This window comes from Chelonia mydas, chromosome 2 (genome assembly GCF_015237465.2).
Source record: "Chelonia mydas isolate rCheMyd1 chromosome 2, rCheMyd1.pri.v2, whole genome shotgun sequence".
In the NCBI taxonomy this organism is placed as follows: Eukaryota; Metazoa; Chordata; order Testudines; family Cheloniidae; genus Chelonia; species Chelonia mydas.
Genome location: NC_057850.1, coordinates 172,366,697 through 172,940,534, shown reverse-complemented (window position 1 = coordinate 172,940,534; position 573,838 = coordinate 172,366,697). Strand labels below are relative to the sequence as shown.

At 42.0% G+C, this 573,838-nt stretch overlaps 3 protein-coding genes, 5 long non-coding RNA genes and 12 gene segments (V, D, J or C); 2 read left to right on the top strand and 18 right to left on the bottom strand.

Moving 5' to 3' along the window:
* Positions 1-8,065: 8,065 nt before the first annotated feature.
* On the bottom strand, positions 8,066-8,805 carry LOC119565366. The segment is given in 2 exon segments: positions 8,066-8,415; positions 8,527-8,805. Coding segments are annotated over 2 exon segments (378 nt in total).
* Positions 8,806-13,071: 4,266 nt separating this feature from the next.
* On the bottom strand, positions 13,072-13,692 carry LOC119565362. The segment is given in 2 exon segments: positions 13,072-13,514; positions 13,633-13,692. Coding segments are annotated over 2 exon segments (444 nt in total).
* Positions 13,693-25,522: 11,830 nt separating this feature from the next.
* Positions 25,523-28,704, bottom strand: LOC119565472. The segment is given in 4 exon segments: positions 25,523-25,647; positions 26,243-26,348; positions 28,080-28,402; positions 28,521-28,704. Coding segments are annotated over 4 exon segments (597 nt in total).
* A 7,172-nt stretch (positions 28,705-35,876) lies between these two features.
* Positions 35,877-36,472, bottom strand: LOC119565471. The segment is given in 2 exon segments: positions 35,877-36,241; positions 36,358-36,472. Coding segments are annotated over 2 exon segments (480 nt in total).
* A 3,397-nt stretch (positions 36,473-39,869) lies between these two features.
* Positions 39,870-47,805, bottom strand: LOC119565360. Of its 2 annotated transcripts, XR_006288862.1 has the most exons (4): positions 45,947-47,800; positions 41,850-45,431; positions 40,261-40,598; positions 39,870-40,142 (listed from the first exon to the last, which is right to left on the bottom strand). It is a non-coding gene; the product is annotated as an uncharacterized LOC119565360 (long non-coding RNA). The 2 variants fall into 2 exon arrangements; XR_006288861.1 differs by having other exon boundaries at positions 40,261-45,431; positions 45,947-47,805.
* Positions 47,806-49,827: 2,022 nt separating this feature from the next.
* LOC119565358 lies at positions 49,828-51,083 on the bottom strand. The segment is given in 2 exon segments: positions 49,828-50,323; positions 50,807-51,083. Coding segments are annotated over 2 exon segments (486 nt in total).
* A 6,084-nt stretch (positions 51,084-57,167) lies between these two features.
* LOC122464643 lies at positions 57,168-57,729 on the bottom strand. The segment is given in 2 exon segments: positions 57,168-57,550; positions 57,662-57,729. Coding segments are annotated over 2 exon segments (414 nt in total).
* Positions 57,477-107,346, top strand: LOC122464647. The gene is made up of 3 exons (XR_006288865.1): positions 57,477-57,603; positions 90,745-90,796; positions 107,188-107,346. It is a non-coding gene; the product is annotated as an uncharacterized LOC122464647 (long non-coding RNA).
* Positions 89,503-90,479, bottom strand: LOC119565357. The segment is given in 2 exon segments: positions 89,503-90,169; positions 90,418-90,479. Coding segments are annotated over 2 exon segments (510 nt in total).
* On the bottom strand, positions 105,189-106,549 carry LOC119565469. The segment is given in 2 exon segments: positions 105,189-105,962; positions 106,072-106,549. Coding segments are annotated over 2 exon segments (414 nt in total).
* Positions 107,347-110,032: 2,686 nt separating the features above from the next.
* Positions 110,033-113,353, bottom strand: LOC119565355. Its single transcript, XM_037890030.2, has 2 exons — positions 112,892-113,353; positions 110,033-112,646 (listed from the first exon to the last, which is right to left on the bottom strand). The coding sequence occupies exon 2, from the start codon at positions 111,408-111,410 to the stop codon at positions 110,199-110,201; it is 1,212 nt and encodes a 403-aa protein (XP_037745958.1). The 5' UTR covers positions 111,411-112,646; positions 112,892-113,353; the 3' UTR covers positions 110,033-110,198.
* An 8,378-nt stretch (positions 113,354-121,731) lies between these two features.
* Positions 121,732-122,461, bottom strand: LOC119565363. The segment is given in 2 exon segments: positions 121,732-122,183; positions 122,301-122,461. Coding segments are annotated over 2 exon segments (429 nt in total).
* Positions 122,462-127,590: 5,129 nt separating this feature from the next.
* Positions 127,591-128,377, bottom strand: LOC119565468. The segment is given in 2 exon segments: positions 127,591-127,934; positions 128,042-128,377. Coding segments are annotated over 2 exon segments (414 nt in total).
* A 15,776-nt stretch (positions 128,378-144,153) lies between these two features.
* On the top strand, positions 144,154-205,295 carry LOC119565367. Of its 4 annotated transcripts, none has more exons than XR_006288850.1 (4): positions 144,154-144,433; positions 157,529-157,755; positions 191,527-191,981; positions 193,557-205,295. It is a non-coding gene; the product is annotated as an uncharacterized LOC119565367 (long non-coding RNA). The 4 variants fall into 4 exon arrangements; XR_005223949.2 differs by lacking the exon at positions 144,154-144,433 and adding an exon at positions 148,108-148,211; XR_005223948.2 differs by lacking the exon at positions 144,154-144,433 and adding an exon at positions 148,777-148,890.
* LOC102940657 lies at positions 144,217-149,740 on the bottom strand. 2 transcript variants are annotated; one of them, XR_006288859.1, is made up of 4 exons: positions 149,583-149,740; positions 145,368-149,116; positions 144,849-144,911; positions 144,217-144,338 (listed from the first exon to the last, which is right to left on the bottom strand). It is a non-coding gene; the product is annotated as an uncharacterized LOC102940657 (long non-coding RNA). The 2 variants fall into 2 exon arrangements; XR_006288860.1 differs by having other exon boundaries at positions 144,849-149,116.
* Positions 157,214-159,284, bottom strand: LOC119565359. The segment is given in 2 exon segments: positions 157,214-157,702; positions 157,813-159,284. Coding segments are annotated over 2 exon segments (483 nt in total).
* LOC119565356 lies at positions 164,404-165,216 on the bottom strand. The segment is given in 2 exon segments: positions 164,404-164,970; positions 165,090-165,216. Coding segments are annotated over 2 exon segments (594 nt in total).
* AMPH (amphiphysin) lies at positions 192,213-360,601 on the bottom strand. Of its 6 annotated transcripts, none has more exons than XM_037890027.2 (22): positions 360,421-360,601; positions 285,900-285,980; positions 263,773-263,827; positions 254,043-254,137; positions 250,000-250,095; positions 247,106-247,213; positions 246,094-246,179; positions 243,342-243,417; positions 241,460-241,542; positions 238,598-238,739; positions 234,933-235,061; positions 229,368-229,481; positions 226,341-226,364; positions 223,308-223,331; positions 220,736-220,768; positions 216,804-216,854; positions 214,208-214,354; positions 205,669-205,725; positions 201,772-201,909; positions 199,441-199,707; positions 197,638-197,739; positions 192,213-193,353 (listed from the first exon to the last, which is right to left on the bottom strand). In XM_037890027.2, exons 1-22 carry the CDS (start codon positions 360,487-360,489, stop codon positions 193,246-193,248), a joined length of 2,085 nt encoding a protein of 694 aa, XP_037745955.1. In that variant the 5' UTR covers positions 360,490-360,601; the 3' UTR covers positions 192,213-193,245. The 6 variants fall into 6 exon arrangements, with proteins under 6 accessions (XP_037745955.1, XP_037745954.1, XP_037745956.1 ...); XM_037890026.2 differs by having other exon boundaries at positions 205,669-205,728; positions 360,421-360,594; XM_037890028.2 differs by lacking the exon at positions 214,208-214,354 and having other exon boundaries at positions 205,669-205,728; positions 360,421-360,580.
* Positions 347,205-347,752, bottom strand: LOC122464646. The gene is made up of 2 exons (XR_006288864.1): positions 347,701-347,752; positions 347,205-347,265 (listed from the first exon to the last, which is right to left on the bottom strand). It is a non-coding gene; the product is annotated as an uncharacterized LOC122464646 (long non-coding RNA).
* A 36,763-nt stretch (positions 360,602-397,364) lies between the features above and the next one.
* VPS41 (VPS41 subunit of HOPS complex) lies at positions 397,365-564,249 on the bottom strand. Of its 6 annotated transcripts, none has more exons than XM_043540565.1 (30): positions 560,928-562,481; positions 559,795-559,829; positions 559,036-559,074; positions 533,992-534,099; positions 530,999-531,076; positions 505,624-505,698; positions 498,315-498,377; positions 497,433-497,498; positions 481,504-481,623; positions 478,550-478,696; positions 477,281-477,347; positions 465,963-466,060; positions 462,578-462,707; positions 455,903-456,018; positions 449,617-449,673; positions 447,304-447,365; positions 446,220-446,301; positions 441,293-441,385; positions 439,785-439,912; positions 438,719-438,863; positions 437,276-437,317; positions 437,100-437,150; positions 435,643-435,780; positions 428,255-428,309; positions 421,243-421,383; positions 419,455-419,591; positions 402,931-403,030; positions 402,057-402,101; positions 400,534-400,613; positions 397,365-398,726 (listed from the first exon to the last, which is right to left on the bottom strand). In XM_043540565.1, exons 2-30 carry the CDS (start codon positions 559,822-559,824, stop codon positions 398,646-398,648), a joined length of 2,574 nt encoding a protein of 857 aa, XP_043396500.1. In that variant the 5' UTR covers positions 559,825-559,829; positions 560,928-562,481; the 3' UTR covers positions 397,365-398,645. The 6 variants fall into 6 exon arrangements, with proteins under 6 accessions (XP_043396500.1, XP_037745950.1, XP_027677011.1 ...); XM_037890022.2 differs by having other exon boundaries at positions 559,795-559,826; positions 560,928-562,480; XM_027821210.3 differs by lacking the exons at positions 559,795-559,829; positions 560,928-562,481 and adding an exon at positions 564,023-564,249.
* Positions 564,250-573,838: the final 9,589 nt, after the last annotated feature.

The window sequence follows — 573,838 nt, the reverse complement described above, 5'->3', positions numbered from 1 at the left end:
CTGCTGTAATGGACATGGCTAGAGGGAGGTACTGCATTACTGTGATCCCTAACTCCCACAATGGCTCCTTAGGGCCATTCCTAGCAGGGCACAACTAAATGCGCTAAGGTGTAGTGGGAGCAAAACTAGCCACTAGCTGACCCAAGCACTATGGCGGCACAGAGATGGCATCCAGCCACCTTTGTCACCAAGCTCAGTCTTGCATCGAGTGCAGTGCAGATGAATATGAGGATTGGGCCCTTTTCCATGGGAAGGAAGCCCCCCAGGATTTCCTGTGCCCTTCTCACATTTAGAATGAAGAGCTTGTAAGCTATATATTTTGCTACTGTTCTTGTCTTAGCTCCTTCAGTGTGGCACATGTGCACTCAGAGGTGCCAAGTTAGTTTATTTTATGTTGGGCCACTGAAACTGAGTAGCAAACTCCTGTATTCTGTGTACACTACAGCTCCAGCCATGGAGATGTGCTGAAAATTCCCAGTGGAGATGAAAACTGCTGTTTGTTCCCTCCTAGAAAATGTCTTCCCCTCACATTCCCTATTCACTTTTACACTCCCGCCCCTCACCTGTCCCCAGTTATTGATTATCCCCACCCCATTCTCCCTCATTCGCTCACTCCCCAGTGTCTCTGGTCACCCATTGCTCTGTGAAGTCAAATGGGTAGTGACTGTTCAATCACTTGTTCTGCCTTTAGAGATGGAGCCAGCACTGGTAGGCAGTGACTGGATGTCAGCTTTGTGCCACCCACTAGGTAAACTCCCACTTCCCTGTCTCAGGCAAATCCCTACACAACTTGGGCTGGCCGAACGGGAGTTCACGCTGGCTGTGGTTTGTGGGACTGAGGCTCTGCCTGTTCTGTAGGCTGGTGTGCCTGGGCCAGAGGCAGGGCTCAGCCTGCTCTGCTGCAGCAGTAACATGAGAGTTGAGCCCCACACACAGAGCTGTGGTGGTTTTTGTGCAAGGTTGCAGGAAGCTTGTGGCACTGTGTGTAAAATCCCATGTGGCACAGTAATAGCGGCCGCTGTCTGTCTCTTCCAGGTTGTGCACCACCAAGTTAGAGATGTTTTTTGTCCCATAGGCTGAGAATTTCTCCTTGGGGAAGGCTGCCTCTCGCTTTAACTCTGACCCAGAGAGAGTGAGGTACAGCAGCCTGTGTGGGGCCTCTCCAGCTGGGGCTCAGTACCAGTAGATGTAGGTAGAGTCCGATCCACCAAACACCTTGCAAGTGAATTTGGCAGAGCTGCCTTGAAGTGGCTGCTTTGTGAGAGAGATCTGCTCCTGCTCCAGGTGAATGGCCCACAGAACAGCTGGAAGGCAAAAAGAGAGAAAGCAACCATGAGGAGACAGCACCTAGACACATTTCCCTCTAAAGAGGGAAGTAACATGTACATGGCCTTGCAATCTGCAAGTTCTTGAGGAAGGCACATGGGCTTAATTATCCATTGCCTTGCACCTTGTATAGCCATTCATGTCTCTGTAAATGTGAGGGGGAAATGGGTAAAGCCTCTATCTCTTGTGTGAGTGGACGATCAAGTTCACTTTACACCTGGGCAAAGATGGTGTGAGCAATTACACAAGGTACAGGGCAGTGAAGAATCAGACCCTTTATCCAGTGATGAGCTGCCAAAATCTTAACAACTGGTTCTCCCTCACCCCGCGAGGGGGTCATGGCCCACCCCCACCCCCTGGGACTCCTGCCCCATCCAACCCTCCGCATTCCTTGATCTCTCCCCCCCCCCCCGGACTGGGCAGGAGGGTCTTGTGGGCCACCGTAGTGGGTGCCCACCCTGCCCCTAAGAGCCAGAGGGACCTGCCGAGGGGCGAGGTGGGGAGTCCCGGCGGTGCTTACCTGGGGCAGCTCCCAAGAAGCATCTGGCAGGTCCCTCTGGCTCCTTGGGGCGGGGTAGTGTAGCTGGGGGGGAGCACATGCTTCCCCCCCCCACTGATCACATCAAAAGTGGTGCCTTAGGCACCAACTCCGGGGGTGCTCCAGCAGCTCCCCGCCTGGCCCCAGCTCACCTCCGCCCCTGAATGCACCGCCCTGCTCTGCTTCTCCCCCCGGCTTCCCGTGAATCAGCTATTCGCGCGGGGGACTGAAGCAGGGTCCAGGGCTGGGGCCGGAGCTAAAGCAGAAATGCAAAAGTTTTTATCAGAATACTGGGGGTGGGGGCATGTACCCCTGGTTGCCCCCACTTGTGCATGCCCCTGGGCACAGGCATATTAGGAGAATACGTAATTTGGTTATGAGCACGCATCATTGCTCCTAGTGGGGACTGAATCTGTGCTCAGTTGTTCACATGGGCCAGCACCGATGTCCATGCTGGCTGGGCAGGAGCATGCTCCCTCCATCACAAATCTGAGTCTGCGTCTTCTCTCAGGTGTACACATAGTCACTGGGGTGCACACCGGTTATTGTCAGTTCAGTTGTGAGCTATTCGTGCCCTCTACTGAGATATAACACATGCTCATGTACATTAATAACGGACCTTATCCTGTCTTCCAAAAAAGGCCATTTGTACACTTAACTGCTGGTATGTAATTTTGCTTCAAATGTGTAGGTAAAATGTTGCCACAAGGTTTCATTTTAAAGATATAATATAAGCACATACCTATGAGATATTAAATAGCATATGTGATGGTGTGTATATCACACACTGGCAAAGAAAGAGTTAACCTGAGCCCCTTCCAGACAGCAATTAGTGCATCCAGTTGCATCTGGAGGGTGGGCCAGGCCTAACTTAGAATTATGCTCAGGTGGGTAGGACTGGGTGTTACAGGGTTCTTGTATTGAAACCCAGAGTAGAGGGCAGCCCTACCTGTTTGCCCATGTTCCCCTACTGGCTGCCAAGGAAGGTGGCATAAAAGCCCCCTGAGATGAGGGTATAAGGGTTACTGAGCCCCCAGTTTGGGCTGAAGATCTGTCATAAGGTCATTGGACTGTTTTGTGTTACCCCTTCCTGGGTTATAGAGAACAGGGCCAGCTCTAGGCACCAGCTAAGCAAGCTGGTGCCTGGGGCGGTGCTGCTGAAGGGGCTGCACTCCGGCTGTTCTTCAGGTGGCACTCCAGCAGCAGCCCCGGCGGCAATTCGGTGGCAGCACCCTCCGATGTTCCTGTTCTCTCCGGCGGCAGCGTATTTGGCAGGTTTTTCCCTCCCCGCCCCCCCACCACCACCTTTTTTTTCCTGCTTGGGGCAATAGAGAGTGGGACTGAATGTGACCTGATGGAGGGCTGAGGCACAAGGAGTAGACCACAGCAGGGCTGGAGTGGCTGTTGGCAGGGGGCACCAGAGGAGACGACTTTGCCAGCCACATAGGGGCATTTTGATGGTGAGTTACCCTTTGACAGCATATTTAATTTTTATCAATGTTAAGATATCTGTATACATTGCACTTCGGAGAATTTGTAAATTATTGTAATACAGTGGCCAGAGATCATCTGAAGATTCACTGTTCTCTTTTCAGCCTTTGTAGCTGAAATACCAACATGAACTTCTTTCCCTACCCCACAAAGAGGTGTTGGGAAGGGGGTTCTGGAGGCTGATTATAGAACTGATCAGGGTTGGTAGTGGAGGGGACTGTGGGGATAGGTTTGGAGCTGGTAAGGGAACCTGTTCCTCCTGGGTAGGGGAGCTAATATACAATGAATTACTTTAATCTCTCATTATTCTTCTAATCAATTCAACACCTCAAATCCTGACACCCTCTCTTATAAAACTCCAAATGCACAATAGCTTTCCTCCAAGAAACTCTTTTTATCTGCTAATGAGTTACAAAAAACTGCACGGGACTGGGTAGCAGTTTCTGTTTTGGAAAGTGTCACCTCTGGATCCACTTGACCTTTAATTCTGCTTGATTGCACTTGCACAAATTATTGACTGGTGCTACTGGGCCACCAGACTGTGGTATGAGAGTCAGGATTTTCCTTCTCTGTATTCCTCCAAATGTTCTTAAAAGCCCTTGATAGATACTGTGATACCCTGATTAGTGTATATGTGCAAAGAACAAGGATGGTTCCACAAATCCTCAGCTATGTGGCATAAACCCAGTCCTGCTCGCAGCTAAAGAAAACTCTTCCTCAGCCCAAGTGGAGGGCCTGTGCTTTGGGATAGAAGGATTTGAAATGTATCCCTGCTGCTGCCAGGGAGTGCCAAGGCCACAGTGAGTAGCATAGCGACAATTTCAGTGGTCATGGATTTCTTTCTTTTCATTAAATGATGGAATGGAACTTCCACTCGGCTCTGCCCGGGACAGTTTCCAAATGTCAGTTAGCCTCATCTGTCTACACTAGACTTTTTTTCCCTAAAATTTCTCTCAGTTTCTACCCCTGGGTCAGTTCTACTGGTGGAAGCAAGTACGGGAACGCTGCTGTAGAAAGGTGCCTGTGGCTGCCAGCAGATTTATGTCTTTCAGGGTGTGTTGTCACTCTAGATTTACCTTGGCCTTACCCTGGTTTTAGCCAAAATCCCTCTCTCCTCCTCTCCCAAAACCCTTATGCCCAGGCTTGTGTGTGTTTTGAACCTGGTCTTTCTTGCCTGGCTGGGAGTGTAGATTTACAGCCTGGGTTTTGCTGCATGGTAAGACCAAAGCTGCCCACTTTTCACTGGGGATGCAGCTGAATCCCAGGTTGTGGAGCTCAAGTTTGATAGTCCTCTAATGCCATCCCACAATTCCCCAGGGCTGTATTTTCTGGCTTTCTATCTACACTACTTGCTGATCTTAAACACAAAAAAGAAGCTCACAAGAAGTGGAAGATTGGACCAGGGAGGAGTATAAAAATATTGCTCAGGCATGCAGGAGTGAAATCAGGAAGGCCAAATAACACTTGGAGTTGCAGCTAGCAAGAGATGTTAAGAGTAACAAGAAGGGTTTCTTCAGGTATGGTTGCAACAAGAAGAAAGTCAAGGAAAGTGTGGACCCCTTACTGAATGAGGGAGGCAACCTAGTGGCAGAGCATGTGGAAAAAGATAATGTACTCAATGCTTTTTTTGACTCTGTCTTCCTGAACAAGGTCAGCTCCCAGAGTACTGCACTGGGCAGCACAGCATGGGGAGGAGGTGACCAGCCCTCAGTGGAGAAAGAAGTGGTTTGAAACTATTTAGAAAAGCTGGATGAGCACAAGTCCATAGGGCCGGATGCGCTGCATCCAAGAGTACTAAAGGAGTTGGCGGATGTGTTTGCAGAGCCATTGGCCATTATCTTTGAAAACTCATGGCGATCGGGGGAGGTCCCGGACGACTGGAAAAAGGCTGATGTAGTGTCCATCTTTAAAAAAGGGAAGAAGGAGGATCCGGGGAGCTACAGTCCAGTCAGCCTCACCTCAGTCCCTGGAAAAATCATGGAGCAGGTCCTCAAGGAATCAATTCTGAAGCACTTAGAGGAGAGGAAAGTGATCAGGAACAGTCAGCATGGATTCACTAAGGGCAAGTCATGCCTGACTAATCTAATTGCCTCCTATGACGAGACAACTGGCTCTGTGGATGAGGGGAAAGCAGTGGACGTGTTATTCCTTGACTTTAGAAAAGCTTTTGATACGGTCTCCCACAGTATTCTTGCCAGCAAGTTAAAGAAGTATGGGATGGATGAATGGACGATAAGGTGGATAGAAAGCTGGCTAGATTGTTGGGCTCAATGTGTAGTGATCAATGGCTCCATGTCTAGTTGGCAGACGGTATCAAGTGGAGTGCCCCAAGTGTCGGTCCAGGGGCCGGTTTTGTTCAATATCTTCATTAATGATCATAGAATCATAGAATATCAGAGTTGGAAGGGACCTCTGGAGGTCATCTAGTCCAGCCCCCTGCCCAGAGCAGGACCAATCCCCAACTAAATCATCCCAGCCAGGGCTTTGTCAAGATCTGGAGGATGATGTGGATTGCACCCTCAGCAAGTTTGCAGATGACACTTAATTGGGAGGAGAGGTAGATACGCTGGAGGGTAGGGATAGGATACAGAGGGACCTAGACAAATGAGAGGATTGGGCCAAAAGAAATCCGTTGAGGTTCAACAAGGACAAGTGCAGAGTCCTGCACTTAGGACGGAAGAATCCCATGCACTGCTACAGAGTGGGGATCGAATGACTCAGCAGCAGTTCTGCAGAAAAGGACCTAGGGGTTACAGTGGACGAGAAGCTGGATATAAGTCAACAGTCTGTCCTTGTTGCCAAGAAGGCCAGTGGCATTTTGGACTGTATAAGTAGGGGCATGCCAGCAGATCGAGGGACTGTTGCATTGATGGTGGGAGGAAATCTGATTTGGGACTACCAGCTTAGCAAGTTTAAATACATATTCCCACATTCTTCTTTCTATAGCTGTCACACTGTAGTACAGTTATTCCAATACTAATATTACAGCGCTATGGCAGGAAGACTGCATTATAATAAATCCCAGTGGCTGTACCATGTGACCAAGTCTTCTGGTGACAATGGCATCTTGGTGGTATGCATGCATGGCACAATGTCTAGGGGCTTGGGGAGGGGGTGGAGGCAGTTCCATTGTCTGCAAGTTTCTACGACCTATTCTGGAAAACTATCCCTCAGTCTCTCTCAGACCTTGGGAGGCAGGCCAATCCTCGCTTTCAGACAGCCCCCCAGCGTGAAGCAAATACTCACCAGCAACTACAAACCACACCACAGAAACACTAACCCAAGAACCAACAAACCTCATTGCCTACTCTGTCCTCGTATCTACTCTAGCGACACCCTCATAAGACTCAGCCACACCATCAGAGGCTCATTCACCTGCACATCTACTAACGTGATATATGCCATCATGTGCCAGCAATGCCCCTCTGCCATGTACATGGTCCAAACCGGACAACCTCTACATAAAAGGATAAATGGACACACATCAGGAATGGTAACATACAAAAGCCAGGAGAACACTTCCATCTCCCTGGACTCAATAACAGATTTAAAAGTAGCCATTCTTCCACAAAAAAAAACTTCAAAAACACTTCAAAGAGAGACTGCTCAGTTACAATTCATTTGCAAACTTAACACCATCAATTTGGGCTCGAATAGGGGCCGGGACTGGCTGGCTCACTACAAAAGCAATTTTCCCTCTCTTGGTATTGTCGCCTCCTCATCCGTTATTGGGCGTGGACCACATCCACCCTGACTTAATTGGCCTTCTGCACGGATTCTTCACTTGTAAGGTAACTCCCTTCTCTTCAGGTGCCAATGTATATTTATGCCTGTATCTGTAATTTTCACTCCATGCATCTGAAGAAGTGGGTTTTTTACCCATGAAAGCTTATGCCCAAATAAACCTGTTAGTCTTTAAGGTGCCACCGGACTCCTCATTGTTTTTGTGGATACAGACTAACACTGCTACCCCTCTGATGATTTGTAGATAGTCAGGGTCCTAAGAGCCATTGAACCAAACTGTAAAGCCTGCATATAATGGAAACCACTTCAAGCCAGATGGTGCAGCAGCATCCCTAGTTCCAGCACCTATGACCACTCCAGTAGCTTACTAGCCCTCTCCATTCATTGATTTGCTGTTCAGTCAGTAGGGGGCAAAATGTTGTTGTCGTCGTCGTCGTCTTGATAAATGGCTGTCTATCACAGGCCTGGAAAAGTTGCTTTCTCTTCCAATCAGGGATCTTCAGCAGAACAACATCCTCCAAAGGTTGTCCCTGCCTGTGATAGTGTTAAAACCAATGTTGCTAACAGCCCCATGGTCTGCGTGTCCCGACCCCTGTATCGAGCGCAAAAAATGGTAGCAAGCATATAGAACATTCAGGGAGGGAGTTGATGGGAATAGCTTTCTAAAGATGATTAACCAGAAATGAAGGAGGAATTGGATATTTGACTTAATGCTATAAGTATCTGGAGGATGTGGTCAATGACATGCTATGCTGTACCTATAAAAGTTAGCTTTTATTACACCCTTTCTAAATCTATACCTGCCATACTTAAAAACATTAGTTGTATGTGATGGTCTTGTATCTAGCTCAGAGGAAATGAGTATCTACTCGTGCTTTCAGATGATTAAGAAGGCAACTGTGTGTGTGCGTGTGTGGAGGGGGGGGGTGTACACTTTTGAAAGTCTGTGGCTCAGAATACAGAGTGAGGTTTTTGCACAGCCTATCTATGGCTTTCTAACACTGTGATATCCCAGGAGGCACAGTAATAGGTACCCATGTCATTGTCAGTTAATCTGTATACCCTTAGGGTACAGGTGGACTTTTCAGTTGTCTTCTCAACCCTAAACTTGTTCTTGTCAAAACTTGATTTCTCAGCTTGTGTCTTAAAGTAGAGTATCCACTCCGGAGCTTCTCCAGATCTTTGTCGATACCAGTGTATAAAAGCATTCCCGAAGTTCTGAATGCCAGAAGCCTCACAGTCTATACTTGCAGTTTTATCTTTTCCCCTGGTAACGGACAACTGAGCTTGTTTCAGATATATTTGGGCACATCCGTCTAGAAAGAGGGCAAGAAAAGAAAACCAGAAATTAACGTGAATCTGGAGCATGGTGAGTTGTGACTCAGTAATGTACAACTGTGTAGAAAAAGGATAACAAAGAAACTTACAAGACAAAATCGAAGCCAGAATAACAACCTGAAGTAGTAACATTTTACAGGTTTTGCTCGGTCCTGCATCTATGAGAAATGTGACTGTTGGGATGGACAGAGTGGTGCCTTTGGGGACAGGAAGTGACTCATTTAGTTAACACGGGATGAGGTTTTGCTGGCTGCATATGCTAATTTAAGATAAGTAGAGTTATGGCTGAAACTCATGCAAAGTTACTTTTATCAAAGAGGATTATCTGGCATAAAGCAAACTTTTCCGCTATCATTAGACCAGTGTAGATTGCATCATGGAAGTACGGGTATTGAAGGATTGGTCTTTGAATTATTTATATTACAGTGTTTTCCAGAGGCCTCTGTCCGGATGGCGTCCCTATTGTGTGAGGTACTACACATAACAATATATAGAGTGACGGTCCCAAAGATCTTCAGTCTAAAAGTGTATTTGCACCAGCAGAGAATTTTTGGTACTTCATATTTAAATATACCATATCCCCCTGCCCTCCCCAACCAGAGTAGTTATTTGCCAGCAGATTTCTTGTAGGAGTTGCAGCAGGAGTGGGTTTTGAGGGGGATTCGAAGGAGAAGAGGCTAGTGGTTTAGGGATTCAGGTGGGTGGTGGGGGGCATTCCACACATAAGTGCTGGAAGAAAGCACCAAGATGTTTGTGGGCCGGGATGCAAACTTTGCTCGTTTGTTTCTACAGTGCCCTGTGCAGTGTGGACCAGATTTGTGGTTGGGGTTCCTAGCTGTGACTGTAACTAATAAAAAGATGAAGGGACTGGCAGAGTCATGTTGATGGCACAGTGAAGACTAATTTTCTCGGGGGTTATTTTCTTTCCCTGTTGAAGATGGGAGGTGCTGCCCTGAGGGTTGTGCTGTTGCTGGTACAGCACTCAAAACCCTTCTGAAGATATTAAGCACTTCCCAGGACCCTTCTCTCACTGAGTTTCCCAGATGTGCAATATCGCTTCCTACTTCAGTGTGAGACTATCCCTCTGCTCTATAAATAGAGTGATGTACAGACTGTGGCTATTATATCTGTGTGCTAATGCCCTCTACTGATATAGGATGGATGTGCAATTGTACATTTGCAGTCAATTTTGTCCTACTTCTGAAAAAGGGCCAACTCTACACTGATGTTTTTGTCAAATTAATTTACGAGTAACCTCATGTTTTCTTAAACACTTCTTTGTTTCCTTGTGATGAGAGCTAATCTGATCCATGATGTCTTTTCTATATTGTAGCTCCATTAGTGTTCTTGTGTCTTTCTAGCATCATTCAATAAGCGATGCTTCCATGTCTGCCCTTCTTTCCAGTATCATCTGCAATCACACGCTTTCCCCAGGGGTTCTGAAGAACCTGACTCCATTTATCCCGGTTGCTGTAGTAACCCTCCTTAGACTATAAAATCCCTGGGGCAGGGACTCTTATTCGCATGAACGTTCAGGGAACTTTACAGAAGATTGAAATTCTACGGCATAATATCAGTTCAAGCAGAGTGTGGCCTGCTGTCACACCAGGTGTTTTCTGCTGAACTGGCTTCAGAGACTAAAGATAGGCTGGTCCTTCAGAACAGAACTCTGTGGTTTTTATAAAGTGAACAAAAAGCTCTTTGTGGTTCAGGGCTAATTAAACAGCAGAAAAGCAACCAAAATAAACTTATTCCTGTTTCCATTCGAGTAATATCAAAATGTAAAGTGGCCAGGCTGGTTTGTAGTGCCATTAGGTGACTTGTGGTCTGATCCAAAGCCCATTGAAGTCAATGGAAAGACACTTAGGGCTTGACCCAATGGCCATTGAGATCCACAACTGGAATCTCTAGACACTAAAATGAGGCTCTGTACCTGGGGAGGATACTATGCAGGATGAGCCCCAATTACTGGGGAGTTATAAGGAGGTACATTATTGCACCTGCACACTGGGTCCAACGCTCCTGTTTTACTTTCACTTGCTTCCTGATTCAGCAGATGAATGATGTCTGGATTGGGAGACTGTGGTGTCAGGCAGTTATGGGGTGAGAGCCTGGCCCCATTTCCTTCTCTAGAGCCAGATTTTTCACCCCAAGTGTTCTGCTCCTCTAAAGTGATGACAGATCTCCACCTACTCAGCCCATGATAACCCCCACAGACAACTACTGACTGTCAGCTTCACCTAATATTCAGCTTCACCTAATATTCATATTTTTTTAACAGGGCAAGGGGCAGCTAAACACACAACTCCCATTGACTTGTAATGAGATTGGGTGCCTAACTCCCCTGTGTGCCCGAGGTGACCTCCTGTTCTTCTAGAGCTGACCTGGTCTTAGTGATTTATGTGGAAAATATGCACTAAATCAGCAGTTGCTGTTCATATCTAGTTGCAGAAGCCAATGAAGAGTTTCTGCAGCTGGCTCCAGGCTGAGAGGAATTTTAAGAGAGGTGACAGTGGCCTCATACACGCAAAATTCTGTGGCTCAGAATGCAGAGTGGGTTTTTGTACAGGCTAATGTTCTCTAACACTGTGCGATCCCAATAGGCACAATAGTAAGTAGCAATGTCACTGGAGGTTATTTTGTTTATAGTCAGGGTACAGGTAGACTGGTCAATCTTCTTCTTTTCAGCATTAAACTTTCCTTTATCCGAGACTCTGTCAGATTCAGACTGCGTTGAGATGAACAGAATCCGCTCTGGAGCTGCACCGGGTCTCTATCTGTACCAGTGTATAGGAGCCTTGCCAAAATCCTCAGATAGAGAAACATGACAGTCAATTCGTAAGGTTTTATTTCCTTCCCTAGTGATCGACAGCTGAGGTTGGGTCAGATGCACTTGCGAGGAGGCATCTATGGAGAAACAAAGAGAAAATATAAAAATAAAACTGAAATAATGTGAAGACTCTCTCCAGCAGCTGCTGTCATGTACCAATGTATGCGGAGAGCAGTGTGAATAGGGTGACCAGATTTCCTGATTTTTATAGGGAGAGTTCTTATATTCAGGGCTTTGTCTTATATAGGTGCCTTAACCCCTCCCCCCGTCCCAATTTTTCACACTAGCTATCTTGTCACCCAAAGTGCAAGCAACACACTTACAGGAGCAAACCGTAGCCAGAACAAAAGTCTTTAACAGCAACATTCCTGCTGCCCTTGTTAGAACTCCAGCCAGGGAATGTAAATGACGGTCTTGAATGGAGAGAGACATGTAGATGGGGAGAGGAAGTGACTCATTTAGATAACATCTGTGTGCTGTGTGCTAGTGCCCTTGACTGAAAGAGGATGGCCTTGTTCATGGACACTTAGTTTCATCCTAGCTCTGTAAAAGGGCCAATTTATACCTGAAGGCGTCGTGTACAATTAATTTACAAGCAACTTCTTTCTCTTTTTTAATATCTGTTTTTATTGTCTTGCAGTGAGGACTAATCCACTGCAGAGAACTCTACTTGAAGTAGAGAAGGACTCTGTTCAGCTCTCATTTAAAGGGCCACCAAGAAGTTGATGTTCTGGATATTTCAAGAGCCACTTTTGTAAACAGACAATTCATGCTGTTTTATTCTGTGTTTAATAGAGAAATGATCCCCCACAAAGGAATTTGTTTATCTGTATAGGGCCTATGTGAAATTTCTGTCAAAATGCACTCATCCTGTGGGCCTTCAAAACCTAATTCCTCTTCGTGGTGTGTGTGTGTGTGTGTGTATGCTTGACTGTATGGCAGAAGGTAGAAAAGAAGTAACCAGATTTTTTTTTTAAAGGGGATGTCACATCACTGCAGTCCTTGTTTTCCTTCCTTCATTATCCATCCAAGCATTTATCCACAAACCCTAAACGGAGAGGAGTACTAGAGGAATCAGCTCCCTGGGGCAGGGACTTTGATCATTTATTTGCTCGTAAGGTGCATTCATGTGTATGGCTAGAAATAAAAGATACACTCTCCTGAAGCAGATATTTCTATTACATCTCATCGAACAAACTGGTATCGTAGACTAAATATGAAACCAGTCTTTAGATCTGACCTTTGTGGTTTTATGAGCAGGCATCTGCTGGACTAACAAGCTCTTCACTGGTAAAATGCTAATTAGAAAGAGGAAAAAGATTCAAGCTATTTCCTCTAGCAGTGTTGCAACATATTTTACATTAGCAGTCTAGTTTCCAGTGCACTTGAGTAACTAACTGCACAAAGATTACTGGAATATATAGGCAATATTAAAATGAGTTTATGGACCAGGTGATAGACTAACTAACCCTCCATAATGTCAGTAACCAGGAGATTTCTCATTAGATCTGCATATTGGATTGAACACCCTGGACTGACTCTCCTGTCCTTCCTGTTTCAAGGAATGTCCAATCTTGACCTAATTCAATTGTCGTGCCAGCTCCCTTATGCAAACTGGTAACTGTATCAAACCTTAGTCACTCCCCGAGAGAGCAACTAAAAATGTTGCTGCCCTGACTATTTAGCTGCCCTGTGCAACTACTTGGTCTTGTTGTTTGGCAGAGACAGGTGGGATCTTACTGTTTGCAAAACTTGTGCCAGCAACAGTTGTGTTGCTTTTATCTCTTGTTGCAGAACTCAGTAAGGTGTTTCTGCGTCTGCTTCCATCATGAGAAGCAGGATGAGGAGGTCACTGTGGTTTCTTGCATTCGAAAGGCTGTTGTTGAGAATACAAAGTAGGTTTTTGTACAGAATGTGAATGGTTTTTTGATGCTGTGTGATCCCAAGCGGCACAGTAATACGTAGCTGTGTCACTCTTGCTTATTTTGTTTACTGTCAGGGTGCAGGTCGACTTGGAGAGCTGCTTATCTGCCATAAACTTTCCCTTCTCAGAATCCTGGTCAAAGACGGGTTTTCCTGATGAAAGATAGAGAATCCGTTCCAGAGCTGCATCAGGTCTCTGTCGATACCAGTGTATATAAGCAGTACTAAGGGTTATGCCAGAAACATGACAGTCAATTCGTCCAGTTCTATCTTCTGCTTTGGTGATAGATAGTTGAGATTGTACCAGTACTTGGGCCTCTCCATCTGCAAAGAAAAGAGACAAATGCCATTTAATCTGAAATTGATAGAACATGGAGGATCTCCAATCATTGCTCAGTAAGGTGCCTGCATGGAGAAGCCTAGGGTGTAAAAAGCAACTTACAAGACCAAACTACTGAAGCAACAAGATAAATTTGCAGTAGTAACATTCTCACTAGGTTATGATGAGCCTGCTACTGAGAAAGAAAGGAATATGAATTCTGATCTCAGAAAAAGGGAGGGATCACTTGAGTAGAGGAAGTGCCTGGCGAGCTATTTCAAGGCAAAACAGATTTGCATTTGCCTTATATAAAAGTTCGATATATGAACATCTCCTAACCTTCCCTCATGCTATCTAGCAACTCTTCTGACTGCTGCCTTGTTTAGAACTTTTGAAAAAGAGTATCAGATTTTTATAACAATGGGATTACAAGTACTGAGGTTCTCTGCCCCCCCCCCCCCGCCCCCTTTTTTAAACTTAAACATCAGCAGATTTGATTACGGAATAATGCTCTCAGCATGAAAAAGGCAACTAATCTAACTTTTTCAAGCAGTGATGAAAATTAGATCACTAAGTGTTGATGCCAAGTCCATTGAAGTCAATGGGAAGCTCTTCAATTGATTTCAATGATCTTTGGAATAAGCCCCAATTCCTAGGGAGAATTTACTTGGGGATTTTTCATCTTGTCTTAACTTAGAATCCCCTCAAGTTTACAGATCTGATAGAATTGTTGTCAAGGAAAACAAATCAGTAATCTCTTAAATAAACACATTGTCCTTGCACTTTAATTTGACTTTTGCCTCATCCAAACTCAGAGATGCTTCAATGATTAACTCTTTGTTTTCACCTACATCAGTAGATTCCCGTTGTTTCATAAGGGGTTTCATATGCTGTTTGTGAATTCTGTTGCTATATACACCCTGTCTGTGAGTTTCCCTTTGGGTATCGGTTGTCGTCTATTCCACCCTAATCCACAAGAGTATGTAACTTTTATTGGGTGACCTTCATCTCTGTGCAGAGAGCCAGAACAAGGTCCTTACACTGTTTTAACCTCACTTAAATCCTATTTTGAGGGTTATAGTGAGAAGTAAGTGCAGTATAAACCTTGTCCTTGCCCCTCTACAAAGGGCTGAATCTGTAACATTGTGAATATACTTTGCATGCTATCCAAAGAAACATAGCAACAAATATACCATATTTCAAAAACATAGTTATTAAGTATACTGATGGAGTGCTACCAGCACTGTCCCTGGTGCTTTTTTTTCAATCAACACAAACTTCTTAACTTTCTTTGAACAGACCTAGCGGGGGAAAGGGAATTAGGGTCAGATCCTTAAAGGTATTTAGGAGCCTGAACTTGGTCACCTGGAGAAACTTGGTCTGAATTCCAAGGATTTAAAAATCATAGTCTGTACCCAGGCAGCCATTTTCCTAATCATGAGACCAGGAATGATCTCACAAAGAGGGCTGTACTGGACGTGGATGAGAGTGGACGTTTAAATGAGACGGAAAGCCTCCCTGTGGAATTCTTGAGGGTGCTGAGAATTGTCTGAGCCCTGCCTCGTTAATTAAGGGCTAACTTACCACTGACTTATGGGGATGCAAAGGGAGAGGAAGGTTTTGAGTAAGTTGACTCACATTAATAGTCTCATTGACTGAAGTGAGTTTATTCAGGAGAGATGGTTGTTTTCAAAATTGACTCCTTAGGTAGTCTGATAATGCCCCATCTTCCTCTGGCTCTGTTATATTGAAACAAGAAAATTCAATTAGAGTAATTCATTTGCTGTGCACTTATTTTCATACACATTTATACTCTGTTAAATGGCCCTTGTGATAGAAATCTACAGGGTTCTCCAATTTTATTTTTACCATTTAGTTTCTATAGAAACATGCAGTTCTAGGATGGAAACGCTGTAATGACTGCTGTAAATATACAATATTCCCCACCAAACAATCTTGCCTCTGAAGAATCAACATCAGCCCTCTTCTTGACATCTGAAGAGAGCCCTTTTACAGAACTTGTAGTGTCTCTGCAAAAGGGTGAGTGAAAGTCTCCAGGGAGTGTGTTGTGGATGTCTGGGGGCCTGATCCAAAGCTCATTGAAGTGGCTGGGAGTTCTTCCACTGACTTCACTGAACTCTGGATGAAACTTGAAAAGGCCTATCCTATCCTGCAAGGTGCTGAGCACCTTCATCTCCCATTACAGGAAACAGGAACTCATAAATCCAGGGCCTTATGGCTTTAAATCCCACGAACAGTAAAATGAAAATCCCATTCCTAATACTAAAATGTGTGGGAAAAGATTCTTCTGACTGTAGTTGGGTTTGTTTGTAAACAACAACAACAACAAAAACCCCAAAAAACCTCATTGCAATAATGGTGAAGCAATTGGAATCCAAACCTGCTAGATGTTTAAACGCAATTTGTTGGTTCTTGTCTTGATGAAGCAGCTGAAAAGCGACACATCCTGTTTTGTTAAAAGGATGTTTGTGGTATGGGGAGGGAGGGAGCAGGGGAAATTTGCTGTATGAACTTTTTATTCTCAAGACATCTTGTAGCTTCACAAAATAAGCTGTTAATCGTTCAATATTAATTCAGTTAAAAATTTTGTGTCACTGTATCATTTTCTGCCTTCACCATTTTCTCCATGTCAGTTTTGTGCCACCCACTAGGTAAACTCCCACTTCCCTGGCTCAGGCAAATCCCTACACAACTTGGGTTGGCCGAACGGGAGTTCACACTGGCCATGGTTTGTGGGACTGAGGCTATGCCTCTTGTGTAGACAGGTGTGCCAGGGTGGGGGCAGGGCTCAGCCTGCTCTGCTGCAGGAGTAATATGAGAGTTGAGCCCCACACACAGAGCTGTGGTGGTTTTTTGTGCAGAGTTCCAGGAAGCTTGTGGCACTGTGTAAAATTCCATGTGGCACAGTAATGGCCACTATCTGTTTCTCTCATCTTGTGCACCAACAAGTTAGAGATGCTTTGTCTCCCATAGGCTGAGAACTTCTTACTGGAGAAGCCTGCCTCTCGCTTTAACGCCGACCCAGAGAGAGTGAGGTACAGCAGCCTCTGTGGGGCCTCTCCAGCTGCGGCTCAGTACCAGTGGATGTAGGTAGAGTCCGATCCACCAAACACCTTGCAAGTGAATTTGGCAGAGCTGCCTTGAAGTGGCTGCTTTGTGACAGAGATCAGCTCCTGCTCCAGATAAATGGCCCACAAAACAGCTGGAAGGCAGAAAGAGAGAAAACAGCCATGAGGAGACAGCACCTAGACACATTTCCCTCTTCAGAGAGCAGTAACATGTACATGGTCTTGCAACCTGCAAGTTCTTGAGGAAGGTACATGGGTTTGATTATCCATTGCCTTGCAGCTTGTATAGCCATTTATGTCTCTGTAAATGTGAGGGGGAAATGGGTAAAGCCTCTATTTCTAGTGTGAGTGAACGATCAATTTCTGTTTACACCTGGGCAAAGATGGTGTGAACAATTACACGAGGTACAGGGCAGTGAAGAATCAGACCCTTTATCTGTGAGGAACCATCCAGGATTATGGATCCTGATTTCCCCATTTCAGTACACCAGTTTTATTTCAGTGCAATGGCATTGGCTTCACTGGGATTGCACCAGCATCAAGCGCTTACATTGGACTCAAGATCCAGGCCCATGTTGGGGTTTTTTTTGTGAACAGTAAATACAGAATAAAATCACTAACTACAGTTAATGTGTCCAGTAAACTTACCAGGGAAGAGGCAAGCAACGAGGGCTTGCAGACATCCCACCATGTCTCCTTAACTTGCTGTACCTTTTCAGGAAGGAAAGTTAATGGTGCTCAATTTTGTCAAAAGAAAAATAATGTTACCCAGTCCTGACTGAAGAAAGCAAGAAATGAGGATATTGCTACTGTTCTTACTGTACTGGCTGGTTTCCTATTGGGTTGGGAATGGGGGGAATAGGGAGAGTATGTGAGAGAGAGCCACTAACCATTTTAGGCTCTTAGGTCCAGATCCTAATTCAGTGATTAGGATGATTTCAGTGGAAGTTAGAGGAGACTAAATACTTCTGAGAATTTTGGCCTTAGTGCATTCTGCTCCCATGGAAGGAGAGATCCACGTAGCGAATTGTAGTGCACTCTCCCACCATTAATGCCCTGTGTTAAGACACTAAACTAGGACTCGGGAGGTCTGAACTCTGTTCACAGCAATGCCACAAACGCCGTGCGTGACCATAGGCAAGTTACTAAGAGCCTGATTTTCAGAGGTGCAGAGTACCCACTGCTTCTGTCGAGTTCTGCTGGAGGAAGAAATGCTCAGCTCTTCTTGAAAATTTGGCCCATAATCTCCTGTTCTCCATCTGTAAAATGAGAACTATTGTTTCTTTTTATGTCTTGTCTATTTAGACTATAACCTCTTTGAGGCAGGAACCATCTTTCACTGTGGTCTAGAGCATTTAGCACAGTGGGACCCCTCTCTTTCTCATCACATGATTATACAGTTCCTAGCACAAAAGAGGTCTCCATCAGTTTGGGTGCTAACTCAATAGAAATAATATTACTGTATTTGCATTTGAAAAATGTAACTGGATAAAAATTTTCCTGTTGCAATTAAAAGAAACAACTGCAAGCACTTGGGTGTTCAACAGATACATATGCAAAGAAAGAGAAGCAAATAAAGCTTCACAGAATCTGGGAGATGCAAAAAGCAGACCCCACTTTGATGTCCTCTTAGTGCTGTCAGTGTCCGCCCTACTGTGTTCAGTGCTCAGATACCATGGTAATGGACATTTTAGGAATGCCTTACTCAAACAGTTAGCTACTTAAATAGATTAGATCAAAAATAGCTACAATATAGATAATAGAGTAAGATCATTGAATTACCAATGTAACATAAAATGGATGTGCAGCCAGCCTGCTCACTAGGGATTTGGTAACTGGCAAGGAAGTTCCCCATGTCTTCCTGGAAATGTCAATGCCCTTTCCTTGTTTGGTTTGAAGAGCTTGAAAGTTGTCAGGAACTGTGCTGCTTCTGTTGCATTAATTCATTGAGTGCTTCTCTGTTTGTGTATAATATGCAGTAAAGTTAGTTCTGTTATGTTTCCTTATCTACCCTCGACCCCTATTGCTATGGCGACAGAATTCCTGCATCCTGTGTATTCTAGGGCTCCCACCATTGCTGAGTGTGAAACAGGGGCAAAACTGGTTCTAAGGCCTTGTCTGTGTTAGTGTAATGCCATGTCCCTGAGTGGGTTGTTGGGAGCTGGGAGTGAAAGCATGAGCTCAAAGAGCCAGCAGTGTTAGCCAAGGCTGTAGTAGGCTATTCAGTCTCTTTCTGTTGCCCAACCATGGCTAGCGGGAAATAAGAGCATCACACTGAGGGGGTTCAATCAGCACATCTCCGTACCTTTGTTTACCATTGTTCGCTTGGCCAGCAACATTGCAGATCCAGGGATGGTGACAGCAGTAGGAGGGAGAGAGCACAGTCAATGCAGTGTTTTTACACTGCATGATTTAGACCTGGTTTGAATAGGGTTAAACAGTGAGGTAGCAAATACTCCTGCACCCTGGTTAGTGCTCCAGTCATTGCAAAAATTCACAGTGGATGTGAATTAAATGACTTGCTCATGTGAGCAAACTAGAAATTCTCTTCCCCGTTCACCTACCCCCAATCCTCTGCCATCTTTTCTACTCCCCACTCTGTTGTCCCTTATTCTCTCTTCCCCCCACCCCATCATTCTCAAGTCACTTGTGAAATAGTCACACCACAAGACAATTATTTGTTCTGCCTTTAGAGATGGAGCCGTTATTGCTAGGTAGACGCTGGGGAAGTTGGCTCAGTGCCACTCACTAGGAAAGCTCCTACTCCCACTTCCTGGGATAAAGGGGTATCAGGATGGGTGGATGGATCTGGGGCAGGAGTCAGTCTGCTGTATTGGCCACGGTATGTGTTTGAGAGGCTGTCTGCCCTATAGATAGGTTTGCCTGGTGTCCGGTTTTCGACTGGAACACCCAATCAAAAAGGGAACCCAGTGGCTTCTGTCAGCATTGCTGACTGGGCTGCTAAAAGTCTTGTCAGTGGCACAGCAGGGCTAAGGCAGGCTCCCTGCCTTCCTTGCCCCCACGTGGCTCCCAGCAGCGGCCAGCATCTCCCTGTGGCCCGTAGGCGCCGGCTCAGGAGCTCCCATTGGCCAGGAGTCCCCCTCCGCCTAGGAGCTGTACATGCTGGCCTCTTCCAAGCGCCATGCTGAGCCAAGGTAGGCAGGGAGCCTGCTTTAGCCCTGCTGCACAGCTGATCCAGAGCCGCCTGAGGTAAGGACCACCTAGCTGGAGCCTAAATCCCAAACCCTCTTCTGTACCCTGGCTCCAGGCCTGAGCCCCCTCCTGCGCCCCAAACTCCTCATCCCTGGCTCCAACCCAGAGCCTGCACCCCCAGAGAGATGAAAGTGAGTGAGGGTGGGGGACAGCGAACCATGAAGAGAGAGGAGATGGAGTGAGCGGGGGGGGGGGCCTCAGAAGGGGCAGGAAAATGGTGTTAGGGTTGCCAACTTTCTAATCACACAAAACCAATCTATAGAGTGGGCTGAGGGTGGGGCTCGGTGAGCTCTGCTGCAGCAGTAACGTGAGAGTTGAGCCCAGCCCCCCAGGCTGTGGTGTGTGTGGTTTTGGGGTTTTGGGGGAGTTTTTTATGCAGAGCTGCTGGAGGTTTGTGTGTTAAATCCCATGCGGCACAGTAATAGTGGCCGCTGTCTGCCTTTTCCAGCTTCTGCACCAGCAGTTTGCAGAAGCTACGGCCTTGAAAATAGGCGTCTAGTTTCCCGCTGGAGAAGCCGACACCCTAGCTAGGGTCAGGCTTGGAGTAAGAAAGGTACGGCAGCCTCTGTGGAGGCCCTCCAGTTGGGGCTCGGTACCAGTGGATATAAGTAGAGGTCGATATGCCAGACAATTTGCAGGTGAATTCAGCAGTGCTACCCATATGAGGCTCCTTTGTGATGGAGATTGGTACCTGCTCCAGGTGAATGGCCCAAAGCACAGCTGGAAGGCAAAAGGAGGATAAGGAGCAATGAGGAAATGGCTGCTAGAAATAATCCCTCTACATGAAGCAGTAATGTCTGTCCTATGCAGAGTCCATGCTGCTTAGACTGAAGGGACGGGGGGGTTGCTTCTCTGCTGCCTTTCACCTTGTATGTTCATTTGGAAGTGTGCATGGTAAGGGTGAAGTGTGTCATTTCTGCCATGGATGTGAGTGAGAGGACAATTCTGATCTCAGGGTTTTTTCTCTCTCAGGCACAGGTGTCCATGACTGCACAAGGTGCAGGGGAGTGGAGAACTGCACCCCTGGTGTGTGGATTATCTGTAAAGCTCCATACACACTCAGGGGTGCTGAGTCTCCAGTCTTACTCCATAGCTTTCACTAGAATTGCCCTGGAATAAAACTGTTGTAACTCTGGGGATCCAAGCCCACAATGCTGCATAAATAACCATAAATAATAAACAGAACTGAGTTCAACGAACTTACATGTCAAGAGGCAAGCGAAGAGAATTTCCAGAAATCCCACCATGTCTCCTGAAATTGCTCTGGCTCCTGAGGAGAAATAAAAGCACAAGAAGTCAATGCTGCTCAGTCTTGAGTGAGAAATACTCAAATGCTGAAAGAAAAAGACGGGAGCAGGCTGCCCAGTCCTGAGCAGAAGAGATGAGGTGCTGTCATTCTCACTGTGTCAAAGAGTTTTCAATTTATTTAAGAGTATGAGAGGGGACACATGTCAGCCCAGTGTGTGAGCCACGAACCAAAAACACACTGCTCACTGCATTCTCTTCACCCTGTACAAGAGAACTACGCAGTCATACGTCTTGATTCTTTAAAGTTTGTATGCTTCAACTAGTTAACGTTAAAATAATTCTTAGTCAGTTAAACTGGGGAAGGGCCAAACCATGACTGACTCTCAAAAACTCCACACCAGATCCCTCCATTGCAACAGGCAGGGGGTGCTGTCATTGGAAATAAAAGACAAACTCATCCCTTCTTGGGAAGATCACTGCCTGCTCACATGCTTCCTTTATTCCTTTTTTTGTTTCAGTGAAATGTAAGACAAAGGTCATGTTAACTTCCCATCATTAAAGATCCCATGGAACCTTTTGTAAGAATAGGAGCCTATGCCCAATGCTGAAAGTATTTCTGTGCCTAACTCCTATTGATTTCAATTTATGTTAGACACCCATAAACCTGGAAGATGTTTGCTCTAGTGTCCTTGTGAAAGTCCAATTTGAGTACTTCCGTTCCACTCACCTAAACTTCCCCTTGGAGTTTCAGTTCGAGATGGTGTAATCCTCGCTTCCTCTCCAAGCTGTTGTGTAGGCTCATTACATTTCACCCCTGAGACAGCTGCATTAAAATATAGATAGGCTTGGAAGGATTCGATTGTTATTGGTAAATGGAGGTTCATGTTGATTTCACGGTGTGTGAGCATGCACGTGTGTATATCATGTGTGAGGAAGTCCCCATGAAGATGTCCTCACTGAGTTTCTTTCATATTGTTTTTAATCCCCCAAAATGAATATTCTTTTGCAGCGCTTGCAACTCAAACATTGCAACTTTGTGCCACGACGTAAAAACCAAGAAGTGAAACTGAATAATTTGTAGTCCTTGTCCAAGTGGAAACAAACGGAAAAGGTAAATCTAAGAAGACTGGGAGCATAAAGTAGGTTTTATTATGGCTGCTTTGCATTGCAGAAGTAGTTGCATCAGAGTGAATCAGGCGGTGGATTTAAAAATTTCTTTCATTATTATAAAATGATGATTTGAGGTATTTATTTGAAACAGTTAAAAATAGCAGGGTGGGGTTGTGTGTGTGTGTGTGTTTTGTTTTATTTTATTTTATTTTTACCCTGACAATTCCTCTTTTAAACCAAATCAGCTGAATGCTGGTAGCTATTCATTACAGAATTGCTAAGGGGAGAAAGTATGGTTTGATTTTTGGTGTATGCTTTAATATGCATATGTTTCCCAAGGTGGTTTGCTATAATGTGTGATACTGTGCACTGAGTAATATACAGGGTTGAAAGTAAAATTTCTCTCTTACCAGTACGGGGAGGGGGGCAGGGGACACGTTCCCCCCCGCCCCCCGAAAGGGGCGGGGCCTCAGGCGGAAGGGACGGGGTTGTGGGGAGTCAGCCTCCCCCAGCCAGCCAGCCCACCCACGCCGCCCAAGGCTCCAGCTGTGATTTAAAGGGCCCGGGGTAGCTGCTTCTTTTGCCCCCTCCCGTGTCGGTGGCCCATGGGGGGCAGGGACATTAAAGCACTGCAGGACCACCGATGAGGACGTGCAAAAGGAGCAGCCCTTTCAGTAGGGTCCTGTAAAGCGCTTTAAAGTCAGTGGTACGGGCCGGGTACAAGGGGCCACTTTTTACTGGTACGCAGTACTGGCCCGTACCGCCTTACTTTCACCCCTGGTAATCTACTTTATATTTTCCTGCAGGTCTCAATAGCCAATTACTGTACATGCAACACTGGGTTTGCTTCTGTCATTTCACTTAATTTGCTTTGTGTATCTGCATAGATGACCCCTTCCTCCAAGATGATAAATACTGCACGCAATTCCTGCTTGAAGACTGAGCAAAATAACGGGTCAGATTAGCTCGATACAAATTCAAGCTTCTGGGACCCCCTCGTGGTGATAAAGGAGTAAAACTCTAGGGATCAGTTTTAATAGGCTAGTACTGAAATGTGAAGAAAGGTGGTTTTGGTAACTGTAGCTGACAATTTTCTGTGATGTTACATTGTATTAATCACTCTTTCTTCAATGATTTTTTTTTTTTAAACCCACATAGATGAGGTGATTTTTAGTGAACAGTTGATGCCAGAAAAGCACACAAATTATGAAGTTTGTAATTCCAGTGGTGGGAAAGTGCTATACCAGGAAAGAGGAGATCCTATTGTGAAATATGCACAGACCACTAGAGGCCAAATGCTGATTGCATTTATAGAAATGCAAGACCATGGCTGGCTCTGGCATTGCCTGTCTGTAATTGGTGTCAGAATTTGGCATAATTCTAATGAGCTGGTGATTCTACTATACATCCAACAGTGATATTCCTGTAGCTGACGTTCTCTAGGCAAGACTCTGCCCTTCATCACAGCACATGTTCAAGAAAATGATGTAATGTTGAGCAGAATTTGGCCCACTGTTCCATGTCTCCCCAGTGGTCTTCCAGCTGCTGAGGATTGCGGCGCCCAGGATGCTCCTGCCATGCCTACTTTCTCCCATGAGCTTCCTCATCAGCCAAAGTGTGGGGGAGGTGGTGGTTGCAGCGCAGACCTGCCATGCTGGTGCTTTGCCACCCGGGGTAGTTCTTACACAAGGGGAATCCTCAGAGCCAGCTATGCTACCAGAATGGTACGAAGTGATGGAGTGGGTCCTCCTGTGTGTGGAGCTGCTGATCATCATCTTTTGTAGTCAATACTCCTGTGAGCTGTGAAGCCAAGGCAAGGCTGTCGTATTATTCAGGGTTCACAGCTCTGCTTTGAAGGAACAGCAGGTCTTCAGCATTATTACTATTTTTCAGGCAAACTCAATGTACTTCAGGGGCTGGGGGAGCAGAGCTGGTGCCACAGCTCTAACTACCTCATCAGCCCCCAGAGCCTCACTCCTTTGTGACAGAATTATTAATTTCCACATGGGCAATGCAGCTCTCTCCAACCTCTGAAAGTTCCACTTTCCATGGCCTCCAAACCCCTCTGTAGCTCTCTGCATCGCTAGTTCTTGGTGTTTGTGGATGGACTGAAACTGTGTTCATTTCTACCTGTTAACCCTTTCATTGGTGCTGTTAGAACTGCTTGGGAACTTTGTTTCACCAGGATTTCTCATGCTGAGAATCCAAACCTACAGTATTATTGCCTTCCAAAATGACTTCAGCTTTGTAGAATTTGCATTCATTGGAACTGCATCCCCTTTAATCACAGAAAACCTTCCGTTGTGTGTGTGTGTGTGTGTGTTTCTCACTCGTTCTTCCCTTTCAGTGATTTAAAATGTTGGCTTCTTGACAAACTGAAAAGAAACACGCTTATTTTAAATGTTGCTGACCAACTGGTGCACACAACAAGAATCCACGGTGTGTTTCCATGGGGTCTGGATATGGGTAATTATTCAAGATCGGTACATTTGGAAAGACAGAGTCCAAATACCCAGAGGAGCTTTACTGTATTCATTTTAACCTGGGTTGAGAATTTGCTACAGCCTACAATTCCTGTCTCTGCTGCTTCATTTCAAATGAAGTTTGATTTTTAAAATTCAGTGTTCCATGAAACTAAAGCAAAACTTTATATTTTGCAAGAACACAAACTAAGGGGTGTTCGTTTTGTATAATACACTGCTGCTTGCTTATTTCAATCAAGTCCATTCCAATCACTTTGACTTCCATAAGCAGCTAAACTAGTTGCCCATATGGCCAGCAGAGTGCACAGCAGAGCTTGCACAGTGAATGGTGCTGGTTATAATCTTGTTAATGCCTGACCGACAAACATAACTTTAGTTGTATTCAGTTCTCCTAATCACACGGGTCTGTTTGTTGTTGTTTTTTCCTATTCCATGCAACAATGTGGCTTTATTTATTAAGCAACAACTTATTGTTATTCTTGATTGGTTGGATTATCCAGCAATACTTGCTTAGAGCAATCAAAGTAGATACTGGTGTTTTTTTAAATATAATTGATTTGGTTCTTGAGCTTTTGATGAACTTAACCAGTGAAAAGCCAAACCCTTCTCAAACTGCATGGTGTAAATAGCTGGTTTCTGTGCTGTGGCAGTGTGAGGGTCAAGGAATCCTCTTTTTATTCAAACACTGGGGAAGCAGTGGAGCTATGGGGGAGGAGTGGAACTGCTCCTGTGACTCCCCGATCTCTGGTGTGTTGGTGGGTGGTTTTGGGGTGTGGTGTGTGGAAATGAGAGAGGTTGGGAGTGTTTAATGTGGGAAAGGGAAGCTAAAAGAGTTTTTTTCAATTAGTTCTAAACACAGTAAGACCTCTGTCATCCTTCAATCTTGCAGTAGCGAGTCCCGTAGTCTAGGTCCAGCTCCTGTGAAATGTCTTTCTCTATCTCTCTCGTACAAGCCTCCTCTTGTCCTGGTGGAATGTAGCTATCCTGACAGGTCACTTTTCCACAAAGAGAGGCAAGTTCTGAAGTAGGCAGAGCAAATCCCATGCAGGGCTTTGAATATCAGGCCAGATACTTTAAATAACTCTTGGTGACATCCTGCTGTGACCCAGTAACCTCTTGGTGCCAACTGGCAGAGGGCACAGGGGGTTATAGGAATCCCCTGGGTGTGATGTCTACATAACAGTGCACCAAAAGGTGGCATGTGGGGGCTCTACTAGCCAGTAATGCCCTGGTCAGCTTAGTCACCGTGAAATGAATGTGCAGGTAATGGTTAAGAAGTCCTGTATCTATACTGGAAATTAAAGCCTTGAAGTTTAAAAGCAGGTCACCAGATTCTGTATGGTCAGGGGATAGGGGATACTTCTCTCTCTTTGTCTGGTCACGTGTGTATTGTGCATTGTATTTCTCACAATGCAAGCCTGGTTGCATGCAAAACCAGATGCTTGTTGAGCTTGTAATCTTTAAATTGGTGAGAGAGTCCAGAGGGAAGAACAGTTAACAGGGGGTTTCTGTCCCATCCCTTGAGGAGCCAAGGCCAAAAGCACTGGTTGGGAGGTGGGGTGGCTGAGGTCCCTTGGTGTTGCCCATCACTGGTGGCAGCTGCGGCACATTCTGCTCGGCTCTGGGACTGCCACAGCGCCACCTCAGCCCGCAGGGCACAGTTCTCCTGCAGCAGGCAGGAGAGTGCTCGATCCAGCTGTGGAGAGACATGGTGGGGGCGGGGGAGGCAGAGAAAGGAGACTGAACCTGTCATGCCAGTCAGAGCAGGGGTTCAGCCCCAGAGAACCTCCAGCCTGAGCCTGGGGTAGAGGGGTGAGGTGAGCGACACAGAGATCAGTTTGGTCCGAGAGGGAAGGCACTGACAGATGGCTCATGGTGAGATGGAGTGGGTGGGATAGGCTGGGCTATGGTATGTGAAGAGTTAAGGATGTTACGGAAGGGGTGGGGCAGCCATCTTGTGGGTGGGGATTTGGGGTGTGTGGTGGGGAACCCCAGGTTTGGGCAGAAAGGGGCAGGGGAACTCTGGGTTTGGCAGGGGAGCCTAAGTTGGCAAAACGGCTGAGCAAGCCCAGCTGCTGGGGACAGCCTGAGGACGCTCCCACTGGCAGCTTCATGCTCCACCCTGGTGAGGGATGGATGACTGGGGAGGGGACCATGTACATCCTGCAATGGGGGGAATGTGGCTCCTATCACGGACAGCAGAGATGGAAGTGGGGAAGAGGACAGATCAGTGCCCTGGGGAGGGAGGTCCTCTGACACCCCCCCCCCCCCCCCCCCCGCAAAACAGCACATCCACACCCCACTGCTGGCCACCGAGATGGAGGTGACAGCTCAGTGCACAGAGGAAGGTCCTGGATACTCCCCACTGCAAAATAGCAACACGCCACCCTCACCCTCATTGTCCACACCAGCGCTATGTCAGCAGGAGATGCTCTACCGCCAACATCGCTTTCACCTCTCCCAGAAATGGAGTAATTTAAGCCAACAGAAGAGCTCTCGCCCATCGGCACAGAGCGTCTTCACCAGATGCACTCTGGCGGCGCAGGTGCATTGGAGCATCTGTGCTGATGTAGTGCTTCTGGTATAGACTAGCCGTCAGAGAGCTTAGCCTCAGTCTAGGGCTTTTATAAATAAATATGCCGTTCTATCAGCCAACACTCATTTGCACAAACAGCTATACATATGCAATATTTTGCTGCCATAGGTGACTGTCTGCTCTCTAGAGATGGTCGACTATCCAGGTGCTCAAAGTTAAACAAGTGTGTAAGTATCTGAAAAATCCCCTCCCAAAATTTGTTTTGGCTCAACCCAAAATAAAACCTATTTTGATTTTTCTCCCCAAAATGAAAAACTGAAATATTTTCATTTCTGATTGAGTGAAACATTTTGTTCTTGCCACAGCATTTTTTGTTTGTGTTTCATTATGTTTTATTTTTGGGAGGGTTTTACCTTTTTGGGGTGGTGGTGTGATTTTTTTTGTGTTTTTGGGATTTTTTTTAAAGTAAATCTGACTAAATTTCAAAATGAAATGTTTCAAAATGAAAAGTCAAAATGTTTCATTCTGAAAATGTTGAAATGAAATTTCAACTTTAAAAATATTTTTTTCAGTGAAACAATTTGTATATTCAACCCAAATTTGCAAATAGTTTCGGTCAAACTGAAATTGCATTTTTTGGGGGGGGGAATAAACTGTATCTCAAAACAACATTGGCCACTGTGGCAGTGATTTGTAACAAAATATAGTTGAAAACTGCAGTTCTGTGCTGTTGTTCTTCCTGTCATATTGCAGAAACAAGTCAGGAGTTTCTGCTGTTGGTTCCAAGTTGAGAGGAAGGATAAGGGATGTGTCTGGCTTCATACACTTGAAAGGCTGTGGCTCAGAATGCAGAGTGGGTTTTTGTATGGGTTGTCTATGGCTTTCTAGTACTGTGCGATCCCACGTGGCACAATAATAGGTTGCAGCATCCTCTTGAGTTAGTTGGTCTACTCTGAGATTAGAGGTGGACCCAGAAACATCATTACCAGCTTTAAATTTTTCTCTATCAAAGCCTTCATCCGTAGAAACTGATCCTGATCTAATATACAGAATCCTCTTTGGAGCTGCCCCTGGGCTCTGTCGATACCAGTGTATATAATCACTGTTAAAATTAAAACCTTTGCCAGAAATTTTACACCACATATATGCACTTCTAGTTTCTGCTCTGGTGACAGACAATGGAGTTTGTATCAGAGTTATTTGCGAATATCCACCTAAAAAGAAAAAAGGAGAAACGATATTATAAACATGAAGTCAAAGGAATTTGGAACGTGTCTGGTAGCTGAAGGAATGTGTACATGTGGAAAAGAACAGAATGGAAAAATTACTTACAAGACCATGTCAAAGTCACAATAAGAACCTGCCGCAGTAACATTCTCACTGGTTGGGTTGAACTTGAAACAGAGAACTATGAAAAAGCCCCTCAGATGGAGAGACAGAGAGAGGTGCAGCTGGGGAGAGGAAATGGGTTGTTTAAGCCGTAACCAATGATAGCTCTCCTGGCTGCAGATGTGTGGGGCTAAGTTTTCAGAAGAGTCAAACTATGTATGTTGTCAGGTGGTCAGAAGCTAAAATCCCAGGAGAGGGGAGGGGGATGAAGTCTCATCTGTTTTCATAAACCAACTGGAAGGGTAAAAATGTTTGCAAATCAAGGATTGTGTCCTCCAGGTAATGCAGCCACACATACTAAAGCAGAAGTGAAGGCAAGTACAGTAAAACTTGTGTAGTTTCAGAGTAACAGCCGTGTTACTCTGTATTCGCAAAAAGAAAAGGAGTACTTGTTGCACCTTAGAGACTAACCAATTTATTTGAGCATAAGCTTTCGTGAGCTACAGCTCACTTCATCGGATGAAGTACTCCTTTTCTACTTGTGTAGTTGTTTGCATAGAATCCCATCTGATTTCCATCTGTCAGGGGCTTTATTTTTGGTTTGTTTTACAGGCACAGGAAGCAGGGGCATGCACAGGAATTTAAATTTGACCGCTTTTGGATGGGCACATTAGAGCAGTGGCCGGGGGTTGGGACAGGAGCAGGGGCCAGGTCACGGCCCAGGGCTGGGGCTGGGGCAGTGAACAGTGGTCAGCCGCCAGGGCTGGAGTAGCGGCTGGGGCTGGAGCTAGAGCAGAAATGCACATTTTTTTAGATAACTACTGGGGGGGGTGCTGTGCCCCTGTTTGCCCCCACTTGTGCATGCCCCTGGGCACAGGCATATTAGGAGAACATGTAATGTGGTTATGAGCACGCTTCATTGCTGTTAGTGGTGCCTGAATCTGTGCTCAGTTGCTCACGTGGGCCAGCACCGATGTCCATGCTGGCTGGGCAGGAGCACGCTCCCTCCATCACAAATCTGAGTCTGCGTCTTCTCTCAGGTGTACACATAGTCACTGGGGTGCAAACCGGCCATTGTCAGTTCAGTTGTGTGCTATTGCTGCCCCCTACTGAGATATGACACGTGCTCATGTACATTAATAACTGACCTTATCCTGTCTTCCAAAAAAGGCCATTTGTACAGTTAATTACTGGTATGTATTTTTGCTGGTGTAGGTAAAATGTTGCCACAAGGTTTCATTTTAAAGATATAATATAAGCACATCCCTATGAGATATTAAATAGCATATGTGATGGAATGTGTACCGCACACTGACAAAGAAAGAGTTAACCTAGGCCCCTGCCAGACAGCAATTAGTGCATCCAGTTGCACCTGGAGGGTGGGCCAGGCCTAATTTAGAATTTATGCTCAGCGGGGTAGGACTGGGTGGGTGAATTAGGGATGAATGCTAGCTGGGAGGAGTAGGCTGTCTCTAGCTGCTTGCTACAGGGTTCTTGTACACTACTGAAACCCAGATAGAAGGCAGGCCTGCCTATGTTCCCCTACTGGCTGCCAAAGAAGGGTGGCATAAAAGGCCCCTCAAATGAGGGGTATAAGGGTTACTGAGCCCCAAGTTGGACTAAAGATCTGTCATAAGGTCATTGGACTGTTTTGTGTGACTCTCTATAACCCTGGAAGAGGTGGGACTGAATGTGACCTGGTGGAGGGCTGAGGCACAAGGAGTAGACCACAGCAGGGCTGAAGTGGCTGTTGGCAGGGGGGACCAGAGGAGATGACTTTGCCAGCCACATGGGGGCATTTTGATGGTGTGTTACCCTGTGACAGCATATTTAATTTTTATCAATGTTAAGATATCTGTGTACATTGCACTTTGGAGAATGTGTAAATTATTGTAATACAGTGGCCAGAGGTCATCTGAAGATTCACTGTTCTCTTTTCAGCCTTTGTAGCTGAAAAACCAACATGAACTTCTTTCCCTACCCCACAAAGAGGTGTTAGGAAGGGGGTTCTGGAGACTGATTATAGAACTGATCAGGGTTTGTAGTGGAGAGGACTGTGGGGATAGGTTTGGAGCTGGTAAGGGAACCTGTCCTTCCTGGGTAGGAGAGCTAATATACAATGAATTACTTTAATCTCTCATTATTCTTCTAATCAACTCAAACCCTCAAATCCTTACACCCTCTCTTATAAAACTCCAAATGCACAATAGCTTTCCTCCAAGAAACTCTTTTTATCTGTTAATGAGTTTCAAAAAAACTGCACGGGACTGGGTAGCAGTTTCTGTTTTGGAAAGTGTCATCTCTGGATCCACTTGACCTTTAATTCTGCTTGATTGCACTTGCACAAATTATTGACTGGTGCTACTGGGCCACCAGACTGTGGTATGAGAGTCAGGATTTTCCTTCTCTGTATTCCTCCAAATGTTCTTAAAAGCCCTTGATAGATACTGTGATACCCTGATTAGTGTATATGTGCGAAGAACAAGGATGGTACCCCAAATCCTCAGCAATGTGGCATAAACCCAGTCCTACTCGCAGCTAAAGAAAACTCTTCCTCAGCCCAAGTGGAGGGGGCTGTGCTTTGGGAGCAGAAGGATCTGAAATGTATCCCTGCTGCTGCCAGGGAGTGCCAAGGCCACAGTGAGTAGCATAGCGACAATTTCAGTGGTCATGGATTTCTGTCTTTTCATTAAATGATGGAATGGAACTTCCACTCGGCTCTGCCCGGGACAGTTTCCAAATGTCAGTTAGCCTCATCTGTCTACACTAGACTTTTTTTCCCTAAAATTTCTCTCAGTTTCTACCCCTGGGTCAGTTCCACTGGTGGAAGCAAGTACGGGAACGCTGCTGTAGAAAGGTGCCTGTGGCTGCCAGCAGATTTATGTCTTTCAGGGTGTGTTGTCAATCTAGATTTACCTTGGCCTTTACCCTGGTTTTAGCTAAAACCCCTCTTTCCTCCTCACACAAAACCCTTATTCCCAAGCTTTTATGTCTTTTGAACCTGGGCTTGCTTGCCTGGCTGGGAGTGTAGATTTACAGCCTGGATTTTGCTCTAAGGTAGGACCAAAGCTGTCCACTTTTCAGTGGGGATGCAGCTGAATGCCAGGTTTTGGAGCTCAGGTTTGATAGTCCTCTAATGCCATCCCACAATTCCCCGGAGCTGTATTTTCTGGCCTTCTATCTACAGTTCTAACTTCCCATTCACCTATACTGGCTTTTATACCCAGTCAGCATTTAACCCCTTGTTTCATCCAGCCTTCTCCACCTCTGCCCTGCTCAGCTCAGTCGAACAGCTTGAGAAGATGCTGTCCCAGCATGTCCTAGCTGGTCAAAGCATCAGGGCTTGTTGCTCTCTGGTGTGAGCACGGCAAAGAACATGATTTTGGGAGGTGCACCTGAAACCAGCATCTGTGCGAGAGCATCTGCAAGAGGCTGGCAGAGGAGGGGATCCAGCAGATGGCTCTCCAATGTTAGGAGTGAATCAAAAACCTTCAGGGTGCCTATCACAAGGCAAAGGATGTAAGCAAAAGACCGGCAGTGGCCTAATCTACCTGCCCTTACTCCAAGGAGATTAACTGGGTGTTCACCACCACCCTGAGTATGGATCCCTCCCTTCTTGCATGACAGGCTTTTTGAGCTGGGACAGTCTGAGTTCTAGACTGGTGCAGAGGGGATGAAGACAGCACCACAGGGTTCTCTGGTGGCAGAGGAGCAGGAACAGAGCCAGGACCTGGACTAGACCCGGGAACAGACTGTGGCCAGCTGGGCTGGGGAAAGTCCTACATCCATGTACTGAGGATCTGTTTGGGCCTAGGGAATGCGCTGGAGAGGAAACACCAGTGGAGCCAGAACTGCAGCTGAAAAGTGGCCACTGCTACACCTTTCTTGTTACCAAGGGGGGGTGGGGGGAAATTGCAGGAGGAGTGGGAGAGATTTCTGGATTACAACCAATAAAAACTATTGTTATGGAGGATATTTATGTGCTATAGGGTGGCCTTAGCTTCAGTTGCGGGTGGAATCCATGCCAGTTCCCTGGTTCCCCTTCCTCCAACCTCCCCACCCTGTGTGATCCAAGTGGGAGGTGAAGGGAATTTAAATGTGCAACTCTTGATTTGGTCAAGCAACTGTTGCATTGATAGTGGGAGGGCATCTCATACCGGTTTAGCAAGCTTAAGTACATATTGCCACATATTCTTCTTTCTATAGCTGTCACACTGTAGTGCAGTTATTCCAATACTAGTAATACAGCGCTATGGCAGGAAGACTGCATTATAATATATCCCAGTTGCTGTACCGTGTGAAAACGTCTCCTGGTGACAATGGCATGGTGGTGTTGTGCATGCGTGGCAAAATGTCTCCGACTCAAGGAATATTTTCAACACACCACTGAACAGAGCACTGACCTACAGGAACCCTCCTCCCAACACTACAAGAAAAAGAATTCTGCGTGGACTCCTCCTGATGGTTGAAATGACCAACTGGACTTCTTCATCGACTACTTCCACGGAAGTACACAGGCAGAATTGTGAACAAACAGCATCACTTGCCCCATAACCTCAGCTATACTGAACACCATGCCATCCACAACCTCAGAAGCAACTGACATTATAATCAAGGGGCCTGACAAAGGAAGTGCTGTAGTCATCATGAATAGGTCTGATTATGAACAGGAGGCTGCCAGGCAACTCTCCAACACCACATTCTACAGGCCACTATCCTCTGATCCCAATGAGGAGTACCAAAAGAAACTACACCATCTGCGCAAGAAACTCCCTGCTACAGCATGGGAACAAATCTACACAGACACACCCCTAGAGCCCCGACCAGGGGTATTCTATCTGCTACCCAAGATCCATAAACCTGGAAATCCTGGACGGCCCATCATCTCAGGCATTGGCACTCTTACAGCAGGATTATCTGGCTATTTGGACTCTCTCCTCAGACCTTATGCTACCAGCACTCCTAGTATCTTTGAGTCACCACTGACTTCCTGAGGAAACTACAATGCATTGGTGACCTTCCTGAAAACACCATCCTGGCCACCATGGATGTAGAAGCTCTTTACACCAATATTCCACACGAGGATGGACTAGAAGCTGTCAGGAACAGTATCCCTGATGAGGCCATGGCACACAGGGTGGCTGAGCTTTGTGACTTTGTCCTCACCCACAACCATTTCAGATTTGGGGACAATTTATACTTTCAAGTCAGCGGCACTGCTATGGGTACCCACATGGCCCCACAATATGCCAACATTTTTATGGCTGACTTAGAACAACGCTTCCTCAGCTCTCATCCCCTAGGACCCCTCCTCTACTTATGCTACATTGATAAGATCTTCATCATATGGACCCACGGGAAGGAGGCCCTTGAAAAATTCCACCTGGATTTCAACAATTTCCACCCCACCATCAACTTCAGCCTGGACCAGTCCATACAAGAAATCCACTTCCTGGACACTACAGTGCAAATAAGTGATGGTCACATAAAAACCACCCTATACGGGAAACCTACTGACTGCTATACTTACCTACATGCCTCCAGCTTCCACCCAGGACACATCACACGATCCATTGTCTACAGCCAAGCTCTAAGATACAACCGCATTTGCTCCAATCCCTCAGATAGAGACAAACACCTACAAGATCTCTATCAAGCATTCTTAAAACTACAATAACCACCTGGGGAATTGAGGAAACAGATTGGCCGAGCGAGACGGGTACCCAGAAGTCCCCTACTACAGGACAGGCCCAACAAGGAAAATAACAGAACACCACTGGCCATCACGTACAGCCCCCAGCTAAAACCTCTCCAGTGCATCATCAACAATCTACAACCTATACTGGAAAATGATCTCTCACTCTCACAGACTTTGGGAGACAGGCCAATCCTCTCTTATAGACAGCCCCCCAACCTCAAGCAAATACTCACCAGCAACTACACACCACACCACAGAAACACTAACCCAGGAACCAATCCCTGTAGCAAACCTCGTTGCCTACTCTGCCCTCGTATCTACTCTAGTGACACCCTCAAAGGCCCAACCACACCAGCCACACCATCAGAGGCTCATTCACCTGCACATCTACTAATGTGATATATGCCATCATGTGCCAGCAATGCCCCTCTGCTATGTACATGGTCCAAACCGGACAACTCTACATAAAAGGATAAATGGACACACATCAGGAATGGTAACATACAAAAGCCAGGAGAACACTTCCATCTCCCTGGACTCAATAACAGATTTAAAAGTAGCCATTCTTCCACAAAAAAAACTTCAAAAACACTTCAAAGAGAAACTGCTCAGTTACAATTCATTTGCAAACTTAACACCATCAATTTGGGCTCAAATAGGGACCAGGACTGGCTGGCTCACTACAAAAGCAATTTTCCCTCTCTTGGTATTGTCAGCTCCTCATCCGTTATTGGGAGTGGACCACATCCACTCTGACTGAATTGGCCTTCTACATTGATTCTCCCCTTGTAAAGTAACTCCCTTCTCTTCATATGCCAGTATATGCCTGTACCTGTAATTTTAACTCCATGCATCTGAAGAAGTGGATTTTTTTACCCACAAATGCTTATGCCCAAATAAACCTGTTAGTCTTTAAGTTGCCACCAGACTCCTCGTTGTTTTTGTGGATGCAAACTAAGATGGCTACCCGTCTGATAATTTGTATATAGTCAGGGTGCTGAGAGCCATTGAACCAAACTGTAAAGCCTGCATATAATGGAAACCACTTCAAGCCAGGAGGTGCAACAGCATCCCTAGTTCCAGCACCTATGACCACTCCGTTAGCTAACTAGCCCTCTCCATTCATTGACTTGCTATTCAGTCAGTAGGGAGCAAAATGTCGTTGTCTTGATAAATGGCTGTCTATCACAGGCCTGGAAAAGTTGCTTTCTCTTCCAGTCAGGGATCTTCAGCAAACCAGCATCCTCCAAAGGTTGTCCCTGCCTGTGATAGTGTTAAAACCAATATTGCTAACAGCCCCCTGGTCTGCATGTCCCAATCCCTGTATCGAGCCCCAAAAATGGTAGCAAGTATATAGAACATTCAGGGATGGGAATGGCTTTCTAAAGATGATTAACCAGAAATGAAGGAAGAAGTGGATATCTGACTTATACTATAAGTATCTGGAGGGTGTGTCAATGACATGCTATGCTGTACCTATAAAAGTTAGCTTTTATTACCCTCTTTTAAAATCTATACCTGCCATACTTTAAAAACATCAGTTGTATGTGATGCTCTTATATCTAGCTCAGAGAAAATGAGTATCTACTCGTGCTCTCAGATGATTAAGAAGGCAACTGTGTGTGGGGGCGGGGGGGTGTACACTTTTGAAAGTCTGTGGCTCAGAATACTGAATGAGGTTTTTGTACAGCCTGTCTATGGCTTTCTAACGCTGTGCGATGCCAGTAGGCACAGTAATAGGTAGCCATGTCATTGTAGGTTAGTTTGCCAACTGTTAAGGTACAGGTGGACTTTTCAGTTGTCTTGTCAACCCTAAACTTGTTCTTGTCAAAACTTGATTTCTCAGCTTGTGTCTTAAAATAGAGTATCTGCTCCAGAGCTTCTCCAGGTCTGTGTCGATACCAGTGTATAACAGCACTCCCGAAGTTCTCAGTGCCAGAAGCCTCACAGACTATACGTGCAGTTTTATTTTCTGCCCTGATAACGGACAACTGAGCTTGTCTCAGATGTATTTGGGCACATCTGTCTACAAAGAGAGCAAGAAAAGAAAACCAGAAATTAACACAGAATGAATCTGGAGCATGGTGAGTTGTGACTCAGTAATGTACAACTGCGTAGAAAAGGTTGGAAAAGGAAACGTACAAGACAAAACCAAAGCCAGAATAATGATGTGGAGCAGCAACATTTTACAGGTTTTGCTTGGATCTGCATCTATGAGAAATATGACTGTTGTGTTGGGATGGACAGAGAGGTGCATTTGACGACAGGAAGTGACTTATCTAGTTAACAGGGGATGAGGTTTTGCTGGCTGCATATGCTAATTTAAGGTTAGTAGAGTTATGCCTGAAACTCCTCCGAAGTTAATGCTCTTTGATAAAAGTATCTGGCACGAAGCAAACTCTTCCGCTATCTTTAGACCAGTGCAGATTGCATCATGGAAGTCTGTGTAATGAAGGATTGGTCTTTTAATTATATTACAGTGGTTCCAAGAGGCCTCTGTCCGTTTGGTGTCCACATTGTGTGAGTTACTGTACATAGCAAATATGGAGTGACTGTCACAAAGATCTTCAGTCTAAAAGGGTATTTGCACCAGCAGAGAATATTTGGTACTTCATGTTTAAGTATACCGTATCCCCCACCCTCCCCAACCAGAGTTATTATTTGCCAGCAGATTTCTTGTAGGAGTCGCAGCAGGAGTGGGTCTTGAGAGGGATTCAAAGGAGATGAGGCTAGTGGTTTAGGGATTTGTGGGGGGGGGGGGGGCATTCCACATAAGTGGTGGGGAAAAAAGCACCAAGATGTTTGTGGGCAGGGATGCAAACTTTGTTGCTTGTTTGTACAGTGCCCTGTGCAGTGTGGACCAGATCTGTGACTGGGGTTCCTAACTATGACTGTAACTAATACAAAGATGAAGGGACTGGCAGAGCCATGTTGATGTCACAGTGAAGAATAATTTTCTTGAGGGTTATTTTCTTTCCCTGTTGAAGATGGGAGGTGCTGCCCTGGGGGGTGCTGTTGTCAGTACAGCACTCGGAACGCTTCTGAAGATATTAAGCACTTCCCAGGATCCTGCTCTCACTGAGTTTTCTGGATGTGAAGTAGTGGAAAATCATTTCCTACTTCAATGCGAGACTATCCCTCTGTTCTATAAATAGTGATGTACAGACAGTGGCTATTATGTCTGTGTGCTAATGCCCTCTACTGATATAGGATGGATCTGCAATTGTACATTTGCAGTCAATTTTGTCCTACTTCTGAAAAAGGGCCAACTCAAGGGTGATGTTTCTGTTGAATTAATTTATGAGTAACCTCATGTTTTCTTAAACACTTCTTTGTTTCCTTGTGATGAGAGCTAATCCGATCCATGATGTCTTTTCTATATTGTAGCTCCATTAGTGTTCTTGTCTTTCTAGCATCATTCAATAAGTGATGCTTCCACGTCTGCCCTTCTTTCCAGTATCACCTGCAATCACACGTTTTCCCTATGGGTTCTGAAGAACCTGACTCCCTTTATCCACATTGCTCTAGTAACCCACCTTAGACCATCAAATCACTGGGGCAGGGACTCTTATTCTGTAAAGTTTCCTGAACATTCATTCTAAGATTGAAATTCTACAGCATAATATCAGTTCAAGCAGAGTGTGGCCTGCTGTCACACCATGTGTTTTCTGTTGAACTGGCTTCAGAGAGTAAAAGATAGGCTGGTCCCTCTTCATAGGTAATATGCTAATGGAAGCAGAGTCAGGTTGAGCTCTACCCTGACATCTGGTGGTGAATTGTGGAAAAGGACTTTAAGGGCTGATCTTGTTTGCATGAGCATGATGGGACTGCTTGCCAAAATGGTCACTTTGGCTGCTGTGGGATCCCCAGTCTCTTTGTTATTGGGGCAGGAATAATAAAGTGTTGTTATCCTGGTTATGTGAATCAAGGACAGTAGAAATGTACCTGGCATTTTATGACAGAGGGATTTGCTCTCAACTAAGTAGCACTTGCTAGGCAAGGGACATGGGTTCTAGAACCCAGTGAGCTGAGAGAGGCTGGGGACAGGTATGTGTACCTGGTGGTGTGGGCCCCTTCTGAGGGCCCTAAATGCCAATTTTACCCCCTCATCTCTCCACTGTGTAGTATCAGAGCTAATTTTCATTCTATTAGGAGTCTGGTTACAGGCTGCTGAGCGGAATTCACTTTGGGCCAATGTTGCACCAGCAGTGAGGCTCCCCTACTAAGAGCTGAAATCACTAAAGAGCTAAAATTGCTAAGAGCTGAAATCACTGAGTGCTCTTAAGTGGGGGGGGGAGGGGTGAAGATATATTGGTGAGCAGCTAGTGGGATGTCTGCTGGAGATGAGAGGCTCTTGGGATGGCTGGTGGAGCGGCTCTCGGGACGGTTGGCAGAGCGGAGCAGCTCGCGTGATGGCTTGCGGAGTGGAGCGGCTTGCAGTGAAGGCTGCAGCAGACCCCTGCGGAAAGGCAGGACAGTCGTCCGTCAACACGAGCAGCGGAGCATGTAAGGTGCCCCCATACTTTCCCCCCTTTTCCACCCAGACTGGGAGGTAAACTCTGAAGATGAACTTTTGAACTCTGGGGCTGCGCTGGACTTTTGGGAGTTTGGGTGACTTTTGGGTAGCTGGACTCAACAACCAAAGGGAAAGGACACAGCTCAATCTGCTTGGGGGTGGGTCTTCTGGTTCATGATTCGTGTTTATGAACCCTAGTTGTGGTGTTTCCCCAACATAATGCCGCATTGTTTCCCTCCTTTATTAAAAGGTGGTGGGTTTTTTGTTTTTCTTTTTGGTACACTCAGACTCTGTACTTGCAGAAGGAGAAGTATTGCCTCTTAGAGGCGCCCAGAGGGGTGGTATGTAATTGTCCCAGGTCACTGGGTGGGGGCTCGAGCCGGTTTTGCATTGTGTAATTGAAACAGAACCCCTAGATACTGAACCCGGCCCTTGTTGCTGCCAGCTCCGACGAGCAGAAGGGTTACATTAATTAGAAACAGGAAAAAGATTCAAACTATTTCCTCTAGCAGTGTTGCAACATATTTTATAGTATCAGTCTAGTTTCCAGTGCACTTGAGTAACCAACTGCACAAAGATTACTGGAATATATAGGCAGTATTAAAATGAGTTTATGGACCAGGAGTATATATACTGTTAGTAACCAGGAGATTTTTCATTAGATCTGCATATTGGATTGAACGCCCTGGACTGACTCTCCTGTCCTTCCGGTTTCAAGCAATGTCCAATCTTGACCTAATTCAATTGTCATGTCAGCTCCCTTATGCAAACTGATAACTGTGCACCCGTATCAAATCTTAGTCACCCCCTGAGACAGCAACTGAAAATGTTGCTGCCCTGACTATTTAGCTGCCCTGTGCAACTACTTGGTCTTGTTGTTTGGCAGAGACAGGTGGGATCTTACTGTTTGCAAAACTTGTGCAAGCAACAGTTGTGTTGCTTTTATCTCTTGTTGCAGAACCCAGTAAGGTGTTTCTGCGTCTGCTTCCATCATGAAAAGCAGGATGAGGAGGTCACTGTGGTTTCTTGCATTCGAAAGGCTGTTGTTGAGAATACAAAGTAGGTTTTTGTACAGAATGTGAATGGTTTAGTAATACTGTGGGATCCCAAGCGGCACAGTAATAGGTAGCCGCGTCACTCTTGCTTATTTTCTTTACTGTCAGGACACAGATCGACTCGGAGAGCTGCTTCTCTGCCTCAAACTTTCCCTTCTCAGAATCCTGGTCAAAGACGGGTTTTCCTGATGAAAGATAGAGAATCCGTTCCAGAGCTGCATCAGGTCTCTGTCGATACCAGTGTATATAAGCAGTACTAAGGGTTATGCCAGAAACATGACAGTCAATTCGTGCAGTTTTATTTTCTGCCCTGGTGATGGATAGTTGAGATTGTACCAGTACTTGGGCCTCTCCATCTGCAAAGAAAAGAGACAAATGCCATTTAATCTGAAATTGATAGAACATGGAGGATCTCCAATCATTGCTCAGTAAGGTGCCTGCATGGAGAAGCCTAGAGTGCAAAAAGCAACTTACAAGACCAAACTACTGAAGCAACAAGATAAACTTGCAATAGTAACATTCTCACTAAGTTATGATGAGCCTGCTACTGAGAAAGAAAGGAATATGAATTCTGATCTCAGAAAAAGGGAGGGATCACTTGAGTAGAGGAAGTGACTGGCTAGCTATTTCAAGGCAATACAGATATGCGTTTGCCTTACATAAAAGTTCAAAAGTTTTGTGATAGGAACATCTACTAACCTTCCCTCGTGCTATCCAGCAACTCTTCTGACTGCTGCCTTGTTTAGAACTTTTGAAAAAGAGTATCAGATTATTATAACAATAGTTGCAGGTATTGAGGTTGTCTGCACTCCCTTAAAAAAAAACATAAACATCAGCAGATTTGATCAAGCAATAATGTTCTCAGCATGAAAAAGGCAACTAATAGAACTTTTTCAAGCAGTGATGAAAATAGATCACCAAGAGTCTGATGCCAAGTCCATTGAAGTCAATGGGAAGTTCTTCAATTGATTTCAATGATCTTTGGAATAAGCCCCAATTCCTAGGGAGAATTTACTCGGGAATTTTTCATCTTGTCTTAACTCAGAATCCCCTCAAGTTTATAGATCTGATAGAATTGTTGTCAAGGAAAAGAAATCAGTAATCTCTTAAATAAACACATTGTCCTTGCACTTTAATTTGATTTTTGCCTCATCCAAACTCAGAGATGCTTCAATGATTAACTCTTTGTTTTCACCTACATCAGTAGATTCCTGTTGTTTCATTAGGGGTTTCATATGCTGTTTGTGAATTCTGGTGCTATATACACCCTGTCTGGGAGTTTCCCTTTGGGTATCGGTTGTTGTCTATTCCACCCCACTCCACAAGAGTATGTAACTTTTATTGGGTGACCTTCATCTCTGTGCAGAGAGCCAGAACAAGGTCCTTACACTGTTTTAACCCCACTTAAGTCCTATTTTGAGGGTTATAGTGAGAAGTAAGTGCTGTATAAGCCTTGTCCTTGCCCCTCTACAAAGGGCTGAATTAACCCATTAAACTTTACAATAAACTGTTCTGAGAACTCCTTAAAATCTGGAACATTTTGAATATACTTTGAACACTATCCAAAGAAACATAGCAACAAATATACCATATTTCAAAAGCATAGTGATTAAGTATATAGATGGAGTGCTACCGGCTCTGTCCCTGTTTTCGGTGTGGGTCGGTGGGGAGTGGAATATACTTTTTTCCATCAACAGAAACTTCTTATAACCTTTCTTTGAACAGATCTAGCTGGGGAAAGAGAGTTCGGGCCAGATCCCTAAAGGAATTTAGGAGCCTGAACTTGATCATCCGGACAAACTTGGTCTGAATTCCAAGGATTTAAAAATCATAGTTTGTACACAGGCAGCGATTTTCTAATCATGAGACCAGGAATGATTTCACAAAGAGGGCTGTACTGGATGTGGAGGAGTGCGGACGTTTAAATGAGACTGAAAGCCTCCCACTGGAATTCTTGATGATGAGAATTGTCTGAGCCCTGCCTCGTTAATTAAGGGCTGACTTACCTCTGACGCTTATGGGGATGTACAAGGGAGAGGAAGGTTTTGAGTAAGTTGACTCACATTAATAGTCTCATTGACTGAAGTGGGTTTATTCAGGATAGGTGGTGGTTTTCAGAATCAGCTCCTCAGGTAGTCTGATAATGCTCCATCTTCCTCTAGCTCAGTTATATTGAAACAAGAACATTCAATTAGAGTAATTCATTTGCTGTATTCTTACTTTCAAACACATTTATATCCTATTAAATGGCCTTTTGGTAAAAAAAAAAAAAGAGAACCCTATAGATTTTTATCACTTTACTTATATAGAAACATGCAGTTCTAGGATGGAAACGCTGTAATGACTGCTGTAAATATACAATATTCCTGATCAAACAATCTTGCGTCCAAAGAATCAACATCAGCCCTCTTCTTGGCGTCTGAAGAGAGCCCCTGTACAGAAGGTCTAGTTCAGTAGTTCCACAGCAAAAGGGTGAGTCTTGGGTATGGTCCAAAGCTCATTGAAGTGGCTGGGAGTTCTTCCACTGACTTCACTGGACTCTGGATGAAACTTGAAAAGGCCTGTCCTGTAAGGTGGTGAGCACCTGCATCTCCCATTACAGGCAACAGGAACTCACAAGGCCAGGGCCTTATGGCTTTAAATCCCAACAGTAAAATGAAAATCCCATTCCTAATACTAAAATGTGGGGAAAGATTCTTCTGAGTGTACTTGGGGTTTTTTTGTTTTTGTGTGGTGGTGGTGGTGTTTACAAAAAAGCACAATACAATAATGGTGAAATAATTGGAATCCAAACCTGCTAGATGTCTAAACAGTAATTTGTTGGTTTCCTGTCTTGATGATGAAGCCCCTGAAAAGCAACACATCCTGTTTTGTTAAAAGGATGTTTGTGGTATGGGGAGGGAGGGAAGGCAGGGGGGCGGAATTTGCAGTATAAACTTTTTATTCTCAAGACATCTTGTAGCTTCACAAAATAAGCTGTTAATGGTTCAATATTAATTCAGTTAAAAATTTTGTGCCACTGTATCATTTTCTCCCTTCACCATTTGCTCCATGTTACAGAAAGGAGCACATTCTGAAAAAGGTAGACTTGAGAAATCTCAGCTGCTAATGCCTAGGTCCATGTTCCAGATCTTGCTACAGTTCTTTGAAAATTTTGGTTTTTGTTGTTGTTGTTGTTGTTGAGGAACACAGTGGGTTAACTTTGCATTGATGACTGGGTCATAACTTTTGAAAATATACATTGTATAATTGTTGGTACAGTGATCAAGAGACTAGAAGGAAAACAGTCACCCAACTCAAGGATGAAATCTTATTATGACTTGATTGAATTCCATACATAAGTCTGAGAACTACTGAAAATAAACTGAACACTCTGCTCATACAGAGCTTATCCTGTAAAGCACTAAGTAATGCTGGAAGTGCTGAGGTCTCTCAACTCTTATTAGTGTCTACAGATGATGATGATGAGAGCACCCACTAGCTTTTAGAAATAGCTCAGTATCTTGCAGGATGGAGCACCTTTTCCTTTGGAGATTTCAAAGCGCTTTAATCAATCTTTAATGCAAGAAAAAAGAAATGTCAAACATCTTCCTTACTGATGCAGCGGATGGTGTGAATAATACACTTACAAAACTTGCATACGATTCAAAACTGGGTTGAGTTGGAGACACCCGTGAGGACAGAGAAAATATGGAAAACTTTGAGATCAGTGTCATTAAGTTTCTTGCTATTCTATCAGGCATGGAATCATCTGTCAAAGGAGATGATGGAAGCCCCATTTTGGAGATCTTTAAAACTAGACTCGACAAAAAACTAGAAAACACTTGGTAGGGAATAGCTCTGCATTGGCAGGAAGATGAACTGGATGCTGTAATAGGTCTTTTCCATTTCAAACCTCTATGATTTTATGAACCTTAACTACATGTTAATGAAAACTTTGGAAATATATATGTAAGGACCACTCTTCTGTAAATGTCCCATGTTTATGATTTGTTGTGGACCAAATGGTTTCCTTAACATACATACCAAGAACTTGAATGGATATTAATCTATATTGGACATCCTGAACAGTGCCTATAAGTGACAGGCACATGTATGACTCTCTAAATTATATGTGAGTGGTATCATATATAATTCAATGATATTAACAGGAGCCCCACACGTCGATCAACACTACAATAACCAGTTTCATTTGCTCATTTGTAATGATGATAAAAAGTTCTCAGTCAAAGGTGATTGATGGTGAAATGAGCTATCAAAGGACATAAGTGTGAGCCAAAAACCTATCCATTCTCAGGAGCGGCTGGAATTCCTGGAACCTAGGATAAGGTATTCCATTTCTACTCTGCTGTAATGGACATGGCTAGAGGGAGGTACTGCATTACTGTGATCCCTAACTCCCACAGTGGCTCCTTAGGGTCATTCCTTGCAGGGCACAACTAAATGCGCTAAGGTGTAGTGGGAGCAAAACTAGCCACTACCTGACCCCAGCACTATGGGGGCACAGAGATGGCATCCAGCCACCTTTGTCACCAAGCTCAGTCTTGCACCGAGTGCAGTGCAGATGAATGTGAGGATTGGGCCCTTTTCCATGGGAAGGAAGCCCCCCAGGATTTCCTGTGCCCGTCTCACATTTACAATGAAGAGCTTACAATGAAGAGCTTGTAAGAGCTGGCTATTTTAGTCTTAACTCCTCGAGCATGGCACACATGTGCACTCAGAGGAGCCAAGTTAGTTATTTTATGTTGGGCCACTGAAACTGAGAGGCAAACTCCTGTATTGTGTGTAAACTACAGCTCCAGCTATAGAGCTGTCCTGAAAATTCCCAGTGGAGTTGCAAACTGCTGTTTGTTCCAACAAAGAAAATGTCTTCCCCTCATCTTCCCTATTCACTTTACCCTCCCCCCCCCACAAGTCTCTCCCCAGTTATTTATTGTGCCCACCCCATTCTCCCACTCCCCAGTGTCTCTGGTCACCCATTACTTTGTGAAGTCAAATGGGTAGTGACTGCTCAATCACTTGTTCTGCCTTTAGAGATGGAGCCAGTACTGGCAGGCAGTCACTGGATGTCAGCTTTACCTAGTGGGTGGCGCAAACTCCCACTTCCCTGGCTCAGGCAAATCCCTACACAACTTGGGCTGGCCGAACGGGAGTTCACGCTGGCCGTGGTTTGTGGGACTGAGGCTATGCCTGTTCTGAAGGCTGGTGTTCCTGGGCCAGGGGCAGGGCTCAGCCTGCTCTGCTGCAGCAGTAACATGAGAGTTGAGTCCCACACACAGAGCTGTGGTGGTTTTTGTGCAGGGTTGCAGGAAGCTTGTGGCACTGTGTAAAATCCCATGTGGCACAGTAATAGCGGCCGCTGTCTGTCTCTTCCAGCTTGTGCACCACCAAGTTAGAGATGTTTTTTGTCCCATAGGCTGAGAATTTCTCCTTGGGGAAGGCTGCCTCTCGCTTTAACTCCGACCCAGAGAGAGTGAGGTACAGCAGCCTGTGTGGGGCCTCTCCAGCTGAGGCTCGGTACCAGTGGATGTAGGTAGAGTCCGATCCACCAAACACCTTGCAAGTGAATTTGGCAGAATTGCCTTGAACTGGCTGCTTTGTGAGAGAGATCTGCTCCTGCTCCAGGTGAATGGCCCACAGAACAGCTGGAAGGCAAAAAGAGAGAAAGCAACCATGAGGAGACAGCACCTAGACACATTTCCCTCTTCCGAGAGCAGTAACATGTACATGGCCTTGCCACCTTCAAGTTCTTGAGGAAGGTACATGGGCTTACTTATCCATTGCCTTGCACCTTGTATAGCCATTTGTGTCTCTGTAAATGTGAGGGCAAAATGAGTAAAGCCTATCTCTAGTGTGAGTAAATGATCAATTTCTGTTTACACGTGGGCAAAGATGGTGTGAACAATTACACAAGGTACAGAGCAGTGAAGAATCAGACCCTTTATCTGTGAGGAACCATCCAGGATTACAGATCCTGATTTCTCCATTTCAGTACACCAGTTTTATTTCAGTGCAATGCCATTGGCTTTATTGGTACTGTACTAGCATCAAGTTATTACACTGGAGTCGAGATTCAGGCCCATGTTGGGTTTTTTTTTTTTGTTAACAATAAATACAGAATAAAATCACTAACTACAGTTAATGTGTCCAGTAAACTTACCAGGGAAGAGGCAAGCAACGAGGGCTTGCAGACATCCCACCATGTCTCCTTAACTTGCTGCACCTTTTCAGGAAGGAAAGTTAATGGTGCTCAATTTGGTCAAAAGAAAAATAATGTTACCCAGTCCTGTCTGAAGAAAGCAAGAAATGAGGATATTGCTGCTGTTCTTACTGTACCATCTGGTTTCCTGTTGGGTTGGGGGTGGGAGCAGGACGGAGAGTTTGTGAGAGAGCCACTAACCATTTTAGGTTTCAGAGTAGCAGCCGTGTCAGTCTGTATTCGCAAAAAGAAAAGGAGTACTAGTGGCACCTTAGAGACTAACAAATGTATTTGGGCATAAGCTTTTGTGAGCTACAGCTCACTTCCTCGGATGCATTTTAGGTTCTTGGGTCCAGATCCTAATTCAGTAGTTAGGATGATTTCAATGAAAGTTAGGAGACTAAATACCTCTGAGAATTTCGGCCTTAGTGCATTCTCCTTCCATGGACAGAAACATACAGGTAGCAAATTGTAGTGCACTTTCCCACCATTAATGCTTTGTGGTTAAGGCACTGAACTAGGACTCGGGAGGTCTGAACTCAATTCACAGCAATGCCACAAATGCCATGCATGACCATAGGCAAGTTACCAAGAGCCTGAATTTTAGAGGTGCAGAGGTATCCACTGCTTCTGTCAATTTATGCTGGAGGGAGAAGTGCTCAGCTCTTCTTTAAAATCTGGCCTATAATCTCCTGTCCTCCATCTGTAAAATGAGAACTATCTTTTCTTTGAATGTCTTATCTATTTAGACTATAACCTTTTTGAGGCTCTTTCTGTGGTCTAGAGCATATAGCAGAGTGGGACCCCTCTCTTTCACTTGGGGCCCGTAGGCCCTAAATCATGAAAATAACAATTTTACTATTATAGTGGAAACCAAAGGTCCCAATTAGGATTAGGGTCCCACTGTCCTAGGTGTTGTTCAGATGTGCAAAAAGGCCTGGCTCCTGCCCCAAACAATTTACCATCGAATATGAAAGTTATATCCCTCTCCCTCCATCCTTCATATGGAATCAAATAAACCTGAATACATCATTTGTAAAACTCTTAGAGCAGGGAGTATTTTCATCACATGATTATACATTTCCGAGCACAAAGAGGTCTCCATCAGTTTGGGTGCTACCTCAATAGAAATAATATTACTATATTTGCATTTAAAAAATGTAACTAGATAAAAAATGTCCTGCTGCAGTTAAAAAAACAACTGCAAGCACTTGGGTGTTCAACAAATACATATGCAAAGAAGGAAAAGCAAATAAAGCTTCATAGAAACTGGGAGATGCAAAAAGCAGAGCCCACTTTGATGTCCTCTTAGTGCTGTCAAAGTCCACATTACTGTGGTCAGTGCTCAGATACCATGGTGATGGACATTTTAGGAATGCCTTACTGAGACAAACAGTTAGCTGCTTAAATAGATTAGATCAAAAATAGCTACGATATCGAGAATAGAGTAAGATCAGTGAATTACCAATGTAACATAAAATGGATGTTCAGCCAACCTGCTCATTAGTCATTTGGTAACTGGCAAGGAAACTCCCCATGACTTCCTGGAAGTATGAATGCCCTTCTCTTGTTGGGTTTTAAGAGCTTGAAAGTTGTCAGGAATTGTACTGCTTCTCTTGCATTGAGGGCTTCTCTGGGTGTGTATAACATGCAGTAAAGTTAGTTCTGTTACGTTTTGTTGTCTACCCCCGATCCCTGCAGGCATGGCCACAGAATTCCTGCATCCTGTGTATACTAGGGCTCCTACCATTGCTGAGTGTGAAACTGGGGCAAAACTGTTTCTAAGGCCTTAGCTCCCAACCTGAAGCAAATACTCACCAGCAGCTACACACCACACAACAAAAACACTAACCCAGAAACCTATCCCTTCAACAAACCCCGTTGTCAACTCTGTCTGCATATCGATTCAAGGGACACCACCATAGGGCCTAACCACATCAGCCACACCCTCTGGGGCTCATTCACCTGCACATCTACCAATGTGATATATGCCATCGTGTGCCAGCAATGCCCCTCTGCCATGTACATTGGCCAAACCAGACAATCTCTACACAAAAGAATAAATGGACACAAATCAGATGTCAAGAATTATAACATTCAAAAATCAGTAGGAGAACACTTCAATCTCCCTGGACACTCAATAACAGACTTAAAAGTGGCAATTCTTCAACAAAAAAACTTCAAAAAACAGACTCCAATGAGAAACTGCAGAACTGGATTTAATTTGCAAACTGGACACCATAAAATTAGGCCTGAATAAAGACTGGGAGTGGATGGGTCACTACAGAAACTAATTTTCCTCTACTGTTACTCACACGTTCTTGTCAGCTGTTTGAAATGTGCCATCCTAATTACATTGCCCTCATTACCACTACAAAAGTGATTTTTCCTCCCTTGGTATTCTACTGTTGAGAATAGCCCACTTCCACTTTAATTGAATTGTCGCATTAGCACTGCCCCCCCCCACTGGGTAAGGCAACTCCCATCTTTTCATATACTGTGTATATATACCTGTCTACTGTATTTTCCACTCCATGCTCAAATAAAACTGTTAGTCCTTGTGGCACCTTAGAAACTCCTCATTGTTTTTGCTGATACAGACTAACACGGCTACCCCTCTGAAACTTGTCTGTGTTAGTGTTAGTCCCTGAGTGGGTTGTCCGAAGCAGAGATTGAAAGCATGAGCTCAAAGAGCGAGCAGTGTTAGCCAAGGCTGTAGCAGGCTATTCAGTCTCTTTCTGTTGCCCAACCATCGCTAGCGGGAGATAAGAGCATCACACTGAGGGGGTTCATTCAGCATCTTTCTGTACCTTTGTCTACCATTGTTCACTGGGCCAGCAACGTTGCAGATCCAGGGATGGCGACAGTGGTAGGAGGGAGAGAGCACAGTGGATGAGGTGTTTTTACACTGCATGATTTAGACCTTGGTTGAATAGGGTTAAACAGTGAGGTAGCAAAAACTCCTGCACCCTGGTTAGTGTTCCAGTCATTGCTAAAATTTCCTCACAGAACAATTGCTTGTTCTGCCTTTAGGGATGGAGCCGGTATTGCTAGGCAGATGCTGGGGAAGTGGGCCCAGCGCCACTCACGAAGAAAGTGGGATGAATGGGCATCTGCATGGGTGGGTGGAGCTGGGGCAGGAGTCAGTCTGCTGTATTGGCTATGACATGAGTTTGAGAGGCTGTCTGCCCCATAGATAGGGTTGCCTGGTGTCCGCTTTTCAACTGGAACACCGGTTGAAAAAGGACCCCAGCGGCTTCAGTCAGCATTGCTGACCGGGCCATTAAAAGTCCAGTCAGCAGCACAGCAGGGCTAAGGCAGAGTCCCTGCCTGCCCTGTCCCCACATGGCTCCCAGCAGCAGCCAGCATCTCCCTGAGGCCCCTAGGTGCAGGGATGGCCACGGGGGCTCTATGCGCTGCCTCTGCCCCGAGCACCAGCTCCTCAGCTCCCATTGACCAGCATCTCCCCTCCACCTAGGAGCTGGACATGCCGGCCCCTTCCAAGAGTCATGCTGAGCCAAGGTAGGCAGGGAGCCTGCCTTAGCCCCACTGCACTGCTGACCCGGAGCTGCCTGAACTAAGCGCCACCCGTCTGGAGCCTAAACCCCAAACCCTCTCCTGCACCCCTGCCCCAGGCCTGAGCCCCCTCCTGCACCTGAAACTTCTCATCTCTGACCCCCCCAGAGCCTGTACCCCAAGTTGGAACCTGCATCCCCTCCCACACCCCTGCCCCAGCCCGATGAAAGTGAGCGAGGGTGGGGGACAGCGAACCATGAAGGGAGAGAAGATGGAGCGAGCGGGGGGCGGGGCCTCAGAAGGGGCAGGAAAATGGTGTTAGGGTTGCCAACTTTCTAATCACACAAAACCAATGTATAGAGTGGGCTGAGGGTGGGGCTCAGTGAGCTCTGCTGCAGCAGTAACGTGAGAGCTGAGCCCAGCCCCCCAGGCTGTGGTATGTGTGGTTTTGGTGTTTAGGGGGGTTTTTGTGCAGGGCTGCAGGAGGTTTGTGGCACTGTGTATAATCCCATGCGGCACAGTAATAGTGGCCGCTGTCTGCCTTTTCCAGCTTCTGCACCAACAGTTTGCAGAAGCTACGGTCTTGAAAATAGGCGGTGAGTTTCTTGCTGGAGAAGCCGGCGTCCCAGGTAGGATCAGGCTTGGAGTAAGAAAGGTAGAGCATCCTCTGTGGAGCCCCTCCAGTTGGGGCTCGGTACCAGTGGATATAGGTAGAGGCCAATATGCCAGACACTTTGCAAATGAAGTCAGCAGTGCTGCCTGTACCTGGCTCCTTTGTGATGGAGATTGGTACCTGCTCCAGGTGAATGGCCCACAGCACAGCTAGAAGACAAAAGGAGGATAAGGAGCTATGAGGAAATGGCTGCTAGAAATAATCCCTCTACATGGAGCAGTAATGTCTGTCCTATGCAGAGTCCATGCTGCTTAGACTGAAGGGACGCGGGGTTGCTTCTCTGCTGCCTTTCACCTTGTATGTTCATTTAGAAGTGTGCATGGTGAGGGTGAAGTGTGTCATTTCTGACACGGGTGTGAGTGAGAGGACAATTCTGATCTCAGGGTTTTTTCTCTCCCAGGCACAGATGTCAGTGACTACACAAGGGGTAGGGGAGTTGATAACTGGGCCCCTGGTGTGTGGATTATCTGTAAAGTTCCATACACACTCAGGGGTGCTGAGACTCCAGTCTTACTCCACTACTCTCACTAGAGTTGTCCTGGAGTAAAACTGTTGTAACTCTGGGGATCCAAGCCCACAATGCTGCATAAATAACCATAAATGATAAACAGAACTGAGTTGAACAAACTTACATGGCAAGAGGCAAGCGAAGAGAATTTCCAGAAACCCCACCATGTCTCCTGAAATTGCTCTGGCTCCTGAGGAGAAATAAAAGCACAAGAAGTCAATGCTACTCAGTCTTGAGTGACAAATTCTGAAATGCTGAAAGAAAAAGGTGGGAGCAGACTGCCCAGTCCTGAGCAGAAGAGATGAGGTGCTGTCGTTCTCACTGTATCGAAGAGTTTCCAATTTATTTAAGAGTGTGAGAGGGGACACGTGTCAGCCCAGTGTGTGAGCCACTAACCAAAACCAAACTCCTCGCTGCCTTCTCTTCACTGTGTACTAGAGAACTACACAGTCACACGTCTTGATTAGTTGAAGCATACACACTGTAAATAGTTAATGTTAAAAGAATTCTTAGTCAGTAAAACTGGGGAAGGGCCAAACCATGACTGACTCTCAAAAACTCCACACCAGATCCCTCCATCGCAACAGGCAGGAGGTGCTGTCATTGGAAATAAAACACGAAATTATCCCTTCTTGGGAACATCACTGCCTGCTCACATGCTTCCTTTTTTTTTTTTTTAATGAAATGTAAGACAAAGGTCATATTAACTTCCCATCATTAAAGATCCCATGGAACCTTTTGTAAGAGTAGGAGCCTATGCCCAATGCTGAAAGTATTTCTGTGCCTAACTCCCATTAATTTAAATTTGTGTTAGACACCCATAAACCTGGAAGATGTGGGCCCCAGTATCCTTGTCAACTTCCAATTTGAGTACTTCCATTCCTCTCACCTAAACTTCCCCCTGGAGTTTCAGTTGGATATGGTGTAATCCTCGCTTCCTCTCCAAGCTGTTGTGTAGGCTCATTACATTTCACCCCTGAGACAGCCGCATTACAATATAGATAGGCTTGGAAGGATTAGATTTTTATTGTATGCCGGTAGCTATTCATTGCAGAATAGATAAGGGGAGCGAGTATGGTTTGATTTCTGGTATATGTTTTAATATGCATATGTGTTTCCCAAGGTGGTTTGCTATTACGTGTGATGCTATGCATTGAATAATCTCCTTTATTTTTGCCGGCAGGTCTCAAAAGCCAATTACTGTAAGTGCAACACTGATTTTGCTTCTATCATTTATCTTAATTTGCTCTGTCTATCTGCATAGATGACCCCTTCCTCCATGATAATAAATATTGCACCCAATTCCTGCTCGAAGACTGAACAAAATAGCAGCTCAGGTTAGCTAAATACAAATTCAGGCTTCTGGTACCCCCTTGTGGCGAGAAAGGAGTAAAACTCTAGGGAATCCATTTGAATAGGCTAGTACTGAAATATGAAGAATGGTGGTTTCTCAAACTGTAGCTGACAATCTTCTTTGATGTTTTTTTGTATCAATCACTCTTTCTTCAGTGATTATAAAAAAACAACAACACATAGATGAGGTGATTTTTAGTTCCCAGTTCATGCCAGGAAAGAACACGAAGAATGAAGTTTGTAATTCCAGTGTTGGGAAAGTGCTGGATAGAGGAGATCCTATTGTGAAATATGCAAAGACCACTATCAGCCATATGCTAATTGCATTTACAGAAGTGCAAGATCACGGCTGGCTCTGGCATTGCCTGTATGTAACTGGTGTCAGAATTTGGCATAATTCTAATGAGCTGGTGATTCTACTATACGTCCAACAGTGATATTCCTGTAGCTGACATTCTCTAGGCCAGACTCTGCCCTTCATCACAGCACATGTTCAAGAAAATGATGTAATGTTGAGCAGAATTTGACCCACTGTTCCATGGCCCCCAGGCGTCTTCCAGCTGCTGGGGATTGCTGGGCCCAGGATGCTCCTGCCATGCCTACTTTCTCCCATGAGCTTCCCCATCAGCCAAAGTGGAGGGGGAGGTGGTGGTTACAGCACAGAACTGCCATGCTGGTGCTTTGCCACCCGGGGTAGTTCTTACACAAGGGGAATCCTCAGGGCCAGCTATGCCACCAGAATGGTACAAAGTGATGAAGTGGGTCCTCTTGCGTGTGGAATTGCTGATCATCATCTTCTGTAGTCAATGCTCCTGTGAGCTGTGAAGGCAAGGCTGTCATATTATTCAGGGTTCACAGCTCTGCTTTGAAGGAACAGCAGGTCTTCAGCATTATTACTATTTTTCAGGCAAACTCAATGTACTTCAGGGGCTGGGGGAGCAGAGCTGGTGCCACAGCTCTAACTACGTCATCAGCCCCCAGAGCCTCACTCCTCTGTGACAGAATTATTAATTTCCACCTGGGCAATACGGCTCTCTCCAACCTCTGAAGGTTCCACTTTCCATGGCCTCCAAACCCCTCTGTAGTTCACTGAATCGCTAGTTCTTGGTGTTTCTGGATGGACTGAAACTATGTGCATTTCTACCTGTTAACCCTTTCATGGGTGCTGTTAGAACTGCTTGGGAACTTTGTTTCACCAGGATTTCTCATGCTGAGAATCCAAACCTACAGTATTATTTCCTTCCAAAATGACTTCAGCTTTGTAGAATTTGCATTCATTGGAACTGCATCCCCTTTAATCACAGAAAACCTTCCATTGTGTGTGGGTGTGTGTTTCTCACTTGTTCTTCCCTTTCAGTCATTTAAAATGTTGGCTTCTTGACAAACTGAGGAGATTCTGGCTTATTTTAAATGCTGCTGACCAGTTGTATTTAGAGGGGTGGGGTGTGTGCCCCTTATGTCCACTAACACTCGCTGGGTTATAACAGCACAGGCTTTAAGCCCTACCAGAGATCTCCTCCCTGTAGTGATGGGCATTCAAGCTGTCTTTGCTGCCTCCGAGACACCCATGTCCTATCTAAGTGTAAGGTCTGTATGGGATTTAAAGGCAGGTTGGAGAAAGGCAGCGGCTAGATTGATGCTTCTTCTAATGGAGTGTTTGCTAGCCCCAGTGGAGTCTGCTTCCCTCAGCCCCAGACACCAGCCTCAACATCCCAGCCTGCCTCCATGGCAGCAGCACCTTCAGAGGCTTGGAAACCCTAGGCTCTCCGGAAGGAGAAAGAGAAGAGGGGTAGATGGCCTAATAAATCCCACTCTAAGGAGACCTCATGTCCCCCAAAAGGTTCAGCTGAGGCTCCATCTGAGGCTGTATTGAGCCATCAGTACCACACAAGAAGCAGTGTACAGACAGGTCTTCTAACATTGGGGTTCCCAAACTTTTTTCCCTGTGGCTGATATGTGCCGCTGCAATGGGCAGGGTGGCCCACTATTAACGCTTCTTGAGGAACAGTATTAACTTTAATTATTACATGTATATAAATTCTATGTACCCACAGGGAGCCATCTTTCCTCTCCCCTATGACTCCTGGCCTGTCCACCCTGCAGCCTGAGGGCAGATGCCACCCGTCCTCCCAAAAGGCAGTATACCCCATTTATGCTCAGCATCCCTTCCCTTGAAGAGCCAAGGCCAAAAGCACTGACTGGGAGGTGGGGTTGCTGAGGTTCCTTGGTGTTGTCCATCACTGGTGGCAGGCGCAGCACATTCCCCTCGGCTCTGGGACTACCACCTCAGCCCACAGGGCACAGTTCTCCTGCAGCAGGCAGGAGAGTGCTTGATCCAGCTGTGAAGAGATGGGGGGCAGGGGAGGCAGAGAAAGGAGACTGAACCTGTTACCCCAGTCAGAGCAGGGGTTCAGCCCCAGAGAACCCCCAGCCTGGGCCTGGGGTAGAGGGGTGAGGTGAGCGACACAGAGACCAGTTTGGTTGAAGAGGGAAGGTACTGACAGATGGCTCATGGTGAGATGGAGTGGGTGGGATAAGCTGGGTTGTGGCATGTGTAGAGTTAAGGATGTTACGGAAGGGGTGGGGCAGCCACCTTGTGGATGGGCAGTTGGGGTGTGTGGTGGGGAACCCCAGGTTTGCGGGGAATGGGGCAGGGGAACTCTGGGTTTGGCAGGGGAGCCTAAGTTGGCAAAACAGCTGAGCAAGCCCAGCTGCTGGGGACAGGCTGAGAGCGCTCCCCCTTGCAGCTTCATGCTCCACCCTGGGGAGGGATGGATGACTGGGGAGGGCACTGTGCACAGCCTGCAATGGGGGGAATGTGGCTCCTATCATGGACAGCAGAGATGGGAGGGGAGAATAGGACAGGTCAGTGCCCTGGGGAGGGGGCCTCTGACCCTCCCCCCTGAAAAACAGCACACCCACACCCCACTGCTGGCCACTAAGATGGAGGGGACAGCACAGTGCACAGGGGGAGGTCCTGGATATTCCCTACTGCAAACTTAGCAAGTTGCCACCCCCCCACATTGTCTGTCTGCAACCAGATGCTGAGGAAAGGAGGAGGAAACCTTCCAGTTGTGCCTCTGCTGCTCCCCTGACCTCAGCACCCTCCTCCCCAAAATATTCCTCTCTTCCAGACCCTCCCCGCGACACACACTCTCCACACAGATTCTAGCAGGTAGGACAAATGGGCAGGGCTGTGAGACCTAGAGCTGCATTGAAGGGCCAAGGTTGGAAGGGGAATGGAAAGATGCAGTTTGGGGGAGGCAACACCCTTACCTGCCCCCCAATCTCCACTCCTGCCAGTGGACCACCTTGGACTGTATTGTGGGCCACCTTCAGGAACCTCTGATCTAAAGGGTCACTGTACTCCCCGAGCCTCTAGGCTGAAGCGCCAATGTGAACTTTTTGTGGGGTGTTTGGAGGGGTGTTCTGGAGACGGGGTAAAGAACTGACCAGGGTTGCTAGGGAGGGGATTGTGCAGGTAGGTTTAGCGCTGATAAGGGAATCTGTCCCTCCTGGATAAGGTGGTTAATGTACAATGAATTACTTTCATCTCTCAGTATTATCCTAACCAACTCAAACCCACCCTCAAATCATTACACACTCTTATAAAACCCCAAAGGCACAATAGCTTTCCTCCAAGAAGCTCATTTGTCTACTAACAGTGCTTGCCACCACCCTGAGTATGGATCCCTCCCTTCTTGCATGACAGGCTTTTTGAGCTGGGACAGTGTGAGTTCTAGACTGGTGCAGAGGGGATGAGGACAGCACCACAGGGTTCTCTGGTGGCAGAGGAGCAGGAACAGAGCCCAGACATGGACTAGACCCTGAAACAGTCTCTGTGGCCAACTGCACTGGGGAATGTCCTAGGTCCTTGTTTGGGCCCAGGGAATGCGCTGGAGAGGAAATACCAGTGGAGCCAGAGCTGCAGCTGGGAAGTGGCCACTGCTGCCACCTTTGTTGTCACTATGGGGGGAAATTACAGCATAAATGGGAGAGATTTCTGGATTACAAGCAATGAAACTATTGTTATAGAGGATATTGATGTGCTATAGGGTGGCCTTAGCTTCAGTTGCAGATGGAAGCCATGCCAGTTCCCTGGTCCCCCTTCCTCCAACCTCCCCACCATATGTGATCCAAGGGATTCCAAGCAGGGAGAAAAATTTAAATGTGCAACTCTTGATTTATTCTAGCAACTGTTGCACTGATGGTGGGAGGGAATCAGATCTCAGACTACAGGTTTAGGAAGCTTAAGTACATGTTCTTCTCTTTCTATAGCTGTCACACTGTAATACAGTTATTCTAATCCTAGTATTACAGCACTGTGGCATGAAGACTGCATTATAAATCCCAGTGGCTGTACCACGTGGAAGTCCCTTAGTGACAATGGCATACTTATGTTGTCCGTGCAAGGCACAAAGTCTGGGGGGTGGGAACATGGAGGCAGTTTCATTGTTATCAGGTTTCTGCATCCTAGTTCAGAATCCTGATAATGTTTGTTAGAATTTTTTCCCATTTCTGGCTAGTGATGCTAAAGAATTTTTCATAGAGGAGAAAATCAAGACAGTGAGTGATATTACTGGCAGGGAAATCTTCCAGCTCTGTAGTTTAGCTCTCTCCGTTCATCTGATGTGCTGTTCAGGCCACCATGGACAAAATGTCTTCTTGTTGATAAACTGATCTTCCGCCAAAGGCCTGGAAAATTTTCTTTCTCTTCTAATCATTGGACTCCAGCAAACTAGCATCCTCCAAAGGTTGTCCCTGCCAGTAATCGTGTTGAAACCAACATTGGTAAGAGGCCCAACAAATGGTAGCAAGCATATAAAACTACATTCAAGGATGGATTTGATAGGAATGACTTTCCAAAGATTATTAACCACAAAAGGAGGAGGAACTAGATATCTGACTTGTACTATAATTATCTGCAGGACATGGTCAGTCACATGCTGCATTGTACCTATAAAAGTTTGGTTTTACTACACGCTTTTAAATCAATACCTGCCATACTTAAAAACATCAGCTGTATGTGTTGGTCTTATATCTAGCAGAGAGAAAACAGAACGGAGTGTCTACTCCTTAATCTTGCCTCTGAGCTGAAGCCAGGAGGCAGCTGTAATTTTTATACACTTTTGAAAGTCTGTGGCTCAGAACACAGAGTGAGGTTTTTGTACAGGCTGTCTATGGCTTTCTAACACTGTGCCATCCCAATAAGTGCAATAATAAATAGCTCTGTCATTAGGAGTTATTGCATTTACTACTAGGGTAGAGATGGGCTGGTCAGGCTTCTTTTCACAATCAAACTTCTTTTTACTGGTGTCTTTGTCAAAGACAGGTTTTTCAGATGAGATGTACAGAATCCGCTCTGGAGCTTCACCAGGTCTCTGTCGATACCAGTGTATAACAGCACTCCTGAAGTTCTGAATGCCAGAAGCCTCACAGTCTATACGTGAAGTTTTATTTTCTGCCCTGGTAACGGACAACCGAGCTTGTCTCAGACGTATTTGTGCACATCCATCTAGAAGGAGGGCAAGAAAAGAAAACATGAAATTAACATGAATCTGGAGCATGGTGAGTTGTGACTCAGTAATGTACAACTGTGTAGAAAAGGGTAAAAAAAGAAACGTACAAGACAAAACCAAAGCCAGAATAACAACCTGGAGCAGCAACATTTTACAGGTTTTGCGTGGATCTTCATCTATGAGAAATGTGACTGTTGTGCTGGGGTGGAAGGAGAGGTACATTTGGGGACCGGAAGTGACTCATTTAGTTAACATGCAATGCGTTTTGTTGGCTGCATATGTTAATTTAAAATAAGATAGAGTTATGGCTGAAACTCACCAGACTTTACATTTGTCAGAGCATTATCTGGCAAGAAGAAAATTCTTCAGCTATCTTTAGACCAGCGTCAATTGTATTACAGAAGTCTTTCTTTCTTTCTTGCTCTTTTTCATTACAATGGTTCCCAGGAGCCTCTATGCGGATGGTGCCCCCATTGTGTGAGGTACTATACATAGAAATATATGGAGTGACTGTCCCAAAGATCTTCCATCTAAATGGGGATGTCTGCACTGCAGCTGGGTGTGGTAGCGGGGCTGGAATTTGCACACTAAAAATAGCAGGGTTTGGTCTGAGCTCGGGGGCTAGCCTGAGTCTCCAGTGGAGTCATAAAATCCATGCTGCTATTTTTAGAACACTGGCCCAGTAGCACGAGTCTGTCTACCCAGAGCTGGGAGTCTCTACCAGTTGCAGTGTAAACACTCTCACTGGGTTGGAGAAATAGAAACACTAACAAATATACTAGATATGCAGTGTTAAAAGCCAGTTTCTCTGCTGGTATCAACAGCTCCATTGATTTTAATGGGGCTTCAACCATTTGCACCAGCAGAGAATTTGGTACTTAATGTTCAAATATACCGTTTCCCTCTTCCCTCCTCAGCCAGAGTTGTCATTTCCTGGCAGATTTCTTGTAGGATTTGCAGCGGGAGTGGGTCTTGGGGGGGATTTGAAGGAGAAGAGGCTACTGGTTTAGGCGCATGTGTACGTGTGCATTCCACACATAAGTGATGGAAGAAAATACCAAGATGTTTGTGCTCAGGGATGCAGTCTTTTTCCTTGTTTGTGCAGTATGGACCAAATCTGTGATTGGGGGTTCCTAGCTATGACTGCAACTAATACAAAGTTGAAGGGATAGGTAGAGCCATGTTGATGGCACAGTGAAGACTAATTGTCTTGGGGGTTATTTTCTTTCCCTGTTGAATGTGGGAGGTGCTGTGTTGAGTGGTGCTGTTGCCAGTTAGGGTGACCAGATAGCAAGTGTGAAAAATCAGGGCAGGTGGGGGGTAATAGTCGCCTATATAAGACAAAGCCCTGAATATCAGGACTGTCCCTATAAAATTGGGACAGCAGAGCACTCAAACCCTTCTGAAGATATTAAGCACTTCCCAGGATCCTGTTCTCGCTGAGTTTCCCCAGATGTGAAGTAGTGGAATATCGCTTCCCACTTCATGTGATACTTTCCCTCTGTAACATGAATTGAGTCTTGTAAAGTGGCTAATATATCTGTGTGCTAATGCCCTCTACTGAGATAGGATGGACCTGCTCTTGTATATTTGCAGTCAGTGTTGTCCTAGTTCTGAAAAAGGGCCAATTCAACACTAAGATGTTCTTGTTGAATTAATTTACGAGTAACCTCATTTGTTCTTAAACACTTCTTTGTTTCCTTGTGATCAGAGCTAATCCAATCCATGATGTCTTTTTTAGATTGTAGCTCCATTAGTTTTCTTGTGCCTTTCTAGCTTTATTGAATAAGCTATGTTTCCACCTCTGCCCTTTTTTCAAGTAGCTGCAATCACACGCAGATTCTGAAGAATCTGACTCCATTGATCCTCATTGCTCTAACGACTCAGCTTAGACTATAAACCATTGGGGCAGAGACTCTTATTCTGTGACGTTCCCTGAACATTCATGCTAAGATTGCTAGAACTGATATTATTCTGTATAATTTCAGAGTGTAACCTGCTGTCACACCATGTGTTTTCTGCTGAACTGGCATCAGAGACTAAAGAAAGGTTGGTTCTTCAGAACAGAACTCTGTTTTTTTTATTAAGTGAACAGGGGCTAATTAAACAGCAGAAAAGCAGCCTAAATAAACGTACTCCTGTTTCCATTGGAGTAATATCAAAATGTGGTGTTAAGCAGCCAGGCTGGTTTGCAGTGCTGTTTGGTGACTTGTGGTTTGATCCAGAGCCCACTGAAGTCAATGGAAAGGCACATGTGGATCTCAGTGAGCATTGGGTCACGCCCTAACTGGGATCTCTAGGCACTAAGATGAGGCTCTGTACCTGAGCAGGATACTATGGAGGATGAGCCCCAGGTACTGGGGAAATATTTTCCTGCACCTGTGCACTGGGTCCAATGCTCCAAATTTACTTTCATTTGCTTCCTGTATATGTGAAAGAAAGTGTAGAATCAAATGAAGTAAAAATCTTAAATGAACCAAACTGTACCATAGAACCTCTATGGAGAGTAATTCCATGCTTGAATAATAAGGATATATAAGTAGGGATATTCTACTGACCACCTGACCAGGATGGTGATAGTGACTGTGAAATGCTCAGGGAGATTAGAGAGGCTATACAAATAATAATAATAATTAATGGGGGATTTCAGCTATCTCCCTATTGACTGGGTACATGTCACCTCAGGATGGGATGCAGAAATAGTTTCTTGACACCTTAAATGACTGCTTCTTGGAGCAGCTAGTCCTGGAACCCACAAGAGGAGAGGCAATTCTTGATTTAGTCCTAAGTGGAGCACAGGATCTGGTCCAAAAGGTGAAAATACCTGGACTGCTTGGTAATAGTGATCATAACAAAATGAAATTTAACATCCCTGTGCAGGGAGAAACACCAAAGTAGCCCACCCAGGTAGCATTTAATTTCAGGAAGGGGTACTACACAAAAACGAGGAAGTTTAGTTGAACAGAAATTAAAAGGTACAGTGTCAAAAGTGAAATCCCTGCAAAGCTGCATGGAAAGTTTGTTAGAACACCATAATAGAAGCTCAATTTAAATGAATACCCCAAATTAAAAAACTATTAATGGGACCAAAAAAGTGCCACCATGACTAAACAACAAAGTAAAGGAAGCAGTTAGAGGGAAAAAAAATCATCCTTTAAAAAGTGGAAGTTAAATCGTATTGAGGAAAATAGAAAGGAGTATAAACTCTGGCAAGTGAAGAGTAAAAATATAATTAGGAAGGCCAAAAAAGAGTTTGAAGAACAGCCAGCCAAAGACTCAAAGTAACAGCAAAAATCTCTAAGTACTTCAGAAACAGGAAGCCTGCTAAACAACCGGTGGGGCCACTGGACAATCGAGGTGCTAAAGTAGCACTCAAGGAAGATAAGGCCATTGTGGAGAAACTACATGAATTCTTTGCATCAGTCTTGGTTGAGGATGTGAGGGAGATTCCCCAACCTGAGCTATTCTTTTTGGGTGACAAACCTGAGGAACTGTCCCAGATTGAGGAGGTTTTGGAACAAATTGATGAACTAAACAAGTAATAAGTCACCAGGAACAGATGGTCTTCACTGAAGAGTTCTGAAGGAGCTCAGTAGTTCTGCAATTTTATATTTAACTGTGGTATGTAACCTATCATTTCAATCCACTTCTGTACCAGATAACTGGAGGATAGCGAGTGTGACACCAATTTTTTTTAGAAGGCTTCATAGGTGATCCTGGCCATTACAGGTCAGTACCAGGCAAACTGGTTGAAACTATAGTAAAGAACAAAATTATCAGACACATAGATGAACATGATTTGTTGGGGAAAGAGTCAAGGCGGTTTTTGGTGAGGCAGGATTTCCCTTTACAATCTACTAGAATTCTTTGGGGGGGGGGTCAACAAGCATGTGGACAAGGGTGATCCAGTGGATATTGTGTATTTAGATTTTCAGAAAGCCTTTGAAAAAGTCCTTCACTAAAGTCTCTTAAGCAAAGTACGCAGTCATTGGATAAGAGTAAAGTGCACTCATGGATCGGTAATTGGTTAAAAGATAGGAAACAAAGGGTAGGAATATTTAGTTTTCAGAATGGAGAGAGGTAAATAATGGTGTCTCTCAGGGTTCTGTACTGGGGCCAGTACTGTTCACGATATTCATAAATGATCTGGAAAAAGAGGTAAACAGTGAGGTGGCAAAATTTGCACAATGATGCAAAAGTATTCAAAATAGTAAAGTCCAAAGCTGACTGTGAAGAGTTACAAAGGGATCTCACAAAACTGGATGACTGAGCAACAAAATGAGATGAAATTCAATGTTGATAAATGCGAAGTAATGCACATTGGAAAACACAATCCCAACTATACATATAAAATGATGGGCTCTAAATGAGCTGTTACCACTCGAGAAAGAGATCTTGGCGTCATTGTGGATCGTTCTCTGAAAACATCCACTCAGTGTGCAGGGGCAGTCAAAAAAGCTAACAAATGTTGGGAATCATTAGGAAAGGGATAGATAATAAGACAGAAAATATCATATTGCCTCCATAGAAATCCATTGTACGCCCACATCTTGAATATTGTTTGCAGATATGGTTACCCCATCTGAAAAAAGATATATTGGAATTGGAAAAGGTACAGAAAAGGGCAACAAAAATGATTAGGGATATAAAACGGCTTCCATATGAGGAGCAATTAATAAGACTGGGACTTTTCAGCTTGGAAAAGAGACAACTAAGGTGGGATATGATAGAGGTCTAAAGATCATGACTGGTGTGGAGAAAGTAAATAAGGAAGTGTTATTTACTCCTTCTCATAACAAAAGAACTAGGGGTCACAAAATGAAATTAATACGCAGCAGGTTTAAAATAAACAAAAGGAAGTCAACCTGTGGAACTCTTTGCCAGAGGATGTTGTGAAGTCTAAGACTATAACAGAGCTCAAAAAAGAACTAGATAAGTTCATGGAGGATTGGTCCATCAATGGCTATTAGCCAGGATGGGCAGAGATGCAAAACCATGCTCTGAAGTGTCTAGACTAGACATGATAAATCGGTCCCCGCTGGATTGATCGCTGCCCGCTGATCTGGCAGGTAGTGAAGACATACCCTGAATCTCTGTCAAAGACAGATTGCGTTGAGATGAACAGAATCCGCTCTGGACCTGCACCAGGTCTCTGTCTATACCAGTGAATAGGAGCCTTGTCAAAATCCCCAGATACAGAAACACGGCAGTCAATTCGTGTGGCGTTACTTTCTTCTCTGGTGATGGACAGTTGAGGTTGGGTCAGATGCACTCGTGAGGAGCCATCTGTGGAGAAACAATGAAAAAATATCAACATAAAACTGACATCATGTGAAGGCTCTCCAGCTGCTGCTGTCATGGGCCTACGAATGTGGAGAGCCGCGTGTGCAACACACAGGAGCAGACCATAGCCAGAACACAAGTCTTCAGCAGCAACGTTTTTGCTGCTCTTGTTAGACTCCAGTCAAGGAATGTAAATAGTGATCTTGAATGGAGAGAGACATGTAGGTGGGGTGAAGAAGTGACCCATTTAGGTAACCTCCAGTTAAGTGGTACTGGCTGTAGAAGACTTAGTTCAAGATGTCGTAGAGTTACTGTTGCTCAGTATGACGACTTTGACCTTTGGTGAGTGTCAACCGTAGCACTCGCATGAAACAGATTCTTCGGGTGTATTTCATGATCCTTTTATGAATAATGAAGGATCTGTGTTGATGATTATTACTGTTGTTTATTACACCCTGAGGTACTACGCAGGATCTGGGGCCTGGGGTGAAAACAAAGAGGCAAAGTTCTGCCTCAGACTGCTGACAGTCTAAAAAAAGGAGTGACCTTCCAAGCTTGTGGGGAAAGTGAAAAGTAAAAACTAATAATGTTTTTTCCCCATGTCCTTGTTTATGCACAAATACACTGGTTTTTGTTTTCTCCTCACTCATCCCCAAGCTCAGTCATTGTTTGTTAGCATATTTCTTGTACGCCCTGTGGGATAGAAATCTTGCAGAAGAGAAGGAAGTGATGTTCCATATGAGACCAGTCAGGGCTATTCTATGTGACAGTATGGAAGAAAGCATGATTTCATTTGTTGGAGAACTGGATAGGCAGGTGGTGGACCAGAGTGGGAAGTTTGGAAAAAGAGTGAGGAGAAGGAAGCACTGTTGATGGTGCAATTAAAACTGTTGTTGTCTTTAAGTCATTCACTCATTGCTTTCCCTGGGAGAAAGGGAGAGAGAGACGGCATGCCCTCAGATCCCATGGATGCTGGTGGAAGTTGATGGTGTTCACAATGTTTTCGGTGACACTGAGCATCTGGCAGAATTGAGCTGTAGTGCATTTTTGAGTCTTAAATTCTTCAGTGTTTCTCACTACTTAATTGTGATAGTGTGGCCGTTTTACATCTCACTACCCATAACAGAGCTAACATAACTGTATGCTAATGTCCTCCACTGAAATAGGATGGCCTGCTCATGTACACTGAGCCCTGGCCTACAGTACAAACTTATGTTACTATAACTACATCACTCAGGTGTAGAAAATCCACAACCCTGAGCAACAGTTATGCTGACCTAACTCCTGGTACAGACAGCATTATGCTGGTATGGTGTTGGGGGGCGCTTCTCCCATTGACTTAGCTACCAGCTCTCAGAGAGGTGGAGTATCTATGCTGACAGAAGAAGCTTTCTTGTTAACGTAGATAGTGTCTTCACTAAGTGCTACAGCAGCGTTGTCAGTGTAGACAAATCCTTAATTTCACCCCAACTCTTAATTTACAAGCAACTTCATTAATTTTTCATTATTAGTTGTTGTTGACTTGCACTGGGGACTAATCCAATGCAGAGAACTCCATCTACTTGAACTGAAGAAGAACTCTGTTTAGCTCTCTTTTAGTGATCAAAAAGCCACCAAAAAGGTGATGTTCTGTATATTTCAAAAGCCTTTATTATAAACAGACAATTCATTTCTCTGTTAAACACAGAATAAAGCAGCATAATCCCACACAAAGGAATTCATTTATCTGTATAGGGCCTATGTCACATAGTTGAGCAAATCTGGAACCATTTACTAGAGGGTAGTGTGTATGCACATGCACACACCTGCACAGCCTCCAGTTAATTAAAGCATACGACAATTGCTTTTAACGTTCTACACTATAGCACTACTAATTTACATTTATACCGTTATACCCTGATCCAGTCTGTCATGCTTTTACCATCTCCCCTCCTTCAGATTTCTGTCAAAATGCACTCTTCCTGGGAGCCTTCAAAACCTAATTCCTCTTGGTGCTCCTAATGCCTCTTGGGGGCTGTGTGTGTGTGTGTGTGAGGGCGTGGGTGTGTGTGAGAGAGAGAGTGCCTGACCGTATGTCAGAGAGTCGAAATTAAGTAACTAATTTTTTTTTAAAAGCGCGTAAGTCTGAAGATGTGTCCAGATGCATGTCACATCACTGCAGTCTTTGTTTTCCTTCGTTCATTATCCATCCAAGCATTAATCCACATTTCTCTAGTAACTCCTCTCAGTTTAGGGGATCAGCTCTGTGGGGCTGGGACTTTGATCATCTATTTTCTCATAAATTGCATTCACATGTATGGCTAGATAGAAATATCTGCTCCAGGAGAGTGTAACTTTTATATTACATCTCATCTAACAAACTGGTATCGCATACTAAATATGAAACTGTTCTTTAGAACTCAATTTAGTGGTTCTATAAGCAGGCATCTCCTGGGCTAACAAGCTCTTCACTAAATAAAGAGCTCAAATCTTTTTCCTGTTTCTGCTCTGCTAATGTCAAAATGTGTTGTAACATTGCTAGTCTAGTTTTGTGTGCTCTGGAATATGTAGCTGTCCTGTGCAACTACGTGGTCTTATTGTTTGTTTGGCAGACAGGTGGGATCTTATTGTTTGCAAAACTTGTGAGAGCAACAGTTCTGTTAGCTTTTTATCTCTCGTTGCAGAAACCAGTAAGGTGTTTCTGCATCTGGTTCCATCATGAGAAACAGGATTAGGAGGTAGCTGTGGTTTCATACATTTGAAAGACTGTTGTTGAGAATACAAAGTAGGTTTTTCTACAGAATGTGAATGGTTTTTTGATGCTGTGTGATCCCAAGTGGCACAGTAATAGGTAGCTGAATCATTCTTGGTTGTTTTCTTTACTGTCAGAACACAGATCGACTCGGAGAGCTGCTTCTCTGCCTCAAACTTTCCCTTCTCAGAATCCTGGTCCAAGACTGGGTTTCCTGATATAAAATAGAGAATCCTTTTCAGAGCTGCATCAGGTCTCCGTCGATACCAGTGTATATGAGCACTGCTAAGGGTTATGCCAGAAACATGACAGTCAATTTGTGTAGTTTTATCTTCTGCTTTGGTGATGGATAGTTGAGATTGTACCAGGACTTGGGCCTCTCCATCTACAGAGAAAAGAGACAAATACCAGTTCATTTGAAATTGAATGAACATGGAGGATCTCCGATTATTGCTCAGTAGTGTGCCTGCATGTAGAAGCCTAGGGTGGAAAAAAGCAACTTACAAGAGCAAACTACTGAAGCAACAAGAAAAAGCTGCAATAGTAACATTCTCACTAGGTTATGATGAACCTGCTGCTGAAAAACAAAGGACTATGAATATGTGATCTCAGAAGAAGGGAGGAGTCACTTGAGCAGAGGAGGTGACTGATAGGCAGATCTGAAGGTGAGAAATGTCCAGTGATGATGAGCTATTTCAAAGCAATATAGATTTGTGTTTTCCCTCTATAAAAGTTAATAAGGCTGGACTTTAAGGTAGGAACATCTCCTAAACTGCCCTGGTTTCCCCCATGCTATCCTACAACTCTTCTCTGACTGCTCCCTTGTTTAGAGCTTTTTCAAAAAGAGTGTGAGATTTTTATAACAATAGTTACAGATACAGAGGTTCTCTGGACTCCTTTGTTTGTTTTTTTCAACATAAACATGAGCAGATTTGATCAAGGAATAATGCTCTCAGCATTAGAAAGGCAACTAATAGAACTTTTTTTTTTCCAAGCAGTGATGAAAATAGATCACTAAGGGTCTGATGCCAAGTCCTTGGAAGTCAATGGGAAGTTGTTCAATTGATTTCAATGAGCTTTGGAATAAGCCCCAATTCCAAGGGAGAATTCACTCAGGAATTTTTCATCCTGTTTTAACTCAGAGTCCCCTCAAGTTTACAGAGGGGGAGGTGGTAGTGACAGCACAGAGCTGCCATGCTGGTGCTTAGCCACCCGGGGTAGTTCTTACACAAGGGGAATATAGTATATATAGTAGGAAGATAGATATACACAGAGTACGTGAAAAAATGGGTATTGCATACCAACTGTAATGAGACCAATTTATTCAGGTGGGCTATTATCAGCAGGAGGAAAAAAAAACCTTTTGTAGTGATAATCAGGATGGCCCATTTCAAACAATTGACAAGAAGATCTGAGTAACAGTGGGAGGTGGGGAAATTAGCATGGGGAAATAGTTTTTATTTTATGTAATGACCCATCCCCTCCGAATCTTTATTCAAGCCTAATTTAATGGTGTCCAGTTTGCAAATTAATTCCAATTCTGCAGTTTCTCGTTGGAGTCTGTTTTTGAAGTTTTGTTGTTGGAGAATTGCAGCTTTTAGGTCTGAAATTGAGTGACCAGGGAGGTTGAAGAGTTCTCTGACTGGTTTTTTAATGTTATAATTCTTGATGTCTGATTTGTGTCCATTTATTCTTTTGCGTAGAGATTGTCCAGTTTGGCCAATATACATGGCAGAGGGGCATTGTTCGCACATGATGGCATATATCACATTGGTAGATGTGCAGGTGAAGGAGCCTCTTATGGTGTGGCTGATGTGATTAGGTCCTATGATGGTGTCCCTTGAATAGATATGTGGACAGAGTTGGCAACGGGCTTTGTTGCAAGGATAGGTTCCTGGGTTAGTGTTTTTGTTGTGTGGTGTGTGGTTGCTGGTGAATATTTGCTTCAGGTTGGGGGGGCTGTCTGCAAGCAAGGACTGGCCTGTCTCCCAAGATCTGTGAGAGTGAGGGATCGTCTTTCAGGATAGGTTGTAGATCCTTGATGATGCGCTGGAGAGGTTTAAGTTGGGGTCAGAAGGTGACGGCTAGTGGCGTTCTGTTACTTTCTTTGTTGGGCCTGTGCTGGAGTAGGTGACTTCTGGGTATTGCCAGGTTTGCCGTGACATATGGCTACCACTCTGAAACCTGTATTAAAGATCTGTACATTTGGGAAGATGGAGTCCAAATACCGGGAGCAGGTCTACACTACCGCTTAAGTCAATCTAACTTATGTCACTTAGGGTGTGAAAAAGCCACCCTTCTGAGCGACGCAAGTTACAGCAACATAAATGCTGTCCACACCAGCACTATGTCAGCAGGATATGCTCTACCACCGACATCACTTTAGCCTCTCGCAGAGGTGGAGTAATTATGCCAACAGGAGAGTTCTCTCCCATCGGCACAGAGCATCTTCACCAGACGCACTCTAGCGGCGCAGGTGCATCAGAGCATCTGCGCTGATGTAGTGCTTCTAGTGTAGACTAGGCCTCAGAGATCTTAGCCTCAGTCTAGGGTTTTTATAAACAAATATGCCGTTCTACCAGCCAACACTCATTTGCACAAACAGTTATACGTATACAATGCTTTGCTGCCATAGGTGATTGTCTGCTCTCCAGAGATGGTTGACTATCCAGGTGCTCAAAGTTAAGCCTGTGTGTAAATATGTCTCTTCCAGCTTGTGCACCAACAAGTTAGCGATGCTTTGTCTCCCACAGACTGAGAATTTCTCACCAGAGAAGGCTGCCTCTCACTTTAACTCTGACCCAGAGAGAGTGAGGTACAGCAGGCTGTGTGGGACCTCTCCAGCTGGGGCTCGGTACCAGTGGATGTAGGTAGAGTCTGATCCACCAAACACCTTGCAAGTAAATTTGGCAGAATTGCCTTGAAGTGGCTGCTTTGTGAGAGAGATCTGCTCCTGCTCCAGGTGAATGGCCCACAGAACAGCTGGAAGGCAAAAAGAGAGAAAGCAGCCATGAGGAGATAGCACTTAGACATTTCCCTCTTCAAAGAGCAGTAACATGTACATGGCCTTACCACCTGTAAGTTCTTGAGGAAGGTACATGGGTCTGATTATCCATTGCCTTGCACCTTGTATAGCCATTTATGTCTCTATAATTATGAGGGGGAAATGGGTAAAGCCTCTATCTCTAGTGTGAATGAACAATCAATTTCTGTTTACACGTGGGTAAAGATGGTGTGAACAATTACACAAGGTACAGGGCAGTGAAGAATCAGACCCTGTATCTGTGAGCATCCAGGATTAATCTGTCATCCAGGATTGTGATTTCCCCATTTCAGTACACCAGTTTTATTTCAGTGCAATGCCATTGGCTTTATTGGGATTGCACCAGCATCGAGTTGTTACATTGGACTCGAGATTCAGGCCCATGTCGGGTTTTTTTGTTAACAATAAATACAGAATAAAATCACTAACTACAGCTAATGTGTCCGGTAAGCTTACCAGGGAAGAAGTAAGGAAAGAGGGCTTCCAGACATCCCACCATGTCTCCTTAACTTGCTGCACCTTTTCCAGAAGGAGAGTTATCAACATTAATGGTGCTCAATTTGGTCAAAAGAAAAATACTGTTACCCAGTCCTGACTGAAGAAAGCAAGAAATGAGAGTATTGCTGCTGTTCTTACTGTACTGGCTGGTTTCCTGTTGGGTTGGGGGTGGAGGGAAGAGGGGGAGAATGTGTGTGTGTGAGAGAGAGAGAGCGAACCACTAACCATTTTAGGTTCTTAGGTCCAGATCCTAATGCAGTGATTAGGATGATTTCAATGGAAGTTAAGAGACTAAATACCGCTGAGAATTTCAGCCTTAGTGCATTCTCCTTCCAGGAAAGGGAAGATCCATATAGCGAATTGTAGTGCACTTTCCCACTCTCCCAATGCTCTGTGGTTAAGGCACTGAAATAGGATACAGGAGGTCTGAACTCAATTCACAGCAACGCCACAAATGCCATGCATGACCACATGCAAATTACCAAGAGCCTGATTTTCAAAGGTGCAGAGTACCCACTGGTTCTGTCGATTTCTGCTGGAGGGAGAAGTGCTCAGCTCTTGTTGAAAATCTGGCCCATACTTCCCTTTTTACAGCTGGAGGACAGGAGATTATCGTTTCTTTTTATGTCTTGTCTATTTAGACTATAACCTCTTTGAGGCAGGGACCATCCCTCATTGTGTTCTACAGCATCTAGTACAGTGGGACCCGGGACCCCTCTCTTTCAGTTGGGGCCTGTAGGCCCTAAATCATGAAAATAATAATTTTATTATTATAGTGGAAACCAAAGGCCCTAATCTGTCCTTGGAGTTCCGAGAATTAAACCCAGGAATCCTGAGTTTCAGTATTTCTCTTCTTTCAGCAAATACCTGTAACGTGTATATCATCCCCCTTTAGTGCCTGATCCACATAGAGGATAACAGCCTAGTAGTGATACCAGTTACTCTGTTAGTAGAAGTGACAGAGGTCTATGAATGGAACCTCTATTTTTGTTTCTGTTTTTTAAATTAGGACACTGTATAAAAAAAGACTACTTTAATAGACTATTAAGGTTGCAAAATCAAGCACTCAGAAGTTAGCAAATGCCAGACTTAATGTTGCCCAGGCAACCTTAATTTGGTCCCCTTATGTATATGTGTTACGATACAGTCTTTAATTACATGATCACACACTTTTTCTTCTGCTGGACTCCTGTTTCATTTTGTGCACAGGGTGGCTGGTGCTCTGGGGTTGAATCAGGGTTGTGTACTGGAGGAGGCTGTTGTATGTAGGATCCTGGACTCATTTGCTGCAGAATTTGGAAGGTGTCTGGTGGATGAGGGAGGGGGTTGCAGGAAAGGGAAGGCTGGTCTCATGATAAAGGCAGTTGGGTGTCAACAGGGATAATTGGATTCTATCCCTTCCTGTGCCTTAGAGTTCCTGTGTGATGCTGGGCAAGTCACTTAAAGCAAAATATTCACAGCTGGACACACATTATGTGCGTCTCCGTTTCTGGGTGGCCTCCTGGGACCTGATTTGCAGAAGTTCTGAGCGCTCATGACTGCAACTAAAGTTGGCTGGAGCAGTGCTTTGAACATATCAAGTGCTATGAAAATGTGAAGTACAGTGGAAAATCAGGCAGTAGATGTCTCAGGTTGAGCACCCAAAATTAGTGGACACTTTTGACAATTTTGGCCACAGTCCTTCTGTGCCTCAGTTCACCAGCGTAAGATGGGGTTAATAACACCATTTAATCTCACAGGGCTGTTGTGAAAAGAAATTCATTAATGTTTAAGTACCCAGATAGTACAGTCACCGCACCATAGAAATGCCCATGTTTGGATGGTCTGCATTAAATAAGGCTTCAGGCCACATAATGGATGTAGAGGATAAAGAGAAATTCTGAATAACTACTGATTCACTGAATGAGGTAGGGATCCTAATCAAAAATAGCAAGTGATCATGTAAGTAAAGACTCTATCATAATACCAGGAAGAGGCAAGCATATATTTCATATCACCCACATGCAACCTAGTTTTACTTTCACTGTTTTGGGGTGAATATTGTCAAGCCTGGGGGCAGGTCTACACTACCGCTTAAGTCAAACACACCCCGAGCGACGTAAGTTAGAAAAAGCCACCCCCCGAGCGACGCAAGTTACAGCAACCTAAATGCTGTCCACACCAGCGCTAGGTCAGCAGGAAATGCTCTACGTCCGACATCGCTTTCGCCTCTTGCAGAGGTGGAGTAATTATGCCAAGAGGAGAGCTCTCTCCCTTCGGCACAGAGCGTCTTCACCAGACGCACTCTAGCGGCGCAGGTGCATCAGAGCATCTGCACTTACATAGTGCCTCTAGTGTAGCCTCAGTCTAGGGCTTTTATAAACAAATATGCCGTTCTACCAGCCAACACTCATTTGCACAAACAGTTATACGTATACAATGTTTTGCTGTCATAGGTGACTGTCTGCTCTCCAGAGATGGTTGACTATCCAGATGCTTAAAGTTAAGCATGTGTGTAAGTGTCTGAAAAATCCCCTCCAAAATTTGTTTTGGCTCAACCCAAAATAAAACCTATTTTGATTATTCTCCCCAAAATGAAAAACTGAAATATTTTCATTTCAGATTGAATGAAACATTTTGTTCTCACCAAAACATTTTTTGTTTGTGTTGTGTTTCATTATGTTTTATTTTGGGGAGGGTTGTACCTTTTATGTGTTTTTTTTTAAAATAAGTCTGACTAAATTTCAATACAAAATGTTTCAAAATGAAAAGTCAAATGTTTCATTTTGAAAATGTTGAAATTTGAACTTCAAAAAAAATCATTTTTTTTCAGCGAAACTATTGGTAAATTCAACCCAAATTTGCAAATAGTTTTGGTCAAACTGAAATTGCAATTTTGAGGGGGAATAAACTATCTGTCAAAACAAATTTGACCTGCTCTAATCTGATTGATTTGTTACAAAATGTATTTCAAAACTGCAATTCTGTGCTGCTGTTCTTCCTGTCATATTGCAGAAACCAGTCAGGAGTTTCTGCAGCTGGTTCCAAGATGAGAGGAAGGACAAGGGATGTGTCTGGTTTCATACACTTGGCTCAGAGTGCAGACTGGGTTTTTGTACAGGCTGTCTATTGCTTTCTAGTACTGTGCGATCCCAGACGGCACAATAATAGGTAGCAGCATCCTCTCGGGTTAGTTGGTGTACTCTGAGATTAGAGGTGGATGTAAAACCAATTTTCTCAGCTTCAAACTTTTTGCTATCAAAGCCTTCATCCATAATAGCTGATCCTGATCCAATATACAGAATCCTCTTTGGAGCTGCCCCAGGGCTCTGTCGATACCAGTGTATATAAGCACTGTTAAAATTAAAACTTTTGCCAGAAATTTTACACCACATATATGAACTTCTAGTTTCCGCTATGGTGACGGACAATGAAGTTTGTATCAGAGTTATTTGCATATATCCATCTAGAAAGAAAAAAGGAGAAATGATATTATAAACCTGAAGTCAAAGGAATTTGGAAAGTGTCTGGTAGCTGAAGGAATGTGTACATGTGGGAAAGAACAGAATGGAAAAATGACTTACAAGACCATGTTGAAGTCACAATAAGAACCTGCAGCAGTAACATTCTCACTGGTTGGGTTGAACTTGAAACAGATGACTATGAAATAACCCCTCAGTTGGAGAGAGGTGCAGCTGGGGAGAGGAAATGGGTTGTTTAAGCCTTCTCCAATGATAGCTCTCCTGCCTGCAGATGTGTGGGGTAAGTTTTCAGAAGAGTCAAACTATGTATATAGTCAGGTGGTCAGAAGCGAAAATCCCAGGAGGGGGGAGGGGGCTGAAGTCTCATCTGTTTTCATAAACCAACTGGAGGGGTAAAAATGTTTGCAAATCAAGGATTGTGTCCTCCAGATAATGCAGCCACATATACTAAAGCAGAAGTGAAGGCAAGTACAGTAAAACTTGTGTAGTTGTTTGCATAGAATCCCATCTGATTTCCATCTGTAAGGGGCTTGATTTTTGGTTTGTTTTACAGGCACAGGAAGCAGGGGCATGCACAGGAATTTAAATTTGACCGCTTTTGGATGGGCACGTTGGAACAGTGGGCGGGGACTGGAGCAGGGGCCCAGTTGGGTCCAGGGCGGGGGCTGGAGCAGTGCATAAACCAGGGCTGGGGCAGTGAACGGTGGTCAGCCGCCAGGGCTGGAGTAGTGGCCAAGGCTAGGGCCAGAGCTAGAGCAGAAGAGCATATTTTTTAGATGAATACTGGGGGGGAGGGGTATGCCCCTGCTTGCCCCCACTTGTGCATGCCCCTGAACACAGGCATATTAGGAGAGCATGTAATGTGGTTATGAGCACGCTTCATTGCTCCTAGCGGTGCCTAAATCTGTGCTCAGTTGCTCACTTGGGCCAGCACCGATGTCCATGCTGGCTGGGCAGGAGCACGCTCCCTCCCATTACAAATCTGAGTCTGCGTCTTCTCTCAGGCGTACACATAGTCACTGGGCTGCACACCGGCCATTTGTCAGTGCAACTGTGTGCTATTGCTGCCCTCTACTGAGATATGACACGTGCTCGTGTACATTAATAACAGACCTTATCCTGTCTTCCAAAAAGGCCATTTGTACACTTAATTACTGGTATGTAATTTTGCTTCAAATGTGTAGGTAAAATGTTGCCACAAGGTTTCATTTTAAAGATATAATATAAGCACATACCTATGAGATATTAAATAGCATATGTGATGGTGTGTATACTGCACACTGGCAAAGAAAGAGTTAACCTGAGCCCCTGCCAGACAGCAATTAGTGCATCCAGTTTCATCTGGAAGGTGGGCCAGGCCTAATTTAGAATTATGCTTATCTGGGTAGGATTTGGTGGGTGAATTAAGGATGAATGCTAATTGGGAGGTACAGGCTGTCTGTAGTGGCTTGCTACAGGGTTCCTGGATTGGGCTGAAGATCTGTCATAAAGTCATTCGACTGTTGTTTTGTGTGACGCTCTGTAACTCTGTAATGATAACATCCTGTCTGGCAAGAACTCACTTATCAATAGCTGGAATGTGAAATCCTCATTTCTTTGTTGTTCTTTCACTGTAGTCCCCATTTCCCTCTTGTTTGTCTGTATAATCTCTGTCTGGTTCTGTGATTGTTTCTGTCAGCTGTATAATTAATTTTGTTGGGTATAAACCAATTAAGGTGGTGGGATATAATTGGTAAGATAATCTTGTTACAATATGTTAGGATTGGTTAGTTAACCTTCAGTAAAATGATTGGTTAAGGTATAGCTAAGTAGAGCTCAAGTTTTACTATATAGTCTGCAGTCAATCAGGAAGAAGGGGGGAATGGGAAGAGGGAATGGGGTGGGGGAATTGGAATCATGTTTTGCTGAGGGGGAATGGGAACAGGGACACAGGCAAGGCTCTGTGGTGTCAGAGTTGGGAAGGGGGACACTAAGGAAGGAAATTGGAATCATTGCTTGCTGGGAGTTCACCCCAATAGACATAGAATTGTTTGCACCTTTGGACTTCGGGTATTTTAGCTCTCTGTTCATGTGAGAAGGACCAGGGAGGTAAGCGAGTGAAGGAATAAGCCCCTAAGACCCACCCTCAAATCCTTATACTCTCTCTTATGAAACTCCAAATGCACAATTGCTTTCCTCCAAGAAACTCCTTTATCTGCTAATGAGTTACAAAAAAACTGCACAGGGACTGGATAACAGTTTCTGTATTTAAACAGCCTGATCCACTTGACCTTTAATTCTGCTTGATTGCACTTGCACAAATTATTGACTGGTGCTACTGGGCCACCAGACTGTGGTATGAGAGTCAGGATTTTCCTTCTCTGTATTCCTCCAAATGTTCTTAAAAGCCCTTGATAGATACTGTGATACCCTGATTAGTGTATATGTGCAAAGAACAAGGATGGTATCCCAAATCCTCAGCTATGTGGCATAAACCCAGTCCTGCTCGCAGCTAAAGAAAACTCTTCTTCAGCCCAAGTGGAGGGGGCTGGGCTTTGGGAGTAGAAGGATCTGAAATGTATCCCTGCTTGCTGCCAGGGAGTGCCAAAGCCACAGTGAGTAGCATTGTGACAATTTCAGTGGTCATGGATTTCTTACTTTTCATTAAATGATGGAATGGAACTTCCACTTGGCTCTGCCCGGGACATTTTCCAAATGTCAGTTAGCCTCATCTGTCTACACTAGACTTTTTTCCCTAAAATTTCTCTCAGTTTCTACCCCTGGATCAGTTCCACTGGTGGAAGCAAGTACGGGAACGCTGCTGTAGAAAGGTGCCTGTGGCTGCCTGCAGATTTATGTCTTTCAGGGTGTGTTGTCACTCTAGATTTACCTTGGCTCTTACCCTGGTTTTAGCCAAAACCCCTCTCTCCTCCTCACACAAGCCCAGGCTTATATGTGTTTTGAACCTGGGCTTGCTTGCCTGGCTGGGAGTGTAGTTTTAAAGCCTGGGTTTTGCTCTAAGGTAGGACCAAAGCTGCCCACTTTTCAGTGGGGATGCAGCTGAATCCCAGGTTGTGGAGCTCAGGTTTTGATACCCCTTCAATGCCATCTCACAATTCCCTGGGGCTGTATTTTCTGGCCTTCTACCTACACTACTAACTTCCCATTCGCCTCTACTGGCTTATATACCCAGTCAGCATTTAACACCTCATTTCATCTAACCTGCTCCACCTCTGCCCTGCTCAGCTCAGTCGAACAGCTTGGGAAGATGCTGTCCCAGCATGTCCTAGCTGGTCAAAGCTCGTTGCTCTCTGCTGTGATTTTGGGAGGTGCATCTGAAACCAGCATCCATGCAAGAGCATCTCGAAGAGGCTAGCAGAGGAGGGGATCCGGTAGATGGCTCTCCAATGTTGAGAGTGAATCAAAATCCTTCAGGGTGCCTATCACAAGGCAAAGGATGCCAGGCAAAAATCTGGCAGTGGCTCATCTGCCTGCCCTTACTCCAAGGAGATTAACTGGGTGTTCACCACCACCCTGAGTATGGATCCCCCCCCCTTCTTGCATGACAGGCTTTTTGAGCTGGGACAGTGTGAGTTCTAGACTAGTGCAGAGGGGATGAGGACAGCACCACAGGGTTCTCTGGTGGCAGAGGAGCAGGAAAAGAGCCCAGACCTGGACTAGATCCTGGGACAGACTCTGTGGCCAGTTGGGCTGGGGAATGTCCTAAGTCCATGCTCTGAGGATCTGTTTGGGCCCAGGGAATGCGCTGGAGAGGAAACACCTGTGGAGCTAGAGCTGCAGCTGGGAATTGGCCATTGCTGCCACCTTTGTTACTATGAGGGAAATTACAGCAGAAGTGGGAGAGATTTTTGGGTTACAAGCAATAAAACTATTGTTATGGAGGATATTGATGTGCTATAGGGTGGTCTTAGCTTCAGTTGTGGGTGGAAGCCATGCCAGTTCCCTGGTCCCCCATCCTCCAACCTCCACACCATGTGTGATCCAAGCGTGGGGCGGGGGGGAATTTAAATGTGCAACTCTTGATTTATTCTAGCAACTGTTGCATTGATGGTGGGAGGGAATCTGATCTGGGACTACTGGTTTAGCAAGCTTAAGTACATATTTCCATATATTCTTCTTTCTATAGCTGTCACACTGTAGTACAGTTATTCCAATACTAGTAATACAGCGCTATGGCAGGAAGACTGCATTATAATATATCCCAATATCTCCTGGTGACAAAGGCATCTTGGTGTTGTGCATGCGTGGCACAATGTCTGGGGGGTTGTGGGATGTGTGGAGGCAGTTCCATTGTCAGCAAGTTTCTGCACCCTACTTCAGAAGCCTGGTAATGTTTGTCTGACTTTTTCCACGTTCCTGGTTATTGATTTTTCTCCTCTATAAAAAAAGTCTTAAGCATCAAGACAGTCAGGGATATTTCTGGGCATGGCAAGTTCTAGCAATCACCCCCGGGGCTGGAACAATTTGTATATAACAAGGAGTCAGGTGGCACCTTAAAGACTAACAGATATATTTGGGCATAAGCTTTTGTGGGTAAAACATCTGAAGGTAAAAAAATCCATTGCAATCCACATACTACACTGACTATGGTGAGAGATTGTGCCACACACTCTCAAAGAAACTGAGGAACCACCTGATCAGCATCCTGTACAGCAAACAGGAGAAGATCAAGAATGAGCTCTCAAAACTAGAGACTCTCATACAAAACCAACCTTCCACACAAATTTCCACTTGGCTGGACTTTACAAAAACAAGACAAGCCATTTACAATGCACACTTTACTTCTGTACTGAGCATAAAGGACAGTAAACTATCTAAACGCCTGCATGCCGCAGGGGGCTACAACAGTGGTACCCTTAACTCACCCAACAATATTGTTAATCTATCCAACCACACACTTAACCCGGCAGAAGAGTCTGTCCTATCTCGGGGACTCTCTTTCTGCCCCACCACACCCACGCATATGATGCAGTTCTGCGGTGATCTGGAAGCCTACTTTTGCCGTTTCCGACACAAGGAATATTTTCAACACACCACTGAAGAGAGCACTGACCTACAGGAACCCTTCTACCAACACTACAAGAAGGAGAATTCTGCGTGGACTCCTCCTGACCGTTGAAATGACAGATTGGACTTCTACATAGAGTGCTTCCACAGATGTGCACAGGCTGGAATTGTGAACAAACAGCATCACTTGCCCTATAATCTTAGCTGTACAGAACACAATGCCATCCATAGCCTCAGAAACAACTCTCTGACATTATAATCAAAGGGCCTGACAAAGGAGGTGCTGTAATCATCATGAAAAGATCGGATTATGAACAGGAGGCTGCCAGGCAACTCTCCAACACCACATTCCACAGGGCACTGTCCTCCCATCCCACTGAGGAGTACCAAAAGAAACTACACCATCTGCTCAAGAAACTCCCTGCTACAGCACAGGAACAAGTCTACACAGACACACCCCTAGAACCCTCATATCTACTCTATTGACACCATCATAGGACCCAACCACACCAGCCATACCATCAGAGACTCATTCACCTGCACATCTACTAATGTGATATATGCCAGTATGTGCCAGAAATGCCCCTCTGCCATGTACATTGGCCAAACTGGACAGTCTCTATGTAAAAGGATAAATGGACACAAATCAGACGTCAGGAATGGTAACAGACAAAGCCAGCGGGAGAACACTTCAATCTCCCTGGTCACTTAATAACAGATTTAAAAGTAGCCGTTCTTCAACAAAAAAAACTTCAAAAACAGACTTTGAAGAGAAACTGCAGAACTACACTTCATTTGCAAACTTAACACCATCAATTTGTGCTTGAATAGGGACTGGGAGTGGCTCACTAAAAAAGCAATTTTCCCTCTCTTGGTATTGACACCTCCTCAACAATTATTGGGAGTGGACCACAGCCACCCTCACTGAATTGGCCTTCTACCTTGGTTCTCCCCTTGTAAGGTAACTCCTTTCTCTTCATGTGGCTCCGAATACAGAGTGAGGTTTTTGTACAGCTTGTCTATGACTTTCTAACACTGTGCGATCCCAGTAGGCACAGTAATAGGTAGCCATGTCATTTTAGGTTAGTTTCTCTACTGTTAGGGTACAGGTGGATTTTTCAGTTATCTTAACTTGAAACGTGTCCTGGCCAAAACTTGATTGATTAGTTTGTGTCTTAAAGTAGAGTATCCACTCCGGAGCTTCTCCAGGTCTCTGTCGATACCAGTGTATATAAGCATCACCAAAACTGATGCCAGAAACTTTACAGTCAATGCTTACTGTTTTCATTGTTTTCCTTGTGATGGATAACTGAACTTGTGTCAATTGTACTTGTGCAGCTCCATCTACAAAGAAAGGAAGAAAAAAATATCATAAGCATGAATTTGGAGGCTCTCTGGTTGTTGCTCAGTAAACTGCATATTTGTAGAAAACTAGGTGAAAACCAGCTTATATGACCAAATTGAAGCCACAATAAGAACCTGCACCAGTAACATTCTCACTGACTTCAGTTGAGCCTGCATGTAAGAAACAGAAGGCTGTAAGTTTGGATCTCGGATGGAGGGCCGAGTGCCTTTGGGGAGAGGAAGTGACTCACTTAAGTAGCAGCCTGTCATAAATATAAAGGGAAGGGTAAATACCTTTAAAATCCCTCCTGGCCAGAGGAAAAACCCTTTCACCTGTAAAGGGTTAAAAAGCTAGGATAACCTTGCTGGCACCTGACCAAAATGACCAATGAGGAGACACGATACTTTCAAAGCTGGGGAGGGGGGAGAAACAAAGGTTCTCTCTGTCTGTGTGTTGCTTTTGCCAGGAACAGAAAAGGAATGGAGTCTTAGAACTTAGTAAGTAATCTAGCTAGATATGCGTTAGATTCTGTTTTGTTTAAATGGCTGATAAAATAAGCTGTGTTGAATGGAATGTATATTCCTGTTTTTATGTCTTTTTGTAACTTAAGGTTTTGCCTAGAGGGATTCTCTATGTTTTGAATCTGATTACCCTGTAAGGTATTTACCGTCCTGATTTTACAGAGGTGATTCTTTTACTTTTTCTTCAATTAAAATTCCTCTTTTAAGAACCTGATTGCTTTTTCATTGTTCTTAAGATCCAAGGGTTTGGGTCTGTGTTCACCTATGCAAATTGGTGAGGATTTTTATCAAGCCTTCCCCAGGAAAGGGGGTGTAGGGTTTGGGGAGGATTTTGAGGGGAAAGACGTTTCCAAGCGGGCTCTTTCCCTGTTATATATTTGTTAGATGCTTGGTGATGGCAGCAATAAAGTCCAAGGGCAAAAGGTAAAATAGTTTGTACCTTGGGGAAGTTTTAACCTAAGCTGGTAAAAATAAGCTTGGGGGTTTTCATGCAGGTCCCCACATCTGTACCCTAGAGTTCAGAGTGGGGAAGGAACCTTGACATGGTGGCAGAGCGGTGGGATTAACTTGAAATCATTTTGAGATCAATTTGAGATTTTTTGAACAAGAAGCACAGATTTTAAAAAGTAATTTTTTTTTCCTTTGGGCTGCTGGAAAGCAGGTTTTCAGCTGAAAGCAGTTAGAGTTTTTTTTGACTCTGCTTGGGGCCCAGAGCAGAGACAAAAGGGAATTGTCTTTTGTGAGCTGGAGTTTTCTCTACCTAAAGGCACGGTAGTTACCTCCTGCAGGGAAATTCACAAGTCTTCGCAGACCTGAAGAAGTTTTTTGTTTGTTTTTTTTTACCTAAGAGCAACTAGAGGGGTTTTCTGTCTATTTGCCTGGAGACAAAGGCGTTAGGTTTTTTTTTTAAGGATTTCTCTGTAGGCTGACAACCACTATCAGAGAACATAGGTATCCAGTTACAGCACAACCTATTTTGTTCGACAAGCCAAGTTTTTTGTTTGTTTGTTTTCTTTTTAATTCTCGGGTGTAAAGTTAGTTAAAAACAGAGAGGCAAACATGGCAGAAACCAAGGCACAACACAAATTGGAGTTAACCAGACTGGAGGCAGCGAAAGAGGCAGAAAAATCCCTAGAGGCTGCCCACAGGAGAGCTATGGAGGCAAAGGACAAAGAAATGGAGGCAGTGAAAGAGGCAGAAAAGAACCAAGAGGCTGCCCACAAGAGAGCTATAGAGGCAGAAAAGAACCAAGAGGCTGCCCACAAGAGAGCTATAGAGGCAGAAAAGAACCAAGAGGCTGCCCACAGGAGAGCTATGGAGGTAGAAAAGAACCAAGAGGCTGCCCACAGGAGAGCTATGGAGGTAGAAAAGAACCAAGAGGCTGCTCACAGGAGAGCTATGGAGGCAAAGGAAAAAGAAATGGAGGAAAAGGAAAAAGAGAGGAAGCATGAACTGGAGATGCAGAAGGTAAGGGCTGAGCAGAATCTACTGGATAACCTGAACAATCCTTCCCCAACAATCTGCAAATGAGAGTGACTATGTCCACAGTATGATGAATCCAGTGATATTGCTGAATATTTTCTCACCTTTGAGAGACTGTGCACTCTCCATAAAATTCCTGAAGCTCCCAAGATGACCACATTGGTTGCAGAATTGACTGGAAGAGCTCTGGACATATTCAGTAAGGTGCCTATTGATGAGGCTTCTGACTAGAATAAGTTCAAGGATTTGGTTTTAAAGCAATTTCAAATTACATCTGAAATGTACAGAGTAAAATTTTGAACCGTTAAGAGAGAGTCTGGACTAAGTAATGTGGCTTATCTAAACCAGGTGAAGGATCTGTTACATAAATGGGCCCAAGGAAGGGGTGTCACTAGCTTTAAAGGAATGTGTGATTTGATAGCTCAGGAGCAATTCCTGAGTATGTCCAAGGAGGAAATAAAACAGTGTTTATGGGATAAGGAAATGGACTCAGGAGAAAGTCTTGCTTCTTATGCTGATTGTTACGAGCAGTCCCAGACCGCCAGAGAGGCGGGGCAAGCCAGAACAAAACGGGTGAAGGGAGGAGAGAGGAACAACCCTGGTCGCAGTTGGAGCGGACACCAGAAGGGACACCCTCAGACCACACCCTACTACCGGGGGCAGCCCAAGGCCCCAACTACACACCAACGAATACTCCAGACACCTTATCGTCCTGCCACACCATTCTCCAGCAACCCACCTCGCCCCAGTGATCCGTCAGCTGGACGATGTTTTAAATGTAATGAGCCGGGGCATGTGAAGGCCAACTGCCCCAAGAACCCCAACAGATTACAGTTCATTGCACCGGAATCACACCAGAGGTCCTCAGGCCCAGATGCCTTCCCCAGAGCAGAGGGAAACTGTGAGTGTGGGCGGGAAGAAGGTCACCGCATGGAGGGACACCGGAGCACAAGTGTCGGCTATCCATGCTTCCTTAGTGGACCCAAATTTAATCGACCCAGAGATCCAAGTGACAATTCAACCCTTCAAGTCCAACTCTTTCTATTTGCCTACAGCCAAGTTGCCTGTCCAGTACAAGGGCTGGTCAGGAACGTGGACTTTTGCAGTCTATGATGATTATCCCATCCCCATGCTGTTGGGGGAAGACTTGGCCAATCATGTGAAGTGAGCCAAGAGGGTGGGAATGGTCACCCGCAGCCAGGCTAAACAAGTCGTCACACCTAGCTCTGTTCTGAAAACTTCTACCAGGACCCAGTCAGAGGTGATGGACCCAGACCCCAGGCCAATGTCTGCAACAGCAGTAGTGGATCCAGTCCCAGAGACCCAGACAGAGCCAGTCCCGGAACCGGCCGAACAACCAGCACCAGTCCCATTGCCAGCACTGAATCCAGTACTTGCAACCCCAACACCAGAGGGCCCCACCAAACCTGAACCGGCAGCAGCTGATAACCCTACATCAGAGGCTTAGCTGGAGCCTGAACCCCAACATAGTGCACCAGGGGAGAGCGGTTCACAGACAACGGAAACAGTCCCATCACCTACATCGCTTCCAGAGGGACCAAGCCTAGGTCACAATCCAATGAGGAACTGTTGCCTCCAGCATCAAGGGAATAGTTCCAGACCGAACAGGAAGCAGATGAAAGCCTCCAGAGAGCTTGGATGGCGGCACGGAGTAACCCACCACCTCTCAGCTCTTCTAATCGATCCAGGTTTGTTGTAGAAAGAGGACTTTTATACAAGGAAACTCTTTCTGGTGGACACCAGGAAGACTGGCATCCTCAGAGACAGTTGGTAGTTCCAACTAAGTACCGGGTCCAGCTCTTGAGCTTAGCCCACGATCATCCTAGTGGCCATGCTGGGGTGAACAGGACCAAAGACCGTTTGGGGAGGTCATTCCACTGGGAGGTCATTCTACCTATGTCCGGTCTTGTGAGGCATGTCAAAGAGTGGGAAAACCCCAAGACCAGGTCAAAGCCCCTCTCCAGCCACTCCCCATCATTGAAGTTCCATTTCAGTGAGTAGCTGTGGATATTCTCCGTCCTTTTCTGAAAAAGACACCCAGAGGGAAGCAGTACATACTGACTTTCATGGATTTTGCCACCCGATGGCCGGAAGCAGTAGCTCTAAGCAACACCAGGGCTAAAAGTGTGTGCCAGGCACTAGCAGACATTTTTGCCAGGGTAGGTTGGCCCTCGACATCCTCACAGATGCAGGAACTAATTTCCTGGCAGGAACTATGGAAAACCTTTGGGAAGCTCATGGGGCAAATCACTTGGTTGCCACTCCTTACCACCATCAAATAAATGGCATGGTGGAGAAATTTAATGGAACTTTGGGGGCCATGATATGTAAATTCGTAAATGAGCACTCCAATGATTGGGACCTAGTGTTGCAGCAGTTGCTCTTTGCCTACAGAGCTGTACCACATCCCAGTTTAGGGTTTTCCCCATTTGAACTTGTATATGGCCGCGAGGTTAAGGGGCCATTACAGTTGGTGAAGCAGCAATGGGAGGGGTTTACACCTTCTCCAGGAACTAACATTCTGGACTTTGTAACCAACCTACAAAACACCCTCCGAACCTCTTTAGCCCTTGCTAAAGAAAACCTACAGGATGCTCAAAAAGAGCAAAAAGCCTGGTATGATAAACATGCCAGTGAGCGTTCCTTCAAAGTAGGGGACCAGGTCATGGTCTTAAAAGTGCTCCAGTCCTACAAAATGGAAGCGTCGTGGGAAGGGCCATTCACGGTCCAGGACCGCCTGGGAGCTGTTAATTATCTCATAGCATTCCCCACCTCCAACCGAAAGCCTAAGGTGTACCATATTAATTCTCTAAAGTCCTTTTATTCTAGAGAATTAAAGGTTTGTCAGTTTACAGCCCAGGGAGGAGATGACGCTGAGTGGCCTGAAGGTGTCTACTCCAAAGGGAAAAGTGCTGGTGGCGTGGAAGAGGTGAACCTCTCCATGACTCTTGGGCGTATGCAGTGACAGCAGATCAAGGAGCTGTGCACTAGCTACGCGCCGATGTTCTCAGCCACCCCAGGACTGACTGAATGGGCATACTACTCCATTGACACAGGTAATGCTCACCCAATTAAAGTCCAACCTTACCAGGTGTCTCCTCAAGCTAAAACTGCTATAGAACGGGAGATCCAGGATATGCTACAGATGGGGGTAATCCGGCCCTCTGGCAGTGCATGGGCACCTCCAGTGGTTCTAGTTCCCAAACCAGATGGGGAGATACCTTTTTTACCGTAGGCTAAATGCTGTAACTCTCCCAGACAACTATCCAATGCCACGCACAGATGAACTATTAGAGAAACTGGGATGGGCCCAGTTCATCTCTACCTTGGACTTAACCAAGGGGTACTGGCAGGTACCACTAGATGAATCCGCCAAGGAAAAGTCAGCCTTCACCACACATGTCGGGCTGTATGAATTTAATGTACTCCCTTTGGGGCTGCAGAATGCACCCACCACCTTCCAAAGACTTGTAGATGGTCTTCTAGTGGGATTAGGAGAATATGCAGTCGCCTACCTTGATGATGTGGCCATATTTTCGGATTCCTGGGCAGAACACCTGGAACATCTACAAAAAGTCTTCGAGTGCATAAAGGAGGCAGGACTAACTGTTAAGGCTAAGAAGTGTGAAATAGGCCTAAACAGAGTGACTTATCTTGGACACCAGGTGGGTCAAGGAACTATCAACCCCCTACAGGCCAAAGTGGATGCTATCCAAAAGTGGCCTGTCCCAAAGTCAAAGAAACAGGTCCAATCCTTCTTAGGCTTGGCTGGTTATTACAGGCGATTTTTACTGCAATGACAGACCTAACCAAAAAGAAACAGCCAAATGCCGTTCAGTGGACCGAAGAGTGTCAGAAGGCCTTTAACCAGCTTAAAGCGACACTCACGTCTAACCCTGTACTAAGGGCTCCAGACTTTGACAAACCGTTCCCAGTAACCACAGATGCGTCCGAGCATGGTGTGGGAGCAGTTTTATTGCAGGAAGGACCGGATCAAGAATTCCACCCTGTAATGTTTCTCAGCAAGAAGCTGGCTGAGAGGGAAAGCAACTGGTCAGTCAGTGAAAAAGAATGTTACGCCATTGTCTACGCTCTGGAAAAGCTATGCCCATATGTTTGGGGACGGCGTTTCCACCTGCAAACTGACCATGCTCCGCTACAGTGGCTTCATACAGCCACGGGAAATAACAAAAAACTTATTCAGTGGAGTTTAGCTCCCCAAGATTTTGATTTCGACATCCAACACATCTCAGGAGCTTCTAACAAAGTGGCTGATAAACTCTCCCGTAAAAGTTTCCCAGAATCAACTGATTAAAATCGTCCTTGAGATGTGGAAAATATTGTTAGTCTTTATATACTTGGTAGTATATTTAGAGGTGCATGTGTCTTATTAACTCTGTTTTCTCCTAGAGCTCCAGGAAGAAATCACAGCCAGCATTTCACCCTATCTGTGATTTGGGGGGCGTGTCATAAATACAAAGGGAAGGGTAAACACCTTTAAAATCCCTCCTGGCCAGAGGAAAAACCCTTTCACCTGTAAAGGGTTAAGAAGCTAGGATAACCTTGCTGGCACCTGACCAAAATGACCAATGAGGAGACAAGATACTTTCAAAGCTGGGGAGGGGGGAGAAACAAAGGTTCTCTCTGTCTGTGTGTTGCTTTTGGCGAGAACAGAAAAGGAATGGAGTCTTAGAACTTAGTAAGTAATCTAGCTAGATATGCGTTGGATTCTGTTTTGTTTAAATGGCTGATAAAATAAGCTGTGTTGAATGGAATGTATATTCCTGTTTTTATGTCTTTTTGTAACTTAAGGTTTTGCCTAGAGGGATTCTCTGTGTTTTGAATCTGATTACCCTGTAAGGTATTTACCATCCTGATTTTACAGAGGTGATTCTTTTACTTTTTCTTCAATTAAAATTCTTCTTTTAAGAACCTGATTGCCTTTTCATTGTTCTTAAGATCCAAGGGTTTGGGTCTGTGTTCACCTATGCAAACTGGTGAGGATTTGTATCAAGTCTTCCCCAGGAAAGGGGGTGTAGGGCTTGGGGGGATTTTGGGGGGAAAGACGTTTCCAAGCAGGCTCTTTCCCTGCTATATATTTGTTAGATGATTGGTGGTGGCAGCAATAAAGTCCAAGGGCAAAAGGTAAAATAGTTTGTACCTTGGGGAAGTTTTAACCTAAGCTGGTAAAAATAAGCTTGGGGGTTTTCATGCAGGTCCCCACATCTGTACCCTAGAGTTCAGAGTGGGGAAGGAACATTAACACAGCTGAGAACAGTTCTGTTGGTTGTAGGTATGTCAGTCCCATGTGAGGTTAATTTGACTGATAGTCATTAAGATAAAAGTGAGCCATCATGAGTTTCAGCAATAAGTCTAGTATGAAGCAGAAGCTCCAGTGAACTTAGGACCCAACACACCACTGTTCCTTAAGAGGATGGACAATGAAGGGTTCATGTTGGTTGGTACAGTAGACCCCAACTTTCTTATTTAAGCCTTTATTCAGGAAAGCATCTGCATTAAGCCCATGTTTAATCTTAAGTGCTTTGCTGCCATCCCATTGAAGACAAATCAGTGCCTGTTTCTATTTTAATGATTATTTTTTCCCCAGAGTAAAAGCCTTCACCAGTATTCCCTGTGTGGTACAGGGGACTGTGCCTGTAAGGTCTGAGATTCCCAGACAGAGTCTGGATGGGGCATTGAAGCGTTTGTTGCTATGAATAGCCAGTTGGAATCTGACACAGAGAAAAGCAGATCTTTTCCAAGCTCCTTAACACTGAGTGATCACTGAACACTACACTTACCTCCACCCTCCCTATCAGGGGTATTATAGTATGTTGAGTGGTTTTTTTGTTTTTGTTTTTTGTTTTTTAAAATAAGCTAGTGTGGAGTTTCTGCAGCCAAATGGCAAAATCAGGGGGGTAGCTGTAGTTTCATACATTTGATGGGATATAGCTCAGTATTCAAGAGTGGGTTTTTGTACAGGCTGTCTATGGCTTTCTAACACTGTTGATCCCAATAGGCACAAGAATAGGTAGCTCCATCGTTAGGAGCTATTTCATTTACTGTTAGGGTAGAGATGGGCTGGTGAGGCTTCTTTTCACAATTAAACTTGTTCTCATCAGAGTCTTTGTCAAATTCAAGTTTTTCAGATGAGATGTACAGAATCCGCTCTGGAGCTTCACCAGGTCTGTGTCGATACCAGTGTATAACAGCACTCCCAAAGTTCTGAATGCCAGAAGCCTCACAGACTATACTTGCAGTTTTATTTTCTGCCCTGGTAACAGACACCTGAGCTTGTCACAGATGTATTTGTGCACATCTGTCTAGAAAGAGAGCAAGAAAAGAAATTAACATGAATCTAGAGCATGGTGATTTGTTACTCAGTAATGTACAACTGTATAGAAGAGGGTAAAAAAGGAAACGTACAAGACAAAACCAAAGCCAGAATAATGATGTGGAGCAGCTACGTTTTACAGGTTTTGCTTGGACCTGCATTTATGAGAAATATGACTGTTGTGTTGGGATGGACAGAGAAGTGCATTTGAGGACAGGAAGTGACTTGTTTAGTTAACAGGGGATGAGGTTTTGCTGGCTGCATATGTTAATTTAAAATAAGTAGCGTTATGGGTGAAACTCCTCCGAAGTTAATGCTCTTTGGTAAAAGTATCTGGCATGAAGCAAATTCTTCCACTATCTTTAGAACAGTGTGCGTTGCATCATAGAAGTCTGTGTAATGAAGGATTGGTCTTTTAATTATATTACAGTGGTTCCAAGAGGCCTCTATCCGGGTGCTGTCCCCATTGTGTGAGTTACTATACATAGTAATATATAGAGTGACTGTCCCAAAGATCTTCAGTATTTGCACCGGCAGAGAATTTTTGGTACATGATGTTTAAATATACCATATCCCTCACCCTCCCCAACCAGAGTTGTCATTTGCCAGCAGATTTCTTGTAGGAGTCGCAGCAGGAGTGGGTCTTGAGAGGGATTTGAAGGAGATGAGGCTAGTGGTTTAGGGATTTGGGGGCGGGGGCATTCCACACAAAAGTGGTGGAAGAAAGCACCAAGATGTTTGTGGGCAGGGATGCAAACTTTGTTGCTTGTTTGTGCAGTGCCCTGTGCGGTGTGGACCAGATCTCTGATTGGGATTCCTAGCTATGATTATAGCTAATACAAAGATGAAGGGACAGGCAGAGAGCCATGTTGATGTCACAGTGAAGAATAATTTTCTTGAGGGTTATTTTCTTTACCAGTTGAAGATGGGAGGTGCTGCCCTGAGGGGCATGCTGTTGCCAGTACAGCACTCAGAACCCTTCTGAAGATAGTAAGCACTTCCCAGGATCCTGCTCTCGCTGAGTTTCCTAGATGTGAAGTAGTGGAGTATCGCTTCCTACTACAGTGTGATACTATCCGTCTGTTCTATAAATAGTGTTGTACAGTGGCTATTATATCTGTGCACTAATGCCCTCTACTGAGATAGGATGGATCTGCAATTGTATATTTGCAGTCAATTTTGTCCTACTTCTGAAAAAGGGCCAACTCTACACTGATGTTTTTCTCGAATTAATTTACGAGTAGCCTCATGTTTTCTTAAACACTTCTTTGTTTCCTTGTGATGAGAGCTAATCCGATCCATGATGTCTTATCTATATTGTAGCTCCATTAGTGTTCTTGTGTCTTTCTAGCATCATTTAATAAGCGATGCTTCCACGTCTGCCCTTCTTTCAAGTGTCATCTGCAATCAGACGCTTTCCCCATGGGTTCTGAAGAACCTGACTCCATTTATCCTCATTGCTCTGGTAACTCACCTTAGACTATAAAATCACTGGGGCAGGGACTCTTATTCTGTAAAGTTCCCTGAACATTCATGCTAAGATTGAAATTCCACAGGATAATATCAGTTCAAGCAGAGTGTGGCTTGCTGTCACACCATGTGTTTTCTGTTGAACTGGCTTCAGAGACTAAAGGTAGGCTGGTCCTTCAGAACAGAACTCTGTGGTTTTTATAAAGTGAACAATAAGCTCTTTGTGGTTCAGGGCTAATTAAACAGCAGAAAAGCAACCAAAATGAACTTACTCCTGTTTCCATCGGAGTAATATCAAAATGTAAAGTGGCCAGGCTGGTTTGCAGTGCCATTAGGTGACTTGTGGTCTGATCCAAAGCCCATTGAAGTCAATGGAAAGACACTTAGGGCTTGACCCAATGGCCATTGAGATCCACAACTGGAATCTATAGACAGTAACATGAGGCTCTGTACCTGGGGAGGACACTATGCAAGATGAGCCCCAGTTACTGGGGAGTTATAAGGAGGTACATTGTTGCACCTGCACACTGGGTCCAACGCTCCTGTTTTACTTTCACTTGCTTCCTGTTTCAGCAGATGAATGATGTCTGGATTGAGAGACTGTAGTGTCAGGCAGTTATGGGGGTGAGAGCCTGGCCCCATTTCCTTCTCTGGAGCCAGGATTTTCACCCCAAGTGTTCTGCTCCTCTAGACTGATGACAAATCTCCACCCAGTCAGCCCATGATAACCCCCACAGACAACGACTGACTGTCGGCTTCACCTAATATTCAGAGGGAAAATTTTTTTTTTTTAAAAGGCCAAGGCCAAACACACAACTCCCATTGACTTGTAACGAGATTGGGTGCCTAACTCCCTTGTGTTCCCTAGGTGACCTCGTGTTCTGCTAGACCTGACCCGGTCTTAGTGATTTATTTGGAAAATACGCACTAAATCAGCAGTTGCTGTTCATATCTAGTTGCAGAAGCCAATGAAGAGTTTCTGCCGCTGGCTCCAGGCTGAGAGGAATTTTAAGGGAGGTGACAGTGGCCTCATACATGCAAAAGGCTGTGGCTCAGAATGCAGAGTGGGTTTTTGTACAGGCTGTCTAATGTTTTCTAACACTGTGCGATCCCAATAGGCACAATAGTAAGTAGCAATGTCACTGGAGGTTATTTTGTTTATAGTCAGGGTACAGGTAGACTGGTCAATCTTCTTTTCAGCATTAAACTTTCCTTTATCCGAGACTCTGTCAAATTCAGACTGTGTTGAGATGAACAGAATCCGTTCTGGAGCTGCACCGGGTCTCTGTCTGTACCAGTGTATAGGAGCCTTGCCAAAATCCTCCGATAGAGAAACACGGCAGTCAATTCGTATGGCTTTATTTCCTTCCCTGGTGATGGACAGTTGAGGCTGGGTCGGACGCACTTGTGAGGAGCCATCTGTGGAGAAACAAAGAAAAAATATCAACGTAAAACTGAAATAATGTGAAGGCTCTCCAGCTGCTGCTGTTATGTGACAATGTATGAGGAGAGCAGTGTGAATAGGGTGACCAGATTTCCTGATTTTTATAGGGACAGTCCTGATATTCAGGGCTTTGTCTTATATTGGTGCCTGTTAACTCCCTCAACCCCGTCCCAATTTTTCACACTTGCTAGCTTGTCACCCTAAGTGCGAGCAACACTCTTACAGGAGCAAACCATAGCCAGAACAAAAGTCTCTAACAGCAACATTCTTGCTGCTCTTGTTAGAACTCCAGCCAGGGAATGTAAATGACGGTCTTGAATGGGGAGAGACATGTAGATGGGGAGAGGAAGTGACTCATTTAGGTAACCTCCAGTTAAGTGGTACTGGCTGTATTAGATTTATTGCAAGCTGAGATAGTTACTGCTGCTCAGTATGACAACTTTGACCTTGGGTGAGCGTCAACCCTAGCACTGGAATGAAACAGATTCCTCGGGTGTGTTTCAGGATCAGTGTTGATTATTATTACTGTTGTTTATTACTTATATTACAGAAGCAACCTGAGATACTGTGCTGGATCTGGGTCCTGGGGAGAAAACAAAGAGGTAAAGACCTGCCTCATGCTGCTGACAGCCTAAAGAAAGGAGTGACCTCTCAAGCTTCAATAGTTGCGGGTATTGAGGTTCTGTGCACTCCCCCTTTCTTTTCCTTTTCAACATAAACATCAGCAGATTTGATCAAGGAATAATGCTCTCAGCATGAAAAAGGCAACTAACAGAACTTTTTCAAGCAGTGATGAAAATAGATCACTAAGGGTCTGATGCCAAGTCCATTGAAGTCATTGGGAAGTTCTTCAATTGATTTCAATGAGTTCTGGAATAAGCCCCAATTCCTAGGGAGAATTTATTTAGGAATTTTTCATCCTCTCTTAACTCAGACTCTCCTCAAGTTTATAGATCTAATAGAATTGTTGTCAAGGAAAAGAAATCAGGAATCTCTTAAAGAAACACATTGTGCTTCCACTGAATTTCACTCTTGCGTCATCCAAACTCAGAGTTGCCTCAAGGATTAACTTTTTGTTTTCACCTAAATCAGTAGATTCCCATTGTTTCATTAGAGGTTTCGTATGCTGTTTGTGAATTCTGTTGCTATATATACCCTGTCTGTGAGTTCCCCTTTGGGTATCTGTTGGTGTCTATTTCCCCCCTCTGCACAAGAGTATGTAACTTTATTGGGTGACCTTCATCTCTGTGCAGAGAGCCAGAACAAGGTCCTTACACAGTTTTAACCCCACTTAAGACCTATTTTGAGGGTTATAGTGAGAAGTAAGTGCTGTATAAGCCTCGTCCTTGCCCCTCTACAAAGAGCTGATTAATCTTTACAATAAACTATTGTGAGAACTCCTTAAAATCTGGAACATTATGAATATACTTTGAACACTCTCCAAAGAAACACAGCAACAAATATACCATATTTCAAAAGCATAGTGATTAAGTATATAGATGGAGTGCTACAGCACTGTCCCTGCTTTTTGGGGCTGGGATGGGGGGCGGAGGGGGAAATATACCTTTTCCCCCATCAACACAAACTTCTTATAACCTTTCTTTGAACAGACCTAGCTGGGGAAAGGGAGTTAGGGCCAGATCCCTAAAGGAATTTAGGAGCCTGAACTTGGTCATCCGGAGAAACTTGGTCTGAATTCCAAGGATTTAAAAATCATAGTTTGTACACAGGCAGCCATTTTCTAATCATGAGACCAGGAATGATCTCACAAAGAGGGCTGTACTGGATGTGGATGAGTGCGGACGTTTAAATGAGACTGAGAGCCTCCTGGTAGAATTCTTGCTGATGATGAGAATTATCTGAGCCGTGCCTTGTTAATTAAGGGTTAACTTACCTCTGACTCTTATGGGGATGTACAAGGGAGAGGAAGGTTTTGAGTAAGTTGACCCACATTAATAATCCCATTGACTGAAGTGGATTCATTCAGGATAGATGGTGGTTTTCAGAATCAATTCCTCAGGTAGTCTGATAATGCTCCATCTTCCTCTAAGCTCAGTTATATTTAAACAAGAACATTCAATTTATAGTAATTCATTTGGTGTGCACTTATTTTCATACACATTTATATCCTGTTAAATGGCCTTGTGATAAAAATCTATAGGGTTCTCTGATTTTAATTTTACCAGATAGTTTATATGGAAACATGCAGTTCTAGGATGGAAACACTGTAATGACTGCTGTAAATATACAATATTCCTGATCAAACAATCTTGCCTCTGAAGAATCAACATCATCCCTCTTCTTGGCATCTGGAGAGAGCCCCTTTACAGAAGTTGTAGTGCCTCTGCGAAAGGGTGAGTGAAAGTCTCCAGGGAGCGTGTTGTGGATGTCTGGGGGCCTGATCCAAAGCTCATTGAAGTGACTGGGAGTTCTTCGACTGACTTCACTGGGCTCTGGATGAAACTTGAAAAGGCCTGTCCTGTAAGGTGACGAGCACCTGCATCTCCCATTACAGGCAACAGGAACTCACAAGGCCAGGGCCTTATGGCTTTAAATCCCACCCACAGTAAAATGAAAATCCCATTCCTAATAGTAGAATGTGGGAAAAGATTCTTCTGAGTGTACTTTTGTTGTTGTTGTTGCTTACAGAAAAGCTCCTTGCAATAATGGTGAAGTAATTTGAATCCAAACCTGCTAGATGTTTAAACAGCAATTTGTTGGTTTCCTGTCTTGATGATGAAGCAGCTGAAAGGTGACACATCCTGTTTTGTTAAAAGGATATTTGTGTTCTGGGGAGGTTGGAAGGGGGGGAAAATTTGCTGTATAAACTTTTTATTCTCAAGACGTCTTGTAGCTTCACAAAATAAGGTGTTAATGGTTCAATATGAATTCAGTTAAAATTTTTGGGTCATTTTCTCCCGTCACCATTTGCTCCATGTTACAGGAAGGAGCACATTCTGAAAAAGGTAGACTTGAGAAATCTCAGCTTCTAATGCCCAGGTCCATGTTCCAGAGCTTGCTACAGCCCTTCGAAAATTCTTTTTTGAGGAACACAGTGGGATAACTTTGCATGAGGACTGGGTCATAACTTTTTAAAATATATATTATATAATTACCGTTCATAGAATCATAGAATATCAGGGTTGGAAGGGACCTCAGGAGGTCATCTAGTCCAACCCCCTGCTCAAAGCAGGACCAATCCCCAACTAAAACCGTTATAGTGTTGAAGAGACCAGGAGGAAAACAGTTACCCGACTCAAGTATGCAATCTTATTATGACTTGATTGAAATCTCCAATGGAAAGGTGCTCTATCCTGCCAGATAGTAAGCTATTTCTAAAAGGTAGTGGGTGCTCTCATCATCATCTGTAGGCACTAATGAGAGACCTCAGCACTTCCAGGGTTACGTAGTGCTTTACAGGATAAGCTCTGTCTGAGGAAGGTGTTCAGTTTATTTTTAATAGTTCTGACTTAGGTACAGAATTCAAAGTGCTTTAATCAATGTTTAATGCAAGAAAAAATAAATGCCAAACATCTTCTTTGCTAATGCAGAGGATGGCATGCACAATACACTTACAAAACTTGCATATGATTCAAAACTGGGTTGAGTTGTAGACACCAGTGAGGAGTCATAAAATATGGAAAACTTAAAATATCAATAAAACTTACTGACATTGATCTCAATCAGGCATGGAATCCTCTCCCAAAGGAGATGATGGAAGCCCCATTTTGGAGACCTTTGAAATTAGACTCGACAAAACACTAGAAAATACTTTGTAGGGAATAGTTCTGCATTGGCAGGAAGATGGACTGGATGCTGTAATAGGCCTTTTCCATTTCAAACCGCTATGATTTTATGAATTTTAACCACATAGTAATGAATTCTTTGGAAATAAATATGTAAGTACCACACTTGTGTAAATGTCCCATGTTCATGATTTGTTGTGGACCAAATGGTTTCCTTAACATACATGCCAAGAACTTGAGTGGATATTAATCTATACTGGACATTCTGAATGGTGTCTGTAAGTGACAGGCACATGTATGGTTTCAGAGTAGCAGCCGTGTTAGTCTGTATTCGCAAAAAGAAAAGGAGTACTTGTGGCACCTTAGAAACTAACCAATTTATTTGAGCATAAGCTTTCGTGAGCCACAGCTCACTTCATTGGATGCATTCAGTGGAAAATACAGTGAGGAGATTTATATACACACAGAACATGAAAAAATGGGTGTTATCATACACATTGGAAGGAGAGTGATCACTTAAGATGAGCTATTACCAGCAGGAGAGCGGGGGGGGGGGGGGGGGGGGGGGGGGAGAGAGGAAGAAAACCTTTTGTAGTGGTAATCAAGGTGGGCCATTTCCAGCAGTTAACAAGAACGTCTGAGGAACAGTGGGGGAGAGGGGGGTGGGAAGTAAACATGGGGAATGATTATCACTACCAAAGGCTTTCTCCCCTCCCTCCCCCCCCCCCCCCCCCCCGCTCTCCTGCTGGTAATAGCTCATCTTAAGTGATCACTCTCTTTACAGTGTGTATGGTAACACCCATTTTTTCATGTTCTGAGTGTATATAAATCTCCTCACTGTATTTTCCACTGCATGTATCCGATGAAGTGAGCTGTAGCTCACGAAAGCTTATGCTCAGATAAATTGGTTAGTCTCTAAGGTGCCACAGGCACATGTATTACTCTCTAAATTATATGTGAGTGAGTACCATATATAATCCATTGATATTAACAGGAGCCCCACACATCGAATAACACTACAATAACCAGTTTCATTTGCTCATTTGTAATGATGATAAAAAGTTCTCAGTCAAAAGTGATTGATGGTGAAATGAGCTATCAGAGGACATAAGTGTGAGCCAAAACCTATCCATTCTCAGGAGCGGCTGGAATTCCTGGAACCTAGGATAAGGTATTCCATTTCCACTCTGCTGTAATGGACATGGCTAGAGGGAGGTACTGCATTACACTGATCCCTAACTCCCACAACTCCCATTCCTAGCAGGGCACAACTAAATGCGCTAAGGTGTAGGGGGAGCAAAACTAGCCACTAGCTGATCCCAGCACTATGGGGGCACAGAGATGGCATCCAGCCACCTTTGTCACCAAGCTCAGTCTTGCATCGAGTGCAGTGCAGATAAATATGAGGATCGGGCCCTTTTCCATGGGACGAAGCCCCCCACGATTTCCTGTGCCCTTCTCACATTTACAATGAAGAGCTTGTAAGCTATAAATTTTGCTGCTGTTTTTGTCTTAACTCCTCGAGCATGGCACACATGTGCATTCAGAGGAGCCAAGTTAGTTATTTTATGTTTGGCCACTGAAACTGAGTAGAAAACTCCTGTATTCTGTGTACACTACAGCTCCAGCCGTGGAGATGTGCTGAAAATTCCCAGTGGAGTTGCAAACTGCTGTTTGTTCCAACCAAGAAAATGTCTTTCCCTCATCTTCCCTATTCACTTTATCCTGCCCCCCCCCCAAGTCTCTCCCCAGTTATTTATTGTCCCCACCCCATTTTCCCCCATTCTCCCACTCCCCAGTGTCTCTGGTCGCCCATTACTTTGTGAAGTCAAATGGGTAGTGACTGCTCAATCACTTGTTCTGCCTTTAGAGATGGAGCCAGTACTGGCAGGCAGTCACTGGATGTCAGCTTTACCTAGTGGGTGGCGCAAACTCCCACTTCCCTGGCCCAGGCAAATCCCTACACAACTTGGGCTGGCCGAACGGGAGTTCACGCTGGCTGTGGTTTGTGGGACTGAGGCTCTGCCTGTTGTGTAGGCTGGTGTGCCTGGGCCAGGGGCAGGGCTCAGCCTGCTCTGCTGCAGCAGTAACATGAGAGTTGAGTCCCACACACAGAGCTGTGGTGGTTTTTATGCAGGGTTGCAGGAAGCTTGTGGCACTGTGTAAAATCCCATGTGGCACAGTAATAGCGGCCGCTGTCTGTCTCTTCCAGCTTGTGCACCAACAAGTTAGAGATGTTTTTTGTCCCATAGGCTGAAAATTTCTCCTTGGGGAAGCCTGCCTCTCGCTTTAACTCTGACCCAGAGAGAGTGAGGTACAGCAGGCTGTGTGGGGCCTCTCCAGCTGGGGTCGGTACCAGTGGATGTAGGTAGAGTCCGATCCACCAAACACCTTGCAAGTGAATTTGGCAGAGCTGCCTTGAAGTGGCTGCTTTGTGACCGAGATCTGCTCCTGCTCCAGGTGAATGGCCCACAGAACAGCTGGAAGGCAAAAAGAGAGAAAGCAGCCATGAGGAGACAGCACCTAGACATTTCCCTCTTCCAAGAGCAGTAATATGTACATGGCCTTGCCACCTGTAAGTTCTTGAGGAAGGTACATGGGATTGATTATCCATTGCCTTGCACCTTGTATAGCCATTTATGTCTCTATAATTGTGAGGGGGAAATGGGTAAAGCCTCTATCTCTAGTGTGAATGAACAATCAATTTCTGTTTACACGTGGGCAAAGATGGTGTGAATAATTACACAAGGTACAGGGCAGTGAAGAATCAGACCCTGTATCTGTGAGCATCCAGGATTAATCTGTCATCCAGGATTATGATTTCCCCATTTCAGTACACCAGTTTTATTTCAGTGCAATGCCATTGGCTTTATTGGGATTGCACAAGCATCGAGTTGTTGCATTGGACTCGAGATTCAGGCCCATGTTGGGTTTTTTTGTTTTGAATAAATACAGAATAAAATCACTAACTACAGCTAATGTGTCCAGTAAACTTACCAGGGAAGAAGCAAGCAAAGAGGGCTTCCAGACATCCCACCATGTCTCCTTAACTTGTTGCACCTTTTCAGGAAGGAGAGTTATCAATGTTAATGGTGCTCAATTTGGTCAAAACAAAAATACTGTTACCGAGTCCTGACTGAAGAAAGCAAGAAATGAGAATATTGCTGCTGTTCTTACTGTACTGGCTGGTTTCCTGTTGGGTTGGGGGTGGAGGAAAGAGAGGGAGAGTGTGTGTGTGAGAGAGAGCGAGCGAGCCACTAACCATTTTAGGTTCTTAGGTCCAGATCCTAATGCAGTGATTAGGATGATTTCAATGGAAGTTAGGAGACTAAATACCGCTGAGAATTTCAGCCTTAGTGCATTCTCCTTCCAGGAAGGGGAAGATCCATATAGCGAATTGTAGTGCACTTTCCCACTATTAATGCTCTGTGGTTAAGGCACTGAACTAGGATACAGGAGGTCTGAACTCAATTCACAGCAACGCCACAAATGCCATGCATGACCACACGCAAGTTACCAAGAGCCTGATTTTCAGAGGTGCAGAGTACCCACTTGTTCTGTCGAGTTCTGCTGGAGGGAGAAGTGCTCAGCTCTTGTTGAAAATCTGGCCCATAGTTCTCTTTTTACAGCTGGAGGACAGGAGATTATTGATTCTTTTTATGTCTTGTCTATTTAGATGGTAACCTCGTTGAGGCAGGGACCATCCCTCACTGTGGTCTACAGCATCTAGCACAGTGGGACCCCTCTCTTTCAGTTGGGGCCTGTAGGCCCTAAATCATGAAAATAAAAATTTTATTATTATAGTGGAAATCAAAGACCCTAATCTGTCCTTGGAGTTCCAAGAATTAAACCCAGGAATCCTGAGTTTCAGTATTTCTCTTCTTTCAGCAAATACCTGTAACGTGTATATCATCCCCCTTTAGTGCCTGATCCACATAGAGGATAACAGCCTAGTAGTGATACCAGTTACTCTGTTAGTAGAAGTGACAGAGGTCTATGAAAGGAACCTCTATTTTTGTTTCTGTTTTTTAAATTAGGACACTGTATAAAAAAAGACTACTTTAATAGACTATTAAGGTTGCAAAATCAAGCACTCAGAAGTTAGCAAATGCCAGACTTCATGTTGCCCAGGCAACCTTAATTTGGTCCCCTTATGTATATGTGTTACGATATAGTCTTTAATTACATGATCACACACTTTTTCTTCCGCAGGACTCCTGTTTCATTTTGTGCACAGGGTGGCTGGTGCTCTGGGGTTGAATCAGGGTTGTGTACTGGAGGAGGCTGTTGTATGTAGGACCCTGGACTCATTTGCTGCAGAATTTGGAAGGTGTCTGATGGGTGAGGGAGGGGGTTGCAGGAAAGGGAAGGCTGGTCTCATGATAAAGGCAGTTGGGTGTCAACAGGGATAATTGGATTCTATCCCTGCCTGTGCCTTAGAGTTCCTGTGTGATGCTGGGCAAGTCACTTAAAGCAAAATATTCACAGCTGGACACACATTATGTGCGTCTCCTTTTCTGGGTGGCCTCATGGGACCTTATTTGCAGAAGCTCTGAGCGCTCATGACTGGAACTGAAGTTGGTCGGAGCAGTGCTTTGAACATATCAAGTGCTATGAAAATGTGAAGTACAGTGGAAAATCGGGCAGTAGATGTCTCAGGTTGAGCACCCAAAATTAGTGGACACTTTTGACAATTTTGGCCATAATCCTTCTGTGCCTCAGTTCCCCACAGTAAAATGGGGTTAATAACACCATTTAATCTCACAGGGCTGTTGTGAAAAGAAATTCATTAATGTTTAAGTACCCAGATACTACAGTGACCGTACCATAGAAATGCCCATGTTTGGATGGTCTGCATTAAATAAGGCTTCAGGCCACATAATGGATGTAGAGGATAAAGAGAAATTCTGAATAACTACTGATTCACTGAATGAGGTAGGGATCCTATCCAAAAATAGCAAGTGATCATGTAAGTAATGACTCTATCATAATACCAGGAAGAGGCAAGCATATATTTCATATCACCCACATGCAACCTAGTTTTACTTTCACGTCCTTCCTGTTTTGGGGTGAATATTGTCAAGCCTGGGGGCAGGTCTACACTACCGCTTAAGTCAAACACACCCCGAGCGACGTAAGTTAGAAAAAGCCACCCCCCTGAGCGACGCAAGTTACAGCAACCAAAATGCTGTCCACACCAGCGCTAGGTCAGCAGGAGATGCTCTACCTCCAACATCGCTTTCGCCTCTTGCAGAGGTGGAGTAATTATGCCAAGAGGAGAGCTCTCTCCCTTCGGCACAGAGCGTCTTCACCAGACGCACTCTAGCGGCGCAGGTGCATCAGAGCATCTGCATTTACGTAGTGCCTCTAGTGTAGACTAGGCCTCAGATCTTAGCCTCAGTCTAGGGCTTTTATAAACAAATATGCCGTTCTACCAGCCAACACTCATTTGCACAAACAGTTATACGTATGCAATGTTTTGCTGCTATAGGTGACTGTCTGCTCTCCAGAGATGGTTGACTATCCAGGTGCTTAAAGTTAAGCATGTGTGTAAGTGTCTGAAAAATCCCCTCCAAAATTTCTTTTGGCTCAACCCAAAATAAAACCTATTTTGATTATTCTCCCCAAAATGAAAAACTGAAATATTTTCATTTCAGATTGAATGAAACATTTTGTTCTCACCAAAACATTTTTTTGTTTGTTTTGTGTTTCATTATGTTTTATTTTGGGGAGGGTTGTACCATTTAGGTGTTTTTTTTTTAAAAAAAGTCTGACTTAATTTCAATACAAAATGTTTCAAAATGAAAAGTCAAATGTTTCATTTTGAAAATGTTGAAATTTCAACTTTAAAAAAAATCTTTTTTTTTCAGCGAAACTATTGGTAAATTCAACCCAAATTTGCAAATAATTTTGGTCAAACTGAAATTGCATTTTTGAGGGGGAATAAACTATTTGTGAAAACAACTTTGGCCAGCTCTGAATGGTGTCGTGGTGATTTGTTACAAAATGTATTTCAAAACTGCAGTCCGATGCTGCTGTTCTTCCTGTCATATTGCAGAAACCAGTCAGGAGTTTCTGCAGCTGGTTCCAAGTTGAGAGGAAGGATAAGAGATGTGTCTGGTTTCATACACTTGGCTCAGAATGCACAGTGAGTTTTTGTATTGGTTGTCTATGGCTTTCTAGTACTGTGTGATCCCAGATGGCACAATAATAGGTAGCAGCATCGTCTCGGGTTAGTTGGTGTACTGTGAACTTAGAGGTGGACGCAAAAACATAATTATCAGCTTTAAACTTTTTTCTGTCAAAGCCTGAATCCATAGTAACTGATTCTGATCGAATATACAGAATCCTCTTTGGAGCTTCCCCAGGGGTCTGTCGATACCAGTGTATATAAGCACTGTTAAAATTAAAACTTTTGCCAGAAATTTTACACCGCATATATGCACTTTCAGTTACCGCTCTGGTGACAGACAATGGAGTTTGTATCAGAGTTATTTGTGAATATCCACCTAAAAAGAAAAAGGAGAAATGATATTATAAACCTGAAGCCGAAGGAATTTGGAACGTGTCTGGAAGCTGAAGGAATGTGTACATGTGGGAAAGAACAGAATGGAAAAATGACTTACAAGACCATGTCGAAGTCGCAATAAGAACCTGCAGCAGTAACATTCTCACTGGTTGGGTTGAACTTGAAACAGAGGACTCTGAAGTGACCCCTCAATTGGAGAGACAGGGAGAGAGGTGCACATGGGGAGAGGAAATGGGTTGTTTAAGCCCAATGATAGCTCTTCTGGCTGCAGATGTGTGGGGGTAAGTTTTCAGAAGAGTCAAACTATGTATGTAGTCAGGTGGTCAGAAGCTAAAATCCCAGGAGGGGGAGGGGGCTGAAGTCTCATCTGTTTCCATAAACCAACTGGAGGGGTAAAAATGTTTGCAAATCAAGGATTGTGTTCTCCAGGTAATGCAGCTACATATACTAAAACAGAAGTGAACGCAAGTACAGTAAAACTTATGTAGTTGTTGGAAATCAGATGGGATTCGATGCAATCTGTCAGGTGTTTTATTTTTGGTTTGTTTTACAGGCACAGGAAGCAGGGACATGCACAGGAATTTAAATTTGACCACTTTTGGATGGGCACATTAGAGCAGTGTCTGGGGTCTTGGGGCTGGAGCAGGGGCCGGGTCAGGGGCCAGGGCTGGGGCTGGAGCAGTGCATGGCCAGGGCTGGGGCAGTGAACAGTGATCAGCCGCCAGGGCTGGAGAAGTGGCCAGGGCTGGGGCTGGAGCTAGAGCAGAAATGCGTATTTTTTTTTTAGATGAATACTGAGGGGCGGCTGTGCCCCTGCTTGCCCCCACTTGTGCATGCCCCTGAGCACAGGCATATTAGGAGAGCATGTGAAATGGTTATGAGCATGCTTCATTGGTGCTAGTGGTGCCTGAATCTGTGCTCAGTTGCTCACGTGGGCCAGCATCGATGTCCATGCTGGCTGGGCCGGAGCACGCTCCCTCCATTACAAATCTGAGTCTGCGTCTTCTCTCAGGCGTACACATAGTCACTGGGGTGCAAACCGGCCATTGTCAGTTCAGTTGTGTGCTATTGCTGCCCTCTACTGAGATATGAGACGTGGTCGTGTACATTAATAACGGACCTTATCCTGTCTTCCAAAAAAGGCCATTTGTACACTTAACTGCTGGTATGTAATTTTGCTTCAAATGTGTAGGTAAAATGTTGCCACAAGGTTTCATTTTAAAGATATAATATAAGCACATCCCTATGAGATATTAAATAGCATATGTGATGGTGTGTATACTGCACATTGGCAAAGAAAGAGTTAACCTGAGCCCCTGCCAGACAGCAATTACTGCATCCAGTTGCATCTGGAGGGTGGGCCAGGCCTAACTTAGAATTTATGCTGGGTCTGGGTCTGGGTGGGTGAATTAAGGATGAATGCTAGCTGGGAGGAGTAGGCTGTCTGTAGCTGCTTGCTACAGGGTTCTTGTATTGAAACCCAGAGTAGAGGCCAGGCCTGCCTGATTGCCCATGTTGCCCTACTGGCTGTCAAGGAAGGTGGCATAAAAGCCCCCTGAGATAAGCGGTATAAGGGTTATTGAGCCCCCAAGTTGGGCTGAAGATCTGTCATAAGGTCATTGGACTGTTGTTTTGTGTGACGCTCTGTAACTCTGGAAGGGGTAGGACTGAATGTGACCTGGTGGAGGGCTGAGGCACAAGGAGTAGACCACAGCAGGGCTGAAGTGGCTGTTGGCAGGGGGAACCAGAGGAGACGACTTTGCCAGCCACATGGGGGTATTTTGATGGTGAGTTACCCTTTGACAGCATATTTAATTATTATTAATGTTAAGACATAGGTATACGTCGCACTTTGGAGAATGTATAAATTATTGTAATACAGTGGCCGAGATCATCTGAAGATTCACTGTTCTCTTTTCAGCCTTTGTAGCTGAAAAACCAATATGAACTTCTTTCCCTACCCCACAAAGAGGTGTTGGGAAGGGGGTTCTGGAGACTGATTATAGAACTGATATGGGTTTGTAGTGGAGGGGACTGTGGGGATGGGTTTGGAGCTGGTAAGGGAACATATTATTCCTGGGTAGGGTGGCTAATATATAACAAATTCTTTTAATCTCTCATTATTCTCCTAACCAACTCAAACCCACCCTCAAATCCTTACACACTCTCTTATAAAACTCCAAATGCACAATAGCTTTCCTCCAAGAAACTCCTTTATCTGTTAATGAGTTACAAATAAGCTGTGCAGGGACTGGGTAGCAGTTTCTCTATTTAAACAGCCTGTTTTGGAAAGTGTCATCTCTGGATCCACTTGACCTTTAATTCTGCTTGATTGCACTTGCACAAATTATTGACTGATGCTACTGGGCCACCAGACTGTGGTATGAGAGTAGGATTTTCCTTCTCTGTATTCCTCCAAATGTTCTTAAAAGCCTTGATAGATACTGTGATACCCTGATTAGTGTATATGTGCAAAGAACAAGGATGGTACCCCAAATGCTCAGCTATGTGGCATAAACCCAGTCCTGCTCACAGCTAAAGAAAACTCTTCCTCAGCCCAAGTGGAGGGGGCTGTGTTTTGGGATAGAAGGATCTGAAATGTATCCCTGCTGCCGCCAGGGAGTGCCAAGGCCACAGTGAGTAGCATCGCGACAATTTCAGTGGTCATGGATTTTGTACTTTTCATTAAATGATGGAATGGAACTTCCACTCGGCTCTGCCATTTCCAAATGTCAGTTAGCCTCATCTGTCTACACTAGACTTTTTTTCCCTAAAATTTCTCTCAGTTTCTACCCCTGGGTCAGTTCCACTGCTGGAAGCAAGTATGGGAACGCTGCTGTAGAAAGGTGCCTGTGGCTGCCTGCAGATTTATGTCTTTCAGGGTGTGTTGTCACTCTAGATTTACCGTGGCTCTTACCCTGGTTTTAGCCAAAACCCCTCTCTCCTCCTCACACAAAACCCTTATGCCCAGCCCTTTATGTCTTTTGAACCTGGGCTTGCTTGCCTGGCTGGGAGTGTAGATTTATAGCCTGGATTTTGCTCTAAGGTAAGACCAAAGCTGCCCACTTTTCAGTGGGGATGCAGCTGAATGCCAGGTTGTGGAGCTCAGGTTTGATAGTCCTCTAATGCCATCCCAGAATTCCCCGGGGCTGTATTTTCTGGCCTTCTATCTACAGTACTAACTTCCTATTCACCTCTACTGGCTTTTATACCAAGTCAGCATTTAACCCCTCATTTCATCCAGCCTGCTCCACCTCTGCTCTGCTCAGCTCAGTCGAACAGCTTGAGAAGATGCTGTCCCAGCATGTCCTAGCTGGTCAAAGCATCGTTGCTCTCTGGTGTGAGCACGGCAAAGAACATGATTTTGGGAGGTGCATCTGAAACCAGCATCTGTGCGAGAGCATCTCGAAGAGGCTGGCAGAGGAGGGGATCCAGCAGATGGCTCTCCAGTGTGGGGAGTGAATCAAAAACCTTCAGGGTGCCTATCACAAGGCAAAGGATGTAAGCAGAAGTCCGGCAGTGGCCTAATCTACCTGCCCTTACTCCGAGGAGATTAACTGGGTGTTCACCACCACCCTGAGTATGGATCCCTCCCTTCTTTCATGACAGGCTTTTTGAGCTGGGACAGTGTGAGTTCTAGACTGGTGCAGAGGGGATGAGGACAGCACCACAGGGTTCTCTGGTGGCAGAGGAGCAGGAACAGAGCCAGGACTTGGACTCGACCCTGGAACAGACTCTGTGGCTAGCGGGGCTGGGGAATGTCCTAAGTCCATGCTCTGAGGATCTGTTTGGGCCTAGGGAATGCGCTGGAGAGGAAGCACCAGTGGAGCCAGAGCTGCAGCTCGGAAGTGGCCACTGCTGCCACCTTTGTTGTTACTATGGGGGGAAATTGCAGCATAAGTGGGATAGAGTTTTGGGTTACAAGCAATAAAACTATTGTTATGGAGGATATTTATATGGTATAGGGTGGCCTTAGAGTCAGTTGCAGGTGGAAGCCATGCCAGTTCCCTGCTCCCCCTTCCTCCAACCTTCCCACCCTCCCCATCATGTGTGATCCAAGCGGGGGTGGAGGGGATTTAAATGTGCAACTTTTGATTTATTCTAGCAACTGTTGCATTGATGGTGGGAGGAAATCTGATCTGGGACTACAGGTTTAGCAAGCTTAAGTACGTATTTCCACATATTCTTCTTTCTATAGCTGTCACACTGTAGTACAGTTATTCCAACACTAGTATTACAGCGCTATGGCAGGAAGACTGCATTATAATAAATCCCAGTGGCTGTACCATGTGAAAACTCTCCTGGTGACAATGGCATCTTGGTGTTGAGCATGCATGGCATAATGTCTGTTGGGTTGGGGTGGGGGTGGAGGCAGTTCCATTGTCAGCAAGTTTCTGCACCCTAGATCAGAATCATGGTGATGTCTGGCTGAATTTTTTCCCACTCCTGGTTAGTGATTTTTCTCCTCTATAAAAAATTCTTAAGCATCAAGACCATCAGGGATATTCCTGGGCAGGGCAAACTTCCAGCAGTCATCTCTGGGGGTGCTGGAACAATTTGTATATAGTCAGGGTGCTGAGAGCCATTGAACCAAAGTGTAAAGCATAAACCACTTCAAGCCAGATGGTGCAGCAGCATCCCTAGTTCCAGCTTTCTCTTCCAATCAGGGATCTTCTGCAGACCAACATCGTCCAAAGGTTGTCCCTGCCTGTAATAGTTTTAAAACCAATATTGCTAACAGCCCCCTGGTCTGAGTGTCCCAACCCCTGTATCGAGCCCCAGAAATGGTAGCAAGCATGTCGAACATTCAAGGAGGGACTTGATAGGAATGGCTTTCTAAAGATGATTAACCAGAAATGAAGGAGGAATTGGATATCTGACTTATACTATAAGTATCTCCAGGATGTGGTCAATGAGATGCTATGCTGTACCTATAAAAGTTAGCTTTTATTACACCCTTTCAAATTTATGCCTGCCATACTTAAAAACATCAGTTGTATGTGATGGTCTTGTATCTAGCTCAGAGGAAATGAGTATCTACTTGTGCTTTCAGGTGATTAAGATTAAGAAGGCAACTATGTATGTGGGTTGGGTTTTTTTTTTCATTTGTACACTTTTGAAAGTCTGTGACTCAGAATACAGAGTGAGGTTATTGCACAGCCTGTCTATGGCTTTCTAACACTGTGTGATCCCAGTAGGCACAGTAATAGGTAGCCATGTCATTGTAGGTTAGTTTGTCTACTGTTAGGGTACAGGTGGATTTTGCAGTTGTCTTGTCAACGCTAAACTTGTTGTTGTCAAAATTTGATTTATCAGCTTGTGACTTAAAGTAGAGTATCCACTCCGGAGCTTCTCCAGGTCTCTGTCGATACCAGTGTATATAAGCATCACCAAAACTGATGCCAGAAACTTTACAGTCAATGCTTACTGTTTTCATTGTTTTCCTTGTGATGGATAACTGAACTTGTGTCAATTGTACTTGTGCAGCTCCATCTACAAAGAAAGGAAGAAAAAATATCAGAAGCATGAATTTGGAGGCTCTCTGGTTGTCGCTCAGTAATCTGCATATTTGTAGATTTTTCTAGAGTGAAAACCAACTTACATGACCAAATTGAAGTCACAATAAGAACCTGCACCAGTAACATTCTCACTGACTTCAATTGAGCCTGCATGTAAGAAACAGAAGGCTGTAAGTTAGGATCTCGGATGGAGGGCCGAGTGCCTTTGGGGAGAGGAAATGACTCAGTTAAGTAGCAGCCGAGAACAGTTCTGTGGGTTGTAGGTGTGTCATTTCCATGTGAGGTTAATTTGACTGACAGTCATTAAGACAAAAGTGAGCCATCATGAGTTTCAGCAATAAGTCTAGTATGAAGCAGATGCTCCAGAGAACATAGGACCATATCCATTGTTTCTTAAGAGGATGGACAATGGAGGGTTCATGTTGATTGGTGCAGTAGACCCCACCTTTCTTATTTAAGCCTTTATTCAGGAAAGCATCTGCATTAAGCCCATGTTTAATCTTAAGTGCTTTGCTGCCATCCCATTGAAGAGAAATCACTGCCTGTTTCTATGTTAAAGATTATTCTTTTCCTAGAATGAAAGCCTTCAGCAGTATTCCCTGTGTGGTACAGGGGACTGTGCCTGTAAGGTCTGAGATTCCCAGACAGAGTCTGGATGGGGCATTAATGCGTTTGGTGCTATGAATAGCCAGTTGGAATCTGGCGCAGAGAAAAGCAGATCTTCTGCAAACCCTTTAACACTGAGTGATCACTGAACACTACACTTACCTCCACCCTCCCTATCAGGGGTATTATAGGAGCTGTGGTCATGGTACTTGGTTTTTCTGACCTTGAATCAGGTACATTATGTGTGTGGTAGCCTTAACTACTTCATAATAAAGATTTTTATTAATCATGTTGCTTTTTTTTTAAACCTTTTAAAATAAGCTAGTGGGGAGTTTCTACAGCTGATGGCAAAATCAGGGACGTAGCTGTAGTTTCATTCATTTGATCGGATATAGCTCAGTATTCAGAGTGAGGTTTTTGTACAGGCTGTCTATGGCTTTCTAACACTGTGCGATCCCAGTGGACACAATAATAGGTAGCTCCATCGTTAGGAGCTATTTCATTTACTAGTAGGGTAGAGATGGGCTGGTCAGGCTTCTTTTCACAATTAAACTTGTTGTCATCGGAGGCTTTGTCAAAGAGAGGTTGTTCAGATGAGATGTACAGAATCCGCTCTGGAGCTTCACCAGGTCTGTGTCGATACCAGTGTATAACAGCACTCCCGAAGTTCTGAATGCCAGAGCCTCACAGACTATACGTGCAGTTTTAGTTTTTGCCCTGGTAACGGACAACTGAGCTTGTCTCGGACGTATTTGTGCACATCCGTCTAGAAAGAGGGCAAGAAAAAAACCCAGAAATTAGCATGAATCTGGAGCATGGTGACTCAGTAATCTACACTTGTGTAGAAAAAAGGTAAAAAAGAAACTTACAGGACAAAACCGAAGCCAGAATAACAACCTGAAGTAGTAACATTTTACAGGTTTTGCTTGGTGCTGCATCTATCAGAAATGTGACTGTTGTGTTGGGGTGGACAGAGAGCTACATTTGGGGACAGGAGGTGACTCATTTAGTTAACACGGGATGAGGTTTTGCTGGCTGCATATGCTAATTTAAGATAAGGTTGAGTTATGGTAAGTCATCCAAAGTTACTTTTATCAAAGAGCATTATCTGGCATGAAGCAAACTCTTCCGCTATCTTTAGACCAGTGTAGATTGTGGAAGTCTGGGTAATGAAGGATTGGTCTTTTAATTATTTATATTACAGTGGTTCCCAGAGGCCTCTGTCCGGATGGTGTCCCCATTGTGTGAGGTACTACACATAGCAATGTATGGATTGACTGTCCCAAAGATCTTCAGTCTACAAGGGTATTTGCACCAGTAGAGAATTTTTGGTACTTCCTGTTTAAATATACCTTATCCCCCTGCCTTCCCCAACCAGAGTCATTATTTGCCAGCGGATTTCTTGTAGGAGTTGCAGCAGGAGTGTGTCTTGAGAAGGATTCGAAGAAGAAGAGGCTAGTCGTTTAGGGAGTGGGGGAGGGGGGGCCTTCCACACATAAGTGCTGGAAGAAAGCACCAAGATGTTTGTGGGCAGGGATGCAAACTTGCTTGTTGGATTGTACAGTGCCCTGTGCAGTGTGGACCAGATCTGTGACTGGGGTTCCTAGCTATGACTGGTTTCAGAGTAGCAGACGTGTTAGTCTGTGTCACCTTAGAGATTAACAAATTATTAGAGCATAAACTTTCGTGAGCTACAGCTCACTATGACTGAAACTAATAAAAAGATGAAGGGACAGGCAGAGCCATGCTGATGGCACAGTGAAGACTAATTTTCTTGGAGGTTATTTTCTTTCCCTGTTGAAGATGGGAGGTGCTGCCCTGAGGGGTGCTGTCACCAGTACAGCACTAGGAACCCTCCTGAAGATATTAAGCACTTCCCAGGATCCTGCTCTCCCTGAGTTTCCCAGATATGAAGTAGTGGAATATCACTTCCTGCTTCAGTGTAATACTTTCCCCCTGTTCCATAAATAGAGTGGTGTACAGTGGCTATTATATCTGTGTACTAATGCCCTCTACTGAGATAGGATGGATCTGCAATTGTATATTTGCAGTCAATTTTGTCCTAGTTCTGAAAAAGGGCCAACTTTACACTGATGCTTTTGTTGAATTAATTTACCAGTAACCTTTCTTTCCTCAGACCGGTTTCTTCTTTAGTCATTTGGTGCACTTCTGCCCAATTCAGCTGAATCTTTCTAAATGTAAGCGGGGGAATAGTCCCGCTGTTGTGGGGAACTTTCCTGGCTTCTGCACTACCCCGGTGAAATGGGCTAGCGAAAGGATCTGAGTCCTCGCTCCCACTTCCTTTACCCAGTGGCCTCCCTGCCCTTGAGGACTCCCCTTCCACTCTCCTGTCTGGCAGAGTCCTCGTAACCCCAACAAGGCTGGGCCCAGGATTCCTGGGGGGGTTCAACCCCCAACCCTGCTGTGGTCACCTAGGACAGGGGCTGGGGTGTCTCCACTCTTGGGTACTCTCTCTGCCCTGGGCACTTCTCTGACCCACTGACCATTACATACAAGTTAAAGCAAATGCAAGTTATTTAATCAACAATTAATTTTAAAAAGAATAAGGAAACATGGGAAAGGTTAAAGGAAACACATCAACCCGCTCTGTGGGAGGGAACATCACAAACAGTGTCTCTGGAATGTCAGGGCAGTTCACAGTCTGTTCCTTGTAAGTCCAGGCCTTCTTCTCAGGCCCTGGCTGTGCTGTAGGGGTGCTGCGAGTTGGACACTTGCTCTGGTGGTGGCCACACGCTCTCAGGCTCTAAGTGGTAGGATCCTTCTTCCCAGTGTCGCCCCCGCACTGTCGGGGTTACGATCCAAGCCTGGCCTGCACAGCCTCTTGGCTGAGGCGTCTCCCTGTGCTGGGCCTGCTGCCCAGGGTCCCACTCGCTCTCCCCAGTGGCTCACCGCACCCAGCTGCACCACTCTGTCTCTGCACTGCTGCTGCTGCTCTGCTTCCAGCTCCCTGAGCTGCTTCTTTGGCCTCTCTGGCTCTGGTTGCTGCAGCTCTGCTCTCAGGACAAGACTGCTCTGCAGGCTGCTTCTGTGACTCTGCTCCCAGCACTGACCTGCTTCCTGGGCTGCTTTTCTGGCCCCTCTGGCTCTGGTTGCTGTAGCTTTCTTCCCAGGGCAAGTCTGCTCTCTCTGGGCTGTGCCTCTGGCCTTGGGGCTGCAGCTCTGCTCCCAGGACAGGGTCTGCTCTCTCTGGGCTGCTTTTCTGGTCCCTCTGGATCTGGCACAGCTCTGCTTCCGAGCTTAGCTTGGGCCCCTGCTTTCTCCTTAGCTCAGCCCCACTCTGTCTGACCCAGGCAAATCCAGCTCACACGGAGGATGGGACCTCCCTGGCCTCCTGACTCTCTGATTAGCCTGCCCGCCCTGTCATTCAGGCTGACCTGGAGCATTGGCCTCTCCCCATCGTTTCTGGGGGCTGGCAGTCTCAGGGTCCTGATTCCCCATCGACCCTTCCCCCTTTTTAGTACTGGGAGCTAGCAACTAAAACACCCCCGCTGAATGTTACTAAGGGGGCAACAGTCCCCTTACATAAACCAAGACCTACCCATTAAGTCTGGGTAATTACCCTCTCACCACAAACAGTGGCAATTTAGCAGCCTGTCTGTGCATTGAGCTCCACCTTAACATCTGTAATGCTCAACACGGAGACAGCTTCTCCCGTATACATCTTCAGAACAGTTTTCATTGCCTTAAGTGGAAGATGCTGTTGCTTTTCTTTATACATGGTCTTGGAGACCAGCGAGACAGCTGCACCGGTGTCCAGTTCCATGCGTATAGGTTTGCCGTCCAACAACGGGGTTACCCAGTATTCATGTGAGCCCACTGCCAAAGACAAAACGTGGAGTGGCACTTCTTCTTGTGATGAGGTGTCTCCTTTGTCATCCTGGGTCTGCTCTCGGTTATGCAGATTTCCCTTTTTGGTCAGCCAGACCACAGGCCTCTTTTTCTTTTGTTTACAGGCACACTCAACGTGTCCCTTCTTGCCACAGTGTCGACACACCAGGTCCTTACACCAGCATTCTGATGCCTGGTGACCACAGCGGTAACATTCCTGACTCTGCACAGTTTTGTGGGTAGATTCTTGTGACACTTTATGCACCCTAGGGGATGCACCGATGTATTGCGCCTCCTTTGTAGCCAGTTCCATGGAGACCACAATATCAACAGCCTTCTGTAAGGTAAGTTGAGCCTCTGTCAATAGGCGCTTCCATATAGCTTCACTGTGCAGGCCACACACTAACCGGTCACACAGGGAGTCATTTAATATCTCCTTAAATTCACAGTGATCTGCAAGCTTTTTCAAAGTTCCTACAAATTGTACAACTGTTTCATCTTCTTTTTGGTCTCTTTTGTGGAACCTATAGCTTTCAGCAATGACCAGTGGTTTTGGATTAAAATGGGACCCCAGGATTTCCACAATGTCACTGTAAGATTTGGTCTCGGGCTTAACAGGATGCAGTAAGCTGCATAGCAGGGAGTAGGTCTTAGTCCCTACAACACTTAAGAATATTGGCACCTTCTTCTCTTCTGTAATGTCATTTGCAATAACAAAAAGCTCAAAACGCTCAGTATATACGTGCCATTGCACTATAGTCTCCCCAAAAGGTTCCAGCGGGTCTGTAAGTGTAGCCATGGTTTTAGTTTCAGTTTGCACACTCAGTGCAAACAAGTCAGTTCTCAGCCCCTTCCAACAGCAAAAAGGTGGGTTTTTTTGGTGGTTTTTGGTTTCGTTTTTGTTGTTGTTGTTGTTTTTTGGTACTTTGACTTCTACTTCCTTCTGTTGCTGGGGCAGCACAGACATCCCGTCCTCGTTGCCACGTTGTTATATTCTGGGAGGCAACAGTTTTAGAAAGAAATCACTTGAGACACGAGAGCTGAAAACCTTAAAAGCAGCCATCTATTGCCACACACTGAACTAAACAAAAAGCAGCCAAAGCTGCCTGGGCTATCCCCTTATAATCTACCTCAGTTGCCATAGCAACAACAAAATTCTATTACCATGACAACCAAATACACAACACTACTGAGATCCACAACTGGAATCTATAGACACAAACATGAGGCTCTGTACCTGGGGAGGACACTATGCAGGATGAGCCCCAGTTACTAGGGAGTTATAAGTAGGTACATTATTGCACCTGCACACTGGGTCCAACGCTCCTGTTTTACTTTCACTTGCTTCCTGTTTCAGCAGATGAATGACGTCTCGATTGGGAGACTGCAGTGTCAGGCAGTTATGGGGGTGAGAGCCTAGCCCCATTTCCTTCTCTGGAGACAGATTTTTCACCCCAAGTGTTCTGCTCCTCTAGACTGATGACAAATCTCCACCCAGTCAGCCCATGATAACCCCCACAGAAAACTACTTACTGTCAGCTTCACCTAATATTCAGCAGGAAGATTTTTTTTTTAAAAGGCCAAGGAAGGGGGAGCTAAACACACAACTCCCTTTGACTTGATTGGGTGCCTAGCTCCCCTTTGTGCCCGAGGTGACCTCGTGTTCTGCTAGACCTGACCCGTTCTTAGTGATTTATGTGGAAAATATGCACTAAATCAGCAGTTGCTGTTCATATCTAGCTGCAGAAGCCAATGAAGAGTTTCTGCCGCTGGCTCGAGGCTGAGAGGAATTTTAAGGGAGGTGACAGTGGCCTCATACATGCAAAAGGCTGTGGCTCAGAATGCAGAGTGGGTTTTTGTACAGGCTGTCTAATGTTTTCTAACGCTGTGCGATCCCAATAGGCACAATAGTAAGTAGCAATGTCACTGGAGGTTATTTTGTTTATAGTCAGGGTACAGGTAGACTGGTCAATCTTCTTTTCAGCATTAAACTTTCCTTTATCCGAGACTCTGTCAAATTCAGACTGCGTTGAGATGAACAGAATCCGTTCTGGAGCTGCACCGGGTCTCTGTCTGTACCAGTGTATAGGAGTCTTGCCAAAATCCTCCGATAGAGAAACACGGCAGTCAATTCGTATGGCTTTATTTCCTTCCCTGGTGATGGACAGTTGAGGCTGGGTCAGACGCACTTGTGAGGAGCCATCTGTGGAGAAACAAAGAAAAATTATCAACATAAAAATGAAATAATGTGAAGGCTCTGCAGCTGCTGCTATGTGACAATGTATGCGGAGAGCAGTGTGAATAGGGTGACCAGATTTCCTGATTTTTATGGGGACAGTCCTGATATTCAGGGCTTTGTCTTATATTGGTGCCTGTTAACTCCCTCAACCCCGTCCCAATTTTTCACACTTGCTAGCTTGTCACCCTAAGTGCGAGCAACACACTTACAGGAGCAAACCATAGCCAGAACTAAAGTCTCTAACAGCAACATTCTTGCTGCTCTTGTTAGAACTCCAGCCAGGGAATGTAAATGATGGTCTTAAATGGGGAGAGACATGTAGATGGGGAGAGGAAGTGACTCATTTAGGTAACCTCCAGTTAAGTGGTACTGGCTGTATTAGATTTATTGCAAGCTGAGATAGTTACTGCTGCTCAGTATGACAACTTTGACCTTGGGTGAGCGTCAACCCTAGCACTGGAATGAAACAGATTCCTCGGGTGTGTTTCAGGATCAGTGTTGATTATTATTACTGTTGTTTATTACTTATATTACAGAAGCAACCTGAGATACTGTGCTGGATCTGGGTCCCGGGGAGAAAACAAAGAGGTAAAGACCTGCCTCATGCTGCTGACAGCCTAAAGAAAGGAGTGACCTCTCAAGCTTCAGTAGTTGCGGGTATTGAGGTTCTGTGCACTCCCCCTTTCTTTTCCTTTTCAACATAAACATCAGCATATCTGATCAAGGAATAATGCTCTCAGCATGAAAAAGGCAACTAATAGAACTTTTTCAAGCAGTGATGAAAATAGATCACTAAGGGTCTGATGCCAAGTCCATTGAAGTCATTGGGAAGTTCTTTAGTTGATTTCAATGAGCTCTGGAATAAGCCCCAATTCCTAGGGAGAACTTACTTAGGAATTTTTCATCCTCTCTTAACTCAGACTCTCCTCAAGTTTATAGATCTAATAGCATTGTTGTCAAGGAAAAGAAATCAGGAATCTCTTAAATAAACACATTGTGCTTCCACTGAATTTCACTCTTGCGTCATCCAAACTCAGAGTTGCCTCAAGGATTAACTTTTTGTTTTCACCTAAATCAATAGATTCCCATTGTTTCATTAGAGGTTTCGTATGCTGTTTGTGAATTCTGTTGCTATATATACCCTGTCTGTGAGTTTCCCTTTGGGTATCTGTTGGTGTCTATTTCCCCCCTCTGCACAAGAGTATGTAACTTTATTGGGTGACCTTCATCTCTGTGCAGAGAGCCAAAACAAGGTCCTTACACAGTTTTAACCCCACTTAAGACCTATTTTGAGGGTTATAGTGAGAAGTAAGTGCTGTATAAGCCTTGTCCTTGCCCCTCTACAAAGAGCTGATTAATCTTTACAATAAACTATTGTGAGAACTCCTTAAAATCTGGAACATTTTGAATATACTTTGAACACTATCCAAAGAAACATAGCAACAAATATACCATATTTCAAAAGCATAGTGATTAAGTATATAGATGGAGTGCTACAGCACTGTCCCTGCTTTTTGGGGCTGGGATGGGGGGCGGAGGGGGAAATATACCTTTTCCCCCATCAACACACTTATAACCTTTCTTTGAACAGACCTAGCTGGGGAAAGGGAGTTAGGGCCAGATCCCTAAGGGAATTTAGGAGCCTGAACTTGGTCATCTGGAGAAACTTGGTCTGAATTCCAAGGATTTAAAAATCATAGTTTGTACACAGGCAGCCATTTTCTAATCATGAGACCAGGAATGATCTCACAAAGAGGGCTGTACTGGATGTGGATGAATGCGGACGTTTAAATGAGACTGAAAGCCTCCCACTGGAATTCTTGATGATGATGAGAATTATCTGAGCCGTGCCTTGTTAATTAAGGGTTAACTTACCTCTGACTCTTATGGGGATGTACAAGGGAGAGGAAGGTTTTGAGTAAGTTGACCCACATTAATAATCCCATTGACTGAAGTGGATTCATTCAGGATAGATGGTGGTTTTCAGAATCAATTCCTCAGGTAGTCTGATAATGCTCCATCTTCCTCTAGCTCAGTTATATTCAAACAAGAACATTCAATTTATAGTAATTCATTTGCTGTGCACTTATTTTCATACACATTTATATCCTGTTAAATGGCCTTGTGATAGAAATCTATAGGGTTCTCTGATTTTAATTTTACCAGATAGTTTATATGGAAACATGCAGTTCTAAGATGGAAACACTGTAATAACTGCTATAAATATACAATATTCCTGATCAAACAATCTTGCCTCTGAAGAATCAACATCATCCCTCTTCTTGGCATCTGGAGAGAGCCCCTTTACAGATGTTGTAGTGCCTCTGTGAAAGGGTGAGTGAAAGTCTCCAGGGAGTGTGTTGTGGATGTCGGGGGGCCTGATCCAAAGCTCATTGAAGTGGCTGGGAGTTCTTCGACTGACTTCACTGGGCTCTGGATGAAACTTGAAAAGGCCTGTCCTGTAAGGTGACGAGCACCTGCATCTCCCATTACAGGCAACAGGAACTCACAAGGCCAGGGCCTTATGGCTTTAAATCCCACCAACAGTAAAATGAAAATCCCATTCCTAATAGTAGAATGTGGGGAAAGATTCTTCTGAATGTACTTTTGTTGTTGTTGTTGCTCACAGAAAAGCTCCTTGCAATAATGGTGAAGTAATTGGAATCCAAACCTGCTAGATGTTTAAACAGCAATTTGTTGGTTTCCTGTCTTGATGATGAAGCAGCTGAAAGGTGACACATCCTGTTTTTTTAAAAGGATGTTTGTGTTCTGGGGAGGGAGGAAGGGGGGGTGGGAATTTGCTGTATAAACTTTTTATTCTCAAGACATTTTGTAGCTTCACAAAATAAGGTGTTAATAGTTCAATATGAATTCAGTTGAAATTTTTGGGTCATTTTCTCCCTTCACCATTTGCTCCATGTTACAGAAAGGAGCACATTCTGAAAAAGGTAGACTTGAGAAATCTCAGCTGCTAATGCCCAGGTCCATGTTCCAGGGCTTGCTACAGCCCTTTGAAAATTCTTTTTTGAGGAACACAGTGGGATAACTTTGCATGAGGACTGGGTCATAACTTTTTAAAATATATATTATATAATTACCGTTCAGAGAATCATAGAATATCAGGATTGGAAGGGACCTCAGGAGGTCATCTAGTCCAACCCCCTGCTCAAAGCAGGACCAATCCCCAACTAAAACCGTTATAGTGTTGAAGAGACCAGGAGGAAAACAGTTACCCGACTCAAGTATGCAATCTTATTATGACTTGATTGAAATCTCCAATGGAAAGGTGCTCTATCCTGCCAGATAGTGAGCTACTTCTAAAAGGTAGTGGGTGCTCTCATCATCATCTGTAGGCACTAATGAGAGATGAGAGACCTCAGCACTTCCAGGGTTACGTAGTACTTTACAGGTTAAGCTCTGTCTGAGGAAGGTGTTCAGTTTATTTTTAATAGTTCTGACTTAGGTACAGAATTCAAAGTGCTTTAATTAATCTTTAATGCAAGAAAAAAGAAATGCCAAACATCTTCTTTGCTAATGCAGAGGATGGCATGAACAATACACTTACAAAACTTGCATATGATTCAAAACTGAGTTGAGTTGTAGATGCTAGTGAGGAGACATAAAATATGGAAAACTTAAAATATCAAGAAAACTTACTGACATTGATCTCAATCAGGCTTGGAATCCTCTCCCAAAGGAGATGATGGAAGCCCCATTTTGGAGACCTTTGAAATTAGACTCGACAAAACACTAGAAAATACTTTGTAGGGAATAGTTCTGCATTGGCAGGAAGATGGATTGGATGCTGTAATAGGCCTTTTCCATTTCAAACCGCTATGATTTGATGAACTTTAACCACATAGTAATGAATTCTTTGGAAATAAATATGTAAGTACCACACTTCTGTAAATGTCCCAGGTTTGTGATTTGTTGTGGACCAAATGGTTTCCTTAACATTGATATTAACAGGAGCCCCACACATCCATCAACACTACAATAACTAGTTTCATTTGCTCATTTGTAATGATGATGAAAAGTTCTCAGTCAAAGCTGATTGACGGTGAAATGAGCTATCAGAGGACATAAGTGTGAACCAAAACCTATCCATTCTCAGGAGCGGCTGGAATTCCTGGAACCTAGGATATGGTATTCCATTTCCACTCTGCTGTAATGGACATGGCTAGAGAGAGGTACTGCATTACACTGATCCCTAACTCCCACAACTCCCATTCCTAGCAGGGCACAACTAAATGCGCTAAGGTGTAGTGGGAGCAAAACAAGCCACTAGCTGACCCCAGCAGTATGGAGGCACAGAGATGGCATCCAGCCACCTTTGTCACCAAGCTCAGTCTTGCACCGAGTGCAGTGCAGATGAATGTGAGCATCGGGCCCTTTTCCATGGGATGAAGCCCCCCACGATTTCCTGTGCCCTTCTCACATTTACAATGAAGAGCTTGTAAGCTATAAATTTTGCTGCTGTTTTTGTCTTAACTCCTCGAGCATGGCACACGTGCACTCAGAGGAGCCAAGTTAGTTATTTTGTGTTTGGCCACTGAAACTGAGTAGAAAACTCCTGTATTCTGTGTACACTACAGCTCCAGCCGTGGAGATGTGCTGAAAATTCCCAGTGGAGTTGCAAACTGCTGTTTGTTCCAACCAAGAAAATGTCTTTCCCTCATCTTCCCTATTCACTTTACCCTCCCCCCTCCAAGTCTCTCCCCAAGTACTTATTGTGCCCACGCCATTCTCCCCCATTCTCCCACTCCCCAGTGTCTCTGGTCACCCATTGCTTTGTGAAGTCAAATGGGTAGTGACTGCTCAATCACTTGTTCTGCCTTTAGAGATGGAGCCAGTACTGGCAGGCAGTCACTGGATGTCAGCTTTACCTAGCGGGTGGCACAAACTCCCACTTCCCTGGCTCAGGCAAATCCCTACACAACTTGGGCTGGCCGAACGGGAGTTCACGCTGGCTGTGGTTTGTGGGACTGAGGCTCTGCCTGTTGTGTAGGCTGGTGTGCCTGGGCCAGGGGCAGGGCTCAGCCTGCTCTGCTGCAGCAGTAACATGAGAGTTGAGGCCCACACACAGAGCTGTGGTGGTTTTTGTGCAGGGTTGCAGGAAGCTTGTGGCACTGTGTAAAATCCCATGTGGCACAGTAATAGCGGCCGCTGTCTGTCTCTTCCAGCTTGTGCACCAACAAGTTAGAGATGCTTTGTCTCCCATAGGCTGAGAATTTCTCACCAGAGAAGCCTGCCTCTAGCTTTAACTCCGACCCAGAGAGAGTGAGGTACAGCAGCCTGTGTGGAGCCTCTCCAGCTGGGGCTCGGTACCAGTGGATGTAGGTAGAGTCCGATCCACCAAACACCTTGCAAGTGAATTTGGCAGAGCTGCCTTGAAGTGGCTGCTTTGTGACTGAGATCTGCTCCTGCTCCAGGTGAATGGCGCACAGAACAGCTGGAAGGCAAAAAAGAGAGAAAGCAGCCATGAGGAGACAGCACCTAGACATTTCCCTCTTCCAAGAGCAGTAATACGTACATGGCCTTGCCACCTGTAAGTTCTTGAGGAAGGTACATGGGATTGATTATCCATTGCCTTGCACCTTGTATAGCCATTTATGTTTCTATAATTGTGAGGGGGAAATGGGTAAAGCCTCTATCTCTAGTGTGAATGAACAATCAATTTCCGTTTACATGTGGGCAAAGGTGGTGTGAACAATTACACAAGGTACAGGGCAGTGAAGAATCAGACCCTGTATCTGTGAGCATCCAGGATTAATCTGTCATCCAGGATTATGATTTCCCCATTTCAGTACACCAGTTTTATTTCAGTGCAATGCCATTGGCTTTATTGGTACTGTACTAGCATCAAGTTATTACACTGGAGTCGAGATTCAGGCCCATGTTGGGTTTTTTTTTTTGTTAACAATAAATACAGAATAAAATCACTAACTACAGTTAATGTGTCCAGTAAACTTACCAGGGAAGAGGCAAGCAACGAGGGCTTGCAGACATCCCACCATGTCTCCTTAACTTGCTGCACCTTTTCAGGAAGGAGAGTTATCAATGTTAATGGTGCTCAATTTGGTCAAAAGAAAAATACTGTTACCCAGTCCTGACTGAAGAAAGCAAGAAATGAGAATATTGCTGCTGTTCTTACTGTACTGGCTGGTTTCCTGTTGGGTTGGGGGTGGAGGGAAGAGGGGGTGAGTGTGTGTGTGTAAGAGAGAGAGAGCGAGCCACTAACCATTTTAGCTTCTTAGGTCCAGATCCTAATGCAGTGATTAGGATGATTTCAATGGAAGTTAGGTGACTAAATACCGCTGAGAATTTCAGCCTTAGTGCATTCTCCTTCCAGGAAAGGGAAGATCCATATAGTGAATTGTAGTGCACTTTCCCACTCTCCCAATGCTCTGTGGTTAAGGCACTGAACTAGGATACAGAAGGTCTGAACTCAATTCACAGCAACGCCACAAATGCCATGTATGCCCACACGCAAGTTACCAAGAGCCTGATTTTCAGAGGTGCAGAGTACTCACTTGTTCTGTCGAGTTCTGCTGGAGGGAGAAGTGCTCAGCTCTTCTTGAAAATCTAGCCCATAGTTCTCTTTTTACAGCTGGAGGACAGGAGATTATCGTTTCTTTTTATGTCTTGTCTATTTAGACTATAACCTCTTTGAGGCAGGGACCATCCCTCACTGTGGTCTACAGCATCTAGCACAGTGGGACTCGGGACCCCTCTCTTTCAGTTGGGGCCTGTAGGCCCTAAATCATGAAAATAATAATTTTATTATTATAATGGAAATCAAAGGCCCTAATCTGTCTTTGGAGTTCCGAGAATTAAACCCAGGAATCCTGAGTTTCAGTATTTCTCTTCTTTCAGCAAATACCTGTAACGTGTATATCATCTCCCTTTAGTGTCTGATCCACATAGAGGATAACAGCCTAGTAGTGATACCAGTTACTCTGTTAGTAGAAGTGACAGAGGTCTATGAATGGAACCTCTATTTTTGCTTCTGTTTTTTTAAATTAGGACACTGTATAAAAAAAGACTACTTTAATAGACTATTAAGGTTGCAAAATCAAGCACTCAGAAGTTAGCAAATGCCAGACTTAATGTTGCCCAGGCAACCTTAATTTGGTCCCCTTATGTATATGTGTTACGATACAGTCTTTAATTTTATGATCACACACTTTTTCTTCCGCTGGACTCCTGTTTCATTTTGTGCACAGGGTGGTTGGTGCTCTGGGGTTGAATCAGGGTTGTGTACTGGAGGAGGCTGTTGTATGTAGGACCCTGGACTCATTTGCTGCAGAATTTGGAAGGTGTCTGGTGGATGAGGAAGGGGCTTGCAGGAAAGGGAAGGCTGGTCTCATGATAAAGGCAGTTGGGTGTCAACAGGGATAATTGGATTCTATCCCTGCCTGTGCCTCAGTTCCTGTGTGATGCTGGGCAAGTCACTTAAAGCAAAATATTCACAGCTGGACACACATTATGTGCGCCTCCTTTTCTGGGTGGCCTCCTGGGACCTGATTTGCAGAATTCTGAGCGCTCATGACTGCAACTGAAGTTGGCTGGAGCAGTGCTTTGAACATATCAAGTGCTATGAAAATTTGAAGTACAGTGGAAAATCAGGCAGTAGATGTCTCAGGTTGAGCACCCAAAATTAGTGGACACTTTTGACAATTTTGGCCATAATCCTTCTGTGCCTCAGTTCCCCACAGTAAAATGGGGTTAATAACACCATTTAATCTCACAGGGCTGTTGTGAAAAGAAATTCATTAATGTTTAAGTACCCAGATAGTACAGTGACCGCACCATAGAAATGCCCATGTTTGGATGGTCTGCATTAAATAAGGCTTCAGGCCACATAATGGATGTAGAGGATAAAGAGAAATTCTGAATAACTACTGATTCACTGAATGAGGTAGGGATCCTATCCAAAAATAGCAAGTGATCATGTAAGTAAAGACCCTATCATAATACCAGGAAGAGGCAAGCATATATTTCATATCACCCACATGCAACCTAGTTTTACTTTCACGTCCTTCCTGTTTTGGGGTGAATATTGTAAAGCCTGGGGGCAGGTCTACACTACCGCTTAAGTCAAACACACCCGAGCGACGTAAGTTAGAAAAAGCCACCCTCCGAGCGACGCAACTTACAGCAACCAAAATGCTGTCCACACCAGCGCTAGGTCAGCAGGAAATGCTCTACCTCCGACATCGCTTTCGCCTCTTGCAGAGGTGGAGTAATTATGCCAAGAGGAGAGCTCTCTCCCTTTGGCACAGAGCGTCTTCACCAGACGCACTCTAGCGGCGCAGGTGCATCAGAGCATCTGCACTTATGTAGTGCCTCTAGTGTAGACTAGCCCTCAGATCTTAGCCTCAGTCTAGGGCTTTTATAAACAAATATGCTGTTCTACCAGCCAACACTCATTTGCACAAACAGTTATACGTATGCAATGTTTTGCTGCCATAGGTGACTGTCTGCTCTCCAGAGATGGTTGACTATCCAGATGCTTAAAGTTAAGCATGTGTGTAAGTGTCTGAAAAATCCCCTCCAAAATTTGTTTTGGCTCAACCTAAAATAAAATCTATTTTGATTATTCTCCCCAAAATGAAAAACTGAAATATTTTCATTTCAGATCGAATGAAACATTTTGTTCTCACCAAAACATTTTTTTGTTTGTTTTGTGTTTCATTATGTTTTATTTTGGGGAGGGTTATACCTTTTAGGTGTTTTTTTTTAAATGGTAAAATAAGTCTCTGACTAAATTTCAAAACAAAATGTTTCAGAATGAAAAGTCAAAGTGTTTCATTTTGAAAATGTTGAAATTTCAACTTTAAAAAAATCATTTTTTTTCAGCAAAACTATTGGTAAATTCAACCCAAATTTGCAAATAGTTTTGGTCAAACTGAAATTGCATTTTTGAGGGGGAATAAACTATTTGTCAAAACAACTTTGGTCAGCTCTGAATTGTGTCGTGGTGATTTGTAACAAAATATAGTTCAAAACTGCAGTTCTGTGGTGTTGTTCTTCCTGTCATATTGCAGAAACCAGTTAGGAGTTTCTGCAGCTGGTTCCAAGTTGAGAGGAAGGACAAGGGATGTGTCTGGTTTCATACACTTGGCTCAGAGTGCAGAGTGGGTTTTTGTACAGGCTGTCTATGGCTTTCTAGTTCTGTGCGATCCCAGACGGCACAATAATAGGTAGCAGCATCCTCTCGGGTTAGTTGGTGTACTGTGAACTTAGAGGTGGACGCAGAAACATAATTATCAGCTTTAAACTTTTTTCTGTCAAAGCCTGTATCCATAGTAACTGATTCTGATCTAATATACAGAATCCTCTTTGGAGCTTCCCCAGGGGTCTGTCGATACCAGTGTATATAATCACTGTTAAAATTAAAACTTTTGCCAGAAATTTTACACCACATATATGCACTTTCAGTTACCGCTCTGGTGACAGACAATGGAGTTTGTATCAGAGTTATTTGCGAATATCCACCTAAAAAGAAAAAGGAGAAATGATATTATAAACCTGAAGCCGAAGGAATTTGGAACGTGTCTGGAAGCTGAAGGAATGTGTACATGTGGGAAAGAACAGAATGGAAAAATGACTTACAAGACCATGTTGAAGTCGCAATAAGAACCTGCAGCAGTAACATTCTCACTGGTTGGGTTGAACTTGAAACAGAGGACTCTGAAGTAACCCCTCATTTGGAGAGACAGGGAGAGAGGTGCACGTGGGGAGAGGAAATGGGTTGTTTAAGCCCAATGATAGCTCTCCTGGCTGCAGATGTGGGGGTAAGTTTTCAGAAGAGTCAAACTATGTATGTAGTCAGGTGGTCAGAAGCTAAAATCCCAGGAGGGGGAGGGGGCTGAAGTCTCATCTGTTTCCATAAACCAACTGGAGGGGTAAAAATGTTTGCAAATCAAGGATTGTGTCCTCCAGGTAATGCAGCCACACATACTAAAGCAGAAGTGAACGCAAGTACAGTAAAACTTGTGTAGTTGTTGAAAATCAGATGGGATTCTATGCAATCTGTCAGGTGTTTTATTTTTGGTTTGTTTTGCAGGCACAGGAATTTAAATTTGACCACTTTTGGATGGGCACATTAGAGCAGTGTCCGGGGGCTGGGGCCTGGAGCAGGGGCCGGGTCAGGGGCCAGGGCTGGGGCTGGAGCAGTGCATGGCCAGGGCTGGGGCAGTGAACTGTGGTCAGCCACCAGGGCTGGAGTAGCGGCCAGGGCTGGGGCTGGAGCTAGAGCAGAAATGCGTATTTTTTTTTTTAGATGAATACTGAGGGGTGGCTGTGCCCCTGCTTGCCCCCACTTGTGCATGCCCCTGAGCACAGGCATATTAGGAGAACATGTAATGTGGTTATTAGCATGCTTCATTGCTGCTAGTGGTGCCTGAATCTGTGCTCAGTTGCTCACGTGGGCCAGCCCCGATGTCCATGCTGGCTGGGCCGGAGCACGCTCCCTCCATTACAAATCTGAGTCTGCGTCTTCTCTCAGGTGTACCCATAGTCACTGGGGTGCAAACCGGCCATTGTCAGTGCAACTGTGTGCTATTGCTGCCCTCTACTGAGATATGACACGTGCTCATGTACATTAATAACTGACTTTATCCTTGCATAATGACAGGTTTCAGAGTAACAGCCGTGTTAGTCTGTATCCGCAAAAAGAAAAGGAGTACTTGTGGCACCTTAGAGACTAACCAATTTATCTGAGCATAAGCTTTCGTGAGCTACAGCTCACTTCATCGTACGCATCCAATGAAGTGAGCTGTAGCTCACGAAAGCTTATGCTCAAATAAATTGGTTAGTCTCTAAGGTGCCACAAGTACTCCTTTTCTTTTTGACTTTATCCTGTCTTCCAAAAAAGGCCATTTGTACACTTAACTACTGGTATGTAATTTTGTTTCAAATGTGTAGGTAAAATGTTGCCACAAGGTTTCATTTTAAAGTTATAATATAAGCACATACCTATGACCTATTAAATAGCATATGTGATGGAATGTGTACCGCGCACTGACAAAGAAAGAGTTAACCTGGGCTCCTGCCAGACAGCAATTAGTGCATCCAGTTGCATCTGGAGGGTGGGTCAGGCCTAACTTAGAATTTATGCTCAGCGGGGTAGGTCTGGGTGGGTGAATTAGGGATGAATGCTAGCTGGGAGGAGTAGGCTGTCTCTAGCTGCTTGCTACAGGGTTCTTGTATTGAAACCCAGAGTAGAGGCCAGGCCTGCCTGATTGCCCATGTTGCCCTACTGGCTGTCAAGGAAGGTGGCATAAAAGCCCCCTGAGATAAGCGGTATAAGGGTTATTGAGCCCCCAAGTTGGGCTGAAGATCTGTCATAAGGTCATTGGACTGTTGTTTTGTGTGACGCTCTGTAACTCTGGAAGGGGTAGGACTGAATGTGACCTGGTGGAGGGCTGAGGCACAAGGAGTAGACCACAGCAGGGCTGTAGTGGCTGTTGGTAGGGGGCACCACAGGAGAAGACTTTGCCAGCCACATGAGGGCATTTTAATGGTGAGTTACCCTTTTACAGCATATTTAATTATTATTAATGTTAAGACATAGGTATATGTCGCACTTTGGAGAATGTATAAATTATTGTAATACAGTGGCCAGAGATCATCTGAAGATTCACTGTTCTCTTTTCAGCCTTTGTAGCTGAAATACCAACATGAACTTCTTTCCCTACCCCACAAAGAGGTGTTGGGAAGGGAGTTCTGGAGACTGATTATAGAACTGATATGGGTTTGTAGTGGAGGGGACTGTGGGGATGGGTTTGGAGCTGGTAAGGGAACATATTATTCCTGGGTAGGGTGGCTAATATATAACAAATTCTTTTAATCTCTCATTATTCTCCTAACCAACTCAAACCCACCCTCAAATCCTTACACACTCTCTTATAAAACTCCAAATGCACAATAGCTTTCCTCCAAGAAACTCCTTTATCTGTTAATGAGTTACAAATAAGCTGTGCAGGGACTGGGTAGCAGTTTCTCTATTTAAACAGCCTGTTTTGGAAAGTGTCATCTCTGGATCCACTTGACCTTTAATTCTGCTTGATTGCACTTGCACAAATTATTGACTGATGCTACTGGGCCACCAGACTGTGGTATGAGAGTAGGATTTTCCTTCTCTGTATTCCTCCAAATGTTCTTAAAAGCCTTGATAGATACTGTGATACCCTGATTAGTGTATATGTGCAAAGAACAAGGATGGTACCCCAAATGCTCAGCTATGTGGCATAAACCCAGTCCTGCTCACAGCTAAAGAAAACTCTTCCTCAGCCCAAGTGGAGGGGGCTGTGTTTTGGGATAGAAGGATCTGAAATGTATCCCTGCTGCCGCCAGGGAGTGCCAAGGCCACAGTGAGTAGCATCGCGACAATTTCAGTGGTCATGGATTTTGTACTTTTCATTAAATGATGGAATGGAACTTCCACTGGGCTCTGCCCGGGACACTTTCCAAATGTCAATTAGCCTCATGTGTCTACACTAGACTTTTTTCCCTAAAATTTCTCTCAGTTTCTACCCCTGGGTCAGTTCCACTGGTGGAAGCAAGTACGGGAACGCTGTTGTAGAATGGTACCTGTGGCTGCCTGCAGATTTATGTCTTTCAGGGTGTGTTGTCACTCTAGATTTACCTTGGCTCTTACCCTGGTTTTAGCCAAAACCCCTCTCTCCTCCTCACACAAAACCCTTATGCCCAGGCTTATATGTGTTTTGAACCTGGGCTTGCTTGCCTGGCTGGGAGTGTAGATTTAAAGCCTGGGTTTTGCTCTAAGGTAGGACCAAAGCTGCCCACTTTTCAGTGGGGATGCAGCTGAATCCCAGGTTGTGGAGCTCAGGTTTTGATACCCCTTCAATGCCATCTCACAATTCCCTGGGGCTGTATTTTCTGGCCTTCTACCTACACTACTAACTTCCCATTTGCCTCTACTGGCTTATATACCCAGTCAGCATTTAACACCTCATTTCATCTAACCTGCTCCACCTCTGCCCTGCTCAGCTCAGTCGAACAGCTTGGGAAGATGCTGTCCCAGCATGTCCTAGCTGGTCAAAGCATCAGGGCTTGTTGCTCTCTGGTGTGAGCACGGCAAAGAACATGATTTTGGGAGGTGCATCTAAAACTAGCATCTGTGCGAGAGCATCTCGAAGAGGCTGGCAGAGGAGGGGATCCAGCAGACGGCTCTCCAGTGTTGGGAGTGAATCAAAAACCTTCAGGGTGCCTATCACAAGGCAAAGGATGCCAAGCAAAAGTCCGGCAGTGGCCTAATCTACCTGCCCTTACTCCGAGGAGATTAACTGGGTGTTCACCACCACCCTGAGTATGGATCCCTCCCTTCTTGCATGACAGGCTTTTTGAGCTGGGACAGTGTGAGTTCTAGACTGGTGCAGAGGGGATGAGGACAGCACCACAGGGTTCTCTGATGGCAGAGGAGCAGGAACAGAGCCAGGACCTGGACTCGACCCTGGAACAGACTCTGTGGCTAGCGGGGCTGGGGAATGTCCTAGGTCTATGTTCTGAGGATCTGTTTGGGCCTAGGGAATACGCTGGAGAGGAAGCACCAGTGGAGCCAGAGCTGCAGCTGGGAAGTGGCCACTGCTGCCACCTTTGTTGTCACTATGGGGGGAAATTGCAGCATAAGTGGGATAGAGTTTTGGGTTACAAGCAATAAAACTATTGTTATGGAGGATATTTATATGGTATAGGGTGGCCTTAGAGTCAGTTGCAGGTGGAAGCCATGCCAGTTCCCTGCTCCCCCTTCCTCCAACCTTCCCACCCTCCCCACCATGTGTGATCCAAGCGGGGGTTGAGGGGGATTTAAATGTGCAACTTTTGATTTATTCTAGCAACTGTTGCATTGATGGTGGGAGGAAATCTGATCTGGGACTACAGGTTTAGCAAGCTTAAGTACGTATTTCCACATATTCTTCTTTCTATAGCTGTCACACTGTAGTACAGTTATTCCAACACTAGTATTACAGCGCTATGGCAGGAAGACTGCATTATAATAAATCCCAGTGGCTGTACCATGTGAAAACTCTCCTGGTGACAATGGCATCTTGGTGTTGAGCATGCATGGCACAATGTCTGTTGGGTTGGGGTGGGGGTGGAGGCAGTTCCATTGTCAGCAAGTTTCTGCACCCTAGATCAGAATCATGGTGATGTCTGGCTGAATTTTTTCCCACTCCTGGTTAGTGATTTTTCTCCTCTATAAAAAATTCTTAAGCATCAAGACCATCAGGGATATTCCTGGGCAGGGCAAACTTCCAGCAGTCATCTCTGGGGGTGCTGGAACAATTTGTATGTAGTCAGGGTGCTGAGAGCCATTGAACCAAAGTGTAAAGCATAAACCACTTCAAGCCAGATGGTGCAGCAGCATCCCTAGTTCCAGCTTTCTCTTCCAATCAGGGATCTTCTGCAGACCAACATCTTCCAAAGGTTGTCCCTGCCTATAATATTTTTAAAACCAATATTGCTAACAGCCCCCTGGTTTGAGTGTCCCAACCCCTGTATTGAGCCCCAGAAATGGTAGCAAGCATGTCGAACATTCAAGGAGGGACTTGATAGGAATGGCTTTCTAAAGATGATTAACCAGAAATGAAGGAGGAATTGGATATCTGACTTATACTATAAGTATCTCCAGGATGTGGTCAATGAGATGCTATGCTGTACCTATAAAAGTTAGCTTTTATTACACCCTTTCAAATTTATGCCTGCCATACTTAAAAACATCAGTTGTATGTGATGGTCTTGTATCTAGCTCAGAGGAAGTGAGTATCTACTTGTGCTTTCAGGTGATTAAGATTAAGAAGGCAACTATGTATGTGGGTTGGTTTTTTTTTTCATTTGTACACTTTTGAAAGTCTGTGACTCAGAATACAGAGTGAGGTTATTGCACAGCCTGTCTATGGCTTTCTAACACTGTGCAATCCCAGTAGGCACAGTAATAGGTAGCCATGTCATTGTAGGTTAGTTTGTCTACTGTTAGGGTACAGGTGGATTTTTCAGTTGCCTTGTCAACGCTAAACTTGTTGTTGTCAAAATTTGATTTATCAGCTTGTGACTTAAAGTAGAGTATCCACTCCGGAGCTTCTCCAGGTCTCTGTCGATACCAGTGTATATAAGCATCACCAAAACTGATGCCAGAAACTTTACAGTCAATTCTTACTGTTTTCATTGTTTTCCTCGTGATGGATAACTGAACTTGTGTCAATTGTACTTGTGCAGCTCCATCTACAAAGAAAGGAAGAAAAAATATCAGAAGCATGAATTTGGAGGCTCTCTGGTTGTCGCTCAGTAATCTGCATATTTGTAGGAAACTAGAGTGAAAACCAACTTACATGACCAAATTGAAGTCACAATAAGAACCTGCACCAGTAACATTCTCACTGACTTCAATTGAGCCTGCATGTAAGAAACAGAAGGCTGTAAGTTAGGATCTCGGATGGAGGGCCGAGTGCCTTTGGGGAGAGGAAATGACTCAGTTAAGTAGCAGCCGAGAACAGTTCTGTGGGTTGTAGGTGTGTCATTTCCATGTGAGGTTAATTTGACTGACAGTCATTAAGACAAAAGTGAGCCATCATGAGTTTCAGCAATAAGTCTAGTATGAAGCGGATGTTCCAGAGAACATAGGACCATATCCATTGTTTCTTAAGAGGATGGACAATGAAGGGTTCATGTTGATTGGTGCAGTAGACCCCACCTTTCTTATTTAAGCCTTTATTCAGGAAAGCATCTGCATTAAGCCCATGTTTAATCTTAAGTGCTTTGCTGCCATCCCATTGAAGACAAATCACTGCCTGTTTCTGTGTTAACGATTATTCTTTTCCTAGAATGAAAGCCTTCAGCAGTATTCCCTGTGTGGTACAGGGGACTGTGCCTGTAAGGTCTGAGATTCCCAGACAGAGTCTGGATGGGGCATTGAAGCGTTTGTTGCTATGAATAGCCAGTTGGAATCTGACACAGAGAAAAGCAGATCTTTTTCAAGCTCCTTAACACTGAGTGATCACTGAACACTACACTTACCTCCACCCTCCCTATCAGGGGTATTATAGTATGTTGAGTGGTTTTTTTGTTTTTGTTTTTTGTTTTTTAAAATAAGCTAGTGTGGAGTTTCTGCAGCCGAATGGCAAAATCAGGGAGGTAGCTGTAGTTTCATACATTTGATGGGATATAGCTCAGTATTCAAGAGTGGGTTTTTGTACAGGCTGTCTATGGCTTTCTAACACTGTTGATCCCAATAGGCACAAGAATAGGTAGCTCCATCGTTAGGAGCTATTTCATTTACTGTTAGGGTAGAGATGGGCTGGTGAGGCTTCTTTTCACAATTAAACTTGTTGTCATCGGAGTCTTTGTCAAAGAGAGGTTGTTCAGATGAGATGTACAGAATCCGTTCTGGAGCTTCACCAGGTCTGTGTCGATACCAGTGTATAACAGCACTCCCGAAGTTCTGAATGCCAGAAGCCTCACAGACTATACGTGCAGTTTTAGTTTTTGCCCTGGTAACGGACACCTGAGCTTGTCTCAGATGTATTTGTGCACATCCGTCTAGAAAGAGGGCAAGAAAAAAACCCAGAAATTAGCATGAATCTGGAGCATGGTGACTCAGTAATCTACACTTGTGTAGAAAAAAGGTAAAAAAGAAACTTACGGGAGAAAACCGAAGCCAGAATAACAACCTGAAGTAGTAACATTTTACAGGTTTTGCTTGGTGCTGCATCTATCAGAAATGTGACTGTTGTGTTGGGGTGGACAGAGAGCTACATTTGGGGACAGGAGGTGACTCATTTAGTTAACACAGGATGAGGTTTTGCTGGCTGCATATGCTAATTTAAGATAAGGTTGAGTTATGGTAGGTCATCCAAAGTTACATTTATCAAAGAGCATTATCTGGCATGAAGCAAACTCTTCCGCTATCTTTAGACCAGTGTAGATTGTGGAAGTCTGGGTAATGAAGGATTGGTCTTTTAATTATTTATATTACAGTGGTTCCCAGAGGCCTCTGTGTGGATGGTGTCCCCATTATGTGAGGTACTACACATAGCAATGTATGGATTGACTGTCCCAAAGATCTTCAGTCTACAAGAGTATTTGCACCAGTAGAGAATTTTTGGTACGTCATGTTTAAATATACCTTATCCCCCTGCCTTCCCCAACCAGAGTCATTATTTGCCAGCGGATTTCTTGTAGGAGTTGCAGCAGGAGTGTGTCTTGAGAAGGATTCGAAGAAGAAGAGGCTAGTCGTTTAGGGATTTGTGGGGGGTGGGGGGGGCCTTCCACACATAAGTGCTGGAAGAAAGCACCAAGATGTTTGTGGGCAGGGATGCAAACTTGCTTGTTGGATTGTTCAGTGCCCTGTGCAGTGTGGACCAGATCTGTGACTGGGGTTCCTAGCTATGACTGGTTTTAGAGTAGCAGACGTGTTAGTCTGTGGCACCTTAGAGATTAACAAATTATTAGAGCATAAGCTTTCGTGAGCTACAGCTCACTATGACTGAAACTAATAAAAAGATGAAGGGACTGGCAGAGCCATGCTGATGGCACAGTGAAGACTAATTTTCTTGGAGGTTATTTTCTTTCCCTGTTGAAGATGGGAGGTGCTGCTCTGAGGGGTGCTGTCACCAGTACAGCACTCGGAACCCTTCTGAAGATAGTAAGCACTTCCCAGGATCCTGCTCTCGCTGAGTTTCCCAGATGTGAAGTAGTGGAATATCGCTTCCTGCTTCAGTGTAATACTTTCCCTCTGTTCCATAAATAGAGTGGTGTACAGTGGCTATTATATCTGTGTACTAATGCCCTCTACTGAGATAGGATGGATCTGCAATTGTATATTTGCAGTCAATTTTGTCCTAGTTCTGAAAAAGGGCCAACTTTACACTGATGCTTTTGTTGAATTAATTTACCAGTAACCTTTCTTTCCTCAGACCGGTTTCTTCTTTAGTCATTTGGTGCACTTCTGCCCAATTCAGCTGAATCTTTCTAAATGTAAGCGGGGGAATAGTCCCGCTGTTGTGGGGAACTTTCCTGGCTTCTGCACTACCCCGGTGAAATGGGCTAGCGAAAGGATCTGAGTCCTCGCTCCCACTTCCTTTACCCAGTGGCCTCCCTGCCCTTGAGGACTCCCCTTCCACTCTCCTGTCTGGCAGAATCCTTGTAACCCCAACAAGGCTGGGCCCAGGATTCCTGGGGGGCTCAACCCCCAACCTTGCTGTGATCACCTAAGACAGGGGCTAGGGTGTCCCCACTCTGGGGTACTCTCTCTGCACTGGGCACTTCTCTGACCCACTGACCATTACATACAAGTTAAAGCAAATGCAAGTTATTTAATCAACAATTAATTTTAAAAAGAATAAGGAAAAATGGGAAAGGTTAAAGGAAACACATCAACCCGCTCTGTGGGAGGGAACATCACAAACAGTGTCTCTGGAATGTCAGGGCAGTTCACAGTCTGTTCCTTGTAAGTCCCAGGCCTTCTTCTCAGGCCCTGGCTGTGCTGTAGGGACGCTGTGGGTTGGACACTCCCTCTGGTGGTGGTCACACGCTCTCAGGCTCTAAGTGGTAGGATCCTTCTTCCCAGTGTCGCCCCCGCCCTGTCGGGGTTACGATCCAAGCCTGGCCTGCACAGCCTCTTGGCTGAGGCGTCTCCCTGTGCTGGGCCCGCTGCCCGGGGTCCCACTCGCTCTCCCCAGTGGCTCACCGCACCCAGCTGCACCACTCTGTCTCTGCACTGCTGCTGCTGCTCTGCTTCCAGCTCCCTGAGCTGCTTCTTTGGCCCCTCTGGCTCTGGTTGCTGCCCCTCTGCTCTCAGGACAGGTCTGCTCTGCAGGCTGCTTCTGTGACTCTGCTCCCAGCACTGACCTGCTTCCTGGGCTGCTTTCCTGGCCCCTCTGGCTCTGGTTGCTGTAGCTTTCTTCCCAGGGCAAGTCTGCTCTCTCTGGGCTGTGCCTCTGGCCTTGGGGCTGCAGCTCTGCTCCCAGGACAGGGTCTGCTCTCTCTGGGGTGCTTTTCTGGTCCCTTTGGATCTGGCACAGCTCTTCTCCCCAGCTTAGCTTGGGCCCCTACTTTCTCCTTAGCTCGGCCCCACTCTGTCTGACCCAGGCAAATCCAGCTCACACAGAGGATGGGACCTCCCTGGCCTCCTGACTCTCTGATTAGCCTGCCTGCCCTGTCATTCACACTGTCCTGGAGCATTGGCCTCTCCCCATTGTTCCTGGGGGCTGGCAGTCTCAGGGTCCTGATTCCCCATTGACCCTTCCCCCTTTTTAGTACTGGGAGCTAGCAACTAAAACACCCCCGCTGAATGTTACTAAGGGGGCAACAGTCCCCTTACATAAACCAAGACCTACCCATTAAGTCTGGGTAATTACCCTCTCACCACAAACAGTGGCAATTTAGCAGCCTGTCTGTGCATTGAGCTCCACCTTAACATCTGTAATGCTCAACACGGAGACAGCTTCTCCCGTATACATCTTCAGAACAGTTTTCATTGCCTTAAGTGGAAGATGCTGTTGCTTTTCTTTATACATGGTCTTGGAGACCAGCGAGACAGCTGCACCGGTGTCCAGTTCCATGCGTATAGGTTTGCCGTCCAACAACGGGATTACCCAGTATTCATGTGAGCCCACTGCCAAAGACAAAACGTGGAGTGGCACTTCTTCTTGTGATGAGGTGTCTCCTTGGTCATCCTGGGTCTGCTCTAGGTTATGCAGATTTCCCTTTTCGGTCAGCCAGACCACAGGCCTCTTTTTCTTTTGTTTACAGGCACACTCAACGTGTCCCTGCTTGCCACAGTGTCGACACACCAGGTCCTTACACCAGCATTCTGATGCCTGGTGACCACAGCGGTAACATTCCTGACTCTGCACAGTTTTGTGGGTAGATTCTTGTGACACTTTATGCACCCTAGGGGATGCACCGATGTATTGCGCCTCCTTTGTAGCCAGTTCCATGGAGACCGCAATATCAACGGCTTCTGTAAGGTAAGTTGAGCCTCTGTCAATAGGCGCTTCCATATAGCTTCACTGTGCAGGCCACACACTAACCAGTCACGCAGGGCGTCATTTAATATCTCCTTAAATTCACAGTGATCTGCAAGCTTTTTCAAAGTTCCTACAAATTGTACAACTGTTTCATCTTCTTTTTGGTCTCTTTTGTGGAACCTATAGCTTTCAGCAATGACCAGTGGTTTTGGATTAAAATGGGACCCCAGGATTTCCACGTCACTGTAAGATTTGGTCTCGGGCTTAACAGGGTGCAGTAAGCTGCATAGCAGGGAGTAGGTCTTAGTCCCTACAACACTTAAGAATATCGGCACCTTCTTCTCTTCTGTAATGACATTTGCAATAACAAAAAGCTCAAAACGCTCAGTATATACGTGCCATTGCACTATAGTCTCCCCAAAAGGTTCCAGCAGCTCCGTAAGTGTAGCCATGGTTTTAGTTTCAATTTGCACACTCAGTGCAAACAAGCCAGTTCTCACCCCCTTCCAACAGCAAAAAGGTGGGGTTTTTTGGTGGTTTTTGGTTTCGTTTTTGTTGTTGTTGTTGTTGTTTGTTTTTTGGTACTTTGACTTCTACTTCCTTCTGTTGCTGGGGCAGCACAGACATCCCATCCTTGTTGCCACGTTGTTATATTCTTGGGGGCAACAGTTTTAGGAAGAAATCTCTTGAGACACAAGAGAGCTGTAAACCTTAAAAGCAGCCATTTATTGCCACACACTGAACTAAACAAAAAGCAGCCAAAACTGGCTCGGCTATCCCCTAATAATCTACCTCAGTTGCCATAGCAACAACAAGATTCTATTACCACGACAACCAAATACACAGCACTACTGAGATCCACAACTGGAATCTATAGACACAAACATGAGGCTCTGTACCTGGGGAAGACACTATGCAGGATGAGCCCCAGTTACTAGGGAGTTATAAGAAGGTACATTATTGCACCTGCACACTGGGTCCAACGCTCCTGTTTTACTTTCACTTGCTTCCTGTTTCAGCAGATGAATGATGTCTGGATTGGGAGACTGTAGTGTCAGGCAGTTATGGGGGTGAGAGCCTGGCCCCATTTCCTTCTCTAGAGCCAGATTTTTCACCCCAAGTGTTCTGCTCCTCTAGACTGATGACAAATCTCCACCCAGTCAGCCCATGATAACCCCCACAGACAACTACTTACTGTCTGCTTCACCTAATATTCAGCGGGAAGATTTTTATTTTTAAAAGGCCAAGGAAGGGGGAGCTAAACACACAACTCCCTTTGACTTGTAACAGGATTGGGTGCCTAGCTCCCCTTTGTGCCCGAGGTGACCTCGTTTTCTGCTAGACCTGACCCGTTCTTAGTGATTTATGTGGAAAATATGCACTAAATCAGCAGTTGCTGTTCATATCTAGTTGCAGAAGCCAATGAAGAGTTTCAGCCACAGGCTCCAGGCTGAGAGGAATTTTAAGGGAGGTGACAGTGGCCTCATACATGCAAAAGGCTGTGGCTCAGAATGCAGAGTGGGTTTTTGTACAGGCTGTCTAATGTTTTCTAACACTGTGCGATCCCAATAGGCACAATAGTAAGTAGCAATGTCACTGGAGGTTATTTTGTTTATAGTCAGGGTACAGGTAGACTGGCCAATCTTCTTTTCAGCATTAAACTTTCCTTTATCCGAGTCTCCGTTCAAGACAGATTGCATTGAGATGAACAGAATCCGTTCTGGAGCTGCACCGGGTCTCTGTCTATACCAGTGTATAGGAGCCTTGCCAAAATCCTCCGATAGAGAAACAGGGCAGTCAATTCGTATGGCTTTATTTCCTTCCCTGGTGATGGACAGTTGAGGCTGGGTCAGACGCACTTGTGAGGAGCCATCTGTGGAGAAACAAAGAAAAATTATCAACATAAAACTGAAATAATGTGAAGGCTCTCCAGCTGCTGCTGCTATGTGACAGTGTATGCGGAGAGCAGTGTCAATAGGGTGACCAGATTTCCTGATTTTAAAGGTTTCAGAGTAGCAGCCATGTTAGTCTGTATCCGCAAAAAGAAAAGGAGTACTTGTGACACCTTAGAGACTAACAAATTTATTTGAGCATAAGCTTTCGTGAGCTACAGCTCACTTCATCGGATGCATGCAGTGGAAAATACAGTGGGGAGATTTATATACACAGAGAACATGAAACAATGGGTGTTACCATACACACTGTAACAAGAGTGATCAGGTAAGGTGAGCTATTACCAGCAGGAGAGTGGGGGCGGGAGGGGGGACCTTTTGTAGTGATAATCAAGGTGGGCCATTTCCAGCAGTTGACAAGAACGTGTGAGGAACAGTGGGCGGTGGGGGGAATAAACATGGGGAAATAGTTTTACTTTGTGTAATGACACATCCACTCCCAGTCTTTATTCAAGCCTAAGTTAATTGTATCCAGTTTGCAAATTAATTCCAATTCAGCAGTCTCTCGTTGGAGTCTGTTTTTGAAGTTTTGTTGTTGAAGAATTGCCACCATCTTCAGCGCCCAACTAAAACCTCTCCAACGCATCATCAAGGATCTACAACCTATCCTGAAGGACCACCCTTCACTCTCACAGATCTTGGGAGACAGGCCAGTCCTTGCTTACAGACAGCCCCCCAATCTGAAGCAAATACTCACCAGCAACCACACACCACACAACAGAACCACTAACCCAGGAACCTATCCTTGCAACAAAGCCCGTTGCCAACTGTGTCCACGTATCTATTCAGGGGACACCATCATAGGGCCTAATCACATCAGCCACGCTATCAGAGGCTCGTTCATCTGCACATCTACCAATGTGATATATGCCATCATGTGCCAGCAATGCCCCTCTGCCATGTACATTGGCCAAACTGGACAGTCTCTACGTAAAAGAATAAGTGGACACAAATCAGACATCAAGAATTATAACATTCAAAAACCAGTCGGAGAACACTTCAATCTCTCTGGTCACTCGATTACAGACCTAAAAGTGGCAATTCTTCAACAACAAAACTTCAAAAACAGACTCCAACGAGAGACTGCTGAATTGGAATTAATTTGCAAACTGGATACAATTAACTTAGGCTTGAATAAAGACTGGGAGTGGATGTGTCATTACACAAAGTAAAACTATTTCCCCATGTTTATTCCCCTCCACCGCCCACTGTTTCTCACACGTTCTTGTCAACTGCTGGAAATGGCCCACCTTGATTATCACTACAAAAGGTTCCCCTCCTCCCCCGCTCTCCTGCTGGTAATAGCTCACCTTACCTGATCACTCTCGTTACAGTGTGTATGGTAACACCCATTGTTTCATGTTCTCTGTGTATATAAATCTCCCCACTGTATTTTCCACTGCATGCATCCGATGAAGTGAGCTGTAGCTCACGAAAGCTTATGCTCAAATAAATTTGTTAGTCTCTAAGGTGCCACAAGTACTCCTTTTCTTTTTGATTTTTAAAGGGACAGTCCTGATATTCAGGGCTTTGTCTTATATAGGTGCCTATTACCCCGCCCCCCAAACTTGCTGTCCCAATTTTTCACACTTGCTATCTTGTCACCCTAAGTGCAAGCAACACACTTACAGGAGCAAACCATAGCCAGAACAAACGTCTCTAACAGCAACATTCTTCCTGCTCTTGTTAGAACTCCAGCCAAGGTATGTAAATGATGGTCTTGAATGGAGAGAGGCATGTAGACAGGGAGAGGAAGTGACTCATTTAGGTAATCTCCAGTTAAGTGGTACTGGCTGAAGAAGATTTATTGCAAGCTGAGATAGTTACTGCTGCTTAGTATGACAACTTTCACCTTGGGTGAGTGACAACCCAAGCACTGGCGTCAAATAGATTCCTTGGGTGTGTTTCAGGATCAGTGTTCATGATTATTATTACTGGTGTTTATTACTTATATCACAGTAGCAACCTGAGATACTGTGCTGGATCTAGGCTCGGGGTGAAAACAAAGAGGCAAAGTCCTGCCTCACACTGCTGCCTATAAAAGGAGTGACCTCTCAAGCTTGTGGGAAAGGGAAACTTCAAAACCCGTTTTTTCTATATTTTTTTTTACCATGTCATTGTTTGTGCACAAATACACTGTTTTTTGTTTTCTCCTCGCTCACCCCTAAAGCTTCAGTCACTGTGTGTTAGCAGATTTCTTATACATCCTGTGGAATAGAAATCTTGCAGAGGAGAAGGTAGTGATTTTCCATATGAGACAAGGGCCCTGTTCCATGAGTATGTGACAGTATGGAAGAAAGCCTGTATGAATTTGTTGGAGAATTGAATAGGCAGGTGGTGGACACGATGGGGGAGGACAAGAGCTGCTGACCGTGCAGTTAAAACTGTAGTTGTCTTTCTGTCATTCACTTATCACTTGCCCAGAGAAGCTGCTGAGCCTTTCTGATGGAGAGAATGAGTCAGTGCCCTCAGATCATATGGATACCAGTGGAAGTTGATGGTGTTCACGACGTTTCTGGAGACACTGAGCATCTGGCAGAATTGAGCTGTAGTGTATTTCTCAGTCTTAAATTCTTCAGTTTTTCTCCTACTTAATCGTGATACTTGGCCATTTTACATCTCATTACTCATAACAGTGCTCATAATATGTGTACTAATGCCCTGTACTGAAATAGGATGGCCCTGTTCATGGACATTTAGTTTCATCCCAGCTCTGAAAAGGGGCCAATTTATACCTGAAGGTGTCTTGTACAATTAATTTACAAGCAACTTCTTTCTTTTATTCAATATTTGTTTTTATTGTCTTGCAGTGAGGACTAATCCACTGCAGAGAACTCTGCTTGAAGTAGAGAAGGACTCTGTTCAGCTCTCATTTAGTGATCAAAGGGCCACCAAGAAGGTGATGTTCTGTATATTTCAAGAGCCATTTTTGTGAACCGACAATTCATTTATCTATTAAACACAGAATAAAACAGCATGACCCCCCCCACACACACAGGAATTTGTTTAGCTGTATAGGGCCTAAGTCACATAGTTGAGCAAATCTAGAACCATCCACTAGAGGGTAGTGTGCATGAGCGCACACACACCCCTTCACAGCCTCCAGTTAATTAAAGCATATGACAATTGCTTTTAACGTTCTACACTATAGCACTACTAGTTTACATTTATACCATTATACCCTGATCCAATCGGTCATGTTTTCACTATCTCCCCTCAAAATTTCTGTCAAAATGCACTCTTTCCGTGGGCCTTCAAAACCTAATTCCTCTTGGTGCTGTGTGCGGTGTTTGTTTTGTTTTGTTTTTTGTTTTGTTTGTTTTTTTAAAGGGATGTCACATCACTTGCAGTCCTTGTTTTCCTTCCTTCGTTATCCATCCAAGCATTAATCCACATTTCTCTAGTAACTCCTCTCAGTTTAGGGGATCAGCTCTGTGGGGCTGGGACTTTGATCATCTATTTTCTCATAAGGTGCATTCACATGTATGGCTAGATAGAAATATCTGCTCCAGGAGAGCGTAACTTTTAGATTACATCTCATCTAATAAACGGGTATCACAGACTAAGTATGAAACCGTTCTTTAGAACTGAATTTTGTGGTTTTATAAGCAGGCATCTGCTGGACTAACAAGCTCTTCACTGGTAAAATGCTAATTAAATAGCTTGAATCTTTTTCCTGTTTCTACTCTAGCAGTGTTGCAACATATTTTACATTAGCAGTCTAGTTTCCAGTGCACTTGAGTAACTAACTGCATAAAGATTACTGGAATATATAGGCAGTATTAAAATGAGTTTATGGACCAGGTGTTAGACGAACTAATCCTCCATACTGTCAGTAACCAGGAGATTTTTCATTCGATCTGCATATTGGATTGAACACCCTGGATTGACTTTCCTGTCTTTCCTGTTTCAAGGCATGTCCAATCTTGACCTAATTCAATCATAGTGTCAGCTCCCTTATGCAAACTGGTAACTGTGCACCTGTGTCAAACCTTTGTCACCCACGGAGAGCAACTGAAAATTTAGCTGCCCTGTGAAACTACTTGGTCTTGTTGTTTGGCAGAGACAGGTGGGATCTTACTGTTCGCAAAACTTGTGAGAGTGACAGTTCTTTTGCTTTTTATCTCGTGTTGCAGAAACCAGTAAGGTGTTTCTACGTCTGGTCCCATTATGAGGGGCAGGATTAGGAGGTAGCTGTGGTTTCATACATTTGAAAGGCTGTTGTTGAGAATACAAAGTAGGTTTTTGTATGGAATGTGAATGGTTTAGTAATACTGTGTGATCCCAAGTGGCACAGTAATAGGTAGCCACATCACTCTTGGCTATTTTCTTTACTGTCAGGATACAGATCGACTCAGAGAGCTGCTTCTCTGCCTCAAACTTTCTCTTCTCAGAATCCTGACCAAAAACAGGATTTCCTAATGAAAAATAGAGAATCTGTTCCAGAGCTGCATCAGGTCTCTGTCGATACCAGTGTATATAAGCATTATTAAAGATTATGCCAGAAACATGACAGTCAGTTCATCCAGTTCTATCTTCTGCCCTGGTGATGGATAGTTGAGATTGTACCAGTACTTGGGCCTCTCCATCTACAGAGAAAAGAGACAAATGCCATTTAATTTGAAATTGAATGAACATGGAGGATCTCCAATCATTGCTCAGTAGTGTGCCTGTGTGTAGAAGGCTAGGGTGAAAAAAATCAACTCACAAGACCAAACTACTGAAGTAACAAGAAAAAGCTGCAATAGTAACATTCTCACTAGGTTATGATGAACCCACTACTGAGAAACAAAGGAATATGAATTCTGATCTTAGTAAAAGGGAGGGGTTCACTTGAGTGGAAGTGACTGATAGACAAATCGTTACTGGATATTTCTCATCTGCAGATGAGCATTTTCAAGGCAATACAGATTTTCATTTGCCTTATATTAAAGTTCATGAAGCTCCACTTTGAGATATGAACATCTAGTAACCTTCCCTCGTGCTATCCAGCAACTCTTCTGACTGCTCCCTTGTTTAGAACTTTTTCAAAAAGAGTATGAGATTTTTACAACAATGGTTACAGGTACTGAGGTTCTCTGCACTCCTTCCCCCCCACCCCCCAACAAACGTCTGCAGATTTGATCAAGGAATAATTTTGTCAGCATGAAAAAGCCAACTACTATATCTTTTTCAAGCAGTGATGAAAATAGATCACTAGGAGTCTGATGCAAAATCCATTTAAAGTCAATGGGAAGTTCTTCAATTGATTACAATGAGCTTTGGAATAAGCCCCAATTCCTAGGGAGAATTTACTCAGGAATTCTTCATCTTGTCTTAACTCAGAGTCCCACCAAGTCTACAGATCTGATAAAATTGTCAAGAAAAAAAAATCTCTTAAAACACATTTTCCTTGCACTAAAATCTGGCTCTTGTGTTCTCCAAACTCAGAGTTGCTTCAAGGATTAACTTTTTGTTTTCACCTAAATCAATAGTTTCCCATTGTTTCATTAGGGGTTTCGTATGCTGTTTGTGAATTCTGTTGCTATATATACCCTGTCTGTGAGTTTCCCTTTGGGTATCTGTTGGTGTCTATTCCCCCTCTCCACAAGAGTATGTAACTTTTATTGGGTGACCTTCATCTCTGTGCAGAGAGCCAGAACGAGGTCCTTACACAGTTTTAACCCCACTTAAGCCCTATTTTGAGGGTTATAGTGAGAAGTAAGTGCGGTATAATCCTTGTCCTTGCCCCTCTAGAAAGAGCCGATTAATCTTTACAATAAACTATTTTGAGAACTCCTTAAAATCTGGAACATTTTGAATATACTTTGAACACTATCCAAAGAAACATAGCAACAAATATACCATATTTCAAAAGCATAGTGATTAAGTATATAGATGGAGTGCTACCAGCACTGTCCCTGCTTTTTGGGGCTGGGGCGGGGGTGGGGGGAATACACTTTTCCCCCCATCAACACAAACTTCTTATAACCTTTCTTTGAACAGACCTAGCTGGGGAAAGGGAGTTAGGGCCAGATCCCTAAAGGAATTTAGGAGCCTGAACTTGGTCATCCGGAGAAACTTGGTCTGAATTCCAAGGATTTAAAAATCATAGTTTGTACACAAGCAGCCATTTTCTAATCATGAGACCAGGAATGATCGCTGTACTGGATGTGGATGAGTGTGGACGTTTAAATGGGACTGAAAGCCTCCTGCTGGAACTTTTGCTGATGATGAGAATTGTCTGAGCTGTGCCTTGTTAATTACGGGTTAACTTACCTCTGACTCTTATGGGGATGTACAAGGGAGAGGAAGGTTTTGAGTAAGTTGACTCACATTAATAATCTCATTAACTGAAGTGGATTCATTCAGGATAGATGGTGGTTTTCAGAACCAATTCCTCAGGTAGTCTGATAATGCTCCATCTTCCTCTAGCTCAGTTATATTTAAACAAGAACATTCAATTTATAGTAATTCATTTGCTGTGCACTTATTTTCATACACATTTATATCCTGTTAAATGGCCTTGTGATAGAAATCTATAGGGTTCTCTGATTTTAATTTTACCAGATAGTTTCTATAGAAACATGCAGTTCTAGGATGGAAACACTGTAATGACTGCTGTAAATATACAATATTCCTGATCAAACAATCTTGCCTCTGAAGAATCAACATCAGCCCTCTTCTTGGCATCTGGAGAGAGCCCCTTTACAGATGTTGTAGTGCCTTTGTGAAAGGGTGAGTGAAAGTCTCCAGGGAGTGTGTTGTGGATGTCTGGGGGCCTGATCCAAAGCTCATTGAAGTGGCTGGGAGTTCTTCCACTGACTTCACTGGACTCTGGATGAAATTTGAAAAGGCCTGTCCTGTAAGGTGACGAGCACCTGCATCTCCCATTACAGGCAACAGGAACTCACAAGGCCAGGGCCTTAGGGCTTTAAATCCCACCCACAGTAAAATGAAAATCCCATTTCTAATACTAAAATGTGGGAAAAGATTCTTCTGAGTGTACTTGAGGTGTTTTTGTTGTTGTTGTTGCTTACAGAAAAGCTCATTGCAATAATGGTGAAGTAATTGGAATCCAAACCTGCTAGATGTTTAAACAGCAATTTGTTGGTTTCCTGTCTTGATGATGAAGCAGCTGAAAGGTGACACATCCTGTTTTGTTAAAAGGATGTTTGTGTTCTGGGGAGGGAGGAAGGGGGGGAAAATTTGCTATATAAACTTTTTATTCTCAAGACATCTTGTAGCTTCACAAAATAAGGTGTTAATGTTTCAATATGAATTCAGTTGAAATTTTTGGGTCATTTTCTCCCTTCACCATTTGCTCCATGTTACAGAAAGGAGCACATTCTGAAAAAAGTAGATTTGAGAAATCTCAGCTGCTAATGCCCAGGTCCATGTTCCAGATCTTGCTACAGCCCTTCGAAAATTCTTTTTTGAGGAACACAGTGGGATAACTTTGCATTGACGACTGGGTCATAACTTTTTAAAATATACATTATATAATTGCTGGTGTAGTGGTTAAGAGACTAGAAGGAAAACAGTTACCCGACTCAAGTATGCAATCTTATTATGACTTGATTGAAATCTCCAAAGGAAAGGTGCTCTATCCTGCAAGATACTGAGCTCTTTCTAAAACCTAGTGGGTGCTTTCATCATCATCTGTAGACACTAATGAGAGGTGAGAGACCTCTTCCAGCATTACTTACTGCTTTACAGGATAAGCTCTGTATGAGCAAAGTGTTCAGTTTATTTTTAATAGTTCTGACTTAGGTACAGAATTCAAAGTGCTTTAATCAATCTTTAATGCAAGAAAAAAGAAACACAAAACATCTTCCTTACTAACGCAGAGGATGGCATGAACAACACACTTACAAAAGTTGCATATAATTCAAAACTGGGTTGAGTTGTAGACACCAGTGAGGCTAGAGAAAATATGGAAAAATTAGAGTATCAAAAAGACTTACTGACATTGATCTCAGTCAGGCATGGAATCATCTTTCAAAGGAGATGATGGAAGCCCCATTTTGGAGACCTTTAAAACTAGACTCAGCAAAACACTAGAAAATACTTTGTAGGGAATAGTTGTGGACCAAATGGTTTCCTTAACATACATGCCAAGAACTTGAATGGATATTAATCAATATTGGATATCCTGAACAGTGTCTGTAAGTGACATGCATATGTATTACTCTCTAAATTATATGTGAGTGAGTACCATATATAATCCATTGATATTAACAGGAGCCCCACACGTCCTTCAACACTACAATAACCAGTTTCATTTGCTCATTTGTAATGATGATAAAAAGTTCTCAGTCAAAGTTGATTGATGGTGAAATGAGCTATCAGAGGACATAAGTGTGAGCCAAAAACCTATCCATTCTCAGGAGCGGCTGGAATTCCTGGAACCTAGGATAAGGTATTCCATTTCCACTCTGCTGTAATGGACATGGCTAGAGGGAGGTACTGCATTACTGTGATCCCTAACTCCCACAACTCCCATTCCTAGCAGGGCACAACTAAATGCGCTAAGGTGTAGAGGGAGCAAAACTAGCCACTAGCTGACCCCAGCACTATGGCAGCACAGAGATGGCATCCAGGCACCTTTGTCACCAAGCTCAGTCTTGCACCGAGTGCAGTGCAGATGGATGTGAGGATTGGGCCCTTTTCCATGGGAAGGAAGCCCCCCAAGATTTCCTGTGCCCTTATCACATTTACAATGAAGAGCTTTTAAGCTACAGATTTTGCTGCTGTTCTTGTCTTAATTCCTTGAGCATGGTGCACTCAGAGGAGCCAAGATAGTGATTTTATGTTTGGCCACTGAAACTGAGTAGAAAACTCCTGTATTCTGTGTACACTACAGCTCCAGCCATGGAGATGTGCTGAAAATTCCCAGTGGAGATGCAAACTGCTGTTTCTTCCCACCTAGAAAATGTCTTCCCCTCACCTTCCCTATTCACTTTACTCCCCCCAGTTATTTATTGTCCTAACCCATTCTCCCTCATTCGCTCACTCTACGGTGTCTCTGGTCATCCTTTGCTTTGTGAAGTCAAATGGGTAGTGACTGTTCGATCCCTTGTTCTGCCTTTAGAGATGGAGCCAGCACTGGTAGGCAGTCACTGGATGTCAGCTTTGCCTAGTGGGTGGCGCAAACTCCTACTTCCCTGGCTCAGGTGTCCTACTTCCCTGGCTCAGGCAAATCCCTACACAACTTGGGCTGGCCGAAAGGGAGTTCGCACTGGCCGTGGTTTGTGGGACTGAGGCTCTGCCTGTTCTGAAGGCTGGTGTTCCTGGGCCAGTGGCAGGGCTCAGCTTGCTCTGCTGCAGCAGTAACCTGAGAGTTGAGCCCCACACACAGAGCTGTGGTGGTTTTTTGTGCAGGGTTGCAGGAAGCTTGTGGCACTGTGTAAAATCCCATGTGGCACAGTAATAGCGGTCGCTGTCTATCTCTTCCAGCTTGTGCACCACCAAGATGCAGGTGCTTTGTCTCCCATAGGCTGAGAATTTCTCACAAGAGAAGCCTGCCTCTCGCTTTAACTCTGACCCAGAGAGAGTGAGGTACAGCAGCCTGTGTGGGGCCTCTCCAGCTGGGGCTCAGTACCAGTGGATGTAGGTAGAGTCCGATCCACCAAACACCTTGCAAGTGAATGTTGCAGAGCTGCCTTGAAGTGGCTGCTTTGTGAGAGAGATCTGCTCCTGCTCCAGGTGAATGGCCCACAGAACAGCTGGAAGGCAAAAAGAGAGAAAGCAGCCATGAGGAGACAGCACCTAGACATTTCCCTCTTCCAAGAGCAGTAATATGTACATGGCCTTGCCACCTGTAAGTTCTTGAGGAAGGTACATGGGTTTGATTATCCATTGCCTTGCACCTTGTATAGCCATTTATGTAAATGTGAAGGCAAAATGGGTAAAGCCTCTATCTCTAGTGTGAGTGAATGATCAATTTCTGTTTATACTGGGCAAAGATGGTGTGAACAATTACACAAGGTACAGGGCAGTGAAGAATCAGACCCTTTATCTGTGAGAAACCATCCAGGATTATGGATCCTGATTTCCTCAATTCAGTACACCAGTTTTATTTCAGTGCAGTGCTGCTGGTTTCATTGGGATTGCACCAGCATCGAGTTGTTATATTGGACTCGAGATTCAGGCCCAGGTTGGAGGGGGGGGGGGGTTGTTAACAATAAATACAAAATAAAATCACTCACTACAGTTAATGTATCCAGTAAACTTACCAGGGAAGACGCAAGCAAAGAGGGCTTCCAGACATACCACCAAGTCTCCTTAACTTGCTGTACCTTTTCAGGAAGGAGAGTTATCAACGTTAATGGTGCTCAATTTTGTCAAAAGAAAAATACTGTTACCCAGTCCTGACTGAAGAAAGCAAGAAATGAAGTTATTGCTTCTGTTCTTACTGTATTGGCTGGTTTCCTGTTGGGTTGGGGGTGAGGAGAAGGAGTGTGTGTGTGTGAGAGAGAGAGACAGAGACTCTCTCTAACCATTTTAGGCTCTTAGGTCCAGATCCTAATGTGGTGATTAGGATGATTTCAATGGAAGTTAGGAGACTAAATACCTCTGAGAATTTAGGCCTCTAGTGCATTCTCCTTCCATGGAAGGAGAGATCCACTTAGCGAATTGTAGTTTACTCCCCCACCATTAATGCCCTGTGTTAAGACACTAAACTAGGACTCGGGACATCTGAACTCAATTCACAGCAACGCCACAAACGTCGTGCGTGACCATAGGCAAGTTACCAAGAGCCTGATTTTCAGAGGTGCAGAGTACCCACTGCTTCTGTCGAGTTCTGCTGGAGGGAGAAGTGCTCAGCTCTTCTTGAAAATCTGGCCTATAATCTCCTGTTCTCCATCTGTAAAATGAGAACTATTGTTTCTTTTGGCTGTGCTTCCCCAGACAGCCTGGCCCCACCCCCTATCTGACCCCTCCCAACCCCCCTGCTCCTTGTCCCCTGACTGCCCCCTCCCAGGACCCCTGCCCCCTATCCAACCCTCCCTGTCACCTGACTGCCTCGATCCCTATCCACACCCCCACCCCCTGGCAGGCCCCCCAGGACTCCCACACCTATCCAACCACCCCCTGACTGCTCCCTGGAGCCCCCCAGTCCCTTTACCATGCCGCTCTGACCCAGATGTGCTGCCCTGTGGGAGTGCGCAGCCCCGCCACCCAGAGTCCTACCCGCGCGATGGCGTGGCTTCGGGGGACAGCGGTGGCAGGGGCCAGGGGCTAGCCTCCCTGCCTGGGAGCTCAAAGGCCGGGCAGGACGGTCCCGCGGGCCGTAGTTTGCACATCTCTGGTCTAAAGCATCTAGCACAGTAGGACCCCCTCTCAGTTGGGGCCTGTAGGCCCTAAGTCCATGCAAATAATAATTTTGCTATTATAGTGGAAACCAAATGCCCTAATCAGGATTAGGGTCCCACTGTCCTAGGTGGTGTTCAGATGTGCAAAAAGACATAGCTCCTGCCCCAAACAATCTACCATCTAATAGGAAAGTTATATCCCTTTCCCTCCATCCTTCATATGGAATCAAATAAACATGAATACATGATTTGTAAAACTCTCTTAGAGCAGGGAGTATTTTTATGATGATTGTACAGTTCCGAGCACAAAGAGGTCTCCATCAGTTTGGGTGCTACTTCAATAGAAATAATATTACTATATTTGCATTTAAAAAATGTAACTAGATAAAAAATGTCCTGCTGCAATTAAAAGAAACAACTGCAAGCACTTGGGTGTTCAACAGATATATATGCAAAGAAGGAAAAGCAAATAAAGCTTCATAGAACCTGGGAGATGCAAAAGGCAGGCCCCACTTTGATGTCCTCTTAGTGCTGTCAGAGTCCACATTACTGTGTTCAGTGCTCAGATACCATGGTGATGGACATTTTAGGAATGCCTTATTCAAACAATTAGCTACTTAAATAGATTAGATAAAAAATAGATTAGATCTGCAATATAGAGAATAGAGTAAGCTCACTGAATTACCAATGTAACATAAAATGGATGTGCAGCCAACCTGCTCATTAGGGATTTGATAAGTGGCAAGGAAGCTCCCTGTGTCTTTCTTGTTTGGTTTGAAGAGCTTGAAAGTTGTCAGGAATTGTACTGCTTCTCTTGCATAAATCCACTGAGGGCTTCTCTGGGTGTGTATAACGTGCAGTAAAGTTAGTTCTGTTACGTTTCATTGTCTACCCTTGACCCCTGCTGCCATGGCCACAGAATTCCTGCATCCTGTGTGTACTAGTGCACCCACCATTGCTGAGTGTGAAACTGGGGTAAAACTGGTTCTAAGGCCTTGTCTATGTTAGTGTAATGTCATGTCCCTGGGTGGGTTGAGGGATCTGGGAGTGAAAGCATGAGCTCAAAGAGCCAGCAGTGTTAGCCAAGGCTGTAGCAGGCTATTCAGTCTCTTTCTGTTGCCTAACCATGGCTAGCGAGAGATAGAGCATCACACTGAGGGGATTCAATCAGCACCTTTCTGTACCTTTGTGTTGTATCAACCAGGCAAGTTACTAACAAGCTTCAACAGGACTTTATTTTCAAAGTGGAAACCTCTTTACCAAGCTGCTGCTGCACCCTCTGTAGCTTTCTCTCAGACTCTCAACTCCTCCCCCCTCCTTCCAGTTTCCTGTCCTTTCAGACTCCCAACACCCAGTGCTCCCAATTTTAATAATTACAAGCAACATCTTAACACCACACCTTGTCTACCATTGTTCTCTTGGCCAGCAACGTTGCAACTCCAGTGATGGTGACAGCAGTAGGAGGGAGAGAGCACAGTGGATGCAGGTGTTTGTACCCTGCATGATTCAGACCTGGTTTGAATAGGGTTAAACAGTGAGATAGCAAAAACTCCTGCACCCTGGTTAATGCTCCAGTTATTGCTAAAAATTCTCAGTGGACATGCATTCAGTGACTTGCTCACGTGAGCAAACTAGAAATTCTCCTCCCCTCAGCTTCCTCATTCACCTACCCCAAATTCTCTGCAATTTTTTATCCTCCCCACCCTGTTGTCCCTTATTCTCTCCTCCCCCGCCATCATTCTCAAGTCTCTTGTGAAATAGTCACATCACAAGACAATTGCTTGTTCTGCCTTTAGAGATGGAGCCGGTATTGCTAGGCAGACGCTGGGGAAGTGGGCCCAGTGCCACTCACTAGGAAAGCTCCTCCTTCCAGTTCCTGGGATCAGCATCAGCGTGGCTGGGTGGATCTGGGGCAGGAGTCAGTCTGCTGTATTGGCTATGGTATGTGTTTGAGAGGCTGTCTGCCCCATAGATAGGGTTGCCAGGCATCCAGTTTTCCACTGCAACACCCAGTCAAAACTGGACCCTGGCGGCTCTGGTCAGCACTGCCTGCCCTGGTTCCATGCAGCTACCGGGAGTGGCCAGCTTATCTCCCTGTGGCTCATAGGCTCAGGGACAGCCAGAGGGGCTCCGTGCGCTGCCTCCACCCCGAGCGCTGGCTCTGCAGCTCCCATTGGCTGGGAACCCCCCTCCGCCTAGGAGCTGGACATGAGCCGTACAGAACTGAGATAGGCAGCGAGCTTGCTTTAGCTCCACTGCACCGCTGACCCGGAGACGTGTGAGGTAAGCGCCACCTGGCTGGAGCCTGCACCCCAAACATCTTCCCACACCCCAACCCCCTGCCCCAGGCCTGAGCCCCCTCCTGCACTCATACTTCTTATCCTGGCCCCATCCCAGGGCCTACACCCAGAGGCGGAGCCCACACCCCCTCTCCCAGCCTGAGCCCCCTCCCGCACTCCGAACCCCTCAGCCCCAGCCTGGAGCCCCCTCCTGCACCCCAAATCCCTCATCACTGGCCCCACCCCAGAGTCCACACCACCAGCTGGAACCCTCACTCCATCCTGCACCCCAATCCCCTGCCTCAGCCCGGTGAAAGTGAGTGAGGGTGGGGGACCGTGAACCATGAAGGGAGAGGGAATGGAGTGAGTGGGGGGCGGGGCCTCAGAAGGGGCGGGAAAATGGTGTTAGGGTTGCTTTTGTGTGATTAGAAAGTTGGCAATCTATAAAGTGGGCTGAGGGTGGGTCTCGGTGAGCTCTGCTGCAGCAGTAATGTGAGAGCTGAGCCCAGCCCCCAAGGCTGTGGTGTGTGTGGTTTTGTTGTTTTGGAGTTTTTTTGTGCTGGGCTGCAGGAGGTTTGTGGCACTGTGTATAATCCCAGGCGGCACAGTAATAGTGGCCGCTGTCTGCCTTTTCCAGCTTGTGCACCAACAGTTTGCAGATGCTACAGCCTTGAAAATGAGCGGTGAGTTTCTTGCTGGAGAAGCCGGCATCCCAGCTAGGGTCAGGCTTGGAGTAAGAAAGGTAGAGCAGCCTCTGTGGAGCCCCTCCAGTTGGGGCTCGGTACCAGTGGATATTGGTAGACTCTAACGTGTCAGACAATTTGCAGGTGAATTCAGCAACGGTGTCCTCATGTGGCTTCTTTATGATGGAGATTGGTACTTGCTCCAGGTGAATGGCCCACAGCATAGCTGGAAGACAAAAGGAGGATAAGGAGCAATGAGGAAATGGCTGCTAGAAATAATCCATCTACATAGAGCAGTAATGTCTCTCTATGCAGAATCCATGCTGCTTAGACTGAAGGGACGCTGGGGTTGCTTCTCTGCTGCCTTTCACCTTGTATGTTCATTTAGAAGTGTGCATGGTGAGGGTGAAGTGTGTAATTTCTGACACGGGTGTGAGTGAGAGGACAATTCTGATCTCAGGGTTTTTTTCTTTCCTAGGCACAAGGGGCAGGGCAGTGGAGAATTGGGCCTGTTGTCTGTGGATTATCTGTAGAGCTCCATACACACTCAGGGGTGTTGAGATTCCAGTCTTACTCCATAGCTTTCACTAGGGTGGCCCTGGAATAAAACTGTTGTAACTCTGGGGATCCAAGCCCACAATGCTGGATAAATAACCATAAATGATAAACAGAACTGAGTTAAACAAACTTACATGGCAAGAGGCAAGCGAAGAGAATTTCCAGAAACCCCACCATGTCTCCTGAAATTGCTCTGGCTCCTGAGGAGAAATAAAAGCACAAGAAGTCAACGCTGCTCAGTCTTGAGCAGAAGAGATGAGGTGCTGTCGTTCTCACTGTATCAAAGAGTTTCCAATTTTATTTAAGAGTGTGAGAGGGGACACGTGTCAGCCCAGTGTGTGAGCCACTAACCAAAAACACACTGCTCACTGCATTCTCTTCACCCTGTACTAGAGAACTACACAGTCATACATCTTGATTAGTTGAAGCATACGAACTTTAAATAGTTAATTTAGTCAGTTAAACTGGAAGGGCCAAACCATGACTGACTCTCAAAAACTCCACACCAGATCCCTCCATCGCAACAGGCAGGGGGTGCTGTCATTGGAAATAAAACACAAACTCATCCCTTCTTGGGAACATCACTGCCTGCTCACATGCTTCCTTTATTCCTTTTTTTGTTTCAGTGAAATGTAAGACAAAGGCCATGTTAATTTCCCATCATTAAAGATCCCATGGAACCTTTTGTAAGAATAGGAGCCTGTGCCCAATGCTGAAAGTATTTCTGAGCCTAACTCCAATTAATTTCAATTCATGTTAGACACCCATAAACCTGGAAGATGTGGGCCCTAGTGGCCTTGTCAACTTCCAATTTGAGTACTTCCATTCCGCTCACCTCAACTTCCCCCTGGAGTTTCAGTTCGAGATGGTGTAATCCTCGCTTCCTCTCCAAGCTGTTGTGTAGGCTCATTACATTTCACCACTGAGACAGCTGCATTACAATATAGATAGGCTTGGAAGGATTAGATTTTTATTGCTAAATGGAGGGGTCTCTCTCTCACACACACACACACACACACACGTATTTCCATCAATGATGATCAATTTACAGATAGATAAAGTAAGAGAAGTGCAGCTTGAGAACTTACTAGTTTGATTTAAGGATATTTACTTTTTATATTTTGACATGCGATGTCGAAAAGTTGTACTTTAACAGCCATAAAGCTTTTAACATTTTGAATCTGAACATCTACTGTCCTTAAACAATTGTCTGATCTCCCATAATTTCCCACAGCTGTGTAAAATTGATCAAATTGAAAGGTTGTTTTAAAATAAACTATCTTTTAACATTACAAAAAATCTACCTCTTCTAACACTAAATATAGGATAAAGTGATTCTTGGCTGTAAGTTATATATAAATTTGTTAAAGGTACACCACCTGTTAAAACTCACTTCAGCATTTTCAGATGGCATACCTACTATTGGCCCAGAGCATCACCCTGGGAAATATGTGGTAAGAAGCTCAAGGAGAGGAAGTGCCCGTGAAATTGCCCTCACCGAGATTCTTGCACATTATCCATTTTGGGGGATTAAAAATATTCTTTTGCAGCACTTGCAACTCAAACATTGTAGCTTTGGGCCAGGGCGTGAAAACCAAACAAAAAACAAAAAACCCCTGAATAATTTGTGGTCCTTGTCCAAGTGGAAACAAACAGAAAAGGTAGATAGATCTAAAAAGACTGGGACCATAAAGTGGGTTTATGGCTGTTTTGCACTGCCAAAGTAGTGGGAAGCGCTCTGAGCATCATAATGAATCAGGCGGTGGATTAAAAAATGTCTTTCGTTATTATAAAATGATGACTTGAGGTATTTATTTGAAACAGTTAAAAATAAGCAGGATTTATTTATTTTATTTTTTACCCTGACAGTTCCTCTTTTAAACCAAATTAGCTGTATGCTGGTAGCTATTCATTACAGAATTGCTAAGGGGAGCGAGTATGGTTTGATTGCTGGTGTATGTTTTAAGATGCATATGTGTTTCCCAAGGTGGTTTGCTATAATGTATGATACTGTGCACTGAGTAATCTACTTTATATTTGCCTGCAAGTCTCAATAGCCAATTACTGTACATGCAACACTGGTTTTGCTTCTATAATTTCACTTAATTGGCTCTGTGTACCTGCATAGATGACCCCTTCCTCCATGTTGATAAATATTGCACCCAATTCCTGCTTGAAGACTGAACAAAATAACAGCTCAGGTTAGTGAAATACAAATCCAAGCTTCTGGTACCCCCTTGTGGCGATAAAGGAGTAAAACTCTTGGGAATCAGTTTGAATAGGCTAGAACTGAAATATGAAGACATTACATTGTATCAATTGCTCTTTCTTCAGTGTTTTTTTTTAAAGACATATATGAGGTGGGTTGTTTTTTGGTTTTTTTTGAGCTGTTAAGCCAAGGTAAGGCTGTCGTATTATTCAGGGTTCAAAGCAGAGTTGTGAACCAACAGCAGTTCTTTGGCATCATTACTATATTCAGGCAAATTGAATGTATTTCAGGGGTCTGGGGGAGCAGAGCTGGTGCCACAGCTCTAACTACCTCATCAGCCCTCAGAGCCTCACTCCTGTGTGACAGAATTATTAATTTCCACCTGGGCAATACGGCTCTGTCCAACTTCTGAAGGTTCCACTTTCCATGGCCTCCAAACCCCTCTGTAGTTGTCTGAATCGCTAGTTCTTGGTGTTTGTGGATGGACTGAAAGTGTGTGCATTTCTACCTGTTAACCTTTCACTGGTGCTGTTAGAACTGCTTGGGAACTTTGTTTCACCAGGATTTCTCATGCTGAGAATCCAAACCTACAGTATTATTGCCTTCCAAAATGTCTTCAGCTTTGTAGAATTTGCATTCATTGGAACTGCATCCCCTTTAATCACAGAAAACCTTCCGTTGTGAGTTTCTCACTTGTTCTTCCCTTTCAGTCATTTAAAATGTTGGCTTCTTGACAAACTGAAAAGAAACAGGCTTATTGTAAATGCTGCTGACCAACTGGTGCACACAACAAGAATCCACGGTGTGTTTCCATGGGGTCTGGATATGGGTAATTATTCAAGATCTGTACATTTGGGAAGACAGAGTCCAGAGGAGTCCGGAGCCCAGAGGAGCTTTACTATTTGCATTTTAACCTGGGATGACAATTTGCTATGGCCTACAATTCCTGTCCCTGCAGCTTCATTTTAAACGAAGTTTGATTTTTAAAATTCAGCGTTCCATGTAACTAAAGCAAAACTTTATATTTTGCAAGAACACAGACTAAGGGGTGTTCGTTTTGTGTAATACACTGCTGCTTGCTTATTTGCATCAAGTCCATTCCAATCCCTTTGACTCCCATAAGCAGCTAAACTAGTTGCCCATGTGATCAGCAGAGTGCACAGCAGAGCTTGCACAGTGAATGGTGCTGGTTATAATCTTGTTAATGCCTGACTGACAAACATAACGTTAGTTGTATTCAGTTCTCATAATCACATGGGTCTGTTGTTGTTTTTTTCCTATTCCATGCAACAGTGTGGCTTTATTTATTAAGCAACAACTTACTGTTATTCTTGATTGATTGGATTATCCACCAATACTTGCCTAGAGCAATCAAAACAGATACTTGTGTTGTTTGTTTTTTAAATACAAGTAATTTGGTTCTTGAGCTTTTGATGAACTTAACGAGTGAAAAGCCAAATCCTTCTCGAAGTGCATTGTGTAAATAGCTGGGTTCTGCACTGTGGCAGCGTGAGGGTCAAGGAATCCTCTTTTTATTCAAACACTGGGGAAGCAGTGGAGCTATGGGGGAGGAGTGGAACTGCTCCTGTGACTCCCCAAACTCTGGTATGTGGGTGGGTGGTTTTTGGGGTGTGTGGAAGTGAGACGTTGGGAGTGTTTAATGTGGGAAAGGGAAGCTAAAAGAGTTTTTCAGTTAGTTCTAAACCCAGTAAAACCTCTGGTCATCCTTCACTCTTGTAGTAGTGAGCCCCATAATCTAGGTCCAGGCCCTGTGAAATGACTCTCATGCAAGCCTCTTCTTGTTGGCTGATTAATACTAGTGTTCTGATGGAATATGGTTTTCATGACACATCTTAGTTGCAGAAAGAGGCAATGTCTTAAGTAGGGAGAGCAAATCATATGGAGGGCTTTGAATGTCAGGCCAGAGACTTTCAACAACCCTTGGTGACATCCTGCTGTGACCCAGGAACCTTTTGGTGCCAACTGGCAGAGGGCACGGGGGTTACAGTAATCCCCTGGGTGTGATGTCTACGTAACAGTGCACCAAAGGGTGGCATGTGGGGGCTCTACTACCAGCCACTAATGTACTGGTCAGCTTAGTCACCATGAAATGCATGTGTGGGTAATGGTTAAGAAGTCCTGTATCTATACTGGAAATTAAAGCCTTGAAGTTTTAAAAGCAGGTCACCAGGAGGTGACAAGCCTTGGCCAGATTCTGTTCAGGCAGGGGATAGGTAATGCTTCTCTTGTATTGTGCATTGCATCTCTCACAGTGCAAGCCTATCTGCATGCAAAGCCAGATGCCAATTTAAAGATTTCAAGGTCAGCAAGAGAGGGGAGGCCAAGAACCATCAACAGGGGGTTTCCTGATTATGACCAAAGTTGAAGGTATGTCTGGGATTGCAAAGAGGCACGAGATCTTACCATGGAGGAGACAAGAGGCAGTGGGACTCGTCTCATGAACGGAACATCACAGCTATGCCTGGCTGTAATACACTGGGAGAACTTTAGGTGACCTTTTGCTCCATACAACGTGACAATAACTAGTTAAGTCAGTCTGGGTCCTAGAATATATGTTATGATTTTATTTTGTATGTAATAATTTGTTTCCATTAATTCTACTTCCTTCTCAATCTCTGTTCTTTCTTCTGGTTACAAGAAGAACAAATAATTTATTTCTTAGAGCTGTGTGTTAAGTGGAGCGGTGATCCTGAGGTGTAACTGACAAGCTGGTGTATGCTATTCGTTTGGGAGTAGCAGATCTGTGAATTCTGTGAGTGTCCAGTGGAAGCAGATTGTCCTGATTTGGGAGGCCGTATAAAGGGGTGCGAGATCTGCTGCCATAATTTCCTTCTCAGCTGCCTGCAGCTCAAGACAGAGCAATTGCATGCCTCTCAGCCTCTCTCCTTTCTTAATTTTCCCCTTTATTATTTTTATTTTTTAGTTTCATACAGTTGTATTTAAAGGGGTGTATTTACAATACAGTTGTATTTAAAGTGCCCCTCATGTCCACTAACACTCACTGGGTTATGCTGAACACCGCAGGCTTTAAGCCCTACCAGAGATCTCCTCCCTGTAGTGATGGGCATTCAAGCTGTCTTTGCTGCCTCAGAGACACCCATGTCCTATCTAAGTGTAAGGTCTGTATGGGATTTAGAGGCAGGTTGGGGAAAGGCAGATGCTAGACTGATGCTCCTTCTAATGGAGTGTCTGCTAGCCCCAGTGGAGTCTGCTTCCCCCAGCCCCAGACACCAGCCTCAACATCCCAGCCTGCCTCCCTGGCAGCAGCACCTTCAGAGGCTTGGAAACCTCTTTCTCCTTCCAGAGAGCCTAGGAAGAGGGGTAGATGGCCCCATAAATCCCACTCTAAGGAGACCTCATGTCTCTCAAGGGGTTCAGCTGAGGCTCCGTCTGAGCTGGTATTGAGCCATCAGTACCACACAAGAAGCAGTGTACAGACAGGTCTTCTAACACTGCGGTTCCAAAACTTTTTTCCCTGTGGCCGATGTGTGCAGCTGCAATGGGCAGGGTGGCCCACTATTAACGCTTCTTGAGGAACAGTATTAACTTTAATTATTACATGTATATAAATTCTATGTACCCACAGGGAGCCATCTTTCCTCTCCCCTATGAATCCTGGCCTGTCCACCTTGCAGCCTGAGGGCAGATGCCACCCGTCCTCCCAAAAGCCAGTGTACCCCATTTATGCCCAGCATCCCTTCCCTTGAAGAGCCAAGGCCAAAAGCACTGTTTTTTGGGGGGGAGGCAGCCTGGGTGCTGCCCATCACTGTTATTATCATTACCATATCATTCTTATGGACTATATTTATGTGCTATAGGGTGGCCTTAGCTTCAGTTGTGGGTGTAAGCCAGGCCAGTTTCCTGATCCCCCTTCCTCCAACCTCCCCACCATGTGTGATCCAAGGGATCCAAGCAGGGAGGGGAGGGATTTAAATGTGCAACTATTGATTTATTCTAGCAACTGTTGCATTGATGGTGGGAGGGAATCAGATCTCGGAATGCAGGCTTAGGAAGTTTAAGTACATGGTCTTTGCTTCCTATAACTGTCTCACTGGAGTACAGTTGTTCCAGTCCTAGTATTAGAGCACTGTAGCAGGAAGACTGAATTATAAATCCCAGTGGCTGTACCATGGGAAAGTCCCTTAGTGACAATGGCAAACTTATGTTGTCCGTGCACGGCACCATGTCTGGGGAGTGGGAACATGGAGGCAGATTCTAGTTTCTGCATCCTAGTTCAGATAATGTTTGTTAGAATTTTTTCCCACTTCTGGCTAATGATGCTTAAGAATTTTTCATAGAGGAGAAAATCAAGACAGTGAGTGATATTACTGGCAGGGAAATCTTCCAGCTCTGTATCTTAGCTCTCTCCGTTCATTTGATGTGCTGTTCAGGCCGCCATGGACAAAATGTCTTCTCGTTGAAAAACAGATCTTCAGCCATCGGCCTGGAAAATTTTCTTTCTCTTCTAATCAGGGGACTCCAGCAAACTAACATTCTCCAAAGGTTGTCCCTGCCAGTAATCGTGTTGAAACCAACATTGGTAAGAGGCCAAACAAATGGTAGCAAGCATGTAAAACTATATTCAAGGATAGATTTGATAGGAATGACTTTCCCAAGATTATTAACCACAAATGAAGGAGAAACTAGATATCTGACTTATAGTATACATTTCTGCAGGACATGGTCAGTCACATACTGCATTGTACCTATAGAAGTTTGCTTTTACTGCACCCTTTTAAATCTATACCTGCTATACTTAAAAATATCAGCTGTATGTGTTGGTGTTATGTCTAGCTGAGAGAAAACAGGAAGGAGTGTTGTCATAAATATAAAGGGAAGGGTAAACACCTTTAAAATCCCTCCTGGCCAGAGGAAAAACCCTTTCACCTGTAAAGGGTTAAGAAGCTAGGATAACCTCGCTGGCACCTGACCAAAATGACCAATGAGGAGACAGGATACTTTCAAAGCTGGAGGGGGGAGAAACAAAGGCTCTCTCTGTCTGTGTGATGATTTTGCCGGGAACAAAAAAGGAATGGAGTCTTAGAACTTAGTAAGTAATCTAGCTAGATATGTGTTAGATTCTGTTTTGTTTAAATGGCTGATAAAATAAGCTGTGCTGAATGGAATGTATATTCCTGGTTTTGTGTCTTTTTGTAACTTAAGGTTTTGTCTAGAGGGATTCTCTATGTTTTGAATCTGATTACCCTTTTACTTTTTCTTCAATTAAAATTCTTCTTTTAAGAACCTGGTTGCTTTTTCATTGTTCTTAAGATCCAAGGGTTTGGGTCTGTGTTCACCTATGCAAATTGGTGAGGATTTTTATCAAGCCTTCCCCAGGAAAGGGGGTGTAGGGTTTGGGGAGGATTTTGAGGGGAAAGACGTTTCCAAGCGGGCTCTTTCCCTGTTATATATTTGTTAGATGCTTGGTGGTGGCAGCAATAAAGTCCAAGGGGAAAAGGTAAAATAGTTTGTACCTTGGGGAAGTTTTAACCTAAGCTGGTAAAAATAAGCTTAGGGGGTTTTCATGCAGGTCCCCACATATGTACCCTAGAGTTCAGAGTGGGGAGGAGCCCTGACAAGTGTCTACTCCTTAATCTTGCCTTTGAGCTGAAGCCAGGAGGCAGCTGTAATTTTTGTACTCTTTTGAAAGTCTGGCTCAGAATACAGAGTGAGGTTTTTGTACAGGCTGTCTATGGCTTTCTAACACTGTGCCATCCCAATAAGCACAATAATAGATAGCGCTGTCGTTAGGGTTTATTCCATTTACTCTTAGGGTAGAGATGGGCTGGTCAGGGTTATTTTCACCATCAAACTTCTTATCGGAGTCTTTGTCAATTTGAACTTTTTCAGGTGAGATGTACAGAATCCGCTCTGGAGCTTCACCAGGTCTCTGTCGATACCAGTGTATAACAGCACTCCTGAAGTTCTGAATGCCAGAAGCCTCACAGACTATACGTGCAGTTTTCTTTTCTGCCCTGGTAACGGACAACCGAGCTTGTCTCAGATGTATTTGTGCACATCCGTCTAGAAAGAGAGCAAGAAAAGAAAACATGAAATTAACATGAATCTGGAGCATGGTGAGTTGTGACTCAGTAATGTACAACTGTGTAGAAAAGGGTAAAAAAGAAACGTACAAGACAAAACCAAAGCCAGAATAACAACGTGGAGCAGCAACATTTTACAAGTTTTGCTTGGATCTGCATCTATGAGAAATGTGACAGTTGTGCTGGGGTGGAAGGAGAGGTACATTTGGGGACAGGAAGTGACTCATTTAGTTAACATGCAATGAGGTTTTGTTGGCTGCATGTGTTAATTTAAAGTAAGGTAGAGTTATGGCTTAAACTCACCAGACTTTACTTTTATCAGAGAGCATTATCTCGGAAGAAGAAAATTCTTCAGCTATCTTTAGACCAGTGAAGATTGTATCATAGAAATCTTTTTTTTTTCTTCTCTTTTCTTGTTTATACCACAGCGGTTCCCAGAGGCCTCTGTGTGGATGGTGCCCCCATTGTGTAAGGTACTATACATAGAAATATATGGAGTGACTGTCCCAAAGATCTTCAGTCTAAAAGGGTATGTCTACACTGCAGCTGGGAGTGGTAGTGGGGCTCGATCTCGCACACTAAAAATAGCAGGGTTTGGTCTGAGCTCGGGGGCTAGCCTGAGTCTCCAGTGGAGTCATAACATCCATGCTGGTATTTTTAGCACACTGGCTCAAGCCCCAGTAGGACAAGTCCGTCTACCCAGAGGTGGGAGTGTCTGCCAGCTGCAGTGCAGACACTCTCACTGGTTTTGGGGAAAAGAAACACTAACATATACACTATATGTGCAACGTTTAAAGCCAGTTTCTCTGCTGGTATCAACTGGCACAGCTCCATTGGTTTGTTTTTGTTTTTTAAATGAGGTTTCAACCATTTGTACCAGCAGATAGTTTGGTACGTAATGTTTAAATATAGCATTTCCCTCTTCCCTCCTCAGCCAGAGTCGTCATTTCCTGGCAGAGTTCTTGTAGGAGTTGCAGCAGGAGTGGATCTTGAGAGGGATTTGAAGGAGAAGAGGCTAATGGTTTAGGGGTGTGTGTGTGTGTGTACCAAGATGTTTGTGGTCAGGGATGCAGTCTTTTTACTTGTTTGTACAGTGCCCTGTGGACCACATCTGTTATTGGGGTTCCTAGCTATGACTGTAACTAATACAAAGTTGAAGGGATAGGTAGAGCCATGTTGATGGCACAGTGAAGACTAATTGTCTTGGGGGTTATTTTCTTTCCCTGTTGAAGATGGGAGGTGCTGTGTTGAGTGGTGCTGTTGCCAGTAAGGGGGACCAGATAGCAAGTGTGAAAAATCAGGACAGGTGAGGGGTAATAGTCCCGTATATAAGACAAAGCCCCGAGTATCAGGACTGTCCCTATTAAATCGGGGCATCTGGCCAGTAGAGCATTCAAACCGTTCTGAAGATATTAAGCACTTCCCATGATCTTGCTCTCGCTGAGTTTCCCAGATGTGAAGTAGTGGAATATCGCTTCCTTCTTCAGTGTGATACTTTCCCTCTGTTACATGAATTGAGTCTTGTGAAGTGGCTACTATATCTGTATGCTAATACTCTCTACTGAGATAGAATGGACCTGCTCTTGTATATTTGCAGTCAGTTTTGTCCTAGTTCTGAAAAAGGGCCAATTCAACACTAAGATGTTCTTGTTGAATTAATTTACGAACCTCATTTGTTCTTAAACCCTTCTTTGTTTCCTTGTGATCAGAGCTCATTCAATCCATGATATCTTTTCTACATTGTGGCTCCATTAGTTTTCTTATGTCTTTCTAGCTTTATTCAGCAAGCAATGCTTCCACCTCTGCCCTTCTTTCAAGTATCTGCAATCACATGCTTTTCCCACGGGTACTAAGAATCTGACTCCATTTATCCTCATTGATCTAGCAACTCAGCTTAGACTATAAAAACACTGGGGCAGGGACTGGATCCCTTATTCTGTGAAGTTCCCTGAACATTCATGCTAAGATTGAAATTATACAGCATAATATCAGTTCAAGCAGAGTGTGGCCTGCTGTCGCACGATGTGTTTTCTGCTGAACTGGCATCAGAGACTCCCTTAGGGGAGGATCTGTTAATCGAGATTCTCTATATCTTAGTAAGGAGGAGAGGATGGAAGATGATAAATACAGGGCGGATATGATGAGAAACAGCCAAATGAAAGAGTCCAATTCAATTACATCACAAAATGGAAGACAGCTAAAAAGTGACAATTTTTAAAGTTCTTATATACAAATGCTAGAAGTTTAAATACTAAGGTGGATGAACTAGACTGCCACATATTAAATGAGGATATTGATATAATAGGCATCATAGAAACCTGGTGGAATGAGGATAATCAATAGGACTCAGTAATACCAGGGTACAAACTATATCAGAAGGACAGACTAGGTCATGCTCGTGGGGGAGTGGCACTATATGTGAAAGCAAGTGTAGAGTCAAATGAAGTAAAAATCTTACCTATTCAATGTGCAGCAGCAGTCAAAAAAGCTAACAAATGTTGGGAATCATTAGGAAAGGGACAGAGAATAAGACAGAAAATATCATATTGCCTCCATATAAATCCATTGTACGCCCACATCTGGAATACAGTTTACAGATATGATTACCCCATCTCAAAAAAGATATATTGGAATTGGAAAAGTAACAGAAAAGGGCAACAAAAATGTTTGGGGTGTAGAATAGCTTCCATATGAAGAGCGATTAATAAGACTGGGACTTTTCAGCTTGGAAAAGAGGCAACTAAGGTGGGCTACGATAGAGGTCTAAAGATCATGACTGGTGTGGAGAAAGTAAATAAGGAAGTGTTATTTACACTCAAAAGGCTGTGGCTCAGAATGCAGAGTGGGGTTTTGTAGAGGCTGTCAACAATTTACTAATGCTGTGGGACCCCCCCAGTAGGCACAATAGTAAGTAGCAATGTCACTGGAGATTATTTTGTTTATGGTCAGGGTACAGGTAGACTGGACAGTCTTTTCAGTATTAAACTTTCCTTTTACTGAGTCTCTGTCAAAGACAGACTGTGTTGAGATGAACAGAATCTGCTCTGGAGCTGCACTTGGCCTCTGTCTATACCAATGAATAGGAGCCTTGTCAAAATCCCCAGATACAGAAGCACGGCAGTCAATTCATATGGCATTACTTTCTTCCCTTCCTATCAGGTTGGGTCTGATGCACTTGTGAGGAGCCATCTGTGGAGAAACAATGAAAAAATATCAACATAAAACTGACACCATGTGAAGGCTCTCCAGCTGCTACTGTCATGGGCCTACGTATGTGGAGAGCAGTGTGAGCAACACACAAGAGCAGACCGTAGCCAGAACACAAGTCTTCAGCAGCAACATTTTTGCTGCTCTTGTTAGACTCCAGCCAAAGAATGTAAATGCTGATTTTTAATGGAGAGAGACATGTAGGTGGGACAAGGAAGGTACATATAAGTAACTGCCAGTTAAACAGAACTGGCTGTAGAAGACTTACTTCAGTATTTACTGCTCAGTATGACAACTTTGACCTTGGGTGAGTTTCAGCCCTAGCACTGGCATGAAACAGATTGCTTGGGTGTGTTTCATGAAGGATCAGTGTTGATGATTATTACTGTTGTTTATTACACCCTAAGGTACTACGCAGGATCTGGGCCCTGGGGTGAAAACAAAGAGGCAAAGTTCTGCATCAGACTGCTGACAGCCTAAAAAAAGGAGTGACCTTCCAAGCTTGTGGGGAAATGGAAGAGTCAAAACAAATAACCATTTTTCCCCATGTCCTTGTTTATGCACAAATATACTGGGTTTTGTTTTCTCCTCACTCATCTCCAAGTCATTGTGTTGTGGGCAGTTGGGAAAAAGAGTGGGGAGAAGAAACACTGTTGATGGTGCAATTAAACTGTTGTTGTCTTTAAGTCATTCACTCATTGCTTTCCCTGTGAAGCTGCTGAGCCACTACAGAAAGAGAAAGAGAGACAGAGTGCCCTCAGATCCCACAGATGCCAGTGGAAGTTGATGGTGTTCACAATGTTTCTGGAGACACTGAGCATCTGGCAGAATTGAGCTGTAGTGCATTTTTGAGTCTTAAATTCTTCAGTGTTTCTCCCTGTGACGTTACACTCTATATGTTTGAGTGTGAATATAATGTAACTGGAATATGCTTTATGCAAAAGGTCTCTTGTAAGGTATCATTACAAATCTTATAATCTACTGAGCGTGTTCATCCTATTTGTATGAATGTATCATTCTTGTATCTGAAGCTAGAAATATGAAGTATTAGTCTGAAGTCCTATTGTAATTATGCAAAGTGTGGGCCATTAATGGTGGCTTGGAATCTTGATGTCTCCCATTAACTAGGACAATTGATTGTAAATGGCTCTATTTACTTGCAGGCCTTCCTGCTTTCATGAGAGGCCAGAAAGAGGAGGCTTGGGGTTTCACAGGACATGTCACCATGTCACCTGGTCCTGGAATCCATCTTAAACCTGGTGCTTTTCCATTTAGAAGGAGGACCTAGAGAGACAAAAGATTCCCGCCTTATGCCAAAGCTATAAAAGGGGCTGGAACAGAACAAAGAAGGTGGCCAGTCATGAGAAATCCCCTAGTTACCACTTGAGCTGGAACTAACAAGAACTGTACCGGGGAAAGGATTGGGCCCAGACTAAGAAGGAGCCTAAGTCTGTGAAAGAAACTTATTGGAACATCTTTGAGGGTCAGCTTTACCTGTGTTCAGTTTCTTAATGTATTAGGCTTAGACTTGCGTGTTTTGTTTTATTTTGCTTGGTAACTTACTTTGTTCTGTCTGTTATTATTTGAAACTGCTTATATACTACTTTTTATACTTTTGTTTATTAATTAACCCAGAGTAAGTGATTAATACCTGGGGGAGCAAACAGCTGTGCATATCTCTCTCTGTGTGTTCTGGAGGGTGAACAATTTATGAGTTTATCCTGTATAAGCTTTATACAGAGTAAAATGGATTTGTTTGGGGTTTGGATCCCATTGGGAGCTGGGTGTCTGGGTGCTGGAGATAGGTAACTTGCTGAGCAGTTTTTGGTTAAAGTCTGCAGCTGTGGGGGTGTGGAGCAGACCTGGGTCTGTGTTGCAGCAGGCTAGCATGTCTGGCTCAACAAGGCAGGGTTCTGGAATCCCAAGCTGGCAGTGGAAAACGGGCTCAGAGGTGATTCCAGCACATTGGCTGACAGTCCCAAGGTGATCTTTGTGACCGAACCCATCACACTCCCTACTTAATTGTGATAGCGGGGCCATTTTATATCTCACTACTCATAACAGGCCTAACATCTCTGTGCTAATGTCCTCTACTGAAATAGGATGGCCTGCTCCTGTACAATTAACCCTGGTCTATAGTACAAACTTATGTTAGTTATGTTACATCACTCAGGTGTAGAAAATCCATGATCCTGAGTAGCAGTTATACTGACCTAACTCCCGGTATAGACAGCATTATGTTGATGGCGGGGGAAAGGGGGGCTTCTACCGTTGACATAGCTACCATGTCTCAGGGAGGCAGAGTATCTACGCTGACAGAAGAATCTTTCTTGTTAACATAAATAGTGTCTTCACTAAGCACTACAGCAGCGCTGTAAATGTAGACAAGTCCTTAGTTTCACCCCAACTCTTAGTTTACAAGCAACTTCATTAATTTTTCATTATTAGTTTTTGTTGGCTTGCACTGAGGACTAATCCAAGGCAGAGAACTCCATCTATTTGAACTGAAGAAGAACTTGGTTTCGCTCTCCTTTAGTGATCAGAAAGCCATCAACAAGGTGATGTTCTGTATATTTCAAGAGTCCTTTTTTGTAAACAGACAATTCATTTCTCTGTTAAACACAGAATAAAGTAGCATAATCCCACACAAAGGAATTCATTTATCTGTACAGGGCCTATGCCACATAGTTGAGCAAATCTGGAATCGTCCACTAGAGAGTCGTGTGCATTAACGCATGCACACACCTACACAGCCTCCAGTTAATTGCTTTTAACGTTCTACACTATGGCACTATTAGTTTACATGTATACCGTTATACCCTGATCCAGTCTGTCATGCTTTTACCATCTCCCCTCGTTCAAATTTCTGTCAAAATGCACTCTTCCCGCAGGGCTTCAAAACGTAATTACTCTGCTCTGTGCTCTGTGTGTGTGCATGTGAGAGAGAGAAATATATATATATATATATATGCCTGACCATATGGCAGAGAGTAGAAAAGAAGTAGCTAAATAGATTTTAAAAAAGCAAAAAATAAAGTGTGAGTCTGAAGATGTGTCCAGATTCATGTCACATGACTGCAGTCCTTGTTTTCCTTCCTTCATTATCCATCCACGCATTAATCCACGTTTCTCTAGTAACTCCTCTCAGTTTCGGGTATCAGCTCTGTGGGGCAGGGACTTTGATCATTTATTTGCTTGCAAGGTGCATTTACATGTGTGGCTAGTAGAAATATCTGCTCCAGGAGAGTGTAACTTTTACATTACATCTCATCTAACAAACCGGTATTGCAGACTAAATATGAAACTGTTCTTTAGAACTGAACTTTGTGGTTTTATGAGCAGGCATCTCCTGGACTAACAAGCTCTTTGCAGGTCAAATGCTAATTAAAGAGCTCAAATCTTTTTCCTGTTTCTGCTCTGCTAATGTCAAAATGTGTTGTAACATTGCTAGTCTAGTTTTGTGTGCTCTGGAATATGTAGCTGTCCTGTGCAACTACGTGGTCTTATTGTTTGGCAGAGACAGGGGGATCTTATTGTTTGCAAAACTTGTGAGAACAACAGTCCTGTTGGTTTGATCTCTTTTTGCAGAACGCAGTAAGGTGTTTCTGTGTCTGGTTCCATCGTAAGAAACAGGATGAGGAGATAGCTGTGGTTTCATACATTTGAAAGACTGTTTTTGAGAATACAAAGTAGGTTTTTGTACAGAATGTGAATGGTTTTTTGATGCTGTGTGATCCCAAGTGGCACAGTAATAGGTAGCTGCATCACTCTTGGTTGTTTTCTTTACTGTCAGGGTGCAGGTCGACTCGGAGAGCTGCTTATCTGCCTCAAACTTTCCCTTCTCAGAATCCTGGTCAAAGACGGGCTTTCCTGATGAAAGATAGAGAATCCGTTCCAGAGCTGCATCAGGTCTCTGTCGATACCAGTGTATATAAGCAGTACTAAGGGTTATGCCAGAAACATGACAGTCAATTCGTGCAGTTCTATCTTCTGCTTTGGTGATGGATAGTTGAGATTGTACCAGTACTTGGGCCTCTCCATCTGCAGAGAAAAGAGACGGATGGCATTTAATCTGAAATTGAATGAACATGGAGGATCTCCGATTATTGCTCAGTAATGTGCCTGCATGTAGAAGGCTAGGGTGGAAAAAAGCAACTTACAAGACCAAACTACTGAAGCAACAAGATAAACGTGCAGTAGTAACATTCTCACTAAGTTATGATGAACCCGCTACTGAGGAACAAAGGACTATGAATATGTGATCTCAGAAGAAGGGAGGAGTCACTTGAGCAAAGGAGGTGACAGGCAGATCTGAAGATGAGAAATGTCCAGTGACGACGAGCTATTTCAAAGCAATATAGATTTGTGTTTTCCCTCTATAAAAGTTCATAAGGCTGGACTTTAAGATAGGAACCTCTCCTAAGCTGCCCCAGTTTCCCCCATGCTATCCTACAACTCTTCTCTGACTGCTCCCTTGTTTAGAACTTTTTCAAAAAGAGAGTGAGATTTTTATAACAATAGTTACAGGTACTGAGATTCTCTGGACTTGTTTCTGTTGGGGAAAAAATCAACAGATTTGATCAAGGAATAATGGTCTCAGCATGAAAAAGCCAACTAATAACTTTTTTTTCCCCAAGCAGTATTGAAAATAGATCACTAAGGGTCTGATGCCAAGTCCATTGAAGTCAATGGGAAGTTCTTCAATTGATTTCAATGAGCTTTGGAATAAGTCCCAGTTCCTAGGGAGAACTTACTCAGGAATTTTTCATCCTGTCTTAACTGGGAGTTCCATCAAGTTTATAGATCTGACAGAATTGTTGTCAAGGAAAAGAAATCAGTACTCTCTTAAATAAACACATTTTCCTTGCACTTAATTTGACTCTTGTGTCATCCAAACTCAGAGTTGCCTCAAGGATTAACTCTTTGTTTTCACCTAAATCAGTAGATTCCCATTGTTTCATAAGGGGTTCATATGCTGTTGGTGAATTCTGTTGCTATATACACCCTGTGAGTTTCCCTTTGGTTATCTGTTGGTGTCTATTCCCCTCACTCCACAAAGGTATGTAACTTTTATTGGGTGACCTTCATCTCTGTGGAGAGAGCCAGAACAAGGTCCTTACACTGTTTTAACCCCACTTAAGCCCTATTTTGAGGGTTTAAGTGAGAAAGGAGTGCTACATAAGCCTCATCTTTGCCCCTCTGCAAAGGGCTGAATTGAACCCATTAAACATTACAACGAACTATTCTGACAGGTTTCAGAGTAGCAGCCGTGTTAGTCTGTATTCGCAAAAAGAAAAGGAGTACTTGTGGGACCTTAGAGACTAACAAATTTATCTGAGCATAAGCTTTTGTTCTATCTGAGAACTCCTTAAAATCTGTAACATTTTGACTGTACTTTGCAGACTATCCACAGAAACATAGCAACAAATATGGTACAAATATACCACATTTCCAAAGCATAAAAGCATAGTGATTAAGTGTATAGATGGAGTGCTACCTGCACTGCCCCTGTTTATTTGCGGGGGAGGGAATGTACCCCCCCCCAACATAAACTTCTTTGAACAGACCTAGCTGGGGAAAAGAAGTTAGGGCCAGATCCGTAAAGGAATTTAGGAGCCTGAACTTGGTCACCTTGAGAAACTTGGCCTGAATTCCAAGGATTTAAAAATCATAGTTTGTACACAGGCAGCCATTTTCTAATCATGAGACCAGGAATGATCTCACAAAGAGGGCTGTACTGGATGTGGATGAGTGTGGACGTTTAAATGAGACTGAAAGCCTCCCACTGGAATTCTTGATGATGATGAAAATTGTCTGAGCCGTGCCTTGTTAATTAAGGGTTAACTTACCTCTGAGTCTTACGGGGATGTACAAGGGAGAGGAAGGTTTTAATTTGAGTAAGCTGACTCACATTAATAAACTCATTGACTGAAGTGGGTTTATTCAGGAGAGATGGTTGTTTTCAAAATTGACTCCTCAGGTAGTCTGATAATGCTCAATCTTCCTCTAGCTCAGTTACTAGAATTGAATTTATTTCTATGTAATGCATTTGCTATGCACTTATATTCATACACGTTTATATCCTGTTCAATGGCCGTTATAGAATTTTATCCCAGGGTTCTCTGATTTTATTTTTACCTTTTAGTTTATATAGAAACATGCAGTTGTAGGATGGAAACACCGTAATGAATTATGTAAATATACAATATTCCCGGTCAAAAAATCTTCCCTCTGAAGAATCCACATCAGTATTTATACATTAAATTAAAACTTGGAAAATATGGGCCCAATCCTGCTCCCATTTATGTCAATGACAAAGCTGTTACCAACTTTCATAGGAGCATGCTGAGGCTGTAAGGGTCAAATCCAGCCCTCTCTTTGGCATCTGAAGAGAGCTCCTTTACAAAGTAGTAGTTCAGTTCCACTGCAAAAGGCTGAGTGACAATCTGGGGTGGGAGAATGCGCGCATGTGTGCTTGCCTGATCAAAAGCCCATTGAAGTGGCTGGGAGTTCTTCCATTGACTTCATGGGGCTCTGGACGAAACCTGACGAGGCCTATCCTGCAAGGTGCTGAGCACCTTCATCTCCCATTACAGGCAACAGGAACTCACAAGGCCAGGGCCTTAATGCTTTAAATCCCACCAAAGTAAAAAGCAAATCCCATTCCTAACACTAAAGTTGGAAAAGATTCTTCTAAGTATACTTGGGGTGTTTTTGTTGTTGTTGTTGCTTACAGAAAAGCTAGTTGCAATAATGGTGAAGTAATTGGAATCCAGACCTGCTAGATGTTTAAACAGCAATCTGTTGGTTTCCTGTCTTGATGGTGAAGCAGCTGAAAAGCGACACATCCTGTTTTGTTACAAAGGATGTTTGTGCTTATGTGGGTGGAAAAAATGTGCTGTATGAACTTATTTGTGAAAATACAAGATGTCTTGAGAATAACAAGGGATTAATGGTTCAGTATTTAATTCAGCGATTCAATGTCCTTGTCCCTGGCTTTATACATATCAAATGGGTTTGTCTCCCTTCACCATTTGCTCCATGCTACAGAAGGGAGCGCATTCTGAAAAAAGATTAGCAGCTTAGATATCTCAAGTCTATTTACATCCAGGTCCGTGTTCCAAATCTTGCTACAGCCCTTTGAAAATTCTGTTTTTCTGAGGAACGTATTAGGAGAACTTTGCATTGAGAACTGGATCATAATTTTTTAAATATGTATTATTGCCACTGTAATGATCAAGAGAGTAGAAAGAAAAAATACCCAACTGAAGTATGAAATCTTAAGTCTTTCTTAGTTACTGTATTGTGTACATAAATCTACTAAAAATAAAAAACTGAACACTTCGTTCATACAGAGCTTATCCTGTAAAGCACTAGGTAACCCTGGAAGTGCTAAGGTCTCCCAACTCTCATTAATTTCTATAGAAGATGAATTCACCCACTATCTTTAGAAATTGCTTAGGATCTTGCAGAATAGATCCCCTTCCATTTTGAAGATCTCAGAGTGCTTTAATCGGTCTTCCTTACTGATGTGGAGGATGGAGTGAACAATACATTTAAAACATTTGCATATGATCCAAAACTGGGTTGAACTGCAGCCATCAGTGAGGACAGAGAAAATATGCAAAACTTAGAAAATCAAGAAAACTTCCTGACTTCTCAGTCAGGCTTTGGAATCATCTCCCAAAGAACATGATGGAAGTCCCATTTTGGAGATCTTTACAAATTATTTTCTAGTGTTTTTTGTCTAGTCTATTTTTAATGAACAATCCTGTATTGGCAGAAAGATGGACTGGATGCTGGACTCCATTTCTAATCTTTATGATTTTATGAACTTTAACCACATAGTGATGAATTCTTTGGAAATAAATATGTAAGTACCACACTTCTGTAAATGTCCCAGGTTCGTGATTTGTTGTGGATCAAATGGTTTCCTTAACATACATGCCAAGAACTTGAATGGATATTAATCTATATTGGACATTCAGAACAGTGTCTGTAAGTGACATTCACATGTATGTCTCTCTAAACTAGTGGTGATTTAGTACCATTTACAATCCATTGATATTAACAGGGGCCCCATACATGAATCAATTTAATATCCAATTTAATTTGCTTATTTGTAGTGATAATTAAAGATTCTGTCAAAGCTGTTTGATGGTGAAATGAGGTACCAGAGGACATAAGTCTGAGCCAAAGCCTATCCATTCTCAGGACAGGCTGGAATTCCAGGAACCTAGGATAAGGTCCATTACAAAGAGTAGAAATCAAATACATGGCTAGAGGGAGGTACTGTACTTCTGTACTCCCAGAATGGCTCCTCAAGGCCACTCCTAGCAGGGCACAACTAAATGCACTAAGGTGTAGTGGGAGCAAAACAAGTCACTAGCTGACCCCAGCAGTATGGAGGCACAGAGATGGCACCCAGCCACCTTTGTCACCAAGCTCAGTCTTGCACTGAGTGCAGTGCAGATGGATGTGAGCATCGGGCCCTTTTCCATGGGAAGGAAACTCCACAAGATTTCCTGTGCCGTTCTCATATTTAGAATGAAGAACTTGTAAGCTACAAAGAATTTAGCTGCTGCTCTTGTCTTAACTCCTCGAGCATGGCACAGAGGTACGATGAGAGGAACCTAGTTAGTTACTTTATGTATGGCCATTGAAACTGAGTAGAAAACTCCGGTATTCTGTGTACACTACATCTCCAGCCATGGATATGTGCTGAAAATTCCCAATGGAGATGCAAACTGCTGTTTTGTTCCAAATTAGAAAATGTCTTCCCCTCACCTTCCCTATTCACTTTGCTCCCGCCTCCAGATATTTATTGTCCCCATCCCATTCTCCCTCATTCTCTCACTCCCCAGTGTCTCTGGTCACCATTGCTTTGTGAAGTCAAATGGGTAGTGACTGTTCAATCACCTCTTCTGCCTTTAGAGATGGAGTCAGCACTGGTAGGCAGTCAGCTTTGTGCCACCCACTAGGTAAACTCCCTCTTCACTGGCTGAGGCAAATCCCTACACAACTGGGGCTGGCCACACGGGAGTTCACACTGGCCGTGGTTTGTGGGACTGAGGTTATGCCTGTTCTGTAGGCTGGTGTGCCTGGATGGGGGCAGGGCTCATCCTGTTCTGTGGCAGTAGTAATAAGAGAGTTGAGCCCCACACACAGAGCTGTGGTGGTTTTTTGTGCAGGGTTGCAGGAAGCTTGTGGCACTGTGTAAAATCCCACGTGGCACAGTAATAGCGGCCGCTGTCTGTCTCTTCCAGCTTATGCACGAACAAGATGCAGGTGCTTTGTCTCCCATAGGCTAAGAATTTCTCCTTGGGGAAGGCTGCCTCTCGCTGTAACTCCGACCCAGAGAGAGTGAGGTACAGCAGCCTCTGTGGGGCCTCTCCAGCTGCGGCTCGGTACCAGTGGATGTAGGTAGAGTCTGATCCACCAAACACCTTGCAAGTGAATTTGGCAGAGCTGCCTTGAAGTGGCTGCTTTGTGACTGAGATCTGCTCCTGCTCCAGGTGAATGGCCCACAGAACAGCTGGAAGGCAAAAAGAGAGAAAGCAGCCATGAGGAGACAGCACCTAGACATTTCCCTCTTCCAAGAACAGTAATATGTACATGGCCTTGCCACCTGTAAGTTCTTGAGGAATGTACATGGGTTTGATTATCCATTGCTTTGCAGTTTGTGCAGCCATTTATGTAAATGTGAGGGCAAAATGGGTAAAGCCTCTCTCTAGTGAGTTAACAATTTCTGTTTACACCTGGGGAAAGATGGTGTGAACAATTACACAAGGTACAGGCAGTGAAGAATCAGACCCTTTATCTGTGAGAAACCATCCAGGATTACGAGTCCCGATTTCCCCATTTCCATACACCAGTTTTATTTCAGTGCAATGCTACCGGTTTGATTGGGATTGCCCCAGCATTAAAACTGTGTTATTGCACTGGAGATTCAGGCACATGTTGCTGTATGTGTGTGTGTGTGTGTGTGTGTGTGTATATATATATATATATAAATATATATATATATATGTAGTTAACAATAAATAAGAGAGAATAAAACAATTAACTACAGCTAATGTGTCCAGTAAACTTACCAGGGAAGAAGCAAGCAAAGAGGGCTTCCAGACATCCCACCATCTCTCCGTAGCTTGCAGCAGTTTTTCAGGAAGGAATGTTATTGAAGTTAATGGTGCTCAATTTTATCAAAAGAAAAATACTGTTACCCAGTCCTGACTGAAGAAAGCAAGAAATGAAGTTGTTGCTTCTGTTTTTACTGTATTGGCTAGTTTCCTGTTGGGTTGGGGGTGAGGAGAAGGAGGGAGAGTGAGTGAGTGAGTGCGTGAGAGAGAGCCACTAACCATTTTAGGTTCTTAGGTCCAGATCCTAATTCAGTGAAAAGGATGATTTCAGTGGAAGTTAGGAGATTAAATACCTCTGAGAATTTTGGCCTTAGTGCATTCTCCTCCCATGGAAAAAGACATCCACGTAGTGAATTGTAGTGCACGCTCCCACCATTAATGCTCTGTGGTTAAGGCACTAAACCAGGACTCAGGAGGTCTGAACTCAATTCACAGCAATGCAAAAAACTCAATGCATGACCATAGGCAAGTTACTAAGAGCCTGATTTTCAGAGGTGCAGAGTATCCACTGCTTCTGTCGACTTCTGCTGGAGGGAAAAGTGCTCAGCTCTTCTTGGAAATCTGACCCATAGGTCTCATTTTACAGATGGAGGACAGAAGATTATCATTTCCTTTTATGTCTTGTCTATTTAGACTATAACCTCTTTGAGGCTCTCGCTGTGGTCTAGAGCATCTAGCATAGTGGGATCCCTCTCTTTCAGCTGGGGCCTGTAGGCCCCAAATCATGAAAATATCAATTTTACTATTATATTGGAAACATCAAAGGCCCTAATCAGGATTAGGGTCCCACTGTCCTAGGTGGTGTTCAGATGTGCAAAAAGGCATGGCTCCTGCCCCAAACAATTTACCATCTAATAAGAAAGTTATATCCCTCTCCTTCCATCCTTCATATGGAATCAAATAAACCTGAATACATCATTTGTAAAACTCTTAGCGCAGGGAATATTTTCATCACATGATTATACAGTTCCGAGCACGAAGAGGTCTCCGTCAGTTTGGGTGCTACCTCAATAGAAATAATATTACTATATTTGCATTTTAAAAATGTAACTAGATAAAAAATGTCCTGTTGCAATTGAAAGAAAGAACTGCAAGCACTTGGGTGTTCAACAGATACATACGCAAAGAAAGAAGCAAAGAAAGCAGGCCCTACTCTGATGGCCTCAGTGCTGTCAGAGTCCGCATTACTCTGTTCAGTGCTCAGATACCATGGTGATGGACATTTTAGGAATGCCTTACTCAGACAAACAGCTACCTAAATAGATTAGATCAAAAATAGCTACAATATAGAAAGATCACTGAATTACCAATGTAACATAAAGTGGATGTGCAGCCAACCTGCTCACTAGGAATTTGATAAGTGGCAAGGAAGCTCCCCACGACTTCCTGGAAATGTCAATGCCCTTCCCTTGTTTGGTTTGAAGAGCTTGAAAGTGGTCAGGAATTGTACTGCTTCTCTTGCATTAATCCATTGAGGGCTTCTCTGGGTGTGTATAACACGCAGTAAAGTTAGTTCTGTTACGTTTCGTTGTCTACCCTCGACCGCTGCTGCCATGGCCAGAGAATTCCTGTGTGTACTAGTGCAGAGATCCTCAACCTTTTTTTTTTTTTCCCCCCTGAGGTGCCCCCCCCCATGCTATAAAAACTCCACGGCCCTCTTGTGCCATAACAATTAGGTTTCTGCATATAAAAGCCAGAATTGGCATTAGGGGGTAGCCAGCAGTGCAATTGCCTGGGGCTTTATGCCTCAGAGGCCCCCAGGAAGCTAAGTTTCTCAGGCTTTGGCTTCAGTCCAGGTGGAAGGGGTCAGAGCCCCAGGCTTCACCCCCAGGCGGTGGGACTTCAGCTTTCTGTCCTGGGACCCAGCGAGTCTAACACTGGCCCTGCTTGGCCGACCCCCTGAAACCAACTTGCGGCCCCCCAGGGGTCCCTGGACTACTGGTTGAGAACCACTGTACTAGTGCACCCACCATTGCTGAGTGTGAAACTGGGGCAAAACTGGTTCTAAAGGCTTGTCTGTGTTAGTGTAATGCCATGTCCCTGAGTGGGTTGTCAGAATCAGGGACTGAAAGCATGAGCTCAAAGAGCCAGCAATGTTAGCCAAGGCTGTAGCAGGCTATTCAGTCTCTTTCTGTTGCCCAACCATGGCTAGCGGGAGATAAGAGCATCACACTGAGGGGGTTCAATCAGTACATCTCCGTACCTTTGTCTACCATTGTTCGCTTGGCCAGCAACGTTGCAGATCCAGGGATGGTGACAGCGGTAGGAGAGAGAGAGCACAGTGGATGAGGTGTTTTTACACTACATGATTTAGACCTGGTTTGAATATGGTTAAACAGTGAGATAGCAATGCACCTGCACCCCGTGTATGCTAGTGCTCTGATCATTGCTAAAAACTCTCAGTGGTGATGAATTAAGTGACTTGCTGATGTGAGCAAACTAGAAATTCTCTTCCCCCTTGTCTTCCCCATTCACTTACCCCAAATCCTCTGCAGTCTTTTATCCTCCCCACCCTGTTGTGTCTTACTCTCTCCCCCAAAACCTTTATCATTCTCAAGTCACCTCTCTTGTGATGTGATTATTTAACAATTGCTTGGTCTGCCTTTAGAGATGGAGCCGGTATTGCTAGACAGACACTGGGGAAGTTGGCCCAGTGCCACTCGCTAGGTAGGCCCCTCCTCCCACTTCCTGGGATGAATGGGCATCAGTGTGGGTGGGTGGAGCTGGGGCAGGAGTCATTGGCTAGGCAGTGTATGTGGGAGAGGCTGTCTGCCCTAGAGAGTGGGCTGAGGGTGGGGCTTGGTGAGCTCTGCTGCAGCAGTAACGTGAGAGCTGAGCCCAGCTCCCCCAGGATGTGGGGTGTGTGTGTGTGGTTTTGTTGTTTTGTGCAGGGCTGCAGGAGGTTTGTGGCACTGTGTATAATCCCATGCGGCACAGTAATAGTGGCCGCTGTCTGCCTTTTCCAGCTTATACACCATCAGTCTGCAGATTTTGCGGCTTTGAAAATAGGCAGTGAGCTTCTCATTGGAGAAGCCAGGCTCCCATCTTGGGTTAGAGTCTGAGTAAGAAAGGTAGAGCAGCCTCTGCAGTGCCCCTCCAGCTGGGGCTCGGTACCAGTGGATATTAGTAGATTCCAACACGCCAGACACTTTGCAGGTGAATTCAGCAGTGGTGCCCACATATGGCTGCTTTGTGATGGAGATTGGTACCTGCTCCAGGTGTATAGCCGATAGCACAACTGGAAGGCAAAAGGAGGGTAAGGAGCAATGAGAAGACAGCAGCTAGAAATAATCCACCTAGATGGAGTAGTAATATCTATCCCAGTGGGCTTCTCTGCTGCCTTTCACCTTGTATGTTCATTTACAAGTGTGCATAGTGAGGGTAATGTGTGTAAATTTCTGCCACAGGTGTGAGTGAGAGGACAATTCTGATCTCGGAATCTTTTCTCTCCCAGTCACAGATGCCAATGACTGCACAAGGTGCAGGGCAGCGGAGAACTGCGGCCCTGGTGTGTGGATTATCTGTAAAGCTCCATACACACTCAGGGGTGCTGAGACTCCAGTCTTAATTCATTGGTTTCACTAGGGTTGCCCTGGAATAAAACTGTTGTAGCTCTGGGGATCCAAGTTCACAATGCTACATATTTAACTAACAATAAATGATAAACATAACTGAGTTCAACGAACTTACATGGCAAGAGGCAAGCGAAGAGAATTTCCAGAAACCCCACCATGTCTCCTGAAATTGTTCTGGCTCCTGAGGAGAAATAAAAGCACAAGAAGTCAATGCTGCTCACTCTTGAGTGACAAATACTCAAATGCTGAAAGAAAAAGGTGGGAGCAGGCTGCCCAGTCCTGAGCAGAAGAGATGAGGTGCTGTCGTTCTCTCTGTATCAAAGAGTTTCCGATTTTATTTAAGAGTGTGAGAGGGGACACGTGTCAGCCCAGTGTGTGAGCCACTAACCAAAAACAAACTCCTCATTGCATTCTCTTCACCCTGTAATAGAGAACTACACAGTCAAACATCTTGATTAGTTGAAGCATACGAACTTTAAATAGGTAATGTTAAAAGAATTCTTAGTCAGTAAAACTGGAAGGGCCAAACCATGTCTTTCTCTCAGAAACTCCACACCAGATCCCTCCATCGCAATAGGCAGGAGGTGCTGTCACTGGAAATAAAACACAAACTCATCCCTTCTTGGGAACATCACTGCCTGCTCACATGCTTCCTCCTTCCCTTTTTTTTTTTTTTTTCAAATGAAATGTAAGACAAAGGTCATGTTAAATTCCCATCATTAAAGATCCCATGGAACCTTTTATAAGAGTAGGAGCCTATGCCCAATGTTCAAAGTATTTATGTGCCTAACTCCAGTTGATTTCAATTGGTGTTAGACACCCGTATATCTGGAAGATGTGGGCCCTAGTGTCTTTGTCAAATTCCAATTTGAGTACTTCCATTCCGCTCAGCTAAACTTCCCCCTGGAGTTTCAGTTGGATATGGTGTAATCCTCACTTCCTCTCCAAGGTCTTGTGTAGGCTCATTAAATTTCACCCCTGAGACAGCTGCATTACATTATAGATAGGCTTGGAAGGATTCGATTTTAACTGGAAAATGGAGGTAAATGTTGATTTCAGTGTATGTGTATGTGTATGTGTGTATATATATATATGTGTGTATATATATATATATATATACACACACACACACACACCCCACAAACAGTATTTCCATTAATGGTAATCAATTTACAGATAGTTAAAGTAAGAGAAGTGCTTCTTGAGAACTTCTTAGTTTGATTTAAGGATATTTACTTTTATATTTTGACATGCGATGTCGACAAGATGTACCTTAACAGTTATAAAGCTTTAACATTTTGAATCTGAACATCTACTGTCACTAAATAATTGTCTGACTCCCGCATAATTTCCTGCAGCTGTAAAAATTAAATTGATAAAATTGCTGAAAAATAAACATTGCTATTAGCTGTCACAATTACAAACAAATAAAAATTGAATTATTCCAAGCCTAAATCTAGGATGAAGTGAGTCCTGGATGTAGTGTATATATCAATTTAGTAAAGGTACACCACCCAATTGAAACACACTTTGCCGTCTGAAGATGCTGTGCCTACTATTGGCCCAGAGCATCCCCTCCTCTGGGAAATCCATGCACAGGAGCTCAAGGAGAGGATGTCCCTCTAAAGATGCCCTCACTGAATTTCTTGCACATTATCCATTTGGCGGGGAGGGGGAAACTATATGGAAACAGCTATGGGGGCCCACCTGTCCCCAGGCTGAGAGGGGCTTCCCAAGGTTCATTATAGGAGAGGCAGGGCCATTTGATTGGAGTCCCATCTCCCTAGCAGCCCTCCCCTCAGCTCCCTGGCAGTGCCATTCTATTGAACTCTGGGAGGCAAAAAGGTGGGTTATACACAAAATGGCACAGGCTGGAGCTAACTTGAAATCAGACACTATTCTGCATTTCCCTTGCCGTGATAAAAGAGCCAGGATTATAGAGGAGAGAGAGAGAGAACTTGCTTATTTGGGTTGTTACTACCCTTTCCTAATTCTCTCCTTCCTTTTCCTTTTTTCCCTTCCCCGACATATGATGCTAGACAACTAAGGCTGTGTGTAAACTATGTTGCTGAATACTGACTTATGAAGAGTGCTTTATATGGGAGAGTCAGTTTGTGTTATATGTTTTGTGGAACTAAAAGGGTCACTATCGGACAGATGTGAGCCAATATTTGGGGGTCAGCTGCTGGGTAAAAAGTGGGGAGGAGGGAGATTTTTACATACTCTAATGTGAATAAAATGAGAACAATTTTGTTTGTGATTAAAAGCATTCTTTTGCACTGCTTGCAACTCAAACATTGCAGCTTGGGGCCAGGGCACGTAAACCAAGAAGTGAAACTAAGTAATTTGTGTTCCTTGTCCAAGTGGAAACAAACAGAAAAAGTAAATTCTAAGAAAACTGGGAGCATAAATTGGGTTTATGGCTGCTTTGCATCGCCAAAGTAGTGACACGCTCTCTGAGCAGCAGAGTGAATTGGGCAGTAGATTTAAACATTGCTTTCATTATTGTGAAATGATGATTTGAGTTAGTTTTTACCTGTTTCAAATAAATATCAGACTGTTTTTTCCCTGACAGTGCCCCTCAGACCAAATCAGCTATATGCTGCTAGTTATTCATTGCAGAATTGCAAAGGGGAGAGAGTATGGTTTGATTTCTGGTGTATGTTTTAATATGCATGTGTTTCCCAAGGTGATTTGCTATAATGTGTGATACTCCATGTGCATTGAGTAATATACTTTTATTTGTCTGCAGGTCTAAATAGCCAGTTACTGTACATGCAACAAATTCAAGCTTCTGCTACCCTCTCGTGGTGATAAAGGAGTAAAACTCTTGGGAATCAGTTTGAATAGGCTAGTAATGAAATATGAAGAGAGGTGGTTTCTCTAACTGTAGCTGACAATTTTCTGTAATGTTACATTATCTCAATCACTCTTTCTTTAGTGATTTTTTAAAAGACATAGATGAAGTGATTTTTTTTTTTTTAGTGCACATTCATGCCAGGAAAGTACATGAAGAATGAAGTTTGTAATTCCAGTGTTGGGAAAGTGCTGTACCCAGGATAGAGGAGAGCCTATTGTGAAATATGCACAGACCGCTATAGGCCAAATGCTGATTGTACTTACAAAGGTGTAAGACCACGGCTGGCTCTGGCATTGCCTGTATGTAACTGGTGTCAGAATTTGGCATAATTCTAATGAGCTGGTGATTGTACTATACATCCAACAGTGATATTCCTGTAGCTGACATTATTTTCTAGGGCAGATTCTGCCCTTCATTACAGCACATGTTTATCCCCATTGAGTTCAAGACAATGATGTAATTTTGAGTAGAATTTGATCCACTGTTCTATTAATCTGTAAAACACCTTGCTTACAGGATGTATGCCAGCATCTCCTTCCTGATCTCTAATGGTGGTGGTGGTAGTTTGTTATAAAATACATATGCGTCTTGAAAACCTGTTAACCTCCTCTTTTACAGGGTGACTTACCTCTGCAGAGTACTGGCATTCTATCTACTCCTGTAGGTATGATACACACAAATGAACATGGAGCTGAAGCTTGCACTGACATACTCAAGGTTAGTTTATGGGTATGTCTACACTACGAAATTAGGTCGAATTTATAGAAGTCGTTTTTGTAGAAAGCAGTTTTATACAGTTGATTGTGCGTGTCCCCACACAAGTGCTCGAAGTGCATGTAGTCGGCGGAGTGTGTCCACAGTACCGAGGCAACCGTCGACTTCCGGAGCATTGCACTGTGGGTGGCTATCCCACAGTTCCCGCAGTCTCTGCCGCCCATTTGAATTCTGGGTAGAAATCCCAGTGCCTGATGGGACTAAAACATTGTCGTGGGTGGTTCTGGGTACATATCGTCAGGCCCCCGTTCCCTCCCTCCCTCCGTGAAAGCAAGGGCAGACAATCGTTTTGCGCCTTTTTTCTTGAGTTACCTGTGCAGACTCCATACCACAGCAAGCATGGAGCCCGCTCAGCTCACTGTCACCGTATGTCTCCTGGGTGCTGGCAGACGTGGTACTGCATTGCTACACAGCAGCAGTTAATTGCCTTTTGGCAGCAGACAGTGCAGTATGACTGGTAGCCGTCATTGACATAGTCCTGGGTGCTCTTTTAATCGGGCGCCTGGGCAAACATGGGAGTGACTCAGCCAGGTCATTTCCCTTTTAAGTTTCATCTCGTGGCGATTCAGGCCTACCGGCAGTGCGCTGTCTTTTAACCTCCAGCCAGCAGAAGATGATGGCTAGTCATCATATTGCACCTTCTTCTGCACAGTCTGCAGCCAGCAAGATGTATAAAGATAGATGAAGTGGCTCAAAACAAAAAATAGACCAGATTTGTTTTGTATTCATTTTCTCCTCCCTCCCGCTGTGAAATCAATGGCCTGCTAAACACAGTTTTGAGTTCTATCCTTGAGGTTTTGAGTTCTATCCTTGAGGGGGCCATTCAGTTTCTCGCAAAGCCACCCCCTTTGTTGATTTTAATTCCCTGTAAGCCAACCCTGTAAGCCATGTCGTCAGTCGCCCCTCCCTCCGTCAGGGTAACGGCAGACAATCGTTCCGCGCCTTTGTTCTGTGCAGACGCCATACCATGGCAAGCATGGAGCCCGCTCAGATCACTTTGGCAATTAGGAGCACATTAAACACCACACGCATTATCCAGCAGTATATGCAGCACCAGAACCTGGCAAAGCGATACCGGGCGAGTAGGCGACATCAGCGCGGTAATGTGAGTGATGAGGACATGGACACAGACTTCTCTCAAAGCAGGGGCCCTGGCAATGTGGGCATCATGGTGCTAATGGGGCAGGTTCATAGGGTGGAACGCCAATTCTGGGCTCGGGAAACAAGCACAGACTGGTGGGACCACATAGTGTTGCAGGTCTGGGACGATTCCCAGTGGTTGCAAAACTTTCGCATGCATAAAGGCACTTTCATGTGTAAGCAGTGTCAGGATGAGCTCCACCCTGACATCTGGTGGTGAGGTGTGGCAAGTTGTGGAAAAAAATTTCAGGGGCCGATCTCATTTGCATAGGCACACCCACCCCGCCTAGACTGAGGCCATAGCTACCCAAATGGTCACTTTGGCTGCTGTGGGATCCCCAGTGTCTCTGTTATGGGGCAGGAAGAATAAATTGTTATTACCCTGATTATGGGAACTGTGCTTGGAACTGTACTTGGCCTTTTGTTATGATGGACGGACTCACCATCAACTAAGTAGCACTCGCTAGGCAAGGGTCATGGGTTCCAAAACTGTGTGAATTGAGAGAGGCTGGGGACAAGTATTAGTACTTGGTGGCATGGGCCCCTTGGTGAGGGCCTTACATGCTAATTGCACTTCCTCCTCTCTCCACTGTGGAATATCAGAGCTAATTTTGATTTCATTAGAAGTCTAGTTACAGGCTGCTGAGCTCACTTTGGGCTAACAGTGCACCAGCACTGAGGTTCCCCTACTACAAGCTGAATTCACCAAAGAGCTGAACTGACTAAGAGCTGAAATCACTGAGCGTTGTGTTAAGTGGTGGGGGAGCCTGAAGATATATTGTGGAGCAGTTTGCGGGACGGCTGGAGTGCCTTGTGGACAGGCTGGGGGAGCAGTTCGTAGGACGGCGGGAGCTGTTGGTGGGATGCGGAGCAGTTTGTGGACCGGCTGGTGGAGCAGTTCATGGGACGGCGGGAGCTGCTTGTGGGCCGCGGAGCGGAGCTGAGCGAAGGAGTTTGTGGGGCGGCTGGTGGAGCGGAGCGGAGGCTTATGGAGCTGTGGGGCGGTCAGCTTCAGATCATGTAAGGTGCCTCTTACCCCCGTCCCATCTCCACCCAGGGTGGGAGGTAAAGCTCCGCAGATAAACTTTCGAACTCTGGGGCTGCCCTGACCAGGGACAGAGACTTTTGGGTCATTGGACTTTTGGGACTTTGGGTGATTTGGGGTTGCTGGACTCAAGAACCAAAGGGAAAGGGGCATGCCCCAATTTGCTTGAGGTGGGGTTTTTTTTGCTCATGGGTTGTGTTATGAATCCTGTTGGTGGTGTTTCCCCAACATAATGCCACATTGTTTCTCTCTGTTATTAAAAGGCTTTTTGCTACACTCAGACTATGTGCTTGCGAGAGGGGAAGTATTGCCTCTTAGAGGCGCCCAGCGGGGGTGGTATATATTTGTCCCAGGTCACTGGGTGGGGGCTCGAGCCGGTTTGCATTGTGTTATTGGAATGGATCCCCTAGATATTGAACCCGGCCCTTGTTGCTGCCAATCTGACGGGCAGAAGGGTTACATTTTTGGGGGTTCGTCCGGGATCCATTCCAATAACACAATGCAAATGTGAAAGTTCTGTTTGTTTCTCCATGATGAAACCCACCGCCCCTTGGTTCACTCTACTGCCCTGTAAGCTAACCACCCTCCCCTCCTCCCTTCGATCACCGCTGTCAGAGGCAATAAAGTCATTGTTGCTTCACATTCATGCATTCTTTATTCATTCATCACACAAATAGGGGGATAACAACCAAGGTAGCCCAGGAGGGGTGGTGGAGGAGAGAAGCACCAGGAGGGGTGGTGGTGGAGGAGGGAAGGACAAGGCCACACAGCACTTTAAAAGTTTAAAACTTTAAAACTTATTGAATGCCAGCCTTCTGTTGCTTGGGCAATCCTCTGGGGTAGTTTTAGTTGTGTTTAGTTCCTGTAATCACATGGGTCTGTTGTGGGGGTGTCTTTCTATTCCATGCAACAATTTGGCTTTATGTAAGTGGACAGTTGCCCCCTTACTCACATTCAGTGGGGGTGTTTTAGTTGCTAGCTCCCAATACTAAAAAGGGGGAAGGGTCAATGGGGAAGGGTCAATGGGGAATCAGGACCCTGAGACTGCCAGTCCCCAGGAACAATGGAGAGAGGCCAATGCTCCAGCATGAATGACAGGGTGGGCAGGCTAATCAGGGAGTCAGGAGGCCAGGGAGGTCCCGTCCTCCGTGTGAGCTGGATTTGCCTGGATCAGACAGAGTGGGGCCGAGCTAAGGAGAAAACAGGGGCCCAAGCTAAGCTGGGGAGCAGAGTTGTGCCAGATCCAGAGGGACCAGAAAAGTAGCCCAGAGAGAGCAGACCCTGTCCTGGGAGCAGAGCTGCAGCCCCAAGGCCAGAGGCACAGCCCAGAGAGAGCAGACTTGCCCTGGGAGCAGAGCTGCAGCAACCAGAGCCAGAGGGGCCAGAAAAGCAGCCCAGGAAGCAGGTCAGTGCTGGGAGCAGAGTCACAGAAGCAGCCTGGGAGCAGAGCTGTAGCAACCAAAGACAGAGAGGCCAAAGAAGCAGCCAGGGATCTGGAGGCAGAGCAGCAGTGCAGAGACAGAGTGATGGAGCTGGAGCTGGGGCTGGATCAGTCTGGAGCTCGGTGCGGTGAGCAGCTGGGGAGAGCAAGGGGGACCCCGGGCAGCGGGCCCAGCACAGGGAGACACCTCAGCCAAAAGGCTCTGCAGGCCAGGCTTGGATCATAACCCCGACAGGGCAGGGGGCGACACTGGGAAGAAGGATCCTACCACTTAGAGCCTGAGAGCGTGTGGCCACCACCAGAGCAAGTGTCCAACCCACAGCATCCCTGCAGCACAGCCAGGGCCTGAGAAGAAGGCCTGGGACTTACAAGGAACAGACTGTGAACTGCCCTGACATTCCAGAGACACTGTTTGTGATGTTCCCTGCCACAGAGCGGGTTGATGTGTTTCCTTTAACCTTTCCCATTTTTCCTTATTCTTTTTAAAATTAATTGTTAATTAAATAACTTGCATTTGCTTTAACTTGCATGCAATGGTCAGATAAGTGCCCAGGGCAGAGAGAGTACCCCGGAGTGGGGACACCCTAGCCCCCATCTTAGGTGACCACAGCAAGGTTGGGGGTTGAGCCCCCCAGGAATCCTGGGCCCAGCCTCGTTGGGGTTACCAGGACTCTGCCAGACAGGAGAGTGGAAGGGGAGCCCTCGAGGGCAGGGAGGCCACTGGGTAAAGGAAGTGGGAGCAAAGACTCAGACCCTTTCACTAGCCCACTTCACCGGGGTAGTGCAGAAGCCAGGAAAGTTCCCCACAATAGTGGGCCTATTCCCCTGCTTACATTTACTTATTAAGTAACATCTTCCTGTCATCAGTGATTGATTGCTCTAAGCACGTACTGCTGGATAATCAAATCAACATTGATACTGGTGTTTTTTTAAATACGAATAATTTTGTTCTTGAGCTTTTGATGAACTTAACCAGTAAAAAGCCAAACCAGTCTCAAAGTGCGTGGTGTAAATAGCTGACTTGTGTGCGGTGGCAGTGTGAGGGCCAAGGAATCTGGTTCAAACACTGCGGAAGCAGGTGAATCAGGGAGGGGGAGTGGTGTTGCTCCTGTGACTCCCCCTACCTGTGCTGGGAGGAGCAAAGAGGAGAGGAGTGGGAAGCTAGCAGAACTAGCAGCCAAGGCCTACTCCCTCGCCAGCCACATTTGATTAACTAAAAGGCACCGTAATGACATTATCCTCTACCTATTTGGGCCCTGATCCAGCCAGGTACTTAAGCACATGCCCATCTTTAAGCACAGGAACAGTCCCTTTTGATTTCAGTACTTAAAGATTAGCACTTCAGTCAAACAATCAATGTCTCTGAACTGGAAGCTGTGCAACCCTATTAGCACAGGTCTGTGTCCTGAACAGTTTACCCTCCCCCACCTCAGAGCTGATCTCTGGGGAGAGGAGGGAAAGCAAATGGACATCTAATTTGTTTACAAAAATTAATGTAAAGGTAAGGGCTGAAGACCAGATACAGCTACCTAGTACAGTGTATATTTGTATCTTAGACTATATGTTACTCCCCTGCCAGTTATACTTTCAAGCCCACCTGGTGCATAATCAATGCACAGTAATGGGAGGCCCATTAGGTCTTTCAAGGGTTCATGTTATTCAGACTTAGAAATTATCGCTGTTATGGAAGGTTACTAGACTCAGCATGTGCTATTGCTCCAGCATAAATAAGTCATTAGAGAAATTGAGATACAAGGGGTTTGTGTTCCAGTGATGCAGAGCCTGAAATGCAGCAGCTCACCGAACCCAAGCCTGTGCATTCATCAGAAATATAAAGCAGGATGTCATTCTTAACCAACCTACAGCTGGCAGAAAGTCATTGCAGTGTGCACAGCTTCATAAGAAAGTATTTTCTGGCGTACTCTAGGGCGGGTGTATGTACATTGGACAAAATGTTAAATTTCATGTATCATTTATGGAGCTGCAGACAGGAGAGTGCCACAGAGAAAACTGTGATTGCATAATCACGCTTGAGTACGAAGAAATTGCGTATTGAAAAAATCAGTGTTTGCCATCTACAGAGACACACAAGATTCATATTCACAACCTGCACTTCCTAAAGGGAAAAGCAAAAATCATTATGTATCTGTCCATCTATTTATCACAATAGTGCCCATCACTGTAGTATTTAAGCATCTCCAAAGGTATAACACTTCCTTTTGAGTGGGTTGAAGTTAATGTTTGATTAGAATTGTTTTTGTGGTGGGGTGTGTGGAAGTGAGAGGTTGGGGGTGCTTAATGGGGGGAATTGAAGTCAAAAGAGTTTTGTGTTCAGTTCTAAACACAGTAAGACCTCTGGTCATCCTTCACTCTTGCAGTAGTGAGCCCCATAATCTAGGTCCAGCCCCTGTGAAACGTCTCTCTAGCATTAATCAGCCAACAAGAAGAGACTTGCATGTGTTCTGGTGGAATGTGGCTATCCTGACACATCTTAGTTGCAGAAAGAGGCAATGTCTTAAGTAGGCAGAGCGAATCATATGGAGGGCTTTGAATGTCAGGCCAGAGACTTAACAACTCTTGGTGACATCCTGCGGTGACCCAAGAACCTCTTAGTGCCAACTGGCAGAGAGGGCACAGGGGGTTATAGGAATCCCCTGGGTGTGATGTCTACATAACAGTGCACCAAAGGGAGGCACGTGGGGGCTCTACTAGCAGCGAGTAATGCCCCGATCAGCTTAGTCACTGTGAAATGCATGTGCGGGTAATGGTTAAGAACTCCTGTATCTATACTGGAAATTAAAGCCTTGAAGTTAAAAGCAGGTCACCAGGAGGTGTCAAGCCTTTGACAAATTCTGTTTCGGAAGGGGGTGCTCCTGTCTTTTTCTGGTCAGGTGTGTATTGTGCATTGCGTCTCTCACAATGCAAGCCTATCTGCATGCAAAGCCAGAATCTAATTTAAAAGTTTGCAAGGTCAGCAAGAGAGGGAAGAACAAGTAGCAGGGGGTTTCCTGATTATGAATAAAGATCAAAGGTCTGCCTTAGGGACACCCCCATCCTGTCTAAGTGTAAGGTCAGTATGGGATTTAAAGGCAGGTCAAGGAAAGACAGAGGCTAGACCAGTGGTTCTTAACCTGCGGCCCAATCAGCACATAGCTGCAGCCATGTGACATCCTCAGGGCCATACAAGTAGTATTGGATGCAGCCCACAATGGTAAATAGGTTGAGAACCACTGGGCTACACTTACGCTCCTTCTAATGGAGCATTTGCTAGCCCCAGGGGAGTCTGCTTCCCACAGCCCCATATATCATCCTCAACATCCCAAGCTTCAGAGGCTTGGATTTCTGAGAGGAAGAAGCCTCTCTCTTTACAGAGCACGAAAGATGAGGCATAGATGACCCCATAAATCCAACTCTAAGGAGTCTCCATGTCCATCAAGGGGTTCAGCTGAGGTTCTGTCTGCGCCTGGTATTGAGCCTCCGGTACCACACAAGAAGCAGTGTGCAGAAAGGTCTTAGAACAGACAGCCCAGGGAGCCAAGAGGCTGCCTACATATGCCCCGGTACCATCACCTCCCTTACAGCAGGGCTCTGAGGCTAAAGAATCTCCACTACAAGTCTCACAGGTAGTGTACTCACCATCTCACAATGCCAGGCCCTGGTACTAACTTGGTCTTCTGGATACTATTGTTAGGGGATATTTTGTCAACTCAGCATTATGCCTAGGCCACTACCACTAACTGGAATATCAGTCACACTTATTGCCAAAAGCAGCTATAAGGCCTTTATAGCAGCCTTAGCATAACCAGGTAGAGGGGGTTGAATGCAAGAAACTCTGCTGCCATCCTGTTGAGCATTCTTTTAAAATTGCTGAAGCATGCAGCTTTCAAAAACAGGAAGTCTAAATATATTTGTTGGTATGTAGAAATACAGCTGCACAACAAATGGCTTGAAATGGCTTGCTTAACAGTTTTGGGTTTTTTTTTAAAAATGTATGTATATATGTTGTTGTAATGCTTAGAAGCATAAAAAGGGCGAAAAGGTCTGGGTTGAGTGGACTATTCTGTGGACTCATCTTAAGACCCTAGGCAGCAGACAGAAGGCTGGTCACCGGAAACCTACCATTGACCACTCAAAGACTACTCCAGACTTTGGGTAATTATAGATTTGGGGTGCTCTAACCTGTTGCTCGTGTGTTTGTGCTTGAGACTGACTAAAGCAAAAGTACTCATGTTTGGTTTATTAGACAGATGTGCTGTGTCTGCATTGATTCATTTCCTGACACTGCCTCACAAAGAGTAAGATTACCAAGAGATTTGGGTTCAGAAAAACTCCAGGTAACATCATAACCCTCCAGATTTTTTTTCCTGGAAGACCTATTTATACCAGAGGTACTGGAGTCTCCTGTGCTATGATCTTCTACCAGGGCCCTTCACTGGCACTGCTCATCTATGTCTGAGGCTGCCCCATTCAGCCCAGTGGATGATTCTTAGTCAGACTCTCAGATCTCAGCACAGGGCTCTCTTTTGGCACCTTACCACCACGTCCTGCAGAGCCAGTATTCTGAAGAAGCTCTTTTGAAATATCACTCCACAGGCTCAGGAAATGGAGAATTCTTTTCCCATTCCACTCCCAATTCCCTGGTGGTGGATGTAACTAATGAAATTAATAGACAAGCCCATTCCAGACCTTCTTCTTGTGGTAAGGAGTCTCACTGTTTAGATTTCCTGAGTAGGAAAAGCTACTCCTTGGCAGCTCTCCTTTTTCGCGTGATACATTTTGCCTACAGGGCTTGGTAGTTTGACTTCAACACACGTTCCAAGTTCACGCATTTTAGTCAACATCTGCTACACAACCAGAGGGAACAATTTCAGGCCTTCATTTCAGAGGGTCAAATGGTATCCAGAACCTCCCTCTGAGCTGTCCTTGAGGCTGCAGAAACAGCCATGATTGTGTAGAGAGCATCCAGGCTCCAGTCTTCCGCTCTCCTCAGAGAGATGCAGGGTTCTCTAGAAGGCTTTCCCTTTGAAGGCCCCTCGCTCTGACACAGACTGCCCCCTCCACACTCTGAAGGACTTAAGAGCTACGTTATGGTTGCTGGGAATTTACGTTCTTGAAACAAAGACAGTTTAGGTCTCAAACATCACCACAATCTAGGCCATTCCAGTACAACCCCCAACAGCCTTTTCCCAGACCTAGATCTCCTACTCTGAAATTCCAAAGATGTGCTACAGAAGGGGATACTCCCCTTTTCTGACATCAGTTGCTCCTCCCTTTTAAAGAAACAGTTTTGACTTCTTAGTTGAGGGCCTCAAGAAACCTCCCTCTCGGGATCACGTGCTGAACAATTCCATCCAACCCTCTTTTGGAAATCGGCTATCCCACTTCCTCCCTGCACACCAATTATATTTGTGGGATGGGTGGATGGCTAAATGAAATTAGGTGTCAAGGGCAATGAACCAGTCTCCCAGATCTAGGGATGAAACTAGAGTGGCTGAAGGTGATTGACGTGGAATACTCTATCCCCTTCCACATGATCTCCCCTCCCTCCCTCCCACACCCCTGCCCTGTCCCTCTTCCAATCTCTCAATCACCCCCAAGAATAGGAGACAGTTTCTCCCAGAATTTGTTGGAAGAGAGTTCTACTCCAACTATTTCCTACTTCTGATGAGGGGCAGAGGATGGGGACCAGGTTTCTTAGATTGATGATTGAACACCTCTATCCTTTCCCAGCACTTCACAATCATGAAGTGATTCACCCTTCACTAATTTCATCCCTAGATCTGGGAGACTGGTTCACCACCCTTGATCTCCAGGATGCCTACTTTCATATAGTTATCTACCAATCCCACAAACATTTCTTACACTTCAAATTAGACTCAGAACATTGAGTACCGAGTCTTTCCTTTCCAGTTTACTGCTGCTTCTAGGTTCTTCTCTCAGCATTGGTTGCCCTTTTTCAACAGTAGGGCATAGCATTATTCCCTGCCTGAACAATTGGCTTCTCAAGGGTCAGTCACCTCTAGAGGTCCAGTCAGCAACCTCCAGGGCTGTAGGCCTGTTTCAGTCTCTGGACCTTTATATTACTTGTAAGAAGTCTACATTGACCCCAGTCCAAAGAATAGACTTCATCAGAGTCACTTTAGACTGCCTAACTACCAATGTCCCCAAAGAGATTATATTCTCCACTCTGTTCAGTCTAATCTCAACAATGCAACATGGCCTGCAAACAACTGCAAGAACGGGTCTAAAACTCGTCCGCATGTCAGCCTCCACGTTCGTCATGCCTCACGTGAGACTGCACCTCAGATGTGCACACCCCAAACAGACAGTCTCTCCACCAGCATCACAGTACTTCAAAGTTCTGGACTCTCTCCGGTGGTGGAAGGAGCCACTAAAGGTCTGTGTGAGAACCCATTCTCAGATCCCCCATCTTCAAAGATTCTCACAACAGATGCTCCTCTTCTGGGATGGCGGGGGAGAGAGGGGAACTCACCTCCAAGGAAAAGTGGTCTGCACAAGATGTCATGCTCCATATCAATATTCTGGAGCTGAGCAATTTTTTACGCATGCCAACATTTCCTTCACATAATACAGAGCCACTCCATCAGTGTGTGTATGTATATATGTATTAACCAACAGGGTAGAGCAAGATCCCAGTCTTATGTGCCGAGTTGCTAAGGCTATGGAACTGGCACATTTCCCCATTAGATAGAAATCTCAGCTGTCTGTCTTCCAGATCTCCAGAATACAATTGCAGACACTTCCTTCAGGGTCACAAATAAAAACTCAATGGTTCTGTCTTCCACAGAATTTGCCAGACTTGAGGCTTAGCAGAAACAGACTTCTTTGCCACTCCCAACAATGTGAAATGCTGTCTTTTCTGCTCCAAGGGAGGATATGGCCACAACTCATTGGGAAATGTCCTCATAACACTGTGGGACTCATATCCTATTGTAGGCTTACCTACCTCTACTCCACAAGACCTTACTCAAATAGTGTCAGGAAAGACTGTCATCCTCCTAGCACTGTCTTGGTCAAGACAAGTGTGGTATTTGAACCTCCTACATCTCTCTGTGGCAATGCCTCTCAGGAAGGAGCTCATGTTGCAAAACCCAGGGACCCTGATCTATCACAACTACTCCTTGAACCTGTGAGCATGGTTCCTAGATTGAACATGGAACTAACCTGTTCAGATATGGTCCAGTCAGTTCTCCTATTTAACAGGAAACCAAGTACTCACAAAACTTACCTTCAAAAGTGGAAATGCTGCTACCACTCCTGGTGTTCCCTTTGCTCTTCCCAAGCCTCAGCTGTTCTGCTCTCCAAAATCCTGTACTGCCTGTTGGCTTTAAAGATGCAAGTTCAATCAATTGGCTCAGAGTACATTTTGGCCATTATAACAGCCTTTCTCTCACCCATCAAAGGCTTCTCAGTCTTTGCCCACCCTACTCAGCTAGATTCCGCAAGGACTTACAAATCTTGTCTCCCCCACCCCCACCCCCCAATACAGAATCTGGCCCCTCAGTTTGGTTCTCTAGGCCCAGAGGAAACCTCCCTTCAAACTGATGTCTACCTGATCTCTCCTTCACCTCTCCCTCAAGACTTCATTCTCCATAGCCATCGCTTCAGCTAGACAGCCATAAGTGCACTATGCTCTCCCATTTGACCCACTCTATGCCACCGTTTATAAAGACAAAGTAACACTGCACCCCATTCTCTCTTTCTCCTGAACTTCTCTTTAGGATACCACATTAATGAAAAGATTTGCCTGCCAGAGTTCTACCCAAAACCTCATACCTCTTAGAGACCAGTCTACATATGCTAGGTGTCAGACCTGTCAAGGTAGAAGGTGAGGGCCCTACTAAGACCTTCTGGGCCTCTCCTAGGCTATTTGGATCATTTGAGAAGAGGATGAAGGATCAACCCATTTCCACTCAGACTTCAAAGGTGGGTTTCGAGTTGCCATCTTAACTTGCTATGAATCTGGTGGGATGCAGCCCCCTCAGAGAGAGAGAGAGAGAAAAAACACATTTCACTCGAGCTCAGTACATATCTACAGCTCTACTGAAGGAGGACCAATAACATAAATTTGTAGGGCTGCAAATTGGCCTTCCCTTCATACTTTTGCCAAGCACTATGCCATCTTACCTGCTTCCAGGGATGATGCTGCTTTTGGTGTCCCAGCACCCTCCTCCCAAGCAGTAACACAGTGAGGAGTTTCCTATGATGGAGCACCCATAGAAACATATACTGATGGAGGAGGAGAGGTTATTTACCTTACAGTAACTTGAGTTCATTAAAGATGGTCTGTTGCTATGGGTGCTCCTCCTGCTCTCCTTCTCAGCTGTGTAGGGTCTGCTTTGCAGTTGAGAAGGAAGTGAGTAGCGGTGGGTTTGCACCTCCCTTATGTCCTTACTTGGAGACAAAAAGTGCTACTCTGTGCAGGCACTGGCTTGCAGACACTGCTTTGCACTATCCACTTGAGACCCCACAGGCACATACCATCCCACAGCAGAGCACCCACAGGGACAAAACATCTAGAAGAACTCAAGTTACTATAAGGTAAGTAACTTTTCTCCTTTAAACCTTCAAAGCTAGCTACTGGAACCCCTTCCTCCCCCCCAATAAAAAAAATTCCCCCTCATTCTAATTTCTCCCTTCCCTCTACTGCAACCCCTGTCTGCATCTAAAGGGCCTTTTAAATACTGCAGCACACATGTTACCACCTTCCACCTCTCCCTACCTTTTTCTCTGTCAGGGAGAGAAAATGGTGATGGACTCCTGCTATTGGACAGATTTTACTCCAGACCTTCTGAGTCCTTCCTGGGTGACCGCAAGCAGTAATAGTGCACAGATAGTTGGATGCCCCTTCATCTGCCTCTGGCAGGGCTAATCTGAAATTAGACTTGTCAGAGGCTGGCACGCTTCAGGCAGGCACCTGAAGCCTTCCTCTGCACCTGTAATTCTGGCTGCCAGCAGCCCATGTACTGCATTGATTTAGATCGGAAAAGGCTCTACTCCAGCAGGAGGAGTTCCCCCATGACATATCAGCCACACTTGGCAGTAACCTGCAGCACATAATCCATATGTAGATACTAGAGTCATTATTAGTGGGTCTTATTATTTCTGGTATCCTGTTGACTTATGAACTGCCATTTTTCTTTTAAAAAGGGAGGCAAAATTGCAACATGAAGAAAATAGTCACAGTATTTATGTGGGGCAAAAGTATCCATGATGGCTGTTTACTCTGGATCAGAGCTTTCCCGTTTTAATATATATGTGCTTTGTATAAGTTCTTGTGTAGGCTACATACCAGATACCAATGGTAGTGAGACCAGCACCAATGGCATTGAAGTAGCCATGGCATGGGACAGTCTCAGATGCACTTAGGACCCCCAAGCCATCAAGTGCACAAAGTACAGTCAGCATTGGTTAAATTAAGACATTCAGCTGATCACTATGTCCTCCTGCCTCTTATCTCCTCTACTGTTCTGAAGCAACAGGGCCTGGAGTCCTCAGTCTCCTTGCTGTCAGGAGATGAGGACAACCGTGGTTCTAGGAAAGAGGTGAGGATGCTCCCTTTAATGCAGGGGTTTTTTTGTTTTGTTTTTACTGTTTTACAGAAAATTAATGAAATGTAGATGTCAAACACCATTTAAAGCAATGCGGGGCATAAGGACATCAAATCTGTGACATACACCAGCAACACTGGGTCTCATTGACCACCTCAAACTTGTGGAAGCAGAATTTGGGGTCTACTGCACCAGACCAAAACGGAGGAACAGTTTTGGTTCCCAAATGAGATCTTTTACTCTGGATCACTCAAAGACAAGGACTTCTAGGCCTGTGGGAGCTACAAGATCAAAAGTCCTAGCAAGTTCACTAATGGATGTGGAACCAGGCGTCAAGAAAAGGAACTCAAGGAACATCCTATATGTTCTTAAAGATACACAGCCCCACAAACAATGCAGTTCATGAAAGATTTTTCTTTCCAAGATTTGGATTCAAAGTACAGTAAATGGACAAAGGATGCAGAGTAGAAAATGTGAACTGCAGTTGTGCATTAACCAAATCCCAGGTAAGCTCCTTCTCTTGTGGTCAGAAACTAATTGGGGCTTAGAGCGCTAAGAAAAATTCATTCTGTTTGAAGAGCAGGTATGAGATGGTTTGTGCTAGAACTCATACATATGGGTGGGTATCTGTTGTGCTGAGTATCTTTTGGGGTGGTGGTGGAAGGGAGAGTAACTGGTAGGATTATATTCATTCCAATTTAACCAAACTTCAAAAAACTCTCAAAAACAGCTTCTTTTGGATCAAAGGTTTATTTTGAATGACACAACACTGAAAAACATAATAGTTTACAGATGACTTCTTGATACAGGATACATTATATACCTTATTTTAAAAGGATCTGTGAAGGTGTGCTGCATAAATACACATAGTGAAAATATATTGTTAGTTTTTGTCCTCCTTAGATATTTTTTGTTTTCATAATTCAGCCAATTAAAGTATAGATTAGCATTATAACCACTCCATCCACACAATCTCAAACTATTGCAGCTAGAAATAGAGGAGACTGAGCCATGCCTTCCAATGTTTTAGCAGCTTTGAACGTGATAGTAATAATTGTTCATCTCAGAATGAAAATTTCACATTACAAACACAGATACTGTATAATGTTTTGGCAATGGAGCAGCTAGCTTTGTTTTGGAACAAAGCTATTGACTGTAATGCCAGACCTGGTAAGAGCAATGCATCTATCAATGATACTACAGAGTTAAAGAACTACAATGGAGGGTAACGTGTTAATGCATATGTATCTGTATGCACTTATATACACACAAGCATATATGTGTATATATGTTCAAAAATAACATTGAAAACCTTTGCAGCAGTTCATTTTTTTAAACACATAATTTAATAATTTGACCTCATTACTAAAGGATTACTAATAAAATCTTCTGTAGTGCAGCAACTCAATACAATACACTTAGTGCAGAGAAGTTAAGGTTCTCGTAGTGAGGAGGCTAATTTTAGATTTCATGGGAAAGGATCAAATACAGGATCACCATAGCTCCGACAAAGCACAAACAAACCTGTTGCCACATACGTGTGAACAAAGAAGGACATTTCTCTTAATACATTTTTTCATATACTGCTTCAGACGAGGCTAGCTTAACTGTTTGCATTCATGCTCATTTGATATGTCTCACCAAGCTTTGTCTGGCACCAGTCTGTAAACCATTAGCAGTTTAACTACAAAAGTGGGTTCCTGTGTTTCAAAGAGATTTAAAAACCTACCAACTGAGCTTCTTATAACACTGTTATGCCTGAGCTGAGAACTACTCCAAGGGCTTTGTGAAGTTCTCTGGGAAAAGTCCCTTATAGGTTACTGCATCTCTGTACTGCAGCCAATCAGATTCTTTAATGCCTGTCAGCCATCCAGCCTCCTGCAAGGTAAAAGGGAGAATTTATAGGCAGACAGCATTTTACAGGTGCAAAGTGGGAGGATGTGGTGAGGTCCTTTTAAAATTCATACTGTGTAATATTAGGGGTGTTTGGGGTGGGGGAGAACCTTCTAACCCCAACAAGCTAGAGAAAATTACATATTTTTTCCTTTCCAATCACCCTAAATTCTCCCCTTTTTATGCAGGATAGTTCACTGTGGTTCCTGTAGTGGAAGTTGGTGATGGCAACAGTTCCTGGCTCTTCCCTGTTAAAGTACCTCTAAGATTCCAAAACCATTACTTGAAATTTTTCCAAATATCCAGGCTGAGGCAGACACCTGGCACTGAAAACTTCACACCAAATCATTATAGTTTGGCAGTTAAGTAACTGAAAAGCAGGGTCTTACAGGGGCTGGCGTTGGGGAAACTTAACTTGCTGTGGTGCTAACCCGCTCTGCTTAGAATAAAATTCATTCAGTGTGTTTCAAAATATATCCTCTGCTCTCAGCTCCAAATCTTTTTGGCTAGGTCAGCGCTGCAGCTGGGAGTGAGCCTCCCAGCCTGGGTAGACATCATACTTTAGCTGTGCTCTAGCTAGCATGTTAAGAATAGCAGTGTGGATGTTGCAGCTCCAGTGGAGCCTAGCCCCCTGAGCTGCAGTGTTCACACGGTGAGCTAACATGAAGCAGTTCAATTGACCACTAACAGGCCCATGAAATACAGTACATTGAACCGCTGCTGTAACTTAGGGCAGCAGAGATTGCTAAGCAAATAGCAGGGAAACGTTGAGACCTGTCCCAGCTTTCACGAAAGAGACAAAAATAGATGGTGGGGGGGTGGGAGGAGATAGTAGGCCAAATTTTCAGGGTCTTCAACTACCCTATAACTTTGCAACTACACTGTTGTTGTTGCACATTAGACTATAGCAGCGAGACCTGCACAGACGACACAGAATTGCAGTGCCTAACTTTAGGCATCCTTCTGCCTAGTGGAATCCACAGCCCCTAGTAAAGCACCCAGCCTTCCTATATAATGAATGAGGAGAGCCTGACACCTAGGAATGGGATTTACAAACACCAGCATGCTGATTTGCCTAAGCCAGCCAGTAGGAAATGCCAAGGAGGGGTGTGTGGCCTAAGCCCTACTCCTAACAAGGGACTACCGGCTAGCCCACACTAGAATCACTACAGCAGCGTAGCTGTGCATGCTTTCACAAAATAAAAAAAGAGAGCAGAGGTGGTCTCTTATATCCATAGCCCAGTGGTGAGCGACCTCACCCAGGATGTGGGAGACCTAGGGTCAAATCCCCACTGTGCCTGATTTGGAGTAGGAACTTGAATCCAGGTCTCCCACCTCCCGGGAGAGTGCCTTCACCCCGGGGCTATGGGATATTCTGGGGCAGGGTTCTCTGTCTCTACGGTTTCACTTTGTATAAATAAATATTCATTGGGCCAGAGAGTGACTAAGTACATCAACCACTGGCTTTAGGTGGGAGATGTGGCTTCAAGTCCCTGCTCCACCTCAGACAGGGACAGGTGAGATCTAAACATGACTCTTCCCATATTGTGTAGGACTACGCTCATCACCGGGCTATGGGCTATAAGAGGACAATATCTTCCTACTCTCTTTTGTAGGGGGCCCAATCCGCTAGATACGCACTCTGGCAGTCTTTGAGCAAGTCCACCAAATCGCTCTAACATCTGAACTTTAAGATTTAGAGCTAGATCCACAAAGGGATTGAGGTGCCTGATCTGCATATGCAAGTGTCTGTATCCTGGCCACTTAAATTTAATCATTTTTGCCCACAAGTGACTACACTTGCAGAATGGTGGGCACACTTAACTGAATCCATAATAGTGTAGGTCCCAAATTAGAGGCTGTTTTTCAGAAATATGATCCAGACAGTCACAAAATAATGAGACATGGTGGAAACTCCTGCCATTGCATTGTGATTATTTTATCATGTACATGTAGAGGTTGAATGCTTTTGATAGAACTTCAACACAATACAAAATTACATCAAATTGTGATTATTTAATGGCTTTCTGAAGCTTTTAGTCAGTGGTGAAATGACTTTCTAATTAATCAGGATTGAGTACCCCTGAAGCAGGTAAGGATGACAACATTTTAGACTGGCAGTGAAATAAACCAGGGTAAATTTAACTGAGAAAATATCTTTCAAGCATGTGGCATGATTGAGACAGAAGGGGCAGTAGTAAATGACAGCTTCCTGATCGCAGGAGGTGGCAGATTCTGCTAGGGACAGGTGCTGACTAGAACGAATCTTAATCAATTCAACTCAAGTATATTAGAAAAAGTGGAGTCACCAGGATCAAACAAGCACAAAGTGTTCTTGTTTGGTATGATCTGAAACTATGAATCGATACTACCAAATATACAAGAAATATGGCTTTAGACAGGCCACTTTTGAAGGAAGAAAAATGAACAGCTGAGAAGAAAAAAAGAAAAAACTCAATCTTTTTTGTCCTTCACTAGGGTACGTTGTGGTATTATATTAAGTTTAATGATGATGATAAACATGAAGGGCAAATGTGATAGATGTTAACTGAATTCAGAAACATGAATATATAAAAAAGTCTGTTTTCTCCATCAATACACACAATTTACTCCAATTAATGCTAATAGGATTTACATGAAAACAACAAGAGAATAATATACCTTTCTAGATTAACCCAGAAAAAATATTAAGTTTACATTTAATACTCCAAGAAAAAAGAGCTAAGGCATATGGCCCAGAGCCTCAGAAGTATTTGAGTGCCTAACTTCCACTGACTTCAATGGAAGCTAAGGGCTTAAGTAGCTTTGAGACTGATTCTGTCATCCTCACATTTAGCACCTTACTCTGTGAATAATGCCATTGAAATAAATGGGACTACACATGGAATAAGGTACTACTCAACTTGAATCAGGATAGCACAATCTAGCTTTATAAGAAGAGTGTAGGGTCATGCTGAAAAAGTATCCAGCACAGTATACTAGAAATGTAAAACAGATAAGATATCCTGCTCATATATTAAAGCAAGAGATCAGCTGATAACATTAGCACTGCTTAAAAGGAATATTACAAGGACTCAATGTTGCAAACACATGCTGTCAGGAACAGTGCTTAGCATTCTGAATAGTCCCATAGAAGACAATAGGATTATTTAGGGTGGTAAGGAATATTCCCAGCACTATGTACTTGCAGGATGAGGCCTCGAAATGACAGAAATAGAGGCATGTTCTTCAGATCTTCCCCTACCAATGGGGAACCACCCAACAAGAAGAAGCTTGGTAAAATAGGTGCAGTACCTTCCTTGAACCCTTTGAAAAGCTAAAATCATTTCTCCACTGCCTATGGAAGAAGGGGGGAGGGTAGATCCATGTTTTAAGCAAAGCTGAAGACTGCTTTTTGTTCAAATCAAATTGTGATCTGGAGCTATGATCTCTTTTGGGCTTATCCTTTGGGAGTCTTTCCATTGACTTCAATAGGCATTTTATTTAGCGTATAAAATTGTATCTTCTATTTAAAAACCATCTTATTTTATTATTGCAAATGTTTACCATTTAAATGGAATTAAAACATCTTTCTGTGTTCCAGCAAAATTAAAGCTCTGTTGCCAACAACCTGAACACTTTTGGGGACCTGGCCCTCCACAGCTAATACCACTGGAGGTTTGGCTGAAGCTGCCAGATCTTTTGCCTGGGTAGGGAACAGCAGGATTAGTAGAAGTTGATATTTCCAGAACCAATACTATAGGAGATTTAGACTTCCAGAGGGCAGAGTTAAAGCTACAGAGTTACTACACATAATTGGGTTGTAGGGTTACACAATTTGTAAGCAAAATACTCTATGGCCTAATTTGTATTGATTTGATCTGTTCCAATCTATATGTATAAGCTCCAGACACTAGACAATGATTTTGCTGCAATGTTAAAACAAGATTTACAGTGACTTAATGCACTATTTGTATGCATCTACTATGTGTAAGTGAGTGTGTGTGAGAGAGAAGTAAAACCATGATTTAAAGCAGCCAAATGAAATCTAGAAGAATGTTGGTCCATAATGAAGGTTAAATCATGCTATCAATACATCTACTGCATTTCCAGGTTATAATCAACATTGCCTTTTACTCTTAGATGAAAATGAAGTATGAAGACCATTTTAGTCTTAATATGTTCTAACAGTGCCATTTTAAACGACTGCATTTCTTATTAACTCTAGACGGTTAGAAATATCTCCAGGAAAAGAAAAATAGCAAAAGATATCGTTCCTCAGTTGTTTACCTGGTCATCTGTGGCATCAGAAGGGATTACTAGTACAGTATCTCCTCGTTTTAAGTTAAGCTCATCAGTATTAGCTGCCTCAAAATCATGTAGAGCTTCAACCTGAAGAAAAGAATACAAAACATGAGGACGTCATCTAGGGAAAATAGTAAGAAAAATTAAGTAGAAACAAATTCTCTCTTTCACAACTCACATTTAACTATGTGCAGCTGTATTGTGCTTTCAAACTCTCAAACACGCTGCCATGGCATTGCCTCTTTCAACTGATATCATTACACATACACTCCATTTTTTTGTTTGATATGTTTGTTAATTCCATGTTTTTCTATTCTCTTCCATGAAGAAATTCACATATTAAATATGAATTTAATTATTCACTCATTCCTTCAATGACAGGGGGGTACCCTCAACTCACAGGGATCTGGAGGATCGGTGATGCTGCAACATCCCATAAGTACTGCTGCTTGGACAAATCCTGTTGTCCTTATTCAAAGACTGGCATAATTGGAGGCTTTCCTGAGGAAGGATGAAAGCATTTGGCCAACCTATCTTAGGCAAACTGAGTATGGAGTTAGAGTGATGCTAATGCCCTAATGATATCTGTCATTCTGGGGTTTTGATCTTATTCCTGAAGGAATTATCTTCCTGAATCAATTCTCCCTGTAAATAATAGTGAGGAAAATGGTATAATTCCAGTGGTAAGTTAAAGGTGTGGGTAATGGGAATCCTGCTGTGTGTACTGGGAAGCACTCTTGTTTGCTGGTAAATTAGGGCTATGATATTTCTCACTTCATCTAGTAATTATTGACAAAATAATCTGTTTGCAGAGCTAAACGGTCCACTTAACTAAAAATAATTCCATCTCCATAAATAGATACCCTATTCTAGTTTCCTTGATGGCAACTAATCCCATGGCATCACTGCAGCAAAGGCAGGAATGGTAGCTGTGCATCCTCCCTTAACTCACAAGAGTTTGGTGAAAAAATAGAGGAACACTATCAGTGTGTCTTAAGTCATAGTCACATGACATGTCTCACTCTGACCTGTTACTTTTAAAGTTTGCAAAGAATATTTGTGTATGAGAACAGAAAAAAAAACAATCCAAAATAACTGGGCATAACCATGGCTTGTTATGGGACTAGTTAGACTGAACTATCCAAATTATAATACAGAGCACATGAACTTCATTCGTCTTCGTTCAGCTTACCTACTAGTCAATCATTCTGAAATAAGAAATATCAGGTACCTAGGAACCAAGAAACACAAAGGTTCTTAGGAGCCAACACACACTTAGGGCAGAATTTCTCAGACCTGTTCACTGAACTACAATGCTTTTCAACATGATCACTTTAAAAGATACTCTAATAATACGTGGAATCTTGGTTGCATTGAAGTCAATTGCAAAAGTTTCATTGGATTTCAATGGGACCATGCTTGTACTGGTAGATTTTCAGGCCAGAAAGGAACATTTTGATCTAGTCTAATCTGCTGCATAATGCAGGCCATAGAAATTCTCCCAACATATTAAAATATTTTTACTGCTCTGATTAGATTAGTGTACTTGCACATTTGACTGAACGCCATACTTCTACATGGATCATGTTTCCACATAAAGAACAGTACAAGTTTTATTTCCCCCTTTATGTAGAAAAGACAATTCAAGGAAAAATAGCTTGACATTTTTGCTATATAACCACACAGCCATCAGCCTAAATAACCTGTGCCCTTGGATATACTTACTTACACTTGATGCTAAGTTTAAAGGAATGTTTAAAATAAGAGTGACTAAATACTCAAGTAAACCTTAAAGAGAAAGCCAGGTGGCATTCCATGGGCTGCATCATCTGCTGACACAGGCTGTTCTTCAGAGGATGTAGTTTGGGTTTCCTCAATGGTTTTCTGCTCACTTACAACCTGGGAAGTTTCACTAGCATCACTTTCAATGCCCTGAGCGCCAACGTCTTCCACAGCAGCTTTGGATTCATTCACTAGGACTTCGTGTTCCTCTCCCTCCCCTTCGTTGTTTGATGCTGGCTCTATTACTAGTGAAGGGATGCTGCTGACTTTCTCCTGGGGAAAAAAAAAACAAAGAGAAATGTTTTGAGAGTGATTAATTGGCCTTATTAGCACTGACCCCCTACTTGGTAAGGCAACTCCCATCTTTTCATGTGCTGTGTATGTATACCTGCCTACTGTATTTTTCACTCCATACAGCTGATGAAGTGAGCTATAGCCCACGAAAGCTTATGCCCAAATAAATTTGTTAGTGTCTAAGATGCCACAAGGACTCCTCATTGTTTTTACTTCTAAAAAGTATGGAACAAAACTTACTTTATTTGCTTTTCTGTTTATGAGAGAAAATACGGATGTATTTTCCTCTCATCCACAGCTGATCTTCTCATTGACAAGAGCTATGCTAGTGCATCTAGGGGATAATATCCTCCCAGTTTGTGACTGCCAGTCTCCATTCCTCCCCATGTCAGTTCTCTATCTTACTCCCCATGGATTAGAACTGTCATCTATAAAACATTCTACACGCTGTTCTGTTTTCACTTAGGCTCCTGTCCAACTTCCAGTGAAATTAATGGGAGTACTTCCACTAACTTCAAAGTCCTATGGATCAGGCCATAACACTGCCCTAAATCAGAAGTAACTCCACTTACATCAGTGGAGTAACACTAGTGTAAACCTTGTGAGAGATCGAAATCAGGCATACTATATTCACTTGCAATAGTTTAAACGCCAATTAAAATTTCTCCTGATTTACACCAGCATAAATGAGAGAGGAGACCAGGTGAAGTTCATTACAATCATAAGAGCCCTATTCAGACAGTATTTTAGGCAGCTGTCTGGGGCATGCAACCCTCTAAAGGCCGCATTGGCTAGCTGTTCACCTGGCCAACATATCCAATTCAGCCTGGTGCTCAAGGGAAATACCTCTCCCCCAATTCTGTAGCATTGTTCATTAACGTGTGGGTGTGGGAGAGGTTGTGTAAATGAGTTCCCCATTTTCCAAATCTCAATCTGTACCTCTTCTCCCATCCCCCCATGAGGAAGCAGGTTGAATGGAGGATGACCAGGTCTATCAGTTGCTTATTTTATATAGTCTGAGTTAAAAATACCCCCAAACCCTTCATAGAGGATTTTTATTGATGGGTCAGGGACTGTTCTGAGTATTATTAATTATTTGTACTGTGGTAGCACCTAGGGGCCCCCAGCTTCATTGTGTGAGGCATTGCATAAGCACATAACAAAAAGCAATCCACAACCTGAAGAGCTTGAGACAACAGGAGGGTGACTGAAACAAATGGATATGAAGAGCCTAAGGTAATCATGACATGGAAGTCCTTGATCTCTAGAGTGCCAGAGTACCACTTGGGGTCTTTTCTTTGGTCTCCAGCTGCTAGAAAGCTGAAAGCCAGCCTGACCACACACTAGAGTATCCTTGCAATTTATTGCTTCTAGAGTTACATGAGATTCAAGGCCTGACTTTCAGCAGTGCCGGAGGGGGAGGCGGGGGGAGGAGGGGAGGGGATTTTCAGAGGCACAAAGGTACCGAACTCCAAATGGAAATCAGTGGGAGTTAGGCCTTTGCTACCCTTTGTGCCTCTGAAAATCTCCCCTGTTGAGCACTCACCACTCGTACTGACTTCAAGGGGAATTACATGTGCTCAGCATCTCTGAACACCAGTGCACTTGATCTTATTTATCATTGGGGGGGCGGGGAGAAAAAGAGCAGTTAGATAAAAAACACATTTGAAGAGAATCAAAGCTCTGTTTAACAAGCCACTGCTCTCCAGATTTATAGCTAATGGAATGAAATAGTTTCTGCTTATCTTTAGGATTAATTGAGCCTGTTATAAACCCCAGAACACATCTGAGAGTGTATCTATCAATTGTAAAGTCATCAGAAATTATTTTGGGTATACTGGGCCAGATTCCCAGCTGGTATAAATTGGCATCGCTCCACTGAAGTTATGGTGCTACTTCATACCAGTGTCACTTAAAACAGAATGGGGGCCAATATGGACAGATAAGTCACCGCTCTCCTGAGAAGGGGTGTTGTGGTAACTCAGGCCAGGAGACATGAACAGTCCAATATTTTCTTGTGTAGTGCTTCAGAAAGCATCTTACCTGAGCCGCCTCTGCTTCCTTCTCTCCTGTTTTAAGTTTGTCACCTTCATCAGACGTTTCAGATGCAGCAGTAGCTTCACTGGCTTCAGTTACAACAGCATTTTCTACTGCACCAGCATCTTCAGTTATAGCTACCATCTACAGCCAACAGAAAATGGAAACCGTTCAGCCACATCCATCATTCTGGACAACAGCTATTCACCAACTGCACCCAGGCCACTTTAAAGAGCTCCAGTCTTTAGGTAGGTAGATAGGTGAACTGGCATCAGTTCGCTTTTTTAGATCCATTAGACAATGCAGTGGGCTTTATTGTGATCCCACACTGGTTTTATACCAGGGTAATGCCACTGATTTCAATGGAGCGTCTCTGTATTAACAAAGTAAATACAAAGAGAATCATGCCATTAGATGCTATTCTGCACCTTATGATAAAAGGTGGGAAAAACCTGTTATGATGCTTCCTTAGTATATTTAGTAACAAAAGTTACTTCTTCAGGGAGGGTTTCCTAAGGCATTAACTAAAAGAAAAATGGATTAAAGGCATCCTGCTGCATATTGGGATGGCTCCTTACTGAGCACAGATATAGAACACACTCCACAATAAAAAAAAAGTTTTAGAGCAGAGTTTGAGGGTTCATTTGCCTTAAAGCCGCATTGCTGGAGGATTTGCCTTGAGGAGAGGGCAGAATGGGTCTGCACTGCACTTTACAAATAGGTTCTGCTGGAGAAGGGCCACTTGCAACAGGGCTGCGGCTCTATAGGAAACCAGCAGGGGAGGCTGTCCATGGAACATAACGAATGGCTGCTCTGGCCACATCCCCTCCCCAGCTAGTGTCATCTACTTTGGGGGCTGGGCAAACGGAAAACTCCTACTCTAAATCCAAGCAGCTTCATTATGGTATTTCTGATTATCATGCAATAGTGAAATTGGGGGTAAAAATGAATCACTTTCCCCTCCACCACTGCATCTAACAAGTTGCATTTAACAGAACTGGCTTTGGTAGCTAAGAGTCTGATAACGCTTGTTGCCTCAGATCAGATATCTGCTTCATAGATGAGGTTGATCACATCCTATGCTGGACATTGCATTGGTCCCTGCCATCACGAACTCTTAATGAGACTGGTAAACAAATTTTTTTTTTTAATACAGAGGAAAAGAAAAGCTAAAATATATTGTGTGAATTTATAGAGACTTTTTAATTGCATTCGACACAGAATCAAGTATACACTGCTTTAATGGGTAGCCAGGTCAAATTATACCAGCAAACGTCACGGGATTTGTGAGTAAAGTCTTCAGGTCAGGACTTCATTGTACTACCAATTTCAGCAGTCTTGCTTCAATAAGATTTAAATAAACAGTAGTTGTAAAAACCCAGAAAGAAGCTCGTGGAGGAGAGATGGGGGAAGCAGTGCATATTAGATTGCTTTATACACTATGCTTCTAACAAAATGCTACAGAAATTGATCCTATTATCTGATGTGATCAGAATCAACACTTCGTTTCTATTTATTGGATTTGTGCAGTCCATGATCCATGAAGGAAGCATGTTCTAATTTTACGAATTTCAGTCCTAAAGTACAGTACACTGAAACGGTCAGACTCGGACAGCCCCATGTCATAAGTCACCATATGTACAGCATGCATCAAAATGGTCTGATAATTCATTCTTGTGACAGACTATAACAAGAAAAGAAAGAAAATCATAAATATGGGGTTTTGCCGATATTACAAGGGTAAGTGGCAAAAATGAAGCCATTTCTTTCTATCATATCTCAAAATCTTGGATTAGCCCCATAGCTATTTAGGATGAAATCCTAATCCATTTAAGTCAATGGTAAAATTCCCATTTACTTCACTGGAACCACGACTTCACCCTAGATAGCAGTGGTGAATTACACAGGTACTTGTATATTTACATATGCTACCTGATTTTATATTGTAAACAAACCCTCCTGTATACAAAAGAGGTGTAAGTAAGAGGAGAAACACGGCCCAAGGTATTTACTGCTAGGGGAAGTCTATGAGTTAATAGGATCTAGTCCACAACGTTTGACCTGAATAGTGCATGCCAGTTTTCACTAACTTAAGATTGGTCCCAATGGCTGGATTTAAAAAGGGACTGGATAATTTTTATGATCATTAATTATAATTGTAGCTAAGCAAGCTAATATAATGCTATGGGGAACCGAAGCTCATGCTTTAGGGAATAAATCCATTGCCTGCGGAGGTCTGGATGGATTTCCCATATACGGAACTGCACAATTGGCTAAACAAATAATGGTGAGTGTGTGGGTCTCTCTCAAGCATCACATACCACCTTCTGCTGAAGGCAGGATACAAGACTCGATGGATAGAGTTTGGCAGCTGTTATACATTGAACAAATATTGCCATTTTAAATATGAGATTTTTAAAAACTGATGCATGTGTGTGACGGGTGAATGTGCCATGCAAGAGAGGTTGAGTTTACATATACACTATACTAGAGAGCTCGATGAACAGTTACATTTTGAAGACATTAGTCAGCTTGCACTTTATGGACAGTAAAGGATTTCTTGATTACAAGCTGCTGAAACAGACATATCAAGAGTGACAAGCCAATTGCTCTAGAAGAAAGATGGTGGTGTATTTGATACTATTTCAACCCTCAGATTTAGAAAAGTAAGGCTTGATTGACCACTATATTACTCCAGTGTCATGCCTGTGTAACTTCACTGATTTCAATGCAGCTACGCTGGTGTAAAATTGGAATAAGCACTGGTGAATCGGGTCTATAATTTTCTGTTTAAATGGAAAAAAAAAAATCAGCATTACACTGCAGGGCCTGGTTCTCCATTCACGCCAATATAAAGCAGTAGCAACTTTCATGAAGTCAATGAACCAAATTCTATCCTCAATTACCCTGGCGTAAATTTGGAGTAACTTTACTGACGGTAGTAGATTTACTCCAAATTTACACCAGTATAACCAAGAGCAGAATTTGGCCCATTGGAGTTACAATCATCCCAAACCAGCATGAGTAGTGAATCGGTCTATGATATTTTAGCAAATACTTACATACCAGAGCTTGAAAACTTATAAAGAGAGGTAGTTAGCACCTTGCAGGATTGGACCCAAATTGAGGAGTTACCGGAGTTCACGGTTTCCTTATTTTTCAATCCTTTTTCCTATTTCTGAATTTAATTTCCAGACTCTAGTGCTGAAATCCTCATGTTGCTTTCACCATAATTTAAAATGCATTGTGAAGGTTGCACTTTAGTAAAAAAGGATCCAGAATAAATAGTATATGTTCTCGCACCCATATGAGAACGTAACCTAAAACAGTCAATCAGAGGGTACCTGGTCTTAAAGAGAAATTCAATATTTCATTGAACTTTTTAGTTGTTTTTAATTTGATTTTAATCATATCTAATGAAATGCCCAATTTGTGCTTTAGAAAATAAAGTTGTAAGATAATTATATTCTAACTTCTGTTTCAGTTTAGGGCTTAGCATGCTAGAAAAATGGAATGATGAATGAAAGTTTTTTTTTGTTTTTTGTTTTTTTTAAGACACTGTTAGGAGCCCAGACAAACAAATCCACAGGAAGTGTTAAAGCCTTTCAGACTCCATGGCAGTATATTTTCTGTTCATCCTGAATGTCGAAAGAAACAACATCATATCACCTTCTACCACATAACCACATTCTTCCCTGTCCGAAAATATTTATGATAGTATAGTACTGCAACAGATAGGTTCTAAAATAGGTCTCCATTGAATTGAGAGATGTTCTAGGTAGCACATATTCTATTGGCCAACATATTCATAACACGGAAACAAAAAACCAATGCACACAACTTTGTGACACTTTTCTTGATATATTAAAGAACCTATACCCTCCTACGGCTGTTCATATTTACCTCACTCTCCTCCTCAGCAATCCCAGCTGTCTCCTTTTCACCTGTTGTGACAGTCTCCTGCTTAAAAAGGAAATATGGTCAGCACATTAGAGTTTTTAGCAACAGAAAAGTATGCATTAATAAAATGTAATGGAAGCAGGGCATGTACCAGATGCAACAAAATGAATAGCTGAAGTTTAATGGCATAATATATGGAAGCTAATTCAGATATTGTCTGGCAAAACAAGCCATTCTTATTATAACACAGCATCAGAGCAACAAGTCAGCATGGTCTAAGAACTAAGAAAATTAATCCTTTCCTCCCTTTTCATCATCAATCATCACCACCACCACCACACTAGGAATTTGGAGAGTTCCATTATTAACTTTTTATGGTTATTCTCACGGTAATGTTAGCTTTGAAAAGTTTTTGATAAGTACCTTCCCGGGAGCACTATTGAGCTTTTCCTATAGCTGGCTACAACTGTCCTGTCCCCGCCGTGTACCCCAACAACATTTAACATATTTTCCTCTTGGAATTTCTCAAAAATGAAAGACTTTTTTTGATGTGGACAGTGATTCATTTAAGTGAACTGTGCAGAAAGAGATGTTGTGCCACAGAATGTATTGTTTTTCCGAATTAACCAAGGACTGGTCTACTCTCCAGCTGGGTTGGCTTAACTACATTGCTTAGGGCTGTGAAAAATGTCATGCCCTCTAAAACATAATTAAGCCTCTCAGAAGAACCTCTTCCATTGCTGTAGTAATTGTCCACACCACAGCGGCGCATCTGTAGCCATGGTGCTGTATTGTTTCTAGTGTAGACATACCCACAACCTACTTTAAGGCCTGATTCAATGGGCCTCAAACACATGCCTGAAGTTAAAAGTTAAGAATGTGATCAAGTGCTTTGCTGAATAGGGGCCTCAGATCTTTGCATAAGGTACTCAGATGTGTTAGGTTTTAATTGAATTAAAGAACTACTATGATGTAACTGGCTCCCCATACCTGGTATTTTCTTCAGTGTAGATGGGACTTAACGCTAAGGCCCTCTAGACAGGAGGAGTAAAACTGTACTAACTGCAAGACCTGCTGGAAAACAGACAAGTACATTTCTTCCAGAACTTTTCTGGACAACCATTTCCTAGCTGTTTTCTGGTTCTACTGTAGCAAGCACAGTTTTAACACCAAGGTAGATGCAGCTGTGGACAGGGATTATTTAAAGACAGGCTATAAAATCTACCCTCTTAGCAAAATTTTAGCATGCTTTCTGAATGTGGGGGGTAACCCAGTCTGCAACAATAATGTGTATGAACACAAAGCATGTTACAGTTGTGTTTGGCTACAGCCATAGCTGAAAATAGTTTCCACATAATAACGTAGACAGAGTCTCAATTAGCAACCTTCACAAGCCTGTAACTGTCACTCCAGAATTGCACAAATTTCATTGGAAATGGTTGTATTTTTTTTCCCCTAACAAAAGGATGCTGAGTTATTTCTGAACTTCATATCAATCATGTTTTTAATCTAATCTTCTAGTATTGCCTGCAGTCACATCATAAGCCCTAAACATGTCCAGATGCCAGGGCAAGTCAATTGCTATCAGCAGCGTTACCATGGAAACCTCTCACAGCTTTATCCTGTTAAAATTAATGTTATATAACTTTATTATTAGTTCTCCTTTGAAGCTACCAAAGCTGGACTTCTTGAATTTTTTTACCTGTTTACACCACAAGCTTGAGTGAGAATTTAGATGCATGAATATATGAACAAAGATTGATCATAAAAATGGTAATTTCTTTTAAGACGTAAACACACACACACACCCCCACCAAATGCAATTTTCTGCTGAGTCGACTTATCAATATAAAAAAAGTGTGTCATATAAAAATGGTCTCTTTCAAACTGGCACTTTTGCTGACTAGTACCCTGGCTTTTTGTACGCTTACTGGGAAACTTCCACGGTTTAGGTACCTTCAGTTGTTTATGTCGTCCAATAACCTGGCTTTAGCCCTCTTCCCAAAGTGCTTTATCATATGTCCATAGATAAGGTCCAGTCCTTGGGATTTGCTTGGTTCACACTTCTATTGCATCTTGGACCTTACATATGAGAGAGATCTTTCTGAAGCCAAGATTCTCAGTTGGATATGTATCCACGGTTTTAGATTCTCTTGGTCTGTCCTCTTGAATAATCCATCTTGTGTTTTGCTCCAGCTCTGTCCTCATCTTTACATGTCAGCGTGCTATTTATCTGTCACAATCTCTCACATATATGTCCCAGAACCCTCAGTTTTAAAAGAGCCTCATGCTCCAATTTGGCACCTGCAATTAGGTGCAAGCACAAAATTTTAGCCACGGTTAATTGCAGGTGCAGTCCATAACACTTCCATACCTAACTACCTCATTGCACTCCCAAGTCAGCTAGTGAGGCATCTACATGCCATAAATTGTGTCCACAACTAGATGCAGCCACAATTTTGTAACCTCAGATGGAAGGCTGCTTTTTAAAATGAAGCCCAATGTATGCTGTACTCATTTTGTGCTTGCCAGGAACTTAGCAGGTGAGAGTCTCATGCATAGTTGAATAGAACTATGAAAAAATATAGAATTTAGTTTAGACTTTGATTAATTTAAGGGAGGGGGCACCATGCAAGCAGGCATTACCAGTGGTTCTCACAATAAAAGTTTTGGTGGCCTCAGAGTGCGGGCACCAACTCTGGCTGCTGGCCGCACTGACACTTTTTCCTAAAATACTTATTAACTTGAGGAAAAACAAATAAATATGCACGTATATACACATCCAGATCATAGTCATTTATGTAGGTTATTTTTACAGACTCAATAATAAAAATAATGCTGTGAAAAATACTTGTATGTTAATATCACTTTTCACAGTAAGTTCTGGCAAACTAAGACCTGGATGGAGGACGGCGGGGGGGAGAGGCTGAGGCAGCAGAGGCCGGGGCAATGGATGTGGGGCCCCGCCATCGTGTGGGTTGGAGGCATGGGTCGGCACCTGGGGCTGGGGGTCGGCATCCTGAGCTAGCACCCACTGGAGTCCATAGTCAGTGCCCACAGTTGTGTGGCCAGGGCTGGGGATCAGCACCCACTGCCACGCAGCTGGGGATCAGCACCTGGTGCTGGCACCTTCTGCTGTGCAACTGCTGATCAGCGCTTGTGTTCCATGCCCATTGCTGCACAGCCAGGGCTAGGAGTCAGTGTCCTGAGCCAGAACCTGCTGGAGCCTGGGGCTGGTGACTGCTGCCACATGACCAGAGCTGGGGATCTGCACCTGGGGCTGGGGGATCAGCACCCATGGCCAGCATCTGCCAGAACCCAGGGTCAACATCCAAGAGCAGTGCCTGGGGTCAGCGACCAGGGCTGGGGGTCTGCTGACACTGGGGTTTGGGGTCTGCGCCTGCTGCCACACAGCCAGGTCTAGGGGTCAGCATCCAGTGCCAGCACCTGCCAGAGCCCAAAGCCAGTGCCCGGGATCTGCACCCAGGGCCAGCAGCTGCTGGAGCTCAAGGTCAGCGCCTGGGGTCAGTGACTAGGGCTGGGGATCAGAGTGCATGGATGGGGGTCAGCGCTTGGGGCCAGCGGCCACCAGCGGGATTGGGGGTCGGTGCCACACAGCCAGAGCCGGGAATTGGAGTCTGAAGTCCCATGGCTGGAGCCCTAATCTGCAGCCAGGCTCCCTAAGTCCCTGCCGCCCAACCACCCCAGGGCGGAAGTCTGAGCCCCACTAAGTCCCCCATCCCCCTCACAGGTCGAGAACTCACCTTGCTCTTTCAGCATTGTGCCCCACCTGTCTCCAGAGACGTGCAGAGTGACGCATCCAGGGACAACAGGGAGGAAGGGGAAGAGCCCAATGCTTTGCCACCCACACCCCTCTCCCCCATCACCGCCCAGGAAGGTGGTGTGGACACAGGAAAGCCCCCTGGTGGCCGCATTAGACCCAAGGCACAGGAGATTTCTCTCAGAACCACTAAGTGTAACTAATAAAACAGGGATCTCTGAATAGCCCCCATAAACATCAGTGTGTTCCATACAACATACAAATGGCTAGGAAATGAACATAACACGGTTAATTAACTTTCACATTAAGACACCACATTGTTGCCTTCATTTCAAATCCAATCTCTTTATTTTCCCCCACGTCTTGAATATGAATTACTACTATATTTGGTGGCATATTCTGACATTTCAATTAATGCACATCTTCCCCACACGTGCAGCAGGCCATCTGCCCAAAACATACAGCCATACTCAGAGTTGTGGTCAGTGTTTGGCCGAAGATGTATTGGAGTTTGAATGAAAAATGGACACAGTGGAAGAAGCATTTTTTAAATCAGAAAAAGAAACAGCACAATGGCTAGCGTACTATGTGCTTTTTACATGGTATTCTACTGCTATCTTTGACTAGTGCATAGAAATAGGTGGCAGAACGGTCTCCAAAGAGCTGCATTAGTGATGAGACTGCCCTTCCTATATCAACATAAGCTGATGACGCCTCTACTTTCCCTGGTTCTACGGAACACTGTTAGAAGATAGCATAAGTGTACATGTTGCACCTTGGAATGCCAATCACTTCCTTCCCCACAAAAATGAGAAAAAAAAACACAACAGATCAATTGTTGCCAACAACTAATAAAAACCTGCAGTTGGTCTATGGCACTTGAGCCCTGAAGGAGAAAGGAAGGAGCATGAAGCAAGTTCCTGTACTGCACTGACATAATGAGACACTGGAATGAGGACACAGGGGAACACAAATGGAAGAATGGATTGTTTTTTTCTCCTTTCACTCCCCACATTAAGTATTTTGTTGAAGAAAAATGGAGGAGGAAAGACTATACCCATGTGTCTGACACAGCAGAAAATACCAGACTGATTTTTCAAGAACTATTCACATTTAAGGGCCATTTGTGTTAGCAGGAGTTAGGCCTGAATAACAAGTACTTCAGGATTTGGCCTTCGGAAAATATACTCTTATATTACTGAATGAGACCTATTGGTAGGGACCTGAAGCTTACTATAAGCTAACATATTACTTAAATCAGCTACTTACAGCTGGTTGAAAAAACAAATTTAGTCCCTTCCTCCCCACCCCATTTGCAAATCATTAAAGTACCAACCTGGATTTCTGCAAATTCATTTGTTGTTTCTAAGTATTTATTAAACAATTTGGGCAATCAATTTTCAGGCAAAGGATGGTTTTTGAACAGTTCCCTTTGTCTACTTGCTATTCTTTGTGTGTGTGCGCAATTTATTACTTAAGCCATGTCATACTGATTCTATTCCCTCACTTGGTGACTGAAACATTTTAAAACAGGAGACTGAGGATTAAAGAATCACAAGTAAACAACAACAACAACAAGGCCAGATTCTGACAGCTACTACTCACTATGCGTTCATGCTGCACAAGAAGCCCCTTTGACTTACATGAGAATATTCAGATAGCAAATTTCCCAAGATATGCATTCAATTATAGAGGGACTTATCCATAAATCACATCTATCTAAGGTACCTCTATCCCCATTTTACAGATGGGAACTGAGGTACAGAGAGACTTAAGGGCCAGATTTTTAAAGGTACTGAGGTACCTGACGCTACAAATATGAACCTAGTGGGATTTACAGAAGTGTCTAGGTGCCTATTGGCCATTGACATAATTGACTTCAGGTGCTTCTGTAAATCCCACTAGCTGCCTATATGCATCTTTAGACACTTAAATAAATACCATTGAGAATCTGTTCCAGAAGGTACGTCTACACTGCAGCAGCGAGGCTCCCAGCCTGGACTGAGAGAGACAGGCTAGTGGGGCTTGCACTCTCATTCTAAAAACAGCTGTGTAGACAGCACTTTAAAGTCGTGGCTTGGGCTGGAGCTTCAGTGCCTGACACAACTACTTCTAAATGATGTCTACACAGCTACTTTTACAGCGCTAGTGCAAGCACTACTAGCCCGAATCTTCTGACGCAGGTGGCTCGCTGATGTGAGCAGTGTCAATACCCTAAGCGACTTACCAAGGCCACACAGGAAGATTGTGCAGGAGCAGGGACTTTAAGCTCTGACGTGGTAGACTTGGGTTCATGTCCTGATAACTGGACTATCCCTTCCCTTCCTTCAAATTAAATGAGACCCACATTATGCTGGAAAATTTACCCTAGCCCCACAAGGTTGGCAATACATGTCCAAGGTACATTTTCTGGCATAGCATGGTCTGACAGGAAATATACTACAAGCAAATTATACCTATTGATGATGCCACAGTAATTGGAGTATAACGTAAAGCCAGAAGAGATACGTAGTGGGAGAAAATTTACAAACATTTTATAACACACATTTTTTAAAAATTCACACGGATAAACTGAATGCAGGACTCCTATTGAGGAATGTTTTCATCTATGGTAGCCTTATCAAATGTTGGCCTTTGACCTTTGGTCTATTTCTTCTTTAATCTTAATCTTCACTAAGTCTTCTTATATCACATATTAAAAGCTATTTTTCTAAAGTAACATTTGCTTCTCCCACTGGACCAGATTCCAACAGTAAACCTACCGCATGTGTTATTAAAATCAGCATGTTTCATTTCTTATTTCCCAGAGGACTCTTCTTTTCAAATGAGCAAGAACTTAGTTTCATTTACAAAATAAAACAAAGCAGAGAAAACCTTAACAAAATCATTTAACTGCTATTTAATATCTATCATCTATCTTCTGAATTGCTACTAAGTTGCCCTCATTTTCTGGCTGTGAAGAACACTTTCTGCATGTGAACTAATGCAGTGATACAATACATTTACTTGAGTCTGCAGAGAGACTGCGTGAAACAGCAGTTCTAAAAAAAGGGTGAACCTCCGCATTATGACTATTTCAATATAAACAAACCTCCAGCTATTCTCTAGTCAGTGGCCAAAATACGGGTTGGTAGCATGATTTTGAGTAGAGTGCCATGGCACATATGATAAGGCCTGTTCACCGCAGTACATATGCCATAAATAAATTCTATAGATAATACGTTTGTCTAGATGGAGACAAGTGCTGTTTTGATTTCATATAGTCAAACAGGAAAAAGCAGACGTCCACTTCACCTACCCCTAGTGAAACGGTGGATGAAGAAAGGCCTAATCCTAATAAATACCTAACTTCACAAAGTAGATAGCACCAGAAAATGAGACACAGAAACTTGTCCATGTCACCCATCAGGCCCTCTGATTCCCCAACCAATGCCCCTATCTCTGGATCAAACTGCTTCCTGAGGGTCATAAAAGATGAATGAAACACTCATTGACTTCAATGGCAGAAGGACAGGCCCATAAAGCAGTTCTTTTCCTGTCTAATTCTGGTCATGTGTCTGTAACAGTCCACAGGAAAATTCCAGACTCTGTTTTGGGCCTCACTGAACTGAATTTTTGGAGTAGCCATGAGGAATATCAAATAATTCTTTGGAGTATTTTACTAACTCTAAAAAGGAGTAATTAAGGTGCCTTCAAATGAGGGTGATGCCTCAGATATCTCCCAGAAAAATTCCTCTCTTCCCACACAATGTGAGTAAAAAGCAATGGTGATATAATCTGATTTAATAACCTTTAATGTGACTTGTGGGAAGTAAGGATTTGGCCCAGTGAATACCTGTTCAGATTCTAACAGTGACAGACCACTAGTTACTGACCTGCAGAAAGATAATAGGGCCTGTGGAAGCAGATACACTATTAGGCTGGCAATCAACAGAAATGGATGCATTTTTCTTTAGATCATGGATTCTCAGCACTGGGGTGAAACCCTCCTGGCCTTTCCATATTGCTAAATAGAAGGGATGCCCTGGCTAGATGGAAGGGGCGTCAATGGTGGCACCATTATGGAAAAAGGGAGATCCAATATGGAAAAGACTGAGAACCACTGGCTTAGAGTACCTCTTGAAATCTAACAGCTTGGCTGGGGAGGAGAGGGAAGCAGCTCAGGCAACCTTGTTGAGGTTTTCTTTGAGAGCTATCATCTTTTCCCACAACATTTGAGTCCCAGTTTTCTGAATGTTGACTTTGAGACCTTCAATTGGATACCCTCAATTGGCTTTGGAGCTCAATTCTCCAGCTGACTTCCAACCTTAGGAGACTTGTATAAACCTGTGTTTTGGTTTCTATTAGGAAGCAGTTCAATACTCAGGCAAACAACATTCAAGATGTACATCAGCCCAGTACTTCTCTCTCCACTTGATCATCTTGAAAAGAGAAAAGCATGAATAGTGTCATTTATAAATGGTATCAATTCATTTCCCTGGTTATGTTTGTCTGACAGTTACAATATCTGAATCCACAGTAGTTCAGTTGAACTTCACTCTGAAACATCAGCCATAAGAGGAAGGACATTTTAGGGTAAAAAGGCACACACAGCTTTCGGAAAGCCTGTTGTGACATGGGAGGCTAGAACGGAAACCAGCCCTAAAAGTAAAGAGGATAAAAATGGAGAGGATGGCTGCAATATGGTGGACACATACGCAATGATGAACAAAAAAAAAAAATCAGATGAAAGCTGGGGCATATGAGGTAGTGGTCACTCACCACAGCTTCCTCTGCTGGCTCGCTAGGCTCAGCAGGCAGAGCTTCCTGTTCAGGAGCCGCGGCCGCAACAGGAGCAGGAGCCGCGGCCGGAAGAGAGAGGGGTTCTTCAGCCTGGGGTTCCAAAGATGGAGCTTCTTCCGCCTCAATCTTATTTAGGTTTTTGTTTTTTTAAATGAAAAAAATCATTGAACATTTGAAATTGGGGAACAGGAAAGAGTGCACAACTACAGTTCTGTATTTATTATAATTCTCTTTCCCTGGTAGCTGTCATAACGGGCTTGATCCTGCCGACCCATGCCTCTGAGAGGATAGCAGAACTGGGCCTCGTAACAATAATTAACACCTAGCATTTTCATCTTCAAAGCACTTTATATATATTTAACTGATCCTCACAACATCCCTCTGAGGTAGGGAAATAGTATCATCCCAGTTTTAGAGATAGAAAATGAGGCACAGAGAAATTAGATGACCTGAACAAGGATATTCTGAAAGTCTGTAGCAGAGCCAGAACCTGAACTCAGAGCTCATAAACCCCAGTCCAGTCTCTAAACCACAAGGCTATTGTTACTATGAGATTTTAAAACAATCCCTTGTTCTTTTATATGCAGTTTTGTCTGTTCTGAAAATAAATGGTCCTTGTTCTGTCTATTTATGCTGGATGTAGTCATACCAGACAGCTGTTTATAGGGAGCAAATATCATGGACCGAAACAATTTGCACTCCTGCTCTTTTCCAGATCCACTGTCTACCCTTTTTCCCATTAACAGTTTATTTAAATCTGGCAGAATGAAAATAACCAGATTGTGATGAACAAGCTCCCCCTCTACCAGTTAATTCCAAACCACCTATGTGGAATCCATCTTCTGAGCCATGTTACCGCAATTCAGAGTCTGACGAATTTTAGCATACATTTGTTGTTAGCATAAGGATGCATCCAGGAACACCAGTCCTGGCACAACCTCAATTCTGCAGCAAAGTGCCCCCCCCTCAAAAAAAAGAGAAAGCTTTTCCACCGTTCGTAAGACAGTTTCCAAGCAATTAATGTAACAGTGGTTAGTTTGGGGGTAAAAATACTTAGGGCAGGATTTGTTCCATATTGAAGGGGAGCTACAGGTTGGGATCACTTACACAGAATAGCTAGCTCAACCAGACAAAATAACCTTAATGGATTAGTCCACCATGAACAAATTACTCTGTACATTGCAAAGCTCAGAAGTTATTGAGTTCAGTCAAGCATCTTCATTCACATTTAATAACACTTTGGGTGGAAAGTCTCTTGTGATATAAAAGGCAGCCTCTATAAAAGTCTCTTAGATTAAAACATTTTCTTTTTCAATATTTTTCAAGTAAAATCAAGAGGTCTTTACTTATGTTTCACTCATTCCTTAAATAGGCCAATTCCCACTGCAGTCAATGGAAGTTTGCCTAAGTAAGGATGTCAGGAGTTGGCACAGTATAAAGACACACTCATTATATTGTACCATGCTGTGCAGCATATTTCTATGTAGTGAATTAATATTAGCTGTACGGTATTTCACAAAGAAGACATCAGAAACTGGAATGAAAAACACTAGGCAGTTCTATCTAGGGGAGTCCACTAATAAGTTTCCTGAGGTTTAATACTATAAGTAATTGTAGCTACTTAGACAATTGTTATAATGCAGATTATATTGATTTTCTTCAAGTTGCTTGCACACAACAGGATTTATCAAGTAATCTGCAGTCTATGTGCCATGTTTGAACTTCAGCTAAATACTGCCCAGAGTACACTTATTGAATGACGGAAATACACTATTTGATTATGTTTCTGGATATATGCATATGCACATGCACTGTACAAAAGCCACACCAAATAATATTCTCAAACTTTTCCTGTTTGCCAGTTGACATATATAGTGTATGTCTATTTCCTACTATGCTGATACTTCTTCATATTTTTACATCACCTTTAGCTAAATCAAGACTGCAGTAGAGTATTGGTGAGAATAAATTGTCTACCAGAGCATGGTCACTTGCACAAACATTTCTAAACCCCCATATGATAATCAAAATGAATGTGTCTGATTAAATATATGAAAAACCACTAATCAAAAGTAATATTTCCAGCTGGATAAATTGTGACAAAGACAATGTATTATTGTAACAGAGAATAAAGTTGGTGACATTTTGGGCCAGCATCTACTTGGTTAACATTGCACAGTGGTGTTTATTAATACCCTTTCTTGATTGAAATGACTGCACCAGTTATAAAAACAAATATAAATTATGTGCAAACTGACCATTGCTGTTATATTATAAGACTAAAATTCTAGAAATTAAATTTGGAATATTTAAAAACATCCCTTTTTAAGATGCTGGGTGTGGGGCAATATTTCTGGTTGTTGTGGGGTTTATTTTGTTTTGGTTTGCTTTTGTAGAAAAATGTTTGAGTGGGGAAAAGTTCACAGCTACACAGAATCCTTAGCCCAATGTTGCAAGCAAAGGGTACATGATTTGAAAGATGGAAGCACATCAGTGCAATAGAGACATTTGCAAAAACGCAACACAACAATATTTTAAGGGATATTTTAAAAAAGGAATAAAAGCCACAACTTACCAAGTTATCTACCACATTCTGATTTGATTGCACTGTGAATAGAGAAGTATCCTAGGGATATACAAGAAGGAAGCATATACAAGAAAAAATATTTTAAGCAAGCTTGTAGAAGTCTACCAAAGGCTTGATTCTGTAAGGCTTAGTCAGGCAACCCTCTCATTGATTTCAGAGCTTTACCTAAGTAAGTGATGGAGAATCAGATTCCCAGACAGATCATTTTAATAAGTTTACTTCAAATGTAGACAGTTAAACATTGTTTTTTAGAAATACTTTATGGAAGAATGAAAATCTATTAAACATTATCCTGATGAAGGCATAGAAGTGTAAAACTGAGTTCACAGTCTCGCAATACACCTAACTTACAACAGCTCCATTAGAGAGACAAGGTGGGTGAGGTAATATCTTTTATTGGATCAACTTCTGTTGGTGAGAGAGGCAAGCTTTCGAGCTTACTCAGAGCTCTTCTTCAGGTCTGGGAAAGGCACTCCACATGTCACAGCTTAATACAAGGTGGAGCAGATTGTTTAGCATAAGTAGTTAGCACATACTGTAAAGGACCATTCAAGGTAGAGGGATAAGCGTCTGGGGGCAGGTCTACACTACAGCGGGGACTGACACTCTGAGACCCACCAAATTGACTGCAGATCGCTCTCCAGTCAACCCCTGTACTCTACCCCTGATGAGAAGAGTAAGGTAAGTAAACGGGAGAGTTTCTCCTGTCGAACCTTCCCCTCCCGGCCCGGTGTAGACCCCGCGGTAACTCGACCTAAGGTACGTCGACTCCAGCTAGCCCAGGGAGTTGCATAGCATAGGGCGACTTACCACGGTAGCGTAGACAGCCTATGATATGCTTTTAAGGACAGAAACACAGAATAAGCAGTCCAGGGGGTGGGGGGGGGGCAGAGGAGAACTAAGGTGGCTATAACTCACCACTGTACTTTCCTGATTCTGTGCTGTTCTGAGGCCTGGACTGGCTAAATTATGGCAGCCTGCCCCCATCTTTCAATGGGAGGCAGCACTGCTCAGAATCTCCACAATGTTGTGCTGTGGCTCTGCCTACCCCTAGACATGCTCTCAGCACATCCCCTATATAAAAACCAGGGTTCATGATGGGGTTCTTGGAGAATTTGAATCCATCTTCCTCAGTTCCTGCACTAAAGGAATTCTCCTTCAGCTGGACCTGGGGTTGTTAGGGTTCCTTTACGTGGCTCTGGCTCTTTTCCACATTGTAAAGTGGCTGGAGCAGGGATGAGAATCACAGAGCCCAATTCTGCCTTCCCGCGCACCCTAGCGACATGGTCTATTCGTATTTACCAGAAGACAGTTTGGTAAAATGATTGGTTGTTGTCAGCCCAATGATTATGTTACATTTTATGTCACATTACAGGATAGTTTCAAAATCAATGAAGACATCTTTAAAAAATTGAAAAGAAACTCATAAGAAAAAAGGAATTTAAACAATGAACCATACACTAGCACAGAACTTTCAGACAGTTAAAATCTGCTTATCCACATGAGATGGGGGATGTGAAAGAAAGTTAAATAGATTTTTTTTCACATAATTATGGAATTTTGGTACATGTATCAGATTTTAGTATTTCACATAACAGATTTAGATAACTAACGTTTTACTAAATCTACAAATGTTAACTAAGCACTATCTGGTCTTCTGACTTCCTCTGGGGGTTTATAATATAAAATAGACATTGGGCTGTTTTACAAGTTGAGTACATTGGGTGCAATAACTTTTACATTTGTTAAATGTTTATTATAAATACACAAATTCTCTTCTGCCTTTCTTTGGCAGATGATAGCACCAGCTAGACAGCTCAAGCTGTACAGCTGTTCCAAAAAAAGGTTAGTATATTTTGTGAAACATTTACAAAGAGTGGATTTTTTTTATTTCTTTCAAGAATTTTCATGCTTTTTTTGATGAAAGTTTTAGAATTAGATTTTTTTTAATTAAAGAAATTTTTTTGTTTTGGTGGGGAACCCTCCCACTCTCCCCCACCCCCTTCTTTGCACACTTTCTCCCATTTTCTCCAATGGAAAAAAGTTTAAAAGGGAGACAGTATGGATTTTTCTATCACTGTCTCACCAGCAAAGAACAAACAAAAAGCTTTACAAATTAAAAAAAATCAAACACTTACAAAAATGTTCAGTTTGAATTTTTACTGACATTGAAATGTGGTAAGAAATACCTCAAATTTGTTGAAACAGCATTCTTCAACAATTTTTTTTAAATCAAAAAACATTTTGACCAGCTCTGCGTGGCTGTTTTATAGGTAAAGTGCACTGGATTCAATAGCTTTTAAGTTTTCTAAATACTTCAGCAAGAGAAGAGTCTGGCCAACATTCATTTGAAAATCCTACCCTAAAATTTCAGTGTCAATTTAAAATCCACACGTAATGAGGCAGATTTTTAAGTACTGGCCTCCATTTTTGTATTTGTAATTATTTGCTCTATTCTGTTCTACCCTGCTTAAGTTCTTTTCTGCTCCTATCACAGAGTTATCTTAGCAGGTGAAGATGCATAGATGTCCCTATGATGTAAACTGTCCCACCAAATAATTGTGGATACAAAATTGCACCCATAATTTGCAGGTGCAAAGGTGGAAGACCACTTTTAAAAATCTGGTCCTTTATATGCAGTCAGGTCATTCACAAAATACTAAGGACAAATTCTGGTCCTACTGAATTCGATGAGAGCTTTGATTTAAGTGGTACAAAGATTTGGTTCTGTAAGACATTAAGGGTGAGATTTTCTTACCCACTCCAGACCCATTGTATGGGTAAAAGGGCTGGAGCAGCATTGAAAGCCGCAATTCTAGCTGTGGGAGTTGGAAGCTAATGTGCCTTCTGAGGGCCACACCACAAGACTTAGTGTAAGGGGTGATGAGTGTGGGAAAGGCATCAGGAGAGGGGCCACAGCACTGCAGAGATTCCAAGCAGCATGCTGTGGCCCATAGGGTAGCCCACGGATGCTGCTGTATCTCAGATAGGACCCAGGGCTGACTAAGATATGCTAGGGGCCCTGGAGCAGCCCAAGATTGTGAGGGTGCAAAGGTCACTTAAAGCAACTTTTCCCCATCATACCCCCTTTTGCTTCACCTCTCAGAGGCCCAGCACTGAGTAAACACTAGTAAATTTCTGTGGTTAACAAATCTAGAACTAACTTCCTTACTGAAAATCAGATTTTAAAAAAATGAACACAAAGGTGTACACAAGTATAAAAGTTGGTGGAAGAATATGAAACCCACACTTAATATTTTGCAGTCTGAGTAAACTCACTTCCAAAAAATTCAACTAGAAATCTAACACACAGTAGCTTACTGGTGGAAACCTTGGCCCATAGAAGTGGTGGGAGTTTTGTCATTAATTTCTGTGGTGCCAGGATTTCACCTGAAATATTGGTGCCATATCAATGACATTTAGGGTGACCAGATAGAAAGTGTGAAAAATCAGGACAGGGATGGGGGTGATAGGCGCCTGTATAAGACAAAGCCCTGAATATCGGGACTGTCCCTATAAAATCAGGACATCTGGTCGCCCTAATGACATTGGGTATGTCTACACTGAAGTCATGGGATGCAATTGCAGCTTGTACAGACGTACCAGTGCTAACTTTACTCAAGTTGGACAAGCCCACCCAAAACCCTGGTTAATTACTAATGGGGCCAGCCTATGCTGAAACCCATCCTGGAGCAGTTTCACTGCTCCAGTATCCGAGCTGGCTAGATTAAATCTAACTTGGGTATAGCAACATGAATATGCCCATTATGTACAATGTTGGAAATGGAAGGGGTAACTCGTGGTCTGGTATTGTCCTCTGCTCTTTATGCTTCTGGCAGTTTGAGACTCGCAAAGCATAAGGCCAGTCCTTGTCCACTCTTGACAGCCCAGAAAATCTCTCAAACATGTTTATTTCTTACCTGTGTGAATCCATTAAATGTGCTGCTGGATGCCTAATAAAAGTGGAAAGCAGAACAAATATTATTAGTTTATTAACTCAGAGAATAAGTCAATATATTCTTAGTTGAAAATTTTTTTAAAAATGCAAAAAATACACCAAAAATATAAAATTAAAAAAAAAAGACGAAGGTCAAGACAGTGAGAGAAGCTACTTGGTAACTTTTTAAATAGGCTAAAAAAGGCAAAATGATTGATTTTAGGATTTTGAAAAGACTGTAGGTGTATTTTTTTTAGAAAATATAAAATACAAAAATGGGCCTTGATGGTTTAGTGCTGTACCACATTTTGGATAGTTGCATGAGAAATTTTCAACAAGATTAGCAAGGGGTTTAGAGAAGGCAGGGGGAACAAGTAAATGGATTGTTTATAAAAACACAGGGTTATGTACAACCTAAGGAACTCTTTCTAGACTATGCTACACACTGGGGTAGGTACCTCTTCTTTATCAGCCTCAATTTCCTGGTACAATAATCCATATCTCCGGTTAGCAATTTCATCTTCAGATAAATCTGAGTTGTTGGTCTCATTGTCTTTGGGACTAGTTGAACTCTCGGTGCTAGCGTTTCTGGAATTTCCCACTTGAAACAGAACCAAGGGTCTAGCTATCTCCTTGCTTGGTCCAGAGTTGCTAATGCTTGCCTGCTCCCCGGATGAGCCTTGTTTTAAAGATACCTCCTGATTTTTATTGCTTGTGGTTACACCCATATCTTGCCAGGTATTATCTATACTTCCCAAGTCTTGGGTTGACCATTTATCACTAAAGCTTGGCCATGTGTTTTCCATATTACTTTCCTCTGAGTCTTGTTGCTTAGGGGAAAAGGGCCAGTTATCAAATCCATTTGTTTGGCCATCTGACAGACTAGAAAACCCCCAGGGATCATTATTAACTGTGGGATCCCAGTTTGCCAGCCAGGGATCTGTTTCCAAGGCTCCTTCAGGGACACTAATGTTACTACTATGGTCTTCGATCACTGCAGGTGCTGCCCTAGCTACCAGTTTATCTCCCACATTATCTAAACAAGAAGCACTGCACTTTGCACTAGCTTGGTCAGCTGTCTCAGGCTGCAGTGCCAATTCTTTTTCAAAGGGTATAAAGTCAGCTTGACCTTCATCAGCAGCACTACCATTTTGGAGGGTTATGAAGCTATTGTCTTCAGTTTCTTTAACAGACTCTTCCGCACTGAATAATTCAGCATCACATAGAACTTTCCCAACATCTGCAGTGTCCTTTTCAGAGTGGTCTGTAACATCTAGGACAACATGTCCCAAAACATTTATGCGCTCCATGGCTGTACTCCCGCCAGCAACACTGCCAGCATGGTCTACGTCATCCAAAAACTCTGTTTCATGGTCACGATTCCAGTTATCTAAGACATTCTCAGGTTCAACATCAGCACATTCTACATGTTTACATATGTTCTCTACTATGTTAGCCCCATCTTCCAACCCTGCACTCAAACTTCCAGGAACCATTCCATCTATCTCTTGAATGACATTTACCCCTTTAAATTTTATTTGCCCATGATTTTCCAGGCCAGTTTCCTCAAGGTAATTGTCAACAGTTGTGTCAGTTTGCCCACTATTATATTCTGACTCCCATACAGTTTCTATCTCAGTATTTTCTACAATTTCATGGTCTTGTTTTGCTAAGCCCTTAAGAGGTTCTACCTCACTGTGTTCTTTATTTTCATAATCTGTCTCTTCAAACTCCTTTGTATGTTTTATCTCCTTGAAGTTAACAGCTCTGGTCTCTACCTTTTCACATGGCTCCACACCTGCCCACATAGACTCTTCTTCCTCCTGCTTCTTCTCCTCTGCCTTTTCCACATCACATGGGGATTCATCCAATAAGCTATCAGTTCCAATTATAGGCATCTCACAACTGGATTCATTTGCTAAAGGCTGATCAGGCTCCAAATCTTTGCATGGGATATTTCTAGCATCTGAACGTGCCTTCAGTGAAGTCCTCTGATTTTCATCTATAGAAGAGGACCCTGGTGCATGATCCTCCTGTTCACCTACAGCAGGCCAAACACTAACAGACAACGTGCCAGTGGATTCTCTTGAGGTTTGCTCTGCCTCAGGGAAAGGCAAAGAACCACCTGCAGTGATCTCCTGGCTGACACTGGCTGTGCTAAGTTCTAGGCCCCAGTTGAGTGAACCTAGATCAGTTTGGGATCTGTTAATATCTTCTGTTGACCCATTGTTTGGGTTTTCCTCCATGACCAGGTTACACAGGGAAAGACTTTTTGAAGAATCAGGCTTTAGGCAAGCAGAAAAGCAAAGAAAAGAACAAGATGAAAAAGATAACGGCGGACTTGATGAGAAAACACAAAATTCATATTATACTATAGTAATTTTAGTTTAAAGATAAAGAATGCAAAATAACTAAATCAAACAGCTTAAGGAAAAGTTATGTGGTTTGTAATATTTGGAGACAATTGCTACAATCTAAAGAATGGTATTGATAGATGAAAGAGAGAACACTAATTAAAAGATTAAAACAGATAGAGTTTTAGTAGGTTTGCTTACCGGCTGCACCAGTTCACTGCTTGTCTGTATGGAAGAAAACCATATAAATAAACAAATGTAAAACTAAACCCTGTGGTTCATCTAAACTAGTGGCTTGTTTTTTGTTTTGTTTTTTTTAATCAGTGCCATATAGATTACCAGTGGTTATGGAGCTGCTCAGTGGCTGATCATATGGTGCTGACTCTCTTCCATGTTTCCAGCTGCTAACTCATTAATAGCTAAATTAATATTAAATAGTTCCTTAACATTGTTGTTCCATGTAAGGAATTTCTGTGCTTGTCAAAAGGATCTTATACAATCACCAACAGAAAGGGAGATTGCTCTGCGTGATCATGAATAGGATGGGAAGTGATCCAAAAGACAATAGTTCTGGTCTATACAGTGTAATTGTAGCCTTGTTGGTCCTAGGATCCTAGAGAGACAAGGTAATACTAGAGAGACTGACAATAGGTCTGATGTCATTAACTCTAGGGCCCTTTACACAACTCTGGCAGTGGCCTTACTATAAAATAGGTCTGATTCTCTGTTATCATCCACCTTGCATAGACATTTGCATCAGTGCCAAATGGGTATAAAATGCTGCCAAATTAAAATGCCAGCTATTTACAAACACTTTGCACTGGTACAAATGACTACACAAAATGCAGGGCAAAGGTGAATCTGGCTCAGTTTGTCTGTTAAGAGGAAGTTCACAATGTAATAAAGCTTGTGAAACCTCTGATCCAACCTATTTAACAGTGAAGCCCTTGTCAAGCTTGTTACTTGTTTTAACAGGAGTGGAGAGAACTAGAGTTAGCTATAAAAAAAGAAAAATATTGACAAGCTACAAAGGAAAAATGTGAGACAAGCAGACTTATATAAAACATCTACTATTCATTCAGTGTTATAACGTCAAGAGGTTCTCATGGCATTTACACTGGCTTTGAAATTAAAAGTAAAAAACTGAATTCTAACTAGTGTGTGTAGATGAAACCTTAATTTTTCTTCTGGACTTGTTTAATTCTCCCTAAGAAGCAGAGGTGAACATTATAAAAGCATCACACTTGCTATCTATTCATGCAACACGGCTGTAAAATTTTGCTACTTAAGGCCTTGAGTCAACCGAAAAGATCCACAGATTTGTGTGCTGTTTAAGTCTGCACAAGGTCACAGATTAGAGTTCTTTGCTTCCTCAGGAGGTCTAGCCAGCCATCACTTTGATGTAAAGTAGGAAGAAAGCTCACGAAAACTAGCCCTCTTCTTCCTGAACACCATTATACCTGATTCAGCAGCAGGAGATGGGAGAAAGAGCAACTGCATCTTCTACAGCAGTGGCTGCTTTTCTAAATGATATGGTATGTCCACTGTTACTTTTAAATTTACTGTATTTAAAGATCAATTCTCTCTCCACCCCTGAATTTTGAAAAATAAAAAATTAGGTGTCTATTGAAAGGAAGTTCAAAGGAAATACAACCTCAGAAAAGAGGTGACCAGTAGCATCCATTACCACCCTCCAACAGCTATTAAATACATGAAAATAAAAGCAGAAAATAGCGGTCATCAGCTTGACTGAGTGAACCCATCTTGGAACAATTCCTCAATATAAATACATCTTTGTTAGCACTGCCCCTTCTGTTCAGAAGCTGAGTCTCTCCTTCCCTTCATATAGGATTGCCTTGCATCTCTGTGACCAGATCTCCTATTTCTGGCCCCAGAGCTCTGAAACCCGATTTGGTTTCCTTGCTGGCCTGAAATGCACCCTTGAAGGCTTTGCATGTTGTGCCTGAAGCAGTGGACATGAGGCAAAACTTTCTGGGGTCTATTACTGCTGCTGCTGCTGGAGGGCAAACAAATGGGTTCAGGAGTGCTGAGGATATTCATGGAAAACTAGCACAGCAGAGATGTAGGAAAAAGATAAGGCCAGATGCTCAGCTCATATAAATAAGTGCAGCTCCCAGGAAACCAACTATGCTAATTGACACTGGCTGAGGTTCTAGACCATTTACTTTTGTCTCTCTGTGCTTTACATGGGATGGATGAGGAATTGTACATATGAATCCCCTGCATATGAGACATCTGTTCAGCAGGTAATGCAGGATTTAGAGAGAAGGTTCACTTTAAATCATTTAAATCCAGGAGTTGTTTCCCTCTTGAGATGAAATTAACTCCACCTCCAGTGTGATGTGACCATAAATGGGCAGCTGGGTACATATCTAGGCTCTTACCAAAACAGGCCGTCTAGGTCAGGACCTCATTCAAACTTATTGACTTCAATGAGCTTTAGATCAGATCCCTACTGTAAAGCTTTCTGACCTGGATTATGGCTTTGCATCAGATTGTTTTACATGTAGGTATTTAGATAGGTAAATCTTATTCTGGCTATCAATTAAGAACAGCCAAACCTTCCTTATACATGTCAGAAACCCTCTATGTGCATCGTCAAGGGGACTCCCAAATAACATTCCCTAATGGCTTTATACGGTACTCAGGATGGGATGAGCAACACCTCTTGGGAGTGGAGCAGTGGCTGCACCAATGGCATAAACGTACATTGTTAAAATAGGATTTTGGCTGATGAATTCAGCTATAGGGCTATGGTAGAACTCTGGCTGAAGATCCTATTTCCTTTTAAATTAAACCTCCAGAAAGATTTGTTGTATATGAGCTAGATGATAAAGGTCATAAAATCTTGTTAATATACTGCAATTTGTTGTTTGCACTAATAAGCAAAATAAATCACTTTAAATTACATCGGTAAAAATGACTTTATCGGACCTTGAATCACCAGCATGGCAATTTTAAAGCCAAAAAATGTCACAAGTAGCAGAATCCTATTAACCTGGATGACAGTAGCTGTTTGTTTTTTGTTGTCCAAATAATAAAGGCATTTTTTTCCGTTCGTTCCTAATGGTGTTAGGTGGGCTTCACATACTTTAAAATATTCTGGCATTTTCTGTAAATGCTTCATTTTGCCTTATGTGAAATCCTCTGGAGTGCTACAGAATCAGAGGCACAGAAAACATCTCAATACGCAACGATAAATATCAATCTTACCGTCCATAAATCCCAGGGCAATGTCTGGAAAAAGGGCAAAAAAAGACATTGTTGAAAATATTGTTTGTACACTGTATGTTAGAACTTATCTATATAGTGCTGTAACTATACCCGGTACTTAAGCACAGCCTTAGTATATTTTGGGGGCTGGGGGAGGGCAAATGGAGGGTTGTGATAGTTCCTACTACAACAAAACTGCACTTGTCCAGTGAGATCACACCACTATGCATATGACTGGCATGTATGGAGAACTTCAGGTAGGAAGGATAGGTCCACCAATGGCTATTAGCCAGGGATGCAACACCATGCTCTGAGTGTCCCTGGCCTCTGTTTGCCAGAAACTGGGAGTGGACGATAGGGGATGGATCACTTGATGACTGCCCGTTCTGTTCATTCCCTCTGAAGCAGCTGGCACTGGCCACTGTCAGAAGACAGGATACAGGGCTATATGGATCTTTGGTCTGACCCAGTATGGCTGATGGATGTGTCTCTTAACACTAGTGTAACCAGATGTTCCAATTTTATAGGGACAGTCCCAATTTTTGGGTCTCTCTCTTATATAGGCTCCTATTACCCCCCACCCTGTCCCGACTTTTCACATTTGCTGTCTGGTCACCCTACTAAACACACTCAAATAGCATTAACTTGACTGTTCAGATGCAAAATACCAACAGCCAAAAGAATTTAAAGTAACATTAACTCTAAGGCATGTTATCTCATTCCCATGCCAGTGGCACCTGAGGAAAAGGTGGATTTAAGATGTTAAAATCAGGCACTTGTGGGTGATATGGAGATTTGACAGCTGGGAGGTGGGACAGAACTGTGTGCTCTAGGAGACAGGATACCAGCAGGACTCAGAATGAAGGTCAGAATGTTTCTCTGGTTGGTTGGTTATTAGCTAGGGGGGAAAGAGACTAGGTGCTTGTGGGGTGCATGTGTAATAATAACTGGGGAGAGAAGGGACAGAACACAGAGGGTGGTCTGGACTGTGAGGGTGTTGGGAGGTGGGGAAGTTACTGCTGGAAGAGTGGGATAGGCAGAGGGAGAATACTGCCAGGCACTTGTGGAATGAGGGTTACAGAGATTGAAAGGAGGTAGGGGCAGAGACGAGAGCAGACGGGCACTTTTCAGGGTCTGTTTGCAGTTGAGGGCATGTGGTGGGAGAATTAAATGGCAGGTTGGGAACGCATTTGGGAGCCACTGCACAGAAGACTATGTTTATCTTCAGTACACTTCCTCAGTGCACTTTACTGAGAGGGGAAAAAAAAACCCACAACAGTAAAACGAACACAAACTCAGAAAATGCACTTAAGGCGGGAACTCCATCCTTAGCGTCCCCCTCCCCTCCAGTATTACAGGGCTCTCCAAAGACAGATCAGATTTCATCCAGTTACAATCCACTATTCTGACTAGATGTAAGTGAATTGTAATCCTCAAAGATATCCTCTGAGTGGGGGTAGCCACTATGTCTCACCCACACAAAAGATAACCCCCTTCTGCATGTTTATGGGGGTGGGGGGGGCGGGGCGGTGGGAGAGTGTTTAGTGAATGCCTCCTATGCACCTACTTGGGAATACACAGACAATGTACATAGTCTCTGTTTAATAGTTCTCTATATTTCATGTGGGCAAATATTTCCAGCCACTGCAAAAATAAAACCTACTGCAATTTGTACATTATCCTGTCAGCGCATGAATGCTCTTTTATGGAAGTTTCATGTTTTGTATTTAATTCTCCCATTTCTCTAATCACATTCAGGATTATTAAATGAGGAGCTGAAAGGGCAGAGCTTGCAGAGTCAAAGCTGGAATTTTCTGTCAATACTGAACGCATAAATCTAAAACCAAGGATTCTATTTTTTTCCAGGGAGGGGAATTAAACAAGCAGGATGTGACAAAGCTCCATGATAATTAAACACTGAAAACTGCAACTAGAAATCTGACTTGGAGTTTGGAGTGCTGATAGTGTGATGTTTTTCTGTCCCCACATGTATCAGTGGAAATCACCACAGATCTATTATGTAACCAGGCATGCTCACCAAATAAATTAATTCACAGAGAGAAAGATCAGCAGAAAACCTGGATTGTCTCAACAACCTGGCTTGTCTTCTCAGTCCTCCACCACTGTTGAGCTCCTGAACAATTGATTTAGACTCTAACTACATTACAGTTCAAATCATGTCAGGCCAGAATCACACTGAAACATGGTCCTTGCTAGCAGTGTTAACATGGTTTCTCTGGCTGCTGTACAAGAGACAGGTCCATGCTGGCCAGAGAAATTCTTATCACCCAACCAGAAGTAAGTGTATTTAGAAAGGATTCTATTAACATTATTTAGTACCAGTATAGACAGAAACTTAAAATTGCAGCTTCACTAGGTCAAGCCAGCAACTCCCATGTTGCCCAAAATTCTGCTGAGGGAAGCTATCTTCGGTCAACATGGCATAGAGTGTTATATAGTACATGATAATTCTTCCCTATAATATCCCACATGAAAACATGTGAGGCAGTTTTATTTTATTTTTCTTATAGTCATAACTAAAACAGATTTATGAAAAAGAAAGCCAATCAGGTCATATTCTGTACTTAGTACAAAGACTATCACAGCATAGCAGTAGTATGCTGCCCCTATAAGACTGAGTGTCTCCTGAGCCACAGACAGTCATAGCTGGATTTTAAAAAAAGAACCTGTCAGCAAAGCAGGCTTGGGAAGATTACAACATTTTTTCTGAGTTAGTCTATGGTTTGAGAAAAAGGTATAACGTCAGAGTCAAAGCCATCAGTTACAGGTGGCTGCTCTGCTTGACTATAATCTCATATTAGCCTGATGCTTCTCTCTCTTCCCCTACCCTATCATCAGGTTGTACTGGTATTGCTGAAGTAGGAAGATGGATGGCTAATGAGAACTATGAAAGATCAAGTGTTTCAGAAATTGTAAATTCATCATTCATTAATTCATGAGGCAGATGTTTGTTACCAAATTCAACACACTCTATTCCTGTATAGCATACCTCTAGCAAAGAAATACCTGAGACATGGGAGAGTGGGTTAGGGTTATTCCTGTTGATACCACTTCTGGCTTGAAAGGGTCAAAGTCCAGATCTAGCAAACATTCCTCTTTCTTCACTTCAGGAGCTTCATTCTGTTGGAGAAGAGATGCTCACTTAAAACTCATACAGAAACCACACCGTACAAGCAAAATATGAAGGTTTCCCATCTACCTGCAACCAGAGGGGAAAAGTTCTCTAAAGACTTCAGAGAATTCTCCATAGAATTCAGTGTTCATGACTGCCAGTCCTGATAAAAAAAACAAAACAAAAAAAAAACAAAAAAACCTTCCCTTATAGCTTTAAGTTAAAGAGATTTGGATGCCTAATTCCCATCCGACATCCAACGTCCTGGGGTCCTCGGAAAATCCCAACAATAATGCTCGACTGTTTGTGAAAAGTTAACATAAAAGGACAATGAATATGCGTGAATCAAATTTCACTCTAATAAATGTCTGTGACTCCAAACTGTAGAGTCATCCACAGCCCTGCTTAAATCTTGCTACATTGATCTGTCCAAAAGTCTGCATTAACTACAGTAGTGCCTTTCTTATTCACAATTTATTAATTGTCAAGCAAGGGCCTGATCCCAAGCTCAATGGAGTCAATACAAACATCTTTTTTGACTCATTGGGCTTTGAATCAGGCTCTGTGTGAACAAACATGAAAAAATAATTAGAATACTGCATCAGAAAGTGCTTCTTTTCACTAATTTCACAGTTACAACTTAGATTTAATTATTTTTCATAACTGTCCTAGTTTTTGCAATAAGACCTCACTAAAGCATTTGATTTTTAAATTTTGACAGAAAAATAGGGAGAGAAACCACTGGTTTTTTTACATATGAATTGTGGAGTATGCAGGTTACTGAAGTGTTAATTTGTGAGGCTCTGGTGTATTGTTTTTAAAGGAATTCAGGTTAGCCACACCAGCGTGGTGAATGATAAAATACCACACACAAACACCTCTCTGGTGGCTAATGGTCTAAACAGATAGATCCAGAGTTTTAAAATGTTAAGGGTGAAAACACTGTAAATGAACTCTACTACTGGGAAATGGCAGGTTCAAATGTGTCTGATTAGATAATTTCTCATGAAAAAAGCTGACCTGCATGCACAAGCATGTCAACTGTCCCAGGGAAATTAGGTGCATAAATTATCTGAAAATCAGGCTAATAATATTTTCTATGAATTCATACACTTCATTTTAAAGCTGTATATACATAGAATTTGACCTATTCAGTGCAAGGAATTACACTGCTAAAAAAAAATCCCTCAGCTGTTAATTTCTCATATGAACCGGCTCACAGTTTTACATGGAGGAGTTCCAGTTAGGTTTAAGCATAATCCTAGGTCACATGGATATATTGAAAATATAGTAGATACCATGACTCAGGTAATTAACACTCCTCCCCACCCCTGCATACACACTAGGATTATATCCTTTGTTAAGATTTGTCAAGTCAGCTTGTCAGCAACATTTAGATTTTATTATACCATAATCTTGAGGCACTAGCAGGGCCGGCCTTACCTAAAGTGGTGCTCTGGGCAAGGCTGGAGCAGGGTTGGGGGAGTGGGGGGGGGGGGGCTGGAGCTCGGCTGGGGGCGGAGCGGAGGTGCAGGCAGAACAGGAGATGGGGTGGAGCTGGGGATGGGGGAGGAGCTATACTGGAGGTGCAGCTAGGCAGGAGGGCAGAGGTGCAGGGGATGGGGGCAGACGAGGGCTAGAGGTGGACCGCAGCTATGAGGTGAACAGGGCTGGGGTTGGCAGAAGGCTGTTATTGTAACACTCTTGATGCCCCTCTCCTCCCTCCCCCGCCAAGCACAGCACCCTATGCAGTCGCTCATGTCAACCATCCATAAGGCCGGCCTTGGGCACTAGCATTCATATAGTTATACAGCTTCATGAAATAACTCAGTGTTAACCAGTATGTAATCAGAATCAGATTGAGTACAGAGAAATTAATTATCTTTTACTGAGATTTGGGAAGGAAGCTGTTATTTACGAGAACTGAAACACATGAGTGGGAGTCTTATTTAATCCCTGCAAAGTGACAAGGTGAAGTACCTGTTGTGATAGGATATGGACTGTTCAAGAGATTGTTACATCAGCTACCTTTAGGTCAAAATGAACAGCATGCTCATTTTAACTCTAGAAAAAAACATCTCAGAAGAAAGCTATAGTTTAATTTAGATACTGAATTATATGAAAACTTAGGAAAGTGGAAAAACTAAAAAAAGACGTGAAACACATAGAAATGTCTAACAGATTACTCAGTATATTCTATAGATTAACACCTGTAGAATGGGATGAAGCATGAACAAACAATGGCATGATCTACCTCTAAGAAGGCTTGAACTGGGAGTGTATTGCAAAGGCAAGATTGTGCCTGTCTAAGCACAAGTGTGCAAGGGAGGAGGAAGACGCAAGAAATGTAGGCACTCCTGCTAGGGATCAGCATGATGTGCCCTTTGCCACCCTGTGAGCACAAAGACTATGTAAGGCCACTGTCAGTACTAGCCTCTCCAAAAGAGAGAGATAAAGGGGTGGAGTGGAGACAGGGCCATTGCTTTGCTTCCTCATCAGGAAGAGCCAGTGGAACTAACTCGGTGCAATGGGGAGGGCATGCTGTAGCCTCTTCAAGCTTGACTCAACAGCCATGGTCCCCAACCCTCACTGGAGCTCAGAGCATTGTGTGAGACATTTTCAAAAGTGCTCAGCATTGGCCTCATGCTGCTCCCACTGAAACAAGCAAGAGCGTTCCCACTCACTGCAAAGGAAGCAGCGTTAGGCTAAAGCAGAGTATTGTCGAAAATTCCTCCTCACACCTGCTTCATCTCTCCAACAAATGTATCTGGCACCCGGAAATGACAGTGATGGGAACAAACGTGGGAACGGCTCAAACATTTTCTATTTGGTTTGTCTGGCAGTTGAAATCCTGAAAATAAAACAATTATGTGAACAGCAAAAAGTATTATTATGCAAGTATTGTAGTGACACCTAAAATCTCTAAATTGTGTCAGATGCCTTCAGTATCTCAACCTAACACTGTCTGAGACCAGGGAAGAAGAGAACACACATAACAGCAGCAACAAAACACAATTCTAAATTATCACCTTCCTCTGGTCTCACAAGATGTCAGTTTTCTTGATGTCTGTCTTTTAGTCAATGGGAATTAAATGCTATCCTGAAAAGGGATGGACATAAGCATGTCCTTATCTACTTTCCTGAATCAGAGCCCTAAATTTTAAACTCTCTCAGGAAGGACTGTCCTTATTTTTACATCTTGTGCAGCACCAAGCACATTGTTGATGCTTACTAAATAAACAACCAATAACAAACATGACCAATCATCATAATGGTTTTTTTTTCCTTCTGCTGGAGGGGAAAGGAGGAGGTGGGCTCTGAACTACTGAAAATCCTTTTTGAAATGTGTAACCAGTGCAGCATGGCACCACTCATCAATCTGTGGCTTTGGTGTTTCTTAACAACATTAAAAATGTTTTAAGCTCTGCACCAGTAGAGGGCCTTGTAGGCTTGATGGCATTCAGACCACTTGGCACTGCACTGCCAAATCAACTGGAGTAACACAATACTGCATACATAATATATAATGTAAAAGTGTATGAGGGGCAAGTATGCTTTCTACTCTTTTCATTTATTATATTTGCAATAATTACTTCCCTTATAGAAACCTACAACACTCAACACCAGTAGTAAAAACACATCGTATTCTCTCTGTGCGTGCATATATATTTACCCAAAATTCTTAGTTACATTAAAAACCCTTTACACCATCTGGCCGTGTAAAAGGGCCTTGAAAGTGGTAGAAATATGATTGACCTTCATTCAAGGCCCTTTTACACCATTAGATCTTTGTGTAAATGAAAATCAGGCCCACAGCTATCAATCTAGAAAGATGCAAATTAGATAGATATGATATTTAATGCAGGGGGTTATATTCAGGAACAGGTTAGACTGGCACCTTCTGCGTAAGCCAGGACGCAATTTCCCCCGCAGTGGCAAGTCCACATGAACTCAAAATGCTGTGGTGCAAGGCACCCGAAACACTCACTCCGTCAGGGCCCTTACAACCTACCTGCAAAGGCCTCACAGTTAGTGGTTTCGGCCCAGCAGAGGTGTGTGGCCATGGTGGCCAAGGCATGCACTGTGTCACCACATCCCACTGCCAGCAAGGCCCCATGGGGCACTGACTATAAGGGGTTGTCTATACTAGAAGCGCTACAGCAGCACAGCTGCACCTGTGCCATGGTAGCGCTATGGGGTAGATACCTACTACAGCAACAGAAGGGGCTTTTCCATCACTGCAGTAAATCCACAGCCTCCAGAGGTGATAGCTAGGCCAATGGAAAAATTCTTCCATCAACCTAGTTGTGTCTGCAGTGCAGTTCGGTCAACCTCACTACGTCACAGAGGACATGACATTTCTCACAGCCCTGAGCGATGCAGTTAGGTTCAAGGTGACCTAAGTTTAAGGTGTAGACCAGGTCTAAATTAACGCGGTCTTCGCCAGGGTAGAATCCTTGCAAAAGGTGGCACTGCATTTTTGTCAAGAAACTCAAAATATTACTTGAACTGAGTCTGGATTCTAATTTTGATTTTCTTAGTTCCGTTTACATCCTCTTGATCTTGTATAAATTTAGGTGAAAATATTAACTCTCAAACACATACCACATCAATTCATACTTTATATATTTGTACACAGCATACCAGACCTAGGCTCAGATTTCAGACTATTTGTACCTGTAATTACATGACTGCCTGCAATCACAACTACTAAGTGAAATTTATGCATGCACATTTTGCACAACTGATTTTTGTTATAGGTATTTGAACCTACACCATTTTTTATTTTATTTTACAGTATAATTAGACTAAGAAATCACACTATCTTGTACAGTGCACTGTTGTGTAATTAATATTCATACAGGTCAAAACCAGAGAAGTACCTGATTCAGTTGGGGATGCTTTACATGAATACATGCAAATATATATTTTGCTTTCAATACATGCAATCATGGAGAAATCTGCACAAAAACATAACTGAAATCTCAGTGTCAACCTCCCCTCCCACCTCCCCCTGCTTTCCCCAGTCAGAATCAAGAGAAAAAGATTTTTTCCCCCCCTCATTATTTTGTTGGAAGCCCATAAATTACCCCAGGATTACTCAAAAGTGGATTTTGGGATATTTGGAAGTATTAGGCTTTAAAAACAAAGTAGGCTGATTTTTAATGAAACCTGAAATCAGATGAATGTCAAGTTTAGTTGCAAACATTTCACAGGCTTTTTAGTTGTAGCCATCCTCAGAACATCGCATTTCTTCATTTTTCAATATGCCACCACTTCTAATCCTCCTGAGACGAACAATGTGTATAAATCATTCAACGATACTATAAAAGATGAGCGTTGTATGGCCTCTGCACTCAGAACCCCAACTGACATTAATAGTAGTTCCCCTCTTGGAGAATTGGAGGATTTGCAAGATTAGACTCATATTGTAGCAACCCATCATCTCCGAGACTGACCTGTGAAGGAGTCGTCACACTGATTTCTGGTACGAAGTTGTCTTCAAAGAAGCTGATGATATTCTCCTGCTGCAGCTCCTTTGTGGGTGTGAGTTTAGGCATCGGTGGGACAGGAGGCCCTTTCCTCAACTAAGCAAAGAGCAAAAATGTCACAAAGTAAACCTTAAGGCAGGTATAGTTGAATGAATTTTAGGTTTTAAGTAGGACTAAAATAAAGAGTTCATCTTAAATATTTTGGGGTTAGATTCTGATCTCAGTTGCTTCAGTGCAAATCTGAAGTAACTCCGCTGACCTCAGCAACTCCACTGTGGTAATTCAGATCAGAAACTCACTGTCTGTTCAAAATCATCTGGTTTCAGGGAAGAAAACATTTTTTAAAATAAATCTCTCATGTCTATGAGGACTCCAGTTGAGAGGATTAATACAACAGCATTTCTTGGCTGAAGATTCAAACTATCAGGGTAATAGGCTGGAAGACACTTCACCTGCAACACAGTAGCTTCATTTGCACTGCAGGGTTGCACAGAAACTTAACTCTCTCATTACTTGTTTTCTTAAACTTTCTTCAGTTTATTCATTTTTCGGACTCATGTTCACCCATTATTTAAGGCTAATAATGGTTAGTTCCCAGTGCTGCCAGCTACTTATGTCCTTTTTCCCCTAAGACTAAGGGAATGTCTATGCTGCCCCGGAGTTTGGCCCATGGAGGCGTGAATAGCAGTGCGTACCAAAGTGCTGTGTTGTAACTTGCCTGTGTGGACGACAAAAGGTGCCAATCATCTACATCAATTACTTTTTTCTTGACTGTGGCTTCTTATCCAATAGAAAATATGTAAGTTTTTCTTTATTTAAAACTACAAGCAAGCAATCCAGAATGAAACCAATTAAAGGACAGCGATTTAGCCAGAAGTTGCCTAGTCCCCAATTGATAAGATAGGTACAATACTGTATATTGCATGTTCAAGAGGAAACTTGAGTGCCTATAGAAAAATCTTATTTTACCTTTGTGCTATTATACTCTAATCTGCATAACCTGGGCTTCACACTGACACAGGATTTGTTAAATTTTGCAGTTATAAAAGTTATTTGCTGTAGTGACAGGTTTCTATGTGGAATAATCTATTGATAAAACATATTTTGGAATTTTCTGTTTTCCAGGGAAACCATCCAGTATATTGTCTGGGACAGAGTATACCACAAAACTACAATTTACTTTTTTTTAAAAAAGTAATCTTTTTACACTTAAAATTAATTTTAGGGGGCTACAAATTTCAGATGCAGCCATCAGAGGCTTGTGCTGCTGAAATCCTCAAATATGAAAGAATGAAAAATATCAGGTCTTTTAGGATAAGTTTTTAATCTTTGTCTTGTGGGTCCTGATCCAAAGCTGAGTGAAGTCAATGGGAATCTTTCTATTCACTTTGCTGGGCTGTGATTATAATTGTGATAACAGCATCAAGCAGAGATGGCAGAAAAGATAACATTCAGGGTCTGCTACAGCAGGGGCGGGAAAACTTTTTGGCCTAAGGGCCATATCAGGTTTCCAAAATTGTATGGAGGACAGGTTAGGGGAGGCCCGGCCCCTGCCTCCTATCGAAACCCCCTATTCCCTGTCCCCTGACGGCCCTCCCGGGACTCCTGCCCCATCCAACCCCCCTATTCCCTATCCCCTGATGGCCCTCCTGGGACTCCTGCCTCATTAAACCCCTCCTGTTCCCTGTCTGCCCCCCCCGGGACTCCTGCCCTATCCACCACCCCCTGCTCCCTGTCCCCTGACCAACTCCAGACCCCCACCCCTGACTGCCCCCCGTCACCCCATCCAACCCCCCCTCTCATTCCTGACTGGCCCCCCCAGAACCCCTGCCGTATCCACCCCCCCCATTCCCTGCCCTCTGACCACCCCGACCCCTATCCACCCTCTCTGCCCCCTAACCACCACCCCAAACTCCCCTGCCCTCTGTCGAACCCCCCCCCTGCTCCCTGCCCCCTTACCATGCAGCACAGAGCACCGGGTCAGGCCACAGCTCTGCAACTGCGCTGCCCGGCTGCCCAGAGCGTTGCGCCGGCAGCACAGCGTGCTGAGGCTGCAGGTGTGGGGGGACAACAGGGGAGGGGCTAGCCTCCTGGGCCAGGAGCTCAGGGGCCGGGCCAGATGTGGCCCGCGGGCTGTAGTTTGCCCACCTCTGGTCTACAGTCAGGAACTAACAAAGTCTAAGGACATCTACTGTACAGTTGGTCTGTACAGCATTGTATCCTGCACTGAGGAGAATCTGATGGTAGATAGTACTGCACTTTTTCCAGATGCAACAAGTATGCTGTGATGACACATTTGTTACAATGTGACACAGAAAAAGTGACAAAACAAATCAAATCATATTTATTCTTTAGGAAAGGAAACTATAATCCCTCTGATATCACAAGGATAAAAATAGCCATGGTAAATCCATAGTTTGGACTAACACCTAATAGGATATCCGTGCCTATGAAAGTGTCAAAAACAGGCATATAAAACTTGGGCAGACCTCAGATGATGTAAAGCAACGTATCTCCAATGAAATCAATAGGGCAACATTGAATTACAAGTAGACTGTGAGTTACAGAGGCAAACAGTGTGCAAACACACTCTTCAGAGACAAATAATTTCATGAAAATACAATTATGTTTAACTGTTCCCCATATAAAAATAGGGATTGCCTCATACACTGCAGTACTACTATTTTAACATATAGTATATCAAACTACTATCATATTTTTAAAAAATATAATTCTGTAATCTTTCTTTTTATAAGGGTTTTAGCAGTGTTGTGCTTATTTTAATTAAAAACTTTAAATTCTGCCTTACTATAGAAAGTATATGCTTGATATACATGTAAACCATCATGTACAATTCTTACACTGCTCAAGTTGCCATTAATGAGCCGGATTCTTATCTCACTTTCATGATTCTCAGTGTATGACTCCATCGAGATCAAACTTCTCAATCTAGTATAAAAATCAATTTAATAGGACAATCAGGTCCAATAAGTGTTTTGCCAAAAATTAGCACAGTAGTATAGTATTTGAGCTACCACAAGTATTCCTTATCCCAAGGAAAGGAAAAATTATGGTATCTCAGATAGCTCTGTGTGGTGACAACTCTTGGTTAATGTTGACTTTTTAATGGCAATGCTGTGCATAAATAGTAAATAATAAACAAATCGTAATATACAATTCTATTTTTGTATTAATACACAAATGTTTTTTAAAGTTTTTCATACAGTAATTTATGTGCTGGATAGATCTAATTCCCATGAAAAACCCTGAATATACATTCTTTTAAAGGTCCTATACATAAAGTATCTCAACACACACATAGTTCAATCAGCACCACTTTCTAGTCTCAATCCATTCTCCCATCTCCTCTTATTCAGATCAATTTCAAACAAACACCTGCAACAGGGGAATGAGCAGCTGGGGTAACTAATGGTGTTACAGCCCTTCCTGACAAAGCCACATCAATGCTGCTCACTATCACTCTTCATTTTAATGTAGAAATCACTCCTCCTGCACTCCAGCACTCACCACCCAAATGTAAATCTCACCCGATTTATCTCTGTGGAATCTCCCACAATAGCTCAGCTACATCTGTGTAAGAGGCCCACTCCCCAGGTTAGCTTTGCTCCTACCTGTGAAGGTGATTTAGGCCGAGCTGGTGCAGGAGATGAAACAGGTGCCAGTGTATGATTGGGACTAGATGAAGGGCTAGGCAGAGGAGAGGCCTCCTCAGGGGGTGATGGTGTTTTCGCAATGCGGAGAGGACCTGAGTCACTGGATGAACACAAAGTAACAAGTTCTGAATATATCATGAGGCTTCACTGACTTTATACCACGAGTTACATTTCTGAACCCTTTGAGAAATGTAAGTTTCCAACTCTATAGCCTCAAATGATGATATTTTTGACACAATAGTTGAAATGCATCCCTGGCATCAGGGATGTATTTGGCCCCTTATGTGATTAAATAATTAAAACAGTGATTAAATTCAACCTATCAATGAACTATAGTGCGAAAGGAAATTCTTATTTTCTAAAAGGTTGTTTTCTAGAACATCTACTGTTCTCGTGCCTTTATCTTCAAAAAATAGAGTCCTTACGTTTCAGAAGGCTCTGTATTTGAAATGATTTCTCGTGTCAGTTTGAAAGCATAAAATGTGAATGACAATTATTGTCTTCATTAACCAATTTACTTTACACAGTTCACAATCTAAAAGGCTCTAGTGATATACAATCCCAGTTCAAGGGGCAATAATAATTAATAGTAATCATACAGAACAACAGCTATAAGAAGAAATTTAATCAAAAACCAAAGACTACTACTAATTATAGGGCCACATGCTCAGCTGGTGTAAATCAGCATAGCTCAGTTGATTTTGTCAATGCTACATCAATTTATACCAGCTGGATCAAGCTCAAAGTCAGAGGGACATTTTACTGTCTAGAAATTTCTAACATCTAATATTGAAGAAAACAGATTTTTCCTTCTATAATTAATGAGCCTACAGTCTACAGCATTCTATGAGCACAGTATTCAATAAGAAGAGAACTGGCCCTACATATGTTAGGGAGAAGTGAAGCATTACATGATTGAGGAGACCAACCACAATCATGTTTTTAACACTAAAGCAAAGCAAATTTATTCTTTGGCAAGAATATATTGTAGCTCACACTCACCACCTCTTTCTGTGGAAATATTTTTAAAAAAAAAGGAATATGCAGTTATTAACAAGCTCCTTCCTATCTATTTTATTTCCCTTCAAGGTAGCATATTCAATTACATGCCCCTTAAAATTTTTTGTTTTGTTTTCCTTCTCCCACTCTGAAGAAAAGTCCAAACTTCACTGTGTTCTTTATTTGCTTCTTAATAAAAAATATTAACTGTCTTATTCTGAAATGACCCTTTCCTGAGTTCCTGAACAAGCTTTTCAAACGCCACTAAAAAAAACTGCCCTCAAAGAATCCTTCCAGGTTTGACACAAGATCTAGTGCATGTTGGGGCATAAGATATTTCAGAGTGTGCACGGTAGTTAATTTTATGCAGGCTTTCGGCAAAACAGTTAGACTCAAGTAAAGCTGTTCGTTCTTCATCTTCATGCTGAATCTTAGCATAACAATGAAAAGCTTCCAAACCAGGGTTATGACAGTATTCACACAACAACATAATGTAGTGATGCCCTTATATATACATATATACACACACACACAAAACTTGTCATACCAGAAGGTCAAAAATACAAGGTTATTTAAATAAATTAGAAAATAGCCCATTCTGTATTAACCACTCTCTCTCATTCATTTCTGAGAAGAGTAACTTGGCAAAGGAAGAGCAGGGGAAGCATGTGTGTGTTTGTGGGGCTACAGCTGGCCAGAACATGGGTATATATTAATGCTAGTTTAAAAGTATTTTGATGGAAAATTCCTAACAGCAAGTTTGGTTTCTGTAAAATCAAAGTTTCTACAAGTGCATCATGGGAGATGTAGTCCAAACAGGGAAGTCCATAGGGAAGAATGGGGACATTAAGGAACTAAAACTCCCATGCGGCACTGTGGCAGCTCAGGGAGATGCAGATTAAGGTCGAATGAACCCAAAATGAAATGTTTGGATAATTCTGAATAGACATTTTTCTAACCTTTGCATTTTGTGAAAAGTTCCAATATTTCAAGTTTTCCTTCTGATTTAGGATGAAAACAAATGTTGAAATATTGGAATCTCCTTTGGGATAGAAATTCTGGTTTATGATGAGCTCTAATGAATGCTAATGTGACACTGTTTTGGGGACAAATTAGCACATTGGTCAGAATTTAGTTCCACGATTGCTTATGGAAGGGATGATGGTTATAAATGAAGGAGTTATGTATTCTGTCTCTCTAAAACTTAGATTTTTTTTCCCTATAGATCAGTACCATTCTTTACACACTTTGTGCCTTTTCATCCCATCATCATTATACAACTGAAAGCAGAAAATCCATTTCTGTCTATGCCAGGCAGAGAGGCAGCTGATCAAGCTGTGCAAAGTAAAGCTGTGCAAAGTAAAAAAGTCAGGAGATAAAGCATCAGTATCACCAACCCAAAATGTTCCCAAAACGCATGAGATTGGCTTAGAAATCATAATTTTAAAAAAATATCTATAATTTTGGGATTCCTTTAATTTGCCTTTTAGTTTTTGAACCTTTAGGGGGCACTTGGGCAATGTTCTCAGGCTTTCCTCGGCCACCATGAGGGTTAGAAACAGACTTTGTTTTTAACTAAATCTACATGCATTCAGGAGCCATGGCTTTAAGTAAAACACCATATATTACAAGATTTGTGGTAAAATAATTAGACAAGGCAACACTGTTGTATATTCCACCTATAAGAATGCAAGGGCCAGATCCTTAGCTGCTGTACACTGGTGTTCATAGATGAAGATGTAGCAGTACCACATGCTATAGCTGGGCTGACTGTTTTAGAAAGGTGAAAGCCCCATTGTAATTTCATAAACAATTTATTACCTGGGTGCTCCTTGGATGGTGAAGGCCTTGTCAGCATGCTGATCTCCCAACTTGGTCATCACCTCATACAGTTTGTGGCATAGCTGAGAAGACAAAGCACATGCCTATTAAATGTGATATTAGGTTAAAGGTTGCAATATTAGATAAAAGTGCAGATGGTAAGCCTGGTTTAGAAGTTGCTGACTTCTCTAAAACAATATAGACCTCTTCAGGTATACCATAGTGTCATGTTCATTTAGGGCCTGATTCAAAGCCGACTGAAGTTGTGATGATTTGGGGAGTCTATATATAATTTATTCATTTTGTATGTGATTATGAATTCCATGTGTTACTCTAACCTGCAATGTGTAGTGAATGAGCTGTGGCTGTCAAGGACACTCGCATATTCACACCATATCGGGATGAAGCACCAGAACAAATAAAAGAAGTGGTTAACATGAATGGCTCTCATGCAAATGAGAACACCATAGGACATTCGGTTGTCTGAAGCCTAGGAAAACAAGTTTTCTTCAACTTCTCTGCAGTGTTCCTTGGTTTGAAGAAATGGAATTTCCACAGAAGCAGGACATAGAACCAAGTTGCTAGTACTAGCTTTTAAAAACTACAAACTGAGTGTGTCAGGGAGCCAAAGGGAAGCTTAGGGCAGGAGAGACGAACAAAGGGACAAGCTTTTGAGGGAGAGGGGACTTTGACTACAGAATCAGCCAAGGAAGAAGGGAGCTGTCTGCAGGAGGGAGAGAGAAAGGTTCCATGATTCAATAATTAATTGACATTTGTAAAGTTCTATGGGGTGTTTCTTAGATGAAAAAGAGGCCAATTTTATGGCATAGTTTGGTGTGCGTGGAGAGCTCCTGAAGGGAGCCAGTCTTAAGCTAACTTTATTAACAGTAGAGAAAACAGGTCACAACACCTCCTGTAGCTTGTTGTGTCTAAAAAAAAATCCATAAAACAGAGTGCTGTTAATTACCAGGCTTAATCCATAGGTTTGCCCTTAGTCCACCCTGACATCCTACAGATATGAAGCAGAACTCACCCTGTACCAGTACTGTAGAAGGGTGTGGGTTTTATCATTGCACACAACTAGAATGCATACCTCTGGAATTCACACTCAAAGGAACAGGCTCTTTTTTTATTTTTGGAATGTGGTGGGATCTCCAACCTGTAAGAGGACAGTGGTTGGGGATTTCAAGTGTGAGGCACAATCAAGGTTACTGTTGGACCCTTACCTGAAAACTTGGTTAGTTTCTAATATTTCTTTAACTCTCTGTCTCTCTCACATACACACAAGCTGGTCTGCACACAGTTATTGTACCTAACTATTTTTAAATTTAACTGATTTTTGGGTGTAGACAAGCTCTTAGGCACTGACTTGGTGAAGTATATAAGCATACGGTCATAAGTAGCTTACTGAAGTTACTCTATTAGCTTGAGAACCATGGGCATATTGATAAATTGCTGGCAGTGTAGGAATTCACAGAGGTAGATCTTGAAAGGGGAAGCCTCTGCCATTGCCTCTTGCACCTGTTGAGTTGATGCCGTTTGAAAGTTAATGCTGGCACAAAGTGCTCAACAACCTTGCCCCATTAATAATGTGTAAGAGGACAGTGTGAAGGGGGAAAAAAAAGAGAGGGAGGACATTCTAAAAAAAGAGAAAGAGCTTAATATTGCAACTGCAGTTGGATTTTTATCCAACAACGTCAGGGAAATTACTCTTGTATAGTGCAAAGAAGTGTAGTGAAAACTCATGTTAATACTACACTGTCACCAGAGATCAAGGCAGTAAGGACAAATTCTCAGATACATCGCTGCAATATTTTCCACTGCTCCCAAATAAGACATTTGTTTGTTGCATAATTCACACAGCACATTTAGTTTTACTCACCAAAGCTATTTCCTTGTGAAACTTGGATTCAAGGCTGGATATATTTTTGAAAGTGTTCACATAGAAGCCAACTCGTCTGAAAGAAGATGAAAGAGAGAAAGGAAAAAAGGAGGGTGAAGAGAGTGAAGGAGAGAAAATGAGCTGTTCATTTCTTTCAAACAACAAGCAACGTTCTTCATTGTGTCCCGACGATTGAGAAAAGCAAACAATTGAACCGGAATATTAAACAAAAAATTGTATCTTGATTCACTGATCATGTAACAATTCCTGAAGTGTTGCAGCTGCGGGACCAGATTCTGCCACACTTGTTCATGCTGAGGGTTACTTTATTTCCACTAACATAAATGGGACCATACGGGGAAGACTTAGGGAGTAAGTTAATACTCATTGTGAATAAGGGTGGCAGAATCTGTCCTGTAGGCATTATCACTGAAGTTAATATCATCAGTGCCCAATAAAACAATTATATTTATGTATTGTACGTAAGCTCCTACCATGTTAGTATAGAATTATTATTACATATTTGTAGTACAGTAGCCTCTACAACGCTCCAATGGGAGCAGGGCCCCACTGTGCTAGGCACAGTACAAATATATAGTAAGAGACTTAGGGCATGAGAGAGGAACAAAAAGGGACAGGCTTTTGGAATTTACAGTCTAAATAGACTAGACAAGACAAAGCGGGGGGAGGGGAAAGGCAAGGCAGTCAGAATTGAAGTGACTTGCCTTAGGCCACACTGCAAGCCAGTGGCAGAGCCTAAAACAGAACCAAGATCTCTTGGATCTGAGTCCAGTGCCCTATCCTCTGGACCACACTGCCTGTTCAAATCATGGTAATTTCAGATCCAAGAGATGAGAAACATGTTCCCCAAATCTGGAATACCCATCTAGTTGCTGGCCTTACTGAAACAAGAATATGTGATGTTTAAAGCATCCAGGCTTTAAGCAAGCAAAAAAAAATTTTCAATGTCTATTTTTCACAAGACTCTTACTGAGCTCTTCCAGTCTCACTATAGTAACACTGTGAGACAGGCAAGATTAGCAAATACTCCTGTGCACATAGAGATTAGTGCATAAGTATCTTATCTCACATAGGGCTTCTATGGTGGAGAACATTACAGCATCCGAGTGCTTCAAAAACATTAATGAATATATTTTCACAGCATCCCCGTGAGATGAGGTGGCATTATTTCCATTTTACAGATGGTGAACTAAGGCACAGGGACATTAATGTCAAAAGCACACACTAATATTGGGTGATCAATTTGAAAATCTGAGGGGTTTTGGGGGGCATTTAACATTGTACAGTTTTTTTGTTCGGAACACAGTCTCGCAGACTTCAGTTGCAGTCAGCACTTCTGCAAATCTGATCTCCAGGGTATTAAATTGGGCATCCAGAAAATGAGATGCATACAGTTAGTGACCTCCTGTGAAAAGTTTCGTTCAAATGACTTGCACAGAAACTCTGTGACAGAGACAAGGATAGAATCCATTTCTACAGACCGTTAAACTGTCGTAATCACAAGACTGTCCTTTCTCTTCCTGCATTACACCTTCCAACTTCTGGAACAAATGAGCTTCATTCACTAAACAAACCTGATTCATTCTCCAAGCACCATCCATCACCTCACAGGCTGTATACATACAAAGTTTTAAAACAGATGCCTAAATAGAGCATGCAAAATATGCACACATGTAAAAGAAAATAATTATGAATGCAAAATACATAATTGTACAAGCATGTAGGTATTTGCATATAGAAGTTTGTGAGAGCAATTAATTGCACTGTGTGTGTATGCACATTTTTTGAAATTGTTTCAATTTTTTTTAATTTGGTCCTGAAAACATGTCTTTGGTTTATACTAGTGCAAAAAACTTAGGATTATTCAAAGAGCATAAAAACTTAAATTTTACACCTGTTTGGAAATTCCACGTGCAATTTCTCTAAATTTTCACCAGCAAAAAATCGCCTTTGGGCCGAGAATAAGCCTGAGAAATTTCATCCCAACAGGTCATTTTTCTGTAAAGTGATAAGTATCAAAAAATAGGGGCTTTGAAGGAATGTGGTTCCTGAAACATGACTGTAGGCTCAAATGTACATTGAAATTTTATCAACCATGTAGTCTAGTTAGAAGGTAACAGACACACTGTAATGCAAATAACATGTATGCCAAAATGTGTGGTGTGGACTTTTGGGGGTTTTTTGGGCAGTTGGTTGGGGTTTTTTGTTTGGTTTGTTGTTTCTTTTGGTGCCTGTAAAAAGAATGTGTTGAGGTGATAAGTGCCTGAAAGGACTAACAGCACAGAAAAATCTGAACTCATCCTCACTTTAAACAGAAGTTTAGAGGACAACAGCAGACAAATTCTGGCCACCCAAAGCATCCTTTTTTCAAGTCTCATTTGTCAAATAATGTAACACTCTAATGGAAGATTTCTCTGCCGTTCTTGTTGACCTGCCTATTAAATCTAAAATAGATACAGAATACCTGCATTTTACAGCTATTTATCTCTTTCCAGTTCTTTTTAAATTGTAACTTGTAACACAGGGACTGCCATGCAATTTTAAAGAAAGCAAGCTGCTAGAGATGCTCAGAAATTATGGTTCTGATACTAGTTCAGACATTGGGGAGTTGGACCTACTTCATTTACTGGGCCAGCCATCCTGTGACACACATTAAAATTCAGTGGAAGTTGGGAGACTGATTCTGATTCTTTGAAAATTCTAGCCTATATATGCAAGTTGTTTTGCTTACCTTGACCATAGAGATGGCAGCTCTTCTTGTAAATCAATATTAAAGTCTTCAAACACTTTCTGTGCTTTTTGAAACTCTTCTTCTGCCTATAACAAAGCAAGACATGTTGGCTTTTATTCTCCAAATAATAGAAAAACAGATTTGTGCAGTTTCACTGTACAAATCTGTTTTTCTATTAACAAAAGAAGAGCATGGTTCAAACTACTGTTGTTTACTATTGCTTGTTTCATTTCGCAAAGGCTACTGCAAACATTTTTGTTTAGTTTGGCTTGCATAGGTTTGAATCCCAGGCATTTCTGGTTCCAAAGAATACAATCGACACCGAAAGAAAAAGTTACCTCTTTTTGTGTCAAAATGTGCAAAAATCACAAGTTCCATGAGGTTTCAATACAAACAATAAATTGGCCCAGCTTTACTGTATAGGTTCAGAGCTTCTCTAAACCTTTGGGTGAACCTTTGCCGAGTCTTGAATTTATAACAAAACTGAAAACCAGCAATTTTCCAAAGAACTCACATTGTAACGTCATTTCTCAGTTTTACTATTTACACTCTTTTCTTATTTATTTACAGAGCGATAGACAATATTCTGAAGAATTTAATAATCCAGGGCAAGATCCTGCAACCCTCATTCATGTGAGCAGATGCTGTTAAATCAGTGGGACTACACATATGATTGATAATGGGCTGTAGGATGAAGCCCCTCATGGTGGTCTTTCATCTCATAAAGGGCACAACTGATCCCTGTACAAAGGGCAAGCACAAAGCCTATGAACCCCTTAAATCCCATTGCAACTCAAAATAGGATTTAAATGGGACTCAGCCCTTCAGGAAGCGGAGCACTCTGGCCCTGATCTAGCAGAATGCATAATGTGTTTAAACGTCAGCATATGAGCAGTCCCATTTTCTGGAATGGAAGAGAACAGACTTTATGCTATCGAGTGTGCAGAAATAAATTTCACCCAAACTCAGGACATCTGCGCCAGTAACATTATTATTTAAAGATTTACCCTACCTTTGTAATTCTGCTTTCATCTCTTCTTTTTGAGCTTTGCAAGGCTTCCAAGTGATGTCTTGCACTGTCATAGTCCACCAGCTTTCTGCTTCGCTTTGCAATGCGAGTCTGCAAAAAATTCAGCACTATTGCCACACAGCCAAGCAATCGGAGATGGAACTTTCATTTGCTTTAATTTGTCTTTGATTCTTTATCCTCTCACTTGCAATCTAAATTTTATTTATCATAAGATTGTACAGTGAAAGCACATTGGTGAAAGAGACAATTTAGATAATTTATTATTTTAATAAGGAACCTATTTATTGAGAAATAAGGGCATGACAAGAGATGTCTGTGTGGAGAGCTTGCAGGACTGGAATCTCATATATCAATTTTATAATATATGAACCCACGCATCTTTTTCTCCAGCAGTGTGAATGGACTCATTAAGCTAGACTATAATAGTATCAAACTATCTTCCCTTTCACATTACACAGTGTGTGAATTTAATGATTAATATATATTAATTTTTTCTTTGAGTTAGGGAAAATGCTGAAAACACACTTCTCAGTATGACTTCTTTGAATATACAACAAATCATCTAATTTTGACATCACGTAATGGGAATTCCAATTAAGCTACTGTAGGTATCATAGGACCGCTCATTATACTAAAAAGGTGCCTTGGAAAATTGTTGACACTACAGTAATGCATATGGTATATGAATTTCTTTTTATAATACTGTGGACCAGATCCCAGGCTGCAGCTAATGAGAACCGGGCAAGCTCAGGATCAGGAATGGGACTCTCACACCTTTGAGCACTCAGGACTCTAGGGTTGTCCTGGTGCGAATGTCAATTATAGCAGGGGCTGAATGTACAACCCAGACACTCAGCTGAAGATCATCCCTTCATAAGGAATCTCTGGTCATGTCCCCCTTTCCCTGGCTATTTTTCCTGTGTCAGAAGCCTGGGGAGTGTTGAAGTCACTAAGCTGGCTCTATGCCCCATTAAGATGCCTCAGTACTACCAGAATCTTCTAGTGGCTGGCTAAAATGACTTCAGAGCAGCTTTTCACCAATGGCAAGATGTAACGTTGACCCAGCATATCAGAGGATCTGCCCGTGTCTCAAATGAGACTAAGTAAACTTGCCAGTTATGGTGGTGATTTTTGCAATATGGCCACCTGTTTTATAGAAAGTCATTGAGTCCACTCTTCCCTTTCAAATAAGCACTGAACAGCCCGTAGATGACAATTTTGAGAGAGTCACAATTGGCATAGGCCTGATTCAAACCAGCAACACAGAAGCAAAAGGACTAAATTAATCACAGGCACGAGTGGCTGCACCTTAGTCACTCATGGGTGAATTTGGCTCAGAAGTCTTGAGCTCCAATTCCCCAGTATCTGAAGCCATCCAATCTGGCTGTGGCTCTTAAAATGGATGGTGTTAACATAAGCTGGCTACACCTTTGATGGTACTTATAAAGGTAACACATCAGGATGTTTGATTACAAAGATTGCTCCAAATTCAGTTCAATTCCCAATTTCAATACATCTTGACATGCTTATCACCTCAATAGCATTTCATTGTGAAAACAAAGCTGAACCCAGCATTTCTTGAAATATCAGAACACATGCCTTTAACAAGTACCAACAAGAGCTGTAGCCAACCTTGACTGGCTGCCAATGCCACAAAATGGTAACCTTAAATTTCAGCCAATCACCGTCTGTAGAAACTGACAGGTTTCAGAGTAACAGCCGTGTTAGTCTGTATTCGCAAAAAGAAAAGGAGTACTTGTGGCACCTCAGAAACTAACCAATTTATTTGAGCATGAGCTTTCATGAGCTACAGCTCACTTCATCGGATGCATACTGTGGAAACTGCAGAAGACATTATATACACAGAGACCATGAAACAATACCTCTTCCCACCCCACTCTCCTGTTTCTGCCCTTCTGAACAAAGGTGAAATCTTTATTTTTTGATGCTTTGGAATAAGTATCCAAAGGATGGCATCTACATGGCAACTAAACGTGAGTCAGGATTGCTTTGAAAATTTACGGTATCATCCAGTTATAACATTCTCCTTCCTCATCATCTGTTGGGTTAATGAGTTGTTTTCTTTAAAGTCCCATCTCTTCTTTAGTCATGTACTTATTATGTACTCCTCCACTGCACACGGTTGATCATAGCCATGCTCCAGGGCCCCAGTCCAACAAGGCACTTAAGCATTTGATTAACTTTAAGCATGTGAATAGTCCCATTTCTCTTCAAGTGTTAAGCTTTGTGCTTCAGTGTTTTACATTATTGAAATTTCACATGATTTGGGTACATGCTACTTCGAAATCCTTACAGGGAAGACAGAATTAAAAGGGGACTTGGGGAGTGTATGTTGTGATTTGTATAATAACAGTCTCTATTGGGATGTATTACAAAGCTTTTGTGATTGATCAAATCACAGAAACCATTTATTGCTTCAAATTCAACAAAGAAAACAATTGACTTTTAAACATCCAGAGGTGCATCTCACCAAGAAAAGAATAATGGCAGAACTCTTCTTATTCTAATAATTCTGCAGTAACACTTTGGGCCCAAGGGCGTGCTCCAGCACTGCTGAAGTCAGTGGTAGTTATGCCATTGACTTCAGTGGGAGCAGAAAAGACCTACATAAAAAAGTCCAAGATACAAAGGCTAATTTAAGAAAATCAAATGGTGCTACTGCATAATACTTAATTTTGTTCACTCAGGAAAATAGCATAGACTATGAATGGAATTTGCTTACAGAATTAGATGTGTTACATTCCACATGAGAGCTGGCTTCCTGTATATTCTTTATTTCATTTCTCTCATGATTTTGACTCAAATGTAATAGGTAACCTTTTAAATCTTCCCTGTATAGAAATGTATTACTGTACTTTGATATCAGGAAACTGTCCCAGGTATGTATCCAGGGTCAGCAGTGATCCATCCACCAGCTTTTGATGAAAGTCTTCCCAGAGCACATCACATTTCTGTAAAGAAAGAGATGAGATACAGAGAAACAGTTGACAATCACTTAAATTTCACTCAAAATTTAGGGGAAACACTTCTGTAAATGGAAAAACACTTATGTAAATTGCAAATCTTAATTCTCATGGAATCTTATATTTTTCCTGCAAAAATCAGAATTTAGTTGTGAAATGGATAAAAAAATCTTCAATGTGAGTTTTAATTTGCAATAGAATAGATTTAACTCCAGTAATCAATTCAAAAATGTTGCAGTCTTCAAAGTAGTGGCAGTCTTGGAAAGTCACGAATCCAAGCTTTGCAGGATTACTATTGATTCTAGCAGGTCGGTAGTCCCAAAACCAAAGTTACTCTATTTCCCACCTATAAATAGGTTCACTGATACGTACATCATAAACTCTCCTCTAATGAGCAGCAAAATACAACTAAAACCAAAATAAAACTAAAACTAAATGAATGACGGAACCACCCTTTATTCACTAGAGTAATCTGTAACCTCAGTTTTGATTTTGCAATAAAAATGTATGGACAATGGAGAAATTGGGTTTATTTTATTTTAACAGTTGTTTTCTGGTTGAGTATCCTTCCAGACCAGGGGAAGTCATACATTCCCCATATTTGTTTCTCTCTGCCTATCATTAATAGAGCATTTTGAAGGCAAATAGGTGGCCTTCACAAAAGTCAATGGATCTGTAAGTCAAAAATTGCATTCAGGATACAAACCACTGCTACCCCAACAGAAAAAAAGACCCATTCTTCACATGAACTTCACCTCACATCCATTCTTCGCGTCAGTTGGGGGCTGTCTAACTCCCATGTAAAGTCATGGCAGGACTGCCAGAGCATGCTCCTTGGAATTCTCTTGTCATTGAGCACGTTAATTCAGCTGGACTGATCAGGAATACTATGGAGAAAGGCAAAGTTCTGCTGCTGGTTAAGATCAGTGCCCTTGTGAAAGTCTCCTGGGACTTGGTTTCCCAATGTTGGGATTTGAACAGGTGTTGGAGTGCTGACAATCACCTTGCTCTTCTCATGTTTCCAAATGGGAGGGAGGCCCCAGCTAGATCTCACCTAGATAAGAGGGAAGTTTGGGGGGGTTCCTGGTATGGGAAAGGTGAGAACCACTGCCCTACAGGATCCAAGGGCAAGCAGCAGTCCTGAAGGCTATTTTCTAATGACACTGTTTACTCATTCTGTGCCACAAGGCAGACTTATTGTAAATGCAGGATGACACAGGATGCCAGAATTTATTTCATCTATTTCCTATCTTAGTTGAAGACTCTAATGAAGAATACTCCATTAATAATCCATCACACTTTAAAAAGTTCATATTTATTAACACGATTTAATTACAGTTGTGTAAAAAGCAGCAAAGCATTAGATCAGAGCAAGCAATAGCAATTATGGTACATTGGCATTTGAAAATAATTTGCAGTGACACATTTTAGATAAATTAAAATCTTGGAGATTTTCAAAAAAGCTAATGGGACTGAAAAGCACTTGCTAAATAAATGATTAGTGCCTCAAATCACCTTCTCTCCTCACATAAAGATCAAGGTCAGTTAGATGGAACAATTTAGGAATAATTGCCTGTGGACTTGCCAAGGTAAGCATATTCTCCTAAACCTTATTTTCAGCAATGCATAAATCTATAACATCACATCCAAACTTCAGATTAAATTGGAAAAGACTCAGCTGTAGAAACTATAGTGTGTCATGTGTTACCCTGATTGAGACCATCTTCACACAGGTGGGGAGATAGAAGATTCTTCCTGTATGTAACAGAGACCAAGACCCGGCTGTGTTCTCAGGTAAACTACTGTGACTCCAAGGTAACTCCTCTTAAATCAGCGGGAATACTTTGGATCTACACTAGCATGTGATGGATCTGCTAAGCACAGGATAACAACTCACATCACCCTCTCTTCACTGCACTTCCCTACCTATTTCCATTATTGGAGCTCAGGGGGAAACTTAGATCATCAGGGTTGTTCATTTCTACCCACCAAGTAGCCCTCGTGCCTCTGGCTCCTGCCCTTTACATCCTGCCAGCCAAATTTGCCTTTTGGAATCCCATCGCTGACACCAGTGTAAATTACTGGGGTTTCTCATGACAGGACTACATCAAATCCCTAAGGTTCCAGTGGCATGCCAGGTGCACCACGATGCAGAGGCAGGCACTGCAGGTGCTTCAGCATCTAGGCCTTGTAGGTGCTAGCCCTTGTGGGATTCAATAACCACTCAGACCTATGGCTAAGCGAACAGGTATTTTACAGGGCTAGTAGGCAAGGAAATGGTTGCAAATACCCTAGTTATAGAGGCTTAAAACAGTCACATTTCAAAGTGACCAATAGTCGTTCTTATTCAGGATCCTGGGGCAGTCCAACTGAGACACTGGGCTCTCCATTCCTAGTGCCTGAGGTGCCGTCTCCAGTTCAGTTTCCATTCAAGCAAATAGGAGCTTGCAGACTAGTCTCAGTCAGTGTCCGTCATTGAGACCCTTCTGCACTGGCTTCCTGCCCAGCTGCTGCTGTTCCTTATGCATACCACACTAATCTGCACCTGGCTGTAATATTAGCAGCCACAATCTGTTCCACATGCAGCTCTGTATGCAGTTCTTGAGGAATCTGCTCTGAATTCAGCTTCTCTGCAGTTCCCTTCTTGCCATGTGGCTACTGCCTCCCAGCAGAGCCCAGACAGCTCTTGATTCAGGATCTTTCTCCTTACCTGGCCAGGGGAAATGGAAATGCAGTGGGGATGGGGGACTGATGAGAGCTGTAGTCCCCTGCTTAGCAACTCTTCTGGAATCAGTGGTAATATTTTGGATTTACAATAGCATTTATGAAATAAGATTCTGTCCCCAAGTCCAAAATTAGCAATGATGTAACTGGTAATATATGTTATATGTCAGATGTAAGTTGTTCAGACAATAAATTTAAGTGGGTATAAGCAGTGAAGTAGTATAACTTACACTAATTTGGCATTGTGTGTGTTTACAACACAAATGTAACTTGTATTCCATTGGCAGGGAGCAAGGTGGGAGGAGAATAGCAAGAAAAGCAATTAACAGGAGATTTTGTATTTGTTTTTCCTGCTACGGCTCCCACACTTAATGCCAGATCAGTACAAATTACATTTGATTATAATTTACATCATTTTCTGACCAACTTACACCCTCGTCATCAATAAATTTGCCTATAGACTTCCATGAGATTTAAACCGGCTTACACTAGGTCCTAATTTGGCCTCTAATATTTATTACACCCTAAAGAAAGAAATTCAATAAAACCACCACCACCACAAGGCTTGGTCCAAAGATAAAAGGGTCATATTCTACTCTTACAATGTTGTAAATCTGGAGTAACGCTTCAGTGGAGTTACTCCAGTCTTGCACCACTAAACAAGAACAGATTCTGGCTAGAGAGCAGTCAGGTATTCTCTCTCTTATAATTAGTCCTACCATTATTATGAAATACTTCGGGATGATCATGAACATTCTAAATCTTATAAACGTGCATATAAGATGCCTCGCAGTAGCTTGTCAAATAACTGTTATTGAGCCTGAATCTGCTTTCACTTCCGGTACACTGAAGTAATTCTGGAGTAACTCCAGATTAATGAAGTTAATAGAATTACCTGGGTTTTCAATGAGCGTGAGTGAGAGGAGAGTAAAGGCAATTATGCATAATGGTTTAGAATATCAACCACATTTTTATTTTAAAAATAATTATTTTAAGAACACACTTTTCCACTATCGTTGCATTTTGTAAATATGGTTCATGGAGTGTTTTCTGATTACCATGAGATGCTCTCTAGGAACCTTACAATTACATTCTGCACCAATACATTAGTACAGTAAATGAGGAACTCAGTGACTTAAGTTTAATATTTCCATTCTTTGGTTCAGATTAATCTATTCTCAACCATGTTTCTTCACATTCACATCTCTTACCTCTCCAACCATTTTCACATCTTCCCGGCCATACCATTCGGGCTCGTACACTTCATGAAGAGACTCTGTAAGCTTCTTTGAGGCTTCTTGCATGCCTAGGATTTTGTAGAAAAACAATATATTATTCTACACAACACAGGGAATAGTGGGTCAAATCTTTATTTACTTCCACATTTTCCTCCTTCTATATAAATAGGACCCTACCAAATTCATGGTCCATTTTGATCAATTTCATGGCCAGAGAGTTTTTAAGTTGGTCTATTTCACATTTTCAGATGTGAACATCTAAAATTTCATGGTGTCGTAACTGTGAGGGTTCCAACCCAAAAGGTACCCAGAGATAGGACTGACCTCCCCTGCCCCCCGAGAGTGGCCAGTCAGGGTAAGGACAAGTCCTGTCCTCCCCTAGCCTGGCCAGGACTCACAGCTAGGAGCCCACCTCCACAAGCCTCCTCCGGCTGCAAGAGCCTCTGAGGCTGCTGCCCAGCCCCAGAGCTTCCTGCAGCGTGTGGAGGCACCCAGAGATGATCTCCTCCCCGACAGTGGCCGGAACTCGCAGCTAGGAGCCCCGAGCTGGGGTGCCCAGATTTCATGGGGAAGGGCTTATTTCATGGTCTGAGACACGTTTTTCACAGCCATGAAATTGGTAGGGCCCTGTATATAATGCTTGTTGGTGTGGTAAGAATGTAGCTTTCAAAGAGTTTAAACAAAAAATAAACCTTCGTGTTCAAGGTATAAACCAGCTACTAACTACCTGGAGTTAACAAGAAATGCCCTTTATCGTCTATTATGAGTGTGACGGAGTAGGGTATCTTTGTATACAATTATGAACTCCATTTTGTATTATGTGCTGAACGGGTCTCTAAACTGTCCCAAGGCAGTGTATTGAATTACATTCAGATAGCTGCTCTGCCCATTCAGATTGTGGCTCTGCCCAGGAAAATCACTTGAAAACTTGAAGGACTGTCACTGAGAAGCCAACAAAATGACGATCTGTAGCTATCAACTTTGAATGCTCTCAGCTCCTGGCTCACCCCCATGGAACAACGTTTTTCTACGCAGGTGGTGCCAGCATGAATGGGGGATGGGGCTGAAGCATGCCAGGGGAGCACATGGCAAGCAGGCAGAGACACTGTTCAAGAGAGCATGCTGCTGTGTGCAAGAGGCCAGCCACTGTAACACTTAAGCAGGATGTGCAGGAGAGACTCTACCCAGCCTGAAACACTGACTCGCAGAAGGGGTGAGATCAGACTGGGGTAGGCAGCATCCCAAGACCTTTTGTCATTTTAAAAATCTGTAAGTCTTGAGTGCTTTTAAGAGTAAAGTGACTTTGGTTAAGAAATTCCTTTGCTAAACCTGTGTTCCTTGCTTTCTTGCCACATTGTCCCTGAAGGGGTTAAACAAGTATTTCAGAGAGACCACAGCCTCAGCAGAGCTCTAGGGGAGCTTGTGTACATGACTGATAGTTGGGAGCTTGGGTGGTTTGAGGCACAGGTTTCAGGGTCTAGGGTAGTTGCAGTCCCATGGGAAGGATCAGACAAAGAGTCTGAGCCTGGAAATGTGCCTAACAAACCCAAAGCTAGAAACAGTGGCCATAATTCTGTCCAGATCCAGCTGGCTTGAAAGCACATGGGACCCAGTGATGGAGTCCACTCGCAACAGACTGCTGGTCATACTGAGAGGTACTGTGCCAGGTTGTAACAATGAGATTCTTATGCCCTCCTTTGAACCATTGGCTATTACTGGTGAGAAGATAAAATGGTCTAGCTTAGTCTAATCACTCTGTAATATACAAAATGTCTGCTTTCCTCTCACTTACATTGATGTAAATAAGAAGTAACTCCACTGAAGTTAGCACAGGTAACATCATTCTAAACCTGTGAGAGGAGAATCAAACCCAGATCAACTGGTCTGACTGAAGTAGATGGGAGTGTTGCTGTTGATTTTAATAGTGGATGAAAACCTGGCTCTATCTGCAGAAGCGATCTGACCCTTCCTAAGATACCCATAAGGGTCAGGCCAACATTATAGCTTTCTTGTTTTAAAATTACAGCCAAACTTTATTTAAACTTTTACATAAAACCTGCTGAAACGAGCTGAACTCCAACGACAACAAAATGGAATGGTTGAAAAAAGTCCAGCTTTTCAATTACAAAAAAATTGCCAGCCAGAATCTTTGTTTGCAACAGCACATCTGCTCTGCCTTGGAAATATCTCTAGTGTAAGCTTTAGAATAAACCCTTAATTGACTGAATTTCAGAATAGCAGTGAAATTTCTATTTTCCCTGGAAAGAAATAGAGACGTTACCCCCAAAATCTGGAATAGCCTGAAACCCCTGTTCAGATACTCCAAGGAAGGTATTTTGTGACCTGCTCAGCGACCCTCCCACTCATTGCCCACTCTTTGAAAAACACACGGGACATTAAAAGTAAAACAACAAAGTACTTTTCTGTTTACAAAAATGATTTTCTATGTAGAAAAGAAAAAAATAAAGATTTCTCTTTTCTGGCCTCTGCATGGAAACTTAAGGGAAGGAGGGGCACAAGGGTCAAGCACAATGGGAGTTCTTGCATTCAACCTTGCACTGTTAAATCCATGGGTGTCTTGCCACTATGAGCAGGCTGGGACCAAGGAATGCTTGAGCACCTCAGGGCTCTGAGTGCTAATAGGGCTTTGTGTGGAAGAGGGTAGGAGGGCAAGGAAGGGGAGAGAGCAGGATCAAGCCTCATCCCACCCCTGTGGAGCTGGCTGAATGCAGAGTGGCACTTTCACTGCACTGCACTGTCTGTGTGCTTCCCCAGAGCAACAGGAGACACTGTGTACAATGCTTCACAATGCTCCAACTGGGCGTGCTGCATCACTCCCAATGAAGACGATTATTTAATGGCACAATCTAGCCCAGAGTGTTCAAATTGATGGTAAGGGCTTACGGAAGATTTCCCTTCCTCTGCTGTAATTCACTCCCCTCTCTAGATATGGCTACCTGATCCTTGCTAGGAATGATGCATCACTGGACCTTAAAAGGTATTAATGATTTTTTTAAAATGTGATTTAGAATTTACCAAACAAAATGAAGAGGATTTTCAAATCTTTTAGTAGAGCTCTATTTCAAATCCTCTTTCTACTGCCACAAATTAATTCAGCCAATAAAAAAAAGAAACAAAGCAGCATTGTTGCTTTTAGGAATACTGTGTTCTGACCATTCACTCAATAAAAATGCACATCAAGGAGGTTCAGACATCCTTACTCACACTTTGATCCACTCTGAATCATCATTCTTCTGCTCTTGTGCCCTTGAGCACACTGCGTATTACACCCCCAACATATGTTCCTGCCAACAAAGCCCTTCTCTTTATATCTATCTGCTGTTTACATTCAACTCAGTCACAGATAAGATACTGTGCAAACAAAAATCAGTGCTGGGTATAAGATCTCGACTAAAAGAAAGTATCTGTCAAACATTTTATATAAAAACAATAAAAATAAGCACATAAAACAATATATATATATTATATATATATAAAATACATGCACAAGAAGGAAATAGCAAACAAAATTCAACATTCATTATTTGTAAAACCTGAAAAAAAAAATGAAAACCAACCAAACCAACCCTGAACATGCAGCTATCACGCAAGGCATCAATTATTAAAATGACTAAATAGATAAATAAGTGAGAACACAACCTATGAGTATCGTGGATTAATACACACAAAACTGACCACACATTCTCATTCTTTCCAAGCCAGTCATTTTTTTTCCATTAATGCAGTAGTAGAAAGGACAAATATTATCTAAATGTTGCAGATCCTAGTTATACGTCTGTTTTTAAAAAATGTAAAGGACTCTTTATCTTGCTTGGCCTGTATCAAAAATACACCAGAAAGGTGCAAACATAATATTTTTATCAATGCCCAATAATCTGTTCTTTCCCCACATTGCTGTAGACCCCATAGACCAAATTCAGATGTAACCTGAGATAATGGGAGTTGTACCTTAGGGCTAAATTTGGCCTCGTGACTATGATTCTTGCCTCCTGACTATAGTTTTTATGCTATATTTATTGCTATATTCTTCATGTGTGTATGTATACATGTACAATGATCTATGGCCAGGCTTTCAGCTCGTGGCTTCCCATTTGTATGTGTGTACACATCTGTCTCAGCATGAACTCACAATGTCCAGGGATTATTTATTTCTATTCGCATTCAATATTTGTCAGATACTGATAACTCTTATGTGTTTTTTCAATACTGAAATTAAGAGGATTAGTGCCTTTCCTAGGCTGTGTGCTGTCTCTTAACTGCTGTCACTGAGAAAGATAAATTGGTTTTAAAAAACCATTTAAGTTCTGAGGAATGGTAAAATAATTTGTACCAATGATGAATGGTTAGCAATTCATATTTAATATCAATTGCTTGTTCTTGGTAATTGGATCACTTACTATTTAATCACTAGAAATGATGAAATAATTGAGTTACTTAGTAAAATCTGTGGTAAATAATCCAGGTCTTGAGGGTTGTATCTTTCCCTTGAAAACTTCACACGGATGAAATCGACTCCCTCTTTCCATGCAGAAGAGTGACCTTCCATGGATCTTGCAAGGGCTCTTAGCAAGATTAGGGATCCACACATGGAGAAGGGCAAGCCTGAAGGCAGCAGGCCAGGCATGGGAGGGAACAAGTCTGCCCCTACCTACTCTTGGAGTAATTTGCTTTAAACATTATAAAAGCCTGAAGAAGTGGAGACCTTCCAAGATGTGATGCTCCCTCTGATGGGTGTTTCCAGGGGCAGCAGGGAATCAGAATCCATAATGGCACAGCATCCATGAAAACAGGCTGCCAGGGAGCCCAAAGCCAGCAGAAAGCCATGGATAGGGTTCAGAGGAACAGGGTTGCTGTGTGTGGTGGGCCCTTAACTCCAGTTGCTCCCTTGTGATTGACACATTCTGGGGCTGACCTCCTTGTGTTCCAAATGGAGAGCCCTGCTCAATCTATGAGAAATTTCCGTACCTGTGGCTTGAGCCGAACAATCTGGCCTGGCTCCTAGTATTTTATTACTCAAGAGGGGAGGGGTTTTTTCCAAAGGAGGTTCTCAGAGGAATTAACGGAGTTCATTAGTAAGTCTTATCCAAAAGACAAATTCTAAGAAATGAAATGACTAACTTTAAGTAATTTATGTTTTGGGTATGTGTGTGATAGGAGCTCATATGTCAGCCACAGAATGTATGAGCTTTCCTACAGCTCTTCTGAAGACCAGCTGTCGTTTCCATGCCATATCAAAGATCAAAGAGACAGGGCTTGACTGCGTCAATTTGCATCCACAAACAACTGCACGTAAACATCTACATGCCTTTGTGTACCTTGCAAATAATTTAGGGGTGCAAAAAGGGAGGTTGATTTAGGATTTATTTAAAAATCAGGACCATTAAACCCAAAATTGATTAAAGCCAACTACAACTCTGTGGCTTTTGAAGAGCTCAGAGATAAAAACCCCCAGAGAGCCCTGAAGGCACTTGATACTAGAGAGGCTTGAGGGAAGGAAGGACCCCAGCCATCAGATGAAAACTATAGTAAACAGGGAAATTTTATCCACTCCCTTAATCCTCTGCTCTAAAACAGTCCTAATACAGGTTGAATAGATGCAGTGAAATGTAGCCAGAATGATACAGAAATGCAGGTGAGGTGTAGCATTCTCTTATTAGCATCTCATAAAATCAAATATTCTACACGTATTTAACACAATTGCCTTATTCCGTCCAATGGTCACCAGAAAAGAGCAAGAGCCATAGAGGGACAAGAAGGGCCTGAATAGGCTAAAGCCAAGAGATTTAGGAAGCACCACAGAGCCCAGGGAGGTGCATGTATTCTGTAGAAACTCTTTTCTTTTAGGAATGTGCATTATTAAAATTCAGAAATGATCTTTTTACATTAAAATGAATGCAAAAAAATGGTCAAAGATAGTCATTTGACTACACATAGTTTGAAGCATGCAATGATCTGCTAGGGCTTTTCCACATTTAACTTCTAGAATCCTGAGATTCCAATGTCATGGAGTAAAATTAAGTTTATTACTAGAGTTCATACCATGGCAGCTTACTGCCAAATAAAAGAGAAAAATCCTTTTAATTACAGATTAAGTGTTTCAGTTTGTCTACTTCCTGAGACTCACGATGCTGGTCTACTGTACTTATATCTTTGAAAATAGCTACCAGTGTAATCTGTTCTGATAAGGATATCAGCCATCTCATCAAAAATGTATCCATAATTAAAGAGCAATTGATGCAGGCTCTGTAATTCTGCTCAGAATTTCAAACTTCTGTTTCTGCCTACTAAATCAACTAACAGTATTTCCTGAGTGTTGAAACACATCTAAATATGACTAATTATTAATTATTTATTGCTATTACTGTAGTACCTAGGAACCTCAGTCACGGACCGAAATCCCATTGTGCTAGGCACTGTGCAAACACAGAACAAAAAGACAGTCCCTTCCCCAAATATGCCAAGTCACGGTATACATTCTCTGTTAATATGGTTAGAAAGTGCTGACTTATCTCCTATGTATAAGTCCTTATACTAAAAAGGTAACAATTGTTTGTTTTGTTATTTATTTTTTGAATTCCAACAATGTGCTCAGCACAGTAAAATACACAAAAAGACAGTACCTGCCTTGAAGAACTAACAATTCAAGAACAGTTGTATTATTCAGCAAGTGCAATTGTGATAAAGTAGCAGAATTCCCATATATGCCTCAAATGTCAGTTACAAGATATCATCATCATTTCACAGTGGAGGCACTGACCAGTTCAAGAACTATACACTAATCTGTTATTTGCTGTGCAGTGAACACTCAACTCATATGTGTGAGGGCTGGAATGTTGCAGTTTCAACAAATGCAAATTTTGGCATTAGGTTGAAGAACGTTCAGCAGTTTCCTCATCACTGAGGTGACTGGACAATCTTCTGCTGGTTTTTCTAGGAGCTCATCTAAATCTTTCAGCACAGCTACAAGCATAGGGCAACACAGAGCTCTACAGCCCTTGGAGGAGTATTAGGGCACAGGTGTCTCTCTGAAGTACAATTTCTCTGGCACTCCCCATTCTCTGCGGATGGAGGAGCCTACTGCATGGTGGGGAGGAGGAAATGAGGGGGAGATGAAGGGAGGGGATTACTCCTGACTCACTACACATTGTGCTCAGTTGCTCGCTTTTGGGTGAGCAGTTCCCCACCCACACCCACCCAGAACCACACCCACACCCACCCAGAACCACACCCACACCCAGAACAAGCTCCACATAAAAGTGTTGTATGGCCAACAAGGGGAGAAGGGATTCTTTCCCTTTATTGCCCTGGGTGGCCATTCAGAACCCGGGCACAATTTAGCCCAGTGTAAATATGGGGTGTTGTTACCTTTATGAAATAATAGGTTTATTCTTTGCATAATCTTAGTATAGTACATTTACAGCAATTCCTCTTTACATATTCAATATCACAGTCCCTTGTATGACATTTGTAACAAGAGCTGCTATATGTCTGCCTTGGCAAAAAAGATCATTTTGTGCTCAATAGGATTCCCAACAAAGATGCCATTTGCCACAAGTTGTGATTATGTCACTTTTCTTGAGATGATCACTGGGAAGGTACTGAGCCATCAAACTTACTTCATTCATCACATTGGTAATAAATGGAGTTCAAGAGACTTTCAAATTTAGATGACAAGCAACATCAACTATTAGCAGTAGATATGTCCAATGGCCTGTGATGGGACGTTAGATGGGGCGGGATCTAAGTTACTACAAAGAATTCTTTCCTGGGTGTCTGGCTGGTGAGTCTTGCCCACATGCTCAGGATTTAGCTGATTGCCATATTTGGGGTCGGGAAGGAATTTTCCTCCAGGGCAGATTGGCAGAGACCCTGGGGTTTTTTCCCCTTCCTCTGCAGCGTGGGGCACGGGTCACTTGCTGGAGGATTCTCTGCTCCTTGAAGTCTTTAAACCACGATTTGAGGACTTCAATAGCTCAGACATAGGTGAGAGGTTTTTTGCAGGAGTGGGTGGGTCAGATTCTGTGGCCTGCATTGTGCAGGAGGTCAGACTAGACGATCATAATGGTCCCTTCTGACCTTAAAATCTATGATTCTATGATTACGAGAAACAGACTAGTATTGCCGATAAAGCGAATCAAGAACTTTCATGTAAAGTTAAAGTAAATTCGGTGCAAAGAGTAGTCTTCATTAAATAATGTAGTAAATAAAGGGGCAAAACATTAAAAAAATAAATAGAGATGAAGAGGAGGATTGTTGTCACCAGCACAGAAATCAAAGCACCATGAAAATAATCATCCTACATTGAGGAAAGATGACCTGGCTAACAAGCAGCTGCATCAGAATTTCTCACTAAATATATGGCTGGTAATGCTAGGGGTCTGAGTAATGAGGATACAATACTAGCACCAGGCAATGCCAAAAGGAATTCGTATTCCTTCCAACTGTAAAATAGTTTGTTCTGATCTAGATACCAAGGAATGTCACATGCCTATTATATGACTTTTCTGTACAGTGCCTTGCACTATTATACAAACAATAAATGGTAAATAATAACTTGAGCCATTCTTTTTACTCCTATATTGTGATTCTCATCAACAAGAATTTCCTAGCATATCCATGTCCTCTGAAACTTTGTTATGACTTGCAGTAACTGCAACAAGACATCCTTTGAGCACTGTTGCTAACTGGTCCATGTTAGAGCATCCTGGGGATGGGGCCGGATAAAGAATCAGGAAACCATCATCATCTCTCTAATGGCCTACTTCTTTTGCTATCCCCCGAGAATCAGGCTTCAAAGGTTTTCTAGAAGAGGCAATTACAAAACAGAAACCTCTCTGCAGGGAATAACTGTGTTCAGTCGGTTAGATTTACATGTCCACTAGGATTTAAACAACTCTGCTTTATCCCCAACGTTTGGCTGATGTGCAGTGAACTTCTGCGGAGAACATAGAAAACAACTTTGATCCCAAAAAGAAGAAATGATTTTTTCTTTGGTAGATGAAAGATAATGTATTATGCACCTGACAGTCAGAAAGGTGTGATAAACCTCAATGCAAAGACTTAGAGCCTGAGTCAGACTGACCGGGATTGAGAGGAAGGGATCCACTGCCTGAGCAGAAAGGTCTTCAGGCATTATGGCTGCAGAGGTCAAGTGCAGCGTTCACAAGTGGTAGCATGTTCACCAGTGGCCTCTATTTGGGCATAATATTTTTGGGACACTATCATTTGTGAAGGTGAGTCACAGAATGCAAGCCCTGTTTTTGCTTGTTCTGCGTGCTCAAATGGGAGTTTGTGCATGTGAAATACATCACTGGTCTGTATAAGGACTAGCATGGGAAAAATGTGTGCAAGGCTGCATGTATGTAATGAGGGGTCACACATTTTGAAATTCAGAGCTTAGACCACAATGTCTATGCAAGATGACAAATCAGAAATGAGGCACCATGATAAGAAAAATGATCTCTCATTGACCTTGTCTGTTGGACAAGCCACACAACTACACACTGATTCCCCATTGAGTATTTAAAATTATTTCAAAACAGCCTATTTGTTTGAGAGTAGCAGCCGTGTTAGCCTGTATCCGTAAAAAGAAAAGGAGTACTCCTTTCCTATTTGTTTGGGGATCTTTTTACAAAAACTGTTAAAAAAAAAAATACAAATATTAAGCCTGTTAAAAAATTACCTTTGATGGCAGCTAAATATCCTCTTAGCTCTCTCTGGAGCCTGGAACCTTCCGCCTGAAAAAAAGAAAGACATGAAAATAGAGGTTGTATATCCAGAATGTAGCTGAGCAAAATCCACGTACCTCCAGAATGGGCATTTCCCCACATAATCTCATGTGCTTTAAAATACATACATATAACAGTCATTTAAAATAACTGAAAGTACCTCTAAAGCTTAATTAGCAATAAAAACCAATTTCAGAAAATATCCATCAGATGATGCCACATTATGACTCATTCTAAACATTACATACACCCTCTTTCTGCATGTGTGTACATGAATACACACAAGCAGATGTTGGCTCGTATAAATCTTATGCGCTACTTAAACTATAATTTGAGGTTTTAATTGGGGCATAGCCCTTGTGCTCCACACAAAGAAGAATTCCAATTAGTAAGAATGACATATTTCAAAGCCAAGGTCTGACTGACATGTATGATATCCTATCTTTTCCCTAACAATGATGAACATGTAATTAATTAAAATCCCATAATCACCACCTGCTCTTGAAGTCAATGGAACTACGCCAATTTATACCAGTTGAAGATCTGGCCACCAACTGTAAATCTCATAATTGTTTGGCAAAGGGATTTCAAAAATAAATTTAGAAGAAGTTTTTTTATTGGCTATTGTAAAAAAAAATAAAATAATTTTACCCTTTAAATTTTTTCCTAAAGGTCTTCTCAATCCTTATTGCACTATTAGGAATTTTTCAGAAAATTTTAGTGCCATTATGGCATTAAATAACCACAGAAATGTTACTGGAAACTTAATATCGTTCCAAAAGGACAAAGCAATCTTAAGAAAAATACTTTGGCAATAAAATCCTACAGTCTGCTCTGAAATCTTAACTGTTTCCTTTGCAACTACATCAAAGGGATCTTTCTTTATCTGTTATCAATATCCTTTGAGAATCCCAAAGATCATATGTAAGAATACTGACTGGGTGTACTTTAGCGGTGATTGTAACACAGTTCATGCTTCACACTTCAGTGGAGTATTTACAAAAATCTGTCATATTTTAGTGCCTTTAAGCATATTTTAGATCCAAAAAGCTGTTCTTTAGGATGCTTTTCATATTCTGCAGAATTAGGAAAATCTTAAAGGTATATTACTGCCTAATATCCTTTAAATAGTTCTTTTGAAGCTATTGTTTAAGAATATTAGCTTGCGGTCATATTTTCTCATGTATGTCTGAGCACTGCCTAAATGAAGCATCAGTTGTGTGTTCTGAGCTTTAATCATGTTTTTAATATGAAAGTTAGGCGCCTCTCTTGGGAGCTATCTGAACATTCGGGGGAGGGGGGATCTCAGCTGGTGTACACTGAAGTCAGTGGAACTATGAGACTTCACACCCATTGAGGATCCGCCCTTAGGTGCCTATAGTGCTCAGGTAAGGGGCACATAAATGGCTGGGATAAATGTCTCTTGTGATTTTGTCAGATTAGATAAATACACAATTTAAATGTTTTAATACAAATTATTCTCACTGAAAAGGGTCACACACCTAGGAGCATTACATTCATTTAAAAAGGGAATAAATAAATGTACTGTTGGAGTGGGAGCCATGCAGATTAAAGTTGTTTGTTTTCAGCAGAACTGGGCACTATGGGTGGCTACAAATGCACAATTTTCCATACTGCCTCTAGATTGAAACTGGCGGGGAAGTTGCCATCACAGTATCAAGGAGGAGTGGGAGCTATGGGCCACACTACTTACCCAAGCCAGGGAGAGGAGGGGAGTTTGTCCTCTGCTTTTAGCAGAGAAAGAGGAGCTGTGCACTTCCTCCGATTTCACCCCACCACCACCAAGTCTCAACCCAGTTCTGGAAGGACAACCTGTCTAGTAAGAGGACAATTCAGTTCCCATTCATGGTTTCTTTGCAGAGACAGTTAGCATGGGTTCTAGTCCAATTGTAATAGTGGGAGTTTGGCTGTAGACACACATCTACTAGGAACTAGATTAAATCCACCATCTTGTATTGCAAACAGATGGTTAGATGGTAAAGACTTTTGATCATTCATGAACTTGATGGATTTGACTCAGTGACAAACTGGAAGGTTCCATAGCCTTTACCAATCCTCTGAGCTATCCAAGTCCCCTTTTAAGTACAATGTCTATGTACTGTTCAGAGGTAAACTACAGAATTGTATATGATGTGCTACCACTGTTGTGAAATAACAAGCACGTAACAAAAGGTGCAGTAGTGACAAGTTATTCAGGAAATAGTTTTTGTGATGTTACCCTAAAATAATATGTGGAATTAGAATTGGAAACTATGTAATATTTTATGATCAATCAGTAAATGTCATGGAGGTGCCAGTGGCCACTGGACAGAGACATATGAAAAAAGGTCATATTTGATCATATTGACAGTTAGCATTATCCTTCTATATGACGAGTCAGAACTTACAATGTGCAGCGCTCTCAGTCTATGCTATTTTAGGGCTCAAGTCACTGAAGTATCTAAGCAACACAGAACTCCACCAGCAAATATTCTATAACACACAGCCAGTTCCAGCTTTCATCATCATCAATAGCAAAAGGCCCACAGACTTCAATGATAGGAGAATTAGGCCTTACTAGACAAAAAGGCAAATTTGCTTCAGAAATCCTCTGCCCTGTCAATCTTACAGTGTAGCTATTGGTGAAGATATATATAATTTGATCAGCTAACAAACTGTTTTTTCACATATGGTAATCAATGAACTCCTCTTTTGTCCCTACCCTCTTTGGCATATTGTTTTTCAATTTTGACCACATCTCATATTTTTCCGCTCTATTCTTTGAATGCTCCCATAGTCTTGTCTTACAATTTTAAAGGGTTTTCTTTTCTATTCTTCCAGATTATGCTTATGGTGCTAGAAGCCCTGGGACACTGCAACACCTCACACCAGACATGAAACCACAATTTAAACAATGCACTTAAGGACAAAGTCTAGTGAAAGAAAAAAAAAATACAACTACAGCGAAAGAAACCCCCCCACCCCAAATCTTATTGCTATAATGAATGTGCTATGACAGATATATGCCGAGGATTCCCCCTCCTTTCTGAGCCATCACACTAAAGCATTTGCTAGCTCTGAAATCATTGTTGCATGAATTTGCATTAAGACAATCAGTCTATCAACTTTGTTAATTGAGATGTAGCTTCTTGAAGGCAAATGACTGCCATGTACCAGTCTGCTGCTGTACGCATCTGTAAAGAGTGCGCCTAAAAGAGACTTTAAAAACAAATCATGTCCTATTTATTCTCAGACACTGATGCCTATTTTATCCTTATCATTGTATACAATAAAAACATGACAGCAAACAAAGTAATAGTTTTAGAATACAGAAAAAAAAAACTCAAAAAAGATAGCAGAATCCTCACAATCCAGTGTTTGATGTCAATGAGAATGTTACCATTAGGCCACACATTGTCAAAGTTAATATATACGTCCACAATAATCTCACAGGCAATCTCATTAGATTGCACATACTAGTGATATGGGATGCTCCACATACAAAATACTACCATTTGACCTATTCCGTACTAAAAAAACACCACAAAACTCTACTGTGATGTCAAAAACAGTAACTTACAATAATTATCCAAAACACCATTTTTATAAAAATCCTTGGTCTTGTGGTCACATCACCCTTCTTCTTCTCTTTTATTCACCAACCCTGGTGTCCTATTTTATAAGCATCAATATCCTGTGGTCAACAAAGGCATGAGCACCTCAGGGCAGAGGTCAAGCACAGGCAAAATGTTGAGGGAGACCAGGAAAATTCTGGACTGTTAAGGAGCCCCTAACGCTCCATAGCTAGGGGGCTCCATGGCCCCTTAAACGATTAATCAGCCCTTTTAATGAAAAATATAAATATGGTACAGCAGGTAGGCATATTTTAATCATAGATTAAAACACTAAGGGCCAAATTCAGTCACTTGAGGGATAAAATTGGCATAAGACTCTGGAAACTTTTCTAGATGTGGAGGAAGAAAATTAGAAGTGGAGCTGCCAACAGACACATTAGGAACGCCTTTTTCCACCCCCCCATTTAGAATGTGAAAGTCACCTCTTCGTGAATTTAGGAAAATTCCTTCGTATCAGCTTATGGAATTGTTTAAAAGCATCATTGGTTCACACTGTCACTGAACAAGAAAGATAGGGACATGATTTTCTTAATCATTTCATTTACAAGATGCAGCTGCAGTGCAATTTATGCAGTGAGGCTGAAAGTATCATGTACTTTATTTCTGAAAGAAATAAATCACCTGAACTTGATGAGAGTCCAGAGCATTGTCTACCACCTGATTGCCACAGGTGCAGATTTGTTAAACTGAGAGACAGAATTACAAAAGGGTTAATCATTTATGTAATTCTAAGCCTAACAGAACATTGTCATTTCATAACTAAATATGTCTGGTACAACAGTTCAAATTAAAGCATTTCCTATATCAATTGGCTGACATGCTTTATTGAAATATGCAGTTATTAGTCTTAGCAAAAAAACCTAGGCTGTCATCAAGAGCTCTAATTTGCATACATTTTAGATAGGGATTGACATTCTTTAGAGACATCAAAGTATGAATTTAAAGAACTGTTAACACCAGGGAAAGCTTGAAAAAATATGAAGGGCCAAATCCTACCCACTGGTATGCACAGGTAAGTCAATGGGAGGTATATGTGCATATCAAATGAAAAAAATTTACACCAACCCTGTTTTTAACATTATTTTCTATCTATCTAGGCTTGTGTATGGTTCCTATCACTGTGGTATCTGACTGCCTACCCAAATTAGGAAGTGCACTCAATGACATATTCTTCTGTTTTTCTCTTACTTTTCTTTGGTAATGTTACTGTAAGAAGTCTAGGTTGAGAGAGGTAGATTTTGAATGATAGAATCATGGAGTTTAAGGCCAGAAGGGACTACCAGATGATCCAGTCTGACCACCTGTGTACCACACGCCTCTGACACCACCCAGCACCTGCACACTGAACCCAGCAACTGAAATCAGAGCATTGGGAGATGAAGCTATTGTGTGCTACAACAAGTCTTTAAACCACGATTTGAGGACTTCAAGAGCTCAGACATAGGTGAGAGGTTTTTCGCAGGAGTGGGTGGGTGAGTGAGATTCTGTGGCCTGGTGTTGTGCAGGAGGTCAGACTAGATCATCATAATGGTCCCTTCTGACCTTAATATCTATGAATCTAAGCACACCAATGCCCAAGACCCACAACAGCAGGGAAATGATTAAGTGAGAGATACCCAGATGATCCTAGCAAGCAACCCACGCCCCAGGCTGGAGACAAAGGAAAAAAACTGGCAAAGTCACTGCCAATCTGATATAGGGGAAAATTCCTTCCTGATGCCACATATGGCAATCAGTTAGACCCTGAGCATGTGATCAAGAACGAGCCAGGCAATCAGCTGAGAGAATTCTCAGTACCACCTCAGAGTGCCAACTCACCCTGTCCAGTGTCCCCCCCATCTCCAGTTTGGTCCTTTCTGATGCTTCAAAGGAAGACAAAAAACAAAAACAAACCCACAACAGAATATGCAAGGGAAAAAATCCCCTTTGGACCTCTGCAGGCAAAGAGCTATGTAGTATAAGATTTTAGGAACATAAGATATAAACCGGAAGAGACCTGCCAGGGCTACTGAGCTCAGCCCTCCTTCCCCACAGGCAACCCCAGCATACAATCATAAATTTGTCAAGCTCTCTCTTAAAACTAATTAAGTTGTCTGCCCCCACAACTCCTAGTAGGAGGCTGTTCCAGAACCTCACTCCTCTGATTAGAAACCTTCCTTTATTTATGGCCAGTTTGTATCCATTTGCTCTTGTGCCAACATCATCTTTTAGCTTAAATAGCTCTTCTTCCTCCTTGGTATTTGCCCCCCCACCCCCCCGATGTATTCACACAGATCAATCGTAGCCCCCCCCCAGCCTTGATTTTACTAGGCTAAATAAAGCAAACTCTTTTAGTCTCCTCTCATAAAATAGGTTCTTCATTCCCCTGATAATCCTAGTAGATCTTCTTTGTATCTGTTCCACTTTGACTTCATCTTTCTTGAACATGGGTGACCAGAATTGTACACAGTATTCCAAATGAGACCTTATCAATACCTTGTTCAATGGCATTAATAGTTCTCTATCTGAACTGGAAATACCTCACACAATCCATCCCAGGATCACATTTGCCTTTTTGGTAACCACATCATATTAGTGAGTCATCGTGATCCTGTGATCAACTACCATACCCAAGTCTCTTTCCTCCTCTGTTGCTTTCAACTCACAAGCCCCCAGCTCATAGGAGACATTTTTATTTTTAAACCCTAGATGCATGACCTTGCACTTTGTACTATTAAAATTCATCACAAGTCTGTTGCTCCAGATAGCAAAGCTATCCGGATCTTACTGTATAATATTCCAATCCTCCTCTCTATTGACGATGCCCCCCCTGCCCCACATAGTACGATCAGTAAATTTCATCAGCGCAGTCCTACTTCTGTTGCCAAGGTCAGTAATAAAAATAATAATATAAGTCCCAAGATCAATCTTGGAGGAACTCCACTAGTAACCTCCCTCCAGTACGCACATCACAACCTTTCAGCACAATCCATTTTCTCTCCATTTTAGCCAGTTCCTTTACTGTGTTACAATTCTTGTACTAATCCCTAACTTCTCTAACAACTAATAATTTCCTGTGTGGTCCCATGTCACCTGTTTTACTGAAGTCAAATTGATTAATTTGAGAACTTGTCTGAAATCAACAGATGAAATTCAATAAAGACAAGTGAAAAGTACTACACTTAGGAAGGAAAAATCAAATCCAGAACTACACAATGGAGAACAACTGGCTAGGCAGTAGTACTGAAAAGGATTTGGAGGTTATAGTGGATAACAGATTGAATAGGTCAACAATGCGATTCACTTGTGAAAAGGCTAATGTCATTTTGGGTTGCATTAACAAGGGGATTGATTGTAAGACATGGGAGGTACTTGTCCCATTCTTCTCAGCACTGGTGAGAAGCTGGAGGCCTGTGTCCAATTCTGAGCACCGCACTCTAAGAAAGATATGGACAAATTGGAGAGAGTCCCAGGAAAGAGCAACAAATATGATAAAAAGTTCAGAAAACCTGATCAATGAGGAAAAGTTAAAAAACTGGGCATATTTAATCTTAAAAAAAAAGAAGACTGAGGGGTGGGGGATAACGGTCTTCAGATATGTTAAGGGTTGTGTGACAAGATGGCCGATGTTAGTCTGGTGGGTCCTGCGCTTTTCTTGGCAGAGAGCTAAGATGCCACCCCTTACCCGGGTTCTTGGGGTGTCGATGGCCCTGCTAGTGGCCAAGGAAGGTGCTAAAGGAGGGAAGGGGTCTGGGTTTGCTCCTCACTCTGAGCCCCAGCCCCTCTCAATCCCTACGGGTTCTTACCCTCTTCCCCCTTGGGTGGGGTACCTGAAGTCCTTACATGCTGGGGCAGGGTCCCCCTTACTTTGAGTCTCTGATTTTCCAAGTCTCACAGCACTCCTCCAAGCTCCAGTCCTTCGTCCTCCTCTGTCTGCCTGAAGCAGGGGGTTTTATTAGGTTCCTAACAGGGCCTTAATTGATTGCAGGTGCTCCAATTAACCTGCAGCCACCTTCCCTAGGCTACAGGGAACCTTAATTAGCTTTGAGCTTATATATTTCCCTTCTAGCACTCTCCCACTGCTCCCTGGCCCTCCTGTATCACAGTTGTTACAAAGAGGACAGTGATCAGTAGTTCTCCCTGTCCGCTGACGGCTGGATGAGAAGTGATGGGCTTAATCTGTAGCATGGGAGATTTAGGTTAGATATCAGGGGGAAAATATAACTGTAAGGATAGTTAAGCACTGGAATAGGCTTAGGTTGTGAAATCCCCATCATTAGAGCTTTTCAAGAATAGGTTAGGCAAACACCTGTCAGGGATGGTCTAGGTATAGTCGGTCCTGCCTCTGCATAAGGGGCTGGACTAGATGACCTCTTGAGATTCTTTCCAGACCTACATTTCTATGATTCTATATTAAATCTACTACCTTTCCATTATCTAAAATGTCAATTATCGTCCCTAAGAAGGAAATCAAGTTAGCCTAGCACAATCTACCTTGGTAAACTCATGTGGCATGACATCAACTTTTCCATTTTCCTCCCTAGATTTAATTATTCTTTCCTTCAAAATTTCTTCTAAAGCCATGCATGCTATTGATATCAGACTAATGGGTCTGTAATTGCCCAGATCTGTTATTTCCCCTTTCTTAAACATAGGTGCAATCTTAGCTGTTCTCCAGTCATATAGTACCACCTCCGAATAGATAGATTTATTGATAATCCTTGCTACTAGACTAGGAATCTCATGCGCCAGTTCTTTCAGTGTCCCGGGTTGCAAATTATCCAGTTCATCCTCTCCCTTCCTGCTCCAACCTAATTTCAGTGCTTAAGCCTTTTTCTTCTACTTCAGGTCAGGTGATTTCTATTTCTATACATGCCTTTCAACTGTCAGGCCTGTCTTCATGCCCTGAGTTTTCATCCTTATTGTAACATGAGGCAAAGTATTCATTTAGTTTTTGGACCACAGATTATCTTTAATCTCCACCCGATTCATACTGCATAACAGCCCAACCTCATTCTTCTTCATTCTCTTTTTATTTCTATAACTAAGAAACCTCTTATTTATTTTAATTTCCTTGGCAAGATCTACTTCAGCTTGACTTGTAACAATTCTCACTTTATTCCTCCATTTTTGGATCTTTAAGATGTAGCTTTCTTTGCTCATCAATCTGTTTTCTCTTCCCCTATAGCCTCTTTGCTACTCCTCATAACCTTTTTGAGGTGGATATTCCTCCAGTTCGGTATAAAGCCCTTCCCTACATGTTTTTTCCCCTTGCTTGGGATGCAAATTGTAGGTAGTTTCTGTATCCTTGACTTAAAGAAATGCTAAGCCTCTTCCACATTTAAGTCCTTCACACTTTAGTTGACTTCTCAAACTAATTCCCTTTTTTCTCAAAGTTCACCCTTTTGAAATGAATAAAACCCATAGTTGTCAACCTGGTTTTGATTACCCAGCCATTTAATTTAAATGTAATCGACTCATGATCACTTGAGACAAGATTATTTGATGAAGAAAATTGTCAGCTATCACATTCAGGAATAACTGAGCCCTACCATTATTAATAGCATTTATCTTCCAGTTTATATCCTGGAAGTTGTATTGTCCCATTATGACATAATTCCAAGTAGTATTTCTCTCTCAAATAACTTTAAAGAACTCTCTATCCATGTCAGAGTCTGAGCCTGGGGGACACTATAGAAGCATTTTTGCAATCCTTTCCCAAAGTCATTTAGACCTCAACAGATTCTGTTTTATACTATCACTTCTCATTTCTTTATAGTTTACCACATCGCTGATATACAACACTGCCCCACTACCTTCACTTCTATCCCTCTCAAGCAGTACATACCTGTCAATACCCATACTCCAGTCATGACTGCTATTCCACCATGTTTCTGTAATCCCTGTTTTAATGAGGAGAGCAGACACCCGCAGTAGAAGATGATCTTATAGCAGTGCTCAGTTCTTCTAAGCGTTACCTTAGAATCACAGAATCATAGAATCATAGAACCATAGAATATCAGGGTTGGAAGGGACCTCAGGAGGTCATCTAGTCCAACCCCCTGCTCAAAGCAGGACCAATCCCCAATCAAATCATCCCAGCCAAGGCTTTGTCAAGCCTGACCTTAAAAACTTCCAAGGAAGGAGATTCTACCACCTCCCTAGGTAACGCATTCCAGTGTTTCACCACCCTCATAGTGAAAAAGTTTTTCCTAATATCCAACCTAAACCTCCCCCACTGCAACTTGAGACCATTACTCCTTGTCCTGTCCTCTTCTACCACTGAGAATAGTCTAGAACCATCCTCTCTGGAACCACCTCTCAGGTAGTTGAAAGCAGCTATCAAATCCCCCCTCATTCTTCTCTTCCGCAGACTAAACAATCCCAGTTCCCTCAGCCTCTCCTCATAAGTCATGTGTTCCAGACCCCTAATCATTTTTGTTGCCCTTCGCTGGACTCTCTCCAATTTATCCACGTCCTTCTTGTAGTGTGGGGCCCAAAACTGGACACAGTACTCCAGATGAGGCCTCACCAATGTCGAATAGAGGGGAACGATCACGTCCCTCGATCTGCTCGCTATGCCCCTACTTATACATCCCAAAATGCCATTGGCCTTCTTGGCAACAAGGGCACACTGCTGACTCATATCCAGCTTCTCGTCCACTGTAACCACTAGATCCTTTTCCGCAGAACTGCTGCCTAGCCATTCGGTCCCTAGTCTGTAGCTGTGCATTGGGTTCTTCCGTCCTAAGTGCAGGACTCTGCACTTATCCTTATTGAACCGCATCAGGTTTCTTTTGGCCCAATCCTCCAATTTGCCTAGGTCCCTCTGTATCCTATCCCTGCCCTCCAGCGTATCTACCACTCCTCCCAGTTTAGTATCATCTGCAAATTTGCTGAGAGTGCAATCCACACCATCCTCCAGATCATTTATGAAGATATTGAACAAAACCGGCCCCAGGACCGACCCCTGGGGCACTCCACTTGACACCGGCTGCCAACTAGACATGGAGCCATTGATCACTACCCGTTGAGCCCGACAATCTAGCCAACTTTCTACCCACCTTATAGTGCATTCATCCAGCCCATACTTCTTTAACTTGCTGACAAGAATACTGTGAGAGACCGTGCCAAAAGTTTGCTAAAGTCAAGAAACAATACATCCACTGCTTTCCCTTCATCCACAGAATCAGTAATCTCATCATAGAAGGCTATTAGATTAGTCAGGCATGACCTACCCTTGGTGAATCCATGCTGACTGTTCCTGATCACTTTCCTCTCGTGTAAGTGCTTCAGGATTGATTCCTTGAGGACCTGCTCCATGATTTTTCCGGGGACTGAGGTGAGGCTGACTGGCCTGTAGTTCCCAGGATCCTCCTTCTTCCCTTTTTTAAAGATTGGCACTACATTAGCCTTTTTCCAGTCATCTGGGACTTCCCCCGTTCGCCACGAGTTTTCAAAAGATAATGGCCAATGGCTCTGCAATCACATCCTCCAATTCCTTTAGCACTCTTGGATGCAACTCGTCCGGCCCCATAGACTTGTGCACGTCCAGCTTTTCTAAATAGTCCCTAACCACCTCTTTCTCCACAGAGGGCTGGCCATCTACTCCCCATGTTGTGATGTCCAGCGCAGCAGTCTGGGAGCTGTCCTTGTTAGTGAAGACAGAGGCAAAAAAAGCATTGAGCACATTAGCTTTTTCCACATCCTCTGTCACTAGGTTGCCTCCCTCATTCAGTAAGGGGCCCACACTTTCCTTGGCTTTCTTCTTGTTGCCAACATACCTGAAGAAACCCTTCTTGTTCCTCCTGACATCTCTTGCTAGCTGCAGCTCCAGGTGCGATTTGGCCCTCCTGATTTCATTCCTACATGCCCGAGCAATATTTTTATACTCTTCCCTGGTCATATGTCCAACCTTTCACTTCTTGTAAGCTTCTTTTTTATGTTTAAGATCCGCTAGGATTTCACCGTTAAGCCAAGCTGGTCGCCTGCCATATTTACTATTCTTTCGACTCATCGGGATGGTTTGTCCCTGTAACCTCAACAGGGATTCCTTGAAATACAGCCAGCTCTCCTGGACTCCTTTCCCCTTCATGTTAGTCCCCCAGGGGATCCTACCCATCCGCTCCCTGAGGGAGTCGAAGTCTGCTTTCCTGAAGTCCAGGGTCCGTATCCTGCTGCTTACCTTTCTTCCCTGCGTCAGGATCCTGAACTCAACCAATTCATGGTCACTGCCTCCCAGATTCCCGTCCACTTTTGCTTCCCCCACTAATTCTTCCCTGTTTGTGAGCAGCAGGTCAAGAAAAGCTCCCCCCCTAGTTGGCTCGTCTAGCACTTGCACCAGGAAATTGTCCCCTACGCTTTCCAAAAACTTCCTGGATTGTCTATGCACCGCTGTATTGCTCTCCCAGCAAATATCAGGAAAATTAAAGTCACCCATGAGAACCAGGGCGTGCGATCTAGTAGCTTCTGCAAGTTGCCGGAAGAAAGCCTCATCCACCTCATCCCCCTGGTCCGGTGGTCTATAGCAGACTCCCACCACTACATCACTCTTGTTGCTCACATTTCTAAACTTAATCCATAGACACTCAGGTTTTTCTGCAGTTTCATACTGGAGCTCTGAGCAGTCATACTGCTCCCTTACATACAGTGCCACTCCACCACCTTTTCTGCCCTGCCTGTCCTTCCTGAACAGTTTATAACCGTCCATGACAGTACTCCAGTCATGTGAGTTATCCCACCAAGTCTCTGTTATTCCAATGACATCATAACTCCTTGACATCACCAGGACCTCCAGTTCTCCCTGCTTGTTTCCAAGGCTTTGTGCATTTGTATACAAGCACTTGAGATAACCTGCTGATCGCCCCTCCTTCTCAATATGAGGCAGGAGCCCTCCCCTCACAGACGTTCCTGCCTGTGTTTCCTCCCGGTATCCCGCTTTCCCACTTACCTCAGGGCTTTGGTCTCCTTCCCCCGGTGAACCTAGTTTAAAGCCCTCCTCACTAGGTTAGCCAGCCTGCTCGCAAAGATGCTCTTCCCTCTCTTCGTAAGATGGAGCCCATCTCTGCCCAGCACTCCTCCTTCATGGAACACCATCCCATGGTCAAAGAATCCAAAGCCTTCTCTCCGACACCACCTGCGTAGCCATTCGTTGACTTCCACGATCCGACAGTCCCTGCCCCGTCCTTTTCCTTCCACGGGGAGGATGGACGAGAACACCACTTGCGCCTCAAACTCCTTTATCCTTCTTCCCAGAGCCACGTAGTCCGCAGTGATCCACTCAAGGTCATTCTTGGCAGTATCATTGGTGCCCACGTGGAGAAGCAGGAAGGGGTAGCGATCCGAGGGCTTGATGAGTCTCGGCAGTCTCTCCGTCACATCACGAATCTTAGCCCTTCTCTCCCCCTACATCACCCCAGACTTTCCAGTCTTGATTTTTGTAAAACAAACCTACATGCAAAGTCTAATATTAAAGACGTGGCATTCACATTGCTTGCACTTCCCTTATCCATTATATCCCACTAATTAATTATCTCATAAGATTCTTATTTCTTTTTTATATATGAATGGGAAGAGTGTGGTGCTTCACAGTGTAACAGTCTGTGATTAGCGTAATGAAAGAAGTGGCAAATTCGGGCATCTAGAAGATGGAATGAGCTGATACAGAGAGAGCCTTGTTCAAACACAAATATCTGGGATAATTAACTAAAGTAAAAACAAAACAAAACAAAAAACTCCCTTGACAATGTAGAAAAGGCACAAATGCACTAGTACATCTTAGAATATGAAACAGGTTTTCCTTGATTTGTCCTGATAGAAGTTAGCCACAGAAGTCAATTTTTTTTCACATCTTATGTTTACTGCTTACCATATATTTTTCCATTCAGGATATTCTACTCGTGGTATTTTTTGGTCTCTAACGTCTATATCTTTTTCCTGTTTTCTAATGGAGATTACTAGAGGTGTGAGCCTGCATTATTTATATACCTCAATCTTACACTGGAGTCAAAGGAAATGTTGAGTATGTGAGGAATGCAGGATCAGACTCTAAAGTGTGTGCCTGAATATAATCTATACCTACATGCAGTACTATATAGATCTGTACTTTCTATAACTGTACTTTGCCTCTGTCTGTATCTATACTTATATCCTACCTATATCTGTACCTATATGCATTTATGATCTATATCTAAATGCTGTGTGTTAGCGGACTTCTTAACAAATGTACTTTTTATGTTCATTTGATTTAATATTTTTTAAACATTGAGTAATTGGCCCATGTTGGGAGGCAGTGTTAAATCATTCCATATCCCCCAGGGTAGATCTGCTGGACGGCATTCCCTCCATTTGTCAAAGCCCAGATGTTGATGAAGTCTAGTGTCTCAGTGGGCAGATATTTGAAGGGTTCCTGAAGTAACATATAACAGTATGTTTGATAAACACTGAATGATAGTTTGACTTAAAAAATCAAAGCAAGGTTTTGTCTTAGAGAAAGCAACTAACAAACAGTCATTTAAAAAGGCTGAGATATAACAGGTAAACACAACCAAGAAGTGTCAAGATGCAATCTAAACTAACCCTAATTTGATTAATTAAGCTTTCCATTTTAGATTTTGTCGGAGTGAACATCTAAAAAAAAAACCCACCCAAACCCAACCAACTACTGTCTCATGTGAATTGTGGAATTCATTAGAGAATAGACAGGTATCTCCTGAAAAAATAAACCTATGAAAGTACAGATTCTCCACCTTCCTGAGATCACGCCTAGTGGTAAACTAGTGGTACTGATATGGGATTTAATTGTACACTAGGTCACCTAGTAGTCCTGGTGAAATCCACAAACAGGGCGTGTGTTTTTGAGTATTCATAGCTCATCACTGTGCCCATCATGATCACGCATACATTTTAGGACAAAAAGATTCCCAGTGGCAAGCAGGAATGCATTCCTCCTCCTTCCCTGATGACTTGCAGTGTTTATTCCCATCCTCATTGGGCTTAGTGGTCAGCAGACATCTCAGCTGTGCCACAGGCTTGCTCCAGGGAAGGTGTCCATTAGGTGAACAGGCTCTGGGAGTAATGTTCACAAGATCCTTACTGGAATGCAGGGGACTTTCACTGATCACCAGTTTTGAGATTAGGGAAAAAAAATCCCCATTGGAGACTAGATATTCTTTGGAGAGTCTAGCTTTCTGCAGAGTATCCACTGGGAATCACTTTTGGCATCAACTCTGTTTTAGGAAAGAAGGCTCCCTGAATGGAGATCTGTATTAACAGACAGAGGTATGGGAACCCTCATGTAATTACACATTTTTCTCACAAAATACTAAGTGTCAGGAGTTCTCTGCAGTTTTATGCTGAGATTTTCAAAACTGTAAGGGACTAATACCCCTAATGGGAATTAGACTTCTAAATCACTCAGGCAGCTTTGAAAAATCTTGTTTATTCACTGATCCCTTTTTCCATCCCAAGCCCAAGCACAGGAGTGAGTGCCAAGGGAAGGAGTGTGAAATGGGCTCTATACTCATCATGATGCAGTACAGATTAAAGATCCATATGTGGGGCACCAGGCATTCCCGCAAGAAAAAGGCTGCTGGAGAATTTCAGTTCAGATTGATTCCAGGTGACTAGGGTACATGTTGGTGTGCTCCTTCGCCTTCATACCTTTTAGTCTCTGACTGGTATTGAGAAAGGGGCCAACAAGGACGCTTAGTTAGCTACCAAGTGATAGTTTGTTACTGTTCATTCTCTTAACAAAAAATGTGGGCTAAGAACCAGATTCACAGCTGGTGTAAATCAGTGTAGCTGCCTTTTCATCAGATGAGGATCAGGCCCTAATACTTTCACCAAACGATTTGTTTATCGAGTGGATTTTCCTACCACAGGGTGGCAGCAACAACAAACGGTAGCATAAAGCACGTGAATGGAAACTCGGAGCTAGATCCTCTGCTGGTGTAAATCATCGTAGCTCCAGTGTAGTCCATGAAACACCACCGAGTTACACTAACTGAGGATCTAACATTCCCCCTCACAACACCCCGGCCCCCAAGCCCAAAGAATAGACCAACTAGGGAGCTTTCAGGGATCCCATAGTATGTACACCAGGCAACAACAGCAGCTTCCCCAACCTGTCCCTCATGTGCATAATGTGAATTCTGTAAGTCAACTAAAGGAGCAAGCTTTGCTCACTGCAGAAAAGCCTCTTGATTTTCTCAATTTTATAAACCAGCACCCGGAACACTGGACATTCTACTTAATTTTTATCCAGGCAACATTTTATTTTATAACAGTGAGTGGTGGATAGGCTATTTTTTTTAATACCCTAATGAAATACCTATAACTTGCTTTTTGTTTTCCAACGCAGAAATGGTCTCACATACTGATGGAGCAACTGAGCAATTAAAGATAAAGATGCACAGGAGACATTAAACAGAATATTGATCTGTTATGAATTATAATGCTGGCATTATTCTGATTAGAATACACTTAGCGACAAGGGAATCACTGTTTAACTTTGCATAATACTAGTCAGCAAGTAATAAATTCTTTCCAGGAGACTGGGATCAGAAAATAAAAATAAAGTGCAAGATGCACTTGCTTGAACAATAGAGCAGAGAGAAAATTTAGGCCCAAATCCTTCATCATGTTTATTAGTATAAACTCCCACTAGAATCAGTGATATTTTTGCCTGAGAGAGGAACATGCAAGATTTGACACTTGTTTTTTTTTTTACTTTAGGCTGAATTAAAAAGCTAGGCCTGGTCACAATTAGCTTATGCAGAAAAGAAGAAATAAAGCTTCAGGAATTGCTATCTTTTAGTATACAGAAAATGTCTGTGTTCTATATGAACCTATTCACAGTACATGAATTCTATTTAATAGTGACAAGTTCCTTGCAAAGCAAAATAAAGCTAAGATATGAATATGTTTTATGTATTGTTTAAAATCCAAATCTCGTTGCTCTGTGCTAAGAGACCCTGGTTCAGTTCTGGTATCTGGCTTCTTCTGATTCATAGAACTTGGAAACTACGTAAAGGCAGCCTGCTCAGTGCCTGCAAAAAATGAACTGACTCGTGTTAGCCTGTAGTGATTCATCTGGCCAATTCAACAGCTGGTTTGATAGGCCCAGAAGAGGATTCTATTCTGTAGTCCTCAGCCAAGAGGTGGATGGTGGTGGGTAAACCTGAAGGAATCCTCAGGAATACTAAGTCAGATGAAATTCCTCCATGGGAAAAAAAAATTAAAAAGCTCAGTTCAAAGTGCCTCCAGAAAGACCATACAGTTGACTTTTTTGTTCAGTGACAGCTCTGTTTCATCAAGGTGCATAAGGAGGTGACTAAACTTAAGCATGTGGTGATACTCAAGTGGTTAAGTATCTTGCTGGATCTGAACCTGAAGAAGAGCTCTGTGTAACTCGAAAGCTTGTCTCTCTCACCAACAGAAGTTGCTCCAATAAAAAGATACTACCTCACCCACCTTGCCTCTCTCATATCCTGGGACTGACAGAGCTACAACAACATTGCATTCAAGAAATGGTATTGGCTAAAGATTAAATGGCCCATACGTAGATTTTGATGAATGTATGTATCGATGGCAATGAGGCTGCCTAGCAGATCTCAGTACGGGGGAGACAACTTCCTTTCCTGAGTTTGTCCGTGCTCCAAAGGACTGACTTTGATGCTTAATGAAAGGAAGATTATTTCTTCCATCTATTTTGGGAATGAACGCTGTGACAGTTGTGAGAACTGCTTCTCTGAGTTAAAACTAGTATACTGGAAGTCTTCTCTGAGATGATCCAACTTCAGAAACTCATCTGATTGGAAATAGTAGCTATTGGGACATCTATTTTAATGGGTAGAAAGTATAGTGATACCTCTGGCAGGGGTCTGGGTAGTGCTGTATGGAGCAGAATGAGGTCCCAAGGCAGTTTTCTGTGAGCTTGTGAAAAAGGGTTGTTGCCCCCAAGGAAGCATTTAATGTTGGGATTCCTTTTCTTGAGCATGCTGATAACAGAGACTTGGCCTTTTTGCTTGGATATTCTGATACACCCACATTAAAGTCCTCCTGGCTGCTGGTGTGAGGAAGTGGGGTTCCTGAGAGAGGTGGAGGGTCAGGCAGGGAATCTCTGCCACCCCTTTCTACTTTAAATAGTACTCTGTAGCTTCTACCTCAGTGAATCACTATGTTCCAGCTGGCGGATGCTGTGCTCTGTCTCTGGTACCCATTTCCTTGATTGAAATGGGATCTAAATGAACCTTCCTCCATTATCCTCAGTTGGCCTCTGACCTAAAGATCGCTCTGCCTGGTTTGCTAATCAGTGAATCCCTTAAAAATGTCTGATTCTTCACATTCACCAGTTGAGGGAGGGGAGAATTTACAATGGGACTGTGGTCTCTGCCAATGGATGTGATAGTATGAGATGTGGAAGAAACAACAGATAATACTGGACAGGTCTCCTATGCACTCTGGTTCACTGAAGCATGCCTGTGTCTGAGATCAGAATTCCCAATAGGCTCCAATAGTAATTGGATTTTTGTTTGTGGCTTTTGTGGCCATTTTCAGTTAATATTCATCTGAAATAAGACTTTGTACCAGATAATATTCTTCCTCATCCCAGGCCTTTGAATGACTTCCCTGGTACCATGTGTCTGTATTTATTATGAATCCAACATATTCCAGAAACCATATGACTCTGTGGTTAGATTCAACTCTCGCTGTACAGAGTTCTGATATGAAAAATTATCCAGAAAAAGATAGAAGTGATTTTTCTTCTTCCTTAAGCCAGTATTAACACTAACACAATCCTGGAAGAAATGTTAGCATAGCTTGTGACAGCATGTGCAGGAGCTTAGAGTGTCATAACTGATCATAATTTTTTTTCCCAGGGGGTGGGGTGGTCTGTTGCCACCTGAGAGTTTTCATGCCCAGGAAGGAAGGAAACTGAGGTGATGTCTTTCTGGAACTGGCTGCCTGTGAAGTGCCAGTGTATTGAGAAGGCCATTCTTTCAGTTAACCATCTTCCTTAGTTAGAACCACTGGGTCTTCGACCATCAGAGGAGATAGTGTAACTACTGAAGGTAAATGTGGCTGTCTTGAATTTGGACTGATATGCACTGAGGAACGTTCTGGCCTTATAAAATGTGGGCTAAGGGTTAGAAGTAAATAAATGGTGGGCCAAAAAGAGATCCCTTGCTGCCTTGTTGTTCTTTCACATCTGGGTTTCTGCCCCTCTTCTCACTCCTTGGCCAGCTGCTTGGAGGAGGTGGAAGCATGGAAACAAAATGCGCATTGGAGAATGGTGCTGTGTCCAGTGCTGTCCATCCATGATTTATGGGGAAAATGGATGGGTAGGAGGAGGCATGGCTGCTAATGTAGGCTATAGGAACCCAGGCACAATCTTCCATCTGGCTTCACTGCTCTAACACAGATAGAGGCGGGGTGGTTGCTAGCCCCTGTAGCTAGTTCTTTCCTGTTAGGGAATGGGGAGTGGGGGAAGATGACCCTGCCTGGATAAGTAGGGGTATGGACTGCATTCTGCTCACAGAACTCATCAAGATCCCCCAAAGAGACACTTGATAAGGGAGGGAGAAAGTGAAACAGACCTTTCTTTTATTCTCTGGCATTTCTCAATTTAGCTCACTCGCTGAAGCCTGCAGGGGCATCAGTGGCTGCAAACACCCCAGAAGGGGAAGCAAAGCTGAAGGGACAATCTCCCCAGAATTCAAATGCAGCCCTAGGGCACAGCTGGGAATCAGATGGATGCATTATTGAGCCAAGTTGCTAGTCAGAGATTTTAAGTAAAGTTTGGAATTTCCCTTAAAATGTTCTCTGACTGGGAGGTTTGGTTGAGCTGCTTTGAAAGCTGAGAAATGCTACATTCATCAGAATAGGTGTTAATTCAGATGCACAATGATAATATTTTATATCTGAACTTTGTCAACTATTTCACTGTTGATCAAAGCAAGGACAAACCAAGAGGAGGCATATTATGAAGACCTATGCAAATGGACAGGCTTTTGTTTTTCCATAATCAAGCACTAGGAACCAAGCAGAGCCTATGGGTACATCTGAACCCCACTGAGGGGGAATGCAGCCCAAGGAGCCCAATCGAGCTCAGAGAGCATGCATGATCAGATTTTGAACATCTGCACTATCTACTCAAAATGGTGTCAATTTGGAACATCACATGGGCAGGGCTTATTTTGTGGGTGGAGTTTAGAAAAGGAACTGAGGGGGAAAGTATTAGCATTCAACCTCTTGCCCTATGTCATGGTTATGTCCTGATTTAGTGCTATCTAGATTCTGCTGTGCCCATGACTGCTCATTATTTACAGTCTGTCCACCAAAGACTGAGAAGATAAATAAAATTAGCATCATCAGCCTTGTTTGCCCACAGCAAGACTTCCAGCAGGAAAATACCACTACAGCAAATTCTTCAAAAACAAATTATCTTAGACAAAATTTTGTTGAAATAGGAGATTCCCCCCACTCCTTTCATCTTCCTTCTTATTTCTTCTTCTATTACTAGGGTCATTTGGCTAAAAATTACATCTTACAGGAACTTTGTTTCTTAACAGGGCCTCATTCCTCCCACCTTTGCTCCACCAAAGAGAAAACATATACCTCTGTTTTTTGACATCACAATTAGTTGCCATGCAAATGGCACTGACATTACCAAGAAATGATTATGGCTTCCCACTCGACAATAAGCAGCTGCAGAAGAGGAAGTAGAAAAATGTCCCATGTTAATGTAAAGGTCCCTGTTAAAAATCTTGGAAAAGAGAAAAATACAAGATCCTTGCATGGCCCAACAGCTCCCAGGTCTGCTCTCTGCTTTGGGCCCAGTGGCTCATGGTATCTCCATCTCCCTCCAGGTCTCAGGAAGGTGAGTGAAGAACCACCCTCCCAGAACAGTGACTGCTGCTGTCTCCCGTCCCTTGAGCCTTGGGATGGAGAAGTGAAGATCCACCTGGACAAGCAATTCCTGAATTGCTCCTGGGCCTCACGGAGTGGGGAGTGCAAATCCTTTACCTCAGTGGCTCTCTGCACTCCTCTCCATTAATTGCAAGGACACTGAGCAAGAGCCCAACTGGGGCTGGCCAGTCTGGAGCAAGTGAGGCGGGGGGAGGAATGAGCAGTGTCTGTATGGGAGATACACCCGTGAGTGGCATGGGCAGGGACTGATTCAGGGAGGGAATCACAAACACAGACAGTCTCATGCTCCCAAAGCCAATTCTCACGTGCCATACTAAAATATGGAGGACCAACCCTGATGCTCCCCCAGTCCTAGTTACCTCTCCCATGAGTGAGTTTCTGGATTGTAAGAGAGGGTATGAACAACCAGAGGTGATGGAGATACAAATCGGTCCCTAACGGCTTCTCGTTTAAAGTGACCATTTCACCATGTTAGCTCTTTTCTAATGGGGCTGTTTTTATAGAAAACATCTTGATACAGGTGAACTTTTAAAAAAATTAATTTGTTATTTTCACTTACATGTGAAACATTTTAGATAAATAAAACAGATCTTTTGTATCCCAAGTACATTCAACAACAGATGGAGAAATAACTTCTTGGGCCTGAACTATTTGAATGTCTTTACATGTGAGCTAAACCGCAAGCAAAGGGAAGAACAGAAAGACCATGGTTAAACCTCTGGAGACCTGGATTCACACTTGTCTTACATAACAAATGAAATAATCTTGGTAGAATTCATCTAATTCTTAGTGGGTATTAATTCACACTAGAAAGGTGCCATGGAATTCAGTATAATTAGTCACCTCTGATCAGTACAGCAAGGAGTAATGGAGGTTAGAATTTAGAGTACATTGTAAGCAGAGTAGATAATAAGGTCTTTGGGACAGAGAGTATCTCATCATATGTGTACCTACAGTACCTAGCCCAATGAAGCTCCAGTCTTGATTGGGGTGCCTGTGCGCTGTTGTGAAATAAATATTAACAATAATTATTATTATTATTAATAATCCATCAATAGGGCAGTGCAGGAAGAATACACACTATAGTCTAATGTTCATGTTCATCTTCAGACTTTGACAACTACTAAGAAAACAAGCAAAGAAATGCCTCCCCTTTGTAAAATACAACTACAGTTTTGCATTTGCAGTATTAATTTGGGTCAGATTCTGTTTTCAGTTACACTGTTGTACATCCACAGTCACTCCAGTGAGTTACACGATATTATGTTCAAGAGAGTGCCTGCAGTTTCAGAATGGTGTTGCATGAAATCAGAATCTGCCCCTTTATTACGAATGTTGGGCCCAATCCTGCAGTCCCTTTGCAAGCAAAACTTGAACTGAGTTTTGTTTACAGGAGGACTGCTGGATGAAATCCTTTAACTGTAAATCTTCACACAATGTGTCTGACCTGTTGCCAAAAAGCATGTTCATCACAATCAATGAATTCAAATACACCCCAATTTTTTGGTGTTACACAAACCAAAGAAGAAACTGACCTCTTGTCGTTTGAAGTTTTGAATATATTCTTCAAATTGTTCATCTTTTGTTTCATCAGCTTTCCCTAGCTTTTGAAGTACCTAAATTGGAAAGAAGAAAAAAAAAGAATTGCATTATGTCTAGTAAGGAGAATATTTGGAGTCACAATAGAACAATATCTTGACTTTAACTGCCTCTGTTCTCACCAGAGCTGCTGTTATGTTTTAATGGCATTTTACTTTTTAGCTGTGGTATGCACTACAATGTATAATCTGTCTCCAAAGTACATACATGATACTACTACCTTTGCAAAAAATAAAGGAAGATTATAGACACAAAACTCTAAAACATTTTGTGTGTGTGTGGGAGGAAGAGTTCGCATACATGGAATGTGTGGAGTTCTTGCTCCCTTTTTATGAAGCAATACATATTTCTGACACTGAAATAACCCCAAGGTTCAAAGAAAGAGAGAGAGATTTTCTGGAAACATCAGCTTCAGTCTGAGTGTGATGGAGCAAAGATCAAAATTCATAGACCTTTTCTAATCTTATGGCTCATCCTATGTTACGCTATTAACATGATCCTGATTTGTATGGCTTTTAACAAGAAATATAGAGTGAACAACTGAAAATCACAAATAACTATTTTAAACTTGTACTGGAATTGGTATTTAGTCCTCCCATTCATTCAAACGTACTTTATTATGAGTGTTATATATAAGAGATTTGTAGCAAGGCTAGTCGTGATAATAATTTGGAAAACCATGCGATCCTGCTATACTTTTCATCTGTTTGCCTACCTACATGCACTCGATCATTAAAATCCCTCTCCTCAGCTCTTATTTTAATATTCCAAACAAAAGTTTAATTCTTTCCCCCAAAATGTGGAATTTCTCTACAATTTAATTTATTTATTTATACACACACACGCGCACATACACCAGGGGTGAAATCCTGGCACCATTGAAACCAATGGTAAAACTTTACTGACTTCAGTGAAGCCAAGATTTTACCAGAGGTGTGTAACTGTTGGCCCTGCCACTAAAAATCTTCCAGAGTTTCCTACATCAGGGGACAAGCACAAATGGCAGAGACAGGGCAGAAATATAAACAATTAATTAGCAACATCTCCTAGTCTGCGGAAAACAAGTACTTTATGCACCTGATCCACTCATCTTCTCTCTAATTTCCACTAATCATGCCTTGGACTGGTTAGAGGCCACAAAAACTGGGCCAGTAAAGGAGAACAGGAGTGCAGCATGGCTGGTAATGATGACAAAGGTGAATGTACTGTATGACAATACCTTGCAATATCCTGGACCAACCTTAAACTTAATTCAATAAGTATTTTAGGAGTTCACTGTATTAAAAATGCAAATGTTCATGTACTATTGAGGGATTGTATGTATTTCCATGGGGGCGGGGGATCACAGCCTCCCAGGAACTAAGTGGAGGTTGGTCAGGTAAATGGTTTAGGTGGGTGGTTAGCAAATTCACACAGAGAGCCTCCAGAGAGCTACGACCATCTGAAGAGAATCTCACCTATACTGGTTCAAAATGGATTTTTGGGGACCAACAGACAAAGAAAGGAATTTTGGTTAAATAGCTTGAGTTAAAAGTGACTTGGGGACTTCCTTCTGATCCAGCAAACAGACAGGACCTCTGGTTCAATGGAGGGTGTATCCCCCAATCCTTAGGGAAGGACTTTCAAATACTGAGAGCCCATAAGGCTGATGGTGCTTGTTCTGAGCTGAACCTGTGATGAACTTGTGACCACAGGGAGAACCCCTAAGTAGGGTTTGAAGGACTGTTCACTGGCCAGAGACCTTGTGGAGTTGGGGTGATCTGTGGTAAGCTTATTAGCATGCATGTATTGTGTTAGTAGGTTTTCTCTGAATGCTTTCATTTTAAGAATAAATGTGCTTGCTTACATAGAGCTGTGTGATAACCTAACTGTGGCAATCATGCTGTGTACCATCTCTGAGGAGAGAAGTGAAGCAGGCCTGCTTAGGCAGTCTGTCTTTTCCTGGGGATATCACAGTATAGTCAGGGAACTGTGCAGCCTGCAAATACCCTTTGGGAAGGGAGGCCCAGGTCTCCACCCAAAAGAGGTGACAGCTGACAAGCCAGGGGCCTAGAGTAGATGCATTTATTGGACCACAGAAGGGGAATACAGTGCAGCTGCCCTGAACTGTGACACAATGATGATTATGATATTGTTAATGCACTGAAGGTAGTTTCTGACATATCCACTATAGGCAGATACTGAAGAGATAGGAGTAAGGACAAATAATTTTAAAAGCTAGTAGTTTACTGGTCTTAAGCACGTTTTAGATTTCTGTTAATCTCAGTGGTATTTTTTAGCCTGTTGTGACTGGTCACTGGTCAACTTTCCTCACCAAACACTCACCAACTTCCTGTGCATCACATCTTTATGCACGTTGACAGAAGAAAACTGAATCTTTGACAAAGATGGAGCAAATGAAGCCACTTGAATCAGGTCTAGAAGCAGTCACATGCTAGCTACCAAAAATAATTATATAGCCCACATTACTGTAGTATCTGAGTGCCTCAATCTTTCAGAACATAAGAATGGCCATATTGGATCAGACCAAAGGTCCTTCCAGCCCAGTATCCTGTCTGCTGACAGTGGCCAATGCCAGGTGCCTCAGAGGGAGGGAACCTAACAGGTAATGATCAAGTGATCTCTCTCCTGCCATCCATCTCCACCCTCTGACAAACAGAGGCTAGGGACACCATTCCTTACCCATCCTGGTTAATAGCCATTAATGGACTTAACCTCCATGAACTTATCTAGTTCTCTTTTAAACCCTGTTATAGTCCTAGCCTTCATAACCTCCTCAGGCAAGGAGTTCCACAGGTTGACTGTGTGCTGTGTGAAGAACTTCCTTTTATTTGTTTTAAACCTGCTGCCCATTAATTTCATTTGGTGGCCCCTAGTTCTTATAATATGGGAACAAGTAAATAACTTTTCCTTATTCACTTTCTCCACACCACTCATGATTTTATATACCTCTATGATATCCCCCCTTAGTCTCCTCTTTTCCAAGCTGAAAAGTCCTAGCCTCTTTAAACTCACCATGTATTGGACCCATTCCAAACCCTTAATCATTTTAGTTGCCCTTTGCTGAACCTTTTCTAATGCCAGTATATCTTTTTTGAGATGAGGAGACCACATCTGTACACAGTATTCAAGATGTGGGCGTACCATGTGTATATCCTCACCACATGCCTGTGAGGTGGGGAATGGGGGAAGTATAATTATCTTAATTTTACAGATGGGGAGCTGAGGGATAGAATGCTTAACGACTTGCCCAAAGTCACACAAAATCTGCAGCAGAACAGAGAATCAAAATTGGATCTCCTGAGTCCCATGCTAGAGCCCTCACCATTGGACCATCTATCCAATCTCCCTTTCTTCAGGATTAGCATATTTTCCTGAAAATAAATGGTATTGCAGACAAATAGGAGAGGGTGCATGGGAGACCCAGAGGTACCAGAGAGCTACATTTTAGTGGAACCATGTATGGGATTGCAAAGTTAGGGAAAAAATTCAAAATTTTTAAGACTATCTTGATCTATGAAAGAATGCCACACGGGAAAGCCACATTTTCTACACAGCTTGGACTATTGACCAGAGTAATATATCCAAGTCATACAAATATGAAGTTAGCAGGTAGAATAAACAGAGACTCAGTTACTTGTGGTATGAGTAACAACCAAGTGAAAGCAAGGTTCTTGCAGGAAATTGACTTGCCTTTATAAAGAGGAGTCGAAATTTGCTTTAGACTGTGTTTACCAAATGAAAGGTTAAGAAACAGTGAAAAAAATGAAGTGCGTCCAATTAAAAATGTATAGCAAGGACAGAATGTTAAAAAAAATGGGGAATAAAAGGTTAGTTTGCAATAAATACAGGAAGCAATCATGAGTGTACTGTCATCCAAGGCATAAGAGCAACCATTTTTAAGTGTGTTGCCCAGCTCCAAGCACAACTTTCAAAGAAATACAAAAGCAAAATACTTTCACGAACATACAGCATTGATGGTGAAAATGATGATATTACAGAAACAAGAGGTGTTAAGTTGAGTCTCTTTGTACATTTACAAAACAAAGCAAGAGTCTAAAACAGATTGGTGTGTGACACCAGTAATAAATGAGCAAAAAGTGAATTTAAAAAAAAAAAGACTAGCACTTGCAATGTAATCTCAGGAAAAGTATACAAAATAATCAGTGAATATCCAATTTTATAAGGGGCACAAAGGTGCAAAAGTAAAACCATGCAGGCATGTCATATAAGGACAGATACCACTTAAAAGAGTTTGGAACAGCGGAAAAGGAAGTCCCAGGCTCTGCTCAGGTTAACAGCAATTTGCACATGCAGATGACCAAATAGGCATACAACTTGTAAAAACAAGGATGCAAAAGAAATTATTAAAATATTTGATGAGATGTTTAATGGACTAGGTTCAGGATATAACTCATTAATAGGACTGTCAAGAGATTAAAAAAATTGATTGTTATTAATCACACTGTTAAACAATAGAATACCATTTAAATATTTTTCAATGTTTTCTATATTTTCAAATATATTGATTTCAATTACAACAATACAAAGTGTACAATGCTCACTTTATTTTTGATTTAAAATATTTCCACTCTAAAAAACAAAAGAAATAGTATTTTTCAATTCATCTAATACAAGCACTGTAGTGCAATCTCTTTATCATGGAAGTTGAACTTACAAATGTAAAATTATGTACAAAAAATAACTGCATTCAAATGTAAAACAATGTAAAACTGTAGAGCCTACAAGTCCACTCAGTCTGACTTCTTGTTCAGCCAATCGCTCAGACAAACAAGTTTGTTTACATTTGCAGGAGATAATGCTGCCCATTTCTCGTTTACAAGGTCACCTGAAAGTGAGTACAAGCATTCGTATTGAACTATCATAGCTGACGTCACAAGATATTTACATGCCAGATGAGCTAAAGATTCATATGTCCCTTCATGCTTCAACCACCATTTCAGAGGACATGAGTCCATGCTGATAACAGGTTCTGCTCCGTAATAATCCAAAGTAGTGTGGACCAACGCATGTTCATTTTCATCCGCTGAGTCAGATGCCACCAGCAGAAGGTTGATTTCTTTTTTTGGACTTTTGAGTTCTGTAGTTTCTGCATCAGCGTGTTGCTCTTTTAAGACTTCTGAAAGCATGCTCCATACCTCGTCCCTCTCAGATTTTGGAAGGCACTTCAGATTTTTAAACCTTGGGTTGAATGCTGTAGAAATCTCACATTAGTACCTTCTTTGCATTTTTCAAATTTGCAGTGAAAGTGTTCTTAAAATGAACAACATGTGCTGGGTCATCATCCAAGACTGCTAAAACATGAAATATATGGCAGAATGCGCGTAAAACAGAGCAGGGGACATACAATTCTCCCCCAAGGAGTGCAGTCACAAATTGAATAAATACATTATTTTTTTAATGAGCGTCATCAGCATGGAAGCATGTCCTCTGGAATGGTGGCTGAAGCATGAAGGGGCATACGAATGTTTAGCATACCTGGCGCCTAAATACCTTGCAATGTTGGCTGCAAAAGTGCTATGCAAATGCCTGTTTTCACTTCTGGTGACATTGTAAATAAGAAGAGGGCAGCATTATTGCCTGTAAATGTAAACAAATTTGTTTCTCTTAGCAATTGGCTGAACAAGAAGTAGGACTGAGTGGACTTGTAGGCTCTAAAGTTTTACACGTTTTATTTTTTGAGTGCAATTATGTAACAAAAAACCCCCTACGTTTGTAAGTTGCACTTTTACAATAAAGAGATTGCACTACAGTACTTGTATGAGGTAAATTGAAAAATACTATTTCTTTTGTTTATAATTTTTACAGTGCAAATATGTGTAATCAAAAATAATACATAAAGTGATCACTGTACACTGTGCTCTGTATTGTAATTGAAATTAATATATTTGAAATTGTAGAAAAACATGCAAAATATTTAATACATTTTAATTGGTATTCTATTATTTAACAGTGCAATTAAAACTGTGATTAATTGTGATTAACTTTTTTTAGTCGTGATTCATTTTTTGAGTTAATCACGTGAGTTAACTGCAAGTAATCAACAGCCCTACTCATTAATATAGATATCAGCATGCCACATAAAGTCCCATTAGTACTGAGAATAAAGTAAATGCTGAATTTGATCAGCTAGTAAAACTAGACGTTATTGAGTGAACGGACACCAACTGATTGGATTAGGAGTATGGTCACCATAATAAAACCAAACAATTTAACAATCCGTATAGACCTAGACAATTTGAATAAGGCCATCAAAAGAGAATGCTGTTGCTTGCAAACAGTTATAAAGAGGACACGTCTAGTCTTCAAAATGAAAGATTATTTTCATTTTTGGATGCAAGCCAAGGGTTTTGTCAGGTTTAACTCAATACAGTAATGTAAAATTCTGCATCTCCAACCAACCTTTCGGTAGATATATGATTGAGCAACTGCCCTTCTAGATTCCCCGAGCAACTGAGGTCTATGAAATTTAGAGCCACCCTCTCTTGCACCCAAACCCCAACCAAAATTTACAGCCCAAGATCTTAGTTGATGCAAACTCACATCGGTTGGGGGCTGCCCCGATACAAAACATATTTCCAATAGGATACACTTTCAAGCACTGACTAAAATACAAAAGAACAAAAGAAATTCTAAGATTGAAAAAGAAATTCTGGCAATAGTTTTGGGTTGTGAGCAGTTCCATGAATACAGTTATAGGCAGAAATCGGTTAAGGTCAAAACAGACCATATGGAAGCCATTTTACAGAAACTAAAGTGCAAAGTATCACAAATACTGCAGAAAATAATCACAAAACTGTAAAAGTATTTCTTCGATGTGAAAAACAGGTTTGGAAAGGAGCTTCTTATAATGGACATGTTTTCAAGAATGCCTATTCATTAGAAAAGCAAGGAACTGCAGGAGGAGGAGTTTGAAGTAAATACGGGGTGAAAGTAAGGCGATATGAGCCGCTATGGCATACCGGTAAAAAGTGGCCGCCGGTACCGGCCCCTACCGCCTTACTTTAAAGTGCTGCCATGGCAAAGGACCCTACTTAAAGCGCTGCACCTTTTGCACCCCCCAGGCTGCCAACGGGGGGGGGGGGGGGGGGGCAAAAGGAGAAGCTGCCCCGGGAACGGTGATTTAAAAGGGCCCGGGGCTCTGGCTGCTGCTGCCCGGGCCCTTTAAATCGCCATTGGAGGGCCCTTTAAATCGCCCAGCCCCTTCTCCCTGAGGCCCCGCCCCTTCCAGGGGGCCGGAGCCAGCCCCCATACCTGTAAGTTTTCAATTTTACTTTCACGCCTGAGTAAATATGACTATAGTTCAGTTATACCCATTGCTAAACTAATGTGTGACGTCTCAGAAGGAAAACACAAAACACAGAATGACTCAATTTCAAAGCAGCCTAAGAGCTAAAAGTAACTCTAAATCAGTGGACACCAACCGGTAGATCACAATCGACTGGTCGATCCTGCAGCCTCTGACAGTCGATCGCGATCTCCAGCCACTAAAAGTCTGGTGGCGCAGCGGGGCTAAGGCAGGCTCCCTAGCCCTGCGCTGCTCCTGGAAGCAGCCAACCCACCCCTAACGCCCCAGGGGGGCAAGGGGTCTCCACGCATTGCTCCTGCCTGCAAGCACCGCCCCGACAGCTCCCATTGGACGGGAATGGGGAACTGTGGCCAGTGGGAGCTGCGGGGGCAGTGCCTGAAGAGAGGGGCAGCACATGGAGTCACGTCCCCTCCCCCACCAAGGGGCCACAGGGGTGTGATGGCCACTTCCAGGAGCGGCATGGAGCCGGGGCAGGCAGGGACCCTGCCTTAGCCCCACTCTGCCACTGACTGGAAGCTGTCCAAGGTAAGCGCCATCCTGCGGGATCCGGCACCCCTCCCACACCCCAACCCTCAGCCTTGAGCCCCCACCTACAGCCAGAACCCCGTACCCCCACTTGCATCCCAACACTCTGCCCCACCCCAGAGCGCCCTCCTCCAAACTCCCTCCCAGAGCCCGCACCCCGCATCCCCTCCTGCATCCAAACCCCCTCCCCCAGGCTCAGCCCAGAGCCCCCTCCCACACTCGAAAAGCCTTGGCCCCAGCTTAGAGCCCACACCCTGCTCCCACACCCAACCCCCTGTCCCAGCCTGATGAAAGTGAGTGATGGTGGGGGAGAGCAAGTGATGGAGGGAGTGGGGATGGAGAGAGTGGGGTGGGACCTCAGGGATGGGGCGGGGTAGATCCTGGGTTGCACTCAAATTCAAAAAGTGATCTTGTACATAAAAAGGTTGGAGACAACTACTCGAAACAGATGACCAACAGAACACCTTGAAACATAGCTATTTAGGACTATGGAGATGAAATGGTTTCATATGATTGGATTCTGCACAAAGGACCCAGTATCATAAAACCACAAAGAATCAAGCTAGAAAATGCTATGCATAATCCACAGTGCCCATGTGGTATTGAGAAGCATCAGACTAAAGCCAAATGTGGCCTGCTATAGCCAGGCATAAATGCTGCCTTTGAAGACATTCTATCCAAGCATGAAACCTGCAAAAAAACCAGATCCAAAGCCCACCATCTCTCATTCACTTCAATGGACATTGAATGAAGCCCTAAACAGAGAAAACAGAATGCAAAAGAGCCACTGAAATGACAGGAAAATCCTGATTTCTGACAATTGACTTTGGGGCAACTACAACAGAACTATACAACAGTAAACAAGCACAAAAGAAATATTACAACAAGATTGTCACACAGTTATCCCTACTGAAAAGGGGAACAGGACAAGGCAGTTTGTGATGTTCTTTGGTGAACCATGTTACGGTATCTAGATGTAAGGTATATCTATATACATAGAGTGCAACAAGACACTTATTTCAATTGTCTGCTTTTCTGTTTGGCAAATTTCAGAAAAATGTCATGTTTTGGCATGATGATTCCAAGAACAATTTTGTCCAGGTCTGTTACGTCTCCTGGCCCTGATTCCTTGCCAATAATGATTCCTCAACGTGGAAAGAAAGGAAGATGTAAGTTTCCTGATTGTTTTGCTTTCATTTATATGTTAGGATTAAAAACAATTACTATACCATTACTCTACAGATTTAATAAAAACAGTCCCTTAGACATCTGCTTAAATTCTTCCTGCAATTGTTTATTGTGGGCCTTATGCAGTATAAAATATAAAAATAGGTATACTTCAAATTTCTGTAACAACTTCCACTGAAATATCTCAAATCGTTTTAAAAGCATTATTGAACTGTACTCCGATATGGGGAGTATTATTTGTTATAGATAGGGAAACAGACACAGAGAGATCAACAAGGCCAATATTTTCCAAATTAGGTACCAAAAGGAAATCAAGTCATTTATTTAAATGCCTACATTGAGGCACCATCATTTAAAATTTTTGGTCTATTGGCTGGATCGCATAAGAGAGTATCAGCCTGCTATTACTTCCAGCTAATCAATTTAGCTTTTAGCTTAAGTGGTAGAATCCTGTCCTTTGGAGTTTGATTCAATCCCCATAGCTGAACCAGGAGGTCATTGCATCATGTTTTATGTAATGTTAATAACTTAATTAACTGGCTCTTAGTACCCAAAATATATCTAAATGAGTTAAAATGTTCATTATTTAATTAGGAAAAAATACACACATATGCAAATCGCATTTTATCTTCATTTCAACTATATAAATATAGCCTGGTTTCATCAGGTACAGCTTCCATTGCCTGGAATAGGAGTTGTGTTTGATTATCCCAGGGCTGAATTTCATCCTTCGTTTTCTTCACTCCTACCACCTCCAAGAGCACAAGGTTATTCTTGGACCATATTATTATGTTGCCATTGTTTTTTGGCAGTGCCATCAGCTGACGACTGCAGAATGTTTGCACAGGCCTCAATTTTCATTAATTCATACGCCATGGCTGTGAAAAAATCCATTTGTCATTTATTCAAAGCTAACATCTGAAAAGCTAACATCTGTCAAACCATTTAAAACACAACACCATACACTTCAGTATTTATCAAAGGAGAGCTGTGGAAGGCTTGGAAGAATATCACAGCAAACCTCTTCACTGATAAATAACTGCTCTTTGTCCCCTTGATATTTTATCAAGTGACTTCCTATAACAGAGCTACTTCAGGCATGCTTGAGGACTGCACTTAGCAACCCTGCTAACAGAGTAGCTGAATCAGCAATGATGATGCACTGGACTGTTTTTCAAATATCAAGAAGAACCATTGACATGTAAAGCACAGAACCAATCTGGAAAGCCTGCTCCGTATCACTAATGAACAAGCAATAACCCTCCAGTCCAGAGTGTGCAGGAGACTTTCCTGATTTCCCCCCTCACACACACACACACAAATTATTACATGTTCAGAAGATGATACCGAGGAGCAAAGCTGACAAATTTACACCTGCTCAGTCACATAAAACAAAGAAATGGAAAATTTAAGAAAAGCAGCTAACCTCACATGCCCTCCTCCTAGACATCATACATGCAAAGCAAAAAATTGTTCTAAGGCAGTAGTTCTCAACCAAGGGTATGTGTACCTCTGGGGGCTCACAAAGGTCTTCCACGGGATACATCAACTCGTCTAGATATTTGCCTAGTTTTACAATGGGCTACATAAAAAGCACCAGCAAAGTCAGTACAAACTAAAATTTCATACAGGTAATGACTTGTTTATACTGCTCTAAGTACAATATTTATATTGCAATTGATTTATTTTATAATTACATGATAAAAATGAGAAAGTAAACCATTTTTCAGTAATAGTGTGCTGTGACACTTGTGTATTTTTATGTCTGATTTTGTAAGCAACTAGTTTTTAAGTGAGGTGAAACTTGGGGGTACACAAGACAAATCAGACTCCTGAAAGGGGTACAGTAGTCTGGAAAGGTTGGGAGCCACTGCTCTAAGGAACACTCCCAATAACCTATCTTAACTGACCTGTTTACACTGAGCCCAAGGCTTCCAGTACAATTTTGTTTGACTTTTAGCTAAAGATTCCTTCTACCACAGCACCAAGTTTGCTGAATTAATGCTGTAGAGAAAACCTGACTTCTTTTGATAAACAACAGCAAATCCCTTTGTTACTGAATGTAGCAGTTCATGCTGGGCTCCTCTGAGCTTTAGGACACCAAACACTGCAGTGGCCATCCAGGAAGCAGTTATGCCCCTGCATATTTCACTGCAGAGGTATCTGCATTTCAATGGTGTTATATGAACATAATTTGCAGAGTACCATGGGAAGCTCCAGGATAAAAGGCTCTGTACAAATGTAAACCAATTGGCTGATCCATTCTCCTGAGTCAGGAAGCCTGAAGACTTACATTACTGAAGGCTGCATTTCAACTGTTAATTTTATGCCACCCTTTGTTAGTGTTTTGTGTATCATAAAGGGCCCTGGGAACAGTTAGTTAACAAACAAGAACAGCACTTCTATACTATTCATACAAGCGTAAAATACTGTGATGTAGAACTGTTCTATTAATCAAAATAAGCACTGAAAATGTGAGCTTTGTACACAGCCTAAATGACAAAATGTGCAAATTATGCCATGGGAAAACTAATGACTATGATAACCTTTTATAGGAATTACAAAACACATTTATAGATCATTCTGCAGATGACATAAGGATTCACTAGGGAGCAACACTGAACAAATGTCATCAACAACACACAAAAAGTAAGGCACAAGCTTTCTTGGCTAGTGATTGATTGGTATACGAAATTATTGACGTCATTTTTTGAACGAGAGTAGAGCAGCAGTATGGATTCAGAATACTTTGGAAGATGGACTTGAGCCTGATTAATTTTTGATGGTAATGACAATCGATACCTGTTGGTATTTTCAAAGGTTTATTTGAGAGGTGGTTACGGATTTTTTTTTTTAAAGTTAAAGATGCGTTTAAGGACAGTAGTCACTTGTTTAACACAACAGTGTATTTTTGGGCTGTGATGGATAGACCCCAAAACACATATGCAAACAGGGGGTTAACACCTGGTCCTGTGTAAATAGACACCCTCGTAAAATCTAACTGGATTATACAGGATGGCAGCCACCTGCTAATGTGATTGTAAGAGATCCAGCAGGACAGCTTAGCTGGTCAGCAGGAATTCAAGGAGAATCGGGAAGGGGATGAGCCTCAGACCTGGTTTCCAGGTGAGAGGGCAGGGATATATACAGTAGTAGCAGTGTCTCCCCAGCAACTTTTTCTGTTCACTGTCTTTCTGATGGCTGCCCCTCTGTGCCTTTTTACAGCATTTAAAATAGTACTCCCCTCTCATCTGCTAATGTTTCATCAAATACTTACCACGAGTGCTGTGAGTATGCAGAAGGGTGCTGTCTACAACAAAATGTTAAGACTGAATTGCAAACCCTGGATGGCTTCAAAGAGTTCCGGTTTACTCTGAAAAGTAGCATAAGGAACATAATTTTTTCAAACTGCTTACCTAATCAATGTTCCCCAGCCAGTTGTGTCTGAGTTGCCTGTGAAAGGCAGAGCTGAGCAGCCATCCAAAGGAGGAGGTGCTGGAATGGAATACAGCTGAGGAGTCTCACAGGGTTGTGATTAGGAGGAGGACGTCAACCAAAATGAAGAATATCAAGGCGTTGTAGGTAGCGGAGAGCCAAGAAAAGATGTGAGAGAGGAAGAACCCTGTGCAGGTTGGGGGAAAGCTAGTGCAGAGAAGCCATCATGAGATTTAGGAAGGAAGAGATAGGTATAAAAAAGTTACAGAAGGGCTTCAGGGTCCTGAAATCTGCCAGGTTCAGAATGCACACATTAGGAAGAGAGAGCTGAATAGAAGAGAGAGGAGGATGAGGAGTCATAGAGGCATCTCAAAGAACTGGAGAAGCTGCCTACCCTGCTTTCTTTTGCTACAGCTGTTTCTGCACCTGTAGGTCCTGCCACTTCATACAAAGACTTATTCGATCCTTTTTGACTGAACAAGAGCATGCTGTGATATCCCAAACGTAACTGCCCAACCACATAGTAACAGCATAACCAACTGCATTTCTATGCCTTTCACTGCATCCCAAACAAATCACAAGACCACTCTTGTGAATTAATGAATATCCAAACAAACGATCTCACTCCCGCCTGATATTTGCTCATTTGGCTGAAAAGTGACTTGGATGTTTCCCATTAGCGTGCCTATTGAAAGACTATTTAGATCAGCAGTATATGTAGTCTCACCACACTGATGTTTAAATCCACCCAGCACAGCATATAGTTCTTTTATCCAAAAATTCAATATCTTCCCACTTGATACTGACCAAAACCAAGAACAAAAAACTAATAACCTAACCCAGCTACTCTGCGCAGTCTTAGTAGCACATTTCCATTGCTTTGGACAGAGCATTCTGTGGAAGAGACACTACTGCCAAAGTCTCCGTCAAAGACCATAGGAACATTGGCAGGAGGATGGAGTAAATGATCTTTATAAAACTTGTCCAGCTCTCAGTTGCATGGGTCTAGGACTAATAATTTCATAACTGAAATGAAACCTAGTACAAAGTTTCTTTTTTTACACAGCAGTGTACCATGAGGAAAAAATTAACAGACTGAAATATTGTGTCTCCTCCACAGTAAGGACCCTTAAGTTTATCCTACTACAATTAACTTAGTACAGTTTATCTTCCTGTGGTTCACAGTAGCAGTACCTGACTGGGAAGATGTTATCTCGAAATGAATCAAGTTTCTCTTGTGCCAAGAACAGAACACCAATTATAAAGCCTTAATTTTAATTGTGGCTGGCATAGTTTCGCTCTCTTAATTAGACATTCAAATTCTATTCGGGGGTGGGGGAGAACTCAGTCATTTCCAAATTTTATCTCTGAGTTAAAAACTTCAATGTACCAAGCATAAGAGGTTTCCTTATCTCAGTTGGGAGACAAATGAAACTGTTTCACTTGGTCTCTTTTTTTAAATAACTAGTCAAAACTAAAGAATACTTTAATGATGATGGACCTTGAATTTAAAACTCCATTGTTGATCATATCAGTCTCTACTGAATCACAATATCTATTTTGCACCTTCATGTTACTTTCTGCAGTTCAGCTGATAACAGTTTTAGTGGACTAAGCAATCTGTAAGTAAACCAATCTTTAGATCTGAAGTAATGGTGCTTTTTAACATATATCTGGCTTAAATCCACAATGTGGCATCTGGTTCTTAACAGCCAAACCCTTTCCCTTAGTTTTAGGCAAGTCCACCAACCTGATCTAATTTATGTCCAAGGTACCTTGGGTTTGGCACTTACAAGAAGAGAATTTGAATATGTGGTTTCTTTCTTAGAATTACATGAAGTTGGGACCAACCCAGCTAGAACAACACCGCATACATGAAGTTGGTAGTCAGCATTCGATAACATCATATTCATCTTTAGGACATTTCCAATCGTGTAAGAGCTGGAGGTTGTTAGGATGGTATTCATGTTATTCAGTTGCTAGAGAAGGTGAGCTATGGTAGTCTGGTGGTAGAACTGGTCAGAAAATTTCAGGAAGGTCAAAATTTCTATGAAAATTGGCAAAAAAATCATTTTTTTTATTAGCTGTAACTGAAGGTGACTTTTCCATTTCCCAAGATAGTTCTCTATAAGACTGTCTGCAAGCATTTGGGGGAGTGCTCAGATTTTAATATTATCAGATCAGAGATCCGTATTCTTGGACCCAACCAGATGCCCCTCATTAGCTGCTGTGTATTGTGACTGGGTCGGGTCAGATGGCTATAGGAGAGTAATCCTATTGGGATCTGGGAAGTGGGTGGGCAAAGCCAGCCCACTGCACCCGAGGGTGGAGGGTCCAGCAGCCGGCCAGCAACTAGGTAGCAGAGAAGGAGGGTTGTGGTGTCTGGCCCAGCCAGAGGAGTAGCTGGAGCAGTAACAGCAGCAGGGAGAGCCCAGGGCCTAGTAGCAGCAGTAGCAGCAGCGGGAGCAGCAGCTCTCTCCCTCCTTCTTCCTCCAGGCCAGCTGGCTATAGGAGAGTAATAGAAGGCAGATATATTAGGGCTAATCAGGGCACCTCGGTTTTAAAAAGGAGCTCACTTCAGTTTGTGGTGTGCATGTGAGGAGCTGGGACCAAGAGGCACTAGGAGCTGAGAGTGAGAACGCGGACTGTTGGAGGACTGAGGTGTACAAGCATTATCAGACACCAGGAGGAAGGTCCTATGGTGAGGATAAAGAAGGTGTTGGGAGGAGGCCATGGGGAAGTAGCCCAGGGAGTTGTAGCTGTCGCACAGCTGTTCCAGGAGGCACTCTAGACAGCTGCATTCCACAGGGCCCTGGGCTGGAACCCGGAGTAGAGGGCGGGCCCGGGTTCCCCCCAAACCTCCCAACTCCTGATCAGACACAGGAGGAGTCGACCTGGACTGTGGGTTCAGAAAAACAGCCAAGCTGAGGGCTGCCGTGAAGCTCCAAGGTGAGCAAATCCGCCAATAAGCACAAGACCCACCAAGGTAGAACAGGAACTTTGTCCCAACTGGTGTCAGATGTGGGATCTGGTGTCCACAGCGCGGCAGAAGGAGGAGGGTGTTTGGAAGGGAAAAAAAAAAGGGAAGAGGGTCTTTTTTTATTTTTTTTCAACACAATGGAGGAGGTAGTACGGGCACTGACACAAGCCACGGCTGCCCAGCAGGAGGCTACTCGTGTCCAGGCAGTCGCCCAACAGGAGACAGTGCGGCTGCAGCAAGAGACTAATCACCTGCTGATGGACCAGGCTGCTCAAGACCGGGCTATGTTGTGGGAAACTGGGCAGATCCATGCTCCCTAATCCACCTTGTGGGGGTCTCACTAACCCCTCATATGTACACGAGACCAGTGAAGCTAAATGGGGTAGAGACCACAGGTTGATTTGGGGAGTGCTATCACGCTTGTCTCGGGGAAGCTCGTGAAGCGTAATCAGCTGCTGTTGGCTAAGCGTACGGGGATAACATGCGTCCATGGGACAGTTGGTTATTACCCCACCATCCCAGTAAAAATCGAGATTCAGGGGAACACTACTGAGGTAACAGCAGGTGTAGTCCCTATACTCCCATACCCATTGCTCATAGGGAGGGACTTCCCAGGGTTTGGAGACTTACTCCCGGTAGGGGAATTGGAGAAAGGGGGAAGCCTTGAAAGTAGTGCGGCATCCACAGTAGATTGTCAACCCCCAACCTTCTCTGAAATATCCCCAGATTTGTTCTCCATTCCCAGACAGCGTAGAAAGACGAAAAGGGAAAGAAGGGCAGCTACAGCCTTGAGAACCCGAATACTGACCCAAAGCCAGAGGGTTGCTCTCGTAGGTAGGCGGACCCGAGCAGCTGAAAAGGAGGCCACCCAGGAGGGAGAAGCTCCCGAGTCTGACCCACACCTAACGCCTCTGAACCAGTAGAGGCAACAGAGACCGGCCCCCTAGATCTCGGGCAGATTAGCCCCGGGAGAGGAAATTTTGGATGGGACCAGGCTGAAGACTCAAGGTACGACAACATTAGGAAGGAGGTGACCGAAATAGGTGGGGTCCCTGTGGAAGGGAAAACCCAGGGACCAGGACCCTACTTCATAATGAAGAAGAATCTCTTATACCGGGTTGCACCAGTACAGGGGCAGAAAGTACAGCAGATCCTAATAGCTCAAAAACACCAGAATGCTGTATTAAGTCTGGCCCATAGTCAACTTTTTGGGGGGCATTTGGGGATAGAGAAGACCCTGGCACGGGTCCTGCGAGGATTCTTCTGGCCCGGAGTACATGAAGAAGTGTGAAGGTACTGTGCGTCCTGCCCGGAGTGTCAGCTGCACAGTTCCCGTCCCCACTTGAGGGCACCTTTAGTACCCCTTCCCATCATAGAGGTCCCCTTTGAGTGAATAGACATGGATCTAGTGGGACCCCTGGAGAAGACAGCCCGGGGCCACCAATATATACTTGTCGTTCTGGATTATGCTACTCGCTACCCAGAAGCCGTCCCCCTGCGGAACACGGCCTCTAAAACGATAGCTAAAGAGTTGGTGGGGATCTTTTCCCGAGTGGGGCTACCAAAGGAGATATTAACAGACCAAGGTACCCCATTTATGTCGAAGCTAATGAAGGACCTCTGTACGCTGCTCCATATACATACCCTGAGAACTTCAGTCTATCATCCGCAGACCGATAGGCTGGTAGAAAGGTTTAACCGAACCCTCAAGGCAATGATAAGGAAAGTGGTAAGTCGGGACGGGAAGGATTGGGACACCCTACTACCCTACCTTATGTTTGCAATCCAGGAGGTACCTCAGGCCTCAACTGGGTTTTCCCCCTTTGAATTATTATACGGACTTCACCCCAGTGGCATATTAGATATTGCAAAAGAAATCTGGGAAGAGGAACCCAGTGAGGGGAGAAATATAATTGACCATGTGTTGCAGATGCGAGAACGGATAGCCCGGGTCACCCCTATTGTACGGGAACATTTGGAAAAGGCGAAGGAGGCCCAGCGAACGCATTACAATTGCCAGGCAAAAATCCGACAGTTCCAACCAGGGGATCGGGTGATGGTGTTGGTACCCACGGCAGAAAGGAAGCTTTTGGCCCAATGGCAGGGGTCCTATGAGGTGGTTGAACCCATGGGGGAAGTAACCTAAAAGGTGCGGCAGCCAGGATGCCAGAAATAAGAACAAATTTTTCACATTAACCTCTTAAAGCCTTGGCACCAACGAGAGGCGTGTGTAGTGGCCCAAGAAACCCCAATCCAGAGAAATAATATGCAGGAGCAGATCAGGATATCCACTGATCTGACACCAAAGCAAAAGAAGGAGGTAACTGAGATGATCAACCAATACCAGGACATGTTTTCAACCAAACCAGGCCGGACCACCGAAGCATATCACCAGATTATCACAGACCCTGGGGCAAAGGTAACTTTAAGGCCCTATCGGGTCCCAGCAGCAAAAAGGGAGGAGATCAAGGCAGAGGTAAAAAGGATGTTGGAGCTGGGAGTCATCGAAGAGTCCCACAGTCAGTGGTCAAGCCCAATTGTGTTGGTGCCCAAACCCGATGGCACCACTAGGTTTTGTAATGACTTTCATAGGCTGAATGAGATATCCAAATTCGATGCATACCCCATATTGATGAATTAGTTGACCGCCTGGGCAATGCCCGATTTTTGACCACCCTTGATTTAACAAAGGGATACTGGCAGATTCCCCTTGCCAAAGGTGCAAAAGAAAAGACGGCATTCTCTACACCAGAGGGTCTGTTTCAATATACCATTCTTCCTTTTGGACTGCATGGGGCACCTGCCACCTTCCAGAGTCTTATGGACAAGCTCCTACGGCTCCATACCAGTTATGCAGTAGCATACCTGGATGATGTGATTATTCACACCCCCGACTGGGAAACCCACTCAGGAAAGGTGGAAGCAGTTCTGGACACGCTAAGACAGGCTGGCCTCACAGCCAACCCAGCCAAGTGTGCCATAGGGCTAGCCGAGGCTAAATACCCTGGCTACATTGTAGGAAGGGGTATGGTCAAGCCCCAACTAAATAAACTAGAGGCTATCCAAAATTGGCCCCAGCCAAGTCAGAAAAAGCAAGTCCGGGCATTCCTGGGTGTGATGGGGTACTACAGATGATTTATTCCCCATTTTGCTACCAGAGCGAGTCCCCTGACAGATTGGATAAAAGCCCGGGGTCCAGACATGGTGAAGTGGACAGATGCCGCAGAGAAAGCATTCATGGATCTACAGACAGCCCTCTACAGTAACCCCGTGCTTATAGCCCCAGACTTCAAAAAAGAATTCATTTTACAAACAGATGCATCTGAAGTAGGATTGGGAGCTGTCCTATCGCAGATGGTCAGAGATGAAGAACACCCAATCCTCTACCTCAGCAGGAAACTCCTCCCGAGAGAGCAGAAGTATGCCGTGGTTCAAAGAGAGACACAGGAGGAGTCGACCTGGACTATGGGTTCAGAAAAACAGCCAAGCTGAGAGCAAATACGCCAATAAGCACAAGACCCACCAAGGTAGAACAGGAACTTTGTCACAGTATCTACAGAATTGGCCACTAATTTTCATGGTCTATCAGTACAACCTGGTCTGGTTGTCACCTCCAATCCGAGTGTGCCATTTTTAGAAGAGACTCCCACTTCTCTAGAGACATTAGCTGAAGCTATTAGGAAAGATACAGTATTGGATCCAGAATATATTTATTCTGTTTCACCAAAATATTGTCTTGTGCCCAGTGGTGATGGAAAATCTCAGCCAAGGACCGAGTTGTGCTTTGGAGATTTAGGGTAATCATTCCTGGCACCTTCCACATATATAGCTGAGGTACATAATGGACGTAGGGACATTGTGAAAATGAAGGCAAGAGTCTACAGCATGGTTTGGGGCCTAGCTCTACATTCAACAGTTAGCTGTACGCCATGCCAGCACAATCTTCCACCACACACAGATTTGTTCCAACCAGGGCACCTTGATTTCGGAGAGAGAACAGATGACCATTTTGTTTACTAGTCTGGGATATACATTTCAAATGTACTGAAATTTGATGCTTTCCCTACGTTACATCTCCGACTCCTAATGCTGTATAACATCACTTTCTCACTCACTGTGACTTATCTATGAAGTAGTATCAGGTAATGAGTTTCCTTTCACGTCTGGGAATTTACCAAACCTTTTTTTCAGAGTAACACTATCTGAAGTACCACCTTGCATGCTATCACTCACCGCTGAATGAGATCGCAAATTAGTACAGCCTTTCAGATAGCCTGGGGTAAATATCCCAGAGTGAAAAATTAGATGGAGCACATCCATTGATTTAAACATATAATTGATTTAAATTCATTGACTTAAATATATAAGAAATCTTTGAAATCACAGGCCCAGATCTCCAAAGGCATTTAGGCATCTAACTCCCATTGATTTTAACAACAGCTAAACGCCTAAATATCTTTGAGGATCTGCGCCTGTGAGATTTCTCAGAGCATTCTCAAAAAAATATACTGATCCCTATGAATGTTTGTTGATATATAATGAGATTGTGTGTTGGAATATTTTCATAGCTATCCACAAGCATCTTGAGGCATAGTGCCTATGAAGCAGTAATTACAGTAGCAAACTTGTATTATATAAAGAAATAATTTTTTATTTCTGGGAAAGGATTAGTCTTCTCAAAGATTCATCAGAATTCACTTTCACTACTTTATTACTTTAATAAATTCCAAACACTGAACAATTTTAAAGGTCAAATGACACATCGAGGAAACAACAAAGGCAATTGAAACAGCTCCATTAACATATATTTCTTACGGTTCTACTCTTCACATTACCTGTTACTAAGAATATTTGTGTCAAAAGAGTATTGCCTTTTCTCAAGAGTTTGTGCTCTTGCTGCTTACTCTTCACCTGAGATCATAACCTTCTGGATATTGGAGAAATTATTACAATGTTACAGGGAGGATTGTGACTTCAGGCAGGGAATAAGTGGATTAATTGTTAAGAAAGATTCTATTTTCATACCTATGGCAACAACATAAAAAAAATGAGAGCAAAAACTGTAGTTTTAGTAATAGACAATGTTTTTATAGAATATTTGTACTTGAGGGACAAGACAGTGAAGAGAGTGATAGAGAAAGGGTTGGAATCTTGTCAGGACGATATGGCTCGTGTTGCCTTGTTGAAGGGAGACGGGGTGGAGGGCGGGGGGTGGACAATGAGGGGCCTAAGGTCTTGTACATTGGCACAGAATGGGCACAGAATGGAATTTTATTATTTTTATTGCAGTAGAGCCTATTTCTACCACAGCAGGCACTCCTGTGCATATGTATTATGACTGACACCGTCTTTAATTAGGTGATGACCTCATATTTTTTCCACAGGACCCTTGCCTCATTCAGTGCACTGTATGGACTTGCTCTTGGGATGAATCAGGGTTGTACGGTAAAAGACTGTTGTCTGAAGGACCCCTGACTCATTTGCTGCAGAAGTAGGAATGTGAATGAGGAATAGGATTGCAAGAAGAAAAAGGAGGATCTTATGGTTAAGCCCATTGAATGCTGCCCTAGAGAACTGGATTCTTTCCCTGCCTGTGCCACAGAACTCCCACGTGATGTTGGGCAAGTCACTTAAGTTAAACTTTTCACTGGTTGTCATTAACTGTGTGTTCCTCATTTTCAGAGTGCTGAACTAGAGACCCTGAGGTCTGATTTGCAGAAGGGCTGAGCACTCACAGCTGCAACAGAAGTCAATGTGAGCTGAGCCCTGAGCATACAAGTACTATGAAATGCCAAGTACTCTGCAAAATGAGGTCCTAGAGGTCTCAAATTGGGCACCCAAAATTAGTGGATACTGTTTATCTTAATTTCTTGGCCTCAGCCCCTCATCTCACAAGGGGATTATGAAAATAAACTAATATTTGTGATGCACTGGGATACAACCATGAGAAGCACCATAGAAAAGTCTGCGAGGAAATAAATAATTCTATCTTCAGATCAGGGTTTGCATTGTGTGCAGTAAATAAGGCCTGGAGACACATACCGAACAAGGAGAAAACAAAATATTGATTATTAAGTGAGCACTGTCTATTCTGTGTAGTGAATGAGGCAGGGGGTCTGTGGGGAAAAACAGTATGTATGTAATTAAAGACTATATCCTAATGCATATACACAAGGGGGCTGAATTAAGCAGGTACTCTTAATTCTGGCATTTCCTAACTTTGGAGTGCTTGATTTTGCAACCCTAATAATGTTCTTTTAATGTGGGAGTGTATGTGTGGAGAGGTAATTTTTAAAAATTTTCTCTGTGTCTGTCTGTCTCTCTCTCACACACACACACACACACACATTAATCCTTGTCAGTCCAGCCTCCTATTTCCCCACCTATTACTTGTAGCTCTCAGTTGCATGATTTCTAGAGGAGGTTTTGGAATTAATTGAGAAACTTAACAGTACTATAACAAGTCACCGGGACCAGATGGCATTCACACAAGAGTTCTGAAAGAACTCAAATGTGAAATTGCGAAACTACTAACTTTGGTTTGTAACCTGTCTTTTAAATCAGCTACTGTACCCAATGACTCGAAGATAACTAATGTAATGCCAATATTTAAGAAGGGCTCTAGAGGTGCTCCTGGCAATTACAGACCGGTAAGTCTAACGTCAGTACCAGGCAAATTAGTTGAAACAATAGTAAAGAATAAAATTGTCAGACACATTGAAGAACATAAATTGTTGCACAAAAGTCAACATGGTTTCTGTAAAGGGAGATCATGTCTTACTAATCTATTAGAGTTCTTTGAGGGGGGTCAGCAAACATGTGGACAAGGGGGATCCAGTGGGCATAGTGTACTTGGATTTCCAGAAGGCCTTTGACAAGATCCCTCACCAAAGGCTCTTACATAAATTAAGTTGTCATGGGATAAGAGGGAAGATCCTTTCATGGATTGAGAACTGGTTAAAAGACAGGGAACAAAGGGTAGGAATAAATGGTAAATTTTCAGAATGGAGAGGGGTAACTAGTGGTGTTCCCCAAGGGTCAGTCCAAGGACCAATCCTATTCAACTTTATACATAAATGATCTAGGGAAAGGGGTAAACAGTGAGGTGGCAAAGTTTGCAGATGATACTAAACTACTCAAGATAGTTAAGACCAAAGCAGACTGTGAAGAACTTCAAAAAGATCTCACAAAACTAAGTGATTGGGCAACAAAATGGCAAATGAAATTTAACGTGGATAAATGTAAAGTAATGCACATTGGAAAAAATAACCCCAACTATACATACAATATGATGGGGGCTAATTTAGCTACAACTAATCAGGAGAAAGATCTTGGAGTCATCGTGGATAGTTCTCTGAACACCTCCACGCAGTGTAAAGCAGCAGTCAAAAAAGCAAACAGGATGTTAGGAATCATTAAAAAGGGATAGAGAATATGACAGAGAATATCTTATTGCCCTTATATAAATCCATGGTATGCCCACATCTTGAATACTGCGTACAGATGTGGTCCCCTCATCTCAAAAAAGATATACTGGCGTTAGAAAAGGTTCAGAAAAGGGCAACTAAAATGATTAGTGGTTTGGAACGGGTCCCATATGAGGAGAGATTAAAGAGGCTAGGACTTTTCAGCTTGGGAAAGAGGAGACTAAGGGGGGATATGATAGAGGTAAAATTAGTTAGATAAAATCATGAGTGGTGTGGAGAAAGTGAATAAGGAAAAGTTATTTACCTGTTCCCATAATATAAGAACTAGGGGCCACCAAATAAAATTAATGGGCAGCAGGTTTAAAACAAATAAAAGGAAGTTCTTCTTCACACAGCACACAGTCAACCTGTGGAACTCCTTGCCTGAGGAGGTTATGAAGGCTAGGACTCTAATAGGGTTTAAAATGGATAAATTCATGGAGGTTAAGTCCATTAATGGCTATTAGCCAGGATGGGTAAGGAATGGTGTCCCTAGCCTCTGTTTGTCAGAGGGTGGAGATGGATGGCAGGAGAGAGATCACTTGATCATTACCTGTTAGGTTCACTCCTTCTGGGGCACCTGGCATTGGCCACTGTCGGTAGACAGGATACTGGGATGGATGGACCTTTGGTCTGACCCAGTATGGCCATTCTTATGTTCTGCAAGAGGTTATTGTGGACAATTTGCAACAATTCATCTATCTCAGTGTAGGTGCCATATTTCAGTAGTCTTATTTAGTCAAGACTTTGGAGTCTGGCTTTTCTTGGCCAGCTACTTCCTCATGCAGTCGGCCCTCTTCTGTTACTTATGCTCTGGAAATGCAGGCCCAGAATCTACCCCTTCTCTGGCTGCTTCCCTGCAGCCACCATTGCCATTGTGTTCCTGGCTGCTGAATGTGGATGGGGACAAGTTTAGGTTTGGATCAATGGAATGCAGAAAATTCAGGCAGGTTCAGCTTTTCAACCAAGCTGATTTTGCACCTAATAAAAAGGCTTTCTGTCCTATCCAGCATGCTTTTCTGAACTACAACCTATTAACAAGCCCTCTGGTGAGGATACATTTTCTATACAGAGAGGCATTATGAGGAGGGGTGTGTCTAACCATGCTGGAAAATCTCTGCCATTCCATGAGCTTCTCCTTAGCTCAAACTTGGCTTGCTGTCATTCTCACGGGGGAAGAGGTCACTCTCCTGTACACCCTCCTTCAACAGGCCAAGTCCTGAGGTTTCTACTTGGATTTACCTGTCCTTATTCACGCAAATTCCACCTGACCTAGGGAGAGCTCACCTGAGTGAGAACAGAGTTAATAGGGAGCAGGGAGCTCCGGATTTGGCCCCTCATTCACGTTCAGTAAACAGGGGTTTAGAGAGAGCTGGTGATGATATTACTGTATGTTTCTCTAAACAAAAACTCACTGTTGTAATGATAGTTTGGCCTCTGATAGTTACATGGCAAGGATTTATAAACCCATTAAAATGTCCTAAATAGTTTTAAAAAATAATGTACGAAAAATGCACCAAATGGATTCATCGTAATGCTTTCAAACAAAAATTCCAGCCATGGGCCAGAGAGTAACTGATGCATGATTCCAATGTTCTTAAAGCACTTAGGTTGGCCATCCCCAATGCCACTCCTTAGAAACAGCACCAACTGTAACATTCAGGAAGAAAAAAGTCTTTCATTAGCCATCCTAAATGTAGAGGTGCCTCTAACTGTTCAGCATACAATCTGTTCACGCTGATGCTACGGCAAGGCTTGCTGTCAAAGTGCTCTGGCTGAAATCTGTATCAGACAGGTAATATCAAACAGCAGAACAAGACATCCTTCAATAAGATGCAGCCACAGACAAGCTGTCACTGAAAATCAACAGGGGTAGGGTATATAGCTGAACTCTATTAGTTAAATTTGACTGAAGGAGACATTCTCCTCCTCCTCCTCCCCAACCATTTACTGTAACAGCAAGGTATCATGTTAAAGTCCTCCATCCTTCACTTTTGGACACGGTGCTCTATTTATCCATAGCTCAGAACAATCAGAAACAATCCATGTATTTTGCACTCAGCAGTGAATGGCAAAATTGGGAGAGAAATGCCACTTTTTGCTTTCTATGGTAGTTTTGTGTGCACATTTTTGCCTTATAATGCTGCCCTCCTGGATTTTCAGTGCTTTTACAAGTCAGTCATAATTTAAAAAAAAAAGATCTGTGGTACTTAATTCAGTACTGAGAAAAACAGTGGCACGCACTGAAAATGAGGTTAGGTGTGAAGGGGGGTTAGGCATGTATAAGCAGCAAAGCAGCACAACCTGCATCAAAATAAATATTTGTCATTTCTGCACACTTCTAATCAGAAGATATTAGTTCTTCAGTGCCTCAATGCTTTTAATGCCTAATCCAGCAACCCTTCAATATATCTAGGTATCAAAGAATCTGGCAGCTGGGGTATAAGACGACAATGCTGGAGGGCTACCCATTGGGAGAGACAGGAGGAGAGAGGTGGGACAGGTCCCTCTATCAGCACCCTTCCCCGATAGCCAGCTCTTCCTACATCCAGGTTACCTGATTCTTGTCCTGGTGTGTGGATGTAGATCTTCCCATTATCCCTGCAGCGGCTCCTCTCTGAAGCAGCATTTGCTTGTGGAATCTAAAGAAGTTTCAGCTTCTCTTTTTTGCTCACTTTACCCCCTTGCTGCTGATATTGGCATCAACCCTACATTAACTTAAATGCAATCAGGACCACACCTATAGACAGCAACTTTTGGAAAGGGATCCCAAGAAAATAGGTGGCTAGCCTCAAAATCCTACCATATGAATTATATGAATTATTGTAAAGCAAATACCAACAGGATTCCAGCTTTTTTCAGTATTTATCCAGCTCACCCCAAAGTGAAGGTCTGGAAAGATCTCATCCCAGCCATCCTTTTCAAGATACTGTAGTTGTAGGAAGGTAGGGCTGGAAGGGATCTTGAGAAGTCATCAAGTCCAGCCCCCTGCACTGAGGTAGGACCAAGAAAATTTAGATCATCCTTGACAGGTGTTTGTCCAACTTGTTCTTAACTAAGTCCAGTGATGGGGATTCCACAACCTCCCTTAGAAGCCTGTTCCAGAACTTAACTACCCTTATAGTTACCTGATATCCAACCTAAATCTCCCTTAGCAGATTAAGCCAATTACTTCTTGTCCCAACTTCAATTGTTCTCCATGTCAACTGATCACCGTCCTCTTTATAACAGTCCTTAACATACATGAGCAATGAGGTGTCACTTTTTTTGCAATTAGATTACCCAATTAAAAATGCAGTCTATTAAACTTCACATATAGGCTTTGCTGTCTTTGCTATGTCTACACTATGAGGTAGGGGTGTGATTCCCTTGCTTGCGTACACATACTTGTACTAGTTCTTATCCAACTAGTGCAAGTATAAATAGCAGTGTAGCCATGGTATCATGGGCATCAACAGCAGCAACATGGCTTAGCTCTGCCAAGTTTGTATTCACCAGTTGCAGAGAGGTTTGTACTTGGCAGGGGTAAATCGTGCCACCGCCGCTCATACTATCATGGCTATGCTGCTACTTATATTATGCTCACATTAGGTCAATGAGAGCTAGCACTATATGTGTACACAAGCTAGGAATCACACCCCTACCTCATAGTGTAGACACAGCCTATATGGAATGTGAGGCTGATGATACAAGTAAATTATAATTATAATTCCACTGAAGAGATTGGTGGGGGGAGGAGAAAAGAAAACACAGCTTATTTCTGTTAATATTGCCAAAAGAAATAATCCTGGCATTTGTTACATGAAACTCTAAAGATCCTAGTTCCTTCCATGCCATCAGTTAATGAGTGATGGATTCCTGCAATATCCTTTGCCTAACACTACTTGGGGAAGGGAGGTCCTGTTTCCCTCCAGCTACACAGGCTATGTAATTTGCGGTGAGCATTCCTGCCATATGTGCATTTTTACTACACTCTTCAGACTAAGCCTCTAGATAGAAAAAAAAAACCTTTTACAAATCTGGCAGAGCAGTAACCCTTTTATGGGGAAAAAATACCAATTAGCAGGACTGCTAAAGAGGTGAATAAACAGGCTGACAGCAAAAACTAAAAAAGAGCTCTCCCTCCTTTATAAGCTCTTCACTCTATAGCAGGGTAATCAATTATTTTTTGTCAAGGTACAAACGTCTTGGTCAAGGTCCAGACTCCAGAGAAAAAGAATACCAAACCAATAAAAATACTGATAAGAAGAAGTTGCGGTCTGTTCAAAAGCGTCTGGTGGTCCGGATTTGGCCCACAGTCCACCTATTGACTACCCCAGCTCTATAGTAAAGCTAGGGCAGCAGTACTCTGACTCCCAGCTTCATTTGAAGTTCATTATATATAAACTATCTCTTTACAACAAGTAACATTATGAGCCTCCAGTATAGAGGAGGAGTTGGCCAATATCTTTTTATCAGTAAAATTACAAGTACTTCAAATACATAAATCATAAACAGTCGAATGCGTCATTAAATTGATGTCCAAGCTCAAAACAGATTAACATTAACCAATTGACTGTTCTCATAATTTAACTCTAATAAATCTCATCATAATATTCAATCCCTAAATGTATGCAACATGCTTTAGCTGCCACAGACCTGAATGTTGTAGACTGTTTAACACAAGGTTGAGTCAAGTGTGAGCCAAATGTGACCCATGGGATTACAGGAACCACAGTGCAATGATGCATCCAAGTGGCCTAGACTTTGTTGGCTCCACTAAAGATTATGCTGGCTGCAATCTACACTATTTAATGCTGATTAGTAATTTAACAGGATCCTGAAGGTTGTATCCGATGTGGCCCTCCATTGGGCAAGGTCTGGATGCCACTGGTTTATTACATTAGCCATCCTCTCAATATCCTGAACTCAACAGTTTACATGGCATCTCTGATACAGGTATAATATGATGTATTCTGCTTTAACTTGCGTGCAGTATAGTAAACAGCTGATGTGTTGCTTTGAAAGTACTCTAAGGAACCACTGATGGCCACGGATTATAAAACTGTCATTTTACCATTCACTTGCCTATCAAAGGCTCTCCAGAGGTATTTATTTGCTCACCTCTAAATTATGATAGGAGCGGACACATAATTTACACACAATAGTGTCTTGGATGATCTCTTTTAAACCTGTCTGGCCCTTACAATTTATATAACAACTGTTCCAAAGTGAGGAGAAATAACCCTTCAGAACATATATATATATCAGAATATATATATATATATAACCCTTCAGAACATATATCAGAATATATATCAGAACATATATATCCATTACAATTCACCTTGAGCTAACTTGTTGCAACCAAAATTAATAGTCATTGGAAATAATCTCCCTGTCCCGTTCTACACAGGGATGGTTAGAACACCTTTAGACATATGTCTCTGACAATGCTGCCACTGTCGTCTGCCTCATAAGTATAACCTGCCAGGAACTCCTTCTCTGTATAGGAATATATAAGCTCTGGTTCCAACATCAAACCAAGTTTTATTCCACACGGGGGGGAATCTCCCTAAGGTGTCTCCCAAAACAGTTTCACTTTTGCTCTTGAGGAACTTAGGCGAGCAGCGATACTAGAAGAACCTAACAAACAACCCGTTTTTTAAAATTCATGATAATTTTTCCTCTCCTACTATCAAATGCAAACACTGTCAAATACAAACCAAAACAAATCGAAAACTCCTGCATTTGTTTGGCCCCACAAGTAGAAAATGTGAAAAGCCCTTGAACACACAGCAGGACTTTTACATTGGCACACCTAGCCGGTTCATTTTCCACCAATCTCATTTCAGTTTGACTCATACTAATTTATCCATGTGACTGACGTTCAGCTGCCAACGTTCAAGCAGCTTCGAAGAAAGATGAGGAAAATAAAAGGAGGTAAACTATTATATTAGGGCAGTGTTACTCAACTTGCCAGTCACAGTAGGCAACCACAGAAAGGTTGCAAGGTATTGAAAATTTAATTACCATCTAAAGCAAAGAAAATTTAGCTCTCCTATTCTCACTACACCCTTACCCTTCAAGGTCAACCCCCCACCCCATCTTTCTCTCTCACACACACAATTATATGGGGTTATCAATGTTATCACTGATAATTGTATAGTAAACATAAGACTAAAACATGCAAGGGGGTCATGAAAATATTTGAGTTCGAACAAAGACTTGGCAACCTGAAAAAGTTGAGAAGCACTCCATTACGGCACCTCTCTGTCCATCCTTCTGAGACAGACTTGCAGCCACACCATTTTATGCTGTGAACTTGTCAGACTGCATAACCTAAGCATGGTCAGGCCTGGTCAGTACTTGGATTGGTGACCTCAGTGGAAATCCTCAATGCTGCAGGAAATGGTATTGGTCATTCAGTAGATGACACTATTCTTCCTAGTAAAACTGAACCCTATGCCTCAGCATATTATTAGAAAGCTTGGGTCACTGGAGGTGTCATTTTTCTGATGAGATGTACAGCTTATGTCCTGACCATTTGTATTTTCACAACAGTAAGGATGGTAAACAAGTTCCTATTTGGGTAGTTACATTATCTGCCTTTCTACCCTTTCTCCTGTGGTTCCAATATTATGTTCTTTCTTTTCTCTTCCTGTTCTAAACCACTGTACAGCATACAGTGTACATGCTGTTAACCATTTGTCACATCCCCTCCAGAAGAGCCTGCATTTAAGTAGTGAATGAAGTAATTCCTGTATAGAACTTTGTGGTCCTTCTGGACAATAGGCCAGAAATGTGAAGCTGTATGTTTAACGTAAGACTGTGTTATTAAGTGCAAAGCAGCATGATTTGGGCTGGAACATACTATCCTCTGCTTTCTCCTTCCATAATAATTAATTCTAAATAAATTCAGAAATTAGGAGGATACAGTTTAAAGCAGTACAAACTTTTCCACTCCAAAGCTCCATGTCAATGCAGCATCTCCAATGTCATAAATGTTCATCTTCAACTATTTATTAAATATTTCAGAATAAATAAATAGATCCATGAATGTTTAAAAAGTCTCTCCCAGATTCACAGCACAGTGCCAGAGACTTCACAGCCTGTTTGAGCAAGAGACAAAACACCTAAGAACAATTTTGACCTACCAAACAAGATACCTTGCTGAATACAGATAACTTCTGCATTAACTAAACAGTATTTGCAAGTAATCATGCATGCTATGTCCAGACTTTAACAAAAATCAGAATGGATGAGGCATCTCACCATTCCTGCTCTTGACAAAGGAGGAGTTTGGCTAAGGTTTTCAAAAGGGACTAGGGATTTGGGGTACCTTGATTTCTGTGTGCCCAACTTGAGGCATCTTAAGAGGCCTGATTTTCTGTGAGTGGCTGCTTACTACTACTGAAAATTAAGCCCCTTTAAACTGTGTCAAATTGGGCCCCCTAAAATCATGGCACCCCAAAGCTCTAGTCACTTTTGACAATATTGGTGCTTATTTTTGACAAAAGTTGAAGTTCACTGGTGATCTCAAACCCTGTTTCTTATGGATTCTCTCTGCTGCCTTTCTTCCTGCACCCATCATGCTGTTCATTTCAATGGAAAGTACTGACAATTACAAACAAGTTTCTAATACAGCTCTAAGCAACATGGGGCACTATCTTGCATTCCTTGTTCATGCAGGACTCCCATCAATGTCAATGACAGTTTCGTTTGGTGCACAAGGAATGAACACAGAATCAGAACCATTAGGTAACATCATCAAATTTTCATTCCAGCATGTCACTATATCAAAGAGAAATTTTTTAAAGTTACAGAACTTAATTAAAATTAGGGCTGTTGATTAATCGTAGTTAACTCCTGTGATTAACTCAAAAAAACTAATTGCAATTTAAAAAAAACTGTGATTAATCACAATTTTCATTGCACTCTTAAACAATAGAATACCAACTTAAATTTATTAAATATTTTGGATGTTTTTCTACATTTTCATATATATTGTATTCTGTGTTGTAACTGAAATCAAAGTGTATATTATTTTTTATTATTAATATTTGCATTGTAAAAATGAAACAAAAGCAATAGTATTTTTCAATTCACCTCATACAAGTACTGTAATGTAATCTCTTTGTTGTGAAAATGCAACTTACAAATGTAAAGATTTTTTTGTTACATAACTGCACTCAAAAACAAAACAATGTAAAACTTCAGAGCCTACAAGTCCACTCAGTCCTACTTCTTGTTCAGCCAATCGCTAAGACAAACAAGTTTGTTTACTTTTACAGGAGATAATCCTGCCCTCCTCTTATTTACAATGTCACCAAAAAGTGAAAGACTTCATGCTTCAGCCACCATTCCAGAGGACATGCTTCCATGCTGATGACGCTCATTAAAAAAATAATACATTAATTAAATTTGTGACTGCACTCCTTGGGGAAGAATTGTATCTCCCCTGCTCTGTTTTACCTGCATTCCGCCATATATTTCATGTTATAGCAGTCTCGGATGATGACCCAGCACATGTTGTTCATTTTAAGAACACTTTCACTGCAGATTTGAAAAACGCAAAGAAGGTACCAATGTGAGGTACCAATTTCTAAAGATAGCTACAGCACTTGACCCAAGGTTTAAAAATCTGAAGTGCCTTCCAAAATCTGAGAGGGACAAGATGTGTAGCATGCTTTTGGAAGTCTTAAAAGAGCAACACTCCGATGCAGAAACTACAGAACCTGAACCATCAAAAAAGAAAATCAACCTTCTGCTGGTGGCATCTGACTCAGATAATGAAAATGAACATGCATTGGTCCACACTGCTTTGGATTCTTATTGAGCAGAATCTGTTATCAGCATGGATGCATGTCCCCTGGAATGGTGGTTGGAGCATGAAGGGACATATGAATCTTTAGCACATCTGGCACATAAATATCTTGCGATGCTGGCTACAACAGTGCCATGAGAACACCTGCTCTCACTTTCAGGTGACCTTGTAAACAAGAAGTGGGAAGCATTATCTCCTGCAAATGTAAACAAACTTGTTTGAGCGATTGTCTGAACAAGAAGTAGGACTGAATGGACTTGCGGGCTCTAAAATTTTACATTGTTTTATTTTTGAACGCAGGGTTTTTTTGCGCATAATTCTACATTTGTAAGTTCAACTTTCATGATAAAGAGATTGCACTACAGTACTTGTATGAGGTGAATTGAAGAATACTATTTCTTTTGTTTTTTTTACAGTGCAAATACTTGTAATCAAAAATAAATAGAAAGTAAGCACTGTGCACTTTATATTCTGTGTTGTAATTGAGATCAATAGATTTGAAAATGTAAAAAACATCCAAAAATATTTATATAAATGGTATTGTATGTTTAACAGCGCAATTAATTTTTTTAATCGCTTGACAGCCCTAATTAAAATATCAGTGATTTAAAATAATAAAAAGAATCAGTGAAACAGAACGTCAGGAAAGGAGGAACACAAAAATATCTGGGGTGGGCTGTTATTCCATATTGGAAATCACTTAAATAGCATCTAGAACCCCATTCATGTTTGTGCAAGTACCTAAAATTACTGCGTGCAAATCACATTAATCAAGAAACAGCTTGATAAAAGAAAGTAAAAAGATAAAAGCATTCAGTGTCCAGATCACAGCAATTTACTGAAGATCTCTGAGACACTGTGCCCTAATCAGCATTAAGAAATGTCAGCTGCATGGGAATCACAGTGGGAATACTCAATATGCCAGCTTCACTACAAGAACAGTTACATTCTAAAGTGCCTTGCAAATTATATGTGCTCCACAAAAAAAAAATGAAAAGACAACTCCTGTGTAGATGAATGTTTAGGCTGATAAATCAAGCACTCAAAGGCCAGGGAGGCTAGAGTGAATTATATTTTCCTGCATCAGCTGGAGCCATTGTGAAGGGATTCACTCTGGAGAATCAGAAGCAATGTCAGGATTTGTCAAGAGCAGCTGTAAATTGCAGGTGGTGATCAAGGGATATGCTGACTCAGCGTTTTGGAATTTGCTAGTCCTCTGGCAGATAGAGTTTTCCACCACCACAATCTCCCTCCTCCCTCCTTAAGTACTGTACATGTTAAATTTTAAGTTTACAGGTTATGTTGTTTTTGAGTTGAGTTATCCCTCCACTGCCACAAAACAAGATAAAGCATATGAACATTGGAGGGCATTTTTACAATGGGAAAAATGTTTGGGCTTCCTGCCCCACCTCTGAACTCAAACTGGCTGAATGGATTTTGCCCAAACCTTTAGAAACAAACAAACAAACAAAAAACCACGTTTGGATAGTGGCCAAACAAGGAAAATTCCACCCCAAATCAGAATGATTTGGAAAATTGTCAGTGCATGAAAAAAGGAGGCTACCATGGAAACTTTAAAAAAAAAAAACCAGAAGGGAAGCGACCATTTGCTCATTGCATGAAGAATAATTTCACTCACTTCACTAAAATGCAGCCGCTTCTACGGTGCAAAAAAGCAGCAGTTTAACAGTGTGCAACAACACCTCACAAGAGCTTAGACCCAAAAGTAAAGATTATCACATCTAATTAAAACATCAGAGAGAATGACCAAGATCCTGAAAGGTATATAGGCACCTTACTCCCACTTAAATCAATTGGAGTTAGGCACCTAAATACCTCTGAGGATCTTGGCCAATGTAATTACCCATACTAGAATTTGGTCAGTTCTTTTTCAGCTGCTAACGTAAAGCCGATTGGAGGAACAACAGGGAGAAAGTAAAGGAACTATTGTGTACGCCGAAAGTAGACATTTATCAGCTCTGTATTAATGTCATAAAATGCATGAATTTGATTATATTGTCATTTCTACTTCAAATGCATGTGTGCTTCAACCTCTCACTGAAATACAGTGCTATCAGCGCAGGTTAATCTGAATACAATTTTTCTCCTGCGCTGCCACTTCCATCATTTTGCATTCCAAGGAGAGAAAGAAGCTTACTAGTCATACCTATGAGGCCAAAATTTAGGCTCCTACCTCATAATTAGGTACCTAAGTTAAGATATTTATGAATCTAAATATGGATGTAGAAGTCTAGCCAACCATCTCCCCCACAATTTTAATTTTGTTTGCCATTGTCCCCCTTCCCGATGTAATTTACCCCTGCACAGACACACTTTTCAGATTTTTAATTTGGAATTTATTACAGCAAAACTTGCCACTGCCAGAAAAAACTGAATAAGAACTTGACCTTTGAGACAGAACAGCTTGCACAAGCATCAATCAAAATCCAACTGTGCCATTCTGAACCATAATTTAAAAATGAAAACTTGTTAAAGCATTGCTATTCAAGAAGCTACTTACTTCCCCATCATATAATTCAGCTCCTCAAATCTGCACATGAGTTCAACCACAACTTTCAAATACTTGAAAAGCCCTGGCAACATCTGGGGTTGGAAAATTAACTGCATTCATACTTCAAGGATGTCATACTTACTTACTGTATGGACTCTGCAGAGTAAAAGGAATTGTATTTTTGTATCCTATCGATGACCCTTATTGCAGTTAAGTTTTCTCCTTACCGTGCCACTTGAACATCTAGCTTTGTCATTAGTGCAACATCACTGCTGAGTCACTTCTCCATCTTAAAAATGGATTTCCATAGCTTACCTAGCTCAAATAAGACTGACCACACCACCAAATAGCAACTGAGAGGCAGAGTGACTGTAGTAGCAACACAAGCTGCATTAGCAGCTGATGCGTTGTGCTAATTCCAGCTGTAGCCCATACTCCCTGATGGGCCAGCCAAGTTGAGTTAAAAGCACCACCACAGTTGAGTGAAGGGGTTTTGTGTGTGTGTGTGTGTGTGTGTGTGTGTGTGTGGAACTCAAGATAGGGGGCAATACTTGGGTTATAATTCAGGTTAAGATTACAATGAAGACAAGCCCTTAGTCCTTTCGGAATCAGATCTCCTCTCTTTGCTTATTATGAAGTACTGCAGAGTGGCACGTACGCTGGGAAATCTAAATACAGTTGACCCAGCAAACAGCACATAAGGACACGGTGTTTCAAAAACATATGGCAGAACAGAATTTTCATTAAGCAATAAAGCATGACAGAAAGGGTGACTGGTTCCTAATCCCCCCCAGAAGTACCACATTGCTAAGTCTTTATTGTGGGATCAAAAGAGTCTGTGTTCCATGTATTGCAAGATGTTACAGTGGCATCTCAGAATGTTAACAGAAATTTGAGGTGAGAACTGCATCATTCACAGTGATTAAATTATTTTGGGACAGACCAATCTGACCAGCCAACCGTTTTAATACATTTTAGTAATCTATGACAGAATCCATGCAAGATTCTGTAACAGCAATCATAATTCCCCAGTCAACCAAAGATGTGAAATTTATTTATGTCTATAGCATGTTTTGCTTTTTTTATGACCAACTGTAGCTAGTTGATCTTTTTTTCTTAAAGCATAATTCTAGGGTACAAATGGCATATTTTTACTCAACCGATCTGCTCTCTGTGCCTTTCAAAGTTGTAGCTGCTTATTTTTCTCAATAAAATACATTTTCACTACATTACATTCCTCTTAGCACTGCAGTGCTTATACAGCTGTGGGAAGGAGTACACTAGATTCTATTCTGTTCTGCGATTGTTCACACGCTTTAATCACATTCCAATTGCAGAGTCTTTATTGCTGTTAATGTGTAAACAGAAATAACCCAGTCTGACTTTCAGATTAAGTATGCCATGCTGTCAGTTAGGAAAACTATTGGTTTTTTTGTAAACTGAGTAGATTTAATCTGAAAATCATAGAGACACAGCAAGCATGGAACTCAACTATGGCATTTTCAGAGAGTGGGCTGTTTTTTTTCAGAATACAGCCACACTTTCAAAAATTTCTCATGTTTTCCAACTTTATTGCAGGATACATATCGGTGTGCGAGATTTTTATGCGATAACAGATGTATGGCCACATTGAGAAATATACAGTTCTTCTGAAGCACATGCTGCTGTCTTGACACAATTATTTTTGGAGCCTTTAATGTTTTCCCTAACTCTTTCCCCACAAAATAAGAGGATAACGCTGGATGACAACAACACTGATCTGGAATTCGGTTAGAGTTTTTCATATCATACAAGATGGAAAGAGAATAGTATAGAATCAAATCTTTTACATCTAGAAGAGACCCCCTAGCCTATCCTTCTTGACAATGCAGGATTGCTCCCTCCAGTATGTTGTCTGTTGTTCAGCCAGTCTAGTTTTAAATGCTTCAAGTGATGGGCTCCTACCCCTTCCCCCTGAAAGGTTACTCCGCAGCCTTAGAGGAAGGAGAAACATGTATTACTGCTCCAGTGAGTAAACTATCATTCTGAAAATGTAGTTGAATGAAATGAATGCCTCAAGGCACCTTGAAGGAAGAAGCAGAGGAGAAATGGTACCTTCAAAACAGAGGCTGTATTATTAAATAGGAAGCAATCACCACATCTGTTAGGAAGAGATTATTTAAGAAAATAAAGACAAAATGTCTTAATGCCAAACTGTAGACCAACTGTCACATAAACACTGGAAGCTCTTTCTTATCTTGATTATGTTGCAGTCATGTCACACAAATGCTCCATAAGCATTCCAGTAAAAGTTCATAATGTAGAATGGAATTTTTATTCTGTATCTAAGATATGCTTTCAATATTTTAACAAGGTTCTCCCACAACATTTTCCCCCCTTTACCTGTGATAAACCCTGTATAAAAGGGAGTGTGCTTTTGCAAAACAAATGGTGAGGGACTGAGGAATCTATTCAATTGTTTTCCCAGTTACACAAAATAATTTTTCTGTAACCAAGGAGAAAGGCAACATCATGTGGCAAACAAATACACTGTGTGGGTCTGACAGGTGTCTGGTGCTAGGACCCTTCACAGAGGTGCAGAGCTATTTTGCTGATTCATCCTATTACTGTATCAGGTGGGTTTCATTACTTAGTCAGGAATATAAAAGGGTTTCTCAAAGACTGAAGGAACTATAGACAGAGGATTCCTTCAGGGAAGAAAACATAGGAACAGCTAAGTTCAGACTATGGTTTATCTTCTTATTGTAAGTTAATTTAACAAAGGCACGTCCCAGGAAAAGGATATGTTTGGACAATAACCACGTATGAAAAGAGTTATTATAGAGTTCTCTTGCTGGAAGTGTGTGTCCTTTGTTCCTGAAAAAGGTACTGGCTATACTGATGGTGGAGCATAACATTCCATTTATAGACTATATTACTACAACAGATCATAAAATGGAGTCCAATTAACAATATATAGATTATAGAAAAAGTCTAATTTGTACAAGATGCAAGACTAGATTGTTGCTGAAAAGTAGAGTCCAAAAGGATCTCCAATTATTTTTGATGTTTTATAGTTTCACATTTTAGGAACTTTCAAGTGTCTATAGTTCTCACTTGCCTTCAGCATTTTTGGGCTTTTGCAGCACAAGAAGGTGACAGATATGAGAGCTAAATGAGTATCTTAGTTACATACCAAAACAACAGCTAGTTAGACAAATTCCATGTCCATCTAGTTCAAAGAAAGGTCTTATTATGAAAACAGGGCCATATTTTTAACTCAGCTTTACTGAGACCTCTGTTTTGAACCTTCCAAGCTTCACTCATCATAGGACTGGAGGGAGGAGATCAAAGATAGGTTGGGGCTATGGCACAACTTAGAGCAGCCTCAGGGCTATTATATCTTGTGCCCAACTACATATGACCTCAAGAGTCTCCAGCAGCTGGAAACTGCAGGGATGTAGACCACATCCCTCTTCCTCCTAGAAACAATCTTGTACTCTGAGGGCCAAGACAGGAAAGTCATGTGCCACTGTGCCAGATCTCCCTTAAGGAATCTTTAGGAGATAGGGTAAGCTAGTATTATGCCCTGTTACCCCATCATAACAGAGAATGGTTCAGATTCTTTGCTCCACGATGGATCCCCTTCATAACTAACTGTGCTTGCAAAACAGGCAGTTACATGTCTCAGTGACATTAATTGTGCCCAGAGATTGAAGTCACAGAAAGAAAGGCTGGCTTTTAAAAATCTGTCATAGTATCAACAAAAGTAAGGGAATGGAACAAAATGGGGAACTGTGTTATTAAAGTAATAGAAAGTCAAAAAAGAAAGTCAGCTGATGATAACTAGAGTTTTAGCTGAGACTTTTACTAACCCTAATTCAGGAAAAGCATCTCTATTCAAGAAGGGCACTTAAGCACATGCTTAAAAGTTAAGCACATGCTTAAGTGCTTTGTTGAATCAGAGCCTTTGTGATTAATAATCATGCAGACTTTATTCATAGGAGTTATTCCACAGACTTCAAATGAGTTTGTACTCAGTTTGCACATGGGTAAATGATAACACAAGCTGCTAGACAGGGGAGAATCAGGCCTCATGTGTAATTTTAAAGATGGTATATGCCATTGGGATACTTGTCTTATTCACATATATTACTAGTCATGCAAATTTTTCAGTGAGTGGAGGTGTTTCACTGTGAATTACTTGGATCACAACAGCAAGTGTCATTCCTCCAAAATGAAATCACTGTCAGGATGGTTTCCTGTCTAGGATAGGATTTTCAAAATGCGCTAAGTGTCTTGAGAGAACAAGTCTCACTGACTTTCAGTGGAACTTGTGCCATTTAGTTAAATCACTAAGGCAATTTTGAAAATCTCACCTCTAGTGTCCGGGTTGGGTCCATTTCTAGTATGTGTGTGGAGGTGGGGCGTATATGAGTTTTTAAATAAACTATGTCTATAGACCATGCCAGCAACGTGGTATCTGAGCACATAATGACATGGACAGTTTCAGCTTATGTAAGAGATATTTCACTGGAAGAATGAAAAACATATAGCACAGGGGTGGGCAAACTTTTTGGCCCAAGGGCCACATCTGGGTATGGAAATTGTATGGTGGGTTATCAATGCTCACGAAATTGGGGGTTGGGGTGCAGGAAGGGGTGAGCACTCCCGCTGGGGGTGTGGGCTCTGGGGTGGGGCTAGGGATGAGGGGTTGGAAGTGCAGAAGGGTGCTCTGGGCTGGGACCGAGGGGTTCTGAGGGTGGGAGAGGGGACCAGGGCTGGGGCAGCAGGTTGGGGCATGGGAGGGGGTCAGGTTGCAGGCTCTGGGTGGCGCTTACCTCAAGCAGCTCCTGGAAGCAGCAGTATGTCCCCCCTCTGGCTCCTACGCGTAGGGGCAGCCAGGGGGTCCACATGCTGAGCTGCAGGGACAGCACTTGAGGCGGGGGCAGCGTGCGGAGTCCCCTGGCTGCCCCTACACATAGGAGCCAGAGGGGGGACATGCTGCTGCTTCCAGGAGCCACATGGAGCCACAGCACATGTGGAGCGGGGCAAGCTCCCCACCCCGCTCCCCAGCTGGAGTGCCAGAGTGGGGCAAGCCTCAGACCCCGCTCCCCGGCAGGAGCTTGAGGGCCAGATTAAAATGTCTGATGGGCCGGACATGGCCCACGGGCTGTAGTTTGCCCACCCCTGGTATAGCACATCCCATAGTGATCATTATGCATTATATGGGGATGATAGACAACGCTGGTTGGAATAGTGAATAGTGAAATAATTCAGTTAAAGACCTTAGTTTACATTAAAAAATTAAAAATTGTTGCAGAAACATCTAGCCAGCTGATAGTGTTGTTAGCATGATTGAAATCTTTGGGTTTTTGTACACAGAAACTTAGTGCGTGGCAAGCCAAAGTGTGAATGCATTTGGATGTTCCTGACAGCAGACAGGTATGGCACCTTGGTGTTCTGATTTGTTCTGAAGCCTGCAGGGTTTTAAATTAATAACAAAAAATACTATTTTGGGCTTGTCTACATGGAGACTTGGTGCACAACAAGCCAGGGCATAAATCTACAGCATGCTAGCGTGCCACACGCTAACCTGCTGTGTGGACCCTGCTACGACTCACTAAAACGTATGTAGAGCACTTTGACATACTGCAACGGTTTAAGTAAAGATGTGACTTTAAACTGATTTAGCTAAACCAGTGTCTGTGGATACACTTATTTCAGTTTAAATCAGGCTTATTTCTGGTTAAATTAAAGTTGATTATTGGTTTAAGATAAACCAAAATAAAACGGTCCACACAGGGTGGACACCAGTTTACGTAAACAAGTTTAAAAATCAATTAAAGTCAAACTGGTGCAATTATCTCACGTAGACAAGGCCTTAAAAGATGAAGCAACACAGCAATCAAGAAACACAGAATGAAATTTGGACATTAACAATCTGTAGCTGGAGGGAAAATTTTGAGGAGTTAATTGAAAAATACATTTGAGTAATAAGTAAGTGAAGAAATCACATATCTGATCAAGCATATTATGCTGGTGGAAAAAGAGACTATATTATTCACAATGAATTATTCACTCAGGTCTAATTAAAACACACATTTGCATTCTCCAATTCTCATTTATACCTACTCTAAGGCCTATTTGCACTCTCAGGGAAGCGAATGTTAGCCTTTGTATAAATGAAAATCAGGTCCACAGAGAGGTAAAGGAAAGTAATTTCAGATTTCTCGTGAGAATGATTCACAGCAGTCTCATATTCTTTGTACATTACTTCCCTAAAGTTTGGTTCAGTTAAGTTTCCTTTTCAGAAGGACAAGACATTGTTTTAATGTCTCTCTCCCCATCTCTCTCTCCCTCTCCCAATAGGGTCAAATGATCAATAAACTACAATTTGGTAATATGGAGAAACAGCTGAAAGAAAATAGCTGCAAGAGATCCAGCCACTGATACAAAATATGCCTATTCCATCCTTAGTAACAGCCAACTGCAAGAGTAACAATTAATTGATGATGGAACAAGGTCTCACGTAAAATCACATTTTACGTCATACTTTTACCGCCCACCCTCTCTCTCTCACACACACACACACACACACACACATCCATCCATAAGGGGGTGGGGGAGTTATGGATTAAGTACAACTGTATATTGAGGCTCTTATTGTGGGATTAGGAAAGGCCTGAATGATCAAGGCCATTTATTCAACAGGGCTTTTCAGACAACTCTCCACAGCCTAGGGTTGCCACCTTTTCAGGTTTTCCCAGCATCATCCCTTTTTTGAGGTAACTGCCCTGGGAAATCTGTAAAGGTGCTCAGTACACCTTCCCAGTGGTCCAGTTTTATGAGCTCAGGATGATCCCAGATGTTCCAGGTTTTTTGTACCTCCCAGAACCAACCCTAGCCACTCACACTTACAGCATTTCATTAACGAGTTATGAAGTACTAGTTGCCAGTGATTCTGAGCTAATGATTGCTAGCAAAAATTCAGATCATATTCAGTTACAGTAGAAAAGAAAACTGTTAAAATTTATCTCTCTCTCACCCCCACCCCCACCCCCAAGATGAAAGCGGTAGAGATTCACTGACACTTTGAAGTCTTAGCATGGAGGGGAAAGGGATGCGGGGGAAGGAGGGGGCGGGGAGCTAAGAGGAAGGAAATACCGTCTTAGGAAAACCAGATGAGTGAACTCCCAGATCACATTTTTTCTCTCAGGGATTTATGTAACAGATGTGTGAACCAGAGCTGTGAAAATCTAAACTTTTTCTCAATCTCAGGGGTTTATATTAAACAGAATACATCACTAGCCAGGTCATTTAGCTCTAATTCAGCTGCATATTGCAAGTGCCCAAAAAGAAAAAAAATGTTTTGTTTTGGGGTTTCTCCTCCTCTCTCACATTGTGTCTCCCTCACATGCACAAAGGCACACATTCCTTCTCTCTTTCAGCGCTCAGCAGGGTGACCAGATGTCCCGATTTTATAGGGACGGTCCCAATATTCAGGGCTTTGTCTTATATAGGTGCGTATTATCCCCCAGCCCTGTCCTGAGTTTTCACATTTGCTGTCTGGTCACCCTAGCACTCAGTATGTTCTGAAATGGAACACAAAACCAAAAAGTTTCTCCTTTTGGACTGAACCTCACAATGTTAAAAAGCATAAGAGGACTAAGGAGGGAAAGCGAAGGTGCAAGCCCAAGCTGGCAATGAAAACAAACACCAAAAAAGTGTGTTGTGTTTGAATTCAAACTTTCAGGGCATGCACCTGGCATTGGATCACTGAGGTGTCACAAATCTCTTCTCGTCTCACAAAGCACTGCCCTTTTCCATCCTACAGGAACTTAACTTGGGAAACAGCAGAAAACAAAATGGGTCAAGAAATCATACTGAATGTGATTATGAAAATACTACTTCAAAGCAGAAATATACCATTGATCTTTTGACTGTTATAGGCTTTTTCTTGAAACTCTCAAGGAAATTAATAAACATCAAGGGCCAGATTCTGGCTCACTCTGTTCAAATATGCAAGGGGGAAGAGTTTGGAAGGAAACTTTCTCCTTCTTATTCATCCACACAAATGCCAACTACAATCCTGGTTTTTGTGTCCCTTGGCTGCAAACACAAGGCAGCAGAAGGGGCACTGGATAATCCAAAGGAGGCCTATAGGCCTGCCCCTTTCTAAAATCATCTGGTGGTTCTCAGGGCTGGCACTGTGGGGTGGTGGTGGGGAAGGCTTGCTGTAATTCTAACGCACACATACCCCATCTATCCCCTCTAGGCATGCTGCCTCTATCTCTCTCTCTCTTTTCTGCAGGTGGAATACCTCCAGCTATTGATGTAATGATTGATCACAATCCTTTTCATGCAGTAGTGGCTCTGAAAGCTGCAACACAGCCTTTATTAAGCCTCTCATCATCCTGTAAAATACCTAAGGACAAGTCATGACATGCATTTTACAGATGGGTAAGCTGAGGAACAGAGAGTTTAAATGACTTGCACAGAGTCACACAGCATATCAGTGGCAGCATCAGAAACAGAACTCAGGGGTCAGTCTACTTGAAACACTTTCTTTTTCAGTGCAATTTACAGCCCGATTTCAAATGGTATTTCTATGCTATAGAGATTATACCGACATAGCTACATTGCCACCTCCCTGAGCAACAGCAGCTAGGTCCACAGAAGCATTTTTCCACTGACCTAGCTACATCTATGCTGGGGGTTAGGATTTTCACATTCCTGATTGACATCAATCTAAATTTTAAGTGTAGACCATGCCTAAGTAGATTTCTAAGTGCAATCTATTGTACCTGAAATAAAAGATTTAAATGGCGGTATTTCTCCACTAAATACAGATGTTTATTAATGATCCTTTGATCCCTGTTTTCTTTTCTCCTTAAAATGATCTGAACATATTCCACTGAAATCAGAACATTTTGGAAAAAACTGAAGATGAAAAAACAAATTAATAAAGAACTAGACATTTTAAGGTTAACAGACACTTAGTTAAAAGTACCTCAAACATGTTTCTTAGACTTTTTTCCAACAAACATACCAAAAAATAAACCCATTGAGCCCTCTTAGCTCTGTACAGTCACAAACCTACAACTGCTATTTCCTGGCAAGGATTCTTCATTTAAAAATAAATATGCTGCTACTGAGAAAACAGATCATTCTTTTAGGGATAACTTTTTTCAGAGGCGCTCTTTCAGTTTGAGATTGCACTCACTGGCTTTGCTTTGATGTTTAAAAGAAAGCAAGGAAAAAACAGCTACGAACTATCAACAACAAAAGCATATGAATATACTTCACTCCACAGCAACTAATACAATGAAAATTAAATATGATGATGACATGCAGAATATGCACTACCTACGTTCTTTTGGATAACTCTTTATAATCTAACCTGTAGCACTGAAAATATTCAAAGACCTATTAGTTTTAGCCATTTAGTTCAATAGTTTTGGTTTAACTTGGCATGTCTATAGAAATATATAATTAATTGCTGCATTTTCATTCAGGATGGAAACATACTTGGCCAAACTCTGCCCTCATTTAAAGTGAGGTCAGGGAGATTGCAAGGACATCAGAGGGCACCCAGTCAGTGGGGGACTGGAGAGGAAGAGGCACGGCTGGGGAGAGGACGTGACTTGATAAGGGGCACTGGTGTATTTAGCCCTGGTGAGAATGCTTAGTTTTTGAGCTGGTAAGTGTTGGTTAAATTGTTCAGTGACTGGAGCCAATCCTGAGAGATGCTGAGCATTTCCTGTAAAAGTCATTTTGCACTTTCATGTGGTACTTAACAACTTGAATAATCAGGCCCTTACAACTGGGCAACTCCATTGAGCCTGGAGAGGTTACCCTGCTGCAAGTGAGGGAAGAATTTGGCCCACTGTAGCTATGTATTTTGTAATCAGTTAAACAGTTTTATTCTGCTTCCAGGAGCAGATGGGGTGGCTCAGTGATTTTACCACGAAGGGGGTATTTGCCCAATAAATGTCAAACTCCCTCTGCTGGAGATGGTTACAGGCCATGCATTTAGGTGCATCCTGATCTTGATGCCCACCCGTAGGTTGTTTGGTTTAATGGGCCTCACACATGCATCAAAATAAGAGTGATGTCCCTTGGATTCTGACTTCATGAACAGGGTTAAGAGGAAAACCTTCAGTACTAAACCAGCACACTCATGGCAGAATCAGTAGCATGCCATTTTTGCTATGCAAGAAGTAGTTTACACTTGACTAAATAGTTAAGTGCTCCATTGTGCCTTTAAGGTAGAGCCCTACACTGGGTGCAGCGTGATGATGCACCATCTTCAGACTGTCTGTTGCAGCTCCAAGGAATTGTAAGTGTGGGGGGAGGATGGTCCCTTTAAAAGGGTGCATTGACCACTTCCCTTTCTGCTCTGCCATCTCCACTAGCCAATAAGAAGTGGTGCCTGACCACCATCTTGCCCCTTCGCTATCACAATCCGGACATTATAGATAAACCAGCTACAGCAGTACCACACTGTGCCTTGTGAAAGGATATGAGAGAGTGGGGCATTGCATTGCACTACCTTTGTGCTTCTCCAATCCCCAGCACGGAGTGGTTTGGACCCCCAGCACAAGTCTGAGGCCAAGTCAAGGTTAGGGTGGTTTCCCTATACCAGGAGAATCACCATCTGTCCAATTTGGGCATCTTTATGGTACCTGTGCATTACCAGAGAAGCACACAGTGACTATATCTGAGGTCTGCCTATGGTTTTTTGTGCCCTCCTCTCCATCTTTGCATAACAATGCAGACCCAGACCCAAAAATAGTCTTAACTGATCTTTCTTTTCTGTTAGAGAAAATTATGGAGAGAAAAATATTTTTACAATTCATATTTAAATACTAGGTTTTGTTTACCAGTTATAGTTAAAACAATTTCTGATTGGAGAATATTATGGTCATTACAGAAGGTAAATGATCTCTCTGGATGCGAGTACACACAGCTTCCATTAGCATTAAGGGGAGCTATGCAGGTGCACCCAGGGAAGAATAGATTCTATCAGATATGCAAAAGTCACACAATGTTTTAAAAAAAAAAAAGGTATTTCGTGATGTTTCCCTGCAGGGATCAATTATTCTAATGGTGTATCTCTTACCTAAAATGGGCACAAACATAATCTTGTTTAAAAACCAGTGCACAGTCATGACAACATTCAATTTCAAGAGTATGAGGGATAAATATTTATAGATTTTTTTTTTTTTTTTTTTTACATTTTGCAGTATTCATGCTCAGACCTTCATTAGCAAACCATAATGTCAATGCCGGAAGAAAAGGTTCAACAGAGCTTCCAGAAAACACAGTAACATCCCATTTCATTTCATTAACACTTTAAAAGCTGTGCACTAAAAAGACAACTCACATAACACAGTCTTACTGGTGATATTTTTGGACCAATTCTTATCTCACCCCAGTTTTACACTGGTGGGACTTCAATGAAGAATTACTTCTGTTACCTGTGAGCATGCATACCTGACAGTTTCCCATCTGTACAATAAGATTTTTGCTAACTCTGTACTATAGAATCATACAGTCCTTCACTATAACAGATCAAAGACATGGGAAGGCTAGGGGATATCATCCAATCTATAATCTTTGCCTCCAGAATAGTATTTTCCTTGCTGCAATTATTATTTGTATTACTGCAATGCACGGAGGCCCCAGCTGAGATAGGCTCTGTCCATACACACAGTAAGAGATGTGTAGGCCTCCGGATAGGACACTGGACGGGCAGTCAGGAGCTGCATTGTATTCAATGTGTTGTATTCCCAGCTCTGCCACTGACCTGGGCAAATCATGTTACCTCCTTCAATTTTCCCTTTCACCTTGGTTTCATTTCCAATGACATCAGCACATCAATAGCCTGAAACTGTTTGTTTCGTGATGCGATAGAACCTTGCTAGTCCATACTTTGCTAAACTTCACACCTGGACAAAAAAAATCTGTCCATCTTTCTTTATCTCTCAGAAAAGATTCAACAGAAATAACAGAGGCAATAGTGATTTGCTATAGCCCTGCGGTCTCTCTCTTTTTTTACACAATTCATTACAAAACATTAACTTGTACATTATAAAGTTTTATAATAAATAATTAAAACTGGCCTATATTTGTCAGAATCAGTTAAAGTACATTTGGTGATATTTATTACCTTTGCTGTGTTATGTGTTGATGTTCTCATTACTTTGCAAAATGCATAATTTGCAGTGGGTTTACCTGTCTTTACTGCATAACAGCCAGGTTCTACTGAAATGCTAATATTGCACCTTTACTTTATATCAGCAGGGTGGGTCAGAATTCATGACTATGCAGTTTGAGAGAAAATAAACTAGCAGGTTACAAAATGTCTTTTCTCCACAGCGCTCACCTCCAGCTCTCCTTCCCTGCAGGAGAGCAGCCAATAGTGAGACTTCAAATAAAATAGGAACAAACATCAAAGTCAGGAAAAATACTCAGATAATTAAAATTTCTTCTCAGACATAAAGAGTACCATTATATATAATAGAACTAAGGACCAACAATAGCCTGGAGTACAAATTCTGTATTTAATAAAGGTTGCAAGTCCAACTTGTAGCATCTATGGGAGACATAAGATTGTTCCGCTCATAAAGCCTTTGCCTGTTCAAATGGCCCTTTCTACCTTCAGTGGGTTAAAGCCTTTTATATCATTTGCCTTTGAAAAAGGGGTTTTGATCCATTCTCCTAGAGATTATTTTGATATTTTCATCTCTCTTGACCTGGGGTGAAAAGTCACATGACAGACCATATATTTTCTCAAATTGTTTGTTCTTCTTATAGTCTACTAGCCGAATTCTGCCCTCACACCCATTCAGAATCACTGAACTCACTAGATCGATCAAAGTAAGTGAATCTAAGCCTGAGTTAGTGTAACATATCCTTCCCTCCCTCCCATGTGCTGCATTGACTTAGACACTCACACATTTACCAATACGTAACTTACACCTCCACATAGACATCACCTCTGATCTTGGCCCACTGAGTCTCACTGTGTGAAATGGGGTATAAATGCGTGTAACTCACAAACCAATGGAGTCCTAAGACAGGCGGACAGCTAGCAGGAGGCTCTGAGAAAGTGTATTTTACAATAATTCTCACCAACACGTTATTCCAGACCCTCAGAGTGTAAATTACACCAAGTTAGATTAGAACTCAGTTATAATAAGTAGATCTAAGTGTAAGTAGATCTAAGGAGGTCTAATGTATACTAGCTTATACATAACCTTTTCATGTGGATCATGAATGCAAAAGTGAGGTAGATTTTCGCCCTTTTGTGGTTTTGCGACTCTGCTAACACTGAGATTGTCCCCTGATCTTTCTTTTTTATGCTTCAGAAGAGGGCAAAATAGGGAGCTCCTTATCTTCCATGATCAGCAGAATATTGCATTCACCCGGAAAAGCCTTCAACAACTCTTTATCATTATCAAATATGCAATCCTTGGCCTAAGGTAATTCTTGATGCTACTGACACCCCAAAGTGAGTTGAGTTTGGTCTATGGTCTATCAAATGTCATAAAGGTAGCTCCAAAATTCTTCTTGCTAATATAATGGATAAGAAAACTAATGTAAAAGGATAAACAACATAGAAAGAATAACTGTATTGGTTCAGAGGACAGTTTAATCAGAGACTGAAGACGTACATTCAGATACTATAAAAGGCAGTCCTGATTCTGGTGGCTATAATAAACTTGACATCCCCATAAAACAAGTCACAGATGGGTGAGTCCAAATGGGAACTTCTCTATCCACTTGAAGCACACAACTAAGGGGTAGATTGTGACCTACAGCTGCAGCCTGCGTCGAAGAGAACATAGAGGGCTGCTCTGCAGATGCTGCCACACTTCTTCCTGGGATTCATGCTGCAGCTGCTTCTCCACTGCCTGCCTTTCATAGGTGTAATCATGAGAGACGGGGGTACAAAATCACGAAGATGGGTCTCCCTTGGTTTTACTGTTTGGCTTATGTCCTTCTCAATGCGCAGCAGAACCCATGCACTCCCATTCTTGTCCCCTTCCCCATCCCCAGTCAACTATTTTTGTATGGCTGCAACACTGCTCTCCTATCCTGGATTTCAGAGATGTGGGGTGACACGGCTTATGGGAATCAGTTCTGGTTTTACCTCTTGTGATATAAGATATTTACCTCCTGGTGCCCCCTTCCCTTTTGCACATAAGAGAACACTGTAAATATTTTCCAGCATTACTAATGCATGTGGATATAACATCTGAGAAACACTGAACTACATTAACCATCTATTCATCCCCAGAAAACCAATACTAATTTTATTTTCCCGTTGATTCTAAGTTCCTTGAGCTGAAGCATGACGTACATGGGCTCAGTCGTCTTTCAAACTGGAAAAAACTATGATAGCAATTTGCTTGCACAGTAACTGAAGGGAAGATTCTTTTGGTACGTTGACTTATTTCATTTCAGCCTAATGACTGTGCAACCTGATGTGGAAGAACTATACCAAATTTTGAAGTCCTCTGTGGGGCACTAATAAGATAAAAGGAAGCTCTGAAGGAGGCATGCTTTTGCCCATGATACGACATCTATGCTGAATACCATTGTGCCTGTGTACCAAGTGATATCTTGCTTCAATATCTGACTCACTCTAACACATCTCAGAACTCCATAAATTCTTATGTCTGAAATGCTCTATTTGTCACACACTCTCTTCTTAGCCCGTTTAACCTCCTGATGTTTACTTAGGTGTTCCCACCCCCTTTGCCCATATTGTCATGTCCCCTAAAAGGAGCAGCGATATATCACAGTCCAATGCATAGTCCAACCTGTGGCTGGCCTGGGGATCATTTGCTGCTCCTGAGGTTCCAAACTGTGGCCCTTGTGGGCAACTGGGGTAAGAAAAAAAATTGTGAATTAAAAATGCATCCCAAGCAGTGACTTGTGATTCAGCTGAAGAAGTTTGGGAAAGTTACAAAGTGGTGAAAGAAAGAAAGAAAGAAAGAAAGAAAGAAAGAAAGAAAGAAAGAAAGAAAGAAAGAAAGAAAGAAAGACCTTTCTCACTTTATTGTATTAAATGACAAAAAGGAAAAAGGGGGGAGAAAGGAGAAAAATTGAAAAGCCAGAAAATGAAGTTTTGAAATGTCTTGTTTTGACCAAAAAATTGAAAAACTGGAAACTTTTCAAAGAACTTTCTGGTTTTGAAAAAGGTTATTTTTTCACTAAAAAAACAGATTTGAACAAAACATTTTGAACAGTTCTCAAGTCAGTTGGGCTACAGAAGTAGAAGTGAGAGCAGAACCTTTCCCTTGTAAGCCATAATCATTAAAGAATGGGTTTGTTTCAATGGAAAACTTTGACAAAATGAAAAGAAAAGCCATTTTCTTTAGACTTTTCATTGAAAAACCCAAAACCAGAAAATTTCAGCCAAAAACCAAAACCTTCCCAGTTTGGGGTTTATGTTTTTTTGACAAAAACTCAACTTTTTCCACACGAAGCAGACACTTTTATAGAAATTTTCATTGTGTCAAAAACAATTTTCTGTAGAAAAAAAACTTCATAGCTTTAACATTTCCTGACAAGCAACCACTGTACAAGTACTTATCCCCAGTTCTGTAATTTAAGCATGCAATAGGTTCATGACATTGCATGGTGCCTCTTTGTACTCTCCACAATGTGACGGGTGCAATGGAATGCTTAACTATATAACACTGAGTTTTAATGACAGTGGGAGCACTGTAACAGTGGTGTGCAAATTTAAATAAAAATAATAACACCAAAATTTCCCGTGTTCCCAAAGGGAACCGAATACTACTCTACAGAAATAAACCTCAGAGCTAGAATATTACCAAAATTTAAAAGACAAAAGCTTTTTTTGAAAATGGGAACTGAAGAAAGTTTCCTTCAGCCACTTCACAGCAGAGGTGGAACTTCTGTGATTGGCAGAAGTTAGCATCTGGGCTGCCTATGGTTGACAGCTTTGTACGGCCTCTCCCTCCCCAGAGAGAGAGAGAGACGATGTCCCTATACTGAAAGTTATATGGATAGGCACAACAGAAGAACAACTCCTTTCTTTGTCCGTGACATGACTCTCCACTCCAGAACCTTACGATATTTCAGGAAGGTAGTATTTTTATTACGCAACAGAAAAAATGGAGAGCAGGAACATTCTATTCTTATTCCAGCTGCCCTAACACATATAATAGCCCAGTGGTTTTCAACCTGTCATCCGCGGACCTCTGGAGGTCTGCAGACTATGTCTAAGGTTTCCACAGGGGCCCACACCTCCATTTAAAACTTTTTAGGGGTCCACAAATGAAAAAAGGTTGAAAACCACTGCAATTAAAAGGCCTTTTTTTAAATAGAAAAATATTAATTTTTTAAAGGAAGAGAGAATAAGAGGCATACTAATGTTAACTTAAATTCTGGGGAAGAGATCCTGAGTGAGACAGGTGAGAAAACTGTCTCTCTAAGACAGCTTTCTGCTTCCACGGTCCTAGGGACACCTAAGGGCTACTCTCCATTACTTCAGCTAGAGCAATCTCCCAGAGTGGCACTCTGCCACATGAGGGTTAGCCAGACTGTGCCATGAGCACTCTTGGAAAACAGCAGGGCTCTCTGAGGACCTTCAGATGTCAAGAGGTGAACAAACAATCTCAATTCTCCCCACTCTACCAAAACAAAAAAACACAAAACACAAAAGCTCCAAACTAGAAATAGACCAAAGAAAGAAAATGAACAAACATTTGAGTTACTCCAGGGCATTCAGCTCTTGTAGGCAATCCCTCCAAACAGAAAGGAGTGTGGAAAAATGAAAATCTGCATTGCTCAAAATCATATCTGAATTTCTGCTCTGGGATGATGTTAAGAGGACAAATGGAAACTCAAATATAAATTGCATTGTTCACAGGGACTTTGTCAAATAAAACTGGTTTACTATGAATAACAGCTCCCAGCAATTTATGGTATGTATCAGTCATTATTGTACCCCACAAAACCCTGTGAGGATTAGTTAGTAGTACAGCACGTCTGCCATCTAAGCATCTACATATGTGCTGCATAGTTTTTACTATTATATATCCTCGTTACTGACGTTCAATTTATTTGAATTGGTGGAAGGAAGCGCTCCAAACACGATGCTGGAGACCAACTTATTGGTGCCAAATACATTGAAAAAATTTCTAACAAAAGTTAATCTCTGTGAAAATACCATCCCTTGTGTTACTGATGGTCAGTGGGACCTTGGCTGATGTGCTGTGTAATTGCTGGTTTGCGACCACATTCTGACACTTCCATGATAAGAAATACCTTACTCCAGGAGTACTCCCACAAAACCAATGGAACTACTCATGAAGTGAGATAGTATTTAATAATGGCAAAGGTAAGGTTATCAGAAGCTGGCCTTAGTAAGCTAAAAGTCTGTGTGGGCTTCATTAACTTACACGTTCAGTTAAATAAAATAAAATAAAAGAGCAGCAAATTCTGCTTTCAGTTAAATTCATGCAACCCCACTGATTCCAGCAGACTTCTGCAGGTGAATCAAAGATAAAATTTGGCCCACAGTCTGTGTAACTTATTCATTGGCCCAAATTCTCAAGTTTTCCGACAGTACTACTTCCACCCCCTTTTGAGCACACACCCTTGTATCTGATACCCTTTTGAGGAAGCACATAAAATCCAGCAGAATGCCCACATTTCATAGCTTTAGTAAGGGAACCCTGGACCAGCCTGTGTATTTCACTTTTTCAGCTCAGTGACCTATCCCATGAAATCAGTGTTCAAGCCTTGAATGTCAAGTGTTGTGTTATCAAGATATCCAACAACTGTTTCCCTTTTCTAGTCTTCGGGCCAGATCTTCAACTGGTATAAAGTGGCATCATTCCACTGAAATCAGTTCCATTGAAATATGCAGATTTACACCAGCTGAAACTCTGACACAGATTAAGGAAAGCTGCAAATTCTTAGGATTTGGCTCACATGCTGCACATCTCTGACTATGCAGCAAATACAATGTAACAAGTAAATACCATGGAAGTACTTCTTAAATGACATGAAAAGGGAGCAATCAAACTACTCATGTAGCATCAGGCAAGCACCATACAACTGATTGGTATAAACAGGCAAAGAAAAATTAGCAAGATTAAAAACAGTGACAGACGGCCCCAGACTGATCTATTAAGCCCTCTGCACTTGTGTGTGGGCGTTTGTTGGGGTGAGGGAAGCAAGCAATAGGCTGATGCGAGTGAGTCTGCATGCAGTCCTTGGAAAATTTTAGCACAAAGTCAACGTTGGGCATTTCCCTGCAATGGGATGTGATGGGTTTGCACATTCACTTAAGTCTGCTGGCACAGGTACAATTAGCTGACTACTTCATGGTATCAGCAAAATATAAAACTGCTGATGAACAGAATGTGCATTTTGTCTTATTGCGATTGCCTGTATAAATCGATAATAAAAGGGGAGGTCAATGAGGAACTATTTAACCCTGGGTCAGATCCGCGGCTGCTGTCACTAGCATAATTCACACAAGTTAATAGAGCTCCATTAATTTACAACAGTTGAGGATCTGGGCCCTTACTTTTAACACTGACTAAACAAAAAAGAAAAGGAGGACTTGTGGTACCTTAGAGACTAACCAATTTATTTGAGCATAAGCTTTCACGAGCTACAGCTCACTTCATCGGATTTTTGCGAATACAGACTAACACGGCTGCTATTCTGAAACCTAAACAAAAAAATGCTTCTGACTTTAGTGCATGTGTGTATACACATTTGTAGGTACGTAATAGAAACAACTCTGTAACAATTAAAGGTTAAACTCAGCCCTGTGCAGAGAGCTAGCACAAGACCCATGCACCATTTAAATCTTTAATGGTCCATCAGTCTTATGTGAGCTCTCTGCATTGGGCTAAATTTAACACAAGGAAAGCTTGATCCTGCTGCCACTGAGGACAACAGGAGCAGAATCAGGCCTTTAAAAGGTAATCCATACTATGAACACTACTAGATAACATCAAGTGCACTTCTGTTTACCTTAAACCTAGTTTGTAATAAGCAAAAGCTTAAATATTGTGAGGGAGGTAAGTATTATTTCCCACTATATGACCCAAATCTTCCCCCTTTTATTCAGACAACACTCCCATTAATTCAATGGAAGAACTGTCCGTGTGCAAGATCAGGTTTATTTTTTTTTAAAATGCAAAACACAAAGGGAAAAAAATATATTCGCTGGCTGAAAAGTTAGTCTGGACCATATGCTGCCACTCTGACATTGAATAGTACCTTAATCTACATATAGATGCTTTTATTTCAATGGGACTACTCAAGAGTAAGATCCTTACTCACATTGAGAGGTGTGGCAGAATCCAGCTATTAATGTTTAAAACTATAGAAAAAGATCATTTATATGAGGAAACATTTTCCTGGCTTAACCAATACAAACAGATCACTGCCTTTACTGATGAGTGAGTATGAAAAACAAGAATGCCACCAGTCCTGCACTAAAGGATCAGAGCCCAGATGGGAGCACATGCATTTTATCATGTCTCTGGTAAAACTTAACTACTGCAGGATTTTACAGAACAAACAGAAATACACGCCCACATATCAGAGATTAGAAGCCAACACATTATTGAATATATCTCATGTTTACATAGTATGAGAGTGGAGTAAGTGGGCATGACATTTGCAGTACATACAGATTCTGCTGACAGAGCTATTAGATATTAATTATTGACTTTTTAAAAAATGTTACTTTTTCAGGTACAGCAATAAGAACATTTTGACACCAGACATGTCAGTGTCGACCTGACTTTTTTTCTCATCCAATGGCATATGCAGAGATTAACAAGAGACCAATGCACTAATAGTCTTCTTTAGTCTTAGATAGCTTTGCAACTACTTTAGTGAATTCTCAACCAGACTATTTATATGTGCTAGGCCTCATTTGCCAGAGCACTATTCCAGTTTTATACTAATCTGACTCCACTTATATCAGACCCATCATCAATGCCTTCTAAATTTTACACGTTTAAGCCTCTTATTTAATGATCATAGCATCAGATATTACAGTCACCTGTTCATATCCAACATGCGTTATAAAGTACATATGGTTATTCTCCATATCTAATATATAGAAATAGGGTGGAAATGTTTACAAGCAATCGAAGTATAGGTGCTGTTCATAGATTTGCTAACCCGGTATTTACCCCTTTTTTTCATCCCAATTTCTAAACAATATATAAAAAAAATTAAGGAAATTCTATGATTTCATAGCAGCACACCTCCTGTTAGTAAAGGAATTGCACTTTGCCAGGGAGTCAGGAAGACCCGTGAAAAGTTTGGCTGTGCCCCATCAGACTTTGATTCCTCCCCATGGCATGAGTAGGAAAGCTGAAGAATTTGGCTACTGAGTTTATATTTTGCCAGTCTCTTGGCTGTCCACAAGCTTCCCCTCTTTGAGGGCCCAGTCCAACTACAACTATTGTCAGTGGGAGTGGTGTATTACAGGGCAGGAAGGAGACAAGTGATTTGAAATTGTGACTCTGAAACTGCATTTTCAGCAAATTTCATTTCCATAAAAAAAAAAAAAATCATGAAAACCAAGCACACACATTACAATCCACTAAGGGTGGTTTGGATGAGGCTTAGCGACAATGCCTTGCCTGAAGCTGAGCTCAGAATACTCTATTTCAGGCAGAGCAATAGAGGGATAAGGAGTCCTTTGTATTTGTGACCAACTTTCTGCTTATAGAATGATTTCAAGGGCAGTGGATCTAAAAAACAGCAGTCTTCAAGACACATTAACATGTAGTCAGATCTGCTTCAGGTATTTCCATTAATCAGTGACTGTGTGAAACAGAACACTTATATAATGGAGGGTAAAATTATTTCCTTTTTCAACTGGTGGAGAGAAGTGGTTACAGAGGCTGAACACTATAGTCTCCATCCTTGACTTCCTTCTGGGTTTAGTGTTTGCTACAGAGAGCAATCCCAGTGATATCACTGAGACTACGTCCATTAGTAACTACCAGACCCCAGAATCAATGTTTTCAGGACAGGCCCTATGATAGGAATTAGCAAAGAGGTGCTGTCTGGTCACTGTACGTCACCCGGGAATTTAAACAGCGTGAGAGAGGATTAGTTGCCCCTAAAATGTATGCTTGTGATCCTGATGGTATCCCAATTTTAGGGGTTTTAACAAACCTGATAGAATAGTATCCCCTTTAAAATACACGTTTAAACGTTGTCCAGTTAGTATTCATTCTATATTTTTCACATGCAATTAATTCAATTTTTTTCACAGTAATCACCGTAACAACAAAGCCCTCACAGCGAACCTTTCTATTCCAATATCACTCAAGACAAAGCTTACCAAACAGCCTACTTCTGTAGTATGAGACAGAGTGTTTTTCACTTGCAGTGTCACTTCCTATGCTGACCATGGCCATGGCATGACCAAATAAAAGCTTGCACACACTGCTCTACCAGAGTGCTTCAAACTTGGAATCAATATTAAGATTAAGAGACTGATTCAGTTTCCCTGCCCATGGAACAGCTGTTGAGTTTGCCAACAAGGGATCCATTTTTGGTGGAGGTTCCTGAGTTGGGCATAGCTGTTTACTAGGTACAAGAATGAGACTAGTAACACATTTTACATAGGCCACCAAACAATTACCCACAGGCAATTAAAATTCTCCTGAGTCCTGCAGTCACACTTAAAAATGACTCTTGACTTATGAAGATGTCATAGAAACCAACACCTGTTTGTGTGAACTAACAACCGCCTAAGATCTTTCCTTAATTTTTATTCAATTTGGCAATCAAAGCAACTTACATTCTCAGCCAACTAATGAATCACCATTTGGATTTTATTCTAATAAGAAATTTTGCAACAAAAGATATAGAAACTATATTTCAGTGGTTCCCAAAGTGAGGTCTCCAGACCCCTGGGGTCACCAGTGGTTATGCAGGGCTCTGTCCCTTGAACCATGGCCAGAATGCACCAAAACAGCATTCCAGCACTTTTGCCACATGGAGGATGCCATTTTGTTCTTGGGCAGGGGCATTTCAGTAGTACTGGAAAGGAAAGGAGTCTAGGACAACTAGGTAGATGCCAAAGGTGTCTTTGGTGGAAAAAATTTGGGAACCACTGCTACATTTGAAACAAACAATGCTGGAAACCTTATATAAAATATATCAGCTCAGCAAAAGTTTCAGCCTGTTTAGTGTCTTTGGAACACACTATTCTAAGCCCGGCATTAAGATCTCATAGCAACTTTTAATGGACATAAAATCAAAAGCGGAAAATATATTCAAATGCTGTGGAACAGAGACTGCCATCTACACAGTGTTGAATCTAGGGAGATGTTGCCATTGAGCCAAATTCTAAACTGCTGCATCAAGCAAAACTCCACTTAAGTCAGTTGGACTTTTCCTTAGTTTAGGACCAGACTTTGCCCCCCAGTTCACGTTGAAAGTTTTGACTTACCTGTTTGAACTCCTTCCACTAAACTTCCCCGCTTCCTAGCTAACTTGCTCACCTTTCAATAGCTTCCCCTTACCTTTCAGAATTCCACCCGAGGTGTATGTGCACTGTAGATTTTCACAACATATTTGGCCTTCCATCACATTCCCAATTAGTAGACCTCTGCCCACCCAAATATGAAACTGTGGTAGCAGAATATCATGGGTCAAGAGAACCAGGAGCAACCAGACTTGCCAACTCTCACAATTTTAGGGCTTAATCCTGTGTCCATTGCAGTCAATGGTAAAGCTGCCATTGACTTCAATGGGACAGAAGCAGGCACTTATTGCAAATCTTATGATATTTATTTTATTTCTTAAAGCCCTGGCTGCTGGAATCAAGAAACTGAATGAAAATCTCAGCTTTCATGGGGAAAAAAGTTTTTAACTCCCATAGTTGCAGAGAAAAGTTTGAAAATGTGAAGTAAGTGCACTTTTAACTTTTAACAGAATGCAGGAAAAAAAATAACCCAACATTTTAAAAATCTCATTATTTTGTGTGTCTGACATGACTTTTGAAGACTTAGGGTTGGCCACTCTGCAACCAGCACAGAGCCGTGCAGCACAAGATAAATAAACAGCCCTAAATAAGCCAGTTCTAGCTGTAAATGGTTTTTGCATTTGAGCTCAGAAGTACTTTTGCTACTAATCCTACAAGAGAAGAGTCAGATAGAGAAGGAGAGACTCAAAGAAAGAACAAAGGATAGGAGAAAAGACAGACAAAGAAGAGGGTGGGGTAGGAGAGAAATTTGGAAGATGAAGAGATAAACACAAAAGGGAAAATTTAACAGACTAATCCTAAAAAAATGGGCATGTTTAATCTTGAGAAAAGAAGACTGAGTGGAGATCTGATTGCAGTCTTCAAATATGGTAAGGGCTGTTAAAAAGAGGACCTAAAACATAAGACCAATAGTCTATCTAGCCCAGTATCCTGTCTTCCAACAGTGGCCAATGCCACATGCTTCAGACGGAATGAACAGAACAGGTAATCATCAAGGGACCCATCCCCTGTCATCCACTTCCAGCTTCTGGCAATAAGAGGCTAGGAACACTCAGACCACAATGTTGCATCCTGACCATCCTGGCTAACAGCCATGGATGGACCCATCCTCTATGAATGTTTCTGGTTCTTTTTTGAACTAGATAAGTTTTAGTCTTCAGAATGAGTTCTACAGGTTGACTGTGAATTGTGTGAAGTACTTCCTTTTGTTTGTTTTAAACCTGCTGCCTATTAATTTCATTGGGTGATAGGTTTTGTGTTATGTGAAGGAGTAAATAATATTTCTTTATTCACTTTCTCCACACCAGTCAAGATTTTATAGACCTCTGTCACATATCCCCTCTTAGTCATCTCTTTTCCAAGCTGAAAAGTCCCAGTCTTTCTAATCTCTCCTCATACAGAAGCTGTTCCATACTCCTAACCATTTGTGTTGCCCTTCTTTGTACCTTTTCCATTGTACCTTTGTACCTTTTCCATTTTTTTTTTTGAGATGGGGCAACCAGATCTGCATGTGGTATTCAAGATGAGGGTTTACCATGGATTTTAGAGAGGCAATATGATATTTTATATATACATATATATGATATGAGGAGGATGGTGATCAGCTGTTCTCCGCATCCATTGAAGGTAGGACAAGAAGTAATTGGCTTAATCTGCTATAAGGGAGATTTAGTTTAGATATTAGGAAAATCTTTCTAACTACAAGATAGTTAAGCAGTGGAATACTTCTAACTACAATATACTTAAGCAGTGGAATAGGCTTCTAAGTGTATGTCTACACTACGAAATTAGGTTGATATTATAGAAGCTGATTTTTAGAAATCGATTTTACACAGTCGATTGCGTATGTCCACACTAAGCACATTAAGTCAGCGGAATGCATCCTCACTACCGTGGCTAGCATCGATTTACGGAGCAGTTCACTGTGGGTAGCTATCCCACAGTTCCCGCAGTCTCCGCCACCCATTGGAATTCTGGGTTAAGCTCCCAATGCCTGATGGGGCAAAAACATTGTTGCGGGTGGTTTTGGGTACATGTTGTCAGTCGCCGTGAAAGGAATGGAAGACAATCGTTTCGCACCTTTTTTCTGCGCAGACGCCATACCATGGCAAGCGTGCAGCCCGCTCAGCTCAGTTCACCGACACTGCCGCTGTTGTGTCCTGGGTGCTGCTAGCAGCAGACGGTACAGTAGGTCTGCGAACCATCGTCATCCACTGCTTCCGCTGCAACTCTGCTCTCCTGCAGCTCGGAGCATCCGTTCTGGTCCTCCTGGGTGCTGCTAATCGTCGTCATACACCGCTTCCGCTGCAACTCTGCTCTGCTGCTATTGTCTCAATAGCGAACTTCTCCATGCTGTCTGTCATGGGCTCCCGGGTACGTGTGTTCTTCCTCGGGAAATGTGTGCAGTGCTAACCGTCGTCCTCCACCACTTCCGCTGCAACTCTGCTCTCCTGCTCTCATGAATCCACCTGGCAGGTCCTCTCGTCGTTCTCTATAAATATCTATTCTCGTGGCATCCATCTTTAGCCATCACTTCCGCTGCAACTCTGCTCTCCTGCAGATGCCATCCCACGGCAAGCATGGAGGCCGCTCAGATCACCGCGGCAGTTATAAGCATTGTAAACACCTTGCACATTATCCTGCAGTATGTGCAGAACCAGAACCTGCAAAAGCAGGTGAGGAGGCGATGGCAGCGCGGTGACGAGAGTGATGAGGACATGGACACAGACTTCTCTCAAAGTACGGGCCCTGGCAATTTGGACATCCTGGTGGCAAAGGGGCAGGCTCATGCTGGGGAACGCCAATTCTGGGCCCAGGAAAAAAGCACAGACTGGTGGGACCGCATAGTGTTGCAGGTCTGGGATGATTCCCAATGGCTGCGAAACTTTCGCATGTGTTAAGGGCACTTTCATGAACTTTGTGACTTGCTTTCCCCTTCCCTGAAGCGCAAGAATACCAAGATGAGAGCAGCCCTCACAGTTCAGAAGCGAGTAGCGATAGCCCTCTGAAAGCTTGCAATGCCAGACGGCTACCGGTCAGTCAGGAATCAATTTGGAGTAGGAAAATCTACTGTGGGGGCTGCTGTGATCCAAGTACCAATGCAAATCACTGAGATGCTGCTATCAAGGGTAGTGACTCTGGGAAATGTGCAGGTCATAGTGGATAGCTTTGCTACAATGGGGTTCCCTAACTGTGGTGGGGCGATAGACGGAACACATATCCCTATCTTGGGACCGGACCACCAAGGCAGCCAGTACATAAACTGCAAGGGGTACTTTTCAATGGTGCTGCTGGCACTGGTGGATCACAAGGGATGTTTCACTGACATCAACGTGGGATGGCCGGGAAAGGTACATGACGCTCGCATCTTCAGGAACTCTGGTCTGTTTGAACAGCTGACCAGATCAGAAAATAACTGTTGGGTATGTTGAGAAGCCTATAGTTATCCTTGAGGACCCACCCTACCCCTTAATGCCATGGCTCATGAAGCCATACACAGGCACCCTGGACAGTAGTAAAGAGCTGTTCAACTATAGGCTGAGCAAGTGCATAATGGTGGTAGAATGTGCATTTGGACGTTTAACAGCACGCTGGTGCAGTTTACTGACTCGGTTAGACCTCAGCAAAACCAGTATTCCCATTGTTATTGCTGCTTGCTGTGTGCCATCAATATCTCTGAGAGTAACGGGGAGATGTTTATGGTGGGGTGGGAAGTTGAGGCAAATAGCCTGGCCACTGATTACACGCAGCCAGACACCAAGGCGATTAGAAGAGCAAAGCAGGGCACGCTGCGCATCAGAGAAGCTTTGAAAACCAGTTTCATGACTGGCCAGGCTACAGTGTGTCAGTTCTGTTTGTTTCTCCTTGATGAAAACCCGCCCCCTTGGTTCACTCTACTTCCCTGTAAGCCAACCGCCCCCCCCACTTCGATCACCACTTGCAGAGGCAATAAAGTCATTGTTGTTTCAAAATCATGCATTCTTTATTAATTCATCACACAAATAGGAGGATAACTGCCACGGTAGCCTGGGAGGAGTGGGGGAGGAGGGAAGGACAAGGCCACACTGCACTTCAAAACTTATTGAATGCCAGCCTTCTGTGCTTGGGCAGTCCTCTGGGGTGGAGTGGTTGGGTGTCCGGAGCCCCCAGCGTTCTTGGGCATCTGGGTGAGGAGGCTATGGAACTTGGGGAGGAGAGCAGGCGGTTACACAAGGGCTGCAGTGGCAGTCTGTGCTCCTGCTGCCTTTCCTGCAGCTCCACCAGACGCCGGAGCATATCAGTTTTATCCCCCAATAGCCTCAGCATTGCATCCTGCCTCCTCTCATCACGCTACCACCACCTCTCCTCTTGCTCATCCCTCCTGTCCTCGCGTTCATTTTCTGCTTTCCTGGACTCTGACATTGTTTGCCTCAGCATTCTGCTGAGGTCTTTCAGTGCAGGAGGACTGCATGAGCTCACAGAACATTTCATCGCAAGTGCATTTTTTTCACCTTCTTATCTGCGCTAGCCTCTGGGACGGAGATGATATGGAAGCATTGAAACATTTGGAGCTGCGGCAGGAAAAAAAGGGAGAGTAGTATTTTAAAAGACACATTTTAGAGAACAATAGGTAGACTCTTTCACCATGAACCAAGCTGTTAACATTACATAGCACATGTGCTTTTGGTACAAGATCGCATTTTGCCTCTTATATTGAGGGCCTGCCGATTTGGTGTGAGAGATCACACACGCAGGGCCAGGCAACAGAATTTGGCTTGCAGGCAGCCATGCTAAGCCACAGTCTTTCGGCTTCTTCAACCTTCATAATATGTGGGAATGGTTTCAAACAGCAGCACCCTCCTTTCCCATACCAAGCACCCGTTGGGTTGGCCATTTGAAAGGGGGGGCTGTACTGGCCGCGAAGGCATCCCAAGTCTTCAGGGCAAATTAATCATTAAACATGCTTGCTTTTAAACCATGTATTATATTTACAAAGGTACACTCACCAGAGATGCCTTCTCCGGCTTCATGGCCTGGGAGCCCACCTTGGGAGGGTATTGGCTCCAGCGTGATAAAGAGTTCCTGGCTGTCGGGGAGAATGGTTTCTCCGCTTGCCGGCTGTGCGCCATCCTCCTCATCTTCCTCGTCCCCAAAATCCTCATGCCTGTTGCATGAGACTCCCCTCTTGCAAGTGTCCACGGACAGGGGTGGGGTAGTAGTAGGGGCACTCCCTAGAATTGCATGTAGCTCATCATAGAAGCGGCATGTCTGGGGCTCTGACCCAGAGTGGCCATTTGCCTCTTTGGTAGGCTTGCCTGAGCTCCTTAATTTTCACGCAGCACTGCTGCAGATCCCTGTTGTAGCCTCTGTCCATCATGCCCTTGGAGATTTTGGCAAATATTTTGGCACTTCATCTTTTGGAACGGAGTTCTGATAGCACGGATTCATCTCCCCATACAGCGATCAGCTTCAGTACCTCCCGTTCAGTCCATGCTGGAGCTCTTTTGCGATTCTGGGACTGCATGGTCACCTGTGCTGATGAGCTCGCCACTCTGGCCAAACAGGAAACTAAATTCAAAAGTTCGTGGGGCTTTTCCTGTGTACCTGGCTAGTGCATCTGAGTTGAAAGTGCTGTCCAGAGCGGTCACAATGGAGCACTCTGGGATAGCTCCCGGAGGCCAATACCGTCGAATTGCGTCCACACTACCCCTAATTCAACCCGGCGATGTCAATTTCAGCACTAATCCCCTCGTCGGGGAGGAGTACAGAAAAAGATTTTAAGAGCCCTTTAAGTCAACAAAAATGGCTTCATCATGTGGATGCATGCAGGGTTAAATCGATCTAACGCTGCTAAATTCGACCTAAACTTGTAGCGTAGACCAGGGCAAAGGGAGGTTGCTGAAACCCTTCTTCAATGGAGGTTTTTAAGAACAGGTTAGACAAAGACCTGTCAGGAATGATCTTGCCCTGTCTCAGAATAGGGGGCTGAATTAGCTGACCTCTCGAGGTTCCTTCTAGCCTTACATTTCTATGATTCTAACCTCTGCCAACTCATTTTCACTGAGAATAATTTGGGGGAAAGTTTAGAGATGAGCTATCAGAAATTGTATTTTGGCAGCCTGTAGACTACAATGTGATAAATAATTTGTTTGGTTTCCGCTCACTAATCCAAAATGAGTTTTAGGATATAGTGGGGAAAACTATAGTATTTTTGTTTTAATCATGGGAATTCCCTTTGCATGATTAGAGATAAGGTGGGTGAGGCTCTGTGTGGCTCAAAACCTTGTCTGTCTCACCAACAGCAGCTGGTCCAGTAAAAGACATTACCTCACTCACCTTGTGTCTGTAATATCTTGGGACCACCATGGCTAGAACTCCACTGTATACAACTTTGCATGGTTACACTTTCAGATATTTACACACCAACTTTTCTTGAAATCCAACTAGTGACACTATATTTCATCTTAGAACTACAGCTGATGTTTCTGACTTCCTTCCAGATAACTTAATATCTAGACATAAGACCCAACACTTTCCATTCTATTTTGATGATTTTCTGTCTGCCTTTTCCTCAGATAATGAATCTGTTCCTCTAGCATCATCCTTTTCTGACAAAAGAATCTAGCACCCATGAACTCACTGTAGTTGCAGTAGCCTTCTCTGTATTATCAGGCATGCCATATCTGGAGTTCCGGTTCCTTCAGTTATTAAGCCTTCAGTCATTAAGCCTTGGCTCTGCTGCTCTCTCAGAGTCTCTGAGTTATGCTAAAAGCAACTTTTAGCATCATTACCCAGCCTTCCCTGTTTCTTCTTTTAGATGAGCCACAACTTTGGAAACAATAGTCCCTAACCATCTCTGAAGTAACTTGCTTTACTTCTCTTCAGATCTGATGATTGAACAACCCATTGAGGTTTTCCAATTCTTTGCACTGACTTTGATCCTCGCTCCTCAGTTTCCTCTCTGTTGTAAGTATCAGTCTGATGTATATCTAAACATGGTGTACATGGTGTAAGCAATTCAATTCTTACCTCGCTAATCAGGACCATCTACTTTCCTTTGTGTTTTTAAAAATAAGCCAAAGTTAGTGTTTGTAATTAGCCACCACTTCTACTTCAACAAAACAATGCCATGTTAACAATAGACTTGACTTCAGTGGAACTACCCAAGTGCTTACAGTTAGGCCCAGCCTACACACACATGCTGCATCTGCTTAAACAAAGATGCAATTGTACATTTTTAAACCTGGTTTACAGGAGCAAATTAAACAACCACAAGCCAGGTTTAAAACTACAAAACACTGTCCTCTCACAAAGTTACACAAGTTTAACCAAACCATCCCACTTTTAATTACACAGGTGTGTGTAGACAAGCCCTTAGGTATGTAGAATCACAGAATCACAGAAGTATAGGACTAGAAAGGACCTCAATAGGTCATTTAATCCAGTCCCCTACACTCAAGACAGGACTAAGTAATAACTAGAGCATCCCTGACAGGTGTTTGTCTAACCTGTTCTTAACCTCCAAAGACAAGATTCCATAACCGCCCTAGGCAATTTGCTCCAATGCTTAACTACCCTGACAGTTAGGAAGTTTTTCCTAATGTCCAACCTAAACCTCCCTTGCTCCAATTTAAGCCCATTGCTTCTTGTCCTATCCTCAGAAGTAAGGAGAACAATTTTTCACCCTACACCTTGTAGCAACCGTTTATGTACTTGAAAACTGTTATGTCCCCACTCAGTCTTCTCAGACTAAACAAACACAGGTTTTTCCATCCTTCCTCATAAGTCCTGTTTTCTAGACCTTTAATCATTTTTGATGCTTTTCTCTGGACTTTCTCCAATTTGTCCACATCTTTCCTGAAATGTGGAGCCCAGAACTAGACACAATACTCCAGTTGAACCCTTATCAGCACAGAGTAGTGTGGAAGAATTACTTCTCGTGTCTTGCTTACAACACTCCTGCTGTTACATCCCAGAATGATGTTCTTTTTTCTTTTCTTTTTGTGAGGGGGGTGGGGGGATTGTGGTTGGTTTTTTTGCAACAGTGTTACACTGTTGACTCATATTTAACTTGTGATCCACTATAACCCCCAGGTCCCTTTCTGCAGTACTCCTTCCTAGGGAGTCCTTTCCTTTGGTATGTGTGCAACTGATTGTTCCTTCCTAAGTGGAGTACTTTGCATCTGTCCTTATTGAATTTCATCATATTTACTTCAGACCATTTTTCCAGGTTCTCCAGATCATTCTGAATTCTAATCCTATCCTCCAAAGCACTTGCAGTCCCTCCCAGGTTGGTATTGTCCACAAACTTTATAAAAGTGTACTCTCTATGCCATTATCTAAATCATTTATGAAGATATTGAACAGAACTGGACCCAGAACTGATCCCTGCAGTACCCCACTCAATATGCCCTTCAAGCTTGACTGCGAACCATATGCTTAAGTACCTTACTGAATCAAGACCTATCATACCCATTTTACAGATGAGATAACTGATCCATTTTCCCCAAGACTTAAACATGATTATTCTCTGAAAAGTACCATGTACAATGGAAACTTACTCATCAGTTCTGCTTCCCATGTGTATTCAGAGTCATATCTGCTTACGTCATAGACAAAATCAGTTTTAAGTACTTTTGAGGTATTTTTACTCATGTTAGCTCTGCAGAGCTAGCATATATATGCGACAGTGAAATGGACTGTACTATATGCAGGACTGTGAATCATCAACAGAATTAATTGCAGTTTAATGCCACTGTGGATCAATTTCATCCTTCAGTTACACCTGGGTCATCCCTTTGTTTTCTGTGGAGTCGTACAGATAAGGTGAAGGCAGAATACCTGCCTTGAATGGCCTGCAGAATACTTATTATTGATGACAATGCATTGGACAAAAAGAAAACAGCGTTCACTCGTCTTCAGAGAACTCAGTTTTTATTCCCTCAAAATCCTAATTTGTTAAAAATATTTATTTACCGAGGCAGAATTTTACAAGTCTAGACCCGGTAGTAGCAAAGTTGACAGTTTCATAAAACAAAGAGAAAGAGAGAATTGGAAATATATGAACTGCTCTGAAAAAGACCAGCTGCTTTTTGAACTATAGTAATAAACAATAATAAATACAGCTGGTTTTATTGACAGTATCACTTTTGCACAGGCCTCCCTCTCCCTATACATATAAAGTGTTAATTCCTGATTGCACGATTGAGTCACTGGACCGTGTGATGCTCTAAAGCACAGCTTAAAAGCTGCAGAAGCCACAGGAAAGGAAGTTTGACTATAGCTCCACGGGGGCAGGGCTGTGTGTGTGAATGTGACTCAGAACTGAAGATTAAAGGGAATGGATAGCAATGAGGATGCCGAAGAGTTGGGGAGAACAAGGCAGAAGGTCACATCAGGTGAGTAAGTTACAAAACAGAAACAACCAGAGAAGAGGTAGTGGAAGAGAGTGGGAAAAAACAAAAAAAGGTAGTGGTGAGGGCAATGGACAGGACACTGGACTGAGAGTATGGAGACCTAGTTCTAATTTAGCCCTGCCACTGACCTGCTGTGTGACCTAGGGCAAGTCCCTTTACCTCTCTGTGCCCCTGCTTCACCTGCCCTCTTTTGCCTGCCTTGTCTATTTTGATTGCAAACACATAATAAGAATTATGCCCAAAGATCTCACAAAGTGCTTAGCACAATGGGGCCTGATCTTGGATGGGGTGTTTAGATGCTGCCATAATACAAGTAATAAAATTAATTAATGAAGAGTCAGAATCTCAGGACAGTGTGGCAAGCAGGAACAATAGAACATTTTGGTGTGTGAGCTCTCTCACAGTGCAATAGGTACTTTAGAAATGTATTGCATGCATCTTTAGAGTATGCCTATGTTTTCTATATACAATCCCATTGGCCAAGACAGGCTAGTGTGACATAAGACAATATAGCATTATTGCCTTCCTAGTGGATCAGTGGTTTCTGATCCTGGACACTATTCACCATCTAGCTGTTCTCTGAGACAGGATCAAATTATGTTGCATTCAAAACCAGACAAGGCTCACTATGGTACAACACAACACTCACTATGGTACAACACTCAGCATGATTAGGGAAAAGAGACCCTGCCTTTGAGATGCTGAGGACTGGATTCTCCAGGTCACTAAAGTTTACTTTGTTTCAGCACAAGTTGAACTACTTAACCCTGCTGGATATTCCCCATAGAGAATTTCCCTACATAGGGGGAACTCTCTGGCAGTGTAAAGCTGACAGAGGCAGTATTACGCTTCCTACACCAGCTGCCCCTCCAATCCCTGGTGTAAGTGGGAGAAAATGTGTGGGAGATACAGGCCAGGGGTAATGCAAGGGTGGAACAGGGTAGGGTGGAAATGAGCCCCACTGTGTCTGATCCCCCAATAGCATAAGCGCTCCTTACTTATGCCAGCAGCAGAAGTTAGAGCAGCAGGGGGGCCTACTCTAACTGCTTTGTGGGGCTGAGCATCAGGGAACCACAGTTAACTCCCTGTGGCCACCACTGCAGAGGAGAACCGGGACCTTAATGTTTTCTGCACAGTGATGGATTGGAAGTACATTTCCCTCTTGCTTCTAATGCTTATTAATCAAAGTGAGACGTGGAGGGCTGGGGTGGGATTATGCCAAATGGCCTGAAAAAAAGATGTAAAGAAACATACAGCAACTCTCAGGCACTAGCAGATACAAACAGCAATATTCTCAGAACTATGAAGGGCTCTGTTGTGGCTTTTACAGTCAGACCAGTGGTAGAGGAGATGGCGCAGCTGCACTGCAGCAGTAGCTGGAGGCATGCTGCCTACAGGGTGCTGAAGCAGACAGAATGCCCCCATAGCCACAGAGGAAAGAGTGCTCAGAAGCATCTTTTACACTTCCTTTTTTCCAAATGCAGCTCATCTGCCCCTCCAGCACTAGCTTCTAATCACTAGCCAGTTCCTCTGGGGTAAGGGGGGCTCACCATGCTCCCACGCAGTGGCACTCTCTTGCTGTGCAAGCCCACCTCATTTGCACTCAGGGAGCCAGAGCACAAGCATTTTCTTTGCCCCCTGCATGCACACCCACCCAATCACATCTTTGCCCCAGCTGTCTCTCTGTCACCCATCCCAACAGAAATGTCACAGAGAAGCAGGTGGTCAGCAAGGTTCCATTTGCAGTTCATGTTCCTGGCGGCTGGGGGCAACTCAGGCTACTGAGAAAAGAGAGGTTTCAGAGTAGCAGCCGTGTTACTCTGTATCCGCAAAAAGAAAAGGAGGACTTGTGGCACCTTAGAGACTAACACATTTATATGAGCATAAGCTTTCATGGGCTACAGCCCACTTCATCGGATGCATAGAATGGAACATATAGTAAGAAGACTAAATTTGTTAGTCTCTAAGGTGCCACACGTACTCCTGTTCTTTTTGAGAAAAGAGACTTATTCATCGTTCCTGCTCCCACTAATGGTTCCTCCACCCACACAGTATCTGTCAATCCAGTGCAGTAAGGCAGGCAGTGGAGAGCAGAGAAGTGACCAGATCCCACTTTCAGGAGAAGAATGTTAGTTGTTGGGGTTAGACAATATGTGAGGACAGGAGAGATGGAATCTGATGGTGGAGGGGCCATATTTAGTGGAGAGGGAAAAAGATAGGATCAGGGTTGGACAAATTGGTGGGAGTTAGACAGAAACAGAGGGGTATCATTGAAATGCATGGCGGGGGGAATACTTAGGAGGAGAGGATCAGTTGAAATTTTGTGGAGAAGAAAGAACAAGATGAGGGCAAAGAGGCAGACAAAGAATTAAAAAGCACATAATAATAGTACCCAACCACTTGTTATCATTAAAAATCCAAACAACACTTTTGGGTATTAGCCTGGCCAAATCTGAGTTTGGGTAATTATGTTCTACCTCTACCTACATTTCCCCTACAGTTTTAAATGGACACAGTTTCTTTCTCTTTTTCTGTCTTGAATCGTTTTGTAATGTTACAGCACAGTGTCAAACAGCTGTCATATTACACTCCAGATATGGGTGTAGTGATTAGTTTGCAAAGCTTTTTGGAATCCTTTAAGAAACAAGGCATGATATAAAACTTACAGTATTGCTGTTGATATTATTGAGTTTACTGTTCAATGGCCAAAAGTTTACTATATCACATACACTTTTTTTAAAAACGATTGAGACTGCTGAATCATATAGTGTGTACATTTACATTGGAGCTACTGTTTAACATTTAAATAGCGATATATCGATAAATAAAAGATTGATTGATTACCTAATATGAAGAAAGACAATATACTAATGTAACAAGAAAATATTTACATATCAATTTTAATTTAGTGAATAAATACACATGCACGCACACATACATTTTAATATATTATATATATATTAGGGCTGTCAAGCGATTAAAAAAATTAATTGTGATTAATCGCACTGTTAAACAATAATAGAATACCATTCATTTAAATATTTTTGGAAGTTTTCTACATTTTAAAATATATTGATTTCAATTACAACACAGAATACAAAGGTTTCAGAGTAGCAGCCGTGTTAGTCTGTATTCGCAAAAAGAAAAGGAGTACTTGTGGCACCTTAGAGACTAACCAATTTATTTGAGCATAAGCTTTCGTCTAGCTCACGAAAGCTTATGTTCAAATAAATTTGTTAGTCTCTCTATTTGTTAGTGCCACAAGTACTCCTTTTCTTTTTACAGAATACAAAGTGTACAGGATTCACTTTATATTTATTTTTGATTACAAGTATTTGCACTGTAAAAAACAAAAGAAATAGTATTTTTCAATTCACCTAATACAAGTATTGTAGTGCAATTTTTTTATCATGAAAGTTGAACTTACAAATGTAGAATTATGTACAAAAAAAACTGCATTCAAAAATAAAACAAACAATGTAAAACTTTAGAGCCTGCAAGTCCAAGCCTGCAAGTCCAGTCAGTCCTACTTCTGGTTCAGCCAATTGCTCAGACAAACAAGTTTGTTTACATTTGCAGCAAACAATGCTGTCTGCTTCTTGTTTACAACATCACCTTAAAGTGAGAACAGGCATTCTCCTGGCACTGTTGTAGCTGGCATCGCAAGATATTTACGTGCCAGATGAGCTAAAGATTCACATGTCCCTTCATGCTACAACCACCAAACCAAAGGCCATGCGTCCATGCTGATGACGGGTTCTGCTCTATAACTATCCAAAGCAGTGCAGATCGATGCATGTTTATTTTCATCATCTGAATCAGATGCCACCAGCAGAAGTCTTGATTTTCTTTTTTGGTGGTTTGGGTTCTGTAGTTTCTGCATCGGAGTGTTGCTCTTTTAAGATTTCTGAAAGCATGCTCCACACCTCATCCCTCTCAGATTTTGGAAGGCACTTCAGATTTTTAAACCTTGGGTCGAGTGCTGTAGCTATCTTCAGAAATCTCACATTGGTACCTTCTTTGCGTTTTGTCAAATCTGCAGTGAAAGTGTACTTAAAATGAACAACATGTGTTGGATCATCTTCCAAGACTGCTATAATATGAAATATATGACAGAATGTAGGTAAAACAGAGCAGGGACAAACAATCTCCCCCACGGAGTTCAGTCACAAATTCAATTAATGCATTTTTTTTTTAATGAGTGTCATCAGCATGGAAGCATGTCCTCTGGAACAGTGGCCAAAGCATGAAGGGGCATACGAATGTTTAGCATATCTGGCATGTAAATACCTTGCAATGCCAGCTAAAAAAGTGCCATGCAAATGCCTGTTCTCACTTTCTGGTGATGTAAATAAGAGGGCAGCATTATCTCCTCTAAATGTAAACAAACCTGTTTGTCTTAGCAATTGGCTGAACAAGAAGTAGGACTGAGTGGACTTGTAGGCTCTAAAGTTTTACATTGTTTTGTTTTTGAGTGAAGTTATGTAACAAAAAAAACTACATTTGTAAATTACACTTTCACAACAAAGATTGCACTACAGTACTTGTATAAGATGAATTTAAAAATCCGATGAAGTGAGCTGTAGCTCACGAAAGCTTATGCTCAAATAAATTTGTTAGTCTCTAAAGTGCTACAAGTACTCCTTTTCTTTTTGCAAATACAGACTAACACTGCTGCTACTCTGAAAACTTTCTTTTATCATTTTTACAGTGTAAATATTTGTCATCAAAAATAATATACACTTTGTATTCTGTGTTGTAACTGAAATCAATATATATGAAAATGTAGAAAAACATCCAAAATATTTAATAAATTTAAGTTGGTATTCTATTAAGAGTGCAATTAAAACTGCGATTAATCACAATTAATTTTTTGAGTTAATTGCATGAGTTAACTGCAATTAATCAACAGCCCTTATATGTGTGTGTGTGTGTATACACACACACACACACACAGGGAGTTGAAAGTTATGTCATTTATCATTAAAAAGATATTTTTCCATAATCTGGCTATTAGGTCTGGGATTTGACCTATGGCATTAAATATCTTGTAACATCAATGTCCTTGGTACAGGTATTATAGGAGTAAAACAAAAACAAAACAGAGCAGAAAATACTTATACTTTTGCTAGAATGTCAGCAAATCACAGGGATAAACTGAATAAACAGAACTCATTCATTTCTAACATATTGCTCTTTTATACCAGATAGCACACTGAAGTCTACGCATGTTGTACAGTATGTACATCACACAATCACATTGTACCGATGAAGTCAGAAATCAGACTTCCAATCATTTAAAATGTGTGATATCACACCAGTGAAAAGCCTGTATAAAAATGCATAAATATCTGTTAATTTCTGCAACTCCCACCCCTTTTATTTTAAAAACTTAAATAAAACCTAAATAGCTGCACATGGAGCTTTTAGTATTCTCAATTATGCTTTTAAAAATATTAGCAAAAAAATGTTAAGAAATTTTGCTCATATAACCATTATGGAGACCCAGAGCTAACTGGTGGTTTAAGTATGAGAGAAAGGTCTGGGGAATGGGAGATAGCTGAGAAGAGATCCCTGTAGCCCAAAGGGAGGGTCTGAGGCAGAACAAAAAGTCAGCAGAAGCATGAGACAAATATGGAGGTAGAGGAAAAAATAAGTAGATGTTGAAGGCAGAATAGCAAGAGAGATTTTGTGAGGGACAACAAGGAATGGGTGTAGTACAGGTCTGTGTATTTTAAGCAATAAAACCATATGCAAACCTTGAACAGAGAAAAGACATATCTCTATCTGGCAACATCATAATCTACTCTGGCTGCACTTTTGCACTTTATGTTCTTACCAGACCCATTGATAAAATTTAATTTCCTTGTAAACCAAAAATATATGGTATTATTTCTACATTCTATCTGTGATATATTTTTTCTCCCTTGAAACTCTGTAGCGTTGAATATATGGTACAAAGGCAGCGAGCTATGAAAAATAGCATCAGTAAAATAATTTTTAAAAACTCCCTAGAGCACTTATGTAAAATGTGTAGCAAATGCAGATAGTGTGGGTTACCGGTTTTATTGGCATTCAACTGGGATGACTTTGCCACTCACATGGAATATGGCTATCACAAACTCATGCTGGTAAAACCTTCACACTGCCAACATATATTTTCTCCATATATACATTTTGCACAAATATTTTTGTGCCCAAATTCAAGGTTTGTATTTATATTTCCATAGCTGTAAGAGATTTAAAGCTGGAAAAATGTGTGTGGCACATTTATACCCACTGGGTTCAATTAATAAGGCTTAATGTGGATATCCTGCAATACTGACTTTTGCAAATTCCCTGTTAACTTCAGTGACAGTTTTCTCTGATTAAAGACTGGGCTCTAAATCCTTTAACAACTGAAATGTGATCAGCTTCATGAGTTTTCAGTATCATGACTAACATTTTTTTTAAAATGAGGAACACAATTACAGTTCCAAACTCCAAGCAATTGCTAATGAAAATGCTGACATGAGCCCTTAAAGCAGTCTATGCTGTGGTCACTGTGGATTACTGACATGAGTGATTTAGAAGGTAGCTAGAACCACCTCTTTCATAGGAAGGTTCAGCTGCCAAGTGAACCTGGTGAGGAGGATCACTTTAGTTCAAGAGGAGCTTGGGAGGATATTAAAGGAAATACAATCCTCTTAGAGTATTGAAAGTGTGCATGTGTGGAGGTGGGGACAAGAGACAGCCAAACCTTTATTTCGGTGAACAGATCAAGGCGACGGATGTATTCCTTCTACTGTGCTGCATTCTACTGTGCTGCCATTTGGCCTAAAATTCTCCCAATATTTTGCCTCTCTTTAATTACAAAACATACGGACCAGACCCTCACCGGGTGTCAAACAATGTAGCTCTCTCTACTGCTGTTGAGGGAGCCACGGCAGAGAACATGCACTGAGGATCTGACCCAGTTGTGTTCTCTGAATGCCAAAGCAAGATTATTATCCAATAATTTTGCAAGTAGATGAAACCCTGGAATATTCAGTGTGTGAGGGAGGGGAACAATGGAGTAAAACAAAATAAATCCACTTTAGTCGCACAATATTTATTCTGAGAAAACTAAGGTTGATTGATCTGCACAATGGTATAAGAGTATTTCAGTCAAGCTGAAGAATAAATGGGCCAGTTATATTATATAATATCTGACAGCAGTAGCTTTCCTGTCCTTAAGGCAAGAATACCCCATGTTACTTGGTAGTTATCCAAAGTATTTTGTTATACAGGCATTTAAAATTAAAGTGATAATGGTTCCCTGGATTATTTTACATTCCATAATGAATCGAGATGCATTTACACGTCCCTTCTGTCATTGTACAGGATTCAAAGAAAGCCTAATTGAACAAGTATATGTTAAAACAAAGGCCATTCACAGTATGTGTGTTGTAATTACTGACTTTGTTTCACTGGAAACACTGTAGTGCACGCATCGATTAGAGTTTACACTTCCCTCCTGACCTTCTGAGGAAGGGCATACAATATTGCTTCTAACAGGCCACACAGGCATTACAAGACAAGACAGCCCCCATTAGATTTTTAGCCATTGTTTAGGGATCTTGCCTACTTACCATTAAAGAAACGGGTTCTTTCCTCTCTTGCCCTAAGAGGGTCAAAACAGACATCATTTCCCCCCCTCCACTCCCTGCTTTTTAATGCCACCACAGTGAAGTCCACAAATACATCCGACCCCCTAGATATGAAACCAGCTGCAGCCCCGCCTCCTGCCCGCCACAGGCACCCGCTTACAGCTAAAGGTGAGCCCTGACAGCACAAAGGGGGGGTCGGGGGTGGACCTTTGCATGGTCAGCAGAGGGGCTGGACAAACAGGGTGACCAGACAGCAAGTGTGAAAAATCAAGACACTTATTTTTGGGGGGGGTGTATAGTTACGTATATAAGACAAAGCCCCTAATCTGGGGCTGGTCACTCTGTGGAGGAAGGAACCCTGCCATGATTGAGCTGTCAGGGCGGAGCGCGGGGGCTGCTGCAGCGGCCCCAGCTGTGTGTGGCTGCCAGTGCGGTCTTCCCCGGTGCCATTGCTTCTGCAGCCCTGCCAGCCTGCGTCCCCCCCCCCCCCCCCCCCCCCCCCCCCCCAGAGCGATGCATTTCCCAGTCCCCAGCCCGGGATGCTCAACCGCAGCCCCTTGCTGCTGCGGCCGCTTCCCCTTCGCATCCGTCCCGGGAGGATGCAACCCTCCCATTGCACCTGTTCCCCCCCGCCCGAGGGTGCACAAGCCCCCCGCCTCCCCCCACCCAGCTCTGCGCTGACCTTCTCCTGCGCCCTGTTCAGCCGTTTCTGGACGTTTTTGGCGAAGATGCCCGTTTTCATGTCGGCCATGGCTGCTGGTCCAGGGAGCCTGGCGAGGCGGCGAGTCAGGCAGAGCCCAGCGGCTGAGACACAGCGCGAGCGAGGGAGCGAGCAGGAGATGGGGGACGGAGGGAGGGGCCGACGGGACAAGGTGGAGGAGGGGATCTTAAAGATACAGAGAGAGAGAGAGAGAGAGAGAGAGAGCGAGCGCCTGGCCCCACGGGCCCCCTCAGTGCTCAGGGGGAGCCGGATCTGAGCTCCAAGCACTTTCCCTGCCTTTAAAAAACATCTTCCTTCCTGATGCTCTTGAAGGAGAAGAAAATGGTACAAAATATTGAAAGACAGAAACAGCAGGCAAGGCCAGCATTAGGAATCTGGAGGTTAATTTGGGGGGGGAGGCTATTTACTCCAAATGATGTGCATTCTTCCTTGATTTCTACAAGGGGAAGAGAAAAAGAGGTGGGGAGGGGGAAGAAGTAAATAAAGCAGCACCCACTGCTGTAACGTCTGACAACACCATATAGTATAATAATATCACCTTCCACTGAATGAGAGCAACACACTTTACAGAGGTTAACTCATCTCAACACCCTTCTGGGGCAGCTGAATATTATCCCTCTTTTACAGATGGAGAAACTGAGACAGAAAGATCAACTGCCAAGCTGGAGGGATGTTACCAGTGGAGTTCCTCAAGGATCAGTTTGGGGACCAATCTTATTTAATCTTTTTATTACTGACCTCAGCACAAAAAGTGGGAGTGTGCTAATAAAGTTTGCGGATGATACAAAGCTGGGAGGTATTGCCAATTTAGAGAAGGACAGGGATATCCTACAGGAGGAGCTGGATGACCTTGTAAACTGGAATAGTAGTAATAGGATGAAATTTAATAGTGAGAAGTGTAAGGTTATGTATTTAGGGATTAATAAACAAGAATTTTAGTTATAAGCTGGGGACAGCATCAGTTGGAAGTAACAGAAGAGGAAAAGGACCTTAGAGTATTGGTTGATCATAGGATGACTATGAGCCGCCAATGTGATATGGCCGTGAAAAAAGCTAATGCGGTCTTGGGATGCATCAGGAGAGGTATTTCCAGTAGAGATAAGGAGGTTTTAGTACCGTTATACAAGGCACTGGTGAGACCTCACCTGGAATACTGTGTGCAGTTCTGGTCTCCCATGTTTAAGAAGGATGAATTCAAACTGGAACAGGTACAGAGAAGGGCTACTAGGATGATCCGAGGAATGGAAAACTTGTCTTATGAAAGGAGACTCAAGGAGCTTGGCTTGTTTAGCCTAACTAAAAGAAGGTTGAGGGGAGATACGATTGCTCTCTATAAATATATCAGAGGGATAAATACCGGAGAGGGAGAGGAATTATTTAAGCTCAGTAACAATGTGGACACAAGAACAAATGGATATAAACTGGTCATTGGGAAGTTTAGACTTGAAATTAGACGAAGGTTTCTAACCATCAGAGGAGTGAAATTTTGGAATAGCCTTCCAAGGGAAGCAGGGGGGCAAAAGATCTATCTGGCTTTAAGATTAAACTTGATAAGTTTATGGAGGAGATGGTATGATGGGATAACATGATTTTGGTAATTAATTGATCTTTAAATATTCATGATAAATAGGCCCAATGGCCTGTGATGGGATGTTAGATGGGGTGGGATCTGAGTGACCCAGGAAAGAATTTTCTGTAGTATCTGGCTGGTGAATCTTGCCCATGTGCTCAGGGTTTAGCTGAGCATATTTGGGGTGGGGAAGGAATTTTCCTCCAGCGCAGTTTGGAAGAGGCCCTGGAGGTTTTTTGCCTTCCTCTGTAGCATGGGGCACGGGTCACTTGCTGGAGGATTCTCTGCTCCTTGAAGTCTTTAAACCACGATTTGAGGACTTCAATAGCTCAGGCATAGGTGAGAGGTTTTTCGCAGGAGTGGGTGGGTGAGATTCTGAGGCCTGCGTTGTGCAGGAGGTCGGACTAGATGATCATAATAGTCCCTTCTGACTTTAGTATCTATCTATCTATGAGCCAAAGGATTCTCTTTTTCAAGGTGTCACTAATTTTGGGTGTCTCCACTTTTTGGCCACCCAGAGCAAGACATCATAGGACCCAATTTTCAGAAGTGCTGAGTATTGGCCATTGATATCCAATGAAGTTGTGGGTGCTCAGTCTTATAGCTCAACATTGTCAAGCTTGGATTCCCATAGTGAGGCAGCTAAATCTACATTTAGCCACCCAACGGCATCTAGTGGCCTCATTTTCAGAAGTGCGGAGCGCTCAGTTCTCCGATTGGGTGTTTTCAGCAACATGAGTTATGCTCCCATTGCCTGTGCTCTGCATATCTGAATATCAGGCAACATCTCTATACTTAGACACCTAAGATAACTAACTTGGGTCAACCAGGCTTGAATTTTTTTTCCTCTATGTAGTGTAACCAACATTAAAAAAAATAAAGTTCTCAGAACTAAAGGCCACTTATTGAAAATTGGGGCCTGAGTGTCTTGCCCAAGGTCAAAATCAAATATGTGGCAGAGCTAAGAATAGAACCTGAGTCTCTTCTGCCAAACCCACAAAAAATATTTATCCTGCCCTGAACCAGTTACCCAAACAATCCTTAAAACAGCCCACCATTGACCTAAACATCAAGCAAACTTGGCTTTTAAGTCAGAGAAGCCCCAGTCCAGGAAAGCACTTAAACACTGGTCCCAACCCTCCCTGGTAAGACTTGCTTAAATCTATCAGTACTGAATTAAGCACATGCTTGCCTGACCTGCAACCAGAGCACAGCAACACAGTGGCATATGGCAAGCATTACTGTGCTCCAGGCTCTGCATCCGTGTGTCTTTGTCTGTATGTTCTACGTTTGTAATACTTTTCACTGATTTTTCAAATTTTTACAAAAATACAAGCCAGGTGGTTACCATCACCAGAAAACAAATACAGAAATGCAGAGGTAAATGCCATAATCAAACATAATTAACTACAGACTCCTAGCCACAGAAGTAGTAAGATCATCCATGTCCCAGTAACTGCATATTTTCTCAATATCCATCAAGATCCAACTTCCATGATAAAGCTTCCATTAACTTCAATGGGAGTAAGATTAGGCATTTTGGATGTATAGATAACAGCCCATTTATTATTTACTGTCTTTTAGGGACTAAGGCTTTCTAGACTCAGAGGTAAACATAGTCCATGCCCTGAAAAGCAAATTACCTTTAAAAAAAATCCACACAATACACCAGCAGAAACCAAGTATATTTTATGCAGTTCATCACAGTCTACTAATGTTAGCCAGATGCAGGGATCAAAACAAAATCCCAGTGTACTCAGATCTTCCAAACAACTCTGAAGTAATTTTTAACATCTTCCATAAAGTTTGTTTTTGTTTGGTTTTGAGTTTGTAAAAGGATTGTACAGCTCTAATAATACATCAACTAATGGAGCTTGCTTTAACTTGAACTGTGTGTGTATTTTGCTTATTTAGTCGTAACAGCTAGGTACAGCATAGGGCTACCATGGAGAGTAAGTGCATTCAGACGTTATGAACAAGTAAACCGTCTTAGTTCCACATCGAACACTTATTGAAACCAATGGAATGATTCCCATTGCGCTCGATCAGGCTGTTCATGCAACACCAAGGATGGGGGTATGTGGAGTACCACTCTGCAGCTGCTAGTATGCTGCTTCTGTGACCAGTTCTCTGCCATGAGAGGAAAGGCGTTTGGCCTCGGGGTCCCACAGTACAGATCATGAAACAACTCTCCATGCTGGTTTGCCAGGAGCATGATAGTATGCAATGGCGGGCATACCTGCACAGACTTCCTTCCTTTTCGGATAGCAGAATTGCATTGGTTTTCCTGCATCCAGGCACTTCTGTGGTGTTGGAGAGCAGGCAGAATGTGTCCTCCTCAGTGTACAGTTCATTAAAGTGCATTTTGCCATCTCCATTACCTATGATTTGAAAATTAATTACCAGCCAGCCACTGGATTGTGATATTTATACTCTCAGGGCTATGTGAGAGCACTGCCTTCAATATACAACTGCCATTGCGATTCTTCTTTAATGGGACACTGTCAGGGTAAAATAATTTTTTTAAAAAAAGAAAGTAACCTAAAGAAGGAAGGTCGCTAACTCCTTTGAAAGAGAAAGAGAAAGAATTTGAAAAATCTAAATCAACTGGTTTTTGTCTGTGGGGTTTTTTTGTTTGTTTGTTTACCATTTATACTGTTTACTCTGGCATTTATCTCAGTTTGGACAATGAAAATACCACTCAATTTTATTTGTGTTTCCAATCAGTTTTATATTTTAGCTCTCAGACACACTAAAACAAAATGATAAATGTTTAGGTTGCAAATGTGGCACAGGATGTTTATTTGCTTTTTAAAAATGTTTCCATGGAATTTTAATAAAAATGCATCCATTAAATTAAAATAAGTCTTGCTAGGTGACAATCACGGATTCCTCAAAAAGGAGGTCAGAGACACTTACATAACCTACTTCTTTCTTAATTCAACAAAAATAGGATTTCTAATTAAACAATTCTTCTCATAAATATAGGGCCAGATTCTCAATTGGTGTAAAATCAGCTGATGTAATGAGAGAATCTAGTCCATAGTGATCAGTTTTCTAATATCACATGAGAGATGGAAAATACCGCAGCACTCTAACTTTACATTTTGCAGCAGACCCCATTTAAATGTATATTTTTCCACACAGAATATCACTTTTCATTTCGGTAATACCTTTCATCCAAGATCTCAAACCATATTACAGACACGGATATACTGAGCTTCACAACACTTCAAGGAGAGGTGAGTAAAGGATATGGATTCGTCACGTTACTCAACACCAGGACTGTGCTTAACTGACTACAGCAGTGCAAGATGACAATTTGAGACAGGAAATAAAGAATACTGTATCCAAATGAAACTGCAGGATTATCTGGGAATTGAAGCTGCATTGAAATTGGGGGTTTTGATAGGCAGAATATAGTTACATGAGTTAGATTCCTGTTGTGACAATTAGATTAGCAGTTATGAAAAGCAACACAAGATGCTTAATGACCACAAGTGCAGATTACTTCAGTTCTAAACTTTGTCTGCCAAACAGCATCTCCACTGCTCCCTAGCATTATACTAGCAGACTTGTTCAGCATTGACTCAAAGGGAAGGGTGCTACTTGCGGAATCATAAATAGTACTTCCTGCAGCATCTGGATGCTTCTTGGGGTTATGCCATGAACCTACTGACCCATCTTGCCGGGATCACAGCACAGGGAGGTACAGCTATAGACAGTAAACTTGAATGAACCCAACAGAAATTATAATGAAAGAAACTGAAATATTAAGGAATAGATGGGCTAATTACCTGGGAATCAGTCTATGAAATTTCTGATTATTTAAGGATTTAGGCAATTCCTTTTAATTAAAATAATTATAATTTCAGCCAAATTTTAATACTTTTCTGCACTTATAGGTCATTGTCCTTCACTCCCTACAACTTCAGAGTCATATCTCTGTTTTAGTGTGCAAGTATACATTGAACCAGTATATAAGTTCTAGAGCACAATACTGATTATATAAGTGGGAGGAATTTTATTAGAACTGATTGGGAATTTTTCAACAATTTTTTTTGCAAATCAAAAACTGCCAGTTCATCAAAACTGAAAGCGAAACGGGGCACTTTAAACAAATTTCTTGACTCAAAAAGTGTTGAAAATAAAAGTTTTGAAATTGTTCAGACATTTGTTCTTTTGACATTTTTTTTAAACTAAAAATTCCAGTTTACTGGTTCAAAACAACTTTTTGTTTCAAAATTTAAGCTAATTAGACCCCCAAAAGGTTTAAAAAGAAAAAAAGATTGAAACTGAAACTAAACATTTTGAAATTAGCAAAATGAAATGTTTCGTCCTGAATTGTGGGGGAAATATCAGTTTTGCATCAGAAATATTTTTGAAATTTACACTTTACATCCTGATTCAAGATGGGGAAAAACATCAAACTTTTGATGATATTTGTGGGATAGGAAAATAGTTTCCCACACAGCTGTATATTTTGTCCTATAAGTGCTGTGTGTACCATTTTAATTAAACTTAATTAAATAATCATTTGAAATTATCCTCCTGCAGTGAGATACATAAAGCTATGAATTTGAGCAGGATTTTCTAGATCACTCAGCATTGGCTTAAGTCAGTTCCCACTGAAGTCATTTTACAATTAGCTTCAATGAGAGCAGAGTTAAGCCAACTCTGAGTGCTTTTGGAAATTCCATCTATAATGTTCCTATCTGAGAAGAATTACTACTAAAGGGTCTTGCAGCTCTTACTTACTGAGGAGTTCCATCGGTTTCTATTTCTATGGGATTCTTCCTGGGTGAAATTTACCCCTGCACCGAGGTGCATAGAATGTGTCTCTGCCTTCTGCACAGAGGTGTATCTCACCCCTTCTGAAGAGTATGGGCTACAGGATTTGGCCTCAAATAAAATAAAACCATCACTCTAGCCAGAGGAGAAAGAATATGTAGATGAAAACATTGTAGCATTAATGTGAACGCCTCCAAATACAATCCGGCATGAGACACAAGACTGAGACCTGTGCCAGAACATGAAGTCCAACAAAGACCCATTAATACGTCCTGAGGTGTTTTATTACTATGCTAATATCAGATAGTTTTACTTCTTAAAATACGTGCTTGAAATTTCATTAAAAATATATTTTAATAAAAATAATGAGGGGGTTAGGAAATTCCCTTGGGCAATAAGAGTGCTTTAGATTTGATCATTCAGATAGTACCAGTACCTTAGGGCTTGTCTACACTAGAAAGTTTTGTTGATGAAACTAATGTTGACACACACACACACAAAATAGACAAAATCAAAGATGCCAAAGCAAGTCTACATTTGCTCCATGTGGACAGATCGTGTCCACATTCGGAGCACCATTGTCGACAGCATGAGCAATGCACTGTGGGTATGTATCCCACAGTGCCTGGCAACACCATCTGTCGCATGGTGTTGTAGAAAGGCGGAAACGAAGCGCGGCGCATCCTGGGATGTGCAAACTGTCCGTCATGCACCGCTTTGTGTCCCAGCCCTCCAATGCTTTCTGACTTCCTTTTGTGCCGGTCTGGCCTTCCTTTCACACGGTTTTTCCAACTGTCAGTCTTTGTAGTGCGCCCCAGCATCTGCAGTGAGAGAGGATGGATCCCGCACATCTCTCCTATGCGTTGTTAGCTGCCGTGAGAACATCGTGCATGGCAGGAGAGTTACTCGCAAAGTTATTGACAGAGGATGAACTGCAGGTACACGAGTGTGATATGGACGGCAGCAACTTATCAGTGCTTTTGGCATTCACAGAGCAGCTGCATACAGTAGACCGTCTTTTTGGGCTAGGGAAACAAGCACTGACTGGTGGGATCGCATTGTCATGCAGGTGTGGCATGACCACCAGTGGGTACAGAACTTTAGGATGCGAAAAGCAACCTTCATGGAGCTATGTGTTGAGCTGGCCCCCGACCTGCAGCACAAGGACACCAGAATGAGAGCTGCCCTTTCGATAGAGAATCATGTTGCAATCGCTGTGTGGAAGCTGGCGAATCCAGACTTCTACCAGTCAGTTGAAAATCAACCTGGAGTGGGGAAGTCCACTGTTGGGGTTGTGTTACTCCAAGCGTGCAGGGCAATAAATTGCATCCTGCTGCATAGGACCGTGACTCTGGGAAATGCGCATGAGGTAGTGAATGGCTTTGCAGAGGTGGGTTTCCCTAACTGCGGCGGACATCAATGCAGGCTGGTCTGGAAAGGTGCTTGATGCACGCATCTTCAGGAACAGTGGCCTGTACAGAAAGCTGCAGGTGGGGACTTTCTTTCCAGAACAGAAGATCACAGTGGGGGAGATGTGGAAATGCCCACAGTAATCCTGGGAGCCCCGGCTTACCCCTTACAGCCTTGGCTCATGAAACCTTACACAGGGCACCTGGACAGCAGCAGGAAGCATTTTAACAACAGGCTAAGCAGGTGCCGTATGGTAGTCGAATGTGCCTTTGGCCATTTGAAAGGTCGCTGGAAGTGTCTCAATGGCAGGCACCTTACCGAGGATAATATTCCTGTGGTCATAGTTGCTTGCTGCACTTTGCATAATCTGTGTGAATCTAAGGGTGAAATGTTTGCTCAGGTGCGGAGCACTGAGGCAGAGCGCTTAGCTGCACAGTTTAAACATCCAGATGCAAGGGCTGTCAGAGGAGCCCAGAGGGCTGCTATTAACATCAGAGAGGCTTTGAGGAACCACTTTGACAATGAGGGGCACTAACACGTCTGCTTTGGAGTTGCTTCCCTGGTGCATCCATATACAATTTTGGGGCCCAAGCTGCAACAAAATGCTTTAGAAACCTGTTCCCCAGATTGAATTGATTGCTATACGCTTTTGTAGAACACAAAATAAAAATGCTGTACCATTAAGTACCTTAGCCTTTATTTATTGTTAAAAAGGGTAAAACCTCACAACTGTGTGTAGCGCCAGCTATCATTGTGCAACCTGTGAGAGGGGGGGGAGTGATGGGGAAACTCAAGACTGCTGTGAAGGGAAAAGGAATGTGTGGGCATGGAGAGGGGTGGGGTTGGCAAAGACTTGTGTATGTGCTGCAGAGGAGGTCGACCACGGATCTGCTCAGTCTGCAGCTGTATCAAAGTCTGAGTATCTCTGTCTGATCCTCCATCACTTTTATCATCTGCTCTGTTGCTTGCCTAGCAAATGCTGCGTTGGCTTCCCAGCACTCTTTGCATTCCCTGGTCTGTCTCTCATCGCGCTGCAGCACCTCCCAGAGCATGTCTTCTTTGCTGCATCTCGGATTCTTCCTTATTTGCTGAAGCCGGTCGGCAGGGGTGTGTGGTGTGTTCCTCAAGGTCTCCACTACTGTGGATGTTGCACAGAAGAGGGATTGTTACATTCCAGCAAACGATTGAAATATTTCAGTAACAAGGGCCTTTTGCAAAGTAACAATCACTTGCTCACTGACTCTAGGCAGGCACACAGATCCGTGAGCACCCCAGTCATGGTGAGTGTCGGAAAGGCGGTTGTGCATACGGACAAAACGGTCACGGCTTGCAGGGCAGCTTTGCAGGGAACTCATTCTAAAATTATCACACACTTTTTCACAGATGGCCAACCTGCTTGCTGACATTTCATTGCTGCGGGTGAGCAGGGAAACCAGAGCACAACTACTGCATGCTTGAGGCTTTCAACCCGGTCTGTATGCAGCTCGGCCATGTGCCACTTTGGTCCCAGCTCCAGTGATTACCAAGTGGCATAGTACAGTTTCCTACAATGGGGGAACTAACAAGGCTTCAATCCTTTGGAATTTGTGGCAGAGGATTAACAAGTACCTCTTGGAAACTTTCCAGAGCCTCTCTCTGGAGGATTCCCTGCAGGTCTCGATGTCCATCGACACCCTGCTTGGCCATGCAGATTAGCTACACAGGGCAATGTCCAGCTCACATACAGCACTACCTGCCTCCCACTTTTCGATTCCCTACACAAGCCACAGCAATTTACCTAGCATTTCATCTGCTCCCTGCTTCCTGTAGAGCACTTCTGGAGTGGAGAAAAGTTCCTGGCGCCCCTGCTGGGAGCACCACATCCTCTTCTAGCTCCACTTCTTCATCCAGAATTTCAGCCTCTGGGTTATCCCCCCTTTCTGCTGCCTCCGAAGTGTCCATGGGGCTATCAGCGATCGAGGTGGGGTCACCACCAAGGATAGCATTCAGCTCCTTAAAGAAGCGGCAGGTCTAAGGCGCAGGAGGCAAACCGATGGTTTGCCTCCTGCACCTTATGGTATGCCTGCCTCAGCTCCTTTATCTTCACTGTGCACTGCTGCATGTCCTGATCATAGCCCTTTTCGCACAAGCCTCAAGAAATTTGCCCATATGTGTCCCAGTTCCTATGGGTAACTTGCAGCTGCAACTGAACAGACTCCTCTCCCCATATACTGATCAGATCCAACGACTCAGCAGTGGTCCAAGCGGGAGCACGTTTGGTGCAATAGCCAGCCATGTTTACCTGGGAAGCAACCTGGAAAGCTCACATGGGAAGCTGGCAAGCAGGAAATGAGATTTAAAATTCCCTGGGCTTGCAAAGGGAAGGGGCGGGTTGGCTGCAGGGCAGTGGAGTTCAAACCTCTGACCAGAGTGGCAGCATGGGAATTGTGGGACACTTTCTGGAAGCCAATAAAATTGGGATAAAAAGGCGCGCTGTCTACACTGACTGTCGACAATAAAGGGAGGGGAAAAGACAAAAGTCTCTTGCAGGGATGAAAGCTTTTTGTCACCACAACTGGACATTTTTCTAGACAAAAGTCCCATTGCAGTGTGTACGCTATCACTGTTTTGTCGCCAAAAGGCAGTTTTCGGAGACAAAACTTGCCAGTGTAGACAAGCCCTTACTCTAAAAAGGCTGCATAATACACATCAAAGGATTCGTAATGAATGCTGGATAGGATGTTGACAATTTGATCGTTCAGAACTCATAGTTTGGCTATGTGCTAAGATGTCTGATTTTAAGGAAAAATATAGGAAACATTTTAGGAAAAAACGCAGAATGTTGTATGACATTGCTGACACCTTCGGTTTCTAACAGGACCAATTTTTTAAAGTTAGGCCCAAATTGCTTGACAACAGGCTAAGATTGCATCCTGCTAGTCCAGAAACCCTCAGGCCAGAAGCAGTGAGACCCAACCTTTGAATAAACATTCCAAAGGGCAGAGGACCTGGTGGAAGAATGTTTTACTGTGTTATGGATCTACTGAGATAGAAAAAACTAACTTCTTTTTTCAGAAGATTCCCCTATTCCTAATAAACAGTCTCCTGCTGTTTTCGAGTGGGGGCTCTGGAACTACATCCGCTTCATGGGGAATAATTCCATTGGTACTTGTTTTTGAAGCCAGATGCACATTAATTAGAAAGTGCAAATTACTAATTCATCCATCTGAACGCAATTGGTGAACAAAACTGCAGAAACTGAAGATGACTCAAACTGAAAAATGAACACCAGCCACTTCATCACAGTAATTATGTGCTAACATGTCTATCAGGGACATTTCTTGCTAACCCCCAGTAGTCAGTGGTCTGTTTATGTCCAGAACCATAAGGGCTTATATTCCTTGTAAATGTTATCCTATTTAATATAACTCAAGATACTCTTTTGTGTGTGTGTATATATATATATATATGTATATGTATATATATTTATATGTATGTATATGTATATATATTTATATGTATGTTTAATTCTTTTTACAATCTTACCAAGCCCTTTGCTTCAGTGATATATTGCAGCAGAGAGTTCCCCAGGTTACTTATGCATTCTGTAGAAAGCATATGATGCTAATTAGTTGCATAGCGTGACTCTTTGCTCTTGTATTTGGTAACAAAGATACAATATGAGGTTTTCTTTTCTCCTGCACTATTATTAATTATTATTAATAATACACATTTATACAGTGTAAAACCACCTTTGTAAAACCACATGCTTGCCACTGTGGGCCCCCTAATCGGAAGGGCCTTAGAAAAGGAGAATCTCAACTTTAACTAAGCAAAAGTAAGCTTATAGTCCCTTTCCTTCTGAAGATAGCCTTGACAGTATAACAGATGCAAACCACTGTAGACTGACTGCTAGGGTTGAAAGCTTGATATTGATTTTCCTAAAGATCCACAAGTTATTTATAGTCTTTTCATAGCCACCCTGAGTTGGGTTTGGGGGTTTTGAAAAACCATGGGTCAAGATGTTCACTGACCTCAGCCTCATTGACTTCAGTGGAGCTATGACAGTTTACACCAGCTGAGGATCTGCCCCTATAGCTACAGGTATCATTGGGAGACCACAGATTGGTTCACAGATGTGGGGAAGCTGTACTGCCCAGACTACCACAGATGGTTCTAGGACCACTACTAGCTCCCTCCGTTTAGCACTCAGTGTGACTTCTGACCACAGCAATGATAATTTAATAATGAGGCGCAACATAGTCTAGTGCAGGGGTGGGAAAACTACAGCCCGGGGGCCGCATCCGGCCCTTCAGATGTTTTAATCCAGCCCTCGAGCTGCTGCTGGGGAGCTGGAGCAGGCACCAAGGCTGACCAATGCAGCTATATTTGCTGATGGTCTGACTGAATCAATAGACTGCTGTTCAGTGTGGCTAGTTTCTCCTTTGACATTTTAAAGTTATTGTCCCAATTTATTGGATGTTTGCTGAGAAGCTTATCTCTGCAGCTCTTAAAAGAGCTATAAACAAACAGTCTTTGTCTTAGGGTATGTCTATACTACCCGCCAGATCGGCGGGCAGCGATCGACCCCTGAGTGTTCTCCCATCGACTCCTGTACTCCAGCCCCGCGAGAGGCACAGGCAGAGTCGACAGGGGAACGGCAGCAGTCGACTCACCGCAGTGAAGACACGCGGTAAGTAGATCTAAGTACGTTGACTTCAACTACATTATTCATGTAGCTGAATTTGCGTAACTTAGATCGATGCCCCCCAGTGTAGAGCAGGCCTTAGTGTATGCGCAACGTGCCTCAGGTGGAACGTGACCAGGATTCATCACCGAATTTGGTCCGCTAGTAGGATCATTAGCTTCCCCAGCTTGGGTTGGGTACAGACAGGGTCCGCATGATTGCTGATCCATGCCCCTCAAACAGTAGGAGCTGGAGAAAAGCTAATACACATCCTTCTCCTAGCAAGACTCTCTGGTACACCTTCTAACAATTGCTGATCTGGATCACCCCATCTCAAATGTATACAGTGTACAGTAGATTTCAGAGTAGCAGCTGTGTTAGTCTGTATCCGCAAAAAGAAGAGGAGGATGTCAAGAATTATAACATTCAAAAACCAGTTGGAGAACACTTCAATCTCTTTGGTCACTCGATTACACACCTAAAAGTGGCAATTCTTCAACAACAAAAAACTTCAAAAACAGACTCCAGACTGCTGAATTGGAATTAATTTGCAAACTGGATACAATTAACTTAGGCTTGAATAAAGACTGGGAGTGGATGGGTCATTACACAAAGTAAAACTATTTCCCCATGTTTATTCCTTCTCCCCCCCCCCCCCCCCCCCCCGCCCCACTGTTCCTCAGACATTCTTGTCAACTGCTGGAAATGGCCCACCTTGATTATCACTACAAAAGGTTTTTTCCCCCCTGTTCTCTTGCTGGTAATAGCTCACCTTACCTGATCACTCTCATTACAGTGTGTATGATAACACCCATTGTTTCATGTTCTCTGTGTATATAAATCTCCCCACTGTATTTTCCATTGAATGCATCCGATGAAGTGAGCTGTAGCTCACAAAAGCTTATGCTCAAATAAATATGTTAGTCTCTAAGGTGCCACAAGTCCTCCTTTTCTTTTAGTGTATAGTAGAGGTTCTCAAACTGTGGTCCACGGACCACCATGGTCCACGAGCTCCATTCAGGTGGTCCGTGGTTAGCTCCCTCTAAGGTGTGCGCCTGGGTGGCTGCACATGAGAGAATGAAGGGCCACCCACCTAATTAGTGGAACCATGCAGGCGTGGCTCCTCTAATTAGGTGCCTGGACCCTGGAGAAGATGCACATGTAAGGTGAGGTGGTGACCTTAGGAGGAATAGGGGGTAGGTGGGAGGGGGCAGTGGGTTGAGAAGAGGGAGTGGGGTGGAATTTGGGATGAGCAGGGCTGCGGCGGCCAGAGAAAGAGGCGACTTTCCCCAGGTCTAGGGCTGTGGCGGCCAGAAAGTGATGGCCCTCCTTCCCAGCCTCAGCTCTGTGGCTGCTGTGGCGGGGGAGAGACACCCCCGCCCCGCTCCTTCCCAGCCCCAGCTCGGGGATTGCCGCGGTGTGGGAGAGAGGGCACATCCATCATATTAGAAAGGTAAGACTACTGATATTAAAACATGAGTTGTGTGCTTTTATTTGTAGAACAAAAAAATGTTTATTAAGGTTTTTTTTAATATAGCGCTTTTATCCAATGCATTTTACAATAGTTAGCTAACAGTACAAACAACATTTGGAAAGCTCATTACGTGGTCTGCCAAGACCCTCAGCAATTTTCAAGTGCTCCACACACAAAAAAAGTTTGAGAACCACTGGTGTATATCATATTAAATAGCTTTGCATATCCAATGGCTATTGCTGAAAACATATTTTTCTCTACTGCTACAACCATTAGCATCTAAAATACCTTTTACTCTATCAAATAAAAGCAGTTCCAATAAGTATCACTATAGGAACCAAATTCTACAACTATATCTGTCTTCCTTGTAGTTATCATGTGAGACACAATGACTTTCTCACTCTCTCTCTCTCTGCAAAAATCTGTTCAGTTAATAACGTTTTACAAGTCTCATTTTAGAACCCTATCTCCACATCTTTCTTCAACAGTAATCATGGTAAAAGTTATAACTGTACATCATCTAAATTCAGTTTTGACATTTTTCTCCCCCTTTCAAATCTTGTATTGAGGAGTTTTTCACACATCATTATTGTTCTCTCCAAGATACCACAGAAGTCATGCACAGCACAAGAGGAAAAAATACAGTTACATAAGAATTACATTTTCTAACCATATGTCTATTCCAAACAGTCCTTTTAAAAGGAAAACTCTAGTAAATTCATAATTAAACCTTGAACAATTACATGATTATACACACAAACAAAGACATTTTAAATGCCTGCTCAATAATTTTTATAATGAACAATAATGCTTTGCACCTTTATAGTCTCCCCAAAGATATAGTACTTCACAAATATCAATGAATTAAGCTTCACGGCGTCCTTGTGAAATAGGAAAGTACTATTAATCCCATTATACTGGGAAAATGGAGGCACTGGATCACACAGGAGATCTATGACAGGTTGAGAAAGAGCTCTGATTTCTGGATTCTTGATTATGTGCTTTAGGCATAATTTCCATTGGATGGGACTTTATCTTTAATGAGTGGTAAAAGCAGGAGACTAAAAACTGTATTCAAGTACACTTCCAGTGTGCACTGAAATATTTTATCTGAGTATAGCATTGTTCTAAAATTATATCTAATATACATTTTCTTCTACCTTTTCAGTTTTCTTCTAAACTTGTTCAGGTTTTTTAAAACTGAAGACCCAATCCCACTCTCTTTGAAGTCAATGGAAAAAATTCCCATTGACTTTATTGGTGTAAATGGGGCTTTAAGAGGGTTAATAGCATAAATGCAGAGTTAATAGTTCAAGGAAGTGGTACAGCCACTAGGCTGTAAGGATAAACTGGGTGTTAATTGGTTGGCAAATACAATTTACTGTGGAGCTCAGAAGGGATGATAGGGTATTAGTGAGTAGTTTCATGTTAGAACAGGGATACATGTAGGAAAACAAATGTTTCAATACACACTGAAACTTACCTGGCAACGCTTTTGGCTCCTGCTGTTTCTATCCGTTGAAGTGTGGAGTGAGTTTCCTTTAGTCCTTCTCTGTGTGAATTTCTGCCAGTTTTTATAAGTAATATTTTTAAATGATAGTCGTATATCAAACAAGATGAAATGATTCTGGAATTAAAACACAAACATTCACACACACACACTTTCCTTTATAGTATAAATTCTGAAGTGCAAATGTTCTTTTTTTTAAGGACAATAATCCCCAGTGCTCGGAGATCTATGGAGATTTATATAAGTGCTTTACAAAGGAGGTTAAATATCACTCTTCCTATTTTTCAGTATGATACAGGGTATGTCTACACAGCCTGCAGCAACAAGGCTCCCAGTTCAGATTGACAGAGTTAAGCTAGTGGGGTTCATGCTACAGTGCTAATAATAGCTGGTTAGACATTGTTTTGAAGTTGGGGCTCAGTCTGGAGCTCAGGCTCTGAGGCCTAGGGGAGGAGGTGGGCTTCAGAGCCTGAATTCCAGCTGGAATTACAATACCTACACAGCTATTTTTAGTGCAGTAGCCTGAGCCTGAGCCTGCCAACCCAGGCTGGGAGGCTCACTGCTGTGAGCTGCATAGAGGTACCCACAAGGGCCTTCCACATGTTAAGAAACTGAACCATTTGTGCTAACTGTGTCAGCAGTGGGTGCAGGTGAACTGGTACTAAATGTGGTTCAGCTGCAAATGTAGATAAGGACAAACCATGGTCTTTTTTCAGCAACTGAGATTAAACCTGTGATTCAATGGTACAATGGACAAAGAAACCAGGGGTGAAATCCTGGCTCCACTGTAGTCAAGGACAAAGCACCCTTTGACTTCAGTGAGTCCAGGATTTCACCCTAGGTCTGCTGACTCAAACTTTGTCTATACTGCCATCTTACCCACATGAGTAGCTGCACCAAGTGAAACTGGGGTATGATGCATTGGTGCAAACTATGTCTGTACTAGGGGTATACGCTGATGCAGCTACATCTGAGGCTATTATTCTAGTGTAAACATAGCTTTATTCCCATTTCCAGATCATTCTTGCACCATTACATTTAAATCATCTTCATTGTATTTGAAGATAGGAACTATTAACAGCTCAACAGTGACAGCAGCTGAATTAACAATGAAGTGCCAAAACCATTTAAAACATCTTAATTACACTGAGCCAAATTATTACAAATCTAGGGCCAGATCCTGACCTATTAAAAAAAATTGCAGAAAAAAAACCATTGACTTCAGTGGGAGCAGGATCAAGGCCCTAGTACCCAAAATTAAATACACCAGTAATACATGCAAGCATCTTACAACAACATGCAAGCATCATGGTAATCAATAACACTACAAATTATTGTAATATAACAAAAAAGTAAATTAATGATTTGATATATCCAGTTAAAAAAACACCACCTCAAAGCACAATGGTCAGGATTTATTATTTGCATTGTCGTAGCTCCTAAGAGTTCCAGTCATTGACCCGGTACCCATTGTGCTAGGTACTGTACAACACAGAGAGTCTCTGGCCCAAAAAGCTTACAATCTACGTATAAGACAACAAATGAATATAGACAGACAGGGGAGTACAGGGAAATAATGAAGCAATAATGATAATGAGCCAGCCTGTTGTAAAGTAAATAAATATTTTTCAGTTATACTACATAACTCATCCAAATACTGCTGTATACATGAAATAGAGTTTATATAATACTTAAATATTTATGTATTTTATATATGTCTTATGAAATTTTATCATAGTTTTACTCATTATATTGATTCAGAGATGGGAACTGCTAACAACAGGGGCTCCATTATGAAATCTGTTCACAGAGGTCATAGGGCTTTTGTATTACGCTATCCCAATGCCAGTCAATGGGATGCATCCGTTGACAAGATAGAGTGCACAGCTCTTTTGGAATATGTATTTCCTTTTTAAACTACTTTTATAAAGGGGTTCTGAAATTCTAAGCATAGAGAGGAACAGTATTAAACAGGAAATAGGAGAAATGGACTCAACCCGCATAGTGACACCTACTTCATGGTGCAGATAAAGGTTATGAAAAGTAGCTACTGACCATCATGTTGATAAGTGAGATATCGTATGTATCTTTCAGGAGCAGTATGACTAACTCAATCATGCTAAAAAAAAAATACAAGAGGAAAAATAGCAAAAGGTGTGAAGGCAAAATACTTCAGTCCTGTATCGGGATTCAACAGGAGTTAAGGACTATAGAATTAAGCCCAGCAGAGTCCAAGAGTCTGCACAAATCTGTTGTCCAGGTCCTTCAGTCAGATCATGGCAGCCATTTGGAGCCCTGTTCACGTCAAGTTTCACTTCTACTATGCTATCTACAGGAAAACGCCAACTGGTAATGGCTAGGTAGAAGGCCTGCTGGAATTGCTGGGAATGGGGTGTGCTGATATTTAATTGTATTTTATTTTAAATGACAATAATACAGAGCAATCGAGTTGCGCACATAGCTTATTTATGGAACCACTTGTTCTTTTCTGTTTCTCTTATCATCCCCCCTAGTGTTTAACACACTCACTCATCGGGTCTTGAGGACCTGATCCTGCAATGAGCTCATGTTGGTGGATCTTCTGAACCTGTATGGAGTGTTTTAAAGGACTTTGGATCCTATTCCAAAGCCCACTGAAGTGAATGGAAAGGCTCCCATTGACTTCAATGGGCTTTGGCTTGGGACCTCAGAATGTGAGTTCTTTGCATCAGAGAATTTGCCTTCCTATGTGTTTGTACAAAGGGACCCTAATTCTGATTGGGGCTTTTGGTCACTAGATCAATACAAAGAGCAAGGCAAGCAATATTTCCTGGTATGTGATTGTTTTCACTGCATTAATAAACAGTTGTACTCTGAAAGCTACAACAAAAACCAGATTAAAAGGAATAGCTGCTATGGAAGTTCAAAGTACTACTTGTTATTAGATAGAGAGTCTATAATATGAGGCAGGAGGAGCCAGCTAACTTATAACCAGGAACTATGCTAACCTAGCTGCTAAATGGACTTTCCCCCTTTACTTTCTTACTACATTTTAAGATTAGTTGCATCTATAAATTTTTATGCTTTTTCACCACAGTGGGTTTTTATTTTAAAGCTGTGTTGAAGACCAAAATACAATTTTGTTTCTTGTCCATTATAAAAGGAAAGTTTGAACTATAACTGCAGGTGACATGACATAAGTGGAAGAGGAGCATATAAATAGTGTAGTGAATCAGGAGTCATTGTAAATCCTTGCCATAGTTTCTAAAATAACTGTTGAAGGTAATGAACTGGGGTGTTTACAACAGGAATCAAACCAGATAAATGTGGTTTGGTGCCAAAAAGAGAAGGCTGAAACTGTGTTGGGAGTGGGGACGGGGGCAGGGGGGAGAAGAGAGTGGGATTAATGTCAAATGGTGCAGCAATATGCAATTAAACTAGAATAGTTCAGACAGATGGACAAAATTATGTGATGCAAGTTAACTGCAGTGAGAACAATCATGATGTTGATGTCAGAAATTAGATGAATACTGTTCATAATTATAATTTCAAACATTTATTTTTTGTTTATAATTTATAGACGACATGCAAAGAGTGGCGCATAGTGGAGCCTTGTTCATGACCTAAATGACATCTGATGGGGCAGGAAGGATTGAGATTCAGAATTTGTTTTGCACTGTTTTGTGTCTATTGAGAGCATAGCAACAATGGCATAAAGATTACATTGGTCATTGATCATAGATGAGGTGAAAAATTTATGTCTCTGTATTCATAACAGATAAGTATCTCTCTCTGGTGTTTAGTAAAATTCTAACATTTTAATATAATATCAAATTAAATCAGACTATAGAATTTATTACTATGCTAGAACATTTGTCATTGGAGGAAGATATTAGGAGTGGTCATTTATTAGTCCTAAGAGATTCTATACATAATGCTGAATGGAGCAAGATAAGACAGCACTGGACAAGATTTGACATAACTCCAAACTAGACAAGGCAACAAAAGATGACAAATCAGAACAATACTGGCTTTTTTTTTTTTTAAATAGCCACAGGCATTTTCCCAAAGGATGTAAATAGAGTTCATTAGATTTTTTTTTGTCCTTGTTTCTTTCCTATTTAACCTAGCTATCTTGAGTTATGCAAGACTCAGAGAGACTTTGTTATGGACAGTTTTAATCTGCAGACAGGGTTTGATCCAAAGCCCATTGAAGTCAATGGAAACACACATTCTGACCTCTTTTCTGACCCTTTGTAGTGATAAACACCCATTCTCTCATGGTTTGTGTGTATAAAAACATCTTCTGTATTTTCCACAGTATGCATCCGATGAAGTGAGCTGTAGCTCACGAAAGCTTATGCTCAAATAAATTGGTTAGTCTCTAAGGTGCCACAAGTACTCCTTTGCATTCTGACCTCTGTGACTTATGGCTCAAGTCCACTGTTGACCCAAGTTTTAAACAGCATGTAGATGAGAATGCACAATGTATGTAGCTAATCATGGTTAGTAGTGTGTAGCACAGTTCTGGGCAACTGCACCTGTATTTCTCCTCAGCAGTCCAGTAAGGGCACACACACTCAGCTTCCAGCTGTAGCCTCTCATGGGTGGAGACTCAAATCTCTCTTGCTTCTGACTGGGGTATTTCCAGGCAGGACAATTCTCTTGCCTTCACTGTGTTATTCCCAGCACAAACAGTCTGCCTATATAGACCTGCTTGCTTTCTCTTCAGTGACTGATAACAGAGGGATTGCTACTGCTACAAGTTACCACACTGTTCTTTTGAAGCAAATCTACTTTATTCTTAAGGTAAACCATTACAGAGAAAACAATAAAAGAACCTACGGTTCATACATGCGGTTTTTTTGTGGTCACAAATTCATCATAGCTTCAGCTCTCAACAAGCACCCAGTTGTTGTATGAGGCCTCAGTAGGCCAAATCCTTCCTATCCTCCACTAAGGATTGGGGCCTTCCATGGCCCAAGCATCCTGTCCTTTTGCTGCGTCAAAAAGAAGTCCCTGAGCCAGCCTAAACTCAGGCTTTTTATTCAAAAATCTTTCTTTTGTCTGTTGGTCTCTGAAGAATCCAGTTTGAACTAGTACATGCCTATCTCCCCAAGGGGGTGGCTTCAAAGGGTCGATAAAGGAGGAAGTAAATTACCATGCCCCCTTCCCTGCTAGAGGAGGTACATACAAAGCCACAACACCACATACACAATTACATTTTTCATACATTGTACCCCAGAGATATTAACCCCAATTTAATAAGATTTAATGTAATTCAATAAAGTTTATCTTAATTCCGTAAGGTTTGTTCAGGATAAGACAGGATATTGTTAATTGATAACTATTAGTATGAATGTATTTAATATATATAGTTCAGTGGCTGCCAACACATTTCCAAACTTTTGTATCTCACAAACCATTAATTCAAAACTGATGCACTTGAATCAGAGATTGAGAACTGTCAGTTACCAGTTAATCCAGAGAAAACACAGATCTGCCATCAATCAACCCACCCTGCACAGCCATGGATGTACATTTCCATCGTTTCTATTTGCTTAATCTTTGGAGGAATCTTACACAACCAGGGATTATTATCAGAACATTAGAAAAAACTATTCCAACTGTTAGCTCAAAGATCAGAACCCAAATAAAAGGTGGAGAACACTTCCCAGTGGAATAAAATCTACAATTCAAGAAACTATATTAGTAGCACTTCCTATCAAGGATATGTTTATAGTTTATAATAAGCTTCAATAAATAATAGGTGTTATAAGCAGAGCTGTGTGGAGGAAAGAAGCTCCATTTAGCAAAGGATTTTGAGATTTAAAAATATGTCTTTGTTCCGAATTGGAGCAAAAACCAAAAATGTATAATGATGGAAAATTCTGAAAAAAAATTCAATTCAGGCTGATTGAAATGTTTTATTTATAGGTTTATTGTTTCATTTTGCTCATTATAATATATAATACAAAGTAAAATTCAAAACAAAAAGTGGTTTTAAAAGAAAAGAAATGACATCTCATTTTTGACATTGTTGGAACTCTCCCTTCCCCCACCCCACCGCCAATTTCCTTCTGAAAATAAATTCTAGCAAAATTGGTCCAATTTCATGAAGCATTTTTCTGTCAACAGAACTAGATATTGTGACTGAATGGTTTTCTAAACCAGTGGTTCTAAACCTTTTTTTTTTTTCCCCCATGGACCACTTGAAAATTGCTGAGGATCTCGGTGGACCACTTAATGAGCTTTCCAAATCTTTTTTGTACTGTTACTTAACTATTGTCAAGTGCTTTGGATAAAAGTGCTATAAAAAAAAAAGTTAATTATTATTAAGGTTTTTTAAGTTCTACAAATAAAAGCACACAACTCATATTTTAATATTAGTAGTCTTACCTTTCTAATGCAATGGATGTGCCCTCTCTCAACCGTCATGGCAGCCCCCAAGCTGGGGCTGGGAAGGAGGAGGGTCTCTCCCCTGCCAAAACAGCCACAGAGCTGAGGCTGGGAAGGAGGGTTGTCTCTCCTTGGCAGCCACCGCCCTGGAGCTGGGGAAAGTCGCCTCTTTCTCTGGCCACCGCAGCCCTGCATGTCCCAAATTCCCCCCACCCTGTCTTCTCACCCCACTGCCCCCTCCCACCTACCCCCTACTCCTCCTAAGGCCACCACCTCACCTTACATGTGCATCTTCTCCAGGGTCCAGGCACCTAATTAGTGGAGCCACGCCTGCACGGCTCCATTAATTAGGTGAGTGGCCTGTCATTCTCTTGTGTGCTGCCGCCCAGGTGTGCACCTTAGAGGGAACTATCCGCGGACCAACTGAATAGAGCTTGCGGACCACTGGTGGTCCATGGACCACAGTTTGAGAACCTCTGTTCTAAACGATTATAGCTACATTAGGAAATGGTGGTATGGATGGTTTCTGGCCACCTATTGACCTGTTGGACTCTAACACAACTGAATAACCATTATTAAAATATCTATTGATTGTTTATTAATTCTTTATAAACCATTGATGAGTGTGTCGTTTATAGAAAGTGTGACCCTATATTGTGTTATAGATGTTTTAAAAACAATAAGACTTTTGTTGTAGGAGACATTGAAAAGTGTTACTTTTCAGCAAGTTCTCAGAGTTGCTCATGGTAGGAAATAATGTATTGGAATGCAAAGCTCCTGGAAATCCCTGCAGTGCAAGACTGCGTGTTATTTTCAGCAGCTGCCTCAGTCTGCAGTTATTGTTAGGATAGGAAAGAGATTGTTTCAAAAGAACACTTAGAATTCCCACTGCCAACTAACTAACTAACAAAACAAACAGAGAATTACTTCTGTCAGCAACATTCAAGCTCAACCACATTCCTAGCAAAATGACATTTACAACAAAATAAGAACATAACTAAAATCTCATGGAAGAGTTCTGGTGATCCTGTATCCCATTATTAGAATCTTGCAACAGTGCTCTGTTGCCAGAAACCCCAAATGGAGTTTCCTTGTATTGCATCACTGAATATCAACAACTGAAGCCTTGACTACACGCAGATATTTACTGATGTAATTATGTCAGGAGTGCGGGAGTTTTACTGAAATAGTTATACCAATACAACCCTTAATATGTATACAGTTAAACCAATATAAAGGTGCCTAATACCTGTGTAGTTTATTCCCCTTCCCATAGGAGAATATGCTATATTTAAAAGTGCCTTTATTTTAGTATAACTGCATCCACACTAGAAGGCTATTATAGTGATACAAATTGTATGTGTACTCAAGGCCTAAGGCTGTTTGTGTCTAAGTGCAGGCTTGTGACAATGTCTCATGCCACTCTGGTACCACCTCAAACTCTGCAAAATCAACGAACCATCTTAGAAACGAGCTGAGCTCTTTTCTATTTGCACATCTCACCAGTGGAAAAAGACCTGGAGGCCAAGTTTTCCCACTCAGTGAAACCCATGCTACTCCATTGTCTTGAAATTGTTCCCTCAGTGACATCTGTGCAACACCACGCCCATCTGTGGGTTTGCACAGGTGAAATGTTTGGAATTGAGTCAACAATTCTGTTGCTGATGCACACAAATCTAGCTCACTCTCTTAGCAGAATTTGCTCTTCAGGTTTATCTGTCTACATTTTTATGCTGTATCCATCAGTGTGGTAAAAGCGGACAAAAAAACCTTATTTTTGTCAGTAAAATAAGCAGATACAGGTGAAAGCACACAGGGAGCAGATCTATTGAATAAGAAAGTACCATTTTTCCAGTCACTTTTCAGAGCTGAACAGCAATGTCCAGGGCTGCCTTGCCCAGCTGCCGCCCTCTCATAGCCATATGCAGTGTTGCAGCAAGTCTGACTCAGTTTCCCACCAGCAATCATTCAGTTCTGTGCCTGGTTTTCTGCCTTCTGGGAACAGTGACCCTAGCAAAGGTTTGACAGTCCCATGACCCCTTTCTTCTGAAGTCTTTACTGTCCCCTCTCCTGTAGGAAAAAACAGACCCACCCACTCCTCTGGGTTCCAGCCCAGGGACCCCTGTATGAACCAGTTCCTCCCAATCCTTTGCCACTTCCCTGAGCTGCTTTCTACCTTGCTTCTCCTGTAGGCTTTCCCCAGACTCACATTCTGATTCTCCCACTTGAAGTCCAACTTCCTGGGCGGCTTCTTGCCAGTCTGTTGCTGAAGGAGTCCCCTCTCTGTAGCCTCTCTGGCAGCCCGGCCTGTCCTCTGTTCCGCAGTTTTTTTCATTCCCTCAGCTGTTACAAGTTCAGCAATTATTCCCAGCAGAGGAGATAGCTAGTATCCCTATTAACTCCTTAGGGCACAGCTACACTGCACACTAAGCTTAGGCTTTGGCTCAGATTGGAGTCCCAGCCCCCCTTCCATCCACACAAAAATCAGTCTGAGTCAGGTCAGCACACACTGAGGACACAGGCTTAGTACTCTGCAGTGATTAGGAGCCAAGCTCTGTCATTTTGCAGTGTGGATGTGGTCAAGCTGCAGGCCCAAGTCAAAAGGTCTGTGCAGTGCAGTATGGACACGTTAGCACGACTGTGAGACTTGGGTCCAGCAAGTAAACCCAGGTTTACAATGCAATGTAGACGTTTAAGCACAGGCTTTGAAATATCAACTCCACAAGCCCAGGTTCCACTGAAACAGGCACAGTGTAGTAAGACCTCTCCCTCATGGGGTCCCAGAGCACAGGCTGCAGCCTGAGCCCAAAACATCTACACTGTAATTTTACAGCCCCACAGCCTGAGCCCCAGTCAGCTAACAGGTCAGCTGCAGGGTTTAGCTGTAGTGTAAACATACCCATAGTGGCCAGAGTAGCATGTGGCCTATACACCCCATGACAAGAACTTTAAAGTTAAACTTAAAGGAAAAGCAACTATTCAAAAATAGTTGTCTTAGCAACCTCAGTTCTGCCCCATAGCAATACCTTGAGGTAATGGTTGCAAAATTCTTGTTCTACACAACTGCCCCATACAAATAGGGCCTGTAACAACAAAACAATGTACACAAAAATGAATAAACACCACCATAAAATCTCAAACCTGTAAGCAAACGGTGACTGTTTAATCATGCAAAATTATATAAACATGTTTGTGGAGATTTACTCTTACATATTGTACAGAAAATGTCTTGCAAATCTGCCATATATTGTTTTCATGTAACTCATTCCACATTCTGTAATTCAGTCAATCCATTTTTATGGATTTTTGAATGGATTTAGTTCTTGGCAATAGATAGATCTCTAACACACAATCTCATCCTCTGCCCAACAGCACATTCCATGGGGGGAAAATGTATTTTCCTGGTAAGAGTGATCTCAAGTGAAGAATGTAAAAGTTTCTGACCTTGATTCTGGCAGTTTTACTAACAGTTCCAGCAGATGTTGAATACATTTAGACAATGAGAATGAAAATCCTTGAAGCAATCATTTATTTTAAGTTAAGGTGCCTAGAAATTAAGAGAAACTTCTATGCTCAGGAAAGCATCTAATAGCAAGATCGATTAAACTGCAATAGTCACCCAAGGGAGATGAAGGAAGCGCTACTCCTTGGAAATATTTAAAATTAGATTGGACAGGGCTCTAAACCTGCTGTGTCGGGAGATGGACTAGATGACTTAATAGGTTTCTTCTTCTCAAACTTGTAGGTTTCTATAATTGACTGGTAAAGAAGACAGTGGATGCTCTGGTAAAATGCTTTATGAGCCATGGCCAAATCAATGTTGAAAAGATAGTTCCTCTACAACTTTCACTCTGTCATCAAGCGGATTACAAATGGAGTATGAGTCATCAAGATGCTGGGGTGTATTAACCGGAGTGTTATATGTAAGACACAGGAGGTAATTGTCCTGTTCTACTCGGCAATGGTGAGGCCTCAGCTGGAGTACTGTGTCCATTTCTGTGCGCCACAGTTTAGGAAAGATGTGGACAAACTGGAAAGAGTCCAGAGGAGAGCTACAAAAATTAAAAAAGGATTAGAAAACCTGACCTATAGTGACAGGTTAAAAAAAAAGTGGGTATTTTTGGTCTTGAGAAAAAATGACTGAGGGGGGACTGGATCAGAGTCTTCAAATATGTTAAGGACTGTTATAAGAAGAACAGTGATCAGTTGTTCTCCATGTCCACCAAAGGCAGAACAAGTAGTAATGGACTTAATCTGCAGCAAGGGAGATTTCTAACTATCTAACTATAAGGATAGGTTTCCAAGGAAGATTGTGGAATCACCATTATTAGAGAGTTTTAAGAACAGGTGAGACAAACACCAGTCAGAGGTGGTAGAAACGGGGGTGGGATAGCACCCTGCAATGGAAATAGTGTGGGGGCTCTTCCCTGCGTAAACTCCCACATGCCAAGGGGGAGGGAGGGGTTATGGAGACAACAGCAGGACCCAGCGGGGCTGAAGGAACGGCCATACTGCTGGGATCAGGATCCTGGGAAGCTGGAATGGAGCCCACGGTCAGGTAGGAACCCTCCGAGACCCTCCTTCCCAGCCTAGACCTGGGGGGGGAAGGGGGAGATAGAAACTAAGAACATTTATCTAAGAAAGAAACTAGTTACTTTAGTTTATTTCCTTTACCTAAACTCATTTTGTAACACAACTAGATTTGCCTTTTTAAATCCACAGTATTAGTATCACTATGTAACACTGAAATGAAGCACATGGAACCATTTAGAAACAAATATCTACCCATTTAAAGGGCATTACAACACCTGAGGTTATAAACTCTTTTTCGATATAAAGAGTATCTAAAATCCCTTGTATCTCTGTTGGTTTTTTTTTTTTTTTTTTTTAATGATTTGGAAGTAGATATTAGTTTAACAACAATGGGTTTACTATTCCCTAGAATGATGGAGGAAATTCATAAAATGTTTGCAGTGAATGCGATAAATGACCACACTGCAGAGCTACTAAAGTAATTTTGTGCGCTGAATGAATACAGACAGTTATAGACAATCACAGCCACTCAAAAGGAAAAACTCAAATCCAGTGGATTTTATACTAGTATTCAAGCTATTAATGGCCTCATCTGGAGTGAAATCCTGGCCCCACTGAAGTCAGTGGCAAAACTCTCATTGATTTCAGTGAAGCCAGGATTTCACCACAAATTTCTGTGGCACCCATACTGCAAACACTCTTACCTTTAAACATGTGAGTGGTCCCACTGAAGTCAGTGTTTGGGGGATTATAGCCTAGAGCTGTGTCTCTGCTAGGGAAATCTGGCAAAAGATTTCCACCTACTGTATTCAAAGCTCTCATGGCTACCGGAGGGTTTATGGCATCATTGATGTGGTATGAAAAGCGTTGAAACTTTGGATGCAGCAGGGCTAGTACACTCCTGCAGTTGCAGAGGTGCTAACACCAGTGGTGATTTTCTGTGAAATTTCCTAGTGTAGACAAAACCTTTAACGCCTCTGTAATCACTGGTGGCTTCTTGCACTACATAACAGTTGGCAAGCACGGATGGCAGCTCACATGCCAGGCAAGCTATTCATCACGGATTTGGCCAGGTCACCATAACTTCATTTGTTTTTAAACAGGAAAATGAATCGTAGGGTGGAGTCTCCATGTCAGTGAGTGAAGCAAGTCCTGTGCTTTTATGAAAGTCTAAAGGAGCTCCATAAGATATTGTTTAAACCTGAAAGTGGATTCTGTTCAAGGCAGCATATGATTGCTGGCACAAAACAAATGCACAACAGCCTGGTCTACACACAGTTTACTAGCACACCCTTGTTGGCTGGGGTATTTCCACTGAAATAGTTATACAAGTGCATTCCCAATTGTGGGTTCAGTTAAACCAGTATAAAGGAGCCTTATACAGTATTGCCAACTCAAAATCCATACATCAGCGCCCCCCCCAATCATGATTGAGCCTCCCCCCCCAAAAAATCACAAATAATAATAATAATAATAATAAAAAAGATTATGTTGTGGGTTTTTTGGTTTGTCTTTTGGTTTTTGAACTCCCCTGCCCATCCCCACTGTGTGTAACAATTAGTGCTGCCCATTATCCCAAATGTTTTGGGTCAGGTAATTTTGGCCCCTACTATAGGGGTTCTTACCCCCTCCGCCCCAACTACCCTCCCTCGGCCAGCAACTTTACAGAGACCAGTCTGATAAATAAATGAGACTTGGATCATCAATTCATTATGTTTTAAAAATGCAGAGACTGCCTGCTAAATTATGAATGCTTTGGAAAAAGCATACACAATACTGTAATGGCTACGGTTAAAGTATGGCAAACTAGCATGAATTCAGATGAGCAGGCACAACAAAATATTGGTGTAGACATTTTTACAACCACCTTCTCCCCAACACAGGATCCCACAAACCACAATACTGGAACTAAACAAAATTTAATGACATCACTATTATTATTTATATTACTGAGAACAGAATCCCATTGTATTGGGCATTGTACAAACACACTGTCTGTGCCCTGAAGAGCTTAATAGTGTAACAGCCAAGCGACAAATGGCTAACACTTTTGAATAGTCTGAGTGGACTTCAACATGTGCTAAAGTGGTTGAGTTAAACCCTAATCTCCACACAGGCTTTACCTCAACCATCTTAACATGTGCTAAGGTCAGTGTGGCTTGTCTACACTAACCTGTTAGAATTTGTTAGTTAGCACTTATTAGCTAACAGGATCTGACAACATGCCTTTTGCACCAATTTAGAGTCCTTGGTTTCCAGATTGCTCTGCCCACAGGACATGCCTCTCTGCTACTAAGTCTCACCTTAAACATCAGGCTAGAAACCTGCATGGGAAAGCCGGTCTGCTGGGATTACACATGGAAGGAGGCAGAGGGGAAATCATCATGGAGGCAGAGTGGAACAAAGCAGAGAGATGGACTGGCCAGTGGTTAAGGAGTCAGAGAGACAGAGGTCATCAGATACAATGGTTGGAGGACTAAAATGAGAATTTGAAAACAAGCACATGCAGGGTTAATGTTACTTAGAGATGTACACTAAAAGCTAGCGACTATATTTGAAAATAACATTTTATGTTAATTGGTCTCACAAACATGCAAATAAAACTCCATTCCCTTCTTACCTAGTCCTTTTCCATTTGGCAAACCTGTTACTTTGGCAGAAGTAACACTGAGTGGAAAAAATAGAGAAGTTCGTTTATTTCTCCGTCTGTGCATTGCTATTGGACACCAGTGCTAAATATGTATGAGTACGGGGCCCATCTGTGTGCTAGCAAACTCCTGAGCATGCTACTCATTGTTTCTCCGTTGTATGTAGCAGGAGTTCACCACTACAAAACACTAGGGAGTGTTCTGGTAGGCAGGGCACATTCTATCATTGCTGTATTTCAGTGAACACGGCAGCCATTTATTCTTGGCAAGAGAGTAATTCATTAAGAACAACAGGAGAATCTGGCAGGATATATTAATTCAAATGCAAGTCAGAACTGGGGCGGAGGCAAGTTTGTGGCATCCCTTTTAAATATGTTACTAATGAACAAACACCTGCCCAAAAGCAGCCTTTCCCACTGTCAGCTGCTAGGAAGAAGGAGAATTGCACTTTTCAATAGAGCACAGTCTCTGGAACCTGGTGTGGTAGCGCTGCCCCATTGTGAGGAGGTTGCTCTATGGTTAATAGATAATGGTCATCAGATGACACTCAAGAATATGTAGCCTAGTTACTGAGTTTTGTACAATCAATAAAATTTCCCACTGTGCACTGCAAAGGCCTTCCTCTGTGCAGCTCCTGATATCAACTCTCAATACCCATCATTCAAATCAGCCTTTGCTGAAGTTAAAGTTATCCCTCTGCCTCTAGGCAGATAGGAAAGAAAGGGAGCTTCCTTCTTTTTCTCTTCTTGCCTCTCACAACTTGCTGTCTTTCCCCTGCCCCTGTTATCAAATATGGCAACACTGCCTCTTCTTCCCACCCAACCTGATGGCCCCTTCCCACCTTAGAAAACTTGTCCACATTTGAAAATTTGTTTCATGTTTAAACACCATTGGAACGCTCGAGCCAATTGACCTGATGCTGAGCAGGCTTTTACACAAGGACAGATAATGCAGTAGAACATCAGAGTTACGAACGCCTCGGGAATGGAGGTTGTTCGTAACTCTGAACAAAACGTTGTGGTGGTTCTTTCAAAAGTTTACAACTGAACATTGACTTAATACAACTTTGCAGAAGAAAAATACTGCTTAATTTTAATCTTAATTTAATGAAACAAGCATAGAAACAGTTTCCTTATCATGCCAAATCTTTTTTAGTAGTTTATGTTTAACACAATACTGTGCTGTATTTGCCTTTTTTGGTCTCCTCTGCTGCTTGATTGTATACTTCCGGTTCCAAATGAGGTGTGTGGTTGACTGGTCAGTTCGTAACTCTGAGGTTCCAATGTATTCTCCTCACATCAGCTAATGGAATAAATCCTCCTTGGACCATAGGTTAACCAAGAATAGGAGAAAAGAGCTCTTCCATTTCCCCATCCTGCCAGTCATTCCAACCTTTCCATTCATTCCAACACACCTCTATTGCTAACAACTATTTCAAGCTACTGTGAAATTACCCAAAGTCTGGCACGTTACAGGCTCTTCCTGCTCCATCACTGACCTGGTCAGAAACATAATCAGCAGCAGAGGCTGCTGGATGTAGTGGGAGACGGCAGTGCAGAAAGTCTTTTCTTAACCTATATGACTATGTTCCTCTTCAATTGCTCAGACAAAAACTGACCAGATTCTGGTCTATTTAATTAGTGTCCAGAATGCTACAGGAAGCAGCACTGAAACAGACTAGAATCCAGTAATTTTAAACTCTACTGCTGTCTGAACTTTTGAGGAATGTTTCCCACTTCTTCCTGGTGGAGTGAGTGGATTTTTCAAGTCATGTATGCAGACAGACATTGGGGTGGGGGTGGGGATTTGTTTTTGTAGCTAAAACACTTAGACTGTAACCTCTATGGGGCAGGGGCCATCTTTTTGTTGTTTGTACAGCACCTAGCACAATGGGGCATGACTGGAGCTCCTAGGCGCTACCACAATACAAATAAACAAGCAATAATAATGGGACTGGGAATCAGGATATCTGGATTCAGTTCCTGGCTTTGCCACTGATTTGTTGCATGATGTTGGGCAAGTCATTTAATCTCTCTGTGCCGCAGTTCCCCATCTGTAAAACCGGAATAATATTTTTCCCCTCAGCCTGTGTTTAGGAAGCTGCTGTAGTACAAATAATAACAAAAATCTATAGTAAAGCCCCATTTGTCCACACTCCTTTAAACCATGTTTTCCTGTTATCCAAATTGAGGTGGTATTGTCACTGGGTACGAATCACTTATCCAATAATTCCCTGAATTTCAGGAATCCCATTTTTCTGTATGTGTTGAGGTCAAACTTTTCAGATTTTTCTTCAGTACAATTTAACTTTGGATTATAGCAACAGGAAACAAGCACTGACTTAAACAGCAAAAAAAGCAGCATCTAAGGATTTATCTTGTGCCAAAAGAAAATTAATCTTTCATGCCAATAGTCCATGGGAGTTACAAAAAGCAAGAGATGCAAACAATAAGAAAAGTTGGGGCAAAATCTCTAATTATAATGGCTTGCTCCCCAAATATTATATTATCCCCTTTATAAATCACATTTAAATTCTACGGGGAGTAAAGTAATTGATTTAGATTCTGCATTCGGGAGAGATCTGCCTCAAGAAAGTATATTTAGGGTGTATATAGGGTATGAGGATATGTGCATCATTTATAACGATTCAGTGAAAAGCCATGCTGAACAGGGCCCTGGAAGGATCCAAGCCAAAGCTGTACGGCATAACGGAAAGAGGGAAAAGGGTAGGGATAACACTGTTTTCTTTATTCCATTCATGTTCCATGTTCAGTGTGAGGAACAGTCACATGGAAAACAGTGAGATAGGCACCTAAATGCCTTTGAGGATCTGGGCCTCTCTACCATTGTCACATGACACAGGGACATAGCTCTCTACCAATAGGTCACATAAGCCATTGAAGTGTGAGACAAATGTCTGCAATATGGAACACCTGTGTTGCATTGAATGTTGCATCATAGTGGACAGAATAAAATGGATTAACATAAAACTTCTTTTTAAAAAAGTCTCATTCTGTCAATCAAATATTCCAACTTTTTAAACAGAAAACTGGAAAAACAAATTCTATTCTGTGCACCCATAAGGGCCCCCTCAACATACGTCACCAGCAGAACTCGGACCATGGACCTTCAGTTTTCCAGCACAGACCTCTACCACTTCAGCTAAAGGAGTAACAGTTATTCTTTAGCTGGACCAGCCATAAAGGATGATGCTCCACACTTCACCAGTGGGTAACCACAATTTAATATACAGCACTAAAATATTCAGGGGGGGGAAATCAGGATTTCCGGGTTCTATTCCTTGCCTTGGGAAGGGAATGTCATGGACAATAAAATGTCCAGTGTTTATGTTTGTTGAAAAAGTTTAAAATTATATGATGCGTGTCCCCATTAATGAAGAGCACTTCAGAAAACGGCCCCCTTTAGGGCTTGTGAGTTATTCTGTGAAGCGTGGGTTGTTTTGCTGAAATCTCATTACTTTGGGGTTCTCCCTATTGGAATGTTAGCTGTACTGGAACAACTACCCCCAGCGGGGATCATTCCTCTTGGAAGGTGGAAGAGCTAAAGTGTTAAATTAACAGCATAAAATGGTACTTTACAGAAACTGGCTATGGAACAAGTTACCAGAAGAAAGCAGACTAACCCAAAACCTGATAATCTCCAAAGCACATTGAAAGACATGCTTAATTGCCAAAGCCTTTCCCAAATTAAGAGGAAACATAGAAATAGCAGCAGGAGAGAAAATAAAACAAAATCAGAAAGCAGAGATTCCAAGAATCAGGGAAAGGGGAAGAGGAGAATCCACTATGAAGTCCTCTATGGACACTGCTGAACAGATCAATATAACTGGGTTGAGCACTTAGATACTATAGAAAGGGACACCAAAGTACATTAATATCAAAGAAAGTTGAATTGGGATAAAGACAGACTTCACTTGGATACTATTTTCTAATTTTTCTGGATGTGATAGTACTGGACATGCAAGCTGGAATCTGACAAAGGGCCACATAAGATGCTGCACTCACAAGCAAATTTCTGGGACTATGAAATCCAGAGCATGAGAGACACAACATATGAGCACAGGACCTGGGTATAAAAACAACCCCAGAGGACTGGGGCAATGTCTGGCTAAACATACTTAAATCGTACCAGAATGCTTATATTAAAACAATTCATTTCAATACAATGCAGAGAGCACACATAATGCCACAACATATGAATATGATTCTGGCTTCTATAATGAAAAAAAATGATGCTGTATTGGTCTTGTTGCACATATATTTCTATTGTAAAAGAAATCAAAGAATTTTAAGAACTTGTATGTAAAACTCTTTGATAGAGCTGTCTGGAAAACAACAATTATGTTTCTCAACAGCTCTCAGGATTTCAAAGTTTGTTTTGTTCCAATCCTGCAAACACTTTTGCAAAATAGATTGTGTGTCAAAACAGTGGCTCGCACTCACTGGTGACCAGAGAACCTAGTACACAGAGCATCTTCCCAGCAAAAGCTCTCTTGAAACCGGTAAGTCTCTGCAAAACACTCTGGCTTTGACAAAATGCTGTATTTTGACAAAATTTCATGTAATCCAACATGTTCTGATTAGCGCTAAAATTTTGTGGACAGATTTTGATTTTAATATTATTATATAAATAACTTCATAATCAAGGCTCTAAGCACTTGAGAAATCAAATCTCACCATACTAGTCTGATTCTGATTTCATTTAAATTGGTGTGATTAAAATCAGCCCTATCCTGCTTTCAGTGGCTCTCAGGACCATGATGAGACAGGGACCTTGGCTAAAGGCCAAGAAGTCTTGCCTCAAGATGGTCTGACAGAATTTCTCTTGGCCTACCTTTAGGGCAGGCTGCAAGGCCTATTTATTTCCACTGACACTATTCTTTACTTTTTTCTGATCCCACTCCCCATTTTGCTTCATCCCAGCTATCAGTTTGGGAATCAATCCCTTTCATAGGTGGGGCAATTAACTTTTGGGGGCAGAGGAAGGGAATGTTTCAGTTTCCATCATAGCCTGACAAGACAAAGAAAATGGGTATTTGAGCTGCATGATTCTTTCTGAGTGATTGTTTTATACTTTTGTGGTCATTGGGGAGAATGGGGGAAGCTTTGAAACAGGTGCCCTAATAACTGGGTGAAATTAAATAAATATATATATATATACATACACATACACACACACAAGCCCTATTCCTTTAAGGCATTGCAAAAATCCACACTGAACAAATTAGGTGCTGAAACGGTGAATTTAGCAATATCTACAGGTAAGCAACATATCGTGAAAAGCTGGAAATTCAAATGAAACCTTTCATTTAATTAAATAAATTAAAGTATCCTCTGTATTGTGGTAGCACCTAGGAGGCCTAGTCATGGACCAGGACCCGACTGTGCAAGGCACTGTACACACAACTGTACAAACAGAACAAAAAGATAGTCCCAAAGAGCTTAGTGGAATATTCTGCAGTGCGAGGTGGATAATAATGAACTTTGTTAAGCGGAAACTCACTAGGCCATGCTATATAATCTCCACAAAATATCAACATCAACCAAAGTTTAACAGGAAACATTGCAGTGAGGTATCATATTGCTAGTACATATTTATTATTACAAAACATACCTTGCTTAGCTGTCTGTCTTCATTTGTTTGAAAAATTTGTAAATTTGCAGTGAGCATCCATGATAATATTTATTTCAAATATGACCGGGATCTAGGTCAAAGTGGCTGTGAAGGGACTGTCATTTTTGAATTTTAGAAGTATGAGTCTGCTCTGAAAAGTGACTAAAAATTGAACATATCTTATTTACTGCCCTTGTGCATACTTAGAGTCACAGCTGCGGACTTCAGTGATCTAAAGTAACTGCCTTTTACTTCTGTTGGCACTGTAGCCAAAATAGCTGGCTGAGCTGCTCCTTGTATAGAAACAGAACGCTTACTAAGTTCTACAGAGCTACACCTGTGTACTACACCAAGGACAATAGGACTGTACAGATACCACTGAAGGTGTAGTAAGATGAAGAGCATTGGGCACCGCACAGCATCAAGCCTTTATCTTTAGTGATGACATGGGGAAGGAAAGACCCCAGCTTTACCTGTACGGTCCAGGGCTGGCAAGTACCAAAACCTCTTTATTTATGAAAAGAACACATCTGATATGGAGTCAGTGAACTAACAATAGATATGAAACCCCATGCTGCCATTTATAGTGACTTTGAAGTCCTAGGGTGAAATTTTGAAGTCAATGGCAAAACTCCCATTTACTTCACTGGGACCAGGATTTCACGCCAGAATCCAATCACTGACTTCACTGGGAGATATCTGCATGCAACTGAGGATGAGCAAGGCTTTAAACTGCTGATATCCCAAAGCAAATGCGTAGTTCTCAAAATAAAACAGGAAGACTGAAAAAGTTAAGTGAAGCCTGATCATTATTGAAATACATTTACCTGGACAGCCCACTTAAGTGAAATTGGCTGAGCCATCCTTATCTACCCACAGTGCAGTACTGCAAAATTAGGTGCATTACAAGGCCTGACACTTTCTTCTGAAGCACCTGGCATCGGTTACTGTTGAATGATAAAGGACTAGATTGGAATTGTTGTACTGGATCATTCCTATGTACCTTTATAAGTTAGCTTACCTTGGCCTGAAGCGGGAACTGCAGGCATGTTGATAAATTAACAGCTCATCGAATTCCACTGGAGCTTCAGTAAACACTATTCTAGTCTCTGCTGAAATATTCTGTAACTTTTTATGGCTACTTCTCAGCCCAAACCTGATTTTTAAAAGAAAAGCACCTGGGTAGCTGAATATTTTAGACCAGTGGTTTTCAACCTTTTTTTCATTTGCAGACCCCTGAAAATTTTAGAATGAAGGTGCAGAACCCTTTGGAAATCTTAGACACAGTCTGCGGACCCCCAGGGGTCTGCGGACCACAGGTTGAAAATCACTGTTTTAGACATGAACCTGGGATGCATCCTATGATTTAAAAAGCTTTTCAGAAAAAATTACGTGCATGTGAGGGGGCACCCTTCACCTTATGAAGGAAGAAGGTAATGAGCTCTTTTGGGTTCAGCCAGCACTAACCTGCAAGGCTTGTTCTGCCTGAAGGGAGGAACCTTAAAAAGTAAAAGCCTGCCACAAGAAGAGACAGTAACTGGGGAAGACTGCTATGCCTCAGACACAGGTGATTAGAAGGAGAGAGATCAAGCAAGAGGGAGACAGTTGCTGCCCCAGCTGCCCCTGGGACTCCCTGTATCAGGTAGAGACCAAATGTTAGCATGCCTCCCCCCCCAAAAAAAGGCGGGGGGGGGGGGCACCGGGGAAGAGGTGTTGTTTAAAGAAGGACTCTAACCCTGATTAGGACAATAAAAAGCCTACAGACAATCTGGGATCAAGAGGGATGACAGAGATATGGGCCATGAGGCTAAGCACCTCTTTTCCCCCCTTTCTTTACTTTGTTCCTCCCTGCCCTTAGAGAAGGGTAAGAGAACTTCTTTTTGGAGAGATTCTTATACACCCCCAACAGGTGAAGGACTCTTATGTCAGAGAAAGGAAGCAACCCAAATCGTGGTCTGGTGGGGACTCAACGGGCACTTCTTACTGAATCAAAATTAGCACATTTATAGCTCTGGAACATGAAAAGGGTGGTCCCTGAACGAAATAAAAGTGAAAGAAGCTTTGGGCTTAGAGAACATTCTGACTGGAGATCTATGCAGGGATTTAAAATTACTTGCAAAATGTACAGTATGTGTAAGTCTATAAGGTATGCATGGTCGCAAATGGTAGCAGGCTAGCAATTCAAGTCACTGAACACTACTAAGCCTTAGGGAATTTAAGACCAAGTTGAAGTAAACAAACAACTTCTTTGCTTTAAATTATGATAAAATTCTGATCCATATGACACCATGTTGCATAATGCAACACTTACAATTTTATTTCCAATATTAATTGATACACAGCATTACTATCACCAGACGTAACAAAGCCCATTTATAATGTACCTGTAAAGCATCAACAGGGGTCAACAAAAAATGAAGCACTGATTTGTTAAATACTCTGGGCCACATCCTCAGATGATGTAAATTAGCATTGCTCCATTGATCTCAAGGGTGTGATGCCAATTTGCATCAGCTGAGGAGCTGACTCTGTCACTTATGAAGGTGAAAGAAGATAGACAAGAGTGATCAGTTGAAGAGCTCATATATACTGCATGCATATTTTACATATACCAGAAAGGTGGCAATAATGCTGAAGAGGTGGTATCTATATAATTTTTTCATCCTTTGAAGATTGATCCCCCTTGGATCTATATGTTGCATGTCAATAATAAAAACTAAGCATCAGGGAAACAAGAAAAAAAATCACTGCATCATCGTAAACTATAGTTATTTGACCTTCTCTCTTTTGGTTTATGATGTCACACGAAGCTCTTGGAGATATTTTCTTGTAAAACCCAGATGTTTTTCTGTATTTGAGCAACTCAAGAGATATACCGTAGTTATAGTTTTTAAGCAACAGACTAAAGGCGCTCACTGGTAACATTTAAAAACTTTCCAGTAAAAAAAAAAAAAAAAAAAAGAAGGATTTGCTTAACATAGTAAATATCTACACAAACGAAAGCACCATGGAGGTCATGTCTGCAAATTATATAAAATAACCAGTTTCTAACAAGATGGGTGAAAATGTAGTCACTGGAACTTATTAATAACTTATTTATTTAGGTATCAATTCAGGAAGGCACTAACTTCCTAACTTTAAGTATTTGAGCAGTCCCACTGAAATCAATGAGAACTACACATACTGACCTTGCATACAAATTTCTAACTGTAGTTTCCGATTTGGTTTCAAACTGTGGTACACGTATTCTGTAATACAATGTGCCAAGAATAATTTCCAAATTTAATTGTTTCTATTTAGGTTTATATTTTCATTACTTATTGAAGAACAAGCATATGACTGGTGAAATCTGCATTGTGTAACAAAGATATATCAGGTGAATATATATTGTTTTTGCCACTTTTCTTTCTGAAGATATAGAAGGAAATTTCAGTAAATTGGATAATTTTTAGAAATTTGTTTTAAATCACACTCAGAATTATATACAATCTCTTAACAGCATCATCATCAATGGCACTGCTTAGTGCCACAAAACGGTTGTCATAGACATGCGTGAGAGTACATGGAGAATGCTATTTTTTCATTTCCAAGATCGCACTGCCTGGTCCTCTGTGCTTAGCACTGCAGATGTTGCAGAACTGCAATGGGGACATCTGGAAATTTAAAAGAAAGGTACGTTAGTTAGATACTACCCTGTATTCTGCAACAAAACAACTATCATATGAAAATTTACCTCAGGATTTTTGGAAGGTAAATGTAAGTCACTTCATGAATTCTATAGCTCTGTAGTGAGCGCATATCTCCTGTGCACATTCACACTTATACATAGGAAGGCAATATAACAGAATGTATTATGCATATTATAATTATGCTTGGAGCCAAGAAGCAGTATATTTCTCCTTGTCTTTGCAGGTGCTCTAAAACACACACACACACACACACACACACACACACACACACACACACACACACAAACAAACATGTACTGAAGCCAAATTCTGCCTGTATGAGGATTAAATACTTATGTGAATAGCTATGTGGAACAAAAACAGCACAAATTACTTGGCATGCTGTCCTTGCTCTTTGGAAGATCTGTGCTGGTGGATCTGGCTGTGTGTAGATTTCTGAGCCACATCCCCAGAGGGTGTGGATTGGTACAGCTTCATTGATTTCAAGGGAGCTAGGCTGATTTGTACTAGCTGAGGATCTGGGCCAGAGTCTCTATGTTTTGCTACCCAAATCAAACATTTTTAAACTTCTACTTTTACCCTCATATGTTCCTTATTTTTGCATTATTCTTCCTCCAATATGCCCCACTATGCCTATATGCATCAAACAGGCTTCCTATAACCGGCACGGCACCAAACAGCAACTGCTCAGCAGAAACTCTGAGGACCAACAGCTAAACACAAGAATATTAAGACTCCTACAGTACCAGTTACAATAAAGGTCAATTTTTTTAAAACAAATCCCCGTAAAATGTGATCTACCCCTCTCTGTCCAGGACCAAAATTTCAGACTGGCTTTTGGCATCCTGGTCTTTCAGCCAAAATTTGACTATTCTTCAGATAATCTAGTTCATAGTAATTATTGCTAATAAATATTGTCTGGTCCAACACCAAATTGCAAAGAAATAATTGCTTTTAAGAGAAAAAATTAAGAGGCTTTATTATTATGGGAACACGCTAGTAAAATAAAGATCTCTCTGATAAATACTTAAATATATAATTTTTGGTGTGCGAACATTAAGATGCCTTGTTTAGTTTGTTACATTTGCTAGAGGAAGTAGTTCTATAAAACTTTACAACAAAACAGATTTAAGTAAAAAAATTCTTAAATTCCAATTGTTTTTCCTGTTTTATTAACTTTCTGATGCTTTTATTTCTCAATCCCTGTCCAATTTATTATATATAAAAGTTATTTATTGTGTTTTCACTTTACAGCCAAACAATTTAATTCAACAGATAAAGAAAAAAATTCTCAGCAGAAAAGTGAATATAAAAAAAAAAATATTTAAATATTTATTCACTAAAATATGAAGATGTTTTCCCTCTAAAATCAGTGAAATTAAGTTTCTTAAGAAATTGTTTTATTCTGGAATTTAATTAAATTAAAACACGTCTTAGAGAGCTGCTATAGAAAGGTTTTAAAAAAATCAAATGGCTCATTCACTAAGTCTGTAAAATGCATTTCATATTCAGATTTGAGAAAAATCAAAATATTTGTCTTGTCTGAGAGCAGCATGTTTCATTTAAATTATATGTATTTTGATTGCAGTTGGGTTAGCCACCATTCTCCTAGATACATACTGAGATACAGTCAGGAATAACTGTAATAATAATTTTATAATCCCCGACAAGCATGCGCCCTTCTCTGTGGATGGCAAAAGCAAATCATTTGTCCTTTTATCCTTGATGAAGGTGATCTCTCATATCCACAGAGATTAAGTTGGTTGCTTACTGTGCTAGGTACAGGGAGGCACTCTTTGTGAAACATATGCCTGCAATGGAACACTGTCACACTGAAGGATTTGGATGCATCTGAGGGGAAGAAAATAAATACATTACAATGAGATAGGGAAACAAGGGAGCTGATGGTTATAATAAATTTACCTTACCTATGCAAAAGATACTGACATATTCCATTATTTATGCAGAATAATAGTAACATCTTACATTTAAGTCGCATCCTTCAGCTTAACGTATTCCAACAATTTTACAGATTATTATAGGTGGCACAGGTAGTGCTACAGTTAACACTGCCGAACACTTTCCATCACGAAACACCATTTTCTAGTGCTTATAACTTTGCTAAACTTGATACATTTGGGCTGAAATTTTCTATACTACAGGTCTGCCTAAGGCTGATTTTTCTTTTTTTTTGGTGTGGGGAGGGAAGGTCAGCTAAAACAGTTCAACCATTTCTGAGAACAAGGTAAGGGAAAATACGTTGTTTTGCCCATGTTAAGAAAAATTTCTACAACTATTTGTTGAGAAGCTCTAGCACCTCCATGGTTTGGAGCAAGGACTTGAAATTTGGCAAGGGCCTGCTCTGCAGTCAGAGATGTGCTTTTTGATGTTCCCATGAAAATTCGCCCAAGTTATAAGCCTCTGAACTCTTATAGCACATATAAGACAAAGCCCTGGTTGGGATGATTTAGTTGGGGATTGGTCCTGCTTTGAGCAGGGTGTTGGACTAGATGACCTCCTGAGGTCCCTTCCAATCATGATATTCTATGATTCTATATATTGTCCACAAATACACACAAGAATCACCTCATCAGTCATTAATATGCAGTTTTTAATGCATTAAAAACAGGCGGCCAACCATCACTGGAACATCCTCCTCGTCCAGATTTTCTACCACCAGAGGCCTGCGCTAGGTTTGATGTTGGTGGAGGTAAAGAGTACAGCTACATTGTGAAGCTAGCTCATGGTCTGACAAAACCATTTCAGTTCTACTTTCTCTTCTGTGCTATGTCAACATCAATTTGGCAAATGATGAAGAAAAAACAAAACTGAAATGAAAATGCTTCCTTGAATGCTCTGTGCCACTGCTCAGTAGCTGTCTTTATCACTAAGAAGAAAGTAATCTTATTCAAATACTCAGCCATAAGTATTCTCAGTTGGAGGGCTCAGGCCAACTTCTTCTATTGAATCAAGCTATAACCTTCTCATGCTGAGGAACAAGTGAAAAAACAACAACTATACATATTTTTTGTGTTATAGCGCCCTCCCAAAATATGTATCTTTTATAAATAATGCTTTGCTGAATTTCTATTTTCAGGGCTAATCTCAGAAAATGTTTTAAAACTGCAGTCTGTTATAAGAGAAGTGAAAATATCTTAGCACTGAATGAAGCGATGTTTTTTTCAAATGCTCAGATAGTAACAGGTTTATTCCATGAACAATAATAATTTTTGATTTATATTTCCAAAAAAAGGATTCTCTCGCACAAGGTCTCTTTCCCACCAAACGTCTTACCTGAAGGAAGTATAGGGGAAAGACACGATTCACAGATATTCTCCTCTGTAAGAAAACAAATATTTTAAAAATAATGACAAAAAACATTGTGTTATCATTATGCCTCAAGCAGATATGGCCCTGTCTTTACTAAAGAAATTCCAGCATTCAATGCTGCATTTTGAAGAATTATTTATTTATAATGCTCTATGCAGTCTATTAAAAATTTAAGTATGAAACAGAAGCAGCTTTATTGTCAGCATGAAAATATGCAATAAGGTGCTCAAATTCTGTGGAGAATGGACCATTTAAACACCTAGATTGACAGTCAGATCAGAGCTGTAAACCTACAGGAAGAGCTTTGAAAGAGGTTAAAAAAAATAGGGCAGTTTTTTTCCCCGTGTACAGTATGCTGTGTCAGACGCTCTGATCCTCTGACTTTACAAATGTCAGGCTCTCTCGTGTTGGAATTATCATTGCATTTCCTTGAAGTTACACAACTGCTGATTTTTTTTTTATCATTGGTGCTTTTGAAATCGTTTCAGGTATCTTTAAAAGCTGTGTTGTAATTTCTTGTTTAGGTTACATATTCTGATTAAGGGAACATTTGTGTAGCCGACAGGTCCCAGTAGGCAATACTTTTTATCTTGATCAGAACAGAGACTACTTGGATCAAGATAAAGTACCTGAAACTGGGACCTGTAGTTTCCAGATGCTAGCAATTCCTCATTAAAGATGAGGACTAGCAGCATCCCATTCCATTTTCTGTAAATTAGGTATGAGGCCCAGGCCCTTGGCAAGCTTCCAATACGGTCCTTGGTTAGGCACCCATAGTTCAAAAGCAAAGAATATTGCTCAACAGTTTTGAAGGCTACTGCATTTTGTTTGTACCCACCATCCACACGGATGCCTTTCATTTGAGTTCGGTGCATTTTCTTCAATAGGGACAATGAGTCTGCAACAAGTATCTTCTTGCATCCCTCACGTAGCAAAATCTATCACAAAGTACACAACCAGATAAGATTGTGAAGTCAATTACCATACATGCAGATGGAGAAAACTGCACTCTGACCTTGTCATACATGATGAGGCCAACCTTAAAAACTTCTCATTTGACTAACAAGAAATGCCACCTCAGTACTTAAAGCATTCCCTATATCAATGCTTCGCAAATTCTAAACCTTGGGATTCCCTGTGAAACTAAGGCTTTTCTACACCACGGGGGGAGATCGATCTAAGTTACACAACTTAAGCTACGTGAATAACATAGCTGAGGTCGACCTACTTAGATCTACTTACTGCGGGGTCCACACTATGCAATGTCAATTGGAAACACTCTCCTGTCGACTCCCCTTGCGCTTTTCATTCAGGTGGAGTACAGGAGTCGATGGGAGACTGCAGTTGATTTAGCGGGTCTTCACTAGACCCACTAAATTGACTGACAATGCATCGATCGCTGCACGTCGAACCCCCGGTAAGTATAGACAAGGCCTAAGAAATGTTTGATTACCCTCTCCCAAAAAATATCTAAGCAAGCAAAATTTTTAACCATAACCAAACCACAAGCAAAGTTATGAAGTTTCAAAAGACAAACTTAATTAGAAAGGAGGGGAGGGGGTAAAAATTTTTAAATACCCACTCAATTCACTACAATGGATGAACTTGCTTATGGTAAAGTCCCAATGGAAGAAAATCTAAGGGAAAAAGGAGCTTAGGAGAGCTGGAAATTTCTCAAAGGCACAACAGCAAACTATCCCAACATGAAGGAAAGATATGTAGAATACTAAGAGGCCACTATGGCTGCATCAGGAACTCTTTAATGACCTGCACATCAAAAAGGGGTCCTACAAAAAATGTAAACGTAGAAAAATTTCTAAGGACGAGTATGAAAGAGTAGCACAAATAGGCAGGAACAAAATCTGAAAGGCTAAAGCACAAAATGTGTTAGACTTACCAAGGGACATAAAATGTAATAAGAGGTTGTATAAATACATTAGCAGTGAGAGAAAGACCAATAAAAATGTAGGTCATCTACTTAGTATGGACAGAGAACTACTAATAGATGACATCACGAAGGCTGAGGTGTTTAATGCCTACTTTGCTTCACTAAAAATGTAAATTGTGACTAGATACTTAACACAATTAATATTAACAAGGGGAAAGAAACATTAGGTTAAAGAGAGAAAGAATGGGTTAAAGAATATTTACATAAGTTAGATGTATTCAAGTCAGTGAAACCTGATGAAATTCACCCTAAGGTACTTAAGAAACTAGCTGAAACAATCTTGGAACCGTTAGCAATTATCTTTGAGACCTTAAGAAGGAAGGGTAAGGTGCCAGAGGACTGAAGAAGAGTTAATATAGTACTTATCTTTTAAATGTACTCATCAACCTAAGTTCAATAGCTGGAAAGATATTGGAACAAATTATTAAACAACCAATTTGTAAGCACCTAGAGGATAAAAGCATTATAGGTAATAGCGAACATGGATTTGTCAAGAACAAATCATGCCATAATCAACCTGATTTCCTTCTCTGAAAGGGTTACTGGCCTAATGGATGGGGGGAAGCAGTAGAGGTAGTACATCTTGGTTTTAGTAAGGCTTCTGACAGTCTCCTATGACATTCTCATAAACAAACTACAGAAATGTGGTCTAGATGAGATTACTATAAAGTAGGTGCAAAACTCCTTGAAAGACCATACTGAGAGTAGTTATCACTGGTTCACTATCTAACTGGAGTGATGAATCTAGTGGGATCCTGCCGGGTCTGTCCTGGGTCCAATACTATTCAATATTTTCATTAATGACTTGGATTACGGAGTGGAGCACATGCTTATAAAATCTGTTGATTACTCCAAGCTGGGAGGGGTTACTAGCATTTTTTAAGACAGGATTAGAATTCAAAAACAACCTTGATAAACTGGAGAATTGGTCTGAAATCAACAAGATGAAATTCAAGACAGAGAAGTGCAAAGTACTACAGTTAGTTAGAAAGGAAAAAAAATCAAATGCTTAACTACAAAATGGGGAATAACTGGCTTGGTGGGAGTACTGCTGAAAAGGATCTGGGAGTTATAGTGGATGACAAATGTGAGTCAACAATGTGATGCACTTGCAAAAAAGGCTAATTTCATTCTGGGGTACAGTCACAAGAGTTTCATATGTAAGACATGGGAGGCAGTTGTCCTGCTCTACTCGGCATTCATGAGGCCTCAGCTGGAGTACTGTGGACAAACTGGAGTGCATTAGGAAAGATGTGAACAAATTGGAGAGATCCCAGAAGAGAGCTACAAAAGGATAAAAGGTTTAGAAAACCTGACCTGTGAGGAAAGGTTTAAAAAACTGGCCGTGTTTAGCCTTGAGAAAAGAAAACTATGGGGGGACTTAACAGTTTTCAAATATGTATAAGGTAGTTATAAAGAGGATGGTGATCAATTGTTCTTTGTGAAGGTAGAACAAGAATAATGGGCTTAATCTGCAGCAAGGGAGATTTGGGTTAGATAGTAGGAAAAACTTGCTAACTATAAGCAGAGTTACATACTAGAATAGGCTTTCAGAGGAAAGTTGGGGGGTTTTAAGAACAGGTTAGACAAACACCTGTCAGAAATGGTCTAGGTATACTTGGTCCTGCCTCAGTGCAGTCGGGGTGAGGCTGGGGGTAGGGCGCTGGACTACATGACCTATTAAGGTCCCTTCCAGCCACTCTTTTCTATGCTTCTAGAATCACATTGGTCCCTTCTGGCCTTATAATCTATGAATTCAGCTCTTCTAGCTGGCAAGACAGGTTAAGTGAGCCACTCAAGATGAACGATTGAAGGTATCAGCAAGGGGACAACTCATCATTAAGGAAAATTTTCTTCAGCATGTTTGTCCACATGGATTCCCTTCTTGATGTGCATACTTCCCATGAGCACAAAATCGATTAATTTGGTCAGCGGTGTCAGCTGGAGCCATGACTGCACCCTGCATGTCCTTGCTCCCCACCCTCCTCCAAGGGCATAAAGGGCTGAGCAAGGCCATCAACAACCTGGGTGTATTCCTGAATGATTCTGTCCGGTTGATGTAAGATGACAATGCCCTTATTACATCAAGTGTGAAGTTTAGCTTCCTCTGGGGTGGAATGAGGCTTCAGAAAGAAAATGGGAGGTGAATGGATTGGTTTATATGGAACTCTGACACAACCTTGGGCAGAAACTTGAGGTGAAGTCTGAGAGCCACCCTGTCCTTATGAAACTGTATAATGAGTACCTGTTATCTTCCCTACCCTTCACGCTGATGTAATAGTCATTAACAACAGCCTTCATAGACAGGTGATATAAGAAACAGATTGCTAAAGGATCAAAAGGAGGACCCATCACCTTGCTAATACTACACTGAGGTTTCCGAAGAGGAAAGGGGCTCTCACAAAGAAGGAAAAACATGAATGATGTCCTTGGGGAATCTAGCCCTGGAGCGTGGAAAAAAATAGTATGGCCCTGGATAGGAGGGTGATATGCAGATATTGCTACTAAGTGGACCCTTATGGAGCGGCTGGAAAGTCCAGATTTGTTTCAGGGCAAGCAAATAGTCCAATATTGCTGAAATTGGAGACATCAAGAGAGAAAGCTGGTACTGACATGCCGAAATAGAGAACCTCTTCCATTTAGCTTTGTAGATCAGTAATTGTGGTTCTAATTAACACACGCTGGCACACTGTGCAGAGAAAAGGTGGATGCTGCCGAAGGTTCAGTCTCATTGCCACAGGCGGTAAGAAGGATAGTTGGGCCTGCTTGGTCCTTTAGGCCCTTGCTGGTGATGGGGAGGGCACAAGGATATCTAAGATGCAGGCACAGCCCCAGCGGACACTACTGGCCAAAAGAAACCAATCTTGTATAATTGGGGTACATGTCCTCCAAGAATGGAATCCATATGGACAATCAGTTGATGAATTTGCACTTATTCTCCAAATTTCAAGACTCAGGTTAGTATATTACCAAGATAAAGGCACCTCACTTCCATAAGAAAGACGAGTTTGCTGAGAAGGGATAATAAATCCTATTGAAAATACTGACAGCCCCATTTCAAATCTGGAAGCTGCTGGCATGCTCTGATTCAGACAAATGAGCCAACACTTCTGAACCAGGAGCAATCACCCACACCAAATGGAGAGCTGCACATTGTCTACTGCTGGCTCTCTCAGTCCTCTGCCTTTTATAATTGACAGCAGAAGTCAAACCTCATGGCCCCAAGATAATCCCAAGATGTCTTCATGCCCCAGAAAACTACTAGACGCTGCATCATGGGGCACCTTTGTAATCACTAAGCCTGATTCCAAGTAAGAATTTGTTGTCTTCTCACAGAGAGCAGAATTCTTTCAAAATACACTACCATAAAAGCTGTAGCCTTCCCACTATCTCCCTTGCTCCTCCCACACCTCCTCACTTCTCACCCCCACAAAAAGGGGGATGGACAGGCATTTTCCTACAGTGCCCCACCACTTCCAACCAATCACTTATATCCTCCATCCTATACCCACGTTCATTACTCCTTTCCCAAGATCCTGGTCTCTCTCCTCCCAGGGGCAACTTCCTTGCCAGTTTAATGCCCTCATCCCAGCCAATTTGTATGTATACTTAAAACAAAAAACCCCAAAAAACCTAAAAATGGAAAGAGGAAAAAGAGAACCATCATGTTACAATGATTCCTTCTACATCCTCCAAGAAAAGGCACTTGGGAACACATTACATGTACTAAACATTTCCAAAACACTTACAACTAAGATCCTTCCAAGTTTATTTTTGTTCAAATGTATTTCACACTGACAAGTCATTTATACAGAAGCTTTGGGTGCCAAGAAAATTAATCAAAGCTTTAGCTTTCATATTTTCTTAGTGAAAGTCTCAGTCCTTCTGCATTTCTCTAATGCACTTCATTAGATGGACATTATTGTTCAGCAATACTGTAAAATGCAAGCCTGGAATCAATGACGTTGAATTATGTACAGTATTATTAAACAGTCCCTAACGATGCAGAACCAAGGAAGACATTTAAATTTCCACATGAAGCATGTTTATGCAAATATAACAACCCTGAATAAGTCCCAAGTTCCCATTTTTCTGTACTGTGTGGATGGTTTGAAATAATTAATTTCCATTAAACCAGTTTTCAAACAGCACTCTCGGTCACAGTTTTAGTTTGACAATCCTACAAACAAAATGTGCTGTAAGAGGCGAATGATTGCACCACCACTTCTGATTATCTGTACTCAAAGAAAAAGTGAATAAACTAATCTGGAACACTCAGCTGTATAACTAATTGAAAGAATATATCATAGCAGACTGAATTACAGCTAAGTGAACAGTTTCCAAAAACTGAAATCACCACACTCACAGGTTGCAAATGAATTACAGTATGTAGGACTTCCCAAAAATTAGCTAATTATACATCTGAAGTACATTTTATTAATTCATAGACAATAAATCTCTGAACATTTTAAATTGGGCATGCCAGTGGGTGACAGTCATATTCTCCAGTACTAAATACATCAAAATATTAAATCATACAACCTCAAAACACAATGAACTGAATTCAGTTCTACAATGCATACGAAGTTAAAAACAGTAACACTAACTTTTTAATACCTGCTTTATTTCTCAGGAGACATCTGATTCTGACCCCATGGGTTCTGCCCCCTCTTCATCCAAAAAGGACCACAGTGAAAGACAAATTCCACTTAAACTATAGAGTAGTGGCTTACACTTTTAAAATGACTTTTAAAAAATGTCTGGAGGCTTTTATGACAGAACAGCCGGATGAAACAAATTTGCAGAATAGGAGCATTCCCCTATTTTAAATGTTAGAAGTCTTCAAGCTACCACATAGGGATTCATCACTTATATTTCAGGTGTGTGAATGACAATGCCTTAGGAGGTCTAAACCACTGTATGTAGTCCATTCTCATTGCCAGAAGCAATTATTGAAAATAGAACTTTAAAGGAGTTACATTTCACATTTGTTTATGTAATAGAAATGAGTAAAACCAATTAAAATCAGAAGAAAAAAATCAAACTATTTGGTACTTAAAAATGTAGGCCGTATATAAGTGTTGAGAAAGAGAAGCTTTAGAATAGATGAACCAGTAGACACATTTATGGCTATGGAAAACCTGTAGAAGACTCACTGTCAAACCTTATTCTGCTAATAATTCAATAGAATAGGCAAGAAAAAAATTACAGTGCAAAGAGGTCCTAGGTCAGAGCTCAAAATTCCACTGACACAGATTCAGGGAGTTTAAAGACTAACTGGATAATTTAATAACTACGTACAGAAAAGAGAAGCAATGGAAAAAATGAATCTTTTAAAAGAATCATTTGCCATTATTAGGACGAAAAGGGCATATAGGTAGCTAATCTTGTCTAATGGGACCTAACTCACTAATAGTGAAATAGGGGGGAAATTTACAAAGAAACCATAAATGTAGCAGGATCAAATTCTCTTAGAAGACAAAAAATGATTGTTCCTCTGCAGCAAATGTCCCAGGAACCCTAACTTCCTTTCTAGAAAAGGGTGAGATTATTAAAAGGGAAAAAAATCAGGAGAATGAAACAAGGAGAAAAATGTGACACTGACACAGTACCTTTCACTTTATTTAATAAATAACCTCATGAACCAAGCCCTTTGAAAATAATGAAACTTTCATCCTCTGTTTTGGTCACATTACACTGCATTTGGGCAGATACTATCAGATAATTTGATGACCAGCCACACAAACTTCCATTTAATTGATAAGGCCTGATTCAGCAAAATACATAAAGATATCCTCAAGTCCATCCCTATTCAGGAAAGCACTTAAGCATGTGCTTAAATTTAAGGGCATACTTAAATGCCATGAAAATCAACGAGCACGTCTTTAAATTCTTTCCTGAACTGGGGCCTAAATGAGTTTAAATTTCTGAATGAAATCAAGGAAGAAAGAAGATCTGTCACAACAAAACACACATCATGTAGATATTGTTATCAATAGACACAGGTAGGCTGTGTGCAAGTTGTGTGTGCCCCCTAGTGGTCACTCTGAGAATCAGCAGCTTATTTATATTGTATTTAGGACAAAATAAGAATGAGGTGGACTGAAATAAACAGAAAACATTCTACATAAATTTTCCAGATGGATTTTTAATCAGCATTCAACCAGTCATGATAGAGAACTTAAGTTCAGTCAATAGAGATAAGAAAAAAAGGTCACAGTACCTGAGTATAGTCATCAAGTACCTGAGTAGTCAGAGTTATTAAAAATACTAAAAAAAATTGGTTATATATTTGATATAAACAAAAAAGATCTTAGAGTAAGGGATATCTTCTGAGCTATCCTTCTGCTACTTGTAGAAAAAAAGGGAATATGAATTAAAACTATTTTTAAAATCAGAGGTACCATCTTAAATTTATCACAATGATGCATATGCAACATTTGCTCACTTCCGTGATTAATGTAAACTAAATTCCACTTTAGTACAACCTGAAGCTGAAGAGACTCTTATTTTATCAATGTGGAAAAATAGATATGCTTAAACTGTGCAACAAGTGACTGAATAAGAAGAATATTTTTATTGGTCTTTTCTACATCAGAACACTTACTGAGGCAAGGACCATATTTCTGTACATTCTAAAGATAGGTCCACAAAACTTATGTCAAAATGTTCAGATATGAGTGTTTAAAGTTATGTACCTAACTTATATTTAGGCACTTGTAACTTCCACCATCATTTGTAGTAGGGAGGAAAATGACTGAAGTTTGAGAATTTTGGGTCAAGAGAGTTTGCTACAGGTGCAGAGCTAAGGTTGTTTGGACTCATCAGCTGTGCAGGTCCATATGTTCAAATGTTTGAAGTTCTTCAAAGAGTAACCTTAAACTTGAATGTCCTGAGTTTTAAACAGAGGATTTTTAACAACAAAAATGTTCTTGTACTTTTAGAATACTTACATGTTCTTCGGTTTAACCAAGTGCAGGTCTGGGAATTTACAGTGTACACAAGATTTTAACAGCAATGAAATACTTTATTCCATAGAAAAATACTTGACATTGGTACTCTAATAGAATTTAAGAGTTGCTGCAATATAATAAATGACTGTGGGTTGGTTGGCAGGGAAATCCTCTATGATACAAGTAAAAGTGTAAGTTAGTTATTAAAGACGTGCTATCAAAATTATTCTACACACAGTCTTTAAAACTAAAGATTGTTTTTGGCTATCTGTTTTCCAAAAAGGACTGAAAGTTTTAAAGCAGCTGAAAACAAACCAGGAATTAAAAATAGTAAATTATTGCTTTATTGTCAGAATTTCAATGTAACCTGCTGTAATTTGGTGTGCCTGCCAGAGTTCTGATTGTGATTTAATTATATTTCAAATGCTGGCGGCAGGATAGCAATTTATTCTCTGTTAGATAAAGCACCGCTCATAGGCCTGTCACTTTTGATGCATGAGTGGACCCACTTTTAATAGAATGCACAATTTTATAGCAATATAAATTAAAATGCAGTTGTCAGTGGCCTACTTGATTTATGATTTAATATTCATCTCAGTGAAGAGTTAGATTTAAAGAGTTAGATATAAAATACAAGAACTTCCAAGTTGTGGCTTTAGCCTACATTTTATTCAATTTACCACTTCTGGAAGAACCTGAAGAGCAGCTTTGTGTAAGCTCGAAAGCTTGTCTCTCTCACCAATAGAAGTTGATCCAATAAAATATATTATCTCACTTACCTTGTCTCTCTAAAGTACTAACTAGCAAATAAATACAAGTTTTAACATACCTAACTGACTGAGTTTATTACATAAAAATGCATAAAGATGGGTAATATAGGATTGAACACTACTGGTGGTGGAGACCATGAGGTAGGAGAGAGTCATTTAAACCACTAAAACTAGGGCTAAATAAATAAATAAATCCCACTGTAAGTTATCACTCGTTCATCTTAATCCGTAATACCAACAGTTGGAGCAGCCACTGACCTTTTCAGTATACATCATCTAAGGCTGCTCAGTATAGGCCTACACCATCACTGTCCTTAAAGTACAAAGGCCATCTGTGACTTGTTTAAATCAATGCATACATCACACTCCCATGGGTGGAGCTAACTAGTGGTAAGAAGGGTGGAAAAATTTGGGAGGAAGTCTTATCAGACAAGGCTTCACTGTAGCTGAAGCAAACATCCTCTCTCAGGCTGGATGGGGAGAAAGAGGAGAGAAGTCAACATTATTCTTCCCTTTCTGGAGGTGGGGGAGACTGTCCTTCACTCTCTTAGATGACGGACTAAAATAGAATGGAAGGATGACAGAGATTGTGTCATACTGAAACGAGGTGGCATTGGGCAGAAAGAGACAGGCATGTTGACAGAGAAGGAAGGCAAAACTGGAGTAGGAGATACAAAATATGGCAAAGGAGGAGAAATTGGCTGAGATTTTGAAAATACTAGAGGAGAGGGAATTGAAGGGGGGATGAGGATTCAAAGGAAAGTAAGGAAACTCAAAGTCAGCACATCCACGAAGACTAATTTATCCTTTTTTTTTTTTTTGGGCACTCAGGCTAATATAGAGTCCTATTACCACCATAAAAATACCAGAGATGCAAAGGATTATATTAGCTTATCTGTACAAAGTAGCTCAAATTAACCTATCCTCACTTTTTCCAGTACCATACATACTGCAGTCAAGAAGAGGATTTTTCAACTTCAATACTTACAAAATATTTACGTTCATGATAAACACAAATCTTAATTATGGATACAGTGCTCAGATATTACTTCTTGCCATGTCTTTTAGCATGTGTACGCACACACGCCAGACAGACACACACACACCTACAGGTAACACAAACCTTAGTTATCCATGAAGAAGACTACCAAAAAAATTACTACTCGTTCTACCACCACCACCAAATAATGGTGTGGTATAAAGATGCTGGCCCCCTTAGCTGTGATTTTGACTGCCGCACAGTGAACTGCATGGCATTCAACTGATCTACCTCATCATTTAAGCATGAAGGGCTGAGTTGATCATGTTGAGATGTGAATCTGTGTTTCCAAACAAACAAAGCTGGTCAAACCCGATTCTTAGCACTTATCATGGAAAATCCCAAATATGTGTCGCCTCTGTACAAACTGAGCGCTGCCTGTACAATCTCTGGCACGGTAGTTCAGGTGGGCTGATTTATATTCCATTTATGTCTGTCACTGACAGTCTTGTTGTGCCACTGATGCTTTTGGTGCCCCTGGCTCGCCAGCTGCGTAGTGGCATTCCTTGGTACACAGAACTTGGAATTCATTGATCTTCCATTCTTATAATATGTCCATACCAAGAAAATGATGATGAAAACAGTTCGTGGGTTTGGCTTTGGATGTGGGCATTTCCTTATCTTGTCCTGCCACTTCATATGGGGCAGCTGACTGACACAACAAGAACAAACGTCAATATGGTGTTCTTCAGCCTTGATCAGTGCCCACATCTCACTTCCACACCACAGAGCTGGTATAGGATCTGCAGGTTTGGAACAAGCAATGTCACAACGTTCCTCAGACAGGTTGCTGAAAGGCCTGAAACATGGCAGCAGTTGCTGCTATATAAGCATCCACATCTTTTGAGCACCCTCCAGTACTGTCTAGGGTACTGCCCAAATATTTGACAGCTGCCACCTGCTCCATTTCCTATCCAGACAGGTTAATATTAGTTGTAATCTGGAGGCTAAATTTGGTAATAATGGCCAGAAATGTAGTTTTATCTGGATTAACAATCAGACCCATGCACACTGCTTCTTGCCTGACTGGATCAGCCATCAATTGTGGCAATTCACCAAACTGCGCCAATGAGATTATGTCATTGGTGTATTCGAGATCCCAAAGCAGAATGGTGTCCAGTTCAATGCCACCAACAGCTGCCTCCTCAAGCTTATCCATCAACCAATCAATGCCGATACCGAACAACAATGGTGACAGAATATAGCGTTGCCAACCTCTCGTGCAAACAGGCAACCATGCCATGTATCTGCCACTGACTCGAACACAGCTTCCTGTTTCACTGTAGAGCTTGTCTATCAATGACACTATCTTCCCAGGGATGCTGAGATGTCTCTTCAGATCCCACAAGCTTGCTCAATGCACTGAAACAAAGGCCTGAAGGATATCTATGTAAATAGTGTTGTGCGTGACTTATTAAATGCAGCTATCTTCTCAAAATGATGTCTTAAGGTAACAATCTGGTTGACAGTGGAACAACCAGATCTACAGACACACTGAGTATCCTGGACTTTGACACCAAGTGCATTGTTGATTCAATACATTAACATGGAAGTGAAGACTCTCCCTGGAACTGAGAATAGCATAATACTTCTATAGCTGCTACATTCAGCGTCATCACCCTTTTTGAACAGAGGTAGAATAACACCCCTTCTTCCAGTCACTGAGGATGATATTAGTATGCCTGGTGGTCTGGGAGAGTCTTTGCAGTTACAGCACAATACTGTCACCTGTCTTCAGATACTTAGGAGTAATGCTACAAACTCTTGGTGTCTTCCAAGACTTCAATTTATGGACTGCGATCTAGATCTCTTTTTCGTTGAAGTAGGTGGCTCTACGGAACTTCCTGCCCCTTAAGTGGAAGAGGGACTGCAAGTGGCGGACAACTAAGAAGCATCTTGAAGTGATCTTCCCATGGAGGCAACTGATCCAGCAGACTCTGGACGATGCTGCCATCCTGATTCATTTTATTGAACAAGCTCGTGCCACCTTCCCTGGAAGACATTGTAAAGCTGAAAGCAGGGTGAGGAGATGGTGACTGCAGCAGCCTGTTCTAAAATGGCTGAAGTGAGTTGACCATCACAATTCCTTATCTTTCGTACACGACTTGATGACTCTCTGTAGTCAAACCCATTCAGCCTTAGCTTTTACTCTCGACAAACATCTCTGAACACCCAAACTGGAGCTTTGCTTTTTCTTTAGCTCCAGGTGGTGTGTACATTTCCTCCCTGATCCATGGATGATGTTTGAAGGGCTGAAGCCCTAGCACTGGGCTTGCGGTGGTCACTAGTGATGACTTGAAACATTGCCTTTCCTCATCAGATGACAGAGGGAGTGAGACTTAAATCTCTCATGCTTTAGGGCAGTTCAGAACAGAAAACTGTCGGATAGTTTGGTTGCCATAAGAGCTTTGGGGAAATGGGACCAATTTTGGCCCTCTAACTCATAATCAAAGTTGGAGATGCACTTTCCCATTTGGAAAATGAGATATAATTGTGAGTAGAGATCATTAACGTGCTTTTAGATGAAAAAGATGAAAAATGGCATAAAGACCTGAGCATTAGTATTAATAATAAGGTATGGCAAACAGGTAATTTGGTTTGCTACACAAATTTGAAGAGTCAAATACATGAGGCAACATCCTCAGCTGTATAAATCAGCATAGTTTAATTGAAGCCAATGGAGATACATCAGTTTATAGCAATGGAAAATTTAACATATGGAATCCAGACCTTGTTTGAAAAGGTGCATTTTACACCATCAATGACATTTTAGCAGCAGTCTTATTTCAAGCAGTAGCGTATAGATTCTTTTGTAAGGAGAACTAATCCCTATATTATTATTTTTTTGCTATACAGCTGTAATTGCAAACCAAGCATAAATTTCATTAAGCCCCCCTAACTTCTATTAGCTCTATGACAGAGGTTCCCAATCTTTTTCTTTCTGAGGCCTCCACAACTTGCTATAAAAAGTCCTCGGCTCACCTGTGCCACAACAACTGGTTTTCTGCATATAAAACCAGGGCCTGTGTTAGGGGTAGCAAGCAGGGCAATTACCTTGGGCCCCATGCCACAGGGGCTCCTGTGAAGCTACATTGCTCAGGCTTAGGCTTCAGCCCCAGGTGGCGGAGGTCAGGGCCCTGGGCTTCAGCCCTATGCGGTGGGGCTTCGGCTTTCTACCCTGGGTCCCAGTGAGTCTAATGCTGGCCCTGCTTGATGGCCCCCCTAAAACCTGCTCACTTCCCCGCCCAGGGGGGCCCAGACCTCTGGTTGAGAGCCACTGCTCTATAAGATATATATTTTAGTCCTAGAGCTATCTGGATCTATTCAAAATGAAATCACTTAAAAACCACAAAGCATTTCAAGGCTGTCATAAATATAAAGGGAAGAGTAAATACCTTTAAATCCTTCCTGGCCAGAGGAAAAAACCCTTTCACCTGTAAAGGGTTAAGAAGCTAGGATAACCTCGCTGGCACCTGACCAAAATGACCAATGAGGAGACAAGATACTTTCAAAGCTGGAGGGAGGGAAAAACAAAAGGTTCTCTGTGTGTTGTTTTTGCCTGGACCAGAGCAGGAATGCAGGTTAGAACTCCTGTAAAGGGCTAATAAGCAATCTAGTTAGATGTGTGTTAGATTCTGTATTGTTTAAATGGCTGATAAAATAAACTGTGCTGAATGGAATGTATATTCCTGTTTTTGTGTCTTTTTGTAACTTAAGATTTTGCCTAGAGGGATTCTCTATGTTTTGAATCTGATTACCCTGTAAGGTATTTACCATCCTGATTTTACAGAGGTGATTCTTTTACTTTTTCTGCAATTAAAATTCTTCTTTTAAGAACCTGATTGCTTTTTCATTGTTCTTAAGATCCAAGGGTTTGGGTCTGTGTTCACCTATGCAAATTGGTGAGGATTTTTATCAAGCCTTTCCCAGGAAAGGGGGTGTAGGGTTTGGGAGGATTTTGGGGGGGAAAAGACGTTTCCAAGTGAGCTCTTACCCTGTTATATATTTGTTAGACGCTTGGTGGTGGCAGCAATAAAGTTCAAGGGCAAAAGGTAAAATAGTTTGTACCTTGGGGAAGTTTTAACCTAAGCTGGTAAAAATAAGCTTCGGGGGTTTTTCATGCAGGTCCCCACATCTGTACCCTAGAGTTCAGAGTGGGGAAGGAACCTTGACAAAGGCTAATAGATTATTTTAGATATCCATTTGCATATTCTACAACCTATCCTGAAGGACGACCCATTACTCTCACAGATCTTGGGAGACAGGCCAGTCTTTGTTTACAGGCAGCCCCCCAACCTGAAGCAAATACTCATCAGCAACCACACAACGGAACCACTAATCCAGGAACCTATCCTTGCAACAAAGCCCATTGCCAACTGTGTCCACATATCTATTCAGGGGACACCATCATAGGGCCTAATCACATCAGCCACACTATCAGAGGCTCGTTCACCTGCACATCTACCAATGTGATATATGCCATCATGTGCCAGCAATGCCCCTCTGCCATGTACATTGGCCAAACTGGACAGTCTCTACATAAAAGAATAAATGGACACAAATCAGACGTCAAGAATTATAACATTCAAAAACCAGTCGGAGAACACTTCAATCTCTCTGGTCACTCGATTACAGACCTAAAAGTGGCAATTCTTCAACAAAAAAAACTTCAGAAACAGACTCCAACGAGAGACTGCTGAATTGGAATTAATTTGCAAACTGGGTACAATTAACTTAGGCTTGAATAAAGACTGGGAGTCGATGGGTCATTACACAAAGTAAAACTATTTCCCCATATTTATCTCCCCCCAGCTGTTCCTCAGATGTTCTTGTCAACTGCTGGAAATGGCCCACCTTGATCATCACTACAAAAGGTTTTTTCCCCCCGGCTCTTCTGCTGGTAATAGCTCACCTTACCTGATCACTCTCCTTACAGTGTGTATGGTAACACCCATTGTTTCATGTTCTCTGTGTATATAAATCTCCCCACTGTATTTTCCACTGAATGCATCCGATGAAGTGAGCTGTAGCTCACGAAAGCTTATGCTCAAATAAATTTGTTAGTCTCTAAGGTGCCACAAGTCCTCCTTTTCTTTTTGCGGATACAGACTAACAAGGCTGCTACTCTGAAACCTGATACATGAATGTTGCATCTAGTGTAGTATTTAGAAGCTATTTACTTAAAAATTAATTATATCTGATGAAATCAGTGCAAATCACTACAGATCGTGACTATATAATTAAATATACAAACATATGCTGTAATCACTTTCATTTAATGACAGTGCAACTAAAAGCAGAGAGAATTCACTGCTTAAAAAGCTCCCTTAATTTTTGAAAATCATTATCTAAAATGTATATGGTAAACAAGGAGGAGCTTTCAAAGACTTAGAACCTGCCTACTTGAAAGGCACCTCTCCTTATGCCGTTTTACCACAGCCTGCAGTCAGCAGACATAATCAAACTGGATCCCCGTTCGATACATCAGGCAAGGGTGTGGTATTAAAACTTCTTGACAGGCCTGCGGAACAAGCCTCTAACCTTGGACTGAAATAAACAGGGACTGATGACCTTCATGGCACCCTATAGGGCCCATCTTTCTGCCCAGGTGTCCTCAGAGGGCAAGGGAGGATAGGAGTGATGGTTTGAGTGGCAGAATTTTGGTATAATCCAGCTACTGGGTTATGTTTGGGACACAGTATTTCTAGGACTTTACTTTTGTTACATTGTTATTTTAAACAATGATAGATTTCTTGGGTACCTTTTTTGGCTATTATAAGCAGCAATCAAATCAATTGAATGGTTACTTCTGTATGTGTGTGCAAATATTTTGGGGGGTATACCTGAATTTCCGTATCCCACAATGAGAATTTCCCTGTCTACAAAATAATGTGCATGGCACAAGACACTGAGGGAAACTGACTAGGTTTGCAAAATTCACTTCCTTTTATTTAGCATGTGATACTTAATGGGTAGCATTAGAATCTAGCACAGGTCTCACTGACGTTTCTCATGCTCCACTTTGTCTTGGACAGAGCAAAAAAATTGCTGGTCCCAGGAGGAGTCCCCAGACGTGATGTAATGGAAGATAGTATTGTATAAAATAGTCCAAAACCCCCCTCCAATTCTGCTTCTAATATTTTTTGTCAAGATTTTGTATCAATACATGGGGACATTGACTATGTCTTGCTATGAGCTAGGGGTGTGATTCCGCTGCTTCTGTACGCATATTCGATAGCAACGTAGCTGCGGTAACATGGGTGATGGCAGTGGAGGGATGACTGAGCCCTGCAGAGTACATAGAAACCCTCTTGGAACCAGTGGGTTTCTACGAGGCATGGCCCAGCCATGCCTCTGTTCCCTTCTACCAGTGCGACTGTGGCTATGCTGCTATTTATACTCACACTAGCTCAATGAGAGCGAGCGTATGTGTACATGAGAAGGAGAATTACACCCCTAGGTCATAGTGTAGACACAGCCTGAGTCAAAATAATGCAGTGCCACAACCCAAGCATCTCGATATAAGAAGTTGTGATTGTCTGATTTAGTCTGTGGCCATCTCTGGCTGTTGAATGACAAAGTGGTTTTTCAGTTCCTCTGAGGCGGAATACCACAGAAGCAGAGATACAGAGAGCACGTGAGCTGCATTTACCTGCAAATTGTAATCCTGGAGAATTTTCACCAGTGAATCTCTCAGATTAGGAATCTCCATGCCTTCCTTAATGCGGTGAATCAGAAGAATGGGGTCAACATGGGTACCAATGTTGTTTAACAAACCAGTAATAAAAGCTGTATAAAAAAGGTGTAAAAAAGTTGTAAGATGAAGCCCCAGTAAGACTCCCAATACTAGAGTGCTGTGATAACAGCCAATAGCCTTCTGCTAATTTTATGACAGCTCTTTCCTTAAAAGGCAATGTTAAGTCACATTCATATATTTCTTGCATACATCTCTCTTGAGGCAGGAAAGAGGACATACTGTTATTGGCTGACGAACAAAAGTCTTTGAGCCTCTGAAAAGGAAACCGAGAGTACTTAAGGGGCCAAGTCTTCAAAAGAGAACAAAAATAACACACACATTTGAAATTATAGTATGCCCATGGCTGAATGTTTTTGGGCACTTGAACACATTGAACCAGAAGGTTAATTTCAATGCATGATTACTTTGGAAGCACAAGAATTAAATATTTTTCAAGCACCTCTCTGAACCTCAAGTAGGCTTTTCCCACAGGAGAGAAATGCTGTTTCATGCAGTGCTGAGGAGTGCCTTTTGCTCTTTGGCCAATCAGCTGCCCAGATGGAGCTCTGGGAAGGAGAGCAACTCAAGATCTAGCATCTTCCCTCTGCCCAGGAATTGTGCAGGTCCACTTGAGTGGCTGCATACACAGGCAAGGGGGCTGGTACAATTCAGGTGTTTAACTCTTGAACATTTAATCTTTAAAAAAACTTCTCTCCTCAGTAATGGTGCTAATTAGTAACATACTTGAGGATGGTTTTCTGCCCATCAAGTATTGGACTTGGAAACTCATCTCTTGCAGGTTAAGAAATGGTAATGACTTCTGGTTACCTGGTACTAGTCTGAACTAGTGGCCAAGTGGTGAAAAGCTCTGTATCCCAACAGTAATCTCATGAGCCATTCGGTGCCTAGGAAAAGGGGTGCCTAATCAAGGTAGTTTTATAGCCTTGGCTTTAGAAATTCCAAAAGAGGACACAGTCATATATTGTAGGTAGCTTTAAAGATTTTCCAAGTGATTTAAATTCCCCATGCTATATTCTCTCCTGAATCTGCTCTCTGATAAAAAACGATATTGTGTTGACATTCTGGCCGCAACCTAGCTGGAGCTGTAAACCCAGCGCAGATGCTCAGGCCAGGGCAAATGGGAAAAAAGAGCCCACACAATAATATTAAAAGATCTTTTGTTTTCACCAGAAAAAGTAAAGAATTCAACACATTTAATCTGGTGAAAGGGCAGAAAGATCTAGGCTGATCTTTATTTTCAGAAATTTGCAATATGACACATACACTATACAGAAACTTCTACAATAGCTCAATTTTTCTGTCAATGTAGCCTGAAGATCAACTTATATATAACAAAATATACCCTCAGTTCAAACCAACTTAAAAGAAATATAATATATCATGAATTTCTGTCGGTAACAACGCATTTACTAAAAGTTGTAGGATGGCAACAGATGTTTAAGTACTTGCCCTTTCTCACCTCCAGATACTGTAATATGAGAGGATTTTTTCCTCAGCACACCAATATTAAAAATGATTACATTGCAATACAACCTCTTGCGCTTGGTAACCTGGCGTGGCTCCAAAAAGAATCTGAAAATATTCTTTATGCCATGCACATGGATAATTCAATGCGCCCTCCCCCAAGCTTACTGTATTTCACCAAACATATATACAAAGCTGCCTGGAGCTTATTCTGCTTACGTGGTTTGTCGATAGAATATAAAATGAGGTCTTCCCATAGTTCTCCATCATCTTGTTCCTTGGCAAATTCAATAGCCTTATCTACATCATTCAATTCTTCCATTATCATCTTCAATGCACTACGGCTATTCCCCATTCTGCCTAGAAGAAAAAAGGAATATGGGAGTTATAAAAACACAAAACAAAAATGTGCAGAAAGCACCCTGTGATAAGCATCTGTACTGTTTATACTGTTCCTGGTTCATGAACAAAAGGGTGAAGTCTTAGATCCCAATTCAGCCAAGCACTTAAGCACGGGCTCACTTTAACCACATGCTCAAGTCCCTCATTATTCAAGAATGTATTTAAGCATGTGCTTAATTAAAGCCTCTGCTCAAGTCCCATTACAGTAAATAGGATTGTGGCACATGCTTTAGTGCTTTGATGAATCGGGGCCTTAAAATTTTGTTATAACTACGCAGAGGCCGGTTAAGCAAAGTGGTGTTAATTCTTTCTCCTGCATGGCAGGTACATCTGAGGCAGAATGAGTCTAATTTTATATATATATATATATATATATATATATATATATATATATATATACATACACACACACACACACACGCTCTCTCTCTCTCTCTCTCTAAATGGACCTGATCTTCCGAAGATACTGAACATTCATAGCCCCTTTTTCCCCCACGATTTCACAGGGAGTTCTGGGTACTCACCCCTTCTGAAAATTGGACCTTCAGTGTCTATGGTTAACAAGAATTGTGAAAGGTCTGTGAATGATGATTTTTTTTTTAAACCCACACATTATCATGGATTTACCATGGCTGAAATTATCTACTTTAATTCCACTGAACACTGTTGCTTCTACTAGTGAGCTTAACGGGGCAACAATTTGCATAGGGCTTGCACTACATGTTTCTGCTCTAAAGGGACATCATATAGCCTTCCCCCATTCCTACTCTCCATCCTTTTCCATTGCTTCTCCCTTCTTGAAAAGAGGGATTAAGAATTCAGAATTTTTAAGAATTAAGAAATTCAGATACACTAAATAACACTAAACTGTAATGACTATAAAATACTTGGATTACAGTGGACTGAACCATCTCGTGTATTGATTAAACCTATTAGTTCTTTTCTGAAAGCAAGAATTCCTCCTAACTTCCAACATACATACAGAACATTTTTCATATTAAATGAGACCCATTAGGTAAATTTCCTGTTCTATTGTCAGTTCTGCCCACCACAGCTTTAATACACACAGACTCCAGGGCTTTATGTTACAATTCCTCTCATCCTGAAGAGGGTTCCCTACTGTGCTGAGAGAATTACATTACACAACAGAGTACTTAAAAAAATATATAAAACAAAAAGGGCCAGGTTTTTTTTTGCAGGACAGGGAGAATTTGAAGTTCCAAGACTGTAAGCAAAACTGGAAAGAGTTTGGGGAAAAAAAATCAGACAGAACTTCTCTTTTCCTGGATCTTCTCTTATTTTATATTATATTTTATATAGGGCTGTGTATTAATCGCAGTTAACTCATGTGATTAACAAAAAAAATTAATTGCGATTAATCACAGTTTTAATTGTACTGTTAAACAACAGAATATCAATTGAAATGTATTAAATATTTTGGATATTTTTCTCCATTTTCATATATATCGTATTCTATGTTGTAACTGAAATCAAAGTGTATATTATTTTTAATTACAAATATTTGCACTGTAAAAATGATAAACAAAAGAAATAGTATTTTTCAATTCACCTCTTACAACTACTTTATTACAATCTCTGTCGTGAAAGTGCAACTTACAAATGTAGATTTTTTTTTGTTACATAACTGCACTCAAAAACAAAACAATGTGAAACTTCAGAGCCTACAAGTCCATTCAGTCCTACTTCTTGTTCAGCCAATCACTAAGACAAACAAGTTTGTTTTCATTTACAGGAGATACTGCTGTCCTCTTCTTATTCACGTCACCAGAAAGTGAGAACAGGCATTTGCATGGCACTTTTGCAAGGTATTTACGTGCCAGATATGCTAAACGTTTGTATACCCCTTCATGCTTTGCACACCATTCCAAAGGACATGCTTCCATACTGATTACGCTCCTTAAATAAATAATGCGTTAATTAAATTTGAGACTGAACTCCTTGGGGGAGAACTGAATGTCCTCTGCTCTGTTTTACCCCCATTCTCCCATATATTTCATGTTATATGAGTCTTGGATGATGACCCAGCACATTTTGTTCGTATTAAGAACACTTGCAGATTTGACAAAACGCAAAGAAGGTACCAATGTGAGATTTCTAAAGATAGCTACAGCACTCGATCCAAGGTTTAAGAATCTGAAGTACCTTACAAAATCTGAGAGGGACGAGGTGTGGAGCATGCTTTCAGAAATCTTAAAAGAACAACACTCCAATGCAGAAACTACAGAACCCGAACCACCAAAAACTGCTTTCGATTGTTATCGAGCAGAACCCATCATCAGCATGGACACATGTTCCCTGGAATGGTGGTTGAAGCATGAAGGGACATATGAATCTTTAGTGCATCTGGCATGTAAATATTTTGCGACACTGGCTATAACAGTGCCATGAGAACATCTGTTCTCACTTTTAGTTGACATTGTAAACAAATAGCAGGCAGCATTATCTCCTGCAAATGTAAACAAACTTGTTTGTTTGAGTGATTGGCTGAACAAGAAGTAAGACTGAGCGGACTGGCAGGCTCTAAAATTTTACATTGTTTAATTTTTGAATGCAGTTTTTTGGAACATAATTCTACATTTGCAAGTTCAACTTTAATGATAGAGAGATTGCACTACAGTACTTGTATTAGGTGAATTGAAAAATACTATTTCTTTTGTTTTTTTACAGTGCAAATACTTGTAATCAAAAATAAATATAAAGTGAGCACTGTACACTTTGTATTCTGTATTATAATTGAAATCAATAAATTTGAAATGTAGAAAACATCCAAAAATATTTAAATAAATTGTATTCTATTATTGTTTACCAGTGCGATTAATCGTGATTAATTTTTAATCGCGTTATTAATAATTATTAATTTTGTTAATCACTTGACAGCCCTCATTTTATATATTTTTAAAATATAGATAATTTTTAAAAGCAGGCATTCATTTCTTGATATAAACACATACAATAAATAATCCAGTGTTTTCTTAAACCATAAGAATGGCCATACTGGTTCAGATAAACAGCCCATATAGCTCAGTATCCTTTCGACAGTGGCCAGTGCCAGATGCTTCAGAAGGAATGAACAGAACAGGGCAGTTATCAAGTGGTCTATCAACATTCCCAGTTTCTAGCAGTCGGAGGTTTAGGGCCGGGGGGGGTGGGGACTCCCAGTATGGCTCCCAACTTCAGCAGATGGGGAGGGGGGGAGGCGTGCTGGGGTTCCCGGCTTCAGCCTCATGCTGCTTCTGGTGGGGGGAGAGCAGGGGCTGCCAGCTTCAGCCTTGCGCCGCTACTGGCTGAAGGCGGGGGGCACACTGACTGAGGCCAGGGGTGGGGGGGAGGCTGTGACAATCTGTACCTCAGGGGAACACCCAGCACCCCCATGTTCATCCTTGTAAAATGACTGTGTGATATCCAATGCAAAGTGTGTCATGTCAGGTGTCTTCGGAAGGCTCATGATGCACCAAGCATTGTTATAGTGATGTTATAGCAATCGTTGTTATAGTAATGTTATAAGTTGTAATTTCATGTATATAGTTATGAGGCTGAAAATGTACCCTTGCGCCTTAAAGCAAGCCCAGGCAAAAACTCTTCCAAAGCAGAGGGGCATTTCACACCTCATCAGGGCATGTATGGGACAAACCCATCCCAGCCTCACAGGAACAAAGGACACTGGCCTAGGCAATAACAAAGGATCCGTTGGACTCGAGTGAGTCACCCCCCTTCCTTTGGTCAGTTTGGAACTGCGATGAGGTAATGTTCACCTGACTCTGAATGGGGGTGGGGAGGCAAAGCCAAGAGGGAAGAAAGGACATGATGAAAGGGAGAGATGTTTGCCATGCTCTTCCTCTCTCTTCCACCTACATCTACAGACACCACACCAAGTGACTGAAGCACGGATCAAAGGGGAGAGCCTGGCTGAAGGGCAACCATCCAGCCTGTGGTGAGAAGCATCTAAGTTTGTAAGGGCATTGAAAGTGTTAAGATCAGCTTGGAATGTGTTTTGCTTTTATTTCATTTGACCAAATCTGACTTGTTATGCTTTGACTTATAATCACTTAAAATGTATCTTTGTAGTTAATAAACCTGTTTATTCATTCTACCTGAAGCAGTGCGTTTGGTTTGAAGCATGTCAGAGACTCCCCTTGGGATAACAAGCCAGGTACATATCAATTTCTTTGTTAAACTGACGAACTCATATAGGCTTACAGCATCCAGTGGGCATAACTGGACACTGCAAGACAGAGGTTCCTAGGGCTGTGTCTGGGACTGGAGGTATTGGCTAGTGTCATTTGGTTGCACAATCCAAGGAGCAGCTTACATGCTAGAGGCTGTGCATGAACAACCAGGAGTGGGGGTTCTCACAGCAGAGCAGGGTAATGCTGGCTCTCAGAGTCAAGGATTGGAGTGACCTAGCAGATCACCGGTCCAGATAACACCAGAGGGGAATGTCACAGGGGTGCCAGCTTCAGCCCCGTGCTGCTCCCGGCTGCGGGTGGGAGGGAGGGGGGGGTACCAGCTTCAGCCCCATGCAGCTTCTGGCTGGCAAGGGGAGCCCCGCAGGCTTCAGCCACGCGCTGCTCCCAGCTTCAGCGCTGGGGATCGGGGGAACCGGGTTTCAGTCGCGGGGCTCCGCGGACCCCTGAAAGGGCTTGTGGACCCCCGGTTGAGAATCGCTGCTCTATCATATCCCCCCTTAGTCATCTCTTTTTGAAGATGAACAGTCCCAGTCTTTTTACTCTCTGCTCATATGGAAGCTGCTCCATATCCCTAATCATCTGTGTTGCCATTCTCTAACTTAATGTATCTATTTTGAGATGGGGCAACAAGAACTGCATGTAGTTTTCAAGATGGGGTTTGCCAGAGATTTATATAGTGGTATTATGATATTTTCTGTCTTATTTATACCCTTCCTAATGGCTCCTAACATTCTGTTAGCTTTAACTGCCACTGCACCTTGAGCGGATGTTTTCAGAGAACTATCCATGATGACTCCAAGATCTCTTTTTTGAGTAGTAACAGCTAACTTAAACCCCATCTTTTCGTAAGTATAGTTGGAATTATATTCTCCAATGTGCATTACTTTGCACGTATCAACACTGAATTTCATCTGCCACTTTGCTACCCAGTTTTGTGAGATTCCTTTGTAACTCTTCACAGTCTGCTTTGGTACTATCTTGAGTAATTTCTATCATCTGCAAACTGCCATCTTACTGTTCACCCTGTTTTCCAAATCATTTATGAATATGTTGAACAACACAGGTCTTAGTGGGGCGACAGGATGGGACACCTCACTATTTACCTCTCTCCTTTGTGAAAACTATTTATTCCTACCCCTTGTTTCCTGTCTTAACGAGCTATTGATCCACGAGAGACCTTTCCTCTTATCCCACAAATCCTTAATTTGCTTAGGAGCCTTTAGTTTGTGACCTTGTCAAAGGCATTCTAAAAATGTAAACTATATCCACTGGATCACCTTTGTCCACATGTTTGTTGACCCCCTCAAAGAATTTTAATAGACTGGTGAAGCATGACTTCCCTTTACAAAAGCTGCATTAACTCTTCCCTGACATATTATGTTCCTCTATGTGTCTGATAATTCTGTTCTTTACTATAGTTTCAAACAACTTTCTTGGTATTGAAGTTAGGCTAACTGGCCTATAATTGCCAGGATTGCCTCTGGAGCCTTTTTAAAAATCAATGTTACATTAGCTATCCTCCAGTCCTCTGGTACGAGGCTGATTTAAGTGAGAGGTTACATACCACAGCTATTAGCTCTGCAATTTCATATCTGAGTTTTTTCTGAACTCTTGGGTGAATACCATCTGGTCCTGATGACTTATTACTGTTTAAATTTAATCAATTTGTTCCATAACCTCCTCTACTGACACTTCAATCTGGCACGATTCCTCAGATTTATTCTAAAAAGCTGAAAAGGATGGCTCAGGTGTGGGAATCTACCTCACATCCTCTGCAGTGAAAACTGGTGTGAAGAATTCATTTAGCTTCTCTGCAATGAGGCTGTCCTCCTTGAGTGCTCCCTCAGCACGTTGATCATCAAGTGGCCCCACTGATCGTTTCACAGGCTTCCTGCTTCTGATGTACTTAAAAATAAATTTGCTATTAGTTTTTGTATCTTTTGTTAGTTGCTCCTCAAATTCCTTTTTGGCCTGCCTAATTATACTTTTACACTTGACTTGCCAGAGTTTATGGTCCTTTCTATTTTCCTCCATAGGATTTCACTTCAATTTTTAAAGGATGCCTTTTTGCCTCTAACGGCCTCTTTTACTCTGTTTAGCTTTGGTGGCACTATTTCTTTCTGGTCCTTTTTTTTTTTTTTTTAAATTTAGGGCATATATTTCGTTTGAGCCTCTTATGGTGTTTTAAAATAGTTTCTATCCATCTTGCAGACATTTCACTCTCGTGACTGTTTCTTTTAATTTCTGCTTAACTGGCCTCCTCATTTTTGTGTAGTTTCCCTTTTTGAAGTTAAATGCTTCTGTGATGGGTTTCTTTGGTATTTTACCCCTTACAAGGATGTTAAATTTAAATATATTTTGGTTGCTACTACCTAATGGTTCAGCTATATTTACCTTTAGGACCTGATCCTATGCTCCACTTGGGACTAAATCAAAAATTGCCTGTCCCCTTGTAGCAAATAGATATGTAAGGTAGTTTTACTGACTACACACCAACTTTGTTTCTGGGATAATAAGTGTGTAAAATGACAGGACTTAATGCTTTGTGCATATTTTCACAGCACAAACTTTATGACAAGATTAAAATTATGTTGCAATTTATTACAATGAAAGTTACTTACTCAGCAGATAGACCATCTCTTCTACAAAGTTCCTCTGTTGACAGATCTCAAGAGCCTTAATTTTCAGAGGGGAAAAAAAAAAAGAATATGGGGTACCATGCCACAATATTTATTATCAACAAATGTTGCAAAGGCCAAAAGATACTTTTCTATCAAGATGCATTACTCATCTGGACAAGAGAACAGCTCCATTAATATACATTGGCAGAGCCTTCAGAATTAATTAAAAGAAGAGACTTTTTGGCACATCTTTCCCTCTGATTTGTTTTCATTTATCTGGAGGTGGAAGGGGTAGGTTTCTTAATGCTACAGTTTGGGTTATACCCAGGACTCAGACTGACAAATATCCTCAGGGCTCACATTCCTGGGGCAAGCAGGGACCATATGCAACAGATTACAGGAGAGATTTTTCCATAGCATAGGTCACATCTTAGTAGAGGGATTGTCTCATAGACTTTCTCCCCTTCCATTCCAATCACATAACATCCTAAAGGCAACTACAGTAATGGCCTACATGGAAAAGTAATACTAAAAATATTTTAGCTGCTTTTATGTGATTTAGCAGCTGGACACAAGTAGGAGATCCTGTACCATATGACCAGCAAACTCTCGACAGACCACCAATGTTCCAAGTTTGGGAACTACAGGCCATTGGGAAGAAAGGTTCTGGCCAGAGGACACTTACAGTCGACTTCCTCCTGGCCAACTAACAGAGAAAGTAGCTCTTCCTCTTCCACATCCTGAACTGGAGAAAGTCACCCTGAAACTTGCCAGCAGGCAGAATGAAGAGACCAACATTTGCAAGTACTCTAAAGAACTTACATATAGTACAAGGAAAAAGGATGGGGAAGAAGGCAAAAGAGGAAACATATCAAGTGATCTGTATTAACAGACTAAGCTATAATAAGAGTCAAGTTTTTGAAAATAAGGTTTTCTTTCACCCACCCAGGGAAAGTAGGGCAAAGGTTAGAAGATACATTAGTAGGCGTTCATTCAGACATCAGTAAGATCAGAGGATGAAAGTCAACATCTTTGCGGTGGTACCCCAGTGCAACAATGCTGATCTGAATGTAGCTACGCCAATTTATACCAGCAGGGAATTTGATTAATGGAGATCAAAAGAAGAATGATACATGATTAAAGACAGATACAGGGGTGGATTAAGTCTCCCTCCCCCTCTCACATAGCTCTGTATGGACTGAAACACAGAACAGAGAGAAAAGGACCTCCTGTCGCACACAAAGTCAGACCAAGAAGTTCTCCACACTATCTACAGACAAAAACCCAAACAAGTGAATAAGGTATAACCACAGCTGACAAGTCTTTTTCCACTGTGAAAGGAAGTATAAAGTAAAAATAGCCAGGTCTTCAATATTACTGCATCTATAATGCTCCCTGTAGAGGGAAGCAGAGAACGTAAATTCTTCTCTTGCAGTTTCTCTGATACGACTACATCTGTGAAATTGCACTTCAATAATAGTGCTGTTTTCCCCTCTCAGAAAGGTTTTTAAGTAAGAAAATAATTTCTTCCTGGCCAGTTTACCATTGATTGATCGTGAGAGAGTGGATTTATGCATCTAGAATATGGTTCTATAGAATTTATACTGGACAGCTAGTTAATTGGAGCAGAAAACATTGGCAAATTGTAAATTTTTGTTCCTCTCATTATTTCTTAGCAGTGTGGAAGGGCTAGAGAGTGATGGTAAATTCAATAATGTTATTTGTAAACTGCTTTGGCAATTTTTCTCTTTTCCCTCTCCACTTTCTTGCTGAAAATGTATTTAGTAAATGTAAACAAGATCTGTGGAGTATAAGGGACTTTCGTTCTAATGCAGTGTTCTTTTCTCACACTTAAAATCCACTCTTGCACTGCCCATTCCACAATCCTCCCAAGTCACACCGTGCTCCACCTGCAGCCAAGAGGCAGATCAACATGGCTTCAGTTGTGCACCTGCAAAATCTGGGTACCGTTTTTTTGCAGCATCACTAGTGCATACAGAGGACAGACTATACAGGAAAAAAAGTCATTTGCCCCCCAAAATTGAAGCACAAATGGGCCTTGCACATTCTATGAATGTAAACTCTATCATTTGCATCTGTAAGTGGTGGTACACAAAATTGTATGTGAAAATGATTTGTGTGCATACAAGTAGAAGCTCAGTTATAGAAAACTTAAAAATTCATGCTAAAGTATTGAAGAACTACAGCACCTATCAAATATAACTTCACAGACAGATCCAGGACTCCTGCAATAATGTACCAGGCCGTGACAGACCTAAAAGAACAGTTAGGTTTAAAAAAATTATTTAAATTTAATTTATTTTTTATACTAAGGCACTGGAGTTCCGGGGTTGACCGGTGAGCACTCTGCTGTCTATTTAGCAGGTCTTCATTAGACCCGTTAAATCGATACCTGTTGCATCGATTGCAGCAGTGTCCATCTCCCCAGTAGTGAAAACAGGCCCTCAGAGAACATTTCCCAAAGTCTCTGATATGAAGGAAGAAAAGAGGGTTGTCACTGTGGAATGTGAAAAAAAGTAAAGCAAGTACAGCACTGACTTATGAGTTTATAATGTCAATTAAATGAAAGGAGAACTCGTAAAATATTTTGTTTAAAAATGTACAAATAATGTAATCATTACTGTGACGTTACAGTCCATGTTTATGGAAATATGCTAATGAGTGTGAATATAATGTAACTGGAATATGATTCATGCAAAAGCTCTCTTGTAAGATATCATTACAAAGCTTATAATCTACTATGTTCATCCTATTTGTATGTATGTATCATTCTTGTATCTAAAGCTAGAAATATGAAGTATTACTCTGAAGTCCTATTGTAACTATGCAAAGTGTGGGCCATTAATGGTGGCTTGGAATCTTGATGACTCCCATTAACTAGGACAACTAGTTGTAAATGGCTCTGTTTACTTGTAAGCATTCCTGTGCGCCAGCCAGTGGGTAATGAAGTCTCACAGGACATGTGAACATGTCACATGATACTGGAATCCATCTTAAACCTGGTGCTTTTCCATTTAGAAGGAAGGGTGGGAACCCAGAGAGAGAGAAAGGTTTCCTGCCTTGTGCCAAAAATATAAAAGGGGGTGGAACAGAACAAAGGGGGATGCCAGTCATGAGAAATTCCCTAGTTACCACCTGAGCTGGAACTAACAAGAACTGTACAGGGTGAAATGGTTCATCTGGCATTGTTATGAACTCTTGTGCCAGTTATTTTCCTATGAAAAACTTTTTTGCTTAACAGCTAGATGTAAAGGATAACTATGAAATCAGTGTAATAGACATCAGCAAACTCTTGAGCCTGGATGCAATACAAGGGAGCCAGTATCAACAACAGAGTAACACTGAGTCTTATGCCCAAGCCTATATCCTTCTGCTAGGCAGATTAGCATAATAGGAGTTTGTTGGTATATTGTAATTAACTGGATTGTATTGTAATTATTTGTTTGAATTTTGGAAAAATAGTTGCAGCCATTGTACACCTACATGTGTCTGCAAAGTTTTTGTGTATTCATGAGCACTGCACCTACAACAATGAAACACTTGTAAATCATATGTTGTACATTATTCAAAGTCAACGATAAAACTATAGGTGAAATCTGAAGCTCAGATGCTTATCTCAAAAATAAGGCAATATGTGCCTGACATCATCATAAAAATCTGGCCCTATGAAGATGCTGCTGATGTAAATCAAACCGGGGAAAAACCAATTACTGTCGCTCACAATTTTTAACTTTACTTCAGGGAATCTGTTCAAGATTAATTTAGCAAGAGATTTTCTTCTTCAAAACTTCTTTCTCTAAAATAAATTATAATACACCGAGCCATAATGGAACAACAATAACTTGCACTCATTATAAAGAGGGCTGGTAGCCCCACCTATTTATTAAGGTTGCTCAACACTTGCCATTTTAAGACCCTGTTTTGAGTATAGAACTTTGTCAAATTTTAAGAGCTTGGGCTGAAATTTCCCATATATATATAATTAATTTCAGCCAAATTTTAATATATATATGTATATATATTAATTTCAGCCAAAATGATTCAGTCAAGGTCAAGGTTTTGGAAAAATGTTGTTTTGCTCATGTTAAAAATTCTAGCAATCTTCTCTTTAAAATGTTCTAGGGGCCCCATACTTTGAAGCAAGGACTTGAAATTTGGCAAGAGAGTGAGCTTTGTGTCATGGATGTGCCTTTTGCCATCCCAGTGAAAATATGACCATATTTGGCTAAATTATAAGCCCTTGAAAAACTGCTGTTCACACATGCTCAGTAGAGACTTGCTGGAGCTTCACAGATAAACATTCTGCCCACACTGGGCATTCCCCAGCCTGGGGCAGAGAAGCACTTCACCTGCAACTGCATCTCTAGACTGCTGCAGGCCATGCTGGAGCTGAGCACAGGCACTGAGATCAGGGAACCTGTCTCTCTGTGCTTTCAATGACCCCAAGCAACACTAAGGCAGAAGGGGAGAAGAACCACATGGAGGGGGGCAGAGAAGGTGGATTAGGACCCTGAGACGGGGAATGCATGGCTGGGACTGGACACTTCAGGGGGTGGGGAAAAAATGGGGAACTGGGAGTTGGGAAGGGGAGATGACTGGGACTGACTGGGCAAAGACAGGGAGATGGATGGGAAAAGACTGGGAGCAAGAGCTGCAGGGGTCCAGAGACTTCGCTGATTTTTAGGTCAGAGGGGACCATTAGATAATCTAGTCTGACCTCAGAGGACACTGGAATGGCTGGGCAAGGAGAATGGGAATCAATCAGTTTGACAGGGGCGGAAGCGGCGGGGAGAGAAGGGGAGAGTTCTGACGAGGAGTCAAGGTGTGAAGGACAACTGGGAGTAGATGGGCAAAAAGACTTGGACAAAAAGATGGGGTGGGGGGAGGAGCAAGAGATCAGGAGATCATGGAGGGGGACAGGGAGCCAGTGGGGACAGGGAACATAAACATGTGTGCAACTAGAGGCCAGTGGAGGGCAGAATTTAGCAAGAACTGGACAAGGAGAACAGGAAGACTAAAATTGAGAGTGGAGAGTACAGTTTGGAGTCAACAGAGCAGAAGGGGGGTCACACTTGTGGGAAAATAGAGAACATACTCCTCCAGAAATAGAAGCAGGATTTCAGAGTCTCCCTGTGAAATGGTATGTGATCATTTCATGAAATGACTGCATCATAACGCATATGCATAAGGGGACCAAATTAAGGTTGCATAGACACATTTAACAGAAGCATTTCCTTACTTTTGAGCACTTGATTTTGTAACCTTAGTAATGTTATGTTAACATATTATTTAGATTACACGCGCAAAAACGAAGATTTCAGAAAGGTCACTTTGTGTGTCACTCTGAAGCCTAAATTTTGATAGAGTCAGTGTGAAGTGATGGAAGCAGCTACAAGCATGGCTGTGAGCTCCTTTTGTTCAGAATATCACCAGACTGAACCATCACTGGGTTTTGCAGTCTGTAACCATCCAATTTTTAAGTTCTCACCATTTTGACCGTATGAATTACATCCATCTGTTGTTTAGCTTCAGTAAGACATGTTTCTATGCCATGCCAAAGGTCCTAGACAATTGCGACATCAGAGGTAATTGAACCAATCGTCAATCTTACTCCACAGCTAATATGCATGCAACAATTTCATTGGGTATATAAGGCAGAGTGTACAGATGATGGATTACTTGACCCAGCTACCTCACCCATTTGCCCAACCTCCACCAATACAAATCTACCAGCACAACCTCCCCAACACAAATCAACACAACGACCACATAATCAGCATATACGGTAATCCCAATCACACAGTCCTTGACTGCAGCACCCCGGCCTCATTTGCCATCTGCACAAATCCACACAATTCTCCCAGCACAACACAACCCATGCATAAATCAACAGGACCACCCACACCACTACCACAATCAGCTCATGCAGTAACCCCAAACATCACTCTGTTTGTTGAATCAGCTTGAAGCAATGGAAACAGCTATGAGCTCGGTTGAAAGCTCTTTTTTGTTTAGAACATCACCAAAGTCAAATCATCATTGGGACGTGCGGTCTGTTACCATCCAATTTTTTAAGTTGTCAGCCATTTTTGGCTTTTTTACAAACAACATCAACAAGTACATCCTGTGATAGCACGGTCTTTCAGATTCTAGTATACGTATGAAGTAGACAAGTACCGTACTCATTTTACAAATCAGCCAAGTGAGCCACAGAGAAGAGATATGATATAACTAATGCTACAAAGGCCTGGATCCTGCAAGCAGCTTTACTCATTTGAGGAGTCCCATTAAACTACATGAGATTTCTGATGTGTGTAAAGTTTTGTGTGTGCACATGAGTTTGCAGGACCAGGGCCAAAGTAATTTGGGAACAGAACCTCCTGTCTCCCACTCTCTTGATGTAATCACGAGGCCATATTGTCTCTCTCAGGCCACATGAACCTTTTGGAAAAACAAAATAAAACAAACACATAAAACTGAGGCATGATTAAGTTGAGTGAGGCATGCTGCAGCACCAGCCAACGCTCTCGGCACCCCACACCCTGCCCCCTCTTCCAATGTTTCTTCCCGTGACAACTCCCACAATTCTTTGTGGCTAAAGGATTGTGCAGTTTGGTAGATCACAGGATGATTGTGTGTCTTTTAGGGGAGTTGAGAACTAAAGCTCAACACAAATGACATTCCCCGCTGCTCATCTTCAGTTAATGACAGTCATACAACCCAGGCTTAATCCTAGGCTGGGACTGTCAGTTTTCTCCCTGCCTCTGCTCTGAGTCCTGCCACTGATATCAAAATAATACCCTCTGGCACCAGCCTTCAATCAGGAAGCGAAATACTGAGCTGGGTGTGTGTGTTGGGGGGGAGGGGGAGGGAGAGAGGGGAAAATCACAGACTGGATCTCAATTTAAACATTGAAATGAACTTTTTGTTTATTAACGCCATTCCCCTCTCCCTAATACATGTTAAATAGACCTTTACAGATTTATAATAGCTAATTAAATACATGCAACTAAATTACTAAAACTACAGCTGTATATGCCCTGCTTTCAAGCAATAAAACTAAGACCTAAACTTTGCAATATGATTCTTGATTTCTTACGACAAGCCAGAGCTACATAATGACTGTACACAGGCCAACAGTTAAACTATATATATGCAGCATGGAAAACAGAACTCGGCACCTCTTACTTCAACAAACATAAGCATCTGTTTCTTGAGTACTGGAGAAACTCTGTTAGCTGTCAGTATCTTGAGCAGTTCTCTTTTGATCCAGTAGAGGGCAGTGGTACACACATTAACAAATTTGCAATGCAGCAAGCGGCTGACATACCAAGCCAAGAAAGACATCTCTCGGATCTCTTGCTTACCTTCTCTAATGGACAATGTGTGCTGTCTCTGAGAAATGGCAGCAGGTTTGGACGATCGTATTCAGCGTAGAGACTGATCTGTTTCTCATGGTACCTCTGTCCTTTATGATGGTCTCTTTTGAAAAGCTTATGCAAATACTGCATGAACAAAAAGTATCAAAACCAAATATTCATAAAATAATGGCTACACTGTGAAACTTTCACCACAAACCAACCTTATTAGTAACTTCCTTGAGATTGAACCAAAATGTGCATTTCAGGATAGAATACAAATCTTTAGGTTTTTCCTACAGTACCCCCATTATGGCTATATCCCAGACCAGCTCTGCTAAGCAACTATTTCTGTCAGTACTTTGAGATAGGTGCTTTCTTTGTTACTCAGCATGACATTCTTTAATTCATAAAATTATTGCATTTTCTATTTTGGCAAAAACCTAGGAAGCTTTCTATTTTTCTAGATAAACTCAATTGATTGGATGACCATGGGTCGAGTTTTGCAAGAGAGATCAAATGAAAAATACAACATGCATGTAATGTGTAAAGCATTAAATAAGGTATTTCAAACTATAAATTAACCGCAAGTAGTAGAATGCGTAAAGCTCCTCCCCTCTGGAAAAAAGGGAATTATGAGAGGATTACTTTAAAGGTTATTTTTATTCATAGGGAAGCAGACACAACACTTTGAAAGTGATGCAGCCTCTTAGCTGTTGGGCATGCAGTTAATCGTCTTTGCTTTATAAGGCTCTTTGACATCAAACTACACTTAATACATGTGTCTGCTATAATTAGATCTCCATTATACAACTCAGTTGACCCCATCAGGTTAAAGCTTTGACCCCCTCCTATCTACAGCAGCAACGGTTACTAAACAGGACAAGCTTCCTTCCCTAATACAGTTTAAGGCCGATGATGTAGTTCTGAATGAAATAAGTCATATGCTTTATGGAAGTTATTGCTCTGGAAATCCAAATGGTTCACTTTGTTTATCAAGCAGGGAAATGCATCTGTAAATTACACCCATATTCCACTGTATTAGTTGGAAGGAAAGCACCACACTGGGCAACACTTCTACTGTAAGGGACAGGAGGAGGGATGCAAGGGAAACTGACAGCAAAACTGGGCTGCTTTACAGTCCAGAACCATAGGTGATGGCCCTCAGTATGGCATCAAAAAGGTAGAAGAATTCATTTAAAGAAAAATCATTTGACTATTCTACAAATGTCTTTAGGTCAAAGTTAAAGTAGAATGGTAGGAGGAGCCAATCTGTCTTTCATCCACTCATGCAGCTGATCACTGACTAAAAGACTTCAATGTTGTGTACCTTTATTCCCTGCTACTGCAGTAACAGATGGATCTGCATATCAACAGCTAACAGTATTTATAAAGGTATGCCAAGAGAGCGCTCCAGCAGAGAGTTTATTCAGCTCAAAAATAAACACACACACACTAATATTTACCACATGTTGTAACTCAGGTCTGTTTTCCAATTCTTCTACAACTTTGTCGATCTAAAAAAATAAGTAAATACGTGGGTTAGGAACCCTGAGATAGTTATCTCATCTTTAGAACTGAAAGGAAGATGTGTAGTACAGACAGTCAGCTGATGACAACTCAATGAAGTATTTATACTCACTGAAATTTTATCTTCATTATCCAATAGCATGTCCACTGCTTTCTGTAAATGAAGTAAAAGGAGCACAGCTAAGAATGGGTATGCAAAAGCAGCATATGATATCCAGAAAGACTCTTATTGATGTCTTATTGACCAGCTGGATATTGTAGACACACACGTTTCATTTGCATTCATTTGGATGGCAGTCTGCAAAATACCAGTATTTAAAGGGAGAAATTAATTTACTTCGAACTGGAATTTATCAGATATTCTGCAGAATACTTGTCATAAGCTCCAGCATTGAATGGAAGTCAATATTACATGAAATTACTATGATGCATGTCAAGTATGCCCATCAAATCACAGGCCCCAGAAGACTGCAGCCCTATGCAGCAGAACCATTGTAGTAACACTGCAAAGGGACAGGTTGGCTACAGATAAGGTATGCATAGGAAATCCACACCCCAGTATGGCATGCAGGTGGTACTCCTGACAGAGTACTCCTGACAGGGCTCAAGCATCAAACCCGAGGGTGCTAGGGCTATGAACTGCCAAGTCAAAAGGTGCCGGGGCTCAGCCCTGGCACAAATTAACGGGATAACTTCACGTAGACCAGTGCATGGGCAGGCGTGAACACATCAGGGGTGTGGCCAAATGGGTCCAATTTTGTTCCCCTCACCAGCACCACAAAGGAAATAATCTCATGTCAAAATCCTGATCTTCATACATAACCTACTGTATCTCTCAAGTGAAATCACAGACTCACTGTACGTAAATACTTGTAAAGACAGCATACCAAGAACGATACCAAGCATACCAAAGCCCCTGTTTCAGCCTCAACTCTACAGCAGCAACAGCAGGGTGGCTGCAGGTTCGGCCGATGGGTGAGGTAGATTCCATCCCCCAAAGATCATGTCATTCATTCACCAAGAAAAGTTCATCTGCCTGTATTCTATCCAATTTCAAGGAAAGAATACTGACTTAGGTCAGGGATTTAGGATGATAACCTTGTACTTTTGCAAGCAAATTAATCAGCTGCATACAAAGAAAAGTGGTGAGACTATCCAAAATGTGTGTGAAGTTAAATCCACTTCCCCAAATGTTTATTACTTTTTGGCTCGTTAACCTTCCTAATTTGATTGGAAACGCAGTCTTACAGCAGTCAAAGCCCTGGGTGATGCTCAACAAGAGATCTGTGGCTGAAGGAAAAGCAGAACACAGAAGCCAATATCCACTATGGCATTTTGAGAGAAGGATTTTGCCCTCAGGGTTGTATGATGTTATTTTGGTTTTCCTGACTCCAGATGATGCAAATATAGTAAGTGCCTTCATGTCATCTCCAAATGTGTTTAGCCATAGAACACCATCCCACTTCTATAGCATTCTGTTGAACAGGCATTCACTTCTGACTTGCTGAAATATTTATGGCTCAGAAAGAGAAAGTATCATTAAAAATCATCATACCTCTGAATCAAAATCCATGAGTAGAACAATTTTGTCTCTGATAGAACTGAAAAGATTATGTTTATGGATCAACTGAAAAACATCTTTATGTCTCAGTGTTAGGTAAATTTCAAGAGCTTTGCCATAGCGTTGGTCATAGGTGTATCTGAAAGAGATGACGTTGTGACACATAAAGCCATCCACATTTGAATTTAAGAAAATCATGCACTAAGATGGAAACCGACACGTTACTTGTTTTGAGGAACAAAAATGTTAATAGTCTAAATAATTCACTGAGACAAAACATGGGCAATATGATTTTCAACTGTTTATTAAATTAGTAGCCAGATGCGATTTTGGTTCCATCCCACTGCTCCCCTCCATCTAGAAAAGCCCCCAATTTCCCCTCTCGTCACTCCAAAGCCCCACAACAGCAGCCCTGTCCTTTTGGTTAAGGTCAACTAAACAGAGCTCACTGCAGAGGCCATCAGTGCTACTCCTTAAAAGGTTGGGAGGGTTCATCATTGAGCAGTAGGGACATACGTTCCTCTGTGCAGAGGCTAAACATGCAGCACCTCTTAACCAGGAAGTCAGACTGGGCATATAGTGCAGAGCCCTACCACTATGCCAGATCAAGTTAAAACGTATTTTCCAGTCACACATTTCAAAGCTAGTCTCCCCAGAATTTAGTACCTTTGAAATAGAGGACAAAGAAATGCGACTGCTTTTCACTCTTTTTGAAATACACACTGGTTACAAAAGATGCCTTTTCTAGTAACATGAAGAGTGATGGGGGCTATTTGTTTTGGCAAGGGAACTGGTAAATTCAATCTTGCACCAGAATTTCTTGACTTCATTCTTAACTCACTTTATCGAACGAAAAGGAAATAGTAAAGAATTGCTAAGGATTGCAATCAATACATCTACACAGAGAAGCTGGAACTGAAAGTGGTTGATACTCCAAAAAATAGATGATGGTAATTTCAATCAAGCTAGGCAGTCAAATACTAACAGAATATATTATACCATTCAATAAAGACAATCTTATACAGTTCAGTTTGTATAAAGGAGTTTAAAGAGCACTCACAGTTCTGCAAGAGTTCTGAGCAAGGTCCTATTCTGTGGATCTTTCTTCAGGTGATCCACTACTACTTGAACTATGATCGCATTGTTATAGAGATCTCCGGGCCACTCTTTTATCAGCATTGCGAAACCCTAGAAGTGGAAGTGATCATTGATTAACAGAAATGGAAAGAACTGCCTACATAATATTTCAAAGCATCAAAGGCTCAGCTACACTTCTAAAATCGCACCAGCCATTTTTCACCCACTTGTTGGCATCCACAAAAATATGAAATTGAGGGCATAAGATTTGCTTTTTTAGGCACTGATTCTGGATAGATTTGTGAACATATTTAACTTTGTGGACGTAAGACTTTGTAGGATGAGCGACATACTGTTTCTCCACCAATATGCCAAAACAGAATCTCTCAAGATGTAATAGGAGGCAGTCTACTTTGGACAAAACAGATACATTTAAGTAATTAACATTGCTTTTAAATCTGGAATAACCAAAAAGATAAGGATAAATGGTCAGACTTCCACAGATATACTCTTACTGACAGTGACGCAGAGTGTACATTTTCATGCAAAAAAAGATAAGACCTTCATTTTAAAGACCCATAGTGTGCACACACACCCACTGAAAGTGTGCTCTGAAAAAAATGACATGCATAGTTATGTGCACTTCCACTGGGATTTGTGCACATGCAACTTTCTGAAAATGTAGTCCAACACGTCATAAAACATTCCCAGACCCAGGCAGCTTACCGTGCAAGGTCTCTATCCCACAACTTGTTACACACAAGCGGATTGCTGTTTCTGCATTGAGCCCTCACCCTTGAAGTCAATGGGGCTCTGCATGGTCACAGTACTCCACACTGCATAATTAAGTTGCAGGATTGGGGGCATAAGGGTCTGATCTTATGAGGTACTCAGTGCCTCCTGTGAGGGACTGAGTGCCCTCAGTTGAAGACAGTCAGCACCTCTCAAGATCCAGCCCTCAGCCAGAATACCATCATAACTAATATTTTAAATAATGGGCTGTAGTTAAATAGCTTCCTTTAAGAATCACCGAACTATCTGGACTGAGACTGAAGAGATATTCTGGTTATTTCCAGAATACACAAATCACAATGTGTGGGCCATTTAGCATCCTTACCTTATCCTCCATTTACCCTATTCCACCACCTTTGTTTTTCTTGTCTTCATAAATCATATCATGTCATTAGTTAGACAGTAAACCCTTTTGGACTTTACATGTTTTGTAAGGCACCTAGCACAAGTTTGTGTTGTTAAACAAATGAATAATAATGATTATTATTAACCAGATAACACTTGGGTCTCTAAACAAGGTGCACTGATAAGTATTTCAATGTTTATTGCAAACATTATTGGCTTTCATTTTTGTTTTGTTTTCAACCGAGCATCAATGTTCTATTTGACTACTGTAGAGTTTGCTACCGATTTTCTAAATGGCTCTTTAATGATATTCTAGTAAGGACTATTACACATGGATGTTTCAGAACACAGTACCTCATAGTCACTCTCCAAAAACTCATGCAGGACCATTTCATAGATGAGAGGCTTCAGAATTGGATCCCGTCTCGGCAAATAACGGCTAATTGCCTATAGGTGGAAACAGAATAGCATGGATTTAAAATAAATTACTGTGCTTAAATATCCTCAGACAGAATACACAAAAATGAATAATTTCCCAGCAATTTGAAGTATAAAAGCAATAATAGCCCTTGGTAAACATTAAACGTACTGTAAATTCAGATGTTAAGTAGTATCCTACAAAGTAGTTTACCTTAAAATAGCCCCGATCTGAGTAAATCTGCTCTGTGTCACTACGATTTTTTTCATGTTGCAAAGGGGCAGTGTGTCACAGATGCATCTCATTGTTGAGTTAGTACGGAGGATTATCTCTGTGTAGTTTTATAACTTTTGGGTACACAATTCATTTAGTCCGACCTCATTGGCTTCAGCCATTTGAATGGAAAATCCTATACGTTCAAGTTACTAGTTAGCACCTCAACAAAATCTACTTGATTAAATGTGCTACCGCATTTACTGAAAGGGTATTAAATCACTCATCTGAAAAGTAATTTTATTTTATTGTGCCAATGTATCATCTCATCTGTCCAAACAAAGTTTAAGCTGAGAATAAGTAAAAACAACCACCCCAAACAACTTGTAAACCTAAGTTATAACTTCAAAAACGGTCTTTCCATCAAACACTGGATAGAATGGTTTGATCTGATGTCCTACGTAAGAAATTACATCCCAACAATCAAGAGAGAGGAGCATGTTTCAGGGGTGAAATCAGTTCACATCACGCAATTACAGCACAGCATATTATTACGCACTACAGTTCTATCTAAACATAAAGTGATATTATTATAGCAATAGGGTTTACATTAGCAGATTATCAGTGCAAATTTTAGATGTGTTATGACTGTGAGGCACATGGCTGAAGGCCAAGTACCTTCAAGTCACCAGAAAAGTTCACCTACAACCTGCTAAAACATCTGCTTAGGTGCAGGTCAGAAAATGGGACAAAAACAAAATCAGGGACATTTTTTGATTGCCATTTTTCATCAAAACTTAATTTTTTTTTTCAATTCTCCAAACAGCACTAATGCTTATTTTGAGTTGATGGGACACTAGATGGGTCTTTCCCACATGCTCAGAGTCTGATCGCCATATTTGGGGCACGAAGGAATTTTCCCTCTGGTCAGATTGACAGAAACCCTGAGCGTTTTTTGCCTTCCTCTCCAGTGTGAGGCATGAGTCACCTGCAAGTTTAAACTAGTGTAAATGGTGGATACTCTGTAACTTAAAGTCTTTAAATCATTATTTGAGGACTTCAGTAACTCAGCCAGAGATATGGGATCTATTACAGCAGTGGTTTTCAAACTGCAGGTCATGACCCAGTATTGGGTCACAGAATGTAAGGCACTGGGTTGCAGCGGCTCTGGTCAGCACCGCTGACCAGGCTGTTAAAAATCCCATCGGTGGTGCTGCCCAGCTAAGGCAGGCTACTCCCTACCTGTTCTGACACTGCGCTGCGCCCTGGAAGTGGCCAACAGCAGGTCTGGCTCCTAGGCGGGGGGGGCCACTGGGCTTCGCATGCTGCCTCCCGCCCCAAGCACTGGCGCCGCACTCCCATTGGCCGGGAACCGGTGCCTGCAGACAAGGCGGTAGCAACCAGGGGGCTCTGCAAAGCTTAGTTGCTCAGGCTTTGGCGTCAGCTCCGGGTGGCAGGGCTCGGGGCTCCGGACTCCAGAACCATACGGCGGGGATTCATCTTTCTGCCCTGGGCCCCAGCAAGTCTAATGCCAGCCCTGCTTGATGGATCCCCTGAAACCAGCTTGCAATCCCCCAGTGGGCCCCGGACTCCTGGATGAGAACCACTGTTCTAGATGACCTTTGTTACCAGTGGCCACTGGGAGCTCCCACTTTCTTTTGGAAAATCTAAATTGGAAATATTAAGTATAACAAATTGGGCTCCCATCCTGCAAGCTGCCCTACACAGGCAAGCCCCCATACTCCTACAGAGACCCTTTGTAATAGAAAAGGGATCTGGAAGTAGCATGACAAAAGAGATGTACTCCGGGTGGGGACTGGGAGGGGAGAGGCGATTTTAACTGCTCTTCTCATATTTCTATTCTGTTCTTCTCTACCCCGCAGCTGCCTCCTAAACAAGGGCTCTTAAAAACAAAAATAACTGATCTACATCTCAATGCAATCCTTAGATTCCTAAATACAGCCTCAGTGCAAGGCAGCCCAGACACTTCTCTAGTGCTGTGGCCAGGCAGCAGGGAGGAAGCAGTACTCTTTCCTTTGAAGTACCATTGTTAGCACAGGGGCTTCAAATGGAAAATGCTGCTTCCTCCTGCAGTTTCGCCTCAGCACCCAACAGGGATAAAGCAGCAGCTGAGTTGCTTTAAAATGCACTTAAGAAGCTGAACTAAAGGCTGAGTTAAAGTTCCTAATGTCATTATTTTGTTTGGATTTGTTTAAGAGCCATAGTTGCGGCGGGGAATTTGGAGGGAAGTAAAGGACTTGGGGATGGCAGGATTAAAAATAAGAGACCGAGGGACTTGGATGCCTTAGTAGCTAAGTCCTGCACCACTTGACCCATTACAGAAATGGAGTTTGCAAAAGGGGAAAATACACAGAAACATTCTTCCTCCCCTTATTCCCTCTTTTAAAAGTGTTTTCAAATAATCAGTAATAGGTATAGAGGCTTATTTCATATGCATGAGGTGATCCCAGCCATGAATCAATATATATGGCCGTGACATCACTAAAAAGGCACAATGAGCCAATCAGCATATCGAGTCCAGTCCTGAAAATTCTTAAAGCCCCTTGGGATCAGATCAATTGTCTGGACAACAGCATCAGCTGTTAGCTAAACAGATTGTCAGCTAAAACATTAAGGGTGCTTTGCCAGGACTCCACTGGAAGTTGAGTGGCTAAATGCCTGGCTTCAATACTACAGTGTTCATAGCTATAGCCCTTTCACTGTTGAGGAATCCCGGAACCTTATACTTCAGACAGCACCTTACACCTGGAAGGATTTTATTTTTAAAAGATGCCCCTTTTAAAATTAGTAATTATATCATGAAAGTAGACCATACATATATTTCTAAGATGATTTCATTCCCTATTTAGTGTTGCAAAGCACCTTTGTCTCAACCCATGAGCATAACCCCCTAAAATACATTAGAAATAGTTAAATTTTGGATCAGCTATTTTATTCAACATATATTGATTGGATTATGGATTACAATACATAAATCCTGACTGAAGTTAATAGACAAATATTTCAATGAGACACAAGAGAATTCAAAATCCACTTCCGGAAACAGTCCAGTTAGGACTGGCCTGACTTCATTAACCTTTCGTAGAAGTCAGGTAACATAAAAACCTGAGGAAGACCATATACAATTGTAATGGGAAATGAAAAAAAGAATATGCTGGAATTGCAGCTTGAAGTCAAATAATGTAACATATTACAGCTTATGTTTTTCTACAGTCTGCTTTCACAAGGGTGAAAACAGCCAACTGTTTAGAAAGGCAATAATTTAACAAAGAGGTTTTTGCAGCAAACCTGCAAATATTTTTATATTTTACAGTCTGCTGGATGAAATAAGTGGATACAAGAAAACATCCACTCTAGACACTCATGTCCTCCCTCCCCTAAAAAAATCAAACCAAAGTGGGGGAGGGGGGCAGCATACCACAATTTCACCTGTACATGCACTCAGGTCCCTTACCGGATCGAAATACAGATGGACAAACATGAGATTTCATCTTCCAATGTGGCAAAGTGTGCACTGAACCACTAAGAACTCATATAAAGACGGTGCTGTTTCTCTTACTAGTATGACTCTACAAAAAAAAGCCATACATTTCTAAAAACTGTAATGTTGAAACACCTTCACTCTTTGAACAGAACTAAACAGCTCAAAACCAGCAAAGAACTGCATGCTGTGAGATCTTAATAATATGTCCTTCTTGGCTCATTGAGCTTGAATAGGAAGACATAAAATTCAGAAACAAATGCGTATGTGTTACCAAAGGGAGGGCGCATAATGTTTTCTACTTGTTTGGGAGTGACTGCACTTTAGCCTTATGTTGTGGGCAATTTATTAACTGAGACTCTTACAGAGAATGTATACTCTTACAGTAGTTTGCTATGCTAGTACTGGCAAGATAGAAGAGGGGACAGAATGCTTCCCCTCCCCCTACTGTTTTCAGTGTGGAATAGAGGGGGAATCTGTTACTTTACAAGTTAATTATTCTTTAGTGCTGTGACCATTACGGAAAAATGCTGCTCTACAGAGGGGGCTCAGAATTTTGTGAAGGGGACATTAAACCCAGCATAGTAAACTGGCAAAGGAATTCCACTCCGGATTTTCAAAAGGTCCTTAAGGGTGTTTGAAAATCAACTGGAATTGAAAAAACAACTTTAGGCACATTTGAAAATCCCACTCTCCATAAATAAAAACCCCTGGGGGGGGGGGCAGAGGGGGAAGGGGTACACAACTGTGCTACACTTCAAACACTGCTTCACATATATGTATTAACCTGTATGAGAACCATGCAACTGCTGTCTTGCTGTTCTAGGTGCTGTTCCAGATGTCCTGATTTTATAGGGACAGTTCCGATTTTTGGGTCTCTCTCTTATATAGGCTCTATTACCCCCACCCCCTGTCTTGATGTTTCACACTTGCTGTCTGGTCACCCTATGCTGTTCATAGATTACGTTTTGACTTTAAGAACCAATTTGCAGCAGGCTACTGCATCTCAGACGCACTGTGTATTAGATACATATATAAAATTTTAGCTCAATGGATATCACATATGTTTGGTCAACTTCAGCCCCCAAAGAAAAAAACATGGGTCAGACCACACAAACACCTCAGTTAAGAAATCTGAGCTAACCTACCTTAAGTTGTCCTATTTCTTTAAATTTATAAACTTCAAATTCCCAGAGTTCTGTGTTTTTTCCAAGTATTTTCTGACATTTTCTGAGGGAAAAATGACAGCAATTACAAATAAATTTATATGTATGGATGAACAAAAACATGAGTGTGTTGGCTATGTTCCCTCTACTCCCTCCACCCTCCAAACAAGGCACCTTTCAAGGCCCTGCGTTTTAGCAGTCATTGTTCAAAACACGGTGTTCTGGACACAGCTGCCTTCAGAGCATATCAACACGATTCCTTCGGCATCTAGAAAGGGTCACTAGCGTAACAGGTGTGGTATTCACATCCTCTTTTCCAGCAGCAAAATGTGCCATCCCAGCTCTGGTTCCAACCACTGCTGATCCAGGACCTGAACTTTATTCCCCACATAATCAAAAAACTCAAGATTATTTTACTACTGTATTCCATTATTTGGATGTCATCAATACAGGTAACAAATCTGCTGTTTGCGGTCACCCACTAGCATGAAGGAAACTTCATCAGCAACACAGATTGCTACCTTTATCAGCCCCATATATAGGCAAGTTCTCAATTAGTAGAGATTCTGAGCAACTGCAGCTTCCATTCATTTCAATGGAGTTTTCTGGTGTTCAGCAGTTCTAAAAACCAGAATTCTTTAAGTGCTTAAATATGGATTTAGACTTCACGTAGACAGATTTGAAATTTTTAGTCTAAATGAAGTGTAAAGTATAATTATTATTGTGAATTATTTTCTGAGCATGTAACAATACTGAACACTGATAAGTCTAAGATACAAATCAAGTGGATTCAAATGACAGTTTAAATAGCAAGGATATAATGTGGTCTAGAAGAATTAAATCCTAAAATATGTGTAGTATGTTTCTAACCACTAAAATGATTTATGTGACTAGAAAGATAACAAATCAAAGTAGCAAACTTGCAGTTGTTTCTATCTTTATAAATTAAAGGACAAGGGTAAAACAAATATCACTGGATTCGTATGAATCAAGGATTGCTTTATCTATTTCACACATGCATTATACATAATCATATGCACAGCAAAGACATTCCTAAATATATTACCTGGCAGCCAAGTCATACTCTCCTTTCTCCACTAGATGATTTATATAGGCTAAGCCTATGTCCTAAAATAAAGGGAAAAATGTAAAAATGTGACAAACTAGCAATAAAAGTTCCAAAGTCAAACATTCTTGAAGAATCAAGTGTTTAACTGCTGTAATAAACCTTTCAGCTCTGTTCACATTCAGTGGCTTGCTAGGTCAATCATCAGTGCTTATTTCTCAGGGATAGCGCCTCCTAAGCCCCGTTCCCACTTAGAAATAAGCACCTGTGCATAAATCACACTGAAATACTCACTTTAAAATCTCATCTCTTGAACATATGACACTCTTTTAAATAATTTCTCATGACTTCTCTGATACTTAGCAGAATATACTACTTCCCAAGTCTTGAGTTGGGCTCAAAATGTGTATCTAGACATTCAACATTTGAGTCACTTAGATCAAGGATGATAAAATGTTGACCCTGACACAGGACACTTTCTGCATCAACAAAAAGATAGATTTGGTGTCTGGGGGAAGAAAAAAAGCAGCGAATCTGCCAAGAACATAACTCCAAGTAATGCTTCATAAAGTAGAGGAATTACTGATAATTTAACAAGCTGCTCATTTTATTGCACAGAAGTAGGGAAAGGAAACTAGGTTACAGGCTTTATTATATGAAAAGCACTAAATCACAGTGGTATTCAAGCTACTTTAGAGGTCTGTCTGCATTTACATAATAAATCCTGTCTCAAGAGTTTACCCCATTACTCAGCTGTAAATTATCTGCTGCGCCTCAACTAAGACACTACTTGATACTTCAGCCATTAAAAAAAGCATCCATTTATTATCTGATGTGATCACATCAATGCTCAGAGATGATATCATCATAGCTTTACACAGGTGAAGCTGATGGGACTACACACAAGGCTCACTGAACAACTTGCATCAAGCAATAGCACGGAAAGGGGCTGAGGGTCCTAACTAGTGAAGGAACTATGTAAAGGATTCTACTATAGTCGTGCTTAGATTGGAGTGATAAGTAGAGGCCAGTATGGGAAAGAGTATGGGGACTGGATTTGTACTTATGCAGATCAGGTGGCCCTAGCATCCTGTGTAAGTGGTGCTGGTAAAGGGTGTTGCCATTCTGACAACCTATAGAATCCTTGGGAGGAGCTTACTGTTACATGACCCTGTCCCCTGTTTAAATGTGTATGTTGGCTATATTTTGCCACTTAATCCCTGTGGACTTTACTGGCTGTGGGCCTGATCCAAAGCCCAGTGAAGTCAACTGGAATTCTTCCATTAATTTCAGTGGGATTTGGATCAGGCCCAACAAGCTAATAACTGTGGCTGCATTGCATTAATTGGATTTCATCCTATCTGAACACATTTTACAAGCCATATATTAGTAGAGCATTTCCCCTTTTACTTTCCGGCCAGGACCTGCTTTCCGGTTTCTATATTTCTTCTGAAAGGGGCACAGGCAACTAAAGCATGCAAGGAACTGAACTGTTACATTCTGGTGATACCATCAGCTCTTAAAGAGGAAAACAGACTTTTGCACTCAGGCTGGGACCAGTAAAACACTTTCAGCCTATTTCTAAAATGAATTTATTTGTAAATTTCAGGGTACACTTGCAATTTAACTATGAATTAAAAATCTCAATCAATGCTTTGTGCTTATTCTTTAAATACCACATTTCACCTTTAAAAGGTAAGCCATCAACTCAATATCAAAGTCAATTAAAAAAAAAGGACTTTTTGATTGGACAGGTTTTTGATGATTCACAATATTTTCCTATTTTACAAAATATCTCTATTCCCCTTATTGCTGTGTGTAAGGCCACACAAGCAACTGGGAAAATAACTATACAGGGGTAAACTGTGGCTACTATGTAAAAGGCAGGGATTTTTAAAATAGCTTATGGGAGTTAGTGCCCATTTCCTGCTGAATTTCAACAGGATTTAGTGTCTACCACCTTCCTTAGGTCCCTTTGATAATCCTAGCCAAGAAGGTGTTGTCTTATACAGAAAATAAAACTGAAAAAGAAATTAGTTTTTCTCTAATGGCTTTCAGGTATTATAATATTAGGTGTTACCAAAATAACAGCAGGTTAAAAAAAAAAATCAGTAGTACAATTTTTAAGTTCATTCTGTGCTTTGGGACTGACCTCAGGAATCTGAACGCTGGTTGGAAAGTGTATAACTATTGTCTGGAATAATGTGGCCAGATGAATATAATAACCAACATTCCTATGAGGAATATAAAACACCATGCAGTGTTCTAAAGAGCAAAAAAAATTTTTTTTTATTTTGTAGTTTTTAAACTTACCAAAATCCTATGTTTTTTTATGGTCTTCTGACTGATCTCAGCTGCCATCAAAGCCTCCTATATTCATACGATAGAAAAGTGACATACAAGCCAGATATACAAAGCTTCTACATAGAAAGCTCTAGAACTGCATATATCAAACCCTTTTTATTGTGCCTTGTGTTTGAAGCACTAGAATTTTTAATGCCATGGTTGGATGAACAGCTTAGAATTCATACTCAAACAAAAGCAGTCAACCAAAAAGAAAACTGCTTTTGTTTCCATCTGGGTTCACTCCACATTAGTATATTAGGATCAAATTTCAGGACTATGACAATATATAATGCAATACCACTGGTTAATGTTCAAACAAAAATCCGCTAGCAAAACCTATATGAAAAATCTGTTTGAGAAAAGATATAATTTTCTTTATTATGCTCAACCAAAATACCTTCTCCAATCAGAATGGTTTTTTCATTAAGTTTAATTTGTAGTTCTTCCTTTAATTCAAATGTGCAGAAACAGACATGGCTTTTTTAAAAGCAAAATGAAAAAAGTGAAAGCTTAATTTAGATTACAACACGAGCCAGTCACTGGTTATTAGCCTCGGAGGGCTTTCACCAAGCCCTGCTCTACACTACAAGTTTAGGTCGAATTTAGCAGCATTAAATCGATTTAACCCTGCACCCATCCACACAACGAAGCCATTTTTGTCGACTTAATGGGCTCTTCAAATCGATTTCTGTACTCCTCCATGACGAGATTAGCACTGAAATCGACATCGGCGGGTCGAATTTGGGTTAGTGTGGACGCAATTTGACGGTACTGGCCTCCGGGAGCTATCCCAGAGTGCTCCATTGTGACTGCTCTGGACAGCACTCTCAGCTCAGATGCACTGGCCAGGCAGACAGGAAAAGCCCCACAAACTTTTGAATTTCATTTCCTGTTTGGCCAGTGTGGCAAGCTGATCAGCACAGGTGACGATGCAGATCTCATCAGCAAAGGTGACCATGGAGTCCCAGAATCGCAAAAGAGCTCCAGCATGGACCAAACAGGAGGTACTGGATCTAATCGCTGTATGGGGAGACGAATCTGTGCTATCAGAACTCCGTTCCAAAAGATGAAATGCCAAAAATATTTGAAAAAATCTCCAAGGACATGAAGGACAGAGGCTATCACAAGGACCTGCAGCAGTGCCGTGTGAAACTTAAGGAGCTCAGGCAACCCTACCAAAAAACCCAAGAGGCAAATGCCTGCTCGGGGTCAGAGCCCCAGACGTGCCGCTTCTATGACGAGCTGCATGCAATTCTAGTAGAGTGAACCAATGGGGTGGGTTTTCATCAAGGAGAAACAACTACCCCACACCTGTACGTGGACTCCTGCTAGGGAATCTCATGCAACAGGGATGGGGGAGGAGGAAGATGATGAGGAGGGGGAGGTTGAACACCAGGCAAGCAGAGAAACCGTTCTCCCTGACAGCCAGGAACTGTTTGTCACCCTGGAGACAGTACCCTCCCAACCTGGGCTCCCGGACCTCAAAGGCAGAGTAGGCACCTCTGGTGAGTGTACCTTTGTAAATATAATACATGGTTTACAAGCACGCGTGTTTAATGATTAATTTGCCCTGAAGACTTGGGATGCATTCGCGGCCTGTACAGCTACTGGAAAAGTCTGTTAACGTGTCTGGGGATGGAGCGAAAATCCTCCAGGGACATCTTAATGAAGCTGACCTGGAGGTATTCCCAAAGCCTTTGCAAAAGGTTTCTGGGGAGGGCAGCCTTATTGCATCCTCCATGGTAGGACACTTTACCACGGCAGGCCAGTAGCACATAGTCTGGAATCATTGCATAAGAAAGCACGGCAGCGTGTGGTCCTGGTGTTTGCTGGCATTCAAGCAACATCTGTTCTTTATCTCTCTCTGTTATCCTCAGGAGAGTGATATCATTCATGGTCACCTGGTTGAAATAGGGGAATTTTATTCAGGGGACATTCAGAGATTGCCGTTCCTGCTGGGCTGTTTGCCTGTGACCGAAAAGAAATCATCACCGCAGTTAGCCATGGGGTGGGGGGAGGGGTGAAGCCATCATCCCAGAGAATTGGGTGTGGTGGGGGGTTTAGTTGGGTTTGTGCTGCATGTTAACCCGAAAACATCAGCCCCTCCTTTTAAATGGCCAATGTGTCTTTTTCAATTTTACTCTCCCTTTTTTTCCTCCCACAGCTGCAAATGTTTCAACGCTGCCACTAGCATTTCTGTCCCAGAGGCTAGCGCAGAGAAGGCGGCAAAAAACACGCACTTACGATGAAATGTTCTCTGAGCTCATGCAGTCCACCTAAACTGAAAGAGCCCAGCAGAATGCGTGGAGGCAGACAATGGCAGAGTCCAGGAAAGCATAAAATGAACGCAAGGACAGGAGGGACGCGCGAGAGGACAGGTGACGGGATCAAAAGGAAAGGTGGCGGCAGCATGATGAGAGGAGGCAGGATGCAATGCTGAGGCTACTGGAGGATCAAACTGACATGCTCCGGAGCATATGGTTGAGGTGCAGGAAAGGCACAGACCGCTACTGCAGTCCCTGTGTAACCAACTGCCCTCCTCTCCAAGTTCCATGGTCTCCTCAACCAGATGCCCAAGAATGCGGGGGGCGGAAAGAGCCCTCCGGGCACCCAACCACTCCAACCCAGAGGACTGCCCAAGCAACAGAAGGCTGGCATTCAATAAATTTTGAAGTGATGTGTGGCCTTGTCCTTCCCTCCTCCTCCACCCCACCTGGTGCTTCCCTCCTCCGCCACCCCTCCCGGGCTACCGTGGCAGTTATCCCGTTTGTGTGTCGAATTAATAAAGAATGCATGAATTTGAAACAATGACTTCATTGCCTCTGCAAGCGGTGATCAAAGGGGTGAGGGGAGGGCGGCTGGCTTACAGGGAAATAGAGTGAACCAAGGGGGCGGGTTTTCATCAAGGAGAAACAAACAAAACTGTCACACCATAGCCTGGTCAGCCATGAAACTGGTTTTCAAAGCTTCTCTGATGCACAGTGCGCCCTGCTGTACTCTTCTAACCACACTGGTGTCTGGCTGTGCGTAATCACCTGCCAGGCCACTTGCCTCAACTTCTCACCCCACCATAAACGTCTCCTCCTTATTCTCACAGATATTGTGGAGCACACAGCAAGCAGTAATAACAATGGGAATATTGGTTTCGCTGAGGTCTAACCGAGTCAGTAAACTGCGCCAGCGAGCTTTTAAACGTCCAAAGGCACATTCTACCACCATTCTGCACTTGCTCAGCCTATAGTTGAACAGCTCCTTACTACTGTCCAGGGTGCCTGTGTATGGCTTCATGAGCCATGGCATTAAGGGGTAGGCTGGGTCCCCAAGGATAACTATAGGCATTTCAACATCCCCAACAGTTATTTTCTGGTCTGGAAAGTAAGTTCCTTGCTGCAGCTGTTCATACAGACAAGAGTTCCTGAAGATGCGAGTGTCATGTATCTTTCCTGGCCATCCCACGTTGATGTCGGTGAAACATCCCTTGTGATCCACCAGTGCTTGCAGCACCATTGAAAAGTACCCCTTTATGTACTGGCCGCCTTGGTGGTCTGGTCCCAAGATAGGGATATGCGTTCCGTCTATCGCCCCACCACAGTTAAGGAATCCCATTGCAGCAAAGCCATCCACTATGACCTGCACATTTCCCAGAGCCACTGCTCTTGATAGCAGCAGCTCAGTGATTGTGTTGGCTACTTGGATCACAGCAGCCCCCACAGTAGATTTGCCACTCCAAATTGATCCCCGACTGACCAGTAGCTGTCCGGCATTGCAAGCTTCCAGAGGGCTATCGCCACTCGCTTCTGAACTGTGAGGGCTGCTCTCATCTTGGTATTCTTGCGCTTCAGGGCAGGGGAAAAGGGCAGGGGAAAACAAGTCACGAAGTTCCATGGAAGTGCCCTTATGCATGCGAAAGTTTTGCAGCTACTGGGAATCATCCCAGACCTACAACACTATGCGGTCCCACAGGTCTGTGCTTGTTTCATGGGCCCAGAATCAGCGTTCCATGGCATAAGCCTGCCCCACTGTCACCAGGATGTCCAAATTTCTGGGGCCCGTGCTTTGAGAGAAGTCTGTGTCCATGTCCTCATCGCTCTCGTCACCGCGCTGCCATCGCCTCCTCGCCTGCTTTTGCAGGTTCTGGTTCTGCATATACTGCATGATAATGCGCAAGGTGTTTACAATGCTCATAACTGCAGTGGTGATCTGACCGGGCTTCATGCTTGCCGTGGTATGGCTTCTGCAGGAAAGCAGAGTTACAGGGGAAGCGGTGGTTGGATGACCAGTTTTGCAGACCTACTGCACCTTCTGCTGCCACGACACAACAGCTGAGCGGGCTGCACACTTGCTGTGGTATGGCAAGACAAGAGCAGCTGAGTAGAGTTGCAGCAGCAGCGGCCCTGCAAGACCACCAGGAGAGCAGAGTGCCAGTGGAAGCAGTGGATGACAACGGTTAGCAGTCCTACTGCACTGTCTGCTGAAAGCAGTATGGCGCCTGCACGGAAAAAAGGCACAAAATGATTATCTGCCGTTGCTTTCACGGAGGGGCGACTGACGACATGTACCCCAAATCACCAGCGACAACGTTTTTGCCGCATCAGGCATTTGGAGCTTAACCCAGAATTCCAATGGGCAGCTGAAGGCTCATGTTTAGTCCATCCACCTGGAAACAGTCAGGGCACACCCTGACCGTTGTGTAGGAGCAACACATTGCTCCGTCCAAGGACGAGGACCAGATATGAACCCTGGGAAGTTAATTAAGGACAGTAATCGTGGGAAGCTTCCTTGGCCTGGCCTCAAGGCCTGAGAATTAGGATTGTAGTAGATAGAGGCTGAAAAATAAGAATATTAATCAAAGTCATGCATTCCTTTGTTGTGTCTCTTCGCGGTGGAAGTAGGTAATGCGCAGGGGGGAGAAATATAATAAAAGGGAAGGTGGAAAGCTGACAGGCAGCAGCCCATTTCAGCTGACCAGCTTGCTTGCTTGAATAAATCTGTGTTCTGTCTCATCATTGAACCGCCACAGGCAGCGGAGACTGAGGGACCTGTGGGATAGCTACCCACAGTGCAACGCTCCGAAAGTCAACGCTAGCCTCGGTACTGTGGACCCACTCCACCGACTTAATGCACTTAGTGCATTAGTGTTGGTGGACACTCCATCGACTGTATAAAATCGCTTTCTAAAAAATCGACTTGTATAAATTCGACCTAATTCCGTAGTGTAGACATACCCCAAGACACACAAGCTAACACTTGAAAAGTACTTGAGTCTTGTGGGACCCACTGCAGTGTTTTGCATAACCACAGAACTGCATTCACCATTTTGAATTTACTCCTCAGGAGAAACAAATCCTCATGGATGTTTTCAAGATAATCTGCATCGGGGATATCAAAATTTAGTTAACCACAGAAATACGTGCTGAACGTGGACGAGACTTATGTTCTTTTTTCCCAGACGTCTGCTTTGAATTTGACTTTAAAAACGCATGCATTCAGCTCATTAGTAAATTTAAATTAACCTTTGCAAATGTCTTTAAACAGCCTACAAAGTCCTCTAACTGTTTCACTACAGGAAATCAGAAAACTTTGGCATTGCATTAATATTGCCTATAAGGTTCCACTTAAAGACACATTGCAAATTGTGGAACCAATACTAGGTGCCTAAAATCAGTATTTAGGCACCTAAATAAATGACCAGATTTTTCAAAGAAGCTGAGCACCTTAGTTCCTAGTGTGGTCAATTACCACTGCTGGTGTTCAGCAATTTTCAGAGTCTGGCTACTTTAGGCAGCAAAAATTGTACATTTGGTCCTAAATTATTTAATACTTTAAAAACTGTGCCACATATAAAAGAAACTACATCTGTGTGTTACCTCTTTCAATATCTAACGTCTCAGAATGGTGACTTCTGATGCACCTAAAGTGAACCTCTTTTCCTTAATCAGTTTGGATGGACCAAAAAATATCTGATTCCCAGTTCACTTCTTCAAAGTCAAATAGCATTACTAATTTTAGTGACATCTAAAACATTCCGAATCAGACACACCCTTTCCATAAACTACACATTTAAGCTCCAATCTTGCAAAGATTTACACAATGGGACTGCACGTGTGAGTAAAGCTACACATATGCTTATGTGATTACAGGATCAGGAACTAAGCTTAAAATAAGGCCTAATCATTCACATGGGATGGCAACGTTACTATGGAGAACATCACTTTCAAACATAAGAAATTAAAGATAAAGTGATAAAAATTACTTCATATTTCTTCTTTTCAAGAAGCCAGTCAATGTGGTCATCTTGGTCCCGCTCTTTAGCCACAACAATATCTCTTGGACTAATAATGTAAAACAGCGATTCACCCTCTGAATGCTCTGCAAACACATGACATTTTATTATTTTATTTTCCTAAGGAAAAGCCTTGCATTTTAGTTCATCTTTGGGAGAAAAAAATAAATAGAGATGCAACCAAGACAGCAAGCCGCTTCTGCAGAATATGATGACTTGGTGCTGTATGCTCCAATAAATTAAAACTGGTTTAAACAGCAGAACAGCTTTCAAAACTCACCACAGCTTATTGAAAATTCTGATTCATCCTTTATGTATAAACTTTATGTTGGTTTAGAATATACAGTTATACTGTCAGAGGACTGTTATACTACTAAGTCTGCAATAAACCCACCTTCCCCATCAAAGTCAAGGCCATCAAAAGCATAAGTGATAGATGTCATAACCCCGGGGGACTTGGTACATCATTACAGCAATGCATTTGCAATCCTGTAATTTATAGGCATTCACCAATCATTTAAACCCTTAGTTTGATTAAGCTTGAAGTAAAAATTCACTCAAAAAGGTAAAATCTTGCATAGAAGACGACTGCTCAAAAGTGCATTTCTCTCCCCAAAGCCTGAAAAAAAAAATCTTCTCAATATTTTGTAGACACAGGGATGAAATTTGCCCTAACGCTATCTATATATACACATGCACACACACAAAATAATTTATTGTACTCAGTATATTCTAAACCATCAAAAAGTTCATACATGGTAGATGAATCAGATTATTAATTGAAAAGTGGAGCACCATAGTGTGGACCAGCTTTGTGTTTGGGCATAGGTATAAAGCAGCCCCAATTCTCTTGATGGGAACACAATGGTTTGAAGTCTGGCAGAGGGTATACTGCATTTGCAATTACTTAAGGGTATGGATGCGCATTCACGTTTGGAAGGCCTACTTTGATTTGAAGTTGACTGTATGAGATACTTGCTGCTGGGTAAGATGTTTAAATCAGACTCGGCTTTGAGACTCCAGAAGGGACCATTATGATCAGTACTTAATTTGTAATGAAAGAGGAGCTGGGACTCTAACAATTTTTTAACATTTATAACCGATGCAGGAAGCCTAGAGATGCCGGGGATCAGCCCTGGCAAGCCCTGGCACAAAGCAAGCACTGATTATGATTCTCCTGCATAACATAGGCTATATAATTTCACCCAATTGTTTCTGCATCAAGCCCATAACTTTTGTTTGAACTAGAAAATACCTATTTAGGAAGACAACCAATCTTGATTTGAAGACTTCAGGCAATGGAGAATTCACCACATCTTTAGGTAAGTTGTTCCAATGATAAAACTGCCTTCACTGTTAAAAATTTGTGCCTTACTTGTAGTCTGAATTTGTCTAGCTCCAGCTTCCAACCACTGGATCTTGTCATTCCTCTGTCTGCTGGATTAAAGAGTCTTATGCTATCAAATCTCCTCTCTGTATAGGTACGTAGGGGTAGATTTTCAAAAGGCACAGGCTAGGTCAGCAGAAGTTAGGATCCCAGTGCCTTTGAAAATCTATCCTCTTATAGACTGTGATCAAATCACAATCTTCATTTTGAGAAATTAAAAAGATTACGCTTCTTCAACCTCATGCTGTAAAGCAGGTTTTCCAGACCGTTATTAGGCCTTGTAGCTCTTTTTCTGAACCCCTGCCAATTTATAAATATCCTTTTTAAAGTGCAGACACTAGAACTGAGCACAGTATTCCAGGAATGGGCTTACTAATGCCATATACCAAGTAATGCTACCTCCCTACTCCTACTCCATATTCTCCAAGGACCACTTTTAGTCCTCTTAGCCACAATATCGCACTGAGAGCTCACATTCAGCTGGTTACCCATCATGACCCCCACATCCTCATCAGAGGCGCTGCTTTGTAGGTGATATCCTTCATCCTGGGGACAAGGCCTAAATTTTTTTCCTAGATGCCTGTTGTGAATTTGACCTTAAAACACGTTTAAATGAGCACAAGTGATCCACATCATTCTGTATAATCTACCTGTATTTATTATTTACCACTCCACCAATCTGTATGTCATCTTCAAACATTGCCAGTAAAGATCATATATTTTCTTCTGGATCACTGATAAAAATATTGGTTAGCACTGGGCCAAGAACACATGGCAACAGAATCTCATGATAAACAACCCAACTGGATGATGATTCTACCTCAATAATTACTTTTTTGAGATCTGTCAGTCAGTTTTTAATACCCTTACTGTATGCTGCATTGTTTTTGTACAGTGCTAATTCTTTTAATCAGAAGAAGATAGCCCAATGGTTAGAGTGCTATTTTAAGCCCTGGTCTACACTGGGGGGGGGGGGGGGGAAGAGGAAATTGATCTAAGTTACGCAATTTCAGCTACGGGAATAATGTAGCTGAAGTCGACATACTTAGATCAACTTACCGTGGTGTCTTCACAGTGAGTCGACTGCTGCCGCTCCCCCGTCAACTCTGCCTGCACCTCTCACAGCGGTGGAGTGCAGGAGTCGACGGGAGAGTGCTTGGGGGTCGATTTATCGTGTCTAGATGAGACGTGATAAATCGACCCCCACTGGATCGATCGCTGCCCACCGATCCGGCGACTAGTGTAGACATACCCTAAGACTTGGGAAACCCAGGTTCAATTCCCTACTCCACCACAGATCTCATATATGACCTTGGGGAAGTCACCGGGGAGGAGATTTTTAAAGTTATTTAGGTGCCTATAGATACAGATAGGCTCGCCCTAGGATTTTCAGAAGTGTCTAGCCATTTAACTCCTACTGAAATTCGGTGCATTTAGATGCCTGAATAACTTTAAATAGCTGGCCCTTAGTGTCTCTGTGCTTCAGTTCCCCATATGTAATATTCGGATAACAGCACTTCCCTACCTCACAGAAGTGACGTGCAGATAACACGATGGATAAAAACCTACACTGTTTTCAAAAATAATATAAATCATATATTTAAATAATATATTATTTAAGTTAAATGCATTTTTAAATAAACTTATTTAAAATTAAATTTGAAATTATCACAAAAACAGTTACTATCCTGTTCTGTAACTATTGTTCTTTGAGATGCATTGCATGCATGTGTGTGTGCACCCAGTGCACCAGAGCCGGAGTTGTTTTTTCCTTAGTCCAGACAGTGCATGCTCCTTCACATGCTCACATTGCCAGCTGATGGTATAAAGAACAGAGCTGCCCCTGGTCCCTCTCAGTTCCTTTTGACTAGATAGACTCCTAGAAAGAAGGGAAGGAGGGTGGGCTGAGGAATGGACATGTGCAAAATATCTCAAAGAACAACAGTTACACAACAGGTTAGCAACCGTTTTTTCTTCTGTGAGTGATTGCATGTGTCCATTCCACTTCAGGTGACTCACAAGCATTTAAGACTAGAGGAAGGTTTGGGAGTCTAGCTGAACAACAACTGAAGAACTACTCAACCAAATTTGACATGGTTTCTGGATTGCAAGGCTATAGCATAGTGCTTTGTAAAAGTATGCACCAATGACCACGTTGCAGCTTTACAAATGTCTCTTAGAGGTAACCGAGCCATAAAAGTCGCAGAAGCTGTTAGGGATCCTGTGGAGTGAGCTACAAACCTGCTTGGTGGATGTACTATGGCCATGTCATAGCACAAACTTATGCAGGATGAAATCCACCATTATATCCTCTGCATAGAAACTGGGAGGCCTTCCATCCCCTCTATAACTGAAACAAACAGCTGGTTAGATCTTCTAAAAGATCTAGCTCTGTTCAAGTAAAAGACTAATGCCCTTCTGATATCCAAGGTATGAAGCCTCTCCATTCTTATGAGAACATGGCTTAGGAAAAAAGGATGGTTAGTATACGGCTTGATTAAAGTGGAACTTCCAAACTACTCAGTGAAGGACTTTGAATGAGGACATAAATATACTTTGTCCCTACAAAAAAAATATGTATGGAGGGTCAGCAACCAGGGCATGTAACTCTGTCACCCTCCCCATGGAGGTAATGGCCACCATTACCATCTACCACCATAGACAGATGTAACAAAGAAGTGATGGCCATTAGCTCAAAAGGCAGACCCATTAGCATTGCCAATACCAAAATGAAGTCCCAGAGACAAGTGGGATCTGCTATTAGAGATGTAAAGCCTGACCAAACCCCTTAAGGGTCTCATGGTTATAAGGTCAGAAAACACTGATCCGCCCCCTGTCGGTGGGAGGAATGCAGAGATAGGAGCCTGATTGTCTTCATAATGGCTCAGGACCTACTAGGTGACTTTGCAGCAGGAGGAACAGTAGAAGATTTTGAAATGGGAGATATACCACAGGGATTCCAAAAAGTCAGTGGGGTGGCACAGGACCCCAGCCACAACTGTTCCATGGGTACTGGTCTCTGGAACATCTTCCAGTCAGATAGGTACTAAGCTCTTCCTGCTGGTGGTGATGACTGATGCGGCTTCCTGTCATGGAAAAGTGGTGCATACGAGGTAACCTTGGACTCCAAGTCATATCCAGAGTACTCTGACAGCCACAGTAGTGCTGTGCCACTCTGTGCCAGAGACTGAAAATGTCTGCCAGATGCTGCCAGTACTGGGAAGAGCATACCAGGTTTACAACTGGATTGAACAGGGCAAGAAAGAGTTGGACTAATGACAGCGGGGAAAGACTTCAGTAAACAAGTCCACGTGCTCAAACTACAAATCACTGATGGCAATGAGGGAGTCCTTTATTACACTGATCAATTGCACCAGGTGGTAAAGGCAAATGCACTGCCCTGATGGATCTGCTACAAGAAAAATATCTTCTCTGGCGCACTGGGCACACATACACGTGAAATAGAGTGGACACGTGCAATCACTCGAAGAAGAGCCTACATTAAGTCCTAAACTTATTATAATCTACTAAAATAATTTAAATGGTTTAAATGAAACACAAAAATATTAAGATGTACATGCTTGCTGCCAAGTTTTAAAAAAAGCCACACAACTGAACTGGTAGAAATCACTGGATAAACACCCAGAAGAAGAGTCTGTTGAAGTGCTAAACAAGCTTCTGACATTAGTCCCTTCTACAAGTGCACAGACAACATTTTCTTTATTTCAGTTTATTCAACTAGTTCAGTTTAATGACTAGTTCATTCAAAGCTAAGGAACCAATTGGGAGTTGAAAAAGCAGGAAAGCTTGTTTTCCCTCTTCCAATCTCTACGAAAAAAATATGGGTGCAAGAGGATAAGATCTACTAGTTCTAAAATCCAGAAGAATATGGTGACCAGAAACTGTCAGTTCAATTCATTTACTACAGACAATACTTCCTTTGTTTAAGTAAGTCAGTTAGCTTTAAATGCAAAACATGTTTAATACGCTTTTTGATAAGCTTTGTTTTTCTTATGTATCCAGCACTTAAGGTAGTTTTATTTAATAAAAAACTAAAATGCTGCTTTAGTGTATTTTTAATTGAATCTGAATTTCCTTCCACACAGAGTTTGACACGATTCACCATTTTCTAACATAATAAAAAAATTATAATCTGAATAAAGGTAAATTAAGCTATATAAATTTGCATAGATATAGTGTATTCTCCTAGTTAGCAAGAAGAAATACCAAATTTGGAGTAAAGACTATATTTAGTTGCAAATAAACATGTTTTTAATAGTTACCAATTAATGTGAAATCAACCTTTCTTAAGGAAAATAACTTAAAAGTACCAATGAAACATACAATTAAGACCAATGATTTAAATCCAGATTTCCTGCTTGCTGATCTAAATAATGATTAAAATAGGTGATTTAAATTGCATTGATTTAAACCAATCCCCTCTGGAGGATCAATACATTAAAGATTGCGAGGAACACAGATTCTATGGTAACGAGGGCCACAGAAGTACCTCGGTTAGCCAGAGAATGCCTTGTGGTACTAAATCAAGTGCCTTACAAAAATTTAAGTAAACTGTTAGTGCAGTTCCCGTTAATCAACCAAACGTGCAATCTCAACAATAAACTATATCAATTTGTATGACAAGTCCTATTTTTCTATTAAGTCTGTTGACCAGCATTAATTATGCTACCCTCTAAGTCTTCATTAATGGCATCCTATATCCTGCATAGAATAGAAGCACCAGTCATGGACCAGGAGTCCATTGTTGTTGGTTCTGTACCAATGCAGAAATTATATGACAAAATTAGTTAGTAGAGGTTAACCCAGATGTTGCGGACAAACCTCATTGGCAGCATTGGTACAGATGGCATTATTTTGTGGTTAAATGTGTAACTTAATATACGTAATCTACATAATTAAATATTCTCAACATATAATACCTTCAGGATATCCAAGGCAACCAAGCAAATGCAACACAGCCCAGGGAATGTTATGTTGGAACTTTAATTTTTTAATATCTTGACATTTTGTAATTTTAACTTAGCAACCTTAGCATTGCATTAAGTCATGTTTTTGCAGTACACAGAACAATTGCCATAGATAGATATTGACAGAAGCACTAGAGGATATGGTAGCAATTTAATGGTCTGACTTTTGTGAGAGTAAATTAGTCAAGGCTGTTTCTTTACCACCCCGCCCCGAAAAAAAAAACAACAAAAAAACAAAAACCCCTAATAAGAGATACTGAAACTTTTCACCTAAATGATAATCTCTACATTCGTTTTCTTGGAATCCTCGAACAGTCAGAGCATCAGAGGAGATCTCTTCACAAGACTCAGGTAGGGGTTGAATAATATCCAGTCTAGGTCTTGCACAACATTCCATTTCCTGGGAAAAATTCAACCACAAAAATAGGTTATGCAATTTGTTTTCTTTATATCAATTGATGGTCACCTGAGAACAAGATTTAAATACCAACTTCTGCCACTGAGTCTTCCAGAAGGATACCCATTGTCGACAATAGACATGCCCAAATTGTCAGTATCAGACTTAAATTCCCAGTTCTCTGTAGCTATGAAGTGGTTATGCCCACAAGAAACAAACAGCTGAAATCTTCCTTCACTGTGTTTTGTAGACTTACATAATTATGTCACCATTTGAGAAGAGTGGAGTGAAATTTCTACACTGTGAATGGAGAATGGGGCAGAGACGAGAGTGGAAAAAACTTTCCACAAATATTCATTCAAATTTGAAAGCAAATTTCAATTTAGCCATGTCTCACTACCCTTTCATGTTCACTTTCTGCAAACAGTTTCATGAAAAATGATTTTAGCTCAAATATTCACCAGATATGAACTTCAAATTGTGTGTTCAACTGTAAATTTTGCAGTTCATAATTTGTGTGCTGTTGATTAGTTTTTGTACATAAATCACATGGTAATGTTCCTATTCTTTCTTTGGTTTGCCCTTAAGTTATGTAACCAACACAGAGCAAAATGCACGTCACAAATGACTACACAATTAGAATTTTACATTGTGTTAGGTACATAAGTTATAATTGCATGTTAGTGATTCCACAGTTAAGGCCACACAGAGATTTGCACTTACATCAAAGATTAAAAATTGTTTGGTATGTATGAATAATACACCGTACCTTAACCAAATACACAGCACTCACTCAGAGTATGGAATTAATTTTCTAGAATTCAAAATTAAATGGATTATCTCAGACTGATTAAACAGATTTTTAAGTGGGCTCTACCACTTGTTTATGGGGGTGCATCCAACCTCATTTGGTTCCATCTAGCAAATAAAATTCCTGATTTTTGAGATTTGAAAAGTAGCTTACTTCTATATGATAGCAAAAGTTACTAATGTGTAAATTTGTGATTTAACAGCACTACTCATATTTCTAATGGCATCATAATGATGGTCACCTAGTATATTTATCAACCAATGGACTTTGAGAATCTGAGTTTTCAATAAAAAAAAAATTAACTAGTGGACTAGATCTTCGGCTCTGTCCATTCCCTGCAGAGACACAGTTCCACAAAGGAGCAGATTGCAGCAACCTGATTCTGGGCTTAACTGTATACTGGGGCCAGTCCGAGGTTTTTTTTGAAGCAGGGTGGATTTCAGTCTAAATTTATCCTTTAAGCATCCAGTCAAAGTAGGAGCATATTAATCTGAAAGTAATCCAGAATTCTTGATACACTGATGAGCTCGAGTAATTGGAACGTAGCGAGTCTGTTCTGAGTATTTGTGGGTCAAGTGGCATAAAGTTTGGGACTGGACTTTCACGTGTGGTTAGTTATTTTCTGATTTTGGGATCAGGTGAAACTGCTGGCTTTACAGACTTGTATTTTTAATTGTGCCAAGGCCCCAGCACTGTCACTTAAAAAAAAAAAAGTAGTTATGAATCAAACTCAATAATGGAGTACTTAGTGAAGCTGCTACCTGTGCTCTCCCATCAGCATAGGTACTCCACATCCCCGAAAGGTGGTAGCTGTGTCAATGGGAGAAGCCCTCCTGCTGATGCAGCACTGTCTACATCGGCAGTTCGGTCAGTATAACTGCATTGTTCAGAGGGTGAATTTTCTACACCCCTGAGCAACATGTTTATACCAATGCAAGTTTGTAGTGTAGACCAGGGCTAAGAAGTGTTCAGCTGAAGTCACTGGTTCAAATCTAATCCTAGTTTGTAATGACTGAAAGTTATTTGCCAGTCCTGAAATGAGTTGGTGGGCTCATTAATTCACAACAAACAGAATTCTACAACACGGAGATCATCACTGAGGGTAACTGTCACCCTTGCTGGCAATCACAGCAGAGAGACCAAACTGATAGGTCCTTGAGGCTGAACTACTTTATCCCCCCTTAAAGACATGTCCCTCTCCAGGTCATAGCAGACGTATATAGGCAGGACAGCAAGAGGAACCTTTCACAGCATTTGCTCACCCTTTTTTGCTTTGGACAATTAGAGGGGTTCAGTTTTATCAGCTTGGCATCTTTCACAAAAACACAAAACAAATGCAAACACATTCAAAATCTCTCCGCTATGATCTATTATTGCTTGACCTGAAATTCTCTTTCCCTCCCTGTTCCCTGAAGCAGTCAGAATTTCTTTCACCGTTCCCATTTAACTCTTGCTTTATCCCAGCTCTTTTCCAATACTACTTTTTCATTAACAATGACTTCCAATTTCCTTGCTTACTAGCATTTCACTCTCCCATTTCCCTTTTCATTTGTTACCTTGCTTCCTTTCAAAAGACTCTCTCACATCAGAGGAATTACTGTACTATCTCTCTCGGAAGAAGCTGCTGTGGCATTTTTATTTTTTTGCCTTAAAATAAATAAATAAAAAATACTAATCTGACATCCTGCAATAGGGCTAGAAGCTAACCCTATTGATTTCAATAGGTTTGAGCATTAGTTTGAGCCTACAGCACTTCATTGCCTAGCAACATGTGCACCCAGTTGCTTAAGGTTACTATAGCGATGACTGTCTAACGCAGGCACGCTATCAAAGAGATGATCAAGAACATCTGCCACTCTTATATTGGGGCTTCAAGGGCTTTCCTTTCCCCACTTTTTACTGTCTATTCTGAAACAAATATACGAGGCAGGCATGGTTGTTTCCCTCCTGCTAGCGATATTAATTCCAAGTGCTATGTATTTACAAAAATATACAGTGCACAAACCAGATGTCTCAGAGGTGAAGGAAACAATCAACCACTCTTCCAGTAATTTCCACTGCCCCGAATACACTGACTCCTATTGTTAGAGCTGATCAACTTCACTCTCTCATTCCTGAAAATGCACAGTGTCAGCAAGTTGCCCCTCCTTTCAGCTGGATGTATCCTTCATTCCTTCTCATACACAAACACCAGAAAAGATTGAGAGAGAGGCTTTCTTTGTTCCCCCCAAGGAACAAAGGAGACCAGACAGCAGGACCTCTAAAAGGTAAATTCACTAGACTTCAACATAACCTCTGTAGACCTTATTTTATAAGTCAAGGAAATTGTATCCATTGTTCATTACAGACTAAGCTAATGAAGAATCATTTCACAGATAATCATTGTGTCTAACTTAAACCTGAGGAGGTTTTGCACTCCTGTGCAACTGTAACACCAAAGTAATTACCGTTTTCTCAGAAACCTCCTTTACGTATGAAAGTACAACAAGCTGGTCGCAGAGAGGTGCAAGTCCACTGATGTAGAATTCAGTATCGAACTGGAAAACTGCAACACAGGTAAGACACAGATTTATATAAGAGCATGATCCACTCTCCCAGAAAAACATGGATCTGATTTTCAGAGGTGGCCAGCTGTACATGCTCAGCATCTCAAATAAATCAGGCCCACGGTATATAACAAGCCTACAGTACTCCTTGTTAGACTCACTGGGTGACAGAAGATTGCAACTTGCAAATGAAACTAAATTAAGGGTTAGGAAAAGAAACATTTTTGGGCTCCATCATATGCTATTGCTGTGATTTTTATAAGCAGAATCAAGATTTAAAAAAAAAAGAAAATGTTTGCTGCTATTTCCTTCTTTGGCCTGATTTTTAAAACTGAAAATGAATTTCCAAGATCACTCCTGAACCCAGGGGATTTGAATGCTGACTGTAATTGTGCTGGGGGAAGGGGTTGCAAAAAACAGTTGAATGTTTATTTTTAAAAAAAGTTTTGTTTCAGTATACAGTGAACCACATCATATACATCACCTGAAATGGAAATAAATTACATATTTTTTTCTTCTGCTCAGTTTACATTTGTACATTTAACATCAGGGAGCACTTTGCTGCTTTTTCTCTCTTTGATCCTTGCCCACCATATAGGTAACATAAATATACACAGAGAAGATCTGTAAGTGATTGCATTTGGACTAGCAAGGTGCATTTTATATAACCCTATGTGTAGATCCCGGGCACAGTGATTTTCATTTCCATTTTAGAAGAAACTGAGCACAGACAATGAATGTGTTGCCATTAGTTACCACTAATTTAATTAGAAGAAGGAAATGCACTGTAATCTTGAGTGATAAAATAAAAGAAAGCTAAAGAAATGATCGTAAAAGAAATGGGGAGGAAAGAGGGGAAATAATCATCCATTAAGTAAGAAAAAGTGGTATGAAATAAGAGTTAAATGTAACATTTGTCTCTAAAGGAATAAGCAAATACATATAAAAAAAATTAACACAGACACTGTGACATCATTGTGGGATGAATGCGTCACATAAGGTTAAACAGTCAATCAACAATATCCCTGGGTAGAATATGCTGACATTTTTAATCCTCTAGGCAATTATTTTGTTCCGTCCTGCAAGATTGACAATGCTGCTGGGAATATATCACGTTTTGAGTGCTGATTTTAGAACAGCTGATTTCAGAAACATTATCTACATAGTATATCTTGCTCCTGACATTCAATTTAGCATTTAAAGACTGAAAGGAATACTCAAAGCAGAGAGGGAGAACTTGAAGAAGACACAAAATAAAACGGACAAAACGCAAAATGAGGAGGACAGAGGAATATTTATTGACAACTTATCAAATGGTGGCTAAAGAAGATGTCTACTGCTCTGAGAGACATTTAAAGAAGACTGAGGATTCAATTTGGGGGAAGAACATGGCGCTTAGTGACATCTTTAGAAAGAGCCTGGGTAGAACATTCTAAATAATCTAATTTCCATTGACTTTCAAATGGGACTACAGTTCATAAATCAAGTCGGCACTTTTGAAAACTTTACCCTATTTGTCCACCTAGCTGTGAAGATGGGATAAACCAAAACAGCTGTTGGGCAAGATGAAACAGAATGTTGCAGTAAGTTTTGTTCTCAGAGTTTAATTTTTCTGGTTTCAATGTCAGCTTCTCTATAGCTCATCCTCCTCAAGAGACCTTGTTGAAATACAATGCTATAGTTCTCTTGCTACAACCTTGAACAAAGAACATCTAGTAAAAATGCTTCTTGTTTATCTGATAAAAGACTTTGAAACAGCTAATCAAAAGGCTTTTATTGAACAGATTACAAACATTATAGCCATACAGAACACAAAGTAAGCAGTGAGCCAAATTAACAGGTAGTTTGTTATGAGAAAAAGAACCACCCAACGAATAGCTATTCAAGAATTGTTATTAATTTGAACAGGATCATGAAACTATTAAACCAAAACTAGCATCTATATGCATTATGAGACCACATCCAAGTAAAACGTATTTATGATTAAGGCTTACAGGAACCAAGATGCAAGACACACTGATTCAGATCAGTTCTGCTCTATGTTAGTCTGTCAAAAAAAAATACTGAAAAGTGAAACGCAGGCTGAAATCCTTGATCTTGTCCATTTAAAAAATAAGGCTAATGCAATGAGGTGACAAGATACTGTGCTGCATCTTTTACCAAATTAATCACACAAAACTGGTTTAAGTGCATAACTGTTAATATTTCACGTTTTAAAGATGCACAACAATGCTGTAGACCAGTGGTTCCCAAACTTGTTCCGCCGCTTGTGCAGGGAAAGCCCCTGGCGGGCCGGGCCGGTTTGTTTACCTGCCGCGTCCGCAGGTTCAACCGATCGCGGCTCCCAGTGGCTGCGGTTCACTGCTCTAAGCCAATGGGAGCTGGCCCGCGCCACTTCCAGCAGCTCCCATTGGCCTGGAGCAGCGAACCGCGGCCACTGGGAGCCGCGATCAGCCAAACTGCGGACACGGCAGGTAAACAAACCGGCCCGGCCCGCCAGGGGTTTTCCCTGCACAAGCGGCGGAACAAGTTTGGGAACCACTGCTGTAGACAGAAACTAAAACCAAAATGCTTGTTTCACTTATTTAGTTGCACATAGTTTCCCTTGTCATGCTACAGGCATATTGGATGAAATCCTGACCCCAAAGAGTCAATGAGATTTTTGTCATTGATTTCAATGGAGTCAGGATTTCACCCATCATCTACTAAGATGAGAAAGCAGAAGACTAAACTAAACTGGCATAGGGAATTCACTCACAACCTAACCTTCCCATATCTTAACATTGGGGGGAACCGATACAGGAGAGCACAGAACGTCTCCAGTCTTTCCTATGTTACAGGTTCGAGGATGGTCTTCAACTATTAGCACAGTTTCTGCCTAGACTATGTAAGCAATACAAAATAGGTCACAAAATATCACACGCTGATCTGAGCTGTTTTCAGATTCATACAATTGCATCCAACAGAAAATAAAAGTGATCATTTGGTCACAGTGGGTAAATTCACCCTTGTATAGAGGGGCCAGCAAAAGACCTATGCACCACTTCAGTGTCTCTCAAGCTCTCTTTTGAGGGCTTAAGTGATGTACAGGCGATGTGCTATCATCTGCACAGGGTTGAATTTTACCAAGAAAAAGTTAACATCCATTCTTTTAGGCACATTGCTAAAAGTGCCTAAAATCCTGAAATATAAGCATTAAGTAAAATAAAAAATATTTACGTGATTTTAACATTAATGTTTGTGATTGGAAAGACCCATTTCTAAGAACCTGCCCGGACATTTTAAGTATTTCAATATTTACAGTAAGCTCTCTTTCTTTCATTACTTACCTAAAGGTTAGCTAATTTCTTTGTATTATTTTTGTAAAGTGATAGTATCTCAAGGACGGAAGCATTTCCAGCCAGCAGGGAACCTGAACAGAAGAAACTACCAGACATTTCTAGGTTAAAAGATGTCAATTGTGATTCAAAATTAGGAAGGAAATGAAACTAGTTTTTAACAGTACATGAGAGGCCATGCATCAGAAAGCAAGGGGTCAACAGGAACTCTGTCTTTTTGTGCAAGTACAGTGAAATAGTCAACGTGGGAATCCTATATTTGTAGTCAAAGGCAGCAGTGTGCCTCTACAGTTCACTGTAATTCTTCTCCTGAAATTACATCATGTCCTACATGAGCAATAAAGTGACTACCTACTAACTGAAAATGCATTCAAATGACATTCTAATAAAACATTATTTTACTTGAGTTCCCGTAGGAGGAGCACTTTATAGGATATAACTGATACCAAATGTCAGATTCTGTGTGTACCCCAGACTTGGCATCAGTACAAGATTTTGCACAGGATACACAAGATAGGTTTTCCACTTGGAGCTCACAACCCCAAGGAGAGTTACAAACTGGTTCCATGGCTCACAACCAACACATGGGTAGACTGGGAGAGAAGGTGGTCTCAAAACTTTCTGTTGTAACATGGGAAGGTTCAGAACTAGTGGGGCTAGATAAAAAAAATCACTAATCAACCACTCCTGACCTGGCCTGAAAGACACAAACCAAAGGATTAAGTATTTTCACTACTTTGATGTAGAATATGATTTCATTAGCTAGGGTTAGGGCTGGTTAGTACCTGTCAACACTGAATTAGATGGGTGTGATCAGAAAGCAAGAAATATTATGCTAGATAAAGCTGGGGCTCTGTTAAACCCTTCATGATTAACAGCTGTCACCTTACTGGATACGGATGTAGAGTGGAATCAAACGGAAAACTTGCTCTTAAAACAAAACACTCATCATTACTTATTACAGACTCTCAAATTAGAAATGGAAGAGAACAATTAGGTCATCCAGTCCATCGCCTTGGCAGTGCAAGATGGTCCCTATGTTAAAAAATGTAGTGCATAGTGTAATGTCAGCAGCATTAAGACTGGCTGTATAACTGTACTACCCAGAATACATAGCATTTATGAAACATTTACATCACTTTCATGGAACTAAGCAAATCCTTATCTACGTCTTCCCCAATACTGCTGAGTACTTTACTTTGTGAAATGTAGCAACATATTGTACTACTGCTGAAAACATCCCATCACTTTTTATTATCTCACAGCAATTAAGTCATCAGTGGGAACATTTCCCACCATTTACAGCATATATTTCTCCAGACGGAAGCCTATAGTTAGGGCCCTACCAAATTCATTGCCATGAAAAACCTCATGGATTGTGAAATCTCATAGAATCATAGAATAAAAGGGTTGGAAGGGACCTCAGGAGGCCATCTAATCCAACCCCCTGCTCAAAGCAGGACCGATCCCCGACTAAATCATCCCGGCCAGGGCTTTGTCAAGCCTGACCTTAAAAACTCCTAGGGAAGGAGATTCCACCACCTCCCTAGGTAACGCATTCCAGTGTTTCACCACCCTCCTAGTGAAAAAGTTTTTCCTAATATCCAACCTATACCTCCCCCACTGCAACTTGAGACCATTACTCCTTGTTCTGTCATTTGCTACCACTGAGAACAGTCTAGAGCCATCCTCTTTGGAACCCCCTTTCAGATAGTTGAAAGCAGCTATCAAATCTCCCCCCATTCTTCTCTTCTGAAGACTAAACATCCCCAGTTCCCTCAGCCTCTCCTCATAAGTCATGTGTTCCAGTCCCCTAATAATTTTTGTTGCCCTCCGCTGGACTCTTTCCAATTTTTCCACATCCTTCTTGTAGTGTGGGGCCCAAAACTGGACACAGTACTCCAGGTGAGGCCTCACCAATGTCGAACAGAGGGGAACGATCACGTCCCTCGATCTGCTGGCAATGCCCCTACTTATACACCCAAAATGCCACTGGCCTTCTTGGCAACAAGGGCACACTGTTGACTCATATCCAGCTTCTCGTCCACTGTAACCCCTAGGTCCTTTTCTGCAGAACTGCTGCTGAGCCATTCGGTCCCTAGTCTGTAGCGGTGCATTGGATTCTTCCGTCCTAAGTGCAGGACTCTGCACTTGTCCTTGTTGAACCTCATCAAATTTCTTTTGGCCCAATCCTCCAATTTGTCTAGGTCCCTCTGTATCCTATCCCTACCCTCCAACGTATCTACCACTCCTCCCAATGTAGTGTCATCTGCAAACTTGCTGAGGGTGCAATCCACACCATCCTCCAGATCATTTATGAAGATATTGAACAAAACTGGCCCCAGGATCGACCCTTGGGGCATGCCACTTGATACCGGCTGCCAGCTAGACATGGAGCCATTGATCCCTACCCGTTGAGCCCGACAATCTAGCCAGCTTTCTATCCACCTTATAGTCCATTCATCCAGCCCGTACTTCTTTAACTTGCTGGCAAGAATACTGTGGGAGACCGTGTCAAAAGCTTTGCTAAAGTCAAGGAACAACACGTCCACTGCTTTCCCCTCATCCACAGAGCCAGTTATCTCGTCATAGAAGACAATTAGATTAGTCAGGCATCTGGTCTTTTGTGTTCTTTTACCCCTATACTACACAGATTTCAAGGGGGAAACCAGTGTTTCTCAAACTGGGGGCCCTGACCCAAAAGGGAGTTACACGGGAGTGGGGGAATCGCAAGGTTATTTTAGGGGGGTTGTGGTATTGCCACCCTTACTTATGCGCTGCCGTTAGAGCTGGGTGGCTGAAGAGCAGCAGCTGTTAGCTGGGCGCCCAGCTCTGAAGGCAGCACCCCACCAGCAGCAGCGCAGAAGTAAGGGTAGCAGTAACCTAACCCCCTGCTACAATAACCTTGTGACACCCGGCCCCCTCGGCAAACTCCTACAATTACAACAATGTGAAATTTCAGATTTAAATAGCTAAAATCATGAAATTTATGGTTTTTAAAAAATCTTATTACCATGAATTTGGTAGGGCCCTACATACAGTATTCAAGGAAATCACATAGAATCCTTGTCATCTTTTAACAACAGATTGACAGAATTTTAGAAGCTAAAAATATTGATGGCCTCAAAGGTGACCTTTCCTTCACAAAAGTACACTGAATGGGAAAATTGTGTGTGTATGCAAAATTACAAATAGGCAACTTCAGCAACCAATAGGGGAGGAATATGGCAGCCTTCAGATCACAGTATTAGCCTCACTTATTTCATCAGGCATTTTGCTAATTATGAATATGGCCTTTTTTGTCATCATGTGAGGCTAAAGGGGTAATAGCAGTATGAGTCAATGTGGGTTTATTATATGGGTAGTATGGTGTTTTGTCTGTTAGATTATTTATTTATTTTTAGGACTTAAGATGTGCAGGGGTCTCTGATTAAATGTTTACATAAATAAATATATAAAGAAGTTGGCATTTAACCACTGGTGACAATTTTCTGCTGATTGTGGACGCTAATAAGATTTTTTTTTTTTAAAGTTCTTACAATGCTAGAGTACAGTATCTCTATGAGCCAAACTGAAATATTCAGCATCTTCTTCCAAAAACCAAATTGGTTGTCACGATGTCCACTTCAATCAAAATCCAAAATCTGACTTTCCAGTGGCTGAAATTCATCAGTAGCAATTTCACTAGGAAACATGTATGGATTGATCTGTAGTTCTGTGACCATTCCCTGGGACACAAAGGTGCGCTGGGGAGCACATCCACTATACATGCAATTTTACACCAGTTAGCAGTCTGCCTTAAGTATTTTCTACTTGGAAATAACGAGTGTCTGGAGGTGTTATAGTTGGTTAGAAGCTGAACTTTGAATAAGTCCCTGGGGTGAAAGTCTGGCCACCATGAAGTCTTTAGGAGCTCTGCCACTGACTACAAGGGGCCAGGATTTCATCTTACGTTTTACTCCAATACAGTAACTCCAACTATACAATATGATGGGGGCTAATTTAGCTACAGCTAGTTGTCCGAAGACATCCATGCAGCGTGCAGCGGCAGTCAAAAAAGCAAACAGGATGTTAGGAATCATTAAAAAAGGGATAGAGAATAAGACGGAGAATATCTTATTGCTCTTATATAAATCCATGGTACGCCCACATCTTGAATACTGCATACAGACGTGGTCTCCCCATCTCAAAAAAGATATGCTGGCATTAGAAAAGGTTCAGAGAAAGGCAACTAAAATGATTAGGGGTTTGGAAGAGATTAGAGAGGCTAGGACTTTTCAGCTTGGAAAAGAGGAGACTAAGGGGGGATATGATAGAGGTATTTAAAATCCTGAGTAGTGTGGAGAAAATGAATAAGGAAAAGTTATTTACTTGTTCCCATAATATAAGAACTAGGGGCAACCAAATGAAATTAATAGGCAGCAGGTTTAAAACAAATAAAAGGAAGTTCTTCACACAGCGCACAGTCAACCTGTGGAACTCCTTGCCTGAGGAGGTTGAGAAGGCTAGTTCTATAACAGGGTTTAAAAGAGAACTAGATAAATTCATGGAGGTTAAGTCCATTAATGGCTATTAGCCAGGATGGGTAAGGAATGGTTTGTGAAATGCTGTGTGATCTTTGGTGAAAGGCATTATGTAAGTGGAAAATATTAATTATTTCCTACCCTTTACAATAAGATTCTCATATTGCTTTTTAGGCCTTCGCTGAGGAAAGGATCCGTATTCAGGTCAATGCATAAGCACATGCTCAACTTTATGCATATTTAGAGGAATTAAGCAAGTGCTTAAGTTCTTTCCTGAACTGCAGCCTTAGCATGCAGATCAATCTATATTTTTTATGAATATACTAAAAACCTAAATTAGCATTAAAGTTTTTTTTTTAAATAAAAAAAGTAATGCAGACGCAAACAACAACAGGACTGGCTTAGTGAAGTATAACAAACAGCAAGAACTCTGAAATCAGATGGAGTAAGCACAGATATCAAAAATTCTTTTAAAATATCACAGTGGTCTTTAGTCCAAGTTAAACTTGTAATTCAATACCAATACTTTCTAATCAATATGGTACTTCACTGTGGTAGCTGACAGAGCTGAACTGATACAATCAGCTCATCCAACAAACTGTTACCCTGGCAGCAACATTTGTGGAGTTTATGTAAGAACCATGCAAGCAGGGAATTGTAGCATATAAAAGAAAAAAAGACAAAAAAGGTAAAATTATTACAACATCATTGCTACTAGACTGAAAGATACCAAGCTACTGCTGTAACATATGCCTTAACATCTGAACCCTGTCCAGATGTTTGATTTAATTTCTCTTAGGCATAAATAAGGCATCAGCATTTTAAAAGAAGTACAGTTAGAACAGTTTAGTATAATTTTTCTCTCATGGTATGGGATAGCCTGGTTTAGAAGCAAGATAGATGCCACATTTAATTTCCTGACTGTACTACCACGAGGAAACAAACCATCACAGAATGAGATGGCGAGAGAGAACTTGCTTTATAATACTTGGCACCTTTTCTTTCCAACGTAAAATTTAAGGAGCAGGAGTTGTTCAGTTTCCTATTCACCAAGCTGTAAGCCACTGTAAAATGTTTATACTCTCTTGATGCCAATACAGTCTGTACTGTTATAAACACATGAACTTCTGATGCACTAGGAACATGACTCTAGAGTGGTGCAAATCTGAGCACTCTTAACCTTCAAGGAGGAACTGTTATCTGTCCTATAAGTATCCTGAAGAGCAAAGATCCAAGTGTGATGCTTCATAGTCCACCTCTGGGATTCATTCATCATGTGAAGTTTGGAAAAAAACAAAAAATACCTCAAAGCCTCAACATGATAACAGTTATTGTGTTTGGTTGTTTGATTTTTTACAAAGTAAGATGCCCGGATGTTACGATGAAACTTGTCATTCAACCACTGGTGGTAGTTTCTTGCTCACTGAATTTCATTTGCTTTAAGTTCTGTACACTAAATGCACATATAGTAAGAGTACAGTATCTTACTTGACATACTAATGTTTTCTGCCAAAAACCATACTGGTTGCTGTGCTGTCCACTGAGATTACCAGATCTCATTATCTAATACCTCAAAGTAAAGTTTAAACTACAGTAAAACTGAAACTGATGCCACTGTATGATACAAAGTTCTTTAGAAAGATCTTCTAAAAGGTATCAAAAGCTATTATAATCTCTATTGAGACTTGAACAAATGATGCTCCCCAACCTTATGCCCATATTTTAAGAGTGCTGTTCAGAGCATTCAGCAGAGCTGTCTCAGTGCTGTGACCTGAAACCAGAAAGGAAAATCTCAAGCAGATTCTTAACAGATAAGCGAGATAAAACACTGATCCTCAAATATACACTGAAGACACGGGGCTGAAAGAGGTAAGATCAAGAAGTTCCCTCCACAAAAATCGCTAGCCTTCAGACATGTGTCTATGCAATTTGATAAAGCCTTACATTTTTTTTTTTAAATGAAGTTCCACACAGAGTCAAGTAAGGTTAACTACCTGTGTATGTATTAGAGTCTCTCCTGAAAAACTAAAAGCAGTTTTTGATCACTGATTATATAAATCATCCCATTTTATTATTTTCTAAAGGGGAAACCCAACAAGCTTTTGGGTACTGAAAAATGCAGATGACCTGAGAGTGGAACAGAAGGCTAAACTTCTCCTTCTACTTATGATTCTCTCATAAATTATATAGTTCTCCATTCAGATGATTCTGTAGGAAAAACAGAACAGTGCTCAATCAACGTATTTTGTAATCCAGTTAATTTTCAGGTATTCCTTCCTCTCAAAATATCCAAACTTCTTGCTTGTCCAGATGGAGTCTGAGGATCATCCCAGTTAATTTTCAGATTTTTTCCTATGGATCTAGCCCAATCAGTACTAGTCACTAAATACAGTAATTTATGAAATTATGACATTTGCCTGAAATCATTATAAAAATGAATAGTATAAATTTATTTCCTGTGGAATCACTTGGTTCAGTGTCCTGAAGTTAGACAACAGAGAGCGAAATCCTGCCCGATGGAAATCAATAGGAATTTTACTATTTTCAAACAGGGCCTGGCTGGAAACCAATTTTGTATGGCAACCAATTTTGTCTAATCCCATGTCCTCATAACAGAGAACCAGGTAAGAGCAGAGGTTCTCAAAGTGTGGTCCATGCACTGCTTCCACGTATCCACAGAGTTGTTTTCGTCACAATGGGGTGAGAGCTTTCACACTTTCAAGAGGTTATGCTTCCTGTTAGTCACAGTCCAGAATAGGAATATCTTCCAGGGACTCTAGGGGCTTTTTATTTTTTAATTAAACAAAACAACCCCTCTCACAACCTGCTTTGTACCCTGCTTCTTGTATCTGTTTATCAGGGGTTTTTTCCCTGTATATTCAATAGTGACCAAAGTTACACACATGACCAGAACTGAAAGGGTAGCAAAAACCAGGGAGGCAAAGCAAACTACAAAGAAACCTGAGGACATTGGAGCAGTAGAGGCTGCACAACACCATGCCCAAGAGAGAGAAAATGGAGGGAAGGTGGTGAGCAAGGCAATCAAGCAGCACACAGTTACTTGAGAAGATGTGGGATTGGGAAGTTAGGAGCTATGGCACAAACAATCTCTGTTTTAAGAAAAGGGCCACAACACGAAGAAGTTTCAGACTCATGAGCGTTCCCAAGACAGAATTAGGCAAACTTCACAGATTAAAAAGAAGGACGACTTTGTGTTATTTCAAATTGCTACCTCTGAATGAGCCACAGATTCATTCTGAAATGAGAAAACAAGCCTTCCAAAATTATGTAATATTGAAATTTAGCTGTGAAAACCTTTTCTGTTATTTTTAAAAAGAGAGAGTTTGTGGGGTCATACTTATTTCTACATAGCGGCTGGGCAGGTCTCGCATTTCACTGGCATGCCGCTCCTTTACCGAACATATCTAGAAAACAAAGACATTTTATTCAGTACTATTCATCTCAAACTATTTTGCATTCTGAAACACTTAGAGACATATGCATTATTAGAACTTTAGCATAGCCTTGGCTTTGCATTGCTGTAAGCTGGGCAATTACTATTTACCATTATCATTTAGAAGGAGACCATTAAAAACTGATGGAGCTGCAGGAAAGTGCTACCGTAACCCACAGTCACACAAATAAATGTTGGAGGAGGAAGGAAAAATGACAATTTAAAATCTGGTTGCTGTGGTTCGTATATATTAGTCACTATGGGCTTGGTTTCTGTGTCACATCCTTCTTCCATTGAGTGATTCCTCAAGCTTTTCAATGGAACTGAAGTACTGCTCATTCTGAGTAAGTGTGGCAGAACCAGGCCCTGTACATTTGTTTAGCTGATTTACAAAGCACTCTTGGTCTAGGTGTATGAATGTTATGAAACTTGCAAATGTATAAAAACAGGTGCAAAACTTTTAAACAAACCTCATAGTATAGAAAAATCTTCCAAGATTTAAATGTCACAAAAAAGCTTTTTTTTTTTTTTTTTAAAAAAAAAAAAAAGATGTTTCCCATCTCATTATATCCTCCCCCATACCATTTGCTCAGACCAGCCATTTTTAAATTTCCCACTGAGTACTAATGTAGCAGTCTGTTATTAGAAAGCATCTAACATTCTTGTAACGAATTTATCAGGCACGAGTCTCAGCAAATAATACACATCTCCAGTGCGTGTGTTTAAAATGCCAGCTCCCTGCTAAAACAGGATTGAAAGAAAAATATTCCTCTCCGTTTCCATGGCTGAAGGAAATTGTGTATCCATTTCAGCAGTCACAAAAACCCCACCTCATGACAAGCTGTTCCTGCTTATGCTAATAAAAATAAATGAATTCGACAACTCTCTAGGTGCTTTCAAAAGAGGTAATCTCTTGAAGGCACAGAAAAGAAAAAACTCCCCGGGGATTACACACACCGTATGTGCAGAGAAATCTGTCTGACCATTGGGTGTCTGTCATTACTCCTCCTCATGAGGGTCAGCCCAATGATATTTCTACGGCAGCAGCAGTTCTGCACACAGTTGTCAAACCAAATTCCATTCTTTTCAATTGTCTTTGCTTTTCAAAACTAATCCTTTGTTTTTCTATCTGTGATAACAGCAAGCATTTATTACAAGGGCAGGTAATTATACCTTTACTGAAGTTCCCCAGCCAATAATCAGTGTTAAATTGTCCTTCCAGCAAAGGCTGCAGGGATACATATCTGGGCGAAGGCTTATATCATCACGAGGCACATTGGTAATTCTTTGCTTGGAGATCACGTCAAGTATCTTCACACCCTGGAAGTTAAATACAATCCAATCTTACTTACTATGCCATCTCTCCTACAAACTGCATCTCAAAACGTTGTGGTGTTCGGCGTTACATGACAGCATGTTCAGTCTATAGTATAAGTTACAGCAAACAGCTGTGTCGAAAGAATGTATGGCAGAAAAATGTAAGTGCTCAATATTAAGACCAATATAACCCAGGAGAAGAGAAATTCAAGAGGTACAAGCAAGGGAGACATATTTTAACCCATTTAATAAGTGATAGGATAGGATATAGAGACACAGTAAAGAGGAAGAGAAAAAGCACCAGATAGCAACATCTGAGACAGAAGGAGCTCCAGAGCAGAAGGATCTTGTGAAATTGTGGGAAGGAACAGAGAGAAGGCAGGGGCTGGATGTGCAGATGGAGTCAGGAGACAAAAAAAGAAGAGCATCAGCATGTCTGAAGTAGAAGACAATGTTTTTTAAAGCAAACTAAACTGAAAATTAAAAGAAAACAATCAAAAGAAATAGAAAGTACATAGTAGAAAGCTGCAGTGTTTCTTTTATTAAGTTTGCTAGCAATTATCCACTCTAGAAGAAGGAGCCTGGTGAGGTTTGCAGATTTGTCAGAACATTTTTGGGGAGAGAATGACCAGATACAGGTAAAAGATGCTATCAGATGAGCCTCTCCACAGCTGTTCACTTACAGCCAAGGAGGAGTCTCCACAGAGGTTAATGCTGTTTTAAGCAGCATTACCTCTCCCAATGAGATCTCTTTGGGTTTATCTGCAGGCAGAGCAGAAGATGATGCTACAAAGGATGGCCAATCCCCTGCTCCAGCATCTCTAAAACCAGTCCCACCTTCAAAATCTTGCTGAGCTGTGTTGGGGAGCATTAAAAATTCCCTAGCACATGTTAACATAGAAACAGAACCACTTAGTGCACCGCATGCTAATGCAGGCTAACATTTACACCCCTCTGGCGCAGACTAAAGCATTGTGTAGACAAGTCCTTAGTCTTTTAGCTCAAACTGAAAAGGCTCATGCTTTTAGCTTTGGAGGTTCCCAGTAGATACACCCTGTGTCCCTTAATTGTAAGCCCTGTAACTAGCTCATGTTGTCTGTGGCTCAGGCACAGAGGGGAACAAACAACAAACATGTCTTATGGCAGAATCAGGCCTTACAATTATATATTCAACCTGATGGTTATTTCAGAATAGCAGAGGCCCAAAAGATTTGTACACAACATGTCAAAAGGAACTTGAGGAGAGAATAAGACCAACATAGCTAAATGGTAACATACAGACAGTTATGAGGACACAAAAGGCATTCTTTAAAGTGGTCTCAACAGTACGGAACACTAACTGCACTGGATAAGGAGTACATTAGAAATTAAAAAGGCTAAGAGAAAAACAAAGGGTCAAGAGTCAAATATATTAATCTTCTGGGGGGCAAGCATCATTTCACTTTCAACATAAGAAAAAGCCTGGCTGTGACTTTTTTGTCTCTGACAGATGGCTTTCAGCATGTTATTAGTATTCCATGTTCCTATGTGGTACTCTCTAGAGACACCTCTCTTCAACTGTCATATCTACTCCCAGCAGATTCTCATAGAATAAATATTTTAATTGCATGGCTCTGAAAAGAATGGCTCTTCAGCTGTGGTCATGCAGGAAGATGAAACAGCCATTGAAGCTGCATTCTCCAATGGCAGAGTTGTCCAGAAGAAGCATGTCACCAGTAGATCCATGCAGCAGATTTGGCAGGCAATGCCTGTTGATTATATATAAATTAATTCTAAAAATGGAACAGAGCAACTACTGAAAAAAATTCCTTGAATACTTCAGCTTCAAAAAATAACTAATAGAAAAAGGGTAACATTCAAAAGGGCTAAATCCCATTTTCATAAGTGACGGGTTCCTAAGTGCCTAAGTCACATTTGAAAATGAGACTTAGTTGCTTTTGAAAATGCTACCCACACTGGGCTTTGGCATTTTTTACTCATCACTATTGGGCTTTGGCGTTTTTACTCAATTTAGGCCCTGACCTTGTAGTTTGATCTGCAAATATGGGTGAAATTCCATGGTCTGTGTTATCCAGATGGTCAGACTAGATGACTACAGTGGTTCCTTTAGGTCTTAATCTATGAATTATACTTTTAGTAAAAAGAGTCGATTTTCTGCTAAGTATTTTCCAAGGGGGACTCCCAAGGGCCTATCCAAATAAGGATTTTTTTTTTTAAAAAAAAGATTGCACCCATGGAACTACACTGATGTTGTTACACGGGTGTAGGGTGACCAGATGTCCCGATTTTATAGGTCTTTTTCTTTTATAGGCTCCTATTACTCCCCACCCTCTGTCACAATTTATCACATTTGCTGTCTGGTCACCCTACACAGGTGCAAACCTCAATGTAGACACCATTCATCAGTTTAAAGTAGGGCTCCAATAATGTGATTCAGTATGGCGGCTGCCCAGTGCAAGCAGCACTGGTGTTAACGCTGCTTTCCACAGGGGCAGGGTGCATCTCTAATAGGGGTTTGCACAGGTGTAAGTGTCTACAGTCCTTCAGAAGAATACAGCAACAGTGAGTGTACTGAAGACAGAGAGAGAAAAACACACCTCAAAAATACATTCTTCTCAATGTTTGATTGCATTAATATTCTGAATAATGGAGACAAATGTTTTAATATAGTAGAGTATTTTATAAAAGGAGCATTCTGACAAACTGACACTTTAAAATGCTTCAAGTATCGGCCAAATTTGATGCAACAATACCAGGTAACTTTCCATGTATATTTACCAGAGATGGCAGATACAATAGTAAATACTTACCATATTATTGGCCCAAGCAATTAAGTGTCCTCTCCATTTTACATTTCTTATGTTTCCTTCTCCTTCGTGTAAAACAGAAGGCTTCCATCTGTTCATCCAAGTCTTCTCATATAATAGCAACTGTGGAGGAGTATAACAAAAGCATAGTTCTGTGAAGTACTGCTATATATAAAATAAAACTTTTTTTGATTAGTAAGTATTTCTAATCTTTGTGTTTGAATTGAAAAAGAAAAAAGTGTCATCCAACCAAACAAAAAGAGAAGCAATAAGGTCAAATATTTTAAATGGTTTCCAATGTCAAAGCAATACATTTATTATTTCAGAATTAAATCTACATTAACAATAATAATAAGCTCTTATATGGCACTTATGAAATGGCTTTGAAAAGGAGGGCATAATTACACACATTATAAAGGTGGGGAAACCAAGGCACAGAGGGATGTGAAGTGATTTGCTCATGTGGCTGCAGGTAAGCGAGAAAACAGACTAGAATCCAGATCTTCTGACTCCAGTCCATCAATTGAACCATGGGACCACTGCTCCTTTCACGTAATAGGAGATTAGACATAGCTTTCTGCATGTACGGCATAACTAGCACCAATCAAGCCATGATATGTAGGCTCCAATCCCACGATCGGATCCCTTACAGCCATGCAGAACCACCTGTATTTCAATGGGGGCTCTACATAGGCATAAGAGGCCACCCATGCAGATTAGATTGCAAACTCTTTGGGACAGGAACCCTGCCTTCTGCCTATAAGAAAGGTTTCTATTATATTTAAAAAGCATATACAGTAATTTTAAATAATTTCTGAAACTGGTAAGTACTTCACAGCAAAAGAGAAATAATGGTCAACTAAATGAAGATTGTTTCCAGGACAATCCAAGTGTTAATCCATTCCAGTGTACTCCCAACACATTTTTATTTAATATGGTATTAACATTTCTGGAGTGCGGTCAGCTTATTTGCAACACATGAAAAAGCCAAAGCCCCTGCCCTGGAAAGCTCACAGTTGAAGGCCCCAATCCTGCCAACACTTATCCACATGAGTAACTCAACTACTTCAATGAGTAGCTCATGTGCATATAACCGGCCTACTCATGTGTAAAGTTATTCCCTGAAACCACTTATGCATGTATTGATACCAAGATATTAAGATACCAAGGAAACAATTCAAATGCAAGAAACTATTACAGACAAACTTGCCTACAGATGGAACATTTTCTTCTCTAAATGCATAAATGATTTGGATGATCAGAGATGATTGTTTAAAAAACACACTTATTATAAATAAGGCTTCAGGTGACAGCTATACAGATTGCATGTCTTTTGTATGACCACAAGATGGCACCAAAAGACAGATATTCCCAGAAAAAGTTTAATTGGAGGCAGAAAATGGAAGTTTTATCAGCAAGTTTTACATGTCAAATGCACTGCAGAGAGAACACTTTCTAACTTAACACACGCTTTGCAATTTCTCCCCTGTCAAAATGAGATGATTTCAGTAACACCTGTCAATGTCTATGGATAATTGTTTCTTTGTTCATATAATCTACGAACAAGTCACAAACAAAAGAACTTTAAGTGGCATGAATCATTTGGCTTGTTTGCTTTAATATAAAATTAAGCTGAACTGAAAAATAATGACAAGAGAACTTTAATACAGGGAACTTAGAAATTGTTCCTATTGGTGGCTACATAGAATTGGAAATGATTTTTGCTAATTTACATAATATTAAAGAAAGGCTTGATGGAAAAAAAATAAAGTTATTCTTCAAGTGTTTGTTTTAATTCTTTTAAGTTAAAGTACTTCAAGTGTGTGATATTTACTTAACTAGACAGAAGTGTTAACTTTATTATTCACACCAGTATTAAAAGTGGCTACATTTATAGTGAACAATATTGATTGCAAATTTAACCCCTTTCTCTTTGTGAACAGATTGTGATCATTGAAAATATATTTGTTATTCATAAGTATTCACTGAGTTCCCTTGGAAAAACACTTTTAAACCTCCTCTCTATTATATGTGGTTTTGTTAAGGCTCCCACAGTGAGTGACAAACTTTTCAGATTAGAGAATAATGAACAATTAACAGTAAACGAGTGTACTTTTGGTACAAGTTTTCAAGTGTTTATTCGTTCAGGATAAATTCCTGGCACTTTCAGAATGTATGATATTTACATATACAAGCTGCTGAATAAGAACAAACTAAATATATTTACAAAAATATGCCCAAATCAGGGTTTAAGAAAGCATACACCCCACTGTTTGGTCCTATATGTTACCTATTGTTGGCCAAACGCACTGGAAAAAAAGATGAGGTTTGTAACAAGGAATTAAATTAAAACAGCAGAAAAGAACTGATAGCCATTATAACAAATGATTTCCAGTGGTTCTGAGAACCCCTCAACTCCAAGTGAACTGTGGGTGCCCAGCACCTCTGAAAATTAGGCCTTAAATTAATACTCGAGAAATTTAAGATTTCCAAAATAAATGTGAAAATTTTTGCTTACACTAGTTCATTCAAATGGTGCTAAACTTTCCTCAATAATATAAATTTAGTAGAAAAAGTATTAAAGATAGCTTTGAAGTTCAACTAAATTCTATTTGAATGTCAACTGTTTCCTAAAGCATTATATAGGATAGGCAATGTTACATTATTTAGACCCACAATACACACCAATTTAGAATTATTATATTATGGTAGACAATGTCCTTTATGGATTCTTAATACTTATTTAAACCCACCTGCCTATAGTGAAGAATATTTTTGTGGGGGGAGTCGGGGGAAGGAACATCTACATATTGCGCCATACTGCTGTTTTGAAATCTCACCCTACCACAACAGACAACCCCTGCCCTGAATAATTTATAGGTGTAAGCCCCAAACACTTACACATGTGCCTACCTTTACGCACATAAATAGTTTCCCCATGAAATGCAAAACAAGTGTTTGCAGGATCAGACTCGACACAAACAAAGGCTGAGAGAAAAGAAGAATTGCTATCCCCATTTTGCAGATGAAGAAACAGAGATCCCACTCAGGAAAACGTCCCCACACAGGACAGCACATAAGTATGGTGTTTCCCTGAACTGGGGCCAGAGATTAAGTGACTTGTTCCATGTCACATAGGGAGTCTGTAGCGAGGAGGGAGTTGAACCCAGTCTCCTAAATCTCAAACCAGTGTCCTAATCACAAGGTCAGCCTTCCATTTCCAAAAGTACAACAGTAACTAATACTGGTGCCAACAGAAAGAACTCCTAATCTAGTGGCTTCAATAAGACAACATTCTTCTCTCAAAAATGTTATACTAATTTAACTGCAATAAAACTATACACCCTATTTTACTGACATTTAATAAAATCTATTTCTCTTTTCCTCACAATACAGCCACCTTGAGACTCACTGAACATGAATGTTCTACAAAGCATTTTAGAAGTTTGTAATCCATTGAGCATATTTCTCTTAAAAACAGTTGGTTAATTTATTTAGTTCATTTTCCACACAGCTATAATATTGAATTGTCATCTTCACAAAACCAAAAACAATTTAAACTCAATGGGAGCTATGTACGTAGAGAGAAAAAAAAAGTTTCCAAGACAGGGTTTCCCCTGCCCTCTCTCTTTCTGGTTGGGGAAGGTATTTTAGGGCTTTACTTCCCATAAATCCACTTTCTGGCAGCTGGCACTCTCAGTATTTATTTTTCAGCAACAGCAGCAAAATCACTTCCTTGCATTCTCTACAATATCCTTCATTCTTCTCTCTGTTTTGTACTGATAGATCTCTCTAGTTCTTTGTTACAGTATAGCAGTGTTTAAGATGCATATCCCAATATCTCCTGCTTGTATAATGTATCACATTATAATATGGCTGCAATAAAACAAACCAACCTAAACCTTCTCTGACATCATCACACTAGATACAGGCCTTGACCCCACTTTCCTCACTATTACAGAGAAGGGGTGGGCAAAGCTTTGCCACTTTGGAGTCTTCTTGGTTTCTCACCACTTTATTTGTTTTATGGTGTTTTAATGAAAGACTCCTCAGGAATTTTCTAAATGTTGAATAAGCACACACATGCCTATAGTCAACCCCTGCACTTCTAACTGTGACAACAGTAGCAGAAGCCTGCTGAAACGTATTCGTTGGTAGCTTGTTCAACGGGATTGAGCAGAGGACTTGTTGATGTTAAAACTGAGTCAATGTAATTCAACTGGATTATTGAACACCACTCTGTGGATCTTGCACTATTAATATATCAGCCTTCTTGGAGAGAGCTCAGAACTCTTCTGTGGAGTGCAGCCACTAAAGAGAATAGACTAGTGTTTTGACCTAATGGAGCCTGTCATGCAATTAGCACTAATCCTAATTACATGTAATCCCAGTCTTTAAACTATGAATAGGAATCCTCAATCATCTGAATAAAGATACCAAAGACTACAGCAACAGCAGTGTCAATGGGATGAAATTTAAACTGATTTTTTCCAGCTACCAAACACTATTTTCACAACAATGAAATGAAAAACACTCTTTCCCCACAAAAACCAAAAGTTTCAAAGGGAACAAATTGTTCTTTACAGCTAATTTCTACATGCAAAATGTGGAATATTACCTGTATCTAGATCACATAAAAATAACGTGTTCAACTTATGTAGTTATTTCTTCTTGAAGATACTGAAGAGTTTTAACATTTGCAAATGATATTGGACACTACTGCAGTGGATGTGGGGAAGCAATGTGCCCATTTTTTTTTTCCGTATCAAATCAGAGAGGTTAAGTGACAAACCCAAGGTACAGATTTACATTACTAACCCAACCTAATACTGTACATTAAGATTTGTATTTAGCCAGGAATGCAGAATTAGTCAATGTTATATATATGTATAGTGCAAATAAATACTCCTGTTACAAATGGCAATGAGGTGGGTGGATTCAAAGAAGGCAGCAGAGGCTGTGGCCAATAAATAGAGGGCCGTTTCTCCCAAATAAACTATAACAACATAACTGTGAATAAATTCCATAGCTTCAAACCCAGGAGGATTCAGGGAGACTATTTCTACTGGATTAAATCTTAACTGCTTTAACTGATGGATTCTACTTATCACCAGCACACAAACTGCCAACAGCATGATTTAACCTGAAAATCCAAACTTCCCATACTAAGAAGTTAATTATCTTGTTAAACGTATGTATACCTTTCTACACTTCATGTATTTTGATACTTTATGTTTAGAATCTCAGGTACAGCTGTTAAATATTTTTATATACACACACTGTATGTTTCTACACACAAATATATGGATTATAAATATGATTTACTTCCATATACTACACAAGTGAATTCTAATTCTCTCTCTCTGACTGAACAAGAGGCATATGGTGTTGACTGGCGGAAAAAGCCCATCAGGTGACATATATGTATTAGACTATCTGTTCACTAAGTGAAGAAGACATCACTACAATTAGAGCACTCATCTATTGAATATCACTACATATATCAAGTATATTTAAAACATCCTACATCCTTGTGAGCAAGTCATAGCTAGAAATTACTTTGGCTTGGTACATGCTTCAGCCTGTACCCTGTATAAGGTAAATTACCCAATGCCTGGACACAGATTGCCATAGTACTTGCTCTTACTTCACTTCACTTAAACTGGACCTCTCAGTATTTACTGACTGACATTTTACAGCTTACAAAGCAATCTGCCTTTCTTGTCTGGCACTCTTCTTCTACACAACGCAATGCCAAAGAGCTGACTATCTGGTTTCTAAAAATGGACTCTGCTGCAAACAGCATCCTGACAATTTAATAATTTGTCAAAGTAGTCCAGCCAGCGATTATGAAGTACATATTGTAGGGTTCAGAGGTAAAGGTCATCTGCTCACTCAAAAAGCAAAGTTAAACTGTATCTGCTGACACTAAAAAAAAAAAAAAAAAAAACAGACAATTAAAAATAAAAAAAATCTGAGACATTCTGTGGCAGACCTGACTTTAACATACAAATTTCACTGCTATGCTGGTAGCAGCAGCTGCAACTTTATGAGAAGAATGCTATTTCTCTTCCCATCTGTGAATTGTTCAAGATCTCTATTCTATTTCTGTATTAGAGATTGCCATAAATTGGAAGTGAAACTGAATTTAGAATAACTTTTTTGTGATGTGTCAAGCAGTGGAGACTACGAATGCTGCCCTGGAATTCTAGTACTGAAAAAATTAGGTTAGGGGTTTAAACTAAGAGTTTGCCAAAATGCCAAAGACTTTTCGCTATTGTTACGACATGCAAGATAAAGGGTCTAGTGTTCAAACTTGGGCACCTAAATTAGATGCTCTTTCAAAAATACTATATCATACATATATGCTTAGAAAATGTACTGGGGACATCCATGTTTGAAAATTATTCCTTGTACCTCCAGCCTCACTAACAACAGAAATCTATGTCTAATTTTTTAAAAACTGACTAGCAATTTTGAGTGCTCAACTTAAGACATCCTAAGAAAGATGTTCATTTCCAGAAAGAACTCAGCACCCTTAGCCTAAAAATTACATTCCTTTAAAAGGTGTTTCCTGTTGAGCACCCAAAAATTGTGGCACTCAAAATCACTAGTCACTCTGAAAAATGTAAGCCCTAGAATTAAGTGCCTGATCCCATGAGGTGATGAACACCCTTATTTCTTACTGATTTCAACAGGCTTGAGCATTAGCTGGAATGTGCTAAGTGTCCACACCATCTAGTAAGGTAGGCCCACAAAATCTTAATTAACAAACATACCTAAATTGATCCCGTGTAACAGTGGAAGGCATCAGTAACTAACCAATATCCTAGCAATATCCTGAAAAGTGCCTTCACTAATCACTTTTTGATACTGGTCAAAGCACGAAGTGTAAAGTGTCATCAATGGCTTTACCAAGAGAAAGAGTTCAGAAGAGCAGAGCAATTTAAAGTATCTTTGAACGAGAGATAATATCCAATAACTTGATTTTGGAACTTACATATCTTTCATCTTCCTTCCCAGTTCATTTTGCCTCTAACGCTCCAAATACAGGGGATACTTGTGTTGTTCACCTAACCAACAGGTTAGTAAATGCCAGCATTCTAAGGGTTAAGTGAAGAATACCTTTATTTCAGCTTTACCACCCTCATTAGCTAACTTTCACCCTCTTATTTTTAAAGATTAGACCTTTTTTTCAGGCAGGAGTTTACTGCCTCCAATAACACAGTATTTGTCTTTTCCCCATGCCTTGAAGCTCTACGGCCTGCTCTGGCCAGGGATGCCCTGTTATTTACAATATATTATTATTATTATTACTATTATTATTTCAGGGTTACCATCATCTGCCAAGTGCTCCATTCAAAATGGTACTGTACTTAATTGCAGAGTTAAGAAAGGACAATGTATTTAGTACCATACCTATTGCCTCTAGTTAAGTTCGTATCACTGCACTTCCATAATACACCTACACTTTTCAGGAGAAGAAAAAGCATTTATTTCTAAAAAGCTGTTCCTGGCCGACAATATGGGGCAATTATTTTATCCACATTTTCAATAATTTTGCATTTCTTATTCAGATGAATAGGTTTAACAGTGTAGGATGTATTATGACAATTTGTGTAAGTAAAAGATTGGCTTTGCATTTTTAATTTGACCACAGCACAATGTTTTTTCTTTTAAAAACCTCTGAAGTGTCTACAGAACATATTAAGTTTAGTAGCTTTGCAGAGCTTGTACAACATAAATAAAATTTTTCAATGTCTAATCACTTTAATGGCTCCTAAAGGAGCCATTGTTGTTTATTGAGTACAATGGTGTTTTTAAAATATATTCACCCACAGAACCACACAGATTCCGAAGATCCACTCAATGCTGCGATCAAGATTTTATAATTATATACCCTTACACCCAGCACACTATTTAAGCTATGGCTACACTTGCAGATGTAGAGCGCCGGGAGTTAAACCAGCCCTCAGAGACAGCAGCAGGGAAAGCGCTACCATGTCTTCACACTGTTCGCTGCAAGCGCAGTGGCGTGGCCACATTAGCAGCTCTTGCAACGCCACAGAGAGCAGTGCATTGTGGTAGCTATCCCAGTGTGCAAGTGGCTGCAGCGTGCTTTACAAATGGATGGGTGGAGTGTGACAGGGAGTGTGTTGTGTGTATGTGGGGGGAGAGACTGTGTTTTGGGGGCAGTGTGTCAGCACGCTGTCTTGTAAGTTCAGACAGCAGCGGGGGGGAAGGGAGAAACCCCGAAATCAGCCCCCACCCCCTGTCTCCCCCCTCCCCCCCACAAACGCCTGCCTCTGCAGCAGGAGCATTCCTCAGTAATGGTTTGCATTGTGTCCCAGCTGCCAGAAATGGAGCTTTGAAAGGGAATATCCGCATGCCTGCAGCCCAGTTCAAAACAATGACCAGAGTGGCCACTTGACTTCAAGGGATTATGGGACGTTTCCGGAGGCCAATCACAGTGCAGTAATGCAACACGTCATCCACACTGACACCCTGGTGCTCCAGCCCGGGCACAGCAAGCTCTATGCTTCTCATGGAGGTGGATATCCAAGAGTGCTCCAGCTGCAGAGTCCAGGTGCTCTAAGTACCTTGCCAGTGTGAACACCTCCGAGTTAGGGCGCCCATGGCTGATTTAATGTGCTCTAACTTGCAAGTGTAGCCAAGCCCTTAGATGTTTTTTCCATGTCTATAATTTGCCCACAATATTCACATAATGGATGATAATAGCTCCTTGGACATTATGAGATATTATATGCCATATCCTTTATGAAGGACTGATTTGTCTCAAAGCAAATAGCATTGAGGAGGAGGTAATTAATAAACATAGGCCCTGATTCAGGGTATTAAGTGCAACACTGAAGTAGGTATATTAAAATTAACAAAAGGGGATGCAATAAAACGCATGTTTAAGTGCTTTCTAGACTAGGGGCCGCAAACGCTACTAAAATAGTGGATAGTGGGATAGACCAATGCAAGCAAAATATTCAAGGAAAAAAACAAACAAAATAATTACATATTTGTTCAATAACTGTTGTTCTTCAAGATATGTTGCATATGTCCATTCTACTTCAGGTGTGTGTATGCCAGAGGACCCAAAGCCAGAGATCTTTTTCTCATAGCAGTATCCATCAGGCGCTGCATGCACCCTGTGCACATTTGTGTTGCTAGCTGAGGGTATAAAGAGATGGAGCCACCTTGACCCCACCCTCCATTTCCTTCACACCCAAAACCTGTATTTTTTGAGACTCCAGTATAGAGGGGAAGAGAGTGGGTCATGGAGGGGTCATGCAACATCTCGAAGCACAACCGTTATCGAACAGTTATGTAACTTTTTTCTTCTTTGAGTGCTTGCACATGTCCATTCCACATCAGGTGACTCACAAGCAGTTCCACATGGAGGAAGATATCAGAGTCTACATAAACAAGAACCACTCTCCTAAATCTAGCATCATCCCTTGAGGCCTGGGACAGAACATAATGAGTGGTGAAGGTATGAACAAAGAAACAAGTCACAATGTCACTAAGGAGTATGTGACCTAAGAAAGCAGTCAAGGCTGCTTGTGCTCTCATAGAGTGTGCTAAAACTCTTTGAGGCGGTAGAACCTTAGCCAGATAACACAGATGGATATAGGCGAGCCTCCACACAGCGATCGGTTGTCCCTTCATCCTGTCAGCAAAGGAGACAAATGATTGTGGACACACTTGAAACTGCTTAATCCTGACCTGTTAAAAGGCTAATGCCCTCTGGACATTCAAAGTATGGCATTTTTACTCCTCTTTATAAGAGTGAGGTTTCAGGGGAAAAAAAGGTTAGTAACTATATAGGCTGATTTGGATGAAAAGTCAAACTCTACTTTAGTGAGAAATGTAGGGTGTGGACACAAACTAACTGTATTTTTATTTTTAAAAATCATATATGCAACCAAAGCTGGAAGTTCTGCTGCTCCTGGCCAAAATAATAGCCACTGGGAATGCCACGTTCTTTGAGACATGAAAAATGGTGCAAGTATCTACAAGCTTAAAAAAGGGGGCCCTATTAAAACTCCAGTACCAAATTTAGATCCTGGGACGGTATGGTCTTTTATAGGAAGGAAGAGCCTGTCCAATCCTTCTAAGAATCTAACAGTCATAGGGCTGGAAAAAACAGACCTTCCTTCTATAGGAGGATGAAATGCTGAGAAAGCTGCCAGATTAACTTTCAGGGAACTGGCAGATTTCTTTTTTCCTTCAGGTGAAGCAGGTAAATCAGAATACACTGTATGGGAGCCTGTGAAGGAGAGTTACTTTTCTATTGAGACCACAGAGAACCTCCTCCATTTTCTAAGCTAAGCATTCATGCTAGTTAAGAGAACATTCTAAACTTCAAGGAAACAGCTTTCTGGGGAGTTAGCCATTGAGCAACCAAGAGTCAGCTGTATTCTGGACTCCACTTTAGCATCATCTAGCAATTTGTCCATAAATTTCAAGATGGAAGCCCAGTTAGAGTAGTCAAAGTGAGCCAACAAAGCTTGATGGTTTGCAATTTTAAACTGCAATCCTGATGAAGAATACATCTTTCTCCCAAACAAATCCAATTTCTTTGCATCTTTGTATTTGGGAGCAGATATAGGTCATCCCCATTTCACCTTTTCATTCACAGCAGTCATTACCAGAGGCCCTCAGATTGGGTGCAAATAAAAACACTCATGATTCTGGGAAGGAAACGGATATCTTTTCTCAGTCCTTTCAGCAGTGGGCATCAGAGAGGAGGAAGTTTGCCAAAGGTTTTTGTAAGGCTCCAAGATGACCTTCTAATAGGTTAAGCCACTGTAGCAGGTCCTGCAGTATGCAAAATATCCACTAACTTGTGTGAATTATCCTGAACTTGTTTCACCTGTAAACCCAGGGAGGTGGCTACCCTACTTAAAGTTCCTGGTATGTCTTATAATCATGAGGAATTGGGGAGGATGATTCAGAGATGACGACCTCATGCAGGGAAGCTAAGGAAGTGTTGAGCTTCCTTAATCTGCATTAATCTGTTCTGCTGACCACTGAACCTCTGTACCAGAAGGGGCAGGCACAGGAGGAATAAGGTTCCTTGCTTGCGGAGTACCAGGAAACATACCAGGTGCCTTGACAGTGACTTTGACTTAGAAGTGCAGCTGCTAGGAGATGAGGATTTAAGGAAAGGATTCCAAAAGGGCCACTGTTGTACCTCATATGATACCAGAGCCCAGCCTTGAGACATCGTCTCCCTGAACCTGCTTCTATGACAAATGACTGTGCTGAGAACTTGACTTGTGCAAGGATGAATGGGGAGAAGCATAAAACCTTCTGTAATGAATGTAAGATGCCATCTTTGACTTTAAGTAGTAAACAGTCTGAAGGCCAAGGTGGTGTGGCTCTGGGGAGAGTAGCAGAAGACCAGGACCTGGTCTGACAGGAAATAGATGGTATTGCAGGAAGCACTGGTGGCTTTGCTGTTGAAGGTACCAAATGTCCGCCCTGTTGCACTGAAAAGCATCTGGTCCCCAAAAACACCAACAAGTGCCCAGTTTATAACAGCGCTGAGTGAATAGGTGCAGAGGATGATCCTGGTACCAGGGCTCAGGTAGCAGGAATTGTTGGTCCCTGAACCTCATCCCGCATTAGTGGTGAGTCCATAAATGATAGGCAACGGAAGCCCCTGACCGCCGCAAATGTCTCAGGCATCTTTGGTACAGAGAACTTTAGATGCATCATAGATGACATTGATGCCACAGGACAGTGGTTCTCAACCAGGGGTCCAAGGCCCATGGTGGGCGGGGGGGACGCAAGCAGGTTTCAGGGGGTCTGCCAAAATAAACCAGAGAGCGGGGCTGGTGGTAGATTCACTGGGGCCTAGAGCTGAAGCCCAAGCCCCACTGCCCTGGGCTGAAGCTGAAGCTTGAACAACTTAGCTTTGCGGGCCACCTGTGGCTTGGAGCCCCAGGCAATTGCCCTGCTTGCTATTCCCTAATGCCAGCCATGACTTTTAATCTACTGGATATGCAGAAAAAGAGTTGTTGTGGACCAGGCGGGCCGTGGAGTTTTTATAGCATGTTGGGGGGTGGGGGGGGGGGGGTCTCAGAAAGAAAAAGGCTGAGAACCCCTGCCACAGGAGGTCCCAGCAATGGAGTCAGTCTCCACAGTATCTCATGTAGCAGTGGAGTGAATGATTCTACATCATAGACAATGAATGCGGTACCAGGGAGCACCTATCTGGAGTTGGCTTAGCTCTAAACTTGGTATCCATCTTCTTGTCTGATTCTGTCAGAGGCTTAGCATTCAAAGAAGAGGGCCTCTTCTGGTTAGAAGAGGTTGAAGCGTTCAACTTCTGCTGCTGCTTGTGCAATAACAGAGACAGAGAATCGTATCTTCTCAACAACACCGAGATGTCACCAAACCTGGTGGTATGCTCAGAGATGGAGTAAAGTCTGAACCCCTGTGTACCAACACCTAGGTGCCAAGGATGGGCACCAACCTGCCTTCATTAGGATGTGTTAGTCAAATGTCCCTCCACTTCTTAGTCCTTAACCCTCCTACAGATAGGGCACTTATGCCTCACAGGTCCTTCTCCAGACACTTAAAACAGCGGGAGTGAGGATCACTGACAGGTACAGATTTGTTACATTCAGAACAGAGCTTAAAACCCGGGGTCTTAGGCATGCCCCAGTTCAAGCTTAAAGCTCAAACAAAATGAAACAAAAATGTTCCTAAAATGAGTACCAATACAACAATAAAATCTAGAAACATTTTATCTAAAGGCAAAACGGGAAAGAGTACAACAAGGACACATGCTCCAACTACCGTCCGCAGATAGTGAGAAGGAACTGAGAGTGTTCAGGACAATTCACTCGTTTATGCCCTTGGCTAGCAGCATGACCATACACAGGGCACACGCTCAGCCCCACCGATACGATTATGGGAAAAATATCTGGCTTCGGCGCACTGGCTTGCAGACACCTTAAATAGGTGCAAGCATTCAAATGGTAAACAGCCTTCACTCTTTCTGAAATGACTATATGAATAATCAGGCTTGGCAGAATTGGATTTTTATGGTTTTATAATTTATAATATTAGGCATTTTTGGATTTTTTTATCAATTTAAATTTTCACAGCTGTGCAATATTATGGGTTGTAAGAATTCTTTTCTATTTTTCTATTTTCATCTATTTAAATTTTCACAGTTGAGGGAAATGATGAACGGGTAGTCAGTCAATGGGTAGCGGTCAGACAATAATTATTTAATGACAGCAGACACTGAGATTCAAAAAGTTAAAACTTTATAACCATTAACACACAAATTGTCCGAATTAGATGTTAAAATATACAAAATACATGGCCTGAAATCAAAATCTAATAGGGTCTCGAGCATCATTTTTCTTACTTTGCCTACCTGTAAATTTCAATTCTCTATGGAAATATTTTCATTGTGTGTGTGTATGGTGAAAACAACATTTATCCACATTTACTGATAGAAACCTAATCCTTTCAAGACTATGTATAATGCAACTAGAAGAGAATGAAAAAAGTGGGAGTACTCTATGTAGAGTCCTTCTTCAATAGCTGGATCTCTGCTCAAATGATCAGTAGTGAAACAGTTAAAAATGTTAGCATATAAACTATTATTAGGTACCAGAGTTAAAATCCTGCAGGGATGGATGGGGGCATTTCATGATTTTCAAAGCTATTATTTCAAGATGCAACTCAGACAGGTAACACCGCAGTTGGTCATATTAAAATGGTTTTCTTCACATCTGAAAGGCGAGATTTGGAGGGTGGGGGTAAATGAAAGGGTAGTCCCATTAGTTTCAGCAGAACCTAATAGTGTTGGTATTGCATGCCATCTCCGCTCTAACCCAATTGTGTAGGGGCCTGTCTGTTCAGATCTCATTACAGATCTGGGTATGATTTTGCCAAGACTAAGTGCCGAATGTGACTGCATTTTTTGTACTGGGCCACAATCTTAAGTTTAATTACAGGGTTTTAAAAAAATAAATATTCTAATAGAATAAAATTACAACTTTCTAGGTTTTTTTTTATTATTATAATGTTAAATATCATACGCTAAGATATCAGTTAAAGTTTTCCTGAAGAGGAAAGTTTTTTCTCAGCAAAAAATGAATAGGAAGAGTGGGGAAATGGGCAGGCATTAGGAATCAGTATACCATCTCCCAGAGGGCAGAATATAAAACAGCCTGTCAAGTAATCAAAGATAACCAAAGAGATGTGTTAAATCCCTGATGTTTTTTTCCGTTCAGCATCAGATGAATCCAAGTTATTTTACCACCTGACAGAGCTTCCTGATTTGATGAATTCTTAGTTTCTCTCTCCACATCACCATTACCACCACTCAAAGGCTTGACAACTTCGTTGCCGGGAGAGACATCCATTGATGTGCATTATCTAAAGCAGTGGTTTCTAAATGGTGGGTTGTGACCAGTGGATCACATGAAGGTTCTAGATGGTTTGTGGGCCCAGTGTAGAGGGGAGGCCCGGGAGGGCAGGGGGAAGAGAGGGTTGGAGACCAAGCCCACCTCACACACTGACCATGCTGGGCTGGGCCTGGCTCCGGCTCTCCGCTCTGGGCGTTGTGACAGGGAACACAGGGTTGCAGCACCATTCACTTGAACTTGGCTGGAAGGGCATCCATGCCAAACCTGCAGTGACACTATGACCCTATGCGCTAAGTTGCAATTCCCTGAGTGGGAAGCCAGGCCCAGCCCTGTGGAACACGAGCTGCCATTGCACGCTAAGTGCTGAGGGGGCTCATTCTCCAAGCCCTCCACACCACCAACCTTCACTCTGCACCAACCTGGGATTAAGGTTGCATTGCTAGGGTAGAGGGTGCTGTTTGGAAATCACTATTCTAAAGTGCAATGCCAGCTCTGGTGAGCCAGCTAAAGCTGGCTTAACCATTCACATCATAGCTATTTTATTTATTTTAAATAATGACTAGTAGTAATACATTGTACTGCGGATGGAAAAGAGGTTATTAGTAGCACTGGAATTGCTGTGTCACCTGGCAAAGCAGATACAGTTCATTCGGTTTGATGAATCTAAAACTGTCAATGTTCATTTTTTTAATTCAAAAGAAAGGGTCACAATAAACGGCTACATGAATGTAACTAATATCACCACATGTTGCACTGTTAATATTTTTTTTCCTGTTTTACCCTAAGATGTACACTGAATGATATAGGGTCAATTCTGGAATTTATGGACAATGATGTTGGGAGTCAAAATTACATTATTTGGTAGGTGAGGAATGAAACATCTTAGTATTAACTTTAGAAAGACCAAATTGCCTGGAACCAAGGGCTACAAGAGACAAAAAGTCAATCCTTGACACACAAAGTTTACCACTAAGGGGCCTAAATTCTCTCTCACAAGTGATTACGTACTCCATTAAAGCACAAAAATGAAAACCCAAGACTGACTTAAAGGACAAATGTACTATGATCCAGGAAAGGGACAGAGCCAGAAAATAATATATACCACAGAAGATAACACTATGAGCCAAATTCATTTTTCATGTGAAAGGGTTGGAGGTATAAAGAGAAATTGGTCCATGAAGTCCAGTTATTCTCATCAACATTTTGTCAGAACACAAAACTATTTTTATTATTATTTCTCTTAGTCCTGGCTTTTAAATAATTAAAATGTCCTTCACATTTAAAAAAGTGCTAATTTTTCCCTCCAAGACTTAATCTTATGTATTTTTTTTTTGTTTTTCTGAAAGAATGGATAAAGAGAAGGAAAAAATAGCTTCTCTCTTCTAGGTTTTCAACTAGATACATTTAGTAAGTGGGGTTTTTTTAATATATTTATATTTATTCATTTTAACAGAGGCATCCATAAATGTAAGAGGAAGGGAAGACAAGATGTAAAAAGTCATCTATAATATTGAGATAGCTTACCTTTTTTCCTCCCGTTACAAACTGTTTGCAATGGGATCTTACAAACTGAGGGTGGACAGCAACAATCTGTGTTTAAAGGGGGAGAAAAAGTATAATGGTTGAAGTATTTGTTTATTTGTTAAATTGCAACACTGATGCTGTATCAACTGTCACACTATGCAACCTTTACCCATTATGGATTGTTACAGCTGTACCTCTTTTACTAGGTATAGAGATGAAAAATGGGTCTTTCTGCATTAAGATGGCTTGGTAGCTCCCAAGAGGCCAAAACTCAGTATTGTTGGAAAAATGTTATCACGGTTCTCTTCCATAAAAGAAAATCATACACCAAAAGAACTGCCCTCTTTCCCGCCAAGAAAAAGCCACCTGGCTCTTCACACAACCCTACTATTGCTATTCTCTGACGACAGCCAATTGGTCTACGATAAGAGGGGCATAACTGATGGTGTCCCAATGATGATCCCTCTGTAGTAAGGGAAAACAATCACCCACCACTTGATTCCAGGATAGATTTAAGATTCTAATCCATTCAAAAATACTGACCTAGAACTTATCAGAACCATCAAAATTTATAATCACAGATCTACAAAGAGAGGAATAGGCTAAGACAGGAAACAACTGAAACCTTACAATTTCCTCCTCATGCTTTGCTTTTTGTATTTTAAAAACATCAATAATACTCTAGACTGTACAAAATCTAGATCAGCTTTTCCCCAACCTAACCAGCTCAAAAGCTTTTGGACTGGGATAGATGACTATTTTCTAGAGATTTAAATAACATTAAGGCAAAGAACTAGTATTTTTTAGCAACAGAATCAGTGTAACCCTTATTTTATTAAAAGCAACAATAATGTACTTGTTAAGGATTAAATAAGTACTTACTTTGATAGGACAGTCAAATGTTTCATGAAATTCTTCTCCTGAATACAATCCAAATACCTGCACCTAAAGAGACAGTTAAAATCAAATCACATAATAATCACTCTGAAACGCTGGGAGGTGAATGAAAATGCTAATCCCTAACATGCTTATTAAAACAATGCAGTACACTTAACAATTCAGGGTTATCTGAAACTTCCTTGGATTCCATTAAGGTATCTTATGAAACTAAACAGTACCAGAGTGCTTCTTTGCAATTAGGTTTTACAAGCACCACAAGAAATAAGAGTTCTTTTTGCTTTAGGCTGATCACTTCTGTTAAAACAGATACTAATCTAATAGATATGAAAAGCATTCACATATTCTTAATAAAACTCAATGGAACATATATTAAAAGCTTTTCTTTTCTGAAAAGCTAAGTGCCTTTAAAAAAAAAAGGTTAATACAATTCAGCTTCAGAGATGCTTCTTAGAATCCTTCAAGTCTTAAAAATCTCCTCTGGACTATAAAGCAAAACTAGCATGAAATCTAAGGCCTAGTGTACAATATAGAGTTAGGTTGACATAAGGCAACTTATGTCAACCTAACTCTGTAAGCGTCTACACGACAACGTTCCTCCCACCGACGTAAGTTGCCCACTACACCGACCTAATAACTCCACCTCTGCAAGAGGCATAGCGCTTAGGTCAATGTCGTTCGGTCAACACAACGTCCATGTAAACACTGCATTGCTTATATTGACTGCTGCGGCCTTTAACAGCCCGAGCTGTCAGCCCTGCCACCCTGGGCAGCCCGGCTCCGGAGGTCATCCCAGGGCGACAGGGCTGACAGGCCCAGCACTCCAGGGTGGCAGGGCTCCAGCAGACTGCTTGGGCTGTCAGCCCACACAATGCCCCCCTTAAGTTGGTGCAAGCGCTCCTGCTGAGGACGCGCACTGAACATGAACAGCTGATTTAATTACTGTGGTGGTTGTAGGTCAACCAAACTTAAGTCAACCTAATTGTGTAGTTTAGACATGTCCTAGCCACCACAATTTTCATGGTCTTTCCTAAAAGCATCCGGCAGCACTCTGCTTTTTCTCCTTACACTTAGGAATTCCTTCTGTGAAAAGTTACCTCTCCTCTTCTAGTGTGCTGAAGTAACTGTTGATAAATGCTATTTAATAGTCACCACTGCAGTTGCAACTATATACAATAAATGTTCTCCTTCAATCAGAGCCAAGCACACTAAATACAGCGGCAACAAACAAAACTACATTCATAACAGTAAAGATGTTTGATAGGTTTTAAAAACAGAAAAATGTTTTCTTCTCTTTAAATAGATGAGAATAATCAAAGCCATGAATGCAACATAAATGATTTTTTTAATGAAGAAAAAACAAAACAGCAAGATAAAAGATTTATCTAAATAATTGTGTCAATGACCATGTGAATGAAAGTGAAAAATATTCCTGGAGAAATGTGGATAAAGACAACACAAAATGGAATGAATGGAAAATGAAAACATTTCAAAAACATTATCTTAAGTCCGTGTAAGTGGTACTATCCCGGCCTCTCTAGAGAAAGAGAAGAAAGGTGCATGTGTACTTGGGGATGCTTATTTGTTAGTCGCTAAGGTGCCACAAGTACTCCTTTTCTTTTTGCGGGTAAAGACTAACACGGCTGCTACTCTGAAACCTGTATTTAGTCTCTGTAGAGTTGGGGGCCAGAAGCTGTAACGGACTCTCCTCTGTGCTTCTAGCAAGCATTATACACACTTGAGAGACCCATACATTTCAAGTGGAGGGATGAAGGAGATGCTCAGGACACATATGCCAACAGTAGAATGAGCCTCTGAGCTCTCCAGTAAAAATATATTTATCACTCTGTTCAAGAGATGCTCTTCTGGACCATGGCATTTTCTTATACACTGTTCGGGCTAATTAACTTAGTCCAAGTTTATTTAGCTCAGGATGTGGTTATCTTGCAAACAGGGAGCAAACAACAGCAATATTTAACAATCACTGTGTAGGCAAACGAGCAGCAACAGCGTACATACAGACCTGGACATCAGACCCTAGTTTTCCAAGACACATAACCCTATCAGCAGATTTTATTCTGCATTTTCAAGGAAATGGACTCAATTCTCTCACTGGCTTTTTCCAATTCCGTCTTTTATGACTGTCATTGCCCCTTAGGAATCTTTCAGAAAAAAGTAATAGGATTTTTAGAATAAAGCTGGACAGCCACCAGTGACGGGCCAAAGGAACTTCAGTTCAGTATGTCCCCAGGAAGATCTACTCATGCTACGAGACAACACTAAGAGCTAGAGGTGTGATTCCCTCGCTCCCGTACATACACTTGAGCTAGCTCTCATCAAGATAGCATGAATATAAAAAACAGCACAGCTGCGATAGTACAGTCAGCAGCAGCAGAGGCAAGGCTGAGCCATGCAGAGAACATATCCACCGATTTCAGGGGAGGTTGTACTTGGCACAGTTCAGCCGTGCCTGCGCTCTTCTACCCGTGCTACTGCGGCTATGCTGCTATTTATTCGTGCACTAGCTCAATGAGAGCTAGCGTAAGCACATGTACACGAGCAGGGGAATTATACCTCCGGCTTGTAGTGCAGACATAGCCTCAGATATTACAGTGATAAGGTCCCTAGAGAGTACCTGGAAATAGAGCATGAGAGTACACATAGCGCTCAATACATTGGGTCTGAGTATCAGTTCCATTGCGAACTGAACCTCAGCTATATTGTATTTGTGCACCCATATGCAGTCAACTGTGCTTTAAATAACTGCAAGACGGGTTGAAAACAGTGCCATATGAACCAGTAGCTGGTTGAGGAGCTAAGCAGACCTTGATTTAATTGTACGTTTAAGAGACTAAGTGAACTAATGGCATCTCATCCTCTCCCTACCCAAATTATCTCCTGTTTCCTCAGCAGAGTTGCCAAGTCAGTGCATTACTCATTACTGCATATGCAGTCTATAATAACAACCAGCCTTAAAGAGTGTGTCACATATTAACTGGGGCCAAGCTACTGCTCCAGAGGCTTGGACATTATTTGGAGACAGTGAGAAGCACCACAAGTCTGTGATGGTGGAAGTCAGCCAGTGAACTGTACAGACCAGTGGTGCTCAAACTTTTCCTGTTACGCTCCCCCTCACCAATAATGGAATCTGTCCACGACCCCAATCCATTACTGCACAGCCAAGGCTTCCTCAGCAGAGGAGCCTGGACTGAAGGCATAGCTGGGGGACGGAGAGGGAATGAGGGCAGAGCTGGCCTGGGGGTGGAGCAGAGGGCAGAGTGGAGCTGCGGCTAGGGCCGGAGCTGGGATGGGGGCAGAGCGGGGCTGTGGCTTGGCACAGAGCAGGACTGGGTGGTGCTCCCTCCCGCCCCCTGTGGGGGCTGCCCTGGGCCCCGCTGCGCACCCCTCCCTCCCCCGAACATTCTTCTGTGCCCCTGAGGGGATATGCCCCACAGTTTGGGGACCACTGGTAGAGACGACTGGGTGATATTCAAACTGAGACTGACTCTACAGCTACAATAATCTTTGGGGATGGAGGTTATTTTGGGCGGGGGGTATCTTTGGTCAATTGGCATAGCGTTCAGATTCAACAGAGTAAACAAAATAATCAGATGCAGGCAGAGGAAGGGAAGGAGACCAAGGAGAAGGGAGGAAAAATAAGAGGTTAAAACATGAGAATCTCCTATCCATCTGAAAAATCATCCTATATATTTATTAAAAAAAAAAAAAAAAAACAACCCACACACCAGCATGCTTCTAAAATGAATTAAAACTGAATAACCAAAATTAACATCAGCAGTAGCTGCTAGAATTATAACAGCTCCAATAAATATGTAGCACTGTGCTGCCCATGCACACAGTGATACATTTTTCAACATTTATATTCTTTCAGAATTTGGAAGTAAAATGGATCCAGTAAATTAAAGGGAAAATAACCCCACATTATAAAACGTGTATTATATTTACTCATGGGACACCACAGATCAGTTTATTACTCCTTAATGTCTTTTATTCTACAAAGAGAAAGTGATTCTTTTCAAATGACAAAGCTATATTGGATTTATCCAGTTCTACCTTCTATCTCCACTCAGTTTATCACATTTTTAGGTAGTCTAAAAGGCATCCCACAATGGGAGGCCATTATGTTTCACAGATCCTCTGTATCTGATTTTATAGACACACAGTATCTCTGTATTTGATTTTAGACTCACTTTCTGGGCCTTAAGTATCCCTTATACTTAAATGGGTAAAAAGGACTGGATTGACAACCCAGTGCTTCCAGATGTAATTGTTCGTTAGTTTATGTATGGGTTTCAAGTCTGAGACTCTAGCTCTAGAATGCTCACTGATACCAGGTCAGGTGGGCCTGGAAATATTTCATTGCTCTCCCCTGACTTCTATGACTAACTCAGGGCCAGTGCCCATGCCCTTCCTCAGTCACAAAGGTTGGCCCAATGCCAGGTTGAGGGTGGGAGAAATAAGGAAGGAAAAATGGTGAAGAAAAATAAAGTGTGTCATTTAGAGGAATACATAAGCGACAAAGCAGCTCATCTCAAAATCTTCCTTCAGAAAATGAATCGTACTCCTCTATTCTGTGCAGATTGACGCCTCTCTGGAGAAAACACATTCTTCACCTTATGCAAAGATCTTTACCGGGGACTGCCTATAAGACTATACCTGTTCATTAATTCATAAAGAATACCTGAGGCACTGTAGATGGTTCAAAATCTATAGAGATTCCATAGCTGGTTCAAAATCCACAGAAATTGTTCTTTGTTGCATTCTCTTTTATAACTGAAGCTGATTCAACAGAATCAAACTTTTTGGTAAATATGTTTGTTGATTTTATCATCTGCATATATGTTTTTGTACCTACGCAATTAGCAATCGGGAGAAGATGGAGCTCTATAAACGCTTTCGAGCCAGGTCTCCTATAAAGTTTGGTGCTATGGGAAACTAGCTGAAGCTTGGCTGACTCAGGAAACTAAGACTCAGGAAAACTAAAATGAATTTCCAGTTCTGCTACAGACTTCCAATGTGTCCTTAGGCAAGTCACTTTATCTCTCTGTGCCTCAGTTCCCCATATGTAAAATAAAGAAAACAATGATAATAATGTGATAATAAAGTGCATAGGAGCCCCAGCTATGGACCGGGCTTCCATTATGACAAGCATTGTACAAACAAGTAACAAAAAGAAACTCCTGGCCTCAAAGAGCTAACTATCGAAGTAAAAGACAAGGCGGACACACCTTTGTCTGTTTTGTCTACTTACCTACGATCCTGTAAACAACTGCATATGTGCTTAATTTTGCACAATGATAGCAGTCCCATTGAAGTCAATGGGACGACTCTCAGTGCGTAAAGTTAAGCATGTGCCTAAGCCTTTGCAGGATCAGGAACTTAGATAGCAAAGCCTTCTGAGGAGGAACTATTTTTTGCTACATGTATGGCCCCTAACTTTGGTTGAAGATTCTAAAACCTACTGTCATAAAAATAAAATAATAATAATAGTGGTAGTCGTATTTTCCATACTGCCTCACTGCTGAGGGACAAGAGTAGTGTTAAGTAAAATGGTGAGAAAGAGGCAAAGCAAGTTGAATAGATGGTCTGTGGTTTGATTTATTTTTTTTCCTATGCACATTGCTCCATATTTCAACACTTAACTAGAAACGTGCCAGAAGCAGAACTGGATTGTGAGACAGAGGCTTATACTGTCTTTTATGTGTTGCATAATTGTATCTGCCAATGACCATTTGGAATCACAGGACCAAAAGCTTGACCTAGATTCCTGGTTAAAATATAATTCATTTTCCAAAGTAATAAACATTTTCTAAATAAAGCCTTGTGTTACAATACACATTAGAAAATAATTGTTTACCCAATATTCAGACTACAGTATGTGCATGTCTGCAGATTCCTAAAATTTAATTTATAAGTATTGAAATTAATTTAGTGAATCACATTTGTATGATTTGAGGCCGCATTCTGTTATATTCTTATTTCAACTCTAATTTACAGCCATATCACAGGAGTCCTTACAAATGGGTATTATTTTTTCTTTTCAAAAACATTCAAACCCAACAATACTAGCGCAAATATAGGATTACCCTTAAACAATTACTGACCCTTCCATTATCTTGCTTAGATTACATCACCCTTCCTGAGTTTCTCACAGGCTGTAAAATTCCACAGCCCTTTTTGATAGGCACTAGTATCCCAATTACTGGGTCAAGATACTAACATCAAGATATCTTTGAGAAACACTAGGCTTGGATATATAAGCTGGTTCCATGCATGAGAAGCAAAACTCATTTTTTTTTTTAAGTAAATAGAAATTAAATGGATTTGTTTCCTCTTTTTCCTATCACAAGAGCCAACATTAGTTTTAATTTACTGATCCTTAATGGATCAGTGGATTAGGATCACCAAACCCCACCAAATTAGATTAGGGAAAACCATGTTATACTCAGCAAGTGAGATAGATATTAAGAACTGATTTTTAATGCACTGTGTCTACTAGCAGTATTATTTTCAAGAAGTTTAAATACACCATGTGCATTAGAATTTTATCCCTGCAAACCAACATTAGAAGAGACTACCACTGACTTAAAAAACAAAAAAGACATTCTAATAAGTGGAAAATCAATCACTAAAACCACTAAATGTCATAGCTCAACATTTCAGGGAAGCAATGATAATTGTTAGTTATACACTGTACGAATGATATATGTCCACAGTCTAGGAAGTAGGTGCCAGTTTTTTAGGACTGTACATATATTGATTTTGCATTTATTTAATGTGGCCATTGTAAGACACTTTATTCTTCTGATAAACTGTGATTGCTTATCAAAAGATTCTATAATTCAAGAGAAACATTCATAACGTGTGAAAATGAAAACTAGCAGCCCACCGAAATCATGCCACAAAATCCAATTTTGTGGATTTATAGCAGAAAGGCATTAAACTACTGTCTTGCAGGAGCAGCAGACTAGTCACTGAAGTATAACTGGCACAGCAGTAATGATTAAGGTGACATGTCCTCCTGCAACAGCTGTTAATCAGCTTAATACCAGTTACATTATTGACATTCTTGTAATTACTTTTCCTAAGGCACGTTCGTGCAAAATATATTTGACTTTAATTATGAGTATTCATAGGTGAGCCCAATTCCGGAAATGGAAGATCAAATGACTTCTAACACAGGTATTTACTGCACAGATATCATGTGGATCTAAAGTTTAGTATACAAACACTGCCTGGTGCCTCTTTAAATATGTAAGTGGTTTAGTAGTACCTTGCCATCTTCCGAGCAGATGCCCATATGTTCTCCACTTTCATCCAGGCTGATCTGATTTATCTTCACTGGGCTCTATAAAAAAAATATGTAAACTTTGAGGAAAAAGTTGCATCAATGGTCAAATACCTTGCTTTCCCCTGCGCCCCCGCAAGAATTTAAGCAATAAAATCTCTCCAGTGTTTTAGCTACATGAGTTCAAGAAACATAAAAAAGAAGGTCTTTCTACCCCAGTGCTAAAATACATTTTTGTTTCTAGCCTTGTGCCTAACCCAGAAACTTGACATTTTTCCTTATTACCTACTGCAGGGACTTGAGATATATGTAAAATGAGATACCTGTACAACTCATAGTTCTGAACCTGTAGAACATACTCATTATGAGTCTCTCTTGGCATCGAGCACATTTTTAAAGAACATGTTGAAGAATGTTACATCGTAAGAATTTTCAGTTGTTCCAGTTTGGTCCATGGTGATAATAGCAATTATTTTCTCCCTAGAAATCTCTGTTTTAACTTTTTTCGGTTTTACCTTTCACGCTATCTTAGAAGAAGGTATTTAAGCAAAACAACACAAACTACATCACCTAAACCTTGTCATTACTAAATAATTTTGGAAGAGGCCTTCACGATTAAGTCATGGTGATGTTATTATCTTCACCATTCATTTATGATAGAACAAAATGGTTATCTGCAGCCCATGAGATTACACAGCACCACTTTGCAAGTAATTTAACAGAAGCATCTGCCCTTCCCTTCAGAAGTACTTGTTAAACATCATTTGAGTACAAATATTTAACCCCATACATATGCTCCAGAGTATTTCAATCCAACAAATAAGAGCACATCTGACTATACTCAAGTATTTAAAACTTGCTTGTGAACTATGCCAATCACAATCCCATGTACTGCCAAAGTTACAAATAAAATAAATGTCTCATTTCTGCTCGTGTCGCCTGAGGATCTTCACCTACCATTTTCAAGATCCCTTACATGTTTGAAAAGATTTTTCAAAATTGTCATGAAAATTTAAAATAGCCCACACACAAAATACACTCAAACACTTACTATAATGCTGAACTTGATGTAAAAAGGAATAGTATATTGTACTCACTTGTGAAAAGAAAAAAAAAATAACCTAACTCTTAGCAGTGTCTACACTAGAAAAGGGAAACCATTTGTAATTGCACTACCAGGATAGCAGTAATGTAGTGTGTCTAATGCCAGTCATGCTATTTCAGATACAGTGTTGTTGTGTGTCCACACTTGCTGTTATAATTACACTGTCTTATATCACAGTTCCTAGCTCAGCAGTCTACAGGAGATATCTTAAGGCCTTCTGGGAGCCTTTGGGAAGCTTAAAGGAATTATGAGGAAAAGGAATCAAACTCTGGGACATTCAGTTCACTACCTCATCCCCAATTCTCTATCATTACCTTGGAAAGCACATGCACAGAGTATTTATGGTTAGGTCAGCATTCCTATCGTAGGCTGCTCTAAGTAACAGCCTCAGATTCAATAACTTATCCATCCAGCTATGCATAGGTTGCTGCAAGCCTCTCTACCTCCTCACTCCTGTGTGCATAGAAGACACGACCTTTGGTTTCATATATGTTCTGCAAAATACTACAGGGAAAATATGATAATTGCTACATTAATCACTAATGTGGTCATTCAAGGAGAGTCATCTCCACTGTCAGCTCAGTCTCCCAAAAATTTCATCACTATCCTGCATCTGCTGAGTACAGAGTTGAATCAGTATCTCTCCAGATTTATGTAATCTGGGAATGGTTTCATTAAGGGACATGCAACGATTCACAATGAGGATAAACACACCATTAATGTCAATGTTGTCAGGTGAGATCAGAGTCCCTTACTGCCTCAGTTTTCAAAAACTCTCACATTATATCCTTTGCCTGCCTACCTTATGTACATGTCCATCAGCCATTTTGACCTGTGAAGGCCACATCACCCACCTTTGAGGAGCACCCATTTCTCTTAATATACAACTGGGCTAGGGAAGGGTGGGGATACAGAATGGACACAGGGGTTCCATCAACAGCTCCAGCTAAGTTCAAGAATCCCAACTGTTTCAAAACTCTGAATGATCTCTGGCACACTGGCCACCTTGAACATCTCCTCCTGCAGCACACTATATATTGCCATACAAACTTCCACCACGTCTCTCCCCATGGGCTTCCTAAACCCAAACTGGTGCTCAAATCAATGGGCAACTATTCCAGGGAGCCAACTACTACTGGGCAAATTGCCACTCTTTTCCACGCGGAGCTGCGGTCTCACTCTGGTGGACTGGCACGGGAATGCCGGGGCTATCTCAGCACACAAAAAAGTCTCCTTTATCTTACATTATGCAGCCACTACCACTCATCGCAGGTCTCGATAACAACTTACTCCCACCTGTGTTGTTGTGGTCCAGGCCCTAAGCGGTGCTCTAGCTGGTGAAAGTTATCCTCAAGTATCGCACATAGCTGATTGTCCCAAGTGTGGGGAGTGAAAAACCACTGCAGCAAACCCTTGGTCTCTGGCATCTTCACAAGTAGTGTAGGAACATCCTCTCCTCTCTTAACTCAGCCTTGAGACTGCTTTTCTAAATCTCTCTTGCTCAGTTACCAGCAAGAGAAGAGCAGTCATCTTTTCCTCTGCTTAAAGACAAGGCCTAAGAAATGCTACTTCAGGCCTCCTCCATGTTCTGTGCTACCCAGAAACATCTCTGGCTTTCTGGAAGTAGGTACTGAAGATTCAGTCCAGTGTGTTGTGAAAGGGGCACATTTTCTGTCCTGAACTGGACCTACTGTTATTGTCACAGCTTTCTTACAAAGGACCTTCAATCCCCTTATCTCTTTGATGATAGAATATCCACCTTGGCCATTGCCAGGCACCTGGTTATAGATTAAATTGTAACGAATGAATTCAGCTGTCCCAGTACCTCCTATCTTCCTACACTGCCAACTGTGCCCGCATCTCTGCCTCATGACAGCTGGCAGCACCTGGTCTTCTCTTGGACATGCCACCAACAGATTCAGAGGCATCTGACTATATGAAAACAGCACGTGACCGAACCCCACAGTGTGCACAGCTCTATTTTTACAGGTACATATCTGCTCTCGGCAGTGGAGTCCAGAAAACAGACCCGATATGTTACATAAGCAGTGACAAATGCATTGTGGGATGGTAAGGAAACAATTCTCTGCATAGCTATGGCGTCAGCATTTCCACCCACACGAGCATGGCAGGGGTAGAATATGGTAGGGTGGAGTATCACACATTAATCAGTTTTGCTCAAAGCAAACTGGTAGCTAAAACACTTGTGACACATTTGGGTGGATGCAAGGCATGCTTTCAAAGGCATGCTTAGAGGGCACCAAATAGGTGGCTAGCAAGCCAAATATCTTTAACGTAAGCGCCTTGTGTGAGTAGAAGTTTACAAGGTTACTTTGCAGCATTTGGACTCTTCTTTCGCTTAAGCAATGTTCTCCACATCTTCACATTTTTACACTGTGCTTTGGAGCCATTAACATTTGAAAATAAAAGTGAGGTTATGGTTAAGGGTGTTATTGTGTAAAACCAGCATCTTATTACTCAACACGCCTGCTTTGTGTGTCTTTTATTATCAGTTTGCTTTCATGACAAAAAAAAGTTATTGTTATTTGCACTACAGAGAGACTACAGGGACAGAAGATCAAAGTGGATGTAATCAAAATCAGATATACTTGCTGCTTGTCAACCAAACTGGCAGCTAAGTTTCAACTGCAAAAACATTATAACTGGCGATGATGCACAAAGCAGAAAGAACGTGGACTGGTTTTTTCAAAGCTCAAGTTAAATTTGTGGTGCCGCCCATTGGAAAATTCTCCTTACTTGTAATCTCAACAACTGTAACCTTGAGGTCAGTGAGCGGTGATAAACATGGAACCTCAAAATGTTGTATTCTTTTTAAATACTCATGTCTGACTATTAAACACACTTCTTAAAATAAAGAATTACCCATGAGTTTAAAAAATTTTATATCCTACACAAAACACAGGGAACTTGAGAATCCAGAACCATTAATAGTCAAGGCTGCAATTGCCAAAGCTATGTTCTACTTGTCAACCATCCAAAACTAACCTAGAGTTACCTAGCACTTCTTGAATTCAGACTAGATAGCAAAAGGCTTCATATGTTATCTAAACTGATGCACTTCTAAAAGTAACTCCAACTCATCTTTTTTAAATCAGAAGCCTTATAAACTGTATTAATGTACCAACCAACCAAGGCTCAACTTGCATTTAGCCATATTCAGATTCCGTCAACAGTTTGTAGAGAATGTTGGTTTTTCAGGAAACAAGAAATGCACAAAGTTGTACATTTTTCCCCTCTTGCTCCTAAGTTTTTTCATTAAATTTTATAGTGGAGTAAAAAAAGTCACAAATGTAAAAGACCAGGAAATAAAATAAAAACACTGTATGCACATGTCTTTATTTACTCAGCCATCACCACATAGGTACAGCTGCCATCCTTTACTTGTTTAAGCCTGATTTCAACTGGTGAATGCAGCAGTGTTATTGGTCTGGCATTAATGACAAGTTTTTAAAGCAGAAAGGGAACAAACTCCCTACACAGAATCTGTCACCTTTGCTCAACATAAAGGTTAAAGAGGAGGAGCTAGTCAGTGGTAGGAAATAGACATTTATTCGCTACCTCATTAAAATCTGAAAGGAAGATTAGACTACCAAGTGGGATCTATGGTATTTTTTTTTTTAAGTGGATGGATTTCAAAAGAGAAGAAAATTAAAGTAGTAATCTATAAGCTGCTTCTTATTTTTATAAATCCAAACATTATAAGCAAGGGAAGCAAGGTCCAAATCCACAAACTAGTAATACCAATATTATTCAGTGAATAGTAATGATGGTGCTCGGGCCCTATACCGCAAACATACTGGGCACAAGGCTTTTGAAGTACGACAGATAGTAAGTGTTTACAGAATCAAGTCCTCAGGTTGTAAACCCTTTGGTACAGGAACCATGACTTATTTGTTTGTGAAACACCAAGCGTACTTATGGTACTGTACAAGTGATGTTAAACCAAACATTTAAAAACATGGAACAAAAAGCAGTGTGTTTTAACTCTGGCAGGAAGGAGGATCCACTCCAGTTATGAAGAACTCGACTAAAATGATTAACCCCAAAACAAAATCAGAATTTCATAAAGAAAGTGTGCTAGTTGCCATGCAGGAGGAGGAAGAGTCTTCAGCTGAATTTCCATTAGCTGCAGTTTTCCTTCTGATGGAGACATGTTTGGAATGCTGGACAATGTAAGTAAGTTTGACTGTTCAAAATCAATAAATGCCAAGCTGACACGATGGAACAAAAAAAATGTTACCTTAATGGGAAAAAAAAGTTTAGGAAAAGGAAAAAAAGGCCAGTGGGCATCTTCTATATAATATAGGCTTTTGCAAAAGCATAAATTTGAAGGAAAGAAAGTCAAGTAACTGCCAACAAATGCTCCTCATGTGATAATCAATTACCTAATGTAAAATGCCTGAAATAAACACACTTAGTATGGATTATGTCAGCTCTTCAATTAGGAATAAATTCACGGCCATTCAGAAAGCCTCTTTTAATTGTGTTCTTTGTGGCAACTCCTTCTCCCTTGACACTCATCATCATCCCACCTTATACTATCAGTCCCTCAATGGTGAACCTGAGAAATCAATCTGCTAATGTATAATTTGTAAAGCTCCTCTGACTAACAAATGGATAATTGATTCTTTCACAAATGCTGCATCCCCATGGATATGAAGTGGAATGAATAAAAAAACATAAGACTGGCTTTCACTTGAATTCTGTGAGACATGCAATATTTACAAGCTAGAATCTAAACGTTTTAATAGTTGTCTGTGACTTCATGCCTTTTAGCCACGGGTACTGAGCAAGCAATACACATATTATGGGTGTGAAAAGCAATCTAGTGTTCGATCATACTTATGGTAAAGTAAAATGAGCTTTAAGAGGCCCCCATTGATAATACACCAGAGATAAGTGGCATTTCCGTTCAGTCTTTAAAAAATATTTTTCTTAAGCCACTCATAGCTTAACAAAAACACAACCTAACCCAAGGTTCAGTACCATATAAACACTTCCAAAAGAAAAGTATTCATAGTTCTTTCTGCAATGCAAGAGGATTATCATTTCTGGGTCCAAGCATCAACTACGGAGCTAACACAAGACCATTAAACGGGCAAACCACCCCCCTCCAAAAAAACAGTCAGTTCCTGTATCCACAGCCAACCCTCAACTAGTTGCTGAGACTTAATCTTCAAAAACAAAAATCAATTTGTCTCCTGCTGGTGCCTTTTGATTACTTTAATAATTTATATTTGTGGCTATCACCATGGCACTAGGATGCCTATATAATACCAACTATGGATACATTTCCTGCAATTTACAGAAATCCTAATTCTTAATCTGGTAACTGCCAACCCACTTTCACACTGTAAGCTCTTTGGGATAGCAACCATTACTTGTGTTGTAATAGTTTCCAAACTTGGTTGAGGCCTTTAGGCACTAGCACAATGTAAATGATTAATAAGGAACCCCTCCAACCCCCGAAAAATGCATCTGTAGTTATGATGCCATTAAGCATCCAGAAATACTTATCCAGAAATACAAACCTCGTGCACTGTGCAGGGTGAAAAAGCTAGCTCTGGTAGGGCATTTCATGGTACTGCCTTGGTTTCCCCATTCATAAAGGAGACTGAAATGCAATTCAACTACTGTGTTGTAAAGATTAGTTAGATCATGCCTGTAAGCAGCTTAAACATAAATATGGCTGTATAAGTGCTAAGTATTACTTCTCTCTACTGGCGCAATTTGACCAAATTACGTAACCTCAATGGAGAGCTACGGAAGGAACTCCATTAAGTGTACCTTGTCAGAAAGCTCTCCCCTTTTGGGTGCCTTTCCAGGTTGTGAAGTGATTGTGGAGGAGAAAAGGGAGGAAATCTGGATGACTCTCTCGCCATTCCAAGAAAGAGACCAAGCACCCCATGTGTTAAAGTGAGAAATAATGCTTTCCCCCACCAGATCAGTATTTAATCCCAGAGTTTGGAATGTTGTCAACTTTTTCTAAGTAAGTTGAGCTGAACCCAAGGATATACGCATACCACCCAAATGTCTTGTAGAAGAAAAATCCAAAGCCATGCATTTTATATACCCACACTGAAGTCTTGATGCACTGGGCTATCTAGAGCAAATCTTACGTAGCTAGAGTGTCATTGACTTCTGTAAAAAGAAGAGGAGTACTTGTGGCACCTTAGAGACTAACAAATTTATCTAAGCATAAGCTTTCGTGAGCTACAGCTCACTTCATCGAATGCATCCGATGAAGTGAGCTGTAGCTCACGAAAGCTTATGCTCAAATAAATTTGTTAGTCTCTAAGGTGCCACAAGTACTCCTCTTCTTTTTGTGGATACAGACTAACTCGGCTGCTACTCTGAAAATTGACTTCTGTGACTCTGCACAGGAACAGGCAACCACACTAGTGAATCCTGATGCCATGTTAGGGCTTCAATATAATTTACAGCAAAGGGAGAACCTTGCATTCAATCAATAAATCGATCAATTGATAGAATCTGAGAAACTTCAGGCAGTGGCATGAACTTTGAAATATGAGGTTTACAAATATAAGAAGTTCTTTACTGGTAGAAAGTAGTATGTTGAATTTTTCAGATTCAAATTTTAATCTGAAATAAATGTATTAAACCCATATCCAATAATATTGGAATTAAGGTATTGTAAAAAAGTGAGACTATTTGCTCAAGTGTGTTTCTTGTAACGTTCTTGCATCTTCATTCTCCAAATAAAAACTCATAAATTGTATTGTTAGAAGGAAAAAAAAAGAGTAGCAGTGTTTGGGGTTTTGAATAACTCAATATAAGCCATTATTTCTTCTGTAGGGAGGGGAATTATCTGCAGACAGAGGGAGAAAAAGATCATGAATGTTTGCCTAAATCTAAGACAGAGGATGAATAGGAAAATGTTTGTCTAAATCTCAGTATGGGTTAGGGGAGAGTGAGACGGACAGAAAAACCTATAGTGATTTCAATATTTTCCATTTCAGTGAATTCCTTAATTTTGTCAAACACGGGCACAAAAAACTATCCAAATTAAAATTAAACAAGGGATCTCTCTAAATCTGGAGCAGATTTAGATAATCAGTATGTCTGCCTAGGAATGACAAAACAAAGCACTACTATCAGAAATAAATCCACTTGGAGAGCGTGACGCTTGATTTCTAGCAGAGTTGGGTTTCCATCTTATTTCTGACAGATCCAAAATGAAGTCCTTCATCTATTATAACACTGATGGCCTTAGGTCCATGTGACCTATACAACTGCATAGATCCACATCTTTCCAGAAGCCCTGCGTCAAATAAAGACATCCAACCTATAAGCCCTGATTTCCCATCCATGGTCTAACTTCAGTGCCACCAGGTTGATTCGAAGATTAAATCCACTAAATCTAGCTCTACTTCTTGGCTATCCTATTTATTATACAGAGAAGTCACCAGAGGAAGCAAGGCCTCACAAACAGAGGTGTGGTGAGGGGATGCGGGACTTTGGTAACATCTGAGTGGAAGTTACTGGCTATCAAGGATATGAGCAGGTAAGACGACCCAATATAGAGCAGAAGGTTATAAATCCATAAAAGTTAGGAACAGTCCTGAATCTGCTTTCTTCCAATTATTTTCATTAGAATAATGGTATCCCATTATGGTCAACTTTAGTAAGTATTCATCTCAGAATGTTCATTTCCTGATCTGCTCTTGAATTAGGAACTGCACTTTGTGAACTAGCGGAAGCTCAGCTCTAATACCTCTGAGGAGGACTCAAGTTACTTGGAGAAATGGGCTAATGATTACGTTTGCAATCCTTACCCCATTTAAGTATTCCATAGAATTGTGTAGCATTTTACCACGGGGGTGGAAAGTGTGAGAAGTCCTATGAATCACAGTTTATCCGTAATTTGAGAAGTAACTGATGGTAGAGATGTATGAGGTCAAAGTTCACATCACAGTGCAGAATTTTTCTCCAGCTATTATTTTTCGGGTGCTCTGTCTAGTCTAGTCTTAAAATGTCACCAAGTAATGGGGCTTTTACTCCTTTCCTTAGTAGACCGCTCAATCTCTTGCCAATCTTGCTACTCTGAAGGTTTTCCAGTGTATCTACTCTTTCCCCTTGTTTGGGCAAAAGAAAGTAGAAAGAACTCCCTTACAGAGCTTGCCATCCCCGCTTATGGATCATTTCAGCAACACAAAACACTCATCTCTCCCTACACCCACCTCAGGAACTGCATCAATTGCACCTAATCCCAGCTCACAGCATACAAGAAAAACTAGATTTTTTTTCTGTGATGGTTTCTGTTATTCTCCATCATTGGAGATTTTTAAGAGCAGGTTAGACAAACACCTGTCAGGAACGGTCTAGATAATTAGTCCTGCCACAAGTGCAGGGAACTGGCCTACATGACCTCTTTAGGTCCCTTCCAGTTCTACGAAAAAGCAGTTAAAAACAGAAGGGCTATATAGAAAATCCTCCTCCTTCCCAACTTCTAAAAAAAAAACAAACCCAAATTAGAAACTGGAAGTCTGGGGAAAGGAGTTTGAAATATTTCTAAGTTTTAAATGTCTGAACCACTGGAGGAATCAACAACTGGCTTAGTACTAGTTCCCTGATATTTTATGATATTTTATGTTAGTAGATAGCAATGGAGGTAGAAGAGAGAAAGATGCCCTTTCCTGATCAGAATGTAAAAATGTACCAAAACAACAGAGTTTTGGAAAAAACCCCAAACAATTTTGGAAGATACACCTTTCAATGATCGCTTTTGAATAAACTGAATCTTCAGCCAACTGGTTTACATGTGGCATGCCCACATTTGAGGAAGGAGAATAGCTATGTTACCTCCCACAAAAAGCAAAATGACAACAAAAATGCACTTTTGTCAGACATGCATCTCTGATAAAGGTATAAAACACAAAAAATGGAGAAATTGAAGCTTTAACACCCACCTTTAAAAAAAAAAAATCAGAATGAAGTCACTGGAAAGCACAGAAAATTTTGTCCCATTAGAGCGATCCATAGAGAATTATGGCCGGAGCCTGAAAAGTGCCGAGTACCTCCTGTGAAGTGCTGAGTGCCCTCAAAACTAACCAACTTCAGCAGGACTTGAGGATGTTCCACACCTCACAGGACTGGGGACAGACTGAAACCATAGTCATTTTTAGTTTAGCTAGCTCAGATTTTCCAAGATTTAGTGATATATGAACTGGAGGTTAGAGAGGGTGCAGTATCGCACTGACATTGCCAACTACACAAAGGGCTTCAAGATCTTCACCAACAGGAAGTTTTGAGACCCAGCAAAGAAAAAAAAAAAAACCCAAAACAAATCTCTAATGTAACCATTAAAATATAGGAGGATAGGTTTAAGGGCAACGATCTGTGTAAGTCATTTTCTAAAGGTGAGTTGTAGATTAGGGGCCTGCTCCAATTGTCACGGAAGTCAATGAGAGTCATAAGCACTGAATCAGGCAGAAGCAGATCTACTATACAGAAATGAGGTCTCTCTCTTACCTGAAAGGAAAATAAATAGAAATCCTCCTGATGTATTTCAAAATAAAAAATATCCAAGCATTGAGTCAATGCAACCTGAAACTCAGGTCACTGGCTACAAATAAAATGCAATTTCCCATATATATTTTCAGTTATTGGCAGTTAGATATTTGCACAAATAAGCACTAAAAGGACACATGTGAAAACAACTTTCAAGCTTCCTGCTTGTTGAGTCCATAGAAATTCTACATTGTTTGGTCACCAGAGGGGCAATTCTGGAGTTTCCTTTGGTTTGTAGTCATATCCGAAAAGCATACACCATGCCTGGCAGAGAGATCCTAAGTGATGATCAAGCCACTTTTCTCATTCTCAGAAGGATCCTAAGCTACATTTGCAGACCAAAAAGGTGGTGAAGAGTGAGAGAGCACTCACATAAGAGACGAGACTCTGAATCATACAGCGCACTGTAGCCTATTGAAAGTGGCATATCATGTGCAGTATCTTAACTGTGACAGAGAAAACTAAATGTAAAGCTGAATTGATCCCAAATAATTTCTCCAATGCATTTACATATAAAGAGGTTCTATTTCAATATCAGGCATAGTAGGGAAAGGACCTCCACTATACTTTATTTAGCACTGACAAACCACAAAAACTCATTCTCCATTTGTTTCCCCCTTCCCCACCCAACGTATGTATCATCTATTTTTCTATCTTCAAAACTCCAGTGTCATACAGTGCCTGCTTACTCTTAGTAATCCATACCAGCTGGTCTGTAGTTTTGAGACAAAGGATTGCATTTCAGAATAGTGAAATGAAAAGATACAAATTTTCAAAACTTTTCTCTCCTCTTTATTTCCTTGTGGAACACGGGGGTGGAAGGGATGTGGAACACAGGGGTGGAACACAGTCAAGGACCAACTTGAAAGTAGCTACTGTTGCTATACAAGTCATGTTCAGGGCATTAACACCTACGACCAATCTGAATTGTCTGAGTTTAGCATTCTATCGGGGCTACAATAAAAAACAACCATACACCCTGTCATGTCTTTTTAAATAAATAAGTCATCTTGCAGAAGGGAAACTGAATTAGATGTGCAAAGTTCATGATCAACAATACCTTACCCCCTGTGGGAATAAAATCTTAGTTTTCCCTTCATGTTTTGTTCATCGTGTTATGTCCCTGTTATGTCATTTTTTTATTCCTAAAAGAACAGTCCTCTTTTTTTTTTTTTTTTTAAATGGAAACAAAGGGCTTCAGCCCCATCATTAATGTCACCTTAGATAACAAGCACTGTCCTCCAGGAAGGATTCAGTTGATTTTTACTTTCTAAGTAGGAAAACATTTCCTAATGCAAATAATATTTTATTAATGCCAGAACTCTGAATAATTCTGACAAGGAAACTTCTGATTTTGGTGTATAGACACACAGGACCCTGTCTTATCTAGGCAGGAAAATGGCTGTCTCCAATATAAGATGCAGTTTAACAAAAGGAAAACAGTTCTGGAAATCAGCAGTATACTAGCTTCTTAAGAACCAATCCTGTCCAAATCCTCCCTATGCTTTTAAAGGTTGATAGGATTTAGAAAATGCACATCTATATAATAAGTCTTCTCTTTGCTAAAAGACAGCACTATGCGAGTCCTAACACAGCTGAACTCCAACTACAGGGAATGCTGTAGCTGGACCATTACACTGGCCAAGACGGAGCTCAGGCAGGGGAGGTGCATCGGGGTTCGAACAGGAGTGGAGAGAGGAGATGGTCACTCATTAAACAAATGCCTTTTGCCAGGCAATTCTTAAATTTAGAAAGGAGTTATGCTGGGAAGTGGTGGTCTCTCAAATATTAACAATTGATAGATGTACAGCAACCTATTAGCAGCTTATATTTTTTAGGAACTAAGCTTATTTGGAAAGCATAAGGAGAAGGGAGTGTAAAGATGCATTCATAGTTACCTTTTACCTTAAAAACAACATTTTTAATTGTAGTATTTTCTTTAAATAAAGGGATTTTAAAAAGGTAGATTAGTACCCTCTGGAAATACTTTTCCCTCTAAAATCAAAACTGAAAGAAAAGTATAAATATTCTTTGTGTAAGTTTCTTCAAAAAATAATAACTAATTTATCATTTCAAACTTAACTTTCTCCTATCATTGAAAAATGTTGTATTTGGCAACTGGTCTCTGAAAAACTGCCTATAATTTTAATAACTAAAAGTTAAGTACAATGTTTTTCAAGTGTCACAGGATGCAGCATAAATCCAGATAACTTATGCAGTGAACTTGGATAGTGATAAAACAAAAGAGCACTAACAAACAGGTCTGATGGTTATTGTGCTTTGCGTACAACCGGTCACTGTTATTTTTGTTCTAAGGAAAGGAAAGGAAAGGAAAGGAAAGGAAAGGAAAGGAAAGGAAAGGAAAGGAAAGGAAAGGAAAGGAAAGGAAAGGAAAGGAAAGGAAAGGAAAGGAAAGGAAAGGAAAGGAAAGGAAAGGAAAGGAAAGGAAAGGAAAGGAAAGGAAAGGAAAGGAAAGGAAAGGAAAGGAAAGGAAAGGAAAGGAAAGGAAAGGAAAGGAAAGGAAAGGAAAGGAAAGGAAAGGAAAGGAAAGGAAAGATCAAGAGGCTGAAAAGGAAATATGTAAATTTATTTAGTAGAACAGTAATAAAGTCTTCTATTGGGTTAAACATTTTTTGAGTTACTATGTGCTTTGCTAGCACATACCAAAAAAACAGAGAAAGAGAGAGAGCGCGCGAGAGAGTTTCCTTCTAATTTATTAACATATCTATATTTAAGATAGCATCTGTAATCTACTTAAAATTTAGCATTCTCCCATAATATGAGAATTAACTGTATTTCTGGGGTAATCCTTAAAAGGAAACTGGATTTAATACATTTTCCACCATCACCACCCAGAGCTCCTCCTATACTACCAAACAGAAGACCAAAGTCATTAAGTAGGAGCTGCCAGCTTATTAAGAAGTGGCATTAGCAAGTTCCCCTGGCAGTCCTATTCAACCACGTTGAGCTGCATGCTAGGTAGCTCTAATACAGCGCCTCCGACTGGATCAAGAAATGGCAGAGAGAGTTCAACTGCTATACAACTAATACAAGAAACTGACCCAATAGAAAAGTCAGGACTCAGTCAGATTGAGGCTCCAGGAAGATGACACTGTGTCAGGAGAAGTATGGGGTGATGCGTGTTTGAGCAGTAACCAAATAGCTGTAGAAAGGCAATTTAGTCTTAGGAGGAGGATAATCATTTTAGAAGAAGGTGTGCAGACTGTATAGACAGACACTGTGAGAGGAGTGTTAAAACTATAAAAGGAGGAAAATATGGTAGAATGGAATCAATGGGAGAGCAGACAGACTTCACAATCTGACTTAGATTAATTTAACTAGTAAAATACGTGCTACTACTTATGATTGTTAGCAAAAATCTGGACACCACAAAAAAGCTGACACATGATGGCCAACAGTATTCAAGAGATGAATGGAGGCACACTATTAGACTTTTTAATAGTTGGCAAAAAACCCAGATGACACTATTTGACATCTTTATATACTAAAAACAGTACAATTATTGTAAGCTGCAAGCTATGTATTTGAACAAAAGATACACTTCACTTTTTGTTGTTTTACTTAAATTTATGAACTACTAAAAACTAAGCATATAACAGCAATAATAATAAAAAGAACATAGAATTGACTGTGTCAGGCAAGTTACATTAAAAACCCTAAAGAATCCTGCTGATCGTAATTTGGCTTCCTTATAAGGCTCTTTGTTTTAATCCATACTAGTACAGGAATACTGCACATTGGCTTCAAATTACAAATGCCATAAAACTGTGGTTCCGACACTTTCTCACATTGTGGACCCCACCTTAAGTCGGAGATACTCTCAAGGAACAGTTCTTCTGCCAATTCTAATTTAAAACCTTGCCTGCAGCAACTATAGCACAGACCCTCCCCTGATTTGGCTCCTATTAACTAACAAACAAATGAACGAACAATGATGAGATTATGGGTGGGAAAAAATGAAAAAACACTCTGATGCCAAGGTTCCAACTTCTTTTGTATTGGTACAGTTTATCTCCTTTTCTTGGACATAAGATTTTTACATCCATAATAAATCCTTCCTGCGGCCTGCAACCACCCCCATGTTAGTCTAATCTCTTTGCTTCTCCTACTTCCAACATTTATTCCAAAAGTACGTGTGAATTACATGAAGATGATACGCAGAATACCCATAAGGGCTTTTTTGTTTTTACCTTCATTGGTCAAAAGAACCTCTTTAAACCCTAGAACAGTCCAGTGGACATCACCTGTTCTGCCTCATCCAGCTAAGATCCCCCTCCTATCTAGTAATATGAAAAGGGCAGGGTGGTAATGACTTCTGTCCTAGAAGGGTTCTGTAGTGGGCCAAACTATCAGGAAGAATCACTTGAAGAATGAGAAGTTTCAACAGCTCCCCAGACCACTTGAAAAATATTAGAGTTCACCAGCGATAAAACGTCCAAATTTGGGCCAGGGACCATCTTTTTGTTCTTTATTTGTACAGCACCTTGCACAATGGGGTCCTTGGTCATAACTAGGGCTCCTAGGCACTAGGTAATACCAATAAGAACAAACTATGATCTTTCCCTATCTTTTTCTAGCACTGGAAAAAACCTATACTCATAAAAAGGTATATAAGTCACTCCTAGGTTTTTAGCAAACTTGAATCATCTGAAGTCACTACAGAAGTGTTTTAAATAGATGTTCTATACTATTCATATAGCCCTAGTTATCATACAATTGATAGTCTTAAGATCAAAGTCCAAAAAGATTTTCTTTAAAATCCAACAAGAACATCCCCTACATTAAGGGCCAATCCTCAATCACTCAAATTTCTAAGAGTTTTCCCACTGCTTTAAATTGGAGCAGGATAGCGACTTAAAGCTGTGATGTCTGAGGAATAAGAAAATAGAAAACTCAGCTTGAGCCAGATGCTTGCCCTTAATTCACATTAGAGAGGAAATAAAGTTGAGTCCTGGAAGGGCAATTAGTTTATGTCACAACTGTAATCTTGTTTAAATACAATACTTGTATTAATTTTCCTTAAAAAATAAAAGGCAGATCACCCTCTTTTTTGGAAGGACAGATTAAGCACACATCCATATGTACACTGCTATGCATTGCAAAGTAGCCAGGAAATTCTGGTGGGACCTTTACAAAAGAGGTTTTCCAGCTAATTGGTCTTTATCTTAAATTCTTTTGTTTCATTTCATTGCACCACTAAATCTTCTTTCACAACCTGACAATGCCAACTAAAATGATAAAGTAATGAACAGAAAATTTTAAGTAGCTTATCAAAACAAGTGACACTTTGCGAGTTTAAAACTAAAACAATACAAGAGTTCCATTCCGAGTAATATCTTCTTGGGAAATGACTGCCTAGGAAGGAGTACTGCAGAAAGGGATCTGGGGATCACAGTGGATCACAAGCTAAATATGAGTCAACTATGTAACACTGTTGCAAAAAAAGCAAAACATCATTCTGGGCTGTATTAGCAGGAGTGTTGCAAGCAAGACACGAGAAGTAATTCTTCCATTCTACTCTGCGCTGATTATGCCTCAGCAAGAGTATTATGCCTAGTTCTGTATGTCACATTTCTGGACAAATGTAGAGAAAGTCCAGAAAAGAGCAAAAAAAAAAAAAAAATGACTAAAGGTCTAGAAAATATGACCTATGAGCAGAGGTGAAAGTAAGCTGGTACGGGCTGGTACACCGTGCTGGACTGGACCGGCTTCCCCGGCGGTGATTTAAAGGGTCCAGGGCTCCAACCGCTGCGGGGAGCCCCAGGCCCTTTAAATCACCGCCAGAGCCCTGCCGCCCCAGGGTAGCAGTGCCAGGGCTCCTGCGGTAATTTAGAAGGCCCAGAGCCCTTTAATTCACCCCTGAGCTCCCAGCCGCCTCTGCAGCTGGTAGCTCCGGGGTGATTTAAAGGCCACAGCCAGAGCCCCAGGGCCTTCAAATCTTGAAAGGCCCCGCGTCTTCTGGTTGAGGCCCCGCCCCTGCTCAGGATTCCGGTGTACCAGTAAAGTTACTTTCACCCCTGCCTATGAAGAAAGATTGAAAAAATTGGGTTTGTTCAGTCTGGAGAAGAAAAGACTGAGAGGGAACATAACCTTTTATGTACTTGAAAATTGTTGTTAGAAGGAAGAGGGAGAAAAATTTTTAATCCTTAACATCTGAAGATAGGACAAGAAGCAATGGGCTTAAATTGCAGCAAGGGCAGTTTAGGTATGGACATTAGGAAAAACTTCCTGTCAGGGTGGTTAAGCACTGGAATAAATTGCCTAGGGAGGTTGTGGAATCACCATCATTGGAGATTTTTAAGAGCAGGTTAGACAAAGACCTGTCAGGGAAGGTCCAGATAATACTTAGTCCTGCCATGGTGCAGGGGACTGTTGAGGTCCCTTCCATGATTCTATGATTATACAATCAAATGTTAAAAGTTATCTTACTCAGAGAAAAATGCTGCATTATGTCCCTTACCGTCATTGGTTGGGTTCTATTTCATCCCTAGCAATTGCATCTAGAACACAGCAAACACTGCTGTTTCATTGCTGAAGTTGGGTTCTCTGATAGGAAGTTCTTTCAAAGCTGTGTCAAGACAACTGAAGCCTCACGTTATCCTCAAAAGCCTTAGCAGCATTTGTTCACAACCTACTGAGACATCAGGTATGTTGGCAGGACATTTGACATACCTCGAAGCAAGGAGGACAACCAGCTATTGGCCAGGAGATGCTGAAAGTTTAGCAGGACTAAGCGTAACTATTCTATAACTAAAACAAAATCACCTTTGAATTTTCAATATTGCAAGAGACAATATATTTACTATTTTGTTCTGCCACCTTGATTAATTAGAAATTGTTAGGTCAAGACATCATATATATATGATGTCTTGACCTAACAATTTTTATATCTATATAGATATGATGTCTTATAGAGGTGACCTAAAAATAATTACATTTTATATATATAAAAAGACCCAGCCTGGAAGGGATGTGAAATATGCATTTATAAAATTCTACAACAAAAGGGGTGTCTCTTAAATATTTCATGCTTTTTAAAAAATTTCTCCAGTCTTGATGGTCTCCAAAATGTTACATGCTAAAAAGATTTCAATTCTTCCTACCAAAAGACTGCCTTAAAACATTATTTAAATTTGTTTTCTGCATTCATGCACCACCTCTGAAATAATATTAAATATTAAAAACCAACCCTACTTATAAAGTGGCTCTTAGAGGGGGAAATACAGGCTAAGCATAGGACTTCATTGGCACAAGCCAAGACTAGTTACCATATGTGTTTTAAACATGATGTTTATTAAAACACCTGGGAAAGGGGGCATCTATTTTTGCCCCCCAAAAGGGTTTTTGATTTGTTACTTAACTAAATGTTTGCACAGCTTTCCTCATAGCTACAAGTCCTTAATCCACAAGATGTCAGTTGAGGCAATAATTATATTAATCAATTGTAGACAGTCTAAGACAAAAACAAAGATGTAGAGGCATTTGGAATTAACACGCTGTAAATCACTTCTGCACAATCCTTTGTCAGTGGAGTTATCAGGGTTTGGGGTTTTTTTGGCCTTTTAGTCATAATTTTCAAAGTGGTTGACGCATTTCATATCACTCAATGCACTGAGCCTTAATACAAAAGAACACCAGTTTGTCAAATGCATGTGATTTGAGGATGCATATCAGTTAGTCATAAGTGCTTGTCACCAACAAAAACAGCCATGTTGGTGAAAGCAAAGGCATCCTAGGTGAGGAGAAGGGGTCTGTACCAGGATATTAGCATAGCAATTATGAGATCACCAAAATGCAGGGCCTAAACCAAGAAAACACCTCTCCTTTAATCCCCCCTGGCTGAAGGCCTCCAAAACCTGTTGGGGCCTACTGGATTCCCTCTACTCATTTTTCTGGGAACACAGGAATTGCAAACTTGAATAGACCACCTGTTCACCTCAAGGTATCCCATCACCAACAGTGGTTAGTACTAGATGCTTCAGGAAGATGGTGTAGAAAACTCCAGCCCTAATCCTGCAAAGATTATTATGCACATGCTTAAAAATTACACACACTAAGTATTCCCATTGACTTCCATGGGATTACTCCCAGAGCATAAAGTACAGTACATGTTTAAGTCTCCACAGAATCAGAGCCAACATTCATGGCTTATGGGATAACCTGCCCAGAAGGAAAGTTTCTTCCCCACTCAGCACCTTACAGAATCAAGAGCCCTAGGAGTTTTTAAAAAAAAAAAAAAAAACACATAAAGGAAGAATGCAAAGAGCCCAGCTACTTTCTAGAGCTGCTTGGTTTTAATTTGCAAAGTATTATAGGAAGGTACCGAATTACTTCAGTTTTCAACCGAAAGCACATAATCAACATTAGTCAGAGATTCTGCAAAGGTACTTTCCATATCTCGTGCAAGTTTGACAAAGCTAAACGAACAGAAGAAACCATACAGCAAGAGTCCAGTCTTCCAAGATCAGCCTCACGTTTTGTATCAAAATCAATTTTAATCACTATGAAACAGAAAAAAGCGGAATGTAGATAATTAGGTTCCCATATGCATATATTCCTGAGGTTGGGAAGGAGAGAAAGGAAAAAAAGGGACTGGGAAAATGGAGAGTACCAAGGGAAAACTGTGAGGAAACTTCTCATTTATTTTGCATAACAATCACAAATTACCTATCAGTTTTCAGAGGAGTCTGAGGGTATGTCTACACTACGAAATTAGGTTGATTTTATAGAAGTCTATTTTTAGAAATTGATTTTATACTGTTGATTGCGTATGTCCACACTAAGCGCATTAAGTCGGCGGGGTGGCTAGCATCGACTTATGAAACAGTGCACTGTTGGTAGCTATCCCACAGTTCCCGCAGTCTCCGCCGCCCATTGGAACTCTGGGTTAAGCTCCCAATGCCTGATGGGGCAAAAACATTGTCGTGGGTGGTTTTGGGTACATGTCAGTAGTCACCCCTCCCTCCATGAAAGCAACGGCAGATAATCATTTTGTGCCTTTTTTCCGTGCAAGCATAGAGCCCGCTCAGCTCAGCTCAGCGTCACCACTCCTGTTGTGTCCTGGGTGCTGCTGTCAGCAGACGGTTCAGTACAACTGCTAACCGTCATCATCCACCACTTCCGCTGCAACTCTGCTCTCCTGATGCCATGAATCCACCTTGCAGGTCCTCTCATCGTTTTGTATAAATATCTATTCTTGTGGCATCCGTCGTCATCCACTGCTTCCGCTGCAACTCTGCTCTCCTGCAGACACCATACCACAGCAAGCATGGAGCCTGCTCAGCTCGCCGCTGCTGTTGCAGGAGGACTGCATGAGCTCTGAACACAAGTCATCGTAAGTGCATTTTTTTTGCCTTCTAACCTGCAATAACCTCAGGGACGGAGATGATAGGGGGAGCCTAGAAACATTTGCACCAGGGGGAAATATAAAGGGAGAGTAAAATTTAAGATGATGCATTTCTGAGAACAAAAGGGAGACTCTTTCACAGTGAATCAAACAATTCACAGCAATCAGCACACGTGCTTTAGGTACAGGGTCGCATTTTGCCTTTTATATTGAGCGCCTGCTGGTATGGTGACACACCACACATGGCTGGGCAACAGAATTCGGTTTCCATGCATCCATGGTAAGGCAAAGGGTACGCGGGGTTGGCTTCTTATGCATAACATGTGGGAATGGTTTCAAACTGCAGTGCCATCCTTTCCCATAGCAAGCAATGGGTTTGGTTTCACATTTAAAAGGAGGGGCTGCGGTTTTCGGGTGGATGTGCAGCACACACCTCCTCCCACCCCACCGTGTGGCTATTCTCTGGGATGATCCCTTTTAGCCAAGCACAAACAGCCCAGCATGAACGGGATCCTTTTACTGTTCCCTTACAAAAATTCCCCTATTTCAACCAAGTGACCATGAATGATATCACTCCTGAGGCTAACGCAGAAAGATATAGACCGAATGTTGCTTGAGCTCAGTGATTTGAGCACTGGCCTGCTAAACCCAGGGTTGCGAGTTCAATCCTTGAGGGGACCACTTAGGGATCAGGGCAAAAAATGGGGATTGGTCCTGCTTTGAGCAGGGGGTTGGACTAGATGACCTCCTGAGGTCCCTTGCAACCCGGATATTCTATGATCTGTGCACCCTGGGCATCCGCAGACTCTGTCTGAGATTTCCAAAGGGATCTGCACGTCCATTCAAATGTGACCAAAACCCAGGACCATTCGCTGCCATGCTTTGTTCTGCAATGATTCCAGAATACTTTCAGAGTACCTCTAGGAGAGCTTCATGGAGATGTCCCTGGAGGATTCCCACTCCATCCCCAGACATGTGAACAGACTTTTCCAGTAGCTGTACTGGCCGCGAATGCATCCCAATTCTTCAGGGCAAATCAAACATTAAACACTATTGCTTTTAAACCCTGTACTGTAGTTACAAATATGCACTCACCAGAGCTGCCTTCTTCAGCTTCAGGGTCGGGGATCCTGCCTTCGGAGGGTATTGGCTCCAGGGTGATGAAAAGGTCCTGGCTGCCGGGGAGCACGGATTCACCGCTTGCCTGCTGCGCATTCTCCTCCTCCTCTTCATCCACAAAATCCTCCTCCGTGTTGCGTGAGACTCCCCCCTTGCAGGTGTCCACGGACAGTGATGAGGTAGTGGCAGGGTCCCCTCCTAGAATGGCATGCAGCTGATCATAGAAGCGGCATGTATGGGGCTCTGACCCGGAGCGACCAATTTGCCTCCTTTGTCTTTTGGTAGGCTTGCCTCAGCTCCTTAACTTTCACACGGCACTGCTGTGTGTCCCTGTTGTAGCCTCTCTCCAACATGCCCTGTGAGATTTTGGCAAATATATTTGCATTTCTTCTTTTTGATCAGAGTTCTGCCTGCACAGATGCTTCTCCCCACACAGCAATTAGATCCAGTGTCTCCCTTTCGGTCCATCCTGGAGTTCATTTGAGATTCTGGGGGGACTGCATGGTCACCTGTGCTGCTGAGTTCGCCACACTGACCAAACAGGAAATGAAATTCAAAAGTTCCCAGGGCTTTTCCTGTGTACCTGGCTAGTGCATCGGAGTTCAAAGTGCTGTCCAAAGCGGTCACTATGGAGCACTCTGGGATAGCTCCCGGAGGCAAATACCGTCAATTTGCGTCTGCACTACCCCAAATTCGACCCAGCAAGGTCGATTTTAGCGCTACTCCCCTCGCTGGGGAGGAGTACAGAAGTCAATTTTAAGAGCCCTTTAAGTCGACGGAATGGGGTTGGTTGTGTGGACGCATTCATTTTAAAATCGACCTAATGCAGCTAAATTTGACCTAACCCCGTAGTGTAGACCAGGCTTAAGTGGCAACACCGTCTGGACTACTTTTTCCTCTTTCAACCCAGGAATGAGTTTTCCTAATAGTGGTTAGCTTAGTTAAATTAAAGGACGGGGTTGGGGGCTTTTTGGTCCTAAAGCAATATAGTCAAGTCTGTCTGAAATATCTTTACCTACTATCATTACCATTAAAACCTAAGATCACTATAAATGAGAGTAATGTGTTATCTCAAAATCTTGTCTCTCTCACCAACAGAAGTTGGTCCAATAAAAAAAAAAAAAACAATTACTTTAATCTAGAGACACAAGATGGGTGAGGTGGGTTTTTTTTCCCCCCTTCCCCCCAATTTATTTTTTGCATTTGGCAATATTTTGTCTATGGTCATTTTCACGGTCTCTCCTGATAATCAATTTTCCCTGTTTGTGTAGGTCTTTCACACAGTGACAGTGAAAGAGAAGAATATTTTTAAGATACAGTAAAACATTGGCTGTAAAACCACAAAAATGGCAGAGACATTTAAGGGCATGGATGGTACCTGAAATTACTTAACTCATTTCTTTTAAACAGACAGACTTTGAGTTGTTGGTGTCCTTTTAACTATACTAAAAGGAGAAATCTGAAGCTATGCTTAAAAAAAAATGAACTTTTTAAAAAGGTGTGTGAAATTTTAGTCTTGAAGTTCTTAATTTGCCAGGGCTGCAAATGATTCCAAGATTGCAACAATCTGAAGTAACATTTCTTTCATGAGAAACCTTATCCTACTTACCTGAACAATCCTTTTCTTCAAATAATAAATTCCACCATTCACTGTAACAGGCCTTCAGCCGATTTACTCCTTGGAGACAGAACCCAGCAAGAACCAAAGTTAACTAGCTCTCCTAACTGCAGAGCATTTAAAAAAAATCTTAGGCTTTTGAAGGGTATGATTGGGGGATACTGTGTGACACTCTCCTTCCTGAGAAGATTTTTTTTCTCTTCACAACCCTGTGCAGGACAAAATGGTAGACAAAGGGAAAAAGAAAGGGGAAGGAAGGCTGTCATGCTCCTTCCCCATCTGATGGTTGTGTCTCTCTGTTCTGTAATCTAGTGATTTCAGACACAGTTTAGGCTGGATGGCAGTGATATTGGCATGGAAAGAGGCACATCAATGAGGACAAACTGCCTCAGTAGTTGCCGCTCTCCATCTTGGGAAACAGCATTCAAGGGATTGTACAGTAAGCTTGGGAAGGGTACTTTAGAACTGCGACAGTTCACACACATGCAGCCCTCTTTGCTTTAGAATGCCTGGTGATTAATAAAATGCATTATATTACACTACAATTTTGAACCCTCATCACTCTGTCATATCAAGAACAATTTTAATCAGAATCTTAAAAGACCCCTCGTCTTCCTAAACCTTACTTAACTTCAGCTTTCTATTCTAAACTACTGATGCATTACAGCTGCTGAAAAAAAAGTTGAAAAAAATTAAAGATAGTAAAACTGAACAGGCACAGTTTATTTTCCCCACACACACATATACTGTGCTCGACCCCAAGAGCAACAGAACCAACCATCCTTACAAATAAACAAGACCTGGAAAACTTCAACCTGGAATAGTAAAATTTTAGGAGAATTATAAGCAAGTTGAAAAAGGGATTTTAGAATAGAAATGCTTAAGTAACCTACCTTAACTATACTATAACAAACATAAAACAGTAGCTGTGGCTAGCATTGTATGTTATAAAGCAAACAACATACATACACATTGAGGGACTGGGGTTTTTTTGCCTCTGTTTCCTGGTAGGGCATCCATCTTATTCTTAGGTTCTGACTCTGCCTGGGATCTGTGCAGATGAGCCCTTATACCCATGCAGTGCACCCTACTGAAATCAACGGGGCTTTGTGCAGGCACGTGGATCACCTTGTAGGATTGGGGCATTAGTGATCACTAGTTGTAGGACTGGGGGGGAAGAGGAGACCTGCAACAAGAGGAAGTGTTTCAGGCATGTAACGCACAGAGTCTATCTGTGGGGTAAATATAACTATCAGGCAGATGCATTTCAGGCCTGAATCTAGGGGAAAGACACTAACTGATTTTAATAGATTTTGGATCAGTCCCTTAATGCATACCTTAGAAATGAAGAAATTGGGTTTTAGATAAAATTCTGATCTGCCTCAAATAAATCAGATTGGAGTAAAATTACAAGTGTGTGTCTTTGGCAAATAGCACCTGTGTAAAGTAATCAGAACATGGAAGGAAGCCAGGCAAAGCCCTTCTTCCCATGAAAGTACTTTGGGGAAGTTCTATGGCTTGTGTTACACAGAAGGTCAGATTAGATGATCACAATGGTCCCTTCTGGCCTTGGAATCTATGAATCTATTAAATGCTGTCGGGCTGATGGAGCACAAAAAGTTAACTTGACTTTCACGAATCTCAAGTAAGGTCACTGTCAATCTGACCACTATAATATAAAAATTTCCTTCAAAGGCTGTTCCTAGGAGATTTTTTTTTGGTGGTTTTTATTTTTTTGGAAACAATTGTGTAATTAGATTTTTCAAATATAAAAATATAACCTTTCACCTTTCATGTGCAGCTAGCTGTGTCAGCTTCAGAACATGTGTTCTATTTTGCAAACATGTCGCCATCTTGTGATAGATACTTTGACAAGAGCTGACGCTGCTTTTGAAAAAGTGAGGTCTGCCCACTGGAATTTGTGACAATGCTAGAAACAAAAAATTTACTAAAATAAAACAAAGCAAAAAGAAAGTAACGCACACACTCAAACCCTCCATACTTTAAAAATGTGCATTTAATACCTTAGAACACAGCTTTAAATTCAACATTTCATTCATCCTCAATGATTCCAGAAACAATAAAAAAAAATTAAAAAAAGTAGTCTGCCTCTTCTCCTTCAATCAATACAATCCCTTAAGAGCCTAAGCTTCAAAACATTCACATAAAATATTAGCTTTATATATTTGCAGTAGATAAACTGAACTAGCAAGGCAATCAATCAATTTTCAATTACTTTTGGCATCTTGATAAGATGATAGCACACATACTAACAATCAACAATAGTCGGCTAATACCTTAAGGAAGTCAAGAGCCTCTAGAGGAGGTAGATGATTATTGTTAATTACAATCACAAATATGTATTTCCTTGTCTGTAGTAATGATGAACACATCCTACAATCTTAGATGTGTCCATATAAGACCATGTGTTATACTGTCTTTTTTCCATGTTTTGTATTCATCCTCTCATATCAGTAGGAGTTTTTTTTAATGTATTTTTAAAATTTCAGGTGTATTGAGAGCAATAACCTTATTTACTATTTGGTACATCACAATATTTTGCATCGCAATAAAATTTTCTAAGTTATGTTTCACTTACAATGTCAACCTTTTGGGTGATGTTTCCCTGGACATCAAGTAAATAAACCTTGCCATAATGTGTGCCCAGTGCCAAAAACTGTTATAAGAAAAAGAGAAAAAGAGACTGATTAAATAAATACATTGCAACTTTAAAAAAAAAAATCCCACCAGGTAAAGAACTCCAGGATATTCAGTAGATTAATTTTTAACAGCACCCTAAAAGAAATTATTCTATGGACGAAGCTTATTTTGGAGGCACCTAAAGAATAAAACAGGGCTTGAAGCCCATATTATTGTGATCGTGCAAGTTAGCTGTCAGAATGAGTCATGGGAACCCTCATCTACTGACAACTAATGGTATGTCTGCACTCTGTACGTATTGCCTGATGGACTGTGGCAGCAAATTAAAAATGTAGTGTGAAAGCAAAGGTAACACACACTTGAAAATAAAGCTATGGAAATTATTAAGAAGCTGTTTACTTTTAATTCTTCTTTGCCAATACAATAAATATTCAAAAACAAAGCTACCAGTTGTTAGGCCCTTATTACACAGAATACCATAACATGGAAAGCTATTTAAAGATCTAATGCACTTAATATTATCCTGATTCTTTATTTTCTTTGACACTGTGATATTCTGACATTTAATGATGCATGCATTCACCAGCCATTTTATACTATGAGTGTCTTATTATGACAAATTATTTCTCAACAAATACACATAACAGCACTACACATTTATTTGATAGATGTAAAAGGGCAAATGATTCCAGGAGAGCCACTGTTAGTTGAACTGTGTGAACCAATCCTAAACAAACCAGCAGAAACTTCAGTACTACTTGATATATGACAGATGGGTTTTTCTTTTCTTTTCTCTCTTTTTTTTCTTCTATTTAACATTACTCAAATGGCCTAGGCTCCTAAATTCTCTGTATTTCACTGCATGTGAGCATGCTTCATTGCAACCAATAATGAAATGCTCAAATTTACAAGCACTACTAAGCGTGTCAGTCAAGCAGCACAATCTTTAAAAAATAACCTTACAGAAAGTCAAGGCTTAAAAGGATTTATCAAAATGGAATTGCTTAAAATAAAATTTCAGTTCAGGCACTTAAAATATGAAGCTACATTAAAGAGGAGTCAAAAAAAAAGGGAAAGAAGGGTTTCATTAGAAATTCATCCCCTGCAATGCCTTTCACTCCTGCAAGGTTGCCTTTTTTCAGGAAGAAAAAAGTCCTCCGGGTAAAAAAATCAATACTGGTTAATAAAACATCAGGTGTGCAGACATAACTAGGTATGACTATTCCACTGCACAGGCCTGCTTGAATGCACCAGGTGCCAGGACGATTAGTCATCCAGTGCAGACAGCAAACCTGGTGAAAATATGATGCTATAGCATTGAAAGAAAAAATAATTCCGGGGAGAAATTAGTCTGACTATATAAGCCAGAATTTGGGACTCCCAACAAAGTCAAATTGTTCTAATTAGAAGTATGTGTATAATACGACTATAATTTCATTTGTGTCAACCCTTTTGTATGGTTTTCCTTAACCTTCCCCCACCCCCGGAAGGAAAAAAAAAAAAAGGAGCTTACGCTCTACCTTTGCTTTTAGGCTCTCTGTTGTAACAGACCAATTCCCAAAAGACCAATCCCCTAGCTTCTAATAATATTGATCCTCCTCATAAATAGTGTATCTAGTTTGCTAGAAATCTAAGAGCGTTTGGATACTTAAAACAGGCTTACTGTAGTGTCATGCTTTGTGACCTTATAGTTAAGGTTGGTATTCTGGAAATTTCCATATTTAAAATTCTATTTAATCAATTGGGTTTAAAAATTCACTTAAGACTGAAAAATGATCCCAGACTAGGAGGAATTTCTTTCCAATTTTCAAAATATCTGTTTGATTTTAAGTCTTTAATGTTTAAAAGAGACTCACTGTTTTTCATTCATACAGTTAAATTTAACTTAAATTTAAAACATGAACTTTAACTACCCTAAAATGGGCCTCTTGAGCAGCTGCACCAGTATTCTGAAGAAAAAATACACTCTGCACAAGTCGTAATCTTGAATGTATAACAAAACAACATATCACAGACACCCCAATGGTAGCTGGTAAGCAGCCATTATGGTCTGCCAGAAAATTATAAATTAAAAAAATACAACTGTATATATTACATTTTGTAATATATTACAACACGTTTTTGATAGGAGTCATTAAAGTCATACACTTTCAAATGTACAGCACCTGGTCTTTAATATTTTAATATTAAAAACAAGTAAATTCAGAAAAAGAAAAAAACCGTTTAGTTGATGAACAGACACATAGTTACAAAAATCGTAGCTGAAGTTGCCACTCCATCTTCATCTCACAAACCTGTACTTTTATTCCCATCAGTGCAAGCCCCTCTACCTTCAGTGTTCTTTTGCTCCTGCATCTTTTAGACTAATGTTATTAGTACAGGTTTTGAGTCCCACCCCCTGGTCTGAGTTTACTGAGCCTAGGCTACTTGTAAAGGATCAGGAATAAATGTATTTTAATTACTTTCCTGTTTTATTAATAAAACCTCAATGGTCTTCCACAGATGAATACCCTCTCCAACTAAATCAGCCCCTGGCAGGATTGAATTTGTTTGGAATGATTCAAAAGGTGCTGAGTTCTTTACTTGATAAAGTATGTTTGGGACTGCATCTTGATCCTAGCCTATGATACAGTTTTTAATTAGAACTAAATCTCACAGTAACTCATATAAACATTCCACCTTACAAAATACAGAATTCTTACCTCTTACCACCTCAGAGAGAGAGAAACACTGTCCAACAAGAGGTTACTATTAAGTCAACTCATATTACAGTTGCTTGCACTGTACTTAGCTGAGACGATCTTCAGATTTGTCAGTTCCTTAACATAAATCTCTAACTTTTTTGAGAGAGATAACATATAAACAGACAGATATTTTAAAAACAAGTAAACAGTTACTTCATATCCTCACCCAGAAAAAAGAAAAAGGTACCTTTTCATGCACGGTCATGCAACTTGCTGCATCTTTTTGGAGAATTTCAGTCACTCCATTAGAAAGCCTTTCATACTTCAGCTTGGGTTCTTCTTCACTCTCATCTTCCTATGTTATTAAGAGTTTGGGGAAGAGGGAGGGAAAAGAGTTTTTTTTAAGTTTAATTTAAAATACCAAATACTTAGAGATCCCCAAATACTATCACACAGCAACAGCCATAGATGGTTCTCTATGATCTCTCAACAACAGCCACTATACGTAACATTCCAATTATTGGTACCAGAGTTCTGGGTGCAACTAAATACAGTACTGTAAATAAATAAATTGATACAGTTTAACTGTAAGAGGCACTTAGTTGATTTATAACAAGCAGGGAAAATGTACATGGGTACTTTGTTACATAAAGTTACTCATTCCCAATTAAGAAAAAAAAAGTATGGATATGGCAAAGTTAATAAAAATAAAATATGCAGCTGTAGCCACTTTTAGCTCCGAGTTGAAGCATGCACATTACAAGAAACTTGAAGACCTTTACAAGATGCTGCACCTCGGTAGGAAGGACAGACACAAAACGCTGTAAATAAAAATAAAAATATCTACTAGGAATGTGTTACTTGTATAAGACATGTCAATGGGGTTTATGTTCAAACAAACAAAAAGTAAAAATGTTGCTGCAAAACCGTTTGAGAAACAGACCTGGACATAGTAACTTTCACATGGATAAACTGTGATCTAGCACGTTTCTAGGACCTCAAACCTATCCTGTTGTTACCCTTTAAACAAACTATGTAGTCATCCAATCACCATTCAGGACTGAGGAAAGGCACATAAAACTGACACAAAGTGAATGGTTAGATATATATGAGAGAGAGAAAGAGAGAAAGCAAGCTAGCTGATCAAAACAGTCAATCTATTTGTGTTCCTGCTATAAATGAATGCTCAAGGTGCAATACAGTATTAGGGTATTTATTTATACCAAAATGCTACACTGCAGTTTTATATATATTTCAGATGGATACATTTTATATTTAATAGCTTCATTTGATACTATATGTTCCAAAGCATCCTCACTATGAAGTAATATATCTACAATGACACCCCCCCAATTCTCAATTAGAATGAGAACACCACTATCAAAAGTATTTAGTGTATACATATTGGATATAGTATTCTTTTTCACTTTCTGTCCTAAAATTGATGTGTATCATTGCTGTGCACTGTTAAAACAGCTCTGGTGTTCCACCCCACTGATGGGTGAAATGATTCTAATATGGACTTCAAAAAGGGGTGTAGGAGGTTCAATTAATATTCCTAAAGCATAATGAGAGCCTGAGACAAAAGGTGCTATAGATGTGCTCTTTTTTCCTGCCTAATGAGTATAAAGGCTAACTCCCAGTGGAGAAACAAAAAACCAACAATTTTATTTAAGCCTTTCTTCAAGTAAAAACAAACTAGTCTTTTGCTATATTAAAAGCCAATATGATTACTTAATATACTAAACTACTGAGACTGTTTAAACTATTATCTCACGTTATCATGATATATGTTCTCTTCCAGAAAACACAATAAAAATATGAATCTCTGGTAGAAATTCAATATTTCATACCACCAACTTACTGTATACATGCTAGAATAAAAGGTTCTTTTAAAATTTGTTAGAGAGTTTTATGGCTGAATACAAAAGGAATTAATATAGGGATGTCAACAGCCATGACATAGTTGTCTGAAGTGAAATGTCAAAATGTCCAGCAAGAAAATTTTATTCAGTATATCCAACACTGAACAAAGTTGTTACCAGTCAGAATGACAATGTCAAATTAGAGAGCTGTATATAAGAGTCAGCTAAGTTACCTGTGCTTCCAAATCCTTAACAGATGAAAATTGTAAAAGGCAAGAAAAAAAGTAGTGCTTTTTATTTATATATTTTACAACAATTAATACATTACTGTATTTCTTACATCATTACAAAGACTACACTTGAAATGCATCAGTGATCTGTGCATCCTGACATAAATATGGGAAGTAAAAATTCAATTCTAGGCAAATAGCCTTTGTAATAAGATTCCACATGTTGCTGAAGTCTGGACACCAATGTGAAAAGTTAATTCTAGTCTCTCAAGTATTTTGCATAAAAGCATTCATCCACGGGCCATTAGAGAGTGTTACTGTAAATAAGTTTTGCCTGTCTTATTTAGGAGTGAAAACTAAATAATTGCTCCTGCACGTGTATATAAAAATATATATTCTTTCAAAAAACTCAGTGCACTGAAGCATTCTGCCAGGCTTCACAAAAATGTATATAAAATGAAAACTTCAAACATTAGCCACAATGATGTGCCCACTTCATGCTTTCCTGACAGGTATCTTTTATGTAAAGTAAAAGTCAGGGGAAAGGTGAATTTGAAAAATTTCTGCCTCACTGTAAAAAAAGGTAATGAAAAATGATTTGTAAAAAAAAATACAAGTTTACTCTATTGCCACAGACTATCACATTCTAAATGAGAGAGAAAATGTCAAACACATTTAATGTACTTGAGCTTAACATCTTACAAATATTTTCTTATCAGGAAAAGCTTTTATGCAGCCTGAACTTCTAAGGTAAACACAAGCCAGCATTAATAAAAAGCAAATCAATATTTTTTGTTAAATTTTAATAATCCTGCAAACCTACAAATAAAACCATCAGCAGCCTGAGTTGAGATGACAGTTAGCTGCGTTTCTATGACAACCTGGTGGAATAGTACAAGTCCTGACTTGCAGCAAAGCTAAGATATGAACAGAGTGACATTTACCCCATACAAGAAAACTCAGCTTTCCAAAAAAAAAAAAAAAAAAATCAATTTCTCAACTAACATGGATTTTTACTAAGTGTATGGCACTTTTAATTAAAAGACAAGTCCTTTAAACCATCCTAGGACTCTCAAACATTTGCAAATAAATTTTATATCATGATTACTTGTATTGTAGCTTAACACGTTTTTCACATTTTTGCCACCCAGAGAACTAATACTTCAGAACACTTACATCAGAGTTTTGAAATTTTTGTCAAATACATTTGTTTAGTATTATTCAAATAGTACTTCAAAATACCCAAAGTTAGAAGGTAAAAAAAAAAAAAAAAATGTACTAGTAGAAGAAAAATGTTGAAGCGCTCTGCAAATGAGATATTGAAATCTTGGTTGAAGTAAAACAAAAAAAGCTGGAACAGCCATGCTACAGCTTAACTAATTACCAATTTGTAAACCACAGGGAACACCATTTTAAAAATTATTTTCCATTGGTTTTTCCGCTGTTCCATTTCCCTTAGATTTTCTAATTCTGAGAATGAAAACACCCCAGTATATGCTATAATGATCTTTTCCAGTTATCTTTGAATATTTCCTACTGAAAGCCATACATGAAACAAACACAATTAACTAATAAAACCAAAAGAGAACTTCTCTTTAGAGCTGTATCCTTTGTTAATATGGAGCTCCTTAAGTGAAATGGGAAGATGCCCCTCTTTCCATTCTTCAAATCTGTCTGTATATAGTGGATGACCAACTCTTCATGAGCCAAACTATATCAAACTACAGCAAGCTGAAAAGGTGTCAGTAAGTCTTTAAAAGGACAGTTTAGTTAAAGGAAGACATCACTCAGATTTCTCAATACTAGATTCATTACCTAACTCTCTTGAGATACTCTGAATCAGTCTTTCCCAGCTTTGCCTACAAGAAGGACTGCAATAGAATACAATATTCAGTGAAAACTGACATAAGGTCCTTACAAAGATGATCTCAAGAGAGAATCTGTGGGCAGTTTCTTGAGTTACTACATTAGTGAATATTCATTCCTGCAGCATAGGGTTTGCCCACAGGATAGTGTGTCACATGGACTATATGCTCTACTGGTTATGGATACCCTAATTGTGTATTGAACATTGACAATGAAGTTCCCATCCTTCCTGCATGATTTGTCATTATGAGTTTCAAAGCCTACCTACATGTTGCAAATAAAGCCTTTCACGGAAATAAACTTAATCAACACCCTTCTCTTTGTTGCATAGCGTCTAAGGGATCCCAAATAATACAGTGGCCCCTACAGTTCTAGGCCTTGATCCGAATGGATTTAAACACATGCATAACTAAGCACACAACTCATCTCACTGAAGTGACTATAATGTGACAATCCACATGCTTAAAATTACTTGCTAAAATTCTTTGCTGTGACACACACTTTTTAGCAGGGCACGCCAGACAAGGAAAAAGTAATTTCTCACCGCTAACTCTCACCAGTCTATCTTTCAGATAACTTCCGATTTCACAACATCGGAATGAGAAACTTCAGTAAAATGCCATGTTTCAAGCTAAACAGGAGTCAACCAAAAGATGATTTCATACAGAACATTTGATTAATTAATGCTTAAAGAATATGAAGGAAGAGTTAGGCACTGCAATCCTATTAAAACCAAAAAGAGGACAATATCGAGGAATAAAGACATCCGTAGACAAGTTTTGGACTTTTAAAATAGTGATCACTGTACCACAGAGAAAAGAAATTTGAGCTAGCTGGGTGTTTTATTGACAGGATTTGTGCTACACTTCTGGCAATACTAGTTTCGGCACTGCACAAAGATTCTAAGCGAAACCAACGGAGAATTACCACCTCCAATTATTCTCCCCACTTCTTCTCAGTTTAGCACAAAGGTTCAGAGAGCTTCTTATGGTTATGCAGAGTGCATAAAACATAGCCTTTGTGAGCTGGCTCACAGGAGCTTCATTTGTCACAAGAATTCTTCAACAGATTACAAAAGATTACAAGACTTCTGTACTTTTACACAGTATCTAGGGAGAATTACTTGCCTTCCTCTCTATATGGAAGTACAATGTTCAGCTAAACGTATCTAGCAGAATTCAGTTATCTACGCAATACCTTACTTTTTGGTCAGCTCAAGGTCCCATATCAGGCATATTAATTTGAGTAGTCACAAATGTATAAATAATTCCTGTATGCTCGCTTCTAGGGAAAGCATTGAGTAGGTTTGCGTGGGTCTTTGAAAAAATTCCCACAGCTGATTTGGAAGGAGTAGGGTCTTAGAATCACAAGTATCACTTCTAAGAACAACATTCATAGGAATTCAGCTACCAGCTCTGCCAACAGTATTAATGGCACAGCGTTAGCCTAGGCGGGATAGGCCTGCAAAACAGTTTTTTACCGCAAAAACTGAAAAGACTCCAGGCCACCACAAAATGTGGCAGCAAACTCAGAGCTGGACAAAGGATTGTGCACGTCACCACTACATATGGGTATCTATCGGGTGTGCTGTAGACCACCAGGATCTAATTTGGATATGGATAGAGCCCTCTTTAATGTTTTTAATGAAGTAAATACGAATGGAAACTGCGTGATCATGGGAGACTTTAACTTCCCAAATATAGCCTGGAGGACAAGTGCGAGTAATAATAATAGGGCTCAGATTTTCCTAGATGCAATAGCTGATGGATTCCTTCATCAAGTAGTTGCTGAACCAACAAGAGGGGATGCCATTTTAGATTTGGTTTTGGTGAGTAGTGAGGACCTCATAGAAGAAATGGTTGTAGGGGACAACCTTGGTTCAAGTGATCATGAGCTAATTCAGTTCAAACTGAATGGAAGGATAAACAAAAATAAATCTGCAACTAGGGTTTTTGATTTCAAAAGGGCTGACTTTCAAAAATTAAGGAAATTAGTTAGGGAAGTGTATTGGACTGAAGAATTTGTGGATCTAAAGGCAGAGGAAGCCTGGGATTACTTCAAGTCAAAGCTGCAGAAGCTATCGGAAGCCTGCATCCCAAAAAAGGGAAAAAAATTCATAGGCAGGAGTTGTAGACGACGCTGGATGAGCAAGCATCTCAGAGAGGTGATTAAGAAAAAGCAGAAAGCATACAGGGAGTGGAAGAAGGGAGGGATCAGCAAGGAAAGCTACCTTACTGAGCTCAGAACATGTAGGGACAAAGTGAGAAAAGCTAAAAGTCAAGTAGAGTTGGACCTTGCAAAGGGAATTAAAACCAATAGTAAAAGGTTCTATAGCCATATAAGTAAGAAGAAAACAAAGAAAGAAGAAGTGGGACTGCTAAACACTGAGGATGGAGTGGAGGTTAAGGATAATCTAGGCATGGCCCAATAACTAAACAAATACTTTGCCTCAGTCTTTAATGAGGCTAATGAGGATCTTAGGGATAACAGTAGCATGACAAATGGGAATGAGGATATGGAGGTAGATATTACCATATCTGAGGTAGAAGCAAAATTCGAACAGCTTAATGAGACTAAATCAGGGGGCCCAGGTAATCTTCATCCAAGAATATTAAAGAAATTGGCACATGAAATTGCAAGCCCATTAGCAAGAATTTTTAATGAATCTGTAAACTCAGGGGTTGTACCATATGACTGGAGAATTGCTAACATAGTTCCTATTTTTAAGAAAGGAAAAAAAAAAAGTGATCCGGGTAACTACAGGCCGGTTATTTTGACATCCGTAGTATGCAAGGTCTTGGAAAATATTTTGAAGGAGAAAGTAGCTAAAGACATTGAGGTCAATGGTAAATGGGATAAAATACAACATGGTTTTACAAAAGGTAGATTGTGCCAAACCAACCTGATCTCCTTCTTTGAGAAAGTAACAGATTTTTTAGACAAAGGAAACGCAGTAGACCTAATTTACCTAGATTTCAGTAAGGCATTTGATACGGTGCCACATGGGGAATTATTAGTTAAATTGGAAAAGATGGGGATCAATATGAAAATTGAAAGGTGGATAAGGAATTGGTTAAAGGGGAAACTACAATGGGTCATACTGAAAGGTGAACTGTCAGGCTGGAGGGAGGTTACCAGTGGAGTTCCTCAGATATCAGTTTGGGGACCAATCTTTTTATTACTGACCTTGGCACAAAAAGTGGGAGTGTGCTAATAAAGTCTGCGGATGATACAAAACTGGGAGGTATTGCCAATTTAGAGAAGGACCAGGATATCATACAGGAGAATCTGGATGACCTTGTAAACTGGAATAATAGTAAAAGGATGAAATTTAATAGTGAAAAGTGTATGGTCATGCATTTAGGGATTAATAACAAGAATTTTAGTTATAAGCTGGGGACGCATCAATTAGAAGTAACGGAGGAGGACAAGGACCTTGGAGTATTGGTTGACCACAGGATGACTGATATGGCTGTGAAAAAAAGCTAATGCGGTCTTGGGATGCATCAGGCGAGGTATTTCCAGTAGAGATAAGGAGGTGTTAGTACCGTTGTACAAGGCACTGGTGAGACCTCACCTGGAATACTGTATGCAGTTCTGGTCTCCCCTGTTTAACAAGGATGAATTCAAAGTGGAACAGGTACAGAGAAGGGCTACTAGGATGATCCGAGGAATGGAAAACCTGCCTTATGAAAGGAGACTCAAGGAGCTTGGCTTGTTTAGCCTAACCAAAAGAAGGTTGAGGGGAGATATGATTGCTCTCTATAAATATATCAGAGGGATAAATACCAGGGAGGGAGAGGAATTATTTAAGCTCAGTACCAATGTGGAGACAAGAACAAATGGATATAAACTGGTCATTGGGAAGTTTAGACTTGAAATTAGACGAAGGTTTCTAACCATCAGAGGAGTGAAGTTCTGGAACAGCCTTCCAAGGGAAGTAGTGGGGACAAAAGACCTATCTGGCTTCAAGATTAAACTCGGTAAGTTTATGGAGGAGATGAGATGATGGGATAACATGATTTTGGCAATTAACTGATCTTTAACTATTCATGGTAAATAGGCCCAATGGCCTGTGATGGGATGTTAGATGGAGTGGGATCTGAGTTACTACATAGAATTCTTTCCTGGGTATCTGGCTGGTGAATCTTGCACACATGCTCAGGGTTCAGCTGATCGCCATATTTGGGGTCGGGAAGGAATTTTCTTCCAGGGGAGATTGGAAGAGGCCCTGGGGGGTTTTCGCCTTCCTCTGTAGCATGGGGCACAGGTCACTTGCTGGAGGATTCGCTGCACCTTGAAGTCTTTAAACCATGATTTGAGGACTTCAATAGCTCAGATATAGGTGAGAGGTTTATTGCAGGAGTGGGTGGGTAAGATTCTGTGGCCTGCATTGTGCAGGAGGTCAGACTAGATGATCATAATGGTCCCTTCTGACCTTAATATCTATGAGTCTATCAGATTTGAAAATGCTGGACTAGATGTCTTGACCACATCCACAGAGGGAGTCAGTACCAGAACTGACATGAATCTACTGCTCTCAGTCCACGAGACCATGCTGTATCTCAGCCTCCCCCAGCCAGCCCATCCATGCTGCCTGGCTCCTGCCGCCGATTTAAAAGGGTCCGGGACTCCGGTCGCTGCTGTGGTAGTAGTGGCGACAGCCACGAGCCCCGGGCCCTTTTAAATCGCCAGCCCCAGGACAGCTGCCCATTTTGGACCCGCCCCCCCATAGGCAGCCAAAAAAAAGTTATCCCTTTTTGCCTCCTCCATCATTGCCCCTTTTGCCTCCCCCTACTGGCAGGGCCACCGAGGGATAAGTGTGAGAGGGAAGGGGTAACGACATTAAAGTGCTACCGTGGCAGCACTTTAACCTGGGCTGTATATGGGCCGGTACCGCACTTTCACCCCTGGTATTTCTTCACACAACACTCACACAGTCAACCTGTGGAATTCTTTGCCAGAGGATGTTGTGAAGGCCAAGACTATAATAGGGTTCAAAAAAGAACTAGATAAGTTCATGGAGGATAAGTTCATGGCTATTAGCCAGGATGAGCAGAGATGGTGTCCCTAGCCTCTGTTTGCCAAAAGCTGGGAATGAGAGACAGGGAATAGATCACTTGATGATTACCTGTTCATTGCCTCTGGGGCACCTAGCATTAGGCACTGTCGGAAAACAGGATACCGGGCTAGATGAACCTTTGGCCTGACCCAGTATGGCCGTTCTTATGTTCTTACGATAGCATTTTTACTCCTCTAGGTAAGGAATCAGATGATGTGGGTGAGGGTATTGCACCTGTTCCCCTATAATAATTGACAGTTTGGCTACTGAATTCAAAAATTGAACAAAACTGACCAGAGGTGAGGATGCCACACACAGTTATATAGTGATGTGGCACTAATCTTTGCATATTGATGTTTATAAAGGGATTTGGAAATTAATTGCTAGGTATAAAGCATTTTGTTGCACTAACATGTTGCAATCATAAGTGATCGCCTCAAAAACAGTACTGGGATGTGCAACATGGTTTTGAGGTTCTTTGCAACTCAGGGTACATGGACACTTCATGCTGGAAGTATGATTTCCAGCTTGTCAAGATGTATGCTTGCTAGCTAAATCACTACGTATCACCCTTTTAATCACCTGTCCTGTGTTAGGATAAAGCTTCTAGACTTTTTGTTCCTGTCCAAAAGACCAAGGGGCTTTCTCTGCTTATGAAGGGTGAAGCTGTGCTGTCAGGATTAGGATAATGATTTGTCAATTTTTCTCAATTCAGTCAGAGAAATATTGCTATGATGTACATAAATAAAAGAATTTTAGACAGGAAAAATAGACATTTAGTGGCCTTTCATGTTCAGAACCCTAATTTGCTGGACAGCCAAGCAACAAACTGGAATAAGCTCTAAAGTAAGCTATTCTATTGCTCATCAAGTTGAAGGTAAAATGTTGAGAGGTAGTGGGGGATCAGCCTGCAGATATACTGGGGAGTAACACTGATATGAGACTATGCAAAACCCATTCACACTGGTAAACCTATTTCAAAGAAAGAAATAATTGCTTTTGGTCAGACGTGGGGGAGGAGAGACGAAAAATCAAACTGTTATGATTAGAAAATTTTAAAAAAGCAGGGAAGGAATGACTGGGCGAGTTAAGGGATTAGCAATAGCATACAGAGACTTTCATCTGAATCATCAGTTCAAATTCAGATCAGGCTGATACTGGCAAAAAGTTATTACCATCTGATGGCTGTTGGTTTACCAAAGTGAATTTGTGGTATCAAGCCAGTTCCTAGCTGACAGATGGCCACGTCACAGAAGAACCCCACCGCAACTAACAATCTCGATGGCAGCTTCAGCAAAGATACAAAGGAATGAGTGCCCCTGAACATTAAGCCTCCTCTTAACAGCAGAAGGGATTCTTTAGGCAAGTGTTGAGAACCACTGGCAAGACAGTGTGAAGAAATGTATGCTACTGCCCCAGTTATACCTACTCCACAGGCAAAGAAAGGACAACTTTCTCTCCCTCTCTCCAGGGCTGACAACATAGCACCTTTTTTCCCCCATGTGGACTAAGCTGGTTAAAAATGAATTTGAAATAAATATTGAAAACCCTTGCAAGCTTCTAACCTGTAGAAGAATAATTTTGTATTAATATGGCTACTGCTATACAATGGAATGGAGGTGCTCAGATTGAGGTTACCAACCCATGAAGTCACCCTTATATTTTATGCTGCCAAAAATATTGACCTCTATAGTTTTATGGTGAAAATACACTGCTTTTCTGAGTAAGGAAATGAAGTGAATCACCTCCTGTGCAACCCCAGTATGGTTCTTCAGAAGCCAAATCACCAACAACATGCTAATCTTTGGCAAATATGGATCAGGCTGTCAGGAAAATTGGTGTGCGAAATCTTTTCTTCTTATAGATCTGATGAGGATTTATTTAATCCTTTGGGTTCTTTGGGAAAATGTAGGTATACTAAAGCAAGGAATTACAATGATATGGCTGCCCATGAATAAATATTAAGATGGTTGCATTCCCAGGATGAAATAATACACAGATGAAAGGAAAAAGCACACAGCATTTTATTTCTTTTCAGGACTGCCATGATATAAAGAAAGTCTCACAATATGTGTGGAACACCAATTCCAGATTCACCCCTACAACTCTGGACATAAGCCAAGTTGTGAAGCAGAAGTACAGAAGACATACTGCACATGAACAATCCTCATAAGTGACATGTAAAAAAAAAATATAGTCCACAATAGTATTTGGTTTCACTTCAGCTATTTTTTTTTTCTCACTTGAAGTTTTGTGTACACCAAGCCAGTGGGAATTATAAAACCACTTCAACTGCACACAATAATCCTAGTTACTCTAATTACATAAGAGTAACATAAAATGGCTTGTTGTATTTTTGATATCCCAGACAAGTTCCAATAGGGAAGGAAAAGCCTAAGACAATTCAAATCTGAATGAAACTACACCTTTCCATTTGTATTTCCCTTTGCTGAGTAAGGAATTTCAACAGAACCATTTGTTTCCCCTATGAACACTACTTGGGCACTAACTGTTGCCATTTTGTGATCTACTGCATATGAATACCCTACAGTGCAATTTTGGGAACAGTCATTTTTGAAGTTTCTTTTATCAACTCGCTGAAATGTGAAACTGGTTAGGAAATTATTGAAAAAGAAAATTCAGTGTTGCTCCATCCACATCAATGAATTAGTATTTTGGGAAGGCCACATCTGCACACACTGTTGACACAGTAGCTTTTCAATTGCATTTAATTTATGTAACATGCAAGGCAGTATTTTTACCTTTTATATATTCCAAAACACACAGGAGAACTGGCACTTCTATTTAATATTAATAGCTCATTAAGTGAAGTATCTAATTTTGCACACAAGAACAGCAGATATTAGAAGAATATAGCAGTAAAACCAGTAACCCATTTTTCTTGGAAGTCAATCCTAGAACGATGCATATTATAATCTTAGTCACTAGTCACTGAAAACATGTTTTTAAAATTAATGTATGAAAAGATTCCATTTAAACGTCAATACATTATTTACAATGCTCATCCCACTGACTCAAATTGATAAATTATTTGCATGATACATTTTCTCATTAACAGAGTTGTTTTTTTATTGCATACCTTCCCTTTCTCCGCACCCTATTTAAATGGCTCGTTTCACTTTAGGTATGCAGGAAGAAGTGAGCTCTCTCTGGCTAGTGAGCGTGTGAGAGAGAGAAAGAGAGAAAAAGAAAATATAAAAACTTTTAAAGAAGTTCATATACAGTACTTTTTCATTTGTAGATCTCAAAGAACTGGAGGAGAAAAAAGGAAGACTAAGGCTATGTCTACGCTGCCACTTTCAGCACTAAAACTTTTGTCATTCAGGGGTGTGAAAAAACACATCTGAGCAATGAAAGTTTTAGTACTGAAAAGTGCCAGTATAGAGAGTGCTTTATTGCCAGGAGAGCTCTACCCCAGCGATAAAGCGTGTCTGCACTGCCCATGTCACAGCGCTGCCACAGCCGTGCTGTAACATGGGTAGTGTAGACATACCCTAATATAACCCCCTTTTACAGATGGAGTAGGAGAGGCGAAGTGGCTTGCCAAAGGGGACACAGTAAATTGTCAGACAAAAGGAGCTGAAATACAAGAAACGGCAAAGATGCAATGTAGGCTGATGTAGTATTTGAATCTATTTTTAATTCATTTTTTGTCAAGTTGATGGTGTCGCTTTAACGACAACAATAATGGAAGAGCCCATCTGTGCTTGATGCCTGTGCTTAGGGAATATTTTGGTGGGGAACATAGCAGGGTTAGGAAACCTTTTTTACCAGATGCTGTGTTTACTTGAAACATTTGTAATTAGGTCTGGATCAGTTCAGAGTAATCTAGGAGACTAAGGCCTTGGCTATACTTGCAAGTTGGAATGCAGTAGAATCATAGAATATCAGGGTTGGAAGGGACCTCACGAAGTCATCTAGTCCAACCCCCTGCTCAAAGCAGGACCAATCCCCAATTTTTGCCCCAGATCCCTAAATGGCCCCCTCAAGGATTGAGCTCACAACCCTGGGTTTAGCAGGCCAATGCTCAAACCACTGAGCTATCCCTCCCCCCCAGGCGCCCTAACTCCTGAGGTGTCCACACTGGCAAGGCACATAGAGCACCCGGACTCCGCGGCTGGAGTACCCCTGGTAATCCATCTCAACGAGAAGCATAACGCTTGCTGCGCCCCGGCTGGAGGCCGCAGTGCCAGTGTGGACGCCCTGGTTTTTTAATGTGCTCTGATCAGCCTCCTGAAGTGTCCCATAATCCCTGTTCTAGCCACTTTGAACTCTACTGCCGTGCCCTCAGGTGATCAACTGTCAGACCCGCCTTTTAAATTCTCTGGGAATTTTGAAAATCCCCTTCCTGTTTGCTCAGCCAGGCGTGGAGTGCTCTCAGCACAACTTTCCAGGTGACCATGCCTCCACGTGCCAGGTGATCCCCAGTATGGAGCAATGGCGAGGTGCTGGACCTCATCAGTGTTTGGGGGGAGGAAGCTGTCCAGTCCCAGCTGCACTCCAGCAGTAGGAATTACGATACCTACAGGCAGAGATCCAGGGCCGTGATAGAAAGGGGCTATGGTCAGGACGCTCTGCAGTGCGGGGTTAACGAGAAGATGCTGCGGAATGCCTACCACAAAGTGCGGGAGGCAAACCGCCGCTCTGGTGCTGCCCCCATGACCTGCCGTTTCTACAAAGAGCTGGATGCAATACTTGGGGGCGACCCCACCTCCACTCCAAAGAGCACCATGGACACTTCAGAGGCTGTAGCAGCCCAGAGTTCAACAAGGTAGGAGGAGAAAAGCGGGAGTGATGGGTGCTGAGGAGGAGTCGGGCCCAGAGTCAGAGGACGGCCCAGCATCCTTAGATGCATGCAGCCAGGAGCTGTTCTCAAGCCAGTCAGAAGCGGACGGTGCTTGCGGAAGAACAAACAGCAGAGGAGGTGCCTGGTACACAGCTTTTATTTTGGGAAGGGAGTTCTTCAGCGCGGGCTCTTGGGGAGAGGAGGGTTGCAGAAAGAAGGATTAAGGCTGCGTGCATGCCTAGATGCAGAATAAGGCATTGATGTGCTCTCTCACATCACGGTAATCGGCCTCAGTGATCTCATCGAAGGTCTCATGCAGAAGCTGGGCAATCCGCTTGCGGAGGTTCCTTGGCAGAGCTCTATGCTCCTTGTCCCAGTCAGGCTAACATGTCCACACCACTGTGCCATGAGGGGTGGGGGGACCACTGCTGCACACAAGCAAGTGGCATAAGGGCCAGGGCGGAAGCTGCATTGTAGTAGAAGACCCTTCCTTGCTTCCCAAGTCACTCTCAGCAGTGAGATATCTTCCAGGATGAACTCATCCTGTGGAAAATGTGGGGACACTGTTCAGTATAGGGGCCCCCTGCAGCTGTTGGCTCTCCCCAAGGCACAGAACCCCAGAGGACAGTACGGCCCTGAAACAATCAGTCCCCCTTGCCCCTGTGCTTACCTACTATTTCGGGGCCCTTGTGGGTTATGTGCGCTCGCTTTGGGATGGGCACTTTCTGCTATTGTGTGCACTGTGCTTGCCTTTAAGTTCAGCCGAATCATTGCTCTGTCTAGTGTGAACAATGCCTCTGTTAAGGGTTGCATTTTGGCTTTACAGATGCAGCCTTGAGATCCCAGCAGTCCTTGTTATCAACGGCCGAAAGGCTGCAAAGAATCGGGACGCGTCCACGAAGAAGCAAGGAAGACCTTCTGCATGAAGTCATCCAGCAGTCCCTTATTGAAAATCAAAAAGTACAGGAGGGGTGGTAGACCGAAAGGAGGCTCCACCAGCAGAATGCGGATCACCGGCAACAAACCACGGAGCAGGTCCTGAGCGTTATGGAATGCCAAGCGGACTCGATGCAGGCGCTCATAGCACTCCAGATGGAGCAGATCCATGCCCGCCGCCCCCGCTCCTCCCGCAGCCCTTGTCCCAAAACTCTTTCCCTTGTGCCCCCATGTCACCGCCAACCCACTTTCTCCAACATCCGGTTTCTTATCACCACCAGCGGTCTCCAACACCTGTAGGTTCACCACCCAGCCCTGCAAACTACGACTCTTACCCACTGCACTCAACCCCCAACATCATGCATTTTAGCCAGCCTGAAGTGCAGCACTCATTGCGCAGCACTCCAGACAGGAAGGCTGAATATGATAACAGGACATACGCAAAAATCTGTGATTGTCCCATTCCCCCCCATTACCTTCCCTCCTCCCACACAGCACAGCTATGTCATGCCATGTGTTTTCCCATGTGTTTCTTTTCAATAAATTAATTTTTTGGCTTTGCAAACATTCTTTATTGCATTAAGTAAAGATAGGGTAGCCCAGGAAAGCAACAGGCACGCAAGTCAGTGCATCATACGTAGCAAACACAGATGCCCACTAACATTGGAACCACTGCACTTCACTCCCATGCAGGGCACCAAACATTACTGGTGGCTTTCAGCATCAAATTGCTCCCTCAAGGCATCCCTAATCCTTACAGCCCTGCACTGGACCCCTCTAATAGCCCTGGTCTCTGGCTATTCAAATTCAGCCTCCAGGTGCTGAACCTCCATGGTCCATGCCTGAGTGAAGCTTTCACCCTTCCCTTCATAAATGTTATGGAGGGTACAACATGCGGCTATAACTGTGGGGATGTTGTCATCAGCCAGGTCCAGCTTCCCATACAGACAGCGCCAGCGGCCCTTTAAACGGCCAAAAGCACACTCAACAGTCATTCTGCACCAGCTCAGCCTGTTGTTGAACCGCTCCTTGCTGCTGTCAAGGCTCCCTGTGTATGGTTTCATGAGCCATGGCATTAAAGGGGTCTCCAAGGATCACAATGGGCATTTCGACTTCCCCTACAATGATCTTCTGGTCTGCGAAAAAAGTCCTGGCTTGCACCTTCCTGAACAGGCCTGTGTTCTGAAAGATGCTTGCATCATGCACCTTTCCGGCCCAGCCTGCGTCAATGTCCATGAAACGCCCACGGTGATCCACAAGCACCTGGAGAACCATCGAGAAATACCCCTTCCGATTTACGTACTCGGAGGCTAGGTGGTCTGGTGCCAAAATTGGAATATGCATCCCATCTATCGCTCCTCTGCAGTTAGGGAAATCCGTTTGTGCAAAGCCAGCCAAGTCACGCACACTGCCCAGAGTCATGGTTCTTCTGAGCAGGATGCGATTAATGGCCCTGCAAACTTGCATCAACATGATTGCAACGGTCGACTTTCCCACTCTGAATTGGTTAGCGACTTATAGGTAGCTGTCTGGAGTTGCCAGCTTCCAGACTGCAATAGCCACGCGTTTCTCCACCAGCAAGGCAGCTCTCAATCTCGTGTCCTTGCGTCGCAGGGGCTCAGCACATAGTCCCTGAAAGTGGCTTTCCTCATCCGAAAGTTCTGCAGCCACTGCTCATCATCCCAGCCTTGCATGATGCTGTGATCCCACCACTCAGTGCTTGTTTCCCAAGCCCAAAAGCGGCATTCCACTGTGGTGAGCATATCCGTGAATGCCACAAGCAATCTCATGTCGTATGCGTTATGTGAGTCGACATCATCGTTGGACTCCTCACTGTCACTTTGTAGCTTAAGGAGTAACCTGACTGCAATTCGTGACATGCTGGCGAGACCTATCAGCATATTCCTCACAAGTTTGGGATCCAGTCCTGCAGACCGAAAGCATGCAGTACAAAAACCATTGAAAGATGGTCATGCCTGACTAATCTAATTGCCTTCTATGATGAGATAACTGGTTCTGTGGATGAAGGGAAAGCAGTGGAAGTGTTATTCCTCGACTTTAGCAAAGCTTTTGACACAGTCTCCCACAGTATTCTTGTCAGCAAGTTAAAGAAGTATGGTCTGCATGGATGCACTACAAGGTGGGTAGAAAGTTGGCTAGATTGTCGGGCTCAACGGGTAGTGATCAATGGCTCCATGTCTAGTTGGCAGCCGGTATCAAGTGGAGTGCCCCAAGGGTCGGTCCTGGGGCCGGTTTTGTTCAATATCTTCATTAATGATCTGGAGGATGGTGTGGATTGCACCCTCAACAAGTTTGCAGATGAAACTAAACTGGGAGGAGTGGTAGATACGTTGGAGGGTAGGGATAGGATACAGAGGGACCTAGACAAATTGGAGGATTGGGCCAAAAGAAATCTGATGAGGTTCAACAAGGACAAGTGCAGAGTCCTGCACTTAGGACGGAAGAATCCAATGCACCGCTACAGACTAGGGACCGAATGGCTAGGCAGCAGTTCTGCAGAGAAGGACCTAGGGGTGACAGTGTACGAGAAGCTGGATATGAGTCAACAGTGTGCCCTTGTTGCCAAGAAAGCCAATGGCATTTTGGGGTGTATAGGTAGGGGCATTGCCAGCAGATCGAGGGACGTGATCGTTCCCCTCTATTCGACATTGGTAAGGCCTCATCTGGAGTACTGTGTCCAGTTTTGGGCCCCACACTACAAGAAGGATGTGGAGAAATTGGAGAGAGTCCAGCGAAGGGCAACAAAAATGATTAGGGGACTGGAACACATGACTTATGAGGAGAGGCTGAGGGAACTGGGATTGTTTAGTCTACGGAAGAGAAGAATGAGGGGGGATTTGATAGCTGCTTTTAACTACCTGAAAGGTGGATCCAAAGACGATGGATCTAGACTATTCTCAGTGATAGCAGATGACAGGACAAGGAGTAATGGTCTCAAGTTGCAGTGGGGGAGGTTAGGTTGGATATTAGGAAAAACTTTTTCACTAGGAGGGTGGTGAAACACTGGAATGCGTTACCTAGGAAGGTGATGGAATCCCCTTCCTTAGAAGTTTTTAAGGTCAGGCTTGACAAAGCCCTGGCTAGGATGATTTGGTTGGGATTGGTCCTGCTCTGGGCAGGGGGTTGGACTAGATGGCCTCCAGAGGTCCCTTCCAACTCTGTTATTCTATGATTCTATGGTGCCAAATGTGGATGGAAGCTCAGGGATTGCTGGGATGCAAAGCGATGCATCACGGGGCATTGGGGCAGGAACCAGGATGCCCCGCACCCCCCCTTCCCATTCCCACAAGCCACAGTGCCAGAATGGGAAGAGGTGCTCTGTGGAATAGCTGCCCATAATGCACCACTTCCAATGCCTCTCCAAGTGCTGCAAATGTGGCCATGCCACTGCACTTGCAGCTGACAGTGTGAACACATGGCAGCGCTTTCCCTGCTGCTGTCTCCGAGAGCTGGTTTAACTCACAGCGCTCTACATCTGTAAGTGTAGCCATGCACTAAGAAGTTCAGTACAGAGGTACATCAGCAGCCCTCATTAGCTGTCCATTTTCTGAGTTTAATGGGAAGACATGTAAATATTAGCAGGCATGCACAGAATGCAGTCAAAGGTTTATAACACTATTGCAACAACAATTCCATTAAAAAAAAGATCGGATACACTTTAAAAAAACAACAACATATCCAAACTTCAATAGGTCAACAAACAGGAAGCTCCTAATCTCAGATATTGAAATACTTTATGATCTTCATCACAGCAGTATCTGAGCAACTCACAATGATCACTGGATTTTTTTAATCCTTACAACACCCCTATAAGGCTGGAAATTATTATTCTCATTTTACAGAGGGGAACAGATGGAATGTAGTTGAAGTGCTTGCCCAAGGTCACAGTGAAAGTTTGTGGTTAAGACAGGAATTGAAGGTCTCTTAAGCTGCAGTATGGTGCTCCAAATCATTCTGCCCACTCTATAATGTGTGTATCATCAAGTTAACTGACAAATCTGCTACTTCCCTTGTGCAGACCAGTGATAATCTATTCTGATGGAAAAATATATGTAAGTACTGGATAAGTATAATTATTTGTGCACCAGACATACACTGGTGGCAGAAGTAAAATCCACATTCGCTCTCAAGATTTCACAACAATGCCATAGATTGCCCCACAACTATGTCACATTATGCAGATACTATGAGGTAGTTCAGCTATCAAGCCTTGTTACTGGTTGGCTATAGTGATACAATGCAAAACAGTATTGAGGTCCAGAGTGATAAACATCAGGGAACTGAATATAAACAAAGTTCAAGTAGGCACATTGCACAAAAACAGCTTTTGGAAGTTTCAAAAGCAAGTGTAAAAAGACTCTCTACTTAGAAGAGAAGATCCAAAAGAGATCCATGTGTGGGTTCTGCAATATAAGCTATCAGGGAGAACTAGTGCAGTATCACCGTCTCTTTTTTTTAAAATGGTACATTACATCATTCAGTGCAACAGGATTTGCTAATAGAGAACTAAACTGCAAAGCCAAGGGACATCCTAGCTGAGTATTATACTCAACTCAAAAAGTCGAGGAAAATGTACATTTACCTCTCAACTTTGTACCACAGATCTGTTAAGAAGCACTGATATAAAGCTAACAAAGACGTGAGAAGATTTTTGCCAATTAGATACCAAAATCTAATCAAGATTTGGTTGGGAAAAGCAAGCTCAGTTGTAAAAGTAACCACTTACAGGTACAATGCAGGAAGGAAGAGTAATATTAAAAACAGAGAAATTTCGCTTCATGCTGTACATAATTTATTCAGACTTTCTTCTCCACGGTTTATGAACAGTCAAAGGTCAGTATACTCTTTTTTGTTTGTTTGCTTTTTAAGGCCTCATCAAATGTGACAGCCCTAATACGCAACTCTAGGTGCTGTAAAATAATGTTAAATACACCCATGAAGTAGCATCGTATCTAGAACTTTTCTGTGAAATAAACCTGTTCGATCTAAAATGTAGCACACCTGATTGTTTTATGGGTTGGGGAAAATGATGTACATCACATGTGCCATTTTAAAAAATGACAGAAGTTTAAAAAAAAAATAGATGTCAGTGCTTCAAGATTGCTGTGAAAATACTTTGCAGCTAAAGTACTTCCTCCCCGCCCCCCGAGAATTAAAATACCATTTTAGATATACTGTTTGCTCACCATATCATGGGAGAATAAATAGTAGCCTGTCTACATGATAAGTAAAAGCTCATAATACCCCATATCATATGTAAGGATATGAAAGAGAGAGCAAACTGTAGTGTAGTTACCAAGAAAGATCTGCTACAATTGCATAGTGGTGACACAAACAACTACCACCATCATCACTGAAAGGTTTGCTGAACATACAAAGATATGCACGACCTCTACTAACTTATACCTATGTGCTTTAGACATTCTAATTTAAACAACTGGAAAACAATAAACACATTTAAATGGCCTCAGGAATTCAACTTACGGGACCAATGGAAACCAGATTTGCAATGAAGAGCTGCGCGACATCATACAGGCAAAACAGTCACTTTTGCAAAATATCACATGTCTGAGATGCATTGTGACGCTCTATCATTGATTCCGTACAAACAACATCTTAACATTCATAAAGGAACAGGTAACTCAAAGCAGACTATGCAAGTGGGAAAATTATTAGCATTATATTATCACTTGTTAAGAGCAGACAATGTGCTCAGTTTTGACAGACACACAGAATGGAGAGAGTCCCTGTCTCAACAAGCTTACAATCTAATAGAAAAAAAGACAGCAAGATGGTGCTGTGAAGTCACAGTAAGGACTAACAGAAGAGAGTTTTTTCCTTGCGTGCACTCAATTCAGAGTGGGGAGGTGAAGGAATTGTTCAAAGAGGGACATGCGGTCCCTTCTAACTCTGTGATTCTATGATTATTCATTCACCCTTTCCACACTACAGAAGAAAATTTTTGCAAGAACTTAAAGCTTAACATGGGCAATTACACCTTACTTCCTCTGATAACAATGCTCATCATTTGCAATTGCCCCTTATGTCCAAGAATCTCAAAGGGATTAAAGCTAACATCAATTGTCTGCCATTAATTTTGTTATGAACATAGTGGTAACTGCCTATAATAAATCAATGTAATAAATGTTATACATATTTTACTTATGTATAAACCAAGGCACAGAGAATTAAAATAGTTTGCCCTAGTCACATAGGTAAATCTTGCCATGGGTTCAGTGAGTCCAGTCCTCTGCTATAACCACTACATAACATTGCCTATCAATACCAACTCCTAATCTCATAATGTATTATGTTTAGTATAAAAAAAAAAAAAAAAAAAGTGAAAACACAGTGATATGGACAAACTAATCCATGACCATACACATTTCACATCAAGAGAATTAAAGCAGCAATTCACCACATGTAGTCTTCATGCATCTGAAGGGCCACCATATATCATTTGATAATTATGCCTGAATGATCATAGAAAACGGTTTAGTCAAAGATGTGGACCTCCAGGTAACATGGATATGTTTCACTAGTTCACTCCAGCACATTTTAGATATTGTTTCCAGGCTTGTTGTAACAGCTAAATATTTAAAGACAACACATCACGTATCCTTATAGAACAAAAGAATAATAATGTCCAGACTGGGTTGGACCAAAGGTCCACCTAGCCAAGTATCCTGTCTTCCGACAATGGCCAATGCCAGGTACCCCAGAAGGAATGAACAGAACAGGTAATCACCAAGTGATCCAGCCCCTGTCACCCAGTCCCAGCTTCTGGCAAACTGAAGCTATGGATACTATCCCTGCCCATCCTGCCTATCAGTCATTAATGGTCCTATCCTCCATGAATTTATCTAATTCTTTTCTGAACCCTGTTATAGTCTTGGCCTTCACAACATCCTCTGGCAAGGAGTTCCACAGGTTGACTATGCGTTGTGTGAAGAAATACTTCCTTTTGTTTGTTTTAAACCCACTGCTTATTAATTTCATTTGGTGACCCCAAGTTCTTGCATTATGAGAAGGAGTAAATAACACTTCCTTATTTACTTTCTCCACACCAGTCCTGATTTTATAGACCTCTATCGTATCCCCCCTTAATCATCTCTTTTCCAAGCTGAAAAGTCACAGTCTTATTAATCTCTCCTCATATCCCAAATCATTTTTGTTGCCCTTTTCCAATTACAATCTCTCTTTTTGAGATGGGGCGACCACATCTGCATGCAGTATTCTAGATGTGGGCGTACCATGGATTTATATAGAAAAGATCATATTGCCTCTATCTTACTATCTACTCCTTTCTTAATGATTCCCAACATTCTTTTTTGACATTTTTTGACTGCCGCTGCACATTGAGTGGATGTTTTCTGAGAACTATCCACAATTACACTCAAGAAAGAGGTACTGGAGTAATAGCTAATTTGGACCCTATCATTTTATTCGTATCGTTGGGACGATGTTGTCCAATGAGCACTATTTCTCATTTATCAATACTGAATTTCATCTGCCATTTTCTTGCCCAGTCACCCAGTTTTAGGAGATCTTTTTGTAACTCTTCACAGTCTGCTTTGGACTTAACTATCTTGAGTAGTTCTTCACTATCTTGAGTAGGAACCAGAATTAGGATTTGATCCTTTAGGTCCTGTCATACCTTCTCAATAGGACCGAAAAGTAGGTGCGTATTACTCTGTGTATTTATAGACTAACATAAAGGTGCACTGTCACAAGCTGGTTGAAAGATTTTGACATGAGTAATTTTGACAATTTTTTGGACCAAAGTTAACTAAGGGGAAAAACTGAAAATATAGACAAAAATTGCAGCCTGTTTTTTGCCCAGCTCCACCTTCAACAATTAGTAAGGCTACGATTATGAAACAGAGGTCAAAGTAGTCACGGAATCTGAAGACAGCAATGGAGAGCAGGTTACTGTTGTACATAATGGGTGGCATCAGCACATAGCTGAGGTACATCCCATGCAGCCCTATCCCTAGTGGTGAGCTGGAGCCGGTTCGCACCGGTTCGTTAGAACGGGTTGTTAACTTTAGAAGCCTGTTCTAAAATTTTAAATCTGTTAAATTTTAGAACCGGTTCTAAAAGGGCTTCTAAATTTAACAACTGGCCAAAAGTGGCGCCTTAGGCGTCGACTCCATGGGTGCTCCGGGACTGGAGCACCCACAGGGAAAATTTGATGGGTGCAGATCACCCACCGGCAGCTCCCCGCCCCGCGCCTGGCCCCAGCTCGCCTCTGCCTCCTCCCCTGAACGTGACGCCCCGCTCTGCTTCTCCGCACCCCCCCACCCCATGCCTGGCTTCCCGTGAATCAGCTGTTTGTGCGGGAAGCCTGGGAGGGCTGAGAAGCAGGCGGCGGCTTCGCGCTCAGGCCCAGGGAGGCGGAGGCAGAGCGGAGGTGAGCTGGAGCGGGGGGGGCATGAGGAGGGCCGCCCGCGCAGCAGCAGGTAACCCGGGGGGTGGGGTGGGGCACAGGGGAACAGCTCCCCGCCCCAGCTCACCTCCGCCTCCCTGGGCCTGAGCGTGAAGCCGCCGCCTACATCTCAGCCCTCCCAGGCTTCCCGCACAGACAGCTGATTTGCGGTAAGCCGGGGGAGGAGGTGGAGAAGCAGAGCGGGGCGGCACGCTCAGGGGAGGAGGTGGAGCGGAGGTGAGGTGAGCTGGGGCTGGGCGCAGGGCAGGGAGCTGCTGGTGGGTGCTCTGCACCCACCAAATTTTCCCCGTGGGTGCTCCAGCCCTGGAGCACCCACGGAGTCGGCGCCTAAGGCGCCACTTTTGATGTGATCAGTGGGGGGAGCGGCCGCTCCCCCTGCTCCTTCCCAACTACGCTCCCCCACCCCTAGGAGCCAGAGGGACCTGCTGGATGCTTCCTCGGAGCTGCCCCAGGTAAGCACCGCCAGGACTCCCCACCTCGCCCCCCTGGCAGGTTCCTCTGGCTCTTAGGGGCAGGGTGGACACCCACTACAGTGGCCCACGAGACCCTCCAGCCCAGTTCTGGGGGCAGTCAGGGCACAGGGGAGGGGGGTGGATGGGGCAGGGGTCGGGGGGGGGGGGGGGTCAAGGAACACGGGGGTTGGATGGGGCAGGAGTCCCCGGGGGGGCAGGGGTGGGCCACGACCCCCTCGTGGGGTGAGGAGAGAATCGGTTGTTAAGCTCATCACTGCCTATCCCCATCACGATCACAGGCCAATCAGACCCAGGGGTGACAAGATTCCAGAGTGTTTCTGCCCAAGACTGAGTCATGAAAGCCCTGGCTCAGGTAACCGGTTCAACAGTAGCTGCAAGCTGGGGTTGCAACAGCTGAAACTGCAAGCAGAGGGGGTGGGACAGCAGGAGGAGGTAGGAGGTTGCTGAGGCCAAGGAGTGAAAATATCATAGCAACCCCTGCAGCCAGGAAGGAAGGAGAAAATCCAACCCAGGATAAATACAGCCACCACAATCACCAAGGGAAGGAGAGTTCAACCCAGCACAGGGGACTCAAGCTTTCCCCTCCCCCCCCCCGGACTACAAACTCACCCAAGAGGGAGTCAGGACCATCAGCAAAATCCACTAGGGGACTAGACAGCCTAATCACAGCCAATGCCTGAACCCTAGATACCAATCTCCAGTGCAGTTAACACCCCTAGGTGAAGAGCAATGTTTCTATCATCACCATTTCATTCTAGTTTTGAGCATTGGGAGCCACTTTAAGCTATCTAATTGATAATGGGTGACGGTCACCCTTGTTCTAGTCTACATGCCGAGGCAATGCCTAACATGATAGCATCTGTCCACCACCCTACTGTGAGAGCTTGGGAGAGCACTGCCACGTATTCCACTCCCCTCCCCTGCCCCCAGTTTGACCCTTGTGTTTACATACAATGCAAAAATTGAAGTACTGTACATTGGACTTCCGCACCCAAGAACTAAGTTTGGATGTACTGCACTGGCGTAAGAAGGGAAGACTTGGATTCATTTCAGCTCCCTTTCTTCTGCTCACCCAATAACACCGCCTGAATACTTAAATTTTTTGGATGGTGCAAACATTTTAAGTCAATCGGCCAAACTTGTTTCTAAATACGATCTGGCAAACATGTGCTGAATAAACTAAGACTAAATTCAGGCTGTGAAATCATTAAATATCAGTTGCATTTCTTTAATGTAATATATAGAAATGACATTGTCAATCACATTTTCATTTGTTCAAAGCAGAAATGCATGAATTTAAGTTTTACCTTCTAACATGATTCACTTTATTAAAATCTTGTGATCCCAGGCTTTAATATCAAGTTGCATTTTTATTTTTTTTAAAAGGATGCACTTTCACTATTAATTTGCCCACAGCTCAAACTACCTGTTAGAACACAAGCACAGCTTCTCTTGTAGATAAGCGGCTGCCAAAATAGAAACAAACAAACGAACAAAAAAAACAAGACCCCAAAAAACCCTGCATATTGATAACAATGCAGTTTAAACACTACAACCATGAGGCCCCTGTACACAGTCTTACCTCAGAATCATCCGTAGATTCTTCGTTAGATCTGATTTCCTGAAAGCGATAAAAAAAGCATGAAGAAAAAAATTTAACATGTGTGCAGAGCAAATGATAATTATCTTTACTTTTTTAATTCTACAAGTCTTTTTATTAGAGGCAAAAGGTCAATAGAGTTTCAAGAATTCTGAATGTGTTACAGATAAATGATTATCTTTTCTGATTTTCTTGTTTATCCATACCCATTCTGTGTTTAGGACTTGTAATCTGGTACCACACTGACAGTCAGTGGCACTGGTTGGCTGTGACGCTACTGTTGGCTACCCTAAAACAGACAGTAACTAATACCACATCATTCCAGAAACGTGCATCATCTAAGACTCTAAGCAATAGTCAGGTACCTGTGAAAGGTTTTCCCTCACCAGCAGTGGGCAATCAATCTTGCAAAGCAATCTCCAGCATCTCGGCCCACGGGACAGAACTGCATGCTCAAGTGATCCACAGGCCAACTTCTGTATTTAGCCACTATTCGCCCATTAATTCATTGGCTTATTTTGAACTGGTTAACTCTTTAAAACAGTTTCCCAGAGAATTCTAATGATGATGCATATTAAATAATAACAACTCTTCCACTTATGCACAATTCAGACAGAGTGCTTGCTCAAACCTTCAAAGAAACTGTGCCTTTAAAACATCTGCCTTTCAAGACAATGAATCTTACCATCCTACAAAAAAAAAAAAAAAAAAAAGAAGAGCCTACTCTTGCTAATCTCTCACCTGTCCACTGGTGAAATCTGCTGATGCCATGTCTCCTCAAAAAGGTCAGCAAAATGAAGATTTACTTAACGTATTTATAGTTATCAATAGCAATAAAAGGTTACAACTAATATGCTGACAGTGAACGTAAGCATTTTAACAACAGCCCATGATATAAACAAAGAACGAACAAAAGAGAAGAAGTATTTCAAATCTTATGAAGTAATATTTTGACAATAAGATATTTAGGTACAGCATTCACGAGAGACAAAGTTACAGACAATGAGAAGAGAGATGAAGCGGAAAGAAAATCTAATACTGATGATTACCAGTGTTTCATCTTTAGTTTGTTGGTCACATTTATTTATTTTTGTGCTATAAAAATGTGCTTATTGTAACCTCTAAGCACATAACAATGCCTTCTCTGCATGATTGAAGATCACTTTTAGTAACCAAGCAAAACCGTTTAGAGAGGGGAAAAAAGTCACATTTCCATTTACTGTTAGTGACTCCATACAAGGCATTACCATGCTTACAGTCATCTGCCTTTCCAAGCTTTATTCACTACAGACAGGCCCATCTCTAAAATATTGTCCTTAAATGGGTGCAACTGTTTATTCTCTGTTCAAGTCATAGTTCAAAATTAAAAAGGAAATCTTGATTTGGGAAGCTAATGAACAGACTCTGCATCACCTGATAGGACGCTGGCAGTGTTTTTGGGTGTTTAGAATTGACAGGTACCCTGCTAACTCACGATGCAAGGGAGCTACTCTGAAAAGCTTTCTGCCTGACTTCTCCCATTCCCACAAGTAAAATTGGAATAGTAACCACAGTCATGACTACAATGGGGTTTTGTTGGGATGGGTTTTTTTAAATGTATGAACCAAGAGGATTATCCTGAATTCTATTTTTTATTTTTAAAATAGTCTCCTAACTGTGAACAGAAAATCCCTGCTGAGTGACTAGTAGGTGACCAGAATCCCAAACAGTGAACTAATAACTATCAATGGCAGGCCTGTCACAATCTGGGGTGGGAAATCAGGAGTGGTGTTGTATATTTCAGCCAATTGGCAGATGCTGGTTTTCAAGAAGCCTAAGAATGGAGAAACGATACACAGATGAGGAAACTGGGGAAATTTAAAAGTATTCCTAACCTGTATAGTTAATCTCTTATTTGCCAAGCTTGACAATGCATCTCACAAATGCAGTCTTCCATCCACATTGTTGTGGGAGGGTTTTCCCTTTACACTAAAAACAGATGCCATCAACTGACTTTAGGCCTGTAACTTAGATAGGTACGGAAAAAAAAATCACAAAACCTAAATTCCAATGAAAGTTCACCTGCATACACACACTATTTATAGTTCCTCTCCACTGTAGGGAAACCCAAACATAAGTCACAGCATCTTCTACATGCGAAATTGATCATAAGCAAAAGTGAAACGACCAGTCTCATATGATAGTCCAAAAGGAGAGAAATGCAAACAATTAAATCAGAGTGTTTTAATAATCAAAAGGTTTTCATTAATTTAAAAAGTAAGGATTTTTAAAGATACTTTTATATTTGACTGTGGTCAATGAGGTGCACTAATTATAGATTTTAGTGACAAAGACAATGGAAAGAACACAAAAGAAACTGCCTCCACCAACAAAATCCACAACATTGTAGAAGAGGTGCATATCTGATAAATACCAACAGTAGGACCTGCCTCCTTCAGAGAATTTAAATTTCTCCATAGTTAGGAAGTAAATCCTGGGAAAAATAGTTCTCCTAAGCTTTATTATGCCCTACATACTGATAGAAAGCGTGTGTGTGGCAGTGGAGAAGATATGGAAAAGCCAAATTTCTGAAGGCTTTAAACAAATTATATTTATAGCATATGAAACTGCTATACTTGGGCTGGGAAACTTTTTCTTAAACCTACTTTATTCTTGTCTCACATACAGGAACCAACCCCAAAGAATGTTCCATAGACAGAGTCCTTTTGAGCTGAAAAGTACTATATGTAACAAGTATATTAAAAGGTGGTCTAGAACAACCAAAATTTCAGCTGCCTTCCAGAGAATATCCCATTCTCCCCCATACTTGTTCCCCATTTTCCAGAAGAGAATCTCTCTCCCAACCAATTCAGATGGACTTATTTCTTTCTTCCACCTCTGCATTCTTGATCTTCCTCTGAAGTGAAGCAGTCTGCATGTAACAATCAGCTGTGCGTTCACACGTTACCCTGACATTATTACATCTGCCCCCAGATTCCAAAGATCCTGCCTTAAAGCCTACCTGCCAGGGTTTATTGTAAAATATTACATTAAAACTAGGCCCCACTCCTGCCCACATTTAAATGTATAACTTTACACAGGAGTAATCCCACCGACTATACACTTAAATGTTGACAGGACTGGACCCTACACATAGAATACTGCCTATTACACTATTTGAAAGGCTAATACTGTAATGATTACCACTTTTTGTTGAGTCACGTACTAAATTCTAAAACTGCTTCACTCATAGAACTGCAGAATAAGGTTCTTCAGCCTCAATCTTGCCAGGAGCTCAGCACATGCTGACCCCTGGACTCACTTCAAAGGGGCTCCAGGCATGCAGAGGGATCGAAACATTTGAATTGCCATTACGGATGAGACCTGAAATCCATCTAGTCCAGAATCCCAGTCTGCCACTACCAGATAATTCTAAAGTGCAAGAACCCTGCAATAGGCAGGCATGGGATAATCTGCCACCACCCCTCTCCGCCCCATTAGGTTTCACCCGGATATTCAATAGTTAGAAACTGCCTTAAATTCTAAGGCATGAAATTTAGTATCTCTTTCCCCTCCCCCCCAAAAAGTTATTATTAATATAACTCTGGATATTCCTGTTATACATATAAATGTCCAATCCTTTATTGGATCTTCCTAAATTCTTGGATCTGCCAATACAGTGCACTACACCAGATCAAGACCTTAATGACTATCAAAGATTTGTTTTGTCATTCGAAGATTTAACACACCTCCTTCTTTGCCCTCAGAATATAAAAGTTGCTTTAAAAAAAAAGATAAAACATTTAAAGGAAGCACAGCTCTAGTCTATACCATGGAATGACCATGAAAGAGATTAAATTTTGGACAAACTCTAAAGACAGTTTTCCCTGTACAATACAATTCCCAAGAAGAGGATTTTCTCATATAGGGTAATAAGACCAATTATAAAAGTAATTTAAAACAAATTGTTGGTATATAACATTTAAGAATAGGTCCAACCCAGAATTCACCAATAATAATCTCTTTAAAATAATTTAAGAAACGGTAATATTCTCTCCTCATAAAATATTACTAAGAACTTAACTTTGACAAAATCATAGCCACCAAACTCAATAAGAATTTGATATAACTAATAAATGAGTGATATTTAATATCCAATAGCTTTATAGAAGTCAAACTAGTGGGGCTGGTGATTTCATGCTCATTAATTCAGGACTTTAAGCTATTTTTATGCGTATGTGAAAATGAATGAGACTACAGTATTGATTCTGAACCTCTGACAGAGATTAACAGGGTTTCAGCCTCAGCTTTAAATGCCTTCAGGATCACATTGTGCTGGCATCTTCAAAAAGAGTAGATACAGAATAGGCAGCAAAATTGTGCACGAACCCTCTACATCACCCTTCTGCCCACAAAGCCTCCAGTTCTGCTTTCCACAAACATCCATTCCCAATTCTACTCCTGCAGCTCCTACTCCTCCCCCAATCCCCACCCCCTCCTGCTACCTCTGCCCCCCACAAGCCTCCCCCATCTCACGCCGCCTCTGCCCCCCAACAACCCTCCCCATCTCACGCCGCCTCTGCCCCCCAACAACCCTCCCCCAAACTCCACCCCTCCTGCTGCCTCTGCCCCTCTATCCCCACCCCTCCCACTGCCTCTGCTCCCCACAGCCCTCCCCCAACCCTCTCCCGCCCCCCACAACCCTCCCCCCATCCCCCAACCCTCTCCCGCCCCCCACAACCCTCCCCCCATCCCGCCTCTGCCCTCTACAACCCTCCCCCAATCCCAACCCCCTCCCGCTGCCCCCCCACAGCCCTCCCCCTAATCCCCGCCCCCTGCTGCAGCCCCCCAGAAGCCTCTCTCTTCCCCTTCATGGGCTAGAAAACACGGTGGTTTCTCCGCTCCCCTAGTTTAACTCCTCCGCCTGGAGCAAACACTGGAGCTCCCACTGTGCAGCTGTCAGGGCGCGCTGCGCTGGCACAGCCTTTACCTTCTCCTCTGCTTCCGCCATGCTGCAGCCGCCCGGCGGTCATGTGAGAGGCCGCGGGAAGCCACAGGGCGGCGGAGGCAGCTTGGGTAATGTAGTTTTTTCTACTTCCTCTCCTGCTGCTGGGGTTAGGGCTGGCAGGAAGGGGGAGGCCTCTGTACCGGCCTTGCCGTTGCTGGTGGGGGGATTAAACAGATTGGCAAACTCATGAGCGAGTTTAACCCATGCGCCTGCCTCAGTGGTGCATAGGCAACAGCAGACCTTAGTGCAAAGGGCTGCACTATCAGACAGTACTAGTAAGCGACAGAGCACTGCTGGCCACAACCGTTGAAAAAATCAGGAGCTAGGCCCCAAGAAATTATGAGATTGCCTTAAACGTGACGAGCAATTAGAACAATAATAAACCTGTTGTTATTTTTTTGTGGTTTTTAAGCCTTTAGGGGGAACTTGGCATTTCCATGTTTTTCTCCTCAACCAGGAGGGCTAGAAACTTCCTACTTTAAAATGAAAGCTTGAGATCCTGATGTATTGACATGATTTCAGAAGGTGGGGGTTTAAGAAAAACACCACTTAGGAGACTTAAAATAATAATGAAGAGAACTGGAATCCTGCCCAGTTCAGCAGGGATTAAAAGTTATTGCTATCTAACAAGTTTAGTAGCCCCATATGAGATGAGATGAGTTTGACAAGTTACAGCTCCCATGTCACAAACTTACCACCATGCTTTGCATTGGATTGCAAATTCTTCAGGTCAGGGGCCAATTCTTACTATGTGTTTGAACAGCGTCGAGCACACTGGAGCCCAGCTCTTAGCTGGTTTCTCTTGTGAGAGCTCCTGAAGCAGGGACCAAAATTGCTTTCCTCCAGTGTTGCCAACTCCCATTATTTTGTTGCTAGTGATATGATTTTGGCTGTGCTAGAGGCCGGCAGGGAGAGAAGTGAAGCTCTCGCTCTCTAGCAAATTTGAGCCCTGCCAGTGGGAAAGCCCCCTCTGAGAAGCTATCTACTCCACTTGCCCACTGCTTGGGGCAGAGCAATCAGCGCTGCTGTAGGAAGAGCACTCCCTTTTTCTCAGCGACCGGCTAACACCATTCTCACAAGACGGGAAGCGGGAGCAAAAAGTTCAACAGCTCAGTGTAGCTTTGCTGCTCTCTCTTTCCTCTCCCCACTTGTGAGCAATGGGGACAGTCCCTCTGATCTCCCCATTTCCTGTCTGCAATACCTGGCCTTGGAAGGCACAGTGGAGGGGGGTGAAGAGACCCTGGAGTTGCCACCCTCCCCCCAGCCTGGAAGGACTCAAGGGACCCTGCTGCAGCCCCCCTCAGTCCTGAGAGAGGAAAGGGAAGCGCCCCAGGAGGAGCAGAGGTGAGGCTGAGGGGGTGAACTGATGATGCTGTGGCCTGGGTGCGACAGAACTGAGGTAGGGGAGGTTGAACTAATGGTCCAGGGGCTAAGCTGAATGGGTGCAAGGGGAGACGGGCTGCACTGATAGGGGACAGAATAAATTTCTGGGCAGGGAACAGGCAGATGTCGGAGTGAGAGTACCCGCAGCAGAAGTCAAAATCACCTTACCAATAAAACTGGGTGAATGGGCAGCACTAATTGTCTCACACACGAGGAAGTACAAAATGTGTTCAAAAATCAAAAGACCACAATATAAACTTTTTAAAAATCTCATGATTTTGGTGCCAATCTCATGATATTTTGGAGTCTTACTCATGATTTTTGATCTCTTGAAACAACCCAACTTCTGCAAATTTAGAGCTGCTGTGAAGAAATGCAGTGTCAGTTATCATTTTAGAGTTACTGTATAGAACTTTATACCTTCAGTTTGCAATGCAGGAGTCAAGATGTCTCTTCTGTACCTGCAAGTATTTAAATAATTTTCTTCTCTAACTATAAAAATTAAATGTCTATTGTATTTTATATTTAAAAGAGTTGCCTCTTTGCAACTTCTAGGCTAAATGCATCCTAGAATACTGAAGGAGCTGACTGAGGAGATATCTGAGCTATTAGCAATTATCTTTGAAAAGCCCTGGATGACGGGAGACATTCCAGAAGACTGGAAGAGGGCAATTATATTGCCCATCTATAAAAAGGGAAATAAGGACAACCTAGGGAATTACAGACCAGTCAGCTTAACTTCTGTACCCGGAAAGATAATGGAGCAGATAATTAAGCAATCAATTTGCAAACACCTAGAAGATAATAAAGTGATAAATAACAGTCAGCATGGATTTGTCAAGAACAAATTGTGTCAAACCAACCCGATAGCTTTCTTTGACAGGGTAACAAGCCTTGTGGATTGGGGGGAAGCAGCAGATGTGATATATCTTGACTTTAGTAAGGCTTTTGATATTGTCTCGCATGACCTTCTCATAAACAAACTAGGGAAATACAGCCTAGATGGAGCTACTATAAGGTGGGTGCATAACTGGTTGTAAAATCGTTCCCAGAGAGTAGTTATCAGTGGTTCACAGTCATGCTGGAAGGGCACAATGAGTGGGGTCCCGCAGGGATTGGTTCTGGGTCCAGTTCTGTTCAATATCTTCATCAATGATTTAGATCAGTGGTTCTCAAACTTTTTTTTTTGCGGACCACTTGAAAATTGCTCAGGATCTCGGTGGACCACTTAATGATCTTTCCAAATGTTGTTTGTACTGTTAGCTAACTATTGTAAAACGCTTTGGATAAAAGTGCTATATAAAAAAACCCTTAATAAAAATTAACGTTTTTTTGTTCTACAGATAAAAGCACAAAACTCATATTTTAATATCAGTAGTTTTACCTTTCTAATGCGATGGATGTGCCCTCTCTCCCTGGCCGCGGCAGCCCCAAGCTGGGGCTGGGAAGGAGGGGGGTCTATCCTTCTCTCCCCGGCCGTGGCAGCCCCCGAGCTGGAGCTGGGAAGCAAGGTGGTCTCTCCCTCTCTCCCCCGCCATGGCAGCCCCCGAGCTGGGGCTGGGAAGGAGGGCTGTCTCTCCCCTCCAGCTGCAGCCTTGGAGTTGGGGAAAGTCACCTCTTTCTCTGGCCACCGCAACCCTGCACATCCTAAATTCCCCCCACCCCCTCTTCTCACCCCACTGCCCCCTCCCACCTACCCCCTATTTCCCCCAAGGCCACCACCTCACCTTACATGTGCATCTTCCCTTGGGTCAAAGCACCTAATTAGTGGAGCCATGCCTGCGTGTCTCCACTAATTAGGTGGGTGGCCCTTTATTCTCTTGTGTGCGGCCGCCCAGGTGTGCACCTTAGAGGGAACTATCCATGGACCACCTGAATGCAGCTCACGGACCAGACCACAGTTTGAGAACCTCTGATTTAGATAATGGCATAGAGAGTACACTTATAAAGTTTGAGGACAATACCAGGCTGGGAGGGGTTGCAGGTGCTTTGGAGGATAGGATTAAAATTCACAATGATATGGACAAACTGGAGAAATGGTCTGCAGTAAATAGGATGAAATTCAATAAGGACAGATGCAAAGTACTCCACTAAGGAAGGAGCAATCAGTTGCACACATACAAAATGGGAAATAACTGCCTAGGAAGAAATACTGCTGAAAGGGATCTGGGGGTCATAATGGATTATAAGCTGACTATGAGTCAACAGTGTAACGCTGTTGCAAAAAAAGCAGACATCATTCTGGGCTGTATTAGCAGGAGTATTGTAAGCAAGACACGAGAAGTAATTCTTCCACTCTACTCTGTGCTGATTAGACCTGAACTGGCTTATTGTGTCCAGTTCTGGGCACCACATTTCAGGAAAGATGTGGACAAATTGGAGAAAGTCCAGAGAAGAGCAACAAAAATGATGAAAGGTCTAGAAAACATGACCTCTGAGGGAAGATTGAAAAAATTGGGTTTGTTTAGTCTGGAGATGAGAAGACTGAGAGGGGACATGATAACAGTTTTCAAGTACATAAAAGGTTGTTTTTCATAGATTCATAGATATTTAGGTCAGAAGGGACCATTATGATCATCTAGTCTGACCTCCTGCACAAAGTAGGCCACCAATTTTCACCCACCACTCCTGCGAAAAACCTCTCACCTATGTCTGAGCTATTGAAGTCCTCAAATCGTGGTTTAAAGACTTCAAGGAGCAGAGAATCCTCCAGCAAGTGACCAGTGCCCCATGCTACAGAGGAAGGTGAAAAACCTCCAGGGCCTCTTCCAATCTGCCCTGGAGGAAAATTCCTTCCCGACCCCAAATATGGCGATCAGCTAAACCCTGAGCATATGGGCAAGATTCACCAGCCAGATACTACAGAAAATTCTGTAGGAGGAGGGAGAAAAATTGTTCTTCTTAACCTCTGAGGAGAGGACAAGAAGCAATGGGCTTAAATTGCAGCAAGGGCGGTTTAGGTTGGACATTAGGAAAAACTTCCTAACTGTCAGGGTGTTTAAGCACTGGATTAAATTGCCTAGGGAGGTTGTGGAATCTCCATCATTGGGGATTTTTAAGAGCAGGTTGGACAAACACCTGTCAGGGATGGTATAGATAATGCTTAGTCCTGCCTTGAGTGCAGGGGACTGGACTAGATGACCTCTCAAGGTCCCTTCTAGTTCTATGATTCTTTGATAATATAGGTTAATAAGAGTAAAGTATCATCAATGACACTATTAATAACTGCAGCATACTGTATATCATAACAATTCTGTAGCCTCCTAGCACTGTGTGGTTGCAGCTATGCTGTATGCTATGGTTACTTGGAACTTCCCAGCAATTGCAGTCAGAGATTCTAATGCTGCTGCTCAAAAAACACAGGCCGATACCACTTGTTAAAGGAGACTCTCTATTAGCAGTGTAAATATATGATGCATAGTTTTACAATTCTGTTAATGTACAGTAGTGGATGGTGGGGCAAAAACGTTAGCAAGTTGACTACAGTATAAAAACAATTTTAAAATATCTAAGATCTGGGACAACAAGAAAGATGAGAGCCTGCCCCCATCAGCTTTCAAAAACTGATTAGGAACAAGCCTGCAACTTTCTAATGTTTTTTCACAAGTAGCTTTATGTTTTTAACTCTCTTTAATTCCGTGTGCTATGCTGATGAAGTGAGCTGTAGCTCACGAAAGCTTATGCTCTAATAAATTTGGTAGTCTCTAAGGTGCCACAAGTACTCTCTTTTTTTTGGGGGGGGGGGGAGGTTGGTGTGATACATATATGGTTTTCCCCTTCATGAGGTTCCATGGCATAATTCAGGCCATTTACCTTCTCTCCATTCTAGCATATATTTAACTGAAGTAAAACCAATTCAAGAGTAAGGGCTGGAGCCTGCATATACATAAAAATGTTCATTTGCTTCCAAGGGATGTATGTCCACATAATGGTTGTATACTCAGGCCCTAAAGTATCAGAAAACATTCTCCCTAACATATGTCAATATTTTAATAAATGCAATCTTTTTTTTCTTGTCCTAACATCAAGAGGGGCTTTCTCTTATGTGGATTTTAAACTGATCAATTGCATCTACTGAACCTAGGAATACAGAGTGAAATCCTACCCCTATTAAAATCAGTGGCAAAACTCCTATTGTCTTCATTGGGGCCAGGAGTTCACCCTAATAGCTAATGGTCAAGCTATCTTATTTACTGTTTGAAAATGTGATTACAGAGAAAAGAAACAGCCTCCAATATATTTTTCCAGTTTTAGAAAAGACAAAGTTGCTTCTGGACTGAGATATTTATGGCAAGTTTTAAAGTAGAATGAATATTAATAACTGACTTATAAACACCTAAAAGTAAAAGTCTGCAATGAAATGGCAAATTTTGGTACTCTAGTACATGAAAGAATATATTTGTCACAAAGAAAGCAGTTAAAGAACAGCTGTTCTTGTTTTGACCACAGATAGAATAAGTGGTATAAACAATGCAATTTACTTACAATGTGCTTCTTTCTTATTTCTGGCAGAAAAGCACAAAACTAATTTTTGTTTGTTCAGACTTAAAGTATGAATTCAATCTGCCATGATTACAAGTGTTTATTGTGTCAAGAAAATTTAATATTTTAGCACCTGATTCTGCCTCTTGGGAGGTGCTGAGAACTGTCAGCTCCTAATCTCATCTGTGGGATTTGAAAGCCTTCAGCACCTAAGGCTTTCAGCATCCTGCAGAGTCAGGCCTTTATAGAGCATCTTTCATTTTCAATCAACATTTGGAAACAAAATACTTACCTACACTTTGGTATAGATGAAAATGCAGTACTGTATAGGAGGAATGTTGTACTGTGCTAAAACGCTCAGCAGAAACTACTGCTGCATACATTTCCTCTGTGCTGCTGGAGACACTGCCTGCCAAAGTGAGGGTGTGAAAGGTTTGGGGCAGCCAGTTAGACAAGTACGGGACATTTGGAATCCAGGTTTATATTCTGAGCACATCAAAGTTTTGGTTTAGGCACATCTTTAGAATCAGAGTGATACTCTGGCAGTACTCCTAATAGAAAAGAGAGAACATTTTTCATAAGATACTCAAATAAGGGTTTTCACACTATCACAATTGGATTTTTTAAAGTTTGGACTACCTCCTATAATACAGAACTTCCAGCTATATGGAGTTCTGTTGTAGTCACCTAAAAGGATGCCGAGCCCCTGGTGTGCTATCAGGTATTCAGTTACAAATCTGGATTTCAAATGCTCCAAAGTTTTGAAGAATGTTGATCTGGATTTTTGATCTATCCTCTTATATAGATAGGAATTGTCATTGGAATATAAGTCTGGATCCATGTTCAAATTCCAAGCACCAACAGAATGGGTTTTTGCTTTCCTTATCTCTGCCTTGAAACATGGCAGTAGCAAGTATCCATACCACTTCCTAGATAATGATGTGTCTCAGGCGCTAAGAGCACTCAGTGTCTTTCAAGTAGGACTGATTCAAATAAAGAAACTTCAGCTGAGTTATCTCCCTCGACCCCCACCACCACTTACACTGTTAAGAAAGTATGGCTTAGTCTATGAGTTAATAGCATTTAAAAACACTAAGCCTGATAAAATGTAGCTAATATTGTCATCAAAAGAATAGAAGTTCAAAGGCTTTTCTTGTTTTGTTTGTGTTTGGATTTTACAAAGAAACTTGCAAAGTCTTTTTCTTTATCACATACCATCAAAGAATTATTTTTGTGAGTCTATTCTCAAATTGAGCTGTAGCTTCTATGAATGTAACCTTGAGCTTCTTATAAAATGCCATGCTTCATAAAATGTTTGTATTTCACATGGTAGTGTTATCTTGTTTTGAAACACCACCCACCCACCTTACTCTCTTAATACTTTTTAGTTCACTTTTTAAAATGTTTTATGAGATTTTTCTTTAAATTATTATTTGAAAAAAGAATGTAATAACCCTTTCAATTACAAGTGAGAAATATCATGCACATCTTTTTTATGATTAGGGGCTAGATTGTGATACACTAATTGTGGTTTAATAGCACCTTCACTCACAATTGCTCCCATTGACTTTAATGGGAGTATTCGTAGGGTAATATTCTATGTAGTGCGGGTAAAGCTATCACAGTCTGGCCCTAGTGAAATTCCTGATCCTGTAAAGATTTATGCAGATGCTTAACTTTGTGTACGTTGAGCAGTTAAGTTTAATTCAATGTGACTACTCATATGTATAAAGCTAAGCCCATATGTAAGTCTTTACAGGATCACTCTCTAATGTTATACATAGCTATTACTTCATAATCACATAGTGTCATATGATCCCATGACTTTCATACTGAAGAACTTAACAATGTCAATCAGAGTTAATGTTCTAGGGTAAAATTTTCAAAAGTGCCTAAGTGACGTAGTAGACCAAGGTCCCATTGACTTTCACTTTAGTACTATTGGTATCACAGTTGTGTATGTATGTACGTTAAATTATATAAAATACTGTGTGTGAATGTTATATTATTTGTGTTCCTTAAACAGATTTAAAAGTAACCATACCATTAAAAAGACAAGGTAATAATGGGGACATTTATTACATACATATCCTGTCATTACATGGTACTTAAAAATTACACTAAATTATCAACACTTATTACAAAAGTGAAGAGCATGGATTACAGCATGACTTTTACTACTTATACTTTAAACCAGTTGATTTATATTCTCTGTAGTTAAGAGTTTCCTCAAAAGTATTCTGAATTGTCTTCAAATACTCAAGAAATAACATTTTTCATCCCCCTCTCTGGGTTTTTTTTGTTTGTTTTTTGTTTTATTTTATTTCTCAGACTAACTTTATTGCATGGTACCCTCTCCTGCTAAATAAAGCATATAAAGAAGATGAAAAAGTGTGAATAGTAAACAACATAAAGCCTGTACAATTATGTATTTATTAAAGACAAACAAGGGCTAAGTTGAAAGGGGCACTCTGAGACCTCTTAAAAGCCTAACTGTTCAAAAACATGAAGGAGCAAGGAAACAGGGTGTGAGTCTGAGATGGAGAGATGATTGTATCACAAGATAAGGAATTGCTGCTGTTAGTTGTTTGACACTGAAAATATGTGAGATACAGCTGAACTGTGACAGGTTCAAAAACCAGCAGAACCACAATAGTTGTATTATGTAATGGAAGTGGAGAGGCCTCACAGGGAAACTCTGAAATCCCTCGGGTTCATGGATCTGAACACCTGGGTGGCCTTCTTAGAGGGACCACAGAGCAGGAATTTGTGGACAAGTCTATGGAGTGACAGAGGATATAGCTAGTGGGTCCAAGATCCAGTAGCCACAAGCCCATTGTAGACAGAGGGTAACAGCAGCCCATAGCTGTAACTAGCAGCCCATGGAATATAGTAATTACTAAATTTCAGAAGATGCCCCACTCCCTGTCTCTGGGTTGGTGGATTGGGTTTCTGTTCAAAACCTGTTCCCTAATGCTTTGTGTAGGGGATCAAAATTTCATTCTAAGAGAATGATGGGAAGTAACAAGCAAAATTGGGAATTACCTTCCTTTTGGATTTACTAAAGTTTTATTACCCATATTTTGGTTTTATAAAACCCAGGATGATTCAGTTCTGGGACTCACTTTATCTGAAACCCAAAGATTGAGTGGGGGAATAAATGGTTTCAAGTTGCATTGGTATCTATTTCAAGTAGAAATTATTGATGAACAAAACCAGAGATGTTTCTGGTTTTGCAGACCCTTGTCTTTTGTTTTATTGGGTGGGTCCAACAGAGTCCAATTTTCTCTGAATTCCAAAATTCCTCATTTATGAAAGGGATTCAGAAAAGTGTTTCCAATTCTGGCCCGTCTGTGTTAAACAATACATATAAATAGCAGCAAGTGAACCTGCATATATGTAAAAGGAAATCTAATTTGTAAATGGTCAGTGCTTACATCTGAACTGCTTATAAGTAATGTACATACAGTATATGAATCAATATGACAATGATTAGATTTGCTGAGCCTCAATGGAAATTTTGACCGAATGAAGTCTTTTACACTATTTTCCGGGGCTGCAGCATCTGCCACTTGTACACCGTAACCATATAGTCATACGTGAGGCACCATAGTTTGTCTCTAGAATAAGTTAGAACTAGAATAACTGCAACATTTCTGATATTACTGTGTAGTAATTGATGGTAAATTTTAAATTTTTAATGGCTACAACTGTAACAAAGGAAAGTGTTGACAGTTCTCCAGACAGGAAAAGCACATTCTGGGCCTCATTCTTATTTCTCTTGCACTGAATTTACTCTGGTGTAACTCTATTCACTTCACTGGAAGTCCTTTCTGACTGAAGCATGGGCAGTATCTATTTGTATCTATTCCACTTGCTTTGATTACAGAGAGAACCTACAGATTGCACATACATATGGAAGAAGTAAACCCA

Excerpts from the sequence above, each read along its gene's own strand:
- LOC119565355 (XM_037890030.2), bottom strand. The coding sequence starts at position 111,410 with ATGTCTGTGCTGCCCCAGCAACAGAAGGAAGTAGAAGTCAAAGTACCA.
- AMPH (XM_037890026.2), bottom strand. The coding sequence starts at position 360,489 with ATGGCCGACATGAAAACGGGCATCTTCGCCAAAAACGTCCAGAAACGG. Across the intron at positions 263,828-285,899 it reads AAAACTTCAAACGACAAGAG|GCGGAAGGTTCCAGGCTCCA; the intron begins GTCAGTTTCTTC and ends TCTTTTTTTCAG. Across the intron at positions 197,740-199,440 it reads CACCTGGCTTTCTCTTTAAG|GTTGAAGCTCTACATGATTT; the intron begins GTTTACTTGAGT and ends TCTTTTCTTCAG.
- VPS41 (XM_043540565.1), bottom strand. The coding sequence starts at position 559,824 with ATGGCATCAGCAGATTTCACCAGTGGACAG. Across the intron at positions 439,913-441,292 it reads TTTTGGAGAGTGACTATGAG|GGTTTCGCAATGCTGATAAA; the intron begins GTACTGTGTTCT and ends TTCCACTTCTAG. Across the intron at positions 437,318-438,718 it reads TCATGGATTTTGATTCAGAG|AAAGCAGTGGACATGCTATT; the intron begins GTATGATGATTT and ends CTTCATTTACAG.